This window comes from Thermobia domestica, chromosome 2, assembly GCF_964235325.1.
Source record: "Thermobia domestica chromosome 2, izTheDome1.hap1.1, whole genome shotgun sequence".
In the NCBI taxonomy this organism is placed as follows: domain Eukaryota; kingdom Metazoa; phylum Arthropoda; class Insecta; order Zygentoma; family Lepismatidae; genus Thermobia; species Thermobia domestica.
Window position 1 is genome coordinate 96131618 of NC_137455.1, and position 576716 is coordinate 96708333.

Sequence of the window (576716 nt, forward strand, 5' to 3'; positions counted from 1 at the left end):
AAAGTTTTGGTCATTTTCTTTGATATATATATATATATATATATATATATATATATATATATATATATATATATATATATATATATATATATATATATATATATTTGTGTGTGTGTGTGTGTGTGTGTAACAAGGGATGGAGCGTATACCCACCTAAAAAGTTAGCACTACATCACTGACTGTATATATAGAAAAAATATATATGGATTCAGTGATTTAGTATCCGAAGAACAGACTTTTTCTGTTTTATTCATCTAATGGAACTGGAAGTAGTAAGTTGTAAAAGGTCCAGTGTGCAATTAATTGTAAGGGATAGTGATAACCGGTTTTTATATGGATTGCGTCAGATCCATAGGTTCTTTATCTCACATTATCACTCTATTGTAGCCGGTCAGCTATACTTCTGTTTTAAATTAACTTTTAACATTGGATTCGCATATATTGGGGGTTAAGTGTCGTATCGCCGGACCAATTTTTAGGAAATTTACCGGGTCAATTGGAGTATTTATTTAAGTTTGTGAGAAAGAATTAGTTCAAGGGAGGTAAGTGGAATAGTCAGTGGCGTATTTACGATTTTGTTTCGGGAGGGGCTTTGCTAACTTTCGGGGGGGGGCTTTGCCTGAAAATGTGAAAATTCTGCAAGATATTTCATTTACTTTACTCTACTAAGTAAGATTTCGGGGGGGGGGGCTTAAGCCCGGAAGCCACCCCCCTAAATACGCCACTGGGAATAGTAAAAGTTAAGAAAGTGGTTGTCCAACAAGCAATACACTTTTGTGCTCTTTTTTCAGTTTTCAAAGTGGTCCGGCGATATGGCGCAAATGCCTATTTTGGAAATTAATGTAGTTTCACGAATGTGAAACGAAACTCACTTGTTTGTTATTCGAATTATGAATGTGACACTTGCTATTGTTAAAAGAAAGAAAAAAAACTGCACGTTAATCCCACAAGTAGGCCTATGAATCAAAAATCTCATGTGACACTCCTACGTTTCTCTCTTTTCTTTGTTGTGTTTTAAAACAAAACAAAAAAAATAGAATTATTTCTTAGTGTCGAATGACATCAAGAAACTTACAGTGACAAAAACGCTTAAAAATCACTTTTCTCTTTCGCGAAATTAAATTACCACATTTTTGGGCGGTTAACCTGTAAGCAGACGATGACAGGAGGAATTTGCTATTGCAGAGGTACGTATTTGTTTACTCACGGTACTTCCTTTAATTGCGGATTGCATAATTCATGTTGAGTTGAGTGGGTGGTTACGTCATCTGAAGTTGCAGAATTTTGTTTCATTCAGAAAGCGTACAGAACTGTTAATCGAGTTCAGTCCGTGTAAAGAGAGAAGCTGTAGGGTTGAAGTCCGTGATGTTGAGTACTCTTCCGCCAAATGTGAAGAAGATATTTGTCCATACAAGAAATATATTGGATCTAAGTGAAGTTAAAAGGAAAGCTAGTCAAAATCCAACAGATGAGGTAAGAAATCATTTATAGAGAAATAGAAAAATGATGTATGTTTTTGGAGTTGTTATTGTATTTTAAATAAAATAAATATTGCGATTGATTGAATACTAATTAAAATTACAGTGATTAGATTGTTCTTGAAAGAGGAAAAAATATAAAAAAATACGTAAAATCAATATGCTTGAAAACAAAATTACCTCTTCTGAGTTATTCATCTTATTATTGTAATACCCCTATGCTTTTGGAATTCTTAAGTACAAGGGTGAATTCTGGATAACATATGTCCGATATATAGCCTAATTGTCTGGGGACACTTCGATAGTTGGTGTATTGGTACGAGAGCAGAGTATGAAAATTGTTATCATGGCGTAGCGTAACACGTCATATTTTGCTCTAGTATTGGGAGTGAGTAAACTATATGTAAGGAAATGAAGTTTCTAGTTTTACGTCCCACAGATATGCACTGTAGGCTAAAAGAGAAAGGTGGTTAATGAAAAGACGTAGCTTACGTTAACCCTCGTCAGTTTATAAAACACACGCTAGTTCTGTTCGGTTCACATGATATAAGTAATCTCGGGGGAGTTTAATGGAAGTTAACCCAATGAAAGTGAATGATTATGAAGGATTTGTGTAATGAAAGGTATATCTAGAATCTGGGAAATACAAACATCCGTACTGGTTTACTTTTGGCACACCACTAGAAAGATTTGTTGAAAATTGTAATTCCTTTCTTATTCTCTAAAAGATTTCTGCTGAGCAACATAAAATTATCTTACTTGGCATAGATAAAATTCAAGGAGACCACCGAAATTAATTGTTAAGAATTTACAATTCTTGTAGGTTGCGTCTAAATACTGTTTCTGGATGTGTGCCATAAAAACTACGGTGCAGGTGAAGTTTTGACGCACCTCGTTTTGGAAGAATTACATTAAAATTTAATACTTTGCACGAAAACACAAGAAAAAAAAATATATTTCTGCAAGCGACAAAATTAAATACAAAGTAATATAGCTGTATTTTAGGTTTACAAGTGTAGGGTTGCTAGTGTAAAATCGTTACAAGTGCTTTACGACGGAGAAAATAAGCGAGTGCGTATGAAAGATTTCTCTATTAAATGCTATTTTCCACCGGGGACGCATCTCTCCACAATGTACAGAACCTGTATTTTATGTTTACAAGTAAAGCGTTACTAGTATGAAACCATGACAAGCACTATTGAAACTTGTACCATTGCCAAAACACACTTTTTCCCAGTACTCTCGCTTGCGCACATACCCACCATCGCTAACACGCCTACTCCCTTCGGGCACACCTCGCGCTATCGCACCGACCCACGAGCTTCGCCCTACTCTGATTCAGATAGCATTCGTGCTTTTTATTCACCATCTAGCACAGGTTCGTTCGTGCACTGTACTTTTTATGTTACACATCTGATAGCCGTATTTAGGCGTAAATCGTAAGAATTGTAATTTTTCAACAGTTACTTATTGTGGTGCCTTGAATTGTATCTAAGTGTTATGTCAAGTGAGACATTTTCACGTCGCCCAGTGGAAACATTTTAGGGGACAGTAAGAGGGAAATTAGTGAAAGAATTATCATTTTTCAACAATTCTTTCTTGTAGTGCGCCAGAAGTAAACCTGTGCGGATACTACAGTGTAAGAAACATAAATCAAGTTGTGTTAGGTGGCCACTAAAGTCACGAGAGCTACCAAATCGAGTAAGAGCAGTGGTGAGTATGCGTGTAACTAGCGTGATGAAAAGATGTGGCTTTTGGCAATGATACGAGTTTCAATAGCACTTCGCGTACACTCCACTGATAAACATAAAGTACAAGTTGTACACAATGCAGAAATATATTGCCGGTGGAAAGTAGCATCTAGTAGGGTCATCTTTCGTATGCACTCACTTAAATTTTATCCGTCGTAAAGCATTTGTAATAAATTTATATTAGTAACCCTACACTTGTAAGCCTAAAATACAACTGCATTACTTTGTATTTAATTCTATCGCCTGCAGAAATTTTTTCCTTATAAACATGGCGTTTCCTGCAAAACAGGGTTGGCTGGTTTAAGCCAAAAAACAAAAAATGTTCGTAAAAGTGTAAGTGTTTGTAAAATCTTGATGAACACACATTTGTGGGTTATCACGTTTCACTCCCGTATATTATTCGTATTATATTCAGACCTAAATTCCCCATTCATTATACTACGAAAACAACTTCTTTTTACAAGTTTATTTTGTGACTTTTTTGTAGTTGTTATTATTGGTATGTAATTGCAATCGAAGAAAAATTCTAAATATTGTTTCGTTTCAATGTTTACTATTGATAAAATACATCGAAAATGCCGTACAAATGAGTTTGAGCCAAAGTGGACTCAAATAATTCGTATCTTTATTCACTTTTCTTATTGATATGCAGATTAAGTTGGTGTATTTCTTTAATTTGGACCAATAAAAATCGTTGTTAACTAACTTGAACTAAATTAGTTCTTCTGTACTCCGTAGTACTTTGAAATTGTTCATATGTAATTCTGTGTAATGGTTTCACTTGTGCAACTGTTTAACTTTTTGTCCTTCTGAAATGACTCTTGACAGTTATATTAAGAAGTATGTAAAGATCAGTATAACGTATTTTTTTTTTATCAGGATTCTTTCGTGAGTGAGTCGGGAGACGTATCGCATTTGTGGCCGATTAGTCCTGGTTCTGAGTTCAAATGGAGGACAATTTCTCTCGGATGTAACTCGAGAAGCGGTTTTTATTCCGCTTTAAGCTTATGTGACCCCTTCCAGCATAACCCGGTTGTTGCATAATAACATCACGGCGAAACAAACTTATTTCTGTCCATATATGATATGAATATATAGAGCAAATCATTTAAACCATAAAAACCTGGTTTAAACAAACAAAAACAGTTTTTTTTTTTTGGTTTTTTTAATAAAAACCATCGTTTTTGCCAAACCTGCTGCAAAATATTGACTTTTACCTGTAAATATTCCAAAAAGTGGTGCGCTAAAACTACACCAGCACTCTTAAATTATTGATATTAATATATGTCCTTTGTACTGCAGACTGCCTCCAGTATTTTCAAGTTTAAAAACTTTTTTTTTTTTTTTTTTTAAATTCATTTTAAGGAAGTTCACTGTCACTATCTCAAGAATTCCTGGGTGCACATTCACTTTAAGAAGATTTTACCGTTTTGCATGTAAATACTGCGTTTACAAAGGTTAGTGTAAAAACCACAAACCAAGCTTTCCTAATGGTAACTAACACGCACGAATGATATCTAACCAAGCCAAGAACTGGAACGCAGTATTTACATGCAAAACGTCATAATTTTAAAGTCATTCAGCAAGTAACTGTGTAATTAGTATTCGAAATATACATATAAACACGGTTAGAGAAGTCTTTAAAATTATGAATCTTTACAAAACATACAATGATTTGTTTGTTACATCTTTCTGTGGTGTTTGAAGTCCCTGGATTTGATGGTGGACAAGCACCATTAATGTGAATGTGCTCGGAAATTTTCTTGTTTCCTCCTACCGGCTTCATTCTATCATTACCTTTCATCTCATTATCACAGTCTCCTTTAACCTCAGTGCATGATAGTGGGATGTTAAACTAACCAATAATGATCTATTTTAAAGACGAAAAGAGTGTCTGCAAAAGACGAAAAGAACGTTTATGATTACTTTTTGTTGTTAAACTTTGTAGCTGTATTTGCTTTATGAAGTTAGGCCTACGATTTTTTTTAAGTATTTTAATTATCTGAAAATGTACTATATGAAACTTATAAATAGAAAATTTATTTAAACAAAATTGTATTGTTCTATAAAAAGTAATAATGGAAAAGAATAAGCATTTAAAACATTGAGATATAAAGGCTTGAGTTGGATATGACCTCAAGTCCAATTTTTACATTTTACAGGAGAGCGAATTTTATGTTGCAGGAAATCTACGCGTATTACAGCAATGGCACCGGTACCTAGTATTTGTAAAAGGGCTGTAATAAGCAATAAAAATGGTGCTTTACCCAAGAAAACAGTAGGAAATTGCATGGACATAAGGCTTTGCCCAAATAAGGACAAAGGGTTAAAGACTTAACATACATCATACGGGGCGTTTTCCTAAATGGTTTATAGAAAAACGAAGCTTAGGTTGGGAAGATGTGTCTTTTCCCAAAGAATCAAACCTCAATCTCATAATTACCTTTCAACTTGCGTATGTGGCTTCATCCAAAAAAGTTTCTTTTCTTTGTCACATTGTCCTCGTAACATGTACGTGAGGCTTTCCCCACTGTCTGTTTCCTTATTTGGATAAGATTTAATTCTTAACATGCTAGATATTCACTTCAGCTTTTATCCATAGGTGAGGCTCTTCCCAAATACCCCAAAACTGTAAAAAAAAGTCTTCCGCTAATTTTGGACTGAGGCTTTATCAAGCTCAACCCTTTATATACTTACTAAGTCAGTTATTTAATGATAACGAATCTTTTACATTATAAATTACCGTATTTTGTAAGAAGATACGTTTTCTTCAACGAGAATCTCTCCTGAACTTCTGGAAGAAGGATATAATTAAATGCCTGAAATGATTAGATTAAAAAGAATGAAAAACTTTTACAAAGGAATTTTAGTAATGAAGTTAGTATCTGTCTTAAATGTATGTTTCTTGCGCAACGTATTACAAATGGATATCTACTAAATTTCTTTTAATACAATTGTGTGTTTTATGATGATTAGAACATACATATGATGCAATAATATGTCATTTATTTTCAAGTACAATGCGCTACAGCGTTATTACTTTCACTGCCGGTACATACAACATAGGCCTAGTAATTTCTCATGTTCCCGAAAATATTCATCTTTATTTACAAGAAAATACAAATTTATATAAGTTTGACGTTTGTTTTCGATCACAGTGCTCTACAATCCTGCTAATTTCACTGTGTTAACTTTAGTACCTGTGCACATAACGAAGTCGTATTCATTACTCATATTCCCGAAAATATTCACGAACGAACAATACTAGTTACAGAAGTTGCGGGTACACCAATTTTGGAAATTTGGTTTACAGTTTTCTCTGTTTGGTGTGTGCCGGTGCTGTGCCTTCAGTTGTAGCTCAGAATTACCTCTAAAATACTCGCCAAATAAATGCAGCAATTGGGGATGAAACTGATGCACAATACGGTACTTTACTGCGAAATTATGGTTGAATTTAAATGAAATTCAAATGTTTTAATTTTGAAAATGACTATTTGGGGAAATAGGTGAGAGAGATAGGTTATGATTAAGATAAAGGATGAGCACTAGCCTGACAAATCCAATTAGACTGGTGTCTTCCTGGTCATCTGGTTGATGAAAGGTTTTCCCTGGAGGAGCCTGGATATACTGGAGTCAGCCAACATCTGGATCTTAATCCTGCTGGACTGCCAGGGGCGTCGAATTCTCTCTTGACGATGTGCCTCTCACGATGATGTTCTCCTACACCTTTATACCACTACTCAGATGTCAAACTCAAAATGTGTCTGCGGCGATAAACCAGAAGAATGGTATTTTCGAGACATGGAGTCGGTCGTCCTTCAATGGTGCGATCTGCTTGCCTCCGATGCTGCTGCACCTTCCTCAACTTCGTGGCGAGTACCCCTTGGCGATGTGTCCTCCGTGGTTTTGTCTGGCTGTAAAGTGATGACTCTGATGTTCAGTGAACTTGGATATGTCAGGCTGGTCAGAAAGGAACGCAGAAAGGTGAAGGGAACTAGTTGAGTGTATTGACAATTTCGAAAGTGACAATTAACAAATACATGCTTATTCAAACTGTTACCATCATCATGGAAAGACTCTGGATACTTAGTAAAAGTACTAATTGACAAGCTAAAATCTTAATCGTTGTCAAAAGACTCATTATAATCAGTATTCTCACTCCGAAGAAAAGTCTCAGCCATTCCTTCATCAGAGAAACGTTCGCAATTTCTGTTGTAAGACGCCATTTTGCTCCGAATGGTCAGTCATATGGAAAAGTTCCATTAAAAAAATGTACAGAAGTTCAACAAATGTTTCCAAATGCTTAAGAATTGCAGTAGCATCTTCAGACGGGAACTTCCATTCGCAGGAGTGCTATAAAAATAACTTGCGTCTTTAGACAGGTTAAGGTACACTCATGTCCAAAATGATTGTCGCATATCTATAACTGTCTTCTTGTAAGAATATAATTTGATAATGATTTTGCTGGGTACTTTTAATACTGATACTATGTATAATCGGGAAATGTATATTTGTGGTAAATTTCATAGGAAAAGAATTATAAATACGAAGATTAGAAAGAGTAAAACAAAATGTTGCTAAATGGACAAGAAAAAAATTATTTTCGTTTTATTGTTCTTATTTACTGCTCTTTTGACATGAAATTTGCCACATACATGTCTTTGCCGATTATACACATACTAACATTATAAGAAATACCGGGCGAATTCGTTATCAAACTATATTCCTATAACAACATATTTATAGACATGCGACAATAATTTTGGACATGAGTGTATATGTTATACATAACTTGTAGCGATTTAGTCGGGTTCCACACTGAAGGGATTAACACTCATCTCTATGTTCCCTTAGAAGGGATATTTGTATATATTCAAAGATAATATTTCAAGGAACACTCGTGCCCTTTTCGTCGAGCAACGACAATTGCGTATTTATTTTACATTAGGTACTTTACATTATCCTATTTCTTATTCACATATTTTCTTTGTTGATCTTCGTGAGTCCATCTCCTTATTACACTTGAGGAATATCAGTAAATTTGTGTATTTCTGTCTCCTTACTCTTTTTTTACTATTGAAAATCCTTAAAATTTTCTGTCAAACTTATGCAGCAACTAATAAATTTAAAAGAAAATTAACGTATAGAAATCTATAAAATGGACTTTCATTCTTGCTGTGTAGAAAGTACATATTTATTGAGATGTACCAAAAAAATCTGTTCATAAACTTGTTAGTCAGACAAATCAAACCTTTAAATCTGTTGTATAGATCTCTTTGAGTTAATTATCATTCAAATCTGAAAGTTAGTTAGTTTCTTTCAAGTATAACATGATACACTTATAAGGGTTAGCGACGAGACAATATGTGAATAAGAAATAGGATTATTAAAATAGGCAATCGTTGCTGCCTGATGAACTACTAGTTTTCGTTCAAATATTCCAATATTTACAAATGTCTGCCCTAAGGGAACGTGGACATGTATGTGAAAATATGGTTCCTAAAGCTGGATGTTAAGGTTGAGAATGTTCGGAAACTCATTCTTTAGGCAAAAATACATAAACAAACGAAAGATATAGCATCTTTTATCGAATATGTTCGGATCAATTAGATCGAGACAAGACGTCTGAAATGGGTAGAAGACATTGCTAAAATATGATTATGTTTATAATTTTCTTTTCTTTTAGCTTGTTGAAAGTTTGAAAATAACATTGGCCCAGTCTGTGCAAGGAACTAAGACACTGAAGGACGCAGTTCAGGTATGTTATTATTATTATTATTATTATTATTATTATTATTATTATTATTATTATTATTATTATTATTAAGTAGTAGTACTGGTACTACTACTACTACGACGACGACGTAATAACATCTAAGATAAACGACAGGGTACTGAAAGGTTCGTGACTTTGTCCAGAAAGAGTAGAGTTAGGGGAATGAAATTACCCAGCGTATTCAACATATTCACCTCTGAGCCTGATGCACTTGGTACAACGATGTTGCAGATTTTCTAATCCTTGCAAATAAACTGCCTTTGATCGTGCCTAAAACCTGGTCTCCGCAGCATATTGAACGTCAGGAATGTCCGCAAGGGATGTCCCTTGAGGTGTTTCAAGTTCGGAAAGAAATGATATTCAGAGGGAATCAGGTCAGTCGAATAGTGGAGATGGCGGATCAATTGGAATCACGAGATATTCAATTTGACAGTCACAACGTGAGACGTGTGAGCTGGGCAATTGCCATCTCAAATGAGGATCCCTTTGGACAACCTTTCGCAGCGTTTCGTTTTATTTGCCTCGTGCCACTGGTGCAGTAGATTAGCATAATACCCGCCGGTGATACTAGAGTTCCGAGGTAGGTAGTTCAATAACAGAATACCGTCTTTGCCCCAATAAATTGAAGACATGATCTTCCCTGTTAATTTCTGGGTGCGGAACTGTATTGGCCCTGGAGACCCGAAATAGCGCTACTTCATTGACTTATCCTTAATCTCAGGATCATAGATATGGAACTAGATTTCATTCTCAATCACTGATCAAGCCCCCCCCCCCCCCAAAAAAAAAAAAAAATAAATAAAAATTGGAAGTACTTTCCTCGAAATGTGCCAATACTTCACCTCGTTCCTTTTTCTGATTACTGTTCAGACATTTCGGTATCCTGTCCAGTATACTGATGATTAGTGTATGCAACACACTCTCGTGAGATGTCCAGTATTTGGACCTGTCCTCAAGGATGAACAGTATCACGTGGTGGTTGGTCGATTGAAGTTGAAGGCGCCCAGTGCAGGACTCATTTCAATTGTGAAATGACTAGTTTTGAAACGAGTTACCTAGACTTTGATGGTACAACAGGAAGGACACTGCTCCCCTAATTTTTTTGACATCTCAGTGTGAATATCCCGTGCTGATTTTTCCTGGAAAAACGAAAATTTTGGCTGTGCCCTCACCACCACTGCCTTCATCATTTGGCTTCAAGCCAAAAAGTAAATAATTTTTATTTAAGAAAAGCATCACTAAATACTAAGATATTAAGTTTTCATATGAACGTACAGTCAAGGGTTTTACAGTATGTGGACAGACTGGGAGAAAGTCAGAAAAATATACAATTTTTACAACATATATACAGTTTATTGTAAGACCAAGTTAAATTTTAAAGTATCAATATAAATGAATGTACGAAGTGCAGTTTATTTACGTAGTCGAAGCAGGTAGACGTGCTTGTGTTGAGCTCCCGAAGTCATTCAACCGTAGCACAATGGAAATATCTATTCAAGTCTGGAGGCTTCGTATAGGAGTCTTTAACATAGGCAGTCGCGATAAGTGTTGCAATCTAATGCGCAAAAGACAACCGTGGGAAAGTGCAGTGAAAGTGTTCTTCGTTGGTGCTATTATTGCTGTATTGCTGGTGATTGGAGGTGTGGAGATGAATCCAGGTCCCTACACCGTGGATGGTGTGATTAAAAAACTAGAGAAAATGGAAAAGAAGATTACTGACCTTCATGATGACAATAAGGAATTTCAAAACAAGTAACTTGTTTTCCGAACTGCAGGAGTTGAGGGAAGAAAATAAAAGACTGAAGGAGGAAATACTACATAACCGCCGGACAATTGATAAATTTGAGAGCTACTCTCGAAGATATAACCTTCTCTTCACTAATTTAAAAGTGAAGACAAATGAAACATGAGCGGATTGTGAAAGTGTGGTGCGGAAATTTTTGCGAGAACAGCTTCAAATTGAGCTTTCGGGTAGTGATATTGAACGTGCACTTCGCTTAGGACCAATTATTGTTAAGTTTAATTCTTACAAAGTGAAAGATAACGTTTAGAGGAACGCGTTCAAAGCTAAAGGTACACCGACGGTAATCTATCTAGATTTTTTCTGCAAATATACGACAAATAAGGAGAGAGTTAACAGAACATATGAAAATTGCTAGATCCGAGGGTAAACGTGCGTTCTTACGATTTGACAAACTTTGTATCAATAACGAATACTTCACATTGGAGGACCTAAATAACACTTCTTTGAAGTGTGTAGAAGATGTTTCCCCTACAATTGCAGTAGCGTCAGGAACAAAAGAAACTGTGAGCGAGTTGGATACAGTGTCTGTGAGTCAGGTCACCGGAACGACCAGCAACAAGGTCATTACAAGAAAAATGACGAAAGTGACAGGTGCCACGTCCCGACGGAACAAGTGGAAGTGACCAGAGATTGATTTTAAGACAGGTAAGAAAGAGGAAAAAGCACAAACAAGAATCTTCTTCAGATAACAACGTGCATTCCGAAGTGTTTCTAAGTGTGTATTATCAGAATGTGACGGGCGCTAGAAGCAAAACTGAATCCTTCTATTGTAGTGTGCTGTCAACCAACTACGATTTTTTTTTGGCAATAACAGAGACGTGGTTGCATAAGGGTATCTTTGACTCAGAACTCTTTGATGCCAGATATTCACTAATCCGTAGTGACAGAAAAATCGGTAAGAGTACTGGAGGAGGGGTAATGCTTGCAGTACTAAGAAATAAATATAAAGTGTGCTTGATATATAATAACCTAAATAATGGCGTAGACTGTCCTTTGGTGAAAGTAAGTGGGGAGAGGGTAACAATGTATATATGTGTTGTGTATTTTCCGTCTAATTCTGTCAGTTGTAAATATGATTAAATATTTCAGTACATTGAATCGAAGTGTCAACCAGGCTGCACCCTTCTTGTACTTGGTGACTTTAATTTACCAGACATTAAAGGCACGGGTTTCGATTTCATGAGCGCCCCGGGGCAGTACAAAGTTGTAAATAACTTCATGTCATTATACGACTTGAAATAATTCAATGATGTTCAGAATAGTTTAGGTAGACACTACATTTGGTACTAACAAATTTAGATAATGTAGTGGTTGAGAGAGAATCCCCCGTACTTAGGATAAACACCACCCTGCGCTATTAATTAAAATCAAAGAACAATAAGGTAAAGATAAAAAGCCAAAGTAAAGTAATGGGTTATAATTTCAGTAAGGCAAACTACAATCAACTATATCACGAATTGGGAAAGGTAGAGTGGGAGGTACTGGGTGACTATACTGACGTTGCTGGCGCTGTTGAAAAGTTTTATTCCACCTTATATAATATATTTGACAAATGCATTCCGAAAAAGAAACAGAGCGCGGAAACTATCCTAGCTGGTTCACGCTAGACATTATAAATAAAATTAAAATGAAAGCTCGTCACCGCAAAGCGATAAGACTCGGAAAGTCAAATATAGATTTACAAAAACGCGAATTTAATAAACTTCGAAAAATGATTAAAAAAGATATAGAAGTCGCATACACAAACTTCGTTAAGGGAGCGGAATATTTAATCCAAGATGACTCATCTACGTTTTGGAACTTTATTAAGGGTAAAACAAAGCATTTAAATGGTAATGTATTGTGTAATGAGGGTAAGGAATTAGCATGTGGTAAAGATATAGTAAACGCATTTGCAACTTACTTTAAATCAGTGTATACAGACGGAGCAGCACTGCTAGTTGAAACAGATGATTCGACATTAGTTGAAATGTATAAAAAAATTGATATGTTACAAATAGCGGTAATAGAACTGATCAAGATTCGACAAGATTCGAATGGCAATCAGAAAACTAAAATCAAAGTGTTCGATAGATATCGATGATGTACCATCATATGTAATAAAAGGTTGTGAAGAGAGTTTCTTATTATCTTTACACATGCTATTTAACCTAATACTCCAAACCAGTACGTTTCCAGCAAAATGGAAACTTACAAAAGTTTGACCTATTCCTAAAAATAATGACTGTAAAGAAATTCAAAATTATAGACCGGTTTGTATTCTAAACTCATTTGCAAAGATATTTGAAAGCATAATTTATGAGTGCATTAAAAATCACATTAAACCAGTAATATTGGATTATCAACATGGATTCTTCCTGGCAGATCTACCGTAACAAATCTCGCTTTCTTCACTGACCATCTAGTTGATGCATTGGAGAGTAATAATCAAATAGATGTAGTTTATACAGATATTGCGAAAGCATTTGATAAGGTAAACCACACGTTGTTAGTGAATAAACTTAAATTTCTCACTTTTCTGATCAGTTAATTGCTCTTATGAAGTCATATTTGATGGACAGAAAACAATATGTGGTTTATAAATCCTGTAGGTCATTCGAATACATTCAATTTTCTGCAGTCCCACAAAGATCTAATTTAGGGCCATTACTTTTTATAATATTCATTAATGACCTTTCTAATTGTATTAAAACATTACATAAACTACTCTATGCAGACGATCTAAAATTATATAGGAGAATTACAACAGCACAGGACTGTGTTAGTTTGCAGGAGGATCTAGACAGAGTAAATGAATGGTGCAAGAGCAACTTGTTAAACATAAATTCAGATAAATGCAAAACCATGTCCTTCATTAAGAAACGAAATGTTAAATTTCAAGATAGATGGTAAACAATTAAAGGGGGAACAAACTGTCAAAGATTTGGGTGTAATATACGATAACAAACTATCGTTTGAGCATCATATAAATCAAATTGTAAATGACGCAAACATAAATCTTGGATTCATTTTGAGATAAGTCGAATGCTTTACTGAAATTATATTTTTCATTTGTTAGATCAAAATTAGAATATGCGTCTATTATATGGAATCCCCACACGAAGAAAGACTCTATTAGAATGGAAAGAGTACAAAATAAATTTCTGCGGTTTCTGGTGTACAAGAGAACAGGTATCTTCCCCACATATGAAAATAGTACTTCTCTTAATGAAAATTTTAACACAATTTGTCTCAATCACAAAAGAGTGTTAAATGACATGATATTTTTGTACAAAATATTAAATAACAAATTAAATAGTAAGGATTTGGTCTCTGCCTTTCATCTCAGGGTACCCAGTGGAAACATACATGTGGGCAATGGAAATTTCTTTTATTGTAAGAAATCTCGAACAAATGCAACAAAACAGTCACCAACGTGAAGGATGGGTGCAGTGTACAACAAACTGAGTAAATGTAAAAAAGTTCTGGATATACACGGTATGAGTCAGAATAGATTTCGCAAATATATTACAGCTATTCTATGTAACTCTGATATGAACACTGTAATTGGGTGGAATTACCTGTTGTGTTCTTCTTAAATAAATAAATAAATAAATATCATTTTAAATATGGTGAAATATACTGTTATAGTGTCATGTTTATGAGTTACTAATATTCCAACAATGTAATTTTCGCTTACGTGTCGGAAGAGCTATTGAAACAATCCGTAGAGTAATGTAATAACTCAAAAAAGTGCATTGTTGAAACCTATAATATCTTAATTGTAAAGACAATCCTTTTACTTCAGGCATCCACAAACACATTCCTTGGAACTGTTTCGAAGCATTCCTTATTCCGTCATCAGGGCACCGGCAGAAGACGTGCTGGACAGCGAATCTTCTGGTGCGCTGACGAAGGATTGAGGAGTGTTTCGAAACAATTCGTAAACTATAGTTTGCCAGATGATTGAGTAAGAGGACTGTCTTTTTAATTAGCTGCTGTGCATCCTATCGTACCGTTAATCAGTTATACTAAAAGATTTTACTTTATCGAAATGACTGTTAACGATCTTCTTGAATGTTTGAAATAACATAACACTGATCACTTTGTCACAAAATCCTAGTTGTATGTTGATAAGTAATAAATTGGGTTTGAGATGCTAATAAATGCTTTTGATAATGATTGTAAACAGTTACATTTTTCGTGATAGGTGGTTAGAAAGGAAGAGGTCCCGTACAATCGATGGAACACTCCGGACAATGAAAGGAAAGACCTGAAACTTAGTGTAAAAATCTTCGTATCTCAGTTGGACAGAGATGTTCTACAAGAAGCTTTAGAATGTTGTAAGTATTATTTTCGATACGTGTACATTTGCAGTAGCTTTTTCCTTCTTTCTTCTTACAGTGAATGTATTTAGTTGTAGATTCACTCTGTTACTAATCACATACAGTAAAGTATTTTTTTTTTTCTTTACCGAGGTACCTAAATAGCTTTTACCGAGTAGAGTGAAGTAGACTATAGCATGTTTCGGATACGATAGACTATAAATTAGATATGGGACGTAAGGAACACTTTTGTTGTTATGAAGAAATATACTAAACTCAACCCCTCTTCATTTTCACGGAATCACTATTTCTTGACTGATAGACTGCACAAGGTACAACAGGTACGATTTTCGCATATATGATCCACTGAAGGGTTCATTATGTTTTTTTAATTCATTTATTTTGTTTTATTTAGATTCCTTTTCCTTCACTGCCACACGTGAAAACAAATGTTTGCAATGGTGTAGAAAACAGGCTGCTGCACGCCTAATATGAAAGATAGAAAGTTACTGTTTATACTACCTTAAAGCAGAGATATTGGTCTTTCATAAAATTTAAATAAAGGTATAATAATATTTTAGTAAAAGGGATTTTTCAGGATCTCGAATGCAGTCATCAAAAGTACAAAATTTGCCAATTTCGAAAAGCTGTAAAATCACAAGTACTTGAAACCATAGGATGGCATTTCTGGATAAGAGCTATGGCTGGAAGGGTTTCTGAAATGAAATATAACTGAAGTTGAAAATCCATATCAATTTATTTCATTCCAGACTGAATATGCGATAAATAGTATCAATCTTTTGTCTCAAACGTTTTCTCGATTCGCGATAGGTGGGTAGGAGATTGGTCTGCATTCGGCGTGAATTCAGATAATTCAAATGTTGCAATGCAATGAGGTACAGCGTTCGGTTGTAATTGTTGTTGTCTACCAAGGCTTTTATCGACTGCATATCTCCGTGTTCCACGCCTGCGATATCTTAGAGGCTATCCGATATTTTTAGACTTTCAGATCATACCATTAGAAAGTCTCTTATAGTACCGCTTTGTTCGTCCGTCGACGGGTATCAGAGCAAAGAACATAAAGAGATTTCATTTTCTTGCAATCCATTCAGCGTCCCAAGAATAGGTTCCATCTCCTTCGTTAATCCTCAATTCAAACCAGAAATGGTTCGAATTACCTATTTCCGGTTTCAACGTTTATCACCATAGAACGAAAACAGTAACAGGTAGCGAGAAGCGGCTTGTTGCAAATAATTTAGCGTCTCAAGACAACGTACCATGATTATTCACAACGGAAGTAATAAAATAGGGAGAAATTTAAATTTACTACTACTTCCACTTTCACTACTGATTTCCATAGAACAAAATCGGTAAGAAGTATAGAGATATGGTCCTTTGCAATTAATTCAACGTTCCAGGAATAGGTTTCATCTCTTCCTTTAACCCTCTGTTCAAACTGAAAGTGGTTTATATTAACCATTTTCCGTTTCAACATTTATCCCCACAGAACAAAAATGGTATTAGATAGTGACAATTCAGGATGTCAAGAGAACGTGGAATAAGAACCGACAACATTCTACCAAAATCGAAATTGGTTGAAATTTACTATTACTTCCGATTTCCGTAGAGCAAAAACTGTAAAAAAATATCGAACTGCTGGTTTTCCAATCGATTCAACTTCCCAAGAGTAAATTCTGCCTTATTCCTTAACTCTCTATTCAAACCGGAAGTGAGGTTCAAATTAACGATTTCCGGTTTCAACCTTAATCACCATAGAACAAAAACAGCAACTGATAGTGAGTAATGGCTTTTTGATATGTATGTATCCGAGGAACAAGTTATATAATCGATCTTACCAATCTTTTGCAGCCAGTACTTACAGATTTGCTACCACAAGTTTGAGTATTAAATTCGCGTTATTTGAAAGTTGCAGTCGTTTCATACTGTGAAATTAAGCTCACTCGTTTATATTTGACTCACTTCTTTAATTGTAAAACATGTTAATTTAATTGTTAATTAAGACGTTATCAGTCGTATATCGTTTATTTTTTTATAATTTTTCAAGTGTATTTTAATTTAAATTTTGCGTACTACTCATTTCAGGTATTTCACATTAAATTGGTTATTTTTTTTACTACACTCGTTGGGTTGCTTTATTTGTTTGGAACTACGTTCATTTGTTGTTATTGAACTAGTGTTGCTAGTTTTATGACTACGGAGAGATGTAACAGAATGTTTGTAACGAATTGCGACTACTACCGCAGACTGCACCTAATTACTCTGCCTCATTTGAATTATCTGGATCCACACCGAATTCAGGGTCATCTTTTTCACCACATGCCACTAGTCAACTGAACGTTTAACGCAAAAGATTGGTACTGACTATTGCAGATTTATTCTGAACCTTGGGAGCTTCCGATTGAAGAAACCCTATTGAAACTAGTTTTTACTGTTTACAGCGCCATCTATCATGAATTGGAAAAACGTTTCGAATAAAAGTTACATATTTGTTTTATCCCGTAGAACACGAATCAGCAATAAGAAAATGGATGTCCCTGTTTAATTTTTCAAAGTTTTTTCCACCCCACCCCAGGAGGCTAATTTTATCGCAAGTGAATTTCTCCTTCTAGAACATTAACTTTTTATTTCGAACTTTTTTTTTTTTTTTGTCCAATACTTAACTTCTCCAGATACTTTGTAGTCTCAAGTTAAAACACTTACTCTGTATATAAACATTTTGAGAGCCTGTAAATCGTTTATCAATATAAACTACAAAATGAATCCATAATTTCTATTGAGAACTAGTAAGATGTATCTAGGATAAAAGTTCCAAATTTCTTCCTGCTTTTCCTTTTGAGAAATTTAACCTTGAAATTCGAAATATTTAAAAAAAAAATGTTTTTCGGAGCCATAGTCATTGTGCAGAAAACCCCTGTGGTTTCAAGTACTTTAATTTTATAGGTTTTCGAATTCGTAAAATTTACACTTTTGATTAGTGCATTCAAGATCTTGAAAATCCCTTTTACCAAAGCATTATCCGCCTTTATATCTATTTTATGAAAAACTCATATCTCTGCTTGAGGGTAGTGTAAACATCTACTTACTGTCTTTTGTAGTCCACATGCAGCAGCTTGTTCTCTACAGCACTACAAACCTGTATTTTCACGCGCAGCAGTGAATAAAAACGAGTTTAAATCCAAGATTGCGATGACGATAAAATCTGAGAATCTTTCTTAGGACGTCATTAGTAAGGTAACCTCTGGTGAAAATATCAACAATATTCCTGATGTCGAGATATAATATGTGATGATTTCACATGTAATCCTCCTAAAACGAATCAGTAATTAATATAAGTATATATAAAAAATATCCACAGATAAAAGATCACTTTTTTAAGAACAGTTTACTTAATTTTTAATTAAACGGCAATTTTATAAATGTGTTCCAACGGATGACATCCGTACAACTTGTTTCGATAGAATGTATATCTACTTACTGTAAATAAGATCAATACAAATACAAATATCATATCGTAAAAACACCCAAGAGACATAAACCTCTGCTCTCTTACCTCTGCCTCTACGCATCTGAAGAAAACTTCCTTCTACCTACAAGATATCATGTATGAAATTCCTTGGTTTTTCATCCTGTATATAGAAAGTGTTGAAATGAGTTTAAATTTTCATAGTAAGATTTTCTTTTTCTCCAGTTTTATGTATAATGAAAAATCTTTGGTAGCACAAATGCAAACAACATACGATCTCGAGCCAGGACTCAATTACTTATCTTGAACTGCAAATCATTCAGCAAAATATTATAATTAATTGAATTGTGAATACATACTGTGGATTGGAAGAAAAGAGTATTCTTACTATTTAATTTTAATTTCATAAGTTTTAATATTTAGGGTGGACAAAGAATTTTAGACATCATATATATTTTGGATGTTTTATGGTACGAGATTTTTTTTTTTTTTTTAATTTACAGTTAGTAAGTACATTTTCCATCGTATCAATTAGTAATGACAGAGACATCTGTTGAAATAGTACGGTTATTTATAGAATATCAACGCTTGCAACTAAGTCTTTGGTTATAATTTAATTAAGCGTCTGTTTGTCTCTTTGAGTAAGTTTCATTTAATGTTCAAGTAAGAAGGATACTTAATTCACAATGAAAAAGATTAAAGAATACAACTTTTTTTTAGTCGTTATAAAATATAATATTGATTACTTGGTAATATTGATTATTTGGTGATGACAGATGTCGTATATATAAAATATACAGTAGTAAAACTCCTCTCCTCCGCCACTCCGATTGATCCGACCGTACTCAAACCGAACTTGTCCCGATTCGTCGGTGACTCATGAGGTCCATTGTCGAATACTGCTGTCGCGGTATTGTTTACTTTCCATTATCGCATATCTGCTTTAGTGTTCCGTCATCTCTTGTATCGTTTCTTTCGTTGTGTGTGTTTTCTGTACTGCACTGTGCAATTTTTAGTGCTTGCTGTTCGTTTGTTTTTACTGTAGAGAACAATACAGTCATTTTTGAGTTAACAGATTGTTTATTTTACTGTAAATCCGTATTTTTCTATATTTTCTGATAATCTGACCTCTGACCGACCAAACCCTCAATCCCAAAAATGACGGATTAGAGGGGTTTTACTGTATATATATGCAACAAAAATCAATTACTTGTCAGCAGAAAGTGAAAACATACAGAAGTTTCAGCGAAATTACAACGGAATTACAGAAATTACTTGTCAGTTCAGCGAAATTACAACTAAATAATTCGTGTTCAGTTAGACTATAGTGAGCTGGTGCGCCATCTTGTTGCTAAATGCTTCAACTTTTCGAAAACATGATTATTGTCTCTCCACGTGATGCAGCATCTCCCTGTATATATTAAGCAACTCTACATATGCCTACCGAGATCCAGTACACGCAGTTATGCTGCATATCGTTAAGTAATCATACTAAAATTTTTAGTGTATTGAAATGACGGTTAATAACTTTCATGAATAATAATTTTAATTTCCATGAGGTAAGGAACGTGAAATTCTTATCAGAACTCAAAATTGACTTACGAAGTTCTTATCCGCGAGTGCAGAAATTGGTCACAATTAATTTTCCTCACAGATGTAACCGGGAATAAGGAGCTTGGACTGTAGTTGAAAGTTGAACTTTTTCTTCTTCTTTTCATCAGAGGGTAGCAGTTGAAGTTTTGTATAATGTTCTCTTTAGATCGTAGACTGTTGATAAGGTAGGATGTGAAATATAACAACGAAGAAGGTGAAAAGATGTTGAAGTTTTCGTGTTATACACCCTACTTAGGTATTTCTGAAATTTTTTGACCTATCATGTTGAGGTTTGGTACAAATATTCTCTTTATACTCTAGGCTGTAGATAGGGTTGAGTTTTCAGAACTCCACTTCAGAGGGCTGAATAGGGGAATTAAAAGTTTTTTCATTATAATTACATGTTTCTTTTGTAGTGCAGACATACAGCCATGAATTTGTGAATGAATAATTTTCAATATACAGGATATAGGTATCTCATACGAGAAGGTGGTTTGGCTGAGTTCCGAGTCAAGTCATTTTAGGGACGATGTTAGGAAAACTCAAATTGAGTGCCAAGAATTTTGAATGACAATTTTCGCAAAATAAGATTCACTGTGCAGCAAAGCGATTTAACTTTATTTCAACTTTGACTAAACGTATTTGGATGCGACTCTGGGAAAATGGATGTTGGATTGACAGGGATAGGCTAAAGATGACCTGAGGTTTTGTAAAGTTATTTAGGTGCGATTTTGAGATTAATTTACGTAACACTAGCGAGATTAAACTTCCTTCAACAAATTCCCTGAAACCAAAACTATATGACATACTAGCTGAAATGCCCGTTCCTCGGACGGGAAGAGTAGGTTTATTGAAAATATTTGAGACTGTTCTTCCCCTTAGGATATGCATATCAATGAAAGTGTAAGCCCTATTAGGATACTGCTTCCTTTAATCGAAGTTATATAATAAAATCCCATTGAGGTAAGTGCTGACAGTGGGGAAAAAATGTTGAACCGTTTCTCGTGACGCAATCACAAACTTCAGCAAACATTGATTTCAATGTGAAGGAAGAAATTATAGAAAATGCCCACCTTTCCTCCTTAAAACGGAAATTTTCGAAAATGTAGTGGTACATGTCCACGTATTTTTAATGAGGAATTTATATTCCGAGTTTCATCTTCCTAACTTGACAGTTTGTGAAATGCTGTTATATAGATATATATATATTGAACCCCTCTTCCTCCATTAAGATACATCCTTAAATCGAAGTAACAATGATAAATACCCACTTCAAGGTAGGTATTCATTATGTTCAAAATTTCATTTCAGACTTTTGAACCGTTTCCCCACGATGCAATTACAAACAGCAGGTAACATATCCTTTAATGTGAAGAAAATATAGAAAATATCCCTTCCCCCCTTAAAACGGGAATTCTCAAAAACTGGGCACGTGTTTGCTTAGTTTTAATGAGGAGAGTGTATACCAAGTTTCATCTTTCTGACTTGAAAGGATCATGAGAAACTCGACTTTACGCATAAATGATTCTCGCTTGCCATAGGATATGCATGTTAATCAAAGTAACATGATATAAATCCAGTTCGAAATAGCTGATAACTATATCCAAAAAATCATTTCAGATGGATAAGCCGTTTTTCCATGGTGCGATCACAAACAAGATACTTTTTATTTTTATATAATAGATTTAACGTATATCTTGTTCTTTCCGTGCAAAGAGCTGGAGCTTGTGTTAATTATCTTTTATATCTAATAAGAGCTAGCTAATGAATTTAAATTAGTATATTTAAATGAAAAATCTTTGTACAACTGTAATAACTTTGAATTTTTTGAAATCTTAAACGCAGACCTAAAGCTAAAAGATTATGAAATAGCTGTTAATAAGTTAGTTTTAAAATAGATTTTATTTCAACGTACATAGGGGTCAGAATTATTAATGCAGCGGTTATTTTATTTATAATCACAAGGATACAAGCTTACTGAATTATTTGGGGAATATAAAAGGTTGGTTCGATATTGAAAGATGCAGACGAATATAAAATAGTAATGTGAATTTGGCCATTTTCCCCCATCATTTTTCATGTATGATGCATTAAATAGCCATACGCGATTAGATACAATTTATTTTGATTTCATTAAGGGGTCATTTCATACGAATTCACTGAGATGCATGTTGCTTCAGAGACAGATTTGACTGGTGTTTTTGTTTTTACTGAAAAGTAGTGTGGTCTAGGTAACAGAAATGCAATATGAGAGTGTTTTAATAGATACTGCAGAGAATACAGGGTGTTCAAGAAGTGACGAATTTCTCCAAATTAGCCGTTTCTAAAAAACACCCTACGATAGAAAAAAAAGCCATATCTGAAACTCGATTTGATCAATTTTGATGATTTTGGTCTTGTTTGAAAGTGATCTGTACAAACTGAAAACGTCATTTTTGCATGCCTAACCCCAAAAATCTGAGAAAAATCTTGTAAAATAGATAAAAAATACTAAAAAAAAAAAAAAAAAAAAAAAAAAAAAAAACGAAGTGACATTTTTTTTAAATGGTGAATCCCAGGTGGTAAAACGAAATAATTTGGTACATCATCTTATCAACATATAGACAATAACATAAAAATAAATAAAAAGGTATTATTTCTGACAATAAAATTATCACAGTTTTATTGTACTCTTACCTGGTTGTTGTCTGACGCTTTAGAAGAGTCCATATTTCTGCAAACACTACTCACACGACACAAATTGAACAGTTCTAGCACACCAGAAGATATGTGGAAGTACGTCACTACTGTGTAGGAATTAACACTCGCACAATAGAAGGCAAATATTCCAATTATACATCGTTATTAGCAAGGATATAACATAACCACAGTATGTCCAAAAAAGACGATGGTATGAAAGAACAACATGTAGAAGCTCCCACCGAGAAATACTTACAAATACTGCTTCTGGAAGGGGGACACGATATTGGTAGCATCTTCTGCACTTATGTAATATGTTCGTCCTGTTGATGTGATAGGAACATTGATGATCTTGAAGACATGGCCTGTGAGGATCCAGCATGTGTCAGGAGTTGAGGGCCAGGTGTAAGACTTAGATGGACCATTAGGATGCATGAACTGTACTTTTACATCACCATTTTCCTGTGAAACATCAATGATCTTTTCCAACCACCATTTCCCACAATAAACACAAGCTACATACTGTTCTACTTGTAACTCAGTAACTTGTGGCTGTACATATTCCCTTTTACCCAAGTACATTGTGTGAATGAAGAGAACCAGAAACTTTGCGCACTCAAGTGTTAGTGAATTCAGTTATAAAGTCATCCCATGGCTGTTCTATGCATGCAATAGTTTATATGTCCGTTTCTTCCCACTGGTAGCGCTTTATAGTATCTACAAGGTTAAACATTTCAGATTGCAGCGGTTCTGACTTGACAAACTCTTCAGATGGACAGTTTTTGTAGCGATGAATCATGCATTCCTCATTCTCTAATGTACAAACCAATTTTTGGAGCATACCCTTATAATCCTGTATGTGTATGGCTTGCAGCATCAACTTGACATTTTGATGATATTTACATACACAGACAGAATGCATTCTACGGCTTACAGTGGTCACACACTCCTTGGGACGTAACTGACAAAATGTAGAAAATCCAGTTTTTTCTGTTGATGTTTTTCCTTAAAATGTGTAAAGATTTCCTTCAAGTTGAACAATAATAGCCTTTTCTGCTTCAACACCCTCCCATTCTCAGTCGGCACAGACACACAATCCTTTTTACCAGACCAAACTCGACGTATATCATCATGTAGGTAAAATTCTTGAACACATTTTGTAGTGTCATTGCTTATACTTGCACCTTTTCTTTTGGCAGGCTTAAGTAGAATACCTGCTGTGTGTCTGATTGTACGTGCTTGTCTAACCATGTATTCAGTTGTTTGAAAATATTCTATAGCCTGTGGTATAGTCCATGAGTTAGGAACTAGAGTCAGTATTTGCACTTTGTCTGGGATGGAAGATTCAGCAAATTTTCTCCTAAGATCCTCCACCAATGTGTCACAATCTGAACGTGTAGTAGTGCACGGCGTTGGAACATTGTGTAACTCATGAGGAGGAACATGTAACAGACCTGCTGCGGTTTGAACACATTTTGCACTTAAATCTAACAATTTCTTTTTCATGTAGGGTGTACGCCTTTTTTTTCTGGATAGTTTCTTAACTTAGTGAGGGAGTGGTCAGTCCCTTCAGAGACGTACTTGGTTCAGAACACTCTATCTTCAGACTGTGAAGCACATATATCTTGCTCCGTTTTACCTACAGTAAAAATATTTTGGTAGCATGTAATGCACAGTTTCTGTTCTGGTGCAGCGTTCAAATTTGTAAGGTAGACTTCACATATTTTCACTGTTATAGTTTTAAGAGATTTCTTTCGTGGTTTATGAGGATGCAGATTCAGAGTGTCACAGCATCTTCTTTGCTTATGTTCATATCTTGTGAGGTATTTTATCTTGTGACGCTCACAAATATGTAGTGAAGCAAAGTCACTTGTTTTATTCTGGACAAGTATTGTTCTTAATTTAAGAAGTTCTTGGTTTTCTGCACTTAAACTAGACACAGAGTACAATGGATGTATTTCCACATGCTCACCTCTATAAAGGAAACAAGTTTCCATTGTAACCCACTCAGACAATGCCAGCACTCACTATACTGTACAAGTTTGGACTTGTTTCTCATGTGGCTAAGTAGTTTTGTTAATTATCCACAGATAGCAGAACTAAACAATGTACATTCTTCATATATTCAATAGATGGCTCTGATTCATTCAAACCTGGAAAAAGAAACGGAGCAAGTGTAAGCCAAGATACTATAAAATGTGTTCAAGAATTTTACCTACATGATTATATAAGTCGAGATAGGAGAAACATTCACTAGAACATTATTGGATTTTCTGATTTTTGCTAATTACGTTCCGAGGATTGTGGGACCCTACATATCAACACAATGTCACGTTGATGCTGCAAGCAATTCACATAAAGATTAAAAGGATATGCTCCAAAAATTAGTTCAAGGGAGACGAGAAATTACATGTCTTTGCGAAATTACAGACTCTTCTAAAGCGTCAGACAGCAACTAGGTAAGGGTACAATAAAATTGTGATAATTTTATTGTCAGAAATATTACCTTTTTAATTTTTTTTAAATGTCATTATGTATGTATTGATGAGATGATGTACCAAATAATTTTGTTTTAACACCTGGGTTTCGCCAGTAGAAAATTGTAATTTTTCTTAGTACTTTTTGTCTATTTCACAAGATTTCTCTGAGATTTTTAGGGTTAGGCATGCAAAAATGACGGTTTCGGTTTGTATAGACTTTCCACCTTCAAACAAGACCAAAATCATTACAATTGATTAAATAGTTTTTCAGATATGGCTCTTTTTCTATCTAGCGTGTTTTTCAGAAAGGGCTAATTTGAAGAAATTCGTTACTTTTTGAACACCCTGTATTTTCTGCAGTATGTATTTAAAAAACTCTGCATTTAAAATTCATATTGACAAAACAATTTATAATGGTTTTAATACGCAGCTCTTTAATTAGAAAAACTAAGAAATTGTTATTTTTATTGCATCAATTTACTAGTCGGATGAAAATTTGAATGTGTCCCCATAGCTTGGTTACCATTCAAACAAACATCCAGAAATACGATAATAAAATATATTCATGAACAATATTTACTGCATTTCTTTTCTGAAACACCAAAATCTTGTCTGTGATAAATAGGGTGACATCATTTATTAAAAGAATTCAGGAACAATACAATACAATACAATAGACAGATAAATGTAAAATATTCCAGCAAATCTTCCTTTACAGAACTGTGAACAGAAATTTCGATTATCTTAGCTTTCTTGCAAGTATATTTTTCAATGATGCTTCATATAATTTAAAATATAGACATCTGCTTGTAAAACGGAATCCAAAAACTCACAATTCTCTCAGAATTTGCAAAGAATATAATGAAAATGTGATATAACATCAGGATTTAGAGCGCTCTACTATTAAGTTTCATTTAGTGAAAATAAGTACAGTACATAATAAGCTAAATATAATGATTCTTTACTATATAGCCTCCTGTAATAAGGAATAAAATCCCCTGTTAGAAATGGATAGATAAATAATAAGTGTATACAGTTCTTTCTGAATGTAAATTTTTTAGTCTATAAAAATGACTTTCACCTGCTTTACTTGGATAGCTTTCCGTTTCAGTGCTGGCGGAAGTGGAGACCCCGTACGTTGATTCTGTGGTGCTTGCGTGTCGAGATGCATCGGAGTCAAAGGACAAAGTGTCGAAGGTGAAGAATTTATGGGAGATCCTAGAAAACTATGTACTCAGACAGAAGATTCTGTCCATTGGGGTCAGTGACTTAGATACGGAGCACTTCATTGAACTCTACAAATGGGCTAAGGTATGAATTCATTGCCAGATACATACTTTTGCACTTAAAAGTAAATAAATCATCAGTAGTTATTACTATTCCTTTGGAATAACATTTATAAAGCATAATTTCTCATAGACTGTAAGATAATCCTTTTGTTGTATGTTAACAAAAGGGGAACCTAATACTATAGGGTACATATTTATTTATTATCTTTTCTGCAATGGGTAGTGTACGATTGTTTTCATAGTAGTTTCATTATTTCACCTATGTGTAGCTATAGAACTCTGTGTTGAACAGTGGTTGTAAAGAAGTTGAACAGTGTCCAACTTTTAGAAAGGTATGTAGGATAGGCCAAGACCAAATAGATCAACAGTATTTTACTATAAGAGAAATCAAGGCCGTATGATAAGTGACTAACATCTTAGAATTTTTAATTTCTGAAATATGTACATGTTAAGAACGAAAATTATAACCTATTTTTGTAATTGATGCAGTCTTCATATGCCTTGAATCTCACAAGATTAAGGACTTAGAGTTACGAATGACATTCATTTAAAATATGGTGTATCATGAACAGCGACATATCTTTAATTTGATTTGATTTGCGTTTAACGTACCTTTCAGCAGCGAGGCTATATGAGACCACGTTGGGATCCGAACCTAGAGCTTAATGTGGGATCCAAACCATTGGAGCTCCCGCCGGAAATTGAACCCTGGTCTCCCACGCCAAAGGCGCGTACGCCAATCATTTAGCCATGAGAGAGCTCCATCGACATCTCTTAATTGAATATATAGGTTGATCGTCGCAAAAAAAAAAAAAAAAAAAGAAGATTTATCGATTGTAAAAAGTGCTTCTTGTATTTGAACCATAGGTTGTGAAATTGAAATTGTCACGAACTCCTAAACTTTTATGTATATCGTTCGAGATAAGCGCCGTTAATTAAGCTAATAATAATAATTTGCTTCTCAGATGATTTTTTTTTCATAATGCGTAAAGTTTGCCTACTGAAAATTACTATACAATATAATAAATGGGTACTTCTCATAACCTCCTCTTGTTCAAGATTCGTATTACAAATACACCAAATGTCGTGTAATTTATTTAACATCAGAGCTTTCTGTGGGCCATACATAGCCTCATCCTTCAGCAGCTCTACATCTTTTCAGTTGTTTGGAACAGGACTACACAAGAAACCGTATCAGTCACAATAGTAATGTTAATGAATCTTCATATTGAAAAATATTCTCTTGAACTTTGCATTCTCAACCATATTGAATATACGCCAAAACATAACTTGAAGGTCGCGGTGGCTCAGTGGTAGAGCGTTCACCTCTGGCGCATGGGGTCTCTGGTTCGATCCCAGCTTGCGCCAAGTGAACTTTGTGGTGGACGAACACCGTGTGCACTTGAAAGTGACGTACGACTGACATTATTAAAGAAAAAAGCAAGTCGGTCTTCTTTGTGCCTTCTGATGGATAACCCTTTGTAACGATGGAAAAATTTGACTCATTGATACTCTGCATGTAGCCGTAATGATTTTTGATAGTTTTACTGCTGATAAGAAAAGTTGGTTTAGTATGTAATAATTTGGGGTAGTGTCATTTGAAAAAGTAAAACTTTATGTTGGATCAGTAAACTGTTAACTTTGTGGTACCACAAAGTCTGCCAAACAGTGTTCCCTGCCGATATTTTCATGGTACAAAATTTTATCGCTCGTTGTTCGTTAGTTTAAAAGTTACAAAGGCGTATCAGGATAAATGGTTCACGTTATATATATATATAATATTCCTGTTTCTCAATTAAAGAGTGTCAGAACCTGTTAACTTGAATTATAGAGCTATGATTATTCTTGTATCGTAATTACATACTATGTCCTTTTAATAGGTGAAACCCAGTATTATCCAGATAAATCTGGCGTCTTGTTGTGTGGTGCCTCCTGCGTTGCAAGCATTTACTAAAGAACACGATGTGCAACTATTAACACACAGCGATTCAGTTGGTACGTATGTAGTTGGTACTTCATAATATTAAATATTTACTCTGTTTTTTCATTGGATCATGCTGGTTAAAAGAAGTGTCCTACATTCATTTTCATAATTAAAATTAAGATATTGCAGATATATATTCCGTCAGGTTGACTAAAAGGTGTTGAGTGTTTTGCGCACGAGGTGGCGTTAGAATACCAAATCTCAGGGTATATGAGTCGCAGCGGGCCAGACCTAACGTCATTTGGCAGCTGACAGTTGAAGCTAGTAGATGTGCAAGAAGTGTTGGAATTCTTATGATCAGACATAAGGTATTTCGCCGTGAAGATGAGTGAACTTCCCGCAAAACTATATTATAGTGTACAATTTTACTTCGATAATGGCGTAAATTCTGCGTAGGCACATGAAGAAATTTGTGTTGTTTATGGTCGAGATACGTTATCAAAAGCAGGAATCAAAAGATGGTTCAGTTGCTTTCGTTCTGGAAATTTTGATGTCCAAATCTTTCCAAATCTTCTCGCAGTGGGCGACCAATCACAACAAAAGTTAATTATATTCTGGCAAAAATTGTGCAAGGCTGGAATGTAAGCAGTCATAATATTGCTGAAAACCTAAATACTCATAATTAAACAGTGTTAAACCATTTGCAGAAAGCTAGCTACAAAAAGAAGCTCAATTTTTGGGTGTCACATGCGGACTCAATAATATTTACTGGATCGAATTTCTGTTGCGAATCTCTATTGAAATGTAACAGACTCCCATTTTTATGACGGTTGATCACGAATGATGGAAAGTGGATAACATACAATTTCAATGTGCACAAAAGATAGTAGTCGAACGAACCAAGGAGAATTTCCAGCCTGTGGCAAAGCCCACTGCCGCCCAGGAAAGTTGTTCTCTAGTTTGATGGGATTAAAAGGTCGTTGTACAAGATGAGATGCTACCGCCGGACAGAACAAGACTCTGATCTGTACTGTCGACAGTTAGCACGAGAACACCAAACAATTCAACAAAATGGGCGTCACATACCACGCTAACAACACCAGACCGCATACATTTTTAACGACCCATCAGAACTTAAAAGAAATTGGGTGGGAGATTAATTTTAATGCATCCACCGCATACCCCGGACCTGGCACCGTCAGACTATCATTTGTTTTGGTCTGTGCAGAACTCTCTGAATTATGCTAACTACTTGTCAATTTTTAAATGAGAAATCTCAGAAGTTTTATTACAATAAATGTATCCTTAATGTTGAACTTTAGAGGCTCAATACTTTTTAGACAACCTGATATATCTGAGAAATTAACTAATAAGATAACCAATTATTTTATATTAAATAGTATTGTAGGTTGAGACAAACATTAACATAATATATATTAACTTAGGGAGGAACTAGTATGATAAACCAGAATACTTCTACACTTGAATAACGTAAGATCACAACATATGTGGTTGCAACTAAGGATATCCAAAATAATTTTCGTGATTATCTATGCACAAGTGTTTTGGAACCTATATGACGGATATTCTTGGCGATAATTATTGTTTTGATTACCATTGAGTCACATGTGGTTCCTTCTTGAGTTCAATCAATCAAACATGTTCGAACAAATAGGATCTTAAAAGTTTTTTTTTTTTTTTTTTGTCACTAAGTAATTAAATTTGCATCGTAAAAAATACTGCCAGTGTGGCTGTGGAATGTATTGATTATGGATTCAGTTTGCGTCCTTGGAGAACAATGCTTTTCTTTCTTTCGAAATCGAGTTTTTAGACTTCCAAACTGTGCTATGTATAAGTTTCGGATGTCTTATAGAACAGCTTTGTCTGTCCGTCTGTCTACAGATATCAGAGCAAAGAAAAATGGTAAGTGATATCAGCATGCTGTTTCTTGCAATCGATTCAGTGTGTCAAGAATAGGTTCAGTTTTCTCCGTTAACTCTCTGTTCGAACTAGTTCAAATAGTAGTTCAAATTAGCCGTTTCCGGCTTCAATGTTTATCGCTATAGAACGAAAACGGTAACAGAGAGCGAGAAGCTGTTTTTTGCAAACGATTCAGTGCCTCAAGGCAACATACCATGACTATCCGCTTCACCCTACCGATCCGGTTTCAATACTGATTTCCATAGAGCGAAAACAGTAGGAGATATTGAGATGCAGTTTCTTGCAACCGATTCTGCGTCCCACGAATAGGTTCCATCTCCTCCGTTAATCCTCTTTTCAAACCGGAAATGGTTCGTATAAACCATTTTCGGTTTTAACATTTACCGCCATAGAACAGAGACGGGAATAGATAGTGACAAACGGTGTCCTACAATCGATTTAGCGCCTCAAGAGAATATATTATTACAACCAGCAACACTTTACGAAAACTAGATGTAGTTGAAATTGACTAGTACTTCGGTTTCAAATCGGATTTTCATTGCGCAGAAACTATAAGATACTATATCAAGAAGCGATTTTTTTGCAATCGATTCGGCTTCCCAAGAATAGGTTGTATCTCCTCCTTGAATCCTATTCAAACCAGAAGTGATTCAAATTAACGATTTCCGGTTCTCACATTTATCACCATAAAACAAAAATAGTAAGGGGTAGCGAGTAGGTCTAATAGCTTTTGATACGGATTCAGCGTTCGAGAAAGAGGCTCCATCTTTGATCTTATTACTTTATTATAACTAGTAGTTATAGATGTACTACTTTGAGTATTGAATTCGCATAGTTTTGGAAGTCTACCATAGTTTCACACTGTGAAATGAAACTCACTTTTCTGCATTAACTAATGTGCATGATGTGCTCTTTCACCTGTTGCTGAGACTGAAAATCACCTAGAAAATCGAAATATTTCATTTAAATTGAATATTCGGTGTATATATATACAAGATATAATATAATAGAAACTAAATGGGTAATACTTTTAATATTTCCAACATAAGTGCATTAATTTTATTGATTGAGGGAGACGTTAAATATATATTTCCTGTTTCATTTCACGGTTACCAGGACAGGAAGAAAGTAAAGGTAAGTGACACGTTAGAATATGTAATCGCATACTGCTAAAAAAATAATTCATAGATCAACGTTCTTTCCTCGAATAGTTACTAAACCAAGAGAATTAATAGTATTTCTTCTTTCATTATTAAGTATTTGCTGGTATTTCAGATTTTATTGAGGTATATATTTAAAAAAAGAATAAAATTATCTTACATTATTTATTAGCACCGTGAAGCCTGCCTATGTTCGACAATGTTTCTTTCGAAAGTTGTCAACTTTATTTTGAATCAAAAATTATTATAATGGCAATATCATAATAATCATTAGTATTAACAATGTGGCAGTAGCCTTAGGCTTTGTCTATTTTTCATATATATAGAAGTTATTATATGTATATATATATATATATATCTACAGGAGTTACATGTAATGCTGTAAATTTCCCATACTCACGTTACCATTATAATCTTGCAAATTCATCTTATTAATTATCATTAAAGTACTACATTACATGATTTAGTTACTCCTTCCATCAAGGACGATAGATGCAGTATAAACATGTGCAAAATCGATATATGGGTCATTTATTGTACTCTACTGTGAGTATTCTACAGAACGTAAACGAAACTGATATCATCATCAAGATCTTGTGCATGAGGTCCTATCTAATAATTTCTCTTTGTTTTTGTATTTTAGGTATATTTCTTTTAAGAACTTTTTATGGGAAATACCTACCTGTGTTAAAATAAAGAATACAGTTTAGTTTTCACATGTTATTGATCAGTAGAATAGCACCCATAATTTAATATGGAATTAATTTAATTCGGCTTAATAATTTGAATAATTTACCTTTTCATATACAGAATGCTATCTTAAATGTCGAGGTTAGGTCCACTTCAAATACATTTTATCAGCATTTGTTCCGTTTAAATATTGTATGAGTTTGCAGCAATAAAACTAACGTAAGAAGGTTACCTCTAGAATCTACTGTTGAGTCATACCTGAAAGTCAATCCTTGCAGAGGGGCCGCGGTGGCTCAGTGGTAGAGCGTTCACCTCTAGTGCTTGGGGTCCCGGGTTCAATCCCAGCCCCCGCCATGTGAACTTTGTGGTGGACAAACACTGTGTGTGTGGGTTTTCTCGGGGTTCTCCCGTTCCCTCCCACTTTCTTCATTCCACCTTTTCATTCATTACTCATCATCACCGTCTCCTTTAGCCTAACCGGCATAACCGTGAGACGTAAAACTCAAAGATTTAATTTCATTTTCAATCCTTGCAGAAGATAGATTAAATGTCAAAAATATATGAAATTGGAACTTTTAAGCTTGACGCACAAAATATAGACTATGAGCTTCAGATTAAAACTTCCTTAAAATTATTCGAAAGAACTACTTTTCATATAAGATCATCTTGTGCCAATATATAATTTGATGCTTTCTAAATGAGTTTTCCAGATCTTTTAAAATGAGTTTTCTTAAAGTCGAAACAGTTAATTCGATTTCTTGCACTCCATTTCATGAAAATAATCAGACTGCCCTCCTGAAATTGAGTTGAGTTTTCTCACAATTGCTCGTAAGTTAGTTTTCCAAGGGTCGATACCTAGTTCAATCGCCGTCTCACACCTAGAAAATTGTTAGGAAACTTTGTCGATAAAATATACAAAAGAATATTAAACATTGAATGAAGAATTGTTTACGTTAGAGTATGGGTGTCACGTTGTATTTATTTTTTTAATTAACACTAAAGATAGCAAGAACCGGTTCCTGAAATACCCGAGTCCCGAGTAATAATGGATCCGGCTAGCCGATTCTCAGTTCTGGATCTGCGTATCTGATTCTTGGTTTTGGAATCGAGAACTCAATTCTCCGTTCTAGATACGTGTACTCAGTTCCAGAACCGAGAATCGGGTATCCGTTTTACGGATCCAGATACATACTATTATCAGAATATGAAGTATGATTCTGATATTAAGATACAGCAGAAGTCTTCAATTTTAAACTGAAAATCGGTTCAGGGAGCACATTAAATAACAATATTATTCAGAATTCTTTGTATTACCGTAGCTTCTGCCCATGCTGAGCTTTTGCTGATTAGTAGCTTAATTTACACACGTCCAAAGAAAGAAAAAAAAAAAAAAAAAAGTGTGACGAAACAAAAAGACTCTTGAGAGTTCACCACCTGTGAAGTTCGCGGTGTTACCATGCATAGGTGTATCGTAATCGCGCAGAATTTCAACTGTGCGCATTATTAGCATACGTTTAGATTTGAATAAATAATGTTATTTTTCTTTTACAAATCCAATGGCAAAAAATGTTTAATAAGAATAGGATATTATTACAGGGCTCATAGCGAGTCACTTTTTTACTAAAAGTTACTTTTTTTTTTTTTTTTTTTTTCAAATTTATCACTAAAAGTTTCCTATTTGGCAAAGTGACTACTTCGTGTGATTTATGTTTTGTATTGGCAGTTTTCTAAGAAAAATATTATAAAAATAAATGGAAAAACGCAGAAACTTGTTACTCGTTACTCTTCTGAAAGCTTCAGTACTTGCTGCCACATGTGAAACAGTCACATTCTTAGCTTTAAGTCAACAGCTTTATTCTCACTTCAGCTTTTATTCTTTCTAAAGCTCAGTGGATTATTGGTGGACGCTTAAGCTCTCAAGGTGGGGTTGAGAACCCTTCTGTGTCTGTTCTTTCTTCTATCGTAATAGTCTTTTAGTTTTCTCTCGTAATAGTTAACGCTCCGCTCAACGTTGTGTGTGTGTGTGTTTGTTTGTGTGGTTCATCATGTTCGTCTTGTGTTATGCTTCTTGTATGTTCTTCTTAAGAGTAGGTGATGAATTTGAATATTTCATGGCTTTGAGAACTCTCATTGCTAAGTTAAATATAATGTCTGGGATGAAGAAATTCGGAAATAGGTCAGAACTGGTTCCACTTATACAGAAACTGCTTACATCTGCTAAGTCTGCTTACCGTAACTACAAAGCATACTTAGAAAACCTAAGAAAGGAGGAAGCTCAAAAAGAAGAAGTAAAGAAGAAAAGATGAAACAAAACAACAAATAAAGAGAAAGGTGATGGAGAAATTGACACATGATGAGATTTTGGTCACTTTTTCGTGTGCCTTTGGTCACTTTTTAAGTATTCACAAATGACCAGACCACTATGAGCCTTGTTATTACCCATGAGATCTAAAAATGTGCACCAACACTAAATGCGGTAATAGGGGGAACTCATATTCTATGTTCCTGAACAGGTTTTATGCTTATTTTTAACACTATCGTTGCTGACAAATAGCTAGCTAATTTATAGTCATGTAAAGAAAATGTGACAATGACATCAAGAAAGAAAGAAAATCCGCAGTTTGGGTAGTAAAAATACTATAATGGTCGTTTGAATTGCATTCGTATTTGAGGGTATAGAAGGCCGAAATTTCCCTATAGAACGAACTGGAACAGCATGAAAATCACACACTTCAAAAATTTCCTTGTAGTCCGACTTTAATTCTTTTGTTTCAAGTGATTGCAAATAAATACTTGGTTTGACGCTTGTTTTTTAGTAGACTAAAGTCAAATTCTAGCAAGAATGATTTCACAGTGACTTGAAAACAAGCGGAACCAGTGGACGCCAAACTATATGTGAACGTTATTCATGTAGTACGACTAAAAAATTTCTAAATTGTTTGTTACCGTTGGAGAGTGCAATTGCATTTTGCTATGGGTAATAGCGTAATTTGGAAGCACTTTAAAAAAAGATACAAATGGTGAATTTGGTGTATGATTTTCCAGGTACGGTCTCATTACCCTACTTTGATTGATTGATTGTATGAATGGATTGCAATTTAGCGTTTCTTTCCGCACCGAGGCTATATGAGACATATTCCTATTACTTAATGTGGGATTCGAACCCAAGGTCGGCTCGTCCATGTAGGCTAACTAAGCTGTCGTATAGGTCGTCAAATTTAGGGACAGCGCGGCGGATGGTTTCATTCTTTGCAGAGTATGTAACATTAATAGACTGAGCAGTTATTACAAGAATGTATGTAAAAGCATTAAAGGTTGCTACCATGTATGATAGAAAGTTTCACGGGTACTTGATTGAAATCGAAATGATACTAACTTATGTTCAGGTCAGGAGGGTATTTTTTTGTGTAGGTAAAAGCCTTTACCTAAACAAAAAAGGGGTAGTATCATTAAACCAGGGACACCGAAATATTTCTCGCCTAGAATGTCAAAATACCTAGAGCCGGCCTTGTTCGAATCACATGAGTTTCCACCGGGAATCGAGGCAGGGTCTCCCACGCCAAAAGCGTATGCGCCAAGTAATTCTACTTTAAGTGGAGCAGAATAGCTGCTGGTATTGCTATTGGGCGGAGATTGGGGGGGGGCAAAGGGGGCAGTTGCCCCCCACTTTTTTGAAGTAATCCAGTAATGTATTTGGTCTAGGAATTAATTCGTGCGGTTGGTACGCACACATTGAAGCTGTAGTACAAACACAAAATACATAAATACCTTAAGAAAAATATTGTCCACCACTTTCGCCCATCTGTCAAGCAATGTACGGATTCCGTGGCGAAAGAAGTCCTCATCCTTGGAAGCGATCCAGTCAGAGACCCATGTTTCGATATCTTCTGAAGAAGTAAACCGCTGTCCAATCAAATCGTTGCTCATCCAATCGAACAAGTAGTAGTCCGAAGGAGCAACGTCTGGTGAATACGGCGGGTGGGGTAAAACTTCCCATCCGACATTTTCTAAATAGGTTTTGACCGGTTTTGCGACATGTGGGCGAGCGTTATCATGTTGAACAATAAGTTTATCATGTCTGTTCTCCCATTCTGGTCGTGTTCTGGCCAGAGCTTGCTTCAAACGCATTAATTGTCGTCGATAACGTTCTCCATTCATAGTTTCACCCGGTTGCAGCAGCTCATAGTACACTACACCTTTCATATCCCACCATATGCACAGCATAACCTTTGCACAGTGAATATCTCGTTTTGGTTGTGATGGACCTGGTTCACCTGGTTTCACCCAGGCCTTTTTTCGTTTAGGGTTCTCGTAATGGATCCACTTCTCATCACCCGTAATAATTCGATGCAGAAACCCCTTTCTGCTCTGTCGTTGAAGCAGCAATTCGCAAATGGTTTTTCGTCTTTCAACGTCTCTGTCTTTCAATTCATGTGGAACCCAATGTGACATCTTTTGAATCATTCCCATGGCTTTCAAGCGTTTGGAGACTGTTGTTTGATCAACGCCTAATGCTGCTGCAAGTTGTTCCTGCGTTTGACACGAATCTTGCTCGAGCAATGCTGTCAATTCTTCGTCTTGAAATTTTTTTGGCTGTCCAGCTCGCTCTTGGTCTGCCAAGCCGAAATCACCACTTCTAAACCGTGCAAACCACTTCTGACACGTTCGCTCAGCTAGAGCATGGTCACCATACACTTCCACCAAAATACGATGACTTTCAGTCGCACTTTTCTGCATGTTAAAGTAATGCAGCAGGACACCCCGCAAAAACACTTTATCAGGCACAAATTGCGCCATGTTCACTTAACTACAAACTGGTGTTGTTGACGCTTTAATCCACTGCCCTATACTACGAACGATACGCGATGACAGGGGTTTGCAACACATGTGTGGATACACGGAACTGTGGGACGCTCCGTTCGTTGCGCCATCTCTTGTCCACCCGCACGAATTAATTCCTAGACCAAATATATAATTTTATTTGGAAGTGTAAAGTTTTTGTATGTATTACTGTTTCATGGAAAAAATGGTGCCATATAATATTTTCCGTTGCGTGAGTACATATTAGTTGTCTTCCCGTGAAGTTAAGGAAGCTACTGGAATTGCGTTTTACAGTAATTGCCACGGAAAATAACCCAAAAATTAACCTATTGGAGCACTACAATTCCAGCATACTTTCAATTCAGGGATATAGAAGCAAAACTTGCTAAAACCATTTTTCAGTTTTGTCAGAAAAAGAAGAAAAAGTGACGCCCTTATATTTCAGAGTTGTTGAACATTTTTTTTGTTTTGTTTTGTTTTGTTTAGTGGTCACTACTTAATACAAATGAGTGAAATCAACCACTAAATAAAAAAAAAAAAGTTGTTAAACAATTCTGAAAAGATGAGGGCGTCACTTTTTCTTCGTTCCCAGCTAAAATTCGAAAATAATTTAGCAGGTTTTGCATCTATACCCCCTTCTTACAAGGGCTCGATATGTTAGTCAGCCGCTTTGAAACTAACTGAGAGAACGTTTCAACAACAACAACAACAACAAAAAGTATATCATAAGGTATTCTTTAATTGCACAAAAATTGACAGTTTCTAAAATGTCTTCTCTTCTTTGTAAAGTAAGGAATATTGATTGAAAAGAGCGTAATAAGAAACACCTTCTATCTTTTTCATTGTTTTGTAGTGTAATATACGAGTGAACTGGTGTGTTTAAGGGTGTACGAGTGTATATACAATGAAATTTAGTGAATTCAACACAATTCTAGGTTTTAGGATTATTTTCTATAACTGGAGGGTGGAGTGATTCTAACAAGGCAGAGTACACAGATGTAACACGCCGATTCTGATAAGATTGAAAAGACATAGAGAACATTGAAAAAGAAACGACACGTATGTTTATCGGGCAACAAGCTCATTGAGAGGGTCAAATTGAGACATAAAAATGGGGTTATAATGAGATTATGTGGAATACAGCGAGAACGAGAAGAGATATCAGAAAAGGTTAAATGTTCGAAATACTACCCATAATCGACGCAAGGCAATGAAGTAGAACACATCCATATGAAGAAAACAGAACATCCGGAAAGGGACCAATCACGTGTACAACATTGTCGCAATGTGCTACGGAAATAAGCGAAAAGGGTGGTAAGGAGCAGGAAGAAAGAAGAAACGAAAACAGAAAATACGTGTTTTTGCTTTGGGTGCATATGTTGCTCGTATGCGAAAGAGACGCAGATTCATCTCAATGCATGGAGATTGGAGAACAAGCAGGAATGATGCAAACGCCGTTCGTATAGGCAGTCAGCGAGACAGTACTGCGCAGTGGGTTGCATATATCCCGTAATGGAAACAACGATGAGATGGATGTTGGAAACGAGGAGGTGTGTAGGCAGTAGTAACAGAAAAACAAAAATGTTACTATTACTGTTACGTTGTACGCGTATTTTCATAGTGATGTATTGTTGATATTCATGCGTGGTACTGATATTACTGTTGTTGTTTATCTTACGTATGTGGACCACCTCATATTATATTCTACTGTACTATGAATTTTTGTTCCCATTAACCAATATATGCATCCCACTGCGCAGTACTGTTTCTCTGGCTGCCTATACGAACGGCGTTTGTATCATTCCTGCGTTAGGGCGTGTCATTTTTTAGGGTGAAATATACTTTTTGCAATTTTTCATGATGAGGGGTCTCAAAAGTATGTTTTTAGGTATATGAAATTCAAATCCGTACTTAGTTTTGTGATTAAAGAAATTCTAGCTAGGTAAATCAAAATTTGAATATAGCTCAAGAGCAGTTTTCGGAATTTCATACTGAAATACTTTCGAAAATGCCATGCAATGCTATAAAATAAATTATTTTTCCGTATCAGACATTTTACTAATCATCAAACTTATTAATAATGCTAGAGGTACAGTAAAAAAGAGTATATGACCAATACTCTGAGAAAACGCTCAATAAAATTTCTGCATACATAGACATACGTACTGAAATACTGTATTTAGACTTTATATTATCGCATTGCAGTTACTAAGAACAGAAAGCATTATTTTGATTACGTACTATTATACTTTATAATTGTTTTAGTAAAAACATGTAACATTCTCCATGTTTGAAGTGTGTAGCTTCTGTTACAAATCTTGAGAAACATATTTTCCATTGATTTTAAAAATACCTTACCCAACTACATTGACAAACTACTACAGATGGTAATCAGAAAAGTGGAAACACCTGAACGAAATTGCAACTTACCAGATTAATATGGTGTCGGGCCACCTTTCGCCTTCAGAACAGCCTTGATGCGACGTGGGATGGAGGCATAGAGGTCGTGAATGGTAGCAAGTGGAATTTTACACCATTCCTCGTGCAGGGCATCGGCCAGTTCTGTGAGAGATGATGGAGGTGGAAATCGTCGCCGGAGTCGTGTTTCCAAGACGGACCACAGATGTTCAATTATGTTGAGATCTGGGGATTGGGCGGGCCAGGGGAGGTGTTGAACTTCATCCCGATGTTCCTCAAACCACGCTGCAACAACGCTAGCCGTGTGAATGGGTGCATTATCATCCTGGAAGATGGCGTCATTGTCCGGGAACAACATCCGGACCATAGGATGCTAGTGGTCTCCTAAAATTGCGACATAATCGTTGGCAGTGATTCGTCCGCTAAGTGTGACCACAGGACCCAATGAAAACCATGATATGGCGGCCCACAGCATCACCGAGCCGCCTCCATGTTTCACAGTTGGGCAGAGACACTGCAGATCATAAGCTTCTTTGGGCGTTCTCCACACATAAACATGGCCCGTGGTTGGGAATAGGGTGAAGGATGACTCATCCGACCATATCACACGTTTCCAGTCCTCAACTGTCAGAGTTGCATGGTCGCGGCACCATTTGCGGCGTGCGAAAGCATTATGGCCCCTGATTAGCGGTTTGGCCCGTGCAACACGACCCCGTAAGTTCATGTCATGTAATTCGCGACGGACTGTGATTGTCGAAACAGAGTGGGGGAGGTGCTAATTGAGTTCCTCCGTCACTTGCTCCGCAGTGGCACGACGGTTCTGCGTGACAATGCGCTTTAATACCCGGCGTGACCTGTCACTCATGATTTACTTCCGCCCACTGTTCCGCTTCCCCGATGTGGTTTTCTCGTGTGTTGTGTAGGCCGTCATCACCTTCGACACTGTCCCACGCGACACACCTAACACAGTAGCCACTGCCGTCACACTCACTCCACATAACCGCGCATCAACAATTTGCCCTCTTTGAAACTCTGAGAGGTCTCACATTTTACACTACCTCCGTCTGCTGCAGCCACTGGACACTGCTGTTCCACTGCGCCTGACGTAGTATGGAGACCGACCTAACACACCACCACCAGCGGTCCGGCGCTGAGGGCGCCATGACACCACTGCCAACCCATACATCTGACGTGTTGCCAACTACAGGTGTTTCCATTTTTCTGATCACCATCTATAATTTTCAATTATAAAGCTGTCCTTGTTTTACTTAATACAAATGTATTTAAAGAAAATCAACAAGTAAGGAATACTGTTAACGCACAAATTATTTTCTTTACTACTACTAATGTTGAAAGTTTGCATGTCAAGGGAGGCTCATAAACACCTTTAGACCACTCGATCATCTCTAGCACGAAGGAGGCGTTGGGGTAGGTGTTTTCCTCGGACGTACAGAGAGACTTCCTTGTACTGACTCATTTCTCAAGTTAAATATCTTTTGAAGTACACAGGGTTCCCACGCCCCTGGAAAATCCTGGAAAACCCTGGAAATTGAAATTACCCTGGAATGTCCTGGAATATCCTTGAATTTCTTTGCAGTCCTGGAAAAATCCTGGAAAAGTGGAAGTTTTTCAATTTCCTAACTAATTGCAATTACATGCAATGGAATGCGAACGAAAGCAGTCCTGAGAAATAAAAATTGCGAGACCTAGGACATTTCCTTCTCAGTGCCGCATTCTAAGGCGGCTAAGTAAACGGAAACTCACAGTATACACCATGTTCGGTGTAATACATTTCCGCTCGGTGGAGAGATGTGTTCAGTAGAGATTCCTGTGCTTAGTGTATTGATTTAAAAACGTTACTGTTTTGCTTCTCGTATCATGTTTTTGACCTTTTTGTGTAGTCGAAGTAGCAACTAAGCAACGTCACATCTTAATCTGCAGTGACATTGTATAAAAGCGAGAGTGCATTAGACTGAACATTGTGTATACTATGCGTTTACGGTTCCTCAACCGCTCGTGTAAACTGCTCAAACGCGTGCTACCACCTTCAGAGCAATATCCATTACGAAGGAAGGAAGGAAAGAGAAATGTCCAGTTAGTTCACTGGCGATCTTCGTTTGATAGATTGTGCTTTGTTCATGTGGTTGAATAATAACGATACTTTTCTTGTTATTTTACTTAACGATTAGAAAAAAAATATGCCTAAAGGTAAATCCACGTTCAGTGAAACTTGGCTGAAGAAAAAAGAATATAAAGAGTGGCTGACTGTGGGTCCGGACAAGTACAGTGCAAAATGTGTGCTTTGCTCAAAAGTGTTCGATGTTTGCAACATGGGTGAGGCTGCCATTCGAAGTCATGCAGCGGGAAAGAAACATTTGGCTTTGACGAACAACCGAAACGGCACAGTGCAGAATTTTTTTCAGCCGAAAACTACTGTAGGTAATGAACGGAAAGAAGTTAGTAAAGCCGATTTGCCATCCACCAGTGCATCACCAACCATTCAGGTGACACGCAACGATTGTTTGCAAGCTGAAGTACTTTGGGCAATGAAAGTTGTTACATCGCATTACTCGTACAATTCTTGTCAAAATATTTCGAGTCTTTTTACCTCTATGTTCCCCGACAGTGATGTGGCCAAACAGTTTTCATGTGGTGAAACTAAGTGTTCGTATTTAAGTGTGTTTGGTTTGGCGCCATATTTCAAAAATCTCCTTCAAGATTACGTGTCTGCGCAGAGAAGTTACGTTCTGCTTTTTGATGAAACTTTGAACTCAACGACAGCTATGAAACAGATGGATATCCACGTTCGCATTTGGGATATTAACAACAGGGTAAGTGCATGTTACTGAAAATTTTAGTGTTAGTTTTAAGTACATGTTAGTTTTAAGTACGATGTTACGGTACGTTTCTCACTACCGGTAACATTAGATAAAAAATGATGGTATGTTTTTCCACTACCGGTAACGTTGAATTATATTACAGTATTCCTTGTACATTGTATCAGTATTATATTGTCGGAGGTTATTTTGAATATAATACATATTACTTTTGATCAACCTATTGTGAATCAGTGCCGATAAGCTACATAACGTAAATAATGTAGTAACATGACAAATCAGACGATGTGCTTTGCACTCACTATGCTTATATTGTTAGGCCTACGAAATTATAATACGATCGAACGAGATAAATTATTTATTATTGCGATTGCAGTCAATAGTAATAAAATTGTTTTAAATTCAAAATTTATTTGTCAGTAACTCAGGAAGAAATGTTGTAGATTACTTTTGCCTACGTAACTTTAGGCCTAATATTTAAATGGAAGAAAAAAGAGAACTTATTGTTTATATTTATAAATTTAAATTGTTTTCATGAAATTTATTATTCTGATAAACGTGTGAATACCTCGATGTGTTGGTGATTACCTTGCCTGTTTTATAATCACTGACACACATTTGTATATAAATGAATCCTAACATGAATCAACATACATCATAAAGCGGATGGTGGTTTTGACGGGCTTCCGCCATATTGGTATGTACCAAGGTTGGAACAGCCTAATTAAATATGTAGTATTAAAAAAAAAGTATAATGGGTTCTGTGAAAATAAATAAATTCTCTCTTTTTAGTTAAAACTGATTTTGTATTTTACGAGCCGGAAAATTAAATAAGAATATTTATTATAGTTCAGTATTTGTATTAGGTTAGGTAGGATTAGACTAGTTATAGGTTAGGTTAGGCTAGATTAGTTAGGTAGATATATATTATTGTGTGTCGTATTGTTTTGATTTTAATATCATGTACGTTTTACGGATAACTGAATGAACATTGCTGAGTGAATCGAAGTAGAGATATCAGGCTTCTGTCCATGTGAAGGGAATGTGTTCAGTACTTCAAGCATGCTGAAGCCATATATTGAGCATTATAGAAAAATAATAGTAACCTTTCGGTGTTGTTTGTTTATTGAATTAAAGACGTAAGTTTGAGCACGCTTAATGAAATAGGGAGTTAAACCTCAACTGTACATGGTATACTATGGTTAGTAGTAACAATGAGAATTTTCTTTCCTTTACAATTTCATAAAAGATTTTTTTTTTTATTCTTGGAGATGACTCCTTATGAGATGAAGGAGTATTGTTGTTTAATGAATATGAAGTTGAAATAAAAGATATGCACTTAGCTAAAATTTTTATTGGTCAAATTGAAAAACAGTACAGTTGATAGACTGATATTGCGGTCATGTTGATGTGCCATAAATAAGCTTAATGATATTCTTCACTTAAATAAAACTTAAAGGTTTCGATGCTGGGTGTCACTTCAGCAAGATCTTGGAATTAACAACCTAAACATTTTACAAATAGTCAGATGCAATAAAAGTTCGATAATCCATAAATAAATTTCGTCTGGTCACAATTTGAGTTAGTCCTTCTAAGCCATTATGGTTTTTTATGCTGCATTGAGTTGGCGCGCGAATGGTGGTGAGGGTCACACTACTCTTGGATCTTGGGGTATAAATAAACCAAGAGTTAGGGCCTAAAAGGAAAACATCATGAATACACCAGGATTTTTTTTTTCAAAAATTATTTAATTTTTTATTATATATATATATATATATATATATATATATATATATATATATATATAATAAATAAAACATTTACGTCAGATCAAATTTTTTATAATAAAATTAATGCGTTTACAAAAATGGTGACCCTTTAGCCACGGATATATGAGAATAAAATAAAAGCGGGAGTGTACATTTACTGGCACGAAACTTTTAGGGTAAGTAAGCAGAAAGCAAATGAGGTTAAGTTAGTTTCTTTTCTTCCCCTTTTTGCTTTAAGTTTGTGTGACAAGTGAAATATGATATTATAATGTTGATTAATTTTGATAAAGAGAGATGTGAGCCAGACACTCATACGTGTTATGAAAAAACTCGAATTCTAGATTGTGTGGAATCTATAGGATGTGATGGTTGTGGACAATTATTCCACACAACATGTATTAAGTTAAGCCAGACTGACGTGATAAATATTAAAGAAAATGAAGGTAAATGGGTATGCCAAAAATGCTCAGCATTGAACAAGACTGGTGGCAATTCTAGTGAAACTGGCCGGGAACACACATTAGTGCCATGTAAATCGGTCCCTCAGATTGAAATTGCGGGAGGCCGCTTCTGGAAAGTTTGAAGGAAATAATTGGGAATTTAGAAACAAAATTAGACAAAAAAAAAAATGTCTTCCGTTGAATCTACCGTAAGTTCTGAAATTAACTCTGTAAAATCACAATTAATGCAGAACTTAAATCAATTTAAGTTAGAACTCTCGGGGGAAATAGCTTCTGCTGTTAGTGATGTGAATAAAGTCGTCTGACTTAGGAATATTAGCTAAAGAGGTTGAGAAAAATCGTGAATTAGTATCCCAAGAAATTAATTCAAAAATTGATGAGGTGAATATTGACTTAGGCAAATTAAAGCTTGAAATACAAAATTAAGAAAAGTATAATGTAAATTATGATTGTGTAAAGGAACAACAAATTAAGGAGTATAGGGATTTGAAAGATGCAAATGAGAAAGTCGCGAATAATGTCAAAATTTTAGAACGTGATACAGTAGTAGTATTATTTTTACTTAATAAAAACAGTGCTTTGGTCAGATAGTGTAATTTCTGTACAACAAATGCACTTAAACTTACTTTTTTCACTTACAGGTGGTAACCCGGTATTATGGTTCAGCATTCATGGGACATTCTACTGCTGAAGTGATGCTGGAAGATTTCCAGAACTGTGTTGAAAGACTGAACCTAAACAAAGTTCTTCAGGTATCCATGGATGGGCCGAATGTCAATTGGAAATTTCATCGTTTGTTGCAGGAACAGTTGCTACAGACTTCAGGAGTGCATTTGTTAAATGTGGGAAGCTGTGGGCTCCACATTGTACATAATTCTGTAAAAGAAGGAATGAACAAAACAGGGTGGCATTTGTTGGAACTTTTCAGTAGTTTGCACAGTTTTTTTCAAGATTCCCCTGCTAGAAGGGAGGATTACATGAAAATGACTGGTTCACATGTGTTCCCACTGAAACACTGTGGGCATCGTTGGGTGGAAAATTTGCCCGTTGCCGAGAGAGTACTACAGATGCAGGAAGAGTTAAAACTATTTATTGATCAATGCAGTAAAACGTCAAATACCCTGAACTCAGTTTCTTTTAAAACCATCAAGTCCCACTTTCAGGATCCACTGACAACAGCAAAGCTCCATTTTTTCATATCAGTCACAAAGGACATCGGCAATTTCTTGACAGTGTACCAGGTGGACAAGCCAATGATTCCTTTCCTCTGTGATGATCTTTATAATTTAGTGCGAAATATAATAAGAAGATTTATTCTGAGTAATAAAGTTGAAAGCATTGGTAATATTCCACAGCTACTGAAATTAGACATACAAGATTCTGCAAATTACGCTCATCCAAAAAACATTGATGTTGGATTTGCAGCTCAGCATGAGCTTGATCAGTTACTGACTAGCAAGGCCATCAGTGAAAAACGTGTGCTAGAATTCAAGATTCAATGCAGGTCTTTTCTTGTCTGCATTGCAAAAAAGATATTGGAAAAGTCACCTATCAAATACCCACTAGCACGTGCCATACAATGTCTGAATCCCAAATTAATGGGAACAGATAAGGCGAGATGTCAGAAAATGATGACGAGCTTATTAAAGACATTGACAGACTTAAATAGAATTGAGGGTGGAATATCTTCTTGCGATGATGTGCTGAAGGAGTACAGAGATTTTCTTGATGCTGTTGTCCTTCCAAACAACAGTGTATATAGGGAATTCGATCATATTTCAGGCAAAGAAAGTGTTGATGCTTTCCTGTATAGAGAAGTTGGTTCGTCAGGAAAATACAATAAGTTGTGGTTGCAGGTGATGAAGCCAGTTCTTCTGTTATCACATGGGCAAGCCACAGTTGAAAGAGGATTTTCTGTTAATAAGGAAATTGAAATCGAAAATCTTCAGCTGAAGTCATTCCAAGCGCAAAGAATAATATGTGACCACGTCAGTTATGTTGGTGGTGTAACAAAAGTAGATATTTCGAAGGAACTCTTAGCGTTTGCATCAAGTGCTCGTAGTAAGTACCAGTTATTCATAGAAGAACAGAAGAAAAAGAAGACAGAGAAAAAGTCATCACAAGAAAGAAAAGAAGTTGCTGATGCTGTTCAAGAGCTGAAGAAAAAAAAGAAACGGTTACAAGATGACATAGATGAACTACAGAAATCTGCTGACAAATACGCCGAAAAAGCGGAACAGTGCGGCAGTTTGACTTTCATTGCAAAATCAAACAGCATGAGAAGATCTGCAAAACAAAAAGAAAAGGAAGTGAAAAGTGTGGTGAAGGAGCTAAGTGAAAAGGAGATGATGTTGAAACTCAGTTGATCTGCCATAGCGATGTATTGGTCTAAAGATTAACAGTAAAGTAATTATATTCTGTTGAACTGCATATTATAACTTCAGAATAGGTATATTTTGTCAGAAATACCTTGGAATTTTTATGTGATATCCCTGGAAAATTTGCCTGAGTATCCTGGAAAACCCCTGGAAAATCCTTGAATTTTTTTTTGCCAGTTGCGTGGGAACCCTGAGTACAGCATCCACAATAATCTTCTTTTGCATATTAAGTAACTGCAATGTTATTAAAATAATGCAGTCTATTCAGAGTATAGCCTCTATTACTTCTGGCATTCAAAAGTCAAGGGGACCAAAATTTCTGGTCGAAACTGAGTGCAATTTTTGCTTTCTATTTGAGATAAGTTGCCAATAAAAGGCAACCTTTTAGGTCTTACAAGGCAGGGTACCTCGGTGTAACACGCCGATTTTGATAAGATTGCACAGACATACAGATCATCAAAAAAGAAGCGACACGTATTTTTTTATATCGGCCAACAAGCGTATTGAAAGGGTCAAATAGGGACATAAAAATGGGGTCAAAATGAGATTTTATGCAATATAGCGAGAACGAGAAGAGATATCGGAAAAGGTTAAATGTACGAAATACTACCCATAGTTGACGCAAGCCATTGAGGTAGAACTTACCCATGTGAAGAAAGCAGAACATCCGGAAATGGACCAATCACGTTTACAACATATTCATAATGTGCTACAGAAATGAGTGAAGAGGGTGGCAAGGAGCAGGAAGAAAGAAAACACGAAAATGGAAAATACGTGTTTTTGCTTTGAGTTCATACGTCACCCGTTTGCGAAAGGGACGCAGATTCATCTCAGTGCACGAAGATTCATCTCTACACGCAAGAAGGATGCAAACGCCGTTCGTATAGGCAGCCAGCAAGACAGTACTGCACAGCGGGTTGCATATAAGATCAAAACCTCAAGTTGAGTGGTAGAAACGACTAATAGATGAAGGAATACGAGGTCAGATGACGTAGCACATTATGACAGGTGCAGGTACTGTAAGGAAAGAAAGAGCAAGTTGACGTACACAAAATCAGTTTTAACAATGAGAGTATTGGACGCGGCTTATGCAATACGAGCTGGTTTGAGTATACAAAGTTGCCAAACGCAAGGTGTAGAGCCAGCAAAGTGTATGTGCATTTGTGTCTTTCACAGGTACTATTCTCAACAAGACAAGCAAGGCGACATTTAACTGCTTGTGAGACCTAGTGGTGAACATTGGACAGTGTGGTAGCTGGAGTGGTATTTGATTGTTGTGTAACTGGTGGTGTGTGCTTGTGCGTATTTGTGCGTGTGTAACAAAATTCAGGTGAGGTGTAAGTGGGCTTGTGACGTTTGTGGTCGCAAGATGGTCTATGTGAATCCCCTGAATGTGGTGGATATGCTAGTGGAGGCATATCAGGCAACACAATATGTCCGGACACCACGAACGGTAACGGAAATGGAGCTCAAGAACTATATTTTTAACATCCTAGAAAGTTTCAAGACGAATGGGCACATGTATGTTGAGATTGAAGAAGACCTATTATGTAGCAATAGATCAGACATCCCAAGTATGGCAAGTGAAGATGAGATGGATGAGTGGGATGGCCCAACGACTTCCAACGTACATACAACTGGAGTCAAGAGCAGAGATATTGTGGACATGGGATACAAGCGGAAGGCAGTATCGTTTTGGAAACGAGGGAAGAAGAGAAAGATGTCCTGGAAATCTGTACAGAAACACTTCAAGCGTGTCAAATGCAGAACAGATCTATATAGATGGGAGAAACAGATCACAGAAGGTGGAACCAAACGTGAAATGCTAAACGTGATAGACCGAACTGTGTATGAAAAATTTGCGACAGCAAAACAGCGGCATTTAATTGTCCATGACACAGACTTGCAACGTTGGGCGTTAGAAGCAAACCAAACAACAGCCGTTGCTAATTTCAAAGCTTCGAAGAAATGGTTATGGCGCTTTAAAACACGTCACGGTATCGTCTCACGCAAAGTTACAAAATTTGTAACACATAGCATTACAGCGAAGGCCACACAAGTGCACGAAAGCGCTAAAACCTTCGTCCAAAATGTACAATCACTCATTACTGCTCATGGCGAGGATAACGTATATAACACAGATCAGAGTGGCTTTGCTTTAGAATTTCACTCTGGACGCTCTCTGGCTTTGCGAGGCGAGAAGCATATTACAGCAACAATGCAATCTCTACCTGCCATCACACATAGCTACACAATACAGCCTGTTATATCTGCCAGTGGAAGATTGCTGTCGTCCATGCTCATAGTCTTGAAAGAACTTCATGGTACGTTTGGGCCACGGATTCAGCAAACAATGTTCCGCCCACAAAACTTATATATTTGTGCATCATCATCTGGGAAAGTGACAAAACAGATCGTTAAGACGTGGTTCCAATCAGTGTTCCTTCCACAAGTCAATGAGCAAACGGTACTGTTAGTCGACTCGTGGACGGGTTATGATCGATCCGACTTGGCAACAATAATGCCACAGGACAAGCAGTGCAACATTATGACGATACCTACACACACAACTGGGTTAATACAACCTCTGGATGTGTATGGTTTCAGAATTTGGAAGAACTTCGTACGCAAAGTATCTGATGCGGTACGCCTTCAGCAACTCAACATCAATCTATACAGCAGAGACAATATACTGAAACTTCAATCCCTTGTGCATAATCAACTTTCATCTCCACGGTACATACATCTATTCCAATACGCATGGTTTTGTTCTGGATATCTTTCATCACGACCAGATTATTTTCCAAATCCAGTGGAGTTTTGTTTTCATCAGTTGACGTCATTGGTCTGCGAAGAAGCAGAGTGCCAGAACCCATCCATCATCAAGTGTTCGTGGTGCAAATACTGTTTTTGTTTGGACGATTTCTTCCTGAAATATCATTTTTGTGCTACTTATCAGGAGTGAGCGTGTTGTTTTCAGCATACACCTCTGCTGACTTTTATGTTGTACGTACATATGCACGCGTATTTTCATGATATAATGTAGATACTCATGCGTAGAACTGATATTGCTGTTGCTCTTTATTGTAGTGTGCCACACGCGCCATCTCAATTGGCGCCAAAATTTTTGCCACACTCCTCAATTACTCAAACAATTATCGACAATTATTTTTCTAATTGCGTAGACAAGTTTATTTTTTTTCTTAAATCTTAAAACAAGGAAGAACGAGAGAACAGGGAAATGTTAGTCATTCTCTTCGCGCATTCAAGTTCCTTCCAGCTGTCTTTATTTTTTTTGTTGGATGAAATATTATGTCTGCTTCATCCCTCCCAGCCAGCTGACTGTCTGCTCAAGAATCAGTTAAACTATAACCTTTCTCGTCTAGAGAAGATAATATTTCCGCCTACAGGAAAGTAATAGATTCCTACTTTTGGTTATCACAACTCTTAAATAAATAGATACGACAGCATTAATCCGATTTTCATTTAGTTAACTTAAAGGTTAAAAAGGTTATTTTGCTAGCCAGTAATATATTCAATAACTCTGACACAGAGTCTCATCTTCCCGTAATACAACCACAAGTGTTCGATTATAAATTTGATTATTCACTCTGTTTTTGGACGTTTTAGTAATATAAATTGTCACAGACCTAAGTTATTATTTTTAAGCACACTTGCAAAGTTTGAACTTTTGAACTCTTGAAATTTTATTAGAAATATAATGTGTCTGTAGAGTCATTGTGTAATTAAAATTGTCTTTGTAAATTGTACTATCTGTAACTAAAAGTGACTCTTTGTACACATGAGGTCAAATGTTAACCTTCTCAGGTTATCAGGGTTTTTGTATCAAGAAATTTTCCCATGTAAAGGAAGCTTTTAGGATACGCCCTCCGCCTGCTTGCGCAGTCGCAGAAACTTAAACTCGTTTCATAAATAATTAGAAATCCAATCAGGTAAAACCCTGACTTACCCCTGCCTTCACACGTCCCTAACCTAGTGCCGTGTGAAAATGATAAGGTCAAACAAAAAGTGAGGACATCTCTCTTTAGATGCAGTAAGTGATTGGGAGATTGGGGGATTATTCCATAGTTTTTCGAAGAGGCACGGGCTCACGCCTGTGGCCCCCTTCGGGGGAATTCCGATCACCTTTAGGAGTGGCACAAGCTCCAGCTTGTTGCTTCCTTCGGGTAAAGTTCCATCAAACTCCAAGACATGGACTTATCGTCCACAGTCTAACTTGGAACTACGCCGGAACGTTGACACTCTTGTTATAGCCCGTTCTTCGGTCGGGAGAAACTTTGTTACATCCCTCACCGACTTGTGCTATTGTGTCGACAGTGACTGTGAAATTCCATCATACGGCGTAAGGACGGTATTCCTTCCACCACGGACATTTCATAAAGATTCCTCATTGGAGACGAGCAGTGTGTGTTATCACTAATTCAATCCTAAGTGCTCAACTGGACAGTACCTCTGTTCTCACTGTGAGTATACAATCAACCTACAAACTTAGTTACTACTACTCAGATTCTGCTTACCTAATCTGAGCATTGGCTCTTCACGGATCTCCTCAAGATCTCTCATTAAACTCAACTTTTGTGTACCTAAATGCTTCCTAAAACACTATTAGTTAACCTGTGCTAACGCTGAGTTACGTAGAAAACCTCATGTAGGAAGTCACCCTGTAATGTATTCAGTCTACGGACTTATTCGAGCCAGCTAATAAAATTCTTCCTAACTCGAACTTGCATTGTTTACGTCATTCCAAAAACATTCTCAATACTTCCCTTTTGGTGAACGTTTCATAATTCTTTCTCAATAACTATATTAACGCCTCGTATCGACGTGCCCATGTTGTAGTCTACTGGAGAAGGCAGATGACCTGTGGAATGAAATCCTGTTGGACGTAGTTCGAAACTGGGAACTGCATTCACCATTCGTCTCACCTCTATTCCATCATCCATCCAGGAGAAGACCAGCCTGTGCGAAGTCCCAAATATTCCGAAGACTTCTAATCCCGTACGAAGCTCAGTGACGACATCGTCTTACATGAAGTCCTGATCATCGTCCGTCTATCCTGTTCTTGTATTTCAGCCGCTCGAAGTACAAGTAAGTTTCTCGTAATAGTGTTCTTAGTGCTTTTAAGTGATTGTGCTACCTGGTGCGTACGAAACGGCTACAGCAGCGTCGAAGATAGCCCCGGAGTCTCCCCATCTCGACTTAGAGTGCCTGGAGGTAGGACCACGGACCTCAGGTGGGTTATCACTGTTTATTTAATGTTTTCATGTAACTGTCATTTGCATTCTCTTTTCATAAAGTCGCTTAACTGTAAAGGGGATCACCTCCCAAGTAGTTTCAAAATTACTTTGAAACCTTTTGTTGCTTAAATATCGTTTGTGTGAATTGCTAATTACTTTTGATTTCCTAGATCTCTATTAATTCGAGCAGCAATCTCGTGTCTAATTATAATGATATAATATGTCTTTGATATGCTAATTTGCCAAGTATTCTGAACTGGCTGATAGCAGTGGTATTCCAACTCGCTGACGCCTTCTCGCTAATATCGTAATACTCGTAATTATTGTTCTTTTGCGTACTGACCTCACTCGTCCTCATTCAGACGAAAACCGCCTTGCTTTTGTTATCTGTATTGTTCCGGGACCCTAAAAGCTGTCCCCTTGACGAGTGGTCATTCGATAGCCTGTTTGCTTGAGATGGACATCTGCGCCTTTGCGCCTTCACCCGGTTGTTATTGAAATTGTATGTCATTTAACCATCTATCATCCGAGCTGCATAGCTCCTCTTTGACACGGACTAATTTGAAGTCCCAATATAAACAGCCTTTTTCAAGGCTACCTCTTGCTATCAATATAAACAGCCTTTTTCAAGACTACCTCTTGCTATCAATATAAACAGCCTTTTTCAAGGCTACCTCTTGCTATTGTTCATTATTATTGTACTAATAACAACCTCCTCCACCAAGACATACTTTGGTGACAGATTGGTGGAATGTGCACGCGCAACATAATTGTTGTCGGCCTGTGACATGCGATACCTCGCGTCACGCACATAATTTGATAACCGAATCGTTGGGATATGTACCCGCTGACTTAAGTTGGTGGCTACATTGAGACTCGAACCCTGGCCCACATAAATAGTGGCCCTGAAATGAATTAATCTTGTTGTGATATAATTATCCTCTGGCGGTATATAAATACTTGTTGTTCTTGGCTATCGTTCTCTATATCGGTGTCTTCACACCCTGTCAGTACGCCCATAAATTAGTTAAGCGCTCGTGTATATAAAACCTATATTTTGAATTCTACCTGAGCTTACTTGGGAGCGTGAACAAACTATTCGTTGTTCTTTAAATGCAAATGATAGAATCGGTGTTCTACAACTTTCTAACACTGAGAATCCTACCAGTCCACCACGAAGGTCTAAGCTTCCCCTTGAGACCGTTCGTGGCCGCGACAGAATTGGTGGCAGCGGTGGGATGCGAACCTGCTTCACAAGAGTAAATTCTGTTAATTTTGGTGAATTTTGGTAACAGCTTGTGACAGCGAAAAATTTAATCTATCTTGTAAATTGTTATACTGTGTTGATTTAATCTTGTAAATTTTAGTTAAAATTTAAGGAAAGTGTGTTTCAAAGTAAATCAAGTTAAGTTGTGTGTTTTTGAATAGTTTGCACACCTCATTCAAAAGATTTTGTTCATTTTTAAATCACAAGATAGTTGTTGGTAGAGACACAACAAATCTCTCATTTTGCTTTGTTGACGTAAACGTAATCTTACATTCTTTTACAAATTTAAAAAGAGAGTTAGGTATAGTTTCATTACAGAACTTATTGTTCCAATCTTTTTAAGTTAAGATAACACTCACAGAAACATCTTGTTCGTTTATTCTCCAAACCCCCCCCCCCCCCGTGGTAGTTGTAAATAAAGAAAAACAAGATCAAAGAAGGTTCACACCTAGAAAGAAAATAGGATAGAGAATTGACCGCGAAAGGAAGTTTTCAATCTTTTGGACAGAAAGCCTTTCCTTTTGCGTTCGCCGTCAACCCACGGCTGTAAAAAAAAAAAAAAAAACAGCGGAACGAAATACTTGTTTCCCTCCGCAACCTTTCGAAGAACGATCTGTTTTCTTTCAAATGGTGAAATTTCTTTTTTCTTCCTAGTAACATTAATAAGAAGGTATAATAGTAGTAGTAGTTAAAGAAAAACGGAGGCGTGAGAATTCTTAACTCATTAAGTCAGTGTAGTTATTAATTACTTAAGTCATTGATCATTGAAAGAAAGTCAATTTGTTTTATGTATGTGACGATATCCACTCGTTCGTTCACTTATTCGTCACTCATTCGTATTTCAGTAGTTTAGTAGAGAGAGAGAGAAAGGAAAATTAGTTGTCAAAATGTTTGGCCATCATAAATTGTATTACCCTGTCTATAAAGAAGACAAAGTTCTCATGCAAGATTCTTCATTTAAGTACCTACTTGCGCAACGTTCAGTTTTGCCTAAATTTGAATTGTTTAATCCCACTTACGGATTAACAGAACAAGAGGAAATTGTTCAAAATCTAAGCGGCTTACGATTCCGAAAATGGTATGAATTGCATTTCCAGACTAGCCTAGCGAATAGTTCAGGAATTATATTTCACGGCATCAAAACCATGTCTCTGCATTATCTCTCCAATTTAATTGAGTATCATGAAGAGTTACGACCTTCAGTTCTTTTCGCATTCTCTGGTCCGAATCCGAGAATACAAATTGTTGCTTTATTACCGCTAGTCGCCAAAAATCTTGTTGTCAAACACCTAGAATCAACTCTTATTGATTTGCGTTTAGTTAAATGTGTCAAAACGGATGACCCTTTGAAATCTTTGAAGTTGTACAACGATTTAGCGTTTTTAATCGTTTCCAAAAACAGAAGTTATCTAAACCTCACGGCAAACGTAGAACTTTTCAAGGAAAATGTATCCATTTACGAGTATTATTAGACATGAAATGAGAAATTGCGTGCATTCATGTATGTTTGTTCAGGAATATTGAAACCTATTAATTAATGAAAATGTAGTATACCGTTCTAGTTAAATCTCTTTGTATTGCAAAGGCCGTATAGTATCAAAGTAATGTGGAAAGTATCAATTCGAAAATCTAATTGCAACTGTGTCGGACGTAAAAATGTCGTCAGCCCATGTGACATAATTATCAAACTCAGGTGTTTCCGCTCAATTTATAATCTCGCTCATTTTCAATTGTAGTGTTTTGGGTTAAGTAGTAATCCCCTCGCATCTTGAAGAAATTCATATAAATTGTGTTTGATATGTAGAATACATATCTCCCTGTTGTGCTAGATTGCTATTGACAGTACCTTCGAACTGTCCTCGAAATAGCGATTGCGAATTGCTGCCTACTCGCGTAAAACAGCTGTCGTCATCTTTTCGGAGTGACCACACCTCTTTGCGTCAGTCTAGGTCCAGCCATGCTTATGTTGATTCAATAGGTCCGTAAATTTACCGACCTGGGCGCATTTTCTTGCAGCCCCTCTGTCTTCTCCCAGAAGGCAAAAATGCGATTAAAAGGCGAATAAATGCAAGGAAAAGGAGGCCAAGTGTCTTGTTTCCTTTGCAGAAATATGTAAATGTGGTAAAAGTGCGAATTAGCGGCCCTTCTGAACAGGCCTGCTATACTAAGTAAGTTTTCTGTTGTATGAAAGTAATTCCGAGCGCCATCCGCTCCAAGGTTAGTGTCAAGCGAGAAAATCTTTCAGGTATATTGAAGTTAGTATTATGTGTTATTTCATTACGTATTAGTTATCTAAGGAGCACCAATGACAAGTTCCATTCCTTCTTCCTTGAGTAAAAGGTTGTCCGCACCAGAAAGCCTAGTAAAGTTGCCCACGGCCGAGTTAATTGTGTATTTGTCTAAATGTTCTACTAAATTAAGCCATTATTATCTTTTTCTGCGTTAAAATCAGACGCCTCAAAATTGCTAATGGAATTCATGCAATTATTACTAAACGTAACAAGTCATCCAATCTCATTCAAAAAGCCAAGCCGCCCCTCTCAAAAAGGAAAATCTTAATGTAAAACTCTCTCATCCGAAGTTTAATTATCGTTAATTTGTAATTTGAAGATCAATTGTTTGATCTACAGCAGTGACTTAAGGATTCTCGAGCTCTCGCCATATGTAAATGAAAATCATTTAATCTAGAGGTTAATTGTAATGCGAATTTAGTAAGAAATTCAAGTGTAGCGATATAACTGTGTATTATTTGTGCCCTTAAATAAGGATGAAAAATGTATGAATTTAGTATGATTAAGTACCCTTATCTGATGCCGATTAATTGAAAACCAAATATTGATTCAAATAATCGCCTATGTTTGTTAACAATGTAGTTATAATGTGTTGAAAAAGCTTTTAAGGTAATCTGTATACTTAATTATAGGCAATACATATAGAAATATTATGATAGTTTAAATGTCTTCTAACCGCTCATCTAGTCCAGTAGCGTGGACGAGCTCTCATTAATTAGCTATTCGTGAATTAAAAACATTAGTATTTTATCGCTAATTGTAAATGTTCAATTATAACTCGAATATTACTATTTCAAGCGAGAAGTGTCTATGAATTGCCTAATCATGAAACTTTCGTGGATTTATTTATGTTGAGTCATTAGTACGAAAGGCATAATCATCCCTTTCTAAAATACTCTATTTAAACAAAATTGTGCGATTTGCGTCCCACGCGCAAAGAATATAATTTATCTCAGCCATACTAGAAGTCAGTATGTTAATTAATTTTAGAACTATCTATTGTTTGTTGTTCAGAAATCTCCTCTAATTACTCGTAAGTTAATATCATTAAAGTAACAATTAACTTAACTTATTTATGCATTAGTTAACGGATTCATAAGATCATAACGCATAAATAGCTTATATTTTTCATATCAGTAATTTCTTGCTCTGTATCATAATATCATGGTGGCATAATGATTTTATATTTCCCATATAAATGTACAAAAGGTCTTTTACCTGTACTCTAAGACTCTTTTTGTGAGAGAATTAATTTTCATGTTATTTCGTAAGCTTTGCCATTTTGTAAATCAATTATGAAGGATTCATTATCAATTTCTATAACAATTGATACAAACTGATCAAACTAATGCTTGTAGCTATAAATTCGAAATAATTAAAGTAACAAAATGCATAAGAAATAGCCACCATAACATTGTTGCTAGTAATAATAGTATTAATATTGATGTTGCCAACAACATCCATTCTAATAATAATCGTATTGAAAACGATAACGTTTCAAATCAGGAGGTCTATAATACCTCGTACGTTATATTAATTGTATAAGAATAAAAGTGTGACAATAGTATTCTGTCTAATTCAAGGAAATTATAATTTGCATCATTAATTTGTTAAATGTACATCTAAAAGGTAGCTGTAATTTACGATTACAATATATTAGTCCTATGTGTAGAAAGTACAATCTCGAAACATCTGTTTCCATAGAATGGTTCCGTCAACGTAGGGACAAGAAACAGTTAAAAAAAAAATCTCAAAGGTTAGTTGTGTAGCGGAAGAATATATATATATATACGTCTATACACAGATTCTTGAATTCTTTCATCTTCTGTGGTTTACCCCTCTGTAGAAAATATCATATATCAGCGCGAGGCCAAGCTGAATGTGTTAATGGTTTAGGGTAGTTCTTCTTCTTTTTAAAAGAAAAGGAAAAAGTTAAAAAAAAAAAGTTAAAAAAGAAAACGTACCGTTAAAAGTCTAAAAAGTAGGTCAAGTTCATCTCTTATCCCTTAATGGTTTGTTTGGGTTCAGTAAGGTCAACTATGTGTCTACTTCCTTATTATGTTTCCGTAGATAAACAAGAATTTGGTAATTCTGTTTCCTTTTGTTTTTGTATCTTTGCAAATACAATTCGATATTGCTACCGCCTACGAATTATTTGGTCTCATATTATTTTTATTCTATAAGCACATTTGTCAGAAAATCTTAATAATTTTGGAAATTATTATTAAAAGGAATATCATTTAAATTTACATGTAAAATTTTAAGGTACATATGTAGAAATGCTATAAAGTTTTAAAGAATTAACACCTTTAGTATAAGCTCATATACATACTTTGTAAATGTCTATAGGTAGCGTATTGATTAGTATCATTGAGTTTATGATCCAATCATGTAGTTTAAAGTTCACTAATCGTGTCATTTCTTAGTTTTATGTACTTATTATGAAATTGTCACTATATACTATATGAGTTCTCTTATCTTGAGTTAGGGTATGTTCTATTTCAATTGTAATTAACTTTAGTATGTAGTATTGCTCGAACATACAACAGTGTTGCAACCTACCATAGGTTAAGTCAATGTTGCCAACCCAAAGTAAAAACTCATTTAACATGAAAGTGTTGCCAACTCGGAAATTTAATTTGCCATTAGCCCTAAGTAAAAAAAAAATGTTTAGATTTGTCGGAGCAAACTAAATTTTTTTTTTCCTTAAGGGGCGTCGACTGTAGTGTGCCACACGCGCCATCTCAATTGGCGCCAAAATTTTTGCCACACTCCTCAATTACTCAAACAATTATCGACAATTATTTTTCTAATTGCGTAGACAAGTTTATTTTTTTTCTTAAATCTTAAAACAAGGAAGAACGAGAGAACAGGGAAATGTTAGTCATTCTCTTCGCGCATTCAAGTTCCTTCCAGCTGTCTTTATTTTTTTTGTTGGATGAAATATTATGTCTGCTTCATCCCTCCCAGCCAGCTGACTGTCTGCTCAAGAATCAGTTAAACTATAACCTTTCTCGTCTAGAGAAGATAATATTTCCGCCTACAGGAAAGTAATAGATTCCTACTTTTGGTTATCACAACTCTTAAATAAATAGATACGACAGCATTAATCCGATTTTCATTTAGTTAACTTAAAGGTTAAAAAGGTTATTTTGCTAGCCAGTAATATATTCAATAACTCTGACACAGAGTCTCATCTTCCCGTAATACAACCACAAGTGTTCGATTATAAATTTGATTATTCACTCTGTTTTTGGACGTTTTAGTAATATAAATTGTCACAGACCTAAGTTATTATTTTTAAGCACACTTGCAAAGTTTGAACTTTTGAACTCTTGAAATTTTATTAGAAATATAATGTGTCTGTAGAGTCATTGTGTAATTAAAATTGTCTTTGTAAATTGTACTATCTGTAACTAAAAGTGACTCTTTGTACACATGAGGTCAAATGTTAACCTTCTCAGGTTATCAGGGTTTTTGTATCAAGAAATTTTCCCATGTAAAGGAAGCTTTTAGGATACGCCCTCCGCCTGCTTGCGCAGTCGCAGAAACTTAAACTCGTTTCATAAATAATTAGAAATCCAATCAGGTAAAACCCTGACTTACCCCTGCCTTCACACGTCCCTAACCTAGTGCCGTGTGAAAATGATAAGGTCAAACAAAAAGTGAGGACATCTCTCTTTAGATGCAGTAAGTGATTGGGAGATTGGGGGATTATTCCATAGTTTTTCGAAGAGGCACGGGCTCACGCCTGTGGCCCCCTTCGGGGGAATTCCGATCACCTTTAGGAGTGGCACAAGCTCCAGCTTGTTGCTTCCTTCGGGTAAAGTTCCATCAAACTCCAAGACATGGACTTATCGTCCACAGTCTAACTTGGAACTACGCCGGAACGTTGACACTCTTGTTATAGCCCGTTCTTCGGTCGGGAGAAACTTTGTTACATCCCTCACCGACTTGTGCTATTGTGTCGACAGTGACTGTGAAATTCCATCATACGGCGTAAGGACGGTATTCCTTCCACCACGGACATTTCATAAAGATTCCTCATTGGAGACGAGCAGTGTGTGTTATCACTAATTCAATCCTAAGTGCTCAACTGGACAGTACCTCTGTTCTCACTGTGAGTATACAATCAACCTACAAACTTAGTTACTACTACTCAGATTCTGCTTACCTAATCTGAGCATTGGCTCTTCACGGATCTCCTCAAGATCTCTCATTAAACTCAACTTTTGTGTACCTAAATGCTTCCTAAAACACTATTAGTTAACCTGTGCTAACGCTGAGTTACGTAGAAAACCTCATGTAGGAAGTCACCCTGTAATGTATTCAGTCTACGGACTTATTCGAGCCAGCTAATAAAATTCTTCCTAACTCGAACTTGCATTGTTTACGTCATTCCAAAAACATTCTCAATACTTCCCTTTTGGTGAACGTTTCATAATTCTTTCTCAATAACTATATTAACGCCTCGTATCGACGTGCCCATGTTGTAGTCTACTGGAGAAGGCAGATGACCTGTGGAATGAAATCCTGTTGGACGTAGTTCGAAACTGGGAACTGCATTCACCATTCGTCTCACCTCTATTCCATCATCCATCCAGGAGAAGACCAGCCTGTGCGAAGTCCCAAATATTCCGAAGACTTCTAATCCCGTACGAAGCTCAGTGACGACATCGTCTTACATGAAGTCCTGATCATCGTCCGTCTATCCTGTTCTTGTATTTCAGCCGCTCGAAGTACAAGTAAGTTTCTCGTAATAGTGTTCTTAGTGCTTTTAAGTGATTGTGCTACCTGGTGCGTACGAAACGGCTACAGCAGCGTCGAAGATAGCCCCGGAGTCTCCCCATCTCGACTTAGAGTGCCTGGAGGTAGGACCACGGACCTCAGGTGGGTTATCACTGTTTATTTAATGTTTTCATGTAACTGTCATTTGCATTCTCTTTTCATAAAGTCGCTTAACTGTAAAGGGGATCACCTCCCAAGTAGTTTCAAAATTACTTTGAAACCTTTTGTTGCTTAAATATCGTTTGTGTGAATTGCTAATTACTTTTGATTTCCTAGATCTCTATTAATTCGAGCAGCAATCTCGTGTCTAATTATAATGATATAATATGTCTTTGATATGCTAATTTGCCAAGTATTCTGAACTGGCTGATAGCAGTGGTATTCCAACTCGCTGACGCCTTCTCGCTAATATCGTAATACTCGTAATTATTGTTCTTTTGCGTACTGACCTCACTCGTCCTCATTCAGACGAAAACCGCCTTGCTTTTGTTATCTGTATTGTTCCGGGACCCTAAAAGCTGTCCCCTTGACGAGTGGTCATTCGATAGCCTGTTTGCTTGAGATGGACATCTGCGCCTTTGCGCCTTCACCCGGTTGTTATTGAAATTGTATGTCATTTAACCATCTATCATCCGAGCTGCATAGCTCCTCTTTGACACGGACTAATTTGAAGTCCCAATATAAACAGCCTTTTTCAAGGCTACCTCTTGCTATCAATATAAACAGCCTTTTTCAAGACTACCTCTTGCTATCAATATAAACAGCCTTTTTCAAGGCTACCTCTTGCTATTGTTCATTATTATTGTACTAATAACAACCTCCTCCACCAAGACATACTTTGGTGACAGATTGGTGGAATGTGCACGCGCAACATAATTGTTGTCGGCCTGTGACATGCGATACCTCGCGTCACGCACATAATTTGATAACCGAATCGTTGGGATATGTACCCGCTGACTTAAGTTGGTGGCTACATTGAGACTCGAACCCTGGCCCACATAAATAGTGGCCCTGAAATGAATTAATCTTGTTGTGATATAATTATCCTCTGGCGGTATATAAATACTTGTTGTTCTTGGCTATCGTTCTCTATATCGGTGTCTTCACACCCTGTCAGTACGCCCATAAATTAGTTAAGCGCTCGTGTATATAAAACCTATATTTTGAATTCTACCTGAGCTTACTTGGGAGCGTGAACAAACTATTCGTTGTTCTTTAAATGCAAATGATAGAATCGGTGTTCTACAACTTTCTAACACTGAGAATCCTACCAGTCCACCACGAAGGTCTAAGCTTCCCCTTGAGACCGTTCGTGGCCGCGACATTATCTTACATGTGGACCACCTGCTATTACATTCTACTGTGCAATGCATTTTGTGTGTGTGTGTGTGTTACTAGCTACAAACATTCTCGTTTCCAATATGTATCTCACCGTTGCTCCCATTGCACAATATATGCAACCCACTGTGCAGTATTGTCTCACTGGCTGCCTATACGAACGGCGTTTGCATCCTTCATGCTTGTAGAGATGAATCTTCGTGCAGTGAGATAAATTTGCGTCTCTTTCGCATATGGATAACGTATGCACCCAAAGCAAAAACACGTATTTTCCATTTTCGTGTTTTCTTTCTTCCTGCTCCTTGCCACCCTCTTCACTCATTTCTGTAGCACATTATGAATATGTTGTACATGTTATTGGTCCATTTCCGGATGTTCTGCTTTCTTCACATGGGTAAGTTCTACCTCAATGGCTTGCGTCAACTATGGGTAGTATTTCGTACATTTAACCTTTTCCGATATCTCTTCTCGTTCTCGCTATATTGCATAAAATCTCATTTTGACCCCATTTTTATGTCCCTATTTGACCCTTTCAATACGCTTGTTGGCCGATATAAAAAAATACGTGTCGCTTCTTTTTTGATGATCTGTATGTCTGTGCAATCTTATCAAAATCGGCGTGTTACACCGAGGTACCCTGCCTTGTTAGTATATTAACTACTACTCCGAAATTGCAGTCCGACATCATAAATATTGACTATAAAACCTAACAGGAAGTTCTGTTTAATTGTTATAGCAATTTCAACTCTCCTCTCCAAAAAAGCTATTAATGACCAAGAAAAGGGTTCCCCCTTTGAATGCGGATTTGATCAGAGATCCTCGAATCCCATTCTACCTACGATTCTTCCTTATTGCAGTAATTTTTCATCTTTGATGTAAGGAACTAATCAATTACCAAAGCCTCTAATCATAATTGGCATAACTATGAAGAAAATTATAATGAAAGCATGAGCAGTAACAATTACGTTGTAAATTTGATCATCTCCAATTAAGCTGCCGCCAGCAATGCTTGACTTTGATGTTGAACCAGCAGGGTAATAGACACCAACAAAGTATTTCACTATCCGCCTAAGATTTATAAGATATTTGACGTTAAGTTCATGTTTAAAGACCCACAAACGACGCAGTCTATTTCCTGTAGTCAACCATCTTGAATGACTGGCTAGACCAATTTCAAGAAGCGCCAGATCCCATGGACGTTTTCCAATGAGAATGGCTTGTGTAATCTGATATCCGTATGTTTGATCTGTAGATAAATCTTTTACGGTATTTTCTGTCAGCGCAATAAGAGGCTCTCCAATTGGGATTTTTTGCTATGAAGGATCGATTTCAAGTCCAGTAACTGCGTCTAGCATATCTCCAATAGTACCTTTCCACTGATTGCTAGACAAAATTATGCCAACCAGTGTTGTGATTAAGTGTCGCAAAGGTAACCAACCCGCTCTGGTATGAAGAGCACACACTAATCAATTTAGCTTACGACTGAGTTTGACTTCTACCCAATGCATAGTACGACCTTCCCAACCAGTGTTGACGTTAGTAAAATCACTTCCAATTGCTTGTAAGATTTTATCAATGCCCTTCTAAAATCTTCAAGATTATCAGCAAAAATTTCAGCTTGCTTTTTATTGTCACAATCTTTCTGAGGAGTGAAATGATAAAGATAGCGTCCACCTGGCTCGCTGTAAAGAGAATAGTGTTATTCTCATATAATCCCAGGGAACTGGTGATTTGAATTTTCTGCTACCAACATAAGGTTCGTAATATCTTCAAGGCCGTCAAAGAAGATGCAGTCGATTATACCTGGCTGACAGAACTCACCAAATTCTTGGTCCACGGATTTCATTATTTTTTTCTTGTGCTCTCTTCAATTTATTGTGATCAATCACAAGCCTTTGGTCTTTGTCGGTCATCAAGCCAACATCCATAAGGGCGGCAGTAGATAAGGCAACTGTGGCACGCAAGCCGACACCATACCAAATGTTCTACATGTCAACATAGCTTAATGACGGGAAGTTCAGAGGGCAACAATTCTCTGCCGGTTCCAATCAAATTACTCCTATGTGTAAATGTATTACGTTTTGTTTTTGTCTTAGAAGTCATTGTAAAGAAACATCAAGAAACCACGATGTTAAAATAAGGACTAGTTGAAAAAGTTTACACACTCAAATTTGAAGCTCTCAATCTTATACCCTTGGAGTTATTATATAATAAACGTGAAAATTTAGCACCCGTTTAAAATTGAAAATTGATCTAATTTAATGGTTGTAGAATATAAATTTAACATAATATTAAAACTGTAATTCAGCAATGTGCAAATAGATAAAACTAATCTTAACAAGCATGTATTTCTCCTCAATAAATTAAATACAACGCTGGCGCCATCCATGAACAACAAAAGTAAATTTGTAAAAAAAAAAATAAAAAAAAAAAAACAAAACGAAAATGACAAAAGTTTGGACTGGCATTTATCTAGCAAAACAACATTATATCGAATTTGTAAATATATGCTTCGAAATACAATGTCAGGTCTCAACTTTTTAGCACCCCTCATTTTAGGATTTTGAAAATTGAAAAAATCGACACGCCCTATTCCTGCGTGTTCTCCGATCGTCATGCATTGAGATGAATCTGCGTCTCTTTCGCATACGGGCAGTATATGCATCCAAAGCATAAACGCGTATTTTCTGTTTTTGTTTCTTCTTTCTTTCTGTTTCTTATCACCCTTACGCTCATTTCCATAACACATTGCGACAATGTTGTACACGTGATTGGTCCATTTGCGGATGTTCTGATTTCTTCGCATGGGTGTGTTCTACTTCTTTGCCTTATATGGACTATGGGTAGTATTTCATACATTTAACCTTTTCTGATATCTCTTCTCGTTCTCGCTATATTCCACATAATCTCATTTTGATCCCATTTTTATGTCCCTATTTGACCATTTCAATGCGCTTGTTGGCCGATATAAAAAAATATGTGACGCTTCTTTTTCGATGTTCTCTATGTTTGTGCATTCTTATCACAATCGGCGTGTTACACCGAGGGCGTGTTACACCCTGCCTTGTAAGTATTATTTGTTTTAATGTGTTCCAAGAAAACTGCACCTAATGGCAACGAACATGTTTCGGGAAGCTACAAAAGCAAATATTGCTTTAAATGTAGCATATGCTTGTAGTATTTACTGTCTTTCATTTTCTAAGAGTAGTACCATACATTTAATAGCATGTGTGGAATTAAAAATTAAGTTGTTCATTAATCCCCAGTTTCAATATAACTTCTACAAAACAAGACACGTTCTTCATTACTATGTTTAGTATTATCCTTTCTATTTATTTGTTTTGTAAATTTGTTATTAAATAACCTGATTACACAGTTTTCCAGACAAAATTTTAAGATATTCATGAGCAAGGAATCAAATCTCTTCTTACACTTTCGTTGTTTAAGAGTACAAAGGATAGTACCTACTTGCGTTGCTCTTGTCAATTTACTTAATAAAATATGAAATACGATATACGGTATTTTAACCGAAAAGGATAGTATCCTATTAGTTATACAACCTTTCGATAAATAAAGTGTTAGAAACAACCAGGTAAACTAAGATTGATATACAAATATTTCGATCATGTCTACCTCCCCCCCCCCCATTTTTAACGTCCAATCGCCGCCACTAGCTATTACTTTCTAAATCATTGAGTCTTCGAAATTGTGTGCTTGTATCTCTTCTGGTTTCAAACTTAAAGGACATGAATCCATAAATAATACGATTATACGAAGTCTTATTCTGTGTAGCCCAAATAACGAAATAAAAAACCATCTGACTTACCTTTTTGTGGTTCAGATGACAAATTTATAATTAATAATGTATGAACTGCACTTAAAAAAAAAAGAAAAAAAAGAAAAAAATACGTACAAAGGCTCATTTAGATTACTGCATTAAATTTAAGATACAGAAAAGTAGATGACTAAATGGTTAGAAGTTAAACTTCTGTATTAACATTTCTATGTCAAGTGTGAAGCACATCTGAATTTTTCAACCATTCGCTATTCATCCCTTTCTTTTATCTTATAATTGTATATGTGCACAAGTTTTGACTTCTCCTACAGTGTTGAATGCAGGCATCTTCAAGAGGGGCTAACGTTCTCTTAGATTCCTTAGATTTCTGAGAAAAATATGTTTGTAGTGTGATTGTTGAAAGTATTTACTGCTTAAAAAAATATTGAAATCTATTTAAACGTTCTGGGATGGGGAGTGGGGGTGATGAGTGTACACAGAAACATGAAATGATCGAAGTATACCTTTTCCTTTTTAAGTACCTTTAATTATAGATGTTAATGTTAAGTTATTCATTTTATTGCAGAGATTTTGCCACAGTCAGCATTACACGAAGTCTTCCAATGTGAAAGTCCCCAGGTTGCCTCATTCCAGCTACAAATGTATTGGCTAATAAGATTTCAAGTACACATCAAGTGCCGAGGAGTTCTTTCAAGTAAAGGATACATTTTGTGCACAACAAAAACAAATGTATGAAGGGCTATACCATTTAAAAGAGTTCACAAGTTTTTCTACAACAGAATCAAATGTGAATAATACTTTGTTTGCAGAGTACTTTCACGTTTTTAAGTATTGTTTTAAGATTAAACAACCAAAGTTCAATTCTCGATTATTTTTTTGAGTTCTTGCTATTTACATTATGATTGATTAATCCAGTTTGTGAAAGTTTTCGTGTTTAAAATGATGTGATCACATAAATTATAAGGAGATGATTGGTACTGTGATATGTATATTTTAAAAATGAATAAGTGTATACGTATTTATCAGCATTATCTGTATGTGGGCATTATTTGATATGCATAGCTTTAAATATAAATATTGCATTGTATAATATGGCCTGGTGCCATGTTATTTCGTGGAAATTGAAAAGTAAACTGTACTGCATACTTGAAATAACTAGAAAGGTGGTTATTAAAATTGTGACATAGGTGCATTATATGCATATCAGGAATAACGAGCTTTAAGCACTAAAAATTTCCTTTTTGTACTATAAAATTTAACCTGTTCATTCCAAACTGTGTTCGTTGAATTTCTACGAGTACCAGTGAAAAATACGAACAGTTATTTACAAAGACAATTATGGATGAATATTGTCACTTTATATTTTGTACATATTTTATGTTTTCTGTAATTCCCTTATGTATAATACACATAAGAAATTTAAATGTTATTCAAGATAACCATTTTCATGTACATTTATACATACCATGTTTCTTCTGTTTTCTTGCGAGTGCTAATGTATTATCACGAATGATTGTATCATCAGTAAAGTTGCACGACGTTTTAAATAAGTTCATTTTTGTTTGAGTAGTTTTCACCTACAGATACCCTGAACACCTTGTGCAGGAATATTCTTTTCTTGTGGATTAGTGTTCGAAAAACTTTCATGGTTTAAGATGTCCGGGTTCAGTTCCTGATGAGAGCTCATATGTTTCGGATCGAAGGTAAATTGTAGATCGACGTTTTATATGGCTTGACATTCAACTCCAAATCAACCAATCAGTAGCTTTCTTATAGCAATTTATCAAACCAGGCCGTTAAAGGGTTCGATTTGAATGTGCATACGTGACTGTATATAAATTCAAATTTGCATACTTGTTCAGCTTCTGCGGCAACAATTTAATTTATTGCTTCCTAACTAAAGTTAATCTGCACAGGTAGTCTATGAAATAAATCTGGACACAGGTAAAGTTAGTATTTGAAATAAATCTAAAGTTTTCGTATTTATTTATTTTTTGTATTTTTTATATTTAACCAAGCAAGCGTTACTGCTTTGATCATTTGATTTGAAAAGTGCACGAGAAAAATCATTTCCCTAGAATAGGACTGTCGAAATACAGAATGAGTGTAAAGTTTTTTTTTTTTTTTTTTTTTCATTACAATAATTAATGCTGTACATATTCAAATAACGTTACAATTCCCAAAAGCAGAAAACATAAGTTTCTTTACTTTTTTCTGGCTTACTTGTATAATCGTCATTTAAGAGTTACGAGTCTATTCTGGAGATGTGAAATGGTCATTGAAACCGTCTGAATTTTATTTAGTAATAATCTCTGTTTCAAGGTAAAATTGAGCCCTATGTCCATTATTCACATCAGTTTACTTTTTTTTTATTCTAGTTAAATTTGTAGGAACTTATGATTTAAGGCAATTTGACGCTACTAAAGTCGTGTTAATGGAAAACTGTCGATGTGGTGCTGTGAACACAGTACAGGTTCGCAAGTAATTCCATTCTGCACGATTTTTTATAGTTTTTCACAAATGAATAGATGTCTTTACGATGTCTTTATATTTTCTGCAGAAATGCTTGGCGGAAGTCTCTCTTCTGTATCTCTGATACCTCGTTTCAGCCATATTTAATCTGAATCACATTAATTGAATGACTTCTACCATTGTGCATGGAATATTTTACCGTTTGTCCTTTCTTGGCTGTATTGGTAGTTTTTTCTGGGTTCTTTGCAAAGCTTGTTTTAGATTTCTTCCCATTTTGTTGCTTATGTTGACCATTTAATTCAAACTAAACTCTGAGGTACAACGCCCTGCAAAGGTCCTATGGCAAACCAGATGACATATATTGCGTAGTCAGCGCATTGGCTTCCAATATATATGATATTACGTATATCGTTCATCACCATTTTAACTTTATTGAACAATGTAAAAATTTTCAAGTAAACTTACTTTTTCCAAGTGCAAAAACATATCTACTGTAAACAGCAGACAATATATAAAAAAAAGTTTGATCTATTTGGAATATAGGAATTTATTACTACAATTTACAACACAACTGACTACTGAATGAAGTTTAACATTTCTCCATAATCATTTATATTGACAAATTCTTACTACTTGTCTCTTGGAATGAGTCAAAAATTGCTTGTGCCCAGCAATCGTAGTTTCTTCACTAATATGTCAGGCCCATTGCCACCTCAATGCTTTTTTTTTTTTCATGGTCATATCAATCGCTCCTGTCATTTGTCCGATTCATGGGATTGTTTTTCTATCTATGTGGGTGATCTCGACAGTTGAACTTCCCATAATTCGTTGTATAGTCTGCAAACGGTGAATATCTGATTTTGTTAATGGCTACGTCTCTGATCCATTTGCCAAGACAGGGAAAACATGTTAATTGAAAATTTTACGCTTTAGACACATGGAGTTTGACTTTTCAATATGAAACTTTCTTCCGAACCCACCCCAGCCTAGCTTAATACGTCTGTTAATTCTTCTTGAACGTTGCCATCCATGAATATCTTTCTGTCCCTAGACGTAGAAAAATGAAATGAAATCTTTGAGTTTTACGTCCCACGCTTATGCCGGTTAGGCTAAAGGAGACTGTGATGATGAGTGATGAATGAAATGGTGGAATGAAGAAAGTGGGAGGAAACGGGAGAACCCCGAGAAAACCCACGCACACAGTGTTTGTCCACCACAAAGTTCATTTGGCGGGGGCTGGGATCGAACCCGGGACCCCAAGCACCAGAGGTGAACGCTCTACCACTGAGCCACCGCGGCCCACCCTAGACGTAGATATCCACTTCTAATCATATTTTGAACTCCATCGTTGAGTTCATGAACTTGTTGAATATCAATTTTTGGAGGGGGGGAAATTGTGGAACAAGATACAGAAATTCATTCTCCTTATCTGGAACAAGGAGGAATTGCTACAAGAGTGGAAATAATCATTGTTCCAATTCACAAGTAAGGCGACCAAACTGATTGTAATTATTATCGAGGCATCTCTCTCTGTCAACATCCTGTAAAATCATCTCAAACTTTCTATTAGCAAGATTGACCCCATACGCATATAAAATTATTGGAAATTATCAGTGCGGATTTGAGCAAATTGATCAACTATCGAACAGATATTTACCATTCGACAAATAGTCGAAAATAAATGGGAATATAATACCGAATACATCAATTATTTATTGATTTTAGAAAGGCTTACGACTTGGTTAGGAGGGAAACACTGTACAGTTCTAACCACAAAAAATGGGACTGGCTTCCAGAAACAAAGACCGAAAAATAGATCATTACGGATTTCCTTTAGGTCTGGCTTTTTCCCTGCATTTTTGTTACCACCAGGAATGGAAATTGAACGATAACACAGGCCTGCAAAAATAAAACAATGCTAAGCTGTTTCGGTTTAGTTAACTGATTCGTATGTGTTGGGGTGCGCTGAATCCAGGAATGACAACCGTTTTGTCCTGGGACATCTGGGTTTCGAACAAACGGGTGATCATTGTTGAACAAAAATATGAACACACACATGCGATTTACAGAAACACCATTAACAGCGTAACACAAATTAATGTGCAGAAACACCCACACACGTGAAGACAAAAATAATACCACCCTCAATCAGATTGCTTGTGAAATCGTCTTTTTTTAAAAGGTCAAACTTCGTTTGGAGCTTGTCATTTTGTAGGTGGCTGCCGGAAGATCCCTAAATAACATCCAGCAGTAGTCTACCATCATAGTAACACTCCAGTTCCCCTGAAACCGTCGTTCCATTTCTTTGATATCTTGATGAAAACGCTCCCCATGCTCTTCACTCACTGTTCCCACGTTGTCAGGAAAGTAGTCAAGGTGAAAGTTAAGAAAATGGACTTTTAAGCATGGAGCAACCAAGCTTTTGGAATGCGTGTAACATTTTTTCAACTATTTCCTTGTACTGCGGGTCCTTTCGGTTTCCCAAAAACTTTTTGATGACCACTGTAAAGGCAACCCAAACCTCTTTTTGAGTTGGAGTCATTGAACTGATGACGTCTTTGTCGGATGAGTTTTATAATATCAGGGCCAACAAAACCCCACGTACTCGTAGTATTTGAGCAACAGTGTAGCCAGAACTACTTACCAACATTGTACAAATCTACTAAATTCGTTTTATGAACATATTTATTGTTTTGGGTTTTTCTTTGTAATCTCGTACTTTCATTCATGACACATTACGATGTGTGTCAGTGTTCCCCATCCAGACCAATATACATGTATTTTCATGTTTCGGGCAGCAAAAATACATTTCATCTTCCATGTTCATTTTTATTTTCGTGTGATGCATTTGCAATGTAGCGATTTCCAGCTACCTGTTTGACCACGTTATATTTCGATTGTGCAAAAACTTGACGTCTCAGGAAGAAACGGGGGTCATTTTTGACTTCGGTGTACCCAGAAGCGTAAAAATCAGCTAAACTTACGCAGACAGCTTTTTGGTTGCAGACCTGTGTAATATTTCAATATAAATATGATAATTTCGTTGTAGACAAACACAACAGGTACAATTCGGAAATTGGTGGTAATTTTAAGTTGCAAGTGTGATACATTATTTATATTTTTAATCTAGAACGATTAAGTATGGTTTGGAAGTAGGGAAAACATCGTAACTACAAACAGACTACAATGATCAACCTTTTGCTTGACGCGATTTGCTAATCGTTTCACTACTCATTTGAGCGTCCCCAAAACATACTTTTGTCCAGTTACCTTCCTTGATGAAAACCCCATTATACTCAGGAAGGTAAAAGCAAGAATATTTGATAACAGTTTGCTGTTTTCTGGTATAATTTGATTCATATTCGACCCGTCTTTTGCATAGGAGTTCGAGAGGGAACTATATTTAAAGAAACAAAGTCAAATCATATTTACTTGCGATGTCAGTATTACAACCTAACAGAAAATAAGCCAAAACCTGAATAAGTTTTGCTGTGCGTAAGACGTGTCTTTTTTTTTTTTAAGCTGAGCTCTTAAAATGATACTTGTGTCAGGAAAACAGATAACTACTTTTTTATTATTTTTATTTATTTATTTTCCGTAAAGTCTGTCAGCAATTAATTCTATAATTAGTATTCAAAATAAACATGCAAACACAATAAGAAGAATCTTTAAAATTATGAATCTTTACAAAACATTATAATCATTTGTTACTTCTATTTCTGGTACGTGAGGTCCCTGGACTTTGTGGTGGACAAACACCATGGGTGTACTCGAGTTTTCCCATTTCCTCTCACTTCATTCATTCTCCCATTATCGTCCATCTCATTATCACCGTCTCCTTTAGCAAAATAGTGGGACGTTAAACTAAATAAAAATGACCTATTTTAAAATTAGATACAAAAAAATATTTAAAGCTAAATTTCATGGCAATTCTACAGTTTGCCAGAAAGAGAAATTTGAATATTTAAAATACAAGAATAATGCTGATATTTCATAACCCTTACGCATTTTAAATTGATAGTAACCGATGACTGAAAGAAAGTAAAATTCTTCTAACAGCATTTGTTAGAAGTTCAGTAGCATATATTTTTGTATGTTTACATCACTTCATCTTCGTACCTAATAAGGATTTCACTTACACCAATGAAAACAAGAATTTGCACGTTTGTTTCTTGTTCATTTGCTTTTCTGACTAGTATTAGACTAATATTAAACTAAAATCCACGACATTGCACTTATGTTTCACCTTTATTTGTTTACTTGTCCCACAGTCAGACTAACGTATCTGCGCGTACATCATATTTTCTTTATATTACACAACTTAATCCAATGCATCTCTGTATAAAGCCAAAGTATAATTTCAAACTCTGGAATCATTCGAACTTCATATTTTAACATTCTTTCATAAATTCCTTAACATTCTTTTTCTGCCATGAAATTATCTTAGACACGATAGTGCTGTATTGTAATATCACGACATGGATTCACATTTGTATGGAGTAAGCTTTTGAAAATAGCTTTCAAAACGTGAAGTGCACATTTCATTCTATGGGGGCATGTACGTACATTTAAAACAATAATATCACACCACCGACCCTTAAAATTAATAAAAGAAAGTCTATCATCAACAAATTCAACCCGTTCAATTGCTGTTATTCCTTTGTGAAGAAAAACCCTGTTTCTAGTTGGTGAGTTTTACTTCCTACCCCATAAAAGAACGTAAAATTTCCGGTCTTCATTGTTCCCTTTTCTTCCCATCTAACCTCCTGAAAGGTCCATTCTATATTTCTCTAACTCATTCGTTAAAGATTTTAACGCGCCAGCCCTATAAAGACTTCTTATATTCCATGTTCCAAATCTCGTCCTGTTTATGTTGTGGTCCGAGGCTTCTATTTTTTTTTTTTTTTTTTTTACTGGGTGAGTTTGTTAGCCTCACACCGAACTCCCAAGCTGGAGGACCTCCCCTTGTCGTCTGTCAGCGACTGCTTATTCAATATATTCTTAGCTAACCCCTATATCTAGAGGCCTTTTCCTCGATCCATAACCTGAGGACGCCATACCGTGGTGAGAGTATGAGCCAGTGATGGAGTGAGTCATGGGTCACCATGTCACTTGGTTCACTTGGACCTCATTCAGGCCATCCGGGTCTGGGTCTCGCTTCTCAGACCTGGGGACGCCCGGTGACGCAGTCAAACCCAGCGATCCAGACACTCGGTGACCCGAATAGGCCCAGCGACTCAAACAGTTTCGATAACCCAAATAAACCCAGCGATCTAAGCAGATTCGGTAACTCGAACAGACCGGGCGACCCAGAATCAACCGAAATATCTCTGCAGCATTACTGCAGAGTTTTATAGTTGATCAATGATGTTTGCTACTCGAGCTCGAACATTCATTTGTTTAATTCCCAGTGTGACATTTTTAAATGAAGATAACATGTCTTAATTAAGTCAAACATAATTCCATGTTTATTCATTTTCCCATAATGAAAAAAAAAAAATAGAGTGGTTCTTAAACATAAATTATATAAAAAGATTTAACAAAATACTGTTTGGCTTTGTAGCATCTTTTATATTCTAAGCGACAAGTTTTATAGGTTCCTTCGATTAAACTTTGACGATCCCCCATAAGGAAAAAACATGTAGTTTATCTTTTCTGTAATCTCACGCATTTGTATTCTGATGAACGTAGTAGTTACCTTTCAGTGCAATTCTTTGACATACACAGACGCAAACAACAAGCGAGGATGAAAACTATATTTAGTGAAAAGACAATGAGAAAGGAAAGAATCATTTTTGTTAGAATTGCATTAATAGCCTTACATTACCCCATGTGTATGACGACGTTTCGCCTCCAGGTCACATAGGATCTGTCCGGATCATTTCGGGTCATAAATCTATCTGGGTCACACCAAGTCATGGGTCTGTATGCAGTGGTGTTATTCTAACTTTTTAACAAGCGGTTCCGCCATATTTTGAGGAATGAAAGTATGGGTCATGACAAGCAATCGATCGAGATATCAATGAAAAGACTGTTCTATTCCGTACACATTGCTTCGAACGCGCATATCTCCGGAACGAATAAAGATATCGGAGTCATTCAAAAACAGGTTAGCAATACATGTAATAGGCATTAGATACCCTCTAGCTTCAGATCTTAAACTATTCAAATAAACTAGTATCAATATATTACAATGCAGATCTCTACTGTAGGCTCCGGAGTCGGATTCTCAAGAGCACTGTCAGATCCTAGAATCCCGGACAAAATCGAGGAATTCATATTCAAATCTTTATCTGCCCATTCAAATTTCTACCTGCACATTGAATTGAAACAATTCAAAGTTGTTTGTTTTCACAACAATACAAGCGAGCAGAAAAAGTAGTTTTTTTTTTTTTTTTTTAATTTGTTTGACTTCTCTTAGTAACTCATGGCTAGGTCATACGTGTGCATGTGTGTGTGTTTTTGTCTGTTATAACAAACGGTTCTGCGAACTCGAAATATTTTAACAACCGGTTCTAGCGAGCCGGTGCGAACCGGCTGAATAGCACCACTGTCTGTATGCCTCTGGGTCTTCCAAGTCATGGATCACGAAGTTGTTACTATTTTCATCACTGATATGGGCCTCTACTTGATGAGTTTCTGACTTCACTACTGCAAAATGCTCATTATAACTGTGATCGTTGAAGTATAAGCTGTAGAAAATATAGGTTTAAATTCCCTTTTCTACTTTCGGATTTAATCATTTATTGATCGGAGTTGAACGCCCCTTTTCACCACTAATACTAAAAAGATGAGACCTACTAATTAAAGTGGAATCCAAAACATACTCGGTATATTTTATCCGAAGGAAATATCGAACTGAAGATCGAATCTGGAATCATATAAATAATAGAAAGGAAGACTGTTAGCAAGTTGGGAATGAATGGGCACAACACTCTCCTATTGTATCACGTGCTATGTGCTGTGATATAGCTGAAAGTGACAAAAGCTGATAGTATATTTAAGGTACTTAGGGTATACACTATTTTGTTTCAAAATACGCGATTTTGTTTTGCTGTTGATTTATAATGCACAGATATTTTTTTTTCTTAATATTCTAGTAACATCTTACTGTACGTAGCTACGGGAGGGTGAGCGGGGCCGTTGCCCCGGGCGCTGATAACAAGAGGGCGCCGAACGAGCAAGAAGAAAGAAAATGTGTTGGAAAAGAGTAAATAACGTAGCCCCCTTTTAAATCAATATTGTCGGTTTGCAAAGAGATAAATTTGGTAAAAATGTCCTTATTTGCTCCGTTCGCAAGCCAAACATTTCAATAAGAGTCACAATAAGTTTTACTTATCACTTAAAAAAAGTTATTATATATGATTTCTAAGGACCAGCTTATTAGGTGCAACAACGTGGTAGGAAACAGGGAATAAAAGGAGCTGAAAAAATCATTCAAAAAGGTCTAATAGGCTATCTTTATTAAGTGCTATAGTATACAGTTACATGGACATTCTTTATTCATTACACCAACAAATATTGTTAGTCTTGGCTTTAAACATTGGACATAAATTGCAAAATTGTTTTATTTAATCCCAAACTTGTACAATCCGCGGCAAAAAACCTGCAACATGAGCATATAAGTTTATTGTGAAATGACGAAGTCTTTTGCTCCAAAGTAAGTGTGCACGGGAGGAGGCCGAGGTTTATCCTGGCGTGATTCGTTACACTTAGACGTTATGTTCATTCCCTGTGCTGTTAGGCGTAGTTTCACAATAAACTTACATCCTCATGTTGCAGGTTTTTTGCCGCGGATTGTACAACATTCTTATAATAAAATTGTGGTTTAAACCAACTCGATATTTTAAAAAAGAGAACTTTAATTTAGCAATATTGTGGCTTGAGAAACCGTCACATACTTTCGGGTCTTCAGAAATTGGTTATACTTGATTATGCACAACATTTCTATATTTTCAAATTTTAGTTTCTGTCGCTTGGAGCTCAACTTCGCTCGACATCAACGGACACCAGTGGTACACATCTTGTAAGCACATGGACAGGAAGTTCAGTTGACGTTGCAAAGGTTTTTATGTCCGGATTGTTTCCCAAATTCAGTGTAAATTTATCCCTAGCAAATCCGTCAAGATTGCGTTTAAATTTATGGAATGTTATGGGTAAATTAGATTGAAAATAAAACATATTGTTCCGTCCATTAAAAAAAAAAGAAAAAGAAAAAAGGGACAATAAAGGTGCTGAAGGCTAAAAGAAGTAACAAAAAGGGAAATCTTATGAATCTAGCAAAAAAAAAAAAAAAAAAAGTGCAACATTCACAAAAAAAGGTGCAACAAAGTGCGTTCATTTCAGTTAGTTTTATGTCCGGAAATACATATTTTGAACTTTGGTTGTTATAACAACTACATTTTTTAGAAAAGCTGCTGCATCTTAAAATCCGCTCTCTAATGATTTCTTTATCCATATATGCCCTTATCTTTTTTGTTTTGTATTTTTTTTATTTATTTTGGAAAATAGATAGTTTTCGACCTATTCTTGGTGAATTTAATGTCATTTCTTTTGCTGATCTCCAATTGGCTAATTATGATCCTGGGTCGAAAACAACTCGGCGAGCGGGGGCAAATATATAATCTTTAGCAATAACAAAATACGCAGTGGGTCATTTTCGTCCCGAGGGGCTTATATAGGTTAATGACGATGTGATATGAAGGTGCCGAGTAATGACTTATAGTGTACTCAGGAGCATTTTCAAAATCAAAAACTTGCGAAGTCTGAAATGCATGCAAAGCCGCAGCTACGCGGGGAAGTGGGGGGGGGAGCAGGGCCATCGCAACGTGCGCTGATAGCAAGAGGGCACCAAACAAGCAAGCAGAACGAAAAAGTTGGAAAACAGTAAACGATGTGGTGGCCGTTGAAGTGTTGGCGCCCGATTAAATCAATATTAGTGATGAGCAAATGCAAGACCAAGACCAAGACCCGGGTGATCTTGGGCTTGGTCTTGCACGGAAACCCTTGGTCTTGGTCTTGTACACCCAGTCTTGGTGAGTCTTGCAAGTCTTGCCTTTAAGAAAACTTATGCTTTTTATAGGTAAATTTTACTCTGGATATAAGGGATAATAAATTCAACAATGCGCCAATAGTAACGGAAGTACAATGTATGTCTCTAAATGTAATACAATTATCTTCGTGTTAGTATGATGATAGTGTACAACATAGGCGAGAACCTTTATTTATTTATTTATTTTTTTCAATGGATGCCTATGCTTCACTACTTAAAAGATAAATCACAATGTTATGTAATCTTGTTATATTATTTTAACAGATCCATTACTCCACTGGTTCCCAAACTGGGGACGGTACCTCTGAGACGCATGAAAGAAAATCAAGACGGCACAGATTACTGGAATATCATGAATTGCAAAATTACTTTTACATTCTAAAGGTGTCAGATTTTTCTCTTTTCAACCACGATTAGCTAATCTTTGTTTTGAACAAACTTCCAATTAAATATTGAGATTTTGTTTTACTGATTCCAATATGTACTCTACAAGGCAGAAACATGGACCTCACACAAGAGCGATGATGATAAAAAAAAAAAAAAAAAAAAAAAAAAAGTGGAGGCTTCCCATACGTGGACATGGAAAGAAAAAGAAAAGAATTAGCTGGGTTGAATGTAGGGATGGTACCGAGACTGAGACGGACTTTTAGATACCGAGACCGAGACAGACAGACCTCTATAAATTGAGATGAGACTCAGGTCAGTCTCGAAAGTCTCGGACTCGTCTCGAATATTGATGTTGATAGCTATTAAAATTGTCCTTACTTAAAATTTGTTTCGTTGCTGTGTTAGATAATATGGGAACGGTTGACTAATGTACAGTGTCGTATTTAGGGATGGCTATCGAGCTCAAGCTCTACCCGAAACAAATTTTTGATCATTTTTTCGCATTGTATGTACCGTTCCGTAACAAATATTTTTTACCCGTTCCTCAAGCCTCTATCGAAACAAAACCCACTCCTAATGTATATAGCCCGCCACGGATTCAGGCTATATATATATATATATATATATATATATATATATATATATATATATATATATATATATATATATATATATATATATATATATAGCCGCGGATGTAGGATATGATCAAGGGAGGGGCTAAACGATAGTTTGCCGCTTTATCCAGTGTAAAGAAAGAAGTATTGAAGTCCAGTGTATACCTGAGTGTGCTGAATATTTGTACCATGTGTGAAATATTTAACGGGAAATTCTTCTAGATACTCTGCAATACCACTAGATAAACAAGCAGTGTTGCCAACGCAACACAAAGTTGTATTTTCTCAAATTGCACTACGTAAATTATTACATACAGTATTTCTAATTTAGATATTCCATAAAAGCACTATACCACATACATTATTCAGTATAACAAAGGACAATACAGTATCACTAACATCAACTTTTGGAGATCTCTAATAACTCAAATGGCATGGACGGTGCAATGCGCATCAATCGTATCTTAGCGTCAAATACTATGATCATGCTTCGCAAATACTTCGAAAGAATGAAGGAACAAAGTTACAATAAATGAAAAAAAAAAAAAAAAATCTGAAGACTTTACTTCGAAAACATGCTGATATTTCATGTCTCACCATGCAGATGCTTCCAGAACACTTAAATAATAGGCCTAATCATAATGCCATTTAAAACAATTTTTATTCCAAACCGTTTCAGAGATAACAAACACATAGGTAGTGATTGTTATGTTGCTAAAATGACGTATTTGTATTAAATCTTTATAATGATTGTTGCTTTCCTTTGCCTCTATAACATTACAACAATAGTTTTTGGTGGTTTTAATTACAAGTCCCAGTTACATTATTTTAAGCAGTGTTACAAACTTAAATAAATTGCTAAATATTATTCTAATTATAGAGCAAGTAACGTAGCTAAACTCCAAAAAGTTTTAAAATTACTCGTAATTTGTTTTATGTATGGTGCAAGAATGTTTTCAAAAAACGACGTTTTTCATAGTCGTTGGGCTATTTATAATGTTGTCAAAGCTTTCGTTCCAGCAATACCTACATGCAAATACAAATTGTAACTGAAATTAAATGTGACTGATAACTTTTCAGTAACACTAGTTGTTGCCCCTGAGCCTTAAACCCGGTGTACACTTTAGATTAAATTGTGCTTAATCAAAAGTTCTAATTAAACCCTTATTACATTTCAAGCTATATGCAATAATTCAAGGACTTACAGTTAGTAATACACATTGTGTTGATTTTTGGTTTGATTTGTTTTAGTTTAACGTCCCACGGTTATGCTAAAGCGGCTAAAAGGGGACGTGGAGCTACTGATTATAGTGGAATCCGAACCACTTAGGTCGTTCATCTGTACCCCCACCGGGAATTGAACTCGGGACCACACGAACCAAAGTCAAGCGTGCTAGCCGTTAGACCAAATCGGGGTCCTCACATTGTGTTGATTTAAATCATTGAGTCAGTGTTGCCAGATTCGAAAATTAAAAATTAGCGTGTCTGTGCTCCAAAAGTAGCGGATCTGAAGTATTTGTTGCCTAAATATATAGCAATTAATTATTTGACAAGTAATGATTGGCACTAATGAAATAATTTTTAACATGGGCTGGAAAATGTGCTGGACATATTGCAAGAAGAAATAATTATCGATGAACGAAAACAACTCTAGACTAGGTACCACGAGACAAAAACAACCTAGGAAACGTCCCCATACAAGAAGGTGTGACGAAATCAAGAACCACTGGGGAGTAACGTAGAAAAGAATTAGCCAAGATAGATAATTGTGGAGAAGACTTTTAAAGACCTTCACCCAGCAGGGGATTGATAAGGATTGATTATGATGATGGTGATGATTTTTTATATCTGGACCTCAGAGATAAACTAAACCAAACCACTAGAAAGAACAGTCTATTAAAAAGTATTCTAAACTCAATTTCAACCAAAAAGTGACTTAGCATAGTCTACCTCTAAAGTTCCGATATAACTTTCACTAAGTAAGGTAGGGTGAAAATGGATGCAAAATGTAACGAAAGTCGTACAGCAAAATAAAATATTTTTGACTATTCAATACTCCATGTTGCAGCAAAACTACGAAAATTAATACAAAGAAAACTAGAAAGTTAAGAATCACTCGTTTTGGCGAGGGAGAGAAAAAAGATACAGATAGCTCGGATTACCTGTATAATTATAAAATATGTATGTCTGTGTTTCGCAAGTTATTATCAATCAATATAAAATTTCAACGTGATGAACGCACGATTAATTTTCTCGAATAAAGATTATTTGCACCGCTGAGAGCTCAGGAATAAGCTTAATCTATGTTGCGGCACTGGATATATGGTTTATGTAATGCATCACGACCTTATGAACTGTATAAGAAACATAATGTACTTAAAGTGAGACGCGAACTATGCGTAACATCGGACTTTGAATCTAACTTGTTTGGTGATCCAACCCGAGACCACACATAGCAAAGATGAGTGCTGTAGCTCCCACCACAAGGTTTAGGAAGTTCGTTTTATACAGTGTCAATTAAACACGGAGATGTAAAACGGTAATAAAGCATTTGATCAATTTGAAACAAAATACATTGTAGTAATAATTTATCCTATTTGTTAAGATAATGAACGTTGTAGGCCTGTTCTGTTTATAAAATGACAGTCAAAGCAGAATGTATTCGATAATAAATGAGAAATTTTAAAATTTCAATTTCGGTACGATTAAATACATTCGTGCTGCTATATGTTGCGTTATCCGTTAGGAGATACTAAACAATTCTGATTCAAAGGAAGGAAATAAACTACTACACAATATTGGAATTAATTTAATAGAGTTTAATTGTATAGGCAGTACTGAGGCTATATGAGACAAAGTCTATTGCTGAAAGTAAAATATGGGTTGGTATTAGGGTTTTATCCCAAGTATGATATACTCACTGATGATTGAACCTGGAACACACGCATGAAAAGCATTAGCGCTAACAAATTAGCTATGAAGAGAGTTAAGAATGAAGGCAAAAAATAAGAAGTGGAAACGACAAACTGTAGCCTACGAATAATACTTTCACAAGTTTAATTTCACACTATTTATTTCGAGACTTTCGAGACGAGGCCGAGACTTGGCCCCCGAAACCGAGATCGAGACAAGCATCTGTTGACCGAGACGGTGATTTTTGACTCGAGACGAGATCGAGACCGAGACCGCTATTTATCAACCGAGACGAGACTGAGACTGTACAAAATCTCATCTCGTCTCGATATCATCCCTAGTTGAACGGAAAACGAATGAGAAAGTGTTAGAAATAGTAGCAGTAGGGAAGAAAATAAGAATTTTAGATGTAATTAGTAGGAGGAAGAGGAACTGGTTGGGATATTGGCTGAGGGGGAACTGTATTATGAGGGAAGTGCTAGAGGGTATTGCTGAAGGAAAAAGAGGGAGGGGACGAAGGAAACTAGTTGAAGGAAGGTATTAAAATAGACAATTGCTACGTCAAGACGAAGAGACTATCTGATGACCACCGTACATCGAAGCATCTCAGTTGCAGCAAGTGATCTGCCAGTAATGTCAGAATAGCTATGATGATGATGATGATGATGATATATTTAGGAATATTGTCCAAGAAAAGAGAGAGAAATTAAAGTAATAATGATTATAATCAAACCTCTTTATGTTTTAGAATAATTTGAGTGAAAACTGAAAACGATTTAACAGTCTATGTCTTTTGTGTAAACTCAATTTATATAAATACTTTTGACCTATGTTAAAAATACAAAATTAACGGCATCAAACTCCAAGTTATTTGAAATAACTGCACAAAATCACTCTCACATGTGAATATGGGTAACCGTATTTATTGTTATATAATGTTATATCGTTCAATCCTCGATGTGCCGTGTACCTAAGGAGGCTAAAAGTTATATTGATAAACAAATAAGTGTCCGCACATGAAATCAAACTTGCGGTCACATGCTCTAAGTTTTCGTCAATGTCATGAAAATGTTATTTCGATATTAATGTCATGAGCACATATTAAACATTTCCAACGGATGCTTGGGCCCTGGAGCCAAGGCCATACCCATGTAGTCGGCACTTATGATGTACGGAATTACCGATGTTCAATACTACATTTCTCTTTAGTTTTGGAAGAAGAAACAGATGTTTTGAAATGAAATGAAATATCTATAACTTGACAAGTTTCAAACCAAGATGCGCAGATCGCTGCGGAGCACTTCGTATTCCACCACCCTCCCCACTACCCTTCCATCCACTGGTCTGGCCTTGAAAATACCAGTGATACTAACTCAGCAAACTTATGCTACAACAAATATCACCTGCTAAATAAATGACAAATATTACCGTGTAGCGTTACAGTATCGACTCGTAATTCTCATATCAGTGGTCCATTTCATTTAATCCCGCTTTTGAAAATGCGTTCCGGTGATAGCTCTTAGTATTCCACGGTAGTATATTCGCGTATGTTCGTTATTAAGCTTTATGACGAAGAGAAACCAAAAGGCGAATGGCTTAATTTTCTGGATTCCACTTTAAAGACTGAACTGACAGCCGAGCCTACTAGAACATTACGACACTGAACCAGGGGCGAAGACAGAACGGGGGGCGCATCTTTGTGAAAGGGAAATATTTCTGTCTTACTTCAATGAGACGAGTTGACAAAAGTATTTTTGTCAATATAAGACAACAAATAAGCTGCTATCAATCTATTGTTAGTACAAACTATGTCTCAAGTGTTATAATGTTTAACATTTTGCGCCCCCCATCCTTCTGAGTAAGAATGAATAATTATTCAACTTCCAAGGCCAAAGATACAACTTGTGCCAAAAAAAAAAAAAAAAAAAAAAACTATAACAACTGATGACTAATAGAGAAAACTTTGTTCAACGATTTCTTTTATTTCAGCTAATTCCTCTTCCAGAAGTGCGGATCAAAATATTTGGCATAGTTACAATTAAAATATTTGATTTAATTATCACCCTAGTTATACGTTCAAGGCCCCAAAGGACATGTGGGCCCCCTATTGTATTTATGAATATACATTATTTGGCATAATTTGAATGCAATTTGTCTTAAAATTCTCATGTATATACCTTCTGCATCTGAATGCCCCCCTCCCCAACTTTACAGAAAAATCAGCGCCCTTGGGTCGAGCCTAAATGCTACAACATATTTCTAACTCGAGTCGGGCCTCACATTATTAATTCACAGGCCCGGCCTGAGATGAAACCTACATTCACGCATCACATTCAGTACCGGCGTGTTGGCAAAGTAAGAATGAAATAGGTGTAACAGAAACTGTTGGAAAAGGGCCACGTCTTATTATTGCCCATGCAGGAGGGGAATTTGGGTTTGTTGATAATGCTCTATTAATGTTCAAATCTAAGTAAAAAAGTGGAGATTATCATGATGACATGAACAGTAGAAATTTTTCAAAATGGATCGATGAAAAACTACTTCCTAATCTTCCCGAAAACAGCGTTGTTGTCGTTGATAATGCCAGTTATCACAATGTTCAAATTAATAAAAGACTATCTATGTCTTCACTTAAAAGCGACATGATACAGTGGCTATCAACGACAGACAAACCTATAAACGAAACCGAAATTGAAGCAGAGAATAGAGTAAATACATTGTGGAGAATGAACAAAAGACAACTTTTCTTAAGAATTCAAACTGTACCTTATGTGAAACAATACGCGATTGCCAAGAAATTTATAAACGCGGGGCACACTATAATAAGACTTCCACCTTACCACGCAGACTTAAATCCTATTGAACTTGTGTGTGTGTGGAGGGGGGATGGAATCAGGAGCAAAGCAAGGCAATGCATTTCCGATTCACTTGATGCAAAGAAAGAATTACTGGGAAAGTTATTTAATGAATATTCACCACAGAAATGGGTAAAATGTTGTGAACACGTGAAAAAAATTGAAGACTCTTACTTTGAAAGAGACGGACTTATGGATGAGTGTGTAGATGAACTGATACTAGATTTGGTGAAACCGATTCAGACTCAGATTCATCGGCCGATACAGACTCAGATGAGTGGGAGAGTGAAACTGAAGGAGAAATGGAAAACATTTAGAAGGTGATTTCTGTTATCATTTATTTATTTATTTTTCATTAAGATTCATTGCGAACTTATCCACCTTTTAATTCATATATTACGTTGGTAAGGAGTACCCCTAATCATACTTAATTCATTTAATATTCAAAGAGAAAATATTAAAATGCATTAAAAATTTATTGCAGTCAATATACAGCATTTATACTCAAATGTCGTAGAAAATCCTCAGACCATTCCGCTCCCTCCAGATTGCAACACTGCAAAACATCATCGTCGCGGAGAAGGGAGTGGGGAAATGTAGGATTAGGTGCGCAACAACTAGGCTGCAGCGTTCTGTTTACAAACTTTTTTACTTATAGTTTAATGTCCCACGATTATGTACCGAGGCTAAGAGAGACGGTGATGATGGGAAATGAATGAAATGGTGGAATGAAGGAAGTAGAAGGAAATGGGAAACCCCCTAGACACGCACACATTGTTTGTGTACCAAAAAAAGCTTATATGGCGCAAGTTGGGATCGAAGCAGGGACTTCATGCACCAGAAGTGAACGCTCTGCCACACAGCCGGTACTTGTGCAAAACTATTCCGAAAGAGTCTTGGTCTTGGTCTTGCATCGGGATTCCTGGTCTTGGTCTTGGTCTTGCATGCAAGACTCTTGCAGAAACTGCAAGACGAAGACTCTTGCGCTCATCACTAATCAATATTGTTGTCGGTTTGCAAAGAAATACGTTTGGAAAAAAAATCTTGCTCGCTCCGCTCGTAACTCGAACGTTCCAATAGGAGTCACCAAAAAGTTTTTACTTATTACTTATGAAAAAAGTTATTATATATGATTTTTTAATGACGATGTGATATACAAGGTGACGAGTAATGACTTACAGAGTGTGCGGGAGCGTTTTCAAAATCAGAAATGGTGAAAGTCTGAAATACGTGCTCAGTGTTTTGATGGTGATGAGTTTGGTTACTTAATTCTGATTTTCTACTGAATCAGATTAATCACGACGGTGAGAATGAAGGTATGAAAATGAGAAGGGCAAAAAGACACACGCTAGTTCCTGTTTGCGTGGGAATATTAAAAGTTAAGGTAAACATAGGGAATAATAACATTTTCGAACTTGAAACAGTTGTAGAATAGGGGCTTAAGGAGTCGTTACTTAACCCATCTAATTTCATCTTTTTCAAAGATTGACCACTACCAGTGATTAAAAAAAAAAAAAAAAGAAAGAAAGAAAGATTTCATTCATACATGAAATGCTTCCAATGTGAAAGAATTTATTGCGATCATTTCTCCATCAACCACTTGTATCACCAAATTTTTTTGTTGTATATTCGTATCTAGTCGTCTGGTATTTTAAACTATCTACATACATACAAAACATATACACATATCAAATTATATATATAATTTCATAGCTATGTAGTAGCTAAACTAGATTTTGGATTTTAAATACAAACATTGAACGTATTCTTCAGTACCATCGATCAATATTGAGAAATTCGGGAGGAAGGCGCCATTTAAATTTCCGTTACATATCACTTTTATTTTTTAACCGTAGAAGAATCAAAATTAAAATGTTCTTTGTGTGGTCACGTATAGGAGAAAATTTCTAAAGTTTACAATTTTACTGGAAATTAATGCTGTCACCCATTTCGAACATTTTAAAAGTATTTCCATAACTATTCTCCAAGTAGATCTGTTTACCAACTAAAGGCAGTTTTGACAAATTTAACAAGAGGTCCAAAATAAGTCTCTTGAAAACAGCTCTTATTTGTAAAAGAACACATAATAATCGCTTTTGGCTGTTGCAATGGTCTGTCCAAGCAGTTTGGTAAAAATTCAGCGTAGCATAACAACAAAAACTGCTTCTCTTATATGTATATATAAAAAAAGAGAGAGTGAAAGCTTGACGAAATGAATATAAGGGCACTGAATTCTCCTTCGTCTCGGCGCCAAAATCTCTAGATACGGCTCTGTTTCTTTACATGGAAAAAAGAGAGAAACGTCTCCATCTCTCTTTCTTTTACTTTCTCTAGATGAAATTTACTTTTTATCGCTATTTTTGATAACGTAATATTTTGATAGTTTCGATATTTGATGTTTCGATATATCGATCAAGTTTCGACATTTTTCAGTATCCAAGTATCGCACAGTCCTACCTTGGACACCAATACGCATCACGTATCGTTTTGCACCAACGCAACGTAACCATAGCAATTATAACAGCTGCATTCGTAGCATTGCATTGTGATTATTGATGAGGGCAAGAGTCTTGGTCTTGCAGTTTTTGCAAGAGTCTTGCATGCAAGACCAAGACCAAGACCAGGAATCCCGATGCAAGACCAAGACCAAGACCATACCTGCAAGACCAAGACCAAGACTCTTGCTCAAGTGTCTTGCACAAGTACTGGCTCAGTGGTAGAGCGTTCGCCTGTGGTGCATGGGGTCCCGGATTAAATCCCAGTTTGCTCCATGTGAGCATTTTTGGTGGCAAACACCGTGTGCGTGGGTTTTCTCAGGGCTTTCATGTTTCCTCCTATTTTCTTCATTCCGCCATTTCATTCATTTCTCATAATCACCGTCTCCCTTAAACTCCGTGCATAATCGTGGGACATTAAACTAGATATTTCATTTCATTTCAACATCGGTGTTGAACTTTGGTGATTCTGTACATCATAGTTGTCGACTACATGGGTATGGCCTTAGCTCCGAAGCTCAAGCATCAGTTGGAAAGTTTTAACGTGTGCTCATAAAATTAATATCGAAATAGCATTTTCAATCATGACATTGACAGAAACTTTGCATGTGACTGCAAGATTGATTTCATGGGTTGATCCTTATATGTTGAATAATTGCTTATCAATATAACTTTTAGCCTCCTTAGGTTTATGGTACATCGAGGATTGGGCGATATAACATTATACAACAATAAATAACCCATATTTGCAAGTGAGAGTGATTTTGTAGTTATTTCAAATAACTTAGAGTTTGATACCGTTATTCTGTATTTCTAATATAGGTCAAAAGTATTTATATAAATTGAGTTTACACAGTAGACATAGACACTTGAGTCGTTTTCAGTTTTCACTCAAATTATTCTAAGATATTAAGAGGTTTGATTATAATCATTATTATTTTATTTTCTCTCTCTCTTTTATCGCAAATGTTGCTAAACATATCATCATCATCATCATAGCTATTCTGCCATTATCGGCAGGTCACTTACTGCAACTGAGAAGCTTCGATGTACGGTAGTCCTCAGCTAGTCTCTTCGTTTTGACGTAGAAATCTTCTGTTTTAATACCTTATAGTCTCCTTCGCCCCTTCCTCTCTTTCTTCCCACCATACCCTCTAGCGTGTCCCTCATAGTGCAATTTCTCCTCAGCCAATGTCCCAACCAGTTTCTCTTCCTTCTCTTAATTATATCTAAAATTCTTCTTTTCTCCCCTACTGCTACTATTTCCAATACCTATTCGTTTTCCGTTCAACCCAGCTAATTCTCTCTTTTTGCTCCATGCCGTTTCGAAAGCCTCCATTTTTTTTTTTTTTTTTTAGCGCTTTTGCGTATTGTCCACGTTACTACCCCATGGAGTACATATTGGAATCAGTAAAACAAAATCTCAATATTTAATTGGAGGTTTGTTCAATACAAAAATGAGCTAATCGTGGTTGAAATGAAAATATAAATCGTGGCCTCCCAGTTTGGGAACCAGTGGAGTACTGGATCTATTAAAATATAAAAAGATTACGAAGCGTTATGATTTACCTCAAAGTAGTGAAGCGTGGACACCCATTGAAAAAATAAATAAATAAAGATCATCGCCTCTGTTGTATACTATCATCATATTTACACGAAAGTGAACTATATTACATTTAGAAACATATATTGTATTTCTGTTACTATTGGTGAATTGCAAAATTTATTACCCCTTACATCCAGAGTAAAATTTACCTATGAAAAACATAAAATTTCTTAAACGCAAGACTTGCAAGACTTGCATGCAAGACCAAGACCAAGACCAAGACCGGATGTGCAAGACCAAGAACAAGACCAAGACCACCCGGGTCTTGGTCTTGGTCTTGCATTTGCTCATCACTGATTGTGATTTGCAAATTCGCGAATATCGGTAGATGTTGAGGCCCTGTATCTGTAAAATTATTACTTTACATGCTAAAGTAGAATTGTTTTCTCTTTTACTGCTGGCAACCTTGTTCGTGCAGGATGCTAAATCAAAAGAATCCCGGTAGATGTAGCTGATGAAGGAGCCGCAACTTTTGAGCAGCGGTCAGACTAAAATGACAGCTAATATGATACATGGCTCAATTTATACGGAGCAAGAGAGGGACTATCTCGTTAGCATGTAATTGGACTTTCAGCAGAGGAAGAACGTAATGTAAGGGAAGTTACGCTGCGGGAGGTCAAAGGTGTCGGCGAAGAATGGTTGAATGAACGTTGTGGCTTGAAATATTTATTTCCTATAGAAGAAAGGATTTTTACTCACATTTTAAGCATGAATATTTCACCTATCCAATTGCATGCTGCAAACAATTCCTTCACTGGCTACTGAATTCTTCGAAAAGATATTCAAAAGAGATAACTTGGAGAACGAAAGGAAAACAGGCAAATGATATATATGTTTTTCTTTTAACTTTTGAGACCTGTTGAAATATGCCTAGTGTAGACTCATTTGCTTAATAATGACCTTAGAGTACTTGTTTGCTTGAGGAAAAAGATAAGCTGTACTTGTTTACCCGAGAAAAAAGATGAAAATAGTTTCTCAAAATGAATTAAATTTCGTCAAAAAGTGTGGAAATAGCTATAACACTGGTTACAGTATTCAAGAAAGGCTTTTCCCCCCTGAACTTTGTATTTTCTTTCCTAAGATCTGCTACTTTGCATAGTCCTACTTTTAGTAAATGATACAAATACGATAAAATCTAGAAAACATTGCACAGACCTTTAAATTTATATCACAGCAACCTATAGTTACCTGTAATTATCCAGTACTAAAGGAATATTGTCTAACGTGAAGACCAAAGTAACATAGCTGTCGAGCAGTCTATGGCAGTAAGGTGTCTATCGCAGGTTCGAATCCCACTTCAAGGTATAGATGTTACTTATGCCATGTCCTTGTCACTTCATTATAATTTATTTCTCATCGTCTCCTTTATGCTGAAGGCCACAAACATGAGACAAAAAGCTTAAACATACAATACGAAATATACATTGACTAAAAGTACCGATAAAAGAAGTCAAACAATTATTTTTTTAGAGTTGATATATTTGTGGAGAGGTAATTATGGATTTGCTTTGTTTCAAATTTCATTTCAAATCGTTGAGCCATTTTCCTGTGATGCGATCACAAACTACAGACATCATCAGTTTTAATGTGGTGAAAGTTTCCGTTAAAAGCTTAAACTTCAGAACATATGTTAGCTTAACGTTTATTCGAGTACATTTGGGCTTAAATGTCATCTGAACTGTTACCAATCAACTTAGCCACACTGAAACTATAGATTCTATAGTAATCTCGTCTGCTTGGACATTTTTTTACCCCTTCTCGCCTCCATGTTGACGGGATCTGGACTTGGACTTAACTGGTATCGAGGGTGTCATTATTCATCTTTGCGATTCCTAAAACTATGTATTCGACAGTAACATTGTTCATTTTGCATTATTTTTACATCACCCCACCCCTAGGGGTCTTTCATCCCCCATGTCACATTGAAGGTGTTACTATTCATCTCAGCGACCTCGAAAACTATGTATTCGACAGAATTTTCGTCGTTTTCATATTTTTACATGTCACCCCTTCCTATGGGTAGGTCTGTGGATGCTAGGGGTCTTATCTATCGGGGGTGCCCATATAGCAAGATCATGGCCCGTAGTGATGAGCAAATGCAAGACCAAGACCAAGACCCGGGAGGTCTTGGTCTTGCACTGGAACCCTTGGTCTTGGTCTTGCTTGCAAGAGTCTTCCAAGCCTTGCTTTTAAGAAATCTTATGCTTTTCACAGGTAAATTTTACTCTGGATATAAGGGATAATCAACTCTACAATGCACCAATAGTAACGGAAATGCAATGCAATGTTTCTCAATGTAATATAGTTTACCTTCGTGTACGTATGATGATAGTGTACAACATAGGTGGTGACCTTTATTTTTTTAATGGGTGCCCACGCTTCATTACTTACAAGACTAATCACAACATTTCGTAATCTTTTTATATTTTTTAACAGATCCAACACTCCATTGTTATCCAAACTGGGGAGGTTACCCCTGAGACGCACGAAAGAAATCAAAATGGCACAGATTATTGAAATACCATGAATTGCAAAATTATTTTTACACTCTAAAGGCGTCAATTTTTTTTTCATCTACGATTAGTTAATGCTTGTATTGAACAAACTTCCAATTAAATATTGAGATTTGGTTTTAGTGATTCCAATTTGTGCTGTATGGGGCATAATCATGGACATTACGCAAAAGCGATGAAAAAAATTGCAGGCTTTCGAAATGTGGGCATGGAGAAAAAAGGAGAGAATTAGCTGTGTTGAACGGAAAACAAATGAGAAGGTATTAGAAATATTAGCATTAGGAGAAAAAAGAAAAATTTTAGATATTATCAAGAGAAGGAAGAGAAACTGGTTGGGATATTGGCTGAGGATAAACTGTATTATGAGGGACGTGCTAGAGGGTATGGTGGAAGGAAAGAGAGGGAGGGAGCGAAGGAGACTGTAGTTGAAGGAAGGTATTAAAAAATAAAATTGCTACGTCAAGACGAAGAGACTAGCTGAGGACCATCGTACAACGAAGCTTCTCAGTTGCAACAAGTAACCTGCCAATAATGGCAGAATAGCTAATATGCTGCTGCTGCTGATATGTTTAGCAATATTGAACAAAAAAAGATAGAAGAAATAAATTAATTATTATAATTATTATAACCAGATCTCTTAATATTTTAGAATAATTCGAAAGTGAAAATTACTCAATTGTCTATGTCTTTTGTGTAAACTCAATTGATATAAATGTTTTTGATCTATATTAAAAATACAAGATAACGGCATCAAACTCCAAGTTTTTTGAAATAACTGTACAAAATCAGTCTCACTTGTGAATATGGATTACAAGCATCAATTACCCACTTCGTTAGGTTAAATTAAAAAATATATATATGTTTCGTTAGTCAGTCACTTTTTACTATTACTAAAGCGTTCTCTGATATTGATCATTTTCGATCATTTATATATTTCTCTCCCGTCCTCTCCAAGTTGCGGGGCTGAATTTGGATTTAAAAGACATCAGACTGTTCATCTCAGAGATCCCGAAAACTCTGGACTCGGTACTGGTAAATGTCGGTCATTTTCAATAAATTTATATATCTCCTCCTCCCCCATGTTGCGAGGCACGGCATCAGAAGTGTCGCTGTTCATCTCAATAACCTCGGAAACCATGAATTCGACATTTATTTATTTATTTATTTACCTTCAACAGAGAAAAAATCTCCATTTACAGAATGCTCTTACAATCTATTACATACATTAAAGGAACAATTACTAGATTAGTAAGTGATAAAAATTAAAAAAGAAAAAAGATAGTATTAAAAAGAAAAATGAAAATAAAAATACAAAAAAACAGAAAACACAAAAATGGCAAGAAACATTCTTCTCAGATACACAAAGTTAGATAATAGATATCGCTATAAACAACAGTTATGGTTTATGCTTCTGAATATTTCCAGGTATACATATTGAAGTACATACTCTACAGGTATATAGGTTTTATATGAATACATACACATATAAGTACACGAACATATACTTGCAAGCAATAAGACATCAATACATAGATAAAGTCCATAATTACACCTATATTTATTTTATCCTGAACTATTATTCAGTAAAAATTTATTTTTGATTAATTTTATAAACACTTGCTGGTTAAGATTAAGGTCAAATTCTTCTACACTTTGTGCTATATTATTATACAGCTTACACATTCTGACCAATGGTGAATTTTTGTATGTATTTGTTTTGGATGTTTTATACCACAACAGATTTCTTGTTCTTAACGTTCTGTCACTGATATTAAATTTAATGTATTGTAAAAATTCACTATTATTAAATATGCCATTGACTATTTTGTGTAGACATATTTCTTGTGCAATGATACATCTAGCAGAAAGTTTAATATAATTAAATTCACTTAACAAATTAGAGTAAGATATTTTATTTACCAGAGCAAACTGTCCTGTTTTCTTATAATATAAGTACCTTAGGAATCTTTTTTGTATTGCTTCTATCTGATTTTCTTGAGTCTTACATTTAGCTGCCCAGATCACTGACGCATATTCCAATTTTGGCAGTACTAGAGTTTTAAAAAGAGTTCCAATGACATTTACGTTTGTAAACAGTTTAGTGCTTCTGATTACAAACCCCAATTGCTTGGAGGCATCTTGTGTGATCAATGAAATGTGTTTATTAAAAGACATTTCGCTGCTAAATGTAACTCCCAAGTCCCTATATGTAAATATATGCTCCAGATATTGATTTCCTATTGAATATGGCAGAATTTCAGTTACAGTTCTTTGTTTTGTAAATATCATAAACTTACATTTTTTAATGTTAAAATTTAATTTATTTTTTATACTCCATGTGTATGTTATTTAAATCTTCTTGCAGTTTTAATATATCAGAATTCGTTTGTATTTCTTTATACAACTTAACATCATCTGCATACAATATGCATTTTGAGTTCTTAACATACCTTGGCAGAATTCGACATTGATAATGATCAGTTTCGATAATTTTTATATATCTCCTTCCTCCACCTCCCTCAAGTTGCGGTGCTGAATTTGCACTTAAACGGGATCGGAAGTATCGCTGTTCATCTTAGCTACCCCGAAAACTATGGATTCGACACTAATATTTGGTCATCTTTTATCGTTTTTATGCATATCCCCGTCATCCAAGTTACGGGGCTGAATTTGGTCGTAAACGGTATCGGAAGTGTCAGTATTCAACTCAGGGACCTCGAAAACTATGGATTCGACATTAATATTCATCATTTTCGATCATTTATATCTCTCTCCTCACCCTCCCCTAAGCTGCACCATCAAAGTGATATGACAGAAACCATCTCAGGTTCGAACATCATATATATTGAAAATGCTATCGAGATCGGTCGGGTGGTTGAAGAATTACTGTTTTATTTATTTTGTACATTTTCTCCTCTCCTCCCGCTCCTCTAAGTTCTACCGTCAAGTAGTATGAAAAAACACCCCAATTCCGAAAATCATCTATACTGAAAATTTTATTGAGGTCGATCGGCTGGTTCAAGAGTGCTGAAGTTACAAAAACAGTCACTTTTATTTTTATTTTTTAAATATATCTCCCCCTTCCCCTCCCCTACGTTGCACCGTGAAAGTAAAACGATAAAAATCATTCCAGGATTGAACTTCTTCTATGTTGAAAATTTGATCGAGATCGGTTGGGTGGCTCAAGAGATTAAGGAGTCACAAACATAATCACTTTCAATTTTATAAAATAGACTAGCCTTTGGCTAGCTGAAGGCTCCGCCCCCAGACCCCCGAATGTGCTCGGCCTACGCCTCGCACTTCTTATCTATCGGCCTCTGCATCAACAGTGAATTTCGTGAACTTGCTCTTCATATTCCCTGAATCTGTCCATCCGGGGGCTTCGCCCCCACACACTGTCTTTGGTTGCCTACGGTCTCGTACCCCTTCAACCCACAATTCTATCGTTTCTTTTCCTTTTCCAGCTATCTAAAAGATAAGATTTTGTATCCCAAGAAAACGCCCATTTAAATAGCATGGGAATTTTTTCATCCCCCTTTAGACCTCTTAAAATTAAAAATATTCACTTTGGGAATTTTCTTGTCGGTTACTCCTGGAAAGCTACATGCCAAATTTCATCATTCTAATCCTGCGGGAAATGCCTAAAAATTTTGGAGTGTAGAAGACGGCCCATATAAATAATATGGGAAAGATTTTTCAGTTTCCCATAAAACCACTCTACGGTTGGAAATGTTTATTTGTGATGATTCACTCAGGAAACGCTAACAAAAACGTACAAGGATACTGAATTTCAAGTTTTTATTCCAATTCTAAGTATCTAAAACATGTGATTATAGGTCTAAAAAAAAAAAAAGGCCCATTTAAATAACATGGGAAAATTCTTCATCCCCTTTTTATACCCCCTAGAAGTTAAAAATATTCACTTTTGGTAAATTTTCCTGTGAGTTTGTCCCAGAAATCTACAATCATGCCAAATGTAATCATTGTAGCCCTACAGGAAGTGCTCAATAAGTTGGGCGTGTAAAAGGTGTTCCATATAAATAACATGGGGAAAGATTTTTCAGTTCTCCATAAAACCACTCTAAAGTTCGAATTTTTATTTTTACTGATTTACTTAGGTAATGCTAACGAGAACATACAAGCATACCGAATTTCAACTTTTATTCCAATTCTAAGTACCTAAAACGTGGGATTATAGGTCCGAAAAAAGGCCCATTTAAATATGGAGATTTTTTTCATCCCCTCTTTAGACCCCCTAAAAATTAAAAATATTCACTTTTGGCAATTTCCCTGTGGGTTAGTTCCGGAAAGCTACAAACATACCAAATTTAATCATTGTAGCTCTACAGGAAGTGTTCAATAATTTATGTCAGCTCATGTAGTTTTATATATAGTTGAGATTAAGATTTATTGTAGTAGTATAATGTTATATCGCTCAATCTCGACGTGCCGTATATCTAAGGAGGCTAAAAGTTATATTGATAAACAATTATTCAATGTATAAGCATCTGCCTATGACACCAAACTTGCGGTCACATTCACTAAGTTTTTGTCAATGTCATGAAAATGTTATTTTCGATATTCATTTTGTGAACACACATTAAAAATTTCCAACGGATGTAGTCAGCATTAATGGTATACCAAATTACCGATGTTCAATACTACATTTCTCTTTAGTTTTGGAAGAAGAACACCACTAATATGCTTTGAAATTAAATGAAGTATCTAGTTGAACGTTCCACGATTATTAACCATGGCTAAGGAAGACGATGATGAGAAATGACTGAAATGGTGGAATGAAGAAAGTAGGAGGAAATGAAAAAAAAAACAACGAAAAAACGAAAAAACCCACGCACACGGTGTTCGTCCATCAAAAAAGCTCACATGGTGCAAGATGGCACCTGCGCTACTTGAAAACGAGTAACATATGCAGAAAACGCGAACTTATTCAGTAAACGACATACTGTTACTATATTCTACAGGGACAGATCAATTCACGTGAATTGTATAAACTACTGGGAATACATTCACTCCAGCGGCATTTTTACTGAAGCCAAGAAATTCAAGTAAGAGATGTAATGTTTTTTTCCTTCTTTTTTACATTCTATAAAAAATTCAAGTAGTACCGGTACTTGTGCAAGACTCTTGCGCAAGAGTTTTGGTCTTGGTCTCGGTCTTGCAAGTATGGTCTTGGTCTTGGTTTTGCACCCCTTGGTCTTGGTCTTGCATCGGGATTCCTGGTCTTGGTCTTGGTCTTGATCTTGCATGCAAGACTCTTGCAAAAACTGCAAGGCCAAGACTCTTGCGCTCATCACTAATGGCCCGAAGTTTGTTATTGAACATTTATGGACTAGTAGAGAAAATAGAAAATGGCTGGAACATTTAAGTCGGATTAACAAGGATCTATAGTGTCGTATAAAACCTATATTTACAAACGTGAATTAAATTTTACAAGATTGTATCTGGAGGTTCGGTTCCCAATGGGTCCTTATGTGGTTCAGATCCCCACGTTCACGTCTCGAATAGCCTCGCTGCTGAAAGGGACGTTAAACTGCAAATCAAGCGGTTCCAATCATTTCACAACCACCAACAGCTTCTCTATTTTGCAATGATGGACTCAACTTTTATTTTTAACCCATTTTAGACAAGTAACCGAAGTGTGTGTGAAGAAGGAGGAGAATGCATACTTGAGAAATATGAGCAGAGAGTTAGAGGTGCGGGTGCATACCTGTATAATTCAATTTGAGTTAGTTTTCACGAAGCCAGAGGGAATGCTCCATAAAATGATCCGAGTACGTTTTTTTTCTTCTTTTTTTTTTGCTATGAAACGTTAAGTAACATGCATTGTTGTCCTATTTTATTGCAAGTGTGCTTGGAGAATATGCTGGTTTCTTTTTGTTTTTAATTTCATAAATGAAACATAACATACGTAATTATTAAAATACACTTTAAGGCATACAATATGTGTATATTTTATTTATATATGTGTGTATATAGTACCTTTGTATAAAAATAATTTTTAAACTTACGTTGAGCAATAATGTTTTTTTTTTTTTTAAGTAAAAGTAAACAGTGACTAAATATTACAGAAATAACAGCAAATGTAAACTTAAACTAGTAAATATGAGAATAGAGAAAAATAATTGCCTGTGCATAGACTCCTGTCTAATAATTCTTGCAATTAAGGAGCTCATCCGCGAGTGCGCACATGCTTTTTATATAGTAACCTCTGATTTTAGAGGTCTCCCTCTCGCTACTGACTGTCAATCATTCGATACATCAGTTTGAAAGATGAAAATCTCAAAAATACAATGTTGAGGTACTCTTTAACCCATCTATTTGATATTTTGTGGCCATTACTAAGGTGATTTTTCCGTATCAGCAAAATTCTACGTACAGCAAACAATGCAACACAAAATGTACAAAAAGTCTTTATAACCTATATCATACCGATTATCGCAAAAAAAATTGAGTTGCGTTGACGCAAACCGTTACGGGATCTGCCCGACAAGCTTTTAATTTTACAGTTCTAAAATTTCAAATACTTGAAGCTCTCGACGCTGAGATTATTTACACCAAAAATAAGATTGTTAGCTGCAATTCTAGAACTATAGTCACATACTACACATTTATCTTCTATGATAGTTCTACCATTTCACAGTACGTGTAATTCAAAAATTATGTAAGCGCATAATAAATCCCTTCCGAACCTTTGGCATTATCACGTTCGGAATCTTACTCTCATATTTCTTTAATCACTGTATTGTAATTAATCCTGTCATTGCACAATATAGTCTTTTCTTGGACTATAGCTATTCCCGATAATTTCATTAAACATTTTAAACATTGAAAGTACAAGGGATAATTTTATCCAGTTGTGGTAGCCATCTCGTTGGTCTTTTCTCGAAGAAATTAAATCGTGACATAATTATTGTCTTTGAAGAAGAAAGAGAAAACAAATACAGAATAAAAACTAAAAGCTTCATAAGCTTAATAGATAAAACCGCTGTAGGATAAGTACGGAATACGAAACTGTATATGTATTTAACAACATAGCAAGAAACGAGAACATGGTTGCTAACACACAGCACGTTTGTTTGTTTTAATCATGTTTATAGCATATGTTTTCTTTCGTGAAAGCCTCCTCTTTTTTTTCTAATTTGCGATAAGCTGATAAACCATTTTCAGAGTTGATCCATATAAAATGAACTAGAAGGTTTTTCAAAGTGAGAAGCGAGAATTAGGAGCACGAAAAAGGAATAAATTAAGGGAAGAGCCATGAATAAAATGATTTGTTGCTGGCTGAAGCAAGTAAGTTCTTTTTCTTATTTTCTAGAGTCCTTCTCTTTACTTTCTCTCTTTCTTTTCTCTCATCTTTTCGTTACTAATCGTGCTATTAATTTAGAAAGGCAACTTGGTGCGGCTACTAGTTCTCTGTTATATGAATTAGTGGTTCTAAACTGGGTGGTCTTGCAACACAGGTTGGTTATGTTATGTATAAGGATTCGTTGATGCAGTGTTGCCTGTAAACACTTCGAAATTCACTTTATCTTAGAACAAAATTATTGTTATAATCAAATTTCCAAATAATAATGACTATTAAAATAGCAGTATTGAGTACCTTAACCCATTGATTTATATAGGGAGTTAATTTTCTGTTTTACACTACAGCTGAGATTATGAAAGCCTTTTTTTTTTTAAAAAAAAAAAAAAAAACCTTTAGGCATGGTCAATTATGGGTGAATTTTATTTTTTGGTGTCACCCATTAATTTTGTGGTACTAATGGAAGATGCTCTTCCCTCGAAGTCTTGACCAATCATCGACTTCGAGCACTACAGGAGAATACAAGGTTACGTCTATTTCGGCTTTGGCCTTGTCTTAACTTGGCCGATTTTCACTAAATTTGATAGAATACCAAAGTAAATACCAATTTTATCCTAGGTCTGTCAAGTGATTCCTGAAATATAACATTTCTAGTCCTATTCTGTTTTTAATCCTGACCAAATTAGCCCGCTGACCTTGTCTCTTCTCAATTAAATTTGCTAGGATACTTGACTGAGCAATCAATGGTATTCATACAATTTTATTTTATTTTATTTTATTTATTTATTTATTTATTTTTTTTTTTGCTATATTGAACATTAATTTCTTAGTAATAAAAGTACACGGGCAAAAAGTAGTCAAATTTAGCCACACTGACCTTGACCAATTTTAACCATTTTTTTTGTAGGTTACCTCTATTAATTACCTTCGAGCCAATTTTGGTCAAATTTTCAGTTGAGCTGTTTATAACGAACAAAAGTTCATGAAAAAACTTCACACTGAGCAAAATCCGTTATCCGGACAGCAATATATTGTACAGTTAGAGACAAAAGTTGTTTCTGCATGATTAAATTTTTTCGTAAATAATTTCAGAATGGAAGGACAACTTGAGTGCAATTTTTTAGTAAATTAAAAAGAATATAATTTTCTGTACATTTCAGCCATACCATCGTTCTACGTTCCAGCTATACTACCGTTATTCCCAAAATAAAAATTTTACCAAGCGTAAAGAACTTTTATCGCTGACTGTACAAATATGCAGAATCGTTATGTTTAGTATGGAAATCTGTAAGGAGCATACATTATCCACGTGCTACATACTCTTACAATACGTACTGCTCTTTTATCGCTTAGATGTTACATCATACCGCTGCAGGACATTTAACAGTCTTCCGTATATTACATACTTATATGTATGCTACATACGTCAGCTATATGTTTCATACTTCTATCTGTACGTCAGATCATATACAGTTCCTTCTTTCGTACGGAAAGTGCATTTATTCGGAACACTTACGCGGAAAATACGTATAAAACATACGTTTTCACTTAAACGTTTGCTGCAGGATGTTATATAGGGTATACGTCCAAAAACTACAGGATTTACGTATGTAACCTACGTTATTACGTACACCACATGCGTTTTTTTCTTAGTGCACCTAAATTGACTTGAAGACTGCAATAGTTTGCATTGAGAATCAGAAAAAAGACTAAAATATCACGTGATGCTGCGGATTCTAGCTTTTGGATGGAACTATTTGTAGCTTAAACAAAAACTGACCAAAGCAAATTCCTTTCATTAACAATCTGTATTATAGTTTTGCCAATGATTAAAGTATTATTGGGGCCGCAATGGCTCAGTGGTAGAGCGTTCACCCCTGGTGCTTGGGGTCCCTGGTTCGATTCCAGCTTGCGCCAAGTGAACTTTGTGGGGGACAAACACAATGTACGTAGGTTTCCTCGGGGTTCTCCCGTTTCCTCCTACTTTCTTCATTTTACTCATTTCTCATCATGACTGTCTCTTTTAGCGTAACCGGCATACGTGGGACATAAAACTCAAAACTTTCATTTCATTTTTTAAAAATATTATTGCCTTTATCAGACACATGAAATCAGTAATTAAATGAATTATAACATAGTAATAACGAGAGTCTATTTGAAAAAGGGCAACAATTCCGTTACAAACGGAACGTCTGATCACCTTTCACTGAAAACCTATCACTGTTTGAAGTGTAAAAAATGTATGGTTCTGTCTTTAAATTCACGTCGAATTTTGAAACATTTTCCTTAATCTTGATGTTTGCCCAACTAAAACTTTAGAGGATTGGAAACGTGTAGTTAATTTAAATTAATCTTGTTATTGTTTGTTCTACGATATTGATCATTGACGACTGCGCCGTAGAACGAATAAACTCTTTCATTGGGGTTGCTTTAAAGGGGTTAAGCTACAGATGATTTGTTGATGGTTTAGGAATATTTTCCTACAAAAAAACACCTGAAATGTTTCTGAATGTATATACCAATCAGTACATGATTTTTGGCACATTATATATATATATATATATATATATATATATATATATATATATATGTGTGTGTGTGTGTGTGTGTGTGTGTGTACAGAGCGCATACCACATTGCTGTTTCTGTCTTCCCAGACGACAATTGTTATGTACACAGGTTTCCCCCTTTTTTCACTGGCCCGTGAGATCGACATGTTTAAATCGCTTAAAATGTTCTGAAGCTGTAATGAAATGCCAATAGAGATACTTTCACAGTCTGTAAGAACTTCAGATCTATTGCTGCGCGACCGATAGAAAGGTAGTGTTTCATTTGTCTACAAATGGACGCAGTCCTAACCAGACAAGATTCATGCAGTTCTCAGTACAAGTTGTTTCTGGTCTTTTTGGACAACCCGTAATCATATGTGCAGAGAAATGTAAACACAACAATTTTCCCATTCCACTCGTGACAACCTCTGAACTTAAAAATGATTAATAATATTAATGTAGGAAAACAATAAAATATTTGAACTTACATATGTTTAATTGTCAATAAACACTGTAAAACTCTGCGGAGATATACGAGGAGAAGTCAAAAACTAAAGGGACTTGCAATTTCTCGCACTATGGTTTGGTAACACTGCTAGTATCCAGCGCTCAATTAGTGTCGTTTGCAACACTTCTATACAACGTGTCACTCTTATTCCCGCGTCAGTCGTTGGAGTGTAGCAGACCGTTAAACACATGGCAGCTCCATTGTCGATCTGCACCAAGGAGGAAATTATTCGTCGAATGCAAGCGCAGTATGGTGACAGCTGTTTATCGCGAACCAAATCTACGAATGGAAGAGCATTCAAATAGGCAAGAACTTCTTTATGTGACGAAAGATCGGGCAGGACATCGACGTCAATAACTGAGGACAATTTGAAAGTCGTTGAGGGTATCGTGATTAAAAACAGACGAAATCACAGTGAACAAAATCGCCAATTCTTTAAATATCAGTCATGGTTCAGCGCATTTAATCTTATACGACAGGCGAAGATGATTTGCAACCAATGCAGAAGTCATTGATGCTGTGTAAAATTTGGTTATAGGTGCAGCCTAAAAACTTTTTTTTTCCGACGGAATAAAAAAAAACTTATAAAACGTTGGCAAAAGTGCGTTGAAGTGCATGGAGATTATGTAGAAAAATGTATGTTTCAGTTTTAGAATAAATGTAACTTTTCTTGGAAGTTCCTTTACTTTCTGGCTTCTTCTCGTACATTGTTGGACATGTTTGGTTTTTATTAATTCTATTTGACCATTCTTTGTGTTTTGGAGGGAGTGGTGGGGTGATAATTGTAATCCAGCTCTATTTGAGACGAGGTGGTATGTGAGAAACCCATCTTATACTGTGATGGGTAATCTTACGTAAAGTTTTTTGCGTCTACCATTGCATTGGATTCAAAGGCGGACGCTCACGTTAATAGTAGGTCCTGTTCTATACAGCCTCGGTATTGTATGGAGACCAGGGGGGCACCCACGGGGGTCCACCATGTCCGAACCCCTCCCCCAAAACTTCGTAACTCGACATACATTTATACGTTTTCTTAATAAAACTATACTTGTTTAATAGAGAAATTATTGACGTGGCATAAAGATTTGATCTTATTGTTCATCTGTGTTCTTTCTTTTCTTATAAAAAATGTAGTTCTGTTTTTTCTTTTGAGAAAATAGATGGCAGTACTTTACAATTACTTACCGTCTTTTCGGGTAGTACACATAGATCCTTCCTCAATCTTGAAGTATTGGACTCGTCTTCAATCTTTGGACCCCTCCCAACAAAAATTGCTGGATGCGCGCCTGATGAGGACACGAAAACTCACCACTCATTGCATTTAATGTTTTTTTCTTCTAACTTACCAGACAGAATATACAGCGATATATCCCTATATATCCCTATTATAATTAATCTGTACCTATATTATCAACATTGATCAGAGGCGCAATAATTAAGCATATAGCTTATATATAATTAAAAGAAAGAACGCTGTTATTGACAGGACATGTTGTCATGAGTAAGATTATTAGTTTGTTATTGATAGGACATGTTGTCATGGAAAACATAATTATTGGGAGGATACGTACATAAAACGGTATGGTTGTTATTGATCCATAATATATGTATAAAGGAAAGAATAAATCGACGTTAGTTGGTATGTATAATGATATAATTCATTGAGATAGATTAACGAATTAGGGCTAGAACTTGAATTAAAAGGAATATTTATCGTTCTATCTGGTGCCGTAGACCCGTGAATATACTGAAAACCTTTAGTTCTGAAGGATAGTAAGAACTGAGTTTATGTGTATACATATATATAACTTTTATGAGTTTCACTACTTTGAGAAGTGGGAGGAAAATCCAAAGAATTGGTAATATGCAGGATTCCGAGATTGAAGAAGTACCCAGTATTTTAAATGAAACCATATCTGGAAATGCCGTAACTGTGTCCGAACGTTCTCATTCTAATCTTATTGATACGATTAGTCAACTACTAGATGCTAAATTTGATCAACAACAAAAGTTGAACGATGAAAAGCTAGAACAGACACTAACTGCTAAATTTGATCAACAACAAAAATTGAACGATGAAAAGCTAGAACAGATACAGAAATTGAACGATCAAAAGCTGAAATCAAACCATGAAAAGCTAGAACAGACACTAACTGCTAAATTTGATCAACAGCAAAAATTGAACGATGAAAAGCTAGAACAGATACTAGAGCAACATAAATCTCTTGCAGATAAAGTACAAGGTGTACAAGAAAATTTTGATCGCTTGCAACACAATTTGAAAGAAAATTTGCAAGTATTAGCTGATGAGGTTACCATCAAAATTACAAATGATATGACGCGAGAAGTTGATACCAGGTTTCAACAATTCAGTAACAAATGGCAAGGTAGACAGGATCAACTAACTCTAGAAACTGAGTCGATAAAGAAAGTCGTTGAAGCCATGGAATCGACGACAGCCCAACAAAAAAATCAGATAGTGAATATTACTGCCCAGGTCAATTCACATAGCATACTGATATCCAACATACAAGAGGAGATCAGATCGTTACAAGAGAGGGAATGTGACTACAATAATCCTATGTATAAGGAGGCTTTGGGTACTCCCAATCAACAGGAAACAATGCTTCATCAACAGGAAACATTGCATCACCGCCCGAGAACTCCATTAATAGAAACTGACGGGATATCTTCTTCTAAGAGTTCTACTGATGATGGTTTAGTTGTGGAAAACCACAGTAGGCGATTCCAAAGTCCAGATCGCAAAAGGAGAAAGGAGATAAATAAGTGCGAAAGGGTTCCAGACCATTATCAACGCCAACAAAAACATAACTATAGTAAAATAAACGTTAAGGTCAGTGAAATTAAGGCCATGACTAAATTCAGCGGTAAGTGCGACGAAACCGCAAGCTCGTTCTTAGAAAAATTTGAAGCAGAGTGTGAAATTATGGGTGTAGATCAATCTAAATTTATGAAGTTGTTACCACATCTGTTACTTCCTCCTTGTTCCTTGTGGTTTAAGGCTATTCGCGACCATATAAAATCCTACGAAGAATTCAAACGAGCTCTGTTAGCAAATTATGAGAATGATTTCTTGTTAGCTAACCGCGATGCGATGGTGAGAACCCGACACTATTCCCCTCGAGTCGACAAATCCCTCACGGACTTTACAATCAACACATATAATGAGCTCAAACTTGTTAATCCGCTGCAACCTGAATCCAGAATAATAGCTTCCGTGCGCATCTTATTGCCATATAAATTGCAACAGATCTTGTTGTCAGCTCAATGCGTAAATTTCAATCATCTCATAATTTTAGTTCAGAACTTTGAGAATCAATTCCCGAATCCTAATGGGAATAATCGTAATCCATCGAATCCGATTGCCGTCAGGAACCTAAATATAACTAATGGGAATGCGGAAAATGTTCGCAACGATGAGAGATCACATGATAATACCGGCACTGGAACTAATGAAAGATCCGATGTACGTATTGGAAATAATGGAAGATTTAATACCGACAGTAGAAACGAGACGAATCATGGCAATACAAGGAATAGTTGGGTTAACAGAAGAAACTTCCGAGGAAGACGCAATTTCGATAACAATGTGATGCGTGCTAATACAACTCGAAATGGATTTAATTGGAGATCTCGAGATGGCAGGAGCTGTCGAAATAGGATCGAAACAATAAATGGAACAGGAAGTGGATCGAGAGAAAGTAACCAGGATTGTGGTGTTCAATGTACTTTGATTGACCCATTTGTTAATCATAATTTAAACTAAAACCCGCTGATATGGTTGGGGTTAATCCCATACCAGCCGAAGGTTCCCACGGTTATTCAACGCAAAATTCGTCTATTAATTTATTTGTGAATAATATTGATGATAAATATAATTTAGATATGAAAAGCTGGAGCAGGTAAACGGCTAAAGCTGGTTAAAATTTCAACCCTGATATGTTAACTAAATTAAATTTGGATAACAATTCTTAATTTATTCTCTCAGATGTTACGAGTTGTGTTGTGAATACTTCATTTGGACTTTATATTTCTGCAACATGTTATGATGTGATTAATTTATCTTATCTTTGTATTAACTTTGAGTGTTATGTTTACCTTTATTTTACTTTACATGTTCAAAAGAGATTTGATTATGTTAACTTGAAATCTATGACATTGATTTTAAATTGAAGCCTTTAAATGTAATTATTGCCTTCTGATCTTGTTGTTGTTTTGATAAGATGACGATCTTAATTATAAATAATGTTGTTTGTATATGGATGTTATCGTTCAATGTAAAAGAGGAACAACTAACTAGTAACTCTGCGTAAGTCATCAATTAGTTATAATTTTGAATGGACCCATAAATGATATTTGTAATGAATCGACGTTTTATGATACGTAATTAGTAATAAAAGAAAAATGTTGTTATAAATGAATTGATATATATATATGGAGAAAGAAGAGAAAAGAAAAATATTTATATTGATGTAATAATAATAATTAATACGAGGATTGATGTAATAATAATTAGTACGAGGGCTATTCAAAAAGTGAGTGTTTTGAAAATATCCAGGGTTCTTTCCTTCACTGTAATACTGTTACGGAATTCCCGTTCTGGGCGACATTTACAGCGATATATCCCTATATATCCCTATTATAATTAATCTGTACCTATATTATCAACATTGATCAGAGGCGCAATAATTAAGCATATAGCTTATATATAATTAAAAGAAAGAACGCTGTTATTGACAGGACATGTTGTCATGAGTAAGATTATTAGATCCCTATATATCCCTATTATAATTAATCTGTACCTATATTATCAACATTGATCAGAGGCGCAATAATTAAGCATATAGCTTATATATAATTAAAAGAAAGAACGCTGTTATTGACAGGACATGTTGTCATGAGTAAGATTATTAGTTTGTTATTGATAGGACATGTTGTCATGGAAAACATAATTATTGGGAGGATACGTACATAAAACGGTATGGTTGTTATTGATCCATAATATATGTATAAAGGAAAGAATAAATCGACGTTAGTTGGTATGTATAATGATATAATTCATTGAGATAGATTAACGAATTAGGGCTAGAACTTGAATTAAAAGGAATATTTATCGTTCTAAATACAATACGGACAGAATATCACATTACCGGTAGTGCACAAGAAACGTTAAATTAGAAATTTATATATATATATATATATATATATATATATATATATATATATATATATATATATATATATATATATATATATATATATATAAGAAACAAAATGTCACAGTACATTAAATAAATTTTCTACTGACTGGCAACACTGCCAATTTGATGATATCAAGCGCTCCATTTCGTACAGTTCATTCTTCTCTTTTGGAAAAAAAAAATGGGAGCTTCAAATATTTGTTTCTATTAAAACTCACTAAAATATTTAGTTATTTTAGAACTATTAAATATTTAATAAAGTATAATTGATATACAAATATTCAACTGCTAAATTAATGAATAAATAAAAGTTTTTTTTTCAATTAGTTTACCAAAGATAAGTACTCAATATATTGTGTCATAATGTTAATTTATCAATGTATTCCATGAAACAATTCTTTCTCTGAATTCGATATTTATGTATGGACTCAAGTTGATACAGGGGCTTCTGCCTTACTATCCTCATATATCTGTAAAACGATGAACTGAAGAAGACAAATTTTTCAAGAATTAATTCTAAGAATTTTTTAAATTCTTCAAACAATTAATATCTTTATTGCTGATCGTGATTGCTGGCATTTTTCAATAAAGATTTCATAAATAATTCAATTAGTAGAAATATGGAAAATGTATTAGATTCTCTGTCATGATTCTCATTGAATAATGACACAAATTCAATTAGTGTAGTGCGTTAAACTATACATCATTTATACGTATATCGTTGCTCTAACAGGATGACTTCTTTTTCCAGAAATTCTTTATCATATATCATGATTCACCTATGAGTCAGTTTGTATACGGCGAAAATTTCTTTATGTAAATGTGAAATATATCCTTATGTTTTGAATTTACATAATAAACATGCTCAAAGTTCATCATTTTAAAGTTATCATTTTCATTTTTTACGCATGTCAACGCGCAAGTCAAGACGAACTACAATTCCACGACAGGAATTTACATAAGATCCCATAGGAAGAGGATATTTCATACGTGGAAGCTGGTTGGGTGGGTCAGAGAGTATTAATAATAATCTGATCTGCTGACTCTTATTAAATTTATCTGACGAGACGACAATCTGCGAAGAATCCCCCAATGATTGCACTGCAATCCTTCAGACAATTTAAGTTCATGTAGCACACTAAATTACTAAAATATCTTTAGGTACAATGAGCGTAACTGCTATGAATAGTTATAGCTACTGTATAAATACCCATTTTCAATGTTTGTACAGTCAGCGACAAAAGTTCTTTCCATTTAGTAACATTTATTTTGGGAATAATGGCAGTGACAATGTACAGAAAATTACATTCTATTTAATTTTCTGGAAACTATACTCAAATTGTTCTACCGTTCTCAAATTATTTACGAAACTAATTTCACCAAATGGAAAGAAGTTTTGTCACTGACTGTACATTGATGTGTGTAGTGCTGTACATCAGAATCAGATGTAGTAATAGTAGAGCACAGAAGAGGCATAAGAAGAAGAATATGCGTATAGTTTTTATCATATTTAGAGAGAACGATCTAATAAAATTTCCCTGTATTTCTGGTGACCTATACTAATCTGTTTTGACCGTACCATTCTATTTAGATTTTCGTTCTTTAGTACACTTTCGAGTTCAATGAAAAAAGTCCCTTTATATATATATATATATATATATATATATATATATATATATATATATATACAGGGTGTTTCAAAACAACATCGACAACGTTTGGAAAGTGATTACTGACACCAAGATAATACTTAAAGTATTGACCAACCTGGGTGCTTCCTTTCGGAGTTATAGGCTCCCTAAAACATGTAAACATGAACTTTAGACCAACCTGGGTGCATAAATGCTTCCTTTTGGAGTTATAGGCCCCCGAAAACATGAACTTAAAAGGTCCATAGCTCCAAAACTATGGAATCTACCGTAGTTGGATCAAGACTTCACTTAGGAACTCGTGCCCTATCCAAATATCCTAGTTTCACAATCCTGCGGTACTTACGCAACAATTTTAGTAGAGGTAGTTGGTGAGTACTTTAAATTATGTGCCCGTAGCCAAACTCCCTCTATAAAAATTGTTGCGTGAGTGCCTTAGGATACTGAAACATGTATTTTTGGATAGCGCACATATTAGTTCCTATGTGAAGCCTTGACCCGATTACGGTAGGTCGCATATTTTTTGGAGCTATGGACCTTTAAAATTAACTTTTTCATGTTTTCGGCAGTCTATAACTGCGAAAGGAAGCATTTGTGCACCCAGTTTAGTCTATAGGTCTACTTTTTGTCTTATCTTGGTGTCAGGAATCACCTGCCAAACGTTGTCGGTGTCGTTTTGATACACCCTGTATAAAGTAGTCTGAAAGGTAGTGAGCTTTTTCGAAACAAGATGGAGTTGTTGTACCGAATCTCAGGGTGCATGAGTCGCAGCAATTCAGAGCTAACGTCATTCGACAGCTGACAGTTAAAGCTAATAGATGTGCAAAAATGTAGTATTTTAAAAAATCAAATATAAGGTATTGTGCCATGAAAATGACTGAACTCTCCACAAAAATTGCGTTACATCTTATTTTGATAAAGATGCAAACACTGCGCAGGCCTATGAAGAAATTTGTGCTGTTTGTCAGCAAGATACGTTATCAAAAGCAACAGCCAAAAGATTGTTCAGTTGCTTTTGTTCTTGAAATTTCTATGTCCAAGATGGTCCTCGCAGTGGACAACCAATCACAGCAAAAGTTTAAGATATTCTGACAAAAGTCGAGCAAGACCATCATGTAAGCAGTCGTGACACCGCCAATAGCCTAAACATCCATCTCCAAAGTGTTAAGCCATTTGGAGAAAGCTGGCTACAAAATGAAGTTCGACATTTGAGTGCCATCTGACTCAAAGACATTTGTTTGAGCAAATTGTTCGAGCAAATTGTTCGAGGACAATAGCAACATCATGTTCCTTGGTTTTCTCGGAGTACTCCAGTTTCCTCCCACATTCTCATTCCACCAGTTATTCCATCATCATCATCATCATCATCATCATTCACTTGCCTTAATCATCCGTCTCCCTTAGCCTAATGGGCATAATCGTGGGACGTTAAACTGAAAGAGTTTTCTATATAATATAAACTTTTACTTTCGAAGCGCGATGTAGTCTGAGTATTATGTAATTAAATACTGTTTAACTATTAGGTTGGTGTGTCTGAAATATCCGCTTTGACGTCTGACGAGAAACTCATCTCAGGAACACAACACAGAGATGGACTAAGGTCGAATGGTTTCACCCCTTCTCTGTATATTTTTTTTTCAATAGATTCAAATTTTGCAACCTTAATTTGACGTACTTATGTACTATCTAGAGCTCTGAAATTTTGTACAAGTATGTGTAAACCCGGGAATACAAAGTAGAAACTGGATCCAGTTGGCTAAGAACAGAAGTCAATGGAAAGCTTTTGTGAATGCGGCATTGTACTTCTGGGTTCCATAGGCCATAGAGTTAGTTAGTTACGTGTAAACCCAATGACAATACAATGTTACCTCATAAATTTCGCTGTAGCTTATATCGTTTCACTGTAAAATTAATTGAGTTGTTTGTTAACTGTTTCGTCCTAACTTTGTATCCTAACTCGTTATGCAACCAAAAATGCTCTGGAGTTGGGATGTACAGTATAACATTCCACAAATCTTTTGTGATAACGTTTCAAACTATGATAGAATTTAAGAAGTGATTGAATGTGGAAACAACAAAAACTATTATAAATAATAACTATAATATTTTTGAAAAAATACTTTTATAAAATGTTGAAATAGGACACAAACTATAAAAACATTGTACATGATTAATTGTAATGCATTATAGCGAACCGATTAATTATAAAAGTCATTATGAATGATTCGCTGCAAGCTATTGTAATTAATTGTGCACATTTTTTTTTTTATAGTTTTAGTCTTATCTCTTCATTTTGTCCCACATATCCTTTTTTATGCATTTTATAAAAGCATTGTATTTTTTAAATTTTTAAAATCTTTTTGTTGCATTTTCTGGCATTGAATTGATATGTCTATCCTGTATTCAAATATTAGTTTCCAAATAGAAATAAACGTGTAATAATTTTACTCTTTTCTGTCAGTCGGGTAAATGTGCGTATTGCTGACAACCCTGATTAATGCAAAACCTCTCTTTTTGTAGCATGTATGCACTTGTATATTGTTGCCCCCTGGTGTTCAACGCGTGTATCATGTTTGTTTCATAAAACATGCATGTCACACATTTACATTGCTTTATCATTCGCAGATAACGTCTTTTTTTACTTTTGTTCATTTACCTGCGTTTAAAATGGTCATAAATACCAAGATGAAAAGTGAAGAAAAGCAATATAATTCGTAATTATTTTCATACACTTTTAACGTGCTGTCAACAGTTTCTCTGTGAATATTTTGATTCTAATATCGAATCTTTTTTGTCAGCCATGGCCAGCTACTGTTAGGTACATGTCTCATATTTTCTTCTCATGTAAGAACGTCTGTAGTGGTGATGTCATGTAACATGCAAGTTAGAAAGGAAAGATATCTTAAAATCAAAGGCGATATTTGGTGCTGCAGAGGATTAACTGTCCCGCCCCACTGAGGTTGATGAGACCCAAATGGAATGCTGCCCTGAATGTGTGGGATAACAAGAAGAGATAGAGTGAGGAATCAGAGAGTAAAGTAGGTAACCAAGATTGTAGAGATATCTAAGAAGCCAAGAAAGCAAACTGCACTGGTATGGCCATCTAATCTGAATAATGAACGACTATGTAATCAGAAGAGTTATGGCAGTGGAAGTGGATGGGAAGAGAGGTAGAGGGAGGTCAAGAAGTAATAGATGAATATGGTTAGGAATGACTTTAGGGAGAAAGGTCTAACAGGGAAAGAATTCCGAGACACGCTTTTATGAAAAAGACTCATCAGAAAATAATGTCACCCCATATAAATGACATGATTGGGAGAAGACGCAGAAAAAGAGGAAGACATATGTATACAGTGTGAACTATTAATACGCACAAAAATTTTAAGGCTAACTACCTGAAGTCAAAACAAGAAGAAAAGTCGTCTGTAGCTTCTCTTGTGGTAGCGTAGTTTCTGAGCTACAAAATACTGAAAGCGTAAGAAAATATACTTAAGAGGCGCTTATTTGGGATACCAACAAATGCACTGCTGACGGTCAATTAAATTTTCAAAGAAGTCATATCTGATCTTTCCAAAAATGTACATTAAAAAATTAAGTAATATGGAATATAGGGATTCCCCGAAGAAAGGAAGGGATTCCCGGTTATTTTTTTTTTTAAGATAAAGGTTTGTCGAAATGAGCTTGTGTTGAATAAGCTCAAAACAATATAACAGGCTACAATAATTCGTTTGAATCAACTTATATTTCAAATTACATTCCGCGATATTTAGGATTTTGTGTCGTGTTGTGTGTGGTTGCATACATGGTTGACTGTAATAAATATAGGTAATTTAATAATAACTACTGTTACTACTACTACTGCTACTTCTACTACTAGTATTACTATTACACTACTACTACTACTACTACTACTACTACTACTACTACTACTACTACTACTACTACTAATAATAATAATAATAATAATAATAATAATAATAATAATAATAATAAATAGTACTAACTTCCCTTTTCGTTTGGTTCAGTTAGCATGGCATCACATAGAAGTCAGTATGAAGACTGAAACTACATAAACGAGATTAGTAGTATAACCAAAAAGTTTTCATTGAAGAATAAAACTTTTGCATTGCCACAATCATTTTCATTTCTTTGGGATAGCATTCCTCGGATAGAATATCCATGTTAAATCTAGGTTCTTGCCCAAGGTTGGTACATTGCCCCTTGAGCCCTAGAGGTTGCGCCACTAGTCGTTACATTGTTTCCACCATAGCTATTGTACATTATGTCTGTCTACATAATGCATTGGACCAAGTAATAAGACCACTCCTTTCATTGGTATATCCAGTACTCATGATGTTTCTTGAGTATTGTAGTTAATGAAAATTATGCAACCACACACAACATGATACAAAATCCTAAATATCGCGGAATGTAATTTGAAATATCGAGTTGGCTCAAAAAAATTAGTTTTGCCTGTTGTGAGCTTCTTTAATATAAGTTCATTCCGAGTATCTTTATCTGAAAAAATAACCGAGAATATCTCCCTTCCTTTGGAGAATCTTTTTATTATGCATTGCTCGTAATATTCATTTTTGGAAAGAGCAAAAGTGACTTTTGCGGCTGCTTATATATATATATATATATATATATATATATATATATATATATATATATATATATATATATATATATATATATATTAAAAATGGCAATTGATTATTCGTTGTCGTAATAATGAGATCTTCAGTCCATACGTTCAACACGTCCTGTTCCATAAATTGCAAAGAGGACAACTTGCAATTAATAAAATATTATGTCAGGCTCATAAAGAATTATTAAAATAATCACTCTTCCAAAGTAAGTAATGTGTAAGGCAATTATTTAATATGATGATATACATAAACATATACTTACTTCTACAGATTCCGCTTAAGCTTCAGGTTCATATCTAAGATATGGAATCATAACAACAGAAATTCCCTTTTAATAGCGTTTTATTCAAGAAATGGAGTACTTATTAGAAATGGTTCCCTAAATTGAGTACTCAAAAGGTATCAAGCTGAGTACTCTCATCTCTAAATTCTCTAAGATATCCTTTTGTATATTTTTGGTTCTCTACAGTTTCCTAAATTTTCTCCTTTGGAAGATATGAAGGTTAACTCTCATTAAGGGCGCCTTCTATGCTCCTTAATTTTCTAAAGAATTTCAGTTAACTAAATCAAAATCTGTGATTTCTGAGAACTTTGGGTGAACATTTCGTGAAGCAATTGCACATTTTTCCTCCGTCCTGGATGTTGAGTGGTGATTGCGTTTCCTAATATATACTACAGAAACTGTGTCCATTAGCTTCGAATGGCAATTCCTTATAGTCTTTGTATCTAAAGAGACACGAGGTTCTATCACACTTCGCCACCACCATCTGTGTAAAATATCTGTACTACGGACTGCTATATTTCTTACTGAGGGGCCAGCTGAGATCCTTCACGCAAGGTTAGACGTTGCGCCGTGGTCCACAACTGATATCTGCAATGACATAAAAGAGACATCATATGATAAATTCTACCATTATGGGAAACACGTTTTCACGTGTGATTAGCATCGTACTAAGAGTTTCACTAACATGATGCTAACTTCTGTATTTCAAAACACGTTAGTAAAGTTAGAAACAATTTATATAGAAAAAATCAAGCACGACTTTTCCACAGGGTTGTCCAAAAAATGAAGAGAAATCAATGTAAACAGGAATATTAAATAAATATAATGCTAGGAATTAACATTTCAATGAAAATCAAGCATAACAAAAGTCTTAAATTATAAGATAACTACGCAGGTTTAATAATAAACTCTTATTTAATACTGAAAATATAAAATAAACAAATAAACTATTTCATATTCGAAATTATGTTGCACATCGTTTAGTCGTACTCTATAGAGTTCTAAATTCTCTCTCTCTCTCTCTCTCTCTCTCTCTATATATATATATATATATATATATATATATATATATATATATATATATATATATATATATATATATATATCATAATATATTAAGACAACCAGAAACGACACCCTTCCACGTTAGAAGCAAAAGTGACATCAATAAGATTATTTGCAATTTCCGAACAGGTTTTCCAAAATTGAACGTCTTGTAGTCGTCACTTTTGCTTCTAACGAAGTAGGATGTCATTTGAGATTGTCATATTCTATTAGCCGAAATAAATAAATTTATTCTATTATCTGAAATAAATAAATTGTGATAGTTTTTCTAAATTAGAAAAAAACAGATTAGTAATAAATGAGGTACATGGAAATTTCCTGATTTTGAATAAAGTAGTTTATATTGCAGTTCAGATCAAATTTTCTGTATTAGATAACAGACCCGTACCATATAATTTAAGGCAAAAAATGTTGCTTTATTTCCATTGAAGTATTAATTTGTAGCATTGTATTTGTTTAAGACATTCTTATCTTGTTCCACATAATGTGTCTGAACAATCCTGCAGAAAAACCGTGACTGATCTCTTTCAATAAAAGTCGTGGATGGATTGTTAACGAGTTTCTCAATACGGAAATTTTAATTACTCAATATTAGTGAATCTCTTAATATGACGCTAAGAATAACTCTGAATATAACCCAAGAAGTTCTAGAGAATCAGGTATTTTTCTTTCTGTATAAAAAACTGTGTTGTATGTATTATTATGTATATATTCACCAATGTAAGGAAAGATGGTGTTTTACAGAATTTTATTATTTTTTGTAAGCATGTTTGAATTTTTAAAAAGCAAAAAAAAAAAAAAAAGAACATTTCCATGCATTTTCCACAAGGGAATTCACTATGGACCTCACCACATTTTATTTGCGTCGACGTAAAACTGAAAAATTCCATTTAATTTTACTTGTTATGTTAATGAATGTTAAAAATATATTAGAGAATACAAAAAAAAGTAGAGGGAGAAACTGAAAAAGATAATATCCGTAAAATACTAGCACATGAACTTGTAATTATTTCGAGATTTAATTTTATAGGCCAGACAAATAGATACGCATTTATAACGTCATAGTTCTTAGTTCTAAAATTTCTCTATTACCAGCACAAGCCAAAACATACCCAACTCTTATAGAAACTTTAACTGAAAATGAAATAGCCCATTTTTATAAAGTATCACCTTTATAATAATAACCTTGGGCAGTGAGACGCTTCTTCCAGCATTCATAAGGGGTGCATGATCGCTCTGTATTAGAGCGCTTACCTTTGGTGCATGAGGTCCCTGGTTTGATCGCCGGTCAAGTTAGTTTGTGGTGGACAATATTGTTTCCTTGAGTTTTCTCAGGGTACTCCAGTTTCCTCCCACTTTCTCATTCCACCAATTCTACCATCACCATTCACTTGCCTTTATCATCGCCTTCCTTAGCCTAAAAGGTATAAAAAGCCGTGGGACGTAAAACCGAAATATTTCATTTTCCTGAACATTCATATCGCATGTCAAAGAAGACTTCTGAAGTGTTTAAATTATTACAATGGTTTATTAGGTTCCTTTCTTGGTTGTTAGAGTCAAATCTTGGAACTCTACATACACACACACACTAACTAGAGCTCTGAAATGTTGTACAGATATGTGTAAACTCGGTGCAGCTTAGTTTTTTGCTATAAAATTAGAAAGGTTAAATAGCAAAAAATGGATTAAAAGGTGCGATCTTGGCCAAGAATTTTAGGAATGATAAAAAAATGCATCAAAAGATTGTGATCTTGGCCAGTAACTAGTTTTTGAATCAGGGGCCCCAAAACGTTCGAACGGCCCCTAAATCGAGTTTTCGGTGGTTTTTCTTTTTCTTTCTTTTCTTTTTCTTTTTCTTTTTTTTACAGAATAAACACATCATACTGAGTTAAATGATAGTTTGGGTTTGGCTACATTATATGTAGTTTTCCAGATATAAGGCCTACAAGAAAATTTTTGCCTAAAAAATATTGGATCTTTTGATCCAGAAAAGCAATAACAATTATCGGTGCATGCTGCTTATGCAACCAAACCCTCACAGAGGTTTGGCTGGTTGCATTCAACTACACGTTATTTTAATTTTACTTAAATCTAGTTTAGGATTTTTCTTTTCGTAATGAGAGAAAATATTCCTTTCACAGAGCAACTAAAATATTGAATACAAACTACTACAATATAACAGTAAGAAAAAAAGCTGTTATTTTAAAAGCATTAAAAAGAATAAAATGCTACAATATTATTAGTGTATAGCGTTAAAAAAATGTTCAGAGGTGATAGGTCACATTAAATTGATGAAAATGATATATTTGAATGTAAACCTCATGAGTAGTTTTCTCGAGAAGATGGAACGTTTCTTTGTAAACCTAAAAATTGATGCTGTACGAGATCCATACTACGTATTGAGGTGAAAATATACTCTTTTTATGCTCTTCATTATGATAATAACAAGATGACAACGCAGCCTAAAATTGTCATTACTTTTTACATCTTAATTTCTGTTAATAACAAAATTATTGCTCAAAAATGAGAGATATAGCTATCGATAAATCACAAAGAGCTGAACAAAATATCATAATAGAGGGTAAATTCTTATGAGTAGTTTTCGAGAAAATCAATAAAAACAGATCAACTTTTGTGGTCTTTTAAAGTATATATGTTATTCGTTGGCTATAGGGAGGACTAACGGTCCTATGGATTGTAGGAAATTGATTCGCTCGCATCCATTTCTTTCTTTTAGCCTTCCAATTTTCTCTTTAATTTTTAGTGCATTTTTTCAAACGTTTGTTAATACGGCCATAACACTGAACTACTCTACGAAAATGTACCCTTTAGTGCATCTTATAAACGCATTGGTATCACTCACTGCGTTTGTAGAGTTATCTTACCATCCCGACAGACGGCCATGCAAGCAACGAAACCTCCTAACTGTGACGTTTTAAGTTGATACCTGCAGCAAGTAACTGTCTCATGTCAGAGCAGAAATGGTAAGGGGGTATCGAGAATCGTTTTTTTCAGAACCGATTTAGCGTCCAAAGAATAGGTTTCTTGTTCTCCGTTAAAGCTTTATCCAAACCAAGATTAGTAGAAATTAATCATTTCTGATTTCAGTGTTAATAATCATAGAGCCAAACGGTAAAATATTGCGACCAGAGTTTTTTTTAAATATATTGTTTTAATCGTTTCAACGTATCAAGAAAATATTTCAACCCGCATCTCTCTACTCAAATCACAGGTCGTAGAAATTTACTACTTCTGGTTTCAATATTGATTTCCATTGAGCAAAAGCGGTAAAAGATAGCTAGAAGCAGATTTTCTGCAACCAATTCAGCATTCAAAGTATAGGTGCCATCTTATCCGTAATCCTCTTTCCAAACAAGAAATAGTACAAATTAACCATTTCTGCATTCAATATTGATTGTTACAGAATAAAAACGCAATAGCTAGCGACAAGCAGTTTTTTAAAAAATCAATTCAGTGTCTCAAGAAAAATGATACAATCTTTACTTGCATCAATGTACTAAAACTAAAACTGATGGAAATTTACTATTTGTTTCGACTACACTATGGATGTCCATAGATCAAAAAATTGTAAAAAGTTAGCAAAGAAGGAGTTTCTTGCAATCGAATAAGCATCCAAGGAATGTATTTCTTCTCCGATTTTATTCCTGTGACACAACCAGAGTTGTAGAAATCTATTACCACTTCCGGGTTTGAATATTAATCTTAATATAGGAAAATAATGGTAAGAGATAGTGAGTATTGGCTTTTTCCTTCGGATTTAGCGTCCGAGAATCTATATCTTTGATCTTATCCCCTTTTGCTAGCAGAAGTTATAGATCTACCACTTCTATTTTCAGTATTGAATTCACACTTTTTTTAAGTATACCATACTTTCACAATATGAAAATGAAATCATTTGTTATTGAGTTACACGAAAAAGTAAAAAAAAAGTAAGAAATAATTTTGAAAATCGTAGTGAAGATCATTAATTCATTTTTGCTTTATATATATATATATATATATATATATATATATATATATATATATATATATATATATATATATATATATATATAAAAGCCTTTCCACCTTTAGAATAAAGTAGACGTAAACAAAGCGAAATATATTATTTCGCTTCTCACACGTGCTTCGGCAGCGAGAAACGTGAACAGCAAGATCGTCTGCTAGCTTACTGTCATCGCATAATTTCCAAAGTATATGGCTACAGTTGGTTGGTAGATATGCAGTGACACTGACTACTGCTATGTTGAAAATATGTATTTTCTTAAATCGTTATATAAACGAGATTGCCTCTGTTCCTGATGTCCTCTTTTGTGTTTTATAACACGAGACGAAGATGGATTATTGTCACTCCTCGTTAGCACGAAACTCTACATTCTATAATTTCAAATGAGCAGGGTCGGCGCGAGAACGCATACGCATGCACAGTAAATACTATATGTCCAAGTAAGGGTGAGGTTGAAATAAAGCTATATGTTGTTAAATATTATATATATTGCGTTTATTATCACAAAATGCAGGATAAATTCAGATATCCTTATTTGAAATTATTTTAGAAGGGATTATATTGCGGTAGGATACTAGTGTAGTGAGACTAACAACCACTCACTGGTCATCGACCCACTGGTAGTCAGGTGGGTTTGTTTATCTACTTTTTCTAAGGCTGGAAAGATATATATATATATAAAGTGGGACCTGGATAACTCGAAGCCGAAGGGAATAGATAAAAATTCGAGTTTTTCGAGTAATCAAGGTTCGAGTTATCAATGTGGCCACAACAAAAATTCGAGACACCGAGGATCAGTGTTCTTCATGAAAAGTGACTATATAAGCTCTATAACTCAAAGTTGTGAGAGTTCCTAATAAGTTGAATAGTTGAAAATAAAATACTAGATATGAGTAAAACACAAGTACAGTACACATTAGCAACAATGACAATTATGTAAAAGCATAGAGCTATAGCTTCGAGTTATCGAGGTCACATCAAGACAAATTCGACTTATAGACGTAAAATTCGACTCGTACAGGTTTGCAAATACGAAAATTCAATATATATATATGGCCGGATCCAGGATTATCTGGGCGGGGTGCACCAATAACTACCAAAATAACCAATCACACTGAAACTCTTCAAAGTGACAATATTCTTTATCCCTGACAACATTGATGCATAGGACGAAGGAAGGAATTTTGCAGAACGGAAGGTTGCAAATATTATGCAGGACAAGATGTTCTCTCCTCCTGTGTTGTGTTTTCTTCCCTACTTGACAATGTTATATTGTTTTGCTTAGTGAATTCTTTTCCTTATATCTTTAGAAAATCCAGTTAAACTTTTGCTTTTGCAAAGTTCTGCTTTCTATTAAGCCCCAAACGGAAATTTGATGGCAGAAAGTTTCGGAAAGTGTTGCTATTTTCACTGCTAGCTTCTCATTTTAAGTAGTTTATATTTACAACGAAGGTGGGGGTGTTACACGTGCACCTTTGCACCCCCTAAATCCGGCTTTATATATATATATATATATATATAGATATATATATATATATATATATATATATATATAGATATAGATATAGATATATAGATAGATAGATAGATGGATGGATAGATAGATAGGTAGATATCACTGAGGTCTTTCATAGTAAAGTGTATAATACAAGATTCTAGTCATATTGTTCAGACAGACGCAATAGTTCAATGACGTTGCCTTTTTTATTTATTTCAATTACAGAGGAGATAGTTTTTTTTAAATAAAAGGAGTAAAACACCACTGTTGAAAACATACTCGATTAAATTCATCAACAAGGAAGGCGTGCTTCCTTCCTACGTCAAATCCATTTGGAACGGCAGTACACGGCGCACCACTTTGTGCTTTTTAAAAACCAAGCAAGCAAGAGAAGCTCTCACTCATTCCTTTTTAGCTTTATAAAGAATTCCGGCTCATCGATTTTAAAAGGAGAGACATTTGACAGAGGGCCTTGCTGCAGATTGACCTAATGACCTCGCACACACTGCCTACCGTATTCTGCACTCTATGCTCTTGGTAATATTTCTTTTCGGAAGGGGCGACTTGGAAAATCACAGAATACTCAAACACCTGGCGAACATACATACGTTTCATGGAATGAACGCCCTTTTATCTTCATTTTCTTCTTTCTCTTCTTCTTATTTCTTAAAGGTCTCTTATACCGAGCTTTAATATTACTTTCGTCACAAATTTATGAACAAGATACTTTTTGTCTCAAACCAAAGAGGGAGACGAGGGGACGGGGTTTAGTTGATTAATGTAGAGAAGCGGTCACGTACAGTTTACAAGGTAAGGAAAGCATTGAAAGAAAAATATGGCCTAAAGATGGCGCTGTTATTCTTATATGTATACCAAACATAGTTCAAAAGTGAAATCACGAAAGTGACGATTTACTTGCAGCCGACAGGATGCCATTGATCGTTTATTTTGTGGTAATATTGCCTAACTTGTTCCGCCACATAGCGGCATATCAAGAAGTAGCGAACCATACGTCGCGATAACGAAAACAACAAGCTTGCTTTTATTAAAGCCGAAATTTAAATATCGCCATATTGAATTTCGTATCGATATTTTGTAAACTCATGTTTTCTTCTTAATAATCTTCACTACTGCATTCACTCTTTTCTTTTGAACTTTATAACATGTGGAAAGTGAACCTACGCTTGCAAGACGACATTAAACATACTGTATCAATAACTGTTTGCAGACATTCTAGGCCAGAAATCCAGTTGCCCAGTTTATTACGTGGTACAGTAAGCCGGGCACTCAAAGTTCTTCATTGTATGAAAGGCCTTGAAAACAACTATTAGTTTATTTAGTATTTTGGTGATACTATAGGCCTTTTTTCTTTTAAATAGAGAGTTTAGTTTACCAATATTCCTTTATTATATGTACCATGTCTGTCTATGTGTCCATTCGTCCAGAACTATTTGATGGACCACTATCAATTTTGGCCAGAACATAGAGGGTCAACAATTATGGACTGAGTTTGTTAATGAAACTAATCAATCCACCGGAAGTAGTAAAAAAGGCCATTTCCGAATGTAACATTGATCACTATGGAGAATGAACGGTAATACATAAAAAGCAGCTTTCTGCAATCAATTAACTGTCCCAAGAATACATTTTATCTCTACGAAAACCAGAAGTGATACAAATCCAATACAATTTCCAATTTCAATGCGATAAACGATATTTTTGGAATCCATTTAGCGTTCTAATAAGTATCATCTCCCTTTTTAACCCTCTATTCAAAACGGAAGTGGAAAAATAATCCCTTTCAGTTTTAACGTTGTTCACTATAAAGTAAGAACTGAAATAAAGAGCGAAAGCAGTTTTTGTAATCAGTTACTCCTTGCAGGTATATGTTTCATCTCCTCTTTAATCTCTACTAAGACTGGAAATGGTAGAAATCTACTGTAATATTCTAATTAATTGTGTATGTAATGTATTTGCTTACTACATACTACATGCAAGAAGAAAGAAAACACTGGTCATACACGAATTAGAAACTCAAACCGGAAGTAGACTCAAATCTTGCAAATGGTGCGAGATATTGAAAAAAAAAAATAATCGATAAAAATATCCACTTCATGGTACCCCTTGCCGATTTTTATCAAGACGTCTTTCACTTGTGTTTGTAAAGGGACATATGTGAATGATGCGCTGTGTAAAGAGCGCAGCTTTAGCTAGTAGTTAAACTAAAATTTACTGTTCCTGGGTATAACTAGGTAAATTTTACTGTTATGTCTGGGTATAAGAAGCGGTTCTGCGAAGTCGAAATATTTTAACAACCGGTTCTAGCGACCAGATGCGAATCAGCTGAATAACACCACTGCGTATTTGTGGGAAATTAAAAAAAAATCGATTGCTGCTTTTCTTTATTTCTTTCACACTACAGCAACAGATTTTCGTGAATGTAATTACAAATCCTTGTAATTACATGATTTTAAGCATTATTGCAAAATGTTTATCATATCAACAGAACGGTTTGAAATGTGAAATTGCTGTAAATGGCATTACTAGGCGGTATCTATTAGGAACGAAATAGGTGATTGGTTGTGGCACTTACCTAAACACTTTTCAAAAGAAAATATATTGAAAAGTGTCAAATTTTCAATCCATTCTGTGTTCCTATTTATTCGAAATACTTCATATCATGATGCATATCATACTATTTGTCAAATATTTTTCTTCTGTTTATAGTGAATTAAATTTCTCTTATAAAATCATAATTTCTGCCGAATTTTCGAATTCATCATAAGCTTCATATACTACATTTTGATTATGTCACATCAGAAAAGGTTAAGAGCTGTATCATTAAACGTCTAAAACCAAAACAATACTGCAACCCAGAGAACTTCCTTTATATATTATTAAAGCATGCAGAGAGATTTGTCAACAAATTGCATTCATAATCAACTTGTCCGAAAATTAATAACTTCTTCTAAAGATGAAGAGAAACCAAAATATCTCCCATATTAAAAACAGGGGATACAGGTAGGCTTATAGGCCATAGACTTATTTCTATCATTAATTCATTGTGCAATTTATAGGAATATATATTATTTAACAAATTGTTTAATCACGTGAAAATTTGTATTTCACCAAAACAATATGGTTTTATGCCAAATAGATCATCAATAAGTAACTTATTACAATTTACCCAAACAATCTATAATTGCTTTGAAAGAAAGTTTCAAATGAATATAATATGTATTTAATTTCGCTAAGACCTTTGACAAGCTAAATCAAAAAATATTAAATTCGACTTAAACTACTCGTTGAGCAACACAATGCGTTTATTGTAAAAGTCTTTAACGTGTAACATTTTTGCCAACTATTACCTTGCCTTTATCAGACACTATAAATACACAGGTAATGACAGATTACACACACACACACACACACACACACACACACACACACACACACACACACATATATATATATATATATATGCGAAACAGTTCCTGAATGTTGATTGGCTACCACAGGCTACTTCAGCCAATCCCCTTGATTCATAAACAAGAATATAAAACAGAAACAAAATCCGCTAATTACCTTTTCCCCCTGTTGACACCATATATATAGACCCCTACATATCTAATTCAAAATAATCTTACAAATAACTCTTAAATATGAATACTAAGTAAATAATAAGGAATAAATGAAGCTAAGTGGATGTAAGTCTGCTAAAGAAAAGCTTTTATAATGGAAAATATCACACATATTAATTAAGAAGCTTATAAAATTTAGATTATCCATAAGCTTAGTTCTGTTGTTTTATCTTATTAACATAACATGTATCAATATGTGCATTTCCAGCAAAAAAAATATCCTTTGTAAATTCATGTGGTGCTTTTAAGGGTTCTAATCTTGATCCTTTATTATTTTTAATTTTTATTACTGATTGCCTGAAGTAGTAAGAAATTTCAATTGTTTGTTATTTGCAGATGATCTAAAATTTTCTAAATCAATTTCAACTGCAAGGATTAAAAGAAGGCTTGAATAAAATTAGTGTTTGGTATGAAAAAGTAAACTATAACTTAATATAAATAAGTGTAAAAGTATAACAGGAAAAATAAATTGATTAATTATATATACTACATTATTAACATGCATATTGAGACTGGCAAAATGATTAAGGATCTTAGTGTACTATTTGATAGTAAATTAATATTTAGTAATCATATGATTACTACCGTATTACTAATTCAGGAAGCACAGGCCTAGGTATTGTTGTAAGAAACACTAACATATTTTCACAACCTTCTGTAATGATCACGTTATAAATATTACTTAACTCTTGTAAGGAGCAAGGTTGAGTATACTTCGGTAACCTGGAATTCACATTTTACGAAGGATATATAATCATTTGAAATAGTTCAAAGCAAATTTTTGGATCAATTGGATCAAGAGATCCAATATATTCCAATCAAAATTTTTCTTGCAGGCTAACTACATATAGTGTAGCCCAAGCCCAAACTATCACTTCACTCAGTATGATGTGCTTATTTCATTGAAAATACGAAAACTCGATTTAGAGGCCGTTCAAAAATTTTGTAGACCCTGATCCAAAAACTAATAATTGGCCAAGATCGCAATCTTCTGATACATTTTTTGGATCATTCCTAAAATTCTTGTTGAGGTACGTATGTTAAAAAAATATTTAAATCAGGTACAACGACTTATTTACCAGTCTTGTTCTGACGCTGCTAATTTAACTTAAGTATTTTAGGGGAATAAAGAGTCGTGCATTCGATACTTGTTTTAAGAAATATATTGCCTAACAAAATTGACAATTGAAAGTTAATACAATACATTTCATTTTGATATACAAAAGTATCATTCTAGAAACGAAAATTTTCTTTTCATTCCTAGGTCGAGAAGCATAGCTAATGTAAATTCACCCATCATAAAAATACTTAGACTATATGACAAATTTAATGATATAGGATTGACCTCTTCTCAGATGGAACAGTTAAATTTTCTAAACGTCTGTATGAAATAATTCACAATGATTATGCATAATTATTCTTGTTTGATAACTTAATGAAGTGTATTTTTTATTTTACATGGCTGTATTGTAAATTCTTTTTCATGATATTCGTGTTTTATATTTTATTACTATATTTATTGTACTTTTAATTTTCCTTCCATTTTCCTCTATATTGTAATGTCTGTATTGATAGTACCGATGTAAGTTAAGAACGTGTGTTATTGGTTTATTATGCTTGTATATTTTCATTATTAAATAAATAATCATATTCAACACTAAAGTACTGCAGATGTGGATTGCATCGTTCGTCTCTTGCATTATTATACAGTGGAGGCTTCCAAAATTTGGACTTTGCTGACATTTGTGATACTATGGAATGCTTAACAATAAATATACAATTGTATGTTTTTGTTTAATATGTTTATAAGAAATTTGTAATAACCTGACGTATTACCACTTTAAAAAAGTACAACTTTATGTTGAGTTGTCAACACTGTTAATCTGGTGGTATTGAGGAGCATCTAAAACGATATACCCTTGTCAATATTTTCGTGGTGCAAAATTTCAATATTTTTATGTGTTAGTTTAAAAGTTACAAGACTGTGCCAAGATAAAATGTTCACCCTGTAAATAGAGAGTAAATAATCTCAGTATTTCAGTGTTACCAGAAAAATGTTTGTGTTCGTCGTTTGGTTTTTACTTGGGAAATATCATCTAAGTTTGGGTCAGATATGTATAAATAACAACAAATACTTAGTCCTATTATAATTGGACAATCTAATATTAAATCTTTAATATCTAATTACATCATCATAACATCCTGAATGAGTTAATCTTCCTATTCGAATATACGAAATAAAAATCTGTCTTTGTATATGAAGTGAGGACCAATTCCATGTCCTCCATACTGAATTTTCATACGATACTTCATACCCAACTTTGATAGATATATTGTAAACAGCAAATCATAATATGTTCTAAGTAATTAGTACTCTCTATTAGGAGTTATGGTTTTGATTCAATTTATCGCATCCTCTTAAGCCTCTTTGAGTACAGATATTATAATCATTTTAAATATTTGGAAAATCAAATTTGAACATCGTAAATACTATTTTATATAATAATTCTGAGATGTTGAGTTAGATAACTTTCAAGAAGTTTCTTTCCTTTGTGAGTAGATAATTGGATCTTAGTTTACATAGATTTACATAGATATACAGTAGATGAAAACATAATGTCGTCTTATTCTACAGAAAACCTATGAAAAGAACTATGCTGGTGTTTTTGTCTACATGATATTTTTCCCTTTTCTTGTTGAGGTTTTTGGTATGAAAAAAACTCCATTATACTCAGCTAGACATACTTTGCCTATGTAGCAGGGCATGCAATCTACTTTAAGTTATATATATATATATATATATATATATATATATATATATATACTATCCTGTGGACAATAGAATCCACTACTGGCTTCTGGAATGTATCTCTTTACTTCGCTAACATCAAGATGAAACAGCAAGCAAAAGAGTAGAAGATATATACAGTTCAAGAGGGGAATGCATATCCGATGCTATCCCATTCCTCTCAACTCTTTCAAAAAACATGTTATTTCTCTTTCTTTCTTTATTTCTTCGTAGCTTCTCTCTCTTTTCCCCTCCCGCACCAATCTTGGCGGTTCATGTTTCCTTTTTCCTCTTGTGTTCTGCCGACCGGTGGCACTCTGGGTCCATTACAAGAAGGTAAATTTCCTCTCAACAGTTTCTCTGTCAGATAAAAACTTCTTCTTCCTTTACTGGTATAGGCACACCATCTCTCCTCCTCTATTCTCTGTGTGTCTCCGTGGCATATCACTTGTTCACCTTCATTGTATGTATACCCAGATGTTGAAACGTTGAAGACTTGTGACTCCCACTCTATGGATAGATAGATACATACGCAGAATACTCATAAGGAGTGTCTACCGACCCCCATACTACTTGGTCATTGCAGCTACTGTAAATCATTTGCACAAAACAAAACAAAATAAAAAAAACTAGAAACGATACAGAAGTTCGTAGTTGTAGAGGACAGATAAAGTAAAGAGATTATGCTTAAGAACTTTTTGATATCAACGGATGGCGTACTTAGACCATTGTTTGGTTGTAGCTTCTACAAGCATAAATTATTTATACATTTAAAAAAAATACAAAATGTCGCTCGACTAAACTGATATTTTGCGTTTTTTTTTCCTTTTCTTATCTGCAAGCATTTATTTCAATCCACATCAAAGATTAATTCTATTCGTTATAGTATTTATGGCCTGGACTAATACTTGGTTGACAATAAAGTTACAAGGCAATAATTATGTGGATATGTCATTACATATTTTCCATTTTCTTGTTTTGTTCGTTCAGACTTTGCTTAACAATAAGATGATTACACTGATTGATTCACTCTTATGTCTGTTAATTTGTATTAAATTCAAAGAATTTCTGCCAGTCGTTCAGCATTGAATGAAACAATTGCTAATTCTTGTCTGATTCGTACATTAAAGTTCTTAATTGGTACATTAAGTTAATTAATTTGTTTACGGTCAAGCAAGACTTTCAGTCTACTCATAAATACGAATAAAGTTGGGTAGAGATTGAGCTAATTTATGCAATTGAGCTCCTGTATATAAATTCTTGGAAGTACTATGCATACAAGGTGTTCGGAAGCAACTATGTCAAACTTGAAAAGTGAATATATACAGTATATGTGGGTAGCCAGATTTTAAAACAAAATATACATATATTAAATATGATGTAGGGATATTTTTCTAACATACAGTTATTATTTACTTATATTAATTATGCAACATGAGTTTCCTCGTGGCAAGCGATTAGCCTACGCGCCTTTGGCGTGAGGGATCCGGTTTCGATTCCCGACTGGTTCGGGTCTCATGTTAAGCTATAGGTACGTCTCGTATAGCTTCGCTGCTAAAACTGACGATAAACTCAAAATCAAATCAAATCTTATTACGTAATATTAGGTTTTGTGCTATTGGCGATTATAACATACTTTTAAAATACATCTACGTGTATCACACTTACATTGTGCAAGTTGTAGAAAATTTTGTAGGAATTGAGAAGGTCACAAAGTATACCATTACATGTGAAGGGACATAAAATGTTTCATGGACATTACGACTTCCCAATTTTTGAATGTGGTACACTCATCGGTCAAGTTATTGTGACTCTGTACTCCTTCCTCACTCCTTCTTTTAGAGGTGCGTCGTCCACAACTTGTTTAGGGATGATAACGCACTACCATATCGAACAGTGCAGGGGACAGAGCTCTTGGAACAGAAGATATTCGGCGAATGATTGGACTGCTCGTTCCCCCGACTTGAATCTCATCTAGCATATTTGGGATGCTATGGGGAGACGCATAGACGCACTAAGGATTATTCAGCAGTTGTCAACAGTGTAATGGAACTCCATACAACAACAAATCATTAATCACTTTGTGAGTACCGTGAGAGCACATTGCAAAGTATGCATCATTGTGATGATAACACACCCTTCTAAAGACCATTTCATTCCTTCTGTACTGTCAGGGGAGTCATTATGAATCACAGTGCTTTCAGTGTAAGTTATTGCATTTTTTTTAAAAAAGAAAAATACCATTTTTGTTCTTCTAATCACGCCTTTCTTCTAATATTTCTTGTAATACATAATAGCACTACTTCCCTTGTGTGATTCAAGTTTCATCAATCTGTACCACTTGGAAGTGACACATCATGTGAAACTTACTTTCGTCTTTAAGTAGTGCACAACAGTATACTGGTATACATACACTAGTAGAAGTGTCCGAGCTACGTAGTTTAAAGAACAAAATCCCAGAAATTTCAGTGTTAAAGAAATTAACCATCTTTCCTCCTTTGAAAGTGGAGAAGCCACAATACGTGTTTGTTTATTCTTAATGGGGGACTTATTATCAACAATTCACATCTCCGAATTAAGTGAATCCTGACATTTGAAATGTATTGAACAAAAGCGTTTGAAATGTATTGAACAATTAGCGCAATTTAATGTGAATTTAACAATTTCTGAAAATTTAAAACGAATTACCAAAAAAAAAAAAAAGTGTAATTCTATCACATGAATATAAAGCATGCTGCCAGCACAAGACAAAATTATCTGGAATTGTCATGAAAAAAAGAAAGAAAATGAAATGATGGAGCAATCATATTAGTAAATAAATGAAATACCGCTTCCGAAGAACACTTGAATTTGGGAAAATAAAAATGACTAGATCCATCTCCCGTTTAGTGATGTACGGAATTGATGTCTAGTCAATAAAGATACCTCCATGATGATAGAGAGAAATTGTTGTCAAGTCAATCAGGAAAGAAGACTGGATAAATTCAAATTTATATTAGCGGAAAGTTAATATCAGTGATGTAAATACGGATGCGCATGAGACAAAGCTAAAATGTTAGCACACTATTTCACCTTCAGAGCGTACGCATGTCGAGAATATTTATTTTGTGTACGAAGTGATGCTCTCAGATAGACGAATTCTGCTGAAGAGGATTGAAGAGATAATTGAAGAGTCTAGGGTGAAAAGGGGAGATGTCCATTTTTACTAATTTTTCAATAAACGATTTTTAAAGTTCAAAACGTTTTTATTTCCTAAACTAAGCGTGCAAAATGCTTCAAATTTGGTTTACAAGTTCGTTATTATACTGAAAACTAGCTCGCAAAATATTATGCTCAACGTATACGAGTATTACTGTAAATAAAAATACAAAAAAAAAAAAAAAAACTGACATGAGATTGGTTTGTATTGGAGAAAACGGATCTATTGAAGGCAAAACAATGGAAAAAAGAGGCAATTGTTTTTTTAATCTAGACAATATTATTAAAAATAGATTGTTTTCCTTTTTTGTCGTTTTTATTCTCCTTTACTTTGCTAATTACTTCTTTGGTGGTTCCATATATTTTTAATAGGTTTGAGCATCTGGGCTGCATAAGACCTTCAAAGCTTGCAGATCCTGCCATTTTTCTTCAAGATAGGCAAGTTCCTTTTAAGAAAGAGGAAACGATCTTGTAAATCACACCAATTATTATCATTTTGATCATAGCATCTTATTTAAACTTTCCTTTCCTTTATACAAAAATGGCCCAATTATTGTCATATATTGTCACAGGAGATAAGAAGTGGGCTATATACCGATACGTAAACTGTTACAGATTGTGTGTCGCGTTTCTGAACCTCTATCATCTACGCAATAACCACAACTTAATACCAAAGAGGCGTTATTAAAAGTGTGGTGAGATGATAGATCGATAATTTACTGGGAGATCATGGATCGTTGGATCGTCATCAAACCATCAATCCCACCTTCTAGTGTGAGCAGTTAGATAGACTATGAGCTAGATTCACCAATCGTCCAAGAGCCATCATCCACTATAATAATGCTAGCGAGCCACATGGTGGTGTTATCACACGTAAAAAAATAATATATAAATTGACAGTGTTTTTCCTATTTGCCACATTTTTCTGACTAAACTTCTATATATACTACCACCGCCTGTTTCACAAGTTGAGAATTCGTAGTCTCGGAAAATGTTCGATAATGTGGAAGCTGTGGAAACTGCTTTACCACATTTCAATTTCAAATCTCAGGATTTCTGTTGGAGTGGAGTTCATCTCATAACAGCAAAATAACAAGAGTTCGTCGATTGTAAAAAATGAAATCTTGGAGTTTTACGTCCCACGTTTATGCCGGTTAGGCTAAAGGAGATGGTGATGATGAGTACTGAATGAAATGGTGGAATGAAGAAAGTGGGAAGAAACGGGAGAACCCCGAGAAAACCCTCGCACACGATGTTTGTCCACCACAAAGCTCATTCATCGATTGTGTTGGTGGTTTTACACAGTCCTAGGTGTGTTATATTTCGTGTTATTCACACCTGTATCTCTACACCAGCAACAGGTGTAACTTTTATATAGACCACTGAATGCCAAGTGCTATAACTGCTAAATCGAAAATTTCCAGGAGAGAACTTTGAACTTTAACATCTCAGGTAAATCGTATGAAGAGAATGTTATTTACTATCAACATTAGAAAATAAACTTCATAAACTTCATGTTTTTGGTTGCAAATCATAAAATAAATATGAACATTTCATAAGATATGAAACTTCAAAGTTCTCCTGAAAATATTACATTTTGTAGCTATATCACTTGGCATCGAAGCGATCCACTTGTACCAAATGGTTAGTATCTACAAATTTCCAAATATGAAATATGTACATTATGCAATCTTTCATTAAAAGGATTTGACATTAATCCTTGGGGTGGTGATAAACACAATTGATTGTTTATTAGAGAAAATTTCTTCCAGGAACCAGTATTCTTTCGAATTACCCGTTGTGCTTAAAAAAAAAAGATTCTATCGTACTCTTATATGTTTTTCAACTTTCATTTTATTTTTTATCCTTGTAGAATAGAGGTTGATTAATAGCTCGGTCACGAGACCTCATATAAGTTCTGTCAGCTCCTTCAAGAGACCTAGTAATTTAAAGTGGTTCGCCCTCCGCTTTTACCGTCACATAACTTAATTCTTATCCCCATTAGCATCTTTTCACAGGGCAGCAATCATCAGCCGTGATCAAGCGATTGAGGTTGTCTAATAAATATACACAGCAGAGGAGTCCGTCTCTTCTCCCTCTCCCCCTCCCCCGTCTCTCCCCATCACACATGCATGGGAAAAAGGAGAACCGCATTTTTTTTCTATCGTTCTTCTCGTAGTGTTGTTAGCGGTTGATGAAAATGAGAAGACGAATTGCCAAGTATACTTATTCAATTACGATACGCTGTAAATCATTTGCGCTTCTTCTACTGCTAGTCCATATAATACACTTCTATACTTATTTAATTTGATTAGTTTTCGGTTTAAAAAAAAAAAGAAGAAAACGAGCCCTGTGAGTAGAATGTTCTGAGAAATGCTAATATGAAAAATATTTATAGTATTTTAAGAATATTATTTCGAGCTTCTTCGGTCTAAAGCAAATACCGCAGTGTTTGTGAGTTTTGAGAAGTTGGCTAAGGGAAAAAAAAATAGTTCAAAAGAAGCAAGATTTTTACTTTCTTTTTCTTTAAAGAAAAGAAATATGTATTTTTCCTTTTATCCATTAATTTTAACTAATTTATATACCTGTATCTAGATTACTGTGGACTTACTGTTGGACGTCTTGGAAAGTTCATTAGTAGAATATGATGTCTCATGTACATTATTTTGTTTAGTTCGGTTACATGTTTCAATTTTTATTACGCACACAGTACATAAGTAAAATAAAACTAAGAGTTAATAATAATTTTATGTTATATCTGATTGAAAATAGTGGGTAGTGTTGTTTTGCTAGTGCCATAATGAAAAGTTAGGTGGATGTATATTTTTTTAGCATCAGTTACACCTTAATAGGTTATGTGGTTCATGTACAGATCCTTATCAATTTACTTGGAGATACCTGAAGTTGCAAACACAGAAGATATCTGGGTTGGCAACGGCCAGACGGTGACCGTAACACCAAAGTGTTGGTGTTGGTATGGTAGGGAAAACTCCTCTAACAATTTATTCAAAAACTTACAAAATAAGTTTTTCTTCCTGAATACTTCTTTTGTCATCCATGTTCCTTTATTATTATTATTATTATTATTATTATTATTATTATTATTATTATTATTATTATTATTATTATTATTATTAGTATTATTAGTATTATTATTATTATTATTATTATTATTCACAATTCATCTTCACTAATAAAACTACTTAGGGACCGAAGACTAGTCATCCTATTCTACTTTCGGTCCTTTACTTCGATAGTTAACTTAGATAAATGCATTTTAACTATAATTCATTTTCTTTAGAAATAAATAAATAAAATTTTATTCCCATTTTGTTCGCAGATTTTCCTTAAATTTTCTAATATTGATTTTCGGGTCTGACTCCGCAACAAGGTCCACATCATCTGCAAATGTGATCCTTCTAATCCTTCATATGAACGAAATCCTAACGAAATACTTTCTTATGACGATCCTTCTTCATTCGAGATTTCTTGTGAATGTTATACATATATACAAGTATAAAGCTGAATGTTTATTTGTTTGTCCTTTTGGCATATTTTTTGGTAGCTGTAGGGAAGAGACTGTTGAATATTTCGACTTCTTAAAATGCGTATCCTTAGGTAGGAAGGAGAGCTCAAAATATATAAGTACCTCAGAAGTCTTGCAAGTTAGACAACCCAAATGGCTCTCCTATGCTCCAGGTTGCATATCTTTCAGTGAATAAAAGAAAAATTAAATAAAATGAAATTTTTATGTCCTACTATTTTGCTGGCTAGGCTAAAGGAGATGGTGAGTATGAGAAATGAATGAAATAGTGGAATGAAGAACGCGGGAGGAAACTGGAGAATCCCGAGAAAATCCACGCACACGGTGTTTCTCCACCATAAAGGTCTCCTGGATCGAGCTGGGATCTAACCAAGGACCCCATGCACCAGAGGTGAATGCTCTACCACTGAGACACCGCGAAAGCGATATAAAAGAGGCAATATTCAGGAACTCCTCCACTTCGCTTCAAATTACATTTCCTATGCCATTTCTTATACTTAATAACTCTTGCTGGGTCACATATGTTTCTAGTGTGCGTGAGTTATGTCATATTAATTAAATCATATCGCAGAGTCGCTACTGAAATATTAATTTATAAAACGTGAACAAAAGAACACGAATGTATTTTATATTTTGAGCCACATCTAATTGAGAATATACAATTATGTATTTTTAAATACATAATTGTTAGAGCAAAATTAATCGAAGATAGTTTTTCATCAAACTCTAACCCGTCAGTAAAATAAGAATATTTGGATAGTTCATATCTACATCTACCAGAATGTCAATTTTATAGATAAAAACATTAATATCCCCATATAGGACGTATAGAGAAAATAGTAAAACACTGGAAGATGAGAGTGGTTTTTGATTCGTGTAGATAGTATTATTAGTAAATATTTTAAACACGAAATAAAAGCAAAGGTAGAATTAACAAGAGAAGCCTTTAAGAAGAATGAAAGTTAGTTTTACGAGTACCTAAATAATAATAAAAATTATACAGAAATTTTATGGAAAAGAATATTCAAGTGCTTCGTGTACTAGAAAGTAAACGTATAAAGACTTATACTGTAACAGTGTATTATATAAGGAAGAGGCATAAATTTTATGGGAAGACGACGGAAACACTTCGAAATATGGACATGAAAGAGTTGTGTTGAGTTGATTTTGAGTTTAACGTCCCTTTCAACAGCGAGGCTATAAGTGACATGGACCTGTTGATTAACGTGGAATCCGAACCACATGAGCTTCCGCCGGGTATCGAACCCGGGTCTCTGGAAGTGAAAGAGAAAGAAGGAAACTAGCGTGATTTAATGGAAAGCCAACAAGGAAGTGTAGGGGATGGTAAGAGAGGAAAGAACAGTATTCTAGATAATTATAAAAGAGCATCGGAAACTGGCTAGAACAGTGGTGTCCAATTATAATGAGCCTGAGGGCCATAACCGTCTTTGCTAACAAGGTGAAGGGCCGCAGCTAATAATAATAATAATAATAATAATAATAATAATAATAATAATAATAATAATAATAATACTAATACTAATACTAATACTAATAATAATAATAATAATAATAATAATAATAATAATAATAATAATTATTATTATTATTATTATTATTATTATACTACAAAAGAAAAATATAAAAATGTATTTGAAAATTTGAAATATTACATTCAATGTGATAAATGAGGATGACTAGGAGAGTTTACAAGAGCTGGGATATCTACATTCAATCCTGTTGTTGCGAGCCGCAGAAGATGTAAAAGAGAAGAATCTCCAAGGCAGCTTCTGAAGCGGTTCTTCACAATTTTCATGGTGAATTGATATGGTTGGTTTGGTTTGGTTAATTGAAGTAATCGTTCTTTCAGCAACGATGCCTTGTCTATAGTTACATTACTGACTCCAGTGTTGCCTTGGATGTCCGGACCTTTTTGTTGTACAGAAGCGCTAAATGGATGCCTAATTTCGAAAGAAGAGTGGAAGCATTAAAAGAATGGATATAAATGAAAATATTATCAGTAATAACAATCGTATGTTGTGAGAGCTTTGTGGGCTGCAGAAAACGGTTGCGGGCCGCCATTTGGACAACTCTGGGCTAGAACATTGTTTATGAAGAATTTGTATTCTGAGTGGCACAATAGAAATTATGGTGAAAGAACAACGAAACGGAAAATAAAATAAAAGAGCGTAACTGTTACACCAAAATGAAGGAAGCAAGCAGCACATTACACTGTTTCCCGCGCAGACATCACTCAGTTCCGTCGGAGAATATGGAGGTAAAAATCTGCACCGGATTCTTGTTTCCAAAACGGACCACTTATGTTCAATTATGTTCAGTTCTGGGGATTGAGTGGGCCAATGGACGTGTTCAACTTCATCTCAATGCTCCTCAAACCACGACGCAACAGCTCCAGCTGAGTGAATGTTCACATCATCATCCTGATATATCTTGCGACTGCCAGAAATCAACATCTGGACGATAGGATGCACACGGTCCCATAAAATGGGGACATAATTATCAACAAAGACACGACCAGTAATCATCAGCACAAAACCTACTGTAAACCAGAATATTGCTGCCTACGGCGTCAGAGAGCCACCATCATGTTAAACGGTTGGGTGAAGACAATCCGTATCATAAGTTTATTTTGACTTGAGTTACACATAAACACTGCATATGGTTTGGAATAAGGTATATGATTACTCAACTCACAACAATTTCCAGTCATTATCGATCAGTGTTGAATGTTTATGGCTTTATTGGTGTCATGATAAAATGTTAATGTCTCTTATTAGTGAATTTACCTGTGAATCCGATCCCGCACTTCAATGTCATGTGACTTGTGGCGAATTATGATTGTGATTGTCGATACAGGCTGTAGGAGGTGCTGCTTGAGTTCCTTCGTCCTTTGCGCCGCAGTTGCGCGACTGTTCTAAGTGACGATTCCCTTTAATGCTCGACGAAACTTGTCATAAAAGGTTTTCTTTCGACCATTGCTGTGGTTTTGCTGTGAATTTTGTTTTCGTCATCATCGTAAACACTGCCTCTCTTAACACACCCAACACTTGCCACTTTCATCATGCTCACACCACATAACTAAGCACCAACAACTTCCTCCCTTTGCAAATCAGAGGTCGCCAATTTTACACTATCACTGTTCGCTCAGTTCACTGCACCATGTTGTTCTACTGCTCCTCACGTAGCACGGAATTTACCCTAACACCCATACATCTAACGTGTTTTTAAGTCCTGATGTTTTCATTAAATTGACAAGGATTTGTATAATAATGATGAGGGTTATGTACATGAAACCATCATTCCACACACATTAAAAAGAATTGAAAATAAAACAACTTTGCCATTATTTCTTACAGTGTAACTCTGAGTTAAATCTTGCGATAAAATTACACATTAAGAAAAAGAAAAGTGTATGTATCTATTTATACTCATACGTATATAAAATAATGTGTGTGTGTGTGTCTGTGTGTCTGTGTCTGTGTGCACGTGCCATCAGATTCTTGCGTAGGAAGGAGTGATCTAGAGATACCAAATATGGTATACAGATAGATATTACCAGATCTAATTCTGTACGAAACGATTTCTTCGATTTTCAGCTCGGGGTGTGTGTGTTGGATTTGGAGGGCTGGATGAAAATGTATCCACATTTCTCGTGGTTTTAAGAACGCCTTGCATGTATACAACCCATTACTTAATAGTTGTGTAGGTTTATATAACAGATCAAGAAAAACACCGGGGGAACAGAATAAAACATCTTTTTCCTCTCTTTTTATCGATGTTCTGAATTATTCTTTTTACCCAGATTCTGAGTTAAGATCCAATAACGGGTGCTTACAGCTGTTTTTAAATTAATCTATTTTCATCACACAACTAGTTGACTCCTTGGCATCCTCTCATCGAAAGTGTACCTAGGATCCTCAGGTACCAAATTTAGCGAGTACCGGGGTACTAACTTAAATAGACACAACCACAATTGTGAGAAGCGGTGATGTTATTGAACTTATAAGTCTAAAAGTGTACATATGAATGAAGGTTGTTTGGGGTTTTGCGGCCCTTTCAGTATCAAGGCTGTATAAGAAGTGGAACTACAGTTTATAAGGTAGTATCCGAACCACCATAATGCATACAAGTTTCAAGGCATTCCCATTGAGAATTGAACCTGGGACTCCATGCACCAAAGGCGTGCACGCCAGCTACTAGACCGGCGGAGAGGTCATATATATATATATATATATATATATATATATATATATATATATATATATATATATATATATATATATATATATATATATATATATATATATGTGTGTGTGTGTGTGTGTGTGTGTGTGAGGAAGTCGATATAATATTAAATAGGTCATTCGCACTATATTAGCCTGTATGCTCAATCTCTGCTTTTAACGGACAGTGACATTTACCAGTACAGCACAGCAACAAAGTCTAAAGATTTTTCTTTTAATCTAGTAACATATAGGTGGTTGATGTTTAGAATTTTTGTGTACAATACTTGACTAGTCCGGTTAGTTGGTATCCTTCTCCGGAGCCATGCTTCCCATGTTTCAAACATAAATATGTCTAACTTGTTGATAGCAGTAAAAGAAAACGAAAGGATTCTGATAATTAATTCCCATTACACAGTTTAACTCATGCATATTTTATCCCGTGAAGAAACAAGAACTTATCTATAAATGGTTCAGCACACTCAACGATCAAGTATGGGAAGTTGTTCTGTATTATTTAATCTGCAGATCACGTCTGCGAGTCCAAATAGATTTCCTTTGTACCACCGAAATGCACCCTTCCATGTCTACGCGTGTGGATGTTGTTGTGGATGGAGAAGGAGGCAAAGGGTGTCAAGACCCGGGCGCGGGGAGCGGAGACGGGTTGCGGGTTGAAGGGTCTTGACCTTCGAAGAATTCAGATTTGCAGTAGCCAACTGGCTTCAGGCGGAACATCAAGTTTCTGAAGACCCGACTCTTAGCACAACATTTACGTCAAACGCCAGGAAACAAGTTACCAGTTCCCTTTGTCATTCTTTGCCTCCCGCTCTTCTTTAGCTCCTGATACTTTATCAACCCTTTCTCACTCTCTTTCTTTCAGCCTTCGGTTTAGCTTTCACTTTTCGTGTTTCTGTAATGAAAGGAAAATCTTTTCCAAATGAACTATCAAAAGATGATACAATATAAGCTGCTTAAAGGGAGATTTTAATGTTGGCACAAGAGACTACATTTAAGTATACATATTATTGCTGCATTCATATCACCCATATTGACTGGCTAAGATCATTATTGGTCATATGCGATTATATTATATTATATCATATAAATTAATGGACATTTAAAACCTATATGTACTCTAAGATACTTTATAGACAAGATAATGGTCCGAACGATTGGTTCCTCTAACCTTAGCAACACAGACAGCGAGGAATAGTAAATTAGCCACGTGCCAACGTTGCTCCTAAGTTACAACTAGCCCTTTTACCTAGTATTTGAAAACCAACTTTGCCATACGAAAGAAGAAAAGTACAAAGGTCGGAATTGTTGGATAGCTGACTGTGAGTTGTTGTTTGGCCAACTTACACTTTACATTGGACCAATGCATTTTTCAACTATATTTTTTACAAACTACCAACATGGACTCTATTCCGTAAAGGCCTTCGCAAAAATTGTGGCGCGAAATTCAACGCAAAACTTGCAAACGAATAAATTGTAATTGTTATGCCCATTATCACAAACTAAAGTGCATATTTTGTGTTGCGTTGACGTAAACTGTTAAGGAATTGGGCCCTATGCCTACGAAGTGTGCTCCTAGGGAAGAAGATACAAGTTAGGCTTCTTATAGCATGCACAGGAGTGTTTGCAATGATATCGAAACCATTGTTTGTGGCATTTATAAACGCTTACACTACAAAATATTTGGAAACGACTTTTAGACTCAGTTACGACAGTTGAGAAATGAATCCAATTTCTCAACACTATACGAATCAGGTTACTTTTATATCGGGAGAATACTAATGATATGTACAATTTAACATGCACATAATGAAACCATAATTATTCAGTTTTTCTATACATGATATCCTAAATCCTTATACATACACAATCTTTTCATTTATGGGAAAAAGTAGCTGGTCACCATACTTCTGCTTTAGTGGTTTAATCCACTCAAGAATGCTAGGTAAATAGATTAAAAACTACTTTTGCTGAGAAACGCTGACAGTATGAGACAGGTTAGGCAATACGAGACAGGAAAAATAATGAAAATGAAACTAGTATTTGTAGTTTTAAATCTTCCTGATAGCACAGATAGCGACATATATTAGCATCAGACAGGCAAGTGATAGCGAAGGTAACAATATATATTAGCGTCGGATAGTGATGAGCGTAAGAGTCTTAGTCTTGCAGTTTGTGCAAGAATCTTGTATGCAAGACCAAGACCAAGACCAGGAATCCCGATGCAAGACAAAGACCAGGACTCTTGTGCAAGAGTCTGGCACAAGTACAGGTACTACTTGATATTTTTTATATAGAATGTAAAAAGGAAGGGCAAAAATCATTACACCTTTCACTTGAATTTCTTGGCTTCAGTAAAAATGCCGCTGGAGTGAATGTGTTCCCAGTAGTTTCTGCAATCCGTGTGAGTTGATCTACCCCTGTAGCATATAGCTACAGTATATCGTTTCCTGAATCGGTTGTTCGCGAGACGACCGACAGCATAATCCTATGAATTGTTACAAGGTATAAGAACTTCAGTGCCTGATTTACTTTGGTCATCATTTGATTTATTTATGACGATCCATGATTGGATTTTGGGAAATCATACGAAGAATAGTTGTGTCCATATGAAGCGGATAAGCGAAAAGTACTGAAACATGTTATGACAGCAGTGGCTCAGTGGTATAGCGTTCGCCTCTGGTACATCAGGTCCCTGGTTTGATAACAGCTTGCGCCATGTGAGCATTTTCGGTGAACAAACACCGTATGCGTGGGTTTTCTCGGGGTTTTCCCGTTTCCTCCTTCTTTCTTCCTTCCACCATTTCATTCATTTCTCATCATCACCGTCTTCTTTAGTCTCGGTGTATAATCGTGGGACGTTGAACTAGATATTTCATTTTATTTCAAAACATATTAGTGGTGTTCTTCCAAAACTAAAGAGAAATGTAGTATTGAAGATCGGTAATTACGTACACAACAGGTGCCAACTACATGGATATTGCCTTGGCTCCGAGGTTCAAGCATCCGTTAGAAATGTTTAATGTGTGTTCATAAAATTAATATCGAAATAATATTTTCATGACATTGACAAAAAGTTAGTGCATGTAACCGCAAGTTTGATTTCATGGACGAATGCTTTAACGTTCAATAATTGTTTATCGATATAACTTTCAGCCTCTTTATATACGGTACATCCAGGATTAAGCGATTTAACAATATACAAAAATAAATAATCCACATTCACAAGTGAGAGTGAGTTTGTATAGTTATTTCAAATAACTTGGAGTTTGATTATAATTTTTATTATTTTAAGTTTTCTATCTCTTTTTGGCCAACATTGCTAAACATATTACCATAATCATAGCTAATAATAATAATAATAATAATAATAATAATAATAATAATAATAATAATAATAAGTTGTGGTAGTAGTAGTACCATTGATAATAATTATATTGTTTATATAAGATACTTGAAGAGAGTAGTCGAAACTATACACAAGATTTGACTCGACTTGACTCGAAACTCGACCCGAATTCGAGTCGAGTGGGAGGAAATTTTTCAAGCCGAGTTCTCGGGTCGAGCTCAAAGATGTCTGTTTCTAGTCGAATCGAGTTTCAAAGAAAACTTGCTCGAACTCACTCGTGCCCATCCCTACGAGTAAAAATGTATACGAGTAACGCAGTATGGCATTTTAGTCAATGTTACATTACATTAAAATGTTCATATAGCTGTCAAGTAAAAATTTGTCCTTGCATTTACATAAATCGATTCAGAACGTGTAATAATAATAATAATAATAATAATAATAATAATAATAATAATAATAATAATAATAATAATAATAATAATAATAATAATAATAATAGCGGTAGTAATAGTCGTCTGAAAACTGAATTAATAAGATTTTTTCACATATTCAAAGTTTCAGATCTAAAAGTAACGCGTTAGTAACGCGTTACTTTCGAAGTAAAGTAACAGTTACTTTTTTGAGGCAAGTAACGCGTTAGTAACGCATTACATTTTAAGAGAAAGTAAAGTAACTTGTAACGCGTTACATTTTTACAAGTAACTTACTCAACACTGATTAAAACTAAAATTCAGTGTAACGGTTTCCACAACTTAACGTTATCTTCATCAGACATTGAGTTAGTGTCTGATGAAGATAATGTTAAGTTATCGAAACCGTTACACTGTATTTTAGTTTTAAGAAACAAGTGTATATACTCTGATCAGAAGTGTTAGTTATTCCTTGATAACTTGATTAAGATTCAACCTTCTTTCCTAGTATAGTAAAGAATATTCAATTCACAACTACGTATTTTATCTTTAAAATCTTATCTGAACTCCCTAAAACTTGCCAATATTTCAGTTCAAATTCCTTTTTTGAGGTAATTCCAGTAAATAACTCGTATTCCAAAAATTTAAATTATTCATATCAGGAAATTTAAATGTTTTACTTCCACAATAAAACTTCGAAATCTTCGTCCAGTATCTTAATCTTGATACCAGAAACCCTTTTCTGCAGAATTAAAGATTTGAGATTCTCAAGTCTGTTGTCTTGGCATCGCTTAAACTAAACTAATGATTTGTAATAACAGGCGAGATTATGAAAATAATTCTACCCTTTTAATTAATCAACGGTTCGTAAATCCTACCTTTACGGAAAACATGTATTGTAAACAATAAAGCTGATTGTTTAGACTTAAATAGTTTTATAAATAAATTAAAATTAAAGCAGTAAAACTAGTTAAAAGCCACATGATTTTAAATGGAATATTGACTCCAGCATATTCATGCGCGCAATATTCCCATGACGTTATCATATTTCCAATGATATAAACGCCAACCATCTAATATATGAGCTAAAATAAAACACTTGAAATTATTACAACACTATGAAACTTTAGCTAGAATTTAATAATGGAACGTTAATAAATAGGTGTAGTACTACGTTATATATTTAAGTCGAATTGCAAGTACTAAAGATAGTGCCTCTTTTACGTTCAATAGACGTCTGAAAAAATAATAAAATTCCATATGTCGCATTCTAATATTCCTTAAGGAGGTAAACTGGAAATTCCTCTAATATGAGGAGCAGTCATATGAAAAGCGAACACCCTCCATAAAACATATTCCTCGCATAAGTTGGCAGCACTGCTGTTACTTATCTATACAGCTATACATTCTCCTTCTCTCGGGAGGAGAGATGCATAATGACGACTCATAGGTACACACAGTTGTTCGTTTAGTGCTCTATAGGTGAACGTAGTGAAAATTGTGTTCGTTTAGCATTAGAAATGTAGGCAAGCAAAGAACAGAGAGGCGTTTTTTCTTTTATGGCTGAAGGTGTTGGAACACGCGAAACTCATCGTCTCATGTATATGACGAACACTGATTTGTAGCTGACAAATCTGCGGGAGTGGCATAAGAGATCTCAAAAAGGACGCACATCATTATAAGACGATTCGCGCCCAGAACAGGCCCATCGTGCCATTACCCCTGATGTAATTGTGCGGATTGATGGTCTTATCCGGGAAGACCGACGCATCAAAAAGAAAGAAAATCATGTTCAGGTCGGAATTAGCCATGGCTGCGTGGATGTCATTATCAAAGAACACCTGCAGTTCCGAAAAAAAAATGCGCGAAGTGGGTTCCGCATCAACTAACAGAGGGGCAAAAGATTGTGAGAATGGATTCATGTCTGATGCATCTGAAGCGGTACCATGAAGAAGAGTATGCATTTCTGTCCCGTATCGTCACAGAGGACGAAACGTGGTGCTATCGTTTTGAGCCCAAGAGCATAGCCAAAGCCAACAATGGAAACACCCCCAATTCTCCCCCGCCAAAGAAATCCAAAGCTGTTCACACAAGTTCCGGTAAAGTCATGATGACATTCTTCTTCGACTGCAGGGGCCCTCTGCTTGTCGACTTCCTTGAGCGTTGGGCCACAATAAATGCAAAGTACCATGAAGACTCTTTTGCAGAAGCTGAAACGGGCCACAAAGTCAAAGCGCCCTGGAATACTGTCAAACGGAATCATCCTTTTATATGATAATACCCATCCTCATACTACCAATCTGGTGAGGGATCCGTTTCAGAGCTTTGGCTGAGAAACACTTCAACATCCTCCGTACAGCTCAGATCTTTCCCCCTTGTGATTTTCCATTTTTAGTTACATGAACAAAAAATCATTCATGACGTTGGTTTCTGTTGGGCGAGGAAGTGCAAGAGTGGGTGAGGTTGTGGATCCGTCAGTGACCTAACTCCTTCTTCAAGATTGGAATTGATCGTCTCGTCTCCCAGTGAAATAAGTGTATTAACGCTTGTGACAATTACTTTTGAATAAAATATATTCCATTGGTAGTTTTTGGTGTGTGTGTTCGGTTTTCATTTGACTGTTCCTCATATATAAAATAGCTATTTATGAATTAACCCTGGAAACGGCATTTACAGCCTCAAAATACAGAATTAGTATCCGAAAAGAATATTAAAATAAAAAAAGAAGTGTGAGAGAGAAAGAGGGAGACAGAACTTATGATAAAGAGTGAAATGTAGATTTTTGATTTGGAAAATAGATTTCTTGGGGAGTGGGGACTTTGAGGCAACTGTAAAATGAAAAAATTTAGCTTAGTTTCAGGAAATATGTTTCTGGATTTGGAATTTTCGCTATAACTTTTCTTTTTTAATTATGATCATCCCATATCTCACGTTCAAATAGTACATCCATCTGACTGTAACAAACGCTACAAATCACTGTTTTAAATTCGTGTAAAAACAATGAATCGACGGCGCTGATTTGGACACAAATTGCTTGACACGTTATAATTATGCCTAATATTATCTGCGATCGGTAGGAATTGCAGAAACAGAAACTGATATATGATCTTCTTTTTGTTAACGTGGCCGAATATATATGTGCATTATTTTATAATTTTTGCCATAGAAAAAAATAAGAGTTAAAATGTAAACTTTTGAATTTCGATAAATTGTTTTGAGATTCCATAATTCAGACAGTTAAAATATCAAAACAACTTTTCCCGTAGCTGCTTATTTCTCTCAAGATCGCTTCTAGTGTTTACGGATTGCAAGGTACTTACAATGCTTTTATTAGGTTGCTTTTCTGTCTGTTAGGGTCAAATTTTGCACGAAGTTCAGAAATCTAGAATTCTTAACTAGAGCTCGGAAATTTTGAACAGGTATAAAATCGATGACAATGCAATATGTTTACATAAATTTTGTTAGTAATGTTATTTATACGAGACGAGGCGAGACTCTTGGCCTCGTCTCGTATGACAAGCAAAGGTCTCGATCGATAGTCTCGATAGTCTCGAAATTAAAAATGTGTCAATAGTATTATCTTATAGCCTGTTATTTGCTCTTTCCATTTCTTCACTTCATTCTTGAATGGAGAATTACTATAGACTGAGTACCCTTTCATGGTTAATGCCTAATGTTTGTCCTATCTCGGGTTCAATTCTCAGTGGAAATATCAAACCGCGAATTAAGCCCGAATAATGATCTACATCCCAATTTAAGCGATAGATCTTGTCTCACACAGCCTCAGCATATATATATGATTGCGGCTATCCAAGAGCAATTGTTCCATTATCTTACGTGTATGCAACAACATGTATCTCAACAAGACATGATTTTTGAGTAAAAATAATTTCATTATTTGTGTGTGTGTCAGAATACGATAAAATATAGGTGTTTGGTTGGTTTAGGTGTCCTGTTGGCTTCATAAGATTGATGTTTCAGCATTTTTTCTTTTCGTAATAAAAGAAAGACTATTGCCATCCACAATGCAATTATAATATTTAATAGACTAAAAAGTAAAAACCAAGAAACAAAAAATCAAAAGCAATGCTTTTGTATTATATATATATTTTGTATTATATTTTGTATTTTATATATATATATATATATATATATATATATATATATAAAGATAGATATAGATACATAGTCAACTCACCAACTCACTGCCGGATTGCTAGATAAAGAATCTTTTCAACTTTCCTAGACAACCGTCTACCTTGGGCAATTCTTTTCCAAGTTCCTTCAGTGTATTTTGATTTCATCACACTACCTTGCAAAAGGACGTTTCCCAGATAGTTTCTTATTTCTTAATACCCAATCAAGAATTGCTTTTATTGATCGACCATAATTTCTTCTTGCAACATGTCCAGCAGACTTCAACTTCAGTGCCTTTATTTTAATGACAATATCCGTCACTCCTGACGTCTTTCCGATCCATGTGATTCTTTCTTTATCTTTACTGGTGATTTCTAACATAGGTCTCTTCATGTTTCGTTGTATAGTTTGAAGAAGGGAATATCTGATTTCGTTAGTGTCCACTTAAAAATAGAGGGAAATTGATGTAAATGTGGTACGAATTCAAAATCTCGTACGAATTGACCGTCAGTTAAATGTCAAAATAATAGCAGACGAAATGAATTTGAACCTCACGACAATCCGTCAGATTTTGATCCATGAATTGGAGATAACAAAAATCTATACGAAACTTGTATCTACAAATGTCTCTCCTGAACAAAAGCACAACAGGGAAGACATGTGACGTGATTTTTGGATTTAACATCACCCAGATATTTTGAAGAAGATTTCCACAGGTGAAGATTCTTGGATCTTTGAGTACGATCCAGAAACCTAGGACAAAGTGTAGAGTAACACTCCCAGCTCACTACGCCCCCCCCCCCAAAAAAAAACACGAATGAGGAAATCAAGAATCAAAACCTATACTTATTTACTTTTTTTTGATAATAGGGGCATTGTACATAACGAACTCATGCCTTAAGGGCAAATAAACAATAGACAACTTTGCTATGAAGTACTTGAATGGCTGCGAAAACAAGTCGATTGTGTGTGACGAAGCATTTCAAACACCTGAGCATTTCATCACGACAATTTTCCTTGTCCCACATCGCATTCGGTTGTGGAGCTCTCAGGACGGAAAAAACACTGCAGTCATTCCTTAACCTCCGTATTCACTTGACTTGAGTCCCTGTGAAATCATTCGCTTACCGCTTGTGAAAACACACCTCTAAGACAATCACTAAGGGAAGATGGAACACATCAAAGCGGCTGTAACAGCGGTGCTAATTTCTATATAACTTTTGGGGAGCATTCAGGTATGTGTAGTTCGTTGTTAAATATCCAATCAATGATCCAAGCAAATATATCAAGCTCCTGGAGTGCCCAAGCAAACTTTAAAGAGCCTTGGCCCCCCCTCTGCCCTCATGATCGCCGACAATGGGTTGTAACCAATCAACTATAGCCTATCCCGCTTTTTCAATTTTAGTATTTTAATCAAGACTGGAAACAATGTCTCAATATCTGAGTGGCTACCAAATGGAACTATTTTGAATATGACACAGTGCAAGTGCATTATTTAATTAGTGCTCAAAAAAGTCATATTCAGTAGATATTCGGTAGTTTTTGCTGTTTTACGATCCAAGATAGATCTCGAAGCGTATCCAGAATAGGTATAGACTCTACTAAAATTACGGAATATGCTGATTCATTAAGATGCAGTAACTTGGAATTACTTTCATATAGTACTCAGTATATGACAGAGAACAAATCTATTCTATTCATTAACTCATTCAAAAGATATTAACACAAAAATTTATGAGTAATAGGGAAGGGGCACACGTACTTTTAAAGCTGACTATATTTTCTTTGTGTTGTACCGACACATAGATATACCTTTCCTAAGTATATCATCATGTATATAATCCAACATCTCCAGCTATTGGACGATATTCTTTCACGATTTATTGTTTGCAAAGAGTTGAAAGTATTTTCTTTCCCTGTTATTTATTTACTTTTCTTCGGGAAAGAGGAGGGGGGAAACTGGTAAATAGCAAAAAGGAAGACAATTTATTCTTTAAAGTTGCACATTGCTTGACCTTTGTTAATGTATCCTTTAAGGAAAAAATAAAAATAAAAAATAGAAGAGGAAGCAAAACGTCTGCCTCCGTTAAAAGAAACAGTTGAAAGTTTATAATACGGTCATCCTTCCTCACCAACAGATGTCGCACGAGTCGACGCGCATGCATACTTTCGTTCGTTTGTTTTCGTCGTAAGGCGGCAGCATACAGTACACCATCTTTGCTGTACATTTCATTCTGTGTAATCAAAGAGAACGCCACCGCTAAACTTGATCAGAGTAGTTAGATAAAAAGAAAGATGGAGGACTAAGATGGAAGGAGAAATAACAATCCTTGTCATTAAATTAAACAGTGGACTTTCTTTTTAAACAAAAAGAACGAAAGGAAGAAAAGCAGCAACAGACTAAAGCATGTCTTGCAACAAAATTTCTTCTTCTTTTAAAACTGAATAAATGGGCCCAGTATTGTACGTGAGAGGCGTACGTTAGCAACACAACGACGGAATAATATGTGTTGTCCTTACTTATGATATATATATATATATATATATATATATATATATATATATATATATATATATATATATATATATATATATATAACAACGAAAGTTACACGAAGGCATTACCTGTTGTTGGTTGTGGTATTTGTATTGTTGTTGTGCTCGTTAAGAAGAGAGAAGGGTGAGGAAGAAGTATTTTGTACTTTACAGTTAATAACTAAACTTGGTAGTGCATTTTCCTACAAATACTCAAAAAGTGGCGTCATAACACGCTCGGACGTTACGACTATAGTATTATTTTTTAAAAAATAAATTTTCATAATCATAAACTTAAAAAAAAAGAATGGTGATTACAAAATCTTTACTTGCATGCAAATCTTTAATTATGGAGAAATTTATAACACTTGCATGCTTTTTATTCTTTTTGTTTCATTGTATGATTAACCGTATATCAAGAATATGAAATTCAACCCGTCGTTTCGTATGGCTATATGTGATATTAATGTGGTACCGGTATGCATCTTACCACATTTCAAGAAATTTTCGTGAATTTGAGAACATGATAGAATGTGTGAACATTTGCTTAATTTATCTGTGATAGTTTTAAACGAAGAAATCTGTGAAAAGTTATGTACGAAACTGTTGAAGCCAGTCTTAACCTTTCTACGTCCGCCAGGGACTTGAACGAAAGCGTAGGGTCTCACGCTGGAGGCTCTGGTGACCTCTCTAATTATCACAGAGTCATAATTAACATGTTGTTGGAAAGCTTACAAAACACAAATTCCAACAAGGCAACACTTGTGCTATTCCCATCCTGTTTGTAGAAGAAGAAGAAGAACAAGAAACAAAAAATCGAAATAATATTTTAAAAAAATAGAATTTGAGGGAACCTAGCAACCCTTGCAGTCACCCTACGCTGACAAAATGATGCTAACATAATATGTAGGGAACATATTTGCGACAATAATGTAAATAAATGCAATACAAAGCGAGATAAAATTCAGAATGAAATTCCTATAGGGGCCGCGGTGGCTCAGTGGTAGAACGTTCACCTCTGGTGCTTGGGGTCTCGGGTTCGATCCCAGCTACTGCCAAGTGAACCTTGTGGTGGACAAACATCGTGTGCGTGGGTTTTCTCGGGGTTCTCCCGTTTCCTCCCACTTTCTTCATTCCACCATTTTCATTCATTACTCATCATCACCGTCTCCTTTAGCCTAACCGGCATAACCGTGGGACGTAAAACTCAGATTTCATTTCATTTTTTCATTTGAAATTTCTATAAAAATGCTCTCTGTATCATTTTCATTGCAGTTGCTGATTATAACTACCCGTCGGCTTAACCACCCATCTTTAAAGAAATAAGTCATTTTCGTTATCAGTTTCATCGGTGCCCCACAACAATATACAACTCAACATATCACACAGCTTAGAAAAAGGTTTTCAGTTGATTTGTATCTTTGTATACATCTGGGGCTGTTAACGAGAACCATTAGTTATATTTCGATGTAGTTTTAACCAATCGAACAAGCAACTGCTAAGGAATGTTTATAAATATAAATATTTTTTAAAATAAGTATTTTTTTTAAAAAAAATCAAATATTTCCTGCAACACCTTAGAAAAAATATCCTAAAATATGCTGCATCCAGAAATTCAACAAAGTAAGACGGGTTGCATATAGGAAAAGGTGATAATATGGACTCTAGCATTTCATCTTCTGACTAGAGACACCTAGTGGATTTAGTTGGAACAGAATGTAGCATCATGTCGGTGGCGCTAGTTGAATTTTGAATGTAGTAAGTATTCACAGCTTGAGGGAAATTTCCCTAAGGTAAATTTAGCAAAAAGGGAATCAGGAAGCAATCATTTGCAAACTTATTTCCAGCAGTTGTTCTAGATTTGATATTTTCAGCTACTTTCAATCATTTCCTGATTCATATTTGATCATTGTTTTTATTTCTTTGAATATATAGTATATAATGAAATAATACATTACATACACAGCAATATTGAGATTAATATATGGTGTTCATTGGACAACACGCTCTGAACCAGAGCGATTCATCTCAAAATGGAGAAATGATTCGTGCGTCATCTACTTACAATTTTACTTTCATAAAGATTTGACTCAGTGCTACTAACTGCTGTCAGTGCCGAGAAAATTTACGTGTAAGTTGCGTTGCATCTGTCTAGGCGTTCTCACAATTGCAAATGACCTGGACCCCAAGTAATGGAATTAGAGCACTTAGGGGGGAGATACTTTTGTGGTTCAGTGTATTTGAAACACTGAAGTACGTCTATTTGTTATTCCTTGAATGAAGCGTGAAGGGTATGAGGACATATGTTTTAAATTTTGCGATGTCCGTTATTTAACCTGCTTACTGACGCAGTTTTTCTCGCCTTTAGACGTGCTGGTATTCTAAAATATGTTACTCTGCCTACTAACATCTACTGCCTACTTGATGTCTTGAGGATCTAAGTCTTCCATCCACCTCTCAGGCATCTCTAGCGGGACGTGGTGCATCCAATAAATCCTTCACTGAGCGTCAATCATCATCAAGTTCGCAATCTGTTCTATCTTCTTTACAGGTTTATGCACTTCCAGACATAGCCGCTAGATGTTCATCATTCACTAGAGGGCACAAAAGAAGCACAGCGATTATAACGAGTTTAACATACAAAAGTTATCTACAGAATAAAGCAAAACGTAGATCACCAAAATCTAAAAGAAAGACCCATGGTCATGCTATATTATGAAATGTAAAGAAAACGTGCTTCTCAAAGAACCTGTGCTCAACGCCCCAGAAAGAAAGTGCCCCAATATACTTAATATAGAGGATACTTCTATCACAATTTCCACACATTTAGATTAATCTTCTGAACTGCCAATAGGTAACCCTCACCGAGTACCGAAGACACCACATGTCAATTTTCAGAAGATAAAAAGAGGTGAACTTTGGAACCAATCTGTAGTTTGCAGCATGTGGAGTCACAATAAGGGCGCTGGACGTGACACAAGCATCTATGTTATCCGCAACACTATCAAAACCAGAAGTGGTTCAAATTTGCTAATGCTTCCGATTTGAACACTCAGAAATGGTAAGACATCAAAACCAGGTTTTTGCAATCGATTTAACGCCCAAAGTGTAGGCTCCTTCTCCTCTGTTAATGTTCTATTCAAACCGAAACTGGCTCAAATTAACAATTCCAGTTTTAACGTTTATCGCATTGAACGATTGTATTTATTTATTTATTTATTTATTTATTTATTTATTTTGGCAATCGATTCAGCGTCTCAAGAGAAAGTATCATTACCACCTGCAATATATTACGAAAACTGGACTTGGTTGAAATACAATAGTACTTTCGGTTTGAATACTAACTTCCATAGAGCAAAACAGAAAATGATATCGAGAATCGATATTTTTGTAATCTATTTAGGTTCCCAAAAATAGGTTTAATCTCCTCCGTTAACCTTCTATTCAAACCAGAAGTGGTAAAAACACATGGTTCCGGTTTCAACGTTTATCACCATATAACGAAAACGGTAATAGAGAGCGAGAAACAGTTTGTTTCAATCGATTCAGCTTCTCAAGAGAACATATTATTACTATCCTTAATACTCTACCAAAACCAGATTGCTTGAAGTTTACTAGTACATTTTTCAATATTGATTTCCACAGAGCAAACACGAAAAAAAATACATTGAGAAGTGTTGTTTTGTAAATCCACTCATGGTTCCAAGAATAGATCCCATCTGCTCCATTAACCCTTTTTTCAAACCGGAAATGGTAGAAATCAAGTATTTCCTGTTTCAATGTTGGTTTCCATTGGACAAAAACGGTAATATATAGCGAGAAGCGATTTTTCGCAATTGATTTTGCATCTAAAGAGAACATACAACTCGCAACAACAGTCTACCAAAACCGTAAGTGATTGAGAAAACAAAAAATATACTGGTACTTCCGTTTCAGTATTTATTTTCATAGAGCAAAATTGTTAGATATATCAAAAACCGGTTTTTTGACAAAGATTCACGTTCCAAGAATGAGTTTTGGCCCTACGTTCACCTACTTATTCAAACCTAAAATGGTGAAAATTTACAATTTCCGTTTACAACACTGATCGCATAATGGAAACGAAAATAGATAGCCACAAGTATTTTTTCTTTATATGAGTTCAGTACCACGAGAATGTGTTTCACCTCTGATTTTATTCCTGTATTCCAATCGAAAGTGATAGACATCGATATTAATATCCACAGAGGAAAAGCATTTCAAATAGTGAGTAATGGCTTTTCGATATGGATTTAACGTCCGAGGAACAGGCTCTACCTTTGATCTTATTTCTCTACTGCAACCAGTAGTTATACATGTATTACTTCAAGTTTGAATATTGAATTCGTACAGTTTGGAAGTCTACCGTAAAATCACATTCTGAAACGAAACTCTCTTGTATTAGTTTTTTTATATCTATCCAAAATATTCCAAATGAAATATCACGCTCTTCAATACTAGCTAGAATTCTGAAATCTTATTCAGATACATAAACCAAATCACTATACAATGTGTGCACATATTTTTCACTTTATCTTATCATTTTAGTATAAAACTAGCTGAAATGCTCGTTTTTCAGAAGAGAAAAAATGAGTTTTTGGGAAATATTTGAACCTGCTTTCCCTCTTACGAAACACATTTCAATGAAAGTGTAATTATACGTAAAATCTCATGAGATAGTCTATATTTTGGCATAAATTTGGAACTTTTATCTCTCTCTCCCCTTAGAATACATCCGTTAATCAATATGGAATGATGAAATCTTGAGGTGTTTGAGAACCGAAAGTTTAACTCTCTGTACGTGGGTGGTTAATTGCCCTTTGAAACTAAAAGAAGTCAGATATTAATTAATAAACATGCTTCATTTACAGTAAATTCTAGACGGTTCCCAGCATCGAGATAATAATTCACCGTCAAATGTACCTCTATAGGCTGTATTTCGTGAAAAAAAATATCATTTGGGAAGTTTTCAAGACGTAAATTAAATAATAATTCCGTTTTGAAATGTAGCTACTGTTTTGACCCCAATCAGAGGCGTGTGTAGCCCTTGGTCAGAGGGGCCTAGGCTCCCCAGTATTTTAAGTGACAAAATAATTTAAGGCATTATTTACATATTTTTGAAAGTTTATAGTAAACTCATGATATAGCTATCATAGTCTGGATCCTGGCTGCCCCCACAGATTTTACCTTTTAGATCTGCCTCTGACAATAATGTACAGATATGATTATAAAATTAAATTCATCTTTGACAAAGTTATCTACTTGTATCTACCAGGGGCGTACGCAGGGGGTGGGTCCTGGGGGTCCGGCCCCCCCGAAATCCCGACTTTTTTATAAATGTAGTCTACTTTTAGGGGCAATTTTAGAAATTTTCATATAATTTAGCCTCAAATTGTATTTGGACCCCCCAAAAACGCTTTAGACCCCTCCCGAAATAAATTCATGTGTACGTCCCTGGTATCTACTATATAAGTAACATGTTGCCACACAAGAAAATACTCAAAGGTACTACCTCAATACTCAAAGGTATTTTCTGCAACGTTACCTACATTGATAATCTTTTTTATTTTTTCAAAAGAAAAAAAAATATGTTTGTACAAAAGTTTTCGAACGGAAAAGGGAGAAATGTTGCATTGTAACAACCTTCTCAGTTTGATATTCGATAGAATGTAAAGACTTCTTGTAACACGAAGGCAAAAGATAGTAGTTCATTTCGATTTACTTACGAATTTACATTTGATTTTAATAATCAACATGTAAAGCGTGCCGCGATGAATAAATCTACTTTTTCTGCTCAATATCCTTGACTCGTTCGTTGTCTGTGCTGGCATCTGCCAGCGGCCACGACAAGCAACAGCTACTCCTTCAGCATTCAGCTTATAATAGCAGTCAAAACAAACATGGGTCTCCTATCCGACTTAAGGCAAGGCGTGCGCTGCGATGTTCATTTTGCATCCTGATGAGACATGAAAACAAACCACACACAATAACCTGCAAAATGCTAGTTGCTTTATTGCACAGTTGCCAGCAAAAGTTGAAACATGTTTTTATCAGTGAATCCCGAACGAACTGACCTACTGGAATCCATTTTTCAAAACTGAACAGAAAATGGCATTTTTTGTGCGAAAAAGAAATTTAATTAAAATCGATGGGAATTTTTAGAAATTATTGACATAAGTGCATGTAAGATGTTACGTATAACCCAGTTTTGCCTACGATGGCAGGGACAGACTGGTAACCAAGGGGCCACCTTGCCTAACTAAATTGAGAACCCATTGTATTAATTCTAAAAATGTATTTGACATTGTTTATATACTTTATAAAATATCAGTTTATCTTCTAACCTTTAAATAGTATCATTGTATACAGGTATTAATACTAGCATAGCTTTCGAAAATATACTGTTAAAATGAAAATATAAATGCAAAACTCCGTATCTCATGTGTTTGATACCCGTGAAATATACTGTTTTTGCTTTTAGTGACACCGATTTAAACGGCATCGGAAAGATCACTGTTTATCTCAGCGACTCTTAAAACTATGGATTCGACGCTAATATCCGTCATTTCGATCATTTATATATATATATATATATATATATATATATATATATATATATATATATATCCCTCCCTCAAATTGCGGTTCTGAATTTGGTTTTAAACGGGATCGGATGTATCACTGTTCATCTCAAGACCCCGAAAACTATGGATTTAACACTAATATCGGCCATTTTGATCATTTTTATAGATATCCTCCTCCCCCAAGTTGCGGTGCTGAATTTGAATTTAATCAGCATCAGAAGTGTCACTGTGCATCTCAGCGACCTCGAAAACTATAGATTCGACATTAATATCGGTCGTTTTCGATTATTTAAAAATGTTACTCCTCCTTCTCCCCCCACTACATTACGCTGTCAAAGTGATATGACAAAACCATCTCAGATCTGAACCTAACCTATGTTGAAAATTTGGTTGAGATCGGTGGCATGGTTCAAGAGTAATGAAGTCATAAAAACAGTCACTTTCATTTTTATTTTTTTACGTATATCTCTCCCCTTCCCTAAGTTGCACCGTCAAAGTAAAATGATGAAAATTATCCCAGGCCCGAACATGATCTATGTTGAAAGTTTAATCAATATCGGTTGCGAGTTTCAAGAGTTTTTAAGTTTATATATATATATATATATATATATATATATATATATATATATATATATATATATATATATATATATATATATATATATATATATTGTTAGCCTGGCCTACTCTAGTTCTAAATGAGTAAAGGGATTGTGGCTAAAGAGAGAAGACCAGACCAAACTTAGAGAAATATCTGAAATTTCTCTTATGAACATGCCCCTAAAAGTTAGGCAAAATTGTATACAATGAAAACTAAAACTAATTCGAACAATAACTAAAGAGATTGATGTATAATTTAGAAAGAAGTACCATATACCATATCAAGGTATGGCAATATCACAAGTACCGAAACAATATACCGAATATATATATATATATATATATATATATATATATATATATATATATATATATATATATATATATATATATATATATATATATATATATATATATGTATCCCACTCTCTCCGCTCCACCTCTAGGCTCTACCGTCAAAGAGAAAATATAAAAACTTTCCAGTTCTGAATCTCATATATTTTCAAAATTTGATCGAGATTGGTTGTGTGGTTCAAGAGTTATTAGGTTTTATTTATTTTTTATAGCTCGCCTCCCTAAGTTACACGCGAAAATGATGCGATAAAAACCACCCAAGGTGCGAACCTTATTTATATGAAAATTTGGTTGAGATAGGTCGGGTGGTTCAAGAGTGATGAAGATACAGAGACAGTTACTTTTATTTTTATTTTTTAATATATATTTCCCCCTCCCTACGTTGTGCCGTCAAAGTAAAATGACAAAATCATCCCAGGTCGTAACCTTAGTTATAATTTTACTTGTTTTCATATATATATATATATATATATATATATATATATATATATATATATATATATATATATATATATATATATATATCCTCCCCCTTCCCCCTTCCCTAGGTTCTATCGTCAAGGTAAAATCGTAAAAATCTTCCTGTCCCGAACCTCATCTACATCGAAAATTTGATTGAAATCTGTCGGGTTGTTCAAGAGTTATTGTCACAAACCTAGTCCCTTTTATTTTTATTTATATTGATTTTTATATATATATATCTTCCCTCCTCCTTGCCTACGTTGTTTCGTCACAGTGAAATGATAAAATCCATCCCAGACTCCAACCTCACCTATGTTGAAAATTTGATCGAGATTGGTCTGGTGGTTCAAGAGTTATTAGATTTCATTTATTTTTCTATTTCTCCCTCCTCCTCCCCCCTATGTTCTGCCGGCAAAGTGATAGCTAAAGACACTCCGAAGCCAGAACCGCATCTACGTCAGAAATTTGATCGAGATCGGTCAGGTGGTTCAAGAGAGTAAGTCAGAAACATAGTCACTTTCAATTTTATAATATAGATAAAACCAAAAGATAAATTATATTCGTTTAACCCTTATTTATCACTGTTGCTCTCAAGCACTATTGCGTTATTCGTACGGATTATAACTTCAGCGATCATTTAATTGGCATTACTGCTTTCACACAATATTCATATGCATGATTTGCGGGTTGCTTCTTATCTTCGTCAACATGGAACAGTCAAATTTAGTATTGTAGAAGCTTTATCTCCTGCGTTCCGCGAAAATTCTTTTTTGATGTTTTTATTTATGGTTTCTTGCTCTGTAGGAAAATATTTCAACGAAATTGTTGCAAATTACTTAAGAGTATTCTTATAATATGTGACCGTAATAGGGCAATGCTGTTCAGTAGCTACACATAAGACCTATTTTATGGCAATGTTGGTTTGAAATAAACATCCTTTTTTTTTTTTTTTTGTAACCAAAGTACAAAAAATACTTCTAAAATTACGAAATTATGATCAGGAAGACATGGTTCAACCATAAAAGTAAACTAAATATTTTAAATATAATGCTATCAATGCTTGCTAATTAAAGGGTTAAAAAGGAACATTTTCGTACTAACGTATATAATTTTAATTGTAAACACACGCAACACTGGAATTGCTGCTTTTAGTAACATGAATTAAAACATCTTTTATAAAACAAAACGTTCTCACTTTTTAAAAGCCTAAAGGTTAAACTCATTAAAACATATTTACACTAAGTGAAACCTAATCTAAACTCAATTTTGAAAAAATAATTTAATAAAATAGAACTCCAACTAATCATCATCATCATAATGGGTATTCTGCCTTTACTGGCAGGTCACTTGCAGCAGCTGAGAAGCTTCCATGCTCCACAGTCATCTGCTAACCTCTTCGTCTTTACGTATGATCTTTCTGTTTTTATATCATCCATTAATTGTAATTTCCTTCGTCCCCTCTCTCTCTTTTCTGCCACCATACCCTCTAGGAGTTCCCTCATGATACAATTTCTTCTTAGGCAATGTCCCAACCAGTTTTTCTTCCTCTTCTTTACATATCTAAAAGTGTTCTTTTCTCCCACACCATTTCTAACACCCACTCATTCGTTTTCCGCTAATTCTTTCCATTCTTCTCCACACCCACATTTCGAATGCTTCCAGTCGATTTTCATCACTTTTACGTAATGCTCACGTTTCGGCCCCATACAGTACAACGCTCCACACGAAGCATTTTATGAGTCTGTTTCTCAACTCTCTATTCAAGGTCCCACAAAACAGACTTTTCTTCCTCCTAAAGTCTTCTTTCGGAGATTTTTCCCTCACTCCAACTAATAGTATAATTTTTTCCCCTCATAAATCAGACCTTGTTTAAAACATATTAAAATTTATTTCTAAATTACATGCATATACACTGTATGTGTCAGTCAAAACTCTAACCTAATATTAATATTTTCATGTGACTAGCAATGGAGCATGGATTTTGTTAACATTACTTTTGTGCTTGTTTCACTTTGAATACATAAGTTACTCATAGTTTCAAATATCTACTTAATTCTTTTGAGTTAGATACAAAATCGTCAATCATTTTGTCCTAATTAAATATACGTAGTTTTTCTAGGTATGAAAGAGGAAAATCTTCCAACTAATCTTGTCTAAGCTGAGAACGCAAACGGTTTTTGATTATTTTCCTAATTGAGAAAATTTGTTTGCAAGATAGGTTCTTAGTTTGGTACTCAAGAAAGTTGAAACGATGGATATGAACAGGCCATATAGATTTAATTCATAAAGGAGCTTTACTGCGTAAGCTAGACACTCTTTACACTGCTTTAAAAGGTTTTTTTTTTTTTTTTTTTAGAAACAACTTAATGGGTAATATTAACTACGGTCGCCGCTATATAGCTTCATTGAACATGTCACTAAAATTGTTTTGTGCAAAGATTGTTTTTAAAATATTAAATTGTTTACACAATTTGCAGTTCACACTGGAAAACAAACGCACAGTCACAGTAAAAGCCGAAGTTAACCTGATTTCGCACCAAGTTTTCTAATGATTAAAACATTAATATTTTGATACTGAACGTAATAATAGAAAACGATATGCAAAATAAAGCACTTTAAAAATAAATTTGTTAAAATTAAAATGTTACCAGGTATAAATAATTTTTAAAATGGATTCATTCTGAATTGACCTTGATTGGACCTCCCCATCACACTGTTTTACAGCTATGCATTTCCGTTTATCTTCCCCACTTCATTTCCTTCCTCATAAACATAATATAAAATTGAGTACAAGTAACACATCCACACCCAAGAAGATACAAAAATCATATAAAAAATAAATGTAGTTTTATATAAAAGAAGATTAATACTCTCAGCTGCTTATGAAATGATTATACAACTACCTTTTAATAATACTAAAATTATATTCAAAAATATCAATAATATTTGCAAAATAATTGGCCATTGGCAAAGTTTTATATAAGGATACATCATTAAGAAGTGAATAAGTTTAAAAATTTTAGGATGCCTTCTGTGATAACTAGCTGCATTCAAAGTTATCATTGACAATAAATTCAATTTACCATGAAGAATTGAATGCAGCATTTTAAAATCCATAATAATCCTTTTTTCAGACAATTTCAACATACCCAACGATAACCTAACTTCATCCAAAGACATATCTTTATAATGCTTAAATTTCCAATGTAGCCAAGCAAGAAAAAGATTTTGAATCGTCTCCAAAATATTTGATATTTAACATGTACTTTTATTCCATATATTTGAATAATATTCCAGACGACTTCTGACATTGGAGTAATAGACAATAAGGCAGATTTTGACAGAATTTAAGTCTTTGGACATCCATTTCAGAACGCCATGATTCCTGCTCGCTTTAGAAGTTATATTCTCAATATGTTGTTTGAAAAGTAATTTACTGTCAATAACAATGCCTAAACCTCTAATAGTATCTACAGTTCTGATTGGAGTATCATTTATATTATAAATAAAGTAAATTGAATGTGTTTTATTCGTAAAACTCATTGAATAGATTTTATTATAATTTAAAGGTAATACGTTGTTTTTATATCAATGTAGTATTATATTAACATTGTTTTGGACCACCAAACAATGATCCAAATTTACAATTGTTTTGTAGATTTTGAGGTCAATTGTATACATTAAATATTTACAATCTAAATTTTAACTTATATCATTAATAAACGTAAGGAATAGAAGTAGTCCGAGGTTTGATCCTTACGGAACACCGGAGTAAATGTTGTATACATCTGAAAGACTACCTTTATACCTAACAACATACTTCTTTCAGACAAATATGATACTAACCAGGTAATAAATAAAATAGAAAGATCATAGGGTTTTAATTTATAAATTAAAATGTCATGTGGTAGCTTATCAAAGGCTTTTAGAAAATTCGAAGTCTGCACAGTCTTCTTTACATCAGTCTGCACATTACTCTTAAGAGCAGGAAGAACATCAACCATAAAACATGTCAAGTTCGTTGCGGTTGATCTATTTTTCATAAAACCATGATAATACATAGTAATGTTAGGACAAACATGATCGTACAAATAATTATATATCAATATATCAAAAACCTTAGGTATAATACTCAACAGAGAAATTGGTCTATTTCGAGTTAAATTTTTCCCTTCAGTTTTAATGATAAGAACATCAACAACCGTTTTCCAATGATCAGGATTAACAGAAATAAGCAAACTCCAGTTAAACAAGCATGTTAAAACAGGAGCAATGATGGACACAATGCCTTACAACATAAAAGCAGATATACCATCTAAACCATAGGAAGATTTGGTATTGAGACTGTTTATGGCCTTAATCGCTTGCTCAATTGTGATAATAGAATAGAAGGATTTATTACCAACTAAATTTAATAAGTCAAAATAATAATAATAATAATAATAATAATAATAATAATAATAATAATAATAATAATAATAATAATAATAATAATAAATGCGACTTTTACAATTTCAAGTTCAATGTTTTATTTTTAAATAAAAAATTGTAGGCTTAATTCTCAGCGACATCAATGCACATTGCAATACGCAATCTTTGTGAGTTAGTAACACTGAGCCTTCATGTATGTACTGCGATTGCGACTATCTTCTGTTAGTGCTGTGAGAATCAGCAGTAATACACGAAGCTATGTAGTACGGATCCATGAGTGCAATAGGCCAGACGTTGATGGCTCAAACCAGGAGAGCTCTCTAATTTTTGAGAGGCAAATAAAGGTATGTACTTAGCGCAAGAATGTATATTCAAGACTGAAGTGTATTAAGTAAAAAATCTTTGATGATTGATAAAAATGAATAATTATGAAATAATAGATGGAGTGAGAACATAGGAGAAAACAAGAAGCCCCTGAGAAAACTCACGGACACAATGTTGCCAGCTATTAACTTAGGTTGGATGAGATCAAACCAGGTACCCTCGTACACAACAGGAGCACCTGACCCACCGTTCCCTATTCGTGTTTTACGTGTATTGAGAAGAACAGTGTTATAGGTCATGACTATATACAGAACTCATGGGAAAACATTATCACAGATGAAAAGTGGGCAAGCCTAGCTAGGAGGGATAGTCGAACAATAAAGATGATTTGAGAAAGAACCGTATATCTAATACAGACATCTAACCGCAGAACTCATTAGCATCTAGAAGTATCTCCAATCGGGATGGAATTTCTAAACCTCAGATCATCGAATCCAACGCGTTGATATAGTGGCAATAAAATAAAAGTATGGAACGCCAATTATTAGAAGAGAGTAACGTTAATTTATTTATAATTACCTATTGCAAAGTTATTGACAATTGGTAATACAATTAAATTTAACATTGTTCTAGTATGTATTACAATGTAAAATTACAACAAAAAATACAATAAATGTAAAAAATACAAAAATGAAACTATTCGTATCCTACTATAACAAAGTATTCTACTATAAGTATTCTATCAGCATACTATAACAAAGAAAATAATGTTTCATTATAGGTGCGAAATACGTGCTATTCGTAGCTTTACCTGTATATTACTAATCTTTATGTTATATATAAATTACATAAATTCAAAATTGCATGGTGTACATATTTCATTACAAATCAATATCTTAACAATAAGTATAAAAAGTTATGTCAATTATATATTTTTTAACATATTTGTATACTGTACAATGTTCATTGTGAAATCAAAATCACAACTCTTTATCACTAAAAGGTTATGCTTTGTAGTACTTCTTGTTATTGGTGAGTTTTAATGTAAAATATTATTAGATTTAATACAATGAAAAGCACTCGTGGACTATGTATTTTAATGTTAAAATGTAATAATTGCAAGATTTTCTGACTATCAAGCAATCCATTAACTATTTTGTACATGATTATGTGATTGACTAACTCTCTCCAATCATGTAAACTACTCTAGTTAAATTCTATTAACAATGCTTTTATATTCTTTTTTTTTTCATATGAAAAATGTACTTCTTATAAAAGTGATATCTTAAATAAATATTTTGTACCATTTCAATCCATTTTATGTAATATTGATTGCAGGGTGCTCAATGTATTCATGTACTGTATATTATAGTTTACTTCTTATAAAACTATTGTAAAAACTAAATACTTGATCTGTATTTCTTAAGTCAACTATATTTCTGATTCCAAATACAGTGTTTGAAATGACTCATTACCAGACATCGCATTTTTATACTCTTAAAATTCATAAAATATGCTGTTAAATGTGTTAAAATGTGCACTTAATGTACACTAAAATTTAATAGAAGACAGCATTTTCAAACTTGCAACAAAGTTATGACAAAGTTTTGTAGCTGAAATTTTACATCGCAAGTGTATTTTACTTTCATGGAGACCTTTTCATATTTTTTTTTGATAATTAGTTTATGATACTCCTAATTGTTTAACACACGCACAGATTATGAAATTAAAGTGAACAAAATGATATGAAAACACGATCTCTAGGTTCACAATTGTGCTTTAGAGTGCATTTACTTTAGACGGAATAACACGAGTTTCACTCTTCTGTTTCCACTGTTCAAAAAGAAAAGTTTCTGTTTCTTAGAATTTACTCCTACTCGTAATTAGCTTTACAGTATAACATGATGGCTTCTCTAAATTTTTTGATGTCAGTTTGTGACAATTGTAGCCAGACAATGTGACAATTGTTGACCTCTCAACAACAACAGATATTACTAAACAATATCTATAGAGAGGAGCCAGTTTAATATCTGTATTTTCTGCCAGGTTGAAATCTAACCCTTTAAGATATGTTCCCATGACTTCAATTGCTGTCGGAATTTCTGGCAAGAATATCCGTCACTTTTCCACAGAGCACCCGAATTTACCAGAAACCGACTTAGCTCATTATCAACTAGAGCTAAGCTTTCATTGAGCAGCATCCCTCGCGTCTCTTGTTTATTAATTGATGTCAGTATGATATTGCAATGAGTCTTTATCAATAATAGATTTCTCTTGACGTCTTGGCAATTGTAAGAATATTTTCTCTGCTGACCAATTGTTAACATTATTGGTTCTCCATAAAATAGGCATTCTTCCATCCTCACATGCAAAATGCAGTTCTGTTGCATACACATTTAAATGCATTGAAAATACAAACCAAAAGTGGATTTATTGTATGGTATAAGCATACATGTGAAATAAAAACTTATAGAATATGCTGAATATGCTCTTAAGCACTAATATATGCTTTAACCTTTGAAATGTGCATTTATATGCACTATAAAACTTCAATTTCGAGTTGTATTATTGTTGTTAAACACTTCTAGCAAGTATTTCAGAGATGCATATATGCGAACAAAATATGCATTTGCATAAAAATTTAATGTGTACTCATTATTGATAGTTTCCATATGAATTTCGTGCGCAAGTGATGACTTATTGTCACACCTAAATCTTTCGCTTTATCCTCGCTTCGTAGCTTTACATACATCCATTTCATACATATACAGATAATTAACCAACTTACTGGAAAAAGTATTCACGTAACAGTTCTTTACGATGAAAAATAATGTATTATCGAAAAGCAAGTTATAACAATTGTTTAAATCTTCCTGTAGTTGTAAAGCGTCATTAATATTATTCACGTCTTTATATACTTTAATATCGTCTGCAAACAACAAACAATTCGATGATTTAATCCTTTTCGGTAGATCATTCATAGACAATAACAAAAAGCAATGATTCCAAGTTTGAGCCTTGCGGGACACCGGAAAAAGATTGGTACCATATTGAATTTGTTTGACGATAGGAAACATACTGTTTTCTATTCGATACATATGATAGGATTAATTGCAATGAACTATCAGAAAAGTCATACATAGTTAACTTTTTGATCAAGACTGAATGATCAAATTTATCAAACACTTTAGCAAAATCTGTATAAATTATGTAGTCCGAGTTTCCATTCTTAATTGAATCAGATACGAACTTTGTAAATGAAACTAAGTTTGTCACTATGATTTTTTTTAGAAATTCTTTATTTTTTATGCAATTCAATGAGCATAGTTGCACAATAATTAGAATAGAATTTTCTCTTCCCATGATATTCCGTCTGTTTTAAAGTATTAATTATGTTGAGGAAAAATCAACTAGAAAATAGTTTCCTTATATAGTTTTCTTTTAGGAACATTTTTCTCAACAATACCATTAAATATCATATAAAAGAACACCAAAGTTTCGTTCGTGTATTCATAGCTACACCATGCACGAGGGATCCATAGCTTCGTGCTGTCGTCTGCTGTGGAATTTCATCCGTGCCAGTGTACGCCGTATAGCTGCGTGGGGTATGGGTGTTGTGCATCTACCAAAGTAATCACTTAATTCCCGGACACTGATGGTTCGTTTAGCTGTCACGAACTGTTTGACGCGATGCTCGCCAAACATTTTTAACTTCCGTACACCCCTGCAGTTGCGTCTTTTGCAAATCTTCACCCCATTTTCTTCCTACTCCTTCTACACCTTCACTACGCAGGAACGGGGGCATTCGACAAACGTTGCTGTCTGGATTATTGACGTACCTGTTCCGGGTACCCACGATCATGCCCTATTGGAATGCGGATAAATCCTGCCTACTTCCCATTATAACAGTGTACTGTCTGCCAACATGTAGCCTCGAGTGTGTTCTTTCTCTACCATACTACCAGTCGGGGTAATCATGTAATCAGCTCGGCTGCTGGCCACGCTTTCTTGTGTGGAGGGGTAATTCAGTGAGCACTCAATGTATGTTCTGCTGCATGGGTAGATGTAGGGAAGAGGTGAAAGAAAAAGTGCAAAATATAGAATGTCAAGATGTAAAATATTAAAAGTAACAAAATTAACGTCGAATTCATAGTTTTCGGAGAAATTACTTTTGGAATATAGTACTCACTTCAAGCCGGGTTTTTGTATCATTTCAGTACGATTATGAGGAGGTACGGTCGTATTATGAGGAGGTACGGTGTTTCAAAATTTCTGGCAAAAGTAGAGTATTTTCTGCATTTTTATCATTACATTTTCATTGAATTACGAATTCCAAGGAGGAAGGGATTCAAAGATTTTCCATAAACTTATTCTTCCCGTGTGAAGTACAAGCATTTCAGCTAGTAATTAATAGTAATTAATAATAGTTAACGAATTCTTTAAAACTTGTGGTAAATCTATCAATAATATAATAAAATGAACAAAAAGAAAATGAACCCATTGACCTTGTTCTACTGAAATTGGCAACTGAGTACACAATTGTGTTCGTGAAAAAAAGCCATGACTAACCTTTACTCCAGCGGCTATCATGTATGAGCAATAGCTTGAGTTATGTGTTGGATGTTAAGGTCAATTAGTTACAACATATTTTGCTTTTCCTAACATTATATAAGTATGCTAAACATTCAGCAAGAACAACGTACCATAATTCTTCACATTCCTCGGATAAATCGTTTACAACTGCTTCCACTTTTGCAAGGAAGATTAACTTAACATGTACTGAAATAAATTGACTATTTTATGTTTTAAATTACATATACTATATTCTTTATGAGATTGCTAATTGTAATATTTAAATGCAAGGTATATGACTAAAGGGTTATAATATTACATTAGAGGCCTATAGCCCATAGTTACTAAGAAAGTAGCATTACATTATTTTCTGCTGAAGAGTATAGGAGGAAAACAGCGAGTTTTCACAAGTCATGGAACATAAAACTTAACTTTAAAATTGAACACCCGTTTACGCCTGTGTAAAGATTAAGAATATGGGTGCTACTTTCTGGAAAATTTACAGGTAAAATCTGTGAATTTCATGGGAATAGTGAAGTTTAGGATGCATTATGATGGCTCATGTCGGTGACAAACATATAAGTCATATGTCACCATACTTGTAGATATAGTATTAAAGAGTGTGCATTATGATCTGTGAATTGCACTGATAACTAGTGAAACTCCCAAGTATACATTGCGAAAGCCATTTTCTTAAAACGTAAGTTCGTGAAGCACTTTGTTTAAGTTACCATCACTAGTATCCTTACAAAGACACTAACGTTACAAACAAATCTTCGTTTACGAACATACTCACCGTCGCTATGCGCCTGCTCCCTACTAATTTCCCACCCATTAGTTATTATAAATATGGAATGACAAAATATATGTCTCAAGAAACATTTTAGTGGACATTAAAAATACAACATCAAGAAGGAGTCATCATATTGACCACATGTTTGCGGAATCTTTAGAGGATTCATTGATCGTAAAATCATTATTAATACAAATATACGAAATATTGCTTCAGGCGAGTCACATTGCTTGGAAACGGCGTCCAGAAGCAGAGCATAGAGCAACATTTCATCAGTGATGGAATGTTAATTTGACGTGTGTGTGTGTCTGTATAATCTAACAATGTCTCTCTGTGGAGCGCAGCACGGGTTGTAGAATACCGCAATTGTGGATCATCTTTCCACGACAATGGTATGGACGGAATGCAACTACAAAAATTTACAGACGAAATCGATATCAGCAGTGAGGCAATACATACAACTAGAGATGGAGTGGGTCAGTGGGTAGGTGGGTCAAGTGGGTCAAGTTTTCTGAGTGGGTCGTGGGTCAACAGCATGTGACCCACTGCGACCCACCACCCACCGTGACCCACTGCGACCCACAACCCATCATCATCCACTGCGACCCACCGACTCAGTCTGATCTACCGACCCACTTTGCTCACTGCATTGTAGACAATATCTTCTGAAGACTGGTAAATTTGTCTTCGTTTTACTTTCAAGACCTTCATTTCCCTTCCTTTTCCATTTGTTTCCGTCTATTTACCTGAGGTGAGTATATCTAACCAAGTGAAGAAAGACATTCAGACACTTTTGAATATTGATATTTGTAATTGTAATAATAGCAATAGGGCTTATACTACTACTTGGCTTTCGAGACCTGTGAATTTTTAGAGGAGATAACTACTGGAAAAAATACATTTTTGAATCACTGTAATATATAAATTATTATATAAAAAATCAATGTAACTATGTGTGCCTGATCATCATGATCAAATTAAGAAGTCAAATAAAATTACTTTTGGTATATAGTTAGGCCTTAATCCAAACTAGGATGTTATATTGCTTTCATTATAATGCATAATATCCTAAGGAGGTAGTGAGGATCCGAATTTTTTAGGAAAAAAATGAGTATCTCGCAAGCCGTTAAACTTACGGAGCTGAAATTCAGTGTATTAAGTCTTTATTGAAAAGAAACAGAATGTGTCCTAGCATTTTTTTTAAATTCTCCTTTATGGAGGGGGGGCACTTTCTATATATGGAAAATTGGTAGTGAATTGGTTTGTAAAAATGATCGAAAACGATTGATATTAGTAAAGAAAAAAATCAGAAACAAAAAATACAGTGCTTTGCTTCATATATCCATTGCTTTCTACTATAATAATTGCTGAATCTTATGTTTATTGTATAGAGCGCTTACAACACAGAACAATCAACCCATAAAGTTGTGAGAAAAATAGACATAAAATTTGTACTGTAAGCTTAATTACACGGAAATTTTAAGTTTGGCTTGTACGCATAATTATATCGAAAATTTTACTCTTTTTTTCCCTTTACGTTGGTGTACTTACCTTGATTTGGGACTTTCAAATTTCATCCTTTTTTCCACTCAAAAGTATCGATAATTCATCAAGGAAATAATTATACTATGATAATTTAATTGGAATTCATCGTAATTTGGCCCATGGCAAACAGCAGTGTGGTAATTGACGGGGAAGAAGGAGGGAAATTCCCATTCACCTCTGAACACTTTCCAGAAACCTCGTTCCCTTTCGCTTTCTAGAGGGTGGAGGAAACTTGGAAATGACACCAAACCTTCATGTGTAATTTATAAACAAACAAGAAATTATCAGTTTATTAGGCTTTAATTGATAATTTATGCTCAAGATTCCCTATCGAAGGTGTGGTAGATGAAGTTTCTGTTCTCCATGAGTGGACATTGCCAACTGACATGGTCGATATGGAAAATATGTTGTATGGTGATAGAGAGATGATACTTCTTGCTGAGTATTTCAAAACTGACCGAGAAAAATCATTATCAGACTTAAGTCTAACAAGCAGATTGTCGATGAGGAGTTGCAGAGTCGGGTAGAAGTATTACCAATTTCCACGACAGAGTGTGAACGGGGATTTCCCCTTATGAATTTACAGATGACTGATGTTAGAAATAGACTAAGTGCTCAAACATTGTCTAACTTGTTGTTCATCAATGTTAATGGCCCACTGCTAGACAAGCTCAAAGTAGATGAGTTAGTTATTTCATGGCTGAAGGATGGACATCATTCCGCTGCGGATGATTTACCACCAAAAAGTTTTGGAGACCCGATTTCAGATTTGTTTTAAGGTGGAAAATTACGAGTTATGGAAAATGTATACTTGTATTAATAATGGTTTATTTGTGTTATTCAACTTTGTACCTAATTTTTAATAAGTTTCTTCTTTGCTTTAAGTAAACTACTTTGAATAAATATTCATAATAATTGCAATTATGCATATTTGTAACTTAAATTTAACGCGGTGTTTTAGTGATTATACAAATTACAATTATAAGCATACTTTATGGAGATGCTCCCACAGAGGGTACCCGAGCACCTTTATACACTATGAAAAACTGATTTTTCAAGTCTTTTGTGAGAAAAATACTATGAACTGAGAAACCATAACCTTTTCCATATTGTACAGGGGTATTTTCCTGTGAATAGAAGTTTATTTTAGAATATGTTGAGAAATTAACACTTGCAAGAATACTCTCTTAGTACAAGTATATTTTAGGCACACACTGATTTCCCCCACCTCGAAGTGCTTCAATTTCCTCACTGATAAATACTTTACCATTTGATATTGTAAAGGTCAGATCCACCGTTATTGTAACAAAGTGGTGCTTGAGCGATTGACTAGAAATTGAAACTCCGATAAGTGACAATTTCACAGTCTTGTTTTATTACAAGTGTAAACTCTTTAGTCAGTACAGAAGAGGCCGTGGATCGTGTTCAGAGTTGATGACGATGGATTTTGGTGAGTCAGAGTAGGTCACAGTGGATGAGAGTGGTTCATGGTGGGTGGTGGGTCACGGCGGGTCTGAATGGGTCACAGTGGGTGGTGGGTAAGAGTGGGTTATGGTGGGTGGTGGGTCACGGTGGGTGTACAAGTTTTCATTGACTCACGCCAACTCTGCATACAACGATGGGCATGATGACAATGGCCACGTCATATGTATCCAAGTCGACAAACTTCTAGAGCGTATAACTGGCGGGTCGGACAGACACATCAAGAACACTAGCACACACACTTCTGGTCATTGAGGAGTGACCAATTCAACAGTTGGAGTTCGTCTGGGAAGCGTGGCATATTAGCACTTATCCATTGTTTCCGACCTTTTTGTGCATTCCCGTGTGGAGCTAGCCGTACAGAGAAAGCATGGACAAAGAAAACTTGACCCTTAACCTATGACCCATCGTAACCCACTTTGATCCACCATCCAACGTTACTCACTACCCACCGTGACCCACTCTGACCTACCACTACCACAGGCCCGTATCCAGGGATTGTCCAGCGGGGCCGCCCCCCCTAAATTTTTGCTGGCCCCTCTAAAATTTTCACGGAAGGCTTGCAAATGAACTATAATTTGATGATAAACTATAATATAGTTGGATTGCCCCCCTAACTTCAGCCCCCCCTACATTTTTGGGCTGGCTACCGGCCTGCACCATCACCGTCAGCAATGTGACTCGCGGTTCACACCGTACTCACGACACTGATTAAAATGTTCACGCTTGTGATAAAACAAGCGTGTTAATTGTAAAAGAAAGAAGACAAGAATATCTAAACCCTGTTTATCAGACAGTAAATCTCTACGACCAACCACTCAAACGCCTCTCTGTTGTAATACTATTTGATCTAATATTCACGAAATAAATAGAGTGAAGTTCTTGCCGTGGTCCACATTATAACGAATTTGAATCATCATATAAAATTATTTCCTTTCTAAATCACAGGTACTTTCCAGTGAAAAATAGGATGAAATTAGAAAGTTTCAAAATAATGTAAATTACACAAATAAGAGATGCTATAAACAAAAATTTGAGTTCAAATTGTACATTCCTAAAAGTAGGTTTCTCCCACTCATTAAGTAACAAAGAATTTCTTTAACTTGTTTCTCTCCAATTTTAAAGTAAACTTTTTTCCTAATTTCTTATCTTCACTTTCACTCTCTATAAATATTGCTATATAAAGTATAAAAGTGACAAATTTGAGCAAATTTTGTTCCTATTATAAGGAGAAAACTTGAATTTGATGCTTACATTGTATTAATTTTTAAATGTTTCACTTGCATTTGTTTATATTAATAATTGATAAATTCATATCCTTTAAGACAATATGGAAATGATAGTCACTGAATCGAGACGGATTTCAGTGAAGTTTCTGATTTGTTACAAACAGTTATAAATTGTCAAGTTATAGCTCAAAACTTTGAAAGGTGTAAGATTTGACAATGCATACTTATGAAATATGAGTTAAATAATTAATATTAGGTTCAGGAAGGGAGCATTAGAGAGCAGAGGCGTCAAATAATACATGGTGGCTTTATCTAAAAATCTTAGATCTGCTTTTATTGTTGTGTACATTAACACCTGTAACTATTGCTTTTGAGTATTATACTGAGCGAATAAATTTGTGCATTGTACAGTACTCGGCAATGAAAATATTACACAAAGTTTAAGTCCAAATTACTGACAAACTCTTCCGCAATGTGCTTATGCATTCAGAAACACACACGTCTACTGGTATTCAATCGAACTTGCTCTCCTCCCCCTCTTTCCTTGTCTAAAGCAGTCGGTGTGACGTGATATACTCTTCCCATTCAGACGGAAAAAGCAGGAACCATATTTGCAAGCTTTATATTTCTAAAACCGTTTCTTTCATTTGTTTGTTCTAAAATGCCCTTTTAGAGCCGAAATTAAAAAAAAAAACGTTTCCATTCCTTCATAAACGCCTTTATTTGCATTCTTTCACTTCTTCAAAGACTACATATCACGTCAAGAAGGATGATGCTCCTTGTGAAATGTATGGAAATTTTCAATCACGGCAGTAGGTTTTGTGCTTCCCAGTCTGTAATGCGGGCGCAGAGCTCTAAAAACTACTGACAGAAATGAGTGTTATTCAATGTTTAATTTAATCTTTTCCTAATAATTGCAAGCAAATGTTCCAGGAGCATCATTTGAACAGGACAGGAATGCGTAATTCCGCCTCCCTTGAGTGTGATAAATACACATTGTTTGGTCAAATGTATAGTAAAATACTCACATGAAATAGAAACTCTTATATCGGCCGAGAATCCCTCCCGAAGAAAATCTACAATGATGTTGCTTTTAGCAACAAACCTAGAGATTCAGGATATAATCTATAGGCCAGTATAGGTAAGGTGAGTATAATTTGGGGGTACCAGATTTCCTTCAAATTACAGTTGTATTGGTACTTGATACCACGAAAAACTATGATGGCCGTCTCGGAACGGTAGCTTTTCAAGATGGCGTCGAATCAAAGATGGCGCCCGAGCCGATTTATAAAACTGGCAAATATCTCGGCTCCGAATTATCGAATTTTAACGCTCTTTTTTTTAAAACCATAGTCCATTATATTTGCAACAAGACTAAGTCATCATTTTGCCGTATCTTGGACGATATATGAGGAAAATAACCAAAAAATGAATTTAGAAGCGCTTTAAGTTTTATTTAATCTATACTACTCGTGACAACAAAAGATTTTATGAAAAATCCTTTGTTCGAAAGAAAAGACATTAATTAGCTTTCGTTTGAGGTATTTGTGAACATTCTATCAATAATACAGCCGGAAATATCAAGATTTGAATGTTCAAAGTTTCGCGCAGCAGCACTGCAATGCAAAGTAAACAATGAACAGTGAGGCGGAATGTTTCCGTAAACTCATCAAGTTAATTGGCATTTTAATTCAGAAAGTATCAAGCTAGTATTTACCTCTGAGACCTGTATTTAATAATGAAAAGAATTAAAGATGCATGGAATTGCACCACTCACGTTTACCAGGGTATATTGAAGGTAAGAAAATTGAGCTTCCTAACATTACAACACAGCCAATTCCTGATTGCCTTAGCTAGGAATCTAAACGGAAAAATTTACTTTGGGTTCTAAGTTGGCATTGCAACTCTGGAAATCAGACAGTTAGCTCTTGGACAGGATTTAATACTAGTCAAGAACAATGTTAACCAAATCCAATAGCTTATTTGCCTTCCATAAATCACCCAGCAACTGATAAGTCAACAGTTTATGAAATATTGACTGAGTGCAATCAAATAACGTCAAGGTTAATTTTTTTTAAATAATATTGTTGTTTTGTAGATCAGTCCATTTTTTCAAAACCAACAGAAATTAAATGAATACATCTCAATGAATTTGACAGTATTTTCATAATGATGTGGCCTTTTCACATAGTTTGTAACCTACTTTCTAATATTCGGAAGCTATTGGTAATGCTGGACTTAGCAGCAGAATCAGAAACAATTGCAGTGGGTTCCATTTATCAAGTATTAGACGGAAAACAATAAACCGTGCTGTAAGACTACGAATGCGTCTACGAAGCCTTAATGAGAATAATTTGGAATGATTTCTTGGATCATATCGAAGTCGAAAATATTTATCTTCCTTTTATACTTACAGAATTAAATGACTTATTTAGTTCATTTGCTGAAAACATATCTCAAAAACGTTTTGAAACTTACGAACACGACAAATTTAAACAAAGTTTTATTCTTTTCGAAGGCTATCTGAATCATTTGAGATATGAGAATGGAGTACTTTCGTCTATCTGAATGTTTTACATTGATTTAGAGGAGTTACTATTGGGCTTGATTCGAGCTCATAGTGAAGGTTATAACCGCCACCAGGTTATAGAAGTATTTTTTTGTGGACGCCCTGTATATTTCGTGAAGACAGTGATTATTATTTTCGATTTGTGCTTTATTCTGCAACGCATATAAGTTCTTTCTTTGGTGGGAATTGCTTCTTTCCCACATAATTGGACAAAGAAGTCTTTCATCGTTTTTTCATATATATATTTAAAACGTTGCTTTCACTGAGAACATTTCAGTTAGTGACTAACCATTTCAGTGTTTCTCCCTGACTTATTATATGCACAGTATATATTCTGCAGTTATTTGGAACTGAATTAAGTGCTTTCTTTAATCGTTTATGGAAACATTACAATAGATTAGAGAAATACGGGCTGACCAGATGTCCCAGTAGCCGAAGTGGCACCAACTGCGTTGTATTCCAGCCCGTTATCTGTACTTTCTCACGCCAGTGTTATCGCCGTGTCTAGTGCATTATAGGCAGTTGACTAAAATTAACAGAAATTGTTTTCTATATTCTGTTGGTATGTGCATACAGGTGAGTAACTGAGTAATTTTTGAAATGAACTGCCAACACTATTCCGTTGACCATTGCAACCCGTAGCTTGAGCTTGGACGCTCGAGGAGTTTGACTCCAGGTCTGGAAGATGCAACCACGCATCTCGCGTTGAACTTCAAACATAAGTTGTGTTAAGGGGCACAAGCTATTTAGCCGATGAAGGACGATTACTTACGGCTAGCCCCAATCAGTGAAATCCCAGGTCCTCAGACCTTGTGCGTTTCAAAAGTTATATTCGCGCCCTCCAATATCAGAATTCGACTGTGAAGACCTTCTTTTCGTTTATTTACCCAAGATTTACTTTTACGCTGCAGGACTGTTCAGCGTAACAACTGGGTTCATCGTGGGACGATCCAGACAACTTTTCCCCAGTGCGAATCCCCCAAGTGTGTTCATGGTGTGAGCAAAGTATTTATAGTGATACCTAAATTATAATCATATCTACATAGAAAGGGCTATATCTCCCGAATAGGGCAAAACGTAATTTCAGCGACAAAATTTATTAGTGTCCAGTGTTGTATTCATTTCTCTTCGTTATTTTTTTTTCAAGATAGTGTTCCAATAAATAAGTATAGTGTCAATTAATCCAGTGTGTTTTCGTTGTTTGTATGAGTGATATATGTGTGCGTTATGGTCTGGATGACCGTCTGATCGTCCGTGAGGTTTTCGAGACGAGACACCCGAACCTCTCGGCGCCTAATGCTCATCTCATTATTGAGACCGACGAGCTTTTTGGGAAACAGTTTGTAATCTTCTTCGGAGAGGTCTTCGTCGTCCTGTCCAGGTAAGTTAAAGTATCAGGAGTATACTTATTGGTAATACCACGAGCCAAGGACAGCGAACAGAACCACGCCGGTTACAAATAAATGGACCACGAACTGAGGACGGTTACATATAAATAGCTGCCCGAACATGGACCACGACCTCTAGTCGGTTATAAATAAATGGAAGCCCGAACAGCGACTTGAACACTCAATCGATTACATATAAATGACGCCCGAACTACTGACCCGAATCGAGACCGTTGGTGCTCGAATATATATTTAAGATTAATATTTTAATATATCACTTCTTTTCCAGCTTAGAACCAGTAATCTGAAGAAAAAAAAAAAAACTTCTCTTGCAGGTGATTTTAATAATATGTTTTGTGATAGCATATTTTATTCTAATTGTATGTTTTAAGCTTTATCTTGTTCAAGATGGCATACAACGAAGCAGATTTGTTTATTAAGATAGCTTCAGTTTTTCAAAAGCATTTAGATAGGTTAGAACGAAAGCTAGATAAAAATAATGAAAAAATTGAGAGATACATAAAGGAAAGTAAAGTTGATTTTAAAGAGAGCTGTGTTGAGTTTAAAGAGAATTGTGCTCGCTTGAAAGAGAATCTCGTTGAGTCAAAGAGTGGATTAGGTCAGAAGATAGACGGTTTACGGGACGTGTTTCGTGAAAATAGTCAGCAAACGGAAACTGCTGAAAACAAAATACCGGAATGTAAACCCCAAGTACAGTCAGATGTTCCTACTGAATACGAAACACCGGAAATTGAACCTCAGTTAGTGACTGATATTCCTAGTGTAAACAAAACATTGGAATTGAAACCTGAGCTACAAACTAACGCTCCTAATGAAAAGGAAACGCAGGAATCTGAACTCCAACCAGAGACAGGTAGTCTAAACCAACCTCGTAACAAATCTGGCAACGATTTTATTCATTCAGTATCTAGCAACACCACTTGTAGTATCAGAAGTAGTGAAATCCACGAACATATGATTGTAGACGACAGAGGTCGTAAGCGCACAAAACAAACTACCACAAACTACAGAGAGAAAAAGCGTAAACGAAGTTACAGTTATTGTAATAAGCAAAGATACCAAGTTCAGATCGTAAACAATACGAAATTTAAAGGGAATCAGAACCAAGACCGCACTCGAAAAGGTAGTAACAGAAACAGAAGGAGTCGTAAATCACGGCCACGAAATATGAGTTATCACAAACGAGATTGGAAACGCAACTTGAGTGAGAACATTAAGAGTATTTTTGTACATAGAGGTAAACATCGTAGAAATAAACGAACAGACTGCAGTTACCAAGGCAGAAACAGCAATCATAAAAAAAAAAAAAAAAAGTAACCAAGACTTTGTGTGTTGATACAAATTTTTCTCCTAGGAGAGCGACGCATTTCTAAGCGATAAACATGTATTCATTTTTCTTCCTTTTTGCTTTTAGTTTTTGACAGAACACCTGGATACGAAAAGAAGAACTACGCATTTTTCTCAAACTTATTTTTGCTTCTAGCTTTTAACTGTTCGGTAAAGAGCAGATAACACGTTTTCTTTCTTTATTGTGATAAGATAATCGCTGCATTTTCGATCACCTGTTAATGGTTACGAATAACGGGTGATATACAGCTGATTAATTCTTTTCTTTTTTCTGTCTTTGCTCCGTGTCGCGCCTCACAATTGAATACTAATGTTGCAAACCTTATCACTGACTTACTATTAGTTTAATGTCATTAATTTTTTCTTGTTTTCATTCCAGATGTTTGAATTTAGATCTTTTAGTAAATAATTAACGTAATCACATACGTAGAGGGACCGTATTTATCCAAAAACGGTTTGATATCTTGGCGAGATATCCGTACCTTAGCTAGTGGGAAGATGTTTTGGCGTTATAATATATATTTTTTACAGTATTTTAAATTTTAAATTCCTTTTTAGGATCGCTTCTCACTTTCGAAATTCTCAAATATGTTACTACATGTTATTTACAATAAATATTTGATTTTCTTTTAGAAAAAAAAAGAAGAAGAATGTATCCAGATGCGCAGGATCAGAATATTTTAGTTGTTACTAATATATATGTATATAGTTGTATGTTTATAATTAAAATTTAGTATGTAATCACATACGTAGGGAGATTGCATTTATCCAAAAGCAATTTGAACTAGTGGCGCAGTTCCGTATTCCTAGCTAGTGGGAAGATATTTTGGCCTTATAACATATTTTTATTAAATGTTTTAAATTTTAAATCCCTTTTTAGGATCCTTTCCCACTTTCGAAATTCTTAAATATGTTATTACATGTTATTTAGAATTAATGTTTGATTTTCTTTTAGAAAAAAAAAAATGTATCGAGATGCCCAGGATAAGAAAACTTTTGGTTATTAAATATATATACATTTTATATTTGTGATTAAAACTTAGTACGTAATCTCATGCGTAGAACATGAAACTTTACAATTACCAATGTTAAATTTCTTTTTCAGTGTTAATCTTAGATTCCCGTTTTCATTTTTAAATGTTTACTGTAATTTGATTGAACCTCATTTACGTCATTTACCCGATTTTGACTTATTTGAATTTCCAGGATGTGACATGATATAATTCGTTCGAAGAGAAAAGTTTAGAACGGAAAGTAGGCTAAGCCTTAAACGAGTGAAACAGACATTTCCTTGCTAGCTAATAGTGTGTGTAGGAATGTCGTGTGAATAGTATAATTCTCCGAACGAAAGCAGTAATCTTTTTATTGTAGAAGGAACTATATGAACAGATATTCTGATGGTGAACGGTCGTTTTTCCCCTCATATTAATATATATGCGGAAATATGTTTAACTTCTACATTTTCTTGTAATTTCTAATTAACATTTTTTTTCGTCTTCTCTAGACTACTGAACGACCGTAGGGGAACTTCTTCGGGTAGGATATTTTATGGGGATAAATATAAATATTTTTTTTTCAGGGAGGCGATTTTTCCTGGAATTGCAGATCTCTTGCAAAAATGGATGTGGCTAATCCATTGGATATTCCATAGCTAACTGTATTTTCGCCATCAATCGCAAAATATAGTTTTTCATTTCTCTTCTTCTTTTATAGTAACCCATAACTAAGTATGCGTATTCTTAGGTTAAATATTTTGAGTATATTTTATTGTCTAGTAATATTCTAGTGAATATTTTAATGTTTATGAATCGTAACTATATTGTGTACTTGTATGCTAATGAGTTGTAATGTTTATTTTACATGTTAATTTTGAGAAAGTTATATTTTAGTCACTGTATGTCCCAAAACTATTTGGAATTTTTTTTAGTAAAATTGTTTTTGTTATGGAGTATTTCCTTCAGAAATCAACATGGCCAAAGGTTTTGGAATACAAACCTTTAGGTTTCAGCCATACTGCCAATGACGGATGATTTTCTTCAAAAATCGACATGGCCCATTATTTATGAGGTTTCAGCCGTCTCAGAAATATTGATATAGATCCCGAAAAATAAACTTATTTTCTTTCCAACAGCATGAAGCCATAACGTTTTATGAAAAATTACTTTGTCAATTATTTCGTATGCTCGATGACTGAATTTTTATGCGTTAATAAGACCATTTTGAATATTTTGTAGCGAAGATGCCTAAGGAAGTTTAACTGTCGTGGAGCGACATAACTGTTTTGTAGGGAATTTAATTGGAAGTTTCAGACCAACCAGAGAGTTGTAATGTCGTTGACTATATTCTTGTTTGTATCTCATGTTTTTCTTTTCACAGGTCTCATGTATTTTGTCTTTCAGAGACATATTTTACGATGCTACGAGAGCATTTGTATTTTGTGTGTTTACACATTTTTTCTAGGTGGAAGACGTATGTTATGTTCCAGGGAACATACGCATAGTTTACTGAATATTAATGTTTATATTTCAGTTTTGTGTAGAAACATTTTGTAAGCGCCTATGGTTGCAGGCCTACGCACGTTTCTAGTCTTGCCTCGCAGGTGTCGATGGCATATTGTGTGTGTAAGTACGTGTAGTATTACACATTTTCCCACCTATGCTTTTGGTCAATTCATGGTGTAATGACCATTTATTTTCAGGAATGTTTCGACTAGTGAGTCAACTTCCTTGATTCAGACCTTCGAAAAACTTGGATCAATATTGAATAGTTTTCAACACTTTATTAATAAGTTCTCTTGCAGATAATACCCATATGTTCTGGTAACCCTACAATGTTTACGTTTTTGGAAGTGTACAACAACCATTATTCTAGGCCTAAGCTAATAATAAACATGTTTCAGAATAAAATCATTTGTTGTATTGAGCATTATCGAACTAAAGTCTCGACGAGCAGATGGCATTTGATCTTATGGCGTGCCAAATTTTCTTCGTACATGTCAACGAAATCACGATCTTTTCTTTGATATGCAGAATCATGCTTATTTCTTGGAATTACTATGAACGTCAATTTTGACACTTAAGTTTATTTTTTTTATTTTTGAAAAACGATTTTTCGTTCTTTTCTGCCAAACAACACGAGGCACAGTTAAAAAAAAAAAAAAAAAGGACATACAGGTGAAAATCTTATTTTGTTTATATATTGTCAGTTTATCATGTGTTTACATTTCCATTCATTTTACTTTTTTAATGACTTTGATATTTTTCAAATATATTATAGTGATATCGAAACTTTAATAATAATTTTAATATTTTAGTACCTTTAACATGTTTTGCTATTTGCTTATTCATTCATATTTTGATATTTTAAATACAGATATCAGTATATTTACTAATTTTTGTTGAGATAGTTGATAATTCTTCAAGTCGATGTTTTCATGAATAGTTATCGTGTGTGTATATTTATCTCATATTATACAAATGAAGTGATCGAAACGGAACACTTAAACATTTTACGAAAAGAATTTATTAGTGTTAAAAAAAAAAAGCATTTAAATAGCCCTATAACGTATTTACTTCATATTATATCAAATAAAGTGATCGAAACGGAACACTTAAACATTTTATGAAAAGAATTTATTAGTGTTTAAAAAAAAAAGCATTTAAATAGCCCTATAACGTATTTACTTCATATTATATCAAATAAAGTGATCGAAACGGAACACTTAAACATTTTACAAAAAGTATTTGTTTTTTTTTTTATAAAAAAAAATAAGAATTTTAATAGCCCTATAAACGCTTTCTGCGAACTTAAAAAAAATAGTTATCATACAGGTGTTGTAACCGTACTTCGTTTCTCACACCAGTGTTTAAAAAAAAAAATCTCCTCTTCTCCCCTCATCAACTCATCGTTGAAGAATCATGGAGGATACTCACACAGGAAGACAGCATGGTTTCAACATGTGAAGAAACGGAAGATAAGGATACCCAACTGCACCGGTTGTTCAAGAGGATCTTATTACTTCATGGAACATTTGGATTGGACATTGCTCATGCAGGAACCTCATCATGTTGTAGTGAGTGAACAAGTTACTTAATTATTTTAAATAGCCCTTTTTCAGGTGAAAAACCATTCATCGTCTATGCACGTAAGTCTCACACCATATGACAGTGTTGCCAACTAACTTATTTTAAATTTTCAGGTGAAAAACCTAATTTTATTCATACCTCGTCATACGGCCAAGGGTTCTCAACCTGTCTACGTGTGCACTTAACAGGTCGTTCCACTTTCGGACACCAATCTATAACCGCCACCAGGTTATAGAAGTATTTTTTTGTGGACGCCCTGTATATTTCGTGAAGACAGTGATTATTATTTTCGATTTGTGCTTTATTCTGCAACGCATATAAGTTCTTTCTTTGGTGGGAATTGCTTCTTTCCCACATAATTGGACAAAGAAGTCTTTCATCGTTTTTTCATATATATATTTAAAACGTTGCTTTCACTGAGAACATTTCAGTTAGTGACTAACCATTTCAGTGTTTCTCCCTGACTTATTATATGCACAGTATATATTCTGCAGTTATTTGGAACTGAATTAAGTGCTTTCTTTAATCGTTTATGGAAACATTACAATAGATTAGAGAAATACGGGCTGACCAGATGTCCCAGTAGCCGAAGTGGCACCAACTGCGTTGTATTCCAGCCCGTTATCTGTACTTTCTCACGCCAGTGTTATCGCCGTGTCTAGTGCATTATAGGCAGTTGACTAAAATTAACAGAAATTGTTTTCTATATTCTGTTGGTATGTGCATACAGGTGAGTAACTGAGTAATTTTTGAAATGAACTGCCAACACTATTCCGTTGACCATTGCAACCCGTAGCTTGAGCTTGGACGCTCGAGGAGTTTGACTCCAGGTCTGGAAGATGCAACCACGCATCTCGCGTTGAACTTCAAACATAAGTTGTGTTAAGGGGCACAAGCTATTTAGCCGATGAAGGACGATTACTTACGGCTAGCCCCAATCAGTGAAATCCCAGGTCCTCAGACCTTGTGCGTTTCAAAAGTTATATTCGCGCCCTCCAATATCAGAATTCGACTGTGAAGACCTTCTTTTCGTTTATTTACCCAAGATTTACTTTTACGCTGCAGGACTGTTCAGCGTAACAACTGGGTTCATCGTGGGACGATCCAGACAACTTTTCCCCAGTGCGAATCCCCCAAGTGTGTTCATGGTGTGAGCAAAGTATTTATAGTGATACCTAAATTATAATCATATCTACATAGAAAGGGCTATATCTCCCGAATAGGGCAAAACGTAATTTCAGCGACAAAATTTATTAGTGTCCAGTGTTGTATTCATTTCTCTTCGTTATTTTTTTTTCAAGATAGTGTTCCAATAAATAAGTATAGTGTCAATTAATCCAGTGTGTTTTCGTTGTTTGTATGAGTGATATATGTGTGCGTTATGGTCTGGATGACCGTCTGATCGTCCGTGAGGTTTTCGAGACGAGACACCCGAACCTCTCGGCGCCTAATGCTCATCTCATTATTGAGACCGACGAGCTTTTTGGGAAACAGTTTGTAATCTTCTTCGGAGAGGTCTTCGTCGTCCTGTCCAGGTAAGTTAAAGTATCAGGAGTATACTTATTGGTAATACCACGAGCCAAGGACAGCGAACAGAACCACGCCGGTTACAAATAAATGGACCACGAACTGAGGACGGTTACATATAAATAGCTGCCCGAACATGGACCACGACCTCTAGTCGGTTATAAATAAATGGAAGCCCGAACAGCGACTTGAACACTCAATCGATTACAAGGTTATTGGTTGCTCTACCTTTCGTGTTTACAAGAAATTATCCCATGGTGTTATCTTTGGATAAAATAAACTATGCCAGGTACTAATGAATTCAATTTTCTATACTATCTCAATTGGAAAATACAAATCTTTCCATTTTTGAGTTCTACATGTCTGTAGAATTTTCTGTCCAGCTTAAATTAAATAATCCATTTGCACGAATCCCGGTTGATCAGGCTTTAGAGGAGAAAGTAAATGAAGATACATAGACAGCAGGTGGGACAAAACCATTCAGTTTGAAGCTTGGAGCAGTCAGTAAATACTATTTAACCACAGAGTATCGAGCTTCTGTACTTGGGAAATGCGAGAATTTGTGAAAATCATTCCAGACAAGATCTTCAAAAGACCCGTGTTTCTAAAGACAAGGAACAAGTCTCGGCTTTAGTTGAGCTTCTATAAAATGAGTGGACCAACCCTTTCGACAAAAATCCCTTAACATTATGGACATTTCAAAGGCTTAGAAGCGCAGACGAAGTTTAAAAAGATTTATTATTGGCAAGACAGAAAAGAGAAAAAGCTTACCAAGACTTCTAACATGATCGTTTAGAAAAGAATAAATGTTTCTTTGACTCTACTAAACAGAAAAATCAGTTGTAAACATTCAAAAATAACTAGAGGTTAGGCGTAAAACAATAACAAAGAAATAATTCTGAAGACAAACATAAATATTTTCGGAAATATGATTTTGATAGCAGAAAATCGTAACCTAAACATGGAGGAAGTTTTCAGTCATCCTTTAGGCCCTTTGCCATAGAGTCTAGCGAATCCTAATGGTACTTTAAGGAAAACTAATAAAGCCGCACTAGCGAACTTTCTTAAGGGTATGGTTTCACCTACTGACCATCCACAAGGTAAATCTACAGCAGTTATTGACCCATTTGAACTTATTCATAAATTACGTGGAGAAAAATATACTTTTGATGATATATCTCATTTAATACTGTTAGAAGTTTTAAAAATAGGTCATATCAGTGACCGAATACACGTAGTTTTTGACACTTATAAAGAGAAATCAATAAAGTCCGCTTAAAGAACTTTGAGAGGTGCTGATGAAGTGATATGTCATGTTTCGAAGAGTGCACATAAAGTACAAACTGAAAGCGACTCGTGAGAAGTAAGGGCAGCAAGAACAAGCTAACGAGAGTCCTAGCAGAAAGTTGGCAGCAAAAGGAAAAAAAGAATGGATTTGAAAGGAAAAAAATGTTCGTAATGTATGGAAAGAAGTGTTTACCGGTAAAAAGTACAGGAAAATATATCATCAATGTAGTGTCATCTCCTCAAGAAGAATCTGATACGAGAATGATGTTACATATTAAACATGACTCACAAGAGTTTTCAAATGTCATTGTAAATCAAATGACACGGATGTGTTCGTTCTGTGTGCATATGCGTCTGTGCATATTGAAAATCAACAAAACGTGGAACAAATAACCGAATTCGACTTATTGATGTAAGGAAATTTGTCTCAGTTTTGTGATCTCCTTTACTGTCTGCTTTACCTTCACTTCACACAATGACTGGTTGTGATTCAATTAGTGCTATGTGTAGTGAAGGAAAATAAATGCAATTAAACTATTGCGAAATGATGAATTTATAAATTTATTTTCTTTCTTTGGAAGAGATTGGTATATAAACAGTGAACTTTTCAGCCAACTACAAAAGTTTGTTTGCTAACTGTATTTGAGACACAAGCGTATTGATCAAGTAAATGTGGCACACTGCCAATTATTTCGAAGTAAACGAGGTGCAATCGATTCTGTTCAATTTACTCTCTGCGAAAATGACATCTATCAGAGTATGTTCTCAGATCAAATTACCAATCTGCGATTTGGAAACGATGCCTGGAGTACTTTCCTGAAATTCCCGAGCCTGAAAACCATGGTTAGACAATTGAGGAGAGGGGACATGTATCTGATCAGTGGATGACCAATTACCAGCTCCAGAAACTATCTTCAGACCTCTGAGTTGCCCTTGTTTTCGATCCTGTAAGCTACCTAGCAGTTCTTGTTTGCTTAATAACATGAAGTATACTACACCTGCTTGTAAGTTCGCAGACTGTGACAACCTACCTCAAACAGATCCTGAGAAGTATACAGTTAACGAAGAAATTGGGTTTTCAGACAGTGAAGAGGGAAACTAAAATTTGCAAGAAAAAAATCACATTTAAAAAGTAAAATAATATGAAATGTAGATTATATTACATGCTTTTTGCAGAAGACAAGTTTTATTTTTATATTGATCTTGAATTTCCGGCTGTATTATTGATAGAATGTTCAGAAATACATCAAACGAAAGCTAAGTAATGTCCCTTTTCTTTTGACCAAAGTATTTTTCATAAAATCTTTTGTTGTCATGATTATTATAGATTAAATAAAACTTAAAGCGCTTCGAAATTCATTTTAGTTATTTTCCTCATATATGGTCCAAGATACGGCAAAGTGATGACAATATTGTTTTTTGCAAATATAATGAGCTATCGTTTAAAAAAAGAGCGTTAAAATTCGATAATTCGGGGCCGAGATATTGCCAGTTTTATAAATCGACTCGGGCGCCAACTTTGATTCGACGCCATCTTGAGAAACTATCGTTCCGACAAGGCCATCATAGTTTGTCGTGGTCCTCAAGTATCAATACAGTAGTAGTTTAAAGGAAATCTGGTACCCCCAAATTATACTCAAATCTTGTTTAGCCCGTAGACTAATAGCAACGTTGCTAGAGCGTTTACATTTGATTTTAAAAGTCGAGACGTGTGTTTCGGAATAGATAAGCACACGATGCAAGAATTTGTTAGTAATTTAGACTTAAACTTATTGTAACATTTTCATTGCCGAGTACTATACAGTATGTAAAATATGCCTGTCTCTTACTTAAAAGTAATGCGATATATTGACATAAATTCACGGCGGAAACATCACCGCCAAAAATCCACAACCTTTTCACCTGTAACCTCACGTGGGCAAAATGTCACCTGGTTAAAAGTTCACCCTCCAAAACCTCGCGGACCAAATATCGCTGGGCCAAAACTCACAGGTCGAAATCTCATCAGGACAAAATCTCGCCAGAGAACGATATATATTAGTTTATAGGGTTAAAATAATAATAGTGATAGTAGTAAGGAGAAGAAGAAGAGGAAAAAATAAGACCAGAAATTGTTACTTAGACACTAGAAAATTAATAATTAGGCAGGTTTAAAATGAATGGATAGATAATCGTAAAATGACTCAAATTCGGGAAAATCTTATCCATCGAATCCAAGAGCATTGTGAAAGTTGGGGTAAGGGTAGAAATTCTTCGATATTTACTAAGTAGAATTCCAAACTTTTCATAAGTTGTTATTATAATACTGGTTAAAATGTATATACATATCCAAAACTCTGGGAGCAATTGCTCCTCTGAAGCGTCAAATGACGCCCCTGATCGAATCTATCTTAATTAAATTGCTTGGTGGGTGCAGACTGTGAATCCTAATGGAGCGTTTATACTTGGTCGATTTAGTCGCACGACTAAATCGACTTGTTGCATTTGCGACTAAATCGAAGCAACTAGGCCGAATCAGATCGATGGATGTGTTCAATTGTTTCAACCGAAATTGAATGCTGCTTATCGACTCTCTCTCCTCTGGTCGATTCGAAATCGACTGGTAATTTTAAAGATGTCCAAGCAGAAAGTAATTGGTACAATTTGCGGTGTTATAGCAGAAGAATTAAGGGACGAAATTAATTAGCAGTGACAAGAAAAAAGAAAAGAAAATGGTGTTGGATAAGGGAATTTATATTAAGAACAGTATTTAGAAGCATAGTATACGTGTACTTTGATGAAAGAATTTTCAGTAAAGAATCTTTGTGTAGGTTTAAGCACTTGTCATGGTTCCACAGTAATAACTCTAAACTTGTAAACATAAATATACTTTCCTATATTATAGAGAAAGACTCCGCTGCTGAAATTAATATATTACACAGTCGTCTTTCACAGTCGTCTTTCATATGGGGTCACTCATCATAACCGCAGTATACCACTTGTTAACATAAAATACTACTTACCTTCATTTTGCAAAAATGTTCCACCAGTGGAAATCAATATCATGTTAATCTACTTTCATCTATAGCCTATAACCGCCACCAGGTTATAGAAGTATTTTTTTGTGGACGCCCTGTATATTTCGTGAAGACAGTGATTATTATTTTCGATTTGTGCTTTATTCTGCAACGCATATAAGTTCTTTCTTTGGTGGGAATTGCTTCTTTCCCACATAATTGGACAAAGAAGTCTTTCATCGTTTTTTCATATATATATTTAAAACGTTGCTTTTGCTGAGAACATTTCAGTTAGTGACTAACCATTTCAGTGTTTCTCCCTGACTCATTATATGCACAGTATATATTCTATAGTTAATGGGAACTGGATTAAGTGTTTTCTTTAATCGCTTATGGAAACATTATAATAGATTGGAGAAATACGGGCTGACCAGATGTTTCAGTAACCAAAGTGGCACCAACTGTGTTGTTTCGTAGCCCGTTATCTGTACTTTCTCACGCCAGTGTTATCGCCGTGTCTAGTGCATTATAGGCAGTTGACTAAAATTAACAGAAATTGTTTTCTATATTCTGTTGGTATGTGCATACAGGTGAGTAACTGAGTAATTTTTGAAATGAACTGCCAACACTATTCCGTTGACCATTGCAACCCGTAGCTTGAGCTTGGACGCTCGAGGAGTTTGACTCCAGGTCTGGAAGATGCAACCACGCATCTCGCGTTGAACTTCAAACATAAGTTGTGTTAAGGGGCACAAGCTATTTAGCCGATGAAGGACGATTACTTACGGCTAGCCCCAATCAGTGAAATCCCAGGTCCTCAGACCTTGTGCGTTTCAAAAGTTATATTCGCGCCCTCCAATATCAGAATTCGACTGTGAAGACCTTCTTTTCGTTTATTTACCCAAGATTTACTTTTACGCTGCAGGACTGTTCAGCGTAACAACTGGGTTCATCGTGGGACGATCCAGACAACTTTTCCCCAGTGCGAATCCCCCAAGTGTGTTCATGGTGTGAGCAAAGTATTTATAGTGATACCTAAATTATAATCATATCTACATAGAAAGGGCTATATCTCCCGAATAGGGCAAAACGTAATTTCAGCGACAAAATTTATTAGTGTCCAGTGTTGTATTCATTTCTCTTCGTTATTTTTTTTTCAAGATAGTGTTCCAATAAATAAGTATAGTGTCAATTAATCCAGTGTGTTTTCGTTGTTTGTATGAGTGATATATGTGTGCGTTATGGTCTGGATGACCGTCTGATCGTCCGTGAGGTTTTCGAGACGAGACACCCGAACCTCTCGGCGCCTAATGCTCATCTCATTATTGAGACCGACGAGCTTTTTGGGAAACAGTTTGTAATCTTCTTCGGAGAGGTCTTCGTCGTCCTGTCCAGGTAAGTTAAAGTATCAGGAGTATACTTATTGGTAATACCACGAGCCAAGGACAGCGAACAGAACCACGCCGGTTACAAATAAATGGACCACGAACTGAGGACGGTTACATATAAATAGCTGCCCGAACATGGACCACGACCTCTAGTCGGTTATAAATAAATGGAAGCCCGAACAGCGACTTGAACACTCAATCGATTACATATAAATGACGCCCGAACTACTGACCCGAATCGAGACCGTTGGTGCTCGAATATATATTTAAGATTAATATTTTAATATATCACTTCTTTTCCAGCTTAGAACCAGTAATCTGAAGAAAAAAAAAAAAAAACTTCTCTTGCAGGTGATTTTAATAATATGTTTTGTGATAGCATATTTTATTCTAATTGTATGTTTTAAGCTTTATCTTGTTCAAGATGGCATACAACGAAGCAGATTTGTTTATTAAGATAGCTTCAGTTTTTCAAAAGCATTTAGATAGGTTAGAACGAAAGCTAGATAAAAATAATGAAAAAATTGAGAGATACATAAAGGAAAGTAAAGTTGATTTTAAAGAGAGCTGTGTTGAGTTTAAAGAGAATTGTGCTCGCTTGAAAGAGAATCTCGTTGAGTCAAAGAGTGGATTAGGTCAGAAGATAGACGGTTTACGGGACGTGTTTCGTGAAAATAGTCAGCAAACGGAAACTGCTGAAAACAAAATACCGGAATGTAAACCCCAAGTACAGTCAGATGTTCCTACTGAATACGAAACACCGGAAATTGAACCTCAGTTAGTGACTGATATTCCTAGTGTAAACAAAACATTGGAATTGAAACCTGAGCTACAAACTAACGCTCCTAATGAAAAGGAAACGCAGGAATCTGAACTCCAACCAGAGACAGGTAGTCTAAACCAACCTCGTAACAAATCTGGCAACGATTTTATTCATTCAGTATCTAGCAACACCACTTGTAGTATCAGAAGTAGTGAAATCCACGAACATATGATTGTAGACGACAGAGGTCGTAAGCGCACAAAACAAACTACCACAAACTACAGAGAGAAAAAGCGTAAACGAAGTTACAGTTATTGTAATAAGCAAAGATACCAAGTTCAGATCGTAAACAATACGAAATTTAAAGGGAATCAGAACCAAGACCGCACTCGAAAAGGTAGTAACAGAAACAGAAGGAGTCGTAAATCACGGCCACGAAATATGAGTTATCACAAACGAGATTGGAAACGCAACTTGAGTGAGAACATTAAGAGTATTTTTGTACATAGAGGTAAACATCGTAGAAATAAACGAACAGACTGCAGTTACCAAGGCAGAAACAGCAATCATAAAAAAAAAAAAAAAAAGTAACCAAGACTTTGTGTGTTGATACAAATTTTTCTCCTAGGAGAGCGACGCATTTCTAAGCGATAAACATGTATTCATTTTTCTTCCTTTTTGCTTTTAGTTTTTGACAGAACACCTGGATACGAAAAGAAGAACTACGCATTTTTCTCAAACTTATTTTTGCTTCTAGCTTTTAACTGTTCGGTAAAGAGCAGATAACACGTTTTCTTTCTTTATTGTGATAAGATAATCGCTGCATTTTCGATCACCTGTTAATGGTTACGAATAACGGGTGATATACAGCTGATTAATTCTTTTCTTTTTTCTGTCTTTGCTCCGTGTCGCGCCTCACAATTGAATACTAATGTTGCAAACCTTATCACTGACTTACTATTAGTTTAATGTCATTAATTTTTTCTTGTTTTCATTCCAGATGTTTGAATTTAGATCTTTTAGTAAATAATTAACGTAATCACATACGTAGAGGGACCGTATTTATCCAAAAACGGTTTGATATCTTGGCGAGATATCCGTACCTTAGCTAGTGGGAAGATGTTTTGGCGTTATAATATATATTTTTTACAGTATTTTAAATTTTAAATTCCTTTTTAGGATCGCTTCTCACTTTCGAAATTCTCAAATATGTTACTACATGTTATTTACAATAAATATTTGATTTTCTTTTAGAAAAAAAAAGAAGAAGAATGTATCCAGATGCGCAGGATCAGAATATTTTAGTTGTTACTAATATATATGTATATAGTTGTATGTTTATAATTAAAATTTAGTATGTAATCACATACGTAGGGAGATTGCATTTATCCAAAAGCAATTTGAACTAGTGGCGCAGTTCCGTATTCCTAGCTAGTGGGAAGATATTTTGGCCTTATAACATATTTTTATTAAATGTTTTAAATTTTAAATCCCTTTTTAGGATCCTTTCCCACTTTCGAAATTCTTAAATATGTTATTACATGTTATTTAGAATTAATGTTTGATTTTCTTTTAGAAAAAAAAAAATGTATCGAGATGCCCAGGATAAGAAAACTTTTGGTTATTAAATATATATACATTTTATATTTGTGATTAAAACTTAGTACGTAATCTCATGCGTAGAACATGAAACTTTACAATTACCAATGTTAAATTTCTTTTTCAGTGTTAATCTTAGATTCCCGTTTTCATTTTTAAATGTTTACTGTAATTTGATTGAACCTCATTTACGTCATTTACCCGATTTTGACTTATTTGAATTTCCAGGATGTGACATGATATAATTCGTTCGAAGAGAAAAGTTTAGAACGGAAAGTAGGCTAAGCCTTAAACGAGTGAAACAGACATTTCCTTGCTAGCTAATAGTGTGTGTAGGAATGTCGTGTGAATAGTATAATTCTCCGAACGAAAGCAGTAATCTTTTTATTGTAGAAGGAACTATATGAACAGATATTCTGATGGTGAACGGTCGTTTTTCCCCTCATATTAATATATATGCGGAAATATGTTTAACTTCTACATTTTCTTGTAATTTCTAATTAACATTTTTTTTCGTCTTCTCTAGACTACTGAACGACCGTAGGGGAACTTCTTCGGGTAGGATATTTTATGGGGATAAATATAAATATTTTTTTTTCAGGGAGGCGATTTTTCCTGGAATTGCAGATCTCTTGCAAAAATGGATGTGGCTAATCCATTGGATATTCCATAGCTAACTGTATTTTCGCCATCAATCGCAAAATATAGTTTTTCATTTCTCTTCTTCTTTTATAGTAACCCATAACTAAGTATGCGTATTCTTAGGTTAAATATTTTGAGTATATTTTATTGTCTAGTAATATTCTAGTGAATATTTTAATGTTTATGAATCGTAACTATATTGTGTACTTGTATGCTAATGAGTTGTAATGTTTATTTTACATGTTAATTTTGAGAAAGTTATATTTTAGTCACTGTATGTCCCAAAACTATTTGGAATTTTTTTTAGTAAAATTGTTTTTGTTATGGAGTATTTCCTTCAGAAATCAACATGGCCAAAGGTTTTGGAATACAAACCTTTAGGTTTCAGCCATACTGCCAATGACGGATGATTTTCTTCAAAAATCGACATGGCCCATTATTTATGAGGTTTCAGCCGTCTCAGAAATATTGATATAGATCCCGAAAAATAAACTTATTTTCTTTCCAACAGCATGAAGCCATAACGTTTTATGAAAAATTACTTTGTCAATTATTTCGTATGCTCGATGACTGAATTTTTATGCGTTAATAAGACCATTTTGAATATTTTGTAGCGAAGATGCCTAAGGAAGTTTAACTGTCGTGGAGCGACATAACTGTTTTGTAGGGAATTTAATTGGAAGTTTCAGACCAACCAGAGAGTTGTAATGTCGTTGACTATATTCTTGTTTGTATCTCATGTTTTTCTTTTCACAGGTCTCATGTATTTTGTCTTTCAGAGACATATTTTACGATGCTACGAGAGCATTTGTATTTTGTGTGTTTACACATTTTTTCTAGGTGGAAGACGTATGTTATGTTCCAGGGAACATACGCATAGTTTACTGAATATTAATGTTTATATTTCAGTTTTGTGTAGAAACATTTTGTAAGCGCCTATGGTTGCAGGCCTACGCACGTTTCTAGTCTTGCCTCGCAGGTGTCGATGGCATATTGTGTGTGTAAGTACGTGTAGTATTACACATTTTCCCACCTATGCTTTTGGTCAATTCATGGTGTAATGACCATTTATTTTCAGGAATGTTTCGACTAGTGAGTCAACTTCCTTGATTCAGACCTTCGAAAAACTTGGATCAATATTGAATAGTTTTCAACACTTTATTAATAAGTTCTCTTGCAGATAATACCCATATGTTCTGGTAACCCTACAATGTTTACGTTTTTGGAAGTGTACAACAACCATTATTCTAGGCCTAAGCTAATAATAAACATGTTTCAGAATAAAATCATTTGTTGTATTGAGCATTATCGAACTAAAGTCTCGACGAGCAGATGGCATTTGATCTTATGGCGTGCCAAATTTTCTTCGTACATGTCAACGAAATCACGATCTTTTCTTTGATATGCAGAATCATGCTTATTTCTTGGAATTACTATGAACGTCAATTTTGACACTTAAGTTTATTTTTTTTATTTTTGAAAAACGATTTTTCGTTCTTTTCTGCCAAACAACACGAGGCACAGTTAAAAAAAAAAAAAAAAAGGACATACAGGTGAAAATCTTATTTTGTTTATATATTGTCAGTTTATCATGTGTTTACATTTCCATTCATTTTACTTTTTTAATGACTTTGATATTTTTCAAATATATTATAGTGATATCGAAACTTTAATAATAATTTTAATATTTTAGTACCTTTAACATGTTTTGCTATTTGCTTATTCATTCATATTTTGATATTTTAAATACAGATATCAGTATATTTACTAATTTTTGTTGAGATAGTTGATAATTCTTCAAGTCGATGTTTTCATGAATAGTTATCGTGTGTGTATATTTATCTCATATTATACAAATGAAGTGATCGAAACGGAACACTTAAACATTTTACGAAAAGAATTTATTAGTGTTAAAAAAAAAAAGCATTTAAATAGCCCTATAACGTATTTACTTCATATTATATCAAATAAAGTGATCGAAACGGAACACTTAAACATTTTATGAAAAGAATTTATTAGTGTTTAAAAAAAAAAGCATTTAAATAGCCCTATAACGTATTTACTTCATATTATATCAAATAAAGTGATCGAAACGGAACACTTAAACATTTTACAAAAAGTATTTGTTTTTTTTTTTATAAAAAAAAATAAGAATTTTAATAGCCCTATAAACGCTTTCTGCGAACTTAAAAAAAATAGTTATCATACAGGTGTTGTAACCGTACTTCGTTTCTCACACCAGTGTTTAAAAAAAAAAATCTCCTCTTCTCCCCTCATCAACTCATCGTTGAAGAATCATGGAGGATACTCACACAGGAAGACAGCATGGTTTCAACATGTGAAGAAACGGAAGATAAGGATACCCAACTGCACCGGTTGTTCAAGAGGATCTTATTACTTCATGGAACATTTGGATTGGACATTGCTCATGCAGGAACCTCATCATGTTGTAGTGAGTGAACAAGTTACTTAATTATTTTAAATAGCCCTTTTTCAGGTGAAAAACCATTCATCGTCTATGCACGTAAGTCTCACACCATATGACAGTGTTGCCAACTAACTTATTTTAAATTTTCAGGTGAAAAACCTAATTTTATTCATACCTCGTCATACGGCCAAGGGTTCTCAACCTGTCTACGTGTGCACTTAACAGGTCGTTCCACTTTCGGACACCAATCTATAACCGCCACCAGGTTATAGAAGTATTTTTTTGTGGACGCCCTGTATATTTCGTGAAGACAGTGATTATTATTTTCGATTTGTGCTTTATTCTGCAACGCATATAAGTTCTTTCTTTGGTGGGAATTGCTTCTTTCCCACATAATTGGACAAAGAAGTCTTTCATCGTTTTTTCATATATATATTTAAAACGTTGCTTTTGCTGAGAACATTTCAGTTAGTGACTAACCATTTCAGTGTTTCTCCCTGACTCATTATATGCACAGTATATATTCTATAGTTAATGGGAACTGGATTAAGTGTTTTCTTTAATCGCTTATGGAAACATTATAATAGATTGGAGAAGTACGGGCTGACCAGATGTTTCAGTAACCAAAGTGGCACCAACTGTGTTGTTTCGTAGCCCGTTATCTGTACTTTCTCACGCCAGTGTTATCGCCGTGTCTAGTGCATTATAGGCAGTTGACTAAAATTAACAGAAATTGTTTTCTATATTCTGTTGGTATGTGCATACAGGTGAGTAACTGAGTAATTTTTGAAATGAACTGCCAACACTATTCCGTTGACCATTGCAACCCGTAGCTTGAGCTTGGACGCTCGAGGAGTTTGACTCCAGGTCTGGAAGATGCAACCACGCATCTCGCGTTGAACTTCAAACATAAGTTGTGTTAAGGGGCACAAGCTATTTAGCCGATGAAGGACGATTACTTACGGCTAGCCCCAATCAGTGAAATCCCAGGTCCTCAGACCTTGTGCGTTTCAAAAGTTATATTCGCGCCCTCCAATATCAGAATTCGACTGTGAAGACCTTCTTTTCGTTTATTTACCCAAGATTTACTTTTACGCTGCAGGACTGTTCAGCGTAACAACTGGGTTCATCGTGGGACGATCCAGACAACTTTTCCCCAGTGCGAATCCCCCAAGTGTGTTCATGGTGTGAGCAAAGTATTTATAGTGATACCTAAATTATAATCATATCTACATAGAAAGGGCTATATCTCCCGAATAGGGCAAAACGTAATTTCAGCGACAAAATTTATTAGTGTCCAGTGTTGTATTCATTTCTCTTCGTTATTTTTTTTTCAAGATAGTGTTCCAATAAATAAGTATAGTGTCAATTAATCCAGTGTGTTTTCGTTGTTTGTATGAGTGATATATGTGTGCGTTATGGTCTGGATGACCGTCTGATCGTCCGTGAGGTTTTCGAGACGAGACACCCGAACCTCTCGGCGCCTAATGCTCATCTCATTATTGAGACCGACGAGCTTTTTGGGAAACAGTTTGTAATCTTCTTCGGAGAGGTCTTCGTCGTCCTGTCCAGGTAAGTTAAAGTATCAGGAGTATACTTATTGGTAATACCACGAGCCAAGGACAGCGAACAGAACCACGCCGGTTACAAATAAATGGACCACGAACTGAGGACGGTTACATATAAATAGCTGCCCGAACATGGACCACGACCTCTAGTCGGTTATAAGCCAACTCTTTTACACCATAAAATTTTCATTTTTATGACGGTCTATCATAAACTTGCATTATACAATGTATTAAAAAATCATTAAATAATGAAGAAATGATATGATTTTTTAATTAACATTATCTCGTAAAATTGACAAGTTCTTTAGTAGGATAGTCATTAGTAAGTGGAAACCGTGCAGTCCCAGTTAAGGTACACATACTTAGAATCATAATGTAACCATTATCTATATTATCTAAGTATCCATTATAATGAGGAAGGCTTTGTTACATAGCCGAAATTATAACACAAACATATAATTTTAAAATATATATACTGTTTTGGTCGGTTGGAGTCTTATTAGTAATGTATCCATGTCTTTCAACGGCAGTTTTACTCTTGCAGAAGGGCGGACTTGCATTACTGGATGCAGATTTACTTTAAAAAGGCTTAGCTGTTATTGGTACAAGTATAGAGAAGTGCCATAAAAGCTAACAGTAAATAGCTACAAAAAGCACTAACCAACTTGAGTTAGGTAGCTACTAAAAGCGAGAATTTAGATTTAGGATTAAGATTTCTGGGCTTTCGGCATCAAAGGGAATGTTAGCCCGTCACGTTTTTGAGGGATGACGTCCCTCGGCGAGCACACTGAAAGGGTAGAAAGAAAGAATTGAGGAAGGAAGGAAAAGGTCTAGGATCTATGTTAGGTACAACTCCGGCGTTTTCCTAGTGTGAATAAGGAAACATCATTCAGGATGGTTCGCATTAAAAAGCTTTTTATAGTTTTTCGATCGAGTGCCCCCACCTGGATTCGAACCCGGGACCGCTCAAACTGAAGGTAAAGCAAGAATGGTATTTAAAGCGCACAGACTAGGAGCAGCAAAACCTTTGCTTAGCACAAAATAATAGATTACTTTTAACAGGTCAAAACATAACACTTACCACTTTGCTAACGGATGCAGGTTTTGTTTTGGTGCATTCTATTTTGGAAGATTTGCAGACAAAATTCAATACTTTGCATGAAAAAACATGTTTATAAGGAGCAAATTTCTGCAGGCATCAGAATTAAATACAAAGTAATACACCTATATTTTAGGTTTACAAATGTAAGGTTACTAGTGTAAAATAATTACAAGTGCTTTACGATGGATAAAATAAGTGAGTGCGTATGAAAGGGCTTTATTAGATGCTATTTTCCATCTGTGGCACATTTCTGCACAGTGTACAGGACCTTTATTTTATGTTTACAAGTGCAGCGTTACTAGTATGAAATCATAACAAGTGCTATTGAAACTCGTATCATTGCCAAAATCAACTTATTTCCACTACCTTCGGTTGCGCACACCTACCATCGCTGGCGCTCCTGGTCTCTTCGTACTTTCCCCCTCCCGCGCTACCACGCGGATCCACCAGCTTCGTCTTGTCTGACTCCGTTAAATAGTATTTTCCTTTCATTGGCCACCTAGCAAAGATTGGTTTGCGTTTCTTAACTGTAGATTTTATTCTATGCACCCGGAGGCCGTATTTATACGCAAATCGTAAAAGAATTGTAATTTTTCAGCAATTACTTCTTGTGACTCCTTTGGATTTTATCTATGCCAAGTGAGGTATTTTCATGGTGCCCACTGGAAACCTTTTAGTTATAATAAGAAGGATATTAGTGAAAGATTTATAATTTTTCAACAATTCTTTCTAGTGGTGCGGCAAAAGTAGACTTGTACGTTCTAATGGAGCTTATATAATCTAGCGTAAAAACGATCAGCTTCATGAACCAAGCAATCTTTTGTTGGGGTATATCTTCCACACCTGCACCTGACCTTAATATTTTTAATTTTATTACGTAGATCAGCAGTTGTGATTTTAAAATTCATTTGATGAATAAATCTAGTACTGTTCCTCTAGTAGCAATATTTCTTTAAAGAGTATTTTGTATTCCATAAACATTCATTTTTCTCATATAATTATAGAAGTAATTTAATTTAAATAAGCATAACCGCATACCGGACACTTTTCCTATCCCTTGAAAATGTTTTGGAATCAGGTGTTTACACTAGGCAATCTATTCACATTTGCTAGGCAATCTGATTGAATCGACCACAGAAAATAGATCGTCTTTCAATTCAGTTGCCAGTCGATTAGTCGCTTTCGATCAACAAGCGATTAAGTTGAATTCCCGTTTACACGGTCGATTAAGTTGAAAGTGACGTCAATTCAACTGAATCGAACGCAAATCGACTAAGTGTAAACGCCCCATAACAGAGGTTTAATTTTTTTTTTTTTTTACCAAAGATCTAATATCTCACGAATCCCTATAATGTTTTTGATACATTTTCAAATTAATGGCTCTGAAACATCGAAAGAGACTGAACTCAATTTATCCTCTGGGAAACTTAAACGAGACCTAATTATGGAGAAAGGTAATGATCTATTTGTATTAGATGTAGCTATTTGATTTGAGAAGTGTGGTAAGGAAGAAAAAAAGCAATAAAAGAGAAAACATTAAAATATGATCATTTCAAATATTATTTTCAAGGTGGTAAAATTTTAAAAGTATTGTCAATTATTACAACGCCTAGATGAGAAATTTCTAAATCTCTTTCAACTGTATATCAGGAATTTAATGTTTCCGAAATTTTTGCATAATGGATGATAAATTATGTGCTCAATCATCATTAGAAATTCTAAATATGCACCTTGGTTACAGCGGATAGTTTATGATTAAAGCATAAGTTGTAGCAAGCACTTTACTACATTAAAAAAATCCCATCTAGGCTGTTGTAGCACAAAAGAAATTCTGGCTTGGAGAAGCCACCTTTGTTGTACTTCATTATTTTATTTCGATATTTTCACGTAATCAACCAAACTAAATACTGCCTATAGCATTTCACTATTCTTTCAAGAACCCAAATAATTAGATTCATTAATCCTACAAATTTCATTACATTCCAAATAAATATGCTATCATTTAGCATTATTAATGTTGTGCGCAACGGTTATCCATTTTTAAAAAAATTAATTATTTACCTGTACATCCAAGAACTTGTGGTAATGGCACTCCGATGAGCAGTCTAATAAATCTTTAGGCCTGTGTCCAGTCATCCCATGAACCACTATTTAACTTAGATATTATTTTTCTTTATATATATATATATATATATATATATATATATATATATATATATATATTAATGAAGAGTGAATTTTGAAGTTTATTAAAACATTTATTTCTTTTGTTAACAGACAACTAAAACTCAAACATCAACAATGGCAGAAAAGGAGAAGAGGAAAAAAATTAATTATTCGTAACAGTGGCGTTAAATTCAAAAGGAAGATCATAATTTAGACATACAATTTTATTATTATTCTTTAACTTATATGGATAATTCATTAGTGTATCTCGATGTATATAAGATCTTACAATAAACTGTAGCTGTTAAATATTTTTCTGATTATTTAAGTAGTTAGCTGTGAAACTACAGTATTTATCGCTTTGTTCAGTCTAGATATCCGTCCATTGAGATATTCAGTATATTTTGATCATATTGAATTTGAGAATAAAAGTTCACGGTAATACCAATTCACAGATTTCTTAATTATGTTGCACTTGTTTGTCAGGCTGTTCACATTAGTCAAACATATTATTATTATTATTATTCAATATTCAAAATTTAAGTTTATTGTCTTCAATAAATAGCGCTCAGTTGACAGGTGATTCACATGTTTAAGCATATCATCACATTTCAATATTCAACTTAACATTATCCTTACACCTTATCACCTGCATTCATTACATGTTAACACACTTAAATCAATCATATATTACTAACTAATAAAAAAAACCTAACCTAACTAACCTACTCCAACTTAACCTAAACATATTATCCAAAGTACTTCAAGTACTTAGCACGTTCAAATTATTACATATCTGTGAAGTATTAACCGTGAACGAAGTATAAAATTATTATCTAGACCGAAGAACACATGAGACAATTAATATCTCAGTTAATTATTACTAGAATCAGCGGCATTCAGAGCCATACTCCATTATAGCATATAGCTAATATAATGAGTTGCTTCATAATTTTTACTGTTAATATTCAACAGCGTACTCCATATCTGAGATTCATAAAATGGATGACGATGTTCAAAGGACACTTATAAATATTCCGAGACCTGTTAGCGATAAAGTTAATTTTTCCCCCCATAGGCCTACCCGGTAATTTGTGCAAACTGAAGGAATTTAGCTATTCATGGTCAAATATTTAGCTTTCTTCCGTAAAATTTCCATAATTACGAAAAAGTTTTCAATCACAAAGTTATTTTTACTTAAAATCACAAATTCATAACAAGATGGCTTCTAGCTTACGAATTCCCATGGAAATTTATGTTCGAATTTTTATGTATCACTCACGTAATTGTCAAATACCCCTATTTCCAAAATATTGTAAGATTGTTCTAAATTAAATTTACTTAAGGTTCGTGGTCCAATTGGCCTTTTTTTTTTGGCAATAATTTTTGATTGTCGGATACTGCCCTACATAAACGCACTAACTTTACCTCTTACTTCATCTTTACTGCACCTGATATCATAGTGCCCTCTAGGACAACTATTGTTATTCTAACATATTTCCATATTTATATGTATACGCCCTTTATTATTAAATTTTGTATTATTTCACTTTCTAAATTTCTAATTTAAATTTAGCAACCCGCTTTTATCACTATTATATATATCCACTATAAATTTTATATTTAATTTGAACTACTACACTTCCTGTTTCTAACATCCGGCAATCATATAAACAAAACATATTTGTTTATCCTCAACCGTCGCTGTTATCATTAAATTGACCATGAAATCTCAAAAATAATCTGCAATAGTTCGTAAGTTTCCCTAATCTAAGTGAAATTAAATTTTATTAATTTTACGAAGAAAACCTACTATAGAAATTTACTATACGTTTAACCAGATAGGCCTACTTCACCAATATAATTATTTACTCGGTTCTTTAACATGTATATTACATGTATCTGCTCTGCATGTCTAATCAACGTTATAACTGTCCTCTGAACCCAATTTATTTGCAATAAATGGAAATTTTGTAGCTTAAGAAGCAAGCCTAAATACCGGTAGTTTAATGCTAAATCATAAACATAGTCAGCAGCAGTAGTGTTCATCAGGTGGTACAGATTAAGGATGTGCGGACCACAATACTTCCTCCCGAAAATAAACCATAAGTTTCTCAGTGTTTCATCATAATATAAAACCTAAGCTTTTATGTATATACGAACATATGATACTATATTGTTTCAGTTTATGGTAAAAGTGAACTGTAACGAACTGTGCTTTTATTGATATATTTGATTAAGATGGATATATTTTATGTATTAATGGTTACCTGGTCTGATAAACGTAAAATAAAAAATCTGATCTGGTAAACGTATTATTGGTAAGCGTAAAATAAAAAAGATGGAAAAAGGAAAATTAAAATACAATAAAGGATACTTCTAATAGTTGTAATAACAAGAGGAAGAGGCGGAAATTAAAATTAGACAGATATAAATATATTTTTATGTACTTGATATTTTATGGATATTGAGTTATGATTGTTATAAATTTCAAAGTTTATTTCCATCCACACTCAAATAATACAATTTTTATAATATAAAATTACGTTGATGCTTTCATGTTTGAGGCTCTATGTTTTGTTCTTGTTGTATATTTATTATATCTATTCTGACGGTTGAGTTTTTCTTAATATAAATAATTGTGAAAACAGTTGCTTAGTGTTAAAATAAAACAAAGTAAAAGCGCACTTAACCTAAAGGTACAATTGAAGAAGTGAATGGGATTAGTTCAAGTGCTGCACAAGCAATTCGACCGTAATATACATGATTAGTGTTAGTCTAAATGGTTGATATCTTCAGAATTTTTAATAATGGAATATGTTATGGGTGGTATGGAGCATTATTAACAACGATGGAATTTTACCTATATAGGGGAACGCCACTCGGTTTTCAAGAAGATGAAACTGTGAATTGCCTGTAAGTCGCAATTTCAAAGTTACTATGTCCGTTGCTCCACACAATAAATCTTGACCGAAATTGAACTTTTGATTCTGTGTGTGTGTGTGTTTTTTTTTTTTTGCAATAGATAACTGGAGCAATTATTTCGGTGGAGTTCGTAAATTGAATCAATCCATTAACATTTTCATGGGTAACTGGGACTTCAACGATAGATATCCGTATCCCATTCATTCATAAATGAATGTTTCGAGCAACGCTAATATGCAACTATCAAAACATTTAAAGGTTACGGGTTGCATAAACATCTAGGCGAAAACATTTCTATATTCTTAATAATGGTAGGCACAAAAACAGGTTTTTCGGTTTTCTCCTAAAACCGGTTCGGTTTTCACCGAAACCGGTTTCGGTTTTCTTCAAAACCGGTTCCGATTTTTCCAAAATTTGTTCTATTTCCGACCAGGATAGTGTTTCGTTGCTCTGCGGAAACCGATTCCGTTCCCACAGAAATAGTTTTATGTGTTTCCAAAAGTTTTCACCGAAACCAGTTTTGGTGAAAACCGAATCTGTTTTGAAGAAAATCGAAACCGTTTCGGTAAAAAACGAACCGGTTTTTGGAGAAAACCGAAACCGGTTTCGGTGAAAACGAATCTGTTTTGGAGAAAACCGAAATGTCGGTTTTTCGGGTTTCGGTTTTTCTAGAAACCGGTTCCGGTTTTTATAAAAAACAGTTTTGTCCATCCCTAGTTCTTAAACCTTACTGAAAGCACAAGTCCATTCATTCATCAATATAATATTCGCGAAGCCATCTTTACCTTCTTTATTTCTTAGCGTAGGAATAAAAAAATCCAGCAACATATAATATGATGTTCTATTTATTTTAGCTGATCTTTTATACATTTTAAAATTCAAATATCAAAAAAATCTACTCATGCACTGAACACGTTCTATATCGTCGATGTGAGATTCGTGTCACAATGTTTGTTGTATAATTATGAACTCACATTAGTATATCTATCATTATCACTTCGATTTTTCATATAATCATACATCATTTCTATTACTTTTATTTTGAAGTTTGTATTTTTGATATTAGTTTTTCATATTGTTATTAATCTTATGTATTCTTTTAATTGGTAGTTAATGTGGCCCCACGTAGCATTGTCGTTAAAACTATCGTCTTTAGTGCTATCGTTCGATTCCCGATGGGGACACTTGGTCAAAAAAGTGTCACAGCTCTTTCAGGACAGCCATGAAGGACAGCCCAGTGAGGTTTTCCTGGGTTTCCCTCATTCACACCAGGTAAATGCCGGAGTGGTACATAACATGTAATTACCAGGCTCCTTTCTTCCTTCCCTTTCCTCGAATAGTGTGTTCGCCGAGGAACGTTATCCTTCATACGTGACAGGCTAACATGGCCTAAAGTTCAGAAATCTAAATCCTAATCCTAATTTGTCAGTTAATAAATGAAACATCAAGCTATGTCATCGGCATTGAAATAAATTGAAATAAATTTCAAGTTATCTACTAAATGCAGCATACATACTTTTAAGCTGGCATTATTTGAAATCCAACAAGTGCATTTGAGAGAATAAATGAAGCTTTATCTAGTAATATATAATACCCCATTCCAATGTTTTTGAGCAAATAAAACAAATAACAAAATCTTAAGTATTAATTATTTCATAGACAGCTAATTCGTAGCTTTTGAACTCGAGAATGTATTCGCTGAAAATAATAAATAAAATGCTGATTATTTCTGAACGAAAGGTGGAGAGCCAAATGATCTCCTTGACTTCCCCCTGAAGATGCCTACACATATAAGCTTTTAATTTTAGTTGGAGTATTCTCACACCCAATTTCAGGAGAAAGGAATATATATATATATATATATATATATATATATATATATATATATATATATATATATATATATATATATATATATATATTTAATTGATCATAATTTTAAGAAAAACGTAAATTCAGCAAACAGGGTACTTCTCCATGCCCAATATCCATTGTCTTGTCAATTCGTATATCGCTGTTTAGCGCTACATCAAACATATATTTCACTTAGTTTGAAGGACAAATGTCATCTTTCAGTTACCTGCAGGTGATTACGTCAAACGCAAACATTGCAGACTGTATGTATGTTCTTCAGACAGTTCTTTTTAGAAGCACGCAGATTCAGTGTACATGTTCGGAAATAAATGATCATTTATGCTGATACTTTTAATGTGTGTGTGAGAGAGAGAGAGAAAGAGAGAGAGAGAGACAGGAGTTGGGTGGATCTATTGGGAACCACATCGAAAGGCGGGAACTCGAGGGGAGGGATGTGATGTCGCTGGTGAGATCCGGACTATGTACCGGGGTGACCTGAGTGACACTGTCGGCCGGGATATAAATTACGTTCAGTTCTGGAATCAGCAGGGGGTGGGGGGAACTGGAGTCCCCACATGCCGATCTTACCGTTCGACAGAAATTACTCCATAAATCAAATCTAGTTTCCCAAACGCCCGCGATACCTTGCTGCGGCGTTGCAGTCGGAGGCACGAAATCATGCCTATGTTCAATTCCGTCACAACCTACCTTGAGCATCAATTAACAAACCGAAGAACGAAACATCTCGTTGCTCTGCACAAAAGGAATCTTCGAAGGGACATACCGTTCAAGTTGAGGAGCGATTGGAATTCCCAGATAAATAGACACAAACGGTTCTACAAGATGACTCTCAGACAGGTAGTGCACACATTGGAATTAAGGTTACCAAACAGTGTTGCCAACACCAAATTTACTTATTATAATTGTATCGGAAACAAAACTAAATTTAATTTTCTCTTATTTAAAAGAGAGAAAGCAAAGATATTTCTCAACCTATAGACTTCGTTTTACTTGTCTCTACATGTAATCTTGTTTTCCCAATCTGTGAAAAACTTACCCTCCTGAGAACATTTTATGGATCCTTTTAACTTTTACATAATACCAATACTTCTAAACTTGGGCTTCATTTAAAGGGGCCAAGAGGCAATTTTTTAATAAATTTGATGTACATAAATGAATAGTATGTTAAACATATAAATTGAGTAGAGTTGATTTTGAGTTTAACGTCCCGTTCAGCAGCGAGGCTATATGAGACGTGGACTTACTGATTAACGTGGAATCCGAACCACATGAGATCCCGCTGGGAATCGAACCAGGGTCTCCCGCGCCAAAGGCGCGTACGCTAACCGCTTAGCCACGAATGAGCTATATGTTAAACGTGAAACTACTTAGATCGGTGAAGAATCTTGATCCCTTCCCAAGCAAAACATGAAATGACGCTTCTGTTCTATACTTTCACTAATGTTTCTAGTATTAAATCTTTTTGGATGAAAACATCCAATATATTTCAAATCAAAAAGTTTCTTCTATGCCTTATATCTGGAGAACTATATAGACTCTATAGTGTAGCCAAACTCAAACTATAACTTAACTCAGTATGATGTGCTTATTTCGTAGAAAATACGAAAACTCGATTTAGGGGTCGTTCAAAAATTTTCTGGTCCCTGATCCAAAAACTAATTATTGGCCAAAAACGCAATCTTTTGATGCATTTTTTGGATCATTCCTAAAATTCTTGTTTCTCATATAGAGAGATTTGTCTTCATATTCTCTATTTGTGTAAGAGCTAACTAACTAACAACTAACTCTATGACCTACGGAACCCGAAGGTTCATTGCCGCGTTCACAAAAGCTCTCCACTGATTTCTATCCTTAGCTAACTGCATCCACTTGTTAGTCCACCCGCTCACCTTAGCCTCCTAGACTTGACGACCCTAACAATGTTGGGTAAACCATATAAATTATGTAGTTCCTCGTTATGAAGTTTCCGCCATTCCCCATTCCCGTTCCTCTTAGGTCCGAATATTCGTCTCAGGATCTTGTTTTCAAATACTTTCAGTGTATGTTCTTCCCTCAGAGTAAGTGACCATGTTTCGCAACCATATAGAACAACAGGCATGATTATCGTTTGATATATATTTTAAGCTTCAAATTCCTCGACATAATTCGCAACGACAAGAGATTTTGAACCGAATAGTAACACGAATTCCCTGCTTTTAGTCGACATTTAATTTCTGTAATAGCACCACGTTTTAAATAATATTTGTTTCTAATCGATTCGTAAAAGGGATTTAGGATTTAGATTTCTAGGCTTTCGGCATCTAAGGCCATTTAGCCCGTCACTTTTGAGGGATGAAGTCTCTCGGCGAGCACACTATCCGGGGAAAGGGAAGGAAGAAAGGATTGGGGAAGGAAGAAAGCGGCCTGGGACCTATAAGTTAGGTACCATCCCGGCATTTGTCTGGTGTGAATGAGGAAAACCTCATGTAAAAGAGCAATACTGTTATTCTTTGATTCTATATAAAACATGTTATTTCTCTCTTAAAATAAGCAATTCTTTTAATTCAACATCTTTAATACTGATACTGTGATATTCTTTTGTGTTTTCCCGTTATTTTGAAAATTGCATCAAGAAAATAACTGCAAATGCATATGTAACATTCTCTTAATGAGAGTGCCAGTTCATATTCCTGCATGAAACATTCAAAATGCCATATATCGTTTCCTACTTGAATAAATAATGACTGATTTATAATATTTATATAATTTAATAATAATAAAAAAGAGAATATATAAACTCAATTAATTTCAATGTCAATGTAAATGTTGACTTGATGAGAAGAAACACTGCTTATTAAATCGGAAGTCAACACCACCAAGTTTGTGGGAAAATTTTCACCGCAAAGTTATTGTTCGTACATATGCTTCTAGTGGCATTAACCCGTTTATGCGGAAATTATGTACGTACAACAACATTACGGGGAATACTGGTAATTTTGCATGGTAATATTTAGTAAATGAAACCTTGAAAAAACATATGTTGTTGGTTGTTAATTGTTTGTGCAGTCTTGCGAAAAGTTTTAAACGTAATGATAATTTTCTGCTTACAGAAAAAAATAAAGATATTAAGCAAGTAAGATTTTCCACCTAATTTTAAAATAAAGGAAAGCTAATTACAGTTTGTTTACAATTACACTCAACATTTCTACCAATTGATTTTGTTTTATTTTTAATGAAAAATCCTAGGTTCGAAGTCCAATAACAAAAATTCTACCTGCCGTTTAGGCCTTATTTATATAATAATAATAGGCTAAGTCAGTGGCGTAACTAACGGAGCCGCAGGACCCGCAACTTTATGGTATTACGATGTCCATTTTTGAGGCTTCATATTAGTTAACATTTTTTCCTCAATGTTGTTCTGTAGTCTCCTAATATTTTTAAATTATTGCCTAACCTCCTGAGACTCTGCATATCATAGATGTTCATTTTACTTCGACCTCACTCACCCTCGCCCTCGCAGTAGCAGTAGGCCATCGCCCTCGTTCACCCTCGCCCTCGCGAATGGAATTGTCCATCGCCCTCGCGCGCCCTCACCCTCGCTGTCGAAACTTGTCCTCGCCCTCGCGTACCCTCGCCCTCGCCGTCGAAGCTTGTTCTCACCCTCGCGCACCCTCACCCTCGCTGTCGAAGCTTCTCCTCGCCCTCGCACACCCTCGCCCTTTTCGTCGAAGCTTTTCCTCGCCCTCGCGAACCCTCACCCTCGCCATCGAAGCTTGTCCTCGCGCACCCTCGCCCTCATATCATTGAGGGCGAGGGTAATTGAGGGTGAGGAGGCCTCGAGAGGGCCTGCTTAGTGAGGATCAGAGCATAAATTATTCAACCTATTTGTTGAATTATTTCCTTATCGTCAGTGGCGGATCCATGGGGGTGATCGGAGCGATCGCTTCCCCCCCCCAGAAGAGGAAACTTTTTTATTTTGTATATACAAATAAAACGCATCCCAGAGTTTGGAGCTCTTAAAAGTAGCTCTAAGTAGCAGTATTACAACCCATCATCCCCACCAGAAGTCCGTCCTGGATCCGCCCTTGCTTAACATAGTCCTAAAGAAAGGAAACTAAACATATCATCGTATAACTTACTGTGGAACAGCTAACATGGAACAACTGTTACAATGGAGATCTCGGTCGATAGTGACGTTTACATCATTTATCAACAGTATCCAATGCCTTTACTTCAAAATGTTCCTTGAACTACGATGCAAGCATAAGTATTCAGCCACACAAAGGCGGCTCTCATGAGGGTGAGGGTGAAATCAAGGTTTAATGAGTGGCGGTAGAGTGACTGCCGCGGACTATCTGTCAGAATTTGACAGTCAACACGTTGGCCATCCCTGATGTATGTAGCGTAACTGAGGAATTTGAACAAATTCAAATGGAAAGATCTAAAGAGCTTAATTTTGAAACTCCGTCAGCAAACAAATAAAATACTTCAGAACACTATTGTTGAATTATCACTCGGAAATATATACCCACTCTAACCTATAACATGAATGACTTCATTGATTTGAATGTGAATCTAAGTTAATTGGTATTTTAAAATATAAACTGAAATGTGTCAATGTGCTTGTAAGGTTAATTTCGATGCTCAAATATTGTTAATATTTACCACTAATAGAGATCCATTTGTCCTACCTTAACAATGTTAAAATTTTTAAGTTTTTTCAATAATTGCCATAAATATGAAACTTTGTTTTAAGAAACTACCCTAGGGGCTAATTTGTGCATTTTATCACTTTGGTCTTGGTTCATTTTTGGCAGCTATTATTGTTGGAAAGTTTATTTTCAGTAATTCCCACAATTATGAAATGATATCTTTCAAACGTTGTCTCAAGGATTCCTTACAGTACAAATACGTAAAGGCAAATGAAAAATGAAATCTTTATTTAAGATCACACGATTATGCAAGCTAAATGCTAAAGGAGACAGAAGTGAATGATGAAAGAAATAGTTGAATGAGAATGTGGTAGGAAACTGGAGAATCCCCAGAAAACCCACGAACACAATGTCCTCCACCACGAACTTACTTGGACGGGAATCGAACATGCGACCCTTCGAACAAAGGTAATTTCTCTATCGCTGAGCCACCGTTCCTCCCTAAATGGCACGCTCAGAGCTTAGCGCCTCCAGGGGCCTTGGAAAGATTATCGAGCCTAAAATGATTTAGCACTGACTTTTATAAATCCACCAATTCAACAATTAATAATGTCGTGCAAACTTTAAGATTGTAGTAATGAAAGAAAAGATGAAATCTTTAGTTTAGCGCCCCGGAGTTATGTAACTGCTAACGGAGATGGATGAAATTGCAAGTGAATGATGATGAAAGAAATAGTGGAACGGGAAAGTAAGAGAACAAACCTTTATTTTTTTTTTTTTAGCACAAATGATTAAATGTGTAGATTAATTGATTTCCAGAAATTTTATTATAATTAGCAATTAAAAACTGAAAGGGCGATCACAAACTTTTCTTGCCCAGGACCTCGCAACAATTTGTTACACGCTGCCATACATCATTAAAACAGGAATAGAGTGACTGAATTATTTTGCTCTGTGGTTGAAAAGTAATAATGCAAAACAGACAATTATTGACTTGAAGAAATAGGATAGTTTAAAAATTCTGACTGGGGAATAAAATCTTCATTTTTACGTCCTACGATTATCGCAGTCTTGTAGCCAACCTGGAACGAAAGAGATTCAGCCCACTGAAGATTCTTTGCGAATATCATTTCAATGTGAATTTCGAACAAAGATCTAAACTTACCTTCATGCTTACGTTACGTCAAACAACTAACATATAAGGTGGAAATTATTCAACTTTTTTCATAAGATGTAATCCAGCTGACTAATTAAAATTTTATAAGCTTTATATGTTATATGTTGATTGATTAAATGTTGCACCTGATAATATGTAGTCGTTACTGCTTGTTACATGGTATTAGCGTGTGTAATGGTTGTATGGGGGAGAGGAGTATTTAAACGCTAATATTTTAAAGTGAAATATTTACATAAAAATTAGGATAATTAAACATTTTCAATAACTCCCTCTTAGACTTCGACTCTGGTTATAGGTCGATTACCGGTGATTACTGAAAGTTAATGATATTGAAATATACAAAGGAAGTTAGTATAGTGTCTAGCAAGCATGTCTGCTTTGCAGCAAGTCTCAGGTTCCATTCCCTTGAGAGAAGTTTGAACGCATTATGGTGGTTCGGATCCTACCATAAACTATAGATTCACGTACCATTTAGCATCGGCATCGGTGATGAATTATAAAGGGACATTAACTCTAATACGTCAGAATACAGACAGATCGACTGATTCCCAGATATTCATAAGTAAAACTTATATTTTCCAAAACAGCAAATTACGTTAGTAGAGTGCTATTTTTTTCTAAATATAGATCATGAACGGTTTGAAATTATGTTTATTCTGTTGTGTGAGAACGTTTCTCTATAGTTAGAATTGAGGAAATCTTCGAAAGTTCCCCTTCGGGAGGATGAACACTAAGAATCATGAAATTATAGGTGTAAACCTGAATGCAGTTTTACCCACTTATCTCAATAGTAATCTATGTAAATGTAAGGTCACTTGACAGGTCCAAATGTAAGTTCACTTGACCAAAGGCTTAGATAATGTCCCCACAACCTCCACGATGCGGGGCCACCAACTCCAGGGATGTAAAATATATAGAAAATGTTTAGAAAGTAGAGGCGAATAACTAGGGGCTGCAGCGGGCAGGGGCTGTGTTGCAATAATAGGCTATCAAAAACTTCCTGCTCAAGTCCTAAAATTTCACACGGCGTACACCATAGTCTTAAAATTTTCACAAGGCGGGCGCGGTGGCTCAGTGGTAGAGCGTTTACCTCTGGTGCTTGGGGTCCCGGGTTCGATCCCAGCCACCGCCAAGTGAACTTTGTGGTGGACAAACACCGTGATCGTGGGTTTTCTCAGGGTTCTCCCGTTTCCTCCCACTTTCTTCATTCCACCATTTCACTCATCTCTCATAATCACCGTCTCCTTTAGCCTAACCGGCATAACCGTGGGACGTAAAACTCAAAGATTTCATTTCATTTTTTTTTTTTAAATTTTCACAGAGTATACGCTAGTCTTAAAACTTCCACAGGTTATATATGCTAGTTTTGAATATAGTACTACACGCCTTGAAGCAGAAAATATGCGCAAATGACTAAGATTGAGCAATACACCTTCGTATACTCTCGACTACACCCCTGAATATATGCTTTTATTTTCTTAGTTTGCTTACATACGTGTGACGAAAATCTGGGAGGAACGCGACCACCCTAGCCCCTCGTTACGACGCCCATGATTAAATGAACCATAGCCGAATACTTCGGGTAGTTTTGCTTCTTTATTTCTAAGTTTTCCTATGCTTTGCTGACTAAATATCAGTTGTCAGGGAGCTTTAAAACTTGCGATATAGAACCAAATCATTCTATTTTAATATCCTACATAGCGAAAAAAAAATATAATAAAAACGTCGATAATGAAAGGTAACAGATCACAGAAAGAAGCCTACTGGACGCCCAAAATAGTCTCCCTTTCAAGACTGTGCGCTGCATATTCTTACACTATATTAAAAACGCTTTCAAAGATACCAATCTTTAATAAATAAATAAATAAATAAATAAATAAAATAAATCTTTAGTTTAACATCCAACGGTTATGCCATGGATGGCTAAAGGAGGCTGATGGAATTGCAAGTGAATGATGATGAAAGAATAGGTGGAATGAGAAAACGGGAGGAAACGGGAAAATCCCGAGAAAACCCAAGTATACGCTATCGTCCTCCACGAACTCACTTGGCCTGGGATCGAACGAGTGACCCCTGAAACCAGAGATTGGCTGTAGCACTGAGCCAACGTGCTCCCGTCCAATAATACCAATCGTGTTAATCGTTTAATTGCAATAAATATTTTCGTTTTTAGTTTTCAGTATTGACTTAATAGTTTTGTAACTGGGTACTTGGAAAACGGATAGGATTTCAATTAAAAACAGTTTGTGGGCTGGCCTAGATAGTTGCGATCTACACTTAACGTAATTATCTTAGAATGAGAATTTATTCACAAAATTGACAATTCAATTAAACCATTAACAGTAGTGATTTATAAGATAATCCTAATTTAAGATCAATTAAAATTATTGATCAACTAATAACTGACTTTGATGAAGTGGATTACACTAAGTGTTATCAATTTACGGTGTCTACATTTAATGCATTTAAAAAAGTTCGTTATTGAATTCTTCGCCCTCGCGCCTTCGCTTTTCCTCGCCCTCGCGCACCCTTACCCTCGCCATCGAAGCTTGTCCTCGCCCTCGCGCACCATCGCCCTCGCTGCCGAAACTTGTCCTCGCCCTCGCGCACCCTCGCCCTCTTCGTCGAAGCTTTTCCTCGCCCTCGTGCACCCTCACCCTCGCCATCGAAGCTTGTCCTCGCCCTCGCGCACCCTCGCCCTCGCTGCCAAAACTTGTCCTCGCCCTTGCGCACCCTCACCCTCTTCGTCGAAGCTTGTCCTCGCCCTCGCGCACCCTCGCTCTCACGGCCAAAACTTGTCCTCGCCCTCGCGCTCCCTCGCCCTCGCGTCACTGTGGGCGAGGGAACTTGAGGGTGAGGATGCCCTCGAGAGGGCCACCCTCGCGAGGGTGAACATCTCTGCTGCATATTGCATACAATACGTTTTTCGAACGCCCGTATTGGCTACGAATATTTAAGAACATGCCCGAATCTCGCTTATTGTACTCGAGAAGTCTCGAAATTACTGCAGAAAAGGCAGCTGGTTTTTGTTTTTACCTACAGGTGGCTCTATTGTCTGCTGAAGGCAGGAAGAAGACAATTGGGGTTATGGACGCATTTGATCCAGGTACATTGATTGAATAATTTCTCAGAAAATAAAACATAGTAAAGTCAATTTCAAATTTAATGATTTTCGTATTTTATGCTTATATTACGAAGGCAAATATACAATTTTCCTTTTGTATTGTATGGAATACATAGTAATTTGAGACTCAAAGTACTGCATATAATTCGACCCATTACCGATCAATAAGAAAGCAGTATGACAAAATGGTTTTTAAATATGTACTATTGGGTCTACTCAGGCACGTAGCCAAGGGGGGTGTCCAGGGGTTCTGGACCCCCCCTTCGAGACCACAAATGAAACAATAAGGAAGGACGAAACAAAATGAAATGAGAAAAAGAAGGATCAGCGTTAAAAAAACTATAGGAAGCTTTTGATTACTTTTTCTTATGAGGAGATTTGTATTACTTGCAATACGTGGTGGCGAGGTGAGCATAATATCCTGGAAGAGCCAGGGAATTTGAAATTTCTAGAAATGTTACTTAGTTCTCAGAATTTCTGCTACTAGGCAGGAAGATTTCAAGTTTCTGAAAACATAGTGCCGTTGTGTAACAGCGTGGACATTTTTTATCATGATTTTTCGTCATCGCATCCTTGCAGTGTCAAACATGATATTTCAAAAACAAGTTTCTATTGCTCCTTTACCTGTTATTTAGAACAGACACTAGTTGACGGAATAATATAAACAAAAATTTATATGGAAAGAAAGTTCTGTTAACATTTGATTCAACAGAGAAAGGAACGCAGATATTGTAAAATATTTTAAAAGACATTATTAAGTATGTACTTTTTATAATAGTGAATATGTACTTTTTATAATAGTTGAGGTCATAATGAAAGGAAAATTGTTATATTTGAATAAACAGAGGAAGAACGTAAATACATTATAAAATCTTTTTCAATAAGTTTTTTTATTATTATTATTTTACTCGAGATTTCTTCATAGTTTGTTCTTTAAATATTTACCAACATATCCTCTTTTTATTGTCCTAACAAACCAATATATGTTGATAGTAAAGTAGTTTAGACTGATCGAGCTCCTGAGCCTTCAGAATTTCTTGTCACTTCCTCCCCCCCCCCCCCCCGGTACGAAATCCTATCTAAGCGAACCATATATGTTCCAGTAAAATAGTTTTCAATGGTCGAGTCCCTGGTGTGATGACCACAGTATTTTATGATTCGGACCCCCCCCCCCTCACGAAATCCTGGCTACGTGTCTGGTCTACTGTTACCTAATATACAAAATCTCATCAAAAGTTCTTGACAAATAAATGCTCGGGTCTCAGGAGGCTAAAAGAAAAAAAATTGAAGGGTGGACGCTCTATGCACAGACTGAATTAACAAACAAAAAGGATTTCACAATCTTACATATAAAAATGTTCGTTTGTTTGTCCAGTATACAAATCAACACCATTGTCTTGGCATACTTATAAAGAATTGTATTAAGAGACGGAAGTGTAGAAGAGACAGTAAACTATTTAGAAAACTTTTGATACTTATCCTAATGGGGAGGAGGAAGGTTCAAAAGGAAAGATGGGGTTTAAAATTGATTCCAGAAATAGTGTATCTTAAGAGCTCCTTATGTTAGGAAGATGAAACTCAATATACATATGTAAACTCATTTTTTAAAACAAATGGATGTAGACATATGACTTACAATCTAAAAAAAATACTACCTGGGTAAGACATCCTAAGCACTCTTAGGAGATAGAAAGGGTGATATGTAAAAATAATCATAAACTAGCGATATTAGCGTCAAATCCATAGTTTTCGGGGTCACGAAAACTTACATCAGATTTGCTATTAAGTGTAAACTAAGGACACTACAGTTTACAAATATCCAAATTTTGATCGTCTCTACAGCAGTAGCAACGAAAGTGGGATGGACAGGGCAACGCACATCCAAAGTACTTGATTGTTTAATGGTATGGTCATGATATGATGGATTTAGAAAGAATAGAAGCATGATATGAAGGATTGAAAATTTAACCTTTTTTCACAAGCCTTTATTTAGAAAAACTGTTTACATAAGTATCCAATCACATAGACAGCTTACAATAGATGAAAAGATTATAATACCGTTTACAGCGTTCTGGAGATATGGTAAATAATAGTAAAGCTTACATTTCTTACTATTTGAATCTAACGTTTTGTAATTACATTTGCCAGAAAGTAGTGCTGTAATGTAATAGAAACAAAGTACTAGTGATCTAGTGAATCATTTTTTTATTTTTTATGTATTATTTATTTATTTATTTATTTATTTTACAAATACGCTATTTGAAGTAATGTACTAAATTTAACCGCTTTCTTCATATCTCCGGAATGCTTAAGATGCCGAATTGCTGTAAACAGCATTATGATCTCTATGTCTATTGAAAATCATTTTTGTAATTGGATGTAATACTTACCGAAACACTTTTTCGAAATAAAGTCTTTTGAAAAAAGTCAAACTTTCAATTCCTTGTAGCTTTGCTTGTACCGGTTCGAAATACGTTATATGATGACCGTAGTATTCGACACTAAGGTACTTTGTATCTGCATTACCCCATCCGTATCATTTGCATAATTACTGTTGTAGAACCTCTAAAATGTTTACTGTTTTTAAATATGATACTGTAGTATTAATAATTTGCAACACAGCATATTAAGTGTGAAATTGTAAGTTTTCGTTTTATATACGTATAGATTTGAAATATATAATAATCTGACGTAGTGTCATTTGCAAAAATAAATCTTTATGTTGGGTTGGTAACACTGATAATCTGGTGATATTGGAAAGTGTGTTAAACAAAGTATCCCGTCAATATTTGCATGGTACAATATTTCAGCGTTTTGTATCTTTTAATTTATAAGCTACAAGGGCGTATCAAAATAAATTATCTACTCTGTGCATATGAGCTCCTCTGGGATTGAAACTATCTATCTATTGAAATCTTCCAAGCCAAACAAAAGCCTCATAAAATTACCATCGAAATAATTATATATTATATGTTAATTTGTTCAGTTTGATATAAACAACTTCAAAAGAAAACTGTATAGATAATAGCAATGTATTATTTTATGTTTTTTAAGCGCTTTACCATTTTGTTGGAGGTGAAGTCTGTGGAATTTCGGAGGAAACAAGGGTGTATTACGATGCCAGTAGAAAATAAAAATGGGAAGGTAGTCAGCGACAGAAATGAGGTCACAGAAAGATGGAAAGAATACGTGGAAGACTTATATAAGAGTAGGGAGAGACTGTGTAGTCTAAATGTTGAAGTAGAAAATAAAGTAGGCGAGGATGATAAAGGATTTAGTATTCCCCGGGATGAGTTTGAAAAGGCTATATCCGAGATTAGGAATGGAAAGGCAACCGGGATAGATAATATACCAATCGAATTCATTAAAAATATAGGAGACAAGGGAAAGAAAGAATTGTTCCGACTATGCAATGAAATACATAACACAGGGGAATGGCCAAAAGACTTCCTGAAGACGATCATGATACCGATGGCTAAGAAATCGAATCCAAAGAGATGTGAAGATTATAGAACTATTAGTCTCATATCTCATGCAGCTAAAATTTTGCTCCGAATACTGAACAGAAGGTTATATGGAAGAACAAATGAAGAAGTTGAGAAGGAGCAGTTCGGGTTCAGAAGAGGTAAGGACACAATAGATGCAATTGGATTATTAAGGGCGATCGGTGAAAGATTTATAGAAAAAGGAAAAGAGGTGTATGTTGTATTTATCGATCTAGAAAAGGCTTTTGACCGGGTGAATTGGGAATTGTTTTTGGGAGTTCTAAAGAAGATAGGATTGGAATGGAAAGATCGAAGGCTCATAAGAAACTTGTACAGAAACAACAAGTAAGTGTTAGGATAGGGGAAGAACTCACGGAAGAGAGTGCAATTGGAAGGGGAGTTCGACAAGGATGCTGCCTCTCGCCAACACTATATAACGTCTATCTAGAAGAGATAGTGAAAAAAAATTACATGATGATGACGGCATTTCGGTAGGAGGTAGAATGATTAGATGCATAAGATTTGCAGATGATATGGCGCTTGTTACAGAATCTGAAAAGGAAATCAATAAAATGTTAGTAAACCTGAGGATGGGCTTTGAAGAATATCGAATGAAAATAAATGTTAGACAAAAACCATAGTGATTGGAACGAAGAGGTCTGTGTCAAATATAAAAGTGGGAGGGGAGCAAATAGAACAAGTGAATAGTTTTCGATATCTGGGTATTCTTAGTAATGACATGAAGTGAGAACGTGAAATAAATGCAAGGATAGGAATGGCGAAAGAAGCCTTTAGGAGGAAGAAAAGTCTGTTTTGTGGGACCTTGAACAGAGAGTTGAGAAAAAGACTCATAAAATGCTTCGTGTGGAGTGTTATACTGAATGGGGCGAAAACGTGGACATTACGTAAAAGTGATGAAAAACGACTGGAAGCATTCGAAATGTGGGTGTGGAGAAGGATGAAAAGAATTAGTTGGGTCGAGCGGAAAACGAATGAGTAAACGTTAGAAATGATAGGGGAGAAAAGAACACTTTTAGATATTGTTAAGAATAGAAAGAGAAACTGGTTGGGACATTGCCTAAGAAGAAATTGTATCATGAGGGACGTCATAGAGGGTACTGAGTTCTTAATATGCTCTTTGATCTGATGAAGTTTTGTTAATTTTGAGCAAATTACTTCCTAAAAGAAAGAGCTGTAGGCAAATTTCACTAATACTCATGCACTAAAACATATAATTACTATTATTTTAAGTTCTAATATAGAATTTTTTATAAACTTTAAGAACAAAATCTTGTATATAAACAAATACCTGTTTTTCAGTGCGACATATTACCTGTATATAACTTTGTATTTCAAAATGAAAGTTTGAAAATACTGATTATCTTTGTAACTTAATAACTCTTGAGCCACCCGACCGACCTCGATATAGTTTTCAATATAGATGAGGTCCGGGATGTTTTTTATCATTTCACTTTGAAGGTTCAACTTCAGGGAAGTGGATGGGGTGATATATCGAAAATAACCGATATTAGTGTCGAATCCATAATTTTCGGAGTCGCTGAGATGAACACTTACACTTCCAATGACGTTCAAATCCAAATTCAGCCCCGCAACTTGGGGATATATATATATATATATATATATATATATATATATATATATATATATATATATATATATATATATATATATAAGTGATCGAAATTGCGTTATTAGTGCCAAATCCATAATTTTCGAGGTCGCTGAGATGAACAGGGACATTTCCGATGCCGACAGTTTTGGTGCCCTTTATGTTCAAAACGAAACATACTCTCCCCGTGCGGAAAACGGGCATTCTGCTAGTCTAATAACGAACAGAAGTTTGACACTTTCAACTTTCTAATATACTTCTCGCTGCTCAAATTTACTCACTTGTGTGGTGTATGTGTGTGTGAGGCCTAAATAAGGTTTTATCTCTTTTTGAGTTATTCGAAAAACATACAAATAATAAAGAAGGATTTTACCAGAAATCAGCAAACTAAAAAGGAAAATTAAAACCTGTTGCTTCAAGTAGTTTTCCTGTTAGTGAAATACATTGTACAATGTATATGCTGCAGACAGGTTACAGCAAATAAGATTAGAGCCTTTCTATTTTACGTATGATCTTGGAAAAAAAGTAAAATAATCTTCGGTGTCACTCAGCCTATCTTCTACGGAGAAGGCTTCCCTTTGCTTTGAGGAAAGAACCCTGTCCGCATCCAAATATTGAAGGACCTCGGCCAGAGCTACTTGTCCCTCCTCTTTCGAGGGAGGTATAAGAAAAAACACATCGACAGCAGAGGTGCACTTGATATGAAAGATTCCAGCATTAGGCGAATAAAAAGTTTTTAAATTATATTTTCCGGTTTTTGAAATTATTTCGGAATAAATTATTTTTTTCTAATGGGTTCAAAATTTCCGGAAATTTTACATAGCATAAGGAGGATATCTCTGTTTGATTGATAAAATATATGTTTGATGTAAGATATTAACTAAACTGATTCTGGTCCCGTTATTTTAACACTTCCCTGTCATTAAGCGGGAAATCCATAGGATTGCTTGAGATAATTTAAATGCGTCTATATTAATTAAGCTCACTGGATTATATTTTAGTTTCTTTTGTAGCCATAACTCCATTCTATCACTGTGCTAACTTTAAAATATTTGGATGAGTGTATAACCATATATTTGCCTCAGCTAGTACATATATTCGCATATATTTTATATGCAACTCATATTTAAGATAGCTTGAAAACCATACACCTGTCTCGGATTCACAGAACTCTATATTTTTACGATAACAGCTTGTTTTACTTCTCAATTCAAAATTACACGTCTAACTATAATGGCGTTTTACACTATGTTCTTGACAACGAATACTATCACCATAGCAACGCACTAACAAAATATATTGCTCAATTTACAAATATTACTTACATTTTTTTAATTCTTTCTTCTTCTTCTTCTTCTATTTTGTGGCTAGTACTGGTCAGTGCTTGTCAGAATAGCACTTCTGCCCTGATTACTATATTAGATATATAACGAAACATACAACGTACACTTATTAATGTTGTAAGTGTTGCACATATACTTGTTGCCATGAATTTTCCTTTTCTAGTACAAGAAACATTAGTACTCAATTGACTCAACTCTAAATTAGTAAATATTAAATAGTTTTCACTTTAAAAGCATAAATATAGTAAAATAATCGAAAATTTTAATTTTTCCGAAGCTCGGGAAAAAGCGTACTGGTTTTTTACTCAAAATTTCCGTTTTTTTTCCAGGTCTTCACAACACTAATCATGACAGTACCGGTAATTTGAACAAGGACATCATAATTGTTTCAAGGAAAGCGCTTCTAATATTAAACATACAAATATGAGAATTAAAACCATTTACAGACATAGATAAGGAATTAATGTTATCTTTGTGTAATGTTCAACCTTATTTTTCTCTAAAAAATGATAGCGCAAAGTTGCGTATTATATACGGCAAAATAAAATGTTTACATTTTAGTGGTATTTTGGGAATATATATATATATATATATATATATATATATATATATATATATATATATATATATATATATATATATATTACTTTCTTCGTTAATTTCGCATTTTCTTCCAGAAAATCCGTTTTTTTCTCTTCACAATATAGCCATTTAGCTTGTATTCAGTAACTGTGAAACAACACAACTGGATCTTAACTTCGTGTGTTACCATACGTCTTCATCAACCAAGAAGGACTGTCAGATGACATCTAAACTCTTCACATGTTTATAGTGTATCAAGTTCGCAACATGATGGTAATAATTCTCTGCTATCTTTGTATCGTAATCGCATCTACTCCTCTGCGACACAACACAAGAAAGGAATAAGATAAAGCAATGCAGGTCTGGTTGAATATGAATATCAGAAGCACGTATATCATGATAAAAGAACACAACGAGAAATATGATTCTTTCACAGGAAAAAAATATAGACTTGATCATTGTTAAGTCTCAAGACTCATTGTTAAGATGTAGATCATCTTACTGCGTAGGAGTAGGAAGGTTACAAATTCTAGAAGAAGAATTAATGAGGATGTACAGTATATAATATGGATATCAACTTAGAATTTCATCACTTAGAAATGAGTTAGTATATATCACATGGCATCACTTCTTAACTCTTTAAATCATTATTTTTGCTCAAAATAATACTCTATACTCTTATTTTCTTGCCACTTGCCTGAATAATTACAAACTAAAATGCAATAAAGACGATTAATGATGTGAAGAATACGCACCAACCTATGCAAAATGGTCAATATGAGCAAGAATAAAGTTGGGTTCTAGGGTAGGGTTGGCTAGGTTAGGTTACTAGAGTAGATTAAGTTAATAGAGTAGGTTAGGTTAGGTTAGTACTTGTGTGTTGCATTTACAAGTACTTTAATGTGGTTCCTCAATGATACGAATTTCTATAGTCTTTCTAATGGTTTCACACTAGAACCCTTCTAAACATTCAGCTGAAATAGAAGAGAACAAAATTTACATAACACTTACAAACAATACATAAAGGCACTATTAAATAATTCATATTGTGCAAAACAGAAAATTCAGTCGTGAAGTAAACACGAAGAAATATCTACAACCCTGCATTTCCATTGGTTTATGTACTGCTGAAGGAGACAAGAAATATCCAGATTGGCGAATATGTAAGTATACATTTTAGTTGTTACGTAGGTTTAGATTTAATATAATTATATTTTATTGGTATGATTTTTTTTTTTTTTTGCTTGCTGGTTATTTATTCTACATAATATTCTGTAAACAGCCGATTTCTTCTTCTATAGGCGTTAAAGATGAATTGTTCCGTTGTTATTTGATATTTTGCTTAAATGAGTTATATTTCGTAGGAAGACCAATCGAATTGGACATATCTTGGGAAGAAAATGTTTCTTTTTTCAAACCGCCAGAGAAGGGAAGATGGAAGGAAAGCGAGGAATAGGAAGAAGAAGAACACAACTGATCGATGATTTGTAAAATAGAAGAAAATATTGAAAGTTAAAAGAGAAAGCTGAATATCAAGAAACAACTAAGAAACATTTGAGGCCCAAACCTAAAATAATAATAATAAACTCTCAATAGTCCCAGGAATTGCCAAAAGACAGAATACTTAATAATAATATTATTAATATAGGTAACTAGTTGCAGAAGTTTGTAAGTATGTTTTATTCCATTTGTGATTTGTATCCCATAAACATAGACTTGCTATATTAACTGTACACCTGTTTTATATATTTTATTATTTATATTTATTACTTTATACTATTTATTCATATTCTTTTGAATATTTTATTCTTTTACTCCTTTTATTTATATTTCTCTTTACTTATTTTATACTTTTCTCTTGCATATGCATTATTTCATAAATCCAAATTATTTGATATGACGTTGTACCAGGAAATCACACAGTCATGGCTTAAAAGTTGACACACGGAATATACATGAAGATGGGAAACAATGACAAACTTTAATGAACATATTACCTACAAATACATGTGTTCATAAGATAAATTAACCAGAATGTATTGGTTTCACACACAGCATAAAGCACAATTTGTTGCAGATTGTAGCATACTACTTTCCATAAATAGAAAAGTTACTAGAATTTAGTTGCTGTAGATTTGTTTTCTAATTACCTATTTGAAGGAGAAATAACGGAGATTATGCTTTGGGAAAACCGAAGAACTATGCTTTACAGAATCACTGCAATTGCTTATTCCACCTTCCTTTTATATAACACCGTATACACGTGTACTAATTTTACCTTATAACAACGATGTAAAAAGTTGCTTCCTCCTCAAACGTATTGTTGTTTATTTCCCTTCTGAAATATGTATAAATCATTCTGTTAAATCGAGTATGTAGAAAATATGTATTTTCGAGGTAAAAAAATATAATTTAGTTTTATTCTTAAAAATAGCAAAGTGTTTATTCTTAACGTATCTTTGTGCTCATTTTACATAAAACTTTCTTAGATGCAAATTCATTTTAAGTCAGTATCTATTACTAGTATATTAGTAATTTGTTAAGCGTAGACATCAATATTTTAAACAGTTTAGAAAACGAATGGACAACAAAACATGAAAATAAATATTGAAATTGAGTAAAACAATTTAAATAAGAATTCAATTGTAAAGATTAATGAAGTGGAGCGGTACAAAGACTACGGGCTATAATTGTATATGATATTAAGGAATAATTGTAATTTTATATTTAGTGAACTTATCAAAATGATAAATAATATGATGAATGTCCCTGCAATTATAGTGCAAGAGTTTATAAAACCATATTTGGTAACTGATTCTTAACGCATATCGTTCTAACAGCATCAGGTCGGCTGCAGAGAACCCTGCTGTATGTGCACAGACTAAAACTAGACGGATATTCTTTGTATATGTGCAGTTAGGGATGCGCAGAGACGAGTTGAGACATAATTTTCCTGACAAAATTCGAGTCGAGACACAGCTCTTCCAATAGAGAAATATACATTTTTCGAGTCGAGACATCGCTTTTACAGCACATTTTCGAGACGAGACAGCCTCAAATCTTGTCTCGTGCGCATCCCTATGTGCAGTATAACCTTTCTTGCTTTCAACCTCCAAGAAGCTCCTGCCAGACGTTTAATTAAATTAACATGATTAGCTGTTGCCTAATTGCTGGGCTTTAGATGTTCTTAAAAGGTCAGTTGATTCGCATTTAAATATGCAGCAATTTTATACTAATCTGTTCTGATATGCAATAAAAATGAAGTTTCTATATACTTTACCGTCGTGTATCACATCGTCGACAGTTTTCCTAATAATAATGTGATTGGTCATCTTCTTTGTGTGAATGATTATTTAAGTAATATATATATATATATATATATATATATATATATATATATATATATATAAGCAGTAAATTACAAAACTTGGAAGGATAATTAAAGAAATTATATTGTTATGTATTTGCAAGTAATTCTTTTTTTGTAGAAGGGTGGCTATTGGACTAGATAAATAAAACAGTGAGTATAGAAAGTGTAATGCAATTACAACAGGCTACATTTTAAATTTTTATTATTATTGAATTTATTATTACTTTCTTAATTATTTTCTTATTATTCTACTAAGTAAACTAGTAATTAGCGCCATCAATTTTTCCTTAAGGTTGTTTCATTTGTTAGTATTTTTTTAATAAATATTTATTAATTTATTGTCTAATTCGATTTTTACCAATAATATTACTCAGCAAAATTTAAATTATATCTTAAAAGTTAATATTATAACAAAGTTCCTTCATAACAGGTTTCCAAAACTGGAGTCCTGAGGACGTACGTTACACCAAAATTTTGCTTCACGCTTATAGCTGTATTAACATTTTACAGTAGTACAATCTCTTTTCTCTGAAAAAAATAATTTTTGATGTTTATATTATTACATGATATAAACTCCAGTATTACTGTATTGTTAGTTAAACTATAGTGCATTAAATAAAACAATTTAATTAAACTATTTCAAAATCGACGTATCCATCTGAATTCTAGTTTTAGCAGGGTATTATAGTGAACAGGAAATTGCAATACAAAGACGAAAGTTAATCACCTTTTTGGGAAAGCATGATGAAACATCAAGAAAGAACTTATTTGTTGGAAGTTGAGGAAATCAATATTGACTTGTCATTTTGCTGTTATCGATATTTCTAAATTTCTTCATTTTCGCAGAAGTTGGCCAAGTTTTGCACGGGACTTTTCTTTCTATTACCATTTTTTTTTTTGTGGCTTTTGATTAATGAGTCAGCAACCTAGAAAGGAAGTAAGGCGACTTTACCCTTGATTTGTTTCATATGAAAAGCTGATTAGGAACGTTGATGACACTACTGGAGCTTAATATATGGATTTTCCCCTATCATGTCACCACGTGTGGTATGATGATGAGCTAAAAATGAACGGATGTGACTGATTTTATTATCACACCTTTTCGGCTTCTTGTGAAAGAAGGTTTTGGTCGGAAAAGGATGGGATGGGGTGGGGAGACAGAGAAAAGTCACGCCTTTGTTTTTTCCCAACCCCGAATGTATTTATAATGCATGAGTCTGTTTGTTCCCTCTCCCCCTCCCCGCATGGTCCCTCTCGACAGACTCTCACATATTCTGTTGCCACACGCCGCGAGACATCCAAAGTTGAAAAGTTTGTCACTTCTTGCATTCTAATTACTTTGTAGTCTTTTGCAAGTTGGCTGTCATCACATACGGATACGCCTCTGAGTGACTACTTTTTGTTATGTACGCGACAAAGCGTGTACCGGTACATGAATATTTTGTAGCTACTTATTCTCAGCTTAACCAGAAGGCGTTTGAAATGAGTCATCATCACAGAATTTCAACATTGAAAGACTTCCATTTTGAGTTCTATTTCTCTCGCTTGAAATTTATTTACATTTTTAAGTATAAAGAAACTTATTGCTCAGAAATACTGGACAAGGAGAAAATTTGAAAAAGGAAGAAGAAATTCTACTTGTGTTAAATACAAGGGTGTAGGTAGCTACGGGTGGAGATGGGAGGCAATTGGAAGCTTGGCCTCCCCAAAATCCTCTCCTCAATACTGAAATTAAGTTCGTCTGTTAACGTGTTTATTAAATGTGTTTAAAACTAAATGAAGAATGCTTACAATACAATATAAAAGAGAAACGTTAAAAATACTTCTGTAAGTTTTTTAACTTATGTAAACACATTCTAAATAATTACGAACGATCTAAATGCAATAATTAGTGCAATACTGGTTAATCATCATTTTCTCACTATCATTTGCCTAACTGGATGTACACAGTTGCAAATTTATTATTACACAATTGCATAATACAATTCTTGCAATAGAATTCTGCAATGTCTTAATTTTGTTTTTCTGTTTTGTTTTAACTATTTATACCTTATAAATGCAAAATTATTGTATAGATGGACTCCCAGAAACAATTTTTGTTGTTTTGCGAATGGTTTTATGATGCTTTATTTTAATGAGATTCTTTAGGAGATTTTCGAATTTTTTCTTGTCCCCCAAAATATGGGAAATTTGAAATAACATTAAATGAAATTGCAAGGTCAATTTATTAGGGTTATGCCCTTTAGGCTAAAGAAAACGGATGATAATGAAAGTGGGTGATGATTATGAAAGAATTGTTAGAAGAATACAGTGGGAGGAGATGGGAGAACCCTGGGAAAACCCACAGATACAGTGTTGTACACAAAAACTCATGTTGATGGAGATTAAACCAGGGATCCCTAGCACCAGAGGTGAGCACTCTACCAGTGAGCCACCATATCCATAAAGAGATCATGATAGAAAAATTAGAATTTTAAACCGAATGTAACTATTTTATTTATAATTCAAATATGTAATAAATATTGTGGACTTAAAAACTAAACATGGAAAGCAATATTTTTTAATTCGATTGAAATTTTTATGTTTATTTCAAGTACGTGGATTTCATAGTTTTATTTTTTTCTATCCGCTTCTTAAATTGTCCAGATAAGCTGGAAAAGAATACATATGCGAATTATATTGTTTGTCTCCATTGTATAACTTCCGTGCCATATAAAACTGTGTATGCAACAAATTGGAAGAACTTCCTAGTTACTTAGGTTGATGAGCGTATTTCTCCCAAACTGACATTTTTCTGCACAAGCCGAGATTTTGGATTTGAGACCAGGGGCGGATATAGGGGGCGATCGGGGCAATGGCCTTCCCCCCCAGAAGAAGAAACTTTCTTATTTTATATGCAAATAAAACCCATCCCAGATTTTGGAACTTTTAAAAGTAGCTCTAAGTAGCAGTATTACAACCCACCGGCCCCCCAGAAGTCCGTCCCAATCCACCCCTGTTTGAGACACGATAGGTAGTACTTTCCCACGTTTCAGTACTATCTCTTCCGAGATATATAAACTGAGGACTTCATACTTTCATTTAATTCAGTCTCTAGTATAGTCATCCGTAACTAGCAGACCCTGTAGTCCCTGTTGATTAGAGTTCCTATAGAAAACTTAGTAGTTCCCCTCGAATTTATTTTGTTCCCACTTTACAATAATTGACAGAGGCAATTTTTCCTAATCAATGATCCACGGACCACCAGGAATCTGTGGAACAAATTTAGGGTATTCGTGAGATTATTTACATCTCATAATTTATAAAGGATGTCAATTAAATTATGTCTTGGATCCCCTATATGTGTGTACTGCATATTGTGAGCTTATAACATAAGTAAAGGTTTGTCACTTAATTGTTGTTAATATAGTTACCTACCTCTAAATTACTACTACGCATATGCCAAAATTTAATGGTATGTGGTCTGTCTTGCCTTAAAAAAAGGGGCGAGTCTGCAACTTTGAAGTATACCTAATTGTGAACCATTGAGCTAGGGTATTGAGAGCACACTCAGGTGGTTTTACTAGCGAACTGATCTGATGGAAATAAGTAGAAAAAAGCATAGCAATATCTTTTGTCATTGCAGATAAATTGTTTATGACTGAATTGTCATACCTAAAATAACATTATAAGTTGTCTCTTTTTTTAAAAAAAAATCTCAAACACTTTTTGATGTGGAATTAAAAATTCTTGCCTCATCTTAGAATAACTTGTATGCTTGAAGAGTTCATTGGGAAATGAATGAAAACTTACATCAATGAGTACATATCATGAAAGAGAATACCTTCACGTTTTGTTTAATATTGGAGACTTCAACGTGGGATCCATTTGTGGCCCTGCACACGTCGAGACGATATTCCACTTCTCGCCACGTATTCACCAACATTTCAGGTGTAACTGTCCCTACCGCAGCTACGATTCTTTCCCGTAAATGATTGATGTCTCTGATCTTTTCACTGTACACATTTTTTGTGTGGCCCCAAAAGAAAAAGTCCAGTGGGGTTAAGTCTGGGCTTCGTGGTGGCCAAGGTATTGGGTCAGCCCTGCCTACCCACCTTCCTGGAAAGCGAGTGTCAAGAGCCGCACGCACATAGTTACTGTAATGAGGTGGGGCGCCACCTTGTTGGAAAAACACAAGCCCCTTTTCCGTTTCAATATCGTCCATTTGGGGAAAGACGTACTCTGTCAGCATGTTATAGTAATAGACGTTCCTGTTTATTGTTTTTCTGCAAAAATGAAAGGACCAATCACACGATCTTCCATCAAACTGCACCAAACATTAAGTTTGGTAGAGTCACGTTGATGCTGAATAACTTCATGTGGATGCTCTGCCCCCCAAATTCTGCAGTTATGACGATTAACTGTTCCACTGACATGAAATGTAGCCTCATCAGAAAAGAGAATCTTTTTTTAAAAAAATGACATCATTTGCTGCTGTGTAGAAAGTCAGCAGCAAACTCATACCTTTCGATTTTATCAGTAGGTTTAATTTCGTGTAACAGCTGAAATTTGTAGGCGCGCAACTTAAGTCTTTTACGCACAACATCATACACAGTACCATTACACACTCCTAATTGTAGACTACGCCTGGCCAATGACTTCTTCGGGCTCCGAACACAAGAAACACGGACCTGTTCAACAACATCTTCAGAAGTTCTCGATCTACCTGGTGATTTTGCTTTTAAAACACTATCGGTTTCCTTGAAAGACTTTAACCAATGACAGATAGTTTTTGCTGTAGGTGGTTCACCACCATACTGACGTCTAAAATTACGTTGCACTGTTGCAACTGACTCAGTTTTCACAAGCCAAAAAACACACTGCACTTTCTGTTGCGGAGTACACATTGTTGCTGATTTGCTCTGCACTACACGCCTGCCTGGACTGAACTGAGGAAACAGAGGAAAAACAGCACTGGTGCCGTCTCAAGGTCAAGCAAACCTGCCAACTGCAGGGGAGCCAAACTTGCAGAGTAGATGAATCAAACACCACAAACTAGAATAGTGTATGCCACTTTGTACAGATTCTAGGACACATTAAAACTAGGGAGTTCTTTTTCAAAAACACTGTATTTTCTTCTATTTTTCAAATAATCAATCAACTGTGTTCTTCTTCCTACTCCTTGCTTTCCTTCTATGACGAAGGAAATTGTTGCGAATAAGACTGTTTCTTTGCAAGATGTGTCCAATTGGCCTTTTTACGAAAAATGCTAATTAAAAACGCCCGTTTCTCTGCTATATGTTTTAAAAACATTTTCGTTTATTACTCTCTCTGTCCATTTTATCTTCTCCATTTTCCTCCAACACAACATTTTGAAGGTATATAAACATTTCTTCTCTAACTTCCGTATGTCCAAGTTTCTGGACCATACAGTCCACCGTACATGGGACTTGACCAACTTTTTCCTTAGTGCAATATTAAGTCTGCTAGTTAAGAGTTATTTTTTTCCTGTTGAATGATTCTTGACTATGGAATTCTTGAGCTGATTTTTTTGGTGCAGTAAATGTTTCTCATCAAAATACTTCCTAGATATTGAAATTATTGACCACCACAAATTCTCTTCGTTCTACTCTGATCCGTAAGGGAGCCTATCTACGGGATATTCTCATGATTTTCGATTTTTCGATGTTGATTTCCATTCCATATAATTTCCCAGTGTCAACTATTTTGTCAATCATCTCCTATAGTCCTTCTTTGGTTCTAGCTATGATAACCGTATCATCTGCATGCCTGATCTTGTTAATGATCTGCCCTTGAAATCTAATCTTGAAATCACCAATTCCTATTAATGCTTCCTTTATTCAACATTCACTGTAAATGTTGAATAATTGGGGCGTCATAATATATAATTGTCTGACTCCTCTTTCAATCTCCATATTATTGCTTTCTCCTTCATTCAAGGCAACTTCACTGATTATCCTTTCTACAGGTTGAGAATGAGTCGCTGGTCTCTCCAGTTGACACTGATTGCTTTAAGTATTTACAGAAGTTTGGTCCAATTGATCCTGTCAAAAAAGCTTTTTACCTGTCGATGAAACAGAAACACTACTCTTCCTTTACTTCAAGGACTTGTTTTGATATATTCTCATTAACCCAATAGCATTTCTTGTGATTTTTTCTTTACGAAATCCAAATTGATCTTCTTCCAGTATCCCTTCTATTTTACTTTGCACCCTCCTATTCAGTACGCGTGCAATATTCTTTCCAGTGTGGGAAATAAGGCTAAAGGTCCTGCGATCGCTACACTTCTTTCCTTGCTTTTTTCTTGAATAATGCAATCGTTGTAACTTCAAGAAAATCATTTGGCCACTCTCCCTTCATGTATATCTTGTTAATAAGTGAAGTCAGTATTTTGATTGCATTGTCTCCAGATGTCTTGAGCAAATCTGCTGGTATGTCGTTGTCTCCAGTGGGCTTTTTCCTCCGCATGTCTTTGATAGCTTGTACTACTTCACTTTTCAATATACTAGGTCCTTTTCCTTCATCATTCACCTCTTCCTCTGCTTCGATCGCAATAATCTTTGATATGCACTCACTCATTTTAACTCTAATATAGTCCTTGTAATGGTTTGATATTAGTAACATTCCAGTTATAAACATAAAATACTGGTTTCCTATATCAGCAGAAATGCTCACTACCTGCTGCACTATGTGAGTAAATAAGTTATTCCTATCCTTCCCCCAACGGGCCAAAAATCACGTGCAGCTGTCATTCTTTGCTCTTTGTAAGCGTCTGTCAGCAATTTTGGCACCCACCTCGCACGCAGTTTGCGATAAACTATATTGTCAGTCACAATTCGGTGCACTGTTTTCTCAGACATTTCTAGAAACTCTTTGGCAAATTCTATTATTGTGAACCGGCGATTGGATCGACTTTCTCGCTAACGTATTTAATCAGATCGCCCATTTTGAACATTAAGCCTACCGACTTTGCTCATCGTCATGAACATTTGAACACCCTTCCCGAAACTTTCTGCGCCATTGCCTGACCTTCCTTTCACTCATGACTATCGATCCTTAAATAGCACACAATTCCCGATGAATGTCAGCTTCATTCTGTTCTTTGATGTTCAGAAATGACTATGACAGATCTCACTTTACATTTGTGAGGATTTTGTATTACGGCATCCATTTCACCTTACTGCTACTCACTCATAAACGACTCTACTGGAAAGATTCTATCTTTGTTGCAAGCAGATAGTACTAAAGCATGCTCAACTTCACCAGTGTTGTTTTTTCTTATTTTTACATGCATCTCTTATAAACTAACGAAACTAGAAGTTGTAACCCCTTATAACAACTTAGAACTCACTACTGTACTTTCAATACTGACGTCATCAACTTTAATTTTACGCTCTCTACACATTCAAAGTAACGTTTTGTGATCTATAGATTTATGTAATATGTACTCTCAATGACAGGTAACACATTCACTGCAGAGATACTTTTTGAACACACTTGTTTAGTTGAATTAGTCTAAACATCTACAGTATTTTTTTTTTTTATTGAATCCGTTAATAATAGTTAAACAAGAAAATTAATACTGGGTATTTGTACCTTTTCTTACTTCTTCAATTAGTCCTCTATGCACTGCAAAAGTATCTAAATCTAAAAACAGAATTTTATTTTTGTGTTCTCTGTACCCGGAAACTATTAGTATGACTAATAGACGTGGACAGAATATTCGGTGAGTTCAAAGCATGTATGAACAAGAAGCACATGTGTACATATACATAGAAATAAATCTTAGAAACTTCTGTGTATGTGTTTTAAAATGTAAAATATACAATACATCACAACATGTTATGACTTGAGGTATATCTTGATATGTACCAGAGCGATAACAGACCCGAGATACTGTACATATGGTTAAGTTATTTTACTTGCAGTAGTTGTTGTTGAGAGCGTGGAATGCAGCCAGGTCTTTTAGTTTACTCACGAAAAAGATGTTTGGTGTAAAAGAACATACTTTTTATATATGAAATATGAAATTATGAATACATTTCTATCTTTTTTCTTCTTCTTTCCATAATGTATTCGGGGGAAAAGAGGTAAGAATATGTTCTTAGCAAGGTTGTGAACAAGTCTATGTTGGCGGTTCGCGTCATTTGTGCCCTGGGCATCCCACCATGATCTCCCGCTGATCAACAGCTCCATATCATGACTGTTTCTGATGACGGGTTTGTCGCGAGTACTAGCTGTGTCACCATCATTTCTTTTTTTGTTTTCTTCCTCTCATTTTCATCAAGTTTTTCACATTCTCCGATGTTTCGTGGATGCTCCCCGAAAGAGAGAAAGACAGCAGATGAAGATAGAACAAAAGAGATAAAAGATTCAATCATAATTCATGTCCTGTTTCATCTTAGATCTTCCCCATTTCTTTCTCTTTTTATCATGGCTCCTTTTTTTCTTTTTCATCTTGGTGGTTACTTCTTTTTCGTGTATTGTTCCGTTTTGTGGCTTGTTTATACCTCCCTAGAACTTCGTTTTTTTTTCATAAATAAAAACCTTTTGTTCAAGATTGAAACATGACAGAACATGACTGTATCGACAAATTAATCTGTCAAGAAATGTTATGTTCTTTGTTGCTGATAGAAGTTTACGCCTAACTTAATGTTCGCTTAATTAGAATATATAATAACACACTTTTTTTTAGATAAATGAACAGGATGGACAACATAATTTTTGTGTATGAGAACATTATAGGCTACGTCATTAATACAACGGAATGTGAGCAAAGAAGGTAATTACATAGCTATTGCTTAAAAGTCAAATTCTTTAAAAGAAATTTTGGAATTAGGATAGAGTTCCAGATAAGAGACAGACAGTAACTCATATATATATATATATATATATATATATATATATATATATATATATATATATATATATATATATATATCGAGACAGAAAGAGAGAGAGAGATAAATAGATATAGATATAGATATATTCTAATCTCTTAGGTAGTTATATGTAAAGTAATACAAATTCATTGGGAAGATTTGTGGTTTCATTAAATTTTTAATATGGTACATCTAAATTTATACCTACGAATACTAATATAATACAATTATAAAAATTTATATACAGTAATATACACTTATAGATTATATCCAAATGAGTTTAGTAAACTTAAAACTGCTGGAACGATTTCAACTAAATCCTTTTGGATTCTCCCGAAGGTTTATAATGTCGTATGAGAACCAAAGTAACTTAACTCCAAGAATGGAATTTTTGTTTCCTTGGATGATGACCATAATTCTGAAAGCCTCACTTGGTGTTATTTGAGTGTTATTGAAGTTGACTTTGTCATTGACTTGTCCGCTATGCAATAATGTGTTTACCATCTTATTAAAACAACATTTGTTTGAATAAAACAACTTTTTGCCCTCTCTCCTGTAAACCTGTGGAAATGGAATTACGTTCCTCTGGTCTCATACGACGATAAGTTAACTCATCAACTCATTTAAATTCTATAGTCCTGACTAATAGTAAGAACTAACAGGAATTTCTTTTAGAAATGGGTTAGGGGTGTAGAAATGTAAAAGAAAAGGTAATACATACACGACGAATGGTGTCTATATTCACTTATAAGCGAATGTATTTTTGGTACATAGCCTGATCATAGTGCTGAAAGATTCACTACGGATGTAGAAAACAGCAGTGTCACATGTTTATCACGTGAAGAAGTTTGGTTTGTATAGCGTGATATTTTGTCAATTAATATTGAAACCGGAAGTGCTTAATAAGTGTACTCAATCTCCACTCTAATCTCTACTAAAACCGAAGTGGTAGAAATCAGTTTCAACATTCTTTGAGAAAATACCACGTCATACAAACGAAATTAGCAGGCTTAATACTGAACTAACAAGAAAAGGGTCCAAATGGATGAATCGAGTTGCGGGATGAAACATAGTGCACCTGATAGAGGATGTAAAAATAAGTATATGTGCAAAGTTATAGCGGCTGAGCGCCATAAGAAACTGAGGGGGAGGGGGTCAAAGTTGGTGGGAGAAGTGCTATACCATGTTGTTGGAATACATCAAATTAAGTGTTGAATCGTGAAAATAATGAAAGATAGACAATGCAAAGGGTGGTCGTTTCACATATTGGTAAAAGAAGAATGGGCAGAGTAGATCACGAACCTCCGCCGCCATCTTGAAATCCACCATTTTGAAATTGTGATATTTTTTTGAAACGAAACGGTAGTCATGTGATATATCAACTAGGGCCAGCATGTTCTCAAAAAGTCAATTATCAACTTTAGTGATCGTTATTTGTACTTATTTGGAAGATTAAGATCTTTATAGTTACTTATGAAATTCTAGGAGACATACCCGTATGTTGAACGTTTGGATTATCACGAAAATACATGTAAGTTAAGCATATCCACAAGCCACGTAAACTAACAGTGAGATTTGATACCCAACTTGTATATTATTACTGGGTCAAAACTTTCAACATACGGGTATCAGTCCCCTAGATTTTCGTAAATATCTATAAAGATTATCTAAATCTTCCAAATAAGTACAAATAACAATCGCTAAAGTTTATAATTGACTTTTTGAGAACATGCTCGTCCTAATTGATATATCACATGACTACCTTCTCATTTCAAAAAATATCACAAACTTCAAAATGGCGGATTTCAAGATGGCGGTGGAGGTTCGTGATCTACTTCGCCCATTCTTCGTTTACCAATATGTGAAACGACCACAGTTTGCATTGTCTATCTTTCACTATTTTCACGATTCAACAGTTTATTTGATGTATTCCACTAACAAAGCATAGCCCTTCCCGCACCAACTTTGACCCTCTCCCTCTCAGTTTCTTATGGCCCTCAGCCGCTATAACTTTGCACATATATATATTTTCACATCCTCTATCAGGTGCACTATGTCTCATCCCACAACTCGATTCATCCATTTGGACCCTTTACTTAAGATAAAAGTTGGTTAAGTGCCATATATGGAACATAGGATTGTATGGTTCAGAGACTTGGACATCACAGAAATTAGAGAAGACATATTTAGAGAACTTCAAAATGTGGTATAGGAAGAATATGGAGATGAAAAACGGAGAGAGATAGCGAGTAACAAACGAAGATGTTCCAAAATTATAATAAATATACTCCATAGTTCTGGTTAATCACAATAACATTTTAAAACATTTTTCTGACCAGAACAAAATGAATTATTTAATAACTATACGATTTTTGTTACAGTTTCAAGGACCTAACGTCCTCTTCATCAGACATTGAGAAAAGACAGATGACAGCAAATCTTATATCTTCCTCAGCCGTAGTTTTCTCAATGTCTGATGAAGAGGACGTTAGGTCCTTGAAACTGTAACAAAAATCGTATAGTTATTAAATAATTCATTTTGTTCTGGTCAGAAAAATGTTTTAAAATGTTCCAAAATTAGTATGAGAGAAGAGGACACTCTTATCCAGTATCATTCATAGAAGTCCTTGAGACGCTTATTTGGTTAGCTTCTTCCGATCTATTATCGTTTTTACTCTATAGTGATCAATGTTAAAAAAAAACAACCGAAAGTTGTTGATTTATGCCACTTCCGGTTTAAATAGAAGTTAAAAGAAAAGATAGTACATATTCTTTAAAAAACATTAAATCAATTCCAAAACACCGCTTCTAGCTATCGTTTATCATTTTTGCTCTATGTAGACCAATATTGAAACCGGAAGTTGTAGTGGATTTCGATCACATCCGTTTTTCGAAGAACGTTTAAGAGGAGATGAAGTCTATTGAAATTTATTCCTTGGATGCTTAATCAATTGCAGTAAATAGCTTCTCGCTGTCTATTGCAGTTTTCTTTTTCTCAATAAGGATCAACGTTAACTTTCGATCCTCTACAATCTGATTAAAAATGATAGTGATCTATGAAGTAGTTCTTTAGATTATTTTGTCTACGGACAGACAGGCTGAATATGTAAAGGAGTTTTGCTAAACCAAATGCAATAAAAACAAGATTATATGCCTACTCAATGCTATTCATATTAGATTTTTTTTTCTTTTAATAATCTGTCATATTGACTTTGCAACCCCTTCATAGAAAATTTCCAGTGCGTTGCTGTACGGTCTGGATTTATTTTTTTTAAAGCTCATCACCTGTTACTGGAGATTAAGTATGTATTACCTTGTAAAATAACACCTATCAGAAGGCGAGTGCATAAATCCTAGAATAGTTTCTTATTGATTTGCCAATGGAAAGAAAATATTCATGAGTTTGTCATATAATAGTCATATTTCATCGTAATTGCATCAAACAAACCGCAGTAAATGAGGAACAGCAGTCATGATTCATTACGCAGTCTTGAAGAACGAACCCGAAAAACCATTGTCATTATTCTGCAAATATAAGACCATAGTCTTAGCGTATAGCATGACGGGAAACCTGGAAGATCCTTTATACATTAAAACAGAAAAAAAAAATAGAAAAAAAAGATCATAGTGTGCCGCATGACAACCAACGTTATAGGCTCTTTGACTGGCTTCTACAATCCAGCCGTCTCTCCTGATTTTTTTTTTCTTTCTTCTTTGGTAACAACCAAGAAAAAAAAAGAAAGAAAAAACCGGAGAAACATTTCTAAAAGATGTTACTCAGAGATTAGAATTTCTACTCACGAACGAATATGTCACAAGACCGTCGTCGGCGTGTGATCAACAGAGTCCAGCAGCTAGCTCGGTTCCCCTGTTCATTTCTTCTTTCTGCTGACGAACATTGCTTTCCTGCCTCCTCAGTAGGAAAAAAAAAAAAAAAATATTCGTCCTACTCCATGTCCCGGAACGAAATTCTACTTGTAATTCGTTACACTGATTCTGTCAAATAGCCAGTGTTACAAACTCTGTCAAGGAAACAAAAACATTATTTATGCACAAAAGTAGATTTAAAAAAGATGTAATCATGTTTACAATCAGGTATTTGATATGTACAAAACAAAGTTTCTTTTAAATAGTTTTCATTTTTTTGACGCTATTATTTGGATTAATTCAAGAAAAATACACACTGAAATATATGTAATTGATTAAGAAATACTCGTTTATGCAAGGGCGCCGATCTTGAGGGATCCCATGATTTTTATGAATATGTTTTTTTGTTGTTGTGTATTTTTTATGAATATATAATATTTGGCATAATTTGAATTTAATTTGTCTTAAAATCATCATATATGCCTTTTTTTAGACCATTGTCTGTAACCAAACACACGTCTGAATGAGCCCCCCCCCCCCTCCACTCAAAGTTACACAGAAATCAGCACCCTTGTGTTTACATTATGAAACAAATAATCAAGATTGTAGCATAAGACCATTAAATAACTGAAGTTTTCGTATACACAATATCAGATAGTATTACCCACGAGACTAGAAACATAACAAGTCTCGTCTTGTTTTTCGAGATAAGACAAGATATTTCACGAGTCTAGAGGGTATCACTAATCCACCTACGTGTTAGACCTCAAACGTAGTTTTAGTGGTACATAATTCATAATACAACCAGTTGAGAATGCTCAAAGAGCATTCCCAGAACGAACTTAAAAAGAATGGAGAGATGAAGCGGGAAAGATAACTGTCATTGTTCCTAGATGTAGAAGTAAATCTTTTTATCCGCACCTTCTCTTTCTCGCAAAAATTAGCAAAATATCATCTCTCTATGACTTACGATTCTCGAGATATGGCTGCTTAAATATCTAGAAATTCGAAAATTTTGGCTAATATCTGGGGAACGGTGGCCAGTTGGCCAGTAGAGAGTTAATCAGTGGCCACCGGTTACTATTTGGTAGCAAAATGTTTACCATCCTCTTAGGTATTGATCAACACCAATATGATATCTATGTGACTTACGGTTCCCGAGAGTTGGCTCCTTAAATCTCCAGAAATCGGAACTATCTTTTGGCCAATATCACGGGAACGGTAAGTCATAGAGAGATGACATTGGTGTTAATCAATCCCTAATAGAATGTTAAACATTTTCGCACCGATATTAATTGATGGCCACTGACCAAACCAATGGCCAGTTAGACAATGGCCACCGGTTACTATTTAGTACCAAAATATTTGCCATCCTATTAGGTATTGATCAACATTAATATCATCTCTCTCTACAACCTATGGTTCCTTAAATATCTAGAAATTGGCATTTTTGGCCAATATCACGGAAACGGTAAGTCATAGAGAGATGATATTGGTGTTGATCAATACCTAAAAGGATGGTAAATATTTTGGTACCAAAGAGTAATCGGTGGCCACTATCTAATTGGCCATTGGCCAAACCAGTCCACCAAATACACAGGAGGACCTTCTGGTGCAGTGCTGGTTTGTGCAGTTTTGGAACCGGTTCATGGAATACTAACCAATGATGACGGCGCCGTGGAGCTTCGTATAGGACCCACTTCTCATCACATGTTAACACCCTGTCCAGAAATGGCTCCTTCCTTAGAGGAGACAGCAAACAAACACAAGTCTCTGCTCGCGTTGCCTTCTGGCCCGGAGTCAAATCATGTGGGACCCGTCGACCCAACTTGTAGTGTTTCCCAAGTTGGAAGTGCTGTCGAATGGTTTCTCCACTCACACTGAATCATAGTCCCTTTTCCTTATATGTCTGGCCACTGTTCGCCTTAATTGCTGCCTGAAGATCTTCATTTTTACATGTGTTAGTCTTTCAGCACATGGTGCGTCTTCGAGTGTTTCGTCACCATCCTTAAACTTGTTAAACAACCGCTGTACTGTCCGCGTAGTTACGACAACCCTCACCTGGCATATCTTCCGCCACGCTGCAGCGGCGTTTCACCCCAGTTTGAATTCGTACAGCGTACACGCCCTTATGATGCTATGTGAATGTTCCATGTTCATTCGGTCCTTAGACAAGTTCACGATGTAACTGAACTGCCACAACCAAGTATTATGTTGAATATGCCCACACCAACAACTTACCTTCTTATGAAAAGTCGCCCGTTACTAAAGGCATACTTGAAAATGAATGAATGAATGAGAAAATGAATTCATCTCTAATGTATCAATCACACTCAATGATATACGATAATCTGATCTGATCAATGATAACCTGATGCTTTATTGACATTTCCCACTGCTCTTTATGCTATTCTTTCAAAAATCAGTGAATTCATATTTGAGATACATTGTTTATATATTGATTACTAAAACTTAACTCAATTATATTTCAATGATATAATCGTAAATCCCAATCAACTGTGTTGACAGCACAACAACGCACATGAGTCAAGGAGATAGGGATAATAAAAGGGTAATTGCTTTTAGTTAGTTTTAATTAGCTCTCTCTTCGTAATTAAGCGTTTCCACGACCAAAGTCGCAGAATAATTTTTTCTTGTATTTAGATCCTGAACACATAAGTTTGTTAGTTTATCCCCGGAACACCCAGAATGTTTACTTATAAATTTGATTAGGAAGAATGATTAACGGCAAAGACAGTTTCGAAACATTTTCCCCGTTTCTATGTTGTGAAGTTCTCTTTCAGGAGGAACTAACAGTAATCTCTCATTATGGATGGGTCCCATTTTCATTTTTAACGTTTTTCCATCTGCAAAATATTCTGCGAAAATGCTCACCCTGTTCATTGCTTATAGCAGCTAATTTTTCAGAGAAATAACTCAAATAGAAATCCAAAGAGTGAATGAAGTCTATGCTTCCATAAGTGTACATTTGCAAGACATAATGAAATGCACATTGATATGAATTTGCTGGTTCAAAGAGCTGTATCTTTCGAAAAATTCAAGTCAGGAAAAATTAATGTACGCTAGTGAGAACATCGTAGGAAGCTATTTAATAATCAGCTTGAAATCGTTCCCGACTGCAGACAAAATGAAATAGTGATGAAATGATCACAAACCTTCAGGAACTGATGGAAGATGGATGACGTATTTTGCATTGGATTCTTCGAGTTGGAAGACACACCTTCATAAGCAGTCACCTATTCAGTACGCACAAGTATTCATTCGGTTTTCCTGACTTTATTAAAACAAAAATTCCACGGGATTTTTCGCAGGACAGGGCAAAGTTTGTTCTCTGGTTTTGTATTTTAATATAGCTGTAATAAGAGAAAGGATATGCAAAGAAGTTGCACTGAGGTCGATTTATTTGATACCATCTCGGTATTCACGGTAGTATCACATGACATAATCAGTAAAAACACCAGGAACTTTTACTCCGAATTAAAGAGGGTGTGCACCAAGAATAGTGATATACATGTTTACACAAACTCAAAGAAAACAATATTTTTACGCTCAGGGATGTGTGTAAGAAAATTTGAGGGAGTGTTAGGGGTGTGCAGAATACTCTGGATATAATATCTATTTTTACAACAAAAGTTGAACGTAAAAAAGAAAGAAGTTACTGCAGCATTTAAGTCAGAAAATATTAGTTTATACTTAATACAATGCATTTACTTATTAAGGAGAGGCCATACCCTCCCTTGTGAAGTCCATAGATATACCTGTATTGCAATACGTTTTTGTGTGTACTTGACAACCGAGAGTAGCAGAGTCATCTTAACGATACCATAGCCACTAGTTTGAGGGGCCCGCTAGCAGAAAGCCATGAATTAATTACATGTATTAGGAGCAAAATTTAGTCATAGGGACCACAACACACTTGTTTGCCCTGGGGCCTAATATGCTGTTAAAACGGTACTGGAGAGTAGATTAAAGACTTGAGAATAGACGACACTAGTACGGGACCCCCTTATGCGCGGGGCCCGCTTGGGGGCAATCGGTCCAATCGGCTTAAGACCGGGCCTGTGCACAGGGATAGGAATTTCCGAGCGCCAAGGTCCCATGGTATTGTCTTGTATAAATATGAGTCTGGGTTTAGCTTTGTTTTACGTTACTATTCTCGGTTTTCACGTGCCAATACCCTGATTTTTATGCTGTTTAATTAATCAAAACAAATTATAATAAATTAATTATAAAGTTCAACGTTTCCAATCCACTTTAAACTGCAGATATATTTTATTCCGTTAAATTATCAGTATTGCCTATTATACCACTTTATTCTGTGCTACATAGGTGACTGTTTCGCTGAGATTGTCTTGCTTCCAGATTAACCATAAAACGTGCGGCATCAAATACTCAAGCACAGGATTTGATGCACTCTCAACTGACGAATTTAATTTTAGTATGCCGGGGAGGGGGGGAAGACTCGCGTTCAAGTGGAAACAAAATGTTTTTTAACGTCCTATGCCCTTAAGAGTAAAGGAGATGCATGATTGACGAAACTGAATGATTGTGACATTTTCGTACTCACCCGTTGGTCACCGAACGCGGGACCATGTACACCAAAGGCACTCGCGCTACCCATTAGACAGCGCGGAAAGCTAAACTTCAAGTAGGGTCTACTGTGTCCGGTATCATATGAAGGAAGGAGTGAAATTTAAGAATCGAGAAATCCCTTACTGTTTGGAAAAACATAACGTTAGTGTTCCAATTACACTTTTTATACTAGTACCTACATAATTAAAAGTCAAAACATGTAGACCTACATATCAAATTAGATTTGTATTATTTGGGAGCCTTGTTTCCAGAACTGGTCAGAAGAACACTTTTCGAGCCCTGGCCATGCACACAGAAAGGACACTCCTTAAGAACTTCACTATAAATGGGCATACTGCCACAAGATGAGACGAGACGAAAAATAAGATGTTCTCGATTCGTCTCATATATTTTTTAGAAGTTTCGTTTAGTCTCGATTCTGGAAGAATATTTTCTAGTCTCGCTTTGATTCTTGAAAAAGTTTTTCTCGTCTCGATTTTTTTTTTTTGAATTTCGTTTTGTAAATTTATGTAAGTAAAATTTTCCCTTGTTTTTTTTCTTTATTTCGTCTAAAAGTGGTCAGAATCCATTTGCGTCAAGAGAGACAGAGATAACATTGAATCCATATTTATTATTGAAGTATATTATGTAATGACTTGAAGTGTTGATAAAAGCTCATCATTATGTTCGCACAATAACTTTATGAAGTTATAGTTTTTTATACTATTTATCGTATATTGTTTGAGACCTAAGAATTGAGATAATTCATTTTGCCCACCAGAGTCGTGAATTTTCTCATTTCATTGAGAAAACGGAACGATAAATTACCATTTCTGTTCTCGTCTTGAATTTAAAAAGGTACTCCTCGACTTTCGTCTCATTTTTGAGACGAGACTATAAGTTCGGTAGATAACGCTAATGGGCAGTTAAGCACATGATCTTAGACGACCACAATCAAGATCTTGAGATTTTTTTTTCTAAAATGGTTCTTCGCATCTGTAAAATATAACTTACTATAAAGTGAAACAAATCTTGGAGTGTGTATCAATAAGATTCTGTTGATAAATATCTCAAGTGATTCACAACGAGCTTAACCCAATAAGACTGTAACCTGTATACACACATTTTCATCTAGATTATTCTATTTCTTTGGCTCCCTTCTATGAGGAATTCAGCGAATTATAGGAGGTTAGTTTATTTGAATTTAGCGTCTCTTTCAGCAGCGGTGCTATATGAGACGTGTACCTACTGATTAATATGGAATCCTAACCGTATGAGCTCCCACCGGGAATCGAACCCGATTCTCTTACGACAAAGGCGCATACGCTAGCCGCTTAGCCATGAAGTAGCTCTGGGGATTATTGGAAAGATGGAAGAATAACAAAAAAAAAAAAAAAAAGACATTAAAAAATATACTAATTTTACATGCTCCAAACGTCGTATACATGCACGAGAGCTAATTTCAAACCCGATAATTTCTTTTGACATAATAGCTGGCAACCCTTGTTTCCCGCGAACCTTCCGAGTTGTTCCGTCAATCTTCTCTATTTGTGTCTTCCCCTATCCTCTGCCCCAGCAACATGTGCATCATGTCTCTCTTCTCTGTCAAAAATTTTCCTCTGGCACCTGATAAATAGGCATCAAAGAGTTCAATATTTCAGGTTGAAAGAGCAGACATTTTTTTCGGACCACACAGGGTACAACACATTGAGAGGTATAGATGGGTAATAAGAACGAACATAACGTTAAAATATCTTTGGAGGTGAAAAAAAAAAAAAAAAAAAGAAAAAGAAATGTGGTACTTTAATAGATAGCATAGACGACAACAAAATTCTTTTTTTCCCCTCTAATCTTAGTTTGGCCTAAGAGCGATCTTTATCAAAAGTGGTGATAAATTATGGCATCAGGAGACCGTTCATGCATCAAGTACCAGATGAATTACTTCATAATAGAGATATCGTATTCGCAGAATATAAAATATCTTTAAAAGATTACTTTAAAGATGGAGTTGTGGCTATTCAAACGCTGAATTCAAAATCAATAATGCGATGATTAAGAAAATTGAGAATCTGCGGAAAAAAAAAGAATTAAAGCACGTAAAAAAAAATAGTTCTCTTAAAGCTTACTGACATTCAAAATAACTTTAAGTAAAGATTTAGCTCTTCAGTTAATCTTCTATTAGCTTTGTCTTAAAGCCCATACCTAAATAAATCAATTAGTTAGGAACAAATTGACTAGGAGGTAATGTTACTAATCAATTCTTACTATAGCATTTTCGGAAGATAAATACCTTTAAAACTTCTATTAGTATTTTCTCCATATGTACTGACAATAATTTCTTAATATTGTTGGACGAAATAATTCTATATGATTTTTAAGTTACTAATATTTTAATCAACTTAATTAGCTGTGGCCTACTCAAAATTTCAATAAGTAGATTCAAGCACTCAATTTAATTTCTTTTTAAGACAAGGCTGGTCTCTCTCTCTCTCTCTCTCTCTCTCTCTCTCTATATATATATATATATATATATATATATATATATATATATATATATATATATATATATAGATAGATAGATAGATAGATAGATAGATAGATAGATACAGATATATATATATATAGATAGATAGATATACAGGTAGATATATATATATATATCAGGGCCGGATTAAGGGGGCTTAGGAGAGCTATAGCCCCGGGCCTCCAGAAGGACAGGGGTCTCCACTCTGATAAAGATCTCAACTGGCTATCTAAAAAGAATCATAAAGATACAATCATCATCATAAATTAAAATGTGACCAAAAATATGAAACATATTCCCTTAACTTTCCTACTGTACTTTCACACAGATGTATTAGGTGAAGTCAGCAGAGGCCACACATTTTTTTCTAGCCCCGGGCCTTCACATGAGTTAATTCAGCCCTATCTATCTATATATAGTAAATGTTTACTTTTCCAACATATCTTTCTCAAGGAGGGGATGAGTCTCGAAATCTCTCACGCGTACGCCACTGATCAACTAGTAAATGTGGATAAAGTGATCTTAGCCAGGATTATTAGTTAATTAATTGTTTTATTGAGTGAAGTTGTGCGCTGTAGATGCGATCGATTGTCCTTCAACCATCTCATTAATTTATGCTTCAAACTATGTGAGTAAGCATCTAATCTCGCACAAAACAGAGTTTATGTTTCATAAAACTATCTATTTTTAAGAATTTTTTTATGAGAATATTTTATTTAAAACGGGAGAAGGTTCACTTTCCCATCATTAACTGGTTTAAACTTCATCCAACAGAGATGATTAAGAATCCTGAGAAAGAAATTATTCAATATAACACTTTTTTTTTTCGGATATTAAGGCAAAAATAGTTCTTCTTTTCTCAAAATAATAAAGTGATTCCTCATTTTTGATTGACTTCTGCTTCAAAGCAGTGAGTATTGTGTGAAAGGCTCATTAAACACGCACCATATTATGTCAAGCTTGAATAATTTATGCGCAAGTTATCGCGGAACATATTTTTTAACTTGTAAGGGGAAGGAAGAGAGTTCACTTTTTCGCTCTTAATTGATTTTAAATCCAAGAATTGGGAATGATCATGAAACCTCAAAAATACGTGTCACCTTTCATCAAAATCTAATATTTTTTAAATGAAAATTTCGTGCAAGCTGATGATTCCATAAGTATTCGCACACACAGAAATAAAAACATACCTTAAACGAATTCCTATTTATTGAATATATATGTAAGGCGCAATCCACTAGGGGTTCGAATTCCTCTGAAGAGCAAGGTCGGAATTTTAACTGTTCTCAGTAGTGTTTGGCATACATCGAAAGGACATGAGGTGCAAGTGGCGAATAATACTCTGATTGGGTTGGGGCGATTTGTTTAAAAGAAATTACGAAACCAGAAAACTCCCATTGCAGCTCTCTGGGTTCAAATCCCGTCGTAGCAACTATTAATTTTTCTGAATGGGAAGATAATGTTTATAAATTGGTGTTGTAATTATGTCATTCCTTTATTATTATTATTATTATTATTATTATTATTATTATTATTATTATTATTATTATTATTATTATTATTATTATTATTATTACCACAGAAGGAAAGAAAAAGTAACATAGTCGAAAGTATTCATAGGAACAGAAAAGATAAAGAATATGTCAGATGTGTCTTAGGTTTATATATGAACGCAATAATATTATTACCTTTATGGATTTACAGATAGAATTAACATTTTATGACAACAAGCAATGGAACATAAAGATTTGTTAGCTGATAACGCATTTTGTTTCGCCCTTCTAGGTAGAAAGGTGATGTGACATCTGAAATACGATCATCCCCATGACTAGCATTGTAACTTCGATCATAATTTGCAATTTCTGCACAGCTACGAACAATTCCTTGGAACTCATTTTTGGCCCATACTACAGCAGTAAGAACGGCTTTAGCCCTTATGTGTTCATCAACTCTTCTCCAAATGCGTTACTTGCCAGACGGTTACGAATGAAGTTGATACGGATGATGTAATTTTGTGTTGTTGGCATTTCAGCTGTGAAGGAGGTCGTCTCAACTCTTAGACCCAGAGAAATTGAATATTTTTCATGTGTAAAAATTCACTGAGTTGCCACACCCTGAATCGAACTCGCGTCCCCAACATTACGAAACTAACGCTTAAGCCACTACTCTAAGACATCACTGTTTTGGGAGAAGGAAAAATGGAGCTGTAGTGAATTCAGTAATTACACACTTTTACGATTCCATTGTAATAATGCTGAAACTTTCTGATTTCAGTCATGATAAAATAGTAAATTATTATGCAGAAATAATATTCCAGAGAAGTCGACTTCAAATTGACAACTCATATGCACGGAGGCGCATATTTTTTGTATTTTATGAATTTTCTGATTGGATTTCAGGTCTTTTAGTTGAATGATCAACATACTCCATTTTAGGGGGCTTGGAGGAGGGAAATATTATCCTGTCGCTTTTCATTGGTTTACTTGCACGCTACACCAAGCCTGGATACTACATTTCACCTTTCTATATCTACGGGAAGTACCCTAAAGGTTGTGATGATCATAAGAGAGTAAGTGAATAAGTGATGAGATCAATGAACTTCGCGTATTAACAACATTTCAAATATCAGGTTTTCAGAAAAGTCATGACGTACTTCGGTAAAATATGACAAATGATAGTTTGTGGATATACTAGAGTTATTCGGATCATGCAATAGTTTGTCATGAATAGCTAAGATGTTGAGCGTTTTGTGTAGTAGTATTGCTCTTTGTTTGGTTTGGTTTTACAGATTTGATCAGAGATAGCGTGGGTCAATGAAAACTTGACACAGCACCCACCGCGACCCACTCTGACCCACGATCCACCACCCACCTTGGCACACTCTGACCCACTACCTACCATGACCCACTCCGACCCACCACCCACAATGAACCACTGCCCCACCAAAACACATCGTCATCAATTGTGACACATGATCCACGCCCTCTTTTCTACCGACTAAAGAGTTTATACTTGTAATAAAACCAGGTTGTCAAATTCTAACTAATCTGAGTTTGATTTTCTACGGTCAATCCCTCAAGCACCGCTCTGTTACAATAATGATGTCTGACCTTTACGTTATAAAATGGTAAAATGTTTGTCATGGGCAAAATTACGATGAATTTCAATTAAATTATATTGGTGTAATTATTTCCTTGTTGAGTTATCGATGCTTCTCATTGGAAAAGCGGATGAAATTTGAAACTCCCAAATCAAGGTACGTAGACCAACATAATGGAACTTACATTTCAAATTTTATGTCTATTTTTCTCACCACTTTATGGGTTGATTGCCCTGTGCTCTAAACGCTCCATATAATAAACAAGCTTTTAGCACTTATTATAAAGCGCATGGTAAGCATATATCATGCGAAGAACTGTATTTTTTGTTGAGTTGAGTTGAGTTTAACGTCCCTTTCAGCAGCGAGGCTATATAAAAATGGACCTACCGCATGCTGTAAACGTCGCCCACACTTAGTGGCCCACATGCGGGTAAACGTCGATCGTCAATATAGAGACGAGTCGAAGGATTGCCGCTAGTGTTCCACTGCCTGCAGGGTTTCGTGAGTCGGAGCAGATATCTCGCGTCGTAGTGTTGATCTTATCACCAGGACTTCGTTTTGGTCCGCGCTCCTTCTATTCGTCGCGGAGAATTGCGAAGGGACCAACACGAACTATCGCCAGTCATGTGCATACGGTTAATATTATATATTATTTTTTCCTGACGAATTGTTCTTAAAGTGATCTTCGGGGGTCAAGAATAACCTCTGCCTCAACATCATGAAGTGAAAAATCTTGAGTGCGATAATTGTATGAATTTAGATGGCAACTGTTGTCAATCATTAGAAACTGAGTATGGGTGAGCTATGAAATAAAGTAAATAAACACGCGTCATTTTGTTATAAAATTACATGGCGAAGGAATTTTATCACAAACATTTATCGCCTTATATACGGTTAAAAGAGCACTCTGATTGACTAAATTAAAACGATCTCAACGATTTATCCATTTACAAGCGACGTCTCTCTCATCGCCTCCGTGGCGAAGTCAGAAGAATACCCGCCCAGTAATCATAAGGTTGGTGGTTCGAGCCACCTCCGGGGTACTTTTCTGGTACATTTTTTAGTGTTTATAGACCCACGTTAATGTAATCAAATCACATATATAGGCGATTTAACATATTTTGGGGGAGTAATTTTGTGGTTCATAGGCGTTTTGTCGCGTCAGAAGATGCCCTCTACAATGGAGTGAGCAGAGAGGGTCGGTAGGTCAGAGTGCGTCATACTGAGTAATGGGTCACGGTAGGTGTTGCGTCGCAGTGGGTCACGGTGGATGATGGGTCGCAGTGGATCACATGCTATTAACCCACGACCAACTGACCCACTCCAACTCTGGATTTAACACTACATACAAAATGGAAGACCAAAAATTGCATGTTCGCCGTATTTTATTGTTTTACTTCAGGCAAGGGAAGAACGCGCGAATAGTGTTTGTAATTTTTACTGTTCTCCATGTTTCTGTGTTTTTGTCCCTCTTCTTAAAGAATTAGTGGAAAAACTGTAAAAGTGAGTAAAACGCGTAAAAATATGAAAAACAATGTACTGAGGAAGGTTCGTTAAATTAATTAACTTAAAAAAATAATCCAGTGCCCTGAAACACCAGATTCCAGTCAGTATAAGTGACTGTCCAATGCCATGTCGTGAAAAATCAGGGCCCGAGGCGAGAGCATATGGCAGCGCCTCCGTACATATGAGTTGTCAATTTAAAGTTGACTTCTCTGGACTGTTCTTTCAGCATAATACTTTACTATTTTATCATGACTGAAATCAGAAAGTTTCAGCATTATTACACTAGAATCGTAAAAGTGTGTAATTACTAAATTCACTACAGCTCCATTTTTTCCTTCTCCCTGAACAGTGTTGTCTTAGAGTAGTGGCATAAGCGTTAGTTTCGTAATGTTGGGGACGCGAGTTCGATTCCGGGTGTAGCAATTCAATAAATTTTTACAATCTACAAAACTGATACTTCTGATGTATAGTAACATTAAAAATATTCAATTTCTCTGTGTTTAAGAGTTGAGAGTCCCTTTACAGGTGAAACGCCAAAAACACAAAATTACGTCATCTGTATTAACCTTCGTAATTGTGTGGCAAGTAACGTGTTTGGAGAAGAATTGAGGAACACATAAGGGCTAAAGACGTCCTTACTGCTGTAGTATGGGACAAAAACAAGTTCCAAGGAATTGTTCGTAGCTGTGCACAAATTGCTAATAGTGATCGAAATTACAATAGGGATCGCTAGTCACGAGAATGATCCTATTTAAGATGTCACATCACCTTTCTACTTAAAAAAAGGACGAAACAAAATGCATTACTGTTATCAGCTAACAAATCTTTATATTCCATTTCTGGTCATAAAATGATAATTCTATCTGTAAATCCGTGAACGTAATAATATTATTGCGTTCATGTGTAAACCTAACAAAGATCTGACATACTCTGTATCTTTTCTGTTCCTATGAATACCTTCGACTATGTTACTTTTTCTTTCCTTTGTGCTATTAACAATAACAATAACAATAATAATAATAATAATAATAATAATAATAATAATAATAATAATAACAATAATAATAATAATAATAATAAAAAAAGAATAACATAATTACAATACCAATTACATAAACATTATCTTCCCATTCAGAAAAAAATACTAATTACCACGACGGGATTTGAACCCAAGTAGCTGCAATGAGAGTTTCCTGCTTTCACCATTTTATTTCAAGAAATTGCCCCAACCAGAGTATTATTCGCCACTTGCACCTCATGTCCTTTCGATGTATTCCAAACAGTACAAGAACACGAACTAGGAATACTGAGGACAATTAAAATTCCGACTTTGCTCTTCAGAGGAATTTGAACCCCTAGTGGATTGCGCCTGATGATTATGTGGCCTCAATTTGCCACAAAATCCTCATAAAAATATAAGAAAATAAACTAGTAGTTATGGAACATGAACATAGAATTGTCTATTTCTACAAGTGTTGATGCAATTTAAAGAATGTGAAAATATTTTCTGTCGTCTTTTCTTCTTTGGAAATTAGAAGTTATATTAAAGACGAAATGTAATGTAAATCGGCACTATCCCTGCAACTAATGAGCAGCGCCGTAACTTAGATTCTTTTCTGGAGGGCTTTGGCGTGGGAGACCCAGGTTCAATTCCCAGCGGGAGCTCATGTGGTTAGAATTCCCCGTAAATCAGTAGGTCCACGTCTCATATAGCATCGTTGCTGAACGGGACGTTAAATTCAAAATCAATTCAATTCTTTTCTTGGGGCAAGCATTAATAAGCTTATTTGGGCCCCTAGAAAGAGTTGATTTCTAATTGTTGGGCCCCTCTCTCCAACTTTCTCTTAATCATTATGGGCTCACCGGAGCCTGTGAACCTTTCCGCATGGCAAGTTCTGCGGTTCCGTTAGTTACTTCCTGGGCCAATTCCATACATAACAAAATTATTAAGGGGACAATATTAATAAATCTCAAAGTCATACGAATAAATAGTATTCCATTTAAAAAATCATAACTTTATATTGGGTTGGCAACACTGTTCACCTGGTAATGTTACCCAATATATGGATAGATGTCCCCCTTCCTGTAGTTGCTTTCTACAAAGTTTCGTTTCTCTCTCTCTCTCTCTCTCTTGGTTCCTCTGTTATAAAGGTGGGACATTATAAATGGTGAAGCCGGTATATTGTTCAAATGGGTCCACGACTTATTTTTGTTCTATTTACCTTTTGTGTGGTGTTTTGTTTATGTAATGTAGCGACCCTATTTGATGCTTCATTTCTAATTTCATGTTCCTATCGTATATGGAATAAGAAAATTTTGTCTGAAACTGGGCCGCGTCGAAAAGGCGGGAAGCTTCTCTGGGGAGGTTGCCCCCACTAGTTACTGCTCTGCCGATGATGTAGGCTCAACTTGAAGAACATATCGTGATACATTATTCATTGAGCAACGTGTATATAACTTGTTTTTGAGTTAAGCAGGAAAAGCTCGAGTAAGTCATTAAGATACTCAAACAAGTTGCTTATATTTTCTTATTTATATTTTTATTTATATTTTGTTTATATTTGTTTGTTTTTGTTATATTTGAGTATCTTGTTTATGTTTTTCCATGAAACGATTTTAACTAGGTATTAGATTAAGTGGAAGGTTAGGTGGCGTGGTAGGTGAGAGGTTACCCCATTGAACTTCAGTTCGGTAGACCCGGGTTCGAATCCCGGCGAAAGCTTTTTCAAGTGTTTATGTTTCAATTTCAACTTCAATGCATACTCAGTGTGATAAGCAAGATTTTTCTCTCCTCCAGAAAGAAGAAGATGTTGGAATGAGGAGAATTGGAGAAGGTCTCGCAACGGAGGCAATCATTTACAAAGTTATTTCCAGCAGTTGTTCAAGATTTGATATTTTCAGCTACTTTCAAGCATTTTCTGATTCATATGTGATCAGGGTTTTTATTTCTTTGAATATACAGTATATAATGAAAAAATACATTACATACACAGCAATAGTGAGATTAACATATGATGTTCATTGGACAACACGCACTGAACCAGAGAGATTAATTTGAGAATGGAGAAATGTTTCGTGCGTCCTCTACTCACAATTTTACTTCCATAAAGACTTGACTCAGTGCTACGAATTGCTGTCAATGCCGAGAAAAGTTACGTGTAATTTGGGTTGCATCTGTCTAGGCGTTCTCACAACTGCAAAAGACCTGGACCCCAAGTAATGGAATTAGAGCGCTTAGGGAGGGGGGAATTACTTTTGTGGCTGGCTGTACAGGTCATTATACTAATCCCTCTTAAAATCAATTTGAATCTTGGAACTCCTGCGTTAAGAAACAGTTTCTAAAGCAGTAAGAGTGCATTTCCTGCTAAGAGAAGTCCATATTTCGTGAATATAAGTATCCCCTCGTGTGGCAATCTAGAACAGGAAATAATGGGTTTTGTATTTCTAATAGTTTTCGTATGAGTTTGGTATTTTTTTAATGTCCCATGGACATGTGTTTGGTAAGGGGGCTCTGTCCCTCCCCCCCCCAAAAAAAAACCATCGAAAAGTTAATTTACATAATATTGTAGTACAGTGTTGCTTATAGTGCTGGTTGGAAACTTGGTAAGGTAAGGTTCATTATTTTCACTATTTCTGAATAGTGCTGTAGATTCTGACGTGCCCATTAAACCTCAATCAACCAGTGCTACGAAGTTTGTAATACTTAACAGTTGGAAGGTAGTAATTTTACGCAGTAATACAATATAAATAAATACGTATACAGTGAAGAGCAAACAAAGCATGAAAATAAGGGAAAATATTAGTGTTTAACAGTTAAGAGTGAACAACAGAAATGAAAGAAGAGTAATTCTATATAAGGTATATTAAAATAACAACAAATAAATAGTAATACAACCAGTTGCGGTGATTGGACGTTAAAAGTGGTGGGGGAGACGTTATCTGAATATTTGTATATCAATGTCAGTTTTCCTGGTTATTTCTGACATTTTGTGTGACGAAAGGTTGTGTAACTAATAGGATACTATCTTTCAGTGAAAATACTGTATTGTAATATGACTGAAGCGATTTGGTAAAGGGCAAATAATATTTTATTAATTTTGACATTAATATTTTGTATAAAGAAACCTTTCATTCACTATTCGTTTGCACGTGCTTAAAATCATTTAAAGTTTCTTCATTATGTGAATGTAATTTCGTATTTATATTCGATAACTCCCTATTAATGTTAAATAACTTTATAGATAAAAATATGATAATGAGAGGTGGCAGTACAGCACTTGTAATAGATATTATTAATACCAATGACATTGGGTCATTAGAAATTTGTAAAAATGGAGTGTAGGCAATTAGTCATATTTTCTATTTGTTGCGCTAAAGATTCCCACTTATTCGAAAAAGTATCCATATGAGGAGAAAATAGAGGATAAGTGATGTTAGGCATTAAAATTTTGTGAGTTAAATTTAAAGTACGTCGTGAGTCAAGAATTTGATCGGCTATTGTTATGGACTCAAAATCTTCGTACACGAAAAATGAAGCATTTTCATAATTGACTTTGACATTGCTATAGGCTGATTTTTCGTGTATCCTTTTAATTAGGTGACTATTTACACTTGTGGAGAGAATTATTCCCAAAGGGGTATGCTTGAAAATAAACTTAGCATGTGTTTCTTTAGTTTGCATTTCACAAAATTCTGTAGAGTTATGAAACAATAAATTTGATAAACATATCGCTTTAGGAAAGATCGACATTTGATTAGTGTAGCAAAGAAACAAGAAAGAAATCCAATGGCACTGATCTTTTTCTATTAAGTGAAGAGAATCTTGGTATAAGTATACGTGTTCTGGAAGCTTGAAGGAAACAACACGATTTTGTAATAAATAACCCAAATTGGTTACTTGGTATAGAGGATTTATGTTTTGTGGAAGAATTAATGGAATGTCTAATAAAACAGATAGCGTATGAATATTGGGATTATACTCTAAAAGAAGCGTTTTCGTAATAGCATAAATTAAACCTAAGTCTTTTTGAAACACACTATAATTGAGTAAAGAATGATTAGCAATAAGCTCTTTAGCATTAATAGAATTTAGAATTCGAAAAGTTAATTTATTTGATAGCACATCCCTAAAAGTACGTAAGGTTTCATCTTTTGAAGCTTCGTAAGCTTGTTTTGCTAATAACCAAGCATCAGATGGTTTTGTCCTTTACCAAATCGCTTCAGTCATATTACAGTATAACGTGTTTTATATTTTATTAAGTAAATTGACAAGAGCAACGCAAGTAGGTACTTGCCCTTTGTACTCTTAAAGAACGAAGGTGTAAGAAGAGATTTGATTTCTTGTTCATGAACATCTTAAAATTCTGTCTGGAAAAATTGTGATCAGATTATTTAATAACAACTTTGCAAATAAATAAATAGAAAGGATAATATTAATCATAGTAATGAGCAATGAGACTTGTTTTGTAGAAGTTATTTTGAAACTGGGGATCAATGAACACCTTACATTTTTAATTCCACAAATGCCATTAAATGTATGTTATTACTCTTAGAAAATGAAAGACAATAAATACTACGACTACGAGCATATGCTACGATATTTAAAGAAATACGTAATTGCAATATTATTTGCTTTGAATTGCAATTAAAACTCAATTCATGTAGCTTTCTTAACTCCTGGGAAGACAATTAACCAACAATACGTACTCACGTAACGGTGAATGTTATATGGCACCACTTTTTTCTATGTACCAATAATACATACAAAAACTTTACATTTTCAGGAGTATGTTTAGTACAAGAGGTCCAGAAGGACGTAAAAAACACAAAATTTACAGGAGAAATGAATGATACAAGTACTTCGACGTAACATAACGTATCCAAATCCAACCTAACCTACCATAAACTAACTTAAGCTAACCTTAACTAACCTAAACTTACCTAATATTAGTAGACATAAGCGACATAATTTAACATAAACTAACTTAACCTAAACTAAACTAAACTAACGTAAGCTAGCCTAAACTAACCTAACGTACTACTCTAAACTAACCGAATGTGAACAGAAATTACCAAAATTGTAACTTTTAGAGAGAAGAGCTGGACCCCTTCTGCTAAACATAGGCCCATTTTCCAATGAAACTATATACATTAAGAGGTCACTTCAAAAAAAGTGGGGTGGAAACTGCCCCCTCTTGCCCCTAATCACCGCCCCTGAATACAACGTTAAAATAGGTTCATGTGGGTCTAATCCAGAACCACCATCTGCGGAAGATTAATCAAATATATATTTTCTCTTGAGAAGGATGCGCCCACATTTCCAGGATCCAGGATCTGACACTGGAAACGGAAGTAACAATAAACTGACTTGTGATTATAATTATTGGTCTAATGTTTGGCTAAAAAAATACTTTTGTCGTCTCTCCTCGTATAATCATTACAAAAAGAATTTTACTTTCCTTCAAGGAGGAGCGTTTTCCCCCTTGTGAATCCGCCACTAGCATTTGACATGTTTATACATTTTAAAGGAACTACAAATGTGAAGATTCACAGCACATTCATTGGATCAAAGAAAAACCAAAATGTAATAATGAAGGAAGACTAAACTAAAGGGTGTAGGCTAACATGAACTAAGTCTTTACTTAACAGGATTTTTTAAAAATATATTAATAATAAAAGGACTAGCTCAGTAGAGTAATGCTCCCGGAAGTAGGAACGAAAATCACAGTTCTGATTGGTTGGCGTTATCCATTTCTTGCCACATTGCATTCAAATAGCAGAAATCAAACTATAGCTGTTCGTGGCCGAGTGGGCTAGAGCTATATGCTAATAACAAAATTCACTTTTCGCCCAAGTTCAAGCCCAAGGTAAGTATTTTTTAAAACATTTTTATAACACTTTTTAAATTAAAATAAGATGAAAATAATACTCAAAAAAGTGATTTACTTACTTTTGTGCAGATAAGTAGTATTAGTAGTAATAGGAACGGGTTAGAAGCCCCGCAGGGCTCGTTTAGTTTCCCTTGTACTCCATGATATGGGGTTCGTTTTGTTCCCCTTGTACTCCATGATATAAATTTTGTGACCAACTTAAAACAGCTGGCTAGGATAGCGCGGAAAACAGCTCGCTAGAGTAGCGCGTGAAAAAACGTACTTCCGGGAGCATTACTCTCCCGAGCGGGTCGTATAATAAACACCTCGTATGTAAAGAAAGAAGAAGAAGAAGTATTAAATTTGCTGTGGATTTCGATGATAGATAGGTACGGAAAAAGAAAACCTAATTAAATTATTTTAAGAAATCATTTGCGTTTATGTGTATCTCAAGCAATTTAGTTAGTATATTTTGGATACTCATGTGTTAATTTGCCAGTGTAAATGTGAAGCTGATGCTTCTTTGTCAAACACGGATTACATTTGTGCCATTCGTCACGTGGTTTCGTATGTGTTTCAAGTTAGCTGGTAATTGAAATCAATAACTGTACTTTTTTTTCTCGAAACAGTTAGTGTTCTTCAAAATCTACACCACAGTTTTGTGAAACAATAATACCTTTTATAAGTGTAATCCACACAAAGTAAAATTTTCATTCATATTATGTTAGTTTGAGGAAGAAACTTCAAAAATGCATTTCAGAACACTCAGTTTATTTGGACATGCTGCAATACTCAATTTATTAGTTTTAATAATGGCTATGTGGTACGACGAGTTCCAACGTGAAAGTCATTATGCTTTATTAAGTTCACATATAAAGAAGTTCGCCATAGCAGTTGGTGTCCTTACGGGTGAGATTTTGTATATATGGCTAGAGACTGGAATTCCAGATCCAACTGCAATTTGCACCCTGAGCAGAAAATGGACTTCAGGCATGCCACCAAATGCTGTTTTAGCAGTTTTCTCCGAGGGACCACCTAATGGTACTGAAATGATCGACAGGTTTTATAATGAGAGACTTTGCTCAGATTCGAGCGATGGTTGTACGTGTTGTAAATCGTCGTATCTGACGGAGGTGGAAATGATGTTCGACGTGGGAATTTCTGAGGACTGCTGCAAGAAGCCTAGAAAACCAAGAGGAAGGTACATTTCAAATGTGACTCGGAATTGTTGTGAGCTTCGACAAGAAAAAATTTATAGTAAACGAAACGGCAAATATGCTTTGATGCTAGAATGTGTGAGATCTAGATTTCTCAATTCAGGCGCTGTGTGGTCAAGATTTCATTGCATTGTGTCATTTGTATTTTTAATCATAATGTGCATTGTTAGACCTATTATTTAGTGATTTTATTTTTTTTATTACCGTTCTTCAACCATTGAAGGAGAAACTAAGATTTTTTTCATGTGTATATGCAAGTGTTTGATTACTTCTAAGATTTGTGAAGTTAAGAAATTATATTCTGTGAAAAATAAAAATGCAAGCGTTTTAAAAATTAATTCTTCGCGTAGATTAACGAGCTGTCGGCACAAAGAAAATGTTATATACAGTATTTTAATTTAAAAATTCAAGATATAGTTTCAGAATAGTGCTTAATCTATTGGTGCATTTACACTTCTTACACAAAGTGTTGCAGAGATTTACAGTGTGTGTGTGTGTGTGTGTGGATCGATAAGTGTTACAAAGCACTTTTCCTTTCTTTTCCGGGTTAATTCTATTTGCGGGGGGAGGGAATACAAACCATAGTAAATAGAATGTAACACAACCTAACCTAACTAAAATTAGAGTATACTTATCAAAAAACTATGAATTCTTACGAAAATATTCTGGCCCCCAGTAATTAGAATTTATCCTCTTTTTCTTTAGATAGAAACTGTTGTCATAATAATATTTTACTTGTAGTGCTGCAGATTTACTATATTGATCTATACAAGGGCGGATCTAAGGGGGGGATAACGGGCTATAGCCCCCCCTTGACACTCTGGTTTACACTGGATAAAATGGGCTTCAATTCAGCTTTACACTGGATAAAACGGCAAATTATGGTTTAGCCCCTCCCTTGATTATATCCTGGATCCGCCACTGGATCTATATATTTGTAAAATGTACAGTAGGAATTTTAAATAATATTTTAATAGTCCAGTGTGTAAATAATTGAAATAGCTATGTGGTGTTCTTATCTGTGAGACGTTAATGAAAGTCTAACCTGTTAAGCATAGATTCGCACAAAAGTAAGCCATTAATCAAAGTATACAAAGGAAGTGAAGTGAAGTATCTGAAGGCAATGTACTAACACATGACACGCAACTATTGAATTGAGGAGAGAGTTAAGGGATATACAACACATAGGGTCTATTTGTAAAATTTATGTTGGTAATGTGTTATTTCATTTTGGAACACAAATGTGCAAGCAATAAAATATATCGGGATATTACATATAACGTCCTTAGTAACGGATTAATGCATAATTCAACACGTAAGATAATTGTTCTTATGCCATATACAATGTTTTCCACTATCCTCGTTTATGTGTATACTCACCGTCGTTGGCGCGCCTGTTCCCTACGGACACACCTCCTCGCTATTGTTCGGGTCCCCCTGCTGCGCTCCTCTTCTGATTCGTGTAGATAGCATCCATGCTTTTTAGTAGCCACCTAGCACAAGGTGGTTAATATCTTTTGCACAATAGTTCTTATTGTGCGTGACAGAGGAATGGAAGTCCACGCGCCAAAAATGGTTGTTTAAGATACAGAGAGTCGTTTTACTGGAAAAAAGTATATATGCAATGCATTTTTGTATGAATCCGTATAATAACACTGCACGTTTACAGTTTATACAGCTATCACATTCGTGTGCAGATGAACTATTTCAGAGCCAGATATGTTATTTATATGTGGATAGTGCTAATGTCTATAAAGTTCCTATTTCCATGAACGAATTTTCACCCTAGGTATGCTGCACAATAGGATTAGTTTTGTAACATCCCGAAAAATGTGACAGTCTTGGTGAGCATTAGCGAGCGATGCAGGCTACTAGTACAGGTTTTGGTCTAGGGTTACGAACTGGCCGATGTTTGTGTCAGGCTCGAATATATATATCTATATTTCAATGTTTAAAATACAAATATTCTTACTCTGTTTTAAGAATTATGAGCAGGTGCCGGTAATTTTATTTTTCAGAGTTGACAGCCCTAGTTCAGATACAAGGGTGAGCTCCACTTACAGATGCATGTTGGACGGAATTAATGTGCTGAAGCAGGGTGTCTATCGGTCACGAAAGTCACGAATGTCACGAAAAAGTCACGAAATCAGAAAAAGGTCATGAAAGTCACGAAATTTAGCTTTTGGGTCACGATTTTTTTAAACTGTACAAATGTGAGTACATATGGGAAAATTTTGTTCTGTGAAACGTCAAAATTCACCACCAAAAATGTTTATGATCGGCTTTAGACGCTACCAAATCCCAAGCAAAGTACGTTTCTATCGCATGGATGAAAATTCGGCCTAATTCGCTCTTGAAAATGTTAGGAAATTTTATGGTTTGGTAAAGAAAAGGTCACGAAAAAGTCACGAAATTTCATTTTGGAATTTTAGTAGACACCCTGTGAAGGAGCATTGTGAAGGAGTAGAATATATATATATATATATCCAACTTGAACTTAAAAACAGAAAGAAAAGTGGTTTGTCATACCTTTCCCGACAAAGTCATTTCATATTAGCAATTTTATTTAGATTCGCCATGTCTTACATACACATTCTCTATTTAAGCTTATATATATATGATTTTTTAAAGTCTTCTTAAAAGATGGCAACGAAAGTGCTAATAGCCCCTTCAAAAAGGGGACTCTTATCAGGGAGGAGGTGGAACTGGTAGGACAATTTCATTTATCATTCATTAGATCAGTGGTTTCCATTCTTTTTCAACTGATGGTGCACGTTATTAAACGCCCATGACACACGTGATTTTTATTAATAATAATATAAATTGTTGTAGTACAAAACTATAAGTTTATGAATTAGTGACTCCATATAATACAGGGTTGTTGCAGTCGCTGGAGGTGTTGACTGCTACAATCTGTCTCAAAATTGATTTTTAATAGTAAATATTTTATGAGTTTTAAATTCTAAACGGACTAAAATGTTCAGTGGTAGAGCTGTGGTGCGTGGGGTGCCTGGTTCGATCTCCGAACAAGTAAGCTTGTGGTGGACAACATCGTGCCCGTGGGTTTTCTCGCAGTACTCCCGTGTGTTCCCATAATTTCATTGCACCAATTCTTCCATCATCATTCAGTTTCCTTAATCATCCGTCTCCCTTAGCCTAAAGGGTATAACGTGGGATGTTAAACTAAAAGATTTAATTTCATTTTCAATTTTTAAATTCTAAAAATTTAGCGACACGCCGGTTGGGAACCATTGCATTAGGTCTCCCTTTCATTCACATGTTCTTTGCCTACTCGTTCGGCGCCAGTACTTTCCATTGTTGTTAGGCGTGCGAATTGATTGGTAGAGAGGATTCAGAGAGCGTCTTCCTTCCACTGAGGATGTGTACTTACCCCATCTTGCTGATGTGTAAGTTAAGTGTTTCATTTGATTTAATGCGTTGCATACAAAAAAGGACAAAAAAAGTAGAAAAATTTGCATCATTTGTTTGAAAATGAAATAAAACGTAATTTCTAAATTTACGCCCTACTTTTGTGCTCTTCAGGTGAAAGGAGACAGATTGTCGGTGAAACTAAATGGTTATAAAATAGTTAATTGGTGGAATATGGGAGAAAACAAAAGAATCTTGAGAAAACCCATGCCAATGTTATCCACTACTAACTTACACGGCCTGGAATCAAACCAAGGACCACTCGCACCAGAGGTAAGCATTCTTCCCTCAAGCCACCGTGTCTCCTACCTGTTTGTTTCGGGTTGGTAAGGATTGTCTTTTGTGAATTCAGGTCTCTCTTTTTACTTCGTCTTCATATTACGGGACCTTGCGTTTTTGTCGACGTAAATACGTATTTTTCTTTGCTTCTCCCATTTCCTTTGACAACGTCGACTCCACAGTAATCCTTTGGTAAAGATGTGCCTACAGGATTTCTCTCTATAAATAGTGTTGTCCACGATACGAGGAGTATCTTTTTAAATTCGAAATAAGACTAGAAACATGGCAATTCTCGTCTCATTTCCGAGACGAGGCAAGAAACTTTACGTGCCTTGTGAGCAACACTCGTTCACCCAAGTTTTAGATCTTAAACAGTTTTAGTGTTGCATGATTCATAGTATAGAAACTATAAAATGAAACGAACACAAAGAAGAGCATTTATCAACGTAAATATACACAAGTCATTACGGAAACTAGTCTGAATGTTATATCACACTCTTCGTTGACCTCAGCCTATGGCGCGGGAGAATTCTGATTATTGCTAGAAGAAATTAAGACAAAAAGTCAGGCTATTAATTTTATACATAAATTTAGAAAATGAGACGATATGAAAGAGTTTGTTTTCGAGGATCGAGACGAGATTTGTACAAAAATTTTCGAGACAAGAGGAGAAGTATTTATTTCTCGTTTTATCTCATGGGCAACACTACCTATGGACACCGGTGAGGTGAGCCATACAGCTTTTTCTAATACAGTTTTATAAGGGATACGGACAAAATCTCGCGGCCGAAACATCGCCGCCCAAAATCTCGCGTGGCCAAAACCTCGCCGGACAAAATCTCGCCAGGCCAAAACCTCGCGTGGCCGAAACCTCGCGGGCCAAAACCTCGCCACCAAAAACATCGCGTTGCCAAAACCTCGTGGGCCAAAATCTCGCCTGCAGCTTAATAAAAATTCAGTGTAGTATAACAATATCTGCTGCTTTTCTTATAAGTAAAAAGAAAAAAGGAAGGAAGAGCTTGGTGTGGTGAGAGTAGGGCCGCCAAATTCTACTTCGCCCCGGGGGCCGAAATCTGGCTACGGCTCTGTATATATATCCCACTCCCCCTCCCTTTTGTTGTGCCGACAAAGTGAAATTATAAAAGACATCCTAGGCTCGAACCTCATCCATGTTAAAAATTTGATTGAGATCGGTAGGATGGCTGAAGAGCTATAATGTAACAAACATAGTCATTTAAATTTTATATATATAGATTTCCAAAACATGCATTAGAATTTTTCTTGTCATTATTTTAATGTAATTATGTGTTATTACTAAATATATACATATAGTAATATATAGAACATTCTACATTCAAGAAATCGTCGTGAAGAGGTTTTATGCTGACGACATTTCTTCCCAGGCGGCACTACGTCTCGCTTAATTTAGACCAGGCGAGATTCTGTGTCGCAAGATCATTACAACGAGGTTTTGGCCAGGAGGGATTTTGGGCATGGCGATATTTTGGGGCGCGAGGTTTTGGAAGAAGGGGTTTTGGCCCGGCGAGATTTTGGCCCGCGAGGTTTTGGCCAGGCGAGATTTTGGGCCGCGAGGTTTTGGCCAGGCGAGGTTTTGGTCTGCGAGGTTTTGTACCCAAACCTTTTATAAACTACTCGTAATTTACATGGGCAAGAGCAAAATGCTGTCCAGATTCACTCACTTATAAAATAGTTGAATCTAACGTGAGTGAGGCCGAAAGTCAACTTACGGTAGCACAAAGTTCAGTACATTGTATAAAAGTAACCAAGAAAGTTCTGTCGCCTTTTGTAGAGGTCCGTGTTCAATTGACCCTCACACTGATTTGAACGCGAACGGAGATAACGCGAAGGTCAGTTGTTGGTATGAGTATATCCAACATATTACCTGGTTGTGGAGGTTCAGTTACACCGTGAACGTGCGTAAGGACAGAGTGAACATGGAACCTCCACAGAGCGTCATGAGGGCGTGTATGCTGTACGAGTTCAAACTGGACTCAAACGCTGCTGCAGTGGGGCCGAAGATATGCCAAGCCTTTGGTGAGGGTGCGTGACTACGCGGACAGTGTAGCAGTGGTTTAATAAGTTTAAGAACGGTGACGAAACACTCCAAGACGCACCACGTGCCGGAAAACCAACACATGTAGAAAGTGATCTTCAGACACCAATTGAGAGAACAGTGGCCAGACATGTGAGGAACTAGGACTACAATTCAGCGTGAGTGGAGAAATCATTCGGCAGCACCTCCATCAACTTAGGAACCACTACAAGTTGGGTCGATGGGTCGTGCATGATTTGACTCCGGGCCAGAAGACAACTGTGTTTCTTTGTTGTCTCGTCTGAGGAAGGAACCATTTCTGGATAGGGTGTTGACATGTGATGAGAAGTGGGTCCTATACGAAGCTCCACGGCGCCGTCATCATCGGTTAGCATCCGATGAACCGGTTCCAAGACAGTCGAAACCAGCATTACACCAGAAAAAGGTCCTCCTGTGTGTTAGGTGGGCTGCTCGCGGAATCCTGCATCGGGAACTGCTAACAGCTGTTCAGAGCATAAATGCAACTGTGTACTGTTAGCAGTTGAGCAATGTTGAAGAAAAGCTCAAAACTCTGAATCGCAAAGGAGTCCTCTTGTTACAGGGTAACGCTAAGCCCTACGTGGACAGGATGACCCGGAACACCATTCTATGCCTTGGATGGGAAACACTATTGCATCTGCCATACTTCCCGGACATTGCACCGTCCGATTGTCACCTGTTCCATTCCTTGGACAGTCACCTTAGAGGAAGCCAGTTCAAATCCCTAGTAGAGGTGCAAAATGCACTCTATACTTTCTTCGCTTCACGGTTCATGAAGTTCTACCGCGGTGGAATCCATGGCCTTCCAGAACGTTGGCAGAAGGTTGTCGATGCTGATGGAAACTATTTCTGATGTTCCAGGTACGTCTCAGGTGATATATCGATGTTCGAAGGTAATGGGTGAAAAAGTAACAGAATTTTCTTGGTTATCTTTAATGTCCGGATTTGTATGTAATTACATATTTTTTCCTTCAAATCCTTAAATGTTTGTGATTCACACCTGTAGGATGCTTCAACTTAAGTTTCATATTACATATTTTGACCAATATTACATATTTCTATGGTTTCTACATTTTTTTTACGTAAAACTGTCTTAAAATTTTGCGTTTACTGACATTTTAATTTAAAATAAAAATAATAAACTCTCAAACTGTGCAAGGGCTGTATCTAGATTCAATTTTGTCATGTCTATCTTTTCGTTTCTTTACCGAAAAAGAAATCCCTCTCTCTCTTTTTTTTCTATTTGTCAAACCATGTTTCGCAGAATTTTGGCCGATAACAAAAGAAATATAGGAAGAAACAAGTAAAAATCCTCCCTCCGGGGTACATTAGCAGCGCCCTTTATTCTCAACTCTGGAGGAAAGCAGATCACGTGCCTGACAGGCGACTGGCCAGGAAATTCCTAAAATGAAGTCTATTTGATTGTTATCGGAGGTCGGACGGAAAAAAATATGAAAGCAAATCCTGCAATTCAAGTTAAAACTGTATGCTAGTGTGCTTCCAGGAATTTACTGCAAGAGTTCGTTCCAAGAAGCTGGCGACAATGGCAATATCATAGCAGGTAACCTAAGCTTTCAAAGAACTTCGCTTGTTCAACTGAATGACAGAAGAACAGTACTCACTCTAGTATTGCAGTTTCAAAACGCACGTGTTCTGTATTGACCTTCGAAGTTAGAAATGGCTCCCGTTGTCTCAACTTTATCCGCGAAATTGCGGTCGTGGGTAACTATTGATGATGCGTTTACTACGGACGGTAAAGTAGTGTTGTGCCAAGTGTGTGATAAAAAACTGGATATTCATTGAAATCTCAGAACATATACGAAGTGCACTCCATGCAAAAAATAAAAATTTGCGAACTACAAAAAAAAAAAAAAAAAAAAAAGTACTCTTGACACAAATGCATCAAGATACTTCAGTCAGTTAGTTTTTCAAAGACTTGTGTCAAGCAATGATAGCAGCAAACATTCCTTGGAACGGTTGGAACAAAGTTCGTGCCAAAATACCGTGCTTTTCTGGAGAAGTACTGCGGGCGTCGAATTCCTGACGAATCAATTCTTTGAAATTGTTATCTCGAAGTTTGTTATAGGGAAGCTGTAGATACCATTAGGGCAGAAATATGTAATTCATATATTTGGATTTCTCTGGACGAAACAACTGACGTTTTGGGACGTTATGTATCAAATTTAGTGATTAGAAAGTTAAGTGAAGATGCTCCATCTAAATTCTATCTTATTGCGAGTAAATTGCTGGAACGCACGAATCATTCCACGATCGCTCGCTTTGTAAACGATGGTCTTAAAGTGTTGTGGCCGGGAGGAGTTCAGGAAGAAAAAGTCCTTGTTCTCTATACAGACAGTCCAGCGTACATGTTAAAAGCGGCTAGAGCACTTACAGTTTTTTACCCTCACTTAATTCATTTCACCTGTATGGCCCATGCTCTTCAGCGTCTTGCTGAACAGGTGAGAGACAACTTTTATGAAGTAAATCAACTAGTTTCTTCCACGAAAAAATTTTGTTAAGGCGCCACAACGTGTTCAAGTTTACATAGATCAACTGCCAAACGTGCCACTTACTCCGGAGCCTGTGCTAACACGATGGGACACTTGGATACAGGCAGTACATTTCTACAATGAACATTTTCAAAAAATTAAGCCTGTTGTTCATTCATTTCCATCGGAGTCTGCTGTGTCAGTTGGCATTGCTCAGAAACTGTTTAATGACTCAAAAGTAGCGTGTGATGTCGCATACATAGACAGCAATTTTGGCTGGCTACCTACAAGCATTAAAAAGCTAGAGACTGTTGGGCGGCCTCCTCCGGAATCCATGGAAATCATATTGGATGCAAAGAGACTGCTGCAAGGTGTGTGTGGAGATGTAGGAGAAAAAGTTCGAAAGGAACTAAATGCAGTCCTGGAAAGAAACCCGGGTTACGACAGCCTATTGGCAGTGTGTGAGATTCTCAGTGGTGAAACAAGAACCCCCCCTGATGTGGAGAGATCATTCTCTGCATACAAGAATATTTTATCCAATCGCCGACAAAATTTTACTTCTGGTCATTTGGAAATGTTCCTTGTAACCCATTGTGCAACAACACACAGTTGAACTGCACGCACATCTTTTGTAAGTACTTTATTTCAAATTAAAGATGTTCATTAGTGGAAATATTCTTCAATCTTAGATCAGCTGGTATTGTTTAAAAGATAAAGGACTGCTTTTCCCTGCATGAAATGAATATATATAAGAAATACTTTTCGTCTTAAGTTGCTTTTAGTATTTAAATTTGTATATTGCGTATAATTTATTTCAAGATTGGGCCGTGGTGACGGATGCGCATTTAGTGTAAAAGGTTCTAGATTTGAAACGGGACCACACTACACCACATGAGATTTCTGACGTACAAATGCCGTATGCATTGTTTTCTCTCTAGCCGATTCATATCTTCCTTCATTTGCGTCTGATTTTTATTATCCTGCAATCAGTCACGTCAGTGATGTATGGCTGTCTCAGCTATTCACGCATTTCACTTCATTAGGGGACTTGCATTAAGCAGGATAAAGTGTAGTTGATCTTCCTTTTTATTTTTATAATTCGTTTAAATATTGCTTACTCATACGCGTGTTAATATTACGTTTTCATAAATATGTAACATATGTAATATTACATATTTCTTACATTTTAAGCGATTTTTGTTACATATTTATGTACATATTTAGGGGAATTACATAAAAATCCGGACTCTAGATATCTTTATAATAAAAAAGAACTGATAATATCAATATAGAATCCACACTGCCGGATAGATTTAAGACTTTAACAATGATTTCATTAGGAATCAGGTCTGGAACTTTTTTGGTTGCAATACTTAATAAAAAATAAAAACTATTGAAATTGAAGAACACTTGCATTTTTTTTTTTTTTGTCTCATTGTCTATTGAATGTCAGGTTTGTAGTACTTTCATGTTGAGATCACATGAACGCAACCGAAGAGAAGATTAAATGAAAATTAGCTGATCAAGATACAGGCAATAGAAATAGCTAGAATGAATATCAGGACGTTAGGTGAACTGTTTCTGAGTCACTGATTTCTACTATCAGTGGAAAGATAAAGCGGCTGCACATTTCAATGTGGGCCGGGGGGTTAAAATGTCCACTGCAATCTTTTACTAAAATGATACTATTATTGAGAGAGTTCATTTATTTATTTTAAATAATGTTCTTATATATTTTAATTGTCCACAAATAGTTATCAGTAGACTTCAAATCGATATGCGCTAAAAATCAGGAAAATATACACTGAAAATATGCGAATGTGCACTAAACAGGGTAAATATGCACCAATCAAAAGATAAATGGCAAATTTTATTATATCTTTCGAGAAAAAAAGTTGTATTACTTGGACTACATATACTTGGTGTACAACTATGATGCATTCATGTTACAAGACACAACTATTTAGTTTTCGGTATTTTGTGGCAAAAACCTACTTTGTCAGTCAAAACATTTCTTCCGTGTCACAGGTTGTTAATGGACAGTATTTCAAAAGGGCAATCTTACTTGCCGATACATTTGGAAATTCGTGCATCATTGTTCCCACGAACACTTTAACATCAGACGAATTTTATGTCGATTTTTTTTTTTTTTTTTTTTTTGCGTTTATTGACTGTGCTTTTCGAGGAAATGTTTGTCCGATTGGTCTTGGTGGAGTCTGTTTCGTTATTGTCTCAAACAGCTCAAACACACCAGAAAGTCCTAATCCTTGGTCTTCTAACCTCATTATGCTCTTTGGAATTCAGCTGAAATGAGAACGGATAAACGCAAGTTTGATTTAATGTTTTCAGCTCGGTAAACGTAATTTGTATGTAATATTGTAAGTAAGATTGTATGTTTATTTGTAATATTGTAATTTACATATACAATACACAAAAAAGTATAGATGCACCAAGTATCTATAAATAAAGAATAAATATATTGGGAAAAGTAAATAAGCATTTCTGACATAAGTATATAGTGAAAACCTGTCTAGCGAAATTGAACAGGACTCGAAAACATTTTCGTTAAAAGTTAACGAAGGTAGGTAGATCTATGCTTAAAAAATTAAACAATGTCCATACATATAATGGATATAGTGATATATAATTGAATGCTATACGTACCGTATTCAATTACAGTATTTATTTACGTTACGAATTAATACACATATAACTTACAGTGAACAAAAAAAAAAAAAAAAAACTACACGTTTTCCACGACCAAGATGAAAAGTTGATGCTATGTCTTTTTCGGCGTTCCTCCCTCCAGTGGCGGCTAATGTTAGTGTTGCAGCGTTGCGCAACGACCAAAGTATTTCTAGAAAAAAATATTATTAGCAATAGTAATAAAGAACAGAAAAAATACTTTCTAATACTCCCATATATAGTTTAAATAACATATTTTCTTACTTCTGTAACTGTCCGTTTCGTTAATTCGTTTTAAAAAGAGAAAAATAATCCGTCACAGAGTCTCTAATTTATATTGTGTTGCAGCGAGCATGCAACGACCAGATTCCTTCAGCGCGGGAATTGGAGCAAATGTTAAGTCTTCTTTCCCCTATCTCAGAAGTTAAAGGGTCTGGTCGTTGCAGTTCTTCTGCAACACAGCACGGTTTCCAGTGAATGAGAAGGTTTTTCGCGCTAAATAAGCTTTCTGAATTTTGTTTCACTAGCAATTAACAAATGGAATTTGTTTTTATGCATTCATATTTTTAAATTACGGTACTTATACTGAAGCAACTCAATATAATGACAATTAAAAAGAAAAAAAGTGATAGCAGAATTAGAAAATAAGAAAGAAAATATGTAGTAGAGCAGAAATCAAATGAAAGTAGATCCGCATTTACAAGTTAATTCTTAGCTTATATAGATAATGAAGGTTTCTTCTACAGTAATTTGTGAACAAAATATTAATAGGTCAATATGCAGAATCCCCCCCTAATGTGGATAGTATTTTAGTATATACATATTTCTTTTATAAAATAAGTATATTTTATACTCTTGATAAAACTTTATGGTGGGGAACGCCACATTGAATTTGGGACTAGTTAGCAATGCTCAGAGGCGTAGCCATGAGGGGGGGGGGGCACCGGGTACGGACCTCCCAAAAATTTCGAAATTTGACTAACATTTGTAGACTTTCCTAACGAACTATACTTGTTTAACAGAGAAATGATTGATGTACGCTAAATATTTTATTTTACGCCTCATCATGTACTCTTTCTTTTCTTATAGAAATAATTGTTCTATCATTTTTTTTTCTAAAAATATAGGTGACAGTAATTAAGAATTACTTATCTTTTCGGGTACAATATAAGACAGGTTCGTTATTACGTAGACGTATTGGACCTTCCTTAAATACTTTGGACCCCTCCCATCTAACATGTTGTTTCTATATCTGGCGGGTTTCAAGGTTGCTTTCCAGAACGTTGATAAACATTGTTTCGCCTCATGTGGAAGTATATTGTGTTCATCGTGCATTGCGTAGCAACCAAAACGGACGATTTGGAATGTAGTTTTCTTTTCTTTTACTTACATGTGTGTGTGTGTGTGTTGATATATGAATAGGGTTGCCAACTCTGTAAAATAAAAAAAAACGACACTTCCTCAAAATTATCTATGATATAGGTCTCAGCGTGAAGTATCTCTGTTCGGACCTATCCATGGAAAGGAAATGTACTATCGTGAACAAAAGTGCATTAACACATGTATTCTGTATGTCCTTAGAACATTCACTAATAAACTTAATAGATAAATTGTGCTATAAATGAGAAACTGAAATTGATCAATTGACATTGATCTATTTATTGTATTTACCAGTAACTACCATTTCTTTAAAATTATCGAAACAGATGAACAAAAGTATAATAATCTTTACGTGACAATTTTGGATTTGGAAAATGAAATTCACTCTTTAAACATATAGTCTCTACTTCAACTATGGGAAATTGCTTTAAGAAGTCCTTTTCCACTCTTAATAAATGTATAAAATTCCTTGAAAGTAAATTTCAAATTTTCCCTGATACAGTCCCTGTCATCTCTCTAAAATTTTCTAAACAGGTGAACAAAATATATTAATCGTTGATAGATGTTGAAAGGTAACAGTTTTGAGTTTACAGAATGACAGCTACTTTTTAATATCTATACTTCGAACTAGATACAAATTTGGAAGAAAGAAAATAAAAACGGTTATAAAGGGGCTGGTGAGAAGTTTGTACCCGTCACCGGCTTTAAGCAAAATAACAGCAATTTTTCCGCCCAGGCCAATGAAAAGCCGGCCAGTTGACAGCCCTATGTATGAATATGTAACATTCGCAATTCAAATAACAATATCTCTTTTGTATCAGCTGTTTTGGTTATTAGTTATTAGATTTAATTTTATTGTGTGTGCTTTAATTCTGTACATAACCTACAAATTCTGAATGAATTGCATACAATGACTTCTGTAAATAACTTACAAAAAAAAAAAAAAAAAAATGCCCAGCTTTCAATCGAGGAAAAACTTACAACTAAGGCTTAGACAAAACAAGCAAAGTGCAATTCAGGAGAGTGTTCGAAAAAAAAAAAAGGTTTAAATTTATAGGACATCTTATGACAGTAATGTTGTATGCACTAGATACATTTCCACAATTTATTTTAAATTTTCCTAGATAAATTGTGAATAAAGCGTGTTCAATGTACATTTTTTTTATAACATTAATATCTGCTACAAACTCTCTTCAGTCTACACTGAAGAGGAATTCGGATCACTGTCAGGGATTGAGTTTGCTAGAATGAATTGTTCACAATAATCTATAAAAAATATTTAGTGAATCTACAAAGCTTCTAAAATTAATATTAACTGTACCTATGGCGTCAGTAAAAGAAGAAAAGTTTTTTTTTTTTTTACATCAAAAAGAATTGACACTTTTAAGAAATTGAAGGTCCCAAGAAAGGTTATCACCATTGGTTCTGCTTTCCATCGAAAAAGATCTGACAATAAGAATACTAGAGTTCAACCAGCATGTATTAGGCAGATTTGTTCCAATCAAAGAGAGAAGAATGAACCTACTAATTAAATAAGATGATTAATCGGATTAAATGTTCTGCATTTTTTATTTTTTAAAAACAGAATTTTATTTAATTTAACATGTTACATAGCATTTGCATCTAAAGATATGCTGATTAGTCAATGAGTCCATTTTATATCTTTTGTCTCCTATCGTTCGTACTGCAACACCCAAAACCACAACCCACCGGCCGCCACTGCCTCCCTCTACTTTTGGCTCCCTTTTGATCTATTGAGTATATTATGCTTCTTGCTCCATGTCTAGAACAACTAGAGAATGAGTTACCAGTATTTGAAAATAACTCTATGAAAATTATACTTCGTTCAAAAAAATCACACTGTATCTAGGGTCTTACATGGTGGTAAACTATGGTTAAACGTGTAAGTAGGGTAACAAAAAAACGAAGACCTTTACAGACAATGTAGTTCACATACCTAACCTATCACAGAATGTATAAAAATTTTCCAAACGCTGTATTCCGGAACTTGAACATTTCTGTTAACAAGTATTTTTTAATATTCGTTGTTCGCAACACAAGTTGCGCCTAACCAAGGGAATTTAACATATTTTTTTAACCTCTAAATTCATAGGACCGCGAAATATTTCCGTTTAAGATAAATTTTCGTTTAATAAGAGGTCTGTTGAAGGCAGTTTTTACTCTTAAAAGCTTGTATTTAAAATCTTACGTTTTTGTTTAAAAAATAAATCCACTTAAAATTGCTTTTTGTATCCAATTATGTGTAAATCCTAGAATATTTTCGTCTAGATTGACATTGTGCGCTTCAAATGGCAATAATTTACAATGCATAACATTGATATTTTAAATGGAGTAAGCTGATTTGAGCGAAATATGGAGCGTGAATGGGAAGAAGATAAAGTTATCGAACACGTAACAGAAGAATTACTAGGAAAGTTATGTTTCGAAAGACCGAAATGCATATCAAAGCAACACAAGCTTGGTTTTAAATACTCTGATAAACTCGCTTAAAAGAAAACTCGGAAGTTTATCTCCTTATCTCAGAAAGTAACTGATGTGACAAGTTTTAGATTTTGTAAAGTAAATATTTTGATTGATTGAAGAACTTATTTTCAAAAGGGTTGTTCATTTCTTGCCGAAATATACTTTTCAAGGGTTTCTTTGGGATGAACTCTTTCGGAGTATGCGAAAAAAACGACAGAGATGGATGACGTGTAAATTTTGTAGAAGATGATTTGACGCCGTTATATCCGAGCATATCAGAGTTCCTGTCATCAGTTGTCCACGCGGATGTTCGCGATACGACTGGCCTCGTGCTAAAGCATTACGATCCTTTATCAGCGATTTTGGCCCTACACCCCGACTCTATTTCCATTCATGTAACTCGCGGTAGATTGTGATTGTGGACACAGGTTCTGGGAGGTGCTGCTTGAGTTCCTCCATCACTAAAATCTAAGTTGCACGACTTTCTCAGTGACAATCCGCTTTAATGGTTGGCGGGACCTGTCACTGACGGTTTTATTCCAATCATTGTTCCCCTTCGCCGATGTGATTTCCCCGTTAGTTTTGTAGGCCATCATCACCTTGGACGCTGCCCATCGCGACATACCCAACACACTTGCCACTTTAGTCAAGCGCGCACTACATAATCAAGTACCAACAATTTTCCCTCTTTAGAAATCAAAGAGGTTGTCCATTTCACACTATCACCGTCTGCTCAGTTTACTGCCCATTTTCGTTCTACTGCTCCTCACGTAGTATGGAGCTTGCCCTAATACACAACACCAACTGTCCGGTGCTGTGGTTACGGTCTAACCGTTGCCAATGTAGATATCTGACGTGTTTCTAATTGTAGGTTTTACATTATTTTAATAACATCCGTATAAACAGCATTATAATTAGCACAGTTTGGATAGCCCTATTACTGTTATTTGTGGCTATCTAGATCTGAGTTCGCTACGTGGTAATTTATAGGTTTCTAATTTCTTATTGTGTTGGGTCAATACTGAAAATTTAACGCTTGCACAGGTAATCGAACCCAAGACTAAAACGTGTTCACACGATTTGTTTACATGAAAGCACTTCATTATAAAAAAAATTAATATTATTATTTGCATACAACTCGCATTTTCCTCCTTCTGCAGAGTCAAAATGAGTTTATTATAAGAATGACGCATCCATACATGGATCACGATGAGAGAGCGGAAGGAAGCGAAACAAAGTTATTGTTTCTATCTTCACTATATCGGTACGGTAAATTCCGTGGAGGAAAACACTCAATGAGATCAACAGTTAAGGGTTTTCCCCTCAACAGTTAACAAAATACGTGGGAGCAAAGTTGTGAATACAAAATATCGGTAATAGAAAAGATGAGCCAAATAATGGATCCCCTTTTGTTTATACATAAGCATGTAAGACCTATAAATGCTTATTCTAGCATTTGTATAATAGATTTATGTTACTCATTCCATTTTTAAAATCGTCACTATTAATTTCTTTAAGCTAAGTTTTCCCTAATACTTTAATACGTTTTGATGTTGCATGCCATGTTTCGAAAATAACTTTAACTAACCACACGATCGAGAAACTCGAAGATTCATCCCCACGGAAACAACTCTATTTTATATCTTGTGCATCCAGTGAGAGCAACGTGTTCTGGGGCCGAAGTGGCTCAATAGTAGACTGCTCACTTCTGTAACGTATGGTCCCAGATACTCACGCCAACTGGGCTTTCTAGTAGACAAACAGCGTGTGTGAGACTTTTTTCGAAATTCCCCCTTCCCTCCCACTTTCGCCATTCAACCGCTATTTTATCCATCTCAACCTCTCCCCTAGCCTCCATGTGTCATAGTAGAATATTATTATTATTATTATTATTATTATTATTATTATTATTATTATTATTATTATTATTATTATTATTATTATTATTATTATTATTATTATTATAAAAAGCAGCATGTTCTAATCAGTTGAATTTAAGTATGGCGAAGTGCTTTCCGAAGTTCAAAATATTTCAAATTCTAAAAATTCAAAATATAAGAAATAATTATCTTATGTAATGCTATCAGTAGAATAAGTTAAGATAGTTGTAAACAAATTTCGGAAATCTTTATGAATTAGTGATATTACTACAATCAATGGTATCGATGTTACTACTACGTATTAGTAATGACGCAAGTACAAACAATATTAATTACTATACATTTATTCTTGTAAACAAAAGGGTAACCACTAATTATTTATGTTTTAAAATGAAAGTACCTGGACACTGGATTTGATGAATCTTATTGATTTACTTACAGAAGCTAAAAAGATAAGGGAGCATACAAAATAGTACGAGTATAATGAAAAATCCAAAAGTGTAAAAGACGATGGAAAACTGAGTCAACCGAAAAATAGATAGCACTTGATTATGAATTGGCAAATAGTAAAGGCAAGTCAACCTCATATAAAGGAGTATTAAAATTTTATTATCACGGAGAAACTTTATCTTCTGTTGAACACCGAACAATTTTTTATTCTTGGGATAATGATTTACCACTCGAGTTTCAGAAATTAGTATCATGTTCTTTGTTTTTCCACTGAACCCTTTATTTTTTAACTTTTATTGAATTCCTTAAGCAGTGAGATGTACTTAATAATCCAGTTGATGTACCATGAGGGAAAAATTACCAATACAGTCAATAAATACTGTGATTTTAGTCTGGGAAGTAACATAGCAAGGTTTATGGTTTTAAGGGGAGCTTTCCAGGCAAAAAGAAATGAAGAAAGTAGCGGGAAATTTTACTGAAATAATTAATAAATTATTACTTTTTCAAATATTTTACAAGTTAGTTCAAATTTTCTTTGGACATAGCTTACTCGAGTAGTGATAACCGCCTCGAAATATTACCAACGGTTCTCGCCCGACATAATCGCGTGCAATCCTATATATTAAGGTAACCGAGAAATTCTGTCGCTTTTTCATCTACCACTTTCAAACATCGATATGTCACTTAAGATGTATCTGGAGGATCGAACATAGTCCCCATCAGCATCGTTGACCTTCTGCCAACGTTCTGGAAGACCATGGATTCCATCGCGGTAGAACTTGGTGGACCATGAAGCGAAGAAGGTATCTAGTGCATTTTGCACCTCTACTAGGGATTTGAACTGGCGTCCTCTAAGGTGATTGTCCAAGGAATGGAACAGGTGATAATAAGACGGTGCAATTTCCGGGAAGTATGGCGGATGCAATAGTGTTTCCCATCCAAGGCACAGAATTTTGTCCCGGTTCATCTTGGCCATGCGGGGCTTGGCGTTGTCTATAACAGGAGGACCCCTTTGCGATTCAGAAGTGCTGGTTCCAGAGTTTTGAGTTTCTCTTGAACACGGCTCAACTGCTCACAGTACGCAGTTGCATTGATGCTCCGACCAGCTGGTAGCAGTTCCCAATGTACGATGCCGCGAGCAGTCCACCGAACACACAGGAGAACCTTCTTCTGGTGCAGTGCTGGTTTCGGCTGTTTTGGAACCGGTTCATGGAATGCTGTCGCACCCACGAACGGTCTCAAGGGGAAATAGACCTTCGTGTCCGACTGGTAGGATTTTCAGTGTCTGGAAATTATAAGAACACCGCTTCTATCACTTGCATTCAAAGAATAGTGAATAGTTTGTTCACACTCCCAAGTAAGCTTTGGTAGAATCCAAAAATATCGATTTAAACAGACGAGCACTTAACTAATTTATGGGCGTACTGACAGGGTGTTAAGACACCGACAAAGAACGATAGCCAAGAACAACGGAGTATTTATATACCGCCAGATCATAAATATCACATAATGAGAACATTTTGTAACAATCTACCACACTGGAGAGTCATAAATCATATCAGGGCCCATCGGTCGCAACAGCACGAGATTAAGCAGTCTCGAGGAGACTGTCGGCCACCAATTTATGTCAAGGTATGGGTTCGTACACAACAAAATAACAATATTCAAGAATAAGGAGTAGCCTTGAAAAATGCTGTTTATAGAGGGACTTTAAATTAGTTCGTATCTAATGCGAGGTATGCAGCTTGGGTGGTAGATGATTTATTAGCACTTACAATAGCAATTAAGTCAGGGCGCAAAGGCGCAGAAGTACATCTCAAGCAATGGGGCTTTCGAATGACCACTCGTCCAGCTGACAGAGTTCGGGTCCCAGAGCAATACTGTTAACTAGAAGAAGGCGGTCTCGTTAGAAGTCAGACGAGCGGAGTTAGTTCGCAAAAGAATGAATGATTAATACTAATATAAATTAACGTTTACCCAATATGTCCAAATAGATCTCATAACACAGTCAATGTTATTGTGCAGGCTTCAGCGAGTTGAATACCACTGCTATCAGCCAGTTTAGACTACATAACAATTATCATATCAAAATACTCATATCGCTACCATTAAACAAAGACATTGCCGCTCGGATTAAAAGAGATCTTCGAAAGCAAGTCTAAATAACAATTGACCAAAAGAGAGGAGCGCTTAGGGTTTGCTTTATCAACATTCACATACATTGCATCAGAACAATAAATGGTTTCAAAGTTGGAACTACTTGGGAGGTGATCCCCTTTACAGTTAAGCGACTTGATGGAAAAGGAAATGCAAGCGATATGTACATGAAATATTAAAGGAACTGACGTAATTCACCTGAGGTCCGTGGTCCTACCTCCCGGCACTCTGAAGTCGAGATGTTGAGACTCCTTGGGTTACCACCGACGTTGCCATAGACACTTCGTACGCACGAGGTAGCACATTTCACTTAACACACTAAAGCACACTGTTATAATTACTCATTTGTGTTTCGAGCGGCTGAAACACAAGAGCAGGATAGATGGACGATGACCAGGACTTCGTACAGGATTAGAGGTCTTCGAAATATTGAAACTTGGTACAGGCTGGTCTTTTCCTGGATCGAATATGTTGGAATAGAGGTGAGACGAATGATAGAACTCAGCACCCAGACAGAATGACATCCAACGGGATTTCACTCCAAGGTCGTCTGCTTTCCTCAATAGACTATAGCACTCACACGCCGAAAATGCTATTTTTCCCAGACGCAAGGGGATTATAGATTAACTTCTTCCAAAGCAGACAAAGTCCGCTGTCTGAGGAGGGATGGAATAGACACAATATTTCAACCGAGAGAAAAAATAAAGCAGCTGAAAGGAACTGACTGAGGGCTGAGAGAATACTTAACTTCTATACGTTCTTTTCTATTCCCTGTTTTAGGATTTAAAAAAATAATATGCTATAATGTAATCATCGAAGCTAATTGTCATAAATTGACTAATTTTTAGGGAGTGCGGCTCAAAATTCGCAGAATTTGGCAAGGCATGGGAGCCGCCACTACAATGCTAACAAATGATGAGGGCGCCGTGGAACTTCGTACAGGACCCGCTTCTCATCTCATCTGTCCAGAAATGGCTCATTCCTCGGAGGAGTCAGCTAAGAAACACAAGTGTCTGCTCACGTTGCCTTCTTTCCTGGAGTCAAATCATGTGGGATTCATCGACCCAACTTGTAGTGCTTTCCAAGTTGACGGAGGTGCTGCCGAACGGTTTCTCCACTCACACTGAGTTGTAGTCCTAGTACATCGTTGGTCTTCCGGCAAGCGGTGCGTCTTCGAGTGCTCATCGTTTGTTAAAAGTATCGCTGCACTGTCCGCGTAGTCACGACGCCCTCACCAAAGGCCTGGCATACCTTCCGCTCCGCTGCAGCGGAGTTTGACTCAAATTTGAACTCGTACAGCATTCAAACTCTTATGACGCTCTGTGGAGGTCCCATGTTCACTCTGTCCTTAAGCAAATTTAAGGTGTAACTGAACTGCCACAACCAGGTATTATGTTGGATATACCCACACCAACAACTGACTTTCGCGTTATCTCCATTCGCATTCAATTCACGGTATGAGGACCAATTGAACACAGACCACCACAAAAAGCGACAGAACTTTCTTGGTTATCTTTATGAATAGACCTATCCATAAAGGTCAAATTAACAACATCCTTTTTTTTTTTTAAAAAAAAAAAAAAGTGGGTTAATAAGTCGAAAAAGGACAAAATGATGCTATTTTCATCAACTATTTTGACAACTATCCTTTTAATTCGAAACAACTTAATCTATATATATAAAAGAGAACGTACAAATCCTTTGTTAGCTCATCACGCTAATACGGCTGAACCAATTTCTTTCATTTTTGGGGGGTTATTAAGATTTGGACCCTAGATGGTTTTTATCATATCACTTTAATTTTCAATTACCAGTGTCTTGAGATAATTGACCATTCAAGTGTCCATAACGTACAAATCCTTTGTTAGCTCATCATAGCTAAATCTAACCGTATTTATATGCAACCCACATGACCGTGTCACTCGGCGGGTTAACATAAATGACAGGCGATATAATGTTAACATTTACTGCAATCTTATATGGTTTTTATCATATCACTTGAAAGCGAAAAAGTAAAAATTATCTAAGTAACAAAGTTTATTGCGTTCCGGGGTGACCCCAGCGAAGCGGGGTGAACGCTGCTAGTACATTATAAACCATATATCTATATTAGGAAGGGAAATAGTTGTACTTGTAAAAAATTAAGGCATCTCTCAATTGTTAGACGTAAGTGTATCCCTGAAGATAAAACGTTTTTGTAGATGCTAAATTTGCTTTACACATCCACAGAGACCAGTGTGGTAAACTTTGTGTTCATTCGGACTAGCAACTCAGTAGATGTTGCAAAATCGATAACTTTCAGATTCTTCTAAAGATTAACTCCAAACCAATTAACTCTTGCTTCAGGGAAGTGGATAGTCCACTCTTCTGATTCCAAGTGTTGTTCTGAAATTTTTTAGTGACTATCACATATGTGTAATTATTAGAGAAAACCACATTATGCTCTATTTTTTGTTTAATTGTACTTTATTTTTTCCAAATTATGCTTTATTCTGCTTTATTGTTAATTTCAATCATTTGTTACATTAATCGAGTATAACGTACAATATTTATTATACATTAAATATTCTAAATATCTTGATCTGGTATTTATTAATATTTTATGCAACCAATTTCTTTCATATTTAATGAACTTTCTACTTAATACACTCTAAAGAGACATGTTTTACTCGAGTCAGTTTTTTCTATCACTTCTGTACGCCTTAAAGGTGCGTATATACAGAAAGGGACAGTAAAAGATGCCATCATAAAGTACAGAAAGTGCTCAAATTCAAGAGGTACACATAACAATATAGTGTGGAGTTCTTGTGTACTATTCATTCTTGGCGGAAAGTTTTCTTCTTCTTTCCCTTTTCTTTTCCTTTTTCTGTACATCAAAGGATTACATCGAAAAGTTTACAGAAATTAAAATAAGCTTTTCATTGTTGCATTGTATGTTCTCAATAATTTTGCATTGTAAATATTGGTTTTAAAACTACTAATACAATATGTTAAACTTGGAGTTCAACAGAATTTTCCAACAATTATGCTATATATATATTTTAAATTATGCTTTATGCTTTATTTTCTAAAATTATGCTTTATTATGCTTTAAAAACTACTTTCTTCTGAACCCTTACACTACCACAAGCATGTTCAAGGTACCAACCATATGTGTAGATTGCGATTATGCTTTTTATGCTTTTGGATTGCTCTAATAATTATAGATCATACACTTAAATGTCTGCAAATCATGAATCTTCGCTCGCTGAAGAAATTGGTTCACTTCGTAAATCGTACCTGCGTCGTTTCGATCCAAAGAATCCACAAACTGCTTAATCTCATAAAAAAAATCTTGCATAAGAAGTAGTACATTCAACCCAGATGAAAGTTCTCACGTGGCTAAGCGGTTAGCGCGAGCATTTCTGGCATTGGAGACTCTTGTTCAATTCTCAGCTTGAGCTCATGTGGGTACGGATTCCACGTTAAGCTGTAGGTTCACGTGTCATATAGCCTCGCTGCTGAAAGAGATGCTAAACCGAAAAACAAATCAAATTAACCCAGATAATCTGTGAAATTTGAAATAGAACCTTGAAAGTAGCAGTAAAAATAAAGAGAAAAAGGACATAAGTGATTGGGGACAAATTAATAGATAAAGGGAGAAAGGTGTTGAAAAATTATCTATTTTCCCATCTGGAAGCATTATTTGTCAACTAGAGTACTGTCAAAAAGAACGTTTTTGTTCTAAAAAAAAAGTACTTACGTAAGAATCCTAACCCTAAACCTAACAATACATACTCATTGATTAAAATTATTTATTTTATTTATTTGTGACCAAAGTTGCATTTTATATTTTTCTTATTCCAATTTATGGCTTTCAGCTACACTCATTTAACCTTGTTTTCTTGAAAGATTAGTTTTGTAGTTGTAAAGATGACTACATATACTACAAAATTATCTACAGAAACAAACATAAAACCATCTGAAAATATGGTGGTACGAAGTTTCAGTTACCTTTATGTTGCTACTTGATTCACTTCTTTGATGTTCACCTGTCAGTTAAAATCTGGGTGGCACAAAGGATTATCATCCAGGTGAATGTGTGTGTGTGTGTGTGTGTGTCTTAAGTGTTCCTCCGGACATAGTTGGTAAGTGGAATGAAATAGGATTTAAAAAAAAATGACAAAGCGAATGATCCAAAGAAAAGAATGAGAGAGGAGGTCGAAAACTACACGTCAACACTTCGGTTACAAGGGAATAAATTACAATTTTATTGGGCATAAAGTTCCTGTAGAAATTATGTCGCCACGTCCATTACGGTTTATAGTGATTACAGATCCTTGTCCAAAGAATGATTTTTGTTTACTTTTTGCTACGCTTCTTGTATACTTTTATTTATTCTTTTAGGAATTGCTCGTTTTTTTTCTTCTGAACTTTAAAATCTACTCTTAAAAGTTTTTACGAGGTCGTGTGTCGTGGATGAGGGAACTATAATATTACTGTGTGGGGGCGGCTCCTGAAAAAAGATGCCGACATTTGTGTGGCCTCATACACAATGAGCATCTCACGAGATGTCCGCGGTTTTTTTTCTTACTTTTCTCCCCGCCACAATTTATTTTGCTGTAATGATCTGCAAAAAGTTGAAATGCTATGTTGCGAAAGAAAGAAAGAATGCATAAATTGCTGCAAGATTCGAACTCTCTCTCTCTCTCTATTTTCTATAATTTTGTCAAATGACAAACGAAGAAAGCATTATTTTGCTGTATTGTCAGTTATACTTCCATTGTGTGTGTTGTTATATACAATACTTAATTGTGAAAAGTTCATAGAAATAACTTAGGTGTTAGGAGATGTTACATTAATATTCTGATTATAGGAAGTTTCCTCAATTCTGAAAATATTAATTGAAAGATACATAAAATTAAAGTTTAATAATATAACGATAGTTTTAGATTATTATGTCTGAATAATCATAAGCCTAGTGATCAGGGGTGTCATTTAGGGGGTGCAGGAGGAACAGTTGCCCCCTCCCCCAAGAGTTTGAGGGATACATATACTTTAATCTATTGTCTACTAATAAAAATACGTGAAAGCCATATGTCGGGTGTCGCTTTTGCTCCCCTCAAGGGAAGTCTGAATTGATGCCCCTGCTAGTGATAGTACCTATACACTTACTAGGAACTGCCTGAATGAAAAACTTGATGGAAATAATTTACTATGAGTTTTACCATAATAGGTGGCATATGTTTTAAGTCTGTATTGTTAACTATAAGTGAATTTTTTTTTAGCGCCACCAATATTTGATTTTGTCGATTTTCTCGAAAATTACACATAAGAATTTACTCTTACACATGCCGGTAAGTTCGAATAAATCACATCTATCGATCAATGTTTCATTATTTTTTATTATACTGAAATATTAATGTAGAATTTGTTTAGTGAATTGTCCGTAGACAAATAATAATACAGCATATTTTTTTTAATGGCGTTAAATGTTAGCATTTATTTATTTATTTGGGTTTTACGCAACAAGCTAATGTTCTTTAGGCTAGAGGAGACGATGAGGAAGGATTGATGATAACGAAGTGAATAATGAAAAGGCAATATGTAACATTTGTGTAATGAATGGGATTCGAATTCGCGACACGTGTTTTGAAATCGCCTGCCGACATTAAATGTTAATGTGTTTTGCTATATTATAAAAAGACTTTATTTACATATGAGCAGTTCCAGAGAAAATAATGGTAAGCACCACTCCCGATGAAATTGAGATATTAGGTGGAATGAGTTGGAATTGAACCACAGAACAGCATGTAGGTAGTTTAATTTAAAAAATCAACCTGCAGATGGCAGGTGAAGCTTGTTTGGTATATGTCATTGTAGATGTAACTTCAGAATTCCCAGGACAGAAATGTCTGAGCCAAAAGGGCCTTACGTCAAAAAGAAGAAAAAAACTGAGATATAGACTGAAAAATCCCAAAAGTGTAAAAACATGTATTGGATTAAAACTATTCTACGGACAATACCTGATTTATTTGTATTGATTGATTTGTATTTGATTTATTTGAAAGAACATACATGTGGATCTGTACACAGGGTTAGTCAAAAGTATTGCGACAGTCCACTAATAATGATACGCGTAGACATAGAAAAGTAAATGTGCAGGTGAATATTGATGTGAAAACTGTGTTGATTGGGGTTGAACCACAAGTGGACTCATTTTTATCTATCTTCTTCGTTTACGGGAGATGGTATGCGTATTTGACATTTGTATGTAGTAGACAAAAGAATTGGGACAGGCCAGTAATAATGAGACATGCTGGCAGAGGAAAAGCAAATGTTGCAAGTGGGGGTGTTGGTGCAAAATTTGAATCGAATGGAGACGTAGACATCATGGCAGCCAACTTGGATTCCACCATATCGGATATCACAAAATATGATTTAAATGAAAAGGATATGTGAGTAAATCAATATTTGCTAAGATCTTTCTCGAAACGAGAATCTGAACTCACTTTTGACCTATCGCTAAATGTTTACGAGGTAGAGTATGCTACGTTTGACGTTAAGGAGTTGATAATTATCTGAAAGAAGGTTTACTAATTCCTGCGGCTAACTGTACACTGCATATTACAGAGAGATATGAACAAGAAAGTATGACATTTAATTACACTTTGTCGATTGTCTGTCAATACGTCACCCAATAGTAAAAATTGGAAAATGCATATTGTAGCATACCACAAGGAAGTCTTCTTTGTTTCACCCAGTACGATAACCTAAGTCTTTCAGGGTGTATGGTTTGGTGTGACATATTTTGTCCTTAATGTACCCCTATAAAAGGTAATCCAGGAGTGATAGCTCGGGGAAAGGTTGCACGCAATTCAATCACACCTCGGCTTCCAAAAGTTGTGAAAAAGCTCTATTTAACTATTGTCAAGAATTCCGACCTTCATTCTACCCAAATATTTAATTTCTATTTGTATAGGGTATGATATCCCATCATCGAATGCGGTTTATCTTAGTTCACCTGACTGTTCAACAAAAATGTCGTTTCATGAGGGAACATAAATGATGTGAGCGTTATGTAGATATTATCTGCCTTATATTCTACATTTTTTTTATAATATTCTTCGTTATCTTTACGTTATTACTGAAATTCAAAACAGTAGAATGTGCTCAGCTAAGAACCTTATCTAATAATTTTGTTGGGAGTATGGCTTTGAATTGTGTGCTGTAGAGTACAACGATAACGTTGTATATTGTCATTATATCTAACATAGTAATCAGGGCAGCAGTGCCCAAGTACTAGCCACCAAATAGAAAATGAAGAAGAAGAAATAAATAATGAAGTAATATCTGTAGATTGATCAATATACTTTTTGTTTGTATGTTGCTGTGGTGATAGTAATAGTTGTCAAGGAAATGTTTATAGAGTCGCCATAACAGTTAGATGTATAATTTTGAATTGTGAAGTAAAATACGTTATTATCGTCAAATATAGTGTTTTGAGAATTTGAACTAGTGTATGTTTCTTTAACTTATCTTTAATATGCGTAATAGCTAAAATATATGAAAATATATGTACGAACTGAGGAAATGGTGTGGTTACATTATGCGTAAGAGAATCCCTTGTGTACACAGAATACGTTGTTAAAATATGTGTTTGTGGATGGCGTACATGTGACTTCCTTTAAGCTCATATGGACCACCACTCATGGTTTCTTGTGTTCGTAATGTAGTTTTTCTACGCTTTTAGATGGACATAGCTCTGAAATTATGCACAATTTCCCATACAAGCATATGATTTTTCTTCTTAGTCTGTTCTGTTATCACTTCTTACGGTTTGTTGGTTTCTGTTATTTATAGGCGTGTATGAACCACAGGCGCGAAACTTCCAAAACTTTTAGAACAAAGAAACGTGATTTTTTGAAACCTAAAATTAAGGTACTTGAAGATAATAGTAAAAATAAAAACATTCGGGACATGTATAAGGGGATCAACGAATTTAAAGAAGGCTATCAACCTCGTGCTTATATATTAAAGAAATATGACGGAACAGTTCTCACTGATACGCATAGCATCTTAAATAGGTGGAAGATTTCTTTGACGATTTGCTTAACACGCAACCAAAAACTAATGTGCGTGGAGAAATGGAGATACACACCGCAGGACCGTATATTCCAGAACCCAACCGAATAGAAGTAGAAACCGCTATAAAGAAATTAAAGAAACATAAATCTCCGAGTGTAGACTAAAGTCTGGCTGAGTTAATTTTAGCTGGAGGCGAAATATTGTGGAACAAGATACACAAACTCATTCTCCTTATCTGGAACAAGGAGGAATTGCCACAAGAGTGGAAAAATCAATCATTGCTCCAATTCAAAAGAAAGGTGACAAAACTGACTGTAATAATTATCGAGGCATTTCTTTTCTGTCAACATTTTATAAAATCCTTTCTAATATTCTATTAGCAAGATTGACGCAGATGAAATTATTGGAGATTATCAGTGCGGATTTAGACGAAATCGATCAATTATTGACCAAATATTTACCATTCGACAAATACTCGAAAAGAAGTAGGAATATAATAACCCGGTACATCAACTATTTATTGATTTTAGGAAGGCTTACGACTCGGTTAGAAGAGAAATATTATACAACGTTCTTACAGAACTTGGAACACCGAGAAAGCTAATTAGATTAATTAAGATATGTTTAAATGAATCCCAAAGTAAAGTCAGGGTAGGAAAACTTTTGTCCACAAGCTTTCACGTCGAAAATGGCCTGAAACAAGGAGATACGTTGTCGCCATTGTTATTCATCTTTGTTCTGGAATACGCTATAAGGAAAATCAAATAGCAACCAGGGCCTAGAGCTGAACAGTATTCATCAGGTTATGGCATATCCTGACGATGTAAATTTAATAGGGTATGATAGGAGAACAATAGAAAGAAATGCAGAGACCTTATTAAACGCTTGCAGGGACATGGGTTTAGAAGTAAATGCAGAAAAAACTAAATACATAGAAGTGCGTCGGGACCGTAATACGGCAAATTATGGATGCGTTAAAATATTAAATAATACTTTTGATAAAGTGGATAGTTTCAAATATCTAGGATCAATATTAACAGACGAAAATTATATTCACGAAGAAATTAAAATTCGACTAAAAGCAAGGAATTCGTGTTACTATTCGGTTCAAAATCTCTTGTCGTCACGAATTCTGTCGAGCAATTTGAAGCTTAAAATATAAAACGATAATCGTGCCTGTTGGTCTGTATGGTTGCGAAATATGGTCGCTTACTCTGAGGAAAGAACATAGACTGAAAGTATTTGAGAACAAGATCCTGAGACGAATATTCGGATCCAAGAGGAACGGGAATGGTGAATGGCGCAAACTTCAGAACGAGGAACTACATAATTTATAAGGTTTACCCAATATTGTTAGGTCATCAAGTCTAGAAGGCTTAGGTGAGCAGGTCATGTAGCTAGAGTGGAAGAAAGTAGAAACGCATTCGAAGTCTTGACTGGAAGACCAATCGGTAAACGACCATTAGGAAGTCCTAGGCGCAGATGGGAGGACAATATTAAGATGGATCTCACAGAAATAGGAATAAAAAGTAGAAACTGGATGCAATTGGCTAAGGATAGAAGTCAGTGGAGAGTTTTTGTGAACGCGGCATTGAACCTCCGGGTTCCATAGGCCATAGAGTTAGTTAGTTAGTTAGTTAGTATGAACCACATGAAATATTGATTGAGATGTTTATTACACTGCAGATAACTATAGGCCGATCCTTAGCTGAGTCTGGAATTAAATATACACATAAAAATGGCGGTAAACTACACTGAGAAAAAATTCATTCTCGAAATGCCATACAAACCAATACGAATGTATTGTAGAATACTAGTCATTCGGTGGATGTTTCTTTATCATGGAAACCAATCTGATGTAGCGTTTTGGTGTCTTTGTTTCCTTCTACATTCCGCAGAACTTGTAGAAGCCTCTTTCGTGTTGTTTTGTATGGCATTTCGAGAATGCCAAGGAAAAACAGTAATTAGCCTAAATACTACCCGCAAAAATATTACCCTATTTGCGTACAAATATGCCAATCAAACCAGATCGGGCGAAAAACGGGCAACAATCGGTCTTTTACTCTAACAGATATCACCCTCTACTATCACATCCTGCACACCTTAGAATTGGACTAGGCTGGACTCAAAATAAAACTCTACATGAAATTCAATATCAAGAATACCAATTTTGGTTTTCGATCTAATTTTATTTATCCACATATTGACTGGGGCATGAAAGTATGTTAGAGTTCTATGTATGTGTCGTGAACGATGAATGTAGAACAATGTTGTGCACAATCATTGTTGACGCCTAACAACGAAACATTATTTTGTTTTCACATCATGAACTTTGCGTCCGCTACTGGGGTGGATACATGGCCTTTTTTCCACGACTTTAATCTTTCACATTGGTACTAACTGTAGGCCCAACCCTTAGGAGCTGCACGAAAACCTACCTATTTCTGCAAACCTTATGTCTTTCCTTATTAAATGTGTAAGGTCTTTCATATTTGTCATAATTACGAATTTTGAGGTTTAGGCCAAGTTTGAAGAATGTCTGGACCACTGTGCATTGTGTTGAATTACTACAATATTAATGTAATAAATTACACTTTATTTCACCTTTTGTTAAAATTAATTAATCATTAAAAATAGTTAATCAACATTAAAGAGAAAAGAAAATATGTAAGTTTAAAATATAGGAACCGGACATAAGTGAAAATTAACCTTGGATATCGGATATCGTTTCGTGCAGTATGTATACATTATTATTATTATTATTATTATTTATAGTATCGGCTTAACATCATATTATATACTACGATTGGTTACAATATTTCACGAAATTAATACGTTCCTTGAACCGGCTAAATATACATACAAGTATAAATATAAATAAAAAACAAGAAGAAATTCCTTATAGTGAAGGAAGGAAGCGTGTGTCTCACATATCCACGATTATGAAAGGGTGGTATAATCATGCATCACATGTCAATTTATCAATCAGTCATCTTTTTAACAAACCATCTTGTTATATACTGCCAGTCTTCGTCTCCCCCTGCCCTACACCTTCGATACTCCCACATGTACTCAATCCTTCCATCAGTATGTTTGACCAAAACACACACACACACACATACACAGAGAGAGAGAGAAGTTCACATCATCGTATTGCACTACGGTCTCACTCCCTCATACAAACATGGGGAGGAGGGGGCAACCTGTTTAAGCGATTTAATGAGAAGTGTACTCCTATTGGGAAAACGAAGACCTACTATTATCAACCCTTCTAAGGCGGGGAAAAGTCATATTATAGGTTAAAATCGCAGACTTGATACCAGATTATTCACGGACATGGTGTGGTCCATACATTCTCTCTATCTTTTTTTCCCTTCTTTACCTTTCATATCTTTTGAAGCTCACTGAGAAAAAACGAAAAAGAAAAAAAAAACTTTAAAACTTACCAAGAGGAAGTAGTGGACTATGGAATGGATAAAGGAGAAGGTAATTGAATGGTTGCCAAACGTCGTGAGAAAACCAAGATTGGACCATAATACTTTGTTCATAAAAATATTTTACCAATTCTGCAATATTGTTTGTATATAACAAAAGTCCAGAAATGAGGCATGTACCAACCAATAGATGCACTGAACGAAATGATATGGGTAACACTGTTGCCAAAATGTTGATACAAAATGTCGCTAAATGAGAGATGAAATCACTCTAATTTAGGGTAAGAGATCGCCAAAACTTGGAGTCATAATGTTTTGACACAATTAATACTATATAAAGTAGGCCACTTACATTATACAATTTTTAAACAATGCATATAAATTTAGTCCACAAAGATTAAAAGGTATCTAATGCTCACTTCACTTTAACTCATGCTTCTAAAACTACTCTTTACTATCTGCAATGCTATTATACTTGTATCTTGTAATAGAAAGAATAATGGAAACTATAGGTTGAAGGTAGGAATTGAGGGGTTCCGAGTAAATAGGGGAAACTCAACAAAGGTTTTTTTTCTAGGAAAATTGCATTTTAAACTTTCTTCATAAGAACAAAATCAATAAAACTTTCCTTCATCAATTAGTTGTTATTATTGTTAAAATTTATATTATTATTATTATTATTATTATTATTATTATTATTATTATTATTATTATTATTATTATTATTATTATTATTATTATTATTATTATTATTACTTTGGATATATAATACAATGAAAACTGATGTTCTTTACTATGCAAAACGCCTCAATTGTTCTCTGTTAGAAGGTAGGGTATGATTAAAACATAGAACGAAAGAAAAGATATAACTTAAATCTTTTCTTGACTACTAGTAGATAAAGTATAAGTTAAAAATACATATGAGAAAATCAAACACGTATTATTACTATTCTGTATCAGATGATATATCTTTCTGATGAAGACAATGATATATTGCTCAAATGTAACACAGTAATAAAAGAACTTGCTTTGGTCAGATCTTAGTATTAGTTAAGTTACTTATAGTTCAAAAGTTGGAATGAACAATGTATTAAAAAAAAAAATACTAAAGTCTGAAATTTCTAACAAAATTTCCTTGAATGTATAACCTCAAGCCATTGCTAATAATAAACCAACGATGGTGTGTGTGTTTCAATATTATCAAAGAATCAAACAAGCTCTTGTTGAAAAAAAATGTGATTTGTGTTTACATTTATTATATTTGGATTTTTTTTTTTTAAAAAAAGGCACGAAAATTCCAGTGAGCAATATGTACATTCAACATGGATGGATGATACAAATATAAACTAAATATAACACTGTTATTCAATATCTTGAAAAATAATTTCTTTAATTCCAATAACAAATTATTCTCAAGATTTTTTCAAAATATGTAGCAAAGATTAATATTAATCGATTAGTAACATGATCATCTTGTTGCCAACGTATATTGAATTTGTATGTTGGTAAGTAACTTTCTCTTATAAAACTTCATGTTAAAAATATACCGTTTGCTTTTGTAATTCTCTCTAAGCTATTATTGGCTCGTAAGTTCTTACAAAATACAGTAGTTACAGTGTAATCTTATACAGCCGGACTGATAGATTAATTAGGTCTAATTCAATTTTCCAAGTCAGTACTCGAATCGATACAGCATGTAATAGATATTCAAAATTACTTGAAGGATGAACGTAATCTTTTCAAGTAAAGGCTAAGATAGAGTGGGATTTCCATGTTTTTTCTTTCGTGAGTTTTTGGAATATAAATGCAGGTAAGCATAAAATATCTTTCAAGAAACAGAAGTTATTCGATTTCTCAATAATAAACATTATTACTAGTATGCAAATTTTATTACAGTAACAATAATGCATCAACTTTAACATTATTAGTGCCTTGTTTTCACGAGACTATATGAGATATGGATCTATAATAATATGGGATCAGAACCGTATGAGTACTCACTGGAAATCGAACCCTGGTCTCTCTTGTTAGAGACGGATCCAAGATTTTTTTTTAAATTGCGAGTTATGAAGAACAGGATAAGTTATGAAAGGGTGTCTTTCGTAAATACTTAAAACAAATTTAGTATATTCTTTATTTTCTTTCTAAATACAATGGCCGGTTTCTTCAACATCTGTTAAGTCGCCAAAATAGAACCGCGAGAGATGGCGAGACGCAAATTACAGAAGTTAAATCTGTTCATTGGAAATCGCATCTCCTCCATACCAAAAGACAGACTCTGATGTTCAATCGTTGTGGAGTACTGAACGAGAAACCGTGTCAAGTGCAATCAAAGCGCCCGCCAAGTGTGAATTACATGATGTAATTTGATTTCTCCAAGCGGCTTAAGATTTCCCTGAAATTCTAAGATCAAACAGTTCAGAATCCATATTTTACCCCTTTCACAAACCACATGATTCATGCGTTGATCAAAGTCGTCTTCCACTAAAGATATCCACCCGTAGCTTCTTTCGTCGTGTAAGTCTATATGTCTTTCTTTAAACTCTCTGTAGCATTTATGCACACAGCAATCCCACACAAACTTTCCGTCAAAATCGTTAATCATTGAAGATAAATGTCGACTGTATTGGTGTCCTCTCGCTTGGTGAAATCGAATTACAACGTTGTAGTTCACACTTGGCGGGCGCTTTGTTTGCACTCGATACTGTTTCACGCTCACAACTCGACAATGATTGAACAACAGACTCTGTCTTTTGGTATGGAGGATGTACCATCTCTAATGAAGAGATTTGTTTAATTTGCGTTTCGGAATCTCACGTGACTCTTCTCTGATGGTTTAACGGAGGTTGATCAGAAAAAAAAAAGTCCTCGTACAAACGTATTCATTCTAAATTCTCTCTAATATTTCTTCTAATGTTACTACAATATTTCAAGTGATTTTTCGGATATTGAATATTCAACTACTGATTTGAAATAATAATTAGAGCACTAGTTATACTCAGATCTCCTAAATATTTATTATTCATTCTACAATTAATAACTGGAGAGTTTATATATATATTCGACAAATCATTCAAATAGTTTATCATTGTTGGAACAATAAATCGTATATTCAAATATAATTTTCGAAGAACCCATTCAGATAATCATTTTTGTTCGGAGATTTTGTTGTTTGAATCTTGAAACACACACACACATATATATATACTAACATATATTACCCGCTTCGCTGGGTTGAAATGAAAATTTAAGTATTCAAATGTACAACTCCGTATCTCATGTGTTTAGTACCCGTAAAATATGCTGTTTTCGTTTTTAATGGAATCGATTTAAACGGCATCGGAAAGATCATAGATCATCTCGGCGACCCCGAAAATCATGGATTCGACACTAATATTGGTCATTTTCGATCATTTATTATCTCCTCCTCTCCCAAGTTGCGGGGCTGGATTTGGTTTAAAACGGGAACGGAAGTGTCACCGGCCATCTCAGCAACCCCGGAAACTATGGATTCGACACTAATATGGGTTATTTTTGATCAGTTTAATTTACCTTTCCTCCTCCCTCAAGATGCGGGGCTGAATTTGGGTTTAAACAGCATCAGAAGTGGCACTGTTCATCTCGGCGACTTCAAGAGCTTTAGATTCAAAACTAATATTGGTCATTTCCAACCACTTATGTATATATATATATATATATATATATATATATATATATATATATATATATATATATATATATATCCTCCATGTTACGGGCCATGGCATCACAAGTGTCACCGTTCATCTCAGCGACCCCCAAAAATGTGGATTCAGCACTAATATCGGTCATTTTTGATCATTTTTAAATATGTCTTCCTCCTCTCCCCACGTTGCAGTTTAAATTTAAACGGGATCGCAAGTATTGTTGTTCATTTAAGGGACCCAGAAAACTATAAATTCGACACTGATAGTGACCATTTTCGATCATTCTTATATATCTCTTTCTCTCCCTCCCCCAAGTGGCGGGGCTGATTTTGGATTTAAGCCGGATCGGAAATGTCACTGTTCGTCTGAACGATCCCGAAAAGTTTGGAATAGACACTAGTATTGGTCATTTTTTATCATTATTATATATAGCTCCCATTCCCTCTCCTCCGTGCTGCGGCACACGGCATCAGAATTGTCACTGTTAATCTCAGCCACTCCTAGAACTATAGGTTCGACACTAATATTAGTCATTTTCGATCATTTTTAAATGTTACCCCCCTCCCGTACGTTGTACCCTCCCCCTCCCCAACTATCAGCGCTGATCTTGGATTGAAACAGCATCAGAAGTGTTACTGTTTCTCTCATCGATCTCTAAAACTATGGATTCAACACTAATATCCGTCATTTTTGATCATTTTTAAATTTCTCTCCCCTCCCTCTTCCCTACGTTACATCGTCAAAGTGAATAGCCTAAAGTAATCCTTGCTCCTAAACTCATGTATGTTGAAAATTTGATTGAGATATGTCAGGTGGTTCAAGAGCGATGAAGTCACAAAGGCAGTCATTTTTATTTATTTTTTTTACATATATATCTCCCCCTCTCCCACCTTAGGTTGACTCGTCAAAATGAAATGATAAAAAACACCCAAGGCCAGACTCTCATGCATGTTGAAAATTTGATTGAGATTGGTTGGGTGGTTCAAAAGTTACTAGTTTTATTAGTTTTTATGTATACGTCCCCCTCCCCCTCTCCTAGGATCTACCGTTAAAGTGAAATTTCAAAAATATTACCAGATCCAAGCCTCATGTATCTTGAACATTTGATTGAGATCGGCCGGATAGTTCAAGAGTTATTATTATTAAGTTCAAAAATAGTCACTTTCAGTCTTATATAAATTGATGTTTATATATTTCCCCCTCCTTCTCCTCCCCTACGTTGCTCCGTCAAATTTAAATCACAAAAACAATCCCACGACTGAGCCTCATCTATGTTGAAAATTTGATCAAGATCGGTCAAGTGGTTTAGGAGTTATTACCCCATCAGGATTCTACCGCCTGCAGTCGGACAATTTGTCCATGCACATCAGATGCCGCGGTCGGATTGCCGGCGCTGGAGGCCGGCGTCTTTCAGCTCGATTTTCGACCGCCACAAATAGTTGCTTTACCGAGCAGTAGGCAAACAACCGGAAATGAGCATTAAATGCGTCGGCGCCGCCGTCGGAAAGTTGTCCTGCCGAGCAGTTAGCAAACAACCGTAAAGGCCCAGTAAATGCGCCGGCGCCGCCGTCGAAAAGAGGCCGGCATAAGGAGTCGGCAGAGGGTCGAAAAGAGGCCTTTCCGATTGTTTTGTCGATTTTGACGGACGGCAACAGTCGGCAAAGAGTCGGCAAAGGGCATTTTATTTTACGATTTTCGCCTCGGCAAAAGGTCGGCGTCTTTGAACAAGTAGATCATCGTGCCGCCGCGGACGGGCGCCGGCTGCCTCCGGCGGCCCGCCACCGTCGACGGCGGCAATCCCTCTTTCCGACCCCGACTTCCTGATGGGGTAAGTTTTATTTATTTTTATACCCCCTCCCCTACTCCTCAGTTCTACCATCAAAGTGAATATCCTAAAACCAGCCCAGCCTCGAACCTCCTCTATGTTACAAATTTGATCGAGATCGGTCGGACGGTTCAGGAGACTTAGAGTCACAAACATAGTGATTTTCAATTTTATATATATATAGATTAAGGGCACACGGGAATAACGATCAAAGTCCATTTTTCAACTTTCTGAGGAAAAACGATTTAAAGTTTAAGGAACATTTTCAGTTAGTTCTCGACAATTGTTACGCCTGTTTTCTGTTCTTAAGTAATACACAATTTTATTGAATCCTACATTAATTCAGATTACAATGATTAACTGTTGAAAATTAAAAAAAATACAGAACCTTTTTTGAATAAATAATACATGTATGGAGATAATATTTACCTTGTCTCTTTGTTTGTGGACGGTGTCTTTACTGGAACTTATTCACTATCTTCATTCACCTCATTCTCACATATTCTCTATGAACTGAATTACTGTTGCTCTTGTGGCCTACAGAATTTCGTCAAGAATTGCAAGTCTTCAAATTTTGTACGGGGAATTCCAATCGGCTGTCCCTGCTTTATTAGAGGTAATAGATCTGGTTTCAGTTCTCGGAGTTGAGAGGTTTCTATGATTTTGTATGTTTCATGTGGACCAAAGTATGACTTTCGAAGATGAACCAGTGTTTCCATCTTCTTCACAAGGAATTGTGAAATTGTCTTTTGTGCGAAAGGACATTTTTTCTTGTATCTCTTGCCAATAAATTTCTATTGCAAGAAAAATTCCGGGTTACAGTCTATCACAATCAAGGATTCTGTTTTATCCGTGCGTGTTCAATGACCTCACGCCAGTCATTAGATGTTCCACATTTGGATCGGATATTTATTATGCCCATGTTTTTGTCACATTCTAAATATGAATGGCCCCCTTACTGGAAATGTAATATGAATGCTCTGAAACCATTCCGTTGTGTGGACCAGAAAGTGAAAAAATCGGAATATTGTGTAGTTCTTATTCTGTCCTGGGCAGGAATCGCAGAATGTGTGCAAGTCACTAACAGTGTTTGATACAACTTGCGTGCAGTAATGCCACAACATGGAGCAAACTTCATCCGGACTTCATCATCAAACTTCATGTTTGATACAACTTGCGTGCAGTAATTTCAGAACATCGAGCAAATTTCATCCGGACTTCATCATCAAACTTCATGCAATCATTTTCTGTGATGTGACTCATGACTCGAATCAGTTTTAATGAATCCGATACTCACCCATATGCTTTTCTTTTCTTCCTACTGAATCCAGCTTTTGGTACAGACTGTTCATCCGAACTAAGGTTGTCCATTGCAAAGCACAGCACTCGACGTCATACGCTAACAGAACAGTAGTCAACTGACAAAACAAAAGTGTGCCAATGTTACGCGCTGATATTGTGTTATGCGCACATACATGAAAACACACAACTAAACGTACAGACACACGAACTCAAGTCGTCTTTGGATTGAATCAGTGGGACTATGGTACTGAGGACTTCGATCGTTTTGCCGATGGACCTGTGAACTTCAATCGTTTTTGCAAAGTACACGATCCTTCCAAAGCTAAATTCCAGGGACATTGGTCATGTTTTTGAAATACACACTTTACTATATGTAAGACCACTATTCGCTGTATAAAACGGTAATAAGAACTTAAATTCGCAAGAAATGGATTTAGATTGTTATTCCCGTGTACCCTAAATATATAATTGTTTCTACTCAACCTTAAACTCTGTGATATATAATAATGCAACGTAAAACCAAAAGCCTAAACTTAGCATAAATAAGCACATATGCCTATTATGTTTAATAACCAACCATCCATCAAGGATAATTTTCTGTATGTGTATTGGCAACCCTAGAAGAGAGAGCAGTATTCGAAGTATCTTTTTGGGTGAAAATTTCCTGAAAAAAGGAAGAAAGAAGGTAGAAATCAAACAAAACCAAGCGCTAGGCTTTACACCCTTCGTTTAGCTTCACCATCACTTTAAGTCGTGATTAAGAACCGTCATTTTTCACGGGACCAAAGAAGGACGGACAGTTCTCTTTCTAATCCATCCATCGTTCACTCCGTGACGTACTAAAGCCGCGTGACCAGTCTTTTTTTTTTCACCCCCTACTCTTCAGTTTTGAGAGGCTATGATTTTCGTTTTCGTGTGTTGACTTTATCTCAATATGATCCGCGTAATAAATTTAGATATACCTTGGACGATTTTCTCCTTTTTTTATTGTAATAAGAGGCCTGTTCACTTATGTATGTATATATATGTATGTATTTTCTTCATTTTTTCCTCGATCCATCAGTTTTGTATATCTTCTTTTTTTTCCTTTAACTTGTAATACCGATGAAAGGAAAATGAAGCTAGCCAAGCGTTTAACAACAACTCCTCCTTTTTCCGTTTTCAGAAGCAGTATTTTTGCCTTTAAAAAAAATGCAAATATTGAGAGCTACACTCAAACAATAAAAATTGCATTACTATTAATATAAAACCACATTATTATTATTATTATTTTGAAATTCCATATAAGCAACCAGTTAACGCGCTTGGTTGCAAGTTTTACTCTCACCTAACAAGCTAGAAATAATAGCCTTAAAATTAGATGAGCTGACCACCCTTCATCCATCTGAAAAGGTCGGACTCATGTTTTAAATATACCGCATTATTATTATTATTATTATTATTATTATTATTATTATTATTATTATTATTATTATTATTATTATTATTATTATTATTATTATTATTATTATTATTATTATTATTATTATTATTAAATTCCGTGTAAGTAAGCAGTTATCGCGCTTCACTGAGAAAAAATTGTATGTGGCGTACGTAAAATCGTATGTTACATTTGTAAATCCTGTAGTTTTGGACTTAAAGTACAGCAAACGTATAATTGAAAACGCATATTTTATAATACTTTCTGTATGAGTGTTCTATCTGTACGTACTTTCCGCATGAAACAATATAGGTAGTAAGGATCTCACATATAAATGGACGTATATAACATATAGCTGACGATGGTAACATACATATATGTATGTAATATAAGGAAGACTGTTAGATATGATGTAACATCTAAGGACAGTGCATATGTAGCATACGTAAAACGTATGCTCCTTATTGGTTTTTGCAGTAAGCAAGAGGATTCCGTATATTTGTACAATATACCGCTGTCCGGAGAATGGATTGACCCCAAAAGCTAGAAATAATTGCTTTAAAACTTACTAGTTAGATGAACTGACTACTCTTTACTCAACTGAAAGGGGTTGGATTTTCTTTTAAATAAACTTATGATATATTATTATTATTATTATTATTATTATTATTATTATTATTATTATTATTATTATTATTATTATTATTATTATTATTATTATTATTATTATTATTATTAAAAGAAGGAAATTTGTCGATACATTATTTATTGAACTGATGTTAGACAATAAATACTACACGAGTATTTTTTTCAAAATATAGATATGAGAATTCTAAACTGTACTATAAGAAACACATCGATATTGATCCCACTAATTTTAACATGTGAAATACTAAGAAGAGTTACAAAAATCTTATAATTTAAAGTAAGCATTTGTTTGAGAAAACGAAAGAGAGAATTAGATTTCTGGGCTTTTGGCAGTAATGGCCATTTTAACTCGTCATATATGAGGAATGATGTACGTCTGCGACCACATTGCCCAGGGAATCGGTGAACAAAAAGGGTATGAGCAAGAAAAGAAGCGGTCTCGGGTCATTATGTTAGGTATCACTCCGGTATTTGCCTGGTGTGAATGTGAAGTACTCAGGAAAACTTCACTCAGAATGGCTGGCCTGAAAAAGCTGTTACACTTTTATTGACCATGTGTTCCCACTGAAAAACGAACCCGTGACCGCTCACACCAAAGGTAAAAGCTCTAGAGACTGAGTACTTGGGGCCACGAAGAGAAGAAAGGAACCTTCACTTAGACTAATAAATGTATTAATTTTATAACAATGTATTTACTTTCGAACGTAGTAAGTTGTTGTGAAAAAAAAATTGCGAACTCGAAATTTCAAAAGATTTACGTTTCATGGCTCTTCTATGCTGAAAAGAGAATTTTTGGATCTGACCTTCTGTTCGTTCGTCCCTATGTGTGTGTACATTCATCTAGAGGCCATAACCTTCAATGTTTCCAGAACAAATTGTAAACTGATGTTTTTTTTATAATATTCTCTAGAACAGTGCTTTTCAACTTTTTTTTTTCTCGCGTACCCCTAGACACAGTTCGTCATCCAATTGTGTACCCCTGAAGCTGTTGAAAACAAATTAAATGGAAATTAATTTATTAAACTTAATACACATGTTCTTTTGGTTTAAAAGGGGAGCAAATAGAGACCCAACAAAAGGACAATCAGTGTGCCAATCAAAATAATATTTACAGAGGCATAAAGTGAACATCCGAAAAAAAAAAAAAAACATGGGTAATTTCAAAACACACGAGAGATATCCAGTTCTACTGAGGAAGATTTTCCCCTCATTATTTCTGATAATTCGTACACTGAGGACAATGTTAAAAATTTAAAAACTAAAAGTAAATTTAGAACTAACCTGTTAATGAGATGATTGAACTTGTTTTCGGGACGCCAACCCCTAGATTCTTGGTCGAATTTTCGAGAGTGCGAGAATCAGAGTTGATTCTGGATTCAAGCAATTTCTGTGCTTCATTTTTATTGATGTTAATACAAAGAAACCCTGTTCACACAAATATGTTGATGGAAATGGAAGAAATTGTGAAATAGCACTGTCACTTCGAATTTCATTTGCAGTGAATTGTCAACAGACATTTCCAGCAGACCCCGAGAAGCAGCATTACGTACCCCCAGAAACATCCTCGCTATCCCTGGTTGAATAGCACTGATCTAGGGGGATATTTTGAATTTTCTTTCTGCTCATAAAAATAGAGGTACAGTAGAGCGTCGATTATCCGAAGTAATTAGGGGACATGGGTGTTCGGAAAACTGGTTTGTTCGGATAATCGAACTGTACATGTTTATTTGCCAAAAAGAAGTACTGTACAGTAAATTTATTCATAAAAGCAGGCATCTCTTTAAGTATTACAAAGTAACGTACAAAGGCAACTTTAGTAAGCTGATTGTTGACAGACCGACAGAAGCGTGCTGATTGTTGAAACACAGCGACTGGCGGATTGGCCGGTCAGCAGTGCCTTATGGAGGCCCCATTAGAAGCAATGTTCCGCCAGCGGTGGCTCAGTGCGGCGACTACTGTGGAAAACTTGATTTGGGAGTGAGGGGGATGATGGACGGTAGGGTGGGAGAGTAACAGGTGCGAGCGAGTACACAGTTCGGTTAAGTGGTCGTTCGGTTGACCGACGTTCGGATAATCGACGCTCTACTGTAGTTTACTAAAGGATGAAAACAACAATTTTCGATTCTCTAAAAAACACCTCTATCGATTGTCATATTTCGTAAATCAATAAACCATTAACAACCTTTAAGTCAGTCATGTGCAACAGTCGGCCCTCGGGCCGGTTGCGGCCCACTGAACCCTTTCATCCGGCCCGCCTGATCCGTTATTGGAAATTTATTTCTAACGTAACATTTTATTAATTTCATTTTCTGATTCCGAAACAAGCGCCATATCATTTGCAAACCCGTACACACCTAACCATTCTACCTCCTACTGAAATGCCCTCTTAATTTTGGAGGTTCTAGAAAGATATTAAATCTTGTTGACGAGAGATGGCATCCTTATCGAACATCCCCTCCAATTGCACTCTCCTTTTCCAATTTATTCCCCTATTCTAACATTTGTTGGTGCATATATAAGTTTCTTATGAGTCTTCGATCTTTACATTCCGACTCTACATTCTTTAGAACGTCCAACAACAATTTCACACTCACATAGTCAAAAGCGTTCTCTAGATCAACAGATACAACATACACTTCTTTCTCTTTTTTCCATAAATTTTTCACTGTTTACCTTTAATAATGCAATTGCATCTCTTGTGCTTTTTCCTCTCCTGATTTAGTAGAAGAGGAAGGAAAAATTACTACAGTCAAAAATGTATTCTATACGATTAGTATCACAATTGTTATATACAGAATTATTTTCTGGAAACAGTAAGTAGCGTCCTCCAGGTCAACAATTCTAAAAGCGGTTGTTGTAAATGAGAAAATATAAAATTGAAAAGGGACCTATTTTAAGCTATTGAAAAAAAGCTTTGATATATTGTGCATGCGGTGCGTACGCAGCGTCCGTATAGTCCAAGCCTTAAATGATAATAGTTTTTATTGAAAAGAAATAGTTTATTTATTTATTTATTTACTGTGTGCGAGAAATATGCATTATTAAGTAACAGATTGTATCTATTGTTCTCTGTTTTTTCTTAACAGTGACACACCCTTCTAATAGTGATGCGTATACAACTTGTAAAATATACACTTCAGTTGAACACAATTAATATATCAAGCTTTTCGCAAGTCCTATGTAATTCTTGCTGAAGCACCGGTATTACTGAAAGGATTCAGGTTTCATAATTGTTCTAATCGAGTTTCTGAACTCTGAAAAATAAATATTGGTGCATATGTGCTGAAACGTGTATTAATATATAGCTTCGTAGGTCTCTAAAATATTAATATCAGTTAAGTTGTGTCTCAAGCTTGAAAACATTGACAGGTATCCAAGTAATGTACGAATTACTTGATACGTGTTAGAAGCTGGTCGAGGAAGCTAGAAATAATCACAACTGATTACCAGTGGCGGATCTAGAAGGTAAAAACTTGGGGGGGAGTGGCAAACAGAACTCAGACTATGATAGGTATATAAGAGTTTATGAATTTACTATAAACTTTCAAAAATATATAAATAATAGCGTAAATTGTTTTTGTCACGTAAAAAACTGGGAGGCCTAGCCCCCCCGGCCCTAGCCTAGATCCACCACTGCTCATTACCTAATCGGGGGGCAAGGTGACTCAGTGGTAGAGTGCGTACCTCTGATGCTTGGGGTCCCTGGTTCAATCCACGGCCAAGTAAGTTTGTAATGGACAACATTGTGTTCGTGAGTTTTCTCAGGGTGCTTCCATTTCTTTCCTCTTTTCATTCTACCAATTCTCCCATCATCATTCACTTACTTTAATCATCGTCTCCCTTAACCTAAAATAGCATAATCGTGGGACGCTAAACTCAAAGATTTCAAAGATGATTACCTAGTCCAAGATGTGTCGTTGGTCGGTCATGGTTTTTCCTGGCCTTTCCAGGTAAAAGTCTAGTATTAAAATAATATGAACTAGAAAAATGTTAAGTGAAGGTCTTACGGTTATGCGCTTTAGATCAAAGGATTGATTGGTTGGATAACAAGTGAATGTTCATTTCACCAACGAGGCTATATGAGACGTGGATATTACAGGTTAAGATAGACTGCGAACCGTCGTGATGCGTTCAAATGTCAATGTTGCCCCAGCGAAAATCGATCCTGCAACTCCGTACACATTAAATGCGCACGGGCTCTAGCCACTAGACCAACAAGGAAGACTTTAGATCAAAAACAAAAGGGATTAGTGAGAGTAAATAGTTATGAAATAACTGGTGGAGTGAGAATGTAGAAGGAAATGTCGAACCGTGGGAGAACTCATAGACACGATGTTGTCCCCATAAAAATGCGTGACCTGGAATCAAACATATAACCATTCGACCCAGAGGTAAGACCTTTACTACTTTTTCTAAAAATTTATTAAATTCTTTTTTACATTGTTGAATTTCTACCAGGCTTAACAGGAAAGGACGAACACAGAAACAGCGACGACAGTTAAATATGAAATCCATGCTTTTCAGAGGAAGATAGGATCCTTGAGGATCCTATCTTGAGGATCCTCAAACTCAGAGGCGAGTCTTGCCTGTGGCCGGGGGATGGGAGGGCCAAGGCCCCTTGGTTTTGAGTGGCAAATATAATTGAAGCTATTATTTCTATATTTTTGGTAATTTATAGTAAACTCATGATATACTTATCATAGTCTGGGTTCTGGCTAGCCCCCCGAGTTGCTACCTTCTAGATCCGCCACTGGTCAAACTAACGTCTCGAAATGCTCGACGACACCACATCGGCTACTGCTGACCCACCGTGCTTCCCAACGATAGAAGTGGTAAATGAACGTTAATGCTCAATTTCCAATTACTTGTTAAAGGAACATCCTAAAGACCCTGTATTAGAGAAAACAACCGATAGTGTGTTTTTATGTAAAGAACAAACTTTCACAAGCTTGGATCTCAATTTCAAATAAATAAACTAAATAACAGCTGAGGTAAAATGCTTGTTTACGATGTAAAATCTGTAGCGATAACAGTAAATCATGCACAGAATTTCGCGTATGTACTGTACTTTAAATATATATATGCACCGCCATGATTTTTAAACTTCTTTCCAGGAATATACACGAGAAACATTTTGAGTATCTAGATATAGCACGATTTCCGAAGAAATATGACTATAAACTTCGTAATTTGTAAAAATCATGTGTATTCTTCCCATATCATTAAAATGCAGAAGAAGGCAAACATTTTACGAAAAAAAAAACCACATATTTTTAAGGTAAATAAAACCAAAAAAAGTATTGAAAAAAGCGGTTTTTCTTCACGAAACGTACACTATAGAAAAAAGAAATATATATATAAAAAAATCTGCTTTGCCAATCTTAGTGGAAAAGAGGTAAAGAAGAAGGTGTTTGTAAAAGGCAGCTGATCGCCACGCTTGAGGAATCTGCTGTAGTACTCCGTACATTGGCTTCATAGTTGGAGAGCATATATAGGTACTTTATATAGATAGATGCGTCCGTCGTTATTTTGCCTTTTTTTAAGGTGATTTTTTTTCTTTGTGTATGAGATTGATCATTCCTTCCTGCTTTCGCTTCTGAGGAGAAACGTGAAATACTTTAAATTTTTTCTAAGCAAATGTTTTCTCCAATAGTTCTTTCTCTATTACGTATGTGGGGTTGGAGAGGGAGGAGCGGAGGGGATGAAGAATTAACGAACAAAGAGTAACAAACGTACAAAGAGTTAACGGCCAGTTTCCACAACAAAATAATTATCGAATTCTGCTGTGGTAGTTCAATGTTATTCCGGAAAATGATAATAAATAGATCAAAAGTAGATAGACAGTGAACGAAAACATTTATAGTGGGATTACATTGGTTCTCTAAACCAGTGCTTCTCAATCATTGTGTCGCGACATATTGGTGTGTCATGTAGTCCCCTAAGGTGTGTCACGAAAATTTAGAATTTAAAAAATAGTGAAGATTTTAGTAATAATTAGAGACAATCAACTTTGGGGCAGACTGTACCAGTCAACACCTCCGGTGGCAGCAATAATGTTCAGTATTACATAGAGTTATTACATTATAAAAACTTACAGGGTTACACTATTATTATTATTAATAATAATAATAATAATAATAATAATAATAATAATAATAATAATAATAATAATAATAATAATAATAATAATAATAATAATAATAATAATAATAATACAGTAGGACGTCGATAATCCGAACGTCAAAAATCCGAACTCAGTCACTAGAAGCTTTTTACAGTTTGCTACAAACAATAGGGTTGTCCTTCGGCGTTGTGTGAAGTCAGTGTTTTTACAAAAGCTCTTCTTATGTAATTATTCGCCATACATATTTTTTAAAATTTTCTCTTAGGTCTATACAAGTTAAGTTTTAAGAGGCCTCATCGCTGCGAAATTAAAATACCGCTAATTTTACAGTAATTATGTGATATCTTCAAATAGATAAAAGATAATCGAAAAGTGGAACAAGACATCCCTATACAGTATTATTTTACGTGAGATACCGTTATCACGACTTACTTATCTGCTTTCGATTTCCAGCCATTTCGAAAATCGGCATTTATTTTCGCGTTTCTAAATAACTGCAAACGGAAAGCTACTAGGTGACTCGTGATAACGGTACCTCATGCAAAATAAAATTGTCTAGGGAGGTCTTGTTCCATTTTTCGATTATCTTTCACCTATTTGAAGATATCACATAATTACTGTAAAATTAGTGGTATTTTAATTTCGCAGTGATAGGGACTCTTAAGTGTGAGTTACAAGAATACTATAATTTAGTGTACGAGCAGGTTCTTCAGAAAAATTAAATGTAAGTAGCCTTACGTACTGTATTGTAATTACTGTATGTACTATATAACCACTGTATCGATAAAAGAGCATATCGTACAGTATATTTAAGCCTAAATGGCAGTTTCTTGAAAATCCGAACAATTTGAAAATCCAAACTACCTGTGGTCCCAATTAGTTCGCATTTTCGACTTTCTACTCTAATAAAATATCAAAGTGTGTCCTGGACGTTCAGTAAAATATGCCGTCAGTCAAAAAAGGTTGAGAACCATTGCTCTAAACTGTCGGAAAGAAAGAAAAAATAAATTTAAACGAATTTAGTTATAAAATTCAATATACGTAGTATAACGCAAACACTAGTAACAATAAACACCACTGTTGTAGTATAATTCCAACACAAACTCTATTACACCTACTGCGCAACTACTTTTGCTTCACTCTGTATTTAATATCAAGTTGTCTGAAAGGCATCAGAAGTTAGATGGGTCAATGGTAGAGCGTTCAACTGTGGTGGAACGGGTCCCTGGATCGATCCCAGCTATCACCAAGTGGATTTTGTGGGTTGTGCCGGAGTTCTTCCGTTTCTTCCCACTTTCTTCATATCACCATGTCATTGATTCTCATCATGTTTTAGCTAACATCATCCTTTAGCCAATACGGCATACATGGGATCTAATACTGAAAGATTTCATTTTATTTTATTTCTAATAAGTATTTAGTCTTTGGAGGTCAAAATTGAAGATACATTATTGTAATTTTAAAATGAAATGAAAACGATTCCACATACACACATTTTTTTTTTCGATGACCTTCCGCCATTTTCAGGCAACATCATAATCGCGTAGCTATAGAACTTCTGTGGTATCTGGTCATAACTTAACGCCATTCGCGAAGTTCTGAAGAGACTGAAATAAATGATAGTCCAAAGGTGCCAGGTCTGGGTTATACGTTAAAAAATCCCAGCCAAGATCTCTCAATTTCTGAAGATGTATGTGGTCTGGCGTTGTCAGTGTGATACATGACACCCTTTCTGTTTACTAGTACCGGCCGTTTCTTTTGAATTGCTAGTTGTACTCGCACTAATTGTCGATAGTACAGGCCTGAGTCTGTTGTTCTGCCCAGTGGCTCAAGTTGGTTGCGTTCCACTACAGATTCGCAGACAGAAATTCGATCAAGTACATATTTAAAGTCAGATCATGTGGTACGCAGATGACAAGGGTTTTTCTTTTTCCTTTTTTCTTTCTTTCTTTTTTTGTTTCAGCTTTTTCCACACAATTTAATACTGTTAGGTTATGGATGTTTAGGTCATTGGCGATGTCATCACCGGTCCTGCTTGACTTTAGCCAGGATATCATCCACTTATACAGTGATTGGTTTCCCAATCCGAGGAGCATTTTGAACATCGAAATTGCCAGAACGAAGAGCCATCTTTTGGCTTTGTTTTTGATAACGTACTTTGCTCATGCATAATACAAATTTCTTCACGAATCTACTTAGCATTTACGCCTTTGTAGAAATAAAATTGTAAAACATGGCAAGATTTTGAGGAAAATTTACTCATCTTCACGGTGCAATGCCTTACGGCTGAGCTTTTTCAACACTGTTTTCACCTTTACTAGCTTCAACTATCAGCTGTCGAATGACGTTAAGTCTGATCCGCTGCGAGTTATATACTCTGAGATTTAGGACACTTACGCTTTCTCGTGCTCAATATCTTTTAGCCTATCTGATATGATCATTATATTTGCAAGAAATCTGCATATGTAAATTAAATAAAGTTCTTAATTTTAACTTTCACATTTTTAATAAGTTTCTATTAATTTCCTTTTATTGTTTTTCGTTGTTCTTTCTAACTTTTTAGTAAGTGGCATGGGCTACCACACCAAATAGTCTAATGAAAATGGAAGTGGAAACCATAACATGAGGTATAAGATTTCTTTTTCTTTCAATAGAACATTTTCTTTGCTATTTAGAGGGATGCCACCCTGGTACCTTTGATCAATTCACCGACTGACGTCTAAAACATTTCTTCTCTCAGAATTTATAACGTAATACTTAAAAGAGCTTAACTTTACATAGAGTGGGGATACAGAAGCCCTTTTTGTGCCAAATTAAAAAAAAAATGATTGGAAAATTTTAATAGAGATTTTTTATTTTAAGATACTGATGTCAAAACAAGAAGAAATGTTTTTTTTTAAAATTATTAATTTAATGCTGATTTTTATCAGTGTAAATAGCTATAAATGAGAAGAAAATACTGACAATACTGCGTTAGATCATTTTTATGGTTTTATAAAAATGTCGTTTACTCCAATTCAGGCTCGTAGCCAGCCTGATTTCTTAGAGGGGGCAGAAATTAATAGTGAGGGGACAGTGACACATAAAGAACACACACACACACACACAAACTGGTTATTGGTTTATTTGTTTATGGGATCTGTAACAGAGCTCTAAATCCATTTCACCTTACATTCTTCTTATTTTTGAACATACATTTATCTAAACAAATATATTTTGTGGTTTGGATCCATATTATGCTGTAGGTCTAGGTCCCATATAGTTTCCCTGCTGAAAAAAAAACCGCAAAACTCTAATTGACGTACACTCCAACTAAACGAACAACTTAAAGTTTCAGGAGTGGCTGAAGGTGATCGCACGGTGTGTCAAATATTGTGTATTACTTCGATGTAACTATTCTTTAGAAGTGCATCTAGTTTCATGACTTTGATGCTTGTCATGATGCAATAATACGGTACTTGAGTTTGAAATTTTTAGAATAAGAAGCTAGGCGAGATATTTGGTGCATTTAGCAAGAAGTATATCATTTTACGCACAAAACAGAAAAAATCTCTAAATTGAATTGAATTTGCCAATTGAAGTGCCAAGAATTTTATTTTTTGTATTGCTGCAATTTAAAAATTCTCAACAGTTTTCATTTAGAGGAGACAAAAAATAATTTAGGGCAGGCACTACCCACTCTAGTCCCTCCTTGGCAACGGGTCCTATTCCAATTGTTTTATGACATATAGGAAAACAAATTACCAGGGAAGAAAAATAACGAAAAATCTTCATATACCGCAAATAAGAATGCAGATTACCATGTAGCTGTAAATAGCACAATTGTTGGAAATATGAGATGTAATCAATGTATTCTTACATTCTGTTTACTTAACTACATTTTTGGAAACACTTCATGAAATACAATATGTAGACAGTGGCGCAACCAGGGTTTTATTTCGGGAGGGGCCAAGACTACTTAGTACATTAGTCTGCAAACGAAATGCTACACCATCTGATATGGATGAAATTGAAAGTTTGAATTTTCCTCACTACAAGATATTTAGTTATCACTATTATTAACATGCTAAAGGATCTTAAGATAAAAATTCAAATTCAAAATTTCCCTATTATTAACAGTTACAAGTTTCAAAACTTGCACTCTAATTATTATTTTGTACATCTTTATTTTTGCACGTGATTACGCACTCTTTACTAACATTTTATTATTTTAAGAATTTAATTTGTGATTTTCCATTGTTTTTTTTTCCTTTTATACAATGCTTTGACTTAATTCAATATTCATTTAGATATTGATCTATTTTAGGTTTATTGATACATTACAAACTTTGCAATACTATTCAATAAAATGTACAAAAATTACACTTTACAATTTATAACAACGGATTTTTAAATGTAGTCGTGAACTAATCGAAATTTTCAAACCCTACGATACAAGTGCAGATGCTTTCGAAGATATAACATTTTAATAGCTCTGAAAATATAGTTGAATGCTACAATATTATGATCAATATATAGGCTATCAATTTTAATTATTGTTCATGTACGTAACTTCTCAAAATTATGTGAGAAAGGTTAAAAAATGAATTATCATTTGGCACATAAACCTCCACAGATTAACAATTTCGTATAGAGCACATTCTTGTTAATCAATGAAATATACCTAATTAAATGATCACTAAAGCTATTCAATACAATATTCTACACTTAATTCACAATTTTAGGAGTTTCCCATATTTACAGTTTCATATCAAATCTCCTTGGTTTCTTTGCAAGTCCGATTATTCCAAACTATTAAACTATCAAAAGACGATATTTCGCACATGATGTCTCATGCCTCAATGCCGGTTAAAAGTACTCTTCATGCACGGTGCGCGTGTATGTGTGTTTGCATATTTTTGAAGATACTGAACAAATGACAAGCAATAATGATTTTTTTCTTTTTGGAAATTTCGCCAAAGTTTGTCTGCAGTGCTGCTGTATAACATAGGCCAGGTTAGTTTCGGGAAGGGCCTGGGCCCCCAGAAACTCATAGCTGGTTGCGCCACTGTATATAGATACAGATGGCTATCACCAACTTCTTAAACTATACACAAGTGAATTTTTGTTTCACAGTGGACCTCCAAACAATGCTAATTCAATACTCAAACTTGAAGTACGGAAAGGGAAAAGTCGTAGTACATCTTTAACTACTGGTTACAATTGACTAACAAGATCAAAGATACAACCTGTTTCTCGTACGCTGAAGTGAATCGCTAATTTCAGTCACTTCCGGTTTGAATAGAGGGTTAAGAAAGGAGTTGCAAAAAACTGCATATATATCTCTCTTACTGTTTTCTTTACAGAAATCAGTTTTTAAACCGGAAGTAGTAGTAAATTTCAACCACTTCCGGTTTTGGTAGAATGTTCGGCATTGCCACAGTACCGTACTTAGTTTTGAGACACTGAATCGTTTACAAAAAAAAAAAAAAAAAAAAAAAGCGCATCTCGCTATCTGTTACCGTTTTCGTTTTATGGTGATAAACGTTGAAACCGGAAATGACTAATTAGATCTACTGGTTTGAATAAAAGGTTAATGGGAAAGATAGAACCGATTCTTTTGACGCTGAATCAATTGCAGAAAACCATTTCTGTTACCGTTCTTGATCTATGGAAATCGTTATTGAAACCGGAAACAATAATGAATTTGAACTATTGCCGCTTTTGGTAGAGTGTTCGAGATAGTCATACTATGTGTCCTTGAGATAGTGAATCGTTTGCGAAAAACCGCTTCTCGCTATCTGTAACCGTTCTCATCATAGGCACCGACTTTTGGGGGAGGCAGGACACTTTTGGCCCCCAATATTTAAAGTTGGGGTCATCGCCTCCCCTCAATATAGTCCAGTCGAGGAAGAAAACTAACAAAGGAGCAAGAATTTCTGCCGTAAACTTCGCCACGCTTTTAATTCAACATTAGAAACAGTATTCTTATTCGATAGAAAACACCGTTTTCAAAACGATTTTTAATAAGAACACTGAAGCTTCAACCAACACAGTGACAGCACTGATATGATAAGTCAAGATCAATGTACAAATAAAGTCTGCGGGGAGGGGGAGGGGGCCTTCATCAAGCAGTTGATAGAAAACGGCTGTATATGATTATGATATATTTATTCATTGTATGTCCCCTCCCACAATATTTTCTTCAAGTCGGCGCCTATAGTTCTCATTTTATGACGATAAACGTTGAAACCCGAAATAGCTAATTTGAACCACTTGTGGTTTGTAAAAATGAAATGAAATCTTTAAGTTTTACGTCCCACGGTAATGCCGGTTAGGCTAAAGGAAACGGTGATGATGAGAGATGAATGAAATGGTGGAATGAAGAAAGTTTGAGGAAACGGGAGAACACCGAGAAAACCCACGAGCACGGTGTTTGTCCACCACAAAGTCTACACGGCGTGAGTTGGGATCGAGGAACACCAAGCACCTGAAGTGAACGCTCACTTGTGGTTTAAGTAGAGAGTTTGAGTAGCGGAGAAGGTGGAACTTACTCTTGGAACGCTGAAACGATTGCCAGAAACCAGATCACTATTTCTCTTACCGTTTTTGCTCTTATACCTGTCAACATACAGACAGACGGACGGACAAAGTCGTTCTAAAAGTCTTCCGAATCTTACTCATAGCACAGTTTGGAAGTATAAAAAGAAGAAAAAACTTCTAATAATTTACAAGTAATAATACGCGTATATGTCAATAACGGCTGTTAAGAAAAAAAAATTAAAAGTAAACCACCATAAATCTGCCACATACTGTATGTATTGTATATTTTGATTTAGGATAAAACCAACAGCATGGGTGTGCGGGAGATTGACGTACTGCAACTCTCCGCCAGTTGGCGGGTGGATCGGCTGTATCTGTTGGGTGAGGACGTGTTCATATCTCTCTCGACCTAACGCCCTGTGGAAATTAGAGGTCTGGCGGTTTTTGAATTTCCACGCCCTCTGGTTGCATCTTTCTTCTCCGCGCCTTCCATGGCTGCATCCTACGCTTTAACTTTTACTCTGGAAACAGCGTTGCAGTCTGCAAATGCAATAATAATAATAATAATAATAATAATAATAATAATAATAATAATAATAAAATAATAATAATAATAATAATAATAATAATAATAATAATAATAATAATAATAATAATAATGTGTATCCTATCCATTATACTGTAATCCAATACTACAAAATAAATAATACTGTACATCAATATTTACTATAATCTCATTCAGAATGCTAATGTATGGAGTAAAGAAAGTAAACGTAATGTGTATGAACGGTACAAAACACACTCTTATAAGTATCTTAACGGAGACACGGTGGATCAGTGCTTATCTCTGTTGCATGGGATCCCTGGTTCTATCCCCGATTAGGCAAGTTTATGGTGGACAACACTGGCGTCTCTGGCATGTAAAATTTGGGGGGGGGGACATCAAAGAAAATGGTTTAAGTGGTAACTTAGCCCAACCTGTGTGTTATCCACGATTCCATTTCTTACCTTTCTGCTTACCTTCACGGATCCCGTGAGGTATAGCAAGAACTCTGTTATAATCGTTTCACAGCCTGAATATTACCTAGGTATATTCCAAATAAATATAAATATTATTATTTATGTTATTCTGTCGTCAGTATATAAATTAAATTAGAATAAAATATTGAATATTTTGTACTTCAAAATATTGGGGGGGGCGTCCCCCTCGTCCCCCCCGCCAGAGACGCCCATGGTGTACAACTTTTATGGTGTGTATCCATGGGTTTTCTCAGGGTAATCCCGTTTCCTCCCACTTTATCATTCCACCAATTCTTACATCACCATTCACTTGCTTTAATCATTGTCTCCCTTAGCCTAAAATAGCATAATTGTAAGACATTAAACTCAAACCCTTCATTTCATTTGTAAGTACCTTACTTTGTATTTGTAATAACAGGCAAACGAAATCCAAGATATTACGATTATAATAACATTTTATGATTATTTACTATATTCTAACCGGCTTTTTATTTATTTATTTATTTATTTTTTACATTGGTTTAAACTTCGGGGGGCGTCCAATACGAGAAAACCACTGCATCTATGTGGTATTGAACAGATATTATTCTTCACCCAAAAGACCAGTAATTGTAAAATACTTCCACCTATATTTGCAGAAAAAAACTGATAGAACTAGATTGTTTTTTTTATAAGAGAACAGATGAAATGTAAGATCAAATTTTCATGCTCAATCATTTCCTTGTTAAACGAGTATAGTTTTATTGAGAAGATGTACAAATGTATGTAGAAGGAAGACATTTTGGGGGGGTCCGGACCTGCTGGCTCTTTCCCCGTGGGTCTGCCCATGCTCCACACGGTATGTCTCGAACGAAAGCGAATTTCTGATTATTATTATTATTATTATTATTATTATTATTATTATTATTATTATTATTATTATTATTATTATTATTATTATTATTATTATTATTTTGCAATAGACAGCTAGAACAATAATCTTGGCCGAGTTCGTTAGTGAAGTTAATTCGTTAAACATGTTGACGTTGACTTTAACGGTGGCTATAAATGTTAAATATAAATTGAGTTTCGTGTAACGTTAATACTCAACCCTAAAAACAAGTTACAATTCCCGTTTTGGGTTGCATAAACATGTTCTTAATCCTGTGTGATACTCTTTACTGTCTTTAGTAGAGATAATTATTATTGGACTTCCAAGCTATGCTATCCATAATTATCGAGAATCTTATAGAACCGCTATATTCGTCCCTCTGTCGACAGGTAGGAGAAGAAAACCGGTAAGAGATATCAAGATGCGATTTTTAGCAATCGATTCAACATCCCAAAAATAAATTCACTCTCCTCTATTAACCTGTTATTCAAACCGAAATTGGTTGAAATTAGTTATTTCCGGTTTCAATGTTTTTTTACCGTAGAGCAAAAATGGAAATAGATAACGACAAGCATTTTTATTGAAATCAATTAAGCATCTCAATCAAACATATCGTTACAATCCACGACAGTCTACCGAAACGGAAGCTGGTTGGAATTTACTAGTACTTTCGGTTTCAATACATATTTCCAAATAGTAAAAACAGTATAGCATGTGACAACAAGGTTTTTTACACAGATTCAGCGTCCCAAGAATAAATTTAGTCTTTACTTTTATCTCTGTTTAAACCGGAAGTGGTGAAAATGTATGATTTTTCGATTTTAACACTTATCACATAATTAATAAAATGAAAATATGTAGTTAGCAAACAATGTTTTTGATATGGATTTAGTACTAAGAATGTATTTAACCTTTGATGTTATTCTCTTTTTTTGCGACCGGAAGTAACATCAGTTACTACTTCCGGTTTCAATGTTAATCTTCATAGAGTAAAAACAGTAAGAGATATCAAGTACTGACTTTTGGATATGGGTTTAGTGTCCGAGGAAGAGGTTCTATCTTTTATTTTATTCTTCAATTGCAACTAATATTAATAATTACATAAATGTACTGCTTCAAGTTTAAGAATTGAATTTACATAGTTAGGGAGTCTAAACGTTTATTATTATTATTATTATTATTATTATTATTATTATTATTATTATTATTATTATTATTATTATTATTATTATTATTATTATTATTATTATTATTATCCTAAAGTCTGTAGTTTGTATCTTATTAATTAGGATCTTGAAGATTAGAACAAACTTAAAATAATTATCTGCTCATACAGTATGTTCTATAATTGAAACATAAATAAATCTTACTTGCATTCAATCAATGCACTGATTTTGAAGGTAGTTTACAAGCTCGACTTTGTTTAACTAACTTATTTATTCTTTTACGCAAGTTACAACTTTCAATTCATGTTGTGTTTGAACAAGAGGTTGCGTGAGTAACTACAACTGACAGATACTACCAACTGGATTCAGCGTCTACTGAGTTGGATATGTTTCACTTACACGTACAAGGTCTCCCACACAGCCATTCGAAATTAAGAATGCAAATGAAAGAAGTCGAAAAAACTACTGTATATATATATATATATATATATATATATAATAAAACCAAGAATAGAATAAAACGATCGTTGATTTCATTGTTAAGTTTAACAGTTCATGTGTTGACTGTACCAGTACTTTATAGATTGAATTTCATTTGAGAGTTTTGAGATTTTTGTTTTATTATTACTAGTTATGTTAACTTCATCTTCAGGAATATTGAATATTGATATTACTGACTGATATACAATATAACAACAACAATATATCTAAAGTTGAGACCTATGACACAATCGAAATATTCGGCAAGTTGACCGAGAAGTGCGAGCACTTTCCAGCACAAACGATAGACATTATCAAATTTGTTCCCGGCCAACTTGACGGGAATCCAAAATCGATAGATCTTAATAAGCTGAACAAAATTATATCGGTGATTGTAAATCGTTATGCGTAGTTTCCGAGAAAATCTATTAAAAACAGGTTTCTTTGTGTAAAGTTGAAAATTGATGCTGCGCGATGGTCACGCCATCTATTCAGATGAAGCTGAAGCTGATATAAACTCTATAATCTTTTGGTTCTATTTATGACACCAAGAAGACAACAGTACACAGTGCTGTATTTAGGGGGGAGGGCTTCCGGGCTTAAGCCCCCCGAAATCTTACTATAGTAAAGTATATGAAATATCTTGCAGAATTCTCACATTTTCAGGCAAAGCCCTCCCCCGAAAGTTAGCAAAGCCCTCCCCGAAACAAAATCGTAAATACGCCACTGACAGTACATAATATAGTTAATGAGATATCAGTGAAAATTATGATTAAGTTTTAAACATTAGTTTTTGTTTATCTGTAATATTGTGCAACGATGAGCCGTGTATAAATAAATAGGTGACATTGATCTCAATCCAATTACATAAAAAAAAATTAATATAATCCAGTGGTTCCAACATGACTATTACTATATATCGTGTTTTTTCAACACCAAGGATTTCCCTGTTGTGATTAACACAGACTTAATATTGAGAGATGTGAAAATAACTAGGTGAGTGAACGCGGAAAAATGAAAAACGTCACGGTGGTTTTTCAATATATGACCTGTGTTGTTAGTAATACCCCATCTCTAGTATTGTGAACAGAAACCACTGGGGTACTAATACTAATAACTATATCTATATTATTCTTCAATGATCACCCAAACCTTTCGTTCGATAAGAATGATGACTTTGCGAAGGTATCATACGCCTCAAAAATGTTTTGTATTACTGTTTTGCATAGCTGTTTCTAGTGTGTACATTGCTTTGGATGATTGACATTGGGAATGTATATTAATTTTTATTTTCTTTAGTATGAGCAAAGCTTTATTGTGTACCTTTGACATTTATAGCAAGTAGTGAACAATGTATTATATCTTTTGTAATCTTCCATATAAATATTTTGTAGTGTATGAATGTTCTGACAAAATTTACATTACCAGAACTGCTTCGATATGTTTCCGATGGTTTTTAGCTTGTTCTTAGTGTATTCGAACCCATAAAAAGCATATCAAGTAGTTGATTGAACCACTGCTATTTTAACAATTTACCAAAATCCGATGAAGTTATACTGATACCTAAGTGTCAAATTTTAACATAACTAAAGTAAAATATAGACATTGTGTTGAATTTAACACAGTCATTTTTACTGTGTGGACATCCAAAATATATGGCAAATATATCTCTAAACTTTCTGTTTTAAGATGAAAATAACACTTATTAGTATTGTTGGGTGGTATTGCTATAATATTGCTTCAAACAAATTCTGTTTCACTTATATGAGAAAAAAAGGAACAAAAACATAAGGTGCAAAATGTACAAAACTTAACTATTGTTGTTATCACTAAATGTATGTTCTTGATGCGTTAATACAAAAAAAAAAAAAAAAAAAATCCTTAGTACCAACAACTGAGCTTTCAGCATACAAGATATCCACAATTAAATCAATATATGTCAAGCAAATAACGTTTCCTTTTAAGTGTGCACCCGAATAAGTTTTCCACAGAGAACCCACGACAGAAGGTATCTGAGAGACACCTAATCCCCGAGTTAAACTCGGGCTCTCGGGTTTCGTCTGTTTGCGTTAAAAAGGTATTGGGAATTCTACTTGGGCTTAAGATTAAAGGTGTTAATCTTTTCATTGCAGGCGACTGCTATAGTTAAATGGCAGTGTTATGCAAACATTCAGAATAACTTTTATACAGGTAAAGGTAGCATAATGTTACGGATCCAATTTTGATTTTCTTATAAGAGTTGTAGTATAACCATTAGAAATTATTTATATATATATATATATATATATATATATATATATGGTCCAAAAGTATGTATACAGTACCGTACTGATCACCTTATTGCATTTAGTTTCTTTATTATTTGTTTTTAACGTGTTTGCACTCATATCTTAAACTGGGAAGAGCCGAAGCAAATAAACCATAAACTAGGATGTTTACTTGATCAATGGAGGGGCGTATACCTACTTTTGGGCCACCCTGTATCATATTATAGGGACCTACATTATTTCTTCAAGAAATCGGTGTTATTTTTTCCTAAATTTCCCGCCCCATCCCTTTTAAAAGAAGCCAAATAAATAGAGTCACACAATCGGCACGTTTTCTTGATTTGATTATTTGAAATTTGAAAATCTCATTTAGAAAAGAACGGAATGAAACGGAATGAATAGTAACGGAATGAAATATGGAGTAACTATTTGAGTTATATTTCCTAATTTAAAACCTGTTTTTTTTTTTAGTGGAATTCTGGTGTGGTTTGAAACTTTCGTCTGATCTAAACTAAGAACCTACATTTTTTTTTAATAAGAATATTATACAAATAATTCACAACTATCGTTTAAACTTCTAGAACACAAATACTTGTACTTCGATTTTCGCTGCATTTTGGATGCTCATAATTTCGCTTGGAACCTTAAAAAACGACCATTAACTCAAATTACCGTTATTTCGCAATTTCTTGAATGTTGTCTTAACAATTATTTGCCTCAAAACTTTTTTTCGGTAATAACTTAGGACTGGTTGTATATCATAACTTCAAAATCATTTTTTTCAAAATGAAATTTAAAATTCAGTATCTCAGAAACAATTCATACACCGTACTATCTGTCATGTTGGGCACCAAGAGCATAACAATGTACTTAATGTTTTTATATTTTACTGTTAACAAGAATATTTTAGAAAAGGTGTCCATTCATAGCAGTGAATGAAACCATTTGACCGTTTTTATTTATTTATTTTTTTAATTTTTGGAGTTAAGCCAATTGCCATCCAAGTGGTTTATCCGCTATGCTAGTGCTCAGTGGCGTATTTACGATTTTATTTCGGGAGGGGCTTTGCTAACTTTCGGGGGTCTTTGCCTGGAAATGTAAAACTTCTGCAAGATATTTCATTACTTTACTATACTAAGTAAGATTTCGGGGGGGGGGGGCTTAAGCCCGGAAGCCACCCCCTAAATACGCCACTGCTAGTGCTAGTGATAGATTGGTATATGCGGTAGCTCGGTGGTAGAGCGTTTACTTCTGCTGTGTAAGACACGGGGCACCTGCTAGGACTTTAGGCCATATGCGTTCGTGGTGGACAACATTGTATCCGTAGGCTTTCTCGGAATCCTCTCTTTTCTTTGCATGTTCTCCTTCCACTATTTCCGCTCCATAATCATTCACTTTTATTAATCATTCATCTTACTTTGACCTACAGTTTCGTGTTTTATTTCATTTTCGGCTGAAAATATATCCTTCTCGAAGAAGATGTTCATATGTGGTTCACATTTAACTAAAGAAAAGAAAAATTAGTTTTGGAAAGTAAAAAATTATGTTAATGATTACTTTAGACGCAAATGTTAGATAGCAACACTGGTTGGTTTTCCATAACTTGGTTGATTAATGTAGACATAATGACGCCTCCTCCAAATGGACGACCTCAAGATTGTTGTGATCCTTGGGAAGTAAGGTCACAACACACACGTAGTGTGTCTAATGGGTTGTGTGCCCTATACGGTTGTTTCCCGAATTATCTTCATATAATTTAGTCTTCAGTTTTTCTTTTAAATCGCGAAAAGGGTTCACGAGGTTACATATAAAGGTAGCGTGGCGTTAAATGTCCTATTAACATTTTTCTTTTTTAACTTTCACAACAGATGAGCCTATATACATCGAAGAAAATTGAAAGGATTAACTTCTTATAAACCAGATAATTGCTTTATTACAAAATTAAGATAGCTACAAATGAAAATATTAATTGAAAAATCTAAATCTAAAATTAACCTATAAGAGTTGACGATAGATTTATGTTATTGAATTTCATTAACCATAGTGTTGTATACTACCATCTTGCTAATGTTATAATTAGAAATAAGTCTGGAAAATAGGCATTTAAAATTTACAAAAATAGGCAGTAAATTAGGTACTAAAATATAACTCACACTAATGAAGATAAATACTCAATACAATTAAAAAATAAATTCAAGTCATAGATAATGTTAAAAAAATATTGAAACATACCTGATTGTTAATATTTTCTTTTATTGTAAATGTAAAACCGAAGCTTGACATGTATTTCATGTATATTTGGTAAATACATTCTATACAGCGCTACACACAACAATTCAAATTTTATACACTTTATCAGTACACACAGCTGCCCAAAGCTTTACAGCACTTTATCAGTGCACATAGCAGTCCATTGTTTTAGGATATCTTATCACTATTAAACAGCACTTAGATTTCTCGGAAGAGACAGGATCCTTTTTTGAAATACTAAATTACATATTTTTCCCAATAAAGTCTTATTTCGAAGAAAATGCATAGAATAGGCAACATTAGGCACTAAAGCAATTATTTAGGCAGGAAAGGGCGAAATAGGCAAACTAGGCAAAATAATATTGGCTTAAATTGAATCTATAACCCCCTATAAACTTTAAAACGTTATTTTGATCATATCTTTAATAATAAAGTATAGATATTTTGTCTAACATACGATCTCTAATTATAATTAAAGGCTTGATATTTTAGCTTCACCTTTTAACAGATGACGTGTTTTGATCCTGTTTTTGTTGGCGTCGAATGACATATTACCTAAGCGCCATAAAAATTAATGTTTTCTTCGACTTTCTCAAAAACTACGCTTCAGAATATACTCTGAACCATGTCATTTTGTTCAGCTTCATGACATCTATCTATTGATATACTTGTACAGTAAACTACCAATTGTCCGTGGAATTAGGTGACTTGTCAACCGCCGACAGTGTTCGTAGGTTTTCTTAAGTGACACAAAATTTTTCTCTTTTCTTATCAAATTTTCCCTAGATTGTTGAGTATCCAATTCCTATGACATATGTTATGTGATAAGATTAATTCAGCTATATTAAGGGAACTGCCGACCACATTTATTTTATTCATTTGTTTTCTTTTATTTTTCACTTTTCCCTATATATATATATATATATATATATATATATATATATATATATATATATATATATATATATATATATATATATATATATATATATTTTTAAATACACACAAATACACCCAGTTAACAATGGGTGCAAATTATGCCACTTTGAACGGACACACATACACACAACCTTAACAAACGCTCTTTTAATCATATTATGAATCGGAAGCAAGTGTGTCACCATTATCGCACATTGTGCACAAACCACATCGTTTGATTGAACCTTTGGCAAAGTCCGCATGAAACCAACTTAGGCAAATTAAGCATTGGTACCATTCCACTTTTTTTTTACTTATTTGTTTCTTTTTATCTTTGGGACTGAAGTAACTATCTTCACAGTCACTACAAATAGTTGATTTGATCCGTTTAACTTTTCCCACTTTGTTCTTTATTCCTCTACATCCTGGTTGCTGAGAAAGCAACTGCACTTTGGTGTCTGTCTTGATGTTGTTCACTCTCTGCTGTTGTAGGCTTACTATTGTTATCATTGGAGTCCAATTTCTCCCAATCTTACTTGTTACTGGATTTTGTCTCATCTGACACTGTAATAGTCGGCATCATGTCTGACAGTTTATTTGTTGCAGTGTCTGATGAAGTCAATATGTTCAGTTAGTTGGCGAAATATTACACATTTATTATTTTTAAATTAAATGTTGCTTTGTTTAGTGATTTGTATTTATGGTTTAAGATTCCTTTTAAAAAAAAAGGCCGTTCAAATGAACGCACGTTGATCCCTTTCTTTTGGAAATTGAGGAAGGTAACCTTATGTTTAAAAAATAAATGAAAAAATACATTTTTGAGGGTAGGGGCAGGATACAAAGGAAAATTTGCTAATGTAAAATAAATTATAGAAATAAAATTTTCTTTTACAATATACATTCTTCAAAGCTGATTTTAAGGAGTTCAACATTTTTCTGATCCTTAAACTGTTTCGTACAAATTCTAATTCAACTTTGTGCATGAGTGGATTGGGTTAAGACGACGGGGGGCGCTCGGGATAATTGCATTTACTAAAGGAGCGCTAGGCTTGAAAAAGTTGAGAACCAGTAATTTATTTCATTAGAATTAAAATTATCAATTAGTACTATTGACAACAAACGAAATACTTTTCAGCGATAATAAAAGATAGTTTTTCGATTTTCTCAAAAACTATGCATGAAAAATTTACTCTCAAGCACGTCATTTTTTGTAGCCTGTTGTGGTGTATTGATTTAAGTAAGTTTCATCTTTATTTTATAATTAAACGAAAATTAAAGTTTAAGGGTTAATAATATCTTTAGAATATACTATATATATATCATTAATCATGCTGCATACCAGCATCTTGCTCTTGTCATAATAAAAGGCTTGAAAAGGGTAAACTTTTGTATCAGTTTCATATCGATAAGTGGTACAGTTATCGTGCATCATCAATACTTACGATTATAAAAGAAGTTAGTTTTCTTTTAAAACTGCGCATGGTGTCTTACACTTCCATATACTCAGCTCAGCTCAATCAGATCCCTGTTGGTTTATATATTTGTATTAACAGAATATATGCTCTTCGCACGGGGAGAATATGTTTCATTTTGGACATAAAGGGCTAAATTTGGATTTAACCCATATCTCCCCAAATTATTTTTTTCTTAATTACTGACATAAAATTCATACATCTCAATAATGGGACAGTAGAAACTGTTTCAATGGTGGGAGTATAATCTGTAGAAATTCTTTATTTGTTTAACTTTAGCTGATACTTGCAATCTGGATGTAAGTTGATAGCGATATTTGCAATATTATTGCTTCTTGTATCTGCAATACTCACGGTTAAGGTAACTTTAGACACACACATACAACTACAATAACGGATAGTATTAGTGGCGGATCTAGCCCGGAGCCAAGTGGCTTAGGCCCGCAGTTTTTTTAGTGACAAATAAATATAAGTCATTATTTATATATTGTAAGGACTTTGGTAGAGTCAATAATGGACCGAGATTTATTCCCTTCACCAATTTATTATAAAATTTCTTAAATACAAAACCTCTTTGATTACAGAGAGTAAAATAGTGTCGATCTTGTTATTATCCAGATGAGAGGAAATAGGTGTTTGCACGGTGCCCCTTTTCTTAAGGCAGTCTCCAAGGCACCTGCCGGTTCTGGTGAGTCCGAAGGATAGCCCCCTCAGTTCAAGGCAGCGAGGGCTTCGCGAGGCTTGGTTGTAGTTAGGATCCCTAGTCCAATGCGACCTCGGGTAAGGATAGGTGTACCCCTGGTCCAGTGCGACCTCGGGGCACGTGTAGGTTATTTGATCAGTTGGTCGACTGATGCTGGGTCCTTCGGTGGTCTTGCTTTTATTTGTCCTCTTCGGGTCCTTCCGTGAGGTCCGTCTTCTTTCTGTGTTCCTCGGCGTCTTTCGTGCCGGCTTCTCGTCTGCTATTCTGTTTACAATCAATAGCACGTGTTGTGTTGACATGTGCTCGTGTCGTGATGTGGGGATCCTTACAATATTTTTGGAAGTTTATAGTAAACTCATGATATACCTATCATAGACTGAGGTCTGGCTGCCCCCCAGTTTTTGCCTTCTAGATCCACCACTGGACAGCATTCCGTATCAGTCATCGCTAACGTTGCGGATTGAAAAGCAAAGCAAACAATGTAAGAGGTAATAGCTGGTATGACTATTACTGGAAACTAAAACGCAAACCTTTTGTTGTGTTGACGGAAACGCTATGGAGTCAGGCCCACAGAAAGCGCAAAGCAATATCATATCTAGGTGGTATACATAGTCAATGAGATCCTCAGGATGAATACTGTTTACAAGAAGTCGTACGAAGTTAATTAGAAGTTGAAATAATAAAGATTTGTAACAAACAAAATACTATGAAATATATTGGGGGGCATTCCATAGTAGTTTTCGTTTTATTTCGGTAGTCGATATAGATAATCGCTTTTCGCAGTATCTGCGTTGCGTTGCGATACACAACATTTGCGTTGACTGATACTCAATATTGTCCATTTGTGTGTGTGTGCGTCTAAAGTTATCTTAAACGTGAGTAATGCTGATACAAGAAGTAAATATTGTAAATATCGTTTTCTATTTATATCGAGATTGCAAGTATCAGGTAAACTTATGCTAACCAACAACTTCTGCAGATTATACTTCACCATGCCTACAGTTCCCACTGCTCCATTATTGAGGCATTTTATGTCAGTTAACAATACAAAGCTGTAATATTCCTACAAGTTATATATTTTGGAATATGAAGGGGCCTAATATAATTAATAAATGAAATCGATGAAAATTAAAATGCCAATATATATATATATATAAAGCCATCTATCCTTAAAATAATTAGGGTTTGTAGGAAAGAAAACATTATGAAATAAATTGGGGATCATTCCATAGTAATTTTAATTAACATATAGTAGGTAAAAGAAAAAAGTTAAAAGTAAACCGCTACATTTTTGGGGCAATGGAAAGATATGAGTTTAACGGCATCGGAAATGTCACTGTTCGTCTCAGAGATCCCGAAAACTATTGTTTCAACACCAATATCAGTCATTTTCGATCATATATACAGGGTGGTAAGAAGCTATTTGAATAAACTTCGGGAACTGATTCCTGGCACCGAAACAAGCAAAAAAAAAAGTCTTGTGGAACTTTGATCAGTGAGGGATAGTTTCGACGATATAAGGTGCCGAAAGCGTGGGAAAAATGAACTTCAGAGGGCTGCAATTCAAAATCAACGCAACGTAGAAAGTTCGGTTTAGAACATGACACTCGAAGTCATACCTGCTCGGTTGAAAAATGCATGCTTCAAAGCTCCGCAAGATGTGTATGAGGGATTCTCCAAAGGTACGTAGAGATTACTTGCCAGGTTATAGGGGATCCTTACATTCCTCCTCCTGTATATATATATACAGTCCCCTCCCCCTCTCCTAAGTTGCATGGCCAAAGTAATACGATAAAAAACATCCCAGGCCGGAACCTCGTCTATGTTGAAAATTTGACCGAGATCGGTCGTTAGGATTAGGATCAGGATTTAGATTTCTGGGCTTTCGGTATCTATGGTCAATAGCCCATCACGTATGAGGGACGATGCCCCTCGGCGAGTACGCTATCCGAGGAAAGTGAAGGAAGAAATGATTGGGGAAGAAAGGAAGCGACCTGGGACCTATAAGTTAGGTAAGACCCAGCATTTGCCTGGTGTGAATGTGGAAAACGCAGAAAAACCTCATTCAGAATGGCTGGCCTGAAAAAGTGTTTTTTACACTTTTTCGACCGAGTGCCCCAACCACAAGATCGGCCGTGTGGTTCAAGAGAAATTACGTCACAAACTTGATAACTGTCATTTTTATTTATTTTTATATGTCTCACCTCTCCCCCTCTCCGAAGTTGCCGTCAGAGTGAAACGATAAAAAAACATCCTAGGCTCGAATTTCATCTATGTTGAAAACTTGATCGAGATTGGTCAGGTGGTTGAAGAAGTACGAACTCACAAACATAGTCATTTTCATTTTTACACATATAAAAAATATGTAGAGTATCTTGGAACTTTTTTTTGTTAATCTTTGATAATATAGATTTATTTAAGTTGGTGTCATAGAATCTATAAGCTATTATGAATCTATAAAATATTATATTTTTTCAAATATTTTATGTCCATGAATTCCTCTTATCCTTGCTGCATCTCTTGTCCACGCTTCGTATATGTTACCAGACTATCTGATACGAGTCTAAATTGATGTTTACTTTACGGTAGCGACAATTAAAGGTCTTGTTAATTACGTAGCAGCAAATTCAATGATATTATCCTATAGTTCAAATGGAGTATCATTTACTTCTCTCTGACACTACAAAAGTTTATAACAAACTTACATTAATAAAAAAAAAAAAACAATTTTATCACGCGATTATAATAAACAGGTTATTGTTTATATAATATTTTTCTTATACCATGAATAAGAAAACATGTATGTATATATAATATATTCCTGTTATTATCTACACACATTAAGTTGAAATGCATATTCTACAAATACATCATACATGCCCACATAGATAATATAACTAAGACAGTTTCACATATAATAAACACACGAACATAGTTATCTTGTCATATATGCTTAAAGAATGTCTTCCTGAGGACTAAACGTTGTCGAGCAACACTGGTACTAAAACAAGCGTATTACTGTGAATGAAATGTACATTATGGTTATAATTAAAATTACACTAGGATATACTATAGTTAAAGGAATTAAAGTACAAGATAAAATATAATTACACCAACTTTTTTTCTCACATATATTTTTAGGTTTTATTTTTTTCAAAGGTTACATATATATTTGTTTTAGAATAAATGTTTATAAGTTTTTATAGTCTTACTTTGTTAAAAACGAGACAAAGTACCTCAATACGAATGACATACTTCACTTAAATAAAATGTGGACAATGCACTACATACGAGACGAATTAACAGAGATTTCAATATGGATGTCGCAGAGACTGGAGAATGTAACTTTAGTCACTGTACAATTGAATCGTTGAGTTCGAAAACCGGTCATCTTCATCGAAGCTAATTTGAGAGGAGTGACAAACAAAACTAAATTAATCAATATGTATCTGACATATAAGACTGTTTTCATTTTCGGACCGTAGAACTGACATTTGTCTAATTTCCAAACATGAAATTAATCATATATGTCAGATACATATTGATTAATTTAGTTTTGTTTCTCGCTCCTTTCAAATTAGCTTCGATGGAGATGATCGGTTTTCGAACTCAACGATTCATTTTTTTTGTTTGTTTGTTTGTTTAATAGAAATTCACCTCTCTTTGAAAGGCCATCATCTAACCATAAGTGGAACTATTTTAATACCACAGAGATCTCAGAAAAATAAACACACTGCTGAACAAGACTGCACTTATTTAATATAAAAACACATTTGACGTTTCGATCTTCTAGCCAAGATCTTCATCAGACGTACACTCGTCAGACGTACTATGAGTGTGTGTCACCACAGAGATCTCAAATAGCCAGAGAGAATTTACACATATTTAAATTAATATGGTCATTTGGAGTAATATCGACACCCTGAGGACAATAACATTACTACAAGATTGCAATGAATTATAGAGAAACGAATTATAATCCATGGTTAAGTATACTATTTCAACTAGTTGACAGATACAATACATTTTACATAAAAGCAATGTGTGACTGTGGAGCCACAGTTGAAATGAACGGTGAATAAGTGTCGGACTTCCTCAACTTAATTGGGAAGACCGACAGGTTGTTGGGACAACATCGACATCAAAATTAAAACCTTACGTACTATGATAGTGTCACTAATAATTCCACAACACACATTACTGTTCGTAAAGTAGTTCATGTGCTTTAAACAAACGCGGAGCTACAGAAAATATTAAAAAAAATGTCACCGAGTTACAAATGAGGGAAAGAATAATCACAAAAATGTATTTAGTTACAAAATATGCGTGAAACAAGAATTTTATTTTAAAAAATAATATACTAGTACATTAGATACTCATTAGAAAACTCAAAAAAATCTCTACATCATAAAACAGTATTTGTTAACTTGTGTTAGTTATACGTTATCAAAAATATGGTAATAGATTAAAATATTAGTGTTAGCTTTATATACAGGAAAGAGCAAACATAATACTAATATTTGTCTAAGATTTCACATTGTTGACACACATAGAAGGGATCGTCTGAGTGAAGAACATAGTCCTCGTGAAACCACTGAAAATATTTTCTACATTGCACCCAATCAGCGGAATTGTTTTTGCCAACCTCGGCAGATAACAGAATAATTTTCTTTTTGAGTTTCTCATTTTTGTTAGTGTGTTTTGCAACATTTTTGGGTATCTGTACATTCTTTTGTGTGTCACTATCTTTTGATTTATCTATTTTACTATTTTTCTGTGCAGATTAAAAATTTGGCACTATTGTTCTTCGCTTTACATGACCACATCTTATTGTGTTGGGTGAACCCATACACGTTTAATGTAATCTAATATAATTCTTCTAGTGCGTGTTCGTCTTCTTCAGCAATGTTGTACGTTCACCAAAATATATTTTGCAGTTAACTTTGAATAACTTGTCATGTAATGTATCAGAAGGACTTCAAATGTTCTTGCAGCAGTAGCAATTAGCATTTCATTCTTTACGGTCTCTATGGCTACTGACATTTTGTTCAAATTCCAGGAACATCTCATGCTTATCCGTGTTTAATCACGAACCGTGACCCAATGGAAAAAGTATGCAGACATTCTATTATCTACATGTTAATACTAATGTAGTATTTTTGATATATACGTTATTAAAAATCACAACGAAAGATAAAAAAAATACATCTATCGAACGTGCCTCAAATTTGAGTGTCGAAAGTACTCCGAATGTATATGTTGCACTTAACTATATTTTATGCCAGTTAGAAACAATGCACACTGATGAACCAACTACCTGTGATTGCAGAACTTTCAGTTGTATGATGTCCACCATGAATACTGATTAATACATCTTTTACTTCCAAACAAGAGCAGTTTGGATCAAGAGTTAATAATAATAATAATAATAATAATAATAATAATAATAATAATAATAATAATAATAATAATAATAATATCTCCCAAATTGGGGAATAGGGTGGAGGAATTATATTTCTGTGGTTTTTGTATCTAAGACCATTTTAGGCCGACACGTGTGAATCTGCTATGATAACCGTAAACAGTCAGAACCATGTCTGAATCTTGATCAAAGTCCAGAATGGATTCCAAAACTCGTAGATGTTTCTGGTATGTTGATCTATCATAAGGTTGGTATCGAAAGTAGCAGTTTGGATAAATATACTCAAATTTTACAATGACTCTTGACTTACAACCTTTCTCGTCAAATTATTCTACTTTTTTTAAAAACTGAATATACATTCCATACACCTCACAGTTTCACTTAGTACTGATCATGACATCTTTACTTGTAGATAGAATTGACAGTGTTGTAAGCTTAGAAGTGTCGGTATTCCCAACTATCGGTCTTCCCCTGAATGACCATAACATCCTATGAAAATCTGTAAAATGGCTTTCAAAGCGAGATACTTAAGCAATTTACCAGTAGTTTGACAAGACAGTGCATACAATTACCAGCTGTAATTAGAGGGATTTAACTATCATGGTTTAGCTATTAATGACATCTGTATTATTTTATTAATGGCATCTGTGATTCAAAGAATTTTCTACAAAGTATAGCGATATACATATTCACAAAGCATAATTACGTGAGCAACTGACGCAAGTTAATCTATGAATTGATTCTCAGTATTTCATTTAAAATTTTAAAAAAATAGCGTAAAATTTAATGCAAATTATAAGAAACTTTGAATTTCTATTATAATAGGACAATATACCCTCTTGTTATAATAGACAATAGACAGTAATTGAGTATTTTATACAAACTATTATATATGTCTCACTGTTTGGAATGTGTGTTTCACTCTGTTGGTAGAAATTAGGGATGGTATCGAGACGAGACGAGACGAGACTTTATACAGTCTCGGTCTCGTCTCGGTTGATAAGTAGCGGTCTCGGTCTCGATCTCGTCTTGAATCAAAAATCGCCGTCTCGGTCAACAGATGCTTGTCTCGATCTCGGTCTCGGTCTCGAAGGCCAAGTCTCGGTCTCGCCTCGGGTCTCGTCTCGAAAGTCTCGAAATAAATAGGGTGAAATTAAAATTGTGAAAGTATTATTATCATACAGTCTGCCATTTCCGCTTCTTATTGTTTGCCTTCATTCTTGACTTAGAATTATGGTATGATGTACCTCTTCGTAGCTAATTTGCTAGCGCTAATGCTTTCCATATGTGTGTTCCAGCTTCAATCATCAATGGGTATAACATACCTGGGATAAAGCAATAATAGTAACCGATATTTCACTTTCAGCAATAGACTTTGTCTCAAATAACCTCAGTACTGCCTATACAATTAAACTCTATTAAATTAACTCCAGTACTATACAGTAATTTATTCCCTTCCTTTGAATCAAATTTGTTCAATACCTCCTAACGGATAACGCAACACATAGGAGCACGAATGTATTTAATCGCGCCGAAATTGAAATTTACAATTTCTCAGTTATTGTCCAATACATTCTGCTTTGACTGTCATTTTAGAAACAGAATATAACGTTTATTATCTTAACAAATAGAGTAAATTATTACTACATTATATTTTGTTTCAAATTGACCAAATGCTTTATTATCGTTTCACATATCAGTGTTTAATTGACAGTTTAACACACCTTCTTTAACTTTGTGGTGGGAGCTACGGCACTCAACTTTGCTATCTGTGGTCTCGGGTTGGATCACCAATCAAGTTAGATTCAAAGTCTTATGTTTCGTATAGTTCGCGTCTCACTTTAAGTACATTCTGTTCCTTATACAAGTTCATAAAGACGTAATGTATTACACAAGCATATATCCAGTGCTGTAACATGGATTAAGCTTATTCCTGAGCTCTCAACGGTGCATGTGATCTTTATTCGAGAAAACTAATTGTGCGTTCATTATGTTGAAATTTTATATTGATTGAAAATTACTTGCGAAACATGGACACACATATTATATAAGTATATAGGTAATTCGAGCTATATGTATCTATTTTCTCTGTCCCGGCAAAACAAGTGATTCTTAACTTTCTAGTTTTCCATTAATTTTCGTAGTTTTGCTGCAAGATGAAGAATCAAAAATATGTTTTTTCATATATATCTATATCTATATATATCTATATATATATATATATATATATATATATATATATATATATATATATATATATATGTGTGTGTGTGTGTGTGTGTGTGTGTATGTATATATGTATGTATGTATACAGTGGATTCATTTTAATTCGAAGTCCAAGGGGACACGAAAAAACTTCGAATTATCCAAAATTCGAATTATCCTACAACATTCATTTTCACATATATAACAACAAACAAACCAAAGTACTGTGCATCAAAAACATATTCATATGGTGTAGACTTTACCTTTAAAGCAGCTTATTATTTGCGTGATCGAATACCGCAAACTAACAAACGACATTGACTCCACATAATTCAAACTACGTGTACAATGGAAAATATATTTACGTACAAGACTACAACATACATCGAATAGCCCAAACAATTAGACACCAGTAACAATTTGAATATTCAGTTCTCACTTTTAAGATGTCGTAAATCGCATTTACTTAAATTTGAATGTTTTTGTACGCTCAATAAATCTTGAATTTCATGTATTGCGTGGAATACGATATTAAAAACATTTTGTTGACTTTATCAATAATTCATCTTAAATTTTCAACCAATTCTAAAACAAGATGATATTGGCACACGTTCTCTATCTTTACTTCTTCCTCAACTCACCTTCATCTTTATCATTACATAGATTTTCTATTTATCTTTTGTATTACTCTTCCCTATGGCTGCATCTAGATAACTGAAAACACGTTAAAACTGTATTTCTCTGTTTACATCTGTCCAACATTCAAATTTTCAACTGTATTTACTTCGAATTATCCAAAACATAATCTCAAAAGTTCGATTTATCCACGATTTTTTGCTATTGTTTTCAATACAGTTTTCAAGGGGAATGGACTTCTATTCGAATTATCCAATATTTCGAATTATCCAAGTTCGAATTAACGAGACTCCACTGTATATGAACTTGAGAGATAGACTATGCTAAGTCACTTTTTGGTCGAAATTGAGTTAACAATACTTTTTTAATAGACTATGTTCTTTCTAGTGGTGTAATAATGTAAGTCTAAAAGCATCCTATTACTTTGTAACTACTTACTAGGGATGATACCATACCGGGACCAAGTACCTGGAGAAAACCTATATATCGTCTGAAAGCTCTTACCATAAGTACCAAACCATGGTGTTTGTGACCTTATGTATGGTATATTCGACAGAAATAAAAATGAATATTACAATGCATCACACGTAAGCCCCTAAGCCCATCATGTTCCTGTTTGGCTCACTGCTAGAACGTGACTCGGGTAAGGGTTTGATAATATCACTTTGCACCCGAACGTACCCATTTCGTCAGTGTTGCCAACGAATTGTAAATACGACGTGGCAGATGGTTTATGTACCACTCGATGTATATCCATGAAAACGCGGCATAAACACCATTCGTCACTAGAGAAAATTTACTTCGGACATATCGGACATATTCTTCTTCCAAGGATCCCAGTTTATCAGTGTTGCCAACCAAGTATAAAAAATTTTAAAATGTAAAATACTTTCCGTACGAATAGACGTTTATACATCAAGCTTTGCAGAAACATCACACGAACTATAGCAAAAAGATGTTGAGTGTAAACATCACAATGTTGAAAATGGCGTGACTGCCATTGAAAGAATATATGACAAAAGTGACAGAAGCAGCATCGGACAATGGAAAACAGTGTATGTCCCCGTCTCCCAAGCATCCCAGTGTGGCAGTGTTGCCAATCTGCGAACCTTCATGATTTTCGCATGAAGTCTACCGCATTTTCAAACATGACAACATGGGTGCTTGTGGATTCACTAACATACTACAAATCTAGTATGGGCCACAGTCTAATTATATCTGCCACACTTAGGTGCTTGGGAGTTGGGGACTCTCACACTATCTTTTCCATTGTCCAATGTTGCTTCTATCACTTTTGTCATATGTTCGTTCAATGACATTAACGCCATTTTCAATATTGTGATGTTTACACTTGTTGGCAACACTGACAACCTAGAATGGTTGGGAAACAGCCACACTCAACATCTTTTTGCTATAGTTCGTGTGATGTCTCTGCTGGTTGGTGTATAAACGTCTCATTGTACGGAAAGTGTTTTACAATTTCTTATTTTTTACTTGGTTGGCAACACTGATAAACTGGAGTTCTTGGAAGAGGAATATGTCCGAAGTAAATTTTCTCTAGTGACGAATGATGTTTATGCCGCGTTTTCATGGATATACATCGAGTGGTACAGAAACCATCTGCCCCGTTGTATTTACAATTCGTTGGCAACACTAACGAAATGGGTACGTTCGGGTGCAAAGTGATATTATCAAACCCTTACCCGAGTCACGTTCTAGCAGTGAGCCAAACAGGAACATGATGGGCTTAGGGGCTTACGTGTGATGCATTGTAATATTCATTTTTATTTCTGTCGAATATACCATACATAAGGTCACAAACACCAACAAACTGTCTCCATATAGGGTCAGTTTGCGGGATTGCCCGTGATTTGAAAACGGTTTGGTACTTCTCATGGCAAGAGCTTTCAGACGATATATAGGTTTTCCCCAGGTACTTGGCCCCGGTATGGAATCATCCCTAGTAAGTAGTTACAAAGTAATAGTATGCTTTTAGACTTACATTATTACACCACTAGAAAGAACATAGTCTATTAAAAAAGTATTATGTTAAGTATTGTAGCATTGTAGCATAGTTTGAAAAACAGTACTATAGGTCTTACTTAAGGAACCGGTTTTTCGCTTTAAAATTACGAAATTATGACTTGGTTTAGTTTATCTCTGAGGTCCAGATATAATAAAATCATGACCATAATTATGATCAACCATTATCAAGCGACTGCTGGATGAAGATCCTTCCAAGTCTTCACTACAACTATCTATCTTGAGCAATTCTTTTTCAGATTACTCCCCAGTTGTCCTTGATTTCGTCAAACCTTCTTGTACAAGGACGTATTCTAGGCTGTTTTTATCTCATGGTATCCTGTCTAGAATTGTTTTTGTTCATCGATCATAATTTCTTGCAATATGTCCAGCACATTTTCCAGTCCATGTTAAAAATCATTTCATTGGTACCAGTCATTAGTTGCTAAATAAGTCATTTGTATATATTTGCCCTACAAATAGTTCAAATCCGCTACTTTTGGAGCACAGACACGCTTGTTTTTGATCTTCGAATCTGAGAACACTGACTCATTGATTTAAATCAACGCAATGTAAGGATCTCCATTTGGTCTAGTGGCTAGCATGCTTGATTTCGGTTCGCGTGGTCCCGAATTCGATTTCCGGTGGGGTTACAGTTGAACGACCGAAGTGGTTCAGATTCCATTATAATCATTAGCTCCACGTCTCCTTTAGACACCCTAGCATATTCGTGGGACATTAAACTAAAACAAACCATACCAAAAATCAACACAATGTGTATTACTAATTGTAAGTCCTTGAATAATTGCATATAGCTATATAGTATGGATCGCGTTTGAGGTGGTCGGTGTCAAACTAAAACAAGTGAAATGTAACTAGGGTGTAATTAGAACTTTTAATTAACCATGGTTTTCTGTACATCAGGTTACTGAAAAGTTCTCAGTTACATTTAATTTTAGTTACAATTTGCATTTACATGTATTGCTGGAACCAAAACTTTGACATTAACATTAACATTATAAAGACTACGAAAAAAATCGTCTTTTGAAAACATTCTTGCACCCAAAACAAATTACGAGTAATTTTAAAATATTTTACAGCTTAACTACGTTGCACTATATTTAGAATATTATTTAGCAATTTATTTAAGTTGGCAACACTACTTAAAATAATGGAACTGCAGCATGTAATTAAAACCACCAAAAACTATTGTTGTAATGTTATAGAAGCAAACTAAAGCAACAATCATTATAAAAATTTAACACAAATACGTTATTTTAAGCAGTATAACAATCACTACTCATTTATTTGGTATCTCTGAAACGGTTTGAAATAACAATTGTAAATGACATTATGATCACTTAAGTCTTTTCGAAGCATCTACATGATGAGACATGATATGTCAGCGCGTTTTCGAAGTAAAGTCTTTAGGAAAAAGTTAAATTTTCCATTTCTGGTAATTTTGTTCCTTCATTCATTCGAAATACATTATACCACGATCATAGTATTTGACGATAAGATACAAATGATGCGCATTGCACCGTCTATCCCATTTGAGTTATTAGAGATCGCTAAAATGTTGATGCTGGTGATACGTATTGTCCTTTGTTACACTGAATAATGTATGTGGTATTGTGGTTTTATTTAATATATAAATTAGAAATAGGTAATACCTTACATAGTGCAATTTATTTTATTTTATTTATTGAACAAATTCCCAAATATAGCATAACTTTGCCATTTTACACAGGGACATGCTAACAAAAGAAAGAAAAAAAGAAAAAAAAAAACAAGACAACAATAACAACAACTTAGAGACAACTTACGCATGTTAACAACCGTAATTTGAAAAAGTACAACTTTATTTTGCGTTGGCAACACTGCTTGTTTATCTAGTGGTATTGCTGAGTATCTAGAAGAATTTTCCCTTCAATATTTCACACAACATGGTACAAATTTCCAGCATTTTTAATTATATATATATAGGCGCGGATCCAAGGGAAGGGCAATAGGGGCTATATCCCCCCTTAACGATCAGGTATACACTGAATAAAATGAGCTTCAATCTTACTTTATACTGGATAAAGAGGCAAAGTATGATTTAGCCCCTCCCTTGATCATATCCTGGATCCGCGACTATATATATATATATATATATATATATATATATATATATATATATATATATATATGAGCTCCTTCGTGGCTAAGCGGTTAGCGTACGCACCTTTGGCGTGGGAGACCCGGGTTCGATTCCCGGCGGGAGCTCATGTGGTTCGGATTCCACGTTAATCAGTAGGTCCACGTCTCATATAGCCTCGTTGCTGAATGGGACGTTAAACTCAAAATCAACTCCACTCAATATATATATATATATAGGGAGAGAGAGAGAGAAGATTATATACAATAGCAGTGGATTTTGTTTCGGGAGAGGCTTGAGGAACGGGTAAGAAACATTTGTGTTGTACGTGCAATGCGAAAAAATGATCAGAAATTTATTTCGGGAGGGGCTTGAGCCTGACACCTACCCCCTAAATACGCCACTGTACATCAGTCAACCATTCCCATATTATCTCACACAGAAAAGAAACAAATTTTGAGTAAAGGCAAAATAGCTGTCAATATTCGAGACGAGACCGAGACTTTCGAGACTAACCAAGGTCTCGTCTCGGTCTCGTCTCGAGTTATAGAGGTCTGTCTCGGTCTCGGTCTAGTCTCGTTATGTAAAAGCCCGTCTCGGTCTCGGTCTCGTCTCGGTATATAAAAGTCCGTCTCGGTCTCGGTACCATCCCTAGTAGAAATCATAGAACAATAGATGCAACCTGATACTTAATAGTAGGCTACCTTTTACATATACAGTATATAAATAAGTAAATAAATAAATAAATAGTCTGTTCAAACAGAATAAAAAAAACTATCAATAATTGTTACATTATAATTATTACATTTAAACAAACGACATGCTTTTTATTGCCTTATAAGAACGAGTTTTTTTTTCGAAAACTACGCATGTAAATTTATCATCAAATATGTCATTTTGTTCAGCTCGATGCGATTGATCGATATCTCATCCTTGGATAATACAGGGTTGCCTAAAAGTAGGCATACACCCCTGCATCATCCCTGCATGACCCCTGCATTGATCAAGTGTAACATTCTAGTTTATGGGTTTATTTGCTTCTGCTCTTCCGACCATAAGATGTAAAGAAACTACGACTACCTGATAGATAACAATAAGAAATGATAAAATGCAATGAGCTGATCACTACGGTACTGTATACCTACTTTTGGGCCACCATAGTTTTGCTTCAGTTGAAGATTAAGAGAAACAATTTCAAAAACTTTTTCGAGTTTATTCATTGTACTTGTATTATGTTTTAAAACAGATGAAGTTATCGTGACAAAATTTCCGGTGACGAAATTTCCGGTGACAAAATTACCGCCGCCCTATTTAACCGCACCTAATCTACTGTTTAACCTAACACAACGTATTATTTAACTTAACTTAATCTACCAGAGACATGTTCATTAACTGTAAATGCAGAAGATCCTAATTAGTTGGTTTTGGTTATTTTTAACAAATATAACCAATATTTGTGAAGAAAACATGTATTTTTGTTTAGAAAACCTTATCATCGTGTTTCTTTTTAATAATGAATGTAGTGTGCAAAACTTCCGTTATCGTCTCATAGACTTGTCTCTTCTTAAACAACTTTTTAAATCGCAGTTATTAATGTAAATGTTTTAATCCTTCGTCAAAAAATGACTTCTTACTGTTACAAATTAGTCCGAAGTATTGTTGAGTTCCAACGACCTGAATAACCTGGACGTGATTTAAGTTATTTTATGCGCAATTCTGTTCGTATTTGAGTAATTTACATCAAAAAAGAAAAAAAATAGGGATATTTCTAGGTTATTAATGACAATGAAAACTTAAGTAAACTTTTTATTCAGTGTGCTTCGGGAAGACAACCGAAATATACTTTTTTAACTTCATCATTTGCATACGTCATTAGCTCAAGGTCGTTAGAAAGTTGAAAACAATGTTGAGCAGTTGTGAAATGCTAACTCTTATACAGGAAAGAAAGGTTGGTTTTCTTGCAAAGCCTATTTCTCCTTTCTCAGCAATTTTACTTCCACTTTACGGTGCAAGCGGTCCCGGGTTCGATTCCCCGTGGGGCACTCGATCGAAAAAAGTGTAAAACGCTTTTTCAGGCCAGCCACCCTGAATGAGGTTTTCCTACGTTTTCCTCATTCACACCAGGCAAATGCCGAGGTGGTACCTAACTTACAGGTCCCAGGCTGCTTCCTTCCGTTTCCCCGGATAGTGTGCTTGCCGAGGGACGTCATCCCTCAAACGTGACGGGATAAATGGCCGTAGATGCTGAAAGCCCAGAAATCTAAAATCGTAAATCCACTTCCACTTTAATATGAGTTTCTCAGAAAACCAAAATCGATTCTCGGAAAATTTGTTTGCGGTAGTACCGAGTCCGAAACCAATTTTATCTGAAAATTTTTTTTCGGTTCTGCGCCCGGAAGAAAATTTCGGAAGTAAAACCAAATAGGACTCAATTACACCTGTAAGTCCCGTTATTCTTAACAACTCTGGAATATTTCCGCACCTTGACCTTTAATGAAAATTTCTATGTATAATGTTGATATTAGACCCAGGGTCATACACAAGGGGTGGATCCTAGTGGGTCTGGATTCCTTCTCGAAATCTTGACTTTTCTGTAAATTTAGTCTAAAATTTTAGTGATGATTTTACAAATTTTAGTATAATTTATCCTTATATTGAATTTAGATCCCTCTGGAAATAAATACTAATGTATGTGCCTGCTCTAAATCCTAAATATCACTTTTGAAAATGTATTCACAAAGTTTCATATAAGTAACTATGCAATGTATAAATCTTTGTAATCAAGCTTCTATCTAAGCGAAACTATACAACTCAGATATATCATCACAGTCTGTTCACGCACACTGCATTGTAAAGACAGGCTGAGGGACAAAATGAAGCTTAATTGGAGCCATTTTTCACACGTGTGAAAGAAACTGCAACTGCGTCGGCTTATGAAGAGGAGCAGGTGGGAAAAGGGGGTTGAAATATTCTCAAAACAAAAACACTTCGTCTTAAATGAAATAAAGAAAAACTTGGCAACATAGCAAGTACATACATGTTTGATATCTATAGTACTTAACTAAGATGAGAGTAGGCCTACAAGGAGCTAAGTATTAAAACGAAATATATATAAATACTTCGCTTTAGCCCTGATTCGTTTTACGTATCTTTAAATTATCATGTTATTATAATAAACATATCAGCTACTAATTACTAACCATAAACATGAATTGCGTCCAGATATCGTCGATTTATTCTTCTGTTTTATACGTACATTAAATATCAACAGCAACCATATCTTTCGTATACGTATCCTCTAATTTCGTGTGTATATCTCCGTAAAGAGCTTTCCCATAGCAACTAATAATCTCGACAATAACAACATGTTCTATCAATAACAAACTAATAATCTTACTCATGACAACATGTCCTGTCAATAACAGCGTTCTTTCTTTTAATTATATCTAAGCTATATGCTTAATTATTGCGCCTCTGATCAATGTTGATAATATAGGTACAGATTAATTATAATAGGGATATATCGCTGTAGATGTCGCCCAGAACGGGAATTCCGTAACAGTATTACAGAGAAGGAAAGAACCCTGTATATTTTCAAAACATTCACTTTTTGAATAGCCCTCGTACTAATTATTATTACATCAATCCTCGTATTAATTATTATTATTACATCAATATAAATATTTTTCTTTTCTCTTCTTTCTCCATATATATATATCAATTCATTTATAACAACATTTTTCTTTTATTACTAATTACGTATCATAAAACGTCGATTCATTACAAATATCATTTATGGGTCTATTCAAAATTATAACTAATTGATGACTTACGCAGAGTTACTAGTTAGTTGTTCCTCTTTTACATTGAACGATAACATCCATATACAAACAACATTATTTATAATTAAGATCGTCATCTTATCAAAACAACAACAAGATCAGAAGGCAATAATTACATTTAAAGGCTTCAATTTAAAATCAATGTCATAGATTTCAAGTTAACATAATCAAATCTCTTTTGAACATGTAAAGTAAAATAAAGGTAAACATAACACTCAAAGTTAATACAAAGATAAAATAAATTAATCACATCATAACATGTTGCAGAAATATAAAGTCCAAATGAAGTATTCACAACACAACTCGTAACATCTGAGAGAATAAATTAAGAATTGTTATCCAAATTTAATTTAGTTAACATATCAGGGTTGACTAAAGTTTCAACTAGTTTCAACCATTTGTTTTTCGTGATTTTCGAAGGTTGCCATACCTTTAGTTCGTCAATATTGCGAAACCCTATAGATTTGCCTGTTTTCGCATCAACTAATTGAAACACTTTAGGATTAATTTCCTTAACACATAGGTAAGGACCAGCATAGACATCACAAAACTTATAAATTCGCTTTAAACTAGCATTGCTTTGCGGATGGAGCTTCAGAAACACCATGTCGCCAGTTCTGATCTGATACTTATTCTCCTGTTCTTCCTTTACCTTTTTATTGCGTCGTTGAAATTTCTGAGATCGACGAGTTCGAACCATACTTATCAAATGTGAGGGTTCCAAATCCTCCGAATCTCTTAACTTTATATCAAAATGATGTTCAATAGAGTATATTATATCAGTCCCGTTATGTATATTTGCCGGAGCCACTCCGAGCGAATCAGAGATAGAATAATTTAAGAAATAAGTAACTTGAGTAACATATTTTACCCAATCCGAATGTTTGTCTTTACACAAGTGTCTGAAAAGTGTGCCAAAATGGCGATGAATATTCTCCACCACGGAACTGCTCGGATGATATGGGGTAACAAAATGGACTTTGATACCCGCATTAGCCATTGATTTTATAAATGAGTCGCTACGAAACTGTGGACCATTGTCGCATAGAATATGTTCTACCGTTCCACAATGAGGTATGTATACATTCAATATACGGTATATAATGGCTGAAGACGTCGCTTTTCTCAAAGGGTAGGCCACAACATAACGAGAAAATATATCCATCACGGTAAGCAAGTAGGATTCTCCAGAAGACGCCCTTGGTAAAGGACCATATAAATCTATAGACAGGAAATAGTGAGGTCTATCAGGTAGTATTGAAAGCATCGGCTTATTGACAGCACGGTTATTATGTTTAATACGCATACATTCTTCACAATCACTAATATATGTTTTAATAGTACGTCTGAGAGATTTCCAATAAAAGGATTTATTGATTAGGTCAAAAACCTTTCGATAACCAAAATGCCCAAAATCGTTGTGATACGCCTTCAGTATCTTAGGAATTAATGCAGGAGGAACGCAGATTTTCTTGCGGTCTTTAAATTTAAAGTCTTTAATCAATAACACATCATTTGAAAGCACGAACGTGGTATTCCACCCTTTGGGACAATTACAACCTGGGGCACATGACGACAGATGGTTTATAATTTTCATATAATCCTCGTGATCTCTTTGATTCTTTATCAAGTCTTCTAAATCTACATGAGCAATTTCATCCTGAAGAATCTTAAAGACGTTGATACTCAAGATGCGCTGTTCTTCACCAGGGAATATTCTTGACAATGCATCCACGGGACCATTATTTATTCCTTTTATATGCTGTACTTCGAAATCGAAGGACTGGAGTTCTAACGACCATCTTAATAATCTATTGTTGTACCCTCGTATACTGCGAAGATAACGTAGCGAACTGTGATCGGTGATTACCGTAAAATGGCACCCACTAATATATGGAGCAAACTTCTGGATCGAAAAACGTATTGCTAATAGTTCAATTTCAGTAGTAGTATACCCCTTTTCTGCTTTCTTGAGTGTCCGGCTCACACAATGTATGACAGCGGGATTTTCCATTGTAGGATTAGGTTGCCAAAGAATTCCAGATACTCCCGCTAGAGAACCATCACACTGCACGAAAAAAGGCATATCATAATTCGGATGATTTAAACGAATATTTCGCATTACACAGTCCTTCAGTTGGTTGAAACTTCGTTCCTGCAACACACCCCACTGCCATGGTATTCCCTTTTTGGTAATAGAGAATAAAGGTTGTGCAATTTCAGCAAAACGAGGAATCGATTTTCGAAACCAATTGAACAACCCTAAAATTTGGCGAGTTTGTTTTACATTAGTTGGCGGAGGTAGATCGTTAATAGCCTGAACTTTGGACTCACTGAAACACAAACCTTCGGAATCGATCTGATAACCAAGAAATTCTATTGACGTTTTGAAAAATTTTGATTTTTCCAGGTTTAAAGTAAACCCAGACACTTCTAAACGTTTTAACACAATATCCAGATATTTTAAATAATCTTGGTAATCTTTTCCCATAATTAATATATCGTCAGCATACACTATTACATTACTCCTCAGATCTTGGCCCAGGACTCGATTTAAGCATGATGCTAACGCTGCACTTCCATTGATCAGACCAAAAACTACTCGATTATATTCGTATAGATGTCCTTCGAAGGAAAAGGCCGTGTAGGGTCGTGATTCCTTATCTAGCAGGATTTGGTTATACGCCATGACCAAATCGAGATTCCCAAAAATAACGTTCCCTTGTAATGTACTTAAAATTTCTTCTACAGGTGGGTATCTGACTTGCTGTAATTTTATGCACGAGTTCAATTTACGCATATCTAAAACAATTCTCAGGCGTCCATCCTTTTTCGGTACAACATGAATGGGGTTTAAGTGAACACTTTGGGACGGACTAATTATCCCGTCACGCAACATTTCTGAGATTTGTTTCCTTACATTTTCCCTGAACCTGTAGGGAATTATATAGGGTTTAGTAACAATTGGGTTTTTGTTATGTACCTCAAGTGAATATAGGAAATTTTTACAACAACCAGGGCGGTTAGAAAATACCTTTCGGTGTTTATGCAAAATCTGTACAAATTGTGAAGTTATATCTTGGTCTTTAATTTCCAAATCATGTGAAATTTTTTGGACATAAAGATCGAACGGATAAGTTTCCTCACCTTCATCAACTAAATTATTCACCATATTGCATTGAAGCGAGCTTTCTTCCATACGAGAAATCAATTTTTGTGTTATTCTGTCAGATAACCCAGGTAAAGTAAATGTTTGGTTCTCAAAGTTTAAAATTACACGAAATTGTGTTATGAAGTCAAGACCAATCAAAAGGTTTTCATTTAACTCATTTATTACTAGAATAGGAAGATTAATATCCCGTTCTTGCACAGACAAGACAATATGAGTTCTGCCCATAACTCGCTTTTTATGTTTCCCTGTATAATCAACTAATATCAAATTTTCAAGCTTTTCCAATCTGGGATTTGAATATTCTTTAGCAATCTTACTCCAAAATGAAAAAGACAACAGCGACGCGTTAGCTCCCGTATCAAGTAAAGCATTTAGAGAAATTCCATTAACCTTCACAGGAATTCTTGCCGTACAGAACGACTTCAAAAATACAAAATCATTGTCATAATTATATGAATCATCAATGTCATCGTCGGTTTCCCAACAACAATTTGCAATGGGTAAATACTGATATATACAACGTCTATGTACTACATCAAATTTATATTTATCATCATAGTTATCCTTAAATAAATTATCGTCGTTCTCAAATAAACTATTAGATGAACATTGAGACGAATAATCATGAGAACCTTCAGCTGATATGGGATTAACCCCAACCATATCAGCGGGTTTTAGTTTAAATTATGATTAACAAATGAGTCAATTAAAGTACATTGAACACCACAATCTTGGTTATTCTCTCTTGATCCATTTCCCGTTTCATTTATTACTTCGGTCCTATTCCGACAGTTCCTGCCATCTCGAGATCTCCAATTGAATCTGTTTTGGGTCACACTGGTATGCATGACATTGTTACTGTAATTACGTCTTCCACGAAAGTTTCTTCCGTTCGTCCAACTGTTCCTCGGATTATTATAATTCGTTCCATTTCTACCGCTAGAATTGAATCTTCCATTAGCTCCAGTTCCAGTACGTATAACAGATCTTTCACTAATTCCAATGCCAGTATTGTCACGTGACCTCTCATCGCTGCGAAGATTTTCGGTATTTTCATTAGTTATATTCAGGTTTCTGACAGGAATTGGATTGGGTGGATTACGATTACTTCCGCTAGGGTTCGGGAATTGATTCTCGAAGTTTTGAACTAAAATTATCAGATGATTGAAGTTTACGCATTGAGCAGACAACAGAATCTGTTGTAATTTATACGGCAATAAAATGCGTACGGAAGCGATTATTCTGGATTCTGGCTGAAACGGATTGACGAATTTAAGTTCATTATATGCATTGATTGTAAAATCCGTAAGAGATTTATCGACCCGAGGTGAATAGTGTCGAGTTCGCACCATCGCATCACGGTTAGCTAACAAGAAATCATTTTCGTAATTAGCCAACAGGGCCCGTTTAAATTCTTCGTAGGATTTTATATGGTCGCGAATAGCTTTAAACCACAAGGAACAAGGAGGAAGTAACAGATGTGGTAACAACTTCATAAATTTAGATTGATCTACACCCATAATCTCGCACTCTGCTTCAAATTTTTCTAAGAACGAGCTTGCGGTTTCGTCACACTTACCGCTGAATTTAGTCATGGCCTTAATTTCACTGACCTTAACGTTTATTTTGCTATAGTTATGTTTTTGTTGGCGTTGATAATGGTCTGGAACCCTTTTGTACTTATTTATCTCCTTTCTTCTTTTGCGATCTGGACTTTGGAATCGCCTACTGTGGTTTTCCACAACTAAACCATCATCAGTAGAACTCTTAGAAGAAGATATCCCGTCAGTTTCTATTAATGGAGTTCTCGGGCAGTTATGCAATGTTTCCTGTTGATGATGCATTGTTTCCTGTTGATTGGGAGTACTCAAAGCCTCTTTATACATAGGATCATTGTAGTCACATTCCCTCTCTTGTAACGATCTGATTCCCTCTTGTAAGTTGGATATCAGTATGCTATGTGAATTAACCTGGGCAGTAATATTCACTATCTGATTTTTTTGTTGGGCTGTCGTCGATTCCACGGCTTCAACGGCTTTCTTTATCGACTCTGTTTCTAGAGCTAGTTGATCCTGTCTATCTTGCCATTTGTTACTAAATTGTTGAAACCTAGTATCAACTTCTCGCGTCATATCATTTGTAATTTTGTTGGTAACTTCATCAGCTAATACTTGCAAATTTTCTTTCAAATTGTATTGCAAGCGATCAAAATTTTCTTGCACACCTTGTACTTTATCTGAAAGAGATTTATGCTGCGCTAGTATCTGTTCTAGCTTTTCATCGTTTGATTTCAGCTTTTGATCGTTCAATTTCTGCATCTGTTCTAACTTTTCATCATTCAATTTTTGTTGTTGATCCAATTTAGTTTGTTGTTGATCAAATTTAGTATCAAGTAGTTGACTAAACATATCAATAAGGTTAGAATAGGAATGTTCAGACAGAGTTACGGCATTTCCAGGTATGGTTTCATTTGAAATGCTGGGTACTTCTTCAATCTCGGAATTCTGCATATTAGCAATTCTTTGTATTCTCTTCCCACTTCTCAAAGTAGTGAAACTCATAAAAAGGCATATATACGTATGCACATAAACTCAGTTCTTACTATTCTTCGGAACTAAATAGTATAGTATAGTCCCGTGTCTCCGGCACCAGATAAAACGAAATATATATAAATACTTCGCTTTAGCCCTGATTCGTTTTACGTATCTTTAAATTATCATGTTATTATAATAAACATATCAGCTACTAATTACTAACCATAAACATGAATTGCGTCCAGATATCGTCGATTTATTCTTCTGTTTTATACGTACATTAAATATCAACAGCAACCATATCTTTCGTATACGTATCCTCTAATTTCGTGTGTATATCTCCGTAAAGAGCTTTCCCATAGCAACTAATAATCTCGACAATAACAACATGTTCTATCAATAACAAACTAATAATCTTACTCATGACAACATGTCCTGTCAATAACAGCGTTCTTTCTTTTAATTATATCTAAGCTATATGCTTAATTATTGCGCCTCTGATCAATGTTGATAATATAGGTACAGATTAATTATAATAGGGATATATCGCTGTAGTATACCGAAGAGGAAAAAGGAAAAAAATGCATACTTCAACTTTGTCCATATGAACACGCTTCAGAGAGATTCGTGTGAAAAATTCGACCGTTGGCCTGGGACTTAAATGCTCTGAAACAATAGGTTTTCCATCTCTCCCCCCTTTCCCCCTTCTGTACTTGTCTTAAAAGTTCTTCGCATCGATCCAGGAAAAAGGAAAAACGCATTGGGAGTTTTAATAAAAATAATAAACGCCTCCTCCTTACACACACATACGTACACATGACGTAGGGTCACAAAATGTATCATATAGTAACTGCGCACATGCTCTTATTTTACAACGACACATACACGCATCACATGAGTTGGATAGCGGATTTGTTGATCCCTCTTCTTTTTGACAACCTTAACAACACGGTGGCATTTGCCAATTAAAATCGTTTTCTTTCTTTTTCTTTTTATGTTATGAGAAAAATTGTGGCAAACTGTTTGCAACCTCTCTCCCTTTCTCTCTCTCTCTCTCTCAGAAATATCATTTTATAACACGCTCCCCCATAAATGTTTTTTTTTTTTTTCGGGAAACTATGAAAATGCTTTAGTCAACTTAATTAGATCTGATGTTTTTCGATCCCATTTTGCGCCTAGTCCAGCTACACAAATTATATCTTTATTGTAACCTAGGGATAAATGAATATTTTAAATTTGCAACATTTTGAGTTGATTTTGAGTTTAACGTCCCGTTCATCAGCGAGGCTATATGAGACGTGAACCTACTGATTAACGTGGACTCCGAACCTCATGATTGCAACATTTTATGTGTCTATGGAGATAAGTATAGTAATAACTGGTAATAATTTAAAATTAAATACATACACATACACCGAATAAGAGTGGATATTTCAGGAATATGTATGACTAGCTGAAATGCCCGTTCTTCGCGTGGGGAGAAAGGGGAGAACCCCTTACGATACGATGAAAGTGCAGTCATCATGATGAAGTTGTTCTCGGCCCAGTGTCAGTTTTAAGTTACATAAACTGATTTTTGATTTATATTTCCTTTCAAATAACTCAACTTGCTTGCAAAAATATATTGAATGAAATACGTGCAAGACATTTTTTCTTTATTCACACAATTTCCTTCGAAGTTCGTATCTCACGATCTCATAACAATCCCAAAATTATATTTTGACAGTATCTTTATAAAGGCCTAACCTACATATAAGATTTTTTCACAAATTTAAAATTGCCCCTTTTCGAGAACTTCGAATCTGAAAATTCGAATTCGAATTTTCGAAAATTCTTTTTAGAACATCCCCATTGATTTATATATCTAAAAGAAGCTTAAAACAATGGCTTTGCAATGACGTAAGTCTTAGTTCGGTAGGTTAATTAGGAGCCAAGATAGATCAAATTAAAAAAAGCTAATATATGTAATTTTTGGACCAAAATTGGAAATTTCGAACCGTAAAATTTCGAAAACTAATCAACCTAGAAGGCTGAAATTTGGTATTTTTCAGTCTTGCTATGATATCTTTATATGACGTAAAATAAACAAAATCTGAAGGGGTCAGTATAAAACGATGTGTTGAGTTGATATGGAATGACCCGTATGTGTACGCATAAACGATTTAAGTGAAAAAATCTGATGCATAAAATAATATGCACGAATGTATACTGTGAAAGAGTTTTTATGTATGTGCAATCTTCATAATTTAATGCAGATTAAGCAGTGTTTGAAGTCAAAACTGTTGTATGAAGTTACTATGAGATTAATAATCATGTTACAGAGTATGTGAAGTGACCCCACAGCGTAATATTGGAACCGAACCACATGAACTCCTGTTGGGAACCGAACTAGGGTTTACCCGGCGTCCGGACCCAATGGAAGGGAAACAGCCGATAAAATATCAACTCCACAGCATTACGGCAGAATTTTATCGTGTATTAATTGTTCTTCACTATACCAAATTGAATATTCACGTGTATGACTCTTTGTGCGACACTCCTTAATGAAGATACCATGTTTCATTATCTTAAATATAATTTCTGTTCATATGTCATATACATTTAAATTTATTTTTTTTTGGCTTCTGTGTCTAACATTGTAGTTTTCAAATAGCTAATCATATTACAATGCACGTTATGTATTTTATTTTTAATGCTTTCCTATATTTTGCAGTGTTATTTCAAGAGTCAAATGTGTTGTGTGTTATTTAGTACCTTTGGTGTCACTAGCTTTTAAATATTGGGTGAGACATCTTACACGCGAATGTAATTTTTAATGCATGCATAATTTGGTTTGGTTTAATTTGATATAAGTTCAGTGGATTATCGTAACTCATGTTGTACATAAAACCTCTCTTTTATTTATAAGCATATAAGTAGACAGGATGCAACCTAGGGGGATTGAGAAACCCTCCAAAACACGAAAAATATATTCAAAATATTGGATTATGACAAAACAATAGGCCTACTGTAAGACAATGATATATTCTGAAAAAATCGTTCTCAGTCATAAAATCCTTACTTCGCTCCTGCAAATACATACAATCTCCGTGGTCTACCATGGCAATTCTACAAATTTGGCTATTTTATCTGAAAAGAAAAGCATCTTATTATGTCAAAATAATTCACATTCAATAGGAAAGGATTAATTAACTTACTGACAGACCAAATTGAAGTAATCTAAGTTATCAATCTCATTTCTCAATAGCGTGTATGAAACTCTATTATTCTTCTTTCTCTGTTCGAAACAAAAATCGAAGCAACTTTTTTGTTGTTAATGCTATCTGAATGGTCTTGATGAATATAACAAGCTATCACATGATTTATTCTCTTCTGAGTCACAGTAGAACGCAAATATGTTTTCAAGAGGCGAAGAGCGCTGAAATTCTTTCTGCTTCACAGCTTGAATTCTGTAAAACTAACAGCAGTCGAAGAAGCGTTCCCATACTTAAAACTAAACTTCTTTCAACATTCATTTTACCGAAAGTAACAATTGCTTTCTAAATGGTGGCAAAGATTTCATTCTTCAGGACCCAAAAATGATGTGTTGATTTCTAGATATAACTTCAGAACACCGCAGTTCATCCGCCACTCCCTTCCCTCTTTAGTAATACATCTTACATCATTAGAATTTCTTTAACTCCTGGCTGGTTGAATTTACTCTTTAATTCCAAAAGAACTGAGTCAGTCATTTCGTAGTATCCCCTTCTATAGTAGTCTTCTGTAGATTTATATGTATGAACAGGTTCGGTCTTTTCTTCGCTCTTGGAAGGATTACTGGAAGAAGATGTTCTTAATTTTTTTCGCTATTCACAAATGTAACAGAAAATGTATTGTGATTTTTCTTCAGATTGCAAGCCACTAATGCCACTTGAGAACAATTTCACATATTTCAGTAGTCCTGATGGGGTAACAGTGATTTCTTGAAATGTTCTATTCAGCAATTCAATATAGGATAGCAGTTCGAGACTCATAATGGAGTCAAGATAAGTAGCTTCATTTTCCAAATTCTGAAGCAAACTTTTCGGTACTTATCTTCACCAACTTCTCCAGAGTCTGCAGCATTATTTCACATTTGTCTATAGCTTCTTCAATCCGATATTTACTATACAGTCACCGAGTTGAACGCAGAGGATGTATCTTCGAAATGTTTGTACAAGTACAACATGTGCAATTTGTTCCTGAATATGATGAAATTAAGCATTTGATTTGGAAGACTGACTGAACATATTGCCAAGTTCATCAATCCACTGTATTCAGTTTAATACTGTCCGTGATACATAACGTCAACAATTTGACGAAGCGTCGTATCTCAAAATCTCACTTTTTCAGACACAAAGAAAGAAGTAATGACTACATGGACAAGAAAGCAAGCAGTTGAATATGTAATAACATGTCACGTATTTCAGATAATAATTATGTGGAATTATTTATTAATTATTGCGTATTTAACTTTTTCCTCCTCTGTGGAATTATATTTCCTGCTTTAGGTCTGAAAAAGTGAGATTTTGAGATACGACCCTTCGTCAAATTGTTAACAAACTGTCCTTCATGATTAAATTTATTCAGTTACACAGCAGCAGTGGCGGATCCAAGGGGGGCTATAGCCCCCCCCCCTTGACGCTCAGATATACACTGGATAAAATGGGCTTCAATCCTGCTTTACACTGGATAAAACGGCAAAATATGGTTTAGCCCCTCCCTTGATTATATCCTGGATCCGATCCTGCACAGCAGTGCACATACAATGCTTCTTTTTTATATATGAGGCTTCTTTTTTATATATAATAAACGGGAATCATTTTTTTTAACCACTCATGTTGCCAGTCCTATCGTAGCATTGCCCTCGTAGATTTGACATAGGTAGTTGAAGTCATAACAAAACATCTTCAATAATGGATGCTATAGCTTCACTAGTTTTTGCCGCAGCTCTGTAAAACCTCACAAAACTTTTATTAGGTTCGAACCTTTTATTTGTCTATCGAATACAAATGGCTTCTTGCTTATCCCCCGTGATATCTCAAGTGCTTTCACAAATTACTGTAAACATCATGTAATTGCTAGATTTAATTTCGACACATACTGAATTAACCAAATGTTTATGAAATTTCATTTTAAATTTCAGTATTGAGGCAAAAGTGTCCAGGCGTGGGAGGCCCGGCTACTATTACCGGCGGGAGCTCATGTGGTTTGGATTCCACGTTAATCAGTAGGCCCACGTCTCATATAGCCTCGCTGCTGAACGGGACGTTAGACTCAAAATCAAGTCAAGTCAAATCAAGTCAAAACTGTCCATTCACAAATCTTGATGTTCTAACTTAAAAGCATTAGAGATAAAACAAAAATAGCCATGGTATTTTGAATTCCTGAAAACTTGTGCAATGTTTAAAAGAAAGTTAACTGTTGTGGGAATATAGAATCTATTATCAGATGCGAGCTGAATATAAAATCATCCTAACTTCAATATTCAATAGATGTACTTCTACCCATTCATGGATAACCCTTGCAGCATTTAAATACCTGGTACTTTCATGTAGGATTTTCTTCCTTTTTTTGTTTTTTTGTTTTTGTACTATCGAAATGAAAATGTAATGAAATATATGTTTTACGTCACATAGTTACGCTGTGTATGATAAAGGAGACGATGATGATGAGAATGAATAAAATGGTAGAAAGAAGAAAGTATGAGGAAACAGAAGGACTCCGAGAATACCCATGTCCGCGGTCTTAGTCCACCATTTTTACTTTCGAGCGATGATAGGAGAGATGAAGGTGTCATAATCTTGAAAAGAAAATCAAATTCATCGGATTTATACATTTCATGCATGACCGCTACATATAAAAAAAAGTAATTTTTGAATACCTGTATATCCGTTCGCCCCACTACATTCTCATTTTAGAAGATTCTCTAGGAGAGTTTTTGAATTTTCTTTGTGCCCCCTCCCAGAGAATAAGGATAGTTTACCGAAGAGTGATTAAAAAAAATGCTTTTTTTTCCAAAATCGGCTCTAACAATTTAGTTCATATTTTATATGTCAATATTTATATGCCAAAAAATACTCATAAGATATTCATATTATTTCATTAATATCCTATATAATAAGGCTTATCTTATTAATCCTGAAAAATCCTCGAGGAGTAGATTGCTCTCGGAGAGTACTGTTTTTAAAACGATATTCTCAAAAGCTACTCAGGTGATCTTGTTCATATTTTATAAATAAATATTTTATTAATAACCTGGCAATATGGCATAACTCTATTGTCCTGAAAAATCTATAAAGGATAGTTTACTCTTGGAGTTGAGTGCTTTAGAACAATTTTCTCAAAAGCCACTTCTGACTGCTGCCAACCGAAAACAACGACACAAATGGGCGAAAGATCGTTTGAATTTGACCAAAGAAATGTGGGAAATCGTCCTTTCTTAAGATGAGACAAGCATTCAGGTATTCTCTAATTGGTCAGTAGTGGTACTCAGAAAGCCAGAAGAAAAAAATAAATTTGAATACATGGCGCCGAAAGTGCCAAAGGTAAGAGGATCCTAAATGATTTGAGGTGGTATGACGGCCAAAGGGGCTGCGAGATAGTCATGGTGGATGGTTCTGTAAATACGGATGCTTAAATTTGATGGAGGAATATACAATTCTGTCCAAGATCAAATTATTGGGAAGAAGAAAGACTTGGTTGTATCAAGAAGTTACAATACCTTGCCGTGTCTCCAGAAACGCTAAGCAGTGGTACAATGAGATGAAAATACCTCTGCTGGAGTGGCCAGTACGATCACCAGATATGAAATCTATTGATGAGGTATGGGAACCGACAATTACCAAAAAGGAAGATTGGCTATGTGTTGGAGCTCCGGACAGCGATTGCTAAAATTTGGGAAAACTTCAAGATCAAAAATTACCTTATGACGAATATGGTAAGGTCAGTGCCAGAACCTGTAAAAGCTCTGTAGAATGCAAAAGATGAGCCTACGTATTAATAAGATACGTAAACAAAAATTAATACCTTCGACAGCTAAAAAAAATATGAAAAACAAAAATAATAATGGAAAAATTTTGTAGAGGTTCCATGTTTTCACGATATCATTTGAACATAAGAAATTTTTCGTGGAAGTCAAGCTGATTGTTGTTTATGTCATATTTTAAAAGAATTCTATAATTTTGCTTAAAATAAACGCCTGTCTGCATCTAAGAAGACAAGAGTTTATTATTTTTTGACAAATTATCCAAAAGTAGGAAGTTCCGCCTTAAGTTGGGAAAACCACAAAAAACAATTTAAAACAAGGTCTCCTTACTTAAAATGACTTGTATCTTCAGAATATGTAATTGCTTTTTTTAAAAAATAAAATCAAATGTGACTCTTAATTGCAAACCGTATTTTATAAGGGTAGTCTCATGTTTTTAAGCACTACAATACTAGCTGCGGTACAATACGCCGAGATATGACTGTACTGTAAGACTATTAATACATTAAGTAGGTTGTATTGTTGAAGTTTCATGTAACTGTATAAAATGGAAATTTAACTACAACAGAAATAAAATATGCTACTGTACGCTTCCTTTAATTAAAAGCATAATTAAATTAACAATCTCTATGTTGAGACGACTGCTCCTGAAATTTTATAAGCTTTTAAGACCCATTTGGAACAATATAGATATGCTATAAAATATACATTTTAAACTATTTTATTAAATGTGTTAATTGAATGTCAATGTGATATTTGAAACATCAACTCAAAATTATTATAATTAATAAAATATAATCACTGCTTCTTCTCAGTATTGCGTACCTGGAAAGCAATCACCATCATTTGCATTTTAATCTGCACCCTTTGTGAATTTGTTTCAATGATATGCTAATTACATTTTATGTGTGGGCATATAAACTTTCGTTAGTGAATCTGAAACTGGCTATTGGTAATGCAACACTAAGAATTTACTCAGTATTAAGTATTACTTCACACATGCTATAAGTAGGTCTAAATGTACACCCAATTCTACATACGTATATCGGCACATTTTATGCGCAAGCATTTTAGGGAGAATAAATAGAACTCCTCACATGGGATAACATATCATGTGAATTTCTATGACGTATTGAAATTGTAGTGAGATGTAACCATGTGGCAAAATGCCTCTATTGTCGGTAGTGGTTTCACGAGCATTGTGCAATTAACTGAAAATAATACATAGTGTTTGTTGCGTTGCTTATGTTACAAATACTCAAATCGTTGTCTCTGTGCGTTGAGTGTATGTGTATGTTAGAAACAGAGACGGAGAGAGAACCAGATTCTTCGTGTGCTCTTAATGTGTATAGTTGAAGAGGTGAGGCGGGGCAAGAAGGGAAGTTCAGAAGCCATAGGTAACTGGCCGCCATGGGAATTTTTGCTTGTTGCGTTAGACACTGGGTCTAATAATTAACATTGCAGATGGACGGTATACACGTTAAGATGTTCCCAAAGATAATTACTGCCTGTTTCCGCCAAAAGAGAGATATCTCCGCCACTTCAACTGGCGCCTTTCTCTTCTCTCTTTCTCTTAGCTTTTAATTCTCCTTTCTAATCCGGTCTCCTTTTCGTATCATTGTTTTATCCGAACATTTACACGAGTTGCTATAAGGTTAATACTAAATACTGAGTTCATACGACGGCTTCTTCAGCATTAAACAGAGATAATAGCTTCGATTAAAATAATATTTAAATATATATCCCTTTATTATCATTTAGTTATAGTTTTATTAAAGTAATTTCATTTGTAAAAATTGTTTTTGTTAATTTTGATTTTTAATGTTTATTTACTGTCTGAGCAACCCCCATTATGTTATTTCAGCAGTAAAGATTACCTAATGTACTAATTCTTGCATACAACTCTCTAAGGCAGCATGAACATTTCTTCCCTTAGTTTGTAAAAATAAAATTTAAATTTTGACATATATATATATATATATATATATATATATATATATATATATATATATATATATATATATATATATATATATATATATATATATATATATAACTTTCCTCAAAATCTGTTACTGCAATTGAGGAAAGTAATATATGACTAAACATTAAATAACTTCCCTCAAAACCTATCACTGCAATTAAGGTAAGTAATATATGACTAAACATTAAATAACTTCCCTCAAAACCTATCACTGCAATTAAGGTAAGTAATATATGACTAAATATTAAATAACTTCCCTCAAAACCTATCACTGCAATTAAGGTAAGTAATATATGACTAAACATTAAATAACTTCCCTCAAAAACTATCACTGCAATTAAGGTAAGTAATATATGACTAAATATTAAATAACTTCCCTCAAAACCTATCAATGCAATTAAGGTAAGTAATATATGACTAAACATTAAATAACTTCCCTCAAAAACTATCACTGCAATTAAGGTAAGTAATATATGACTAAATATTAAATAACTTCCCTCAAAACCTATCACTGCAATTAAGGTAAGTAATATATGACTAAACATTAAATAACTTCCCTCAAAAACTATCACTGCAATTAAGGTAAGTAATATATGACTAAATATTAAATAACTTCCCTCAAAACCTATCAATGCAATTAAGGTAAGTAATATATGACTAAACATTAAATAACTTCCCTCAAAAACTATCACTGCAATTAAGGTAAGTAATATATGACTAAATATTAAATAACTTCCCTCAAAACCTATCACTGCAATTAAGGTAAGTAATATATGACTAAATATTAAATAACTTCCCTCAAAACCTATCAATGCAATTAAGGTAAGTAATATATGACTAAACATTAAATAACTTCCCTCAAAAACTATCACTGCAATTAAGGTAAGTAATATATGACTAAATATTAAATAACTTCCCTCAAAACCTATCAATGCAATTAAGGTAAGTAATATATGACTAAATATTAAATAACTTCCCTCAAAAACTATCACTGCAATTAAGGTAAGTAATATATGACTAAATATTAAATAACTTCCCTCAAAACCTATCACTGCAATTAAGGTAAGTAATATATGACTAAACATTAAATAACTTCCCTCAAAACCTATCACTGCAATTAAGGTAAGTAATATATGACTAAATATTAAATAACTTCCCTCAAAACCTATCACTGCAATTAAGGTAAGTAATATATGACTAAACATTAAATAACTTCCCTCAAAAACTATCACTGCAATTAAGGTAAGTAATATATGACTAAATATTAAATAACTTCCCTCAAAACCTATCAATGCAATTAAGGTAAGTAATATATGACTAAACATTAAATAACTTCCCTCAAAACCTATAACTGCAATTGAGGAAAGTAATATGTCACTAAGAGACTGACTTTTTATTTCATCGTATTATCTATGGTGTGTTACTTAATTTATTGTGCTTTACGCATTAAGCCATTTTTAATATTGATGTCATTCTTGTATGGAAATAAATTCAGAAAACACTTACCGGAAGTGAACTTTTCACTTGTCCCTAGTAACTCATAAATTCAATTTTAAGAAATTCACACTTGTAAAAAGTAAGACTAGAAGATGCATATTAATTTTTACAAGACTTGTTTTGAGAAACAGGCTCCAGATAGATTTTTTAATAGATGGATATTAATGAAATTTCACAATCCTTTTTCGAGAGGTATTCCATTCTGCTGAGTACGACTTAATTATTATAACATTGCCGTGCAGAGATAGTATACGTAGGCAACTATCAATTTACTAGTACAATTATCCTAATAGACGTTTCACTCTGTACGTCACGCTAATTCTAACAATAAACAGTCACGCTAGTGGATGCTATTATCTGCGCTATCGAGTGCAGACCATTTGCTAATTTAAAACTACTGTGATGGTTTAATAACAACTTGAAAAACTACATTGTTTCAATTTAATAATTTAAAAATGTGTTGATTTAGTTGCAAAGAAGGACAAGGGTATTAACCATATTTAGGTTAGGGCCTCATGTTTGAGTAACCTCATGTTTAACTACCTAATAAACTAATTGCTAGGGTTCATGGAGATACGATTTATTTACTACAGTCACTCTCGTTTTGTTTATGAGTGCAAGACAAAACTTTATGTATAAAATGCTAGAAAAGCTTATATTTTTGCCGACGTTTATATGTTTGTGGCCAATTCTTTCGACAGTGAGTCCTCGGGAACCATAGGCTCTGAAAAGATGCCGTTTTCACTGATCGATTACAAATGTTATGTAGATTGTTTAGTTCTAATTGTATATTAAAAAAACATGGCCGTTCTTTCTTTATTACATTTTAGGGGTATACTGGAAGTGTTGAAATTAAAAAAAAAAGTAAAACATCATATCCTACGAGTTATACATTCCAAAACCACTTATTTGTATACAGGGATTGTATATCTCTCCGGCGTTTGTTACATGGCCAAATTATAACGAAAAACGAAGGATAATAGTTTCTCTAGTCTAAGATTAATTGTTTGGAGTGTTTTGCCTAATGAACACCATATATCGCTGACATAATTAATTGTGTATGTAATGTATTTGCTTATTACATACTGCATGCAAGAATAAAGAAAACACTGATCATACATGAATTACAAACTCCAACAGGAAGTAGGCTCAAATCTTGCAAATAGTGTGAGATATTGAGGAAATAATCGAAAACATTTCCTCTTTATGGTAGCTACCCCTTCCCGATTTTTATCAAGACGTCTTTCACTTGTGTTTGTAAAGGAACATGTATAGGTGTTGTGAGGAGTGACAAAGAGATTCATGCTCATATGTGAATGATGCGCTGTGTAGAGATCGTAGGTTCAGCTAGTAACTTTTAAAATGTTTGGACTTGCATCTATTTTGATATGTCATTTTTGATGATGGAGCGAGCTGAAGGCTCGGGAGGAATAACCACCATAATTCAAATACGAAAATTCAAATGGAAGGAAATTTATTTGAAGATTCATTCAAACAACAACTATTCAAATAATGGGAGGATTTTTAAGTTAACGTCCCACAATTGTGGACCGACGCTAAAGGAGACGGCGATGATAATGAAAGAAATGGCGGAATGAAAAAAACGGGAGGAAAACAGAGAGAATTCGGAGAAAGCTCATTTATACAGTGTTTCTGCAACACAGAGCACTTTCCTCAAGCAAAGACCCTCACGCATCAAAGGCGAGCACTCTACCACTGAGCTGCCGCGGCCAAGGAAAGAAACTTATCTTAGAATATTTTAAAATAATGAAATTTCAAATAGGAAGAAATTTATTTTTACATTTATTTAAATAACGAAAGTTGAAATAATGAGAGGAGAATTCATTATTTGAACCTTTATTTTACAATTTATTCAAATAAGGGAAATTCAAATAATGGAAGGAAAATTATTTGAACCTTTATTCAAGCAATGAAAATTGAAATAATGAGATGAATTTCATTCGAGCCTTTATTCAAACACGAAAATGCTAATAACACGAAGAAAATTATTTGAACCTTTATTCAAATAACGAAAATTCAAATAATCAGAGGACATTTATTTGAATATTTATTCAAAAACGGAAGTTCAAATAATAGCACTAAATATATTTGAGTATTTATTCATTTAACGAATATTCAAGTAATAAAATTAAATTGATCCAAACAAGGAAAATTCAAATAATGGAAGGAAATGTTGTTTTAACATTTATTTAAATAACAAACATCAACATGCACGGCAGTGCATGGCAACCAAGTTCCGCGAAGAAAATGAAAACTGGCCTGCACTGCCGTAAGCATATTATACACGAACAAGAGTTTTGGGTAAAATCGCCGATTTCGAGGCTTTGTAAAAACGATTCTGTTAAGGATAGAAACATGAAATTTAGAATTTAAGAAGATATCCGAGAGATGTACTCATATGCCAAATCTCACATTCCCACCTTCAACCATATTCGAGTACTGGACCCCTAAAATATGCAGTTTTCAGGCTCACTGACTCACTGACTCACTCATCAAATTGATTAGGTACTTCCCAATGAGATAGAAACGTGAAACTTCGCATAAAGATACCCTATAACAACTTGAGTATGAGAAAAGTCCGAAATCTGAGGAATGTGCTATGGGAATTTTTTTATGGACTAAAAACTGTCCTTAGCCAGGAAAAAATAGTTTCACTCACTTACTCAAGAAATTGATTAGGTACTTCCAAATGAGATAGAAACGTGAAACTTTGCATAAAGGTACCCTATAATGACTTGAGTATGGAAAAAGTCCGAAATCTGAGGATTGTGCAATGGGAAAGTTTTTATGGGCAAAAAACTGTCCTTAGCTAAGCAAAATATCGTTTCATTTACTCACTCATCAAATTGATTAGATATTTTCCAATGTGGTAGAAACTTGAAACTTTGAATAAAGATACCCTATAGTGACTTGAGTATGGAAAAAGTCCGAAATTTGAGGAATGTTCTATGGGAAAGTTTCTATGGGCAAAAAACTGTCCTTAGCCAAGCAAAATATTGTTTCATTTACTCACTCATCAAATTGATTAGGTACTTCCCAATGAGGTACAAACTTCAAACTTTGCATAAAGATACCCTATAATGACTTGAGTATGGAAAAAGTCCGAAATTTGAGGAATGTTCTATGGGAAAGTTTTTATAGGAAAAAAAACTGTCCTTAACCAAGCAAGAAATCGTTTCACTCACTCACTCATCAAATTGATTAGGTATTTCCCAAAGAGATAGAAACGTGAAACTTTGCATATAGGTACCCTATAATGACTTGCGTATGGAAAAAGTCCGAAATCTGAGGTATATTCTATGGGAAAGTTTTTATGGGCAAAAAACTGTCTCTAGTCAAGCAAAAAATCGTTTCATTTACTCACTCTCAAATTGATTAGGTACTTCCCAATGAGGTAGAAACGTCAAACTTTGCATAAAGGTACCCTATAATGACTTGAGTATGGAAAAAGTCCGAAATCTGAGGAATGTGCAATTGGAAAGTTTTTATGGGCAAAAACTGTCGTTAACCAGGAAAAAAAATGTTTCACTCACTCACTCATCAAATTGATTAGGTACTTCCCAATGAGACAGAGACGTGAAACTCTTCATAAATGTATCTTATAATGACTTAAGTGTGAACAAATTCCGAAATATGAGGAATGTACTATGGGAAATTTTTCATGGGCGAAAAACTGTCCTTAGCAAAGCAGAAAACTTTTCATTTACTCACTCATCACATTGATTTGCTAGTTCCCAATGAGATAGTGACGTGAAGCTGTGCATAAAGGTACCTTATAATGACTTGATTGTGAAAAAGAACGGTAATATGAGGAATGTGCTATGTAAAATTTTTCATCGTTCATTTTTCATGGGAAATTTAAGGAATGTGCTATGGAATTTTCTATGGGCGAAAAACTGCTCATAGCCATTAGGTACTTCTTAGTGAGATAAAGATGCGAAACTCTCCATAAGGGTACCCTATAACGGCTTGAGAATGAAATTTGAGGAATTTGCTATGGAAAAGTTTTCATTGGCAAAAAAAAAAAAAAAAAAACTGTCCTTACTATCAGAAATCGGGAACGATCCCGTTATTGAACACATCATGTGTATAGTGATAATGTTGTCAATCACTGGTCGAGTTGGTACCATCCTCGCTGGTCTATTGGCTACAACCTGCGCCTTTGGTGTATGGGGTCCTGGGTTCGATTCTCGGTGGAAGAGCCTTTGGAATCTTAACTCTCCTCGATGTTTCTGTGTTCGTGTCCCTATCGTTCTAGGCTAATAGAAAAACGAGCTAAGGTCACTGAGAAAAATCCGTTATCCGGACAGCGGTATAGTGTACAAATATACAGGATCCTTATATTTACTACAGAAATCAATACTTAACATACGTTATCCATATGCTACATACGTACTGCCCTGTTTCCCGCTTAAATGTTACACAATGTTGTTGAAGGATGTCGGACATCTAACAGTCTTCCGTACATTACGTACGTCAGCTATAAATTACATACGGCAATCTGTATGTGAGATTCAGGCTCACTGACTCACTGACTCACTCATCAAATTGATTAGGTACTTTCCAATGAGATAGAAACGTGAAACTCTTCATAAATGTACCTTATAATGGATTAAGTGTGAAAAAAATCCGAAATGTGAGGAATGTCCTATGGGAAATTTTTCATGGGCGAAAAACTGTCCTTAACAAAGCAGAAAACGGTTCATTCACTCACTCATCACATTGATTTGCTAGTTCCCAATGAGATAATGACCTGAAGCTGTGCATAAACGTACCTTGTAATGACTTGAGTGTGAAAAATGACCGTAATGTGAGGAATGTGCTATGGGTGTATATTTGTACACTATATGTGTTTCATGGATGTAAACTGTCCTTAGCAAAGTAGAAATCGGTTCATTCATTCACTCATCACATTGATTTGCTAGTTTCCAATGAGATAGAGACGTGAAACTCTGCATAAAGGTACCTTATAATGACTTTGAATGTGAAAAAAGTCTGAAATGTGAGGAATGTACAATGGGAATGTTTTATGGGTGAAAAACTGTTTTTAGAGAAGTAGATATCGGTTCATTCATTCACTCGTCACATTGATTAAGTACTTGTTTATGAAATATTGATGTAAAAGTCTGTATATTGGTACCTTATAATGACTTGCGTATGGAAAAGGTCTGAAATTTAAGTTATGTACTAAAGGAAATTTTTATGGGTGAAAACTGTCCTTAGCCAAGCAGAAATCGGTTCACTCACTGACTGACCCACTCATAGCATTAATTATGTACTTCCCAATGAGATAGAAGGATGAATCTCTGCATAAAGGTATCTTATAATGATTTGAGTATGGAAAATGTCCGAAATTTAAGGAAGTGCTATGGAAAAATTTTATGGGGGAAAACTGTCCTTAGTCAAGCAGAAATCGGTTCACTCACTCGCTCATCACATTGATTTCGTACTTCCCAATCAGATAAGACGTGAAACTCTGCATAAAGGTATCTTATAATGACCTGAGTATGGAAAAGTCCGAAATGTGACGAATGTGGTATGGGAAATTTTTTATAGGCGAAAAATTGTCCGTAGCCATTAGGTACTTCCCAATGAGATGAAGATGTGGATGTCTACACGAAGGTAGCTTATAATGGCTTGAATATGAAAAATATCCGAAATTTAAGGAATGTGCTATGGAATTTTCTATGGGCGAAAAACTGTCCTTACTCAAACAGAGATCGGTTCATTTACTCACTCATCATTGATTAGGTGCTTCCAAATGAGATAGGGAATTGCATAATAGTACCTACTTTATGTAATGACTTGTATAAGTGAAGGTTCCAAATTAATGAATGTACTACGGGAATTTTTATGGGCGAAAAATTGTCCATAGCCATTAGGTACTTCTTAATGAAATAAAGATGCGAAACTCTCCATAAAGGTACTTTATAACTGATTGAAAATTAAATTTGAGGAATTTGCTATAGAAAAGTTTTCATTGGCAAAAAAAAAAAAAAAAAAAAAAAAAAAAAAAACTGTCCTTACAATCAGAAATCGGGAACGATTCCTTTATTGAACACATCATGTGCATAGTGATAATGTCAATCGTCTGAGTGGTCGAGTTGGTGCCCTCCTTGCTGGTCTATTGGCTACAACCTGCGCCTTTGGTGTATGGGGTCCTGGGTTCGATTCCCGATGGAAGAGCCTTTGGAATCTTAACTCTTCTCGATGTTTCCGTGTTTGTGTTCCTGTTGTTCTAGGTTAATAGAAAAACGAGCTAAGGTCATTGAAAAAAATCCGTTATCCGGACAGCGGTATAGTGTACAAATATACGGGATCCTTATGTTTACTATAGAAATCAATACTTAACATACGTTATCCATATGCTACATACGTACTCGTCTCTTTCCCGCTTAGACGTTACCCAGTGGCGTTACAGGATGTCTGACATCTAACAGTCTTCCGTACATTACGTACGTAAACAACGTAAAGTTACAAACGGCCATCTGTATGTGAGATCCTGACTGTCTACATACTGTAGTTCTTTCCTTTGTGCGGAATGTACGTTTATTCGGAACACTTATACGAAAAGTATGTTTAAAATATACTTTTTCAGTTATACGTTTAGTATACGTTAAGTCCAGAAACTACAGGATTTACGCATGTAACCAACGTTTTTACGTACGCCACATACATTTTTTCTCAGTGTGCGAGTAAAATAAGTGAAAACCTGTAATAAGTGGTTAAGCAAGTTAATGAGGCACGTTCTGTGAATCAGTTAACTTTTAAAAACATGGGCTAAGACACGTACTTACTGCCGTAAATTTCGTGGTTGGAAACCCAGACAAGGAAAGCCAATATTTTATCTTTTTTCGGTGAAGATTTTTCCTTTATTGCAGTCATTGGTATTAAATAGATATTGAAATTAATTTGATAAGTAAGATAACGTAGAGGTGAGAATATTTAAAATTAATGAAGTTTTCGAAGAAATGAGAAATCCAATTGTTCGAATTTATGTGAGACTAGCAACAAAATGTAACTTATTTCGTAAATATATTGGTACCACGAGTTATATTATAGTTACCACAGTCGTTATGTAAAAATGTTCTTGATGCTTCGTGTCTCTATCCGTGAACAGTGTGCGAATCTCTTACGTATCAGCCTTTTCATCAACAGTGAATCTCGTGCCTTTGCTCTTCATATTTCCTGAATTTGCCCTCCTGAGGATTCGCCCCCACACCCTCGCCTTTGCTCGGCCTGCTTCCTTACACCTCTTTAAGCTTACAATTCCCGAATTTCAAGTTTCTTTTCCTATTTAAACTATCTAAAAGATAAGATTTTGTATTGCAGGAAAACGGCTATTTAAATAACATGGTGATTTCTTCATCTCCCTTTAGACTCCTTAAAAATTCAATTTTAACAATTTTTCTGTAGGTTAGTCCCGGCAGGCTAAAATCGTGCCACATTTCATCATTCTAATCCTGCCGGAAGTGCCTAAACATTTTGGGGTGTAGAAGACGTGCAATATAAATAACATGGAAAAGTTTTTTCTGTTCCCAATAAAATCACTCTAAATTTGTAAATTTTCATTTTTACTAACTTACTTAGGTAATACTAACGAAAACGTTGAAGCATACCGAATTTCACGTTTGTATTCCAATTTCAAGTACCTAAAATAGGAGATTATAAGTCCAAAAAAGGCCTATTTAAATAGCATGGGGAATTTCTTCATCTTCCCTTTAGACTCCCTAAAAATTAAAAATATTCACTTTTGGTAATTTTTCTGTCGGTTAGTTCCGAAAAACTACAATCATGTCAAATTTAATCATTGTAGCTCTACAGGAAGTGCCCTATAATTTTGGGGTGTAAAAGGTGTCCCATATAAATACGTACTATGGGGAAGATTTTTTAGTTCCCCATAAAACCACTCTAAAGTTGGAACTGTTTATTTTTACTGATTTACTTAGATAATACTAATGAAAACGTACAAGCATACCGAATTTCAATTTTTTATCCCAATTCCAAGTTCCTAAAACATGAGATTATATGTACAGAAAAAAAGAAAAAAAAAACATTTAAATAACATGGGAAAATTCTTCATCCCCCTTCATCACTTCAAGTCTCCACGTCAATCGGAAGCACCGCTTTAATTTACGTCAGTTCATGTAGTTTTATATACAGTTAGGATATGTTGGTGGCGAATATTATTAAGTTTACAAGCTATTTGAAAGGTGTATATCATTGGAAGGAAAACCCGAGGCAGTATGAAACTGCGCAACATGCGCGTCATGTAATGAACTCTGTAATTTCGCAATGTGAAAAGGTAGAGAACAACTAGGTATATTGAAACACCAGCTATGTCTAGTGATGTAGCAGCGAGGATTCAGCATCAATGATTTTGGGCCCTGTTGATACTCTTCGTATTTAGGCAATGAAAAATAAGATGTTAGCGATCGTGATTTTGTAGTTCGGGTAAATAAATTGGAATCTCGTTTGGACATAACTCTCTGACAGATATTTAATAGAATAAATCCTCCCCGCTGTTCTAGTGGCTAGCATGTGCACATTTCTTGTACAGGGTCTTGGGTTCGATTCCCGGTGGGAGAGCCCTTGGGAACTAATGTTGCATGTGACACTTTATGACTCCTTTAAAAATGTACAATTTTAAATTTAAATCCAGCAATATGCCACAATTGAGAATCCCAATATACGATATTGAAATGGTGAACTACAAAAAGAAGTGAAATATGAACAAAAACACCAGAGGTGCAAAAAGTGCAGCCAAGTTTGTCAGCCTCAAAAAGTGTTGAGATGAGGATGGATGAGCCAAGTTCCTTGGCCACTGAATCTGAAAGGAACACTGGAACTTGGCGCGAGGTGTCTAACATATTCGATTACATTAAGTTGTCTGTTCCTAGTTTCACGGCCGGGACATTTCAACCCTAAGGCTAGCGGTGACCCCCAAATCCACCACGCTCACAAACACCATTCCTAAGGCTCGTTAACATCATTTACCTTGACACTTCCTAGAGGAATATAAGGTTTCCTTGTCTGGGTTTCGAACCATCAAATCTTACTGCGGTATACTGTATATATGTCTTAGCGTCTTAGCAAAGTTGATATTCCTAAGGTTGGTGGTGGCCCCAAACCCACCACACCCACCACCACTATCCCTAAGGTTCCTTAACATCATTTTCCTTGACACCTCGCGCCAAGTTCCAGTGTTCGTTTCAGATGCAGTGGCCAAGGAACTTGGCTCATCCATCCTCATCTCAACACTTTTTGAGGCTGACAAACTTGGCTGCACTTTTTGCACCTCTGGTGTTTTTGTTCATATTTAAATAACTGGAAGAAAATTATTTTAGCAACTAAATTATTCGAATTACTAAAAGTCAAATAATTGTTGTAATAATATTAAAAGTACTTGTTTTGACTGTTTTCCCTGTGTTTATTATTATTATTACTATTTTATTATTATTATTATTATTATTATTATTATTATTATTATTATTATTATTATTATTATTATTATTATTATTTTTATTTTTATTATTATTATTATTATTATTATTATTATTATTATTATTATTATTATTATTATTATTATTATTGACTGGATTGGATTTTAGCTTCCTATTCCGCATTGAGGCTGAGTGCACGATGGCTCAATGGACGAGCACTTACTTCTGGTGCGTGGGGACCCTGGTTCAATCCCCGACCAACTAAGTTTGTGATGTACAACATCGTGTCCTTGGGTTTTCTCGAGATACTCCCGTCTCCTTTTACCAGTTCTTCCATCATCATTAACTTTCCTTAATCATCATCTCCCTTAGCCTAAAGGGAATAAATGTCTGACGTTAAACTGAAATATTGTCTTTAATTTTTTCAGCATAGAGGCTGTATGAGACATGAACTTACAACTTAACCGAACCACATGAGCTCCCGCCTGGAAACGAACTCGAACCTTCCACGCCAAAAAGCTCGCACGCTATCCATATAGCCATGACGGAGATATGTATTTTTCTAATTTATATTTTACTAACATTCTAATATTCCTCGAACAATTTCTCTTTATGTTCCTTTACTATCTCGAATATGCCGTTCTTCAAGCAGCAGGCTGCATTATTTACGTTAAAAAGAAAAAAAAAATGCATCAGACTGATCAAAACAGGAAGTAAATGTAAAACACTAATGAGTGTTAATAAAAGATAACATTTTTTGTGTTTGAATTCATCTAGGATATATTTAGTAAACAGGATAAATTTAGTATGGTCTATTTCTTTAAGTTCATTGAATTGACGAAGAAGGAAAACTAAATTGCTTAAGTAATTAACAAATGTATATAAATATTGAATTAGTGATTATCTTCAAAACAAAAACTGCAGTTTCCGGCTTTGTCATTAGGTAAACATCAAGAGTTTTAATCCATCCGCAGTTTAGACAATCTGGTTTACTTTATCACTAATAGAGGTGCTTAGTATGTAGTAATGAGACGGAAGAAGCAAACGAACTGCAGAACGTATGTTTCAAACTTTTTTCCATTTTTAATTATAGATTTATTTATTCTATACAGTAGTAGGCTATTCATATAGTATACGTACATATATTCATACGTACTTTGTGTTGGTGAACAAACACCGTGGGCGTTGGTTTTTTCGGGGTTCTTCCGTTTCCTCTCAGCTTTTTTTTTTTTTTTACTATTTCGTTCATTATCATTAATACCTTAGGATCGGTGCATAAACGTGGGACGTTAAAACTAGAAATTTTAAACCAGTTTCAAGATGCTTAATGTTCTTGATTGTGTTTAGGCTTGTGCAAAATAACAAAAGAGGATTCGTAATAGTGTTGTCTGCTATGAAGTTTCTATTAAGTTGTTCATAATGCTGTATTATTATTATTATTATTATTATTATTATTATTATTATTATTATTATTATTATTAGTAGTAGTAGTAGTAGTAGTAATAGTAGTAGTAGTAATAGTAGTAGTAGTAGTAGTAATAGTAGTAGTAGTAGTAGTAGTAGTAATAGTAGTAGTAGTAATAGTAGTAGTAGTAGTAGTAGTAGTAGTAGTAGTAGTAGTAGTAGTAGTATTGTGATGTGATGTGATTTTGAGTTTAGCGTCCCTCTCAACATCAAAGCTACATGAAACGTGGACCTAAAACTTGACGTGAGATCCGAAAAACATGACCTCCCGCCGAAATTGAACCCGGGTTTCTCACGCCAAAGGTGCGTACGCTAACCACTTAGCCACGAGGAACTATATTATTATTATTATTATTATTATTATTATTATTATTATTATTATTATTATTATTATTATTATTATTATTATTATTATTATTATTATTAGTGTTAGCATATTTTCATTTATTTTCGAATTCTTATGAATAGCGTTAGGGATGCCCATCTCCCTCAAGGGCGTTTGGGTGCCACGCCCTTAAATTTATAATTCTGTCCCTAAATATAAGTTTTAAACCTCCAAATTTATCATTCTCCAAATTGATAGTATCATTTTCAATAAAAAATTATGCACCTTCAAATAATCTCGTGGAAGCAACGTGCGCCCTAAAATCAGCTTGTGGGCACTTAGAGCACTCCCGAACAGCGTTACTGTATGCCAATAGTCATTATTAATCTTCATTCGGTGTCAAAAATGAAGTAATGTCTTGTTATGCCATGGGTGTTAGCAGTGATGTGCAAGGATGCCTAGCTCAGCTAGTTAGAATCGCCTACAAAACTCAGGAGTTGAGGCTGTTACGTCTCGAAAAAATGGCCTGAAAGTGATATGTTTCGTCTCGGAACGTAATATATCGTCTCAGATAGTGGGTAGCTCCTTCTGTTACACTGTAAAAAATAAAACAGCATTTTAACACTTTCAGTACAGATGTTGAGGGGGAAATATATCAAGTGTGTGTTTATAAAGTGTGCTTCGCGTGTCCAAAAGCGTTCATTCTCCGAAATCCGTATCTAGTACAGATATATTTAAAACACTTCTTCTCGGTAAAGAGTTCGAAATCAAAGTGATGACATACATTTTGCACATTTTGTACATACATCTGGGACATACTCGGACAACACGGTATCCACAAGGGATGAATATGTGTCATCTGGAGGTGTTCAAAGATTGTCGGTAACGTATACAGTGTCCTACTGTGTCTAAAAGTAGTTTCTGTATTTTTCGCAGTGTAGAAGAGACCCATCTCAAATCTCGTCTCGAAAATTCTGACCCTCCCGTCATATGGTCAGCCTACCACCAATGAGTTTAGCGTTTAATGTTTCGTGGTTATGAAGTAGGCGAAAGGGTACACATGATAAATGTGAAAAGATAATGTGTATACAGAATATATAGAATAAGAAAAAGGAAGATTCAAAAATAATCTATGAACATAATGTCCATCGCAAATTATCATGACCTAGGATCAAGCCAGGAACCCTTCACACTAGAGGTGATTACACTATCAACTTCTACTACTACTATTGCAGTCTAATCAAAAATTTAGATTTACTTTTATCATATTTAGGCCTATTAAGTAAAGTAAAATCTCTTTAAATGGTCAATGTCCTAGTATACGAATATCTATGTACAGGGCCAGATCCAGAATTTTCTGACAGAGGATGCACCAATAACTACGAGTACATTTAAATTCAATTTGGATACTTTTAATGCCTTTAGAGCATCTGTGGTGTGAATGAGAAATTTCCCCTGAAATGCACAGTGTCTGGTCTTGAGAATCGAACCCACGACTTTCGGAATGCAAAGGCAAAGCTTTACCAACTGAAGCCACGGTCACATTCTATCGGTATAATTTTTAGTATATAATTAGCTTGCTGCTTCAGGTGAGGAATTCCTTTAATCGTGGACACTTCGAATATAATGGATACTTGTATCGTACAGAATCCTTAAGAATTTTTTCCTATTTTTACTGCTAGAGTTATTTATGTCTCTCAGAAAAATGGCGAAACAATAGTTGTTGAGGAGGAGGATTTTTTGCATTCTCCTTTAAACCAGCTATAACAATATTATCCTTCACATTAATTTTTCTGTAAAATTACAACAATTTTTTCTCAAAATTAGTTGCCATATCATCGTTGTTCAATTACGTCTTTGGAAAGAGTAGAAAAGACGATTGATCTTAAAGAATTGATATTACAATAATATTTATTAATGATAACAGTTCGTTTAACCGTATTTATTGTCTTATGTATAGCTGTAACTTAGAGTTATTAACAAGGATTGAATTCTGCTATATTTGACAATGACTCGCTACAATATATAAATATAAACAAAGATCCAAGAATGCAGTTGAAATTGATAATACGCACATGAATAATTTCGTTTAGTGATTGATTTGAATCTATATTCGAAGTATTTATCCGAATAACTATATGGCACAGTTTTGGAATTTATTGAGTTACTAGTGGAATTATGCTCTGTAGAATCATAGCTTGTTTCTCCATTGCTCACGGCACTGGTGTACTGGCAAACTCTGCGCGGAGCATGGAACATTGCAGTGTATACAAGGACTAACATTGTCACTTTAAACATTATCTCTACGTTACTTGTACACAACAATAAAGGAAAGTCTACTGTATGTTGTCTGAACTTTTCACGCCGAAGAACTCTTTACGCTTAGTCATAGGCGGCGTTACAGTGGGTGCAGTGGTTGCAGCTGCACCCACATTAACTTCGATTTCCAGATTTCCTACAATAATCCTTTCTATTTTCTATATTTATTGTTTCCCATGTTTGGATATATTTGAGTGACTTTTTTAAAGTCTCTCATAAGTTACTTGCTATCATACAGTGTTTTTCTAATTTTTTTTCTATTTTTAAGTAAAACTTAGGGATTAGTTTTGAAAGGCTCAATATTGCAGAGCATTCTGGCAACAATGTTAGGATGTGTTGTCTCTTCCCAGCCTGCACCCACATTACCAAAATCCTGGCGCCGCCTATACGCTTGGTAATACATGATCAGAAAGCTTAATGTGTGTGTATATTTACCCAAATGATTCTATTATAGTTTTCTTCATTTTTTCTTAGTTTCACTGAACTGTGTCACACAGTTATTTAGATGAATGCATAAATTTTTGCAATTGAACGAAAAAGCCAGTGCGATGGACCTATATGGTAAATTTTCTCGAACCCTGCAAGTACACATAGGGTCTGTACGATCCCGATCACATTTTAAATTGATTTTACTAGACTGATGGATGGATAAGATTTAAAGAATATTCAGTTCCCAACCACAGCTTCCGAAAACATTATTCATTATTTTTGTATGTACTAGATCTTTTCAAATCTATTGTTAGCGGTAAATACCTATGCCCATAGACACTCCCGGGTTACTCCGGGGGTCAAACGCACATAGGAGGTATTTAATGGGTGTTGAGCACCCATTGAATTTTTGAGTTCGAATTAACTTCGAAATTACACTTCCATGCGGTGAATATTAAAAAGAAACTATAGTATATGTGGTTCCAGATTAAATTTTAGATAGGGATGCATATGTGTTGAATAATAATTTATCAATACATATTTTAGACTCTTCAGGTTTACGGCATATCGAAAATCGAGTGATATAACATTACAACGATGATAATAATCTGTGAGTGTAATTTTGACTAATTATTTATTTAAAGAACTTGGTGTTTGATGTTAATTTATATTTGTAAAAATGTAAATGCTTTAATGTAAACTCACAACACAGTTAAATGATTTTCTATTTTCAAGCAAATTATCCTCAAATGTTCTATAGGTTTGACTGTAATTATTATTATTTTAATAATTTTCTCTCTCCTTATTTTGGCCAATATTACTAAACACATTTGAGATCTTAATGTTTAAGAATTTTGTTCAGCATAGACTAAAGTTTATGAAATCGTGCTAAAATAAATTAAAATAAAATTTATTTATTTATTTATTTTTGGCCTTTGCGATTTAAAAATGATTTCGCACGGTTCATTTTTTTCAGCAGGTTTTGATAGTCTTTCTCGCCTATCAGGAAAAATTTGGGAACCATTGGTCTATTGGATCTACTAGAAATAAAATGGTATATTAGTGCCGAAGCCTGAGCACCCATTGTGAAACTTAAAAATCGGTGCCTATGCCTATGTCTGTTTACGTATATCTTCTACTGTATAGTTGAATTTATTTAGAAACGGGCACCAGAAATAGTCTTCTTCGCGATCCCCTACTGAAGAAATTCTTATGACTATTCTAAGAAAAACTGCCTACTTATTATCTTCATATATCTATTAACTCATATTCCAGTCATATAGTTGTATAACGTAATTATTTTCAAAATTTTATATAAAATAATTTAAGTACGTACTACGAGATCTGCTAAACCCCAGTGTCTTGTAATTGACTGAGTTGATTTTGAGTTTAACGTCCCGTTCAGCAGCAAGGCTATATGAGACTTGGACCTACTGATTAACGTGGAATCCAAACCACATGAGCTACTGCCGGGGATCGAATCCGGGACTCTCACGCCAAAGGCGCGTACCCTAATCGCTTAGCCACGAAGGACCTTTCCGGTGTACTGTAAGTACCAAATAAGTGTTATATGCAGGGTTAGAATAATATTTGTAACATTTGGTTGTAAGGTCTATAGATCGGTTAGTTTCATCATATGATGGTTATAAATAGTGTATTTTTCTCGAAAGAGTTTCTCTATTCTTGCACCATGTGATGCTCTTTCCGTATATGAAATAACATGTTGAAACTCGTTCCAATAATGGATATGAACATGAGCATGGGCGGCGATTAGGGGGGGCAAGAGGGGGCAATTGCCCCCCCCCCCACTTTTTTGAAGTGACACCCTAATTTATATAATTTCATTTGGAAAAGTAAACAGGGTGTAAACACAAATTTGGAGATAAGATCTCTGACTTTTCCCTGACTTTCCATGACGAAAGTTCCAGATTTCCTTGACCCCTGAATAACTTTAAAATATAGAAAAAAAGAAACTCCAGCCTCCACACTCTCCATAGTTGGCCTTGTTCTCTTCCGCTTCTGTTTCTTTCTTTTTTCAATTTTCTTTCCAAAGGAATGTAAATTTACGAACATATGCATTAGGCCGATATTGATTAGGCCTACATATTACACAAAATGTAAAGTTACAAACGAAAGTGTGCAGTATACAGAGTACTTAAGATATGAAAAAAGAAATTACACAATATATATTTACACATTATAACACCAATTACACAGCATCATAATATTGCCTATAGTAATAAAGAGTTCATACATGATTTTACTGATTATTAAAAACACACACACATATTATGTAACACATACTTTTGCTGGTGCAGTTGTTAAATGCAATCCATTTAGAAATTTGTTTTCATCCTTTCTCGCATAGTTTTCTTTTCATTGATCTGAATATCCTTCTTGTTGTCTCCGCAGTTTAATTTTCTTTTCTTCTTCCTCCAGCTCCTTTAGTTATTGCTGAATCTTTCGTTTCTCTCTTCTCTTCTCGTCTCCAGCATTTATTTCTCTTTTCTTTTCGAAATACACTTGATATTGTCTCATTGAACTTCTCACTGAATTTATCATACCTCTTGTAATTATTAATCCTGATGGTCCACCTATTTTCATCACAGAATCAGATATGATCCGTTGAGCCACCAGAGATTCTTCTTGTAAGTTGTCAACAATGAGAATTTTATTTATTGTGAAACCACTTTCAAAAAATGCGTTTCCGTGAAAAAAAGATAAAACACAATTTCAAAACTGACCATAAGTCAACGAAGTTCTTCCCATTTCCTAATACTAAGTAAAAAAGCTCATCAAGTCCAATACCATCTCTATCATTGGCTATGAATTCATTTGAGTGTTCTTTAAATTGTTCAGTCTGAGCTTTCACTGTGAGCTGGAGATACAATTTCTTCGCGTTCTCAGCCATTTGTCCAGATATCCTCTTGGCACCATGCGTCTACCATTTTGAGCAAATATGCCAGGATGCAGTTAGATATGTGTTTTTCGCAGAAAATTAGTTTCAACAACTATATCAAAGAACACTGCCTTCCTGAATATCATTTATTAAGAACGCCACATTTTGCATCCAGTAACAGTAAAGAAACCAACCCTATTTCATAAATTCAGTAATTCAACAATGGACCTAAATCGATTTTTTCCTGACTTTCCGTGACCAATCTGCCATTTCCCTGACTTCATCTGATACACTTTTACTTCCCTGACCTTTCTCTGACTTTCACTTATTTTGCAGAATGTGGACACCCTGGTAAAGGTTTTGTATGTATTACTGTTTCATAGAAAAAGTGGTGCCATATGATATTTGCCGTTGCGTGAGTAAGTATTGGTTATTTGTCTTCCCGTGGAGTTAAGAAAGCTACAGAAATTGCGTTTTAATTGCAATTGCATATTTCTTTAAATGTCATAGCATATGCTTGCAGTACTTACTGTATTTCATTTTCTAAGACTAAAAGCATTCATTTAATGGCATGTGTAGAATTAAAAGTATAAGTTGTTCATTAATTTCCAGTTTCAATATAACTTGTGCAAAACAAGCGTCATTATTCATTACTATGATTAATATTATCCCTTCTATTTATTTGTTTTGCAAATTTATTAAATAATCTGATCACACAATTTTCCAGACAGAATTTTTAGATGTTCATGAGCAAGAACTCAAATCTCTTCTTACACTTTCGTTGTTTAAGAGTATAAAGAGCTAGTACTTACCTGTATTGCTCTTATGAATTTACTTAATAAAATAGAAATACGATATACGGCATTTTAAGTTAAAAAAGATAGTATCCTATTAGTTATACAACGTTTCATCAAACAGTTTTAGAAACAACAATCTAACATTGATATACAATTGTTCAGATCATGTCTTGCCCCCCACTTTTAACATCCAACCGCTGCCACTGAACATGAGAGTTCCTCGGAAACAGATAATGGCTATGGATGTTTAAAGAGGAAATAAGTTAAAAAGAAAGGGGAGAACATAATAGATAAATAAATAAATAGGTAACAAATAATCCACATCGCATACGTACATACATAAGTAGGATAACGAGAAACGGAAAATGATAAATTTTGCTTCACTATTCTACCCAAAAACTCGACGATTTCTGTTGTCTAAATACGTAAAACATTCATGAACGTGAATCCGCTTCCTTTCCTTGAAAAGTAACAAGGAATTTTCCTTTTATCTTCTTTCTCTCTTTCTGAGTAGATTATTTCTCCCTACTAAATAGTAGATGGCACTGCAATCACGCACTTTCCCATACTTAATTGCTAATCTCGTCCTGTCGTGTTTGTTCCCTGTCTTTTTTCCTTTTTAATTACAACTCGCACAAAACAGGGATCTGAGCGAGCTATATTCTCTTACCACTATCTACAGTATATACCTCGACAGTTTTTAAAATATTTTTTTTACTTTAAAAAAAAGAAAAAGGAGGAGGAAAGACAACGAGGTTAGTTGGGGTCAGGTCACTGAGAGGACAGTTTATTTTTCTCTATTTGTTTTTCTTGAGTAACAAAACTGACCTTCATGAAAATGTTGAGAGAAGACTTCTTTCCTTATACTCGGTTGGTTGTGGATGGTTGAAATTTAGCGTCTCCTTTCGGCATCGAGGCTATATGAGACATGATCTATATTTCAAAGTGGGGTATGTATGTCTATTTGGCATTGTATTCAGCCCCATCAGGAATAATCAAACCCGGGACTAAACATTGTTCGGCGTAAGCTCTAAACTGCGATAAACAAAACCACGTGAAACTAAATCTCGCTGATTTGCTGTTGTCCTACCGACGCTTGGACTCCGGAAAATAGTTCTGTGATTGGATTATTACTTTTACTATCAAGCTCCATATAAAACTGCTATATTATTATAAATGACAAAAATATAATACGGATTGTCTAATAATACTGCAATCGAGTGTAGTTAATGAAACAATAGAAATAAGTACTAAGCATGCGCAGTAATTATGGCGCCAATTCAACTGTGGAGGCGTGTTCTGCTTTCAAGCCTGAAAGACGGTTGGCATGAATCCCGGTTCCTCTAGTGTTGTGGTGAAACACCAACAAGGTAAATCTTTACTCACTAAGCAACAATTGTTTACCAGCGAAATTCAAATACTTTTTTTTAATCCTTCGAGTTTTTCTCTTTCTTTTCTGCTGCTGCTGTAAGTATTTGGACAACAGAGACAGTATTGTCAAAATCCACGTGTATAATTTGCTCCTTCCCGTGAGGAGTGGGAGTTATACATCACTAGCCAATCGTATTTGTGACAAGCGGAAGGATACAAATATTTTGTTTATCAGAGTTTAGAGCTTACACTGGACAGGGAATAGGTAGCAGAAAGAAGAAGCATGAGCTGTTCGTCCACGAAAGACCACCAAGAATATGTGATTTGTTTGTTTGTTTCTTTTTTTCTTTTTGGTTTAACATTCCAAGATTATGCCCTTTAGGTTAAAGGAGACCGATGATTAATGCAAATGAATATGAAATTAAATTTTTATGCTTTCCCATCGGGAATCGAAGTGGAGACCACGTGTACCAAAGACAACCGCGCTAACCACTAGACCAGCACGTAATACATAGAGACAAGAAAAAGGACTGAGATCAACTCCAGATTAAGAATTATTATTATATAATAACTATAATACACAATAAGTCATAGGATGTCATGAATAAGCATAGAGTACTAGGCCTATTGCTAACGAATATAGAAAATAGTGCAATAAATTTAAACATTGAAGGAATTACAAAAATCGATCGTTTTCACCCATCATTTGTATATTCATAGAATATTATAAGAAATAATAATTCAAAAAAGAACTCAAAACAGACCAGCAATTATGACTAAGAATGCTGATTTCTTAGAGGTTTATTACAGAATAAAGAACATAAAAGAAATTAATGATTCTACCAACAAAGTCGATAAAATGTCTGAAAACTTGTATGACAAAATACAGTATAAGAAGGTTTATATATATATATATATTCATGTATCGAAGAAACTTTGTAATAATAATAATACAACATATAACTTATTAATAAATAAGAAAACAGAATATTTTGTAAAGACCAAACAATCTATATTATAAAATTGAAAGTGACTATGTTTGTGACTCTTAATCTCTTGAACCAGACCAATCTCAATCAAATTTTCTACATAGATTAAGTTCAGGTCTGGGAGTATTTTTATTATTTCACTTTGACGGTAAATCTTAGAGAAGGAGAAGGAGGAGGAAGAATTATAACTAATAAATACAACTTATAACTCTTGAACCAAACAATCAATCTCGATCAAATTTTTTATATAGATCAAATTTTTAATATAATTTTAAACATAAAGCCTGGAATGTTTTGTATCATATCACTTTGACGGAGCAACATAGGAGAGGAGGAGGAGGGGGAGATATGAAAAAACAAAATAAATAAAAAGTAACAAGGTTTCACGGAGAAAATGCATAATTTAGTCGGCATGCAAATGCTGTTTTCACCAGGTTACGCGCGTCACCACATTAAGTAATGTTGTTTCATCAGTAGTACGATCTGCACCACCATCCAGCAAAAATTTTGTATTGTGGGACCACCATTTCAAATCTAGAATTAGCGCCATACCCATTCCGACGGTGGTATATAATGTTGTTACTACCTTCCTACGAGTGTCCCCTCTTGGTTCTTTCTAAATCTGTGACTCCCTACCTTACCTTACGAGAGTAATAGTTTTTAACACGAAACCAATCATGTGAATAAAATTATCCAATCACAGTGAGTCTAGTTTGACGCCGAACTCCAGACTTGGCATGGCGTTCCCACCTGCTGTACTTTTATACATGAAATTACATTACTTAAGGAGCGCACCCGCGTAAATACGATGTATCCACACGGAAATCCTAGTCCTTTTTTCTCACTGTTGTGACTTAATAACTCTTGAACCACCCAATCGATCTCAATAAATTTTCAATATAGATTAGGTTCGGGACTAGAAAGTTTTTATAATTTTACTTTGATGGTAGATTCTAGGGGAGAGGAAGGGAGGGGGATATTTATAAAAATAAATAGAACTTAATAACTCTTGAACCACCTTACCGATCTAGATCAAAGTTTCAACATAGATGAGGTTCGGACCTGGGACGATTTTTATCATTTTACTTTGAGGATTCAATGAAGGGGAGTGGGAGGGAGAAGATATGTAAAACAAAAATGAAATAAAATTTTAAAAAATAAAATACAAAATAACAATAAAATATATGTAAAAAATATAAATGAAAATGATACTCTTTGTGACTTCATCACTCTTGAACCACCAGATCGATCTTTAAAAAAATTTCAGCATAGATGAGGTTCGCACCTGAGATGATATTTTTCATATCTCTTTGACACTGCAATTTAGGGGAGGGGAGGAGGAAAGACATTTAAAAATGATCGAAAATGACACATATTAATGTCGAATCTATACTTGTCGGGATCGCTGAGGTGAACAGTGACACTTCCGATGCCGTGCCGTGCCCCTCAAGATAGGGAAGGAGAGGGGATATATACAGGGGTTGGACAAAAAATCTAGAACATTTGCAAAAGTGTGAAAATCATATCTAGTATGGTGTGTGGCCTCCTTTTGCATCCAAAAGAGCTTGGTTCCGACCTGGAATGGACATATACAGGTCCTGACTCGTAGTGTGTGTAATTTTGTACCATCGTTCCTCCAAAACATGCTCCAGTTCCTTAAGGGGTGCTAGTGGAGGTAATGAGACCGAACACGCCTTTCTACCTCAGACCACAATGGCTCAATGATGCTCAGATCTGGTGATTGTGGAACCCAGGGGAGGTGTAATAGCTCCTGTTTATGCTCCTCAAACCATGATTTCACCGTTTTTGCAAATCATCTTGGTAGATGACATCACTATCAGGGAACAATATTTGGGCCATGGGTAGAACCTGGTCTCCCAAAATGGCCTCATACGCCTAAGCATTCATCATTCCATGAAGGGCTATGATGGGACCTGCAGAAAACTACGATATCACTGCCCATACTGTAACAGAACCATCCCCATGCTTTACAGTTGTGAGCAGACAGTCTGTATCATAGGCCTGCGACGGTGTTCTCCATACGTAAACACTACCGGTTATTGGAAACAAGGTGAAGGTCGATTCATCGGACCACATTACGTGTTTCCATTGGTCATGAGTCCACGCTTTGTGGTCCTTGCACCACTGGATACGCCTCTTCACATTTACTGCTGTGACCAGGGGCTTGGCGATAGAGGCCCTGCCATGAATTTTCATTTTATGAAGTTCCCGTCTCACTGTTTTCGATAAAACCTGTTTCTGTAGGTCGAAATTGAGTTCAGACGTAATTTTCATTGCAGTGGTCTTCCTTCTAGCTGCTTCAATCCGTTCTAATGCGCTCCGGTCCCTATCTAACAGGATTGTCTTTCGACCACTGTTGTGCTTTGCAGACGTCGTTTGCCCATGAATTGTGTATACCCTCGTGACATTGGACACAGTGTCTTTCGATATCCCACAATGTTCGCCACTGTTGTCACTGAAGCTCCAACCAAACGGACACCAACGATCATGCCTCTTTGAAAGTCTGTTAGGCCGCACATTATACCGCACCACTTTCACACCACGACACTCACAGGTGAACTGGTTAATGCTGACGGAAGAGGAAGGTCCATATGACACATTGAAAACAAAAAACGATCGACAACCGCAACACGTGTTGTACATGGAGGGCCAAACTTACATGTCCTGTATGAAGTGTTTTTAGATTTTTGTCTACCCCTGTATATATAAACGATCGAAAATGACCGAAAGTAGTGCCGAATCCATAGCTTGCGAGGTCGCTGTGATGAACAATGACATTTCCAATGCCTTTTAAATATAAATTAAGCCACGCAACGTGAGGGAGGAGGAGAGAAGAGAAATGAAGGGTGTGAGGAAATAACATGGTAACCCACAATTTTGCAATTGCTGCATTTTGCAGCATCCGACAGAGAGCAACGCATACCGCTTCGTTTAATCTTGTCCGTTTAATTCTTCATGCATAGACTCATGTGAAAAGTCAGTTCTCCGAATTTGAAAATAAATTGTGGAGCAGAAAAACTCTCATTTCTTAAAATATTAAAAGTGTGGTTTACCATGTCCTTGTCTCACATCCTTAAAATATGAAAATCATCGAAAATGACCGATATCAGAGAACGTTTTATTAATAGCATATAGTGACTGACTAACGGGAAAAATAACTAATTTTTGCTTAATTTAATACAGCGAAGCAGGTAATTGATGTCAGTCAAATAAAATATGATATTAAATTTACTCCGATTTAAGAAAGGTGGTCAAAAAGAAATATCTAGAGGCTAGAAAAGTCTATTTCATAACACTGGAGAACAGTATTTGTACTTCTGAAGAACATTCAAAAAAATCACATAACACACAAATACCAAAACAGATAAAGTGTAATAATACATCAGTGTTCGAAATTTCTGACATAGTATAATCTTTTAAAGTTGTATTTCATAATTCTTTTAATTTTGACTCCAACCAAAATAAAAGAAAAATGTAAGCTTACGAAACTGACATAATATAATGGTAATTATATGTCGATTTTTATTCTATCTTTCACGCAAAAATACGTAATTGAAACAATTATAAAAATTAGGGGGAGTATTGTACCTGGACCTGGTAAACATTCCATATTATGTGATTAAAGCCTATAGTAATGAAATAGCGTCAAATTTAGCAATCATATATAACGCATCGTTAAAGACTGGATTATTTCCCTTAAAATGGAAACAATTATATATAGTGCCAATTTACAAACCTTGTGATCAAAATGATGATAAAAATTATAGTCCTATAAGTTTAGTAAGTGTATTCTCTAAGATTTTTGAATTAATTGTATATACACAGAACACACATATACACACACATTTATATTTCAATGTAAAGAATATCTTAAGTGATACACAACATGGTTTCTATAAAGATAAATGGATTGCAACAAATCTTATCCGTTTTACAGATTTTACATACTTTGCACTAAAAGGTAATTTACAGGTAGATGTTATACATTGATGTGTCAAATTCCTTTGATTCCATTGATCACAAACCAGTACTAAGTAAGTTATCAAGCATTGGCCTATCACTATCATATATTAGATGGTTTGAAAGTTACTTTTAAAATTTCTTTTAGGGGCAATGTAACATGTAGTTAAAGTCAGATAGGAAAAGGAATACCTCAAGAATCTCCCCTGAGGCCGCTTCTTTTTTCTCTATTTATCAAAGATCTACCAGGAAAAGTCAAATACTCAAAAATACTATTACACATGGATGACATAAAGCTTTTTAGAGTAGTTAATAATGAGTATGATAAATATTTGTTGCAGAAAGATTTAGATACAGTAAATCATTGGTGCGAAAATAATTTATTAATGATCAACTCTGAAAAAAAATCTAAACATATGACATTCGCTAATAAAACTCAATATTTTGTTAACAAATATAAAATGAATGCAGTAACAATAAATAAACTAGAATGAATTTAAGATCGCGATACTTTGTATGATAGACAATCGAAACTTGATAATCATAAAAAAATGATATAGTGCAATCAGTGGCGTATTTACGATTTTGTTTCGGGAGGGCTTTGCTAACTTTCGGGGGGGGGGGGCTTTGCCTGAAAATGTAAAAATTCTGCAAGATATTTCATGTATTTTACTATAGTAAGATAGATTTCGAGGGGCTTAAGCCCGGAAGCCCCCGTAAATACGCCACTGACTGCAATCAACAAGAAAAACAATTATTTTTATATTTTATCAATGGGCTGATTTTATAAATGGTTGTTCTTACTTGTTAGTCCAAACTGGAATTTGGTTCAGTTGACTGGATCAGTTTATCTAAAACACTTTTAACAAAATCGAAGTTGTACATAAATGTTTTATAAGGCTACTGTTATAAAATGAAAAAGGATTACTATTCACATGACTATGAATATTGGTTAACATTTTCGGAACTTCAATCCTTATCAGAAAGGAGGAAAGTTATTGATCAATTATTTATTCAAAAGGTATTATATAACAAATACAGTAGCGAATATTGCTTAGAAATATAGGAATAAGAGTGCCTATTTATAGTGTTAGGAATCGATCGACATTGGTAGTAAATCATTCTAAACGTGAAATGCTGAGAAGAATGACAATGTCTTACAATTTAAAATGAACATATGTTAACAGAAATAACAGAGAGAGAAGGAATTCTTTCAAAAATTAAATTGTTTTAACTTATGACAAGGGTTCTAGCTGCCAATCTTTATTTTATAGTTATTGTGTATTCTCAGTGTAACAATCGTTTATTCAAAGAGGCAATCTTTCATGTTAAAATATAACGATAAGTGACCAAAATTTTTGCACGCTGGATGTGCAATTTTAGCTAGGTTGACTTATTCTTTTAAATGATAGTTAAACGATACTTTAATTTGCATAGTTTTGTTAATTGTATACTATGAAATTGGCTGTTTATTTTTTTAATTTTTTGTTTCATATATCAGTTTGAATCTTATAATTCTAATATATTAACCTTCTGACAAAGGCCTTAACCTGCTCTAATAGTCATTCTAAATTATAAATTTTCTGATCTGTTTAAAATGATTATATAATGCTTATAACATGGTGCTCTACTTTTGCCTATGAACTGTTCATATCACTTAAAATATTATTATTTATATTATTATTATTATTATTATTATTATTATTATTAAGATCCAGTGACGTAGAGCAGAAAGAAGAAATAACACAGATACTTGGAGCCTGTGGACATGGGTGTGTCTATATGGAGACTAAGAAGAGGCGATCGCATTTCCCCTTTGCATTTTAGAAGTTTTTACATAGGAGAAATGAAAGAAAATACATGAGAACATGATTAAAGCTATTTACACTGTTTATATGTAAAATTCGCATTAGTTTAGGCTGTTTCTGCTATAGAATATGGGAAACAACATGAAAAGGTCTGAAACAAATGGCATTGTATGTGAATGATAGAAAGTTCTAGTTTAGTCCCGTTCTTAGACTAAAGAAAACGAGTTATTAATAAAAGTGAATGATTATAAAAGAATTGGTGAGATCAGAATGTGAGAGAAACACGAGAGAATTCGAGGAAACCCACGAACACGGTGTTGCCCACCACAAACTCATATGGCCTGACATTGAACCAGGGACCCCTCACACCGCAAGTGAACGGCCTATCACTGAGTCATTGTGTCCCTTACATTGTACATCTTTATTTTTTATTGGTATTTCATGTATCGATTCTATAATATATCGCTATTTTCAAGTATTTACTTATGTATTGTTTTAAAATCTATAAAATTTGCTTCTTTCATGCCGTAATGTAATACTATATTTAGTTGGGGGAGAAATGAGGTGCGATTTTTTGCGGTATCCTATTTCATAGAATATATAAATGCGACTACGAACAACATAGCGTTATTTTTTAGGTCAAAATAAAGTAAAAATGCTATATAATGGTATACCCTCTGGGGCCTCCTTCAGCTGCTATGGGGAATCAAAATTTCACTATGTGGCAACGTTGTAGACTAACTTGGAACTATTAGCGTTGTTCCACTTATCATCAAGCAATTATATCGATTGTTACGCTAACAGGAGGTGATAGTGTCAACGTCTATCGACTTTAACTATCATCTGGAAAGAATCGATATTACTATTTGATGGATTGGTAAATCTCTGTGGTTCTTTGTCTGCTACGTTACTATAGAGTGCAATTAGCGTCTCCACACGAGGACTTTAAGGTATACAATTTTATATATATATCGATTTATTTTGACTTGTAAACTAGTAACTATGTTTATGTTCTGTAGTCCATGGGTGCCATTGTTAGAATACCCGATATAAGTTCCTATAAAAGTAGAGAAATGATCTCCCCTTTCGGCACATGCCATGGGTTTCATATGGTTGTATATTAAGGTAAAGAATCGTCACTTCCTTAACTTAGGTAGTCATGAAGATGATGTAGTACTGTAGCGATGTGGAAATGATCACCAGGTTGCCTCAGGTATATCCATGTTAAAGAGGTTGTGTAAAACTCTGAGCTCATTTAAATGAGAGTAGTATGAGAAAATCTTGAGTTGAGTTGATTTTGAGTTTAATGTCCCGTTCAGCAGCAAGACTATATGAGACTTCGACTTACTGATTAACGTGGAATCCGAACTACATGAGCTCCTGCTGAGAATCAAACCCGGGTCTCCCACGCCAAAGGCGCGTACGCTAACCACTTAGCCAGAAAGGAGCTCGAAAAAGCCTTCTCCCCGGGCAGTCAAACCAATGCCTTTCTGTTGTCACCTTGAGCCCTTACTGACTATGTCGCTGATGCTTTATACGTATCAACTACATTGACATACATGTTTGTGGGCCCCGTCCTCATGTGAATATGGTGTCATGTTGTTCAAGGTTGGAAATCATTGTTTCAGCGCAGAAGGCAAACTAAATATGGGTCATATAGTTTACAAAGAGAATACGCTAATTAGCCACTGTATGAAGTTTTGTTCAAATTAAATACTTTTTACTTAATATATATGAACAACTACTGTTACAATTTAATATGAATAATATTAGAAAATAAAATAAGAGAATAGTGTTATATTCGATTGTGAAGGTTCTAACTAACAAAATATTAACATATGTATTAGCATCATTGGAGCATTGCCATCTCTTTGAAACATCAGCTCAGAAAATATTGTTTGGACACGATAAAATACAAGACAGAAGTAGCGATAGCTCATTCGAACCAATTGTTTGAAGCAAAAATAGAGGAGCAGAAACCGTCAGGTTGTCACGAAGAGGACCAATTATCTTGTTCAAACGTCATCTTAATGTTTAAAGCCTGCTTCAGAAACGGTCCTCGTCTTCTTTTTTTCTTTCTCTTTCCAAATATATTTTCATAACCTCTTAGATTCAATAGACACGACTATCATGAACTGTTTTGTTGGTCCATGATAAGATATCGCCAACTACAAGGAAGAGCGTGTACCCGCGCTTCTATATCTCTATACTCCATCTTTCTTATCGCCATTTTGGATCCGAAGTAGCCCACCAGTACGTTATTGGAAAAAAGGAGAGGCTATCTTCGGTGGTTACCCAGAAACTGGAGCAGCTCTTGTAATCAATCTATCTTCGCTTGATTCCTCCTCAGTGGCAGAGGCAGGCGATCACGAAGATTCCGCGCTACGTGGTTTACTGTTGTTCTGTAGTCTGTAGGCACCCCTACCCTCTCTTGTTGAAGTCATCATATCATCGATTGATAGCGGATCATGACAAACGGGTGAATCAGGCCTTATAAAAGAAAGAAAAGAAAAAATAAACGCTAAGGAGTAAAGGAAAGAAAGATGACGATCGTGAGGTGCATAACAACCGCGCAATAACAATCATCTTCTTCTCCTTCTGATCTCTTTTTTAATGCGTACTTCTCTCTCTCTCTCTTTCTTCCTTCTTCCTCTGTCCGCAATTTTCCTTGGTCTACCTGCCTTGTTTTGCCGTTTTCTTACCCTCTCTTCCCTCCTTTTCCTCCTTGGTGCTCTGTTATGCCTCCTTTCGTGTGTCAAAAGATCACAGACCTCACAGCGTACAAGATAAACTCGCCCAAGTTGAGTTCACAGATGGATGGGTTTCCAATGGAGTCTGCAACAGCAACAAGAGGCCCGCTCATTTCGATTTATTTGGAGATTTTTTTTTTTTTCTGTGACTTCCAACCTTCACTCAATTGACATGGCATGGAGACCAGGGTTCCATCCTGATGAAGGTATTGCAAAATGTTCTTTCGCTTTTACGATCCGTAAAGAAATGAAGTTGAGTCCAAATCAAAGACATTTGGCTCCCCCTCTGCCTATTCACCAAGTGTGAGGTCCAGCATTCACATCTCGTATACGCCTACCTGATACGGTTCATCATTCATCTGGGAAAAATCTTTATGAACAATACAAGTCTTTATCCCTCCTACGTTCTTTCTATAGATTATTCAAACACGCTCCTGAAGAGTCCTCCAAATTGAATATTTTAAAAATCAATAAATCTATAAGCGATTACATACTTAGTATTAGTAGACCCCTATACATAGTATGTACTTAAGTACTTAGTATACGTAGTATTACTATCATGTTATTATTGGCATCTTTTATCGTCATGGCTAGTAAAATATAGGTGTAAATTAGGACTATCTTCAAGTCAGCGTTGTTTAGGACAGATTCTTTATGTAATCATTCTGCTAAGAAATTTAAGCTGTTCTTTTTTCTTGATCTCCCTTTTTACTATCCTTCCATTTGTCTATTTTCCTCCTCAGTTCCGGAAAATGTCCTATAATTATTCTATCAAATCTCGTTTCCATATTGTAAAACAACTGTACAACACACTGAACAAGGTTATGTGATAAAATGTTTTTAAAATAGCGAACACATAACAGTTTCAACATGGAAGCAATGCCTGATAGAATAAAATAGACTTATGCCGTAATAGTATAACTAGAACACTGACAAAGACCAATATCAATAACGTGAACCAATGTATATAATACATAAATACCAGTTTCAACAAGCAAAATAAAAAATAGCTATTAGTTATTATTGGCAAGCGAATAACATGTTTCTCTGCGCCATAAAATTCCATTCTTTTTAATTTTTCTCGAAAGCTACATATGAGATTATACCCTGATGCCTATTTCCTTGTTCAGCTCGATGTGGTATCTTAATCTTAACTATATATAAAACTACATGAGCTGACATAAATTATTGAGCACTTCCTGTAGGACTACAATAATTAAATTTGGCTTTCCGGAACTAACCGACAGGAAAATTGCCAAAAGTGAATATTTTTTATTTTTAGGCGGTCTAAAGAGGGGATGAAGAATTTCTCCATGTTACTTAAATGGGCCTTTTATCGGACCTATAATCCCATGTTTTAGGCACTTAGAATTCGATATGCTTGTACGTTTTCCTTAACACTACCTAAGTAAATCTGTAAAAAAAAAAAAAAAAAAAATAAAAAAAAAAAAAATAAAAATCTAACTTTAAAGTGGTTTTGTAGGGAACTGAAAAATCTTTCCCATGGGACACCTTTCACACCCCGAAATTATTGAGCACTTCCTGTAGGGCTGCAATGATTAAATTTGACATGATTGTAGGTTTTCGGGACAAACCCACAGGAAAATTGCCAAAAGTGAATATTTTTAATTTTTAGAGTGTCTAAAGAGGGAAGGAAGAATTTTCCCATGTTATTTAAATCGATTTTTTTAAAATCTATAATATCATATTTTAGGTACTTAGAATTTTAATAAAAACTTGAAATTCAATATGCTTGTACATTTTCGTTAGCGTTACCTAAGTGAATTATCAGAAATAAAATTTTCCAACAGTAGAGTGGTTTTATGGAGAACTGGAAAATCTTTCCCATGTTATTTATATGGGACGTCTTCTACACCTCAAAATGTTTAGGCTTTTCCGGCAGGATTAGAATTATGAAATTTAGCATGATTGCAGCATTCCAAAACTAACCGACAGGAAAATTGCCAAAAGTGAATATTTTAAATTTTTTTAGGGGTCTAAATGGGGATGAAGAAATTCAAATGCTATTTAAATGGGCGTTTTCTTGGGATACAAAATCTTTTCATTCATACAGTTGAAATAGGAAAAGAAACGATAGAATTGTGGGTTCAAGATGTGAAAGACTGTAGGCTGAGCAAACTCGGGGGTCTGGGGACGGAGCCCCCAGCTAGCCAAAGGCTAGTATATGTATAAATGAATATGACAGCGTCTATAACTTAACAACTCTTGAACCACGAGACTGATTTCGATCAAATAGATGAGGTTCGCGCCTCGGATGGTTTTTATAATTTTACTTTGACGGTGCAACTTTGGGGAGGGGAAGCGGAACATTAAAAAAAAAAGAAAGAAAAAAGAAAAATGAAAAAGACTACATTTGTGACATATACCTAATAACTTTCGTACCACCCGACCGATCTCGATCAGTTTCAACATAAATGAGGTTCGGGTCTGGGATGTTTTTTTGTAATTTCACTTTGACTGTACAACGTAGGGGATGGGGAGAGGGAAATATATAAAAGTAAATAAAACTTAATAACTTTTGAACCAGCCGACCGATTTCGATGAAATTTTCAACAGAAATGAGATTCGGTGATAACGGTCAACATATATGGTGTCAGTCAAGGTGTTAAGAGTTAATGAGAATGTTATTTTAATTATATATTATTAACCATAGTGTGGTACTGTCCTTTTGGTAGTATTCTAACCAAATATATTATAAGGATTAGCTTCATTTTAATTAATAGCAAAGTAATATTGTACAGCATCAATCTTTTGGTTTACAAAATAATTATAATAATTTTACTCTTATTCTCGAAAACTGCGCATGAGGATTTACACTTACCCACATCATCTGGTTCAGATCGATGAAATCTACTGGTTGGGATATGTCTTATATCTGAATTTTTTTTTTTTCATTTAACACTAGTAATATTGTAAAGCAGAAGAAAAACACTCTTTAATCAAGGATATGCTGGATAATTCTTTAAGGATAAAAGTATTGAAAGCCAAAAGTTTATTAGTGGTACTAGCTTTCACTTGAAGGCTGGCACGTCAGTAGGGAGAATTTGAAGAAATGCTCAATGAATCTTAGCGGGGATGGACACTCCACATTTACCCTACTCCCTCTTCTTGGAAACGCTAAAATGATAATTAACAAAATAATAATAATAAAAAAAACAGTAGTACATGTTCATAAACTAGATGGGAAAGTGCTTTGGGGCATTTTATATCCATTGTATTTTTCACCTTTGCGATCTATGATTGCACGTGCTTTCATAAGAACACTTATTAAATATATGAAAGCAATTAAGTCAATTCGTAACACTCTCATGGGAACGCTCTACTCTACTGTTTTGAAACCTTCAACTAGTAAAAATAACGATAAAAAAGTACTGTACAGTATCTATGACGTGTATTTGAACACGAAGCCAGAGTACTTAAAGTAAGATTATATATTTTGACAACAATAATTTCTCTTCAGTTCTATACTGTTGGCTTTTAGTATTTCCAGTTATCAGCATTACAGGATTTAATACACACATTTAATAGGAACGTTCGCATGCTAGAATATTATTATAATGCACAGTAACTAGAATAAAACAGACATCGCACGTGATTTTACCTAGACTTTACAATCATCTGTTACAGTACGTCATCTGGTTATGACGACACTAACCAAACATGCATTTCTGAATCGTATCTTCATTGAATATGAAGAACTTTTATAGAAATGTTATCATCTATAATTCTTGTAATGCTTTATGTTAGAAACGAAACCAACACGTCGCAATTAGCAGAGCCGTAGTTACAGGAAGGGGGGAACCAGCGGGGCGTTGCACAGTGGTCGGAAACTGGAAAAAAGCGGTCAAAAATAGATTTTGTCAACTTCGCCGCCTATGAAATCGGTATTGATATTTGATTATAAGTATCTATCCTGTTTCCAAATCCAGAGTTTCAGAACATAGGAATATTTTCGCTGTTCATAAAATGCATGTAAGTAAACATGAACAAATAAAAGAGCCGAAAAATCAGTAAAAAATGAACCAAATAATATGATAAGTTTTAACCATTTTTATCGTTTCTGAGATCGACAAAAGCGGTTGAATAGTACATTGGACTCAAATACTGTGTGTTTAGTGAAGAGTTTTACTTGTTATCCATTGTCAAATCATTAATATGATAGCTGTGTTAGTGTTATCGAAAAGTTACATATACGCTTATGTTAAAAGCTCTGCAGTCTAAGCTTATCCTTGCTTATCTGCATAATAAGGTTTATTGAGTTGACCATGAGTAGTAGAAAGGTTGAGCATTGGAAAGTACCTGCAGCCAAGTGCAGCTGAAGGACTCAGCCCTATCTAACTGCAAATCCATGATGAGTAATGTTGTTATGATCGCAATCGAGATCCGCTATCTGCGCCTTACAAAGGGAAAAGACACATTGTCTTGTACGTAATTTGGATTCCCCTTTGTCCCTGAATCAAAGTTGTAGTGAAAGCCTCATACATATTGAAGTGATAAACTATCAGTCATGTGGAGCTGCTGTATATTACACATCAGTGCAGTAGTATATAAGAAGAACCTATACTGAATCTTTTAATCCTACCGAAATAACGTAATCCTAAACTAAATTACATTTCAGTAAGTGTTAGTGTTTCTTCGAAGATAGTGTTACTATGAGTGCACAACCACGAACAATTTTTGTGTCCTAAGGTCAAACTCCCTTCTGTTTTACAACGTCTTTTTATTAGCTGCACATACAATTAGAGGGAGAGCACATTGAACCTGTCACTGCTTCTTGGATGCATATTAACACCTATCATAACTTTGTACTGGCTAGCGATGTTCAATTCACACAAGGTGTCAATATATTATGTTTTCAATTTATAAATTGTATGTATGATTCACGATGGTGAATTTCAAGATTGCAGCTTTCATTGTTCTCTGTCCTCCCCAATCTCTCCTCACCTCTTTACTCCCCTACATTGTTACATTGGTTATTTTTCGCAGTATTTGACATTTATGCGAGGGTTTCCACACTTTTGGACTACCCTGTATATTGTATTTCAGCAGGGGTTCATCGAATCACTTTCGCAGTAGTTGCAATCGATTTAGAAAGGACAATTACGTATAGAACGATATACAGGCGCCCGTCAAATTCCATAGTTTCTGAATAAACTATTTTTGTTCGCTTTTTCCCAGTTTCCGACCAATGTGCTTTGCCCCTGGCACTGATAGCAAAAGGGCGCCGAACGAGGAAGCAGAAAGAAAAAAAGTAAACGACGCGGAGTCCCGTGAAAGTATTAGCGTCCTATTAAATCAATATTTTTGTCAATTTGCAACGAAATACATTTGGTTAAAAAAATATTTTTGATCGCTCCGCTTGCAACTCACACGTTTCAATAAGAGTTACAACAAGTTTTTACTTATTAGCCTATTAAAAAAGTTATATATATATATATATATATATATATATATATATATATATATATATATATATATATATATATATATATATATATATATATATATGATTTCTTAATGACGATGTGATATATAATGTACCGAATAATGACTTATAGTGCGAGCAATGACAAGAGCGTTTTCAAAATCAGAAACGGTCAAAGTCTGAAATACGTGTTCGGTGTTTTGATGGTGATTGGTTAGTTAATCCGCTTTCCTACCCATCGGATTAATCACGACGAGGGAATGAAGGTATGAAAATGGGAGGAGTGAAGAGCTGCTGTTTGCACGGAAATATTAAAAATGAAGCCAAACAAGGGGAATAGTACCATTTTCGAACTTGAAGCAGTTGTAGAATAGGGGCTTATGTGGTCAAAACTTAATTCAATGAATTTAATTTTTTTTCAAAGACTGATCACTACCAGTGATTTTTTTCATTCCATTTAAATATGAAGTGCTTCTGTTCCGAAGGAATTTATTGGGTCATTTCTCCATCAACTACTTGCATCGTCAGGATATATTTTTTTTGTATAGTCGGCTAGTTGTGTGATATTTTAATCTAACTACATACATACAAAATACATACACATATTTTATATATGTGTATGTACGTGTGTTAGTATATTTTTAATATGTTAATTAATAATAATTAATCTTAATTTCAGAACTTTTATTCATTAAGAAATAAAGTAATTACTGTAATTTCAAATATATGCGGTAGCCAAACTATATTTGGAATTTTAAATACAAACATTAAATATTCTTCAGCTCTATCGATCAATATTGATAAGAAGGCTCCTCCTGAATTTCCGTTGTATTTCACAAAATATGTTTTACCATGAAAGAATCAAAATTAAAACATTACCACCCATTTAGAACATTTTAAAATCGCATAATTTCTAATGAATTGAAATTTATTTTCTTATCAATAGTATGAAACGTCGTAAATAGTTGTACTATAAATTTCCATAACTGTTCTTCAAGTTGATCTGTATATCAACCAAAGGTAGTTTTGCCAAATTTAACAAAAAAAAAAAAAAAAAAAAAAAAGCCAAAATAAGCCTGTTGAAAACAGCTCTTATTTGTAAAAGGATACATAATGATCGGTTTTGGCTGTCCAACAACAAGAACTTTGATAAAAATTCAGTGTAGCGTAGGGTGACCAAATCGTCAACTAGAAAAAACGGGACACTTTTTTTTCTGGATAGGTTGCTCCCCTATACTTTCTAGCCTCTCTGTTCTCTCTCTCTCTCTCTCTTTTTGAATCTCTCACAAAAAATGGTAAATTTACACTGTTTCGTTTTAAAACCTACTGAAAAAGTTGTGGAATTAATTAGATAATAAGTAACTATCAGAAGCTAACAAAAATGAAATATTTGAAAACATTACTAAAAATATATGAGCGCTCAAATCTATCCCCGACAGGATTTATAATTACTCTCAGCATCGGATTCCAACTCCTTTTAATTGCATTATCTTACTTTTAGACATTATTTCATTCACAACTAGTTTTCTTTTTACTTTCACTTTCATAGTTCTAGCTATACTTCTGGTCAACTTTCGTAAATGGAAGTATGTTACATCTTAGTCAAATCACGGAAACACTGTACTGTACTGATGACAGCGCCTCAATCTTCCACAGCAGGAAACAGAGTAAAAACAGGTTACATTTGTTCTCCATAAGACTTTCAGCCCCTTGTACTGTCGTCTGCGGAGTGGGGAGGCCTACGAGGGAAAACAGTGCAGCCACCACATCCAATATTGCAAGCGTCGAAATGACGTTGCTCAGTAATTAGACATATTCCAATACAATCACTTAGCTTAGAAAATAATAATATAAATTAGGAAATTTTAACGATTCGAAAGGTTTTTTGTACCCAAAGTACGTAAATACGGGACATTTTGGCGTCCCGGAAGAAGTTTTCGGGACACCGGGAATGGTAGTGAAAAAACGGGACAATACCGTTTTTACGGGACGGTTGGTCACCCTAGTGTAGCGTAACAACAAAAGCTGCTGCTCTTATATATTAAAACAAGAAAATTTGGAAAACCAAAAGTGGATCAAAAGATTTGGGATCTTGGCCAATAGTTTAATTTTTGGATTAGGGGCCACAAAATTTTTGAACGGTCCCTAAATCGAGTTTTCGTATTTTCTACGACATAAGCATATTATACTGAGTTAAGTGATAGTTTGAGTTTGGCTACTCTATATGTAGTTCTCCAGATATAGGGCATATAATTTCTTTATTGATTGAAATATAATTGATCTTTCGATTTTAAAAAAAACGGAAAGAAAAAGCTTGGTGAGATGGCTATTGGGGGCGCCGAATTCTATTTCGCTCCGGGCGCCGAAACCTCTAGCTACGGCTCTGGCAATGAGCTGGGAAGGAAAGAATAGAGAAAGAAACTGTAAATTTCGTTTCATATTATGAAATTACATTAGACTTTTAAACTACGTAGGATCGATACTAAAACCAGAAGAAATAGACCAATAATATCAGTTGTAACAAATTTATTCTTGTGATACTGAATCCATATCATGAAACTGTTCTCGCTATGTATTGCTCCTTTTTTATGATAAATGTCGAGATGGAACTTAATTCTTGGGACATTAAAGTCATATTGATAAAGCATTTTCTCCGATTATTCTTTTCAAAGACAAATGAGTAATATTAAAATAAATAAAAGAGTGTAAGAGCTAAAGACACCAAAAATGAAGAAAAAAGATAGTATTCGAGCACCACTCCGAAAAATAACGCTTACTATAACTAAGTAACACCAAATTGTAGGTATAAAAGTCTCTCTCTCTCTCTCTCTCTCTTTGTGTCTGTGTGTGTGTGTGTGTGTGTGCGTACATTCGTAACCTGAAATATTATCCGTAAGCCGAGGGAGAATTGTTCTCAAAACACCTTCCTAAAACGAATTGTTCGCTAACCGAGGATGCGTAACCCGTGAAAACAATGTACTTGACACTTGCCATGGAATATAATAAATTTATATAACTGTATCGTAGAATTTTAGATTAAATAGTGTGCTAAAATCTCCAAAAAAAAAAAAAAAAAAAGATTGAAAAACATCACATTAGATTAGGTCAGGCACGCACCCAAAATTTTTTATTTGGAATAGTCCAAGCTTTGGAGGGGGGTACAATACTAAAGCCACTATATCTATATAGTATTGAACTGGTATTATCCTGTACCCGAAAAGACGATAAGTAATTGTAAATTACTTCCACCTAAGTTTTCAGACTAAAATTATAGAATTAGATTGTTTAAGAGAAGGAGTACAGATCAAATTTTCATGCTATATGAATCATTTCCCTGTTAAACAAGTATAGTTTTATAGAGAAAGTTCACGAATATATGTTGAGTTCCGAAATTTGGGGAGTCTGGACCCTGCAGTCCCCGTGGGAGACCCTGTAGCTCCTAGATTAGATTAGAATTCAAGATTGATGTTGATACCGTCCTAGGTATTCACTGCTATGTTTCGTCTCAAAAATTGGTTTTAACTGATTTATAAAAGACTTTAGTGATAAAGTCTGGACTTATAGGCTTAATGACTTAACATTTATTTTTAACATATGAAGTTTTACGAAAACCTCCATGGAGCTGAGGGACATCACTTTGAAAACTTTGTCTTAAGCACTTTTAAGTTTGTCATGTTGCACTTGGTACATAAATAGAAGGTCTTAATTTGTTGACTCAAAGTTATTCCCACTAAAATCATGTAAAAAGTCGTGTACATATATACATCTAGTAGTTTTGCTTGTATATAATATACAAAAAGAGTATATTTTACTCATAATATCCCTGTTGCTGACATATACAACGAGTTACAAAATTTTCACAGTGTTCATGTTACAAAGTATACTTGTATCGATAATATTAGCTTATAACTATTGAGTGACGAGGCAATAAAAGAGTAATTTTACGTATATTTTGATCAGGATAAGAAAAATAAATGCCTTGTAAAAACTACCAACCAATATCATGACTTCGAGGTCCTTATCTTGCAAAATTATTTTGAGGACATCACGAAATTATACCCAGGAGTTTTCATCCAATCTTTTTCTTTTTCCCTTTCTTTCCAAACCACGACTCCTGGCTGGGAACCTTCTCCATCGATCGTCCAGCAGTTTATTTGAGTTTCCTTTTCATTATCAAATTTTCAGGTGCAATTATTTGAACACAGCAAAAGTGATACTTTACCTAAAAGAGTTGCACAAAACATTGTCATTACCGGAATAATACGGAATTAATAAAGTGCTATTTTACTCTATTCGCACAAAAAAGGAAAGAACTAAAGACAAGACCGAAAAATTTTTCAAAAGTGTTGCCATATAAAGAATTAGAAATGTTGCTAAATCAAAAGCTTATTAGAAAGAAAAGCACTTTATGAAATAAAAATATCTTATTTGAGGCCTTAGATTTACATTGTAAATAACAGACTTTATTTATTCAGAAAATCATAAATTGAAAACATCTCCTTAATTGGGCCTGAGATTTACGTTGAAAATAGAAGGTTATATGTATTCACAAAAATTTAGAACACTTTCTTATTTGAGGCCTTAGATTTATAAAGTGAATACAAGGCGTTCTTTATTCATCAAGCTTTCAGATACAATACACACAGATAAAAACAAATTTATGTGGCGTACGTAAATCGTATGTTACGCGTAAATCCTGTAACAATAAGGAGAATCATGCGAATGTAACATTTATGAATGAATTAGAGGTGGGCACAAAAAACAGTTTTTCAGTTTCCTGTTTTTAGAAAAAACGCAATCGGGTTTTGAAAAATCTTCAAAAAACCATTTTTTCGTCGAAACCGGTTTCGGTTTTCTCCAAACCAGTTCGGTTTTTTCACCGGATGCGGTTCGGTTTTCTTCAAAATCGGTTCCGGTTTTCTCCAAAACTGGTTCTATATCTGACCAGCATAGTGCTTCGTTGTTCTTCGGAAACCGATTCCGTTTCCACAGAAATAGTAGTTCTGTTTTCCAAAACAGTTTTCACCGAAACTGGTTTCGGTGAAAGCCGAACTGTTTTTTAGAAAACCGAACCGAATTTGGAGAAACCCGAAACCGAATTCGGTAAAAAAAACCGAACCGGTTTTGGAGAAAACCGAAATATCGGCTTTTCGGATTTCGGTTTTTCTAGAAACCGGTTTCCGGTTTTAGAAAAACCGGTTTTCCAATCTCTATAATGAATCTATGCTGATAGCTGTAGCGGCCAGTAATAATCGTTGTGAAGAATTCAATCAAAATCAACAATACTTTGGGCTTTATATACTCTTATAGTCTAAGTATGTGAGGTTTTAACCTCACTCATATTTTGTTGCTTTTTAACCAAAAAAGGGTATTTTAACCTCAAAAAATATTAATTTTAACGTCAAAAACTTTTTGTCATCACATATATCTATATATAAGATATAGATAACCACTGCTAAAGTCATTGTTATCCGTTAAGATGTTAATGGATTGATACCATTAAGGAATTCAGCCGGGACAATTACTATTGCCTAGGACTCTATTACAAATAAACTACAGATTGCTTTCGTATAAGAGTGATCGCGTGTAGTACATATACTAACATTGCAACTTTATAAGGTTCATTAGCGTGATTGTAATAAAATTACCGGAAAGCACAGTTTATTGTTAACAACCCTTGTATATCAATCTCTTTTCACCTTCCTTACAACCACAATGTTTCTTTGCGGTTCGGAAGTATTCTTATAGTAGACAGAGGAAATACATCCAGATTAAAATTCGAGTTTGAATTTTGTGCTTTTATCTTATTATTATTATTATTATTATTATTATTATTATTATTATTATTATTATTATTATTATTATTATTATTATTATTATTATTATTATTATTATTATTATTATTAATAATAATAATAATAATAATAATAATAATAGTTTAAATACCGAATGAGTTACAGGAAATGAATGTACCCTGCATTGCAATGATAAATATTTGTGTACACGTGTGGTATTAAAAATACAGCAAAAGGAATATCGTTAATATCGGAAGTGTAATTGCAAGTGTATACGTTTTTTTTATTTATTTCTGAGATTGCACAATTGTTCTTGAGTATTGCACAATTATTCCTAGATATTGCACAATATAAGGAAGATTGTTCAAGCTGTACCCATTCGTACACACACAATCCCCTCCTTCTCTCTTTGAGAGGTTTTACATCTTTACCCCTGAATTATTGCATAAAAGAAAGATATAGTTATATCGTTTGTCTCTTTGAAATCTTTTGTAAGCATATGTATTAAAATACAAGTAAGAACACAGAGCTTTTGCGATGAAAGTATATACTTATTAAAACACACGCACACACACACACAGGATAGGCCTACCATGAGGAAAATATTCAATTCAGACGTACAGTAAAAGTAATTTCTATAATACAAAATGCGTTAACCTTCTCTGAAGATTATGGTTCCTTGACACTGTAAAAATTCGAGTGCTTCATATCGGAGGAATATTAACTGGCAGAGTGTACAAGCGACAATTCTTGCGTACATGGTATACTTAATCCTAATTCTCAACCCGTTCTTCTATTGGGGCTCAGTGCTAGAGCGTTCACCTCTGGTGAATGTGGTCCTTGGTTCTATCTCAGATCGCGGTGGTGGGCAAACACTGTGTGCGTGGGTTTTCTCGGAGTTCTCCTGTTTCCTCCCACTTTCTTCATTCCACCATTTTTATTCATTTCTCATCATCACCGTCTCCTTTAGCTTAGCCGGCATAACAGTGGGACATAAAACTTAAAGATTTCATTTTATTTGCGTTCTTTTATCACATCTCATAATTTTCAGCTTGTCACAATCTCTTTTTGAAATAAATAGTAAGGAAATTGGTCACTCTACCCGTGCCTAAATAGCTTAGTGGCCTCACCTACATACACTAAGATAAGTAGTCTAGAACCTGCATTCGAGTAGAATACTCAGACAAGCACCTACATTATGTATTTAACTATACTCAATATCCCTTGATAGATACAAACTTTAGTGGTATATCTATTTCTTTTAATTGTATAGGTCTATATGGTTATACAGTTGAAAATCTGCGTTGCTATTTATTTATTTATTTATTGACAATAGAAAGAATCATAATACGATGCATACTACTACGCTAGTACTTGCTGATAAGCTTATTAACTTTAGTAATCATGAAAACAAGAAGTGTGGTAGTTTATGAAGCTTCTGACACTAAAATTATTATTGCAAGTTTGAAAAAAAAAATGTCTAAATACACAGAATTTCAACAACCATGCTTTGTTTCGGAGGTTCTTTATATGATTTGTTACAATATTTTTCATATGCATTTACAGAGATGTGATGTTTAATGCTTGAACTTTATATATACAGGATTTACTGGCTTTTATGTACTTTACTTTTTATAACTATCATAGGTAAAAAAAAAAAGGGGTGATCTTCACCCACATCCTTTCTCTCTTAACGCCCAGTTTTATGCACCGAGGCTAAGGGAGAAAGTGATGACGATAATGAATAAAATGGTGGATTGAAGAGAGTGAGAGAAAGTGGGAGAACCGCGGGTAAAACATATCCACTCGGTGTTTGTTCACCATAAAGCCTGCGTGGTATATTCTGGGATCAAACTAGATACCCCACTGTCCATAGGTAAGCGCTCTACCATTGAGTCACCGCAGCTCCTGGAATTTGTAGAGTTTACATAGAAAAAGGGTATCAGACTATAGAAGTAGGTATATCGTATGTAGTATATGAAAAGTTACGCGAAATATAGCCTATAGCAGACGATATCTACTGTCATTTTCTCATAGTTTGTTCCCTCTTTGCTCTTACGTCCTTAACCATTATATTTTTTTCAGCGCAAGAAATATATTTCAATTATATAAAATATTGCCATATACGTAATTAGTAAATTCGTACATGATTTGAAGACTATCCGTGCACAGTTTTATCTAGATGGCAATATTTTATCTTTGAAGACAGCAGGATATAAACTGTAATATTGTGATATTAAATGTACCAGTAAACTCTTTAATTCGAAAACCAGCCGCAGAAAACAGCTCGCAACCTAATGATAAAATAATAATTTACCATACTCTATACGAGCAATTGCAAACGATGATTGCAGGTGCATAGATTGAATGTTAATCAAATTCTTATTTTAAGCATAAGATTAAATATCGGCTAAATACTTTAGTTTCATTTCGGAAGGAAGATCTAATAATTTAATCCAAATTAATATTAGTAAACAAATATACGTAACTTGTGGTTAAGGGAAGCTGGCGTTTGACACATAGATACGTACTGTAAACAAAACGAAGGATAAGTTGTTCGCAAATCACATCAATATTCTTTGACGCTGTTTCTAGGCGACCACTGACTGCGCTGTTGTCGGTAGTTGAATGTCAAATCTTCTAAATATTACGATATACGTATTTGTGCAGATGGCAAGATTGTGAACTAATTTTGTTGCTTACAAGTGACGTCAGACATATGACAGCGTTGCTTACAAGTGACGTCAGACATATGACAGCGTTGCTTACAAGTGACGCCAGACATATACAAGTGACGTCAGACATATACAAGTGACGTCAGACATACTGCTTTTATGCTAAATTTCTTGCATGTACACAAGTTTCTCAAGAAAATAATAATAATAAAAACAGGATAATATGATCCTAATCAAATTTTAACATTCGATTGTGATATTGACAACATCATTAATGAAGCGCATAGAAATCTTGAATTAATACTTAGAACCGGGCGAAAATTCAAAAAAAAAAAAAAAAAAAAATTATAACACTTCAAATGTTCGTTCCAAATTGGAATATGCATGTACTATTTGAAATTCGCTCTACAAAAATAATATTGCCAAACTAAAAAAAAAAAAAAAAAAAAAATCAAAATTTTTAAGGCATCTAACGTACAAAGCAACATACGTATATCAACAGACAGATAGCATTCACTCTCTAAATACTAATTTTGGTATCATGAGTTTACAATAAAGAAGAACTCTATTTGATGTGGTATTCCTTCATAAAATATTTAATGGTAAAGTTGACTATAACGAACTTATTTCATCGTTTCAAATTCATGTTCCACCTCGAAACACACCACCAGATAACTCTGATATATTTTATTCCGGAAAACCAAGAACTAACATACTTCAGAAGTAACAAACATGGAGAATGAGTGCAACCTATAATAGTATAAGTAAAAAAGTTAAAGATATTGATTTATGATGTAAAATAGAAACTTATAAGAAAAATATAGTAAAAGGAATTTATAATAACATATAACACCTGTAAAAATAGTGTAAATAATGTATGAACACTGTAAATGGGTTCTAACCTATTGTATTCAAATGCAATAAAATAAAATAAAATAAAAATAAATGAGAAGATCCTATTCTTTACGATGAATATATAGAACTATTGAACATAGAATAAGACTTTAAACCACCAATATGTTTCCTACCTAATTACTATATATATATATATAAAGACTTAAGGAAGCAGACGATTAAATATTTTTCAAAGTGTAATAACTTATTTATTTTGTAATACCTTAAGTAATTTGTTACAAAATAAATACAAACATTATTTTAAAAGTAGTAAACAAAGAACCAAGACAACATGATAAGTCATGAATTACCGTCGAGTTCACTTTTCTAGTCGCTGCCTTAACACAGATTTTTGGGTAATTCATATTTTGGCCACTCTGTAGTTCCTATGGATAACAACACTAATTATTCTTCTGATTCGTGTTTTCGGGTGTAAGATAACATTATCTATTATTGTGGTAAGTTACATTTCATGATCTCTTTCCACTTACCAAAAACGGAAAAAGGAAAATTGTTAGCTTTTGAAAAATATTTACTAGTCTGAATCCTTAAAACAATATTAAAAAAAAAAGAGTTAATAGGGATTTTCTTCTTTACAGAATTTCAATACTTTCTATATTTTTTTCGGATAGAATTTCTTTGTGTGGCAATTCTTTTCGCGTTTCCAATTCCCTCTTCAAATCGCAACAATCAGATTAACAATCGGCAAGAAAGAAATCATAAAATTCACTTCTACTACGCTTATATTCTGGCAACCCTGTGAATTACACTGTTCAACAACGAAAAGGTAAATTGAACAAAATCAACTAATTCTTATTGATTTTGTGGTGCTGATCACGAATTTGAAAGTTATTTTCGAATATTAGCTCTACTTTTCGTTTTACAGGCATGTCTAATAATAACGCTTTAAAAATAAATATATTCGCTTCGTTTGGGGTAAAATGTTACACTGATCCGGCAACACTGGAGAAACTATATGAACGCTTGGTTTCATTGTGTTCCTTATCTCAGTAGTGTTCTGCTATTGTTAGAAAACACAGGTTTAGTGCAGTTATCAGCGTTTTGGGTGTGACGTTTGTGTAGTGCAGGGCATAAAAATACAACTACAAGTACGCAAAAATACTGGTATTTCGAATGTATATTTTTAAATAGTTGTCGGAACTATTTCAAGTGACATTTTGAGGATTTCAATAAACAAAAATGCCGCGAAATTGTATAAACAGTGCGGATAGCTTCTGCTACGTGTGTGGGGAAGTGACATTTTCCTCACAAAAGCAGACTATAGCACCACTAATAAGAAAAGCCTATCAATATTACTTTGGTTGTAAAATTGGAGACCAAGATAAATCTTGGGCACCCCACATTGTGTGTAACACTTGTGCCAGCAATCTAAGAAATTGGATTAATGGGAAGGGGCGCTCAATGCCTTTTGCAGTGCCCATGATTTGGAGGGAGCCAAGCGACCACATCAGAGACTGTTATTTTTGTATGGTTCCTTCCGTCAAGAAGGGAATTTCCACGAAGAAGAAGCGAGCCTTGATCTATCCTAACATTCTTTCTGCAATGCGCCCTGTTCCACATGGAGAAGGACTACCTGTTCCTGACCCACCTAAAGAATACGATCTTTTTTCTGATGATGATCAAGAAGTTGAAGCTCCTGAATCAAGTACTTCGAAGGACCCTACGTTTGTTGTAGAAGAACCTCCATGTGAACCACATAGACTTACTCAAGAGGAACTAAGTGATCTAATCAGAGACTTGGACCTCTCGAAAAGCAAAGCCGAAATTTTAGCGTCACGCTTAAAGCAATGAAATTTATTGCAGGAAAAAGTAAATATTTCAGTGTATCGGAATAGGGAGAAGATGTTCACTTCATTTTTTATTATGGAAGACACACTTGTGGCATGTACAGATGTAAATGGTCTCATGAGGGGACTTAAAATTAATTACGAACCTACGGAGTGGAGACTCTTTATAGATTCGTCCAAGGTGAGTTTAAAGGCAGTGCTTTTACATATTGGAAATGAACTTCCTTCAATTCCTGTAGGTTACGCAGTTCATATGAAGGAATCTTATGAAAACTTGAAACGTTTACTTCAAGCCATTAAATATTACGATTTTCAGTGGCTCATTTGTGGTGACCTTAAAGTAATAGCACTGTTGTTAGGTATGCAGTTAGGGCATACAAAGTATTGTTGCTTTATATGTGAATGGGACAGTAGAGATCGTTGATCTCATTACCGCAAAAGTGATTGGAGTACCAGAGAAACTCTTCAGCCGGGAGTGAAAAATGTGCAGCATGAACCACTGGTAGATAGTAACCGAATTTTGCTTCCCCCTCTACATATTAAATTAGGTCTTATGAAAAGTTTTGTTAAAAGCATGAACCAAGAGGATGAGGCCTATAAGTACCTAAGAGGACAATTCCCTCGATTAAGTGATGCCAAAGTTAAAGAGGGTGTTTTCATTGGGCCACAGATTAGGCAACTATTCAAAGATCACAAGTTCGACGAAATTCTCCAAGATGAGGAGAAAGCTGCGTGGGAAAGCTTGAAGAGCGTTTGTTCACAGTTCTTAGGAAGACACCGAGCAACAAATTACAAACAACTGGTAGCAAAGTTGTTATTGTGCTACGAAAATCTTGGTTGCAATATGTGTCTGAAACTCCACTTTCTTCATTCACATCTAGACTTCTTTCCCGAAGATTGTGGAGCAGTAAGTAACGAACATGGTGAGCGTTTCCATCAAGATATTGCAGCCATGGAGAAGAGATATGAGGGAAAGTAGAGTTCTAATATATTGACCGACTACTGTTGGACTATTGCAAGGGATGCTCCAGATGTAACCTACAAAAGGCAAGCCAAGCGAAGACGCTCAAAATAAATAAACATAATCCTGTACAAGGGATCACTTGAAACTTTTGTGTACATTGCAGTGTAGTTCTTGCACAAAAAGGTATTTGTACATATTTTTCATGTTTTGATGTTAATACTGATTTTTATTACGGAATTGTTAATGTTTAACTTGACCACGGTTACTTAATTTTCTGTATCGCTGTGAAACTGGTATTTGCGCAATTTTGAAAAAGGAAGTAGAAGGGTATAGAAAGCTATAGGTTAGGGAACTTCTTAACTCTCCAGCTTATCACATCACAGTGGAATAGATAAAAATAAGTGAAATGTAGGTTTTTACAAGGATTTTGTTTAAATGTTCTATAAATATTAATACATTTGTATATATACAGCTACTGTTGTACAAGGGCGTTTTTTTTCACAACCTGAGCTAAGAAAATTCTTCTATTATAATTTCCTTTCATATTATGCTTAAATGAATGTAAAAATCGCAATTTCAAAGAATTTACATACTTTTGATCAAAATTTGTTGAACAGTGTTATCTCAGAAACCATTCATGTCCCTCTTCTCAACACCCCCTTTGAGTCAATAACTTCATGTAAACACAAGAGAAGCACTTCTACAATGCAAATGAAGTAACTCATCAAACACGTAATACTTTTATCATTAGGGTTGCCATATTTTAATATTAGAATTAAGGGGGATTCTGAACCTTAAGTACTGATGTAAACTTGTGTATTACAAATACTGACCTAGTATCCTTCGGACTATTATTATTATTATTATTATTATTATTATTATTATTATTATTATTATTATGCATGTTTTTATGTTATTTTCTGAACTAATATTTTAAACATTGCATCTATTTTTGTATAATCAGTTGTATGTTGTTAATTCTATTTGCATGCGCCCTATGCTTGTAAAAACATTTTTTTTTTTTTATTTGGGGTACTTGTGGCTGTAATGCTGTTTGCTTCCAATAAACATATTTCAAATATTACTATTATTACTGAATTCTTTGTTAAGTGACACTTCCAATGTTACTTCTAACGAAACTAAACTAAAGAAACTTTAATTCTTGCCTAATTAATGTTTTATTAACTTCAACAAACGTGTGTCTCGAATAGTAAAGGAGGTATTACAATAAGATATCTGTAATTGTGAGGATATCTGTAAGGCAAGTTCTCAAATTAAAGAAAAGCGATAAATGACAGATATTGTTTATATTTTTTCTAAGAAAAACAAAATAATTTCTAAATTTTTATCATAAGAAAGATAAAACATATTTAGGAGTCTTGGTCCATCTCTTATAAAATTTCTAATTATTTTTAAAGATTGCTACTTGAAATTACTAACATACAAAATTACCCCAGTCTCACAATATATGAAATACAGCATAAACATTTTAAAAGAAAAAATAATGAATCTAATCCAAACAAAATGCTAAGAATCAATAATTCAATTTGCAATCATTTCTGAATATATGCAAATATATTTCATACGTTGAATATAACAACACTTTATCAACAAAGTCGTCTTAGATTTTTTTCCAATCCAAAAAAGCGGGTGTTTTTTCGTGATTAAGAGATGATTAAGCGGGGGACGAATATAGGATCTGAAAATCGGATGGTACCCGCTAAAATCGGGTAATGTGGCAACCCTATATCATCATCATAGGTATTCTGCCATTATTGACAGGTCACTTGCTGCGACTGAGAAGCTTCCATGCTCCACGGTCTTCCGCTAACCTCTTCGTCTTCATGTACGATTTCTCTGTTTTGATATCGTCCATTAATTGTAGTCTCCTTTAGAGCCGTAGCTAAGGGGGCAGTGGGGCAATTGCCCCAGGCGCTGATAGCAAGAGGGCACCGAACGAGCAAGAAGAAAGAAAAATAGTGTTGGAAATGAGTGACGATGCGTCGCCCCGAAAAGATATTGGCGCCCTATTAAAACAATATTGTTGTCGGTTTGCAAAGAAATAGTTTTTTTTTTTTTTTTTTTTTCGCTTCGCTCGCAACCCAAACGTCTCAATATGATTCACAATAACTGTTTACTTATTGCTTAACCCTTTTAGGATTTAAACTTTTTGAGATTAATTTTAGATTTTTAGTCAAATAGCTATTGCTTCTTTACTATTTATCGTAGGATCAAGGTTTATACCTCTTTTTTTTTCAGAATAGAGCATCTTTTCCAACGGTACCACTTGCTTGTACGTATTACATCAGAAACGGGAAAATCGGGGAACATAGTTTCTTTGATTTTTTTTAAATTTTCGCTCACCTGGGTTCATTCTAGCTCAGCCTGGGTTCACGTAGGAATCTGAAACTTTTTTGAAAATTACGGTAGTTATGTATACATTGCGTGTGCAACTTTTAATCTTGTATCTTGAAAATAAATGCGGGAAATAATATTTGAATGTCTGAAGGTGTCCCATTATATATATATATATATATATATATATATATATATATATATATATATATATATATATATATATATATTCTAAAAAAAAAGTATTGCATCTTTACTATTTGGCCTAGTTGAAATGCCATTTTCTTCAATATAACGAGCCCTTTCCAACGTTACCACTCGCATGTCCGTATCATACACCTCAACCGAGAAATTCGGGAAAAATCGGAAATTTTCTTAAAAAAAAAAAAACACACACACACACACCCTCAGAATACTTACGCCCCTCGGGCCCGAGCTCGGGATCTCAAAAAATTGAGAAATACTCAAAGGTGCACACAATCCGTATGCAAAATTTCAATGTGATATCTTGAAAACTAAGTGCTTGAAAATTTTTGGAATTTGCCTTTAAAAAAATAAGTCACGCCCCTCCGCTCCCACTTGGCGCCGGAAGTTCACCATGTGGTTTCAAAACGCATCTGGGGTGTTCTTTGGTCCATGCTTGACTTGATCAATAAAAAGAAAAACGGCTTAAATACCTGTTATAGGATCTAAATAAGCGATCGTAAGCAACATTACTCCATGGTAAAAAAAGTGACCATAAATCCTCAAAGGGTTAAAAAAGCATAGTTTCTAATTTATTGAAATTTCATTTCTTATAGATAGTATGAAACATTGTAAATAGTTGTAAATTTCCATAAATGTTCTCCAAGTGGACCTGTATACAACCAAAGGTAGTTTTGTTTTAACAAAAAGTCCAAAATAAGCCTCTTGAAAAGAGCTCTTATTTGTTTGAAAAAAAAAAAAAAAAAAAGAAAGATCGATTTTCACTGTTATAATGGTCTGTTCAAGAAGCTTCATAAAGATTCAGGGTAGCATAACAACGAAAGCTGCTTCTCATACATATAAAAGAAGAAAGAGCTTGGTAAGGGAATGTAGGGGGCGCCGAATTCTACGCTGTAATCTCTAGCTACGCCTCTGGTTCCCTCCCCCCTCCCTCTCTTTCCTGCGACCATACCCTCTAGCATGTCCCTCATAATACATTACCTTCTTATCCAATATCCCAACCAGTTTCTTTTCTCTTTTTAATAATATCTAAAATTGTTCTTTTCTCCTCCACCATTTCTAACACCCTCTCATTCGTTTTCCACTTGACCCAGCTAATTCGCTCCATTCTTCTCCATACCCACATTTCGAAAACTTGCTAATAAAACTCCAACTGACCAAAGCAGTATATATATTTTAATATTATATCTTTGTGTTAACAGTTTCGGCTATGTAATATAGCCTTCCTCAAACACATTATTGTCTCTTGGATATCTCCTTCCTATTTCTGTCCTTCCAATTTGTCTATTCTCCTTTTCAGCATCGGAGGTACTTCAACTTGTAAACTATTCATTACAGCTTTGGAAAATTCAGGAAAGATAAGTTGTCTGAGGAAGTCTATGTTACATAGCCGAAACTGTAACACAAAGATATAATATTAAAATATATATATACTGCTTCGGTCAGTTAGAGTTTTATTAGCAGTCTTGAATCTCCCAAAGCTGCAATTAATAATTTACAAATTCGAAAGCTTTCAGTCGCTTCTCATCATTTTTGCGTAATGTCCATGTTTCTGACCCATACTTGTGACCCGTACAGTAGAATACTCCACACGAAGCATTTTTTGAGTCTTTTTCTCAGCTCTTTTTTTCAAGGTCCCACAAAATAGTCTTCTCTTGATCCTAACGGCTTTTTTCGCTATTTCTATCCTTGCTTTTATTTCACGTTCACATTTCATGTCATTACTAATAATACTATCCAGGTATCGAAAACTAGTCACCTCGTTCTATTTTCTCTCCACCTACTTCTATATTTGACACCGACCCCTTCGTTCCAATCACCATGACTCTTGTCTTTCTAATATTTATTTTCATCCCATATTCTTCACAGTCCTTCCCCAAGTTTTCTAACATCTTATTGCTCTTCTCTTTAGATTCTGCTACAAGCGCCATATCATCTGGAAACCGAATACACCTAATCATTCTACCTCCTACTGAAATGCCGTCTTCATTATGTAGGCTGTTTTTTTTTTTTTTTTTTTTTTTTTTTTTTACTATCTCTTCTAGATTAATATTAAATAGTGTAGGCGATAAGTTAGACAGCATTCCTGTCGAACTACCCTTCCAATTGCACTTTCCTCTATCATTTCCTCCCCTATTCTAACACTTGTCGGTTATGAGTCTTCGATCCTTCCATTCCAACCCAAATTTCTTAGAACTTCCAACAAACAATTGTCAATTAATTCATGTTTTCAAAATCCATTCCTAAATCAATAAATAATAATAATAATACATTTATTTGGATATCACACGAAAGAAATCATAATATTATGACTATAGAATTATGACTTGTTAAACGTCAGTGGCGGATCTAGCCCGGGGCCGGGAGGCCTAGCCCCCCCACAGTTTTCTAATTTCAGCTATCATTTATGTATTTTTTTGAATTTTATAGTAAACTCAAGATATACCTAACATAGACTGGGTTCTGGCAGGCCCCCCCAGTATTTATCTTCTAAATCCGCCTCTGTTAAACGTTCTAAATTAGTCGCTAGAGCTTTATTTGTATTGACCCAAAACCATGTGCCCTGTTCAATTGTCAGACATCAGCTTTTCTTAACAATACAATATATCAAAGGAATAGAATAGCAAGAGGGGTGTAAGGTATAACTTCGAGAGGAGGATGTAGCTAGCTTTATCATTTTACATCCTCATACCACTACCCTTAATGATAAGTGTTGCCTCTACATTTATGTTACTAACGTCAGTAGAACTTGCGTAAATAGCAACGAATCTACTACAGCTAACATAGTGATCCTTCAAGATTAAAAAAAAAAAGAAAAAGCTATTGAGGGTATTTGCGCATTATTGGATGACAATATTGTTTTATCACTTAAGCCCCTGTCTTTCAAATAAAATCCAACAAAAGAATGTATTGACTACCATACATCAATAACAATATTAATAACAATACTATAGAAGAATTATATCAGATAAAGTGTTAGATAAATATCGTGTATTTTTTTTAAACTTTCTTTTCCTTCCAAAGATATACTAGATATTGTTATCAGAAAATTCAGGTAAAAACGAAAAGATCCATAACTAGAAAACGTGACATAATAATGAACGGACCGTTAGCCAAAAAACCATCAACCGTTGCAGACGACCCCAATTTAAAATTGGTCTCAACATATTACATCTCAGAGATGTATTTTACGAATATTTTAAAAAAATATTGCTGTATTAGCTGTATACGTACATTGTTCTGTTGTTTGCAAATTCTTAACAAAGGTCTATGTATGTTTACTTGTCGTTAACCAAATTGATCTTGGTTTTTGGAGATAGTAATGAATTTTGGAAGTAATTTGTTTTACTGTTTAACGCATTGTGGTGATTAAAATACTTGGAGGTTAGAATGATGGTTTGTAAGTTTCGATTGATTCGGCTATTTTGTCAACCACAAGTTCAATAATAATATTCTACGAGCTTCTTTGTGTCTTCCTTCTTGCTTTTGTTGTAGGAGAACCGGAATTGATTCTCGATAGAAATATATGTAGTTCACATTATTCCCGTAACTAGGATGACAAGAGGCGCAGCCCCTGCAACCACCTTTAGCTCCTCCCGAAATTCCCAGTTGTTGTTCAAATTAATATTATGTTGAAAAAAACTAATCAGTCAAGAATGTAAGGTGAACTCAAGAGCTCCCTACAATAATAATAATAATAATAATAATAATAATAATAATAATAATAATAATAATAATAATAATAATAATAAGAAGAAGAAGAAGAAGAAGAAGAAGAAGAATGACATGATGTTTAGTACTGCAATTCTTTATAAAAGGTATGACGTAGTTAGAATTTCTGAGCTAAACAATCTCAGTGGGCCCAAAATTTCGCTTAATATGTAAATAGGTAACATTTTTCACAGAGTGAAAGTTCCAATCTCCATCACCTAGCTGTACTGAAATTTGAAAGGGGAGAAAAGCCTCTAAACTTAGTTCTACGAAAGGCTGATAGGCTGGGAGAATGTGAGAATGGTGCTCAGTATTGCGAGATAATACAATCTGGGATTCTATTAGTACATTAACCAAATAAACAAGATTGAGGATGACAATTAATAAGAGAAGCCAAATAATTAATTGAAAGATCCAAGTGACGCAAATAACAGGTTAATGAAAAGGTTCTGTTGTACCTCAGCTATGATGCGGTTATAGATTTTTCTGATGAACTGTCAAGATGTGAGATTTACAATTATGTGTAAATGACGAAAATGTGTCAATTGGTGTCTAGTTCTACAGGGACTCAAATGTGGGCTTCTAGTATAAACGTCGTAACTTCTATCCTGAAGGAATTATGCTATTTCAAGATAAAAGATGGTGATGGTTCTTTAGCAGTATGACATTTCTGTCATACTGTTGATGGTATAAGACTATGGCTGACCTCAAAATTCTTTGAGAAAGGAACTTCTTCTCGAATCAACTTCGTGTTGCAGTTGGTTTGGGTACAAAACCTTGCGGCCAGAACCTCGCGGCGACAACCTCGCGGACCCAAACCTTGCCTGGCCAAAACCTCGCCTCCCAAAACCTCGCGGCCCAAAATCTCGCCAGGCCGAAACCTCGCCTGGCCAAAACCTCGCCTCCCAAAACCTCGCGGGACAAAATCTCGCCGGGCCAAAACCACGCCTGGCCAAAACCTCGCCGCCCAAAACCTCGCGGGGCCAAAACCTCGCGCCCCAAAATATCGCCATACCCAAAATCTCGCCTGACCAAAATGTAAATGTTCCAACAGATGATAAGGATGACGGTATAAAAGACGCTGTTTCAGAAGAAGTATCACGGGTATTTGACCAAGTCCCGCGATACCATATGAAAATTCTATTTCTGTATTAGAGGATTTCAATGTGATGGTAGGGCGACAGGATGTTTTTAAACTGGTTATAGGGATAGAAAGTTTGCATAAGGAAAGTAATGGCAACTAACGAGGTTAGTTTCGTAAACTTTGGAACATCCAAAACCTTAAAATTTTAACAAAAATCTAATAATATCTATGAAAATATGAAATAATATATGAGTTTTTACGACGTCCCTTGATTATGTCCTATAGGTTAAAGGAGACGTAGATGACCAGGATGAAGGAAATGATCGAATAAAGAAAGTGGGAGGAAACGGGAATAACCCGAGAAAACCCACGCACACGATGTTTTGTATCTTCTTCTTCTTCTTCTTCTTCTTCTTATTATTATTATTATTATTATTATTATTATTATTATTATTATTATTATTATTATTATTATTATTATTATTATTATTATTATTATTATTTCTAATGTGAAATTGCATATTAAGAAACACATTGGGTAAATTTTAAAGAAAAGTTTCATTCGTGGCGAGGTTTTGGGTGGCGAAGTTTTGGCCCGGCGAGATTTTGTCCCGCGAGGTTTTGGGCGGCGAGGTTTTGGCCAAGCGAGGTTTTGGCCCGGCGAGATTTTGTCCCGCGAGGTTTTGGGCGGCGAGGTTTTGACCACGCGAGGTTTTGGCCCGGCGAGATTTTGTCCCGCGAGGTGTTGGCCGGCGATGTTTCGGCCGCGAGATTTTGTCCGTATCCCGTTGCAGTTTTGGTCCTCTGTCATGTTAGTGTCTAGAGTGGTTACTCTCAAAAAGTATTATTCGACGTTCCTTTGCTGATTTTTTCGAGTTTACCACATATTTGTTGGCTACCTCAACAAAAAGTTGTAAAGACTGATTCACACATAGGGTGCCGTGCCCATGCTGTTCCCCTGCCAAAATCCGTTCGCGCCACGGCCGTGAACATTCACACAGTAACGTAACTAGGTGGGCAAACTAGGCTTGTGGCGGGGGCACAAAACTGAACAAATATTTATTTTCACTATAAGGCAAGGGAAGGAGGTTTACAGACTAAAGATCAAAAAATTATCCCAGAAACTTAACAGAACAACAACGACTAAACCAATCTTAGAATCATATATATAGAGCATAATTAGCTTCAAAGCTACCTTTTGAAAACATTGCAAAAAAAAAAAAAAAAAAAAAAAAACTGCAGCCCAAAGAACCCGCAAAGTTTCAGCTTTTTGTGTTCTCGTTTAACTTACACCGATTTAAGAGATTTGCAAAATGTCCGAGTATAATACTCGAGACAACAGGTTGACTGTTTGTCATAATTAAATATTCTATTCTTTTTTATTCTACCTTCTATTAAAATGCTACAATAGCAATTAAGACCGACTGAGCTCCAACCTATAACTTTAGCTTTCAAACGTTTAATTTACGGTTATTTGTGATTTCACGTTTATAACAAAGACAAATATTTTTAAAAAGGTGTACAGTACTTTAAATAAATTACTTAAAGATATCTTTTTCACAAAATTTATCCTTTTAAATTATTGTTCAAAGCCTTTGCATTTTAATAAGCCTTCTCCGAAATAAATTCAAATGAATTGTGCTGCCATCTCTGGAGTTTTTTAAACTATACGTTTGTGGACGTTTATATGTTTGTGGCAAATCCTTTCGACAGTGAGAGCTCGGAAACTACAGGCTCTAGAAAAATGACGTTTTCATTGATCGATTGCAAATTTTGCGTAGATTGTCAAGTTCTAACTTAATATTTAAAAAAAAAACATGGCCATTATTTATTTATTACATTTTTACGGATACACTGGAAGTGTTGAAATTAAAAAAAAAAAAAAAAAAAAAACTAAAGCATCATATCCTACCTATTATACATTCCAACACCATATAATCGTATATAGGGGCTACATATCTCTCAGGTGTTTGTCTCGTAGCCAAATTATAATGAAAAACGAAGGATAACCATTTCTTCAGTCTAAGTTAAATCTTTATTGTTTGGAGTGTTTTGCCCATTGAACATCATATGTCACTGAGATTATAATTGATTGTATGTGGCATGTATTAGCTTACTTTAAAATGTGTAAAACGATAATCATGCCTGTTGTTCTGTATGGTTGCGAAATATGGTCTTTTACTCAGAACGAAGAACATAGATTGAAAGTATTTGAGAACAAGATCCTGAGACGAATATTCGGACCCAAGAGAAACGGGAATAGGGAATGGCGGAATCTTCATAACGAGGAACTACATAATTTATACGGTTAACCAACATTGTTAGGGTCATCAAATCTAGGAGGCTCAGGTGGGCAGATCATGTAGCCAGGATGAAAGAAAGAACGAACGGTTTCAAAATCTTAACTGGAAGACCAGCCAGAAAATGACCATTAGGAAGACGTAGGCGCAGATGGGAGGACAATATTAAGATGGATCTCGCAGAAATAGTAATACAAAGTAGAAACTGGATCCAGTTGACTAAGGATAGAAGTTAGTGGAGAGCTTTTGTGAACGCGGCATTGAACCTCCGGGTTCCATAGGCCATAGAGTTACTTAGTATATGTATTTGCTTATTACATACTACATGCAAGAAGAAAGAAAACGCAGATCATACATGAATTAAAAACTGCAACCGGAAGTAGGCTCAAATCTTGCAAACGGTACGAGATATTGAAAAAGTAATCGAAAAAATCTCCCCTTTATGGTACCTCTTGCCGATTTATACCAAATTTCTTTCACTTGTGTGCGCAAAGGGACATGTACAGATGTGAGGAATAACAAGGAGATTCATGCTCATATATGAATGATGCACTGTGTAAAGAGCGCAGGTTCAGCTAGTTCTATTCTAAAGCAACAGACTGTTGATTCATTCTAAAGATATGCACATCCTGATATAATTACAAAAATATTGTGATTTGCAGTTATTATGATAAGACTATAAGAATATGTCAAACATGCTACTCCCAGGTTATTTGGCAGTCGAATAGTAATTAGTTTGGTGATTTATCTTGTACTAAAAATTAAATTATGTACTACAATTTTGAAATCAAGCTTTACCACTTGAAGAAAAAATGGAATAACAGAATTAGTGATGCCAATATCAGGTGTAATCGGGGGGCGTTTTGGTTTCGTTGGTCAGGGGTGAAAGGCTCTAAGGCGAGTTCTCAGCACAGGCGACAACTAGCCTACTTGAGTAACTGCATTCACACATGCTATTCCGCTACTGGTTTCTACACTATTTCACAAGATAGATTACAAGAAGGGTCAACTTTGTGCCGCTTTGAGTACTCCGAGGAAAGTCGAAGCATCTTAGCCGTCGATTCACGACCGGGTTTGTTTTCCTTCAAGGCAGCCGATTGGGAGACGGCATCGGAACGACACAGGCATGGCACATCATGTGCGAATTATAAAAAGACAATCCAATGAATTTTTTAATATCAAAGTATTTGTGGACAACGGCACAGACGAAGTACGGCATGGAAACGGAACACTATGTGTGTATTAATCTTTAGAGTCGAGAATACGAAAAAAAGAAATATGCTGAAGAGTCATCATAGCTGAGGTTATATTCAGGAAACAGACTGAAATTAGGGAGAGAAAGGATATTGACTTGGTAGTTGTTCAAAGCGGAGAAGTAGGAAGTCTCTTCTAAGTTCACTTCAATAAAAAATACAGAATGGAGGTTCAATAAATGAAAAAAATCTTAAAATGAAATATCTCAGTTTAATGTCCGACAATTATGCCTGTTAGGCTATGAGAGACGGATACTGAAGGCATATGAGCGACTATGGAAGCATTGGTGGAATGAGAATGGGAAGGAAAGGGAAGTATCTCGAAAAAACCCTACGGACACGATGTTGTCCACCGCAAATTTGCTTGGCCGGGGATCGAACCAGGAACCCTTCGCACCAAAGGTAAGCTCTCTACCACTGAGCCACCATGACCCCTTCAATAAATGAATATAACATGCGAGGAAAATACAAAATAAGTGCAATGTCTTGTAGTGATCCAAATCTTTTACAGATGGATGTTTTGTGAGTTTCGATTGATTTGGTTATTTTGTCAACAACCATTTCAATAATAATATTCTAAGAGCTTCCTTGTGTCTTCATTCTCTCTTTTGTTGTAGAACTAGATTTGATTCCAGGTAAAAAAAAAAAAAAAAAAAGAACGTTTGCCTCACATTAGGCCCGTAGCTAGGGTGACAAGGGAGCGTAGAACCTGAAACCACCTTCAGCTACTCTTGAAACTTTCAGTTGTTTGTTCAAATAAATATTGTGTTGAAAAAATAAACAGTTAGGAATGCAAGGTGAACTTAAGATCCTCCTCACAAAAATATCTCCCCCTACCTGTCTTAGTGTTCTCGCTACTGGTCTGATTCACATTTAATGTCAAAATGTAGGATTAATTTAATAAAACCTCAGTGTTGGAAAGAAGGTTAAACTTCAGAGAGAGAAGCACAAACTAGCATTTTGCTGGAGGGTGGTTATCCTGAATCTCTAAGCTTATTTCTGGTTCTAAGGAGACCGAGACTATTTATATTCTAGGTCAAGGACGAACGCAAAGGGGTTTCAGAGTTTTAACTTGTCCTTGATCAAAATAATATGAAAAAAAAAAAAATAAAATTTCCAATATTAAGATATGTATACAAACACCTGAAGTGATATGAACTTGTGACCTTGAACCATCTCACCCACCCTTGATAAAATTCTGCGTATGCTACTACTCTGAATTATATATACTTCTGTATACAAGCTACATTAATTGAAAGTACGTGTCTTTTTCTTTTTGAAAGTCTGTTTAGACTCCTATATATAAATAAAGTGTCTGATATAAACCAAGAATATGATAACCAAGAATATGAAAAATAGTGATAACAATTAATAAAGATCCATGTACCCCGCATATTTGTTGGGATAAACAAACCTATACATTATTTCGTCGTTTACTATCAAATATAAACTTTTCTAAACTTGCAAGAATGTTTAAGACTTCAATGAAATTTTACTAGAAAAAGAGAAACCTCGTTCATTACTTAATTTTTAAAATAATGGGGGAGCAATGTTTTCAGAATGTTCACAAGATAGCACCAATTGGTAATATTCTACTATTTTCCTAAAGCATGGATACTGAAATTTCCAAGATCGTCAACTAGAAATAATGAAACTAGTCAGAACATTAAGGAAACATGTACCGAGGAATTCCTTAGTATCACGTAGTTCTGTATAAACTTGCAATTTATAAGACATCATCTTTAAAAGAAAAATCTAAAATTTCTCTTGTTTCGTTTGGTTTTAACTTCTAAACATTCCTTCAATAATAGTTACTCATCATGGTAAAATGGTAAGCAAACGCCAGACAAAAATTTTTATTCTCGAATTCTTTCACTTTAGTACTGTAAGCACCTACATGAATGAAAATGAAAATGAAATTTCTGATTTTACGTTCCAGGTTTATGGATTGGTGATTACTGAAAGTGAATGATGATTATGAAAAAAATGGTGGAATAAGAGTTAGAGATGCGCACGAGACAAGATTTGAGACTGTCTCGACTCGAAAATGTGCAGTAAAAGTGATGTCTCGACTCGAAAAATATATATTTTTCTATTGGAAGAGCTGTGTCTCGACTCGAATTTTGTCAGGAAAATTCTGTCTCGACTCGACTCGAACGCATCCCTAATAAGAGTGTAAAAGGAACGCCCAAACTCCTAGAAAACCCACAAACTCACATGGAATGAGATAAAATTAGGATATATACTGTGTATGTATACCATTGGTCATTCTGTATACTTGTAAAGTGTTCTTTCATGGCTAAATGGCTGAAGTGCGTTCTTTCCTTGTACATGATCCCGGGTTCGAATGCTGAAGCTTCACTGTATGATTTTTGGATATTTTTTAAAGAAATGGGTCCCGTTTCATACAGTATACTTCGATACTGAAAAGGAAAATTTAATTCTAATCAATCATTATTATCTTGGAAACGAACATAGCCCTCCCCACTAACCTAGTGGCTAGCGCTTGCACATTTGATGTACGTAGTTCCGGGTTTGACTCCCTATGGGAAAGCATTGAGCGAACCTCGGAAGCCTCGGTGCTGAAAAGGAACGTTAAATGTAAACAGACAAATAATGTCATAATAAAACATTATTCATTCGTCTGCGATATACAGCATCAGATCAATTACTTATTCAATGTTAATTTTGTCACCTATAAATTATGGCCATTTTAACATTTTATTACTTTAAAATTATTTTTAGCATGAATTTAATACTCACAAAACTCTTGAGCTCCCCTGTGGCTAAGCTGTTAGCGTACGCAACTTTCGTATAGGGGATCTGTGTTTGATTTTCGACAGGAGCTCATGTGATTCGGATTCCACATTAAGCTTTAGGTCCACGTCTCATATCGCCTAGCTGCTGAAAGGGGCGCTACACTCAAAATCAATCAATCACAAAACTGTTAACAAATTCCCCCTAGAAACTTAAAAGTTACGTTCCGAAGAACTACACCACTGGAGCTCAGGAATTTCCCGCTTACCTCCAATTGCGATCCTCGTTTAGCATTCCTTTCTAATGCCGAGTTTACATAACATTTTGAGACACATTACACGTGGGCATGTAAGGTGGAAATACCTATCTTACCTATAGGTGTTTCCACCCAAATTTGAACTTGGGTCTCCTGCACCAAAGTCAAGAATTCAAGGATTTATCCAAAGTTGAGCACAATATACTGTACTATAACATAACTTTGAATATAATGTCTTTAAATCAATGGTTGGAATATAAGATTAAGTTTTAACACTGAAAAGGTTCCTAAGAAAATACTTTTTAAAAAAATCTAGCACAATTTAATTCGAAGATAGTAAAGAAATAGATTTTGACCTATTTGCTGCTTCAGTACACCCTTACAATTTGAACTATTAATAGTGAAATTTAGCTTTGAATTTAGTGTCACTAAAATTTGTTCCGCGATTAGTTATAGGTAAAGTATCTTGTGTCTGAGTAGTATTGACGTCACTTGGGATAATTTTTGTGCCCCTGGGTCAATGACCTAGAGGTACATATTACTACTCTTTCTTGATTTTGGAAGGGTACCTTGACCCTCTCCCAATTTCTTAGGAGGAGTGTAGAACTACCTCCTTAATTTTAGAAATCTTCAGAACTAAAAATTTGGTAAGTAGTATAAGACTAGGATATGTAAAGAAGTATCTCTATAATTTAGTTTGTCCACCTTTTTTCTTTTATGGATAAAAAATACCAAAAATTCAAAATTTAGAGTTCTTTTTGCCTATTTTTTTCTTTTTGATGTGACTTTTCCACATTGTGTGGTTATATGGCTGAGTAAGGGTTCCATTCTCTTATATAAGACATGGATACTGACGCACAATTCTTAAATTTTGGAAGGGGTACACAGGACTACCTCTTAAATTTGGAAATTGTCAAAAAACAAAACTTGTTAAATGTTCTCTAGAACTCGAATAAATAACGTTGTAAATTTGGATGGTCCATCTCGTTCCCTTTTATGAGTACAAAATTGCCAAGAGTTGCCAAGAGTATAAATTGGAAAGGAACTTGACCTCTTGTACACTCTTTAATGTGGGTTTATCACACTATGCAGTTATATATTTAAATTCAGGGGCCCATTGTCCTTTAGAGGATATGAATATAACAAACCCCTCTAAAATTTAGGGAGGGGCACAGTTTCTGGAATTTGAAATAGAGCGTGTTGATTTTTTTTGGCGATTTTGGACAGCCCTAGGTCTGAAACTATGCATTTTCCACACAGGTCCATATAAAATCTTTCTCTTATTTTGATGTAAGGAATCACTTCTTACAGTTTGTCGGTATAGTTCATTAACACCCTGTATATATATATATATATACTGAGAGAGGGAGAGAGAGAGAACCATTTGTTTAAAAATTGAAATAGCACCACTAGTGAAAAATATCCTCCATAAGACGGCATTTCGGTAAAAGGAAGAATAAGTAGAGTGTATGGTTTGCAGATAATATGACGCTTTTAGAAGATCTTATTGAGCAGAAAATGAATAAGATGTTTGAAAACTTAAGGAAGCGCTGTGAAGAATATGGAGTAAAAATAAATGCGAGAAAGACAAAATAATATAGTGATTAGAACGAAGTGGTCGGCATCAAATATAGAAATAGGAACAGAGAAAATAGAATAGTTTTCGATACCTATGTAGTATTCTTAATGATTATATCAAGTGTGAACCTGAAATAAAAGCAAGGATAGGAATGGCGAACGAAGCCTTTAGGAGAAAGAAAAGTCTGTTTTGCGGGACCTTGAATAAAGAACTGAGAAAAAGACTCATAAAATGCTTCGTGTGGAATATTGCACTGTATGGGAAGAAACATGCACATCACGCAAAAATCATGGAAAACGACAAGAAACTTTCGAAATATGAGTGTGAAAAAAAATGGAGAGCTTGGTTGAGCAAAAAAGAATGAGAGGGTATTACAAGTGGTGAGGGAGAGAAGAACAATTTTAGATGTAATTGAAACTAGAAAGATAAAGTAGTTAGGATATTAACTAAGAAGAAACTACCATGAGGGACGTACTAGAGGTGATAGTGGTAGGAAAGAGAAGGAGGTACAATGCAACAATTGATAGACGGTAAACAAACCAGAAAAATCGTACATAAAGATGAAGAGATTAGCTGAAGACAGTGGATCATGAAAGCTTCTTAGTTGCTGCAAATAACGTGCCAATAATGGTAGAATACCTATAATGATTACGTTATTTTTAAAGAACAGAGTACCTTAATGTATAGAAAATGTCAAATTCATCCTTATTTTCAAAATTACAGGACCCCTCTGTCTGATAGAATAACCCAGGAATTTCATTGTTATTTCCAGTAGACAGTTCCACGTTATCTTGATAATTTATTCAAAATAAGAATCCTTAGATTCGAAAGGAATGCCATATCACATTTTAATCAAGACAAGATGAAAAAAAAAAGTTTTTATATTTACGTTCACTTATTGTATGTAGTAAATTATAGTACTTTAAAAATAAGAAAACATTCAGTATAAATGCTTTTATAGTTGCTCACGAGACGAGATTTGGGGATATCTCGTCTCGAAAAGGTGTTGTGAAAGTTTTGTATTGTCTCGAAAGTTGTACCTGTTTTCATTGGAACAGATCTTTCTCGTCTCGTGTCTTCTCAGGATAACTCTGTCTCATTTCGTTTCATAGACAACCTACAGAAGATTCTGCTAATGTGATGAAAATACTACAGGAAACAAAATGTCTGAAATATCGTCTCAGTTTTGAGAAATGTTTCTAACTATACTATCTAATTATATAGCTTCGGTACTGAAAAGGGACAATGAACTACAATTAACTTATCAGCATTGGGAAAGTAATTTAAATGAAAAATGCATTATATGATGCATATGTCGAAGAAGATATTTCCGAAGTTTCGGTGTAAAATTGTGAATAATAACTTGAAGACACCACAAGGGCTACAATTATTCGGGTTCTTTCAAACATACTTTAGCTACGCCATAAGGAACTAAAACTACTACTACTACTACTACTTATTATTATTATTATTATTATTATTATTATTATTATTATTATTATTATTATTATTATTATTGTATTATTATTATTATTATTATTATTATTATTATTATTATTATTATTATTATTATTATTATTATTATTATTATTATTAAATCATCACAATAACTAACTAACTAATTAACTCTATGGCTTATGGAACCCGGACGTTCAATGCCGTCTTCACAAAAGTTATCTACTGACTTCTATCCTTAACCAACTGGACCCAGTTTCTACTTTGTATTCCAATCTCTGCGAGATCCATCTTAATATTGTCCTCCCATCTGCGCCTAGGTCTTCCTAATGATCGTTTTCCGATTGGTCTTCCAGTCAAGACTTTGAAAGCGTTTCTACTTTCTTCCATCCTGGCTACATGACCTGCCCGCTTAAGCCTCCTAGACTTGATGACCCTAACAATGTTTGATAAACCTTATAAATTATATGGTTCCTCGTTATGTTAAATCTTCACAATATTACACATAAATAAATAACCTGTGTAAGACACATTTCTGTGCTCTATACATAAACGTATTTAGAAAAGTAAATAAAAATAGTAGTTCAATACTTTACTGTAGAGCTCCTTCGTGGCTAAGCGGTTAGCGTACGGACCTTTGGCATGTAAGATCTGGTTTCGATTTCCAGTTGGAGCTCATGTGGTTCGGGTCCCACGTTAAACTGTAGGTCCACCTGTCATATAGCCTCGCTGTTGAACGGGACGCTAAATTTAAAACCAAACTAAACCAATCAATATTGTATATTATGTAAGTAACGAGAAAGATTCACAGGTTCGTTCTTCGGGAGTTTGTTGTTTGCCTATATATATGCAACACACCATACTTCCAATTTCTTCGTTGTAACTTTTTGTGTAGTTCTGCAAGAAATAAAAAACGTTTTCGTTAAAATAAAATTTGTTAATCTGTATTATAAAATTGAAACTGATTATGTTTGTGACTCTTAATCTCTTGAACCGCCCGACCGATCTCGATTAAATTTTCAAAGTAGATGTGGTTCAAGCCTGGGAGTGTTTTTTAGCTATTTACTTTGACGGTACAACTTAGGGGAGAGGGAGGATGGGGGACATAGAAAAAATAAATAAAACTTGATAACTCTTGAACCACCCGACCGATCTTGATCAAATTTTCAATGTAGATGAAGTTCGGGACTGGCATGATTTTTGTCATTTCACTTTGACGAAGCAACGTAGGGAAGGAAATGGAGGGGGAGATATATGCAAACAAAAATAAAAGTGCCTGTCTTTGTGACTTCACTCTTGAACCACCTGACCAATCTCGATCAAATTATCAAGATAGATGAGGCTCGGGTCTGGGATGGTGTTTATCCATTAACTTTGACGATAGAACTTAGGGAGGAGGTAGGAGGGGGATATATATATATATATATATATATATATATATATATATATATATATATATATATATATATATATATATATATATATATATATATATATATATATATATATATATATATAATCAAAATTACCAATATCAGTGTCAAATTCATACTTTTCGGAATTACTAAGATGAACAATGTCACTTCCAATGCCCGCAACATGGAGAGGAGGGGAGAGAAATATATAAATCATCGAAAATGACCAATATCAAGGAGCGCTTTAGTAATAGTGAAAAGTGACTGACTAACGAAACGTATTATTTTTTTCTTAATTTAACCCAGCGAAGCGGGTAATTGAAGCTAGTATTCATATAATTATTACCCTATCTACTGTGTAAAATTCAAGGACAGTCCATCCCTCTCCTCCTCCAAGATGGCTAGGAACTCAAAAGGTAAATAAATTTCTATTTGTTAATATGTTTTCTATTATGTTTCTGTTTATATTTGTATAGCAACAAGCATATTAACCTTTGACTAGAACTTTGAATCAAATTAATTTATTTTTATATGTTTCTCTTTCATATTTTGAAAATGTTATTTCGTATAAGTTCAGAATGATCAATCATTTGTTAGTTATTGAAAAAGAAGTACCATGAGTAATGTGGTTGATGACATTCTCTGCCTTAGTAAAAGATTATTTAAAAATGTGATTATATAAAAATTACAATACAATATCCAAAAGCAATGAAAATCTAATAATCCCTTATAGTAAAGCTAGACGAATCCGGGAGATAAGGCAAATGAAAAATGCAATTTGGATATCCTATTTGAAACTTCGTAGTTTCCTTGTGCTGCAGTAAAGATGACGTTCGAAAGTAAATGTTGAGTTGATTTTGAGTTTATCGTCCCTTTCAGCAGCGAGGCTATATGAGACAGGACCTACTGATTAACGTGGTATCCGAACCACATGAGCTCCCGCCGGGAATCGAACCCGGGTCTCCCAGTGTTATATCATTAGGATTTGTGTCATTAATGATCATATTAGGTGCAAGTGCTATACCAAAACTGCACATCTACCTCTTCCCCTGTTCTTGTACCTAGCTATGTTTTTTGATCAAAAGACTTGGGATCATTTTCAGTTGTTTTCTTGTCGTAGAAACGACTTAACTCCTAGTGACTGAAACGTTTTCAATATGATTAGTTCATTTCAGAGTTAAAGAGAGAGGTAAGTAGAGGATGCAAAGTGATAAGTAGTACACTTTTGTTGTCGAATATGAATTGCATGGCCAACAATTTGTATCTTTTAACAGTGGTAGAGCGTTCACCTCTGGTGCTTGGGGTCCCGGGTTCAGTCCCAGCCCCGCCAAGTGAACTTTGTGGTGGACAAACACCGTGTGCGTGGGTTTTCTCGGGGTTCTCCCGTTTCCTCCCACTTTCTTCATTGCACCATTTCATTCGTTACTCATCATCACCTTCTCCTTTGGCCTAACCGGCATAACCGTTGGACGTAAAACTCAAAATTTTTTGTATCTTTTATTGAAGATAAAATGATACTTCGAAGAATGAAACTTGCTTTCGACATACAGTAATTCAATGTGTACACGAATTCTTTTACGTTACTGTAGTATCATACGCTTTTAAGTTTTCTATCCATTGCAGATAAACATACTGTAACCATTTACTAAAGTATCTAAGATGAATATGATTTTTGGAAATCATTTTATTAAACGGTGAAAATACCTTCCTTCCACTTTCAGAATGCCATTATTTTGTACTATAACACTACTTCATTGCAAAAGAGTTTTGTTTTTATGAATAGAACTGAGGAAGTTCAGGTGTGTAATTGATGATAGTTTAAAAAACCCTTTGTATACTGAGGTTATACGAAACTACTGCTTCAGTGAGCTACAATACACTACTCCGAAATACAATACACTACAATATATACGAAATATGCAACTCTACGGGAGTCGAGTGAAATATCTTGATAAATAAATGTATTTTGTAAATAATGTTTCTTTTACAGTTTAATAAAAGTCAAAAAATATTCTTAAATCTCAAGCTATTTTAGAATAAAATTATGGACTGGATCCACTAAACTCCCCCTCTGTCCGTTTTTCATAATTTCAGCCCCCCCCAAAAAATGTTATTAATCCCTTTTAAATAATATTATATCAACACTAAGATAATCTAATAATTGCAAATAATAATAATAATAATAATAATAATAATAATAATAATAATAATAATAATAATAATAATAATAATCATAATAATAGTGATAATAAATTTTATGATATTGCAATCCCATGTTTTAGGCATTCAGAGTATAAGAGATTCAAGTCCAATAATATAATTTTTGAGAAAAAAGACAAAGTTTGTTGTACGCTTTGTTTAAATGCATGGAAAATTGAACACTTTTCTTTAGATTATAAGAGTTACTTAGAACATCTTGGCATGAATCTTTAAAGCAATGAAGGGGTCTCCAGATGGAAATCTTAAATATTAAATAGTCCAAGATGACCAAAAGTGCACTTGAATCCTTTATGCACTGACCGCCCGGTATACAAATAACTTATAACACAATTAAACTGATATAATAGTTAACCCTCTGTTAGTAACATATGTTATACACCGTCGTACGGTAATATGAGGTTACTGATAATTCCAATACTATACATTGTCATGAGTTGAGTTTGAATTTAGCGTCCCTTTCAGCAGCGAGGCTTTATGGGACGTGGACCTTTTGATTAACATGGAATCCGAAACACATGAACTCCCTCCGGAAATCGAAAGTCGAGTACGCTAACCAATTAGCCAAGAATGAGCTCTATACATTGTCATATAAAAGTCAACTTACCTAACATAAACGCAAGAACTAGAAGTCAAACATTAAGACTACACAATGTAGATCTACACAATGAAACTGTATACAAAAAATAATTTTAATCTTACATATAATATAAAGGTACACTAAATACTTTATTTATTGTCTTTGTGAACTTCAAACACGGTTGTTATAACTTGTCATTGGTGGTCACTACAGGTAAATACAGTTTTCACGTTTCCGTCACGTGACAGAGGACAGTGTACATATTTGTTAGTTAGAACCGTTTGTGTGGCCGTTATACACCGTTATTCTTGTCCTGAGTTGAGGCGGTAATTTTGCATTGAGACGTTTCTGCATATTTAGTCAAGCAAGTTGTAGTCTCAGATATTTTAGTAATTACTATGTTCTCCTTTTTAATTTTTTGTAGCTCAAATGAATAAAATCATAGTCACTTGTTAGGTTGAGCATTCCGCAGATCAGAGTTGACGTGGGTCAATGAAAACTTAACCCACAATTCACTGACTCGCCACCCACCATGACCCACTCTGACCCATCACCCACCGTGACCCACTCTGACCACCCACCCACCATGAACCACTTTCATACACTGTGACCTACTCTGACTCACCAAAATCCATCGTCATCAACTGTGACATATGATCCACGGCCTCTTCTCTACTAACTAAAGAGTTTACACTTGTAATAAGACAAGGCTGTGAAATTGTCACTAATCGGATTTTGAATTTCTACGGTCAATCGCTCAAGCACCACTCTGTTACAATAACGGTGGATCTGACCTTTACGATATAAAATGGTAAAGTGTTTGTCAGTGTGGAAATTGAAGCACTTCGAGGTGAGGGGAAATTAGTGTGTGCCTAAAATATACTGTACTAGAAGAGTATTCTTGCAAGTGTTAATTTCTCAACGCATTCCAAAAGAAACTTCTATTCGCAGGAAAATACCTCTGTACAATATGGAAAAGGTTATGATTTCTCAGTTCACAGTATTTATCTCACAAAACACTTTGAAAAATCAGTTTTTCATAGCGTATAAAGGTGCACGGGTACCTTCTGTGAGAGCATCTCCATAAAGGACGCTCATAATTATAATTTGTGTAATCACTAAAACACAGCGTTAAATTTAAGTTACAAATATGCATAATTGCAATTATTATGAATGTTTATTCAAAGTAGTTTAGCTTCTAATTTATAAAAAGCAAAGAAGAGACTTATTAAAAATTAGGTACAAAGTTGAATAACACAAATAAATCATTAGTAATACAAGTATACATTTGCCATAACTCGTAATTTGCCACCTTAAAACAAATCTGAAATTGGGTTTCTTTCCTGTTGGCCTCCAGAACTTTTTCGTGGTAAATTATCCGGAGCAGAATTATGTCCATCCTTCAGCCAAGAATTAACTAGCTCGTCAACTTTGAGCTTGTCTAACGGTGATCCATTAATATTGATGAACAACAAGTTAGACAATGTTTGAGCACTTAGTCTATTTCTAATATCAGTCATCTGTAAATTCATAAGGGGAAATCCCCGTTCGAACTCTGTCGTGGAAATTGATAATACTTCTATCCGACGTAGAAATTTCTGCAACTCCACATCGACATTCTCCTTGTTAGACTTAGTCTGATAACGATTTTTCTCAGTCAGTTTTGAAATACTCAGCAAGAAGTATCACCTCTCTACCACCATACATCATCTTTTCCATATCGACCATGTCAGTTAACACTGTCTACTCATGGAGAACAGAAACTTCTTCTACCACACCTTTGATAGGGAATCTTGTGCATAAATTATCAATTAAAGCCTGATAAACTGATGATTTCTTATTTGTTTATAAATTTAATTTTTGTAATACACATGAAGATTTGATGTCATTACCAAGCTCCCTCTCACCTAGAAAGCAAAAAAGAACAAAGTTCCTGGGAAGTGTTCAGAGATGCCTGGGAATTTCCCCCTTCTTCCCCTTCAATTACCACACTGCTGTTTGTAATGGGCCAAATTAGGATGAATTTCAATTTTATTATCATAGTATAATTATTTCCTTGTTGAATTATCGATACTTTTCAGTGAAAAGGGGATGGAATTTGAAAGTCGCAAATCAAGGTAAGTAGACCAAAAAGTGAAAAAAGGGAAAAAAAGTGTAAAATTTTTCATATAATTATGTGTACAATCCAAAGTTAAAATTTCCATGTAATTAAGCTTGCAGTACAAATTTAATGTCTATTTTTCTCACAACTTTATAGGTTGATTGCCCTGTGCTGTAAACGCTCCATATAATAAACATAAACTTCAGCAATTATTATACTAGAAAGCAGTCGATATATGAAGCAAAGCACTGTATTTATTGTTTCTGAATTTTTTTCTCAACTAATATCGATCGTTTTCGATCATTTTTACAAACCAACTCACTACCAATTTTCCATGTATAGAAAGTCATTCCCCCCATAAAGGAGAATTTTAAAAAATGCTAGGACACATTCTGTTTATTTTCAATAAAGAGTTATACACTGAGTTTCAGCTCCGTAAGTTTAACGGCTTGCGAGATACTCAATTTTTTTCGGATCCCTACTACCTTCTTAGCATATGTATTATAATGAAAGCGATATACCATGCCAGTTTAGATTAAGGCCTAATTATATACCAAAAGTCATTTCATTTGACTTTGCAATTTGACCGTGATGATCAGGCACACATAGTTACATTCAATTTTTTATATAATAATTTATGATTTATAAATGCATTTTTCCAGTAGTTAGCTCTTCTAAAACCTCACAGGTCTCGAAAGCCAAGTAGTAGTATAAGTCCTATTGCTATTATTACAATTACAAATATCAATATCCAAAAGTGCCTGAATTTCTTTTTTCACTTAGATATACTCACCTCAGGTAAGTAGACAGAAATAAATGGAAAAGGAAGGGAAATGAAGGTCTTGAAAGGAAAATGCAGACAAATTTACCAGTCTTCAGAAGATACTGTCTACGATGCAGTGAGCAGGGTGAGTCGGTAGATCAGACTGAGTCGGTTTGTCGCAGTGGATCGCATTGGGTCACATGCTGTTGACCCACGACCCACTGATCCACCGACCCACTCCATCTCTGCAGAACATATGTCGTGGCCAGCATCAAGTATCTCATGCAATAAAGAATGGATACACTATGGACTCCATCTTTTGAGGAGTTATAAGAATCAATTACTTGCAGCTTTCTTGTATCTGGACTTACAAGAGTGTCATCATAAATGGTGGGTAGCAAAATGACAGATTTTCCTACCATAGTATGACAGATAGTAGCAGCATCTCTCCTTTGAAAATTGAGGCGAAATAACTTTTTTTTTTTTTCGATTTGCTGGAAATAATGAAGGTGCCTCTCTTTTATTATGCAAGTTATTTTCCAACGAGATGTGTGAAAGTTGATATCGTTGTCTTTCTTCGTGGTACAGATGACCAAGCGTGCCCGTCTCTGTCTCTTACGATATTGCCTGAAAAATCCCTTGCACCTCTGAATTCGATGCCTCAGTTTCCGACTACTCTTTAACGTTGTCCTGTTTATTACTAAAATTGCCATCAGTACTACATTCAGATTCTAATTCACAATAAACATATTTCTCAAAAGATCAGATACAATCATAATTGCAATTATACAAAAAAAGTATACAGTGATTATATTAAATAAGTGTACGAAGTGAATGGTTACAGGAGTGACTAGTCACTCCAACGCTCCCATAAGTCACTAAAGATAGGTGATGTGTGAACAAAAAAACACATACACATTTATAAGCATTGTTGTTTCCGAAGTTACATGAAGGCGCTAAAAAAAAAAAAAAAAACTGTGAATAGTAATTATTTCCAGTATTATACAACAAAATAATCCAAGATAGAGTTACATGTCACCCTTATTACTAACGGAACGACATGCAAATTCAGAATAAGAACATGAGACACTTTACAATACGAAAAAGAAAGAGTAGTTAATAATGTAATGCGAATATTGCCAACTATTAAATGGAAGTGTTGTTACTTTCAATGTTGCTACAGTCCTTGTGACAGGCAAACACAAGATGAAGAAAAGCTCCAAGCTAAAACATGCATAGATAGTTGACATAAAGAACCAAAGTAAAAGATTAAAAAAAAGTTCATATACTTTAGTTAACTATAAACGAAAATGTAATTAAAGAGACAGACTTACCTTAGGATTTTAAGAATGTAAAGAGCCGACTCTTAAAATAACATAAAATGAAAATATATAGAAAATAAATCTAAGAAGGTTAGCCAAAAGGTACGAGTATGACGTTTTATTATTTCTTCAAAAGGAAGCACAACAAAAATATCGAGAGCTAGTTTAATTTATATGTATATTTCCATCCATTGACAGCATACGTAGTTAGATGTCCACTGCAATTATCAATATTTTAACTTTTTCTAATTAGTTTTTATTTGTTTGCTCTTGTACTTTTTTTGCTAATTATTTTTCGTATAGACGTGAAACTTGTTTTGGTTTATTTTATCCTAAAGAAGTTTTACGTGTCAATTTGGTCCTATGTTATATGAGACTTACAGCTTAACATGAAATTCGATCCACTTGAACTTCCGTTGAGAGTCAATCTTGGTTCTTTCTGACACCAAATGACATAATACTAATTAACAACGGTAGAGCTCTAGCCTCCCATCCCTGGTGTAATGAATGGTGCTCTAGGCTTTGATACAAAAGGTCCAAGATTCAATTCCCGACAGGAGGATGTCGAACAAATTACAGAGATTCAATTAAGTAGAGTAACAGTAGCTTCTTCACGTAAACAATACGTTATGGTGCGGCTCGAGACAACACGTAGTTCGTGAATAATACGTACATAGGAAGTGATTTTATAAAGGATTTAAATCTTGTTACATTTCCAATTAAGTAACTTTACAATGAATAGAAAGTTATCATACTTCAAAGCGTGTAACGTGTGATTGTACTTCAGAAAAGGTAGTTACATGACCACATTACCATTATGTGAATATTTTCTTCTGTCTAGGGTATAGAAATATTTTAAAATTCTAATTTTCTATAGAAAAAGTATAGAAATATTTTTCTGAAAAAGCAATTACGAAAATAGATCGTTTAAAAGAATGCATTACTCCTAAATTTGATAAATTATTATTCAACAACATTAATGACATAATATGCTCTGGGCTTAAAAGACGTGATTTGTGCATTGAGAATGATTAAGGCTACCTTGGTCACTTGCTTTAGGTAACGAGGTAACGGGCTAACTTAATGTTCTGATACGATTTTTAATAATTTCATAGTCTCGTAACTGATAAATAATTCATTCAAATGCATTTTTGTCAAATGGCTTAGTGCATCGCCCTGTATATTTTAAAGAACTCAGTCGTACTCTTCCATAAATTTGAGTTTTTTGTATAATTTTAGTTACAAAAGACGTCTTAATCTAGTTTTTCAACGAACAGTGTGTTAATCTGTGCATAGTGCTGAAATACGTACTGCAAGTCACTATGTTGCAGTGTATGAGTTCGAACCCCAACTGCGTCACCATCGATTTGTTTATGTGAATAGTCGGTAAGGAATGACTAAAAATAATAATATAATAGAAAGGGATATAAAATACTAAAATAATAATCCTTTAAATCGGTCATATATTGCAATGCTTTTTAAGTAGACCTAATGTTCGAAAGTTCGTAGTATTTTTTCTTCGCGTTTGACATCAAATTAGGTGACCTGAAATTGTGAAATAACATAACATGTAATCCTTGACAGAATGATCAATTATATTACGTATTTATTTCTTTAATATCGTCTTTTTTTTCTTTAATGTTCTGATACGTTAAATGATAGAGTATCAGAAATGAGGCACATTTTCTACGCACAATATACTAAGAATGAGCCCTCCCCCCTCTCCAAGTCCTTCAAAAAGTCAACCATGGGAACAACCTATGATAGATTAATCACATTCATTATTATTGTAGACAAATAGCGGTGTCTAAGATGAAAGATTGATGTTACATTCATTTCAAAAATCTCTTCGTCTGTAAAGGCGGGGAATCGAATTACGGACTAATTAATAATAGCACTTGTCGCATCATATCAGTATATGTGTCCATCTATTGTTGAAAATACCTCCCTGCCACGGTTTCTATGAATGAGATCTATTTATTTTAGGATTTATATATTAACTGACTTAATCCCTTTGTCTCTTTGCTAGGAAATAACTGTATTAGATGTTTACTTTTTTATGCAAGCTCATATGTCCTTAATGCGGGGGTGGAAAGGTCTTTTATTGTTATTATTAGTATTAGTGTTACGAAAAAGCACGTGAAGTCTGTCTTTTAAAAAAGAAACGCTGATAACTACAAAAAAACAATAATTTAATAAGACTTTCCTCTCTCCTGCCATCACTTGAAAGTTAATGATACAATATGAGAAAATTTACATTCTAAAGTTAAACACTTCCACGTCCTTATGTGTTCTGTAAATCACTTGGATAACTGTATCACTTCTACAATTACAATTGCTACAACTAGAAATAATAATAATAATAATTATTATTACTATAGTAATAATAATAAAAATAAAACAAACTTACAAAATGTAAAGTACTAATAGAACAGTAACGTTTTGTTCCATAACAATTTTACTTAATTTTCTTGCTTTAAACTAAGAAAGTTTATAATAATAATAATAAATTATAAGTATAATGTAATAATAGTAATTTAAATTACAAATTTGTTTTGTAAAATCAATTCTATATCAGTCAAAACTATTCAAACAGTATGATATTATATGTGTATGGAAATACAGATACTGCTATGTTTGAAAGAAAATAAAGAAAGAAAAGAGAATTAATTATTTTATTGTACGAAATATCAATCTGATACAAATCAACTCAATCAGTTAATAAATATATATACTGATTTTCATGTCTGAGTACACCAAAGGAAGTCACTTGAAATTATTATGTATGTATGTGCATATATGTGAATGTTTTTGCTCGAAGTTAATTAGATTCTAGTTTATTTGCTTAGCAGATTTGCTCTGGTCCTCCTCTAGTCCAGCAGAGCAGGGGTAAGATAACCAGTTTTCCCCCTGTTATTTAAGATTATAAGTCTATGGAAAAACTGAAAGGCAAGGGAAAGAATAAAAATTACAATTTGGAATAAGATATAAGGTAAATATGGTAGAGACTCCACATAATGGGAGATATCACACTCTTTAAATCTTCTACGGAAGGAGAAATTCACTAATGGCATGATTGTTTCACGAGGTGTTAATGAATTGTTGTTATTTGTTGAAACGAGAAGCCTGTCTCACGATGTGCTAAAGATTTGGACTTTATATTAGGTTAGCATTAGGTTAGGTTTATATTACTGCAAACTTAAAAGACTCCACGCGGCTTTATTTACGTCTCGTGCAACACATACTCAATCCTGTTAATTATAGATGATCTTAGCTCGTTTACGGCTCATCTTTCTTTTGTATCATTTACTGTTGAACTTGTCTAGCTCTCGATGGACATATTGGTTATTTGTGACGTTAAGGTGGATGTTACCCAGTAAATTATCTCGTCTTTCCCATAGATATAGTCTATAATTGAAAATATGTTTCGTCTTACTAGATGATGATTATTTTTTCAGAAAGTTTGTTATTTCTCCCGAATTTATTCCATAAGAACTGAGTACTAATGACTTTGAGTACATTTATTACAGACATTTATTACACAAGTCAATTAACATTTCCTCTATATAAGACAGGTTCTCAATTGATGAAGCAGTCACTAGTAGTTATTCGAAATCGTAATTAGAAACTATAATTTCAAGCAGTTACTAATATAATATTGCAGTTATGTCAAATAATAATAATATTTTTCATACTTTTTATGACATACGCTAATCCAGGGGTAAAAGTGGGTCTGGAAAGGTAGGTGGACGCATGACATCACGCCGTCCCCCTTGCCTATCTTTGTCCATTCTAATTGTGTTAAGAAGTGGGGGGACGCCACAGATATTTTATGGAAGTGGGGGACGAATGCCCCCGCGGTCCCCCACACTTTTACCCCTGCGCTAATCTAATAAAACGCTTCTGTACGGATTTAAATTTTGTTTGTCAGTATCATGATTATATTATTCCAAAAATGAACCCAATTCCAATATTGATTTTACAAGTACCTTTTTTAAATATGCACATGGGCTGCCGTTCTTAAAATCAAACCATTGGTTTGACCTGAAGCCTACGGCTTTTTCTAGTTTTTGATACTGTACCATTCGTGTGGTTTCCAAATTTATTTATATTAAACATAATATTTAAATCCTTAATTCTTCAGCTTTCAATTATTCTACATCATATAGCTGCCATTAACTATATATCTGCTAATACAATATCACGTTTTACTAGTATATGACACATACTTAGTTTTTTTTCACAATTTGTCTTTAATAAATTATTTTTGCATCGTATTTGCATTTTTCATATTTGTTACTTACTATTCTAACTACTTCTATGTCATCTGGATAGAAAATCAAGTATTTGATTTTCTGTGATACGTAGTCACGAACAATGAATTGAGAAGAGTCAGAAAGGCAATCCTTACTATTCTTTGTACAACTTTGACTAGAGCTATACTTAAATCAGATTTATTTTGTATTTTCTTTTTGATAATAATTCTCGGTTCAGTGAACCAACACGAAAAATGAAATGATTTTTTAAAAAAATGTACAGTCCGCGGCAAAAAAAACCTGCAACATGAGCATGTAAGTTTATTGTAAAACTACGCCTAACAGCTCAGTGAATCAACATAACGTCCAAGTGGCACGAATCGCGCCAGAAGAAACCTCGGCCTCCTCCCCTGCACACTTATTTTGAAGCAAAAGACTTCGTCGTTTCACAATAAACTTACATGCTCATGTTGCAGGTTTTTTGCTGCGGACTCTACATCCCACAATTTTGTCCTTTAGGTTAGGTTAGGTAAGATTGCCTCTTAGACCCAATGTCCATTCCAATGAATATCTAGTTTATCGTGTTAATTCTTATTTTTATGGTTCTTTTATTCTTACTTTAGTTGAGAATATTCAGTACCTTAGATGGATATGATATTGTGCTATTTATTAGATAACTTGTCATCTGATGTTTTTCTTTTTGATTCTCCGAAATATAGAAATATTTATTTGAGCGATTAAAGTAAAATCATGTCTGAAAGGGTTAAAAGAGACGGATGAAATGAAAGTGAATGATTATGAAAAAATGGTGGAATGAGAGTGTGGGGAGAAACGGGAGAAATCCGAGAAAACCCACGGAAACAATTTTGTCAACCATGAATTTACGTAGCTTGAGATCGAACCACGAACTTCTTGCACCAGAGATAGGCATTTTGCCACTGAGCAATCGTTCTAATGTCTCTGGTGTTCTTCAGGTATTAATGGGAAGAGGAAGCCATTTTCTCCTAATCCGAAGATTTACGCACGTTTATGTTACTATCAAGAGTATTCACAGGAATAATATTTTAATTTTCCGGTTAAAATGTTATAATATTATTAGCGTTTAAATTGTCCCCAAAACGTCCAAAGATGGAACCTATACTAATCTATAGAACTCATTGGGCTGAACAAAATTACATATGTCAATATATCAATCTTCCAGTTTAACGTCCCATAATTATGACTTTTAGGCTAAGGGAAACAGGTAATTAAACAAAGTGAACGATGATGTAAGAATTGGTGGACTGAGAATGAGGGAGGAAACGGGAGTATCCCAAGAAAACCCATGAACACGGTGTTGTCTACTACAAACTTATTGGCCGGGGATCGAAACAAAGACGGCACACACTAAAGGCAATCGCTCTAATACTGAGTTACTGACCCCTGGCCAATTAAGTTTGTAGTGTAGAACATCGTGTCCGTAGGTTTCCGGGGTACTCCTGTTTCCTCCCACTTTCTCATTCTACCACTTTTTCCATCATTATTCATTTGCCTTAATCATCTGCCTTCCTTAGGCTAAAAATATAATCATGAGATGTTAAAGTGAAAATTTTCATTTTTGTATAAATGAACAATTGTCAAGAGCGATCTGGCGAGCACCCAGAATTTTTTGTTAGGAGTGGTTCAAACTTTGGAGGGGGTACAATACACCAAGCCACTACGTCTATGTAGTATTAAACGGGTATTATTCTGCACCGAAGAGATGATAAGTAACAGAAAAATGCTTCCACCTATATTTTCAGAGAAAAATTAGAGAACTAGATTGTTTCTGTAAGATAAAGAGTACAGATGAAGTGTAAGATCAAATTTTCATTCTAAGTCAATCATTTACCTGTTAAACAAGTACAGTTTTATTGAGAAAGGGAACAAAGGTATGTTGAGTTAGGCGTTAATCAATTTTAAGGGGGCCGAATCCGGTGAACCACCCTAACAGCGTATATATTCCTTACAGTGATGCACATGATATACACTCATGTCCAAAACGATTGTCGCATATCTATAACTGTCTTCTTGTAAGAATATAATAATTTTGTAGGGTACTCTTAATACTGATACTATGTGTATAATCGGGAAATGTATATTTGTGGTAAATTTCATAGGAAAATAATTATAAATACGAAAATTAGAATGAGTAAAACAAAATGACAAGAAAGTTTTATTTTCGTTTTATTGTTCTTATTTACTGCTCTTTTGACATGAAATTTGCCACATACATGTCTTTGTCATTATACATATACTAACAGTATAAGAAATACCGGGCGAATTCGTTATCAAATTATATGTCTACAACAACATATTTATAGACATGTGACAATAATTTTGGACATGACTGTACGTACTTATTATTTGTAATATTGTATTTAAAACTGCCAATAAAAATGGCATAATTTCTTGCACGTTAGGGACAATAATTCCCATGTTTGGATAACTACAGTTATATAATTAAAAATACTTTAAAAACTCACTTTAGTAAAGTACATTCATGCACACAGTATATACTCGTAGAAATGAAAAACAAAAAGAACTTTTAAGATTATGTTGATGATAATACATTTTAATTATATTCCTTTTTAACAAAATTAACAAATTACAAACATCTTCTTCTTCATCTTTCTTCATTAACTTAAAAAAAAGTAATTAAGAAAAAAATTTCTCTTGACGGAATTAAAAATTATAAGCTGTTAGGAACGTGTTGGGTTTTGAACAACTAGGGTAGTTTTGTAGGTCAGTGTGAGGCAATTACATACATGAAGTCCCTTCCAAAGCGGACCGTAAAACGTTTGAACAAAGAAATGGAATCTTTAGAGCAAGGATTGGATTGCTGAGAGAGGAGAGAAGGGAAAGTAAAGTGGAGTGGGGGCAGTTATGTGTGTATTATAGGAGCCTTCGGAGTGTTTGAAGGGGAGGGGGAGGGGGAGAATAAGATGACGTGAATTTGATGGAGAAAGAGTGGAAGAAAGTAAGCAAAACTTTCGTTCTAAGTGCTAGTCAATTTTACACCCCAGTTACAGTGAAAAACTCTCACTCACTCATATACTCATGTTGTAACATGACGTTCCCTTTCTTTATCGTTACTCATAACATGCCATCATAAACAATTTGTCAAGAAAAAAAATGTCAACATATACAAATAGGAACCTAAATAATATTGAACTTGATTGAGATATTAATTAATAAATAAATAACACAAGATTTTTTTCTGTAGGAAATTTTATTCCGCAGATGGTGAAAAGTTTACGTTACTTCCCTCGTGTGAGTTTTGATATATATTAAGTGTAAGGACCTTATTACCGCATTCACTTATAATTATTACTCGTTACAAAAAGTTACCAAAAAATGTTATACGGAGTATTAAGAGTTGCTTAATGCGGGAAACGTGCTAAAATATTAACTTTCCAGCCGGTTTTATTATTACTCTATTTATTATTATTACTTAAAAGCGCTGGAAAATATGTTTCATATAATAATCTTCACATTGGTTGGTCAATTTCTGAACAAAGAATCGAAAATTTGAATATTACAATATTACACAAATTATAATTCTCTCCTTCTTTAGAGGTGCAATTTTTGAAAACTATTAAACACATTTCCCATTATTTTTAATTAGGAATGTGTATAGCGAATTTTACGCCTACAACTTAAGCAAATCCTCATATGGACAGGCTCGATATGTTTAAAACAAAATGTATAAAACAAGTGTTTAAACATGTTGAAAACGAGGGCTGTTGTTTTATTCAGTTTGTTTTAAACGTTTTGAACACATTGTTTTAAGGGTGGTTAAATATGTTTAAAACAAGTAAAATATCAGATTGAAGAATCTGTCATTAATAACTAACAATGATTAGTGTCTACAGGATAAAAACACAATTAACTCTCAGACGCCCGTCAGGAATTTTAACAAAATCGTAGACTCTCATGGTGGGGGCTCTGGTGACCCCCCTAATTATCACAGATACATGATTCATCCATCATGGGAAAGCTTACAGACACAGATTCCAATGAGGTAACATTCATGCAATTAAGGCCATATTAGTAGGAGAAGAAGAAACACAAAACATCAAAACACATGAAATAAATTGACTCTGCGGGGCCCTGGCAACCCTTGCAATCACCCTCGCTGACAAAATGATGCTAATGGGTAAACCAGACATTTGTGACAATAATATAAAAATGGTAGCATTGCTGCAATACGAAGCGTAATGAATTCGTTTTACGTAGGAAATATTCTCAAAGAAAAAAAATGTCATGCACAGAAAAAAATATTGAATGTAACATTCTCTCCCCTCCCCTACCACAGTACAACTTTCATGTGCAAATCATTTTTGCTTCACACTTCACGTATATGGAACCGTCTTGAAAATAAATGTAAATTAGCCAAATTTGGTCCCCTCCTCCTCTATAAGAAACAAGTACACATACAGATTATTATCATGTAGGGAACAACTTCATTGCTTCACATACCAAATTTTATGGGTGTACCACAAAGGAGAGAATTGAGAAAGGTCACCGAAAACCTGATGAAAAAATTAAAAAACGAACTTCACCCTACCTCCCTCGGCCGTGCTACCCCCAAATACATAAAATGCACACCGGTGGAAAGCTGCATTCTTCAGGAATAAATTGGTACCAAAATCATCTTCCTATCTTAATTAGGGGCTTAGATATTGAGATTTGAAGACCTGACTTAGCAGTTGCGTCGATGGGCGTTTAAAGGTTAAGAATATTGACAAGCAATTGAATGTAACAGAAACACATTCCTTGAACGGAGGTGGGAAACTACCGATATCTTTCTTCGGAATTGAACATTTGTATGGATCGAAATTAGGAAGTTCCCGAAGTTTGGTCTAGCACTTAAATGGCAAGCAATATCTGTGAGAATGTAAAAATGTAATATTTATGTCTATTTAGATTATTGTTTTAAATATTAAAAAGTTTTCAACCTGCATATGAGACACTTTCTGACTAAATGATGGGAAATTTGAATATTATAAAAATTATCCACTTTTATCCCTTAGGGGTAGAATTTTCAGAAACGCTCTAACATATGTTCAGATACTTTTAATAAGGACCTTATATGCGAAGTTATGCCTCCCAACTTCAGGGGTGTACTGTCCAAATTCATATTTCTAGCTCAACCAGTTTGTTTTGACGTTCATTATATAGGGTCTAGGTCAAAACCCCCACACTCAAGAAATGTCAAAACGTCCACACACACACACACACACACACACACACATATATATATATATATATATATATATATATATATATATATATATATATATATATATATATATATATATATATATAATTAGTTTGTAGCTTAGAGTACTCGGAAAACTCGAAGCTTATGAGGAAATGAAAGTAACACAGAGATTTTACATTTGGCAAGAGTTCAAAATTCGAATTTAGTGATCCCTGTTTGCGTTGATGGCTTAATTACATTTAGATACGATAGAAGGATCATACGTGAGTAAATAATTAGTATTGTTGCTTCCTGCGCGGGAAATCCACTTTTGGTTCCATGTAGGACTTCATGTTTTATATCCCATGTTAAACTGTATCCCATATCAGTGTTGAAATTGAATGCTAAATTCAAAATCAATTAACTAATATCTCAGTATAAGTATTCTTGAAGTAGTGTTATGTTATAAAATATATTTAAAAAATCCAGAAATTCACGTACTTATTCTCACCTGATACTATAGAATGTCAATGCAATGTACCCTATAAATAAAGTTTAAAATAGCTTTGATGAAATTTTGTGATAAATCTCAGATGCGGTAACAAACATAGAAAAGAGAAGCCTAAAAAAACCAACATCATGTTTCATATTATGTATATCTGATATTTTTTTAGGAAAGATACATTTAAACATTGTTTCTTCATATTGGGGGAATTCATCTCCTTCCTTCTGACAATTAAATCCATCTCCAAGCCTAATTTTCACGAATTTTATAGTGGAAAGTAATTTTTAAAATTGGGAGAAGTGATAAATTTACTCCCTCATTTTCGGTCAATTTTAATCCCAGGCGATTGAGTTGATTGGGGACTTTTAAATTAAATATGCGCCATATTGCATCAAAATTGAATATGTTTTCTTTTTTAAAAAATCATTAGTCTGATAATGTTAGCAAAATATATGTTTAAAATTACTTTCTTTATTTGGGTAAATTTACTCCTTACCTATGATTAATTGTAACACCATATAGTAGCCAGGAAAGTCCTAAGTCTCAAACAAAACACTCTTTTATTTAATAAAAGATGGAGAATTATTGCGAAATTCATCGCGGAACATATTTTTTTTTTAATTGAAAGACATGCACATCTTCTTTACTGATTTCAACTCCAAGCACCAGAGTTGATTGGGAAGCCTCAAAGAAAAATAAGTTAAAATTGTATCAAAACAGAACAATTTTTTGCAAGGTTTATGGAAATCTTATAATTTCTAGGAAATATATATTTAACCATTTTTTGAATAAGGAATTTCAATCCTTTTCTCTATTTTAAGTCCAAATGACATAGGGTAATTCTTGATGCTAAAACAAAACAAGATGTATTTCATAAAAGTGGGAGTGGTTTTATGTAAGATTTATCCTGGAATATTTTAAAATGTAACAAGCTTATTCTTAATCTTTTTCAACTGCAAAAAACCAGGATGATCGGAAGAAAAAAGAAAAGAAACAAAGAAAGAATGAAAGATATACTGTGTCAAACCCAAGTAATTTTTAGTGAAATTAATCTAGAAAATGGGTTTATTCTCATTTTCTAAGTGTGCGAATTTGAAGCAAGTAGTTAATTATACCCTTCTTTTACCTCCATTACACTTGGATTTCAATCATAACTAAATATGCATTTATTAAGATTGGATAGTGTTCATCTCGGAAACATGCATCCTTGATTCGATCCCAACTCGCGCCAAATGAGCTTTGTGGTGGACAAGCACCATATGCGTTGGTTTTCACGGGATTCTCCTGTTTCCTCCCACTTACTTCATTCCACCATTTCACTCATTTTTAACATCACCGTCTCCTTTCCTAATCGGCATGTCCGTGGAAAGTAAAACTTAAAGATTTCATTTTACTTCATTGAGATTGGAAGAGGGCATTTGTAATATTTCATATAAATCGTTCCTTTTTTTTCTTACGAAGTTTATTGTGGAACAGTAGACTGATACACAAATGAATGTTGAGTCGAATGATAGAAGCTCTCTTAAACTTGCTTCATGAATACATTGAAGCATGTTTCATTTGGATAAATTTGACTTATTACAAGTGACTAAGTAACAAAAATCATGATAATATGCATTGTGACAGACTTAAGCAAACGACCAACTTACAAAAGTGGCCTATTTTTGCTGATTTTATTGTAATAATAATAATAATAATAATAATAATAATAATAATAATAATAATAATAATAATGGATATTTCTTATTCTTAATCATCTTCAGTGTCCACTAATATGCATATGTGAAAATGACAGAATGGATGTTAATTGTTTGCCATTTCAGCTTCTTTTTTCAGCTTTTGTAACTGTTATCATTGTGCGTTTATGTTTGTTGCATACATGTGCTTTCAAGTACTTGTACAGCACGAAAGTTCATTTTCCTTTTTTTTCCAAAGAAGAACCCTGCTGACGCTATGAATCTCAATAGTTCCTTGAAGTACTGGAACGCTGCATTTATAAGAAATGAAAGCAACATTGACTACGTTCCACGTGATTTAAGTTTAAATGAAGGGTCATGAAAAGTTCAGTTAATTATTTAGCTTTCTCGAAATCACTTGCAATTGCATTCATGAATTATTTTGATTGATTGGGAGTTTAGTGTTCTTTTTCAGCGAAGGCATATAAGACAAAGACACATTATTATTTTACATTAGCGACATAGATAAATGTACTCTATATTGATTGAGGACATTGATACAATACGAAACGCTGGTGTTATAAAAATAGATAGAAGTAAATACATATGAAGAAGAATGAAACAAAAAAAAAACTGTAGTTACTTAGATTTGAAGTTTGAAAGTGGTCCCGCGTAGAGTCGCTTACGCTCTCGCCTTTGAGGAAAGTGGTCCCAGATTCAATTCCCAGTGGGGACACTCGGTCTGAAAGATCTAGCAGCTTTCTCAGGCAACCCATTCTGATTGACATTTTTCCTGAGTTTTCCTCTGGTGTATTACAAGTGGTTATATTTTTGGTACTAAAGATTCGGCTCTTGGATCTAGGCTAGAAGTTGGGTGATTGGAACGAAACTTGTAGGGTTCATAGTTCGGATTACGATTAATAACCGAAGAAAATAACATTTTTTTTATTTGCACATACAAGGGGAAACAGGGGCATACCCCTCAAAATTCGTCCTGATGGGATGAAACTTCCAAAATTTAATCTCCCTGAAGTCCTTAGAAAAAAAATGTTTCTGTACTTATTTGGCGGGAGCAGAAAGAGCATATTCCCCCATAAAATCCTATGGTTCGGCTCCTGACTCTAGCCCCTGAGGAGCTGGACGATTGGAACGAAATTTACGATACTTATAGCTCTTGAGCCTACCGGGTCCGAACCAACCTACCGATTAAAACCCGAAAAAATAACATTTTCTGTTTACACATGGAAGGGTAGGACAGGGCATACTACAAATAGTGCCTAAATGGGATAAAACTTCCAAAATCTAATCTCCTTGACATCCTGAGAAGGAAAATAATTTTTACTTTTTTTTTTAAAAAAAAAAAGCTTTTTAATCAGGTAGAGAATCAGGAAAAACATTGCATTTTTTATTTCAGGGAAGATTGAGTGAAAGGTGAAAAACACTTTTAACTTATAACAGAAGTGTTAAATTTATGTTTTAAATATTTGTTCAAAGGTAAACAGAAAGTAAATAAAATCTGAGTTAGAAAACTATGCTATGGCTGTCTCCATTGTGTATTATTTCACTCTACAATATTAAAATAAACATAAATAATTTGACTTCAGTCTTGTGTTATACTTAAATTGTGATTTAGCAAATATATTAAAAGCAATCAGAATGTAAGAAAGAGACATAGATATATTAAATTCACAATAAAGTAGTATTAATAAGTTATTTCAAAAAGCCTAAATTTTCATTTCGTTTGGAAGTTTCGAAAGAATTCAAACATTTATTAAATATGAAAAGGAACGTGTTTATCTATATATATAAAAGAGAACGTACAAAATCCTTTGTCCGCTCATCACGCTAATACGGCTGAACCAATTTCTTTCATTTTTGGGGGGTTATTAGGATTTGGACCCTAGATGGTTTTTATCATATCACTTTAATTTTTAATTACCAGTGTCTTGAGATAATTGACCATTCAAGTGTCCATAACGTACAAATCCTTTGTTATTAGTTCATCATAGGTAAAAATAAACGTATTTATATGCAACCCGCATGACCGTGTCACTCGGCGGGTTAACATAAATGACAGGCGATATACAGCGGAAAATAGCTTGAATCTTCTGTTTAAAATTTTTTAATTGATTTGCTTATTTTTACAGACACTTTTACAATATGCCAGCACCGGGATGACCGCAGCGAAGCGGGGCGGGTTAACATAAATGACAGGCGATATAATGTTAAGATTTACTGCAATCTTCTATGGTTTTTATCATATCACTTGAAAGCGAAAAAGTAAAAATTATCTAAGTAACAAAGTTTATTGCGTTCCGGGGTGACCGCAGCGAAGCGGGGTGAACGCTGCTAGTTAGATATATTTACCGACGTCGTATGCAAACTCCTAGATTTCTCGCTGTATGCAACCTAACAGTTCTCATGTGTCTCGCGGTTGCCTATAATTAAGCGTATGATGAAAATTTTAAGATTAGGTAAATAAACACAATTTTGAGGTCACTATTTCCAAAACCACACGAAATAGAATATAATTTTTCTTCATAAAGTCTATTACCTGTACACACCAATATCGAAAGTTACTGTAAAAAAAATTGTACTTTTATCAATTTTTGTGGTCTTAATATAAAAAAGGAAAGCGTAATGCAAAGTAAATATGATAAATGGTCAGAGTGTTCTTTATTGAAAGTTTATTAGTTGGTATTTTTTTAAAGTCAATATTAGGTTAGTGGTGAGTAAACTACGATCCACGGGACAGAGGTGGATCTATGAAAGTTCTATTCAAGCAATAACTTGATTCCTAATATGACGACTGAAGGCACTGATTGCTATTGTTTTTTTTAATAAATTATATTAGCCCGCCTATTGCATTTTCTTTCTTTAGCTCTTTCCTAAACAAGCAAACACAAAGAAATGCCTATCTTCTAAGTAATGCTCATCACTAGGTAATGGAGACATAATTGCATCTTTCCTCTAGGTAATGGAGACATAATTGCATCTTTCCTCTAGGTAATGGAGACATAATTGCGTCTTTCTTCTAGGTAATGGAGACATAATTGCGTCTTTCCTCTAGGTAATGGAGACATAATTGCGTCTTTCCTCTAGGTAATGGAGACATAATTGCGTCTTTCCTCTAGGTAATGGAGACATAATTGCGTCTTTCCTCTAGGCAATGGAGACATAATTGCATTCTTCCTCCAGTTAATGGAGACATAATTTCATCTTTCCTTTACGTAATGCTAGGTAATGGAGAAATAGAGACACAATTGCTAATCTTTGATCTAAGTAATGAAGACATGATTGTATATTCGTCGTGTTTCACATAAATCTATTTCCCAAATATATCATTTTACCCAATCCTTATTTTCCCTTTTCCTATATAAACTTTTGAAAAGCAGAGGGAGGGAACTTGCCACTATAGTGTTCTTTATTGACCAGTGGTCTCTGCTATTTTCGTTACGTAAGGTAATTGGTTTGAATCTGTGTTTGTAAAAAAAAAAAAAAATACTCAGACAAGATAGGAGTTTTCTAGTTTTTTTCTTTTAAATTGAATTCGTTTCACATATCGATTGCTTGCTTGATTAGTAGTTTACAGTCCTTTATCAACAGTGAGGCTGTATGGGACGAGACACGTACAATTTAAAATAGGACATGAATAGCTGTAATGCGTTCGATGCTCTACTGTTAGGAATCGATTAAAAATTTCGTGCACCAAAGACACACGTGATATCCGTTAAACCAACGAGAAAGACTTTAGCACACTCGTGTTGCATTGCTTAAAAGTTACTTCTGCGTGATTTGTAAATATTATGAGTAAAAAATTAGTGTTATTCCTGAAACGAGCCGAGATGAGAAATAAGGTCTTGTCTTGCAAATACAGGGGGTTTCGAAACAACACCGACAACGTTTGGGAGGTGATTCCTGACATCAACATAAGACGAAAAGTATAGACCAACCTGGGTGCACAAATGCTTCCTTTCGGAGTTATAGGCTACCGAAAACATGAAAAAGTGAACTTTAAAAGCCCATAGCTCCAAAACTATGGGACCTACCGTAGTCGGGTCAAGACTTCACTTAGGAACTAGTATGTGCCCTATCGAAATATCCAAGTTTCAGAATCCTGCGGTACTTCCGCAAGAGTTTTTATAGAAGTAGTTGGTGAGTACTTCCAATTAAATGCCCGTAGCCGAAGTCCATCTATAAAAGCTGTTGCGTGAGTACCTTAGGATTCTGAAACATTTATATTTGAGTAGGGCACATATTAGTCCCTAATTCAAGTCTTGACCCGAGTACGGTAGATCTCATAGTTTTGGAGCTACGAACGTTTAAAGTTCAGTTTTTCATGTTTTCGGCAGCCTATAACTCCAAAAGGAAGCATTTGTGCACCCAAGTTGGTCTATACTTTTTGTCTTATCTTGGTGTCAGAAATCACCTCCCAAACGTTGTCGGTGTTGTTTTGAAAGACCCTGTATATGTAGAATTGTTTATCTCGTCTCGTCTCGATACTTGGAAAGCTTTTCTCGTCTCGTCTCATTTCGTTTCGTAAATTTATGTACAAAAATGTATACCCTGGTTTTCTTTCTTAATTTCTCTCGGATTTTTTTGTCTCGCTGGCAACACTTATAAACATTAATTGATTTTTTAAAAAGCAAATTACATTAATTTCAGGAATGTTCATCTTCCCCTATCGTCCATGACACTCTCCCTAAAAAATTCTTGTACAAACATGCCTCCGCGACCTCCAGAAAATGACATACTTCTATTGAACTTAATGTTTCTTGTGTTTATTCTCTTCTCCGGATATAGCCTTTGAGCAAACCAGGTGCTTTCTTGTGTAAATTCCCCGCTTTTTATATATTTTTAAGTTGTTAAGTACTTTGATATGTTTCAACAACTTTTTCTTCACTCTAATCTGCTTCTGTGTCAATAAATTATGCTTTCTCCCGTTGTGAGCAGCTATTCTTTAAGAAATACAATGACTATGTTATGAAGAGATCAAAATTTAAAAATTCACCTTCATTTCTACAGAAAATCAGAATATTTCTCTTTATACTTGTAAGTGTATCCATTGAAAAATCGAAGATACCATTGTTTTCCTTCAATACTTACCCCACGTTTATCTTCTCTAAATTTTAGGTGAATAGCATAAAAACAATAAAAAATATCAACAAAAAATAAGTTTTCCAATTTTTTAAGCAAAAATTTGACTAAGTCCGAAGTCAAACTTTGATGGTTAATTACCAAGAACCAAAAGTCTACACTGAAAAATATATCGTGTGCGTACGAAGCAAATCAAGCTGTACATCTATATCAAGCAGTGGCGGGCTCGTGACAAAATATAGTGTAATTCGCGCAGTTCAAAATAAAATGACCATTTACTTGGACGTTTCCAACCGTATGAATTTATGATGGTTTGCATAAGTAATAGGATATTGTATTGTGTTGGGTTGTTTAATAATTGATTCAAGGTTTCCGAATACTCTCACTTTGACATATGGATGTGGGCTGTCTCTATACTACTATATTGCAGAGGGACACGGTGGCTCAGTGGTAAAGCGTTTACCTCTGGTGCATGGGGTCCCTGGTTCGATCCCCGAGCAAGTAAGTTTGTGGTGGACAACATCGTGTCCATGGGTTTTCTAGGGGTAATCCCGTTTCCTCCCACATTTCATTCCATCAACTCTTCCATTATCATTCATATGCTTTAAGGGTCTTCACTACAGCGAAATTAAAACTACCGCAAATTTTTGAGTTTTTCTGTAATATCTTCAAAACAAATAATAATATTCAAAAAGCAAAAACGTAGTGAACTAGACAGTACGATTTTGTATGTGATACCGTTTTCACAACTCATCTATCTGCTTTCGATTTGCAACTGTAGATAAAATCAGCATTTTTTGCGGGTTCTGTAAATAGCGGCAAACCAAAAGCAAACAGGTGAATTGTGGTAAAGGTATCACATGCTAAATAGTATTGTCTAGTTCGCTACGTTTCTGCTTTTCAAAATATTTTTATTTGTTTTAAAGATATTACAGAAAACCTCTAAAATTAGCGGTAGTTTAATTTCGCAGTAGTGAAGACCCTTAACCATCGTGTCTCTCAGCCTAAAGGACATAATCGTGGGACGTTAAACTGAAATATTTCATTTTTGTTTCGAATCATTAATGAATTGTGAACAGTCAGAGGATACACAATACAAAGTTAACTCTGAAACTTCCGTTATGGTGATGTATGTTTAAAAGATAAGAAGGTGACGGACGTCGTTCTATTGTTGGTTGACGACGAATTGAAGGTAAGTGTTCACCGAAACAAATTCGTGGAAACGACACAAGAAGTTACAGAGGAACTAAGCGTTGTTTGTTCGACAGTAGAACTGCATTTGTAGAAACTACGAATAAATGGAGGAAGATGGCTAAATGAAAACAACACGAACTGACCGAGAAAAATATCGATGTTTTAAAATTCCATTCTACACTGCTCTTGCTCTTTCGCTACGAAAACAATCCATTACTCGATCACATTCACACATGCAAGGAAAAATTAATCTCATACAGACGGCAATCAAGGCGTTCTAACAATGGTTAAATCTCACTTCCACTCCTAAAACCTTTCCAGAGCCGATGAAGTAATCAAAGAAGTTTATGGGACTGTGAGATTCTTACATTAGTAGCTGCACTGATCCACAACAGCTTACTCAATCCACGCAAATCCATCACGTCCGAAAGTTGTGAATATTGACAAAATGCATCAAATACTGAAGCGTCATTAGTCAACAGGATTGGTCTAATCATATAACACGATAACAATGTGAATAGACGATGCTACAAGGGTTACATGCATTGTAATATGAAACTTGTCACATCCACCATGCTCGCCCACTGACTTCCGTCTTTTTCAGCAGCTGGGTAGGTTATGTAGTCAGAATGGAAAAAAGAAAGGAACGCTTTAAAAGCTTTAACTGGAAATCCAAACTTATAATGTCCATTAGGTAGACCTAGGCACAGATGCGAGGTCAATATTAAGATGGATCTGGCAGAGATAGGAATACAAAGTGGAAACTAGATCCAGTTGGATAAGGACAGAAGTCAATGGAGTGCTTTTATGAAAGCGGCATAGAATCGCCGGGTTCCATAGGTCCAGAGTTAGTTTAGTTAATTAATTGGATCCATATTGCCTGGTTCTAACAATTCTGGGGCATAGAGTAGTTAGTTATTATATTCCAAAGGAATTACACATCTTAAAATTTCAGTTATTTCCTACAGTGTTTTTAGCATATCCTCAATATTTCACTCCAGTCAAGAAAGAAAGTTCTGACTGTAACCGAACATAGAAAATTGAAACCGATTTACAAATCCCTTAGTTTTTTATAGTTTCTTCATCGTCCAGAATAATAACGCCATTTAATTGGCTTTGATGTAACAGTAAGTAAAGAAAGTTTAGTGTGCAATCGAATAAAGACTCAATAACGGGAACAGAGATACAAGAGAACGGGAGACAACGAACGGCCTGGCCTCCGACATGAAGGGTTTAAAAAACGTATCCATTGTTTGAAACATCCTTTTGACTAGCATCTCGTGAGAAAATCTGGGAAAAGAAGTCAAGTTGCGGCCACTACCTGGTGTAACAAGACCATTTTTTTTCTACCTCTCTCTTTCTGTCTTCCGCCATCTTAACACTTGTTACAAGGAAAGTTGCTTTAATATTTAGACCTCAATATCAGAAAGAGGAACACACACTGACACTTCATTTCAGCGAATATTATTAGTGACAAATGCTAAATATATATATATATATATATATATATATATATATATATATATATATATATATATATATATATATATATATACAAACAACAAAATTATGAAAGTTGATCATGGTTTTAATCAAACGTATATGAATAATGATTTTATTTATTGGAATTTTTAGTGCCAAAATCAACCAGAAATCCATGTACTACTATATATTGTATGTACAGTATAACAAATTGAATGAAGATATAAGTGACAAATTAACTGTCATGGAAATGGGTACGTTCTCCTTGGATAATATACACGAAAATATGAAGATACGTAACTACGTAAAAATACTTAGAATGAAGATATACAAGTAATATAGGGTAGGTAGCACATCTCCGTTACAACTTAGGAGTACAATTAGATACACTTTCATTTAGCAAAATGTTCCATCTACAACTTACCTTTAGATCACACTGAATTATGTCTTAGGCTCTTAATCTTATATAAGTACTTTCAGGAGCGGTTTTCTCCCCCTTATACATAATATATAATTTCTTCTTGTTTTGTGAGCTGGAATTTGGAACAAAATTTTGTTCTTAATAAGCTGATTGTTTGTTTTGTTTCCAATTAGGTAATTTGCCAATGAACACTGTGTTGTTGTATTGCCCTCTATTTGCTAAAGATTCTAGTTCAAGATTGTCAGAGAGTCTGCTATAATCATAGCTATTATTATTATTATTATTATTATTATTATTATTATTATTATTATTATTATTATTATTATTATTACATACAGGTGTAAATCCTTCAATGTGCAAGAAAGTGTATGTTGTTCCGATATACATACCTGGTGTATATATACGATGGTATATATACCAGGTGATATACAGAATGCCAGCAATTATAGGTCAATAACTCTTGTCAATGCATTCTCAAAGATATTTGAACTAATTGTACATAAACACATATATTTTAATAATGTAAGAAATGTAAGAAATATCTTAAATGAGTCTCAACATGGTTTTTATAAGGCCAAGTCAATTGTAACAAATCTAATTCATTTTACAGGCTTTACCTATCACGCACTGAAAAATAAATTTCATGTGGATGTGATATACATAAATATTTCAAAAGCTTTTGATTCTGCCAGTCATAAGTGTCTCACTAGTAAGTTATCAAATATTGGTTTATGACTTTCGTACATTCACTGGGTCGGAAGCTGTCAAACAGAACACACAAAATTAAATTGGATCTGTACATTCTAGTGTAGGCTATGTAAAAAATGGAATACAGTAAGGTTCGCTCTTGGGGCCCTTCTTATTTTCTTTATTTTTAAATGATCTTGCGGAAAAAATCAACAATTCCAACATTCTGCTTTATGCTGACGATATGAAGTTGTTCAGAATAGTCAACAATGAATTTGATAATTAGTTACTACAAGATTTAAATGCAGTAAACACTTGGTGTAGAAAAATTTTTTTCTAAAAATTAATGGCAAGAAAACGAAATTTATGACATACACCAACAAAACTCAATATTATGTCAGTAAATATGAGGTCAATGGTACACAAATACAGAAAGCAAGCATTATTAAAAATCTGGGTATTTCATTTGATGGCCAGTTAAAAGTTTTTTACCACATGAATTGTATTGTACAAGGTGCCAGGAGGATAATAGATTTTATTTTTAAACAGTGATCTGTATTTCAAAGAGATAAAACATATGTATATTTATATAAATTACTTGTAAGACCAAAACTGGTATTTGGTTCGGTTATTTGGAACATTTCTAAAACCTTAACAAACAAGATAGAATCTGTGCAAAAAAAAAGTTTTATTCCCCTGCTTTAAGATAAAAATGAGCTACTATTTACATAGTTATGAATATAATTAGGGTATGATAATTAGGGTTTGGAGAGTCTTACGAACAGAAGAAAAAAATCCGGTAGAGTATGCATGCAAAAAAAAACTAAATCATGTTTATATAAGTGAATACTGTTTACAAAACATAGGTTTTAAAGTACTCATTCATAGGCATAAGAAATAGCATAATTTTAGTTCTCTGAATTGAAAATGTGAAATTTTAAAAAGACTCTTTAAACACATTTTAGACTTACTGTATCAAGCAAAGTGAAAACTTTATGGGATCTGACTGATAGTTTTTAAGCAATGACGTTCAGAAACATTAGGTTAAACTGTAATTTTAAGACTGCCGTTCTTAGCTTTTCATTGTTTTAGATAGATCGAGAACTTAATAAATTTTTACCCCGTTAAGAAATAATTATTTCTGCTTAACTGAAATTTCTCTACATCATGTTTTATGTTAGTGCTTCTCTTTTTACAGTTAACTTATTTATTTATTATTATTACTATTATTGTTATTACTATTATAATTCCATTGCAATGTAGTGCTTTGATACCGCGTACTGTATTTTTTGCCAAAAAGCTGTTGGCGGCACTGAAATAAATAAATAAGTATTATTATTATTATTATTATTATTAGTAGTAGTAGTAGTAGTAGTAGTAGTAGTAGTAGTAGTAGTAGTAGTAGTAGTAGTTGTAGTAGTAATAGTAGTAGTAGTAGTCCTCGATGTTACATTATCTATATTTTCGGTATTTGAAATTAGAAAAGTTCTGAAATGTCCATAAAATAATTACTTTAATTTCATTATAAGTAATCGCTCTATTCGCACCGGGCTACCAGGTCCCGTGAGATGACCTAAGTTAAGCAATTCTGGATCTGGTCAGTTCTTAAATAGATAACTGTTAGGAAAAACTATAGAGCTTGGGTGGTAAGGCATTTACCCAGCCTTATTGAGAAGAACGGAGATGTTCCTGAGTTACAAAAGTGACGGACACTTCAGTCAAAACAATCGGAAACAATTCGTTTTATACTGAATGCACACTCCCCAATCTCAATTCGCTGAAATTTCATTATACACTTACGGACTTCGTAGCACGGAGTTTAATTTACTACAGACTAGCACCTCATTATTATATTTTTAGACAGATATACTGCCGTGTATTACGGATTCTAAAATGTTAATTTTACAGGACAGAAAAATGTATCTAAAGAAATTTATTACCTAACTTTTTTGGTCTTGGGAGCTGACTTTATATAAGGTAATTGCAGGTATATACGCCAGTGCAGCTTAATACGCCAAACGTTTAGTGTTGAGACGTTTCTGACGAAATCTGCTAGAATGGGCTTCCAATATGTGCCACGGGCTTGGACAAGTCCGATTTGACGAATACTCCGGGAGACAACACTAAGACCGCTACGCCATGCACTTTTGTTTGCTTCGGGAAGGTTCCCTGGAAGGACATTATTATTTCAATAAAGGTAAGAATCCGTTATTAGCAGAGGCGGACTGAGCCGCCCGGATACCCGGAATTTTCCGGGTGGGCCCTCCCCTCTGCAAAAACACTGAAGATATTGATCGATTAGTTATAACTATTTCAAAACTCCGTTCTCGTTCACAATAACCAGTGGAGTAACAAACGGGCCCGCAGAAAGAAAGGCACTAGTGAAGGCGCAGATGGGAGGACAATATTAAGATGGATCTCGCAGAGATAGGAATACAAAGTAGAAACTGGATCCAATTAGCTAAGGATAGAAGTCAGTGGAAAGCTTTTGTGAACGCGGCATTGAACCTCCGGGTTCCATAGGCCATAGAGTTAGTTAGTTAGTTAGTTATAGATAAGCGTACACTGAGGTGGGGGTTTAGCCATCCAAGTCTCCAGCTAAGGGCTCATTCCTAAAAGGGAAGTCCTGACTCCAGATCAACTCGGTATTCATTAAGGCCCTTAAGCATTGTTCTCCGGGTGGACCCTTGTACTCCCAGTCCGTCTCTGGTTATTAGTACCGTACTAACTCAGAGCATTGTCGATTGTTTACAGCAATGTACGCCTTATTTCGTGTCCGTCTAGGAACACTTTGTTTTGCAAGCATATCTTTAGTATTTGTGAATCCATGGCTACTAAATCAAAACCAAGCATGATGCAGCAAAATGCACACGGCTTGTGTAGGACTGACTGCAGAAAATAAAGATGTTTTCGTTTGTCCCACATGTTCCATGTAATATTGGTGTAGTTGTTTTAAAGTCACAGTACAGCGACACTGTTTGTTTTTCTTCTTATGGAGTAAAACTTTTCAGTTTCGAACTTAATTTCAACTTTGGAGATTATCGATTTCACATTTCATCTTTTATCTTCATCTTGCACTTTTTTTTTTTGCTTCGGTCATATTGTGTAGTAATATTTGAGTTCATATTATGCAGACGATGTAACCACTTCCAAGATTTGTTACAGGATTCTAGTAGTAGTCTAGATTTGGCGTAATTACCTGTACGTGTTGGTAAATACGCCATTTGTGAAATATTTTTTTCTTTTACCTTGGATACAAAACAGAAGTGGGTGTCATTATTGCCACACTTTTGCCACACACAAAAAAGACTACTCTGCAATGCGTATGTGTTTTGTTCTTCATGTTTCATGAAAATTAGGCCCTTAAAAAATCCAACACTCTTAACATGGCATGGCATATTTACCTGCAGCTACCTTATATACAATAGTACATATTGAATAGAAAAAGCATGCATAAAGGCATTGAAATTCTAACTATTGTAAATATAAATTCATTAATTTGGGACAGTTTTAATTTAAAAGCAGCATAACATTTAATATATATATATATATATATATATATATATATAGGAAACAACTCAAAAGATGACACTCCGAGAATAAGATTGTCGTAATAACACAATATCAGTTTCAAAGGTAAGCCAAAGAAATCTCTGTATTTAATGAAACGTTGGGGGGATTGTAATTTTACTTCTGCTGCTAGATTGTAACTATTACAGATTGCTAGATTGTATAAACAGTAAGTTTTTCTTTCAGTATGTCTTTGTACTCTGGTATGTGTTTCTTGTGTTCTTCGTGTCTGGTATGTGTCTTTGCTTTGTTGAAAATTTTCTGCATGTGTTTCATTAATTGTTTTCCTCTATTACCTCTCTTGTATTTTTTTTTTATTCTGCCTAAGTCTTTTCTTATTTCCTCTTACTATATACCATTGCGTGAATTTCGTTAAAAGTTTCTGCTTTGTTCGCTTCTTCTGACAGTATTTTTATTCATTTACTGTGTTAATTGTCTTAATTTTCCTGATAGTCTTGGTTTCTGTATTGGTGGTCTTTTATTTGGGTCTATTTGTTTATCATTAATTAACCAATTAATTTTATTATCGTTGCTGTCTCGTAATGCAGTGCTCTGATACCACACAATGCACTGAAAGAAAGAATATTGTTACTTTTACTATTATTTTGTGTGAAAATTATAAGCACATGGTGTAAAATTGTGATTAACTTGCATGCATACAGTGCCTGAATATAAGATTTATTCCTGAATGCGTAAAATTAGTTTTAAAAAATAATAAAAAATAAAACTGTACCTATTAACGTAGAAGTACTATAGGTATACTGAAAGAAGATTTCGGGAGTTAACAATACTGTCACTTTTAATTGTATACTCAATAATAATCAAAGAATAGGAGATTCTGGTGTGTTATAAAGACAAAATAGAAGTATTGACCACTGGTCATTTTTGCTTTTAAGGATCAGCTTTTAGAAAGCTTACGGAGAAGACATAACGAAATGAAGTGGCCATAAATTTGAACAAGTAACCTTTATGTAAGCCATGTATGAAAAATTTAGCTTTTTTATCTTTCTTCTCTGTTTCTCTCCCTATTCATTCTCGTTCTTCTTCTTCGTCCATTCCATGAACATTTTTCAAGGCCATGTGATGGATCTTTCCGTGAAAAATGCCCGCATGCTGTCGATCACCGCGACTGAAAAGAATGAAATAAAAGAAAAAAAGATATATATGTATGTATTTAAAGAAATAAAAAAATAATGTTGAAAAAAAGCATTTCTCTTTTTCTTTCTTTTGTAGACCGCCTGTCGACTTCCCAAGTAACGAGCACACAATATAAAAAGAAGGAAGAGGTAGAGGACCAGAGGATGAGGGGATAGAGAATGGGAAGCCGAAGATACCAAAATGCAAAAGTGAGGGCCTTCTTCAACACCAAATAATATAGTGACATGCATTTGCATATCAACAGGTGGACAACAATGGGGCTCGAGAAGAACTGGAAGATGGCCGCTAGTACGGTATTTGTAAAAGATTCTTCCAGATATAAAGATGACCAGCACAGAATATAAGGTATACTCGCTTTTCTTTTTCTAATTCTTTTCCTATGTGATTCATAAATCTCCTTTCGGTGATTTTTTTCTAGTTCTCTGTAATGGATTACTAGAATTTAAAGAAATGATATGCATAAAATTGCTTGTTTTCCGTAATCAAACGAAATGAAATCTTTAACATCCCACGGTTAGGATGGCTAGGCTAAAGAAGACGAGGATGATGAGAAATGAATTAAATGGTAGAGTAAAGAAAGTGGGAGGAAACGTGAGAACCCCTAGAAAACGCACACACATGGTGTTTCCACCACAAAGCTCACTTGGAGCGATCTGCGGTCGAACCAAGGACCCCATGCAACACAGGTGAACGCTCTATCACCGAGCCACCACGGTTCTCTTTTATGTAATAGTGTAGACCAGTTGTTCCCAACCTAGGGTATCGATATGAGTGGGGTACCTGTCGGACCATTCAGGAGTACAGCGAAAACAATTATTATAGTAGTGATCATTTTTTGTTTGCATTGTAAGCCACCCTTGCCAGAGAATTGAGATAAAAGTTTTATTGGGGTTTGAAATAATTTGATACAATTGAATGGAAACACCTCATAAGTGGCGTTAGCCCCTTCCACGTACTCATAAGTTCTCTAATGAAGTAAATTCTTATGTATCAAAAGCAAATAAAGAACTGTTTGTCTATCTTACTTATTTTGAGCTAATTTTGAAACATTTATTTAGAATATTTTGTCACCTTCACAAGTAAGTTACTTTTCTGATATAATTCCGAGATAAAAGAACTAATGTTACACCATAATGTTAAATGAGATATGTTCAAACTATGTATTATAAAGTAAATAAAATGCTGTTTTTGAGAAGATAGAAATTTTCAGTTCTTTTCCAATTCCTAAACTGCTCTTATTTTTGGGTGTATTGTACAGGAAAACTATGAATTTTTTTGAGAAATTCCACATGAATTCTTATAATTAAAATTTTGTCTTCATGCATTAAACAGTAGTGTACTCCTAATCCACTGTAATGTGGACGAACACCAATAAAGAGTTTTTCTTGTGTGTCATAAAGTTGTATATTTATTAAAATTTGCAACCCGATTATTATTATTATTATTATTATTATTATTATTATTATTATTATTATTATTATTATTATTATTATTATTATTATTATTATTATTATTATTATTATTTAATAAATAAATATACATTATAATTACATTTTGTGAAACAGTCGCATATATCATGTTTAAACATCTGATAAACGTAAAAAAAAAAAATCTATTTCATCACACACTTCAACATCTAGCACTCCATTTTCGACAACGACAAACACATTCAATGTTACCAGAACACAGAACAGGAACTGGAGACCACAGTTTAGCACTATAAATTTAAAAAAAAATGAAAGAAGTCTGTCTAAGTTCAATATCTTACGCAAATCTTTTCGGAATTAGTGATAAAAAATTGAAATAAGAATATAATGCCAGCGAAGAAATATAAAGGGAAATGGTACGAATTTACTAAATAAACTTAGAAAAACAATTCGCTGTCCATCACCATGTTTATACTACTTATTTTAAGTAAAAAAAATTCATCCAGCTCTTGTACTGATGGGAAGGATTTTAAAATGCTGACTGCATTTCCTCTCTGTATTGCTAGGCTTATTCGTTGTAATAAATAGTGTTTGCTTCTTGGGTCGCCTGACTTCTTAATTAAAGTTGATCCTAACTCATTCAAAAATTCACTGACTTCTTTGCTAAAACCCCCCATCGTCTATGTAGCAAAGGCACCAAAAAGATGATTTTCTTTCAGTCTGGAGTACTTTGTATGTTTACGTTTAACGGCTGTTTCTGCTGCATTTCCTGCTTCCTCACAGGTAGTGCTCTCAAACGGGTCGGGTCAGTCGGGTCAGCTCGGGTCGGGTTGTTGGGTCAGGCTACTCGGGTCGGGTTGTCGGATCGGGTCAGTCGGGACACCTTGGGTCGGGTCAGTCGGGTCAGCTCGGGTCGGGTTGTCGGGTCAGGCTACTCAGGTCAGCTTGGGTCGGGTTGTCGGGTCGGGTCAATCGGGTCAGCTCGGATCGGGTTATCGGGTCGGGTTGTTGGATCGGGTTATCGGGTCGGGTTGTCGGGTCGGGTTCTCGGGTCGGGTCAGTCGGATCAGCTCACTTTGGTCAACTGAGTTTAGGTTGAGCTTAAACTCGGCTGGAGTCGAAAGCTGCTGTTTTTCACTAGCTGCCTAATTAAAAATAGCAATTTTCAATTGATTTTATAGAAGCCATAAATCTATTTTGAACACTTGCAGCTAGTGTTTTTATGGTAAATGCTTATTTTTGTACTTGTGTGTACTTTAATTTGTAAATGTGGAAGATTGATTATACCAATCGACTGTAATATTAATATCTACGCCAATATGGAGTCTGGATTTAGAACAAAATTAGAAGTTGTTTAACACGTTGCTGCCCAGGGTGAATTTTGTTGTTCACCGGTAGAGTGCCAAGCGTACTTACTTACGTTATTTTTGTTTTGTTCATATTTTTTAAACATAATATTAATATTGAAACATAATCTAAGGCATGGTAGTGAATCCGCGTGCATAAAAGTTGGGGGCCCGATCGGACCTACGTGTGTATATTTTGTTTATGGGCAAGGGGATAAATTACAGTTGAACTGGCAACTCTGTTAGAAAGTTATTTGTTTATTACTACATATGCAGAAGTGAGAAGTGTGGATATATTCATCTTGCTTTTAGTGCTAATAAGTAATATCTTTATGCAATGAAAAACGAAGAAATGTGCGCAGAACTCGATCTCATTAGTAATAGCAGTGTAGTGATCTAGACTTTTCTGAAAATTCAGCAAATGACAGGGACACTGACATATTGTGAAAATAAACTAGAATAAATAATGAATCCATTGTTAAACTTTTTAACATGTCACTGAAAAAGCAAAACATAGGTCCGATCGGGTCTACAAAAGCAACAAATGCTTGTTACTTGGTATTTAGCGCTCCTAGCGGCGTTAATAATCAATATCAAAGACCAAAACCTACATGTGTAATAAAAACACTACAGTTCAATAACAGTAGAGACAGGATTTAACAATACAAGTACTCTAACGTCAATTCGACGAATTAGAAATTGTGGGTCCGATCGGACCTACAAGAACATTTTCTTAGATCACTCCAGTAGGTCCGATCGGACCCACATGGCAGCTAACGTGTTAAGCAAGGCTAAAAGAAAGATTGGATATGGACGACCAAGCCCAAGCATGGGTGCGGTGGCTCAGTGGTAGAGAGTTCACCTCTGGTGCATGGTGTCCATGGTTCGATCCCAGCTTGTGCTAAGTAGGCTTTGTGGTGGAGAAACGCCGTGTAGTGGGTTTTCTCGGGGTTCTGTTTCCTCCCACTTTCTTCATTCCACCATTTCATTCATTTCTCATGGTCATCGTATCCCTTAGCCTCGGTGCAGAATCGAGGGACCTTAAACTGAATATTTCATTTTATTTCACCAAGCCCAAGGACATCGATACAAGAACAAGATAAAGATTGGATATGCAAGACGAATTGCATAGTAATCTTGCTCTTGGCCTTGTTTTGGTGATCACCAAGTAGCGATGAGCATATTTTCTTGCTTTCCGTATAGTATGAAAGACCATAATCAAAATCACACTTGGTCTTCATTTGTACCGATGAGGCGAGCATTCTTGGCTCTTGTATAGCATGAAAGACCACCAAAACTACGAAATGCAGGACCAATACTTGACTGCAAGACAAAGAATAAGACGCAGTATTGATGACCAAGACCCAGGGAGCGAATTGGTTGAATTTCATTTGTTGGGCTGAAAGTGATGAAATAAAATTAGTACTTTGTAATTAAATATCACACTGTATTTTTAAATTTTAAATTACAAAATTCATATTATGTATCTTCTTACGTGCAACTATATATACTGTAAAATACGTTTTAATTACCAAGAAAGAAAAATCAAAGTGGCACGGGTCCCGGAATCATAAGAACCTATTTTGGAATGAAAGTTGAAGGGTTGGAAAAATCACAGGTGTTCTCCTGTTTCCTCAACCCTTATCATTGTAGTTAAACGATTTCCTTTTGTCTCCGCCAAGAGACTCTTGCTATTGCCTTCCGAGAAGACCCCCTGCCGTCCAAGTAGGTGAGAACACTGACCTTGAATAAAAATTTCGTCACATAGAACTAAAGCAAGAAAAAAAATAAACTTCTCCCACGTCGGACATTGGTATTAGTTTGAAAAAAGAAATAACCAAACCTCAAAAGTGCCAAATATTCATTAATATGCATATACAAATCCACCGCTTGATCTAGCTAGTGGTTAACGTGTAAGACTTCGGTACACGTGGTCCGGGTTTAATTCCCAATGGGAGTGCATTTTGGCGTTCACCCAGTGTCGTGACCATAGTGCTCTCAAATGGATCGGGTTGACCCGACCCGACCCGTGCCAAATATTCATTAAGATGCATATACAAATCCACCGCTTGATCTAGCTAGTGGTTAACGTGTAAGACTTCGGTACACGTGGTCCGGGTTTAATTCCCAATGGGAGTGCATTTTGGCGTTCACCCAGTGTCGTGACCATAGTGCTCTCAAATTGATCGGGTTGACATCTTTTTCTTTGTCTGTATTTTCATTTATTTTTGATAGTGTCTGAAGAAGGATATGCTAGATATCCGAAACAGTTACAAATTATAATTTAAAATAAAGTGGGTTATAAGCTTTGGTCAGTGTCTCTTTTGTTAAAATTTGCTCCGTAAAAATATTTACATATATCCGGATTTTCCTTTCCATTTAAAATTAGATTTGTCATTCTAGTTATTGAATTTAGTAAAATGAGCGCTGAATCACCTGCTGATTTAGACATTAGGTCTTTTAAATGTTGAGGCGACAGTCCGTCTATTTCTGAAGCCGAACCGCAGGGAAAATGGCCTTTAATACATCATCCTCATTAACTTTTAAGCATGGGTCTAATTCATTTGGAGGATCTGGCATTATTTGAACTCTAGATGGTGATGGATGTTTTCCTTGCAGGAGTTCATATGTTTCCTCATTTGCAGGAGCCAAGGTATCATCTGAAGCTAGTAATCTCAAAGCCCCTTTTGTATCAAAATCAGAAATTTTGGATATTATACTGTTTGTTAAATCAAAACTACGTTTTCTACTAGGAGTGGGAGGAGTGTCCATAGAGGAGGTTTCGTTTAGATTTTGTTTTATGATGTTTTTGACAGATGTTGAGCTACGATTTCTGGGTAGACATAAATTGTGAAAAGAGAATAATAATTTCTTCCACGAGACAAAATCATTCTTGTCGATGCATTCCTCTACTACAGATGAGAGTTTTCTTGCTGCTGCGTTTCTAGCTCCTCTTGGGATTCGTTTAATCAGCCAAGTGCTTGATTTTAATTTAGTGAGCTCTTGAACAAAATCCTCCGTATTGGTTGTAAGTATTTCCTGTGTGCCATGTTTTCGTGTCTTATGTATGCTCAAACCCTTTTTTGTTGGAAATTCCTTGCCACATTCCGAACGTGTTTGAGCTTCGATTTTAATTGACAAAGGTGTTTTGCGAAAAAATCACAGTATTATTTTCCATATGAAACAACAAAGGTACAGATATTTCGTTGAAAGAATGTTCTTTGTTAGAAAGTTTTGAAAAATTTAACGTTAGCACACTAACCGAATTCTACATTTTCGATTATGACACTTCAACCGATCAACCAAATTAAAAACAGATTTCACAAAAATGATCTTGAAGACTTCAAAGATATTTCGCGTCACATTCCACACATTCAAAGAACCTGCTCCCTCACATTTTGTAAAATTTCTTGCACAGAGACCTTTTCAACTCACAACATTTAACAATAACAATATAACAATTATTATTATTATTATTATTATTATTATTATTATTATTATTATTATTATTATTATTATTATTATTATTATTATTATTATTATTATTATTATTATTATTTCAGCATAAGTTCAACATTGAGATCAACAAAAGTAAAACAAGTTATGAATGAGACCCACAAGAAAAGAAACAACGAAAATGGAAATAAAAATAGAAATTACCTGGTGGAGAAACCACGGTAGTTCTATTATTTAAGGGGTAAAACAAAAAGGTATAAGCACAAGGTACAAGCAATATGTAAAACTCAAAAAGGGTTAAGTGAAGAAGTTTGAAAAAAGAAACAAGATACTGACTGGAAACATAGACTACAACTGAAGGAAAACATTATTTATAAAAAAATAATTTGGTGTAATATGGATGTGAGACATGGACTCTAGGAAAAGAAAGGAAGAAAGGAGAATGGTAACTTTCGAAATGTGGTACTATAGAAAAATGGGAGCAGGAGGATTCGGTGTAGGAAAACTTGGTGTAAGAAAATTTGGTGCACGGAAAGCTCGGTGTGGGGAAGGCTAGATAAATAAAGATTCGTTGTAGTAGACCGTAGGTTCCATTAGAAACAACTTTGAGGATAAAGAGCGTATTAGTTTTAATCTAAAATTATGTGTAGCACGTACTTTTACTGTCTACTATAAGGAATTTTCAAAAAGATTATGATCGTGAAATAATTTCAATCCGATATTTCGACGGATTTTAACATTTCATGGCCCTTACATGACGGGAAATTAGTTTGTCGATATCCGTCAGCGTGATTTAGCGAAGCAACCATCGCTACCAATCAACATTTAATTTAAAACTTAAGTTTTTATGCTGTTTAAGAGGGTGTCTTATAGAATTTTCTATTTCCAAAAATAAATGTAGGTTACTGGTGGAGTAAAGTTGAAAATTGCAGATTTTTTCGAAAACAGTTCTAACGATTTTATTTCTATTTTATAGATAAACATTTAAATCTAAATTCTTCAGAAACGACATAATTTCTTTGTTTAAGAAGGAAGAATTACAAAGGAAGCAGGCGTTAGCGATCTTTCAAATAATTGGACAGTTACATACAGGTCACTCCCATAATAGTAAGAAAAAATACAAATGCACCTCTTCCAGATTGTAGTCGCTTGCAACCACTTTTGTAAATGGGGAGAGGAGTGGACTACAATTTGTTATTTTGACAAATAATTCTAAACCTTGCATTTGTTATGTAGTATATATTATCCATAGCGTACATATTGTAGGTGTTTATAGGACGAAGTAAACCTTTTACTGAACTTGTTATTATTATTATTATTATTATTATTATTATTATTATTTTTGCCTTTGTTCCTATTATTATCTCAATACCGTTTCTACATTTATTATATGATAAAACCATCCCATTTTGTATTTCCCATCCCACTACTTTTTTAATTGATCAATATATTTTAGCATCTTACATGTGTATATATGTTCTACTGTGTACTATATTGAAGGTGTTTTTAGTTGTTTGTTTCTATAACTATTATCTGAACTTATAGTTATGATTGTTTTATTTCTGACGAAAATATGCCAGATTGATTATGATGAAAGCAAATTATAATAATCCCCACGAAATACATGTAATAGATATCTGACCCAATGCAAAAAATAAATGTTCTTTTCTTGAATTACGTAATAGTATTTTATTCGTTGCTTTTTATGCGTTTTCTTTTTCAAATATGAAGTTTTATAAGATACCGTTAGCAGTAATATGCAATATGTATTACACCGAATCCACCTTACACCTAACTTTCCCTATAGCGAGTTTTAAGTACACCAAACTTTCTGTACACCAAATTTTCCTACATTGAGTTTTCTTACACCCAAATTTCCTACACCGAATCTTCCTAGTCCTCACAAAAAGTATTAATAATTAGATGAATGTAGTATAGAAAGAAAAAGGTATCGAAATGATAGAAGAGAAAAGGAATTCAATAAAGACTATTTCGAAAAGTCAACATAGGGCGATTGGACATATTATGAGACATGGAAAAATCGCGCTATTGCCTATGGAGAGAATGGTAGAAGGAAAGATTTCCGAGGAAACCCACCGTTTAAATATGATGTAGGGAAGAATAACTACAAGCAGATGAAAAGTTTGGCTCAGGAAAAGGAAGAACGGAATGCTAAGTCAAATAAGTTTAGAGACGCTAGCGCAAGATTATTATTATATCTTATTTCTCGAAAGTAAAATAAATACACTATATAATCAAAAGAGTCCGGACACCTGACTGAAAATAACTTACAAGTTCGTGGCGCCCTCCATCGGTACTGTTGGAATTCAATATGGTGTTGGCCCATCCTTGGCCTTGATGACAGCTTCCACTCTCGCAGGCATACTTTCAATTAGGTGCTGGAAGGTATCTTGGGGAATGGCAGCCCATTCTTCACGGAGTGCTGAACTGAAGAGAGGTATCGATGTAGGTCGGTGAGGCTTGGAACGAAGTCGGCTTTCCAAAACATCCCAAAAATGTGCTGTAGGATTCAAGTCAGAACTCTGTGCAGGCCAGTCCATGACAGGGATGTTATGGTCCTGTAACCACTTCGCCACAGGCTGTGCAGTATGAACAGATACTCGATCGTGTTGAAAGATGCAATCGCCATCCCCGAATTGCTCTTCAACAGTGGGAAGCAAGAATGTGCTTAAAACATCAATGTAGAAATGCGCTGTGAGAGTACCACGCAAAACAACAAGGGGTGCAAGCCCCTTCCAAGAAAAACACGACCACACCATAACACCACCATCTCCGAATTTTACTGTTGGCACTACACACGCTGACAGATGACGTTCACCGGGCATTCGTCATACCCACACCCTGCCATCGGATCGCCACATTGTGTACCGTGATCCGTCACTCCACACAATGTTTTTCTACTGTTCAATCGTCCAATGTTTATTCTCCTTACACCAAGCAAGGCGTCGTTTGACATTTACCTGCATGATGTGTGGCTTATGAGCAGCCGCTTGACCATGAAATCCAAGTTTTCTCACCTCACGCCTAACTGTCAAAGTACTTGGAGTGGATCATGATGCGGTTTGGAATTCCTGTGTGATGGTCTGGATAGATGTCTGCCTATTACACTTTACGACCTCTTCAACTGTCAGCGGTCTCTGTCAGTCAACAGACGAGGTCAACCTGTACACTTTTGTGTTATACGTGTCCCTTCACGTTTCCACTTCACTATCACATCAGACACAGTGGACCTAGGGATGTTTAGTAGTGTGGAAATCTCGCGTACAGACTTCTGACACAAGTGACACCCAATCACCTGACCACGTTCGAACTCCGTGAGTTCCGCGGAGCGCCCCATTCTGCTTTCTCACGATGTCTAATGACTACTGAGGTCGCTGATAATGAGTACCTGACAGTAGGTGGCAACACAATGCACCTAATATGAAAAACGTATGTTTTGGGGGGGGGTGTCCGGATACTCTTGATCACATAGTGTACATACAATAAACTGGTAGAGACGATAAAGGAGATTACATGATTCCATATCCGTTCATTTATCATAGGCAACCAACGTTTCATTGACACTGAGCAGGTTGCATAGAAGCTAGGGTATATTATATAGATTTTAAACAGAATATGTAGTGATGAGCGCAAGAGTCTGGGTCTTGCAGTTATTGCAAGAGTCTTGTATGCAAGACCAAGACCAAGATCAGGAATCCCGATGAAAGAGCAATACCAAGACCATACCTGCAAGACCAAAACCAACACTCTTGCGCAAGAGTCTTGCATACGTACAGATACTACTTACTTTTTTTATATATATAGATGTAAAAAGGAGGGGAAAAATCATTACATCTTTCTTTTGAATTTTTTTGGCTTCAGTAAAAATTTCGCTACAGTGAATGTGTTCCCAGTAGCAATGCTATACATGTGAGTAGAACTGCTCCTGTAGTATATAGATCCAGTATGCTTTTTCTGAATCGGTTGTTCCCGTTTTCTGTAGTTATTACTCGTTTTCAAGCTACACAGGTGTCATTCTAATCAAAGCTTGCTAATCAAAGAAATATATCATTGGTGCTCAATTACGACGCATTCCTGCGTTTAGAAGATGACCGAGAGCATAATATGAATTGTAACAACGTATAAGAACTTCAGTGTCTGATTTACTTTGGTCATCATTTGATTCATTTACGGCAGCCCATGATTGGGTTTTGGGGAATCATACGACGAATAGTTGTGTCCATAAGAAGCGGATAAGCAAAAAGTAAACTAAAACATGTTATGGCTGCAGCGGGTCAGTGGAGAGTGTTTGCCTCTTGTATACGGGGTCCCTGGTTCGATCCCAGATTGCTCCATGTGAGCTTTTGTGGTGGACAAACACAATGCACGTGGGGTTTCTCGAGTTTTTCCCGTTTCATCCTACTTTCTTCATTCCATCATTTTATTCATTTCTCAATATCACCGTCTCCCTTAGCTACGGTGCATAATCGTGGGACTTTAAACTAGATATTTTGTTTTATTTCAAAACATGTTTGTGGCGTTCTTCCAAAACTATAGAGAAATGCAGTATTGAACATCAGTAATTCCGTTCAACACAGGTGCCGACTACATGGGTATGGCCTCCGAGGCATAAGCATCCATTGGAAAAGTTTTAATGTGTGCTCATATCGAATTGTGCTTAATATCGAAATAACATTTTCATGACATTGACAAAAACTTAGTGCATGTGACCGCAAGTTTGATTTCATGATCGCATGCTCGTACGTTGAATAATTGTTAATCAGTATAACTTTTAGCCTCCTTAGGTATATGGCACATCTGGCGAGGATTGAGCGATATAACATTATACAACAATAAATAACCCATATTCACAAGTGAGAGTGATTTTGTACAATTACTTCAAATAACTTGTAATACAAATAATTTTGTATTTCTAATATAGGTCAAAAGTATTGATATAAATTGAGTTTACACAAAAGACATAGACAGTTGAGTCGTTTTCAGGTCTCACTCAAATTATTCTAAAATATTAAGAGGTTTGATTAATAATCATTATTATTTTAATTTTCTCTCTCTCTCTTTTGACCAATATTTCTAAAATATCATCATCATCATCATAGCTATTCTGCCATTATTGGCAGGTTACTTGCTGGAACTGAAAAGCTTCGATGTACGGTGGCAGTAAGCTAGTCTCTTCGTCTTGACAGTAGCAATTTTCTGTTTTAATATCTCCCTCCAAATACTGTCTCCTTCACCTCTCAATCTCTTTCGTTCCATCATACCCTCTAGAACGTCCCTCATAATACAGTTCCTCCTCAGCCAATGTCCCAACCAGTTCCTCTTCTTCCTCTTAATTACATCTAAAATTCTTCTTTTCTCTCCTACTTCTACTATTTCTAATACCTTCTCATTCGTTTCCCTTCAACCCAGTTACTTCTCTCCTTTTTTTCTTCATGTCCATGTTTCAAAAGCCTCCATTTTTCCTCGCTTTTGCGTAATGTCCATGTGTCTGCCCCATAGAGTACATATTGAAATCAATAAAACAATTAGAAGTTTGTTCAATACAAAGATTAGCTAATCGTGGTTGAAAAGAAAAAAACCTGACGTCTTTAGAGTGTAAAAATAATTTTGCAATTCATGGTATTTCAGTAATCTGCTCCTTCTTGATTCTCTTTCATGCGTCTCAGGGGTAGCCTCCCCAGTTTGGGAACCAGTAGAGTGTAGATCTGTTAAAAAATAAATAAAAAGATTTGAAACGTTGTGATTATAGAATTTATTATCTCTTATATCCAAAGTATAATTTGCTTTTGAAGAGCATAAGATTTGTTAAAGGCAAGACTTGCAATACTCTTGCAAGCAAGACCAAGACCAAGACCAAAGATTCCAGTGCAAGACCAAGACCAAGATCACCCGGTCTTGGTCTTGGTCTTGGATTTGCTCATCACTAAGAATATGGATAGCCATTATTAAGGTCACTGTTACCCTTGAAGATGGGAACAAATTCACTTCATGAACGAACTCAGCCGACATTCTCACTCTAGCTGTATACTCCAAAAGCAAAATTCAAAAAATTCGCTTTCGTTCAAGAATTATCGTGTGGAGTAACGGACATATTAATAGTAGAATCGCATAAGTTCCACTCTTAATCTTAAGAAAAAGAACAAAACAATGCAGGTGACATCAGTAAGGTGATCTAAACTTTAGCGAATAACAATAAATGTCTACTGTTAATTACTGGAAGCCATAATTGATTAGTTACTTGGTTACTGTTATCTTACACAACCAGATTTTGTATCTATTCGATACTATTGTTAAAGGACTATAATTGATTGGTAGCGTTATCTTCGTTGTCATGAACATGTTAAAAGTTGCCATGACACGTTTTTATGATTGTGGCGAAGAAAAGAAAACCATCACCTCTAAACAAAAGACGTATGAATAATTCCAAAAACAGATATCCAATTCCAAGGTGTAGAGCAGCTAGATAATTTCTAGGTAACTAAATTCCCATACATAATTGCTGTTGGTTTACCAGATACTAGTCTATAAACCACCTTATGCCTAAAACAACGAGCTTAAACTAATAATAAGTTTAATTTAATTATTAATCATCTCGTTTATTGACACATTATCCACACAGGGAAATTATCAGCCAAGTATAAGCAAAACGAAATTCTGTTAATACCTTATTTTGGCTAATTTATCCAATTTAATACGGTCAAACATTTATTTTTTTTACAGAACCTGTTATGCTTATTTTCAGGTGTAGAAATTAAGGTGATTACTTTAAAAAAAATATTTCCCAAACGTTTTGCAAAGTGGACAAGAGCCTTTTTGGAATTGGGTAACTCACGTAAATTTCCCATTATCAATGTTTATTTAATGCCTATTTAGTCTTCCTCGTTTGAATGCTAGAATTAAACATTGGACTTTTTCTAAGCCATGGAATTTGATGAGAAGAAATTTAAGGAACAAATTAGCCATAAAAATAAAGATTTTACTGTTGTAAGTAGTAAGATTGTTATTAACCCCTTTTGGACAACTGTCGCGAGTCCGTGACATACTACTAATGCGTGCTTCTGCAAGCCGGTGTGTAGCGGTGGCCGCATATGTCGATTGCAATGAATTCACTACTTAGTACCCGCCTAACTCATCGTAGTTTAAGCTGGCATCTATTCCCTTTTGTGAGCGTGAAGTTTTTGAGGAGCAATATAATGTGTTCTTCCGTTTTTGAAACATAAATATGAAAAACTTATGACTATTCTTAAGGTTCAGTAATGCGTTGGTGTCCAGTGTCCATTTTGGACTAAATGTTTCTTGAGATACTAAAGTAATCTGGTTACGCGTAATTGGTTTTTCCCAACAGATTTGAAGTACTAACTAACTAACTAACTAACTAATTCTATGGCCTATGGAACCCGGAGGTTCAATGCTGCGTTCACAAAAGCTCTCCACTGACTTCTATCCTTAGCCAACTGGATCCAGTTTCTACTTTGTATTCCTACAATCCTTAGCCAATTGGATCCAGTTTCTACTTTGTATTCCTAAAAGATTTGAAGTGGATGGTAATAAAATATTTTTCACATATTTCTCAGTTGATCCAACTTCAGTATATATATCAGCGTTTCCCAACCTTTTTCAACTTGCGGCACACTACGGGTGTAACTCGAATTGTCGTATTATTATTATTATTATTATTATTATTATTATTTGCAAATATAAAATACCATGGTATTTTTTTTCTGTGATTACTGATCATCATCTCACAGAGATGAAAGCTCGATCACTGGTTTTTCCCTATGCTAATTCATTATGCTTAATTTTTTATTCTAATTTTAAAATAGAAAACAATTGCAATGAAATATAGGACTCAGATTTTTAAAAATACGCTTTCTTTCTCGGAAACTATCCAACCTTTCACTAAGAACGAAGATCACTAAATAACGAACGAACAAACAAATGTCTTGTACTTTTAACTTTCCTGTTTTAACCAAAACCGGTGTATATTATTGCAATCACACAGTTTGCGATGCGTCGAAGTCGAAACAAACCTTTTGAACAAAATGTTCTGTCATTCACGTCGAATGAGGGTTCTACGAACGTTCATTTGACGTGTACCGTACAAGTGCTTCCATTTCTCGGTGTTAGTATGACTCTCAATTGAAGCGTAACATAGCAGCTAACCGTGGAAATGTGTACGAGCCGAAATACTTTCTGCTACACGGTAATAGATGTAGTATAATATATTACAATTACAGTAATTTTTTCCATTGTAGAAATTCATAGTAATGTGAAATACAAAAATATACATTTTTTCCTATGTCTTGCGTTTTGGTTGTTATATAATTAATAATTTTGTTTCGATATCCTCGCGGCACACCATCGGTCCATTCGCGGCACACCGGTTGGGAAACGCTAGTGTTAGACAAAATTATATATAACTATTTTGTGCATTTGCGGCGTTAAGGGATTAAAACTGTCCCTGTACTGCTACAAATTATTTACTAAAGTAGATTAAAAGGTATTTGTATGATTGTGACCAATATTCACGCGAGATTAATCCTAAATCTCGTAACTGGAGTTAATTAGAAGGAGTGTAATTTTTTGTAGCTCCTACTTTTTCAAGTTCTAATCTTGATTTCACAACTGATGCGTTTGTTAACACTGAAAAAAGAAACGATATATGAATGCAAGAGTACTTATACGGTTTGTGATATTGGTCAGATTTTCAAACAGTGAGCACTCTTAACAACTGAACTGACCTCAGGACAAAACTAAAATATAGAATTATTTGATATTTTGGTATTTACTCTATTCTAATTTATCCAATTAATGTGCTCAAAACCTATTTTGATTATTTCCACATGTAGAAATTAGGATGGTTACAACAACAACAACAACAAATTATTTCCCTAACCTTTTGCAAAGTGGACAAAAGACGTTTTGGAATTGAGCAACTCATGTAATTCTGCCACTATCAGTGTTTATTTAGTGCCTATTCAGTCTTCCTCGTTTCAGTGTTACAATTAATGAAATATTGGATTTTTCTAACCCATGGAATTTGATGAGAAGAAATTTAAGTTACCAATTAACCATAAAAATAAAGATTTTACTGTTGTAAGTAGTAAGATTGTTATTAACCCCTTTTGGACAACTGCCGCGAGTCCGTGACATACTACTAATGCGTGCTTCTGCAAGCCGGTGTGTAGCGGTGGCCGCATATGTCGATTGCAATGAATTCACTACTTAGTACCCGCCTAACTCATCGTAGTTTAAGCTGGCATCTATTCCCTTTTGTGAGCGTGAAGTTTTTGAGGGGCAATACTGCTTATGATTTATGATTCAGAAACGCAATGGTCTTCATTCTGGACAAAACGTTTCTCGAGATACTAAAGTAATACGATTAGTCGTTTCTTCATAACATACTGGAAGTACATGATAATAAAGAAGTTTTCCCGTAGAATAAATAACTAATAAATAACTGTATATATATACAGTATATATATATATATATATATATATATATATACAGTATATATATATATATATATATATATATATATATATATATATATATATATATATATATATAGAGAGAGAGAGAGAGAGAGAGAGAGAGAGAGAGAGTCCCATGAGGAATGGGCAATAATTCGGAAAATGGTAGTACGGGTGATTCTAAACAAAAAGTTGATATGAACATGGGTCCTAATCTGAATGGTTTGATAGCTACAGGTTGTGAACAATTTTTGATTTCACGTTGCTTATTACTCATCCTGTATTTATTCTACAGAGGTGGGCCACAGCGGATTTGAAAGATGGTGATATGGCCTTTCCAACTGTATGCAATATGTGGAAGTGGTGTTCGGGATATTTGGGAATCAGTGTTGCCATCCAATTTCTTTAAATAACCTTAACTTTTCCAAATTTCCCTCAATACATTCCTTTCCAAAGACAACACTGCCACATGTTGCATACCGTTGGAAAGGTAATTTCATCGTCTTTAAAATCCGCTATGTCTAACCTCTGTAGAATAATTACAGAATGAACAATACGCAACATGAAGTCAAAAATGGTTCACAAATCGTTGAGATTAGGACCATTAAAAAAATTATCCCTTCACTACTACAAATTATTTCCTAAAGTAGATTGAAAGGTACTTGTATGACTGTAACAAATGTTCAGGAGAGATTAATCCTAAATTTCTTACTTGGGTCGGGTGAGAGAAGGAATGTCATTTTCACACCCCTACTTTTTCGTGTTGGATTTCACAGCTGGTACCTAACATTGAGGAGAAAAAAAAAAACGTAGGAGCGCAATATGATATATAGTTGCCGACATTGAAACAATGAGCGCTTTTAACAACTGAACTGATCTCAGGACAAAACTAAAATATAGAATTATTTGATACTTTGGTAATTCCTCTGTTGTACTCATAATGACCACTTAGGGGACTATCCTACAAAACTGCCATAACACATCATCTGAACTGTCTCATTCAGAAAAAGGGGAAGTCTGTTGGTACCCAAGCCATGACGGGCCAGCCTGATTACAGGCTTTGCAAAGCTTTGTAAGCTCTATCGTTACTCCACTGGTTGACTCACGTAATAATATTATACAAGGATTCTGAACTTTCCAAGAAAGAGGTGTATGACACGGGATCATTCACAGCACTATAAGAGAATTCCAATATTGGCTACTGTTTAATTTAGGTCTGACAATTGCTAATTTTATGGTTAAAGTTGGTTAGTGAAAATAGAGCATAAGTAAATTATAAAAACACACTTACGATTCTTTTGATTGTTCACACATTTTTACTTTACGCATGAATAAATAAATAAATAATCGGGGTATGTTTAGTACAAGGGGTCCAGAAGCACGTAAAAAACGCAAAATTTACGGGAGAAATGTGTGGTGCAAGTACTTAGACGTAACATAACGTAACCAAATCCAACCTAACCTATCATAAACTAACGTAAGCTAACCTGAACTAACCTCAACTAACGTAATATTAGTAGAAATAAGCGAAATTCTATCATTTTTGGAAAAATATGCGGGATTCTTACACTAATATAACATAAACTAAACTAACCTAACGTAACCTAAACTAGCTTAATCTAACTTAAACTAACCAACCCTACCGCTAAATAACCGAATGTGAACAGAAATTACCAAAATTGTAACATTTTTTAGAGAAAAGAGCTGGACCCCTTCTGCTAAACATAGGCCAAATAATCTATGAAGAGGCTTTTTCTAAGAAAAATCTATTTATAGTGACTAAAGAAATCGCATTCCAATACCTCACGTTATTCAGCTGAGGTTAAATTTATGGATTCATGAGAAAATTATTATTATTTTAGTAGTTCGTTTGAAATAGATATTAAAAGAAAGTTTAAACTTCTTTTAAGCTCAACATACCTAGCTGAAGCGAATGTAACTGAAGCTGAGCTAAGATAACTTTACCTAAGCTAAGTTAACTTTATCTAAGCCAAACTTCAGCTAACTTGAATTTTTGGTTAGTCGGTAACTTAAACCAATCTAAATGATAGTGGTCTAAGCTACATTTACCAAAACTAAACCAATTCGACCTAAACTTAAGTAAATCAAGCTACTCTAACGTAAGTTGAAGGAGTGGATTCAGAAAATCGCCGCATCTTAAATACAATATGGCGGATATCGAGTTTGAGAGCAAACTCCTCCATACCATGCTTCCACCTATTTCCACTTTCAGCTCAAAAGGTAAGGGTAAAAAAATCTACATATAAAATCAATTTTAAAAAAAGCATTCTAGTTCATTCTCAAATGAAAGATTACAGTTAAATTAATCTACTCTACTCTTCTAAACTAACCTAACCTAACCCACTTACTACGTAGCAAACAGCACAGCACGTCAAATTGAGTTGAAGTACATATATATATTACTTCTAGTTTTCGATTTCCAAGCGATATCTCAACCAAGTTGAGTTTAACTCATCTAAGCTACAATTACTATGACTATCAAAACTAACCTGAGCAACATTCACTTAATGTTTGTAGTTTAAGTTAAACTAAGTTTAGGGGTGAGCACATTTAATGCAAATTTTACTATATTTATTTTCCTTAATGGACCTTGTAAGTTAACTAATGTAAGGCCGATAATTAAATACCTAACCTGTTCTTAAGGCGTAAGGAGCAGATTTATACCGGAACGCAAACTTGGTGTATGTTAATACTTCTACTTTCCATAAATCAACGAGAATAAGTCAAAAATTATCCGTAATTTTGACATAACTTGTCTTACATTGTTCATGCTGAACTCTGTCCTCGTTTATTTTATTGTTATGCTATTGTGATCATCAGGACCGGATTAGCCCATCTGGACTCCCGGGGCTAGAAAAAATATGTGGCCCCTGCTGACTTCGCCTAATTCTTTTATGTGAAAGTACAGTAGGAAAGTTAAGAGAATATGTTTCATATTTTTGGTCATTTTTTTTATTTTGTGATGACGATTGTATCTATATGATTCCTTTTAGATAGTCTATTGAGAGTTTGATCAGAGTAGAGGCCCTTGTCCACCTGGTGGCCTCAGGGCTACAGCCTCCCTAAGCAACCCCTTGTAATCCGGCCCTGGTGATCATGCTATGAAAGTTTGATCCTAATTCCTCCATTTGTCTTCCTTTTGTTGCAGATAGATCATGGCCGCTTCATTAGAAGTTTGCACCAAAGAGTAACAGCAAACAGTGATCCGGTTTTTGCGACCTAGAGATGTATCAGAAACCCATGACTAATTTCCAGACGATGTGCCACTTCAGCAATAGTCTCTCGTTTGTCTAACAGAGCCATGTCACGTGCAAGCTCAATGTTGTTACCATTTGGGGCCGTAGATGGCCATCCGGCTTCTTTCCTCGTGTCTAACATTTATGCGACCATTTTTTGAATTTTTCAATCCATTCGTAGACACTCCGTTGTGGCAAGACACTGTTCCCGTATTGTGCCGAAAGTATTTGATGGATTGTGGCCTCTGATACACCTTCCGACCACAAAAACCGGATCACTATTCGTTGTTCCTCTTTGGTGCAAACTTCTAATGGAATGGCCATGATCTATCTGCAACAAAAGGAAGACAAATGGAGGAATTAGGATCAAATTTTCATAGCATGACCACAACAGCATAACAATACAATAAACGAGGACAGAGGTCAATGTGAACACTGTAACAACAGTTATGTCAAAATAGTGGGCAATTTTTGTCATCCTTCATACAATCCCAATAAAAGGCCAAATAATTTGTAATAGAAACGAAAGCGTCACATTATAAAAGGTTTATCTACAAATGTAATTTCGATAAACTTTTCAGATTTTTGTCTTCTGAAGCATCAGCAAAGGGTAATGTTTCTTTTTTCATATTTTTTATAAAAATTAAAGAAAGATAAATGTCTTTTAAAATACTTTGACGGCAAATGACTGAATAGGAATGCCCAAAAGGAAGTAGCTAAATGATAACCTCTCATTAAACACAGGAGTGTTGCTTGGAAAAAGAAATAGTGGAAGGAAAAATGTCGACAAGGTAAATAATTACTGTCTTCATGAGAATATGAACATATATGATAGGATCTCGGCAATATTCCTTCTCTTCACAATCTTTGGTGACAATCTCCCATAATGTCCTCTACTTCCGGTGTCCAACCGAAGAGCGTTTTTCAAGAAAAATAAAAGATCCCACGAGTATTATTACAAAACGAAAAAAAAATAATAATAATAAAGTTTATCTTCTACTTGAAAATTTTCTTCCATAATTTTTAAGCCTCTTCAAAGTTCGCGTTACGAACTCATGCGTACAAAACCAACGAAGATAAAAAAAATATTAACGTAAGAAAAAATAAACATCTTATAATTGCTGGATGCGTAACCACAAATTTTCCGCAATAATTATTAACTGTACAGTGTTTAAGAATTGTGAAGGTCAGATAGATATAGGATGTCATGAAAATACAAATATGTTTTTTCTTATAATTTTAAATTATTCTTTATAGTAGGATTAGCTAAAGTTTACTCACATATGAAATATATGAATATAAGCAATAGAATTAAGGTACAACCTTCTAACGCACATTACTGTGTGAATTTGTAAGTATATTTGTGTTACGTAAGATAATGCGTGCGTGTCTTAATTATTCGTTGGTGTAAAGGATTTAATCCCATTATTAGTTTTTTGAAGAAATCATTGAGAAGTTTGCTTTTTTTATAACTATTTTTATTGTACAAAGCTTTTGCACGTGAGCAAACAAACAAACAAACAAACAAACAAATAAAATAATCAGAAGTTCAACATTATTAGTGAGAAGTTGTAAGCGTTTGTTGTTTTTCCTCGAGGACAGTAATTTTGGGTCTCTGAACTTCTTTTGTTTTTTTAATTCCTAAAGTCCTTCAATAATCACCGTTGTTGTGTGTTAGAAAATAAATTTACTTTGCAGAATATTTACCTAGGTACTTCTTTAGCTGCACACAAAATTACCTGAAGTTGACTTATATCTCCAGCCTAGAAACTTCAGTGGTATTGACTAAATATGCTGTAAAGTAAATGTATTTTGTAGCACTGGCGCCAATCCCGGGAGAATGAGGGAGACATGTCTCATCAATCTTGGAACTGGAGAGACTGTTTTCTCCAACAATCCGATTTGAAATGTGTTTTTTTGGGGAGAAATGTGATGATTTGTGTCCGACTGCCACTTTATCTATATCACTTGATTTATAATATAAAAGAGGTTCACCTCAGAAATCAGATTCATCTATCGTAATATGAGTCTCCTCTCCCTCCCCCCTTGAATACGCCTCAAATCTGCTCGCCTCCCACTGTTGAAGTCAACTCTGCTCCCCTGATCCCCTACATTGTTTTTCAACTTCATAAAATAATTAGTCATTGCGAAAAGACCATATGTCCATCCCCTCCACATTTTCATTTTAGTGCAAAATCGAGACGCACGCGAAGAAACGTTACGTTACGTTACGTAACGTAACATTATGTTACATATCCGAAACTAGTACTTCAATATCATCGATGTCATTGTACACGTCGAGTTTGCAATCCAAAGTTTTTCTTTCTCCTCAACAATTTTCTTTAGTGGTTATATGGCATTTTCGAAATGACTGATTCAAATATTTTGAACATCGTTTTAAAAAGAAAAAATAGGGGAACGGTCTTAGCCGTCTCCCCTTCCAATGTTAAAGACAGATTTGCGCCGATGTTTTGTAGCATTTAACGGCGATTTATTTATTTTATTGACTTTCAACAAATAAATTATATCAATTATTCAAGCTATTAGTTTTAGGAATGTCACTAGATAATTTTCGAGCTCCTGTATTGCCTAACGGTTAGCACGCATGTCTTTGATAGAAGTAATCTTGTACAGAGCCGTATGGTAGACGGGTGGATCCTGAGCATCAGGATCTTCCACCCCGAAATATCGACTTTTCTGTAAATTTAGTCTAATTTTAGGGGTAATTTTACAAATTATAATATAATTTATCATATTGAATTTAGACCCCCTGAAATAAATTTCTGTGTATGCCCCTAGTCTTGTGTATATTTACGATTCGATAACATCTTTGTCAGTGTTGACCTAGGATCAGGGTGCAATTTGAAAGCTGCTTAAATTAAGACACAGTGAACTGCAGGCTACAAAGTCATATATAATATATACAGAGTGGAAGGGCACAAGAATGAAAAACTTCGGCAGGTGATCCTACACTAAAAGCAAGGGGAAATTTCAAATAAACATAGACCCAAAGCAGCTGTGTTTCCAAGCAGCAGACGTGCGACGTTTCGACGGACTCCTCCTTCTAAGTGCAATATTTGTCGAACAAATAAAGGTATTGACGTCGGGACAAAAGACTCTAAAGAAAGTTATACCCCGCCAAAATGATGGCGCAAATAGAAAGAAGCAAAGCGAAAGTGCATAGGGTTCTCCCCAAAGGGAGAAGGGGATTCACCAAATGAGATGCAGTACGGGACGTGAAAATGAATAATACGTACAAACGTAAAATGGCATGGTTATGTTTAGCGTACGTACTGAATGATCAATTGGAACATGCAAATAGGGATTCCCCGCTGCAGCGTCGGGGAGCAATGTATACAACAAAATACACCACGAACGAGGTGGTTTGTTGGACCGACGATAAAGCAAGAAGGACGGTATCGCTCCCGAAGATTGGTACCTACAGCGCCATCACTTAGATGAAGTATAACTTTCTTTACATTCTTTTGACTCGACGTCAAATATCTCTATTTTTTCCGGCAGATATTGCACTTACAAGGGACGTATGCGAACCGTGACAGCTAGATATTTAACAAAATTGGCATCTTGACTAATTGTGGATGTGGTGATAGTCACTCAGTGCGGAAATGCCTTGTTTACCCGGTACGCATAATACTGTACATATATCGAGCAGTAACCGGGTGAGGCTTTGCCGAATTATACCCCAAAAACGCCGGAAAATGGCAGGAAATGAAAAATGTATGTAGGTAACTTGATGCCTACGGGAGGGGGACACGTGATCAAAAACATAGTAATAGTGTCACAGAAGCAGTGTTACCATCCCAACACAAATTTATACTTTTTCAAACAGAAAGTATACATTTTATGGCATTAAAACAGTTGGCATAAAACGTGAAAGAAAATAAGCGAAAGGTGGGTTATCAGTGTTGCCAAATAAAGGAGATATGAGGCTCTAAATTTGGGAAATTATGAGGTTCATACAGAGAAACGAACAAATGTACAACAACAAGAAGACTAGAAACGGAACAAATGTATAGTGGGAGTAAACCACAGCATGCACAGCATTCAATTACTAACGGGCTTGATCGAATCATATCAAAGGTGCGGGTAGGGCAAGAAATGTATGTATTTTGCCCTAATGGTTTTTCTGTTGTATGTATTGCTCTATTATGTTAAAATATTTTGCGCCTGTATATTACTGATAACCTGAATGCAGTGTACTTTGTCTTCATCGTCGTCTTACATGCTAACGTTTCCAATACTATTGACTGACATCTATGACAGGTCAATAATCTTTGTAAATTGATTCTGACATACTTTCTTGTTACTCATTTGTTGCTTTTCGTGCTATGGGTTTTCTATACTCTTTTCAGGCGCTATGCCGTCTTTTCTGTAGTCTAGAAGGCATGCAGGATTTTATGCAGTGTTGCATCCTCAAGGCGGTTCGTTTTATAGCTCTCGGGAACGGCTTGAGATATCAATTTCACACAAACATCATTGGAATTGCTGCACTACAGAAATATTTGCTGTTCACATTTCCGCACTATGTCACATGGGACTTCTTCTTTCTACAACTACTTTAACCCTTTTTGGGTGAATCCTGTATCAAGCCAGTTACTCACTGGATGTTGTTCATGAGTAGTTTACTCCTTACTGTGCATTTATTCCATCTGTAGTATTGTTGTTGTTGTACATTTGTTCGTTTCTCTGTACGGACTCCATAATTTCTCAAATTTAGAGACTCATATCTCCTTTATTTGGCAACCTTTCGCTTATTTTCCTTTCACGTTTTATGCTTTAATGTCATAAAATTGTATACGTTCTATTTGACAAACTATAAGTTTGTGTTGGGATGGCACACTGCTTGTGTGACATCACTGCCGTGTTGTTGGTCACTTGTCTCCTCCCATAGGTATCAGGATACCTGCACACATTTTTCATTTCCTCCCTTTTTCCGGCGTTTTTTGATTATAATTGGGCACAGCCTCACCCGGCCACTGCTTGGTATATGTATTATACGTACCGGGTAAACAAGGCATTTCCGCACTGAGTGACTGTCTCCATGATGATTAGTGATCCACAATTAATCAGGGTACCAATTTTCATAAATATCTAGCTGTCATGGTTCGCATACGTCCCTTGTTAGAAGAAGGAGACCGGCGAAACGTTGCACGGCTGCTGCTTGAAAACGTCGCCGAGTTGGACATATGCTTATTTTGAATTTTTTCTTGTGTTTAGCTGTAGAATCACCTCCCGAAGTTATATATATCAGCGATAAAAGTTGACCATTCACTACACACTAAAACTTCCCTGACTCCTCATACTGATCCTTATGTTCTTAGGTTGTAATGATGATGAATTTGATTCAGTTCATTATACTAATAGCTTTCTTATAAGGTAGATCGGAGATCCTTAGACAATTTGATATCCTGAACCATGCACATTCATTAAAACATGGCTTGAGTATACAATGACCAGTCACAATATTAGATCATCTACGCAATATTCGGTATGTCCACCTTTGACTTACAGAACAGCAGCAACGAGATTTTCCATGGAAGTAATGAGACCTTGGTAGATGGCTGGAAACATGGCCCAACACATCTTCACACACAAATCAATTAATTCCTGTAAATACCGCGGACGGGATCTATAAGCTTGGATCTGATGTTCAGTGAAATTCCAAATATATTCAACAAGGTTAAGATCGAGAGAGTTTGGGGGTCATTGTGGCAATTGAAATTAACGACTGTGCTCTTCGAACTACCACAGCATAACGTTGATAAGAAGGGTTGTCCTGTTAATAAATCTCATTTCCAGCTGGCCGACATGAATTGGGGTACTGATTAGTAATGAGATACCGGTAGTAAGGATCCCTCATGGTGCCCTCCATACCCACTACCGGGCCCATGGATGACTCTATAAAGATTCTCCAAACCACCATAGGTATGTTGTCGTCCTACTGTGCACCTTCGAATACATTGTTTTACAAGGGTTTTATTTCTGAAATGAAATGTTGTACTATGAAAGGAATGTGACATGGAAGTTCAAATGAAACATCCGATTTGATCTGTCAGGGATAGTTTAAGAGTAATTCAAGCATTCATGTACTATATATATTCATATACATGCGAAACACAGTATATGGTGACAAAAGGGAATTTGGAAAGTAAGACCTTGCAACATTGACAGCTTTCATTTTTCAGAGCTTGGCAAAACTTGCCCGACAGTGTTTTGTTGTTGCAATGTGATGTTGGGAGTAGTTTGTGAGTTAAACTGAGCGTATGAATCTGGTATTTTATCGAGCGTTAGTACTACTTACTGTATGTAAATTTAATGCTGTGGATTAATTTTGTTTGTGTTTAAGTAAAGTAAAAAAAAAAATGCCTCGCACTCGTGGTTGTAAGTACGCTGCTAACAACTTCTGTATGTTTGTGGCGAGTTCGCCTTCGTGAGGAACAGGAAGAAAATCACACCCATCATCAAGAGAGCATATAAGCAGTACTTTGGCGTCGGAGCTGGTGATTTTGATAAGAATTCAGGGATTCACGAACAGCAAATCAAAGAAACATATTGTTTATCCGGATCTGCCGTCAGCAAGACGATCTGTGACACATTCTGAAGCTTTACCAGTTCCTTCAAGGCCCACAGATATAGAAGAGATGAGTGATAGTGGAGAAAGTAGCACTACAGAACTTACATTTCTTCCGCAAAAAAGAAGGGATCCCCCGTATCAAGGCACGAGTACGCCCACGCCACGTGTATTACAGCAGGATGATTTAAATGATTTAGTGCGAGACTTAGGACTCAGTAAACAGAAAGCAGAATTGTTAGGCTCCAGGTTACAGGAATATAACCTTCTCCACGAACCAACCAACATAATCTTCAGGAACAGAGAACGTGCTTTTGTGTCTTATTTTGCCAGTGATAGTTCCGTAACATTCTGCAATGATGCTCATGGATTAATGACAGCTTTGCACATAACATACGAACGTGGTGAATGGAGATTATTTTTGGATGCTTCGAAGAATAGCTTAAAAGGTGTATTGCTGCATATCGGGAATAAACTGTCTTCAATCCCAGTTGCATATGCCACTTTTACCAAAGAGAGTTATGAAATTTTCAGAAAGATATTGACCTTAATTAAGTACAGTGAAGATAAGTGGAAGTTGTCTTGTGACTTCAAGGTAATAGCATTATTATTAGGGAAGCAACAAGGTTACACGAAGTATGCATGCTTTTTGTGTGAATGGGATAGTCGGGAAAGAACTTCCCACTATGCGAAAAAGGAGTGGCCTAAACGCAATTGGACAGTTGGTGAAAAGAGTGTGCAACGGGACAGTCTTGTAGATCCTAGAAATGTTCTTGTTTCACCCCTACATATAAAACTTGGACTTATTAAACAGCTTTTGAAGGCAATGGATTCCAATGGGCCAACTTTTGCATATCTTGCTGATAAATTTCCTCGACTGTCAGCTGCAAAAATAAGAGAGGGCGTGTTTGTAGGTCCGCAGATACGAGAACTGCAGAAAGATAGAGGTTTTTAGACATGTCTCACACAGAAAGAAAAGCGCGCATGGATGGGTTTTACGAAAGTAACCCAAAACTTCCTTGGGAGAAGATAGGACCCTAAATACAAGGAGATGGTGGATGAAATGCTTGCAGCGTATCAGGATTTAGGGTGCAAAATGTCCTTGAAGGTGCATATCATGGACTCACATCTGGATTACTTCCCCAGTAATTGCTGTGACATATCCGAAGAACACGGAGAAAGATTTCATAAAGATATATCCACCATTGAAAAACGCTATGAAGGGAAGTGGATGCCCACCATGCTGGCAGACTATTGCTGGTGTATCATTAGAGACAAAAGAGACACTCAGTGCAAAAGAAAAAAGTAAAACATTATGTACGGTCGAGAGCTGTTTCGCATACCTACAATTCTATGTAATATATAGTGTCAACAATATATAGTAATGCTTTACAAACACAAACATTACGTGCTGATTACTCCAAAACTATCCCTGATGCAGAAAAAGTAAAATTAGATTTGAATTCAAAACTGAAAATCCTTTCAGAATCACTACTTTGTTACCCAGAAATAGAACTTTATTATTATTATTATTATTATTATTATTATTATTATTATTATTATTATTATTATTATTATTATTATTTTGTTGTTGTTGTTGATAAGAAGAGTTGTCCTATTGATAAACCTCATTTCCAACTGGAAATGTGGCCGACATGAATTGGGGTACTGGTTAGTAATGACCTACCGGTAGTAAGGACACGTCATGGTGCCCTCCATACCCACTACCGGGCCCATGGATGACCCTATAAAAATTCCTCAAACCACCATAGGCATGGTGTCGTCCTACTGTGCACCTTCGAATATCTGTTCCCCTGGAAGACAACTGATTTTGACCAAATCATGGACGTAATAAAGGAAGTATCGTGATTCATAGGACCATGCAACGCTGTGCCATTGTTCGATGGTCCATTGATTATGGGTACCTGTCCATTCCAATCGTATCAGCGATGCCATACGTTACATCGGTACACATGTAGGATGTCTGCTGCGGAGATAAATACCTAACAATGTACGGTAAACTCGGTGCTCAGAGACACTTGTGTTTTATCCACTCTGCTCTTAATTCAGCCATAGTTTGCACTCTTCCTTATTGTTTCAACGTCAGCAGTCTACCAATCTCGTGCCTCTTACTTCAGCCCAACGACTTCTAAAAGTAGCGGATGGTCATATGTTTTGGCTGGTGAGTGTAGCATCTATAGATTTATAACATTATAAATAATATGATGCACGATCACTTAATCTAAATAAAGATAACCTCAACTTACCTAATCTAACCTCATACAACCAAACACAACCTCAGTTACCTAACCTAATTTAATTACTTACAATCAAAATTAATATAAATCTCTTATTTAGATTTGTACCGTGTAAAGTGAGTTCCTGTCACAACGGCATGGCGCGTCCTCAGGTTGCGGATCGAGGAGAAGGAATCTAGATATAGAGATTAGCTGCGAATATACTGAATAAGCAGCCGCGGACAGACGACTAGGAGTGGTCCTCCAGCTTGGGGGTTTGGGTAGGGCTAACAACCTCATCCTGTAAAAAATGCACTTCTTCAGAAATATTCACCAAAGGAATACGGAGAAAGCTAATTAGATTAATTAAGATATGTTTAAATGAATCCCAAAGTAAAGTCCGGGTAGGAAAATTTTTGTTCACGAGCTTTCACGTCGAAAATGGCCTGAAACAAGGAGATGCGTTGTCGCCATTATTATTTAACTTTGTTCTGGAATACTCTATAAGGAAAATCAAAGATAGCAACCAGGGTCTAGAGCTGAACAGTATTCACCAGGTTATGGCATATGCTGATGATGTAAATTTAATAGAGGATGATAGGAGAACAATAGAAAGAAATGCAGAGACCTTATTAAACGCTTGCAGGGACATGGGTTTAGAAGTAAATGCAGAGAAAACTAAATACATGGAAATGCGTCGGGACCGTAATACAGCAAATTATGGATGCGTTAAAATATTAAATAATACTTTTGATAAAGTGGATAGTTTCAAATATCTAGGATCAATATTAACAGAGGAAAATCATATTCACGAAGAAATTAAATGTCGACTAAAAGCAGGGAATTCGTGTTACTATTCGGTTCAAAATCTCTTGTCGTCGCGAATTCTGTCGAGGAATTTGAAGCTTAAAATATACAAAACGATACTCATGTTTGTTGTTCTGTATGGTTGCGAAACATGGTCGCTTACTCTGAGGGAAAAACATAGACTGAAAGTATTTGAGAACAAGATCCTGAGAGGAATATTCGGACCCAAGAGGAACGAGATTGGGGAATGCCGAAAACTTCATAACGAAGAACTACATAATTTATATAGTTTACCCAACATTGTTAGGGTCGTCAAGTCTAGGAGGCTTAGGTGGGCGGGTCATGTAGCTAGAATGGAAGAAAGTGGAAACGTTTTCAAAGTCTTGACTGGAAGACCAATCGGAAAACGACCATTTGGAAGACCTAGGCGTAGATGGGAGGACAATATTAAGATTGATCTCGCAGATATTGGAATACAAAGTAGAAACTGGATGCAGTTAGCTAAGGATAGAAGTCAATGGAGAGCTTTTCTGAACGCGACATTGAACCTCCGGGTTCCATAGGCCATAGAGTTAGTTAGTTAGATTTGTATGGCCTTATGATTCTCTTAAATGATTTAAGAGCCTGCCTTAGTAAAAATAATACAAAATGTACCATTTTTCTTTTGCTTGTTTATTCATAAGTGAAAGGAGATAATAAACTGCAACTTACCACAATCATAGATAATGTAATTCCTCAACAAATCTGAAGAACGTTCAGGGTTGCCATCCATAGAAATTACAGTGTTGCCAGAATAACAATTTCCCTAAAATCTAAGTTAAGGCAGCGACTAGAAGAACGAACTCAACTGCATTTGATTATGTATCATGTTGTTTTGGTTTGCTGTGAACTACTTTTTAAATAGCATTATAATTTAATTTTAATAACTATATGTTAAAACGATTTCGTTTATTACAAACCAAATACAACTATTATTTAAAAAGTAGTTCACAGCAAACCAAAGCAACGTGATACGTAATCAAATGCAGTTGAGTTCGTTCTTCTAGTCGCTGCCTTAACTTAGATTTTAGGGAAATTGTTATTCTGGTAACACTGTAATTTCTATGGATGGCAACCCTGAACATTCTTCAGATTCATATTTTCTGTTGTGTAATTACATTATCTATGATTGTGGTAATTTGCAGTTTATTATCTTCTTTCACTTATGAATAAACAAGCAAAAGAAAAATGGTACATTTTGTATTATTTTTAGTAAGACAGGCTCTTAAGCCTTTTCACCTGAAAATAAAACTCAAAATTTTAAATAGAGACAGTATTCCACAGAAAGTAATGATATGTCTGCCGGTTCAAATCTTGCAAATCGATGGCAAGATAATTTTTCAAATAATTTTAATGTTTGAACAGTTACTTCTAGTGTTGTCTTTAAAGTAACCTTCACAAATCTTTCACTAGCCTGATAGCCCATTTCTACCTTATGCCCTCAAGCATATTTATTAAAAATTTAATTCTCTACATTGGAACTACAAAATGCTGTTAAATGAAGAAAGAACTTGTATTTTCAGATCGTTTTGTATAGGCTAGATATGTGAAAGGGCAGTTTTTGATGTCAGAAATTATTTTAAAGTATTTTTTAGATTGAAAAATACAAACTGAAAGCATAAGTAAAGCCATTACGATTTCATTTCAATTTTGTCCATTATATGTACATTTATTCGATCTGCAACTGCTTGCAGTTTACACATTCATTTACTTTAATCTTAATCTCTTTCCTTAATTTTTGGAATTCTTTTTCATATTTTATATGTTCTCTTGCAGCTTATCTGTATGGAGAGTCGAAAAGTTTATATATATTGCTCTGACAAAGAAAAGGGGTTAATAGTCCACTGTCCGAATTTCGATGTTGTTGAATAGGCAAAAACAGTTTTGGTACAGAAAAGACTAACCAATTCCCCTACCGGGATTTTTTACTGGCAGTTGTATTTAATGATTCTTTGAAATACTAAAAACACGATGCATTTTGAGGTATTAGCCGTTAAAAAAAAAACATTATTTTCTTTCATTTGTCTTCTTTCGGACACTTCTTCTCCAACTGAGATTGAAGTCACTACTAATGTCGGAAACAAGACCAGAGTCAAGACGAGAATTACTTTTTTAAATTCGAGACAAAACAATTCTCTTCCCCCGGCGGGAGCTCATGTGGTTCGGATTCCACGTTCATCAGTAGGTCCACGTCTCATATAGCCTCTCTGCTGAAAGGGACGCTAAACTAAAATCAACTCAATTCTCTTCCTTTTCGGAAACGAGACTTGAAATTTCCCTAGTTTCGTTATCGACGCTAGTTTATCCAAGTATTAATTCTCAAACACTTTTTTAATGTTACATGACAAATTGATAAAGACTATTTATCAACCTTTAAAGATATTAAAGTCATTGTATAGTATAATCCAATTATAAATATGGTATAAATGTTGTTATATCAAACTCTTCATGGACCTCGCATTACGCGAAAGGATTATGATAACTTCTAGATGAAATTTAAAAAAAAAAAATAATATAAATTTTGTTCATAAATTTACAAAACGACACGAGAAAAAATTTAATTTGAGATAAGAATAGATTTTCGAGAATGAAGACGAGAAGAGAAAATTTTATTCCTCGACTCGTCTCGTCTCGTCAGTAATACTAGTCACTAAAATAAAATACGGTTTAATAAAAATAAACCATTCTGTTTTGAATAATCCTATATACTGTATGTGTAAGTTATATACAAGAACAACAATTTCAGTTATGCGCACTAGGAACATAGGTTTTCATCCCCTAACAGCTTGGGTTACCACCCCAAATTTACCATTCATTCCCCCAAATTTACTATTCTCCCCCCAAATTTATCATTCTCCCTTCCTAAATTTACCATCCTCCCTCTAAATTTACCATTTCCATTCCACATTTAACAATCTCCACCAAATTTACCATTCTCCTCCAAATTTTACCATTCTTCCTTCCCAATTTACCATTCTTCACTCAAATTTACCATTTTCCTTCCCAAATTTACCACTCTTTCCCCAAGTTTACCATTCTTCCCTCAAATTTACCATTCTTCCTTCCCAAATTTACATTTTCCCTTAGCAATTCACCATTCTTCCCACAAATTTATCATTCTTTCTTCCTAAATTTACCAACCTCCCTCCAAATTTACCATTTCCAATCCACATTTACCAATCTCCACCAAATTTACTATTATTTCCCCAAATTTACCAGTCTTTCCCCAAGTTTACCATTCTTCTCTCAAATTTACCATTCTTTCTTCCCAAATTTACCATTTTCCCCTAAATTTACCATTCTTCTTCCCAATTTGCCATTCCCCCCAAATTTACCGTTCTTCCTACAATTTTACCATTCTTCCTTTTCAATTTACCATTTTCCTCCCAAATTTACCATTTCTCCTTCCCAAAATTAACACTCTTTCCCTAGTTTACCATTCTTCTCTCAAATTTACCATTCTTCCTTCCCAAATTTACCATTCTTCCCCTAATTTACCATTTTTCCTCCCCAATTTACCATACTTCTCCCAAATTTAAAATTCCTTCCTCAAATTTACCATTCTTTCTTTCCAATTTACAATTCTTCCCCAAAATTTACCATGGTTCCCTCAAATTTATCATTCGTCCTTCCCAATTTTACCATTCTTCCCCCAAAATTTATCATTTTTCCTTATATTTACAATTCTCCCTTCCAAATTTTACTATTCTTACCATTCTTCATTCTCATATTTACCAACCTATCCCAAATTTACCATATCCTCTCCTAGTTAACAAATCTTCCCTCCAAATTTATAATTCTGTTCCCAAAATATACCTTTCTTCCCTCCTAAAGTTACCATTCTCCAGTTTGATTGTGCCTTTTTCAGTGAAAAATTATCTCCACCAAATAACCCCATGGGCGCAACTTTCGTCCTAAAACTCATCTCTGAGCATCCCTGGAAAGGGGCAGAACCACTGAGAAAGTTTTAACGTATATTGTCATTTCTTTAAGAACACATGTCAGAACAGTGATGTCCAAACTCGCGAGGCTGGTTTTCGAACTCAAGCTCAATAATTGAGTGAGAATCTTATATGGGGATAGGAATTCACAACCCGAGTCTAAGCGAGCCCCAATGAAGATAATGAATGAGCCTGAGCCCTTAGTGAGCGCTAGACCAATAAAGTTACTAAGCGCGAGATCGATAGAGCTGAAACCTCACACTGAGAATAGCATGATCCTCATTTAGATTAGTGAATATGAGCTTCTAATGGATAGTCAGTTTGAGCCAGAGCGACGACCGGTTGCAAATTGGCCATCGAAGCTCAGGAGGTATACAGATTTGTTTAAGAAATCTAGTCACCCACCTCTATTTTAAAAGCCCTGTAATCTAATGCGTAGTTCGAATGAAATTAAACAAATACTGACTTTCTATGCCAATTGAAATCTTTATTTAGGGCCAATGTATCGGAATTTCCTTGAACAGTTTTCAGAATTAGTCCTTTTAAAGTCGGAATTTCCTAATACAGTTTTCAGAATTGGGAGTTTTAAAGTCGGAATTTCCTAGTACAGTTTCCAGAAATGGGCTTTTTAAAGTCGGAATTTCCTAGTACAGTATCCAGAATTAGGTCTTTTGAAGTCAAAATTTCCTAGTACAGTTTCCTGCCTTTTAAAGTCGGAATTTCCTAGTACAGTTTCCAGAATTAGGCCTTTTAAAGTCGGAATTTCCTAGTATAGTTTTCAGAATTGGGCCTTTTATAGCAAAATGAAAATCCATTGTCCTTTTTAACAAGACTTAACGCCATGGACTTTGAGGCGTGAACTCTGCATTAGGCGATAGCTGGAGTATTTTGTAATCAAGTCAACTATAGACGTTGAATGCAGTATGTTCGTATATTACAGCAATGGCCATGAACGGGACCTAATAGTACAATGGATTTGGAACATTTACATGCATACTTAAATTGAAAATAATTATAATATTTTTTCCGTTTCTTATGCTAAAGATCTGGGTTCATTTTCCGTGGATATATATGTAATTCGGATCCTATATTAAACAAAGATTGATATGCCTCACAACTTTGATAGTGAAGAGATTTGTTAAACTCCAACGAACCAACTCCTCGGTGTTTGTATTCGTAACATTAGTGTCTCAGTAGAATTTGAACCTGTAAAACATGCCATCACTAAAAGTGAATGTAATTCTAAGCTAAGTAAAACTCCTAAACGTGAATTTACGTGTATCACTTATAAAGTGAACAGTTTCCCATTATTAATTTAATTATTATTTTTTTCAATAGAAAATAACATGTAATACCTTAAGACGAACCTTTTATTTTTTTATATTAGATTTATTCTTATAGAAATAGGTAGATTTTAAGAATATATTCAATGATCAATACGTTTTATGCACAAAAAAGACAAAAAAATTTAATGATTTCACTTTGTATTAGTTAAAATAATTGACAGGTAAAATGCATATTTCTGTGTTACCCTTCTTAATGGCTTAAACATCGTTTGACGTATCTTTCAAAGATGTTTCAAGTTCCTTCTGGAGTCCACTTGTTAATTGATTGTACTGTAAAATGGCTTAATAGTTGTAAATGGAATTCTGTTAATTAATGTTCAGGTTAATAAATTCTTTTGAAAATTACTACTCTTCTTTTTCTTTCTTTTTTCTTTTTTTAAAAAGTTTTCATTATCTTTAATTATAATAAATTATTTTAAGAAGCCAATTCACTTTGGTGCATTGAAACTCAAGTAAACACAGAGAACTCACTTGAACGCCCAATGGAAGCCAGTCGCATACGGTCACCAGCAACGTGGGCAAGAGGTGCCAATTACTCCCTCTGGATTTTAGAAATGAGTTCGGTTCTTCGAATACATGTCAAATATTAGATTTGATTACCCATTCACTACAGAATCTAGTAAATTCAGTGTAATTAATAAAGTTATGTAATGTGTTTCAATACTATTTGGTTTGCGTGAAATATTAATTATTTGCATCAAAGTGCTTGTATTCACGATATTGCTTGTGTGTCGGTCTACCCCTCTCCCATGGGCACCCGAAAGGATGTCGGGGAACGCCCCTACTGGCTCCAGCACTGGCACTCTCATTCTCCATCGCTCTTTCAAGTCTATGTTCTAGTCTATGGTAGCATGATTATAACATCAACTTAAATTTCTTAAGATTTTTCTTAATACAATTAAAAAATACTAAACATAATAAAGCAACCAGGGAGATGGCTCCCCTAGAAAATTTTCTTCGGACGCCCATGACCTCCCACGTTAAAAAAAAATTCATACGAAGCAGCCCCCAGAATATTGGGATGTCTATTGCATCTCCCAATTTTATCAGCAGAAATAAAGATGTCCCTTTATGTCCCTGAAACGGAACTTCTTACGTGATTTTTGTGGGATAATTCAGGTATTGTTGCGACATAATCAAAGGATGACTTATAGATATTGAAATATTGTCCTGTGACAGGTACACAACTGTTCACAAAAAGCTGGAAACTCGTTCAGAAACTAAGTCCGAAAAAGTGAGCCTAGATCCGTCACAATTCCCGCAGATCTATACATAGGGAATTGCATGTTCCCGCCGTTCTTTATATAGACACTAGCTGCAAACCGTACTGTAATCCGAGCGATGTGAAAATACAAAAACAAAATCAAACTACTTATTTCTGAGATTAATATTGATTGCACACCTTATGCACAGTTCCAATATGCAAAATCAACCATATCTTGCTGAAAACGACAGAAAATGAATATTTAAACCTCCAAGTAGGAATCTGTGCATGGAGCGATTCTATTGTCAATATTATAACACAATGTCATGTAAGTTGCGTCTGTGGTCAAGCGGGTTTAGTAATGCTGATTGAAATTTGTGAAGCGAGGGACGACGGTTCGAGCCTCCGTGCAGAAAGTTAAAGTTTTCTTCCTTTTTTTAAGTATATGATAACTTTTTTATAAATATAAATTTCTACTGTGAAGTGATTGGAAATACATTATCCGACGAACTGTCACTTTTCAAATCCCTGTCACATTTACTAGCCCGCCATGTCCATAATTCATACACGAAAACGCTAAAATGAGAAATGTGAACATTCTACAAGATATTTCATTCATTTTACAATATTTTATTTGAATAACATAAAATTTCGGATATATATATATATATATATATATATATATATATATATATATATATATATATATATATATATATATATATATATATATATATATATATATATATATATATATGCTTGTATTTTTTGCATTACAAAAACTTAGGGTACCTCATAATCTGGATTCTTATAAAGCAATTTGAACAATTATTTAGAAAATATGTACTGCTTAAAATCGGATTAAATCGCAATGCAGTAATCTGTAATATCTTACATTTGTATTTATTTACATTGAATGTGTACTTGTTTTATACTGTATAGCATGAGTATTAGTTGCTACATAAGAAACAATTATCTATAATTGAATTTAAGTAGGAAATCGTTATAGTTATTATAAGAAGAAGCTTGTGAAAATGAAGTGTATAATAATGGTTGTATCTGAAATAGATGTTGCGTAATGGTGTAATTGGTTACCCCGGAAGCTTTGGAATACTGGGCTCTTCAAACTATCCATCCTTCGGCATGCGCAGAGTCGAGTCGAGACAGAATTTTCCTTACACAATTCGAGTCGAGACACAGTTCTTCCAATAGAAAAATATACGAGACATCACTTTTACAGCATATTATCGAGACGGCCTCAAATCTTGTCTCGTGCGCATCCCTATCCATCTTACCTAGATAAAATCAATTTTGGATGCGAATATTCAATTTCTTTTAACAATAATTGTAATCTAAGATACAGATTGAAGTAAGATATTGGCTTGAACTGCTTTATTACCCACTTAACCTTCGTATACTGCAATTATATCTAATTGTGGCATAAATATTTATTATTATTAGAATGTAAACACTGAAGAATATATATTAACACACAATGAGGAAGAACTCAATGCTCGTAGTAATTAACAAATTGGTTGCAAGTTTATTTAAAATTAACTCTCTTGAAATCTAAATCATCATTATTAGAAAGAAAGCAAGAGAACCGTTTTGTTAATTTGGACATATTATAAGAGATTGAGGAATGTGTATTTAATCGAACAGAATATATGAAACTAAATGGAGTGACAGGTGGAACCGAACTTGAAAGAGGATAGGATGTGTAAATGAAAAATGAAAGAAAGCAATGGTTAACAGCAGTAGTCACTACTTACAGCAGATAAGTGAAATCTACCCCCCCCCCCAAAAAAAAAACTTCAACAATTCTGAAACATAAGGGCGTCACATTTTCTTCGTTTCCTGACAAAATTGAAAAATGGATTTTGCATATTGTTCGTCTATACCCCTTCATTATAGTTAGCTAACAAACCAAGTGCGGTCGACTGACTAGACGTCAAGTGAGTGAAATTTGTATAGGAAGTTTAGATACAGCGTTCACCGAAGTGACCCAGATGTGGTGTTGAAGCTTCTGGTATGTCCTATTTCGTAATGGATTTTAGGTCAGAAATATTTCTTTATACTTATCAGAAAACTCTTTAACTCTATACTAAAGGCGTATCGTATGATTTATTCAAATTGTCAGGTATTTGGACAACCATGACCCCAATTCGTTTTGCTTCACTGCTCACAAGTTTAACTTCAAATAAATTCTTACTTTTCCACAGAAACGCAAACTGTTTTAATGCTCACTTTATTATGGGTGAAATGTATAATTCTGCAAGCAATAAAAATTTACATGTCTATCTCCGAGATTCGATTACTCGTACTTTGGTTCAGTAGTTCGACACGTAGACAACTAGACTAATTGTCATTGTGTAACAGCTTGCAGGAAAATCGGTTTGAACTGCACGAAGGAAATTGAGGGCATTGATTCTAGCTGGAATGAGGCAACTACCATGTGCTCCCATGTATACATAATTTCGAAATACTTTATCCTTAAGTATTACAATGATGAATTGTTTCTACAGTACAGTTAATAGCGGATCAACATATTTTATTACCCTTAAAAGAGGAAAATACATTATTACAGAATGTTTTCGATTGTGAACGTTGGATTGTGGGTTCGAACCTATCATCTTTGGTTTACTGTTTGCCGAAGATACTCGAAGATTCCTCTTCATCGCCGCTACGTGGTGGTAACTGCAACACCCCTACTCTAGATGCCTGTTTCGACTCGACGAAACCCTGCCGCCAGGGACACACAAGCGGCAATCTTTCAATGCGTTGCTATATCGACGATCGATAATTACCGGCAAGTGAGCCACTAGATATTGGCGACGTTAACGGCATGGGGTCAAGTTTCATCTCACAAATGTGAGATATTCTATTTTTGGCACAAATTTTAACTCCTCTCCTCTGTTAGGATACGCATCTTAATAAAAATGGCGTGACAACAAGCCAGTCCGCGCATTGCACCCTAAAATGTTCTAGGAGGGACTATCTTTATGGTTGCTATATATTATGTTTGGTATTTCTGTTTGTATACATTTCGTGAGTCAGAGGGCGGCCCACCCTGCCCCCTTCGGGTACCCATGAATCAGAGGTAGGTGAAAGTGTTAACTAATAAAAATCATTTCAAACGGTTAAGCTATTTTTGTTCTGATAGACGACGTCTTTTTCATTTATATCCTATATAGATAGATACAGATTAATAGCATTATTACTGTCTTATTATTTATTTCATTTTTACCACATACTGTACTTTTCTCAACGTTTAAGTCCTTTAGGCTAAAGAAGAATTCATGCAAATAAATTCTAGTTCAAGTAAAATTTTAATGGACCTTAACGGGAATTGAACCCGCGACTATAAGACCCGACAACGAACGCGCTAGGCATTAGATATTAAAACAAAACTGACTTACCGAACGTTCCTCAGTAACTGATTTTTTTTCTGTAATTGTTTTACTCGGTTTTATAGTTTGAGCAATATCTCTTTAACAGCAGGGGCACGAACACAGAATTATCACAGATAGGTAAAACACAAGCCTCTTCCAGCGGGAATAGAACCCGGTACCCTACACATCAAAGGCACACGTGCTAACCACTGGACTATCTGTGTGGGGTAAACAAACGAGCAGAAATAAATATATATTGTGCATTCCGACGAAACGCAAACGTCCCAATGAAAGCAATATTAAAGAAAAAAAAATGGAAAAACTTAGTGAGCTCTTGAAAGAGTTCGAAGGTCACCTGGGTATGGACACAAATCTTTATTCAGGTATTAATATCTCGTATAATCGCAGTTAGCTTCGATGACGCATCTTAATCTTCTTGGTAAAGAGTTAACCAAGCTAGCAACATATTGATGTCCCTGTGCTATTTCTTCCCACGCGTTGGGAGAAACTAGCTCCCAAAGTGCGTCAGCTGTCCTTGGTGGGGGATCAGGTCAATTTTCGTGTAGAGTTCTTGTAACTTCCGCCCATAGATTTTCCATTGGGTTCAAGTCAGATCCTCTTGGAACCCAGTCGACTAGCTCAACATTGGGTTCGTCTTGAAACCAGGCTTGAACTAGATGGGAATCATGTATTGAGATATGATCTTGTTGAACTTCTACAATGCCGTCTTCAAATAAATTTCTCGCAGCGGGGAGCAAGCCATACTGCACAATATCCAGATACTTCTGGCTGTTCAATCGGTCTTCTATACGGTGTAATTCACCAATTGATCCTTACACAGCCATTCCCAGCAGTGAATAGTAACATGCCCCATTCGATGCGTTCTGTGCATGTACTATGGAGCATAACGTCTATACACAAGTCAAGGACCATCATTTGCTGAAGAGAATCTTTTCGTCTGTGAAGATTACATGATCCCAGTTACGACCAATATTTGCCTCAGCAAATGCTAGTCGATCAACTTTATGACTATCCGTCAATTGCTCCTTACACGCGGCTCGATACGCGTGAAGCGCTGCATCTTTAAGGCGTCGCCGAGCGGTGAAGAAGGAGCCAGGAAAACGAGATGCTATCACTAACTGCCAGGATGACATGAAAGGATTGCGACGGCTTACATCAACTAGGGCCCGATCTTGTTGTGGGATTGAAACCGTTTGAAGGCCAGTGCCAGGTTTTCTAGACACGTTACCTGTATCTGAGTATTTCTTCTACCAAGTATATGCTGCAGAACAGGAAACACCAAGACGTTGGCTAGCTTGTCTCACACTCATACCACCGTATTCAACAAGAGCCGTAAGCTGCTCGTGAACATTCTGAGTACGATGAGCCATGACTAATGAATGAAGCTGTTTGACTGTAGATGATTTTGTTAGTCGTAGGCTTAAGTTGAGAAACTCGCGTGCTGCGACAAGGCATACATGTTTTCGTAGTTCAACATTTTTCACGAAAAAAAGTGTTGCAGAGTTGTGATACACAACACACACACACACACACACATATATATATATACATATATATATATATATATATATATATATATATATATATATATATATATATATATATATATATATATATATATATGTATATATATATATATATATATATATATATATATATATATATATATATATATATATATATATATGTGTGTGTGTGTGTGTGTGTGTGTATGTCAAGAACATGAATAATTTACATTTTTGACGTATCTGTTAACGTTTTCATACATTAATTCTGGAAATGGCGGGCTAGTAAATGTAACAGAGATTTAATAAGTGACAGTTCATCTGATTGTTTTTCAAGCACGTCAAAGTAGAAATTAATATTTATAACAATGTTCCCACATATTTAAAAAAAAGGCAGAAATAAAAACGACCTTCCCGCACACAGGCTCGAACCGTCGCCCTTCGCTTCACAAATTTCAATCAGCATTACTAAAACCGCTCAACTACGGAAGCACTTTACATTTTCACATTGCTCGGATGACAGTACGGTTTGCAGCTAGTGTCTATATAAAGAACGGCGGGAACATACAATTCCCTGTGTATAGATCTGCGGAAATTGTGACGGATCTAGGCTCACTTTTTCGGACTTAGTTTCTGAACGAGTTTCCAGCTTTTTGTGAACAGGTGTGTATTAAGTTTTTTTCAATTCTCGTTTTTGTATAGAGAGTTAAGGATGAAGACGAAGTGTACTTTTTGGAACGCTTAATCGAGTCCACGAAACCGCTTCTCGCTATCTATGATCATTTTAGTGATCAACGTTAAAACTATTTACTTTTTTTTTTTTTTTTTTTTTACCACTTTCGGTGAACGGATCACCTCCATCAACGAATTTGGGACCTTCTACATTCTTGCCGAAGTTGACGATAATCCATCAAATAGTTCTCAAGATTCTTCGTGTTCCGGACGGACAGACACACGGACTGACAGCATAAATATATAAAGCAGTTTTGTTTAAAAGTTGTTTATGGTACAAGACCGTATCCAGACCGGATTTCCCAATAGGCCCGGTAGACCCGCTCCTATGAACGCAAGCTCCCAGGAGGCGCACGGCCGAGAAAAAAGTTAAAAAAAATATCTAGAAATAAAAATAAATAGCCATAACTTAACATATTTTTTGAATTGATTTTAAAAAATCAGGCTAATAAAGCATTCTGATTTTGAAGTTCATTGGAACAAATAATTGTTGATAAAGTTCACCAATCTTATGTTAATACATTAACGGTTTTTTGTTAAGCCCAGAACCAAGTAAAAATTCAAAAAACTTGCAATGAGAAAATGGCATCATGGAGTGGTGTTTAAGCAATTAACATATAGGCCTGATATGATTTTTTAACAAAGGTTTTTAGGAAAGTAACTTTAACCAGACTAGGGGCGGAAAAAATTATTGGGCCTAGGGGCGCCAAAATGCTAAATCCGGCCCTGATCGTATCTTACAATCGAGAAATGACTCCTGGTCTTATTTAGTCCTTCTTTGACCAAATTGTACATCATATAGGCCTTATCTAAATACCTATGAGAAAGAGATTTTAAAAGGTTAAATAAACGTTATGTGTATGTGTGTATGTGTGTGAAACATACACTTTGTACGTCAGGTAATATTATTAAGAAATATAATTTACTCTATAATTAATATTCATTGTGTTTAATTAAATCACTAATGTGTGTCTGATTGACCTTATTACATTACAAAAGATTTAATTAAATTTTATACTTTCCTTGCTGTCCTTCTTAAACATACCCCTTCCTTTCCCCTGAGACAGTATCTCTTTAATGATGAAGTAACTTCTGCGCTAGCATTCAGTTTTGGAGAAAACATGCGTCTGTGTCACGTGTCTCAAGTTCACGTACTCATGTATCTACATACATTCACATTCACACACGGCCACACAGTTCAAAGTGAATAGGGTTTTCTATTTGCATATGTAATATATACACACAACACAACTTTCCCTCCGCCAAGCTGTTGAAATCATCATGACATAATGAACCTTTATTGTTGGTAATGTAAATTTTTTTAATAAGTGTTACAGGCACAATATATGTGATAAAAGATGTGATTATTACCGATTTAATTTATTCTTTTTTTACCTATTTCGTAAAATGGGTTATGTCTTTCCCACGTGTAAAGTTTGAATGTGAACGTAGATGTTTAGCACATACGTTTATTTTCTAATATCTTCATTACCCATTTTTCTATTAAAGGTCTTCTTGTTTTGATTTCCTCAAGCAAAATACGGTGCAGATATTCATTTGTGGTCTGACGATAATGCAGCTCTACATGAACTGCTTAACTAGTCACGTTATAAACATCGTATTCCTCCTGATATAAATGATTAAGATTAAATCTTTTCGGTTTTACGTCCCACGCTTATGTCGGCTAGGCTAAAGGAAACTGTGATGATGAGAAATGAATGAAATGGAATGGTGGAATGAAGAAAGTGGGAGGAAACGGAAGAACCATGTGAAAACCCACGCACACGTGTTTGTCCACCATGAAGTCCACTTGGCGCGAGCTGGAATCGAACCAGGGACCCCATGCACCAGAGGTGTACTATAAATGAATAGATTAGAACGAAATTTGGTATTGGAAATTCTCGTAATGTAGCTCTACACATCACTTTCACCTTGCTCATAAGGAAGTGCCTTTTGTTTGGATTTAAAAAAAGAAAAAAAATACTTATGGGTTAAATTGGAAAAAGGTTAGAAAACACTTCTTGTGAATGTGTAACAATACAGTTTTGGGAAAGAGTTGTACATTTGTTGTGGAAGAGAATAAAACACCGCGACTTAGTGGCTTTTGAAACGAAAAGAAATATTTCAGTTTAACGTCCTATGATTGTGATCTTTATTCTAAAGGAGACGATGATTAAAGCAAACGAATAAGTATGGAAAAATTGGTGAAATGAGAAGGTGGAAGGAAATGAGACCACCCCTAGAAAGAACACGGACACGATGTTGTCCACCACGATCATGCTTGCGACGATCGAACCAGGGACCTCGCGCACCTGAGGTAAGCTCTCTACCAGTGGACCATCGTCCCCCTTGCTAGAAATTTTTGGAGAGAAGGTGTTCATAGTGGTATTTAAAGTGATCCTCTTCTAGCGAAAATGTTTCCAAATTGTCTATTCAAATTAATTATAATTCATGAGTATTTATACCTAGTTTTGGACCACCCTATATATTAATAAAATAACCTTTGTAATACTTATGGATTTTTGCTTTACTTTTTAATTCTGTATATAAATAAATTTATGAAATATTACACATGCTTCAACTAAATTGGCTTTAACTACCTACACTATACTAGGAAACAACAATGTAAAAACTCACGTCTAAACAGAAACTCCAATGCAGAAAAACCTATTTGGGCAGTCAAGTCTTAGTATGACGTGTACGGCTTATTAATTATATTAAATATATTAGATTATTACTCCTAATCAGCGAGATCCTAAAAACAGTCTGATTTTATTCATGTCGGTCCCGACGTCCTCCACAGGGGACATACAATATGACGGAATTATTATTTCTTTACATCTTTAAAATCAGACTGGCAACATTGAGAACTGTTTACAGGGAATGATCCATCTATGATTATCCTCTGTAAACAGTTTTCAATGTTGCCAATCTGATTTTAAAGTTGTAAAGTAATAATAATTTCGTTATATTTTATGTCCCTTGTGGGGGATGCTGGGACCGACATGGTTAGAGATGTATTTTTGAGACATGTCCAGCCCCGTCTCAAAAATGAAAAAAGGAAACATTGGAGAATTGAGAAGTGTAACTTTATTTTTTTAATTTCTAGTATTTAACAAAAAGAACCAAAATTTGGTTAATTCATGATTAGAATAAATAGCTAATCTTAAAATCTTATCATTTATACATAATAGTCTAATGTAAGAACTTGCTATCCATTAACATGATCAAGCCATCACTCTGAGTAGCCCCAGAGCAGAAATTTAACACATCCTCGCAACTACCATTATTATATATCCTTGTATTCTGTTACCTGCACTTCATTATTAAATACCAAGCTTATTTCACCTTCTTTGTATATCTAATCAGATAAATATATCAATAAAAAGTAAATCCTGATACTCACCTCCCAATGAAATTACCAATAAATGAATGTTTATGGCCCCCAGAGAAGGCGTTACCTTATGCGGCCATCTTCGGATGGGAATGGAATTGCACTTTAAGAAAAGTATAAATAGTTACATTGCTTAGGGTATAATCAATTTTGTAATTTCGTTTATGAACTGGATAAAAAGGTATGGAATCAAAATTTAAATCATAGTATCTGGATCTCAATTTCAAACTTGGATAGGGTCTATATGATCTCAATTCCGGACCCATATATATATATATATATATTATATATATATATATATATATATATCATTGGTTCTAAAGTTTTCAAATCCGATATTTTGGACATACCTACGTAGTAGGTGGTGTTTAAATTCATATCTTTATTAATTTGCTAATACAAAATGTTTACAAAAATTTGTCTGGAATAAACTCTGCATTAACATGTATAACAATATAGACACAAAATTTAAAACATATCCTCTTAAAAGTCAACCATAAATGAAAATATGCAGCTTTGTTACATGTGTCATGGGTGTTCATTATTTCGAATAAGCATTATTTCTCAATCAACACCATAAAATATGCTCATATCAAATGATATTGGAATATCCTATGGTTGTCTTTTAGAAGTAACACTGATGTTGTCAACTAGCCTTTTGAAAGTAAAATCACCTTCGTTTGCACCATGGATGTAGGTTCCACTATATTTACCGAATGAGCATTAATCTCCAAACTTGTCCGTTAAAATATGCATAATAAAAACATCCAAATCATGTATGTGTGCATTTTCTATGGAGAATAATGTGGTTCTAACCAGTTGCTGAAGAGAAATACCCAACAAAATCGAGTGAACCAAAAAGAAGAAGAAGAAATAAAATAACAAAAGAATGATTACAGGGGACCACAGTGACAGTATTCAGGGATGAATAACACAGTCATATAGAGTACATATATATATGGTCTTTCATCGCGGGACGCACGGCAATTGTCAAAGCCACTCTGGTCTAAGCAACAGAAGATGCATTCCGTGGATGTTCCAAACAAACCATCTAACAGTCTGAATGTGGCCAAGAGGTTCACAATCCAGTTTTCCACTTCTTGCGAATAGTAGCCACAACTTGACATATGCTCATGTTACCTTGCTTTTGGCTGATTTGTGAGACATGCAAAACGCGCGTGTGTCTGCGTTTTTCGGATTTTGTTGAAAGCACTTTATATACAGTATATATTGTGTGATGTTGGAGTTAGCATATAGACTGGTGAAAGAACGTCCTTCTCTACATTTGTAATGTCTAAAACGTCGTAGGCCAAAAAGCATTTATAATCTTGCTTGACTATAGCGAGGTCACTTGAACTCTTTGACCTTTTCTCTGGATATGTTGCAAGTGCCTTTTTGTTAAATGTATCTTTTTTTTATATTTTTTTCTTCCTTAGAAACAGAAAGTGGAATACTTTTGTCTGCTCATGATTACATCTTCCGAGTATTTCTTTTGCTGAAGCCTCAGACTGGAAGAAAAGGTAGACCCATAAATATTTTAAATTATGTCTAAAAGTCAGTTCAGTCTTGAGTTAATAAGATATTACTGTTTAAAAAATAATACTATTTCCTATTTCTAAAGGAAACCCCGGAGGATTTGGTTTCTTAATATTACAAGTCACACCGTCTTATACTAGAGAAATATTAACTGATGTTCCCATTAAATCCCAATGAATCAATCAAGTACGTATATGAATATCTATGTAATAAATCAGTTTTACTCAGCGAAGGCTTGCTTTTCCCCTTCGACTATGGGTCAGAGTGAAACGGTGAAGAATTAATAATTGGCCATATTTAGGATAAAAAGAACAAAATCGAAAACAATGAACACCCCCCCCCCCAAAAAAATGAAATTGTTTTCTTTAACGCTGCTGCCGTTTTGCGTCCCTTGGAGTTTTGGTAGTGTACGAATTTATTCCCGCATTCGACAAATTTGTCTAACGATAACATCCGAGTTGATTCCCAACGCTACGAATCCTCACTGTCCGTGTTGATTCCTGGGCTGCTTTCACACAGTTCCTGCAGGTGTCGCTACTCACTTGCGACGAAACAGTTCATTGTGTGCCAGCGATGGAGTTTGAAGTAATGTCAAGTGAAAAGGGGGTATAGTAGTTGTTCGCTCGGAAAAACAGTATTGTAGTCAAAGAAATGTTATGAGAGGAACATTAAGTAAATTATATATTGGGTTCGGCCAATTAGAAACAATCATTTGTAGATATTTTCGATTCGACTAATCAAAATCAAAGATTCGTTGACATCTCTCAGTTGCTTACTCTAATATATTCTAGCATCTACTCTATGATATTTCTATAAATTGGCCCAAATTTTGCGTTTGTTTGTTTCTTTGTTTCTTCTGCTAGCTCATACTAACAACTAGCAACTATTCGAAGAGGATTATGCCTCAGTAGCGAAAGGGATGTACAAGGATTATGGCATTTGAATCGCTGATTTGAGAAACGTCGTAAGTCAATAATGTCCATAATGTCGTAAGCCAATGATTTGTGACGTTTCTCAACTCGGAGACACTTGTTGCAGCTCGATTTGCACAAACTATTAGCGTGACTTCTGACATATCACAAACCAACGGTGTAGCTATCATTCAAGAATCAAAGGTATATGTAAACTCATTTTCGGCATATGCCTGACTTATGACGTTTACCAAATCAGTGAGTCATTTTTAAGCAGGAGTTGGTATACATATGGGCAGTTTATGTGAAAAGTAACTTTATTAGAAGTTAATACAAGGTCATAATGACATTTAACCATAGGCCTAATCTTTAGGAAAGATGAGTGAATATATATCTATATTATATATATACTTCCAGTGATATACTGTACATGTACACTGTAAGCAGGGCGCAAAATTTCCGATCACTAGGTCGCCATTGGCGACTAGAAGTTTAGAGATGTCGACCAGTGTTCAGTAGGAATGGTTTCTGGTTAAACTCACAGGGCTGCACAGTTTCTGTTTTGCACGAAAATAATTGTCACTGTGAGAGAAAACACGGAATGTGAAGTCTTCACAACGAACATGGAAATTGAAATCTTCACAACGTTGTAATTCGCCCCTGCTTTCATTACGAGATTCTCAAATTTGCTTCCAATTGTCACATTTTGTGCAGTTTTACCTGTGAGTACTGCTTCATGTGAGAGAGGCTTCAGCAGTCTCAACACTATTAAGACTGCCTACAGGAATTCCACACTAAATGATTTGCAGACAGTTTCTATCAATGGTTCTTTACTTAAAGACTTTGATTCGAAAACTGCAATCGACAACCGGTACTTCAGTGCAGAGAGAGACCGTTACGCAACGTGATTTCTTAACATTGATATGAATTTAGGGGTATAGAAGCAAAACCTGCAAAATCAATTTTTCAATTTTGTCAGGGAATGAAGGAAAAGTTATCTTTCAGAATTGTTGAACAAGTTTTTTTGTTTAGTGGTAGAGCCCACTCATCTTCATTAAGTAGTGACCACTAAACAAAAAAAAAAAAAAAAAAAAAAATAAATAAAATAAAAAATAAAGAAAAAGAAAAAAAGAAAAAGAAAAAAGTTGAACAATTCGGAAACATAAGGGCGTTACTTTTTCTTAGTTTCCTGCCAAAATTGAAAAATTGATTTTGCAGGTTTTGCTTCTATATCCCTGATTTGTCCAATTCAAAAATGATTATGATTAATCTAATTGTCTGGTTTTGAAATTTTATGCCCTGATGTATTCTCTTTCTTTGTCAAGCCAAAAGCCATGGGGAAGGGACCTCTCATAATTTGAGAGATACTGGGAGCCATCATTTTTGGATTGGCGAATGAGTCTGACTTCGAAATTTTGCGCTCTGCTGTAAGGGTATATGAAATGAAATACAGACCACATCACAATACGCAGTTACATTACTTTCACACACTGACGCCGACTTTCCAAAATTTATGTGGGTGCATATCAATGGCGGGACGTGTTAGTGTGTATGTTTTCAGGGAAGTCTCGATATTTGATTGATTTATTTTTAGTTAAAATCTTGAGTTGAGTTGATTTTGAGTTTAACGTCCCTTTCAGCAGCGAGGCTATATGAGACGGGACATACTGATTAACGTGGAATCCGAACCAAATGAGCTGCCGTCAGGAATCGAACCCGGGTGTCCCACGCCAAAGGCACATACGCTAACCGCTTAGCCACGAAGAGCTCTACTTAAAATTTTTATGAACACGCCATTGCTGTGTTCAGGGCTGTGCTGTGATAAAGGGTTGTGCTGTGATAAAGTAAAATATACCGGTACTATAAGGATAAGTTGAGGCTGCCCTAGCTCAGTCGGTAAACGGGTTCAAACCCGGGCCCAAACTAAAAAATCTTGTGGATGCGCCGCACCCACAAGATTATTTGTGTGGGTACCGGAGCAGCGGGGCACCCACGTAGTCGGCGCGCATGCTTTCACAAACGCATGTTATCTTCTCGCCTAGGTGCGACACTAGGCAGCAATGAAAACAAAATGTGTCCTGTTAGTTCGGTAGGGATCACTGTGCATATGATGGTGATACGTGAGGTAGACGAATATCTGTAGAGTAGGCTATGGTTCGTAATGCGTTTGCACTATGAATACTGTTCTTATGTGATACGAGAAAGATTGTTAATGTGTAAGTTAATACTAATATTATTCATTTGTCATTATTATTATTATTATTATTATTATTATTATTATTATTATTATTATTATTATTATTATTATTATTATTATTATTTATTACAAACATACTAGTGACTTGTCTAGGATAAAGTTAAGTGCAGAGTACTCATATTGACACTGTTGGCAAAACACACCAAATATGAGAATAAGCTTAAAATTAAAGAAGAAACCATCATTCCGGAAAGATAATGTTTGTAAACGATATGTAGAATGTTGGCTGTTTCATAACATCACATTTCCTTATTATTGTAGAAGTAGAAACGTCATTTGGGGAGGATAGGGAACAATTATCCCCCCCATGAGTTTGAGAGACACATTTAAAAAAACTGTATACTAGAGTATTAATAAGAACGAGAAATTATTTCGATGGACAACCTTACCCCTCTTTGGCAAAACCTGAAATGATACTATTAATCTGAAGCCATGTAGTTTCCCGATTTGATGTAGGATATCCTGGCAACAAAAATAGACATTTCTTCTGGTCACTAACCCTCGGACTACCAACGGGGGATACTTTGTGCTCACCACAGTATATTTTTTGTAATTACTCTTCCAAATCATTTCTTTAAAATTGTTGTTCAACATATTTAGCTAAATCGAATATCTTACGGTGCTTCAAATTGAACGTTTCTATGTGTCATAAAATTTGCTATTTATGAGTTGGTGGGCACAAAGTACCCCCCTCCCCGTTGGTAGATATGACTGACATTTAGAAGTGTCACTCCTAGATGGCAGCATAATAAATAGCTGTTAGTCTTATCCTGTGTAGTGTTCACTTCGGTTTCTGTAGATGTTTCTGAGAGTTTCTATTTTGTTTCTTTTCCGAGATATATTTAATCTTATTAGGTAAGCACCAGTGGTCAAAATGAGACGGTATGCGGTAGTATGCAATACTGCCTCTGGTTTATCAGTGAGGAAAGCATACCGTCTCTGGTTTTGCAATGATTAAAACGTACCGTCACTGGAAAGTAGATGCTAAATACCTTTAATAAATCCATTTTTATACACAGTAATTGACGAATAGCTTTACGCGTAAAAAGATTTCATTTCTTATGTAGACATAATTTCAAAGTTGACAACACCGATATTTTTGTTATCTTCCAATCTTTTGTTTTTAAAAAACGAGATGTCTTCAAAGTGATGTCCCATATTGAATTGTTTCTTTGTTATGTATGTGTGTATGTGTCTTCTTGGCTTAATGTATACAAATGCCGTGTCCTGAGCATGGGCGGATTTATGGGGTTGTCTGCTGGAGAGGCGAACCTTCCGGGGTTTGGAATACCCCACAGTCGAGTGGGGGACAAGGAGTTTACCCGCAGGAAATTGTTAATATCCTCATTTGGTTTTTGAGCATTTTCGTGTATAATTCTCTATAATACAAGATAAGGGGATTTTTAAAATCTTTTCAGAAAGTTCTTGGCGGGGGACGAAAGTCGCTCCATACTTCTCCCCCCCCCGTTACTACAGAGAAGCTCTCTAATGGTTTTCAGTCATTATATAAATAGATATGCAATCTCTTAGGCAACATGCCCTCACTGCATTTCAACATTTAGATAGCCGGTATGTCGAGTCAAAATTGTAACAAAACATACCATCTCTGCTTTTATTCCACTTCGAACACTGGTGGGCACAAAATACTCCTCTCTAGTAGTCCGGGTTGCAAAAAAATACCTAGGTAGTGCAAGGCTTAAAATATACCAGTGACTCCTCTGTAAGTGCCAAAACAAACACATTAAGAGCTTTTTTCCTACTGATTTGTGTTAGCGAATATAAAGTTTTCGTTTCTAAAATCCATGGTACAGTAACGAACTGCGTTGGCAGTATTATACGTATTTCCGTTGATGAGATGTTGTAGAAGATTCAAGTGCAATATCTCAATTGCAGCATTCCTTCATTACTTCTTTGAAGACTGGAAAAGGAAACAGTTTGTACTACATTATCAAAAATAGTATTAGAGAACTATTATTACTTCGTCTTCGGTGAAGAAATAGCTTTAACAACCGCTTCGAGCGAACTGGTGTGAACCGGCCAAATGACATCACTGTTTACATTACTAGTTTATGTTTGAGAGCTGAAAGAGAATAAATTTATGAGATAGATAGGCAGCTATGCACAGTTTGTTCATAACAGTGAAAAATATTGTATTATAGTACTAAAGTCCCGTTTAACCGAATTTCCACCTTCCAAACCAAACCAAATATTTGGTTCGGTCTAACAGTTATTAATTTAAAAAAACAAAAGTATGATGCATTGGCTATACTCACAAAGCGACGTACGGGAGGTGGGTTCTTGAGGTCCGGATCACTTGAAAAACCGACTTTTTTCTAATTTAGTCTAAATTTGGGTGTAATTTTACAAATTTCAATATTATAATTTATCCTCATACACCTCTATTGAGTTTGAACTTCTCGAAAAATCTTTCGACACCCCCGAAATAAATATCTGCGTGCGTCCCTGACCAACTTTCCCCATATTACTATCTCTTTCTATAAGATGGAATCTTTCAGTTTGATATCCCACGATTATGCTCTCTAGGCTACGAGAGACGGATGATTAAGTCAAGTGAACGTAATTAGTGGAATGAAAATGTAAGAGGAAACCGGAATACTCCGAGAAAATCTATAGACACGATGTTTCACCCCAATGAACGGGGATCAAACCAAGGACTTCGCGCACCAGAGGTAAGAGCTCTACCACTTAGCTACCGTGCCCCTTACCCCGTCTACTTCTAGCATAAGTACTGTGTTGTGCTTTAAAGGTCAAGACAAGCCTGAGAGTTGAGATTTGTTTACAAATATACAGTACTGTGTATCAGAAAGCCTTTATACCGGTTTAACCGAATTTTCGTTCATCCGAAGCACCATCGGTACCAACAAGCTCGCTTAAATTGGACTCTAACGTATATCTTTTAGTTTCAGTTTTGCATTAACATTTACGTTGAATGATTGGTTAGTTGAAATTTAATGTCCCTTTTCAATACAAATGCTATATAAGAAGTAAACTTAACAGGTCAATGTAGAATTCAAACCACGGTAATAGGTTCAAATATTTTAATACTTTCCCAGCAGGAAGCTAACCCAGGACCCAGTCTCCATAGGTGCGCACTCTAAGAACTTGACCAGGGAAGTGGGGAGGTCCTGTCCATGTAGTAAAAGATATTATATTAATATGTTTTCAGTTTCAATGTTTCACTAACATTTAAGATTAAAGCATGATTTTTTTTTCTCTCTGGGATCAAATGGCATTTCGGTGTTGCATTAGTCGGTGATATGTCTTACTGAGAAATTCTGAGTTCAGAAATCTAACGTAATTTTCCGTAATTTAATCTCACTTTGGTAAAGCCAGCAAATATATTAAATTACAGTACTTCGTGTACAGCAACGTACTTCAAACTTTTTCCAAGTGGAGACCACTTTTATTATTTAGAATGTTCTTGTTCCTACTGTTGATTCTATATCCCATTTATTAAGGAGTTTTGGTTTATCAAAAAGTCCTTTACCTTTGCTCTGTCTGTGTGTCCATTCGTCGGTCCGGGAGACCAAAATGTTAATAACTACTTAATGGATCACATTTGGCCACGATTAAGAGGGTCAAAAGTTAGGAATCAAGTTCATTGATAGAGGCGATATTCAAAACGGAAGTGGCAGAAATCAAACATTTCCGGTTTTAACGTTGATCGTTATCGAGTAAACACTAGGGATGGCCACAAAGTTCCGGTTCCGGCGGAACCGGTTCCGCGAGGCCACCAAAGACCCGATCCGAAAGCCCCCAAAGACCCGTAAAGGAGGTACAAAGTTCACCTTCAAAACACTGCAAGGAGGACCATGCGCTTGTGCCCTCCCCGTCCAGACCCGCTTGTGCCCCCAGAAAAATTTTGGTCCACCAGTGGGTGTTTATCCAAATGAATTGGCCAGTTTGCCTGTTTAGCCAATGAGTTTGCCAGATACCCAGTTTATTTAGCCAAATAAAGACAAGCGGCCCCCGTCTGGGCGCCTGCCTGTCGATTGCACCATTTCATCTAGCACACTGTTCACAGCCTGCCAGCAGCTCGAGTTTAGCGTAGGCATGTTCACAAATTTTTAGTTCCAGCAGAACCGGTTCTGCGAGGAACCGGTTCTTGAAGATCCGGTTTTCAGAACCAGTTCCAGACCTTGATCCGAAAGCCCGGTTCCATACCTGGATCCGAAGAACCGGTTCCAGACCTGGATCCGAAAAACCGGTTCCGGAACCGGATCTTCTAGAACCGGATCCGTTCAGGCCCGAAAACTGGTTCCACCACGAACCGGTTCTGGCCATCCCTAGTAAACACGGTAACAGATATACAAAAAAAAAAAAACGGTTTTCTGTGAGCAATTAAGCGTCCCAAGTATATATTCCATCTTCACTCTAATCTATCTATTAAAAGGGGAGGTGGCACAAAACCATTCACTTCTGGTTTCTAGCGGTGTTCTGGACGTAAATAGTAGAAAAAAACGGTAACGATGAGATGCAGTTTTCCTGCTATCAATTAAGCGCCCCAAAAATATATATCCCCATCTCCATTCTAATCTCTCCCCACTACAATCGGAAGTCACTGAAATCTACAACCACTTCCGGTCTTAATATTAATTGAAAAAATATCACGCCATAAAAACTACACTCCCTTAAGTGGTGTACATGTGACACAGCTACTTGGTTTTATGTTTTGAGCTTCCATATCCTTGTGCTTCAGACTTAGTTAAAAAAAAAAAGGAGATTCTCAATGAACCCATATCATTTTAACATAGCTCTAGCGATTTTGATAATTCTTTTTGTTTGAAGGATCATATCTTTTTGGCAGTCCTTTATACAGGGTGGCCACAAAATCCCTTTAACCCTTGATAAATGCTAATGTAAGTTTTCCCGCTATCCGTATATAAACACTAATGTAAGTTTTACCGCTACATCTTTATAAACGCTAATATGATATTTTCCATTGTTTCAGATTGTGTGAACAATGACTGATACGTCCAATTACAGTATTGAAGATTTGCTCGCACCACTTGCCTGGCCACCACGAAGTCCAGACCTTACCACCTGTGATAATGCGCTATGGGGTTTCGTAAACGGTATCGTTGCACAAAATTGTTACGATGCAACTGCCGAACTAACAGAACCTGTGTAACAAGCTTTCATTCAAATTACAGCTGCAATGCTTCGCAAAATGTCGCACAGAACCTAGCGGCGTATTATTCTTTGTCATGTGGACAGACTGAACTTCTCGAAAACATTGTTGTTCATGTCATTCAGTTCTTTCCGTGTAGTTATTTATGTTACTTGTTTCCAGGGGTAACAAGGCTTTGTAGTCACTCTGTAGATTTCATTAGGATGTAATGATAGTCTTTGGAGCTAGACCATAAAACACTTCAATGGATTTAGTGTAAAAAGCGTAATTAACCGAATTTAATTTGGGTGCGGTCACGCATAACTTCGACATAAGTGCACTGATTTTGATTATTCTATTTTTGCTCTAAAGTCTATTTCTTTCCTGGTGTTCCCATACAAACTTCATCAGAATCTAACGATAGTCTTCGGAGCTAGACCATAAAACTCCTTAATGGCTGATAGTATTCATACCATAATTGTGTGTATGATCACACATAACTACGACGTTCACACATAACTACGACATAGGTACACTGATTTTTATGACCTTAAAAAAAAAGTATGCTTACGCAGTTGTTCCATATAAATTTCATTAGAATCTCATTTTAGTCTTCGGAGCTAGATTATGAAATTCTTCAAAGAGTGATAGCATTAGTACCGTAATTAACTGACTTCATTGTGTGGATGTTCAGGCATAACTTCAACATAGATATACTGATTTTGACTTTTTTTTAGTTTCAAAGAGTATACTTTCTGCAAGTTATATGTAAATTTTATCATGATCTAATGAAAGTCTTTGAAATTAGATCATGAAACTCCTCAACAAAATGATAGTATTAATATCGTGTGTTGTGTGAGTGTGTTCACGTATAATTTCGTAATGTATAGACTGATTTAGGGTAAACTATTTATCTTGATTCATTCTTGTAACTTTAAAATTAATGGACAGAAAATGCTGAAATTTTGTACCATGCAAGTATCAGTAAGGGACATTGTATGACATTTAACAATCTAGCCAACCCAACATGACTTGCCTTTTATTCAAATAGCACGTTCAAGTTATTACAAATTTCAAATCTACATGCAAAAGGAAAACATTATAATACCAAACTTGTTATGCATTGTTGCAAACTAAAGACACAACAGTATCACAAACATCGAACTAGTGCCAAATTTTGGTTAGTTCTAGAACAGTAAAAACGAGACTGATACGGACAAAGTAATGTACATCCAGTGGCGTATTAGGGGTGGCTATCGGGCTCAAGCCCCCCTCGAAATTCCACGTACAACAATAATCCTTCTTATCATTTCTAAGAAAAAATATAGATGCTTATTCACGTGTTGTGCATAGCTCCCCGAAACAAAATCCTAAATACGCCACTGTGCACATCTAAAATACTATAATGTCGAATACTACGGGTCATCATATGACGTAATTCGAACAAGTAGGAACAAAGGTACAAAGAATTGAATATTTTACTTTTTAAAAAGGACTTTATATCGATATATATATATATATATATATATATATATATATATATATATATATATATATATATATATATATATATATATATATATATATATATATATATATATTAGATAAGTATTACATCGAATTACGTACATGGTTTTCAACAGACAGAAACATTATTATGTTGTTTACAGCGATTTGATATTTTAAACCATTTGGGAGATAATTAAAAAATGTAAAATTTTATATATTAGCCTACTTAAAATGGCGTATTTGCGGGAGCTTTCTAAAACATTTTTTATGTACATTTTGCTTCTATAACATTACAGCAATATTTTTTGTTAGGTGTCATACAATGAGTTTTCGGAATTACACAATTTTAAGCACTGTTGCAAACTTTAACATTTTATACCTTATCTCCTAAACGGTTTGAAATGTTAAATTTGTGTAAACGACCTTGTGCTCTTCACATTTATTGAAAACATCTATTCAATTGAACGAGGTACTCATGTAAGTAGTTTTTCGAAATAAACGCTTTCGAAAAAATGTCAAATTTTCATTCCATTCTAACTTTGTTCGTATGCATTCGAAATCCGTCATATCATAATTATAGTATTAGATACTAAAATATGTTGTTTATGCATGCCCCACTTGTCTTATTTGGGTTATTACTGCTGTAGAGACTACCGAAATTTGAATGCTTGCGATATTGTGGCGTCCGTAGTTTGTAACACTGAATAATAAACAATGTAAATTTTCATTTGACATGTAGATTTGAAGTATATAAGAACCTGATGTAGTAATATTTGGAAAAAATATAATTCATTATATTTTTTCTAAATATTACTACATCAGGTTCTTATATACTTCAAATCTACATGTCAAATGAAAATTTACATTGTTAATTAAATATGAAAATATTAATCGGCTTCATCAAAAGCGTTAAAAAGTAGAAAATAATAGAAGTACTACAAACCAGAAAATAATAATAATAAGCGCTTAAAAGCTGAAAATGATTCAATACCATTATCTATAAATAAATAAAGTTTGTGTCAAGCTAAACAAATTAATGCCTCGTAAACTTACCATTCAAACTAATTTTATATTAGGTATTAATTTATTTGGCTTGGCACAAACTTAATTTATATATAGACAATGGTATTGAATCATTTTCAGTGTTTAAGCACTTATTATTATTATTATTTTCTGCTTTTCAGAGCCTTTTTTTTTCTGTATTTCTAGTGCTTAGCTTGAAGTCGGTTATTTTTTCTAACAATAAGTTTATTTTCTCCAGTTTTTCGTTACAACATTAGTTTAGTTACATGCCAAACTAAAAATAGGATAGAGCTCCTCCGTGGCTAAGCGGTTAGCATACGCGCCTTTGGCGTGGGAGACCCGGGTTCGATTCCCGGCGGGAGCCCACGTGGTTCGGATTCCACGTTAATCAGTAGGTCCACGTCTCATATAGCCTCGCTGCTGAAACGGATGTTAAACTAAAAATAAATTAATTAAAATTAAAAATAGGACAGGGTGGACCATTTATCTTGATATGTCCTTGTAGCTTTTAAACTAATACAAAAGAAACATTGTAATTTTGTGTCATGTGAATACCGGCAGATTAACATTCTTTGGCATATTTTGTGATACAGCAAGGTGAACAGTGTTGCCAACCCAATATAATTCACCACATTGGATCCGTCATATTCCATTTTGCATTTTTTACATTCAATTCGTACTCAGCGACCTCGAAAACATCTACCCAATTTCAGTTCCATAGCAGTGTTTTGCATTTTGTCAGCCATATTGGATCCGCCATTTTGAGTTTTACACTTTTCGGTATCCGATTCATACATAGCGACGTCAAGTGTCTCTATATCCCAATTTTAGATCCATACCTTGTTTTTTTTTTTTTTTTTTGTAATTTGTGTCCGCCATATTGGATACGCCATTTTGATTTATAACATTTGATGTTAGATTCGTATTCAGCTATTTTTCAAACCTATATATACGGCGTCTCAAAACAATTACATCATAGCTTCCAAGTTTGTCCATGTTTTCTGGTGTTTAAGAGCGTGCCTTTTTCTGATTTTCAAATGGTCGCCACGCCCCCTACAGGCCCCATTCAAGCGAGATATTTCACATGTGAGGTATACTTGGTGTGACCTTTCCAACGACATATAGCACATGCATATCCCCGCGTACCACTTCATGTACTTCCTTAGTATGAGGACCACAAGCTCATACCAAAGACCACTTGTGATTCGTGGGCCACATTTTGAGAAATGTTATTATACCTAGATGCATGATCACCAACTCTCATTAGGAAACGAAACAAAAGAATGGAGGTGGGCTGCTTATTAATATATTAATCAAATACCTAGGAATGATGTAATCGCGACGATTTGAATCAAAACTGCTTCCTCTTGGTCAAATGGCTAATGCGTTTGATTTCAGCGCACCTAGGTCCAGGCTCGACTCCCAGTACAGATACTTTCGTCGGATACAAATCAGATTGATGAGTTGGATTCCATTTTAAACACTAGGTTCCGTCTCACATAACCTTCATACCGGAAAGGGACATTAAAGTCGAATCAATACAATTGAATGCTGCTTTAAAAAAAAAAGAAAAGAAAAGAAAAGAAAAGAAAAGAAAAGAAAAGAAAAGAAAAAAGAGCTAAAATGTACATGTTACTCTATAACTCTAGGACTTATTAGATAGATAACCAACACTTTTTGATCCAGAATAATACACTTATTTATTGAAGTTAAAATAATGGTGTCAGTTTCCACTAGGAATGGGCATGAGTAGAGCTAAAACTCGACTCGAGTCGAGTAAAAGGTAATTTTATCGAGTCGAGTTCCGAGCCGAGTCACTGTTTTTAAGGTGGAGTTTCGAGTCGAGTCGAGTTTGATAAATGGCTCGCTCGTTCAGCTCGTTTTAACTCGTTTTGAAATCATGACCTGATTAGACTGGAAATCGAAAGCCATTAGAAATGTAAGCAGTAATGGGGAATACTTTTAGTGTTGCTCTCGACAGTGGACACTACTCCCACCTCGTCTCGTCTCGATAATAATACGACAATAGATTTTTATAACTAGGCAGGCTCAAATGTCGTGAGCACTAATATAAGTATATATTGTAATTCTTACCATCAAAGCTGGGACCTGCACGGTTTAATTTTTGAGCCCAAGCAGAAGCCCAACCCGGGTAGTAATGACAACCGGCTCAGCTCGGTTCAACTGATCGAACAACTCGAGGCAGCTCGAGTGAGATGAGCCATCAACTCATCTCAATTAAGCCGATGGCTTGAGCCTGCTCGGTTGGAACGATCTATTGACTCTTCTCAATTGAGCCGATGGCTCGAGCTGCCTCGGTTGAGATGAGCCACTGACTTGGCTCAAGTGAGCAATCGGCTAGATCCAGCTCCTTGAAACGAATCCATCTGCTCGATTTGATTCGGCTCATCTAAGCCGATGGCTCGAACCGGTTCGGTTGTGGTGAGCCATCAGCTCAGCTCGATTCGGCTCGGTTGGTTGAGCTGTTGGCACGGCTTACTTCTCGGTTCGGTTCGATGGTGAACGAGCTGTGAGCAGAGCCTCTCGAGCCATTGACAACCCTACACCCGGGCCGAGCAGTTTTAAACATGTTTGCCCGGGGCCCTATAACTTTTACACAACTTTTGGCTCGAGCTCGAAAACTTGCTCCCTCCAGAACCTCGTGAACGATGTTCTTGCCTCCTGAATACTTCTCAACGACCGAGATCTGCTGTCAACTAGTTTTTAGTATTCAGATAGAAACCGCCTATCTTTCATGGGTGTTATAATAATAATAATAATAATAATAATAATAATAATAATAATAATAATAATAATAATAATAATAATAATAATAATAATAATAATAATAATAATAATAATAAGTTGTGGTATTGTCAATGTAGGATACTTGAAGACAAGGGCGGATCCAGAACCGACTTCTGAGGGGGGCGGTGGCTTGTCATACTGCTACTTTTAAGGGCTCCAAACTTTGGGATGGACTTTATATATATATATAATAAGAAAGCTTTCTCTTCTGGGGGGGCGATCGCCCCCCCTGGATCCGCCCCTGCTTGAATAAAGTACTTGAAACTACACACAGGATTTAGCTTGATTTGGCTCGTTTTCTCTCGACTCGACTCGAAACTCGTCCTGAATTCGAGTCGAGTTGGAAGAAAGTTTTCGAACCGAGTTCTCGAGTAAAGCTCAAAGATGTCTGTTTCGAGTCGAGTCGAGTTTGAAAGAAACCTCACTCGAACTCGCTCGTGTCCATCCTTAGTTTTCACAACTTAATCTTGTCTTCCTCAGACACAAGGTTACTTATTTACATAAAATGAACAGTTTATATATGTTCTTATATTTCCTAAGCACAACAAATGCAATGCTGATATTATTGAAATTTCATCCTTAGTAGTAAAAGACATTCATTTTCGATTAATATAATTATGGAAAAGAATTTCCTAAGATGGGAGCACTTGTATAGCGGGATAACAATAATAATGATAATGCACTTATTCGTTGTTGTGTTGTTAAACGGATTATATCGTTCAAATGATATCCATCTTTTTTTTTTTTAAGTGGAAAATAATCAAGATCTATATCTTATCAGAATCTGTGAACTTCTAAGGAACAGTAACAATGATGATTGTAATAATAATTTAATATATCAAAATCGTTAGAGTGAAAATCTTTATGTCAACGGGATAATCCAGGAAGACAAGAATTGGATGTTTAACGGTGTCTTGTGGGAAAGAAAAAGGAACTAGCATACACTTTGAAATAAAATACAAGGAGAGGGAGAGAGAGAGAGAAAGAAACGTTATGAGAAGACAATACGCTGTATGCTATTTGCGGGGATTTCTCTCTCTCTCTCTCTCTCTCTCTCTCTCTCTGTCTTTTTTTTTTTTTTAAGTTTCTTGCTTCTATTAAGGTCAGAATCCTTGCTATTGTCTCATCCTATCAGAAAAAAATCACCAACCACACAAAAATCTGTAATTATTCTTTAATGGCTTTATGAAGATATCCTTTATTAAAGGGAAACTAGCGCGACTAGTATACAGGACGATCTACAAAATGTTTATATTTACTACGTTACGATGATTTTCTGTTCCGGCGACTTTGTTTATTACTCTTTCGGTGATTAGGACGATTCAGTTACTTTAAAACAGCAACTGAGTTACATTGTCCGTCTGCTTAGGCATACTTTCAAGTTTTCATATCTTGAAATTACTTTATAATCCTTTATATTCATCGGAGGCCGCGGTAGCTCAGTGGTAAAGTGTTTACCTCTGGCGCATGGGATACTTGATTCGATTGCAGCTCTCGCCAAGTGAGCTTTGTGGTGGACAAACGCCATGTGCATGCGTTTTCTCTCACTTTCTTCATTCCACCATTTCATTCATTTCCAATAATCATCGTCTCCTTTAGCCTAGCCGGCATAATCGTGGGACGAAAAATTAAAAATTTATTTTTCATTTTTTCTTTATACTTAGGTATCAGGCAGTCAGTGTCTTAACAGCTTTTATTCCTCTAAGTGTCGTGTCACAAATGATAGCGGCCTTTCATTTGTGTTGTTGTATGTGGTGTTTTGCCTAGTGTACAGTTAATGGGGGACTGTTATCAGCATTTCTAGATTTTCTGGAATAAACTTCCTACCAACAACACAAAAAATTCCCTTTCGTTATTCAAATTTTTCCTGTTTTGTAAATGGGATTCTTTCTACATATATCACAATAGAGTACACGTGCGCATAAGAAGATTAACTTTGCTACATAATAAAGAAACGTGCCAAATATAATTAATCCAGAACTAAAATATCAGATCATATTTTTTTAATATCATTCCAAGTGTTTGGCAATGAAATAAGACGAAAGTACTTTCACGTTCGATATCCATTGTTAGTGGAGGTATGTACTGAGACTTCTAAATGCGTACCGATCAGTAAGAAAGAAAGGAAATACATTCGCCTTCTCTTCAAGTAACACATGGCCAGAGGTGGGTCATTTGCCGAGATCTCAAAAAACAAAAATTTTGAAGAAATTTACTGAAGAGAATTGACAATATCGATTCTTCTCAAAAGCAAAATAGGGCTCAGCATAGAATCTAAACTATCAGGTATCAAAAGGGAACCTAAACTATTTTAAATTTTAATAATGAAGCCCAATTCAGCACACACGATTGTTACAGATAACAACATAATTATTATTCTCCAATTTCCTAGAGTTTTCTCTTTTTCTTTCCTACATTCTTCCCTTTTCTCTCTATAAGCTTTATTTTTTCTTTTCTTTCTTTTTTTAAAATCGCTACAGGAATTTTGGAAGGAGGCAGTAGAAATTGCGCCTGATCTCATGCAATTAAAAGCGCAATTTTAAGTCTTAAGAAGTGTTATGCATTAAAAAAAATATTAAAAAAATATGTATCCATCAGTTTTAGATGTGACTAACTATTTAGGTTTAAAATATTTTCGTGTAGCACTTAAATATTACCTACTAAAATACGTTTTTCTCAATTACTTTTTCTTTTCGTACATACTGAAATTACAATATTCATGAAACACTTCAAGCTTGCTGAGTACTAGAATACATTTCAAGGGCCTATTGGCATTCAGAAAGAAATGTAATGGTCAATGGTCAATAATTATTAATTTTGTCGGAAGTTGTCATACCATACGGAACATGGAAATCAAGTACTGTATGATTCCACCACTGGGTCTCATTAATTTATTATTGGCAAGGGGGAGGTCTACCGGGATTCTCCCTGTATCCCAGTGGGCTTTTCCACCCCTGGATAACAAGCAAAACTACTCATTTAAAATGAAGTTTCTGGTTTTACAGAACTAAACAATAAAATTTGTTTAATAAATGAATAAATAAAGAGACGCCTGACGTCAGAGTGGATGCAATAGGGCAGTGGTTCTCAAACTTTCCGATAACACGGTCATCCTGTTCATTCGGAAAGTAATCTGCGGACCCCCTTTGAATGCTAGATGAAATTTCACACGGTATTAAAAAGATATACTAATTAGAATTATAATATATTAAATATATTAATTAGTATATTAAAAAAATGTTCGTATACTAATTAAACAGGAAAAAGATCGAGAAAAATAATGAAATAAGTAATTTATTCTAAAGATAAGATTGTTAAGATATTGTTTCCTAGTGAACGAAATGTTAATTGAAAATACAGTAACTTTCAAAGACTGATTCAAAAATCAATGACCTTTTTTTTTTTTTTTTTTTTTTTTTACTTTAAGGTTTTAATACTACAGGTTTTAATACTACATAGAGCAGAAAAGGTCTGCTTACATAAGTAAGTGTTAGGGAAAGGCATCAATGTTGCAATGCCTTTTTAGAGAAGTCCTCATACAGGGCAGAAATTTAGTAAAGTACGAAAACATTTGAATTTACAAAAGTAGGTATAATTTCTAATTGCTTTCTTTTTAGTAACTGAAAAAAATACTTCTTGCATAACTGTTACATTTTATTACAACACATTTCAATTTTTAGGCGTTACGGACCCCCTGGCTAGGCCCCACGGACCCCACTTTGAGAACTACTGCAATAGGGTAATTAAACTAAGAATTATGAAAACAACAAGGAAAGGTTTAAAAAATAAACGATTTTCTTTGTTACTCTTTTTTTTTTTAATCAGCTAATAAGACTCGTAACAAGTAATGTCTTCCTTCCTGAGTGATATTCTCTTGTTTCTTATGATACAGTTTATGTCATTATACGAAAAAGAAACAAAAAGTCAAGTAACTGTGTCTAACACCCATCTTTTACAATTGATGCAATACAAGAGAAGAGAAGAAAAATTAATACATGCAAATTTCATTCGTAAATTTCCATATTAAATTAAGTTGCCCCCTTTCCTTCTTCTTTAACCTTTTGCCTGTAAAGGTTAAGATGTTTCTACTATATAATTTTTATCTCTCTAAGTACATAAGATCTCCATATCCCTTGATATGACGGACCCCTAACCGAGCGACAAGGCAAGAAGAAAATGTCTGGAATAAATAAATTTAGAATTTAAAAGAAAAAAATTACAGGGAGAGAGATGAGCTATATGCTATGTTACAAGATGCGGAAAGATGAAATAAGAGATAAATTAATCATTATTCCTTCCTTATATACTTTCTTTTAAAGTTTTTATGTATCTTCCGTTGTGTGTATTAGCTCCCAAAACAAAAGAAACTGATGCTCTATTGTTTTTTTTCTTAATTTTTTTTTATCTGTTTTATGCTTGGATTTTCACACCACGAGAAATAAACAGAACATTTTCTTTGGCTACATTTGTCATTACAAGAAATATCCTAAACGTGTATTTGTATATTTAATAACATGCTTGATTTTTATCAGTGTTAGCAGTTATAAGAAGAAAGAAAAAAAATAGTATTTAGGAGGAAATGATAATTAAAAAAAAACTAAAGCCAATATGCTGAAGATCTTTTTCTTTCTTTTTGTCCTAACTGAAAAATTGAATTTAAAATTCTAAGACGCCGTTTGCTTAGCGATGCGTATAAGGAAAACATTATGGACAGGTACTTTCTTGGACATTATTATATCCCGTTCCATTTTTTCTTTTTTTAATTCTACTTCGTAACAGACCTTATTTTTATATTCTTCTTTCTTTCTTTATTTTCTTTTTGTGTGTAATATAGGTGGTCGGAAACTAACTCAAGTATTACAAAACGGAAGTAAAACATTTTAAACTTCCTTCACAGACCAGCAGATGCCAGATTGATCGCGCGACCTAGAGGGCGTGACCGGTGAAGAGTTCGTAATTTACTACTCACTCTCTCTTCTGTGTTATCATTTTGCGTTTCTTTTCTCCCCCCCCCCTTTTTTTTTGCTGGCTGAAGAGAATATATATGTTTTAAAAATAGGCAGAAGAGAAGTAGGATACAAAAAAGTTAAAATACTGAAAACTTGAAAAAAAATCAGGAAATGAAAAATAGATTCGTTTATAAATTCGAAAGAAATATTTAAATTAAGAAGAAATAAACACAGAAACCAATGAGTTATCAACATATGTATTTTGCAAGCATTGACAGGGAAGGTCACTTCATGCAAACAGTAGCTTTTATATGTTGTAGTATTCAGCTAGCCTCTTCGTTTTGACTAATAACTGAATCGGTCATAGCAGAAAGAGCACAAATTCAGTTAGCCCTTGCTGTATTTTCTTTTGTACCTTTATCTTGTTACTTCCACATAGTACTCTAATCTGTGATCTTATAGCATCATTATCATCTCCAAGATATTTTCGATCACTCATCTGCTTCACCGTACTTCATTACAGAGTCGAAGCAATTCTATCTCGTTTTTATTTCCAATAACCTTAATGAAATCCATTGGTATATTATCTACTCCGGTAATGTTTCCTTTCTGTAACTCGAATGTCAGTTTTTCAAACTCGTGCAAAAGTATCATTTATTATCCTAGTTTGCTGTATTTTTCTCTTCAACCCATCTAGACTACGCGGTTTATAATTAGTTTCATGCAAATCTTTAATATATTATTATCTTATTTCTAAGACATCACTCGACTTTTTGAATACGTTGTTATTTGTATTTTTGTTCCCATTAGGATACTTTGTTTTATCCTAATTTTCATTGACTTCTCTTTCTGTACATTTCCTTATGTTTTTCTGTTCTAATTCTTTTATGTTCTTACATCTTCTTTTGCAAAATTCTTCCCTTTGCTTTGTCTCTTTCCTTCATGACTTGATATTTAACTTCTGCAGCAGGGTGGCTCAGTGGTAGACTCTTCCTTTGGTAAATGGGTCTCTGCTTTAATCACCGATCAAGTAAGTTTGTGGTGGACAACACCGTATCCATGCATTTTCTCGGGATATACCCGTTTCCTCCATTTCATCCTTCATTCACTTGCCTTGATCACACGTCTCCCTTAGTGTAAATTGCATAATCGTGGGATGTTAAATTGACATCTCTCTTGTCTTTCGCTATTTAACTTCTTTTACATCATTTTTTTCCTTTCACTGTGGTATGCTGTTTCCAGCCCTTCCTTTCGCTTACTTTTTGCAACATTGTTTCGTAATTATTTTTTTGCTAGCCGTTTTCTATGCGCAGTATTCTACTACTTCTGTAGCCTAATGTGCGGCATAGCTTAATACTGGGGATGATCATACTGCATATTTGTAGCTCTATATATACTTTCTACACTTTGAACACTGCTCTTCAAAATTTTGTCTTAGTTGATTTCTAACTTTTCAGCATCCAACTTCTTGCTCACTACTTTTCTAAATCATATTTCAGTTATATAGCTCCTTCAGTTAGCATAAGGTTATTATAAGCGAAATGCCGGTTTCGTGGAGTCTTCGAGGTCTTTAATCTAGTCTTATTTCTCTCGTGAATTCTAACGTAAACTAGTAAATATATCTGGTCATCTATTGAAAATCTGTCTATGTATACTTCTCGTTAGCTGTTTGAAACAAGTATTTGAGCTACGAGAGAGTTAGTTTTGTCTGAAAAAAAAATGATCAGTGTCTCTTGTTTTTCATTTCTTTCACACTCCGGAATATAAGAGACTGAATATCAACTGCGTAGATTGTACACCTACTGACTTAATTAACAATTTGAGGGGACAAGTAAAGTAGTAAATTCTATACACCAGAATCATGGAATATATGAAATCGAATAAATGAATTCAGGCCATGGATTTTTTTTTTTCAATGATGATTTTATTGGAATAGAAAAATACATATACACACACTCACACACACACAAAAGTGAGAAATATTGAATAAATAGTAAATGTCAGATATTGCGAAAATTGTTCTGTGGTTATTAAATAATTGACTCCATATATATCAAAACAAATTGCAAAATAAAAAGGAAACAGTTTAGGTTTAGAAATGGAAAGACCATATAAAATGTTATTGGTATATTTGAGATATTTGCTGAAAAGTTTATCGTTTCTTTTTAAAGGTACATCTAAGATTCATCGATGTATAACAAATTTTTAACCCAGTGAACTGGGGTATTTCGAATGGAAACCACTCTAAATCACAAAGCATGTATGTGCAACACACGAAAAAATTATATATTAATAACGATTTTGCTCTATAATATTAAAGTTTACAATTATACTATTTGTTTAATGGCGTTACTTCTCTCTTTTTTTCTTTTTCTTTTCTTTCTTTTTTGTGGCTGAAAATGTATTATATGAAACATAATTGGAAAATATAATTAAATAAAAGCATGTTTTTCTACAAAAGGTAATAACGGAAAAGAAGCTTTTAAAAATTTGAAATATGTTTTAGCTTAACGTTTTGAATTATTACATGCATGCACATTTTCGTGATTTCTTCTATTTTGACTTATAAACGAAAGGATAAAGTCTAGATTTTAGGTAGCAGGCACACTTGTATCGTAAAAGCTTTGTAAGATTATGCAAGAAAATGATACAGTTCTGACTATTATTAGCATTATTAACCCTCCCTGCTGTTTCAGTGACCGACTAGCGTGCCTTTGGTGTACAGGGTCCCAGGTTCGATTTCCGGTGGGAGAACCTTCAAAACTTTGAACGCATTACGGTGGCTCGGATTCGTCCTTAAATTACACTGCTCTGCATTTAAAAAAATGTTCCGCTTATTTTGGTATGAGTGGCGTTTTCTTATAATTTTGGGCGCTGATTAAGAATATAATATCAATTTCCCCCATCACATCACGTTTTCCTGGAAATGGGGAGGTATGTTTATATCAATACCTACTAACTACATTATAATACAGAATACATATTTTTCATATACATACAGTGGTTTCAAAATGACAAAAGTAGCTAAATACACACAAATTTAAACAAATACCATAGTTTACACAAATATGTACAATTAATTATTCAAAAGCCTACTACTTATGAAACAATTTTCTTCCTTTTTGCCATTTTTTCAGGAGTTGCAATGCATGTATTCTTCCTTTTCAGCAACCAACAATAGTCTGCCATCATAGTAATGGCCTAACCACGTTGATACCTCTTTTCAATATCCTTTAAGTTCTGGTGAAAGCGTTCACCGTGTTCTTCACTATAGATGCCAAGATTGTCTGCGAAAGTTTCTAAATTGGCATGGAAAAATTGTAGCTTGACACTCATATTACACACAAGATTTCTAAGATCTTGCAGCAACTCTGCTACAATATGTTCACAATCAGGACTTCTTGTATTACCCAGGAGGTTCTTCACAACATTCCTGAAGCTTTGCCGTACTTTCTTGTCCATTTGGTTCATGGTATTCTCAAAAATGGGTCATTGAGAAGTTTTTTTATCTGTGGACCGGTAAATATACTACTGTGAGCTTTTCAATGTTCATAGTACTAAATACCTTCCTTATATATTTAAAATACTTATCGGCCTTTTTTAGAGCACGAACTGACTGTGTCATGATGCCTAATTTTATATGCAGGGGAGGGAGTAAAATTTCAGAACCCTCCAGGAGTGGTTCATGTTCAACATTCTTCACGCCAAGTGACAGAGATTTTTGGAATGGCCATTAGATCCATTTGGGATGTTCATCCTTTGCACGACTGTCCTATTCGCAGAGACAACAAGAATGTTTGGTGTAGCCTGATTGAAATCCCAGCAGGAGGCCTATAACTTTAACATCACCACACTGAAGCCATTGGTGTTCCTTGTAGTCCACACAATCTAGCAAACACTTAACATTTTCATGTCTCTGATATGAATAGAATGTGCAACAGGAATAGACCATTCCATTGCGAAGTAAGACTCCTTTCAAACTTGATTTCGATGAATCGAAAGTCTCCAATCAGAATCATTGTAAATCACACCAAACCATTTTATAAGTCCTCGTATGTCATGGCAGTAAACCATTGATCCATGTTCAGCAGGAAAAGAAATAATCTCATGTTCTCTTTGCTTATATCAAGAGAAAGTAGTCCTGATTGAAAGTAAGTTTTTCGCTTTGAATCTTGAGTCTAAAAGTTTAGCACTTTCTTTCTATAGATGCAAATTACAGGTCCAGTCATTTAGTTCTTGCTGTTTAAATAGTTGTGGTTTATCACTGTCACTTGGTATAAAATCATCACTTTCTGAATGTGAGTCATCCGTTTTTTTTTTTTTCAGTGTCAAACGATTTATCAGAAGATGAACTACTAGAGGAGTGTGGGACAGGAGGAATGCCTAATGTACTATAGTCTTATTGCAGATCGAAGATTTGGATACATTATGTCTTTCTTCGTCCTCGCATTGTAACCATGAACTCTTATCTGACGGAAGTAATAGTCATCTATATGGTTCATGGGTTCCCTTCACACCATGGGGACATAGTAAGACTTATCCATAGTAAAATTAATGTCAATCTTCTAGCAATTACTAGAATATATCCGTGTTTTCTATAGTTTTCCCCATAGACATAAGTAGTTTTTCCACCAAACCTTGATTTTTGAATATGTCGAATTCTCAAAAAAAAAAAAAAAAAAAAAAATCTGACGTGATAGAAAAAACTGGTTAGTGATTATATATTTGAAATCAGTGCCAGTATCAAGTTCAGAAAATGTTATTCGTTTGAAAACATTAGAATGTATGCAAACGGTCTTATAATTCCACGTCTAGTCTCGGTACTGAAAAGGAACGCTAAACTTCAATAAATAGAATAATAATAATAATAATAATAATACAAATTCAGTTCCCAGTTGGAGCTCACGTGGTTCGGATTTCACATTAAGCGGTAAAGTCTCGTCTCATATAGCCTCAATGCTAAGAAGGGTGATGAAACTTAAAATAAAATTCACAAGTAATTTTTTAAGTATCAAAGAGAGGAGAGAAAAGACAAAAACTGTTAACAACGATTTGGATAAGAATAATACTCTTGTAAAATACTTATAACATAAAGTGTTCAATTCTAATTATTTCTGAGGGTGACCCATTAACCATAGAAATACAGAGATATTTAAACAATCAAGGAGTGCTATCATTACAGCACTGCGAGTTTCTACAAAGGTTTAAGAATTAACTTAATAATTTCTCAGACAGTAGAGCGTGAGTTTGGAGAGAACTAAAGCTACCTGAATACAACATTGCTAACATGTATAAAATTTAGCTGGGCTCACTTATTTCTATATGATTAGCGTATGCTCCTTTGACACAGATAACTCGGATTCGATTCCCGGATGAAGAGCATGTGATTTAGGTATCATATTAAGCTATACATAGATCCCACGTCTCATATAGCCTCGGCTCTGAAAGGGACGCTAAATTAAAAAAAAATATCAATTAACCAACGTGTATAATTTATATTCTCCATGTCACTCCCGGAGTTATTCTCCTTTAGAGGAAATGTCTCACAAGTTTTCTGCTTTTTCATTAGAAATGAAAAAATGAAATGAAATACGAGGGCTATCCAGAAAGTAGATTACGTTTTCGTCTGTGTCCGCTAGGGGCGGGGCTAGCGCGGCCATCTTGGGGTCAGAGCGTTGCGCAGCTCAGTCGGCATCTAGCCGTGCTAGTGAGAGGTTCGTGCTGTGCTCCGTTAAGATACTGTGACGGTTTGAAATGTCTGCGTTAATTGAAAATCCCGCGAGCTGCGAGGTGCGTGCAGTAATAAGGTTTCTGACAGCAAAAAACTGTAAACCGATAGAAATCTATCGGCAGCTGTGTGAAGTGTATGGGGACAACATTATCACTGAAGGTGGAGTGCGACAGTGGGTCATAAGATTTAAAAATGGCCGAACCAATGTTCACGACGAAGATCGAAGTGGGAGACCCAGCAACGTGACTGCCGAACTTGTCGAAAAAGTCGATGTTAAAGTCCGTGAAAATCGAACGTTCACAATAACGGAACTTTCTTTGAGTTTTCCACAAATTTCGCGAAGTTTGTTGCACGAAATCATCAGCGAAAAGCTTGGTTACCACAAGTTTTGTGCAAGATGGATTCCAAAAATCTTGACAGAGGACCACAAAAATCAGCGAATGGCTGCAGCGTTGCACTTTTTGGACGCCTACAATAAGGATGGTGACTCTTTACTCGATCGCATCGTTACTGGTGACGAAACATGGGTGAAACACGTGAACTGTGAAACGAAATTGCAATCAATGCAGTGGGGGCACACAGGTTCTCCCCAAAAACCCAAGAAATGCATGCAAACAATGTCGGCAAGGAAGATGATGGCGACTGTTTTTTGGGACAGAAAAGGTGTGATTTTGGTGGACTTCCTGGAAAGAGGCACTACAATAAACGCTCAAAGGTATTGCCAAACTCTGCAAAACCTCAGAAGAGCAATTCAAAACAAGCGCAGAGGAATGTTGAGCTCTAAGATCTTGTTGATTCACGACAACGCCCGGCCCCACACGGCAAATGTCACGCGTGAAGTTCTTGAATCTTTTCAGTGGGAGTTGTTTCCTCATCCGCCGTACAGTCCCGACCTGGCACCGAGCGACTTCCACCTATTCCCAGCAATGAAGAAGTGGCTGGCTATGCAGCGTTTTGATGACGACGAACAGCTGCAAGAAGAGGTAACGAAGTGGTTGAAGTCGCAGGCGGCCGAATTTTTCGACGAAGGAATTTCCAAGCTCGTACATCGCTACGATAAATGCCTTAATTTGAATGGTGACTATGTCGAAAAGTAGTATTTGTGTGTGGCTTTCATCTGTATATAATAAAATTTGTTTCCTATACTTTGTTGATTTTTTATTCCAAAACGTAATCTACTTTCTGGATAGCCCTCGTATTTGAGTTTTACGTCCCACGATTATGCCGGTTAGGCTAAAGGAGGCGGTGAAGATGAGAAATGAATGAAACGGTGGAATGAAGAAAGTGGGAGGAAACGGAAGAACCCCGAGAAAACCCACGCACACGGTGTTTGTCTACCAAAAAGTTCACTTGGCGGAGGCTGGGATCGAACCCGGGACCCCAAGCACCAGAGGTGAACGCTCTACCACTTTTTTTTTTTAAAAAAAAGTTCCTGACATTATCTACTTCAACCACTTTTCAAGACTACTAGACTCGACAGGGAGACGAACACAGAAACATCGAGGACAGTTAAAATCACACCCTTGCTCTTCAGAGGGACTCGAACCCCCAATGGGCTTCACCTCATGATCATCAGCCTAACGCTTCAAACCGCTCGGCTACACCCACCGGCTATCACTGAGCCACCGCGGCCCCTCATTAGAAATAGTCTGGAAGTTCTACTGCTTAACTTTATCTTTTGTTGAACATTTATAACTTTTTATAAAGTTATAAGTATAGGATGTCTCTCATATGGGACAGACTTAATGAGCCCATGGGCCATTTGAAGATAAGGGCTCTTTTACATACTTCTTTAACTATGGTCGGTAGTGAAGGTAATGTATTCAGATCGTTCTAGATACCAATTTCACAAAGATAGAGTGAACTTTGGAGCCGCATTGAAACAGGGATAGAATAAAACACATTTCCATCTTCCACTGGGGATCGAACTCGGGCCGCCTTACAAAATAAACTAACCTGGCTCTTCACTTAGCATTTGTTTACTCAGAAAGAAAAAAATATATATATTTGAATTTAACACCCAGCATACAACTTGCAATATTTAACATTAGATTTTGTAGTAAAATAAAATTATCTATATTTTTTACTACTAATTTTCTTACTGTTATTCATTGCCCAATACTGTCTTCTGCTGAAGTGTACAAATATTGGGGTTGTTAAACTTGCACACTATTGTTTTTACCTAAAGAAAACTTCAGTTGCTGTCATATTCATTTTTGTAACGTCGACGTATACAGATGTTATTTGGAATTCCACATTTCCTTTGCAGTACAACAACGTCACAGCTATTTGATTTCACAGGTAGCTATGTTATATCCTTTTAGTTATGGGCTCGGTTTTGCAATGACACACGTTGAACAATTTCTTGCACGAACTGAGCCCAGGTTTGGCCCAATGGAACGGAGTCGCCACCCGCTTACTTCGTGTCGCGGGAAAAACCAGAAGATTGGATAAGTCCATAGTGATACGTGGAATAACATCTGGGGAGCATATACCGCATTGTATAACCAAATGTAGAAATCTTAACAAAATTTAATTGTATGTAAGTATATATGCGACTCTAATTTATATATATATATATATATATATATATATATATATATATATATATATATATATATATATATATATATATATTTGGAAATGAAACTTGCACTATAATTATGGTGAATTTTGGTTGATAATCACTTCAAACTTTAGTACATATTATAGATCGTCACAAATACAGGTAAGTAATAACTTCCAAAATATGTTTAGCTTTATTTATGTTTTCCTTGAAATCTTAAACGTAAAACAGCTCCGTTACTATAATACATTTACTGTTCGTAAGATTTTCTAACAGACGTATTTCTAGTTCTGAGCATTAGTATTGGTTTTATTTAGTAACATAGAGTATATTTATATTTTAATGACCCTTTTATCTTCTAGCTGCATCAAGATTCCGTTACCTATCATAAAAGTTAGAATTCTAACACTATTGCATACATTTTACACATCTGGATGTGGTTGAAATATTATTGTGTTCCGCATCGTCCACCCAGAACCGTGCTATACATCACTGGTGGCCCACGGACTACTCTTCGAAAAGCACAATTCTACAGGTTGAAATTAAATTTGAAAATTTCATAACGTTCTCCGATGTTACTGATTATCCTTCAACTATTATGATCAATTTAAAAGCCATAGTTAAGATTTATCTTTATTACTTTTGTGCAGCAACCTGAGCTCTCCCTTGTACGTTGCTCATTGGGATGATGAGTTGAATAATGTTGCTTGATATTACACTTCTTTGGGCAATCCATTAATGTGTTTTTTTTTTCTAACATATTATTAATGTCTTCTATGAAAAAAATACATATCGTCTCAAGATGGGACGATATGAAGACATATGAAGATAACTAAAGCTAACCTTCGGGTAGTTTCGCCAACTTTGGAACACTGATTTAAAACGAATAATAATAATAATAATAATAATAATATAATGCTATTATGGATACTATTAATATACAAAGTGACCTATCAACTCTTTCATTCGTAGTCAATGTCAAAATAGTTACTTTCGCTAATACATCTATCTATATTATCATTTCACGGTTAGCTTTACCGGGGTTTGAGTCCGACCGGAGTCAACGTTCGGTTTAGCTGAAAACGTTACAGACGCGAGGATTCGTCCGCTGGGCCGCCTGAATATTACTCCCCTCCTACTTCACTCCTAGACCAACACACCTCCGAACGGATTCTAGGGCTTTGGAGAAAGGCAAGTCTTAAAAGTGGAATTTAAAGAAAATGTTATAAACGCTAAATAAAATGTTTTGCTCCGTCTTCTTTCACATGCTGCATGGCTGAAATATAATCACGCTAATGCAATTCGATTGGGATAGCCTAGCTGACCATCTCTCAAGAAACAAGTGAATTCTTAGAGATTTAAAAATTCAGTTGCTGCTTGATCCAATTTTAAACTTTGCTAAAAGTATTTTTAAAAAATGAAAATAAAACCTAGATTTAAATGAGTGATTTGGGTGAATGACGTTAGTGATAGTCAGCTCAACTGTCTCCAAAAACACTAATACTATCGAGTCAAAAAAATAAGTAAATAAAGGATTACTCAGTTAGCAAAGGTAAAGAAGTTACAGTTGTTTTACATAAATGACAACAGTTAGGAATTTAATAACGGAAATAAACTTTTAATGACTAAAGAGAAATTCGAATGTGAATATTAAATGAGTTAACAATAATTTTGATTTCTTTTTCTTGAAATAACAACAAAACAAAGAAACTTAGAGCTAAAAATAAATATGGTTACATAACAGGAAATTTATTGTAGAAATAAAGAATTACAAATTGTAGAATTACCGTGACTTTGAAAATGGTTAATAATAATTACCTTCTTGCAATCTTATTGCTTAATTTGTAAAGTAAAAATGAATCTGTCATCTTGTTTCAATACATGAATATCATTCAAATTACATTCACAATATCAGGCACTAAAAATCCTTTTTACTGACACCTTATTGAATTGAATTTACTTTGATCTACCTTTTACAAGATAGCTTATTGATACACAGGTAATTGAGTTACACGTAAAATGATTTATTTGAAACGAACACCATTTATTTTTTAAAAAAAAAGATATATTAAAAAGAGAAAAATAATAAAAGGAGAAAAATACTTGAGTAATTTAGAGGCTGTAGATACTTTTGAATTTTTATGCAGTTCTGACTTGCTAAATGAGCGAAAGCTCGAAAATATATGAGGGATAGATAGAATAGAAATGCACTTACGAAGTTTAGAATAGATAACGTTAAGTGTGTATATGAGCATATGAGTCAATACATCTACACAAATTAAACATACGAAATAATCATTAATTATACATGTATATATATATATATATATATATATATATATATATATATATATATATATATATATATATATATATATGCAAAGCACTTGATGCACAAAACTGCGTTTAATAATATACATAGAAATATTCATACTTGTAAATAAAAATATTGAAGTTTATTTATTACTTGGTGATATTTATAATATCGACATTTACTTTATGAAAATTGACTCGTGCAGAACCTTACGTGAACTTAGTCCTGGTAATAGGCTTAAAGTTGTATTTTGGTAACAGTAAAAATTTAATTGCTATGAATATATCTGACTTTTTGATGTCTGATAATGACATAAATCATACGATTTTAAATGCTACTCTGACTATAACAATCTTAGATGAACTGACCATAGTATTAATTTTATGTCATCAATGACATGGAAGCGATAAATAAGGTACGGAATACATATCTAGTATTTAAATTATAGCCGCCAGCAATTCTAAATCATTAGAAGACCGATGTAACAGTTTAATTCAATCCAACAAAAAAGTTATTGTTGTTATTATTCAAATTTGATTATAAGGATAGTTTTTATTGCTGGAGAAAATAAAGTTTTAATTTCTCACACAACAAAAATATGAGTCACATCTCCTTTTGGGAACTAAACGTACATTGTCGGTAAGCTTCCAAAATGACGAACGTTAAAATTAAAGTTCGTTGGGATTTTCCCCAACACAGAAGCCATGAATAGGTGCGTCAAAAGGTAATGAAATGGATGATAACCACAGTGGCCATGGAACCGTGATCCATCGTACATCCAACAGTCTGATTACTAACAAAAGATTTAAACAGCCTACCTCAGTTTTAATGTATGAAAACTCTCGATCTCTTACTTCACTGACACACACTCAAGATTGGATTAAGAGGCTAGGGGCTGAGTCCTCTCCTTCCCTCTGCTACAAGCAAGTCGTAAGTTCTGGTACTGACATTTCGTTGAAGCTTACTTGCCAAGCCATATACAAACAAATACACTGTTCCACATGCACATCTTCGAAATGAGAGAGAATCTAGATAATAAAGGACGTTCAGCACATTGACGACGACAACACTATCGTTGATAAATTTATCTATGCATGATGATATTTAGAATATACAGAAACAAATATATATATATATATATATATATATATATATATATATGCATCATGAACGAATAGAAGGCGCTATCCACCGTTGTGTCTGTTCAAATGCTTCAGTACAACTGACTTAGTTTTTAATTTTTTTTCTTTCTCTCTCTCCTATTAATTAAAAAATTTGTGTGTGTGTGTTTATATGTGTAGTTCGTTAAGATGTATGGGATTTCTTCGCCACCCGAGAACAGTAAATTACCCTAGTGACAAGCAAGAGTGTCTTGTTGGATGCTGAACGCGATGACCACTGCCTAATCTCGCGAAAGGAAACGTGGACTAAAAATACATCTAAAGTGAAACAAAAATTAAGGAAAACAAAAACAAATTTCTTATTTAATAATATATAGATAATTGTGGGAGGTGACGACTGTCATAATCATATAAAAAGAATGAAATGACTCACTCAGCAACACTCAGGCGTACTGCTGTAGATAGAAATGTGAAATTTGAACAGATAATGCATTTTGCCACAAAAGGAAGACAAAAGAAGGGATTATTTGAAATATAAATTATAAGAGGAATTATAAGGCTAATAATGGAGTCCCGATGAATGTCTGAAGTTAGGGAGATGAAACAAACTCCTCGATAGAGAAAAAAACTTAATATGGGGGAATTTTTACAATATTTAAAATACTGGTTTTGTATTCACTAAACCATACTCTTACTGTGCAAAGACAGATACTCCTCCTATAGTCCGCGCCACCCGAATTGGCGTGTGGCATCAGCCAGTAAGCTCGCAGTGCTCTGTTACTAAAACTTCACGGAGGAATCTCATCATTCATAATTGATTTTGTTCGTATTTGTGGTATGAATGATTAGATTCCTCCGTGAAGTTTTAGTAACAGAGCACTGTGAGCTTACTGGCTGATGCCACACGCCAATTCGGGTGACGCTGACTATATTAGTGGTATGATTTATTGTGCGCTATTCTATAATACTAAAGTTTTGCATTAGCACGTTGACATTTGTTTCATGAATGAAGTAGATAACAAGAATTTGTGTTTGAATAGTGAACAGTTCATACAAGTTTGTGTTTACTTCTTTATTTGTAGCGGTAATACTCCATATGGAACAGAAGTGTTGTTTTATGATTTCTTGTGCTGTACAGTCAACTGCAGAAGAATATCTTGCATGAATACCACTTTCCGAGAAGCATTTTAACCTACCCATTTCGAAACTTCACGTTACATTACTGCGTACAGAGTATTGTATTCTACGGGACATAAACATGGCATTATGAAAGAATTATAAGAAAGGATTATTGGAAGCATTCGAAATATGAATTTGGACAGGCATTGAGATAGTCAACCAGATGAAAGTAAAATCCAATGAGGAAGTGTTAGCGAAATTTGAAGAAACAACAATACTATAGAAAAACTGCAATGTTAAGAAGATGAAAAGAAACTGCCTAGAGCATTACTTGATAGGAAAATTCTGTTCTTAGGGACGTAGTAGAAGATATAGTAGAAAGAGGAGGGAAAAAAACTAGCTTTATTGAATTATGATTTAAAAAATGGACAATTTTATGTCAAAACTAAGACATCACGTAATGAACGTAATACATGTTAGCTTGCTTCTTAATCTGCGACAAATGACCTGCACTGTTGGCAAAATAATAATAGTGATGTGATGATTGTTCTTATAAAAGTAACCTGATGAATCAATCACAACGAACATCAAAGAGATTAATGTGAAATAAGACAGGTTGTGCGTCGTACTGTAATTTTCTATATTTTGAGAAAAAAAGGTCAGTTATTAATCATGAATAAGGGAAGGAGGATTAAGTGTTGAACTTCTCTTGAAATTTTCGGCTTCTTGTGCCTCTGTAGATAGATAGAAAATTATCAGTACCACAAGCACTACCAATAGCAAATGATCATCCTTATGTAATAGATTGATTATGTATTTATATCATAAAGTTGTTCATAGTCTGTCGTTTCAACGGACTCTCCGCAAGACAATAGTTGGAACCAGTGGCGGCGATTGGACGTTAAAAGTGGGGGGAAAAGATATGATCTGAGTATTTGTGTATCAATGTTAGTTTTCCTGGTTTTTCTAATACTTTGTTTGAAGAAAAATTGTATAACTAATAGGATGCTATATTTTTCAGTTAAAATATCGTAATACCATATTTCATATTTTATTAAGTAAATTGACAAGAGCAACGCAAGTAGGTACTAGCACTTTGTACTCTTAAACAACAAAAGTGTAAAAAGAGATTTGATTCTTTGCTCATGAACATCTTAAAATCCTGTCTGGAAAATTGTATGATCAGATTATTTAACAAATTTCCAAAACAAATAAATAAAAAGGATAATATTAATCATAGGAATGAATAATGAGGCTTGTTTCGTCGAAGTTATATTGAAACTTGGGAATAATGAACAACTTACATTTAGTGGCATGTGTGGAATTAAAAATATATGTTATACTCTCAGAAAAATGAAAGACAGTAAATACTACAAGCATATACTACATTTCAATTGACAATTGCAATATTGTTTGCTTTGAATTGCAATTAAAACTCAGTTACTGTAGTTTTCGTTAACTCCACGGGAAGACAAATAACCAATACGTACTCACTCAACGGCAAATATTATATGGCACTATTTTCTTTCTATGAAGCACTAATACATACAAAAACTTCACATTTCCAAATGAAACTATATACATCACGGGGACACTTCAAAAAAGTATGGGGCAACTGCCCCTCCTGTCCCTCTAATCGCTGTCCCAGGTTGGAACATTGGTATATTTTTATAAATTTCCCACTTTGTTTCTTTTCTATATTTTTTCATGATGCAAACAAACTTCAGAGAATATTATTTTGTTATTTCTTTGCATTAATTTTCATGTATTATAAATTCGGCATATTTATAGAGCAAGAAAAGTTTTTTTTATTAATTAGTTATGTCGCCACATGCTATTGTGAAAAATTTTTCAAACATAACTAGCACTTTTCAAATGGAAGAAAAAACATTTTACTTATTTGAAGGGTCCAGGGGAAGAAACTGATAAGTCCAAAAATCGGTATTTTTTTGTTTTTGATGCAGTGTTGTTCTATGAAAACGGACGTTTCTGTTGATTTAGTGACGAGGGGAACACTATGATAAGTCCGAAAATATTTACGAGTAAAGAAAACCCATCCTGGGGAAGAATATGTTAAGTCCACGACCTTCTGGGGAAAACGCTGTTAAGTCCAGGTTATTGTTGTGTTGTATATACAACTATCAGCATTGATATCGGCCATTTAAGAAATTACTTGTTCACAGTATCCGTTCAGAAACGTGCTCTAGTTACGTGAAGTTTACAATAAACGTGGGTTTCTTTAGTTGTTGTGGCCAGTGGTAATGATCAAAGCATGGATGATTCCCTGAGTGAAGAAGAATCTGCTCCACCTATAACATCTAAGAAAAAACTTTCATATGGAAGAATTCGAGATGTAATGCAAAACTCAGACGACAGAGCCATGAGACCGGCCCAGAGTGCACCTGCAAACGACGTTTTGAGAAGGTTAATGATGTAGGAAAACAAGAAATCATTAGACGAATGAACGAAATGGTGTCAAATGATGAAATTAACATATACCTGTCAGGCCTAATTGTAATAGTACCTGTGCAGAAACGTAGGCCTAGGAAAAACGAGAGTGAAGCGTCTTATTGTGATGCATCATATTCATACCGACTGCGGGTGGTACAAGAAGGATAGACAGAGGAGGTCACTGTTTGTAAAGCTGCATTCGCTTCACCTCATGTTATTGATCGCGGAAAAGTTGATGATCTTACGAAACATTTGAAAAATACTGGTAATCCTCGGCCTATGATGGTAAGTTTTAACGTATTACACGTTACAAAATAACTAACATAACCTACCCTAACGTAAACTAGCCTACAAATGTTTAACTTAGCTTATAAACAGTGCTCTCAATCGGGTCGATTCCGACTCGAGCCGGGCCACTGGTTGGGGCAGCTCGAGTCATGAGTAGATTCAGCTAGGATTGTGTTACGGGTTGGTCGAGTCAGCTCGGGTCAGGTTAGGTCAAACATTTTTGTTTTGGTTCGGTTCAAGTTGACCCAAAATCCGACCGGAACCTTATCCGAAACAAAAATGTTCGAACCAACCTGACACGTGACCCGATCCGATCTGACTCGACTGACCCGCAACACGACCCTAGCTGACTATCCATTACCCGAGCTGATCAACCAGTGACTTGAAAAGAGCTGGGGACCGCGGTGGCTCAATGGCGTTCACCTCTGGTGCTTGGGACCTGGTTCGATTCCGGCCTGCGCCAAGTGAACTTTGTGGTGGACAAACACCGTGTGCGTGGGTTTTCTCGGGGTTCTCCCGTTTCCTCCCACTTTCTTCATTCCACTATTTCATTTATCACTCATCATCATCGTCTCCTTTAGCCTAACCGGCATAAGCGTGGGACGTAAAACTAAAAGATTTCATTTTTCATTTTTGAAAGCTGACCAAATTCGGGTCAGAATCGACCCGATTGACACTACTACTTCTATATGCTGTCTCTAACCTATCTTGTTTTCACCTCAACTAATTTTAAAAGCATAAATCATCTAGGCCTATCATTTTTTAGGGTTCCTGGAGTTATCTCAAGAAAAATATGCAGATTTGCAGTCACTGTAAAACTATTTCTCTTTAAAAGCAGTGGAGTACTACACAAACCTTCCAAAGGCACAGTAAATCAAGAAAGCACCATTGAAAAGACTTCATAATATGTACAAGTGTTACAACGATGTGTTTTTATTAGATTTCTTACAGCAATTTTGTATATAAAATTATCATCAATTTCAAGACAGTAGTGATTGTTTGGGGAAAACTCTGATAAGTCCGGTAAACAGAGCACAGTACTTTTTTATTGTTAAAAAAGTATTACTACTATATTATTTTTCATACTTTATAATATCCAATCACAATAAGATATAACTAAAATGAATGTTAACAACAATAAGCATTACATTGTAATGACATTTTGAAAAATATATAACTTCAAACTTTAAATTTGTTGTACTGTAAAATTTGCAAAATGTGACTTATCATATTATTCCCCTTGACCCTTCATTTATGTTCCATTTCATTTAATTTTGTTTATTTATCTTTATGAACGTGTAGAAATAGCGGAATTGCAGAAATGGGGAAAGGATGGGTCATAATAAGGGAAGATTTCTGCCTCTCAATGGAGTTTTATGAAAATTGATACCTGCTATCTACACTATATTCCGCGTCAAAGGTCGTTTAGATTATGTTGAGCGCCAACATGGTGGCAAAATTCTTAATAATGTTATGTTCTGCTGATAAAGGCACATAAAATAACCAAATACCAAGATCGCAGATTGATTTGTTACATCATGAGAGCAATTTGTTTAGGAAAAAGGGTGTTCGGTCAAACTGTATTTCGCTATCAATATTCGTTTTTGGAGTTGTAGTAACAATAGAGCGGACACTCAGAACAACACCAAAAATTGCCAAACTGTAGTCTGATATGTCTACTTGAACATACTAGAGACTCAGATTATTCTTGAAGTTCGCTATATATAAAACAAAACGTTGCACTTGAAATCGCATGTATGATATGAATCCACAGTAAAGCCCAAACAAAACAATTATGCAAACAATAAACTATCAAAGGAAACTATGTGAAGACTTTTGTGTTAAATATCGTCCTGAAGAATGCTTGATCGTATTCTGTATCGTCAGTTCAGTCATCATCCACTTTACCCTGGGCATCTTCAACGTAATCCTCCTAAGATACTGGGCCATGGAATGCTGTTGGGTCGTGCGTGCGCAACCCTAGATACCACAAGACCGAAGCTACGTGAGCACAGCAGCCTATCACCCTGGCACCGGCCTTACATGGGGAGTACGATTCCAGAATATCAGTAACATCGTACTTTATCCAGAGAGTGTAGGTGCGGGAAGCCGTGTGGCGAGACTGGATTTTAACACTACTGATATAATCCTTTTGCTGATTAAGAAAGAATTCATGGGCGAATCCAGTGTGCACATGCTCCCTAGTATAGCTTTATGCTTGTTTGAGTTAGAAAACGTTGATAGTTAGTTTACGCAGCATTTCTTCGCACAATACTGGAAAGTTCGAGAGATCTGCCGCATCTTACACATCTTACACAACCTTTTCGAAGGTTGGAGTTAGGGGTAACTTCCGGACGCTCTACAGGGACAACCGGAAATGATCTCAACATAACCTAAACGACCTTTGACGCGTAATATCGTGTAGATAACAGTTATCAATTTTTACAAAAATCCATTGATAGGCAGAAATCGGCCCTTATCATGACCCATCCTTTTTTTAAAATATGAAGCATACATATTTTTAATATATATTTCTATATATTGTTAGAGGGCATATTTATTTTTTATATATAAAACGTAATAATAATTTTAGTGACTATAATTTAGTGATCACAATATTGTGTTAACATATTTATGCATTTATCTTTTACAGATAAAACTGTATAGCCTCATTATTTAGAATTGTCAATTTACGATTAAACTAAAGAGAGTTTTCTAATGGTACATGCATTATTGTATAAATCATAATTGCATTTTATTTTCGCAAAATTATTATTGTTTTAAAAAAAAATACAAAATTAGCATGGAACTGACAAACTCTTAAACTTCCTCTATGATCATTTTGATGGAACCTGAAACTCTGTAGCGTCCCGTTCTTAGGGAAACAGTTCTCTCATCTTCCTTGAAATTAAGAAGACAAGTGAAGTTCCGATCTTCAAAGAACCATACACATCATCCTTAATCAAATCCTTGAGAACTACATGATTTTGAACCTGCTGCATCTGTGACCGCTGCTTAGCTGCCGCCACTGTTTTGTTTCCAGGGTCTGAGTGACCCCAGTAGCGCTATAGGTCGAAGTTAAATCATCAACACTTCCATCCGTCATTAAATCTTAAAGCTATAATTACCCCTCTGTGCTACAGGAAAAAGGCAATAACACAGCTCCGCTTGCATGTTTATGTATTTCACGGTTCAAGTGCTTTGTGTGAATTTTTCCCACTCAGCCAGTTTCAGAAGAATATAAAAGGTAGTTTTTAATCTTCAACCTCTTCTTACTGTCTTCTTCTTCTTGGCCATCATCATTTTCTTCTTTAGTTCCGTCTTTCTGGTGCTCTTATGTCATGTCATGTTGGGTGTCCTTTAATTAGGAATTACTACTAGCAGTATTTGTTCAGTTTCAAGATGGCAGCTACAAAAATCATATATGAAGAAATTTTATCATAAAAATGCTTCGACATTATTTGGGGTTTAAAAAATAAGTTAGTATTACAACAATCCAAAAGCACAGAAAGCATAAAACACTTTAAACAAATGATTGCTACCACGAACATAAGTTTTAATTATGTATAGGCACAAATAAAACTAATTACAATAGCATAGTAAAGCATAATTTTACAAAATAACTAACTTCATGGCCTCTGAAAACCAAAAGTGCAATGCCACATTCACGAAAGCTCACCGTTGACTTTTGTCCTTAAAAACCTTTTAATTTTACGTCCCACGATTTTCCCATATAGACTAAAGGATAATAAGAATAAATGAAATGATGGAATGAAGAAAGTGGGAGAAAATGGGAAGATCCTGAAAAAAAAACCGAGTAAAACTATTTTTGTGAATAATTAACAAGCCTTCATTAAAATTATTATTACTATTTTTACAATTTTTATATCAACAATTATCACATTATATTAACACTGTAGAAAACTTAATAATTTGAAGTAAAAATTGATTTAAGAAATTCAGTTAAAGACATTATCTTAGAAGCTTGGTTATCATTAGTATCATTTATAGGTTGATCCGAAGTAAGTGTAAAAATTTCTTCGCTTTACAGGATATTAACAAAATTGTGACTATCACTGCAACTCCTTAAATTTGTATTACCCCTCTCTCTAAATGTAGGAGTTAATATGAAATGTTATGTTTTTTTTTTTTAATATTTTTACTGATATATATTTTAGTCAGATAGAATTCTATCTTACAATACCAGAATTTTATCCTTTTATAAATGTCTATTATAGTAATAATAACATCCACTTCATATCAAAGTAAAGCAGCAATTTGAAATACTTGATGCAATATGAGTAGATTAGAAAGTGAAACATTTTGCTAAGATAGGAGAAATACTAGACAGAGACAGAGACAGAGACAGAGAGAGAGAGAGAGAGAGAGAGAGAGAGGAATACGCGACAAAACATACTAGCGACAAAACGTACCACAGACAAAATGTAAAACTTAACCTTAGGTCTGCTTGTGAAGGGTATTCTAAAAACACTTTAAATAATAACAAGCGACAAAACGTACCACTTGCCTGGAGCGCTACTTGCGAAGAGTCTTCCAATTAGCCATCAAATAATGTTAGGCGACAAAACGTACCACTTGATAGGACGGTATATAAGTATATATATACAGGCCAAAATAAGATTAAAAGTTGAACAGATTGGTGCTGAGAAAAGTACCGATGCAAGACTAAGACTAAGACTAAGACCATGCATGCAAGATTCTTGCAACACCAATACCATATCTGCAAGATTCTCGCCAGACCAAGACCAGCAAGAATCTTGCATATGCAATATTTGAATATTTGCTGATTTCCATCACACTTTATCCAGGCTTTGGACCAGAGACGGATAGGCATTATTAGAGGGGCGCGGGCGCTTTCTCCCACAATTGCCACCAGAATCTCAATGTCACAAATCAATTGCACAGTTTTCTTTCTACAGTAAGTCAATAGAATTAACAATTGACAATTAAAACCTGATATTCTTTCATTAGTATATTATTCTGAATTGTTCAAAATATTATATGATGTTCAAGGAGAACGTATACTATATTACAAAATTAGCAGATGTTTTAGTGTACTAGTTTTTCATGCCACTGTATCTATCACTTTTGCATTCGAAATATTTTTTAATATTTTTTTTTCAATAGACATCAACAAAATGTTTCAAATGTTCCTGAGACATGGTACTCGTTAGCCTATTTTTAATGTATTTCTGTTTATTTCAATTTTGATAAATTTCTTTCACATGTTACCTGAGTTACGGGCAAAGACAATAAAAATGTGTATGCTGGAAACCTGGATAAGTATTACTGCACAAATTACAATTGTGCAAAATTAAAAAGCAGCATATTGGAAATTTTGCAACACGTTTTGCATTCGCTTTCCTTGTAAACAAATGTATTTTCTCCTAATTCTGGATCACTTGCATCATCAGCACAGTCATTTTTCCTCGGTTGTGCTCGTCATCAAGACTGACTTTCAAGGATATCCATGTCCTTCAAAAGTCCAAGAGAATACATTTGTAGTATCCTTGGAAACTTCTTAACTGAAGTTTTTCAGAAAAAATATAAGTTTATCGAAAGGCACGTCTGGAAGTTCTGTTACTTGGTTAAAGTGGCTAGGGTTCAAATAATCCATAAATTACATTGCTTCTTGAATCTTGAAGAAATACTCAAAACTACCATGTCCAATATTGTGTTGAATGCTTCGATGCAGTGCCTGGTCATTGGATAGAAGCAGCTTCATCTTCATATCCACACGAAAAATCTTTGTCCATCTCTGAAGGCGAATTGTCGACAGATCAATAGAAAAAAAGAAATCACGTTCTAAGTCTTCAAATTTGTTATTGGCCCATTTTGCAAAGCTTAATGCTGCATTCTTAACGGATCCAAAATCATCTCTCTACTCTTTCAGTTGGAACAGAGTAGTCTGCACCATTCGATAGGACTACACTAGCAGCATCCTCTATTTGGAGATAGTTTGAAAGAGAGGTCGTCACTTGAAATATCTTAAGGAACTTTTCTGCTGTCCGAATTGTTTTGAACTTGAGAAGATCTTTTATATATCCTTTCGCTTTACACCTAGCTCTTGGTTTGATATTTTCTGTAGAAGCAATTTTCTTAATTGTTATGGTCAACTTTATATACAAAGCAATTTTGGGTTCGAAAAATGACCAAACTTTTTCTGAAAAACAGTGTGTTTTCTACTATCTTGTTTCCGCAATAACTGTAAGACGCCTTTGTTAACATTTGATCTTCCAAATGTACATTCGCTGATAAGACTCACGCATAAATATTGCACAGTCATTCAGCAGAACAATGACACAGAATCAATGCATTTTTTTGTCAGATCACATATGACATGATTGAGTATATGAGCGTAACACCACACGTGTAACTGAGTTTCTTAGTAGTTAAGCGGTTAGCGTATGCGCCTTTTGTCGTGGGAGACCTGGGTTCGATTCCCGGCGGGAGCTCATGTGCTTCGGATTTCCCGTAAATCAGTATGTCCCGTCTCATATAGCCTCGCTGCTAAAAGGGCCGTTAAACTCAAAATCAACTGAATCACACGTGTAACTGATCATAGGTGAATTGAAAAAAATCCGAATATTGTCTTTGCATGTTACTTGAGCCACCGGTTGAATTTCAAATACACTTCTTAATATCAAGGTTCAACTTCTGCAAAATTTCCAGCAGTAAACCGCAAAGACACTGGCCTGTGGTAGATATGCATTTTACAATGACAACAATACTTCGTAAAACAACAGAGCACTGGCCTGAAACTACTATCTATTGAGTAGTGTCTAATAGAACAGAAAATATTGAAGCTTGAGAGACTTCTTTCGAAATATCTTCTCTGATAAGTGTACTGATAGCATTCAAAACAAAATTCATCGTGTTTAGTAAAAGTTATGCGACCACTATCCTGCTTACTTCCTCGTATATGACTCTTCTCGGTGACCTTATCTAAATTACTTTTAAGCGGAAGATGAAATTTGCTTAAGAAAGGAATAATATCCAAAAAGTTTCCATGATCTATAGCTGTGTCTTTCAGTTTATAGGCTGCTACATTTCCTGTGTAAATGAGCTCTCTTTTACCAATGAGTTTCTGCACTTTGACAACTCGATACATTACCTGTCTGTTCTTCTCAATCTTATACTGCCGTTGTTTTACCTGTTCATGAGGAAGTAGTTTCTTAACATGAAGTAGTACGTTTTGTCGCGTATTAAATGTCCGAAATGTTTTAATTAGTCCATGACAGGTTGTAATTTATGTAAGTGGTACGTTTTGTCGTGGAATAAATATCAGAAATGCTTTAATTAATCCATGATAGGTTGCCATTTATGACAGGTCGTCAAAAGTGGTACGTTTTGTCGCAAAAATTCAAGTGGTACGTTTTGTCGGGACACCGAGAGAGAGACATAAAGACTACTATAATGGAAAATAAACATGCATATAATTTTTTTTTAAGCAGGAAAATTTTTGACAAATTCCCTCTCCAAATTACAATTGGATTCAATATAGTGTTTGTGGCACATGGAGACATGGAAGATTTGTATGTTAACAGCTGGCTGGATAAACCTTGGTGGTTTAATGTATTAGACAATACAGATATGCACTGATGGTTTCGCATTTCTGTGGCGATGAATCTTCAAGTTTCAGAGTCCATGGAGCTGTAAATAATGTAATCAGGTCAGTCATTTTTTTTTTTTTTTTTTTTTTTTTACATTGAGTCTATATTTTAATGTATGAAATATGAACGTGATAAACGTGAAATTGATATCAGAAGAATTTCCACTCGAAATCCAACTTTGGAAATTAGATATGAAAGCAGAAATGCAAATAATTCTATGATATAATGCTTGAGGTGAGAGTATACACCATATTGGTTTCTCTTGGTAGAAGCCAAAGAGACTCTGGAAAATGACAAATTAATATTTCAAGAATGTAATGTTTGAGTAGTTACGCATGAAATGAAGCACAACATAACACTTCAATTTTTCTGCTGGTATGTTTAAGAGTCCCTATCACTGCGAAATTAAAATACCGCTAATTTTACAGTAATTATGTGATATCTTCAAATAGATAAAAGATAATCGAAAAGTGGATCAAGACCTCCGTAGACGACGTTATTTTGCATGAGGTACCGTTACATGAGTCACCTAGTAGCTTTCCGTTTGCAGTTATTTAGAAACGCGAAAATAAATGCCGATTTTCTAAATGGCTGGAAATCGAAAGCAGATAAATGAGTCTTGATAACGGTATCTCATGCAGAATAATATTGTCTAGGGAGGTCTTGTTCCACTTTTCGATTATTTTTTTTTTTTTATCTATTTGAAGATATCACATAATTACTTTAAAATTAGCGGTATTTTAATTTCGCAGTGATAAGGCCTCTTAAACATTTTTTTTTGGAGAAGATACCGTCTCCGCCAATTTTAATAATAATAATAATAATAATAATAATATAAAATGAAAAAATGAAATGAATCTTTTCAGTTTACCGTCCCAAGGTTATGGCCTTTAGGCTGAGGGAGACGATGATTATAACAAGTGAATGATGATGAAAGAATTGGTGGAATGAGAAATTGGAAGGAAAGGTTAGTATCCTGATGAAACCCATGGACATGTAGTTGTCCACCACAAACTTACTTCTTCGGGGATCGAACCGGGAACACCGCGCATCACAGGTAAACACTATTACTGAGCTATCGGGCCCCAATATAAAATAATAATAATAATAATAATAATAATAATAATAATAATAATAATAATAATAATAATAATGTTTTATTTGTAGTAGTATAAATAGTGATCAGCCAACGTACAAGCACTATGTCAAAACAATATTTATTTATTTATACCTTAAAGAGTAAATGACTCCAATTAAAGAAGGCTTACAAATAATACTGACATAAATTATATATAGGGTGTTTCAGATAAAACGTCCAGTGCTTATAAATCAGAAATGGCTGAGAATAAAAAGATGAAACAAAAACTGTATAGGAAAATGTCATAGGGCGCATCCCATGGTGTCGTTGTGGTGACCCCCAGGGCCCTCCTTCAAGGGGGCCCAGGGGCCAACTTCAAATTTTCAAATAGGAACATGTATTGAATCATACCTCATTCAATAGTACTTGAAAAACGAAACAACTTTTTGTAGGAAACAATTTTCGATTTGGGCCACCGTTTTTAAATGGCCGCAAAAGGTGGGTCCTATATCAGATAAAACGTCCAGTGCTTATAAATCCAAAATGGCTGAGAATAAAAAGATGAAACAAAAACTGAGATAGGAAAATGTCATAGGGCAAATCACATGGTGTTGTTGTGGAGACCCCCAGAGCCCTCCTTCAAGGGGGCCAACTTCAAGTTTTCAAATGGGAATACGCATTGAATCATACCTCATTCAATAGTACTTAAAAAACGAAACAACTTTTGTAGGAAACAATTTTCGATTTGGGCCACCGTTTTCAAAATGGCCGCAAAAAGTGGGTCCTGTATCAGAAAAAACGTCCAGTGCTTATAGGCCTAAATCAGAAACGGCTGAGAATAGAGAGATGAAACAAAAACTGAGATAGAAACGATGATAAAGCATATCAAGTAGTGTTGTTGTGGTGACCCTCAGGAAACTCCGTGAAGGAGGCCCAGGTGCCAACTTCAAACTGATACAGGACTTTTTGCGGCCATTTTGTAAACGGTGCCCCAAATCGAAAATTGTTTCCTACAAAAGTTGTTTCGTATTTCAAGGACTATTGAATGAGGTATGATTAAATACATGTTTCCATTTGAAAATTTGAAGTTGGCCCCTGGGCCCCCTTTGAAGGAGGGCCCTGTGGGTCACCGCGACAACACCGTGTGATGCGCCTTATGGCATTTTCTTATCTCAGTTTTTGTTTCATCTTTTTATTCTCAGCCATTTCGGATTTATAAGCACTGCACGTTTTATCTTATATAGGACCCATTTTTTGCGGCCATTTTGAAAATGGTGCCCCAAATCGAAAATTGTTTCCTACAAAAGTTGTTTCGTTTTTCAAGTACTATTGAATGAGGTATGATTCAATACATGTTCCTATTTGAAAATTTGAAGTTGGCCCCTGGGCCCCCTTGAAGAAGGGCCCTGGGGGTCAACACAACAACACCATGTGATGCGCCCTATGACATTTTTCTATCTCAGTTTTTGTTTCATCTTTCTATTCTCAGCCGTTTCGGATTTATAAGCACTGGACGTTTTATCTGAAACGCCCTGTATATATACATACACACACACACACACACACATATATATATATATATATATATATATATATATATATATATATATATATATATATATATATATCAATAAGCAATATAATAAAATAATTTACATGTTAAATAACATTTATATGCATAGTGAAAATAAAATATAAAATAAATAAAGTAAAATTATGAAGATAAAACCAAGCAATGAGAAGAAACAAACTAAATAAATGGCTACTTGCATACAAAAATATACTATCCAGTAACCTCGTTATTTAATATTCATGTTGAGAACTCATATTCTTGTTAATAGCATTATATTAACAATGATGAGTGTCTAATACGTGCTAAAATTCAAATTCGACCACGCTTATAATATTAGCAATTTGATTTTTTTAATTATTGATTGTATTTTTTTAAATAAACGTTATCGAGGAAACTCTTGAATGGTAAAACCTTTTTTTAATCAATTCTTATTTATTTGCATCCAACTTACATGATGTAAACCACACAGACGAACAATACTCCAGTTTACTTCTAATTAAGGTGTTACATAGTAATTTGAAATTGTTTATGTCATTTAAATAAAAACTATTCCTTAAACTTAACTTTCAATAAACTTCATTTTTTACTTCATTTATGTGGGCGGATTTGAATGTTAATTGCTTCATTTATATGAGCCTTGAAGGTTAAATAATCATACATTATCACACCCAAATCTTTACACATATTGGCTGTTGTTCATTTATTGTATAATATGTATTATATGAGTGTTTTGGTGCTGAAATATCATATATAAGCAGTTTAAAATGTTAAACTGGAAATAATTTTCAACTGACCGTTTATAAAGTGGACCTACATCATTTTGCATAGCAATAATATCATCGTTACCCTTAATTTCTTCCATATAATTTTATATCATATGTATTTTGCAAATTTGACTGTTGATGGTAAATGATTAATATCAATCAAAAACATTAATGGTAATAGATATGATCCTTGTGTTACTCCTGAAGTTACCATAAATTCAGTAGATTCAATATTATTGTAAATTATATATTGAGTAAAATTTCTAAATAATATTTTAATAGAGATACAAACTGATTTCAAAAACCCATATTAGATAACTTTAACAATAAAATTGAATGATTAACTTTATTAAATGCTTCAGAAAAATCAAAATATATGGAATGTGCAATTGATCTTGTATGTAATACAGAACATGTGTATACGTCATTAAGTTGGAGACAGTTGACCTTCCTGGTGTGGAAGGCATTTTTGCACTGCGTATGCAAATTATTTTATATTTAAATCATATCGTTTTTATGTAATTTGCATATCAATATATTTATTTCTAATAAACATATTGATATTTAAATATTTAAATTCTTTTGGTAAATATATGTCTATAAAGGATCATACAGTAATAAAAGTAACTCTGTTTTTGGAAAGTACCGCGAAGTATATATTTATTCCATTTCCGACACGCCCCTCGTATTTGTTTTAAAACGTCTTTCAGCCGCTTAACGAAAACTATATCTCTGGTATTGGTGGGTTAGATCCGTCAGCCTGCTTGAGAGCGGATGACTGGAAACTCCCACACAACTATATTTTTTTTTAAGAATACAACTCCACATCTCATAAGAAAATAATTGTGTATATACAACTATTCGTATTTATGCTTTGTGTAGTCCATGGGACATAAAATTTAAACATTTCATTTCTTTTTCTTATATTTTGTGTATTTTGGAAAACATTTTCTTATATTAGTTAAAATTGTGAACTTTCCAATTTTAAAACCTCTTGCTTGTTATAAGAAGCAAGCGAATCCTCAGCAAAACGATCCCCTTGACTTTGTAAATGGACAAAAAGGGAGACTTGAAAGGCCACCAACCTTGAAGGGGCCTGGACATTCCAAAGAAAAGAACGAGGGTGAGAAAAAAAGCGAGTGACAGCGGAAAGCAAAGGGGGAGTGATGGTCAGTTTTCCGCATTTAGGACAAGACAGTTCGTTTCCGTCTCTCTCTAGATGAGAAGTGTTTTGTGTGTTGACTTGAACAGTGTCTTTACTAATAATGGTTGCTCAATTCAGAATTACAGGAAAAGAAATTGTTTTTCAGTTTTGTTAGTTTCCTGATAAAATAATGTGAGACAGAAAGAACATTACTGCGAACTGAACATTAAATGTGCATCTATAATGATGTCAGTATCCAAGAGCAAGTTTTGACTCAGTTTTTCATTTTTTTAAGAGCAAGTTTTTTTTTTTTTTTAAAGTTTCTTCAATCTCCTCAGTGCCAAATAGACACACAAAGTATGAACTTTGGAAATGCTTCGGTTCACTATTGTAGCATTAGAATAAAACAGGCAAGAAGGACTTGTTAGAAGCCTGAATGCTACTATTGAGGATCTTTATATGAAGACTTTTGTGAAACCATCGTTACTGCAAGCACAATGAACAGTGACTTGGTGCAATTTATCATAAAATGAAGAAGTGAAATAACATTCTTATGAAGTACTCAAATCTACAGTGAAATCTAAGTGAAATCTACAGCGCTGAACTATATATATATAAAATATTTTTTTTCCAAATCTAGCTTAAAAAAACTAAAAAAAACTTTTCGTTTTTTTCCTGAATATCTCAAATATAATCGCCAAGTTATATATATATATATATATATATATATATATATATATATATATATATATATATATATATATATATATATATATATATATATCGGATAGTGTGCAAGTGGTAGTGTTTTAAAATAAATACCTCATCATTTTAGTAGATATGGAGTTGTCTTTTAGCCGTTTCTTTCATCAGTATTGGTGAGTACCAGATTTACTTATCTGTTCTTTTTCAGGTTGATGGAGTCTGGTTTCATCGATGCCAGATATTTCAAAATCTTATGGTAATCACATAGAAGCATATATTCTTTGATACCTAAAGGTGGCAGATATAAGTCATAAGTCCACGTGTCAAAGAAAGTCTGAAAGGGGTACCAGACTTTAAACATGGAGCTCACGCTTCCAGGAATGTAAAAAGTAAACAGTTTTTTTTTTTTGCTCTACCGGCTAATTTTCGAAATTTTCTTTTTATATATTATTTGGAAGTAAAGTAAATATTTTTTATAAAAATATATACATTCCTGAAGGTAAAGGTGTTAGGAAAGGATTTTACATATGTTTGCATATAAATTCTTTCTCCTCTTCCTGTGCCACACCTTTACGAGATCGGACACCTAGCGTGTTAGAAAATAATTACGCGGGGTACTGTCCCACCACACTGGGAAGAAACTATACTGTCGAATATCAATATATTATTTAACATGAGCAAGAATACGATTATATAAAATATGTTGTAATAATTTAGATGGAGCACATAAAGTTGCAACTGCGCTATAATTTTCAATTTTACTAACAACTGCTGATTTAAAGAACGGTGAAATATGTCTTTTTCCCATAGGGTTGGATAGGCCATAGTCTTTATGATAAAAAATGTAAAAAATACATAGTGGTTTCTGTATTGCTTCTGCACAAGCTTTAAGTATATAAGGTGGAAAACCATCTGGGCTACTAGCTTTTTCCGGCTTGAGTGTCTTAACTGCTTTTCTAAATTCTTCAACAGTAATGATGTTCAACACTAACGTGTGTGAGACTAAACTCTTTAGCTGATTTTAGAGTATTAATTTTACAACAGTCTGAGTATATACAATTACAGTTTCCTAGAAACCTATCTAAATTACATTTACAATGATGCTCTAACATGACGAACTTTCAATAAATTATTTTGTACTATATAGGTGCTGGACAATTTATTATTTACAATGTTCTGTACAAGTATCCGATTATGTAACTCGCGTCTCTTTCTTTTGAATAGGTCGAGCTTCAGAAATATGGTCTATTGTTTTCGATTATAGACGCTAAAATCGTATCTGGTTTTAAATTTTAAGTATTTTATAGAACCTCTTTTGTATTCGCTCTAGCTGTTGACAATGAATTTCAGCTACAGAGTTACATACTGGACATGTATATTGTAATTTTGGTCTTACTAAAACCTTATACAATGAAATATATGCACCAATATTATTTAAAATGTTGTGTTGAGTTAATAAAAATCCTTAAAAAAAATTCAAGACACCTCTGGTTAATGCCTTTACATGTTAATCAAATAAAAGTTTTTTTTATTAATTATTACACTTACTGTTAGTCTTTTATAATTCTAATTTTTACTAAGTTGTTTCCGTCTATACAATATCTGGTCACTACAAAATTTCTTTTTTTTCATATACGACATAGTTTTTATCTTATTTATATTAATATACATTTTATTTTCATTAGCCCAATACGCTAGTACAATTATAAAATATTGGACATTCCACATCTATATAATAACTGAAAACTTTGTACAGTTTAATGTCATCTATATACATCAGAATACCACTGTTGTTGATTAATTCAGGTAATTATTTATAAAGATTGAGAACAGTAAAGGTTCCAAGGAAGATCCTTGTGGTATCCCTTTTTGGACTCTTGTAGCATCAGAGAATGTACAATCTATTTTTATGCGTTTTTCCTGACAAAAATAAATAATTAAATAAAATCTGGAACCATTTTTGAAATATTGAAGTAAATACTATAGTTGATAAATTATCAAGCAAAAGAGAAGGTGGCACTGAATAAAATGTTTGACAAGATATATATATATATATATATATATATATATATATATATATATATATATATATATATATATATATATATATAACATCCAATTATGACATTGTGACTTTGAAGATATAGCCTTTGCAATTTCTTGGGCTATTTGAAAAAGGTTGGTGACATTTCACTTAAAATTGAAAATATTCTTAATAATAATAATAATAATAATAATAATAATAATAATAATACATATCAATTTGTGAATAACTTAAAGTCCTAATAACTAACAGTCACCGCTCAGCTATATCACTGCCTGCCTGCATTTATTTGCAAATGGATAATGATTATGTTAAATATCAACATGCCTTGCTGTTTATTATTAAAACAGGGACCGCATAAATCAAAATTAGGTTGTATAGAGGTAACCAAGAGAGATCTGTCTCATTTTGTGGAAGTTTGTGTTCCATTAGCCTCACACAGTGAGTTGAATGCGAATGGAGATAAAGCGAAGGTCAGTTATTTGTGTGGTTATATTGAACACACTACCTGGTTGTGGCAATTCAATTATACCGTGAACTTGCGGAAGGACGGAGTGAACATGGGACCTCTACAGAACGTCATAAGGACGTGTATGTTATACGAGTTCAAACTGGGGTCAAACACCGCTGAAGCGGGGAGGAAGGTAAGCCACGCCTTTGGTGAGGGTGTCGTGACTACGCGGACAGTGCAGCAGCGCTTTAACAAGTTTAAGAACGGTGACAAAATACTCGAAGACGCACCACGTGCAGGAAGAGCAAGACAAGAACAAAATGAAGACCTTCAGACAGCAATTGAGATGAACAGTGGCCAGACATGTAAAAAACTGGGACTACAATTCAGCGTGAGTGGAGAAACAATTCGGCAACACTTCCATCAACTTGGGAAGCACTACACATTGGGTCGATGTGACCCACATGATTTAATTCCGGCCCTGAAGGCAACGCGAGGAGACATCTGTGTTTCTTTGCTGTCTCGTCTGAGGAAGGAGTCATTTCTAGACAGGATGTTGACATGTGATTAGAAGTGGGTCTTGTACGAAGCTCCACGGCGTCGTCATCATTGGTTAGCATCCCATGTACCAGTTTCAAAACAGCCGAAACCAGCACTGAACCAGAAGGTCCTCCTGTGTGTTTGGTGGACTGCTCACACATCATGCATCGGGAACTGGTACCAGCTAGTCAGAGCATCAATGCAACTATGTACTGTCAGTAGTTGACAAGTGTTCAAGAAAAACTCAAAACTCTGGAGCTAGCACTTCTGAATCACAAAAGGACAATGTTAAGCCCCACGTGGCTATGACTTGGGACACTATTGGATGGGAAACACTATTTCATCCGCCATACTCACCCGACGATGAAATCCATGGCCTTCCAGAACTTTGGCAGAAAGTCGTCGCTGCTGATGGGGACTATTTGTGATCTTCCAGGTACGTCTCAGGTGTTACAGTGGGTGAAAAAGCGACAGAATTTATTCTTTGTTACCTTATAATTACTGATATAAAATCCATGATTATTTATATAATTTTGTCGAATTAAGCAATATGAATTCAGTATATAAACTATAGACTCTGTTTTCCTTTAGGACAGTGCAATATTTAAACAGCTTTACCATCAATTTACATGAAGCTTACCACTAATTAACAGGCCGTAGTCATATTTAGATTTGAGTATAAATATTTGTATAACAGCTACTTTCATTATTAGGATGTTGCAACATGTGGCAACTCTCCCCGGCAAAGTGCAGGATTACCTTTTTACTTTGGAATTTTGATTCTATCCGTAAATAAAAATGTACACGCAATCTAAGAGACATGTTGAGAGCCCGATTTTTTTTCTTTGTACATTGAACATAAATGAGTCAAGTGATGCCTTAAAATGTATCAATAGTAAATTTTGACAGAATACAGGGTTTCTGATATAAGGTCCCACTAAGGAAGAATTTTCAGAAATTTTTCGGGGAAGGGGGAAGAAGAGGGGTGGCAGTTATTATCTTAAAATGGTCATTCTTCCTCAGAATCTCTGAAGGTTAGAGACACGAAATTTGGTATATGGACTTCTCGGTTTTCTATATTTGAAGGGAAGGGAAAAAGGTGGGGAAAAAAAGAGGTTGAGGTTACAATTATTATTATTATTGGATGGCAATATCTCGAAATTCGTTAAGATTAGAGATATGAAAATTGGTATTTAGGCTTTAAATTTAAAACGTGTTTCAGTGTTTTCAGATGTTTCCCTTCGAAGTGAATAAAAAAGTCCAAAAGATAAAAGGGTGAGGTTTTAATTGTTAAAATAAGATGGCAATATTTCGAAACCCCTTAAGAGTAGTGACATGCTAATTAAAGCTGTGTTTCAGCACTTTTTTTTCATGTTTCTGTTAGAAGTTAAGAAAAAGAATGAGTGTAGCAATTGTTACAATAAGATATCCATATTTCGAAATTCCTTAATATTACCGATATATATTAAGGACAGTGGTGCTATTCAGCCGGTTCGCACCGGTTCGTTAAAACCGGTTGTTAAAATATTTCGAGTTCGCAAAACTGTTTGTTATACCTAGACATAAACACACACACGCACGCAAGACCTAATCAAGAGCGAATGAAAGAAGCCGAACAAATTTGTGAAACACCTCTGTACTTTTCCTCCTCGCTTGTATTGTTGTGAAAGCAAACAACTTTGAATTGTTTCAATTCAATGTGCAGGTAGAAATTTGAACATGAATTCCGGGATTTTGCCCGGAATACTGGGATCTGTGAGTGTAATGACCGTGATACGTATATATTGCCTTTTACGTGTGCTACTTACCTGTTTTCGAATGACTCCGATGTCTTCATTAGTTCTGGAGATACGTGAATTCAAAGCAATGTGTACAAAATAAATTGGCCTTTTCATCGATATCGTGATCGATTGCCTGTCATGTCCCATACAATCATTCCTCAAAAAATTGCGCTCTCCTGGTGTGACACTTGATGTATAAAGGTAACCAAGAAAGTTCTGTCGCTTTTTGTGGAGGTCTGTGTTCAATTGGACCTCACACCGTGAGTTGAATGTAAATGGAGATAAGGCGAAAGTCAGTTGTTGGAGTGGAGATATCCAACATACTACGTGGTTGTGACAGTTCAGTTACACCCTCAACGTGCTTAATGACAGAGTGAGGACCTTCACAGAGCGTCATAAGGGCGTGAATGCTGTCAAACTGGGGTGAAACGCCACTACAGCGGGACGGAAAATATTCCAGGCCTTTGGTGAAGGTGTAGTGACTACGCGGACAGTGCAGCGGTGAGTTAACAAGTTTAAGGACGGTGACGAAACACTCGAAGACGCACCACGTGCCAGAAGACCAACACATGTACAAAATGAAAATCTTCAGGCAGCAATTGAGGCGAACAGTAGCTAGACATGTGAGGAATTGGGACTACAATTCAGTGTGAGTGGAGAAACCATTCGGCAGCACATTCATCAACTTGGGAAGCACTACAAGTTGGGTCGATGGGTCCCACATGATTTGAATCCGGCCAGAAGGCAACGCGAACACACACCTGTGTTTCTTTGCTGTCTCGCCTCAGGAAGGAGCCATTTCTAGACAGTATGTTGGCATGTGATGAGAAGTGGGTCTTGTACGAAGCTTCACGGCGCCGTCATCATTGGTTAGCATTCCATGAACCGGTTCCAAAACAGCCGAAACCAGCACTTCAACAGAAGGAGGTCCTTCTATGTGTTTGGTGGACTGCTCGCGGAATCGTGCGGAATCGGGAACTGCTACCAGCTGATCAGAGCATCAATTAAACCCTTTACTGTCAGCAGTTAAGCTGTGTTAAAAAAAAATGGGAACTCTGGAGCCAGCACTTCTGAATCGCAAAGGGGTCGTCCTGTTACAGCACACCGCTAAGTCCCACGTCGCTAGGATAACTCGGTACACCATTCTACGCCTTGGATGGGAACAACTATTGTATCCACCATACTCCCTGAACATTTCACCGTCCGATTATCAAATGTTCCCATTCTTTGGACAATCACTTTCAAGGACGCAAGTTTAAATCTCTAATAGAGGTGCAAAATGCACCTGATACGTTCTTTGCTTCACAGCCCACCAAGTTCAACGAACGACAGAATATATGACCTCCCAAGACGTTGGGAGAAGGTCGTCGATGCTGATGGGAACTATTTTGATCTTCCAGGTACCTCTTAAGTGACATATCGATATTCGATTCGAAGGTGGTGGGTTAAAGAGCGACAGAACTTTTTGGTTATCTTCAAATATATTCTAAACATGAAACATAAACCAATCCCGATAGAACTTGTTAATCTGATCAAAATGATATGCGAATAACATTTTGTCTTATTTTGAATGTCTCCATCCATGGTTGCCAGTAGAGAGAGGCAAGGCGACGGTTGTCCCCTCCCCTGATTTTCTAAGGGCGTTTAGTTCTTGGAAATACATATCAAAACATAGGTAGAACTATTGATTTGTTATCACATATTATAATAGTTTATTTTTACTGTAGTTAATAAGAATAAGTACAGTAGAGCGTCGATTATCCGAAGTAATTGGGGGACATGGGTGTTCGGAAAACTGGTTTGTTCGGATAATCGAACTGTACTGTACTGTACTGTACTGTACTGTACTTCTACAGCCAGTGCCAAACTGACAGAAGGATGATGAAGGGGAGTGAGGGGGATGATGGACGGTAGGGTGGGAGAGTAACAGGTGCGAGCGAGTACACAGTTCGGTTAAGCGGTCGTTTGGTTGACCGACGTTCGGATAATCGACGCTCTACTGTATGTAAATATCTTTTTGCTTTATATTATGAATTATGTGCACACATGAAGCAAAATGTGTGTGTATTTGTGTGTATTCCCGCCTCCCTTGTGTGTCAGTCTTCTGTCCTCCTTTTTAATCCGTCTTTTGCCCCGTTGGAAAAAAAACTGCGGACGTCACTGGTTTCAGCTATGGACAACATAACATATTCCTAATTAAACACTGAAGCTTAATAGTTAATCGTAATTTGAAACTGTAGCTTATTAAGCATTGTGTGTAATGTTGCAATGAAAACATTGATTAGTATATAGGCTACTTCAGTATGAGTTTCTTCTTATAAGTCTCGTGGTTATTGTACGACACCATTTTTTAGATTTACAAAAAATCTACTTTTTCGATTTTCTCGAAATCTACATTCACATCATCTACATGAAGATTTACATTCACCCATATCATTTTGTTCGATTGAATAATATAAATCGATTGGCCATTGTGTGATCTTTAGACTTTTCCTTTTCAATTAAACGCGAACAATATTTTAGAGTCTAGATCAGTGGTTCTCAACGATTGTATCGCGACACACTAATGTGTCGCGCAGTCCCATAAAGTGTGTCTTAAAATTTGGGAATTTAGTGAGCCAATTACTCAGAATCAATTTAGAGTCAAACTGTAACTGTCAGCGCCTCCAACGGCAGTAACAATGTTCAATACTATGTGCAATCACTACTTTTTGCAAACTTTAGATTTTTACTGTTATCAGTGGTATACATTACGAGGAGGGTTTCGGGATTTTAACTCTCTTGAGCAAGATATTACGAGAAAAGAAACATTTACTATATTAAGATTTATTATATTAAGATATACATAGATCATGCATATCCTGAAAGGAAATGAGAATGAATGTTTGACACAAGCTTGATGAAACTCTGCATACTCCACTGACAAGAAATTTAAATAATTTTAATATCTCAAACAATTGTGTCGCGATGTCGTAGGTGTACAATAAAGTGTGTCGCCAGTCAAAAAAGGTTGAGAACTACTGATCTACATAACATTATTTCTAAAACTCTATCAGATGCATATCTAGCAAGGTGCCTAGGCCCCCCCAGTTCTTGAGTGACAAAAATAATTTAAATTATTATTTATATATTTTTGAAAGTTTATAGTAAACTCATGATATAGCTATCATAGTCTGGATTCTAGCTGCCCCCCTCCAAGTTTTTACCTTCTAAAGCCGCCTCTGAATTCTTATGAGCTTCTGTAGAAACAAAGAACACACGTAATGCACACGAGAATACGGCACAAGTATAAAAATAATAAAATAAATACGATAAACTACCTCTTTAACTTGGGAATACTGTCTCTCTCTCTCTCTCTCTCTCTCTTTTTTTTTTTTTTTTTTTTTTTTTACATATTTTCTGTGATTTTGCATTAGAGATATCCGCTACAGAAGCGAAATAATTATTACACTATTGTTAGGAGGGAAAAGTGTCAAAATCAATACCAAAGTGGCATAAATAACATCTCTCTTTTATTTTATTTCAAAATTACACACACAAATATTTTATAATTATTATATATATATATATAATAATAATAATAATAACATTGCCTAATTAAAAAGGGATAAAAAAAAAGTGAGAATTCAATGCTGTGTATAATAAACTCTTCTTATCAGTACGACTTAGTTGCCACCTAACGGCCGGAAGTTGAGTTAACATCTGAAGTTTTTCAACTGACAATATAATACTAAGCAAACTAGCAATGCATTAACAACTACTGCTACCACGAAAAAAAAAAATCTTCCGTAACTGTAAATGTTTCCCTTTGTCTTATACACTTTTTTCCACTTCATGTGTAATAATTTAGCTACCTGTTTAAGAATTCTACACAGCTTAGCAATGTCTTGGAAAAGAGGGAAAAAATTCTTTAACGGGGGACTGTGATGGTGGTGGTGGGGGGAGACTGGGATAAAACTTCAGTGTTTCTTTTGAGTTTTCGTTTGATATATGACTTGCACGCGACAAAAACTGTTTTACATTTTTTCCCATTTATTGTTTTCCGCAAAAGTTGATTGCATATCTCTATCTAGTTATGTATATCATAGTTAGTGTCTACGTTACCTTTGCTTTAAAAATATATAAAAAAGAAAAAAAGTGATCATTTTGTAAACACGAAACCAAGGATTGTTTAATTGTAAGTCACATCTTTATTTGCGGAAGTAACTATAAATCGACAGCCGTAACGTATTGTCTGGGTAATACTTGTTCGAAGTTAGCTACACATAAAATGTAGTTAAGTTTCGGGAGTTAGATTTGTGTGTGTTTACTTACACTTGAAGTTCACAATGAAAATTAGTACATATTTATTTTTGTTTTTTAAAAATATATATACTTATCATTGTTAAGTCGTCTTCGATCTATATGGAAATTGGAACCACATTGCTCATCCAACAGTATTACGAAATCTCGTAACCCGAGACTGGATGCAAAGGAAAATGCTTATTAATAAAAGTAACGCTCTGAAATACATTTATTGGGGTCTATGCTTCAATTTCAATAATATAGTGAAACGCCAGTTATACGGAATGATAAGTTAAGGACGCAATTCGGATAAGGGGGACAATCATTAAAAATATAGATTATATTGTAAAATAAAACTTTTTTCTAAAATTGCTTTTCTTTAATGATAATGTAGCCCTACTGTATGTTGAATATATATATATATATATATATATATATATATATATATATATATATATATATATATATATATATATATATATAAACATAGTACAGAAGTGCGTACTTACATACTTTTAGAGCCTCTGGTAGAACAAGCCTAAAAAAGTTAATTGTAGACATTCACAGGCGACCCCACAAATTTATGCTGAGAGATCCAATGCTACAAGCCACTACGTCAATTTACGGGAAATAAGTATTCTGCACCAGAAAAGATGATAACTAATTGCGAAATACTTCCACTCAGCGGCGCAAACCTGTCCTCAACATTGGGGGGACAGGTAAGATCGTTCCCATAATCTTTTTTTTTTTTTTTTTTTTTAAGCTATGTTCAAAATATTTATGAAGTTGAAAAACAGTGTTGTAAAGGATTATAGGAACAGAGTTGTCTTCAACATTGGGAGGCGTGCAGATTTGAGACTTATGTCGGGAGCGCATCAATTTCATCTCGCTTTCCTTTTCCTTTCTGGCAATCGGACACAAATCCTCATATTTCTCTCCAAAAGATACATTTCAAGTTGGATTGTTAAGGGGACAGTCCTCCCATTTTCAAGATTGGAGGGGACATGTCCCCCTCATTCTCCTCGGGATTTTCACCAGCGCTTCCACCTATATTTTCAGAAAAAATGATAGAACTACATTGTTCTTATAAGAAAAAGAGTACAGGAGAAATGTAAGATCAAATTTTTATAGTATATCAATCATTTGCCTAAACAAATATAGTTTTACTGAGAAAGTTTTCACATGTATCTTGAGTTTGAAAGTTTTGCAGGGTATCCGGATCTGCTGAATATCCTTCTTCCTTAAGTGCGCCCCTGCTACTGCCAAGTCCTGGAAACCTTCGACGGAATGAAACTGTATCTGGTTGTATTCACGCTGTCGTTCCATCCACTTCAAGTAGTGTTTACCCACGAGACGAAACGAGAGGAGATATTTTCGTGACGATGGGACAACCAGAACTTTTCCCGATGATGTTCTGCATGTCATCAATTGATATATTTTTCTTATGGTTAACTTCAGTTTCTCTTTCTATTTCCTTTCTATATTTACTTTGTACATGTTTCCGTCAATCCGTCCGAGACAAAAAATCTCAACTATTACTTGATTGATTACCATCACTTTGGGCCAGACTGCTTTTTTCTTCGGGGGTGGGGAGGAGTTGCACAATAATTCAATGTAAAAAATGAAATGAAATAATTCAGTTTAACGTCCTACGATTATGCCTAAGGGAGATGGATGAATAATGCAAGTGAATGATGATAGAAGAAGTAGTGGAATGAAAAGTGGGAGGAAACGGGAGTACCCCGAGAAAACCTACGAACACGATGTTGTCCACCACAAATTTAGTTGGCCAGTGATCAAACTAGGGACCACCAAAGGTAATCACTCTACCACTGAGCCATTGTGCCGTCCCTCTTAGTTCACGCAACTCATTAAACTTATAATTTATTAAGGAGTATTTCCTATCAAAACCCCTTTATTACTGTCAGTGTGTAAGTTCGCACAGGAGACGAAACTAAAATCTCAGGAACTATTCAATGAAAAACCACCAAATTCGGTCAGATTGTAAAGGATCAAAAGTTAGTTATCAATGTCGTTGACAAAGTTGATATTCAAAACAGAAGTGGTAGAAATTAACTATTCCTGGTTTTCTGGTTGGACTCTATAGAGCAACAACTTTAATAGATAGCGAGAAGCGATTTCTGCTGTCGATTAAGCATCCAAAGAATACATTTTATTTCCATCCTGAACTCTCTACTAAAACTCGAAGCGATAGAAATCCATTACAACTTCTGGTTTCAATATTGATCTATTCATAGAGGAACAATAATAAGAGATGACGACAAATTGCTTTTTGAATAATTTAGAATTTTAAGAATAACTACCATATTTTTTCTTAAGTCCGTATTGGAAACGGAAGTGTTAGAAATCAACCACTTCCGGTTTTAAAGTTGATCGTTATAGAGTGAAAGTGGTAATAGAAAGCAAAAAAAAAAAAAAGTTTTGTGCAAACTATTATGTGCAAGAATATATTCCATTTCGACTCTAAATTTCTCTACTGAGATAGCAAATAGTACTAAAAAGTTTTCAGATACGAGGGCTATCCAGAAAGTAGATTACGTTTTCGTCTGTGTCCGCTAGGGGCGGGGCTAGCGCGGCCATCTTGGGGTCAGAGCGTTGCGCAGCTCAGTCGGCATCTAGCCGTGCTAGTGAGAGGTTCGTGCTGTGCTCCGTTAAGATACTGTGACGGTTTGAAATGTCTGCGTTAATTGAAAATCCCGCGAGCTGCGAGGTGCGTGCAGTAATAAGGTTTCTGACAGCAAAAAACTGTAAACCGATAGAAATCTATCGGCAGCTGTGTGAAGTGTATGGGGACAACATTATCACTGAAGGTGGAGTACGACAGTGGGTCATAAGATTTAAAAATGGCCGAACCAATGTTCACGACGAAGATCGAAGTGGGAGACCCAGCAAAGTGACTGCCAAACTTGTCGAAAAAGTCGATGTTAAAGTCCGTGAAAATCGAAAGTTCACAATAACGGAACTTTCTTTGAGTTTTCCACAAATTTCGCGAAGTTTGTTGCACGAAATCATCAGCGAAAAGCTTGGTTACCACAAGTTTTGTGCAAGATGGATTCCAAAAATCTTGACAGAGGACCACAAAAATCAGCGAATGGCTGCAGCGTTGCACTTTTTGGACGCCTACAATAAGGATGGTGACTCTTTACTCGATCGCATCGTTACTGGTGACGAAACATGGGTGAAACACGTGAACTGTGAAACGAAATTGCAATCAATGCAGTGGGGGCACACAGGTTCTCCCCAAAAACCCAAGAAATGCATGCAAACAATGTCGGCAAGGAAGATGATGGCGACTGTTTTTTGGGACAGAAAAGGTGTGATTTTGGTGGACTTCCTGGAAAGAGGCACTACAATAAACGCTCAAAGGTATTGCCAAACTCTGCAAAACCTCAGAAGAGCAATTCAAAACAAGCGCAGAGGAATGTTGAGCTCTAAGATCTTGTTGATTCACGACAACGCCCGGCCCCACACGGCAAATGTCACGCGTGAAGTTCTTGAATCTTTTCAGTGGGAGTTGTTTCCTCATCCGCCGTACAGTCCCGACCTGGCACCGAGCGACTTCCACCTATTCCCAGCAATGAAGAAGTGGCTGGCTATGCAGCGTTTTGATGACGACGAACAGCTGCAAGAAGAGGTAACGAAGTGGTTGAAGTCGCAGGCGGCCGAATTTTTCGACGAAGGAATTTCCAAGCTCGTACATCGCTACGATAAATGCCTTAATTTGAATGGTGACTATGTCGAAAAGTAGTATTTGTGTGTGGCTTTCATCTGTATATAATAAAATTTGTTTCCTATACTTTGTTGATTTTTTATTCCAAAACGTAATCTACTTTCTGGATAGCCCTCGTATATACTAGCTCAACCTGCATTCTCTATACAGCGCATCATTCACTTATAAGCACTGAATCTCCTTCTCATTCCTCACAACACTTGTACATGTCCCTTTATACACACAAGTGAAAGATGTATTGTTAAAAATTGGTAAGGGGTACCATAAAGATATTTTTTCGATTATTTTTTCAATATCCCACACCGTTTGCAAGATTTGAGCCTACTTCTGGTTGGAGTTTCTAATTCATGTATGACCAGTATTTTCTTTCTTCTTGCATACAGTATGTAATAAGAAAATACATTAATGCCAGTGATATATGGTGTTCATTGGGCAAACACTCCAAACAATAAAGATGCATCTTAGACTGGAGAAGTGGTTATCCTTCGTGTTTCATTTTGGCCATGAAACAAACGCCTGAGAGATATGCAACCCCAGTATACAACTATGTGGTGTTGGACTGTATAACTTTATGTTATAATGCTTTACTTTTTTAAAATTTCAACACTTCCAGTGTACTCTAAATAATGTAATAAAGAAATAACAGCCATGTTTTTTTAAAAAAAAATCAATTAGAACCGGACAATCTACACAAAATTTGGAATCGACCAGTGAAAACGGCACGTTTCTAGAACTTGCGGTTTTCGTGATCTCATTATTAAAAGGATTGGAGACAAACATATTAACTTTTCTTTTGATACAAACATATGAACCTAACATTTTAATATATAGATTCTTGTCTCAGTGTTCTGCCCGACATCATATTCACATTCATTTGCTTAAGATACTACACGAAGCCGAAATTAGAGAATGGATGGCCAGTTACTTTCCCTTTTGATTCAAGAGATCGAGCGGTATTAAATAATTTAGAATAAGGATTTAATAATACCAGGAGTAAACAGAACTGAGTAATTATGGATTCATTTTGCACAAATCCACATACACACGTCAATTAATATTTAGGATTTAGATTTCCGGGCTTTCGGCATTTATGGCCAGTTATTCCGTAACGTTTGAGGGATGACGTCTCTGGGCGAGCACACTATCCGGGGAAAGGGAAGGACGAAAGGATTGGGGAAGGAAGGGAACAGCCTGGGATCCATAAGTGAATTACCATCCCGGCATTTACCTGGTGTGACTGCGGAAATTCGAGGTAAACCTCACTGAGGATGGCCGGTCTGAAAAAGCTCTTTACACTTTTTCGACCGAGTGCCCCCACTGAAAATCGAACCCGGGATCACTAGCACCGAAGGCAAGAGCGTTAGCGATCAATTAATATTCCTGCCTTATAAAAGCACTTGGACTTCTCATAATGTCAAGAAACCAAGTTCTTAAGACAGCGGACTTATTAAGAGGAATTAACTCAAATTGTCCATATTCTTCTCAATTTCAACTTTTTTTTAAAAGAAACATTTTGTAAGCTGGAAAATAATTGCACAGAGAGTACAGGTGAAGAGGGGGGGAGTAAATAAGGTAGGGAAAAATACTCTGGTGTTTTTCCGTGTTTGTATCCAGTAAACTTTCAGGTGGCTTTTTCCCATGAACCGCCGAAGACAAACATCACGGCGACGACGGTGTTTCGTCCAAGAGAGTGAAGGAACGAGGGGGGGGAGTGGAACTTCACTTCACTCGCAGGAAGAAGGCCTTCTCCCGAAAGATCGTATCGTATAACAATTAGCCAATGTTTTCCGACCAAGAAGGGAAGAAGTTGAACAGCGATTCCCACAGCGAGCATCTCATTAAAACGTGACTCTTTACCTTCCACCCTCAACAACAAGGAAACTCCTCGCTTCACCCCAGTTCACTTCAGGTGGACCTGCAAAGTAGTGCTGCCATCTAACGAAATTTCATACCAACATTAGAGGAATTTCATTTACAAAAGAATTCGGCAAACGTCTTTCTCATCATTGATTTCGATCAAGCAAGGCGTTATTTGGGGAGCCCAAGAGGGCAAATGTCCCCCTTCCGAGTTTGAGAAATGCATATATGTTGTAAATTAATCAATTATATATTAAAACACTAATAAATAAAACGTAAAACTCTTAGGCCGGTGGAGATCCTTGTCCCCTCCCTAAAGGGGAATAACTAAAACGATTATGCTGATTCCAATACATCTATTACTTGAGATAGTGACATCAGTGGCGTAGTCAGGAAGCTGAAGGACTCGACCCCACGTAATAAGAGCTAATATTGTTCAATTTCAGTCCGTACTCTTTAAATTAAATGTTGTTGGTAGATGTAAAGGCATTTTTCTTCTCAGAAACCCCTCCCTTCCTCTCGCCACAAGCATAGGTTCTAACACACAACTGTCATTCCTAATCCAATAACAACACCCTCGTAACCATATGACCCTGCATTAGGAATCATATTAATAAAGAAAAATTTGCTTTCGTCCTTTATTTTGTTTTAGAAAAAAAAAATAATCACAACTATATGATGAGAATCATCAGATGAAACACATCCAATTTGGGAATGGTAGTAGAACTTGACAAGCTCAATCAGTATATAAAAATCTATGGTGCGCACGTTTTCGGTTCCCGAGTTACGGATTATGAAATTGGAACTGCTCATTTTTTTTTTTCGCGCAAATACGATCAGAGTAGTACACTGTGGAAACAATTCATGGCTATATTCCATCATGGCATAGAGAAATGGTGATGAAACTCATTCAATCTTGATGAGCAAAGTTTGTACGCTGGCAGGTTTTGTGTAGACCTTTGGTGCGAGAGCTATTTTGGTGTCTGAATTTTGTAAAATTTTCGTATGTTAACAAGAAAAACTCTGTATATGTATTATTAAGAACAAAAATACATGAACAAACCTATTTTGAAAACGTTCATTCAAAGTATAAGAATATAAATGATGAGACGTTATGTTGTGAGTCCAGTGCTTAATTATTTAAAAAAAAAAAAGAAGAAGTTTCTTTTAAGGAAAGGATTAAAGAAGATTTTTTCGGAATAGAAAAAGTTACTAGTTTAGTTATTTTCTTTTCTAAAATCATTTTCATTATATGATATGTATCGTATTTCATTGTAACCTATAGGGATTTGATTGAAATGAAATAATACTAGTAGAAACTCTTGAAAAATCATCACTGGATATTTTGAAATCACATAATCGTAGACCAAACTCAAGCCGTGATCAGCGGGGATATAAAGATCAAAATTCTCTAAAATTTTCAAATTTACAGTTAATAAAATAATAAAATGACATTTTAGCTTCATCTTTTTTTCTTTTTTTTGTCAATTCCCACCGTTATTTAATATTATGACCTTTATTTTTAGAGTACTCTTTTCTAATATTCTATCATTTATCAATTGTTTATTTCTGAAAAATTGCCTTTAATAAAAAAAAAAGCAATTGTACTTCTTATGTACTATCTATAGTTACAAATCAGATGGATTATTATTCATTGATTGCAATAAAACAAACTCTTCTAAGCATCGAGGCTATATGAAATGAGACTTAGTTCTTAAAATAGAATCAGAACCACTACTTGAATTTGGTATTAGAAGTAAATATTCCCAACGGGAAACGAATCCAAGACCACGCGCGTTAGCTACTTGACCATAAGAGGAAGTCCTAAAAGTTTATCTGGGCAATACTGTTAGAAGTGTTATACAGAAGTGTTATTAGTAAAACAAAAATAGTAAATAGCGTTATATATATACGAGGTGTAGCAATTAAATAACGAGAGTGCCCACCTTCTGTCGCGCAGGATCGTGGGGGGAGGGAGGTAGCTAATAATGTGTTGCTGATCTTGAACCTTCATGAGCAGCCACTGTTTGTTTCATGATTCTGAAAGCTTTTCTTTCCTTTGCAGGCTTGCATGAAGAGCACAGTGTTCTGTAGTAGTGCCGGAATCATGGTGAAGAGTAAAGTTGAGCAGCGCGTTAACGTCATATTTCTGGTGAAATTAAACAAAACACCGACGGAAAGTTGTGCAATGGGTTAAAAGAGGTGTATGGTGATAATGGTATGTCACGTGCGCGAGTTTTCGAATGACACAAACGATTTTCAGAAGGTAGGGAGGAGGTTGAAGATGGTGAACGACCCGGTCACCCTTTGGGTTCAAGAACGAACTAAAATGTTCAAAAAATTAATGAACTTGTGCTGAAAGACAGACGTCTGAGCATTCGGATGATCGCAGACATGACGAACATTAACAAAGAGACAGTAAGACAAGTTTTGCATGACAATTTAAACATAACAAAAGTTTGTGCAAAAATTGTCCGGAAAAACCTCTTTCAGGAACAAACAGACATTCGAAAGACCTTTTGCTGTGACTTCCTGGAACTACTCAAAACAGAACCAGACTTGCTAACACGTGTCATCACATGTGATGAAACATGGATCCCGAGACAAGCGTCAATCTATGCACTGGAAGACTCCCACATCGCCAAGAATGAAAAACACGAATGAGTAAGTCCAAAGTGAAGACAATGTTCATCGTTTTTTTCGATATCAGGGATATCATCATGACTGAATGGATACCTCAGGGTCAAACGGTGAATCAGACCTACTACAAAGAAGTCCTAATCAAACTGAGGGAAAGAATAAGGAAGAAGGGGCCGGATTTGTGGAAGAACGATGCATGGATCCTCCAAGACAATGCGCCTTCCTATAATACCTTTTCTGTGAAGCAGTTTTTAGCAGCCAAGCTCATTCCTGTGCTTGACCATCCTCCGTATTTCCCAGCCCTGGCTCCCTGTGACTTTTATCTATTCCCAAAAGTGAAAAGTGGATTGAAGGGAACACATTTTCAGTCTGTGGAAGAGGTGAAACGAAAAACGGCAGAGTTGTTGAATGGTGTGGTGACATCTGATGACCTACAGCATTGCTTTGAACAATGGAAGGCACGTATGGAGAGGTGTATAGATAGAGGAGGGGAGTATATTGAAGGGAATAACAGTTAATTGTAACTTTCTCTGCAATACATCACATTTATGACACCAGTCTCGTTATTGTACACACACACACACACACACACACACACACACATATATATATATATATATATATACATATATTTGAAATTCAGAATTTCCAAAAATTATGTATCTTATTGTTTTTAATTAATTACTTTGATGTTCACAATTAGACCTGAGGCTTTGCCTACATCATCTTGAACAATTCCTAATCGTCTATGACTATGTTAAACAGGCACGTAGCCAGGATTTCGTAACGGAGGGGAAGGGGGGAAGAGGGCGTGACATGAAATTCTGAAAGCCCAGAAGCTCGATCAATTTGAACTACTTTACTATCAACATATATTGGTTTGCTAGGACAATAAAATAAACATATGTTGGTAAGTATTTTAATAACAAACTATGAAGAAATTTCGAGTAAAAGAATAAAAAAAAACGGATTGAAAAAGATTATACAATATTTACGTCCTTCCTCTGTTTATCCAAATATAACAATTTTCCTTTCATTATGACCTCAACTATTATTTAAAAAAGTACATATTCACTATTATAAAAAGTACATACTCAATAATGTCTTGTAAAATACTTCTGCGTTCCTTTCTCTGTTGAATCAAATGTTAACAGAACTTTCTTTCCACATAAATTTTTGTTTTTATTATTCCGTCAACTACTGTCTGTTCCAAATGACAGGTTAAAGGAGCAATAGAAAATTGTCTTTGAAATAATATGTTTGATACTGCAAGGATGCGATGACGAAAAATTATGGTAAAAAATGGCCACGCTGTTACGCAACCGCACTATGCTTTCGGAAGCTTGAAATCTCCCTGACTAGGAGCAGAAATTCTGAGAATTCCGTGACTTTTCTAAAAATTTGAAATTCCCTGACTCCTCCAGGATATCTCACCCACCTCGCTACCATGTATTGCAAATAATACAAATCTCCTCATAAGAAAGAGTAACCAAAAGCCTCCTGTAATTTATTTTTAACATTGATTCTTCTTTTTCTCATTTCATTTTGTTTCTTCCTTCCTTAATTTTTTTCATTTCTGGTCTCAACCCCACCCCTCCCTTGGCTACTTGCCTATGTTAAATCTTAAAAAGACGGAAGCCATGGTGATTGGAACAAAGTGGTTGGTGTCGAATGTAGAACAGGTGACTAGTTTTCAGTACATGGGTAGTATTATTAGTGAACATATGTTAATGTGAAATAAAAATAAGTATAGGAATGACGAAAGAATCCTTTCGGAGGAAGAAAAGCATATTTTATGAAACCTTGAATAAAGAGTTGAGAAAAAGACTCACAACATGCTTAGTGTGGATTATTCTACTGTATGATGTAGAAACATAAACAAAAACGATTAAATAAAAATGAGAGGTTTCGAAGTGTGGATCTGGAAAAGAATGGAGAGAACTAGCTGGGTCGAGCGGGAAACGAATGAGTAAGTGTTAGAAATGGTGGGGGAGAAAAGGGCAATTTTAGATGTAATTGCAAAGAGGGAAAGTAACTGGCTGGAACATTGATGAAGATGAAACTATAACATGAGACGTGCTAGAGAGTAAAGTAGCAAGCAAAAGAGGGAAGGGCGAAGGAGGTTACAATTGATGAAAGGTATCAAAACACAAAAATCGTACGTGAAGACAAGGAGCTTAGCTGAAGATCGTGAAGCATGGAAACTTCTCAGTTCTACCAATAATGGCAGAATATCTGTTATGATGATGATGACACAGGTAATTAAATAAAATAAAAATTAAATTAAATTTCAGCACTTAGACCAATTAACACTATTTGACTTAACTGCAAATTCTCAGAAGATCTTGTTGAAATACGTCCTTATTCCCTTGGAGCAGTGTTACCCAATTGGTGGTCCGCGGACTCCTAGGAGTCCATGGAACAAATTTAGGAGTTATGTTTCATTACTCAAATATATAGGTCTAAATAATGCAATGGATTCCCTGTATACGTGTACTGTATGCTTATAACATATAGGTTTGTAATTTAATTGTTGTGAATATTGCTAGCTACCTCTCAACTACTACTGCCAAGCAAAATCCAAAATTTAAAGATATGGAGTCCATATTTTTCCTTAAAAATAAAATAAGGCCCCCCAACTCTGAAGCACAAATACTTTGCAGTTAGGAAACATTGGCATAGAGAGCCCCACTTCAATATTATTTCAATAATTCAAAGATAAAGTAAAAATTCGTTCATAATTAAAATTCAGTAACTAAATTATACGTTAACTGTCTATCTAATCTAATCTAATATATAAATAAAATAAAGAGTTTGTTTATGTTTTTGTCTGTCTGTCTGTGTGCGACCTAGGAACCAGACTAGTGGACCGAGAGTTAACAAATTTTGGTCATGGATACCTTGGTCCAGGCCCTAGACCAACGCGTAGAGTTTTTTTTTTCAAAATTCGAACCAGGGGGGTCTCAGGGGGTCGTTTACCCGGACATATAAAAGTAGTAGAAAATGACTGATGTTAGTGTCAAATCAATAGTTTTCACAGTCGCTGAGATCAATGGTAACACTTTCATTAGCGATGACTTGCAAATTCAGCTACCATTGTATGCGGACCAGGAATCAGCGGGGAGGGGGGCAGGAGATACCGAGACATGTAAAAATAATCCAAAATGACCGATATTAGTGTCAAATCCATAGTTTTCGCGGTCGCTGAAATGAATGGTGATACTCCCACAGGCGTTGACTTCCAAATACAACCCCTATGAGAAGAATGGATATGTTCAGCTAGTTAGATACTAAAATAATCACATTTATATAAATTTATTGACATATTTTTTTGTTAAATAATTTCTGGTGCTTTAAAAATAAAAGGAAAAGATGAAAGTATTGTTATGATTATTTAAAAAATAACCAGTTGTTATTTTTTACATTTGTTCTTTTGCTAACAGATGGACCTTCATGCACTTCAATATATTTTTATGCATAGAATTCAAAATAAAGAAGAAAATTGTTTCTTATTTGTAGCTCTGCTCTAAGGTTGACAAATAATAGCACAATAATAATAGTTCGTGATCACAACCTTCTAGATTAAAATTTTCTTGAACTATTTCATATAAATAGTTAAGATAATTTGTTTCCTTATTTACGGAGTAGAATCATTACCCATACATTTCACATAACTCAAATCTTATTCATATGCTAGCTGGATATACCCATTCTTCGCATAGAGGCTGTATTTGGAAGTCAACGTCTGTGGGAGTATCGCCATTCATTTCAACGACCGCGAAAAAAATGAATTTGACACTAATATCGGTCATTTTGATTATTTTTACATGTATCGGTATTCCCCCCGCCTTCGGTGACCTCCGGCCCGCAGCCGAATAGGGTGAATTTGAAAGTTACTGCGATAGGAGTTTCACCATTTATCTCAGCGATCTCGAAAACTATAAATTCTACACTAACATCGGTCATTTTCTACTATTTTTACATGTACCATTAAACGCTCCTCTGAGATCCTTTTTTTGAACTATGACATAAACGCTTCGCCTTGGTCTAGAGCCTGGACCAAGGTATCCGTGACCAAAATTTCGTAACTCTCGGTCAACTTGTCTGGTCCCCAGACCTGTCCCGGTAAAAGCCCCTCTCCCCTAAGACTTCCTGGTTGAAATTTGAAAAAAAGCTTCGTCTTGATCTGAAGCCTGGACCAAGGTACCCCTGACCAAAATTTGATAACTCTCGGTCCACTCGAATGGTCCCCAGGCCGCACACAGACAGACAGACAGACAAACAAACAAACACACAAACAAACTATTTATTTTATTTATACTTGTATTACGAGATTAAACATTATTTCCGGCCCATATACTAAAATACTTATTCCGTACTTATTGACGATTATATTATGTTTCTTAGATATAGAATTTCACATTTCATGATATTTTTAATTTCTCATAATTCATCTAAATATTTATTGTGGACATGAGTTATTGTGGCATAGAGTTCCATAGCTCCACAAACGTTGTTGACAACTTCAAGATGATCCTTGCTGCAATTGGATATGCTGCAAGACGTCTCCACACTACACATAGCATCTAAAACGTGCTATAAGATCCAAGTCGAGGAAACAGGCAGGTCAGACAATTCGCCGAAAATTCAGAGTTGATAAAAATTCTCACCCAACCGGACTCTTCCACATCTTAATCTGTTACAAATCTCAAACGGAAAAACTAATCTCAAAATTTCTATGTAACGAGGTTCACTCGACTATTTCCATGCCAATACATATACACACAGAATTGGAGAAATATTGGAGAATAAGCATTGATGAACGTATGAAAATAATTCTGACAATTTAGTTAAATACCGAAAATTGCTGAATCTGATTATAAGAAAACTAATTTTCAATCAATAAAACTGAATATTTATTATTAAATAATGCCAAAATAATCTGAATTCATTTAAAATAAAGTAAATTAAATGGGAAATTATTTTACTTCTTTTCATATTAATACACACACATATAAGAACTATATTTGTGACGTAAATATTAAATGTGTGACATAAATCGAAAAATAAGTAGCCACTATAAAAACAAAATATTGAAAATATTGTAGGGAAGAATCTGAAAAGGGAATCTTTACATATGATTCAAGTTACTACTAGAGGTTCGGAAAAGACAGAACAGCAAATTTTCTTTAGAATTATATTAAATATCTTTACTTTATATTATAAATACTTTATGAATTACTTTATAATTTATTCATTTCTCGTAATAGTCGTCTAAAATAATGTCTGTGAGTTAGTCGAAAATAATTTATATAAATTTTATATATACATACATAAAACTTAATTTCATTTACATTAACAAATTGCTAGTTGCGTTTCACAACGCAAAATGCAATCCCACTTCCATCATTGTACCGTATTAAGCTTCTCACGATGTTCTACGTGTGGTAAGCTCTAGAACTCTTTACTTTATATAATAAATTTTCAGCTGGGCTTCGAAATTAAAGGGTACAAGCAGTCTTCTGCCACTGATCTGATCGTCAGGGAAAGAAATAGCCTCGTTCCCACTATACATCAATCTATCAAATTTGAATATTAGGAAACCAATATACTTATTGACATTGCTTCTTCGATCCTCTGAAAGACAGGGAGAAAGATATTGAATAGAGTTTGGTTCGATGTGTGCAAGATTGTGAGTTTTGAATCCTAAGTAAGGCATTAACTTTCATTTATCATCATCATCATTATCATCATAATCATTATCATCATCATCATTTATCATCATTAGTTTTATCATCACTACTTTTCCTATTGTCCCCATCAGCATATGGGACTCTAGGCTGAAACAAAATCATTATGTAAACACATGAATCTATGAATGAGTTGTAATCTACTGAAGTTGGGTACATATTAAAAATAAGTTAACGGCATTGGTATACTTCCTATGGAATAATACTGTACTTTGAATATATAATAAACTAAACAAAAGATTCTACTGTGAGTGCCACGTTATTACCACAGTTAACACACAATTGAATTACAAGTCTTAATGTGTTCCTGTTCTAAACAATATACAACAACACCCAGATATCTGGGCTTCTAATTACAAGCATGTTCAGACTCAGTTATTTCGTAGTCAACATAACATGTCTAATTTTTTGTCGTAAGGGAAAAGGTTAGCCATAATAGGTTCCATTTTTTTTTCAAAGTAATAAGTCTGTTTTCTGTTGGAGTTAATGTGCAAGAGAACTCAGAAATTAAAGTTGTATTTGTGTATAAGGAAAAGATGGATAAAGAAATTCACATACCTTCTCTGTAGATTTATTTTGTTGATGTCTTTAATTTTGTATTCTCAGATGTTGTGGATGCTGCTGTAGATTGTCCATGGACAATTACACCAAGTCGAAGTCTCTAGATTTATATTTATTTGCTAATATATATATATATATATATATATATATATATATATATATATATATATATATATATATATATATATATATATATATATATATATATATATATTATGTTAGTGCAAGTTCTATCATAGCTTTTGCGAGTTAAATGTTCAAATAAGTAATCTAGATACCTTCTCCTTCCACTATTTTGTATTGGCTGTTCACATGGGTCACTTGAAGTCTATTGCTTTATTTCAATTGACATTAAAGTATGGTGAGTTCAGTGTACAAGTGAGTCAAGTTCATTTTTTGGTATTTTTGGACATATTTAAGACGCCTAGTATCAAAAGCTGCCAAATCCATTTTTTTAAACCGAAATTGAGTTATATATCATTTGGTATATGTTTGATCTAAACGAATTCCATAGAAACAGTATTTTTTATTTAAAGTATATCATACTAAAAAACTAGTTCAAATATGGGACTTTGTACGCTTATGTATGGAGATTCATTGCACGTTTTGCAAAATTACTCGAAACTAACCTAAATGGATGTGGCAGATCTTGATACTATAGGCGCTTCATTTCATTTTTAAGGTTTCAATCTGAAGCTCGTTTCAGAGCTTAAAAGATTAATGTTCAGATATTGTAAATAACTCTCATAATGTGAAAATACAGTGTTAACATGTATTTAAACGAAATTATATTGTACGAAATTTCCATGTATTTAAGCGTACTATACAAACTTTATGTCTCTTTGCCTCAGAACTTTAATAGTTGAATTTCATTCCGTTGTGCTCTGAATGACCCATATGCAACTTTCGTTAAGTTTCCTTAAGAAAATTTCCCTCGACTAACATAAAATTTTCCCTTTTCTTATCATATTTTCTATAGTTTATTGACTGTCCAATTCGTATGACAGGAGCTATGTGGTAAGATTAAGTTAGCCTTATTAAAGAAAGTGACAACCACATTTGATTTTGCTTCTATTTGTTTTTACTTTCTTGTACACTTTCTTTTACAAAAGAAAATACACAAAAACACCCAGCCAAAAATAGGTACAAATTATGCTACTTTGAAAAGATACTCATTCACTATTGTTATTATAATGGTTCATTTCTGAACAACAGTAACAAAAAAAGTTTAAACATTTGCATTGACCAACTAGTCTGGTGGTTCGAATTCCATGTTAATAAGTAGTTACTCGTCTCATATAGCCTCGCTGCTGAACAGGATGTTAAACTCAAAATCATCTAAACGAATAATATGCTGAATATATTGTAAAACTTTGTAATAACTGTGGTTAGTAATAATTGAAAATATAGTAACATATACTTTTAAATATGAATTACTTTGGCCAAACATTGCTAATGTGATGTAGTAAAGTAGTCTGAGGTGTTAGGCTGAAATTTTTAGGCGAAATCCATTAGAAGTTCGAGTCCCTCTGTACAGCATGGTCGAATTTTTAACTGTTCTCGAAGTTTCTGTATTCGCGTCTCTGTTGAACGAACAAAAACCTAAGTTTATTCCCCCAAGCAGAGAGAGGGAGAGGGCTTCTAGGTTGTGCTGTTTTGTCCTATAGAAATATGAAGTTTTATGGAAATTCTTATGTATTCCCAATGCAGTTTCGAAGACAGGCCACACAAGGAAAATAACTGGAATATAGCCTTCTAACATTGCCTATTTTGATCCTCAAAACGGCTTCAGATGTTGTCTGTACCTATTTATGTGATGTGATCTTCCTCTTGTGATCAAGAACAGTGGGTTTCGAAAGTTAAGCAAAAAAGGATTTGGGTATATTATTCCTTCGTCTTTCTGAGTTTCAAAAGTGACATGGAAGCCACTTCCTATGGTAGTTACTATCTTGTGGTGTTGCAAATTTATTGGTAAAGTGCAACAAAGCCTTCCGAAGTGTTTGAATGTGTTCTGTAAATGCAATAGAAGTTAGTATGAATTTGTTCCAGTTGACAATCTACTTTATAGCTTTGTTGACGGCTTCTTTTCTAAGTGATTCTAGTTGTGGTAGAATGTCTTCTTACTTCAATCTTCTTTGCGTGATATATATATATATATATATATATATATATATATATATTCAGGCGCGGATCCAAGGGGGGCTATAGCCCTCCTTGACGCTCAGGTATACATTGAATAAAATGGGCTTCTTTACACTGGATAAAACGGCAAACTGTGGTTTAGCCCCTCCCTTGATCATATCCTGTATCTGCCACTGTATATATATATATATATATATATATATATATATATATATATATATATATATATATATATATATATATATATATTCTTGTCTTGAGATGCTGCTTGCTTTCTGATGCATTGTTTGAGTGGAGTAGCCGTTTGTTCTTCATTTGATCTCTCTTCTGCAGCACACGGTATTTCTAGATTAGGGTGGCTTGCTGAAGGGAAAGTGAAGAAGTGGCTCTTTAAAGGGCCGTTTCTTTTTCATCTTGAAGAAAAAATTATGGATCAATAATCACTCTGTTCTACAGAGCTGGAAGCTTGTCAGTAGCTATGGATATTATGGAATTGGAATCTTTCTGGACGCTGATGAGCTCTCGCAAGATCCATAAGTACGTTTGGTTTTATACTCTTAATAAAAAGGTGAAGGTCTATTCTTTTGTTTGAGATCCTGATTTTGTTAATCGTACCTTGAGTGCCAAATTCATAATTGCGGAATAAACTACTTCTATTTTCTTGTTTTTTGCAGTAACTTTTATCTTTTTTTTAACCTTCAAATCCAGCCTCTGAACCTCTACAGGGTATGTTGGAGGATTTCTCTCATAAAGGTAACCAAGAAAATTCTGTCGCTTTTTCGCTTTTTTGTGGAGGTCTGTGTTCAATCGGTCCTTACATCGTGAGTTGAATGCGAATGGAGATAAGGTGAAGGTCAATTGTTGGTGTGGGTATATTCAATATACTACCAGGTTGTGGCAGTTCAGTTACACCCACAACGTGCGTAAGGACACAGTGAACATGGGACCTCCACAGAGCTTCATAAGGGCATGTATGCTGTGCGACTTCAAACTGGGGTCAAACCTCTGCAGCGGGGCGGAAGATATGCCAGGCCTTTGTTGACAGTATCGAGACTACGCTTACAGTGCAGCGGTACCAGAAGTACTCGAAGACGTACCACGTGCCGGAAAACCAATACATGTACAAAATGAAGATCTTCAGGCAGCAATTGAGGCAAATAGTGGCCAGACATGTGAGGAACTGGGACTACAATTCAGTGTAAGTGGAGAAACCAGTCTGGAACACCTACATCAACTTGGGAAGCACTACAAGTTGAATCGATGGGTCCCACATGATTTGAATCCTGCCAGAAGGCAACACGAGAAGACATCTGAGTTTCTTTGCTGTCTCGTCTGAGGAAGGAGCTATTTCTTAACAGGGTGTTGACATATGATAGGAAGTGAGTCCTGTACAAAGCTCCACGGCTGAGTCATTATTGGTTAGCATCCCATGAACCGGTTCCAAAACAGCCGAAATCAGCACTGCACCAGAAGAAGGTCCTCCTGTGTTTTTGGTGGACTGCTCGCAGCATCGAACATCGGGAACTCCTACCAGCTGGTCAGAGCATCAATGAAACTGTGTACTGTCAGCAGTTGAGCCGTGTTGAGGAAAAACTCAAAACTCTGGAGCTAGCACTTCTGAATCACGAAGTCCTCCTGTTGCAAGACAACACTAATCAGAACGTTGGCAGAAGATCGTCGATGATGATGGGGACTATTTTTGATCTTCCAGGTACGTCTTAGGTGACATATCGATGTTTGAAATTTTTGGGTAAAAAAGAGACAGAACCTTCTTGGTTACCTTTTTAAATGCTATAGAGAGAAGGTGGATGAGCTTTGTGCACACCAATGTGAAAAGTTCTGTCTACGTCTATGGTGCTGGTAGACCTTGACGGGCTTGGTAGACATTATGATGTGAAAGATTTTGGGTTATGGGCCGTTAAGTAAAGATTTAGACTTATTTAAGTGCTCGATAATTTCTATTTAGAAAAAAGAAAACATGAAACAATGACTGCTATTAAAAGTAAATTTGAGGTATAATAAAATAAACGATTAAGTTCTTGACTAACTGTTTTGTTAATACAGTGCGAACTTTAATTAAAAAGAATCTTAAAAATCAATTGGAAATTTCTTTGCAGCAAGGGAACTTCGTAGTTAAGTTTTTGATATAGACTTAAGTATTGCCCAAGAGACGACACAAGAGAAGAAATAAGGTTTTCTCGTCTTTTTTTTTTTTTTTTTTTTTTTTTTTTAAGTATCGTCTTGTCTCGATTTTCGAAGAATTCTTTCTTGTCTTGTCTCGACTCTCAAAAATGTTTTATCATATCCTGGAAATTTACGTAGAAAATTTATATCCTAATGTATTTTCTTAATTTCATATAGAATTTATAATAAAACCATTTATAGTATTTACAGCAGATAGTTCAATTTCATTTAATATACTGTATATTGAAATTGCACTAACTAACTTCTTACGTTTTGTGAAACTCGTGATTTTACAATTATTAATCCTTACGATACCAAGGTGTTTTCTATAACGTAGCATATCAAGGGGGGGGGGTGAGCTCGTTGAACACATAAAGGAAAATTCATTTTCAAATTAAATTCTCAGGTGTTTTATTAAATAATCAGTTATAAATGAAATAGTGTCCCGGTGGATGAGTGATTAAGGTCGTGGTCTTGCAATCAAGGAGTCCCGGGTTCGATTCCACAAGTGGGAACACAAGTGGTTTGGATCCCACGTTAAACTCTAGGTTCCGTCCTCTGGACGTCATAATTGTCCCATAGAAGGAAATGGCAAACCACCATCGGTTCGTCTCGCCCAGGGACATTCGGGTAGAACACCATATCATCACAACCATCATCATCATTATAAATGAAATTATACATGTAGGTTATACAAATAGGTTATATTATTTTAGGCTACAAATAGGCTACAATATTTTAGGGTACAATATTGACTTCAGAATGTTAGCACTGAAGCTACGAAAACACTGCAATGCTATAAATCAAAACATCTAACTCGCAGGATGTTCAAAAGATTAGTTCTATTTCCAGTACTGCAAAATCTCCGACCACGATCAACAATAACAAACAAAGTGACAATCATCAGTGCTGCCAAGACTTTCAGTGTTTCAAAACATTAGTGTTGTCAGGCTAAGACATGCCAGTGTTTATTTGTAGCAGAAAACAAAAACACCAAGGCGCATGCACCACCAAGGGATGGGGTCTTATTGAACCCAGTTCGCGTTATTGCCCTATACAAAATAAACAAGAACCCGTTTAGAGTAAAATCAAGCAGGACTCATTTATTAACATATCATTACACAATGTTAATATTTTCGTTTTTTTTTCTTGTCCACGCAGAGAAGCACAATTCACAATATAATTGGCTGTGGGTTCAAAGACCTCCCCTTGGTATCGTAAGGGTTAATATTTACATCAATTAAGTTACTTTGCCACCACTTGACAAATGTATTAATATATTCTTGGTCATTATAGTTATTTATTGATTTGATACATCTTACAAATAAAGAGTCCAAATGGATGAATCGAGCTGCGGGATAAGACTTAGTGCGCCTGATAAAGGATGTGAAAATATGTATATGTGCAAAGTTATAGCGGCTGAGCGCCATAAGAAACGAAGGGGGAAGGGGTCAAAATTGGTGGGAGAAGGGCTATGCTATGTTATTGAAATACATCAAATAAACTGTTAAATCATAAAATTAGTGAAAGATAGACAATGCAAACGGTGGTAGTTTCACATATTGGTAAAAGAATAATGGTCAGAGTAGATTACGAACCTCCGACGTCATCTTGAAATACGCCACTTTGAAATCTGTGATATTTCTTTGAAATGGAAAAATAGTCATGTGATATATCAATTAGGGCCAGCATGTTCTGAAAAAGTCAATTATGAACTTCAGTGATCGTTATCCGTACTTATTTGGAAGTTTTAGGATCATCTTAATAGTTACTTGCGAAAATCTAGGAGACTGATACCCGTATGTTGAAAGTTTGGATTATAACGAAAACATACGTAAGATAAAAACATATCCACAAGCCAAGAAAACTAACAGTGAAATTTGATGTCTAAGTTGTATATTATTACATTATTATTATTATCAAATTTCACTGTTAGTTTTCTTGGGTTGTAGATATGTTTAACTTACATGTGTTTTCGAGTAGATATGGTTAACTTACATGTGGATTCAAATACTTTTGCAAAAGTTCTCAATATTTGTGTATGTGTATGATTTTGTATGTCTTTATCATTAATATTTTTAATAATAGAATAACCTGAATATTTTATTTATAGGGGAATTTAGAAGCTAAAATAACAAGGTTAAATATAATATTTATAAGAATAAAAGGGAAGTAAAAACTTCTTCATATCCCTTTATTATATAACTTAATCTGTAATGTCGTATCGTACCTTTTACTCTCAATTGTCTTATTGCCTTTTTTTTTTTTAATTTCTGCCATTTCAGACTCTAAGATCCTTAGTTTGTTCAGCTTCTCACTAATAGTAATAATGACAACCTAATAGTAATAATAATGACTTTTCCATTATTATTACTATTGACACCACCTCTATCTATTATTATAGACTAATTGAAAGTAAGTTGCAAATAAGTTTGCAACTTCCTCGTTAGTAATCAATTCTTGGTTGTATGTCAGTTTATTACAATTAAGATGTTGGGAATTTGTTTTTAACAAAAGTCCCGTTGGGAGGTTAGTTTGCAATGTTTTCTCTGTATTTTCTACGAAGTTACTATATGTTATCCTAATTTCTTGGTAGTGATAAGCTATATTCCCTCTATTTTCTTTAATTGAACTATGAGTTTTTTTTTTGTTTTTAATTTTTAAAATTATATCCATAAAAAACAAAATGGATTTTTCTTTATTTCTTTCCTGGGAAGAATATAATTATTAAAAATATAATGCATTATAATACTGGCAAATTTTCTACTGGTGAATTAACTTTAGAATAACAGCTAAGGAATGCCCAGCCAATTTGTTGAAACTCCCAATAAAGTCGCCTGAAGTTTGCTTATCTAGAATTGCGTGTGCTAATATTATTTTTATTGTTTAATCCAAGGATATTATAAATAGAGGATCTGCCCATATGTATCTTCATTCTACTAAATCGATGAAGTCCAAAAGCACCGAACATCGGCACGACTGATTGGCTACTCTCGTTTCTGCCATCGTCTGATTGGCTACTTTCGTTTCCGCCATGATTGTTGGCTCAAAACATTGCGATCCTATTGGGCGGAGTGGGCACAGTAGGGGTGGCGAAACTGTGACGTATGGCTTCAAGATTTTGTTGTAAGGGCAGATCCTCTATTTTATAAGATCCTTGGTTTAAACCTAATGATCAGTTTAATTTCACTATTGTGAGAAGTGCTGGCTGGTTTGTGAGTAATGCTAGATGGTACACCTTGTCTCAAAAAGGTTGAGCGCATTCTTTATTGCTGTTTCGAGGCAAAAATTTTCTAAGTCAAACTTCGGGTATCTTCGGGAAAAAGTAAACCAGGTTCGAACCTCGAAGCCAACCTTTGCAATCGGGAAAAATCTTGCAGATGTGTTTTTCTTCTTTTAAATATAATAAGACTTGTTACCAATTATATGTAAAAAGCAACATTGATTGAAATACTTAATCATACAATATTTCGAAACTTCGTATTATGTCAGCACATGCTTGTTTGTCATTTTGCTCTCCATACTTAATGGAACATTTAGATACGTAAACGAATCTTTCCATATGTAAAAGAATGGTGAAAGTTAAGATATAGAACATTATTCTCTCCTGAGTACTAAAATAAAAGTCAAAGTAGAACAAAAACAGCGTTTGCAGTTGATATGAATGTAATTATTATCTTAAATACAGCTATATACCGCTAGAACTATTTGTCGAAAAGCGCTTGTGTTAGCTCAGTGGTACGCCGATGAATTATAAATCGTAAGGATGAGGGTTCGATTCTCATGTGAGCCAATGCTTCTTTTTATGAAATTCTATTTTCCGCAATGCATGAAAAATTATATAAAATAATTACATTAAAATACGTCAGTTGTATATATATAACATATAATCATTGCAGAACATAGTGATTATTATGTTTAAAATATAACAGGTGTTCACAGTACGTTGGTATTCTATGATATATGTGAATGTTAAATACAAATTAAGAAAATAATATCATCGCAATGAATAAATTATGTAGTGTATTTATTTGCAGGTATTTGTCATCGGAAGTTACTTCTGAATTTTCTCTTTACAGCAAGGGATTTACGCTTTCTGAAAGGTAAAGAGACTATTCGGGTATAAACAGAAATTATTATACAAACTCCAATCTTCGTTACAGACACAAAACTCCCGATCCCCAAACCATGTAAACAGGAAATTTACGAACATGAAGTCATGTCTAAGAGACTTATTTATACTCGAGAAAGAAGGCAGAATAGGATTTCTTTCCAAAGGATTTCAGTTCAATAATCTGCAAGGCTTTTGTATATGGATGTGGTCCCTTTCTCTCCGCCTCTTATATATATATATATATATATATATATATATATATATATATATATATATATATATATATATATATATATATATAGTAAAAGCGATCGATATTAGTGTCGAATCCATAGTTCTCGTTGTTGCAGAAATTAATAATTACAACTCCGAAAGCAACTTACAGTCCAAATTTAACTCTCATCGTAAAGCTCCTTTGTGGTTAAGCGTATAGCGCACACGCTTTCGGTGTGGGAGACCCAGATTCGGCCCCCAGCGAGAGCTCATGTAGTTCGGATTCTACGTTAATTAGTAGGTCTACGTCTCATATAGCCTCACTGCTGACGGGACGTTAAACTCAAAATCAATTCAATCGATTCAACACCCATTATTATGGCGGACGATAAAGGATGAAAAATAAAATGTCTCTAGTGTCAAATCCATAGTTTGAGTTCGTGACACTATTACAAACACAATGTTATTGAATGCCACGTTTTGGTATGAGCGACTATGCCACCTGGATTTTGATTTTACAGGAGCAACATCGAAAGCATTGCTCACACAGCTCCAAATGTTTTGATGTATGTATACGTGTATATTCCAGCGAAACTCCGGAATGTCTGGAGCAACTTTTACCTAACATGGGAGACATATTACTTTCAATCTAAGAAAAAATAATATTGTGGAATTCAGATACCTCAAGGGATGGAAGTTGGGAGGAGTGACATGTAAAAATAGTGTAAAATGACTGATTGTAGAGTGTTATCCATTGTTTTCTGGGTCGTTGAGATGAGTAGTGAGGCACTCAATGGCGTTATATCCAAAGTCATCCCCATCTTCACAGGATGAGGGGCTTGGAGATATGATTAATAAAGTGTAAAAACTTACTTAAATATTTGTCGAAGTAATAGTTTTCTGGGGTCGCGAAAGCGTTTCTAATAACTTTGGAATGTAGTTTGTAACCACTTCAAGATGGGCTCTTTAATCATATCAATTTCTCACCTTAAGAAGAAATTACCATCTCAACTCGTATATTTTTATCAAGGCTATTTGCAATCGAGAAAAAAATGTGTAGATGTATGTTTCGTCTTTTAAATGATATACTAAATGTAAAATCAGAGATTGAGTTGGTCGGTGGGTCAAATGGGTCAAGATTTGTGAGTGGGTCAGTGGATCGTAGATCAACAAGATGTGACCCACTGCGAAACACAATCACTGTGACTGACACTAACCCATTGACCCACCAACCCATTCTGCTCAGTGCCTTCTAGATAGCATTTTCTGAACACTGGCAAGTTTGTCTACGTTTTACTTTCAAGATCTCTATTTTTCTTCTTTCTTTCATTTGGTTATAATGAAGAAAGAAGTTCAGCTCTTTCGGATTTTGATATTTCCAGTTGTAACAATGGCAATAGGATTTACTACTTGGCTTTTGAGATGCAAGCTATGAGTTTTTAGAGGAGCTAACTACTGGAAAAAATTGGTTTAGTACAAATATAACCTCTTAAGTCAGTAAAGAGGATGGTGTGGATAATGGATCAAATTTAATGACGATGCATTTTAGTGGGTCGGAGTTCGTCACAATGGTTCAGAGTTTTTTATAATTGGTGGTTTGTTCAGAGTGGGTCATGGTGGGTGAATGGTTCACGTTGGGTGTTGAGTCATTGTGGGTCACGATGTGTGCTGGGTCAGTATGTTGTGGATCAAGGCTTCATTGACCCACACCATCTCTGGTCAACATTGCACTCAAGAGGAGGAGTTTCCGAAGGTGCGCGTCGGCGATTTTCTCAAATTTTGCACATAGATAGTACCCCACCACAAAGCAATAAATCTCGAAACGGTTCACAGTACCATCTCACAGAACTCAAGATAGAGGGATTTGTTTGATTGGCTAAATTAAGACCTCAACAATTTATTCCTCTACAAGCGAGATTTTCTTCATCGTTTCCGTGGTGAAGTCAGAAGAATATGCGGCAAGTAAACTTAAGGTTGAAGGTTCGCGCCCACCTTGGGATACTTGCTTTTTCCCCTAGTGTTTTTTGCACTCACCTGAATATAAACAAATCAAGCATATGGGCGATTTAACATATTTTGGGGGAGGAATTTTGTGGTTCGTTTGCGTTTCGTCGAGTCTCTGCCGCTGGTGGTATAATTTTTAAAACCGAAGTGGGGCCACCACGGATTGTAGCTGCGGGATCCAACTTTTGGCGAAAGGCCGCCAGTTGCGCATCGGTGGTCCACTGACGCTTACGGCATGGGGGCTTGTATCTGAAAACTAAGAGAATAAAGAAGCATGGTATCCATGAATCCCGTTGACACTAATAAAAGTCTGAAACGATGAAACAGATGTCAACACCGGAAAACATGTATTTTATAATTTGAAAGGTACCCAGTGTCGAGGAAAAAGATTTGCCCCAAGGTTCCCCGGAGGGTCTCATAGGGGTGCAACTCAAAATTTGAAAATGGCAAGGGCAATCAGTAGTATGTCATTTAAGAGTATTACTAAATTTTTTTAAATGCTAGGAGTCTCGAGTCTTTATGCTAACTTGTGCAAAATAGCGAGCGTTCCAGCTGGTAATAAATCCTTCATTGAAAACTCCGTGACCACCTCTACAAATGTGAAACTGTGAAACTACCCAGAAGAGGTAAACACTTGTCTTACCATTGCAAAAGTATAATGCACCAAGGTAACACAAGAAGCGACCCATTATGGGCTTATTACATCACTAATATTAAATTCTACGTTCCACGATTGTGTCTTTAAGCTAAAGGACAGGGTGATTTCGAATTATGAAATTAATGGTAGAATACAGAATGGACCCACCACCAACTATGAACCACTCTAAACCATTGTGACCAACTCCGACCCACCAACGTAATCAACTCTGACCCATGATCCACGTCCTTCTCCCCATTGACTAAAGAGGTTACACTTGAAATAAAACAAGACTGTAAAATTTTCACTTATCGGAGTTTGAATTCCTACCGTCAATCGCTCAAGCACCGCTCTGTTACAATACCGGTGAATCTGACCTTTACGATATACAATGGTAAAGTGTTTCTCATCTTTCAAATTAAGATGAATTTAAATTTATCATATATAATTATTTCTTTCTTGGCTTACATATACATTTCAGTAGAAAACAGGATTAAATTTGAAAGTATCAAATCAAGATAAAATAGACCAACGTAAGAAAAAAAGAAAGAAAAACTAGTTTTCCATATAATTAAGCATGCCGTACTAATTTAAAATGCCCATGAAATTAGACTTGGAATACAAATGTTATGTCAATTTTCTCACAACTTTATGGTTTGATTGCCTTAGCCTCGGAACGATCCATATATTAAACACCAGCTTCAGCAATTATTATAATAGAAAGTAGTGGGTATAAAAATGCAAAGGACTGTAGTTTTCATTCTTCAATTAGTTCCTAACAATATCAATGTTTTTCGATAATTTTTACAACAAATCAACCCACTACCAATTTCCAATATATAGAAAATCCCCCCTTCGCTCATAAAACACATTTTTAAAAATGCCAGGACACGTTCGTTTATTTTTATTAAAGAGTTATATACTGAATTTCAGCTCTTGAAGTTGAACGGCTTGTAAGATACTCAGTTTCTCGCAAAAATTCGGACACCTACTCCCTACTAAGTATATGTGTTATAATGAAAGTGATACGCGTATGATAACTTCCCAGTTGGGATTGGGGCCTGATTATATACCAAATGTCGTTTCGTTTGACTTTGCAATTTGACCGTGATAATCACGCAGACATAGTTACTGTCAGTTTTTTATACTAGGTATAATAATTCATATATTACAGGTGATTCAATTTTTTTTCAGCAGTTAGTTCCTCTAAAAGCTCACAAGCTGTATCTCAAAATTGAACTACTATTGCTATTGCCACTCTTACAATTGCAAATATCAAAATCCAAAAATGCCTGAGCTTTTTTTCATTAGAAACAAATGAAAAAAGAAGAAAAATGGAGATCTTGAAAGTATAATGTAGACAAGCTCACCAGTGTTCAGAAGATGCTGTCTACAATGCGCTGAACAGAATGGGGTGGTGGCTAGTTGGGGGTCGTTTCGTCCAAAGATATTTCGCCCAAAGGATTTTCGTCCAGAGACATTTAGTCCAAACACATTTGGTCCAGGGACATTTGGTCCAAAGGTCAATTTGTCCAAAGAACATTTTGTCCAAAAGACAATTGGTCCAAAGGACATTTCGTCCAAAAGACAATTGATCCAAAGGACATTTGGTCCAAAAGACATTTGGTCCAAAGGACATTTCGTCCAAAACACAATTGGTTCAAACAACATTTCGCCCAAAAGACATTTCGTCCAAAAGATAATCGGTCCAAAGGACATTTCGTCCAAAACACAATTGGTCCAAAAGACAATTGGTCCAAAGGACATTTCGTCCAAAACACAATTGGTCCAAAAGATATTTGGTCCAATGGACATTTCGTCCAAAAGATATTTGGTCCAAAGGACATTTCGTCCAAAAGACAATTGATCCAAGGGACATTTCGTCCAAGGATGTTTAGTTCAAAGCACATTTCGTCCAAAGAACATTTAGTCCGGTAACGCTTGGGGGTCAAGGGTTTGCTTCTCTTAGAAGAGTAAAAGTGATGCATATAACATTATGACTCACAAGTAATACCTCCCAAGTGTAACACTCCAATTTTGAAAAAAATAGGCAGGTAGATACTACACATAAAATAAACGAATAGTGTTTTTCTGCAGAAAAATGGTTTTAGGGGGGGGGGCAAAAGCCCCTACTCAAAATTTTGAAAGTTGACGCCCGAAATGCAAGAAGAAGTGGACCGAAGTGAACGAAATTGTGCACAGATATTGCAGACATAAAATGAGGGAATACGTGTTTCGTATTTTCCTGGAAAAAATGGTTACGTGGGGCACAGACCCCTCCAAACCTTTGATCACGAAATATCAAAAGTACTTATAATTGTATGTCAGATGTGTGTAAAGAACATGAAGAATTGCAACGAAACTTTGAGTAGGGAAAATACGCAATAAATAAATAAATACGTTTTTTATTTTCTGTGGAAGAACGGTTTTAGGGGGCAAAAGCCCCCATTAAAAAGTTGGAAACTTGAGGCCCGAAAGGTCACAAGAAATGAACCAAAGTGAATGAAATTGTGCAGAGATATTGTAGACATAAAATAAGGGAATACTGGTTTCGTATTTTCCTGAAAAAAGAAAAAGGTTTGGGTGGGACACAGACCCCTACAAAACTTTGATCGTGAAATATCAAAAGTGCGAATAACAGTATGTCAGAAGTGCTTAAAGGACATGAAGAATTGGAACGACACATTGGAACGACATTACGCAAAAAATAAACGAATGCGAGTTTATTTTCTGAGGAAAAACGGTTTTAAGGACAAAATCCCCCACCCAAAATTTTGAAATTTGAGGCGTAAAAGGCAAGAAGAAGTGTACAGAGTTGAATGGAACTGTGAACAGATATTGTAGACGTAAATTAAGGTAATTGGGTTTCGTATTTTCCTCAAAAAAAAAAAAAAAAAAAAAAAAA

At 35.0% G+C, this 576716-nt stretch overlaps 2 protein-coding genes across 4 annotated transcripts; both read left to right on the plus strand.

Moving 5' to 3' along the window:
* Positions 1 to 1193: 1193 nt before the first annotated feature.
* On the plus strand, positions 1194 to 446225 carry Gclm (Glutamate-cysteine ligase modifier subunit). Of its 3 annotated transcripts, none has more exons than XM_081744100.1 (7): positions 1194 to 1473; positions 8916 to 8987; positions 14999 to 15131; positions 26461 to 26660; positions 28519 to 28633; positions 31620 to 31637; positions 446131 to 446225. In XM_081744100.1, the coding sequence occupies exons 1-7, from the start codon at positions 1366 to 1368 to the stop codon at positions 446208 to 446210; spliced, it is 726 nt and encodes a 241-aa protein (XP_081600226.1). In that variant the 5' UTR covers positions 1194 to 1365; the 3' UTR covers positions 446211 to 446225. The 3 variants fall into 3 exon arrangements, with proteins under 3 accessions (XP_081600226.1, XP_081600214.1, XP_081600219.1); XM_081744088.1 differs by lacking the exon at positions 446131 to 446225 and adding an exon at positions 66341 to 67328; XM_081744093.1 differs by lacking the exons at positions 31620 to 31637; positions 446131 to 446225 and adding an exon at positions 66341 to 67328.
* On the plus strand, positions 41467 to 49445 carry LOC145674245 (uncharacterized). The gene is made up of 2 exons (XM_081744083.1): positions 41467 to 42423; positions 45301 to 49445. The coding sequence occupies exons 1-2, from the start codon at positions 41791 to 41793 to the stop codon at positions 47023 to 47025; spliced, it is 2358 nt and encodes a 785-aa protein (XP_081600209.1). The 5' UTR covers positions 41467 to 41790; the 3' UTR covers positions 47026 to 49445.
* Positions 446226 to 576716: the final 130491 nt, after the last annotated feature.

Bases quoted from the DNA above. Each gene is read 5' to 3' on its own strand.
- LOC145674245 (XM_081744083.1), top strand. From the start codon at position 41,791: ATGCCTAAAGGTAAATCCACGTTCAGTGAAACTTGGCTGAAGAAAAAA. The intron at 42,424-45,300 runs GTAAGTGCATGT...TTTCACTTACAG, and splicing joins TTTGGGATATTAACAACAGG to GTGGTAACCCGGTATTATGG.
- Gclm (XM_081744088.1), top strand. From the start codon at position 1,366: ATGTTGAGTACTCTTCCGCCAAATGTGAAGAAGATATTTGTCCATACA. The intron at 1,474-8,915 runs GTAAGAAATCAT...CTTTTCTTTTAG, and splicing joins GTCAAAATCCAACAGATGAG to CTTGTTGAAAGTTTGAAAAT. The intron at 15,132-26,460 runs GTAAGTATTATT...TTTCCGTTTCAG, and splicing joins ACAAGAAGCTTTAGAATGTT to TGCTGGCGGAAGTGGAGACC.